Source organism: Drosophila virilis, chromosome 5 (genome assembly GCF_030788295.1).
Source record: "Drosophila virilis strain 15010-1051.87 chromosome 5, Dvir_AGI_RSII-ME, whole genome shotgun sequence".
Taxonomy (NCBI): Eukaryota; Metazoa; Arthropoda; class Insecta; order Diptera; family Drosophilidae; genus Drosophila; species Drosophila virilis.
The window spans coordinates 3,947,428-4,385,966 of NC_091547.1; the positions used below are offsets into that span (position 1 = coordinate 3,947,428).

At 42.4% G+C, this 438,539-nt stretch overlaps 53 protein-coding genes and 1 pseudogene across 77 annotated transcripts; 27 read left to right on the forward strand and 27 right to left on the reverse strand.

The window, feature by feature from the left end:
- Positions 1-34,483: 34,483 nt before the first annotated feature.
- Dll (homeotic protein distal-less) lies at positions 34,484-61,820 on the reverse strand. Of its 2 annotated transcripts, XM_002048839.4 has the most exons (7): positions 60,777-61,820; positions 57,541-57,716; positions 54,928-55,121; positions 36,137-36,278; positions 35,933-36,037; positions 35,473-35,686; positions 34,484-35,358 (listed from the first exon to the last, which is right to left on the reverse strand). In XM_002048839.4, exons 1-7 carry the CDS (start codon positions 60,914-60,916, stop codon positions 35,340-35,342), a joined length of 990 nt encoding a protein of 329 aa, XP_002048875.1. In that variant the 5' UTR covers positions 60,917-61,820; the 3' UTR covers positions 34,484-35,339. The 2 variants fall into 2 exon arrangements, with proteins under 2 accessions (XP_002048875.1, XP_015029602.1); XM_015174116.3 differs by lacking the exon at positions 34,484-35,358 and having other exon boundaries at positions 35,469-35,686; positions 35,933-36,278.
- Positions 61,821-86,679: 24,859 nt separating this feature from the next.
- Positions 86,680-87,184, reverse strand: LOC6626787 (uncharacterized). The gene has a single exon (XM_002048837.4). The coding sequence runs from the start codon at positions 87,100-87,102 to the stop codon at positions 86,737-86,739; it is 366 nt and encodes a 121-aa protein (XP_002048873.1). The 5' UTR covers positions 87,103-87,184; the 3' UTR covers positions 86,680-86,736.
- A 1,180-nt stretch (positions 87,185-88,364) lies between these two features.
- Positions 88,365-90,021, forward strand: Orc4 (origin recognition complex subunit 4). The gene is made up of 3 exons (XM_002048835.4): positions 88,365-88,629; positions 88,690-89,099; positions 89,162-90,021. The coding sequence occupies exons 1-3, from the start codon at positions 88,438-88,440 to the stop codon at positions 89,928-89,930; spliced, it is 1,371 nt and encodes a 456-aa protein (XP_002048871.1). The 5' UTR covers positions 88,365-88,437; the 3' UTR covers positions 89,931-90,021.
- A 132-nt stretch (positions 90,022-90,153) lies between these two features.
- ETH (Ecdysis triggering hormone) lies at positions 90,154-91,050 on the forward strand. The gene is made up of 2 exons (XM_002048834.4): positions 90,154-90,390; positions 90,446-91,050. The coding sequence occupies exons 1-2, from the start codon at positions 90,199-90,201 to the stop codon at positions 90,890-90,892; spliced, it is 639 nt and encodes a 212-aa protein (XP_002048870.1). The 5' UTR covers positions 90,154-90,198; the 3' UTR covers positions 90,893-91,050.
- Positions 91,051-92,112: 1,062 nt separating this feature from the next.
- On the forward strand, positions 92,113-98,943 carry Reg-5 (Rhythmically expressed gene 5). The gene is made up of 3 exons (XM_002048833.4): positions 92,113-92,666; positions 97,609-97,795; positions 98,042-98,943. Exons 1-3 carry the CDS (start codon positions 92,553-92,555, stop codon positions 98,671-98,673), a joined length of 933 nt encoding a protein of 310 aa, XP_002048869.1. The 5' UTR covers positions 92,113-92,552; the 3' UTR covers positions 98,674-98,943.
- Positions 98,944-101,314: 2,371 nt separating this feature from the next.
- Positions 101,315-103,998, forward strand: key (NF-kappa-B essential modulator kenny). 4 transcript variants are annotated; one of them, XM_015174055.3, is made up of 7 exons: positions 101,315-101,459; positions 101,785-102,105; positions 102,169-102,271; positions 102,509-102,816; positions 102,970-103,104; positions 103,161-103,529; positions 103,595-103,998. In XM_015174055.3, the coding sequence occupies exons 2-7, from the start codon at positions 101,809-101,811 to the stop codon at positions 103,721-103,723; spliced, it is 1,341 nt and encodes a 446-aa protein (XP_015029541.1). In that variant the 5' UTR covers positions 101,315-101,459; positions 101,785-101,808; the 3' UTR covers positions 103,724-103,998. The 4 variants fall into 4 exon arrangements, with proteins under 4 accessions (XP_015029541.1, XP_015029542.1, XP_002048868.2 ...); XM_015174056.3 differs by having other exon boundaries at positions 103,161-103,523; XM_002048832.4 differs by lacking the exon at positions 101,315-101,459 and adding an exon at positions 101,568-101,705.
- LOC6626337 (uncharacterized) lies at positions 103,720-105,749 on the reverse strand. Its single transcript, XM_002048831.4, has 5 exons — positions 104,932-105,749; positions 104,708-104,871; positions 104,543-104,652; positions 104,026-104,485; positions 103,720-103,960 (listed from the first exon to the last, which is right to left on the reverse strand). The coding sequence occupies exons 1-5, from the start codon at positions 105,633-105,635 to the stop codon at positions 103,872-103,874; spliced, it is 1,527 nt and encodes a 508-aa protein (XP_002048867.1). The 5' UTR covers positions 105,636-105,749; the 3' UTR covers positions 103,720-103,871.
- Positions 105,750-105,887: 138 nt separating this feature from the next.
- On the forward strand, positions 105,888-107,664 carry TyrRS-m (Tyrosine--tRNA ligase, mitochondrial). The gene is made up of 5 exons (XM_002048830.4): positions 105,888-106,113; positions 106,170-106,502; positions 106,564-107,138; positions 107,191-107,379; positions 107,433-107,664. Exons 1-5 carry the CDS (start codon positions 105,977-105,979, stop codon positions 107,591-107,593), a joined length of 1,395 nt encoding a protein of 464 aa, XP_002048866.1. The 5' UTR covers positions 105,888-105,976; the 3' UTR covers positions 107,594-107,664.
- LOC6626335 (RNA-binding protein rnp-4) lies at positions 107,610-108,550 on the reverse strand. Its single transcript, XM_002048829.4, has one exon. It carries the CDS (start codon positions 108,465-108,467, stop codon positions 107,685-107,687), a length of 783 nt encoding a protein of 260 aa, XP_002048865.1. The 5' UTR covers positions 108,468-108,550; the 3' UTR covers positions 107,610-107,684.
- Positions 108,551-108,993: 443 nt separating this feature from the next.
- Lcp9 (Larval cuticle protein 9) lies at positions 108,994-109,640 on the forward strand. The gene is made up of 2 exons (XM_002048828.3): positions 108,994-109,212; positions 109,278-109,640. The coding sequence occupies exons 1-2, from the start codon at positions 109,201-109,203 to the stop codon at positions 109,539-109,541; spliced, it is 276 nt and encodes a 91-aa protein (XP_002048864.1). The 5' UTR covers positions 108,994-109,200; the 3' UTR covers positions 109,542-109,640.
- A 71-nt stretch (positions 109,641-109,711) lies between these two features.
- Positions 109,712-114,421, forward strand: egg (SET domain bifurcated histone lysine methyltransferase eggless). The gene is made up of 8 exons (XM_002048827.4): positions 109,712-111,062; positions 111,126-111,243; positions 111,299-111,588; positions 111,649-111,901; positions 111,961-112,469; positions 112,528-113,277; positions 113,330-114,040; positions 114,104-114,421. The coding sequence occupies exons 1-8, from the start codon at positions 109,815-109,817 to the stop codon at positions 114,308-114,310; spliced, it is 4,086 nt and encodes a 1,361-aa protein (XP_002048863.3). The 5' UTR covers positions 109,712-109,814; the 3' UTR covers positions 114,311-114,421.
- Positions 114,422-114,533: 112 nt separating this feature from the next.
- Positions 114,534-122,252, forward strand: Eps-15 (Epidermal growth factor receptor pathway substrate clone 15). 3 transcript variants are annotated; one of them, XM_032435861.2, is made up of 12 exons: positions 114,534-114,957; positions 115,043-115,279; positions 115,344-116,110; positions 116,179-116,500; positions 116,569-116,658; positions 116,910-116,972; positions 117,123-117,320; positions 117,379-117,825; positions 117,891-118,079; positions 118,148-118,222; positions 120,297-120,894; positions 121,079-122,252. In XM_032435861.2, the coding sequence occupies exons 1-12, from the start codon at positions 114,892-114,894 to the stop codon at positions 121,780-121,782; spliced, it is 3,756 nt and encodes a 1,251-aa protein (XP_032291752.1). In that variant the 5' UTR covers positions 114,534-114,891; the 3' UTR covers positions 121,783-122,252. The 3 variants fall into 3 exon arrangements, with proteins under 3 accessions (XP_032291752.1, XP_032291753.1, XP_032291754.1); XM_032435862.2 differs by lacking the exon at positions 116,910-116,972; XM_032435863.2 differs by lacking the exons at positions 120,297-120,894; positions 121,079-122,252 and adding an exon at positions 118,673-119,031 and having other exon boundaries at positions 114,535-114,957.
- A 1,057-nt stretch (positions 122,253-123,309) lies between these two features.
- On the reverse strand, positions 123,310-126,355 carry LOC6626236 (neuralized-like protein 2). Its single transcript, XM_002048824.4, has 4 exons — positions 126,095-126,355; positions 125,717-125,969; positions 125,352-125,654; positions 123,310-125,292 (listed from the first exon to the last, which is right to left on the reverse strand). Exons 1-4 carry the CDS (start codon positions 126,353-126,355, stop codon positions 125,177-125,179), a joined length of 933 nt encoding a protein of 310 aa, XP_002048860.1. The 3' UTR covers positions 123,310-125,176.
- Positions 123,316-124,176, forward strand: GstE12 (Glutathione S transferase E12). Its single transcript, XM_002048825.4, has 2 exons — positions 123,316-123,412; positions 123,491-124,176. The coding sequence occupies exons 1-2, from the start codon at positions 123,318-123,320 to the stop codon at positions 124,065-124,067; spliced, it is 672 nt and encodes a 223-aa protein (XP_002048861.1). The 5' UTR covers positions 123,316-123,317; the 3' UTR covers positions 124,068-124,176.
- A 62-nt stretch (positions 126,356-126,417) lies between the features above and the next one.
- LOC6626235 (small ribosomal subunit protein mS37) lies at positions 126,418-127,033 on the forward strand. The gene is made up of 2 exons (XM_002048823.4): positions 126,418-126,554; positions 126,616-127,033. The coding sequence occupies exon 2, from the start codon at positions 126,616-126,618 to the stop codon at positions 126,976-126,978; it is 363 nt and encodes a 120-aa protein (XP_002048859.1). The 5' UTR covers positions 126,418-126,554; the 3' UTR covers positions 126,979-127,033.
- Positions 127,034-127,053: 20 nt separating this feature from the next.
- On the reverse strand, positions 127,054-128,890 carry LOC6626234 (suppressor APC domain-containing protein 2). The gene is made up of 3 exons (XM_002048822.4): positions 128,656-128,890; positions 127,482-128,418; positions 127,054-127,410 (listed from the first exon to the last, which is right to left on the reverse strand). The coding sequence occupies exons 1-3, from the start codon at positions 128,880-128,882 to the stop codon at positions 127,054-127,056; spliced, it is 1,521 nt and encodes a 506-aa protein (XP_002048858.3). The 5' UTR covers positions 128,883-128,890.
- A 153-nt stretch (positions 128,891-129,043) lies between these two features.
- spz6 (Spaetzle domain-containing protein 6) lies at positions 129,044-132,069 on the reverse strand. Its single transcript, XM_002048821.4, has 4 exons — positions 131,902-132,069; positions 130,346-130,653; positions 129,982-130,290; positions 129,044-129,909 (listed from the first exon to the last, which is right to left on the reverse strand). The coding sequence occupies exons 1-4, from the start codon at positions 131,920-131,922 to the stop codon at positions 129,273-129,275; spliced, it is 1,275 nt and encodes a 424-aa protein (XP_002048857.1). The 5' UTR covers positions 131,923-132,069; the 3' UTR covers positions 129,044-129,272.
- A 958-nt stretch (positions 132,070-133,027) lies between these two features.
- Usp15-31 (Ubiquitin specific protease 15/31) lies at positions 133,028-151,497 on the reverse strand. Of its 4 annotated transcripts, none has more exons than XM_002048820.4 (7): positions 150,435-151,497; positions 138,437-138,520; positions 136,680-136,895; positions 136,352-136,621; positions 134,480-136,289; positions 133,565-134,421; positions 133,028-133,505 (listed from the first exon to the last, which is right to left on the reverse strand). In XM_002048820.4, the coding sequence occupies exons 1-7, from the start codon at positions 151,137-151,139 to the stop codon at positions 133,455-133,457; spliced, it is 3,993 nt and encodes a 1,330-aa protein (XP_002048856.1). In that variant the 5' UTR covers positions 151,140-151,497; the 3' UTR covers positions 133,028-133,454. The 4 variants fall into 4 exon arrangements, with proteins under 4 accessions (XP_002048856.1, XP_015029601.1, XP_032291751.1 ...); XM_015174115.3 differs by having other exon boundaries at positions 134,480-136,307; XM_032435860.2 differs by lacking the exon at positions 138,437-138,520 and having other exon boundaries at positions 150,435-151,496.
- An 11,178-nt stretch (positions 151,498-162,675) lies between these two features.
- On the reverse strand, positions 162,676-164,264 carry eve (even skipped). Its single transcript, XM_002048819.3, has 2 exons — positions 163,976-164,264; positions 162,676-163,897 (listed from the first exon to the last, which is right to left on the reverse strand). The coding sequence occupies exons 1-2, from the start codon at positions 164,112-164,114 to the stop codon at positions 162,939-162,941; spliced, it is 1,098 nt and encodes a 365-aa protein (XP_002048855.1). The 5' UTR covers positions 164,115-164,264; the 3' UTR covers positions 162,676-162,938.
- A 7,460-nt stretch (positions 164,265-171,724) lies between these two features.
- Positions 171,725-173,217, reverse strand: LOC6626064 (WD repeat-containing protein 89). Its single transcript, XM_002048818.4, has 3 exons — positions 173,101-173,217; positions 172,060-173,041; positions 171,725-172,002 (listed from the first exon to the last, which is right to left on the reverse strand). Exons 1-3 carry the CDS (start codon positions 173,129-173,131, stop codon positions 171,762-171,764), a joined length of 1,254 nt encoding a protein of 417 aa, XP_002048854.1. The 5' UTR covers positions 173,132-173,217; the 3' UTR covers positions 171,725-171,761.
- A 171-nt stretch (positions 173,218-173,388) lies between these two features.
- eIF3j (eukaryotic translation initiation factor 3 subunit j) lies at positions 173,389-175,617 on the reverse strand. Its single transcript, XM_002048817.4, has 6 exons — positions 175,459-175,617; positions 175,141-175,232; positions 174,525-174,638; positions 174,178-174,466; positions 173,967-174,103; positions 173,389-173,909 (listed from the first exon to the last, which is right to left on the reverse strand). Exons 1-6 carry the CDS (start codon positions 175,472-175,474, stop codon positions 173,847-173,849), a joined length of 711 nt encoding a protein of 236 aa, XP_002048853.1. The 5' UTR covers positions 175,475-175,617; the 3' UTR covers positions 173,389-173,846.
- Positions 175,618-175,971: 354 nt separating this feature from the next.
- LOC6626062 (zinc finger protein 626) lies at positions 175,972-177,505 on the reverse strand. Its single transcript, XM_002048816.4, has 2 exons — positions 177,353-177,505; positions 175,972-177,289 (listed from the first exon to the last, which is right to left on the reverse strand). The coding sequence occupies exon 2, from the start codon at positions 177,264-177,266 to the stop codon at positions 176,166-176,168; it is 1,101 nt and encodes a 366-aa protein (XP_002048852.2). The 5' UTR covers positions 177,267-177,289; positions 177,353-177,505; the 3' UTR covers positions 175,972-176,165.
- A 103-nt stretch (positions 177,506-177,608) lies between these two features.
- Non1 (nucleolar GTP-binding protein 1) lies at positions 177,609-180,008 on the forward strand. The gene is made up of 3 exons (XM_002048815.4): positions 177,609-177,765; positions 177,896-178,170; positions 178,233-180,008. The coding sequence occupies exons 1-3, from the start codon at positions 177,718-177,720 to the stop codon at positions 179,866-179,868; spliced, it is 1,959 nt and encodes a 652-aa protein (XP_002048851.1). The 5' UTR covers positions 177,609-177,717; the 3' UTR covers positions 179,869-180,008.
- A 2,229-nt stretch (positions 180,009-182,237) lies between these two features.
- LOC6625698 (uncharacterized) lies at positions 182,238-263,870 on the forward strand. Of its 7 annotated transcripts, XM_070210235.1 has the most exons (9): positions 182,238-182,761; positions 184,934-185,050; positions 202,475-203,886; positions 204,267-204,972; positions 205,038-205,140; positions 205,231-205,359; positions 207,042-207,117; positions 207,188-207,317; positions 262,556-263,870. In XM_070210235.1, exons 3-9 carry the CDS (start codon positions 202,840-202,842, stop codon positions 262,723-262,725), a joined length of 2,361 nt encoding a protein of 786 aa, XP_070066336.1. In that variant the 5' UTR covers positions 182,238-182,761; positions 184,934-185,050; positions 202,475-202,839; the 3' UTR covers positions 262,726-263,870. The 7 variants fall into 7 exon arrangements, 2 of the variants coding, with proteins under 2 accessions (XP_070066336.1, XP_032291946.1); XM_032436055.2 differs by lacking the exon at positions 182,238-182,761 and having other exon boundaries at positions 183,846-185,050; XR_004303918.2 differs by lacking the exons at positions 182,238-182,761; positions 184,934-185,050; positions 202,475-203,886; ... (3 more) ...; positions 207,042-207,117; positions 207,188-207,317 and adding exons at positions 216,931-217,139; positions 217,585-218,193; positions 252,595-253,315; positions 253,397-256,343 and having other exon boundaries at positions 262,556-262,676.
- On the forward strand, positions 214,581-215,006 carry LOC138911364 (uncharacterized). The gene is made up of 2 exons (XM_070209978.1): positions 214,581-214,665; positions 214,737-215,006. Exons 1-2 carry the CDS (start codon positions 214,612-214,614, stop codon positions 214,893-214,895), a joined length of 213 nt encoding a protein of 70 aa, XP_070066079.1. The 5' UTR covers positions 214,581-214,611; the 3' UTR covers positions 214,896-215,006.
- A 3,175-nt stretch (positions 263,871-267,045) lies between the features above and the next one.
- On the forward strand, positions 267,046-270,111 carry Myd88 (myeloid differentiation primary response protein MyD88). Its single transcript, XM_002048810.4, has 5 exons — positions 267,046-268,493; positions 268,561-268,838; positions 268,896-269,064; positions 269,132-269,321; positions 269,384-270,111. The coding sequence occupies exons 1-5, from the start codon at positions 267,986-267,988 to the stop codon at positions 269,796-269,798; spliced, it is 1,560 nt and encodes a 519-aa protein (XP_002048846.2). The 5' UTR covers positions 267,046-267,985; the 3' UTR covers positions 269,799-270,111.
- Positions 270,112-270,196: 85 nt separating this feature from the next.
- Drep2 (DNA fragmentation factor-related protein 2) lies at positions 270,197-283,112 on the reverse strand. The gene is made up of 3 exons (XM_002048809.4): positions 281,737-283,112; positions 276,438-276,708; positions 270,197-276,382 (listed from the first exon to the last, which is right to left on the reverse strand). Exons 1-3 carry the CDS (start codon positions 281,746-281,748, stop codon positions 275,172-275,174), a joined length of 1,494 nt encoding a protein of 497 aa, XP_002048845.2. The 5' UTR covers positions 281,749-283,112; the 3' UTR covers positions 270,197-275,171.
- A 321-nt stretch (positions 283,113-283,433) lies between these two features.
- LOC6625694 (ATPase ASNA1 homolog) lies at positions 283,434-284,844 on the forward strand. Its single transcript, XM_002048808.4, has 3 exons — positions 283,434-283,649; positions 283,750-284,308; positions 284,366-284,844. Exons 1-3 carry the CDS (start codon positions 283,537-283,539, stop codon positions 284,702-284,704), a joined length of 1,011 nt encoding a protein of 336 aa, XP_002048844.1. The 5' UTR covers positions 283,434-283,536; the 3' UTR covers positions 284,705-284,844.
- A 130-nt stretch (positions 284,845-284,974) lies between these two features.
- Positions 284,975-288,089, forward strand: sigmar (Tumor necrosis factor alpha-induced protein 8-like protein sigmar). 2 transcript variants are annotated; one of them, XM_002048807.4, is made up of 4 exons: positions 284,975-285,206; positions 286,177-286,253; positions 286,392-286,687; positions 286,746-288,089. In XM_002048807.4, the coding sequence occupies exons 2-4, from the start codon at positions 286,190-286,192 to the stop codon at positions 287,019-287,021; spliced, it is 636 nt and encodes a 211-aa protein (XP_002048843.1). In that variant the 5' UTR covers positions 284,975-285,206; positions 286,177-286,189; the 3' UTR covers positions 287,022-288,089. The 2 variants fall into 2 exon arrangements, with proteins under 2 accessions (XP_002048843.1, XP_015029547.1); XM_015174061.3 differs by lacking the exon at positions 286,177-286,253 and having other exon boundaries at positions 284,977-285,206.
- Positions 287,985-288,943, reverse strand: mRpL43 (mitochondrial ribosomal protein L43). The gene is made up of 3 exons (XM_002048806.4): positions 288,690-288,943; positions 288,522-288,628; positions 287,985-288,454 (listed from the first exon to the last, which is right to left on the reverse strand). Exons 1-3 carry the CDS (start codon positions 288,824-288,826, stop codon positions 288,120-288,122), a joined length of 579 nt encoding a protein of 192 aa, XP_002048842.1. The 5' UTR covers positions 288,827-288,943; the 3' UTR covers positions 287,985-288,119.
- Positions 288,944-289,037: 94 nt separating this feature from the next.
- On the forward strand, positions 289,038-296,270 carry LOC6625580 (uncharacterized). Its single transcript, XM_002048805.4, has 8 exons — positions 289,038-289,423; positions 289,489-289,926; positions 290,015-290,741; positions 290,931-291,925; positions 293,458-294,207; positions 294,266-294,493; positions 294,702-295,535; positions 295,591-296,270. Exons 1-8 carry the CDS (start codon positions 289,415-289,417, stop codon positions 296,206-296,208), a joined length of 4,599 nt encoding a protein of 1,532 aa, XP_002048841.2. The 5' UTR covers positions 289,038-289,414; the 3' UTR covers positions 296,209-296,270.
- On the reverse strand, positions 291,963-293,191 carry angel (protein). 2 transcript variants are annotated; one of them, XM_070210236.1, is made up of 2 exons: positions 293,075-293,191; positions 291,963-293,008 (listed from the first exon to the last, which is right to left on the reverse strand). In XM_070210236.1, the coding sequence occupies exon 2, from the start codon at positions 292,972-292,974 to the stop codon at positions 292,009-292,011; it is 966 nt and encodes a 321-aa protein (XP_070066337.1). In that variant the 5' UTR covers positions 292,975-293,008; positions 293,075-293,191; the 3' UTR covers positions 291,963-292,008. The 2 variants fall into 2 exon arrangements, with proteins under 2 accessions (XP_070066337.1, XP_015030232.1); XM_015174746.3 differs by having other exon boundaries at positions 291,963-293,182.
- An 89-nt stretch (positions 296,271-296,359) lies between the features above and the next one.
- Positions 296,360-298,712, reverse strand: Pal2 (Peptidyl-alpha-hydroxyglycine-alpha-amidating lyase 2). The gene is made up of 7 exons (XM_002048804.4): positions 298,403-298,712; positions 298,127-298,341; positions 297,872-298,070; positions 297,699-297,812; positions 297,545-297,632; positions 297,387-297,486; positions 296,360-297,328 (listed from the first exon to the last, which is right to left on the reverse strand). Exons 1-7 carry the CDS (start codon positions 298,547-298,549, stop codon positions 297,025-297,027), a joined length of 1,167 nt encoding a protein of 388 aa, XP_002048840.1. The 5' UTR covers positions 298,550-298,712; the 3' UTR covers positions 296,360-297,024.
- Positions 298,713-299,133: 421 nt separating this feature from the next.
- St3 (Sulfotransferase 3) lies at positions 299,134-300,007 on the reverse strand. Its single transcript, XM_032436141.2, has 4 exons — positions 299,903-300,007; positions 299,686-299,841; positions 299,539-299,621; positions 299,134-299,477 (listed from the first exon to the last, which is right to left on the reverse strand). The coding sequence occupies exons 1-4, from the start codon at positions 299,909-299,911 to the stop codon at positions 299,387-299,389; spliced, it is 339 nt and encodes a 112-aa protein (XP_032292032.1). The 5' UTR covers positions 299,912-300,007; the 3' UTR covers positions 299,134-299,386.
- Positions 300,008-306,778: 6,771 nt separating this feature from the next.
- l(2)efl (lethal (2) essential for life) lies at positions 306,779-307,896 on the forward strand. Of its 2 annotated transcripts, none has more exons than XM_002048802.4 (3): positions 306,779-306,917; positions 307,078-307,471; positions 307,550-307,896. In XM_002048802.4, exons 2-3 carry the CDS (start codon positions 307,078-307,080, stop codon positions 307,723-307,725), a joined length of 570 nt encoding a protein of 189 aa, XP_002048838.1. In that variant the 5' UTR covers positions 306,779-306,917; the 3' UTR covers positions 307,726-307,896. The 2 variants fall into 2 exon arrangements, with proteins under 2 accessions (XP_002048838.1, XP_032292703.1); XM_032436812.2 differs by having other exon boundaries at positions 306,835-306,917; positions 307,044-307,471.
- A 94-nt stretch (positions 307,897-307,990) lies between these two features.
- On the reverse strand, positions 307,991-308,733 carry LOC6625576 (ATPase inhibitor A, mitochondrial). The gene is made up of 3 exons (XM_002048801.4): positions 308,592-308,733; positions 308,226-308,364; positions 307,991-308,169 (listed from the first exon to the last, which is right to left on the reverse strand). Exons 1-3 carry the CDS (start codon positions 308,639-308,641, stop codon positions 308,098-308,100), a joined length of 261 nt encoding a protein of 86 aa, XP_002048837.2. The 5' UTR covers positions 308,642-308,733; the 3' UTR covers positions 307,991-308,097.
- LOC26531449 (uncharacterized) lies at positions 308,697-309,660 on the reverse strand. The gene is made up of 3 exons (XM_015174848.3): positions 309,507-309,660; positions 309,119-309,410; positions 308,697-309,060 (listed from the first exon to the last, which is right to left on the reverse strand). Exons 1-3 carry the CDS (start codon positions 309,557-309,559, stop codon positions 308,992-308,994), a joined length of 414 nt encoding a protein of 137 aa, XP_015030334.1. The 5' UTR covers positions 309,560-309,660; the 3' UTR covers positions 308,697-308,991.
- On the forward strand, positions 309,604-310,890 carry LOC6625598 (uncharacterized). Of its 2 annotated transcripts, XM_070209521.1 has the most exons (2): positions 309,604-309,739; positions 309,817-310,890. In XM_070209521.1, exon 2 carries the CDS (start codon positions 310,008-310,010, stop codon positions 310,746-310,748), a length of 741 nt encoding a protein of 246 aa, XP_070065622.1. In that variant the 5' UTR covers positions 309,604-309,739; positions 309,817-310,007; the 3' UTR covers positions 310,749-310,890. The 2 variants fall into 2 exon arrangements, with proteins under 2 accessions (XP_070065622.1, XP_070065621.1); XM_070209520.1 differs by lacking the exon at positions 309,604-309,739 and having other exon boundaries at positions 309,757-310,890.
- A 105-nt stretch (positions 310,891-310,995) lies between these two features.
- PTP-ER (Protein tyrosine phosphatase-ERK/Enhancer of Ras1) lies at positions 310,996-316,351 on the forward strand. Its single transcript, XM_002048799.4, has 2 exons — positions 310,996-314,226; positions 314,287-316,351. Exons 1-2 carry the CDS (start codon positions 311,347-311,349, stop codon positions 315,526-315,528), a joined length of 4,122 nt encoding a protein of 1,373 aa, XP_002048835.1. The 5' UTR covers positions 310,996-311,346; the 3' UTR covers positions 315,529-316,351.
- Positions 316,352-316,856: 505 nt separating this feature from the next.
- On the forward strand, positions 316,857-318,893 carry clt (cricklet). The gene is made up of 4 exons (XM_002048798.4): positions 316,857-317,029; positions 317,089-317,214; positions 317,274-317,494; positions 317,548-318,893. Exons 1-4 carry the CDS (start codon positions 316,958-316,960, stop codon positions 318,839-318,841), a joined length of 1,713 nt encoding a protein of 570 aa, XP_002048834.2. The 5' UTR covers positions 316,857-316,957; the 3' UTR covers positions 318,842-318,893.
- A 106-nt stretch (positions 318,894-318,999) lies between these two features.
- On the forward strand, positions 319,000-321,002 carry LOC6625595 (esterase B1-like; annotated as a pseudogene).
- Positions 321,003-321,079: 77 nt separating this feature from the next.
- On the forward strand, positions 321,080-322,064 carry Vps20 (vacuolar protein sorting 20). Its single transcript, XM_002048796.4, has 3 exons — positions 321,080-321,217; positions 321,285-321,394; positions 321,453-322,064. The coding sequence occupies exons 1-3, from the start codon at positions 321,143-321,145 to the stop codon at positions 321,940-321,942; spliced, it is 675 nt and encodes a 224-aa protein (XP_002048832.1). The 5' UTR covers positions 321,080-321,142; the 3' UTR covers positions 321,943-322,064.
- Positions 322,065-322,108: 44 nt separating this feature from the next.
- Positions 322,109-325,934, reverse strand: tous (testes of unusual size). Its single transcript, XM_002048795.4, has 4 exons — positions 325,560-325,934; positions 324,574-325,499; positions 324,340-324,509; positions 322,109-324,271 (listed from the first exon to the last, which is right to left on the reverse strand). The coding sequence occupies exons 1-4, from the start codon at positions 325,820-325,822 to the stop codon at positions 322,109-322,111; spliced, it is 3,522 nt and encodes a 1,173-aa protein (XP_002048831.1). The 5' UTR covers positions 325,823-325,934.
- Positions 325,935-326,626: 692 nt separating this feature from the next.
- On the forward strand, positions 326,627-351,780 carry LOC6625493 (uncharacterized). The gene is given in 11 exon segments (XM_070210257.1): positions 326,627-327,118; positions 331,813-333,204; positions 333,847-333,988; positions 345,557-345,699; positions 345,771-345,907; positions 346,030-346,224; positions 346,397-346,423; positions 347,510-348,436; positions 349,207-349,266; positions 349,342-349,539; positions 349,592-351,780. Coding segments are annotated over 10 exon segments (2,481 nt in total). The 5' UTR covers positions 326,627-327,118; positions 331,813-333,158; the 3' UTR covers positions 350,198-351,780.
- Positions 351,781-351,830: 50 nt separating this feature from the next.
- LOC6625492 (tRNA (carboxymethyluridine(34)-5-O)-methyltransferase alkbh8) lies at positions 351,831-353,812 on the reverse strand. Its single transcript, XM_002048793.4, has one exon. It carries the CDS (start codon positions 353,776-353,778, stop codon positions 351,928-351,930), a length of 1,851 nt encoding a protein of 616 aa, XP_002048829.1. The 5' UTR covers positions 353,779-353,812; the 3' UTR covers positions 351,831-351,927.
- Positions 353,813-353,915: 103 nt separating this feature from the next.
- Positions 353,916-355,498, reverse strand: Cdk9 (Cyclin-dependent kinase 9). The gene is made up of 4 exons (XM_002048792.4): positions 355,317-355,498; positions 355,150-355,234; positions 354,827-355,084; positions 353,916-354,765 (listed from the first exon to the last, which is right to left on the reverse strand). The coding sequence occupies exons 1-4, from the start codon at positions 355,496-355,498 to the stop codon at positions 354,079-354,081; spliced, it is 1,212 nt and encodes a 403-aa protein (XP_002048828.1). The 3' UTR covers positions 353,916-354,078.
- A 268-nt stretch (positions 355,499-355,766) lies between these two features.
- bonsai (28S ribosomal protein S15, mitochondrial) lies at positions 355,767-356,903 on the forward strand. Its single transcript, XM_002048791.4, has 3 exons — positions 355,767-355,972; positions 356,035-356,168; positions 356,356-356,903. The coding sequence occupies exons 1-3, from the start codon at positions 355,767-355,769 to the stop codon at positions 356,853-356,855; spliced, it is 840 nt and encodes a 279-aa protein (XP_002048827.1). The 3' UTR covers positions 356,856-356,903.
- Positions 356,891-358,510, reverse strand: LOC6625489 (zinc finger Ran-binding domain-containing protein 2). Its single transcript, XM_002048790.4, has 3 exons — positions 358,207-358,510; positions 357,684-358,003; positions 356,891-357,621 (listed from the first exon to the last, which is right to left on the reverse strand). Exons 1-3 carry the CDS (start codon positions 358,308-358,310, stop codon positions 357,080-357,082), a joined length of 966 nt encoding a protein of 321 aa, XP_002048826.1. The 5' UTR covers positions 358,311-358,510; the 3' UTR covers positions 356,891-357,079.
- Positions 358,511-358,710: 200 nt separating this feature from the next.
- On the reverse strand, positions 358,711-359,722 carry RpS24 (ribosomal protein S24). Its single transcript, XM_002048789.4, has 2 exons — positions 359,589-359,722; positions 358,711-359,313 (listed from the first exon to the last, which is right to left on the reverse strand). Exon 2 carries the CDS (start codon positions 359,301-359,303, stop codon positions 358,905-358,907), a length of 399 nt encoding a protein of 132 aa, XP_002048825.1. The 5' UTR covers positions 359,304-359,313; positions 359,589-359,722; the 3' UTR covers positions 358,711-358,904.
- Positions 359,723-359,810: 88 nt separating this feature from the next.
- Positions 359,811-362,600, reverse strand: Ugt317A1 (UDP-glycosyltransferase family 317 member A1). 2 transcript variants are annotated; one of them, XM_002048788.4, is made up of 5 exons: positions 362,439-362,600; positions 361,573-361,746; positions 361,428-361,518; positions 360,904-361,359; positions 359,811-360,724 (listed from the first exon to the last, which is right to left on the reverse strand). In XM_002048788.4, the coding sequence occupies exons 1-5, from the start codon at positions 362,439-362,441 to the stop codon at positions 359,841-359,843; spliced, it is 1,608 nt and encodes a 535-aa protein (XP_002048824.2). In that variant the 5' UTR covers positions 362,442-362,600; the 3' UTR covers positions 359,811-359,840. The 2 variants fall into 2 exon arrangements, with proteins under 2 accessions (XP_002048824.2, XP_015029599.1); XM_015174113.3 differs by having other exon boundaries at positions 361,573-361,749; positions 362,439-362,599.
- Positions 362,601-364,163: 1,563 nt separating this feature from the next.
- LOC6625428 (peptidyl-prolyl cis-trans isomerase 6) lies at positions 364,164-365,348 on the reverse strand. Its single transcript, XM_002048787.4, has 3 exons — positions 365,183-365,348; positions 364,888-365,012; positions 364,164-364,613 (listed from the first exon to the last, which is right to left on the reverse strand). Exons 1-3 carry the CDS (start codon positions 365,273-365,275, stop codon positions 364,211-364,213), a joined length of 621 nt encoding a protein of 206 aa, XP_002048823.1. The 5' UTR covers positions 365,276-365,348; the 3' UTR covers positions 364,164-364,210.
- A 224-nt stretch (positions 365,349-365,572) lies between these two features.
- LOC6625427 (solute carrier family 35 member F5) lies at positions 365,573-369,977 on the reverse strand. Of its 2 annotated transcripts, XM_002048786.4 has the most exons (8): positions 369,735-369,977; positions 368,824-369,153; positions 367,846-367,986; positions 367,733-367,786; positions 367,362-367,678; positions 367,033-367,298; positions 366,553-366,964; positions 365,573-366,454 (listed from the first exon to the last, which is right to left on the reverse strand). In XM_002048786.4, exons 2-8 carry the CDS (start codon positions 368,911-368,913, stop codon positions 366,406-366,408), a joined length of 1,329 nt encoding a protein of 442 aa, XP_002048822.1. In that variant the 5' UTR covers positions 368,914-369,153; positions 369,735-369,977; the 3' UTR covers positions 365,573-366,405. The 2 variants fall into 2 exon arrangements, with proteins under 2 accessions (XP_002048822.1, XP_015029598.1); XM_015174112.3 differs by lacking the exons at positions 368,824-369,153; positions 369,735-369,977 and adding an exon at positions 368,114-368,236.
- A 7,819-nt stretch (positions 369,978-377,796) lies between these two features.
- Mid1 lies at positions 377,797-422,797 on the forward strand. 2 transcript variants are annotated; one of them, XM_032436114.2, is made up of 6 exons: positions 377,797-377,857; positions 380,551-382,779; positions 397,607-398,428; positions 415,706-416,319; positions 416,380-416,537; positions 417,771-422,797. In XM_032436114.2, the coding sequence occupies exons 2-6, from the start codon at positions 381,544-381,546 to the stop codon at positions 418,826-418,828; spliced, it is 3,888 nt and encodes a 1,295-aa protein (XP_032292005.1). In that variant the 5' UTR covers positions 377,797-377,857; positions 380,551-381,543; the 3' UTR covers positions 418,829-422,797. The 2 variants fall into 2 exon arrangements, with proteins under 2 accessions (XP_032292005.1, XP_070066357.1); XM_070210256.1 differs by having other exon boundaries at positions 377,820-378,039.
- Positions 422,798-424,119: 1,322 nt separating this feature from the next.
- Positions 424,120-438,089, forward strand: SiaT (beta-galactoside-a-2,6-sialyltransferase). 3 transcript variants are annotated; one of them, XM_070210371.1, is made up of 7 exons: positions 424,120-424,936; positions 426,225-426,545; positions 426,643-427,170; positions 427,227-427,324; positions 427,386-427,665; positions 437,774-437,871; positions 437,925-438,089. In XM_070210371.1, the coding sequence occupies exons 2-7, from the start codon at positions 426,356-426,358 to the stop codon at positions 438,087-438,089; spliced, it is 1,359 nt and encodes a 452-aa protein (XP_070066472.1). In that variant the 5' UTR covers positions 424,120-424,936; positions 426,225-426,355. The 3 variants fall into 3 exon arrangements, with proteins under 3 accessions (XP_070066472.1, XP_070066473.1, XP_032292510.1); XM_070210372.1 differs by having other exon boundaries at positions 424,120-424,912; XM_032436619.2 differs by having other exon boundaries at positions 424,121-424,936; positions 426,255-426,545.
- The last annotated feature ends 450 nt before the right edge of the window (positions 438,090-438,539 follow it).

Below are 438,539 nucleotides of genomic sequence, written 5' to 3' on the forward strand. Positions count from 1 at the left end.
ATCGTACAATTGCATCTGGGTCTAGGCGCTGACCGAGTTCCGTTTTGGCTATATTTAGAGGCTATTTGAATATTATTAACGGCGGATAATTATATACACGCACACCCACATACACACACACACATACACACACACACGCACACATACTGACATTTTATAGGTCTGGCGATGCGAAACGCAAAGTGCACGCAGCCTGCCGGCGGCTGGGATGAGCACCAGACAATGACATAGAAATGGGTCTCTGCTTTTTTTTTTGTGTGTGTGTTGGTTTTTTTTTTTTTGTCGGTCTATGGAAACCTGCACTCACGCAGGTAATTATTATAATTATCTCGAGGGGATGCATGAATGAGCAGGGTAGCAGGGTGTCGAGTCCTGCAGCGGCCGCGGCAGCGGCATCTCTTGTGCGTCCATCTTGAGCCTGGACATTTGTAGGCGTTGCCCAATGGCAGCACCAGCAGCACCACCAGCAGCAGCAGCAGCAGCGGCAACCAAATGTGACTTCGCAACTGACACTAATTACACGCCGCCCCACTGTGCTCATCCGGTAGGTGGCAACCTGTGCCGCCGCTGCCGCCGACGCCAACTAATTGCACGCGCCTGGGCTATAACTTATCTATATATATATCCATATATATATATATATATCCTTATGTATTCCGGCATTTCTGCTGCCCGCTTTAAAGTCGTGCTAGCCGCCGAAAAAATGTTCAAGTTGTTGGCCTTTGACGGCGTCGCGCACGTGCTGCAGATTACACGTTTCAATGGATTTGGCGACAGCAAAAATTACAACGCTTCGCTCCTTGCACGTCCGTTAGCCCCCCCATCCCCCCCCCCCCCTCTCGTAGCTCTCCCGGCGCCGCTCTGTTGTTGTCGTCTTTAACTTCAAATGTGCGCGCGGCGCTGTTTCAATTTGTTGCCCATTGTTGGTAGTTGGTCGCTTAATTAAGTTGACGCCGCAATCAAATCAAATCCAAATCGCACGCATATGGAAAGTCGACCCACCACCACCACCAACATGAGAGGCCAGCAGTCAGAGTGGGAGCGCAACATTGATCGTTTGTCTCGGTCTCTTTGTGTCGCAGCCCGGTTGCAGCTCAAGGACTCGAGCATATGCTGCTCCTGCTGCTTTTCTAGTTATGCCCCGCAATCAAATGCTCGCTGATTTGACTCTATGTAGTGCACAGCCGGGGGCAACGGGCGCGGAGAGTGAGAAGAGAAGCGAGGGGAGGGGGAGGGGGGCAGCGCGTGTGGTCGGCTAATTCGCTTTAAAGGCCTTTCAGGGTCGTCGGCCCATCCCCAGCAGCAACAGCAGCAACAGCATCAACAGCATCAACAGCATCAACAGTCTCATCGTTAAGTCATTCATTTCATTCATATTCATTGCTTCAACAGCTTCAAAAGAAACTGCGGATTGCGCTCATTGTTCCACGTTTCCATCCAAATATTGTACTTGAATTGAATCGAGCTCAAGCCTCAAATGTGCTCTGGGATATGCAGGACTTTGGTGTGTATATACATTATACAATAAATATCAATTGCCGATAATAATATATTATTATATGTACTTTGTTTGTTACAATAATATGACTTCCCCTGTTAGCTCTCTAGATATGCATAAAAAAGGAAAACCTTCAGCTTTGTTTTTCCATTCTTTCAAACTGCCCGTTCAATCTTAACTGATTATCGCTCTTCTATGCGATTCTCATTAATTGAAATGTGGCTATATATGATAGGGTTACTTTCTAAGTTTGTGTTTAGTAATATAACAGATCAGTCGTTAGCTCTCTCTCATTTTCTCCCTCCCCCTCTCCCGCTTTCTCTCTCTCTCTCTCTCTCTCTATGATTAAGTCAACGTCTCTTATCTGGTTCTCTGGTTCTTTTCCTCTGCATTTCTCTCACCATCTCCCTTTCCCTTGCTCGCTACATCTCGTCTCATTTCTCTTGCTCTCACTCTTTCGCCTTTCTATGCGATTTTCATAAACTTAAATCATGTCAAAAGATTTCTCTCAAGTTCGGAAGAGCTTGTTCTAAGGTCAGACCTTTTTTAGCTAAGACTTCAAGGAGTTTTGATAATATCGTGGAAGGTTTTTGTCTTGTCCATAAATACTGTTCAGCCTTTTGATTAGATTTGTGGTTTTCATTGAAGCAAATTAATTTAAATTGTAATTGCTTGTCCCATTTCTACATTGCTGCAATGTGCTCATCTTTCAACAAATCTTCAATTAAATGCATTTCCAATACGAGCTGTTAGTCCATACAAAAATAAGCCAAAAGCGGTTGCAAATTAGAGAGCCTATGCAAGGGAGTCTAATGGAAAGAATTGGACAACCATTGGCAATAATTTCCGAAAAAGGACAGCAACAAAATGCCAATTTGAGCTGTGCAAATGGTGTCCAATGTGGAGCAACAACTAAACCAAGGACTTGCCTGAAGTGATGATTTGATTGAGCAACGGAGCGAGGGGCGGAGTGTCGGTGAGGGCTCAGAGGCTGACCAGGGTTACATGTATAGGGTTGCGATTGGTCTATAAGTAGGCTAGCATTGGCATTCATTTTAAAGGCACAAGCGAATGCAGCCCAAATTGACATGGATTGTGGCCATGCGGTTCGTTGGGCGGACGTGGGGCAGGGATTGCGGGTGTAGAAACGGTCCGCGCGCACAAACGGATGCGTAATGTCGCCAGGCGTAACTGTAACTGTATTCTCTGAACTGGAGCTGTGTGTGTGTGCGGGTGTGTGCGTGCGTGTGTGTGTGTGTGTGGGCAGTGAATGTGGCTTGTTTAACACTCGAACGCATTTGAATACGTTGCTAATGGGATTTTGATGATGACCATGTTGTTGCTGTTGTCGCCTTAGCTCTGGCTGCTCTCAGCTTGGTTGTTTTTGCTGCTGCTGCTGCTGCTGCTGCTGCACATACGCATTCATTTGGGTTTTCTTTTTTGGCCCTGCAATTCGATTCAATTGAAATGAAATGAATATCAATTGGAAGGGGATGCACACACTTAATTTGCCGCACAGTCTTGTTGCAAGTTGTGTTGCAAATGATTTTCTTGTCTTGTGGCTAAAAACTTTATCCAAAAAACTGTTCAGTTGACATTATGTTGGTCCAATGCGTACAAGTACATAATGGCCACACACACGCACACTCGGGCCAACTTATATGTGTTTAGCTGTAGACGACCCACCCAATTAGGTTCGCCAGCAGGCACTTCATGTTCGGCCCCATGGCAGGACCTGGCCGGATGCCCAGCAACAGCAACAACAATGCGAATGACGACAGCTCGGCAGCAGCAACAACAACAACAACAACAACAACAACAACATCAGCAGGAGCAGCAGCAGCAGCAGCAGGGACGGCGGCAACATAATGTTCCATTCACTTCCGTTTGGGCCAAAGAAAGGCAAAAGATTCAATGGACGCCCCTAGCTGCAGGTATGTGTGTGTACTTATATATATATTTGAGTGTGTGTGTGTGTGTGTTTGTGTGAGTTATAAAAGTGTCCTTTTTAATACGCGCTGCTTTTTCATAGCGGCTGTCACGTTATGTATTATGCATAGACACTCACACACACACACATCACAGCACGCACACCCACACACACACACACACACATGCTTAGCTTAAGCCTGACTACATAAGCAAACGCCTGCTTCATATCCTGGCTGCCATTTGTGTCCTGTTGCCGCCACATTGTGGTTACATTTTCACGCTACCACAAAACGCCAACCCACCCTCTTGCCACCGCCAGCGCACCCACTCCCCCTCCCTCCTCCGCAGCAACAACCACCTCGCTGCTGTTTACTTTTTACAGGTTGCGGGTCTGCTCGCAGCGAGTTGCGGTCTGCGCGGTGGTTGGTTTTCAACTACAGGGGGTTAGCTGCCTAGCTCTGACCCCCGCCTTTTACCTACTTATTTGAACAGTTTGCTTTTACAGCCCTGCAACTTGTACAATTTGGGCGTGTCATTCGAATACCACAGGCCGTGGGTGGCCAAGGCGCACGCTATAGCCAAGGCCCAAAAGCCAAAGCAAACCAAGTCGGGCTGGGCCGGGCCGGGCCGGGCCAGGCTGTGGCTCCCCAGATACCCGGCTCCAGCGAAGCGCAACATTTGCATATATAGTTTTTGTGGTTGTCGCACCGAAAAGCTGTTGAGTTGTACGAGTGTCCTTTGCCCTCGACAACTTTATTGCGCCGCCTACTGGCTGTGCCTTCTCTCTTCCCCCTGCCCACGCCCCTCGCCAACGCCACCAGCTGTGCCACAATATGGCTTATTATTGGCCTCTGTTGTCCGTTGTTAGCACGTTCGATTATTTGTGTCTTAATTAGCGTTTGTTAAGATTTGTTGTTGATGTAATAAACTAATAAGCCACTCACACACACATCGAGAAAGAGGGCGACAGAGATAGAGAGAGAGAGAGAGAGGGCAATTCATGCTGCTGCCTAATTGCATTTCAATTGGCATTTGGTTGCGTATTAGCCATGTTTTCTGAGTATTCTCGGCCAACAAATCTAATTGGCGTTGCCTCAACGAACGAGTTTAATAATAATAATTTTGTTGCCTGATTAGCAGCAGGTAGTCTTTTGTTCTCTTGTTCCCCCCACTCAATACTAATTTGGTTTTCTGCTGTTGTCAGTTGGCAGCAACAACAGCAACAACAACAACAACAATGGCAAAAGTTGTATTGTAATTGGTCAAAGTTTGCCTTACACCTCAATTAGCACTCAATTTTGATTTTCAGTACAATATTCAGCTCTGTTTGTATTGTACTTAATACTATTGAATATCAATTAGGCTGCCTGAATAGAAGTAGAAATCATTTCTCATGTTTCTTAAACAAAACTTCTTTTTCAATTATTATAATAAGCCGCACAGCGATTTAAATAAACTGATCAACCAGACAGGAATTCGTTTCTTATACACATTTCTTTGACAAGCAGCATATTTTATATATCTTGACTACTGCAAAATGAAGTTAACAAATTGATATTAAAATTTGTAGATAAGTTTAAGTCCATTTTAATATTGTATTTATGACGTTGGTCTCAGAGAGTTTTGTATATGTGATCCTCTTATTGTTCTTCTCTTAAGTGCCTTCATTTATTCTTTATTGGAAAAGTGGCTGCATTCTAGTTTGTTTAAAAACTAAATTATCTATCGATTGAGTGCATAGCTTAAGAGGAACTGGGACAATTAACAGAGCAGAAGCCAGTTTGGGCTGCCTTGAGTGGGCTGCCGGATATTAATCACAAGACGTGTTGCGCTTAAAATATTAATTAGTTTAAGTAACTAGATTCACTTGCACGATGCTATGATACCCTGTGAGAATGAACTAAATACTAAGTTCGTGAAACAGTCCCTTTCATTCTCATCATTGAATGTCTTATTACTATATAGAGTAGGCTTTAGTTTTGTCAACTCTTCTGCCCTTTCGTTGCTTATAATTCTCAATTGGTTCTAGCCTTGCACTGAATACAAGACCTTGCCTAGAGCAAACCCTGCTGATGACAGAACCGACGGATTCTTGAAATAGCTGCACAGGCAGCTGTTGCTCGTTATTACCAGCATTTGCCTAGAGGCGGCCAGCTTAAAATGTAATAACACAATGTTTACCTGAAGCCAACATTTACCTCAACCTCTTCAGACTCCTTTGAAGCTTAACTCTAGGGTATACTATTTGCTAGTTAGTTGCGTACTAAGGAAGCCCTTTGGAGTCGGCAACCGGATATGCCTGTTGTTCAATGAAGCTATCAGCAATTGTCTTTTCAACATGCCAAAGGGGCCCGAAGTGGGTGTGGCTAGATCTTGGCGGCGACACAGCGCTGAGTGCCAACTTCCGTTTGTTGACTTTGCTGGGGCGCGCGCGCGCCAGCTTATATTGCATCTAATTTGGACTTGATTTGCATTGATTAGGCCCTGTTCCTGTGCCTGATCAGTGATCAGTGATCGGCGGAAGGAAGCAAGGCCACCGACATGGCACGGGTCACTCAACATAAAGGTGGGCTGTTAGCTTTCATATCCCGTCGCGTTTCTCTAATGATTGCGACTAATTTACGTAGAATTAAATGCAGTTAAAATGCCAATTAACACGTGCTCATGTTGGTCAACGATCCGTTTGCCGCTTTCCAAACGGATCTTACCCCAGCCGACCCCCGCCAATAATTTGTATAATGCGTCCCAATGAGCGCATTTAAGTTCAATTGCAATTGATTTGCATTTGATGGATACCAGTAAATGGCCACAGCGGTATCCATAGCGGCTCACCTGGCCAGCGGATGATGAACCGCAAGTGATCCGCATTGCGCTGCGATCTCTAACAATTTCTAATGCCTTAATCAACATCGAGTGTATATATGCATAGAAATGATACCTAATTTAAATGCTAAATAAGTTTTAACTTGATCAATAAACTAACTAGACAAATGAGACAGGCTTCATTCAAATATATTCAGTTTCAATAATGAAACAACTTTTCATCGAAACTATTTAGATAAGGTATTGAGCAAATGTTTTATAGAAATTGTCAACTTTTTTTATGGTATCCAATATTAAAGTAGGAAAAATGTAAAGCATTAAAATGTTATGCATTATAAAAGTTGGTTTGATTTTGGCAAATATTTGTATAATACTTTTTAGGGACCGTAGAGCACATCTAATTCAAAGTAAGCCTCATCCAATTGCGTAATTTTCTGGCCATATAAAAACGATATCGCATTTTTAATCAGAAGGAAAGTACTATAACCTAATCAGCAGAAGAAACTACAAATAAAGAATCCACGGAAGAATCATAAATCTACTACAAGAAAATCAATAAAAAAATTATCCGTGCAATAAAAAACTGCAACAGAAATATCAACAAGGAGAACAACTTGGCAATCAAAATCTTCCACTAGAATAAATACATCTGGGGGACTAGGACCAAGAAAACGCAGGTAAGTACATATTTTAAGCATATACATGTGTATTATAGTATTTAAAAACATTTATTCATCTGGCTTAAAGTTACGAAAATTCTACCTATTTTCATTTGTATAAAATAAGAAGAAGCTGGTTGTTATCAGGCTGAATCTAAAGAACAACCACATTATACAAATTCGAGAATTCGGAGACATCTTTGACACCATCAAGTGTCTATATTCCTGATCAGTATCAATAGCCCAGTCGATGTAGGCCTGCCCCTCCATTCTTCTGTCTGCCTCTAGGCAAACTAGTCTCTTAGTTCTAAGGAATTTGTCATAGAACCTTGCATTTGTCCGGGGTCCACTATTCTATAGAGTTATCATAGGAATCGGCTGAACATAAAGTTAGTTTTTCAACAAATTTTCCGTCCGTCAACATCGGACGCGGATATCTCTCAGCTGCTAGGGAAAATTTCGGTAAGGTCTTGTTTGAGCAACTTTTTTATTTTTCAATATATCATGAACATCTTGTATCTTATCAACAATTTGTTCTTGTTTTAAAAAAAATGTATTTTTCAAGATATATGAAACAAACTAAGTAATAATGAGCTCTAAAGTTCCCCACAAATATCTGCCGAATCATAAGCCAAATGCTGACAAGGGTATCGAATATTCGGTGTGCCGCAATTACGGCTCTTTCTTTTTTCAAATTCTGATTCATGATACGCTGCAACCTTAGCGAATTGGGCGGGATTGGTTAAAGATTTGCTGATGCAGATAAAAATGCCACAATGTGAGGTGCTGCGCCCTTTGGCTTTTTGCCCGAACAGCATTCCAAGTGAAACGAAAACATCAAATAGCAACAACTGGAGTTGGCCATGGTGCTGCCATGATGTGGTTTTTAATATCGTTAGTGCAAAAGCTACCATATTGTAGCTGGAGCTAAAACTGAAGCCTTGTGGCAACCGACTGGGTCTGGGTTTGGGTTTGGGTTTGGGTCTGGGTCTGGGCAACACCTACCAGGCCAGGCCAAGCCAGGCCAGGCAGTCGGCCGTCAGCGAGAGCGACCTTATCGCGCCCATTAATCTGGCAGGCAGCTCGCCCCAAAATAACGAAATGAAGCGCAGCGAAGACCCAGTCAAAGATGGTGGATATCCATGTGGACGCGGACGTGGATGTCCAGGCTGCGGGCTAATATGGCGCGCATGGCATGTATATAGAGGCAAAAACAAAAAAAAAAAACCAAGCAAGAACACAAGGCAAACTAATGAAAAGCAGCCAAAAAAAAAAAAAAAAAAAAACTCAGTTGTGCGCGCGCGCTCTGTGCGGGGTGTGCAGGGGTGAGGTTATGTAAAGCGGCCCAGTCCGCATGTTAAATATTATGACCAGCACAGAAAACGCCCGCAAAAATGGAAGAGAAAAAAAAACAACAAAAAAACAGTAAAAAGGCAAACTTGGTTAGCTTGGTTTCTACACTTTTGCTTTAGACCCAAGGCAGAGCAGCAAAAAAAAAAAAAAAAACAACAACAACAAAAAAGAAGACGAAAAAACAAAAACGAATTCATATTTTTTTATGATCTTAAGTCATGCAAAAAGCGAAACGAATCAGAACGCGGCGCGCATTGGACGTGGTCGCGAATGACGGCGGCCATGACGCCAACTCTGACGCTGACAGCTTGGCTACCGACCCGCCGGCAGTCCCCCTTATTCTCCCCGCCCGCATCACCTACCTCACCAATGCCATCCAGTCCTGAGTCAGGCCCAGTGGTGGGTCTTGATTTTGTACTCCTTTTTCTTGTGCGAGATAAGAACTTTTTTATTTTTTATTTCTTATACTTTTTTTATATATTCATATTCGCATTTGCGATGGCGTATGTCAAAAAACTTGAATATATACCCTGTGCATATACTCTATATGCAATATGCATATGCTTACACTTGCACACAAAAGTATTCGCACAGTTGAAATAGTTTTGGAGGGGGGGGTGGTGCGCGCGTTTCACATTTTATAGATTTTTTGCATGCGCCATACGGAAATGTCTGACAGACACGTAATGCTAGGCGATTGCTACTGCCCAGTAAATTTTCTATTCGTTATTCGTTATTCGTTTTTAGCCATTTTGCATATTCGAATTGAATATTTTCCACACAACAGTTGCAGGAATTTTATAATGAACATTCAGCGAGCCTGACATTTGCTGTTGCCAAAGTGCATTCAAGAATTAATTGTTATGGCAAAGAAAAAAACTTAAATGTAGCGACTGAACCCGTAACTAAAACCCAACAGCGGCTACCCTAGGAATGTGCACAATGCCAGAATATGCTGGCTGCCACCAAAAAAAAAAAGAAGACAAGCTCTGTGCCAATAATAGAGGGAACAGCTCTAGCTATGACACGCCGCAGGCTAAATACCCTTGCGAACACATAGAAAATAAATACATTTGTGACATACTTATAATACCCTAAGCAAGCGTATAAGAAGGGAAATAGATAGCGAAAGCTGTTCTAATAATGTAAGTAAATTAATATAAGAGCGCGCTTACCGCTTAGAGAGTAGCTTCAGCATACTCTCTCGTTCTCTCTCACTCTCTCTTTATATGCACTACGCAGGAATGGCGCCAATTTGCACTTTGTGAAAAAGCTCTGCGCCAAAAAAACGCAGTGTATTAATTGTAACTAATGCACGCATATCTTCAAGTAAACATTTGGTATATTGATATATGACATTTGGCAAACACACACACACACGAATTCATTGCATTTGACACAAAATAATTAATTAAACTTGGTTATAAGCCGATTTTATGCACACGCGCAGAGGACACACACGATCGGCAGGACAAACGCGCACAAACTAAATTGCCAAAGAAAGCTTTTGCTTATGCTGAGACTGCAAGCGTATTTAGATAATTTCAAAAGCTTCCCTCTGCACATTATCTGCATTGCTGGCTTCTTGCCTAAGAACTTTTGGGTGCATGCACAAATAAGATAACGGGATCAAAAGAATTCGACCAAAGACGTCCACGTATGGGACATTTGAATTAAATATTTATGCAAGTGCAGAACCAACGTAATTTGTGAGAAAATTATGTTACCCTCTGCAAGGGTATGCAAAACGTTTGAAAAACAAAGTGACGAGAAAGGTCGTAACATCCACAGGGGGAGCAATCATCGCACATTGCCATGGAGCGGAGTACGTACCTTAGGCAAACAGGGGTGGGGGGAGGGGGAGTAGGCAAGTAATCGTTTGAGACTTTGGCTGTGCAACAATGGCTGCCACACGTGAGCTAGAGCAGAAGGGTGCCGCAGCCTTTCTGCAGGTATGCAAAGTACATTTCAGCACTTCCCACTTGGTCATGCAAACAAACACACACACACACACACACACACACACACACAGAAACACAGAGCTACGTGCACACATACATGCACAGTGACATATCAAATGTTATATGAGAATTTTGCACAGTGTCTGCAATTAGAAAATATTGTCATCAAATATTTAAAGAGTTGAATAAGTGGCTCGTCCCACGTCCACAATTGATGTCTATCATTTGTAAATTCTTAATTGATATATGGCATAAAAAAGGGTAACTGTTGTGTGGATACCAATATATTAATTACTTATACAAATAGCCAGGTAGAGGTGTAGGTCAACGGAAAAGTACATAAGTTAGTAAAAGTTTAATAACAATAACAAAAAAAAGTTAACAAGGTGTTAGGCATTTGCCATATGAGGCATATACATATGTATCGATTTATAAGCCACAGCATTTATCAAGAAATATGTATATTCTCTATTTGTTACTACCTATGAAGAGTTCGAGACTTCAGAGGATAGCAGAGTCTTCAAGTACAGTTAAAAAATAAAACAAAATTACATAAAATAATATCAATTTTATATTCTACCACTGTTTGGCCAACAAAAAATAAAAAACCTACGCAAAAAGCGAAAGAAATGCAAATGTACCATGTTCGGGCTACAGAAGTTTTCACAACCTGACTGTGTGACTCTTTCAAAGCAATGATGAAGAAGAAGCAGAAGAAGCAAAACAAAAAAACAACACGCCCAATCAGAGCCCTGTCGATGCGAACCCTTTTCTGAAAGGCAGGGTGCAGGGAAGTGGCGAGCGCAGTATTCATACGCCCCGTTGGCTGCAACGGCAACTGAACGACACTCACATGCGGACATGTGTATGTGTGTACGTGTGTCTGTATTCACTATGTAAATCTATATGTAAATGTATAGGTATGTATATATGTATGTGTGCATGTGACGACATATGCATGCACTGTGCAGCCTCAAGACCGCTTCAACTGTGCCAAGCCAAAAAAAAAAAAAAACTGAAAAAAAAAAAACAGTGCAAACTCTAGCGGGGAGCTGTAAGAGGCAAGGGGATTGTTTGTGTGTGTTTGTGTGTGTGTTTGTTGTGGGGGCTTTTCGTCGCTTGGCATATTCGTGCGCAATTTCGCGTTTGACGAAACATATAATCTTCGCACATTTCTATGGAAATGAATGGATTGGTGAATGCTTTGCTTGATGCATTGATAGATGGTCGTACGTAAGACTGGATTGATGCATATATATATATATATGTGTGCGTGTGTGTGTGTATATATGGCCAGGTTGCCTGGATGAATTCAATTCGATTTGATTCGTATTGCTATTGCCTTGTTTTTTTTTTTTTTTCCTTTCTGTTTGTTGTTGCTGCTGCTGCATTGCATTCGCTGCAGCAGCTTTGCTCCTGTTGCTGCAGTCGCATGCAAATTGTTTTGGCCAACGTATTCGACATGGCCTGCATGTCGGCCACACCCCAAATCCGAATCGCAATAACAGTCGCCTGCTCCTCGCTGCCGCTGCTGTGGCTTCTTGGTTGCAGTTGCTCTCGTTGTTTGTTAGCTTTTGGTGTTGTTTTACCTTCTTGTTTTTTCTGTATTTTTTTTTTATTGCCGTGTTCTACTTACAACGCACTCGCTGGCTGGCTAGGCAAATATGCAATTAGTTGACCAGCTTTTTGCCATGGAGCGGCGTGTTTGTTGCCATCTAACATGACATTCCAGCTGAGTGGCGCAGCGCCATCAATACGCTACATTTTGCTGCAACAACATCGCAAACTTGCACTTGTCCAGCGCTGTTGAGCCCCAATCAATATCAATGTACAAGCTGCTGAAGTTGGAGGCGGTATTTTGTGTCTGTCATCCGAGCGCAGCAACTTGACATACTTTTCACGTACGGCAATTACAATCCAGTCGTATTAATAACAAATAACTTAAACTAATACAATTAGCTCACTCTCAGGCACAGCTCGATTGAACTAATCTATGTGCAGATAGCTGATGAGTGGAGAATATATGTATGTCTGGGGCTTCTAGCATTCGAATTATCATCTAGCTGTAGCCCTATAGCAATTGACTCTGGCTACAGTCCCCAAGTCCATTGAAAACTAAACTTCATCGTCTATCGAATTTGTAAGCTCCTTAATGCTCCTTGCACTTAGCTTCTATATAGCAAAATACAGCTTAGTTCGATTACATATACAAATGTCATCTATAGATAGGCGAAAATCGGACAGGTTGCACAGCATTTGCTAGGTTTGGCTTATGCTGCGTATACGCAATTTGTGCTTGACTCTTTGAGAGGCTGCCATTTACATTGCCTATGCAAACAGCGCTGCATTTAAGACCACGTCGATTGCTTACAAAACGTTAAACCGCAATGCGTACATACAAAAAAAGAAGAAGAAGAAGAAGAAGAAGACGTAAAAGCAGAAGAAAAAAAAAGAAATACAAATTTACAGCGGCATTCCAATGAAGGTGCCGCGCTTCTCCTTGCTTCGAATACCCTGTTATCATGTGCAGTGAAATGGTATGCTGCCCTTGTGCAAAGGAATGTAACAGGCAAAAAGGGTGAAAATTGATGAAAATTAAACGTTGTGTTACGACCTAACAGAACTGTGTACAGGGTATCCATCTAGTCGAGCACGCTCATTTGGCGCACTCTTGCTTATTTTTTTCTGCACTTCATATCCGTATACTTATAGCTACACCCATACTTACACACACAAGCGTGCGAGTACTTATGGTAGGCAGGGTTTCTGCTATAGGCGACGCCATGTTGCTGCTGCATGTTGCGTGTACGTGCGGTACGCGTGCACAAAGGCGGACATACAGACACTCGCATGCATGTGCACACATATGGGCGGCTATATATACATATATGTATATATATATATATATATGTGTATATGTGTATATATTTATGTAGAAGCAACAACAGCAACGCATTATGGCCGACGCTTGTGGCTTATATGGCATGACGTTGTCGTCGTGGCAGCTGTTGTTGTTGCAGTTGTTGTTGTTTTGCGTGCTAGAGAGAGAGTCGAACCACCCAAGCCAAAAGCCCAAAATGCTCACAACGCATCAGAGGAGCGAGAGCTGGCCAAACCGCATACAACTTATTTTTACTACTCGACTTGGCAGCAAAAAAGAAAAAAAAAAAAAAAAAAATACACAAAGAGGTGCAACAAAAAACTAAACACATTCATTGCAAGCAGCCAAGGAACTTGGCCAGCAACAACCACTCGACAACCGGGCAAAACTTGGCTAAGTCTTTGGCTTTTTGCGGTAACACAAACTATGCAGCGGGTGTATGTGTGTGCGTGTGTGTAAGAGAGGGGGGCATGCAAAGTAGACACTTGTGCAGCATGCTGCAAGCCTACATATATATATATTTATATAAATGTAACACACTCAGGGGGGGCATCATTAAAAATGGCGTCCAATTGCCCAGCTGTAGAGTTCCCAAAGAGCGCGCAATTTTCCTAGAGCTTTTCCCCAAAATGAGTTGCCATGAAATTTTCAATTAATTCTCAAATTCAATTTCATGCAGCCAGCAATGATTTATGAAGTGCCGCGCGGCAGCTGAATGAAAATGTTGATGAAAACTCGCGTTGAAAGTGTGATGAGAAATTTCATAATGACTTCTTAGCTTTAAACGGACGGACGAACGGACGGACCGACGGGCGGACAGTCGGGCGGCCGTTGGTTGCGACTATAATAAGTGCAATTAGGCCATTGATGGCCGCTGCCGAAGCGGATGTGAAGGTGAGGAGCGACTGCCGCAGCGACTGTCGTCTCGTTAGCTCCACGGCGGCGCAGCTTGAGTTTCAGCGTCTAACATGGCAGTCGCCATGTTTAATCAAATACGTGACTTGATTTCAATTTGGGGCAGACAGCGCCAAGCATCCATCCAAGTCCGAATGCCAACTATATTTAGGAATACAAAGCGTTAAGGGACTTGCAGCAGGCTGCGCTAATGTGCTCACAAATGCGTAAAACTCTCTGCAGCGACTACAAAGTACTGCAAAGTCCACAGCTGCTGCTGCTGCTGCTGCTTCTTTTGGGGCGTCTGGTCATAGAAAATATTCTATAAATTCATATCAAGACCAAAATGGGCAGCAGCTATTGCCCAATTTAAAAACATAATGACAAGCATACGGCAGGTACAAAAGTCCTTGAGATATCTTCCAAGACGCAACTTCTGCTTTTGGCAATAAAACATGGGAACTAACTACCTCAAACAAATTTAGTTGTTTTAATATTTGCCTATTTTTTTCAAAGCTCACTTAGTTAATTTCTTGTTTAACTCAGTTCGAGCTGGTTTCGACCTGTCTCAGTACTGAATTCTTCGGACACACAAGTGGATTCGCATCTATTGTCATAATAGGCACTCATATTTAAAACAAAAGTTGGTTATAGAGTCTTAAAATATAGTTAAAACAAATAATTGTTAATAATATATATAATATTGAATTTAGCGATCTTTTCATTTTTAAAAAATACTTAATTAGCTGGCTCTAGTAATAATCCGGTGATAATGAATATAAAATAATATATTTATTCCTTTCTTTCGCATATAATTCTCAACTAGTTAAAGCTTTCAAAAGGGAACAAATATGTTATTCTCAACAAGTTAAAGCCTTAATTAGTCTTTAGTCGATAGATACAACTGGGAGGTAGTTGAAATAACTATATACCGACAATGCAAACAGCTTCTGCAGCTAAAACTAAAATTAAACTCAAGCCGGCCTGTTTTATGCTTGTTATTTGTAGATAAATAAAAAACATTTTATTTACTGGCTCTATTCTTACGAGCAGCTCATCTTGAACTATAGAAGTTATAGATAATCCCGATTTGGTTGGCATTGCCTCCAGAAAGAATAAAGAATATTGTGCAGTTGGGTATAACCGACTGGGCAATACTCATTTAGAGTCTAATAACAGCTTATATTTTCATTTCCATTGGTATCTCTTTTCATTGTGATAAACTAAATGCACATAACAAAATAATTGTCAATGAAAATTGTTTTAAAAGAATAGAAAAATGCGTGCCCTGTCTCTTTCAATATAAACGCAGTGCTGTCAATTTTAACTTGATTCGATGTGGTAACCCGAAATGCGGTCACAGGATTCGTGTGTTGGGGCTCAGCTAATAAACTGAAACTCTGGCCAAGATCACAACCTGTTCCGAACACATTTCAGCAAGTCAATCAGAAGTCAATCACTTTGTTGAGGCAACTTTCGGCTGCGATAATATACGAAATTGTTGTTGTTGTTGTTGTTATTGTTGTAGTGTCTGTTGAAAATGATAATAATAATAATAATAACAAAATAATAATAATAATACACGTAAGCTGGCACACAACAACAAGCACAACATAATTGCAAATTGGCCCAAAATGAATGTCGAAAAGTCGAAGCAGCTGAACACGATAATTTAATGGGCGAACGGGACACAGGGTCTTATACAAAGGCACATATGCAGGGGGGGGGGGGGGGGGACAAAAAAGAAAAGAAAATAATAATACCAACAATGAAAAGATTATAGACCAGCAGAGAAATTAGTCTGGCGACCTTGAAAGTGAAATGCGCCAGAATTCAAGAAGAAAAAAAAAGCGACACGAAAGAATCTGCTAGTCGGGTGTTACCGACTGCGTAATACCTGCTCTCAGTCTAATAATGGCTTTATTAAGATAAGTATATCTATTTCCGATTTGCCATGGATCACTCTCAAGAGAAGGTAATCAATGTACTTCAACTAAAACTACAAAAGCTATGCATGCATATTTCCAAATTGGTTGGCCTTATATATGCTAGCCTGACAGCCACTGGATCCCAATATACTCTCATCACTTTCTCGCTCTGCTCGGCCGTGTAACGTCACTTGTATAACCTGAACCAAAAATATAGACCAGTATAGGTATATATGTGCCCACCCGCCAGCTACTGCCACAAAACCCAATATACTCTCTTCAGTTTTTGAACGAGGGTAGGCACAATAAACGTCTGCCTGGCCAGAGATTCAATTTGAGATGGTGTCAAAAGTTGATATTTTGGTAAATTACTTAACTGTTTGCGTTGCGGCTAATATTATGACGTGGACACTATAATTGTGCCGTGCGTTTAATTGAGTGCTCACAACATTTAATTGACATATATATCTAACTATAGCTATAATGCTGCTGCGCCAGCCTGAGCCCAGCCCTGGCTAGTGGAAATTTGTAATTCATACCAATACAATACGAAATTGGGACAAGTCTCTCAGCACACAGGGGTTGCAGAAGTTGCCGGCTAGAGTTTCGCAGCCGTCGTATCTGGCAGATTCAGTTTTTGTACAACAATATAAATGTACATATAAGCGGCTACACCTTCTGAATCCAGTTGCTGTCGCCGAGTTTTTTATGCAATTGTATTTTTGAGAGCGCTCGCATGGGCGTTAACCAAATACATTTTGTTTTTTTGTTTTGCTGCTGCTGCTGCTGCTTTCCTTCTACTTTATTTTGTTGTATTTCATTTTTTGTTGCCCTGATTTCCGGCGCGTTTTGGATTACACAATGCGGGCCAAGAGCTGGCAGCCAGTGCGAAAGGTGTGCGGCATTCAAAAACTGAAACGAACGCTCGGGCCGGGCCGGGCTGGGCCGCTGGCTCGTCGAGCGAGTGGCGAGTTCCGCCCTACGCCGTGGTGCACAATTCCTGTCGTTCTGCTGCTTGACGTCTTAAGAATCCAATTTGAATTGCCATTGCGATTGCAATTGCCAGCAGCAGCAGCAACAGCAGCAGCAACAGCAGCCGAAAACCTCGGCCCCGGAAGCGCTTTAAACAATGGCATGAAAGCAACTGCAACTGGCGCATAACTGTAACTGGGACTTGCCCTTCTTGCCACATTTGTTGCTACGCGGCGGCGGGTCCATTCGAAAGTAAGACTTGCTCAGGGTAGCTGTCGCCGCCGACGCCCTTTCACCCCTTGTGCACGGGCATGGACTCTTTCACTACCCCTTCTAACATCATCTGCAGTCTCATCTATGAAGTCCATGAATGTTGGCTACATCCTTTTGAGGATATGTCATTGAATCATGTACATAATAATGAAATCTCTATATATAAAACTGTTTATCCTGACTGACTGATTAAAGAAATGTTCGCTTATGTGATGAAGGTACAGGTAAATACTGATTTTCAGAGCATTCCATCCGCATGTGCGGAAAAATCGCGAAAAATCTTTAAGAGAACTTATTTTAAACGTGCCACGGGCAATTTCGGGGTATACCTTTCATTATCCTATATACACATCGGTCGAAATTTCCCACCCCCATAACTCGGTCAAATCTCATCCGATTTTCATAAAGTTTGCTTCTTTGTTCTAGGTTTGATCTCTAGATCAATTGTGCATTTCAATCTAGAAACATATTTCTGGGTCAAAATTCATGTTGAAATGGTACCCTCAAATATCCTATATAGATATAGGTCAAACTTCCCACCCCCATAACTCGGTCAAATCTCATCCGATTTTCATAATGTTTGGGTCTTTGTTCATGGTTTGGCCTCTAGATCAATTGTGCATTTCAATCTGGAAACATGTTTCTGGGTCAAAATTCATGTTGAAATGGTACCCTCAAATATCCTATATAGACATAGGTCAAAACTTCCCACCCCCATAACTCGGTCAAATCTCATCCGATTTTCATAATGTTTGGCTTTTTGTTCACGGTTTGGCCTCTAGATCAATTGTGCATTTCAATCTGGAAACATGTTTCTGGGTCAAAATTCATGTTGAAATGGTACCCTCAAATATCCTATATAGACATAGGTCAAAACTTCCCACCCCCATAACTCGGTCAAATCTCATCCGATTTTCATAATTGTTTGGCTTTTTGTTCACGGTTTGGCCTCTAGATCAATTGTGCATTTCAATCTGGAAACATGTTTCTGGGTCAAAATTCATGTTGAAATGGTACCCTCAAATATCCTATACAGACATAGGTCAAAACTTCCCACCCACATAACTCGGTCAAATCTCATCCGATTTTCATAATGTTTGGCTTTTTGTTCACGGTTTGGCCTCTAGATCAATTGTGCATTTCAATCTGGAAACACTTTTTTGAGTCAAAATTCATGTTGAAATGGTACCCTCAAATATCCTATACAGACATAGGTCAAAACTTCCCACCCCCATAACTCGGTCAAATCTCATCCGATTTTCATAATGTTTGGCTTTTTGTTCACGGTTTGGCCTCTAGATCAATTGTGCATTTCAGTCTGGAAACATATTTCTGGGTCAAAATTCATGTTAGAATGGTACCCTCAAATATCCTATATAGACATAGGTCAAAACTTCCCACCCCCATAACTCGGTCAAACCTCATCCGATTTTCATAATGTTTGGCTTTTTGTTCATGGTTTGGCCTCTAGATCAATTGTGCATTTCAGTCTGGAAACATATTTCTGGGTCAAAATTCATGTTAGAATGGTACCCTCAAATATCCTATATAGACATAGGTCAAAACTTCCCACCCCCATAACTCGGTCAAATCTCATCCGATTTTCATAATGTTTGGCTTTTTGTTCACGGTTTGGCCTCTAGATCAATTGTGCATTTCAATCTGGAAACATGTTTCTGGGTCAAAATTCATGTTGAAATGGTATCCTCAAATATCCTATATAGACATAGGTCAAAACTTCCCACCCCCATAACTCGGTCAAATCTCATCCGATTTTTATAATGTTTGGCTTTTTGTTCACGGTTTGGCCTCTAGATCAATTGTGCATTTCAATCTGGAAACATGTTTCTGGGTCAAAATTCATGTTGAAATGGTACCCTCAAATATCCTATATAGACATAGGTCAAAACTTCCCACCCCCATAACTCGGTCAAATCTCATCCGATTTTCATAATGTTTGGCTTTTTGTTCACGGTTTGTCCTCTAGATTAATTGTGCATTTCAATCTGGAAACACTTTTTTGAGTCAAAATTCATGTTAGAATGGTACCCTCAAATATCCTATATAGACATAGGTCAAAACTTCCCACCCCCATAACTCGGTCAAATCTCATCCGATTTTCATAATGTTTGGCTTTTTGTTCACGGTTTGGCCTCTAGATCAATTGTGCATTTCAATCTGGAAACATGTTTCTGGGTCAAAATTCATGTTGAAATGGTACCCTCAAATATCCTATATAGACATAGGTCAAAACTTCCCACCCCCATAACTCGGTCAAATCTCATCCGATTTTCATAATGTTTGGCTTTTTGTTCACGGTTTGTCCTCTAGATTAATTGTGCATTTCAATCTGGAAACACTTTTTTGAGTCAAAATTCATGTTAGAATGGTACCCTCAAATATCCTATATAGACATAGGTCAAAACTTCCCACCCCCATAACTCGGTCAAATCTCATCCGATTTTCATAATGTTTGGCTTTTTGTTCATGGTTTGGCCTCTAGATCAATTGTGCATTTCAGTCTGGAAACATATTTCTGGGTCAAAATTCATGTTAGAATGGTACCCTCAAATATCCTATATAGACATAGGTCAAAACTTCCCACCCCCATAACTCGGTCAAATCTCATCCGATTTTCATAATGTTTGGCTTTTTGTTCATGGTTTGGCCTCTAGATCAATTGTGCATTTCAGTCTGGAAACATATTTCTGGGTCAAAATTCATGTTGAAATGGTATCCTCAAATATCCTATATAGACATAGGTCAAAACTTCCCACCCCCATAACTCGGTCAAATCTCATCCGATTTTCATAATGTTTGGCTTTTTGTTCACGGTTTGGCCTCTAGATCAATTGTGCATTTCAATCTGGAAACATGTTTCTGGGTCAAAATTCATGTTGAAATGGTACCCTCAAATATCCTATATAGACATAGGTCAAAACTTCCCACCCCCATAACTCGGTCAAATCTCATCCGATTTTCATAATGTTTGGCTTTTTGTTCATGGTTTGTCCTCTAGATCAATTGTGCATTTCAGTCTGGAAACATATTTCTGGGTCAAAATTCATGTTAGAATGGTACCCTCAAATATCCTATATAGACATAGGTCAAAACTTCCCACCCCCATAACTCGGTCAAACCTCATCCGATTTTCATAATGTTTGGCTTTTTGTTCATGGTTTGGCCTCTAGATCAATTGTGCATTTCAGTCTGGAAACATATTTCTGGGTCAAAATTCATGTTAGAATGGTACCCTCAAATATCCTATATAGACATAGGTCAAAACTTCCCACCCCCATAACTCGGTCAAATCTCATCCGATTTTCATAATGTTTGGCTTTTTGTTCACGGTTTGGCCTCTAGATCAATTGTGCATTTCAATCTGGAAACATGTTTCTGGGTCAAAATTCATGTTGAAATGGTATCCTCAAATATCCTATATAGACATAGGTCAAAACTTCCCACCCCCATAACTCGGTCAAATCTCATCCGATTTTTATAATGTTTGGCTTTTTGTTCACGGTTTGGCCTCTAGATCAATTGTGCATTTCAATCTGGAAACATGTTTCTGGGTCAAAATTCATGTTGAAATGGTACCCTCAAATATCCTATATAGACATAGGTCAAAACTTCCCACCCCCATAACTCGGTCAAATCTCATCCGATTTTCATAATGTTTGGCTTTTTGTTCACGGTTTGGCCTCTAGATCAATTGTGCATTTCAATCTGGAAACACTTTTTTGAGTCAAAATTCATGTTAGAATGGTACCCTCAAATATCCTATATAGACATAGGTCAAAACTTCCCACCCCCATAACTCGGTCAAATCTCATCCGATTTTCATAATGTTTGGCTTTTTGTTCATGGTTTGGCCTCTAGATCAATTGTGCATTTCAGTCTGGAAACATATTTCTGGGTCAAAATTCATGTTAGAATGGTACCCTCAAATATCCTATATAGACATAGGTCAAAACTTCCCACCCCCATAACTCGGTCAAATCTCATCCGATTTTCATAATGTTTGGCTTTTTGTTCATGGTTTGGCCTCTAGATCAATTGTGCATTTCAGTCTGGAAACATATTTCTGGGTCAAAATTCATGTTGAAATGGTATCCTCAAATATCCTATATAGACATAGGTCAAAACTTCCCACCCCCATAACTCGGTCAAATCTCATCCGATTTTCATAATGTTTGGCTTTTTGTTCATGGTTTGGCCTCTAGATCAATTGTGCATTTCAATCTGGAAACATGTTTCTGGGTCAAAATTCATGTTGAAATGGTATCCTCAAATATCCTATATAGACATAGGTCAAAACTTCCCACCCCCATAACTCGGTCAAATCTCATCCGATTTTCATAATGTTTGGCTTTTTGTTCACGGTTTGGCCTCTAGATCAATTGTGCATTTCAATCTGGAAACATGTTTCTGTGTCAAAATTCATGTTGAAATGGTACCCTCAAATATCCTATATAGACATAGGTCAAAACTTCCCACCCCCATAACTCGGTCAAATCACATCCGATTTTCATAATGTTTGGCTTTTTGATCACGGTTTGGCCTCTTGATCAATTGTGCATTTCAATCTGGAAACATGTTTCTGGGTCAAAATTCATGTTGAAATGGTACCCTCAAATATCCTATATAGACATAGGTCAAAACTTCCCACCCCCATAACTCGGTCAAATCTCATCCGATTTTCATAATGTTTGGCTTTTTGTTCACGGTTTGTCCTCTAGATTAATTGTGCATTTCAATCTGGAAACACTTTTTTGAGTCAAAATTCATGTTAGAATGGTACCCTCAACTATCCTATATAGACATAGGTCAAAACTTCCCACCCCCATAACTCGGTCAAATCTCATCCGATTTTCATAATGTTTGGCTTTTTGTTCATGGTTTGGCCTCTAGATCAATTGTGCATTTCAGTCTGGAAACATGTTTCTGGGTCAAAATTCATGTTAGAATGGTACCCTCAAATATCCTATATGGACATAGGTCAAAACTTCCCACCCCCATAACTCGGTCAAACCTCATCCGATTTTCATAATGTTTGGCTTTTTGTTCACGGTTTGGCCTCTAGATCAATTGTGCATTTCAGTCTGGAAACATATTTCTGGGTCAAAATTCATGTTAGAATGGTACCCTCAAATATCCTATATAGACATAGGTCAAAACTTCCCACCCCCATAACTCGGTCAAATCTCATCCGATTTTCATAATGTTTGGCTTTTTGTTCATGGTTTGGCCTCTAGATCAATTGTGCATTTCAATCTGGAAACATGTTTCTGGGTCAAAATTCATGTTGAAATGGTATCCTCAAATATCCTATATAGACATAGGTCAAAACTTCCCACCCCCATAACTCGGTCAAATCTCATCCGATTTTCATAATGTTTGGCTTTTTGTTCACGGTTTGGCCTCTAGATCAATTGTGCATTTCAATCTGGAAACATGTTTCTGGGTCAAAATTCATGTTGAAATGGTACCCTCAAATATACTATATAGACATAGGTCAAAACTTCCCACCCCTGGTTTGGCCTCTAGATCAATTGTGCATTTCAATCTGGAAACATGTTTGTGGGTCAAAATTCATGTTGAAATGGTACCCTCAAATATCCTATATACACATATGTCAAAACTTCCCACCCCCATAACTCGGTCAAATCTCATCCGATTTTCATAATGTTTGGCTTTTTGTTCACGGTTTGGCCTCTAGATCAATTGTGCATTTCAATCTGGAAACATATTTCTGGGTCAAAATTCATGTGGAAATGGTACCCTCACATATCCTATATAGACATAGGTCAAAACTTCCCACCCCCATAACTCGGTCAAATCTCATCCGATTTTCATAATGTTTGGCTTTTTGTTCACGGTTTGGCCTCTAGATCAATTGTGCATTTCAATCTGAAAACATGTTTCTGGGTCAAAATTCATGTTGAAATGGTACCCTCAAATATCCTATATAGACATAGGTCAAAACTTCCCAACCCCATAACTCGGTCAAATCTCATCCGATTTTCATAATGTTTGGCTTTTTGTTCACGGTTTGGCCTCTAGATCAATTGTGCATTTCAATCTGGAAACATGTTTCTGGGTCAAAATTCATGTTAGAATGGTACCCTCAAATATCCTATATAGACATATGTCAAAACTTCCCACCCCCATAACTCGGTCAAATCTCATCCGATTTTCATAATGTTTGGGTCTTTGTTCATGGTTTGGCCTCTAGATCAATTGTGCATTTCAATCTGGAAACATATTTCTGGGTCAAAATTCATGTGGAAATGGTACCCTCACATATCCTATATAGACATAGGTCAAAACTTCCCACCCCCATAACTCGGTCAAATCTCATCCGATTTTCATAATGTTTGGCTTTTTGTTCACGGTATGGCCTCTAGATCAATTGTGCATTTCAATCTGAAAACATGTTTCTGGGTCAAAATTCATGTTGAAATGGTACCCTCAAATATCCTATATAGACATAGGTCAAAACTTCCCAACCCCATAACTCGGTCAAATCTCATCCGATTTTCATATGGTTTGGACCTGTGTGCATGGTTTTGCTTCTAGATCAGCTTGGCATATAAATCTGGCAACACTTTTCTGGGTCGAAATTCATGTGAAAATATCCTAGTTAGACATATGTTAAAATTTCCCACTCCCATAACTGGCTTCATGAGTTACGCATTTATACTCCAATTCTGTTCGACTTTTTGCTCTTTCACCAAAAATTCATATAAATTCCCTATCCGCGTTCCGACTACGTCATAAGGAATTTGGTATTGAGTCTTGCTCGTTCCAAATAGTTCAAACGATTCTTGGCCCGTTCTGTAGCTTATTGTTTCATATTAAAGTTGCTTTCAATTATAATTTTGATCAGCCAAGCTTAAGGTGTGAAGAAACATGAGCGAGAATCTCAACAAATTGTGTGCGTGTATTGGCAAAGGCAGACATGCGTAACGAATAGATTTGACTGTCTTGAGGCTGCTGAAATGAAAAATTGTTATGGGCCACAAGCTGATCAAACGGCAAAGTTCAAACTGAAATTAATCAAGACTAAACCAAATCGAAAACAAAAGCACAACAAAACACACACACAGACGAAGACGGGTGGGGAAAGGGGCAATGGCATACCGATTTCTTACAGAGTGAATGCATCTATCATCAATGCAAACGAATCAATGAATACGAATACGAATAGGGCAACGGGGTCCGGCCACATCGAGCGTCCATTGAACAATGAAAGTGGCAATTAACCAGAAGCCGAGCATTAAATTACAAAATGCGATCAACAGAGCCAACAGGTTGCCCGCCCCGGTCACCCGATCAACATCAATAGATTGTGTATTCACAATAAACAGGTAACAGTGCTTTGCGCGATGATGCTCGACGGGGTGATACCCTGTAGAAAATGAAAAGATATCGAAAGTAAACAGAATTTGCGTATAGCATTCGATCTGAGATCAACGCATTCGTATGGACAGACAGACAGGTGAAACTAGCTAGTTAGACTCGGTTGTTGTTCAGAAATGTGTATACTCTGTGGGATCACAGATGGCCTCATCTGCCCGTTACACACATTTGCACAACTGCAATACACCTCTGTTTTTGCAAGACATTTTCATTTGGGAACAGGGTATCTTACAGAAAAAAAACACACACACACAAATCTGAGCAAAATCCCCAGATGCGATCAGCGGTAGCAGCAGCGACGACAAGATCGTCAATGATCAATGGGCTGGCCGGTTGCAGGGGCTTTTCTGCTGGCTGCTGCACCTCCCAGTGGGTTTTCACTTAATCGATTTCTTGAGGCACTGCTCCAGCTATGCGGCCGCAATTAGAGCGTAAACAACACTCGCTCCTCTACCCCCTCTCGCACGCGCTCTCTCTCTCTCTCTCTCTCTCTCTCTCTCTCTCGCTTACTTTTTTCCTCCCAATCTGCGCCATGGGAGACTGCAGCTTGAGCCTAAAAGTGCATTAGGCTGTTGCACGCCTGCAGAATGGACTGCCCGCTGTGCCACTGTGCCCCTGCCCCTGTCCCTGCCCCAGACACAAGCCGATTATTCCCTGTTTCGATATCGAAAACATATTGATTGAAAATTGATCTATTAAAAAACCTGAAAGTGCAACAATGATAATCCGCAAAAACGCACATGGCCCCGAACAATGCACAGATAAACAGTACAAGAATCGTGCGAGTGCTGTGGGCGTGGCTGCTGCATTCTAATCCAAATGCATGAATGCCAAATGCACACACTCGCACACACACAAAATGCACACCACATGCTGCATTTGTATTAACGCAAAGTATTTAGTGTTTCGCGCAGCAGGAGGGCGACACGCTGTTCACTTCAATTTGATTTGGATGCGAGGTGCGATTATGATGAATAAACACACACACACACACACACACACACTCGCACACTCACACTTATACACACACAGCACACGCAGGCCTTTTTGCTAGTTATTATTGCATTTTTAATCATATCACGTAGCGCAATGCTTTGTGTGTGCTGTTCATATAACTGTTTAATACTATATTTTTTTTTTATATATTTTTGCTTGCAAAAAGTTTTTGGCCACAAACATGGCAAACGCTGCTTCCGGTTCCGCCATTAATATTAACTCACAGTGACAGGCAGCGCTTGTGTCTATGTGTGTGCGTGTGTGTGCAACTCTCATTATCATTTGCACACAAACTTTTGCGGTATTTGTGTGCGTGTGTGTGTGTGTTGAGTGTGATATCAAATTGAATTTGCGTTTATTTTCATTGATAGCCATTGAATGCGGTTAAGTGCAAACAGTTTAACCCAAAGAATGACTCCCAGAAGGTCAAAGAGTAAATAATATAAATGTAGAGAAAGAGTCGCCGAAGTCTAAATACACTTGGATGAGAAGTCTTTAAATAACAAAATCTTTATTTGTGCAATCGCACTTGATTATATTAGCCCAGCCCATAATTCGGGCATACAAATTCAGATAAAAACCAATTGCATTTTAATTTATATAAGCAAATAAATATAAGAGCGCACTTACCTCTTTAAGAGCAGTTGCATAATATTATCTTGTTCTCTCTCACTGTTTCGCTCTCTCTCTCTCTCTTCATTCGCACTTCGCACAAATGGCGCCAATTTGCACTTTGTGAAAAAGCTCTGCGCCAAAAATTGAAAAACACGCAATTGCAGAATATGCATGCTTATCTTTATGTAAACAGCTGGAAAACTGATAGATTATATATAATATACACTCCCACACACGAATTTAATGCATTCGACACAAAATAATCAATTAAACTCGATAAATAAACGATTTTATACACACGCGCAGAGTACACACACGATCGGCAGGACAGACGCGCACAAACTAAATTGCCCAAGAAAGCTTTTGTTTATGCTGAGACGGCAATCGTACTTAGACAATTTCCTAGGAGAACAAAAGCTTCTGTGCACCATCTGCATTGCTGGCTTCTTGCCTAAGAGCTTGCGGGTGCATGCACAAATAAGGTAACGGGATCAAAAGCATTACGACCAGAGACGTTGACGCATGGGACATTTGCTGCTGTCTAAATATGCAATCAGATCAAAAGAACCAACAAAGAAATAATTTCCCACGGTCTGCACAAATTCCCCAAAGCCCCTCTCTGATTATAATCCCTTTGCAAAGTACCTTTTGAAATGCCTTTTCTGCTTCTTTCAAGCAATTTTTAACTGCAATATATCCCTTTAGAGCCAATTGGAATATCTACTGAGTGCACTAATTAATAAGGGAACTAATTTGAGTGTTACTGCGGGTGAAAAAAGGGTGAAAGTGTGAGTATGAAAATCTATAGCACTATGTATAAAAGCGATTATAATTTAATTTATGTATTACTGCTTGCAAGATTCTTTATAGTGTGCTCTATGAAAGAATTCCTTAAATAGCATTAGCCTATAATCAGCTTGTTATAGTCGCACACATTTCTTATAGAGCACATTTATTTAAGTCATATATACTTAGTACCTTTGGTCCCAGAGCTAATTGAGTAACTTTCCTTGACGAGTGTCGCTTGAGTATCAAAGCACCATTCTAATAAATTACTTGTCTGTCCGATTGTTCCATGGTTCGACTGTCTGTCTGTTTGGCTTGTCAGGTATGGAGGAGGGGAGGTGCTTGGGCAGCATTGCACCCTTAACTCGCACGCTGATTTGTCAACATTGTTTGGGCCCATTGTGCGCGACCTTAAGTTCAACTTGTTTGCATGAGCCACATCTTGATTAGCCCAAACACTTTCGGGCAATGAATGTGAATGTCAGCCAAGTTGTTGTTGTTGTTGTTGTTGCCCCTCTAATCGAATTGTTTCAGAGCGCCGCTCGACGGCCGTCCGCAAATCGAGTCAATTTAATTGACCTCCAGAGGTCAAGTCGTTATTGTTGCTGTTGTTGCGAGCAGCAGCAGCAATTCAATCGACTGTTAGGGATAACAGCAACAGCAGCATAAAGGGGCACAGTTGTCGCAGCTTTCGAGTCTCCCCCCAAAATTGAGTGTGTGGGACCCTGGGCTCCTCAATGGGGTTCTGTTCAGAATTCGCGAGCGCCTTAGTTTTTAATGGATTTAATTGAATTTGGCTGCTTTTATTTGTCTTAATTGTCTGCGAAATAATCATAAATCAGTTTTGTGTATGTCTCGTCGCCGCGACAATTGTGTGTGCTTGCGATAGTGTGTGTGTGTGTGTGTGTTTAGCGGGTGTAGCAGCTGCCCAGCACTTGGCTCTATCAATTTATGACATATCTCTCAAATGTGCCGGGCACAGACTCTACACGCTCATCCATCCAAACATTCATCCATCCGACCCAAACATTCAACCGCATGACGCGGCAATTTTCTCCTTCTGCTTATTGTTGTTGCTGTTGTTGTTGATCTGTGTGCCTGGGAACCGGGCACCAGTTGCTTCACTTGACCGCAGCACATTGTGCTTCAGTTTTGCGCATTGTTTTGCCCGTCAAGCAGCACGGCCTTTGTCTAAGGCACCCACACGCCTCAATGGGCTCGCCTCGAGAGAGTCCAGATGCCTTTGCTTCGCTTTAGATTTAGTTAATTTAACATTTAGCATACAGATATATACGTATATATATATACATTTCATATGGGAGAGCATGTGGATCGATCGTGGCTGCTTCACAATCTGCTTGGCCGGCTGATATCAAAGGCTCGGCCAGCGGTTGGCCGTTCGTGTTGACAACTAAATAACACGTTAATGTGTTTATTGCGTATGCTGCAGTATGTCCCCAGAGTCTTGCTGGTTGTGACCATGTGAACAACTGACCATGGCCATTGCATAAGGTGCCAGCAGCAGCAGCAACAACAACAACCAGATCCTCCTGTGTTAGGTGTCGCACACAACACACATTTACCTGAGTCTCCTGCTGCTGCTGCTGTTGCTGCCTGCTCGGTCGCAGCTTTCGCATTAAACATGAGGCACACATTCGCATAAGACGCGTTTCACGCCCAATGCAATGCTCTGGGAAAGCAGCAGCCCCTCTATAAACCCCTTCCTCCGTCCAACCCTGAGCACATTCGCATTTTTGCCGTTGTGCTCTTTAACAATTTATTTATGTATTTATGAAAACGTTACAATAATCATATGCTGCACTGGTTGCTCGAAATGTCTAATGCCAGTGTTGGCTAACAATAAATAAAACATTAGCCAGAGATGCATATACAGATGCAGAATGTCGCGCCAATATATGCAATAGATATGTTCAATAAAAATGTGAATTTTTCACGAAAAGGCTTGCGGAATTGCATCTTTTTTTTTTCTCCTACTTAATCGCTTTGTTCTGTCGAGCAGGAAGTGCAATAAAATTGTTATTGTTTTTTTTTTTTTTCAACTTCAATTCAATTTTCAATAAATGTCATGTATTTAGTAGGAAAACCTGTCAGGTGAGCTTATTTATAATCTTTCAATAAGCTAATAAACTCACTCGATAATTAAATTGTACAATAATAGTAACGAGTTTAATACAAATCCACCAAAACAATGTGGTAGATCATCAATTTAGTTATTATTTAAGCGCGACAGAACAGACAAAGTGTCTTTCGACTCTATAGAGACATATTTGACTGGCCAATCGTCTAAAAGTCCTTTTAAAAGTAAAACATTAAAGCTTATAAAGATTTATAGCTTGCAACTAGTAAAAGGAAAATGTATGTCTTTTCTACCCTAGGCAAGAGTTTTAATAATATATGTCTCGAAATACTTTCATTAGGCTTGACTTGTTGAGAATTGCAATATATGATATGATATGAATATAATATATATCCGATCTCATATAGTCTGACATAGTTAAGTATCCCACAAATAAATCTACAGCTGCATATAATATCTATCTGATCATAAAGTCATGCCTGATGAAAATATTATATATATATTCGATTTCATAAAGTCGAGCCTTAATAGTAATTTTTCCTTATATGATGTTGCAGATTAATGTTATATACATATATCCGATTCAGTTTGCTTCAAATAATTTTACAGCTGATTATTATATATATCCGATTCCATAAAGTTTCTTCTACAGTTGAATAGGATGTATATATAATACTCGAATTACTTGGCTGAGCCAGCTGCATTTTTGGACTTCAAACGGACGTTTGTCACGTGCCTGAGCACAAAGTGCCACGCCCCCGCGAGCATTGAATGCGTTTGCTGTTGATTAAATTAACAGATTTGATAGACTCTTTAGGGTGCAGGGGCATGTCAATATGCTGTGGGAATGGAATTGAGCTGATTGCGTAGGAAGTCGCAGTTGGTAATTGGCAGTTTCATATTTCGGCGCAGGCGCAGCTGAAGTACAACCCCCCCCCCCCCCCCCCCCACCCTCCTCTTTCCTCTCCCTCAAATGTCACGCTTACGAGTCTGAAGTTTGCCGCCAAAACGTAGTTGTTGTTGTTGCCGGGCCAGTCAGTCCGTCAGTCCGTCAGTCAGTCAGTCGAGAGCAAATTAATTCATTTTCAACACCTATTTTGACAGTTCATAAAATACATTTGTCATAAAATCGGTCACCGACTACTGACCAGCCCAAAACCAAACAACAACGACGACGAGTGTCGTTGTCTGTTAACTGTTGACTGCTGACTGGTGACTGGTGACTGCTGACTGGTCAGGGCAGGTCCAGTGGCTGCCTCTGTGTTGGTTCAGTGGCAAGTTGCAAGATTTATCGCGTCTCATTGAAATGCAGCGAACAAAAACAAAGGCCCTGAGCCTCGGCCCTGGCTCTGGCTCTGGCTCTGGCTATGGTCCTGCTGCTAGAGCTGCCATGTCAAATTTGTCCCTGCGTTTTGTTGTTTTCTATGCCAGCCCTCAGTTTTGAGTCCAAGTGCAGCTCTGCCGCGGCCCCAAAATGCCCCAAAGCGAGTTGCAAAGCTTGCAAAAATCTTAACAAAGTTATTTTAGCAAACGGTACGACAAAAAATGTCATGTCCTTAAACATGCAGCCCCAGCCCCTGTTGCGAGCCCTGCCTAAAGACCAACCCAGCTCCGGCTGCTGCTGCTCATCCAGAAGCTGAGCACTGCGCAGTGCAATCGATATGCGTGCAGATGCTCCACTTTGATCAGGTCATCAGCGACACATCGTTCATCATTCCATGCGAACGTTGCCCAGGAATGCTGTGCCAGACCGGGCCAACAGCGGGCCAGCAGCGGGGCACGCATGCGGCATGACCAGTAGCCGGCCAAAGACAATGGCAAAGCCATGAAAGGAACGCTTTTTAAGTTTTACGCCAGCCAAAACAGCCCCAAAGACCCAAAGTCTGACTCGACGCAAAGCGACGCGACGATCGACTTGACCAGCGGACAGCGGACGGGGAAAGGGGGCAGGGGGGCGATGGACAGTGGACAGTGGCCAGGGCCGTTGCAGCAGCGACTTTGACGGATGAATTTCACAAATAACTTCAACTGCAGCGCTGTTTGTTTTTATTTTTATATTTTATGCACTGGCACAGGGTATATTCGGTTAGGCATGCCGTTTGTGACAGCGCCAAGCAGATATTTGAAAATATTTTATTTTATGCTGCAAGCGAGCTATTAATATTTGATATTTTTATAAATTTAAAATTTATATTTATTATTGAGCTGCAGGCGAACTTCTATTATTTTATTTAAATATTTATTTTGAATTTATATTTACTTTAGAGCACATTTTAAGCTAGGTTGCAGCCTAATTTCTATTAATTTATTTATATATTATTATTATTATATTTATATATAAAATTTTATTAAATTATTTTGAAGTTTTTTCAAAGTTCTTTTTTCCCCAACTGAATAACTTTATGTATTATTATTATATTATATTATTTTATATTTTTCAATTTTAATTTAATATTTATTATTGAGCTAGCTTACTTAAGGTTTTCAATTATCTTTATATTTTTATTGAGCAAGTGTATTTAGAGTTTCGGTGCATTGCATTTCGTAGATTCCTGTAGTTGTTATTTTTGTTGTTTTTTATTTACTTATTTTAGTTTTTCTTTTATTTGCTGCGTTATTTATTGTACGAGTATTTCGCCTGCTCGACACACCAATACCAATTTGGTATTGGGCCTGTGCCTGGGCCTGGGCCTGGGCATGGAACTGGACGAAGCCTTGTTCAGTTTTGGAACGGATCGTCAGGCGGCGACATCGACATCGACGACGGCGACGATGCGTTGTCCCCGTTGTGTCTAAGTTTGGTATGCGTCATTTTTACGAGGAAATTCTTTAGCACAAAACTTTTGCGACGTCCTGCGAAACTGCAGCAGTAACTGCAACTGCAACTGCAACGGCAACTGCAACTGCAGCGAACGTCACTTCTTGGCTAATTTATGTAAACACGCTAAGTACAGCAAGTTATTTGAGCACTCAACTCCAGCTTTAGCGCAGTAGCTGCAGCTTGGCCAAATGTATCTGTCAGATACCTGTATCTATATCCTGTCAATTGCCAAGCTGTCTGAGTAAGCCGTCAGCTAAGACAAATGCTGCATTGTCTTGCGGCTCAAATGGCATCAATTAAAACTCAGGATTAACTACAGCCAAGTGCTTGGCCTTAAGAAATACATATATATATATATATATATAAATAAAATCAGAAGCTGTGCTCCTTTGTGGCTGAGGCAGGAATTTGCACATTCCTCGGCATGCCCATTCCATTGAGCTGAACATTTTAAATTGAAATCGCAAAAACGTTCAAATGCAAAAATCCCTTTACGACATTTACTGACCGGCGGACTGCCTGGGACGGGTGCCCACAGCTTGAGTCGGCCTTGTTTGGCTCGGTCAGCCAAATTCTTTGATTTCGCCAACAAATCTGTCCACTGGGCTCGCTGCTGGCCCATTGTACTCCGGCCACAATGGTCACAAGGTGTTGATTTAATGAGCAAAAAACAAGACTCAAGTAGGCGACAGTTGAGGTCTGTCCGCAGTTGTGTGTGTTTTTTTTTAAGCCGACTTTGACTTGAAGCAAGAGACATGAACTTGAGTGAAGAGTGTGTGCGTGTGTGTGTGTGCGTGTGTGCGTGTGTGTGTGTGCGTGTGTGCGTACCTGTGTGTGTATTGCTTGTGGCAGGACTCAAAACTCAAATCTCTTGCTCTTTGATTGACGTTTTTTTTTTACTGCCAACGCTTAGTCTCACACATTAAAGCCCTCAAAACCGGCAGCTACTTAGCCCAAAATGTTGGCCCCAAATTTAATTAGCTGTACATAGACCTTAAAGGCATATTATGCTGGCAATTGGCGAAGTCTGGCGTCAGGCAATGGCCTCAATTTGCGGCCACTTGAAGGCTGTTAATGCGCAGCCTCTTCAGCTCGTTGTCTCTTGCTTTCCCTACCCCCCCCCCCCCCACTCCCCCCTCCCTCTCTTTCTCTCTATCACTCTCTCGCCCAGTCACTTGACTTGAGCACATAATGTAACCATTCAGCCTGGATAAAAGCCTGTAAGCCTCGAACGCGTCCTGTTGCATTCTTTATGATTAATGGAACAGATTTTATGCTTCCTTCCGTCGGCCCGCCGTGCTGCCGAGCAAATGCCACTTAACTTCTTTCTCTTCCTTTTTTTTTTTTTTTTTTGTTCAAGTGTAAAGTGTGCAAATGTAAATGCATTAATGTGCGACGCGTGCCAGCCACAGCCCCAAACCCTACACCCAACCCCTCCCCACGCCAGCCAATGCAGTCAAGTGTCTGCGCTTTTTGGCTTTGATTCAACAATAAATTTCATCTTCAAATACGTATATTTATATATATAATTGTTTGTTTTTTTTTTTTTTCGTTTTTATTTTGTTCATTTGTTTGTGTGTGTTTTTATTGTTTCGTTTGATTTGATTTGTTTAGATTTTAAAAATTACGACAATTACTACAACTTAAATGGGGTTTTCTTACGCTTGGTTTCTGGCTCTGTAGCTCCACATAACACACACACACACACAACTACATATATACATATACATATATATATATATATATATATGTATGTATGTATATGTGTGCGTATATGCATATGCGTGTTCGAGCTGGGCGTTGTTGTTGCTCTTGTTCATTGTTATTTTATTTAGAAAGTAGTTGCCATTTTCTAGATTAAAACTATTTAATTAATTAAATGCTAGCATATACATAACTATGTATGATCTGTTGTTGTTGTCTTTAATTTGTTGTTAATTTGTTGTTAATTAAATAGTTTACAATGCAAATGAATATTACACGTAACTAAATTCATGTGTCTCTGCTCGTTCTTGTTGTTGTTTTTGCTGCTCCTTTAAATCAAACTACAGTTAACCGCAAGCACTAATTACCGCTTAATTAATTAAATTACAAATTACAGCTACAGCAAGCTCTACATGAATATACATATACATATATATAAATATATATATATGTATATATATGTATTAATATATATATTTTGTTGCTGCTTTATATACTTATTGTTGGTTTGCCTTTAATTATATATTTATATTTAATTTACATTTTATGCAGTTTTTATTTTGTGTGTGTGTGTGTTTTTTTTAATTTAACATTTTGTTTTGCGCTTTTTATTTTAATATTAATTTAGCCTAAGTTATTTGTTCTTTTTTTTACACAAATTTACAATAAAAATTTTTTAAACGCTTTTTTTACACATTTTAATTTGTTGTTAGCTTTAATTTTTTTTTACGAACTTGACAGCGGCTTTTCAATTTTTATTTTCATTTGTTTTTTATATTTTTTTTTTTATTAATTATATTGCACATAACATGAAAAAAATATTTGTTCTGCTTTTGCTTTATTGTTGTTGTTGTTGTTTTCGAGTGCATTTGAGAGTTCATTATAAAAAATTATATGCAAAATATTCCGTTGAGATCTGATTTTTACTGATTCTTTTTTTTTTTGTGTTTGTTTTTGTTTTTAGCGGTTAAAAAAACTAAACAAAAACAAATTATACCTTTGCGTTTGCTGGGCTCTACAAAAAAGGGCTTAAGATCAACAGCTGATTTCTTTTTTAATTGTTTTTTTTGTGTTTTTTTTTTTGTTTGTTTTTTTTATTGTTCATATTTATACAATATGCAATTTGCTATAGTTTACATAAAAAAAGTATATATATATATATGTATATATATATATAGAAACAATGTGAAGGACACGTTTTATACTTGCATAAAATTATATTGAGGAATGTTTTTTTTTTTATTATTTTAATTTGTTGTTATAGCTTTAATTGTTATTCTTATTTCTTAGAGAGACTTACTTTAAAACGACTCATTCACATTTTAAAATTTAAATATACAAAATTATTTAATATTTTACAATGTTCTTATATACTCATCAATCAATGCTCAATCAATAATCAATTATTGGCTAAGATTTGTTTATGTATATATATTTTTGTTTTTGTTTTGTGTTTTTTTGTTTTGTTTTGTTTTGTTTTGGGTCACATTCACTGGCCCGTCGCAATCCCGTCGCCCTCGCCCACAAAAACCGCATCATTGTGTGTATGATGATGCTGATGCTGATGATGATGAAGATGGGGATGGGAATGGGCATTGTGGTGCAGATTCAGTTCGGCGCAGGGCCTTGCCTCGTAGCACTGCGCTGCCGCAGTCTGTGGCCAGGCAGCAGCGGCGGCGGCGGCGGCGGGGGTTGGCGGCGGGTGCAGCTGATTCGGGTGCTGTTAAACCGCCGGCCACACGCTGCAAGGAAAATGAAGAAGCACAAGAAGAAAGCAAAGAAAATTTTTTGGTCATTTAGCAGGCGGCGACAATATTTTGGCTGTAGTTGGTTTCGGCCTTGGGCTGCGTACTCACGTTAGTAATGAAGGATTCGTCTCGGGCTGATACCAATACTGCGGCACATAACCGCCCATTTGAGGTGGCGGATTGTGGTGATGCGTTTGCGGATGCGGCGCCGCTGGATGAGGTGGCTGCGGTGTCATTTGCGGCGGTGGCTTATGATCGATCCAATGCGGTTTCTGGTCCCATGGCGCTTGCGTTGGCGGACTAAGACCCGTTGGTGGGAACTCTGCGAGTTAGATAAGACCGATAATGGAAAAATTATAGGCGAAGCGTCTTAACAGTGGCAATTACTAAGTTCTAGTTGCTTAGCAGAAATCGATTTCCACTAATATTTCACCCTTGCAAGTGGCAAAATAAAACAAGCTGTGCTCTGTGTTCGTCTGTCTGTCAGTTTGACAGTCAGTCAATTAGTTAGTCGGTCAATCAGTCAGTCATTTAGGTTATACATATAGATCTAGATGTAAGCACTTACCGGGTGATAACTCAGACACAGGCGTACTTGATGGCGTTGGACTATGTCCGGGAGGTAGATAATGTGAGGGTGAGCCGCTATTTGAGCCACCGCCGTTATTACCGCCTGTTCGAAGACCAAAAGAGAAGGGATATGTGTGCTCTATGAGTACTATTATCGTATATATATATATAAATAAAGCCTTGTGTTGTGCTGTGCACTTACCGCTGTGCATTTGATTAGGACTATGCTGACCAGGATTGGGTCCACCGCCGCCCAAAGGCATGCCGCTGTTGGTGCCCGGACCCTGAGCGGCCTTCATCATCTTTTTGTACTTGGAGCGACGATTCTGGAACCAGATTTTCACCTGCAAAACGCAAAGGACAAGCCATAAATAAACGAAAAACATGCATATACATATATGTATATATATATACATATGTATTTGCATACAATCTATTTTGATGTACAGATATTCTAAGCACTTGTGACGCAATTTCTAGGCCGTCAACAAGTCAGCATGAGTTTCAGTTTGTGTTGTGAATTACCGTAAATAGAAATTAAGTTGTCTGTTTGGCTATAAAAAGCGCAGACCCGGCTTTAATTAAGTAATAGCCCAGCATCGCAGCGATTAACATTCAAAAGAGAATCGATTGTAAATCGATTGATCTATTGACTAAGTTAGTTACAGTTTTATTTATTTTTGTACTTTTTTTATTTTTGTTGTTGCGGCGACGGCTTTTCAAACAGCTTTTCATATGAAATTAAAAGTGAACGCTTGTGAAAAGCAGCTGGCAGCTAAAATGCATCCAACAGCAGGAACAGAAAACAGAAACACATTTTGGCAGCGTGTGACACCAGCAGAAAAATCTTGTCAGCAGCTAAGAGTCTGAGTGTGAGTGTGAGTGCGAGTGTGAGTGTGATTATGAGTCTTGAGTATATTCATGAGTTTAATTTCGTCATCAGAGACGATTAAAAAAAAATCGCACACACACACACACACACACACACACTTGAAGCGACAGCAAATGAGCCAAAAATGTATCTCACAGTTACTTTCAATTTTCATTTTCGAATCGCAGCGAGTCGAGACGTGTATCTCTTGTTGTTGCTGTTGCTGTTGTTGTGTAGAACTAATTGTGCGCTGAGCTGTGCGCACTTCACTTTTGAAAGCCAACGGCAGCATTTGCCGCAGCAGCTCAATCTCTGGCTCCGGCTCTGACTGAAGTGTATGTATAAATATAGATACAAAACGGCAGCGCGTATCTGTATCTAATGCTATTTATGCGCGCTTTTAACTGTATCTACAGTTTGCAATCTTTCACATAGACCTGACGTACATTGTAGCTGTATATCTATATATTTTCATATATGTATGTGTATATGGCCGTATTCCAATACATATATTTATCTATAGCCGACTTGTTCAAGGTCGTTCTTCGCGGTTGGCTGAATTTTTGTAGCGTAGCATGCGCTCTTTTCTCTTTGTTTAACTCTTTATATACCCTGTAAACAGGAACAGGGCATGCTTAACGTTTGTGTTAGTATGTAAAGAACAGCAGAAATAACAGCAACAGCAGCAAAGAATCTTCAGACTTGGTATCTGCCAGTTACACATTCTCTACATTTCTATTTAAGCTAAGCTTGCCAGAAGTTTTTGGACATAGGGTATCTGTCAGTCTGCTACTTTTTGAGATGCTCAACTTTTTACAGCCGTTTTGCTGCCCATTTTGATGTGGCTTTTGCCAGCGAATTTCACTGGCTGCGTTTTATGTCGCCCCATAAAAAGACTTTTGGCAATGTTTGGAGCTTGACTCTGGGCCTGCGCCTGCGACTGGGCTTGATTTTTATGTGCATTCCGCCGGCAGTTGATTCAATTAAGCGATAACTGCCGGTATTGACTATGGCCAGACATGTGCGCTAATCGCTCGGATCGCCGGATTGCCGGATCGACGGATCACCAGATTGCCGGTTCGTCGGATTGTTGGATTGTCGCCGCGCGCTGTCGGATCGTTGACATTGACGACGTTGGCACTGGGCGGCAACGGTAGCCAAAAAAATTTGTGTCTGTTCATTGTTGATTTTCATTTTTATTTTCATGTCGATCGAATGCGCAATCAAGCGGCACACGATATCGAATTGGGAGCGGGGGCAAGTGAAGCGCTTCAATTGAGCTGCTCACGAGCATCGTTTAGCTAATTCTTGCCTTGATCTACGAATATATAGCTCTCTATATACATTAGATGCTTAAGACACCATTTATAGCAGCTTTTAATATTTAATATTATTTTCTTAGTACTTGTTTTGTTTTTGTTGTTGCCGCCACAGTTTTTGTCAGCGGTTACGCAAGAGAAACCAAGCGCAAAATATGAGCTCGATGATAAAATATTGTCGAAAAGCTTTTCCAAAATATACCAAATACATTTTGAAATAACAACAAATAAAAGCATAGACAGAAAGCGAGAGAGCGCCACATATTAATAAAATGAATAATTTTCATAATATATAAAATGATAAACTTTCAAATTGACTTGTCCAACGGCTGCTCAAGTGTCGGATTTGCATTTGAAATATGTTTTGACAGCTTGAGAAAAAGTGTTTTAACACAAATTATATAACACAAACTAAAATCGGCAATTGCCCGGAAAATATGATCGCACCCAAATATTTGGCATATTTCCTGAAGAACACTTTACCAAAACTCTAGAGAGTTGTGCCCCACTCGAATATGTATGCAAAAAACAAAAAATAAGAGTAGAAACCACGCACGAGAGTAAAAGTGTAGTCGGACAGACTGTCTGACAGGCCCGGACAGCTAGACGGACGGACAGTCTGTCAAATGTCAATCAGCCTTATGTCATGGCAATGAGGTACTCGTCGTCCACATCTGCAGCTCCATTGGCTTCTGTGGCATCAATTTGTACCACTTTCATATGGACAAATATGGCAAACAACGGCGAAAAGAAGAAGAAGAAGCAGAAGAAGAAGAAAAAACTGAAACGAGAAATTAGCATGTCACTGTGTCACTTGAAGCAGCAGCCACAGCAACCGACAGATCTGTCTTCTTAGCCAGACTTTTGCTTATACCCTTCAGCCAAAGAGGGTATATTAAGTATTATATGGTCAAGAACAGCGAGACACATTGAAGTGACACTTTTTTAAAGGAAATATTCTTTATTGCTGGAAACACAACATGTTTATTCATTTATGTGTCTAAATGTTCTACAGCTTATTTATTCAAGCTAGAGACAGCTGATAAAATATTCTATACATATATAATGTATATATTAAAAACATCCGCCAGATAAGTGATATATAATTAAGATCTGCCCACTAAATCATTTAGAACATAATTGTTGCTCGCTCAGCGAATTTCCCATACGCAAGGGTATTCAGCTCTTCGGCTAATTCAACGAAAGTCTGCGTTGGCTCTGGCTGTTAAGTCTTTGGCATTATCCTTTTAACCCACTTTGTAGCGTGCTCATAGTCATATGGCAACACTTCTACTGTTGCTGGTGCTGCTTCTTCTTCTGCTACATCTTGTTGGTTGATCACTTCCGCAATATGTCACTTGGCCATATAATTTATGCGTGGCAGAACCACAATTGATGGCCAGTCGACAGCCAACAGATGCGCCACAGCGGCCAAATGTCCAGGCTTTCTAATAGTCAAGCTGTAACAGTTGTTGTTGCAATTGTTGTTGTTGTTGTTGTTGCAGTTGTTGCTGCTGTTGCATATCAGAGCTTTGCGCACCTGTGTGTGCGCGCAGCTGAAACTGGTTTCTGTTGGACTTAGCCAAAGTGCGTTTTTTTTTTTTATTTTTGGTCTTAATTCAAATCGCCTGGCGGCTGGGCATTTAATTCATTTGACAGTTGAGCATTTAAAACGTGGGAAAAGATAACGCAATTGATTATTGAACAAACCAAACATATTCGCCTGGCCGTGGCGGTGTGTGTGCTTTTTGCATGATTTGTGTGGGAGCAACAAAAAAAAAAACACTGCAAAATAAGCCAAAAAAGAAACCGTTTTCAGTTTCTTTAGAAACTGACAACAGTCCCCATCACTTTTGCCTTTTCTATGATAAATTATGGCAATGCCACGCCCCGGCTAAGGGCCCAGACCGCGCTCGCTGGCCATAAATAATGCAGCTCCAAGGAAGTTACCACTTTATTAGCTGCTGCTGCTGCTGCTGCTGCTGCTGCTCCGTTGTCTAAAAGTAAATAGACGAGACAGCAGCGCTGCGCCCGTCTAATGACAACAACAACGCCCCCCAAAAATATATAACAAAAGCAATTGCGACGGTTGCTGTTGTTGTTGTTGTTGCATTTTCCAGCTGCAAATGTTGTCTGCAAAATATGCAATTTTGTTTCTTCTCGAGCGTTGCACTTGGCTCTTGCTGTTGCTGTTCACAAATTTATGGCCAGCAGCAACAGCAGCGGCAGCAACAATCTGGGCTGCCTGGTGTGTTTTTCCCGCATTGTTCTCAGCTTGTTGCTTGTTATGTTGGCAACAATAAGTTGGCTTTTTGTTGCTGTGGCTCTTGGCTTTTCATTCATAAATTCCATGCAACAAGATTTTAACATATTTGCAGCACATTTTTGGTGCGCGAATTTGCAAAAGCGGCCAACATTAAAACCATTTTACTTGCCGGCCCGCTGCTGGCGGCTCTTTGAATTAGCTCTTGCCGCATTTTGCCAGCCCGCCTGCTGTTACATTTTGTAAACATTTTGTTTAGCCTGATTAATGGCACATTCAAATGCGGCCCCTGCGAAGCAGCCAAATTGACAGCAGCAGAAGCAACAGCAGCAGCAGCAGCAATTGCCACGGCAGCAGCTGCTGATCCATTGATAATTTCCTGAGCTTCAGATTGCGCATACGCACCGTGTTCACTTTCATTTTGGCATCATTTGAATTTTGCGTCGCTCACTCGCTGATCTCGGCTTTTGTTTTCCTTTTCAGCTTTTTGTTTTTATGACAAGCTAACGGCCATAAACTTTCCTTCCAACAACACAAGCACGCGCCAGCTGCGCTCAACACTGGTAGCCAGGTAGCCAGGTAGTCAGCCACTAAGACAGTTAGTCAGTTAGTCAGTGGGTATTTGATGGCGACGTGCTTAGGCAGCGACGTCATCCTCCATCGCCGGTCGCCAGTCGGCGGCCAACGGGCAATCTATTTTAATCGCGCTGCAATCGCCAGCGCAGCGGCAATTTTTAATTTATGCGCAAAAGAAGCAAAAATAAAAAAGCTAAAATCATAAAAATTTAAATGTGCGCAACACGGAGAGAGACAGAGAGAGAGAGAGAGCGTGAGATGGAGTGAGGGGGAGTGAGCGAGAGGCAGCGCGAAATGAAATAAAATTTTGATTTATGATCTTGTCGCTAAAGTTGTTCGTCAACAGCCGGCGACGGGCAGCAGCAACAGCAGCAACAACAATAACAAGTTGAAGCTGGCGCAACAAGTGCTTTTTGGCACTGACAGCAGTGGCAGGGGGGGGAGGGGGGTGGCAGTTGAGGGGGAGATGTTGGAAGGGGTTGAGCGGCCACTTGCTGGCGATCATTCATAAAACGCGGCAAAGATTTTTATCTAGCGCAAAAACAAAAAAGTAAAAGCCAAATAAACGCAAAAACAAAACGCATTTATTATTTAATGTTTAAGAAATAGATTGCAAATTCGCGATTGCCGACAGCAGCAGCAACAGTTGCTCTTCTGTCAGCTGCTGCTGCTGTTGTCGCTTTGCATGTTGTCTTTGGGCTACACAATTGTTGCGTGCAAGAGAAACCACAACTAGCTGCAGCCCCACCCACTGCCAAAGACACAAGAGTCTAAGCTGAGATTGTGAGTAGATGTTGTTGCTGCTGTTGTTGTTTTAGCTTTTCTCGCTGCGTTGCTCTTTTGACTGCCATGGTTGACGGATTACGCAACTTGCCGGCCGTAGCATTTTCATTTTATTATTGTTATTATTTTGCTGGCTGTTGCTGTTGGTGTTGTTGTTGCTGTTGTTGCTGCCTTTTCATTGTTGGAAAATTTTTACATTGCATGCGATTGTCTGCTGCTGCTGCTCATGTTGTTGTTTTACGTGCTGGCAACGGCAAAATTTGTTTATAATTTTATATGCAGCCAGCAACAGCGGCAGCAACTGTTGCCGTTGCGCCGCAGGGCAGGCAATGACTTTAAAATGTACTACAACAATTTCAAAAAAAAAAAAAAAAAAACGAAAACGAAAAAAATATATATAAATAATAATGAACACAATGCCATGTCGCGGCAAAGAGAAAAAAAGTTTTCTTTTGAAAAGCACACGTCTCTAACTCTGCCCCTCCCTCTCTCTGTCTCGCGCTCTCTCTCTCTCTCTCTCTCTGTCTTGCTCTGTCGTTCGGTGGAGCCATGTGCCATGCCCTAGAGTCAAGTGTCACGCACATGCTGTACAGTCGAACGCGGTCTTCAGTATTCAGCCTCAGCTATATAGCTCATTAAAGGCCGCATGCAAACGTTCTACAGTCAAGGCGAAAGGTAGTTTTTTTTTTTTATTTCAAGTTCGTTGCCTAAGTCTTTCGTTTGCCCAGCCGCTTGTTAACAGCGGCTGCTTAACGTTAACTAAAAGAGAAAAAATCCGAAAAAGCAGACACTAATACACATCAGCGAGATGGCGCGCCACAGCAACAGCGCTCTGGCCCTGGACTGGAACTTTGGGCCTGGGCCTGGGCCTGGGTCTGGGTAGGTGCAACAAAAGTGATTTCCAAATAAAATCGTTGCGGGCTGTTTTGGGCAACGCCTACCCCATGTGCATGCCAAAAGCGCCGAAAAACAAGAAAACCCAAAAAGAAAAAATCAGAAAAAAAATAAAGTAGAAAGCAACGGCAACAGTTTCAACAAAAAACGCTCAAAGGCTTCAAGGCCAGGCGGCAACGCAACAGCAGCAGCAGCAGCAGCAGAGGCCGCAGCAGCAGCATCTTAGCCTTTGGAGCACGGCAAATGAACGCAAGTTAACACCGCCTGGCCAGCCGCTTCCAAACAAATTGAAAGCAAATCGATGGCAGCCCGTGCCTCAACAGCAGCAGCAGCAACATTATCAGCAGCAGCCGCAGCCACGTTCAAAGTTGAAACACGTGGCCGGCGGGCATGTTTGCCGAGCTTGGCCGGAGATTGCAGCTAGTTGACCTCAAACGGAGCCCGGCTTGGCCACGCACGTGGCTGGAATTGTGCTGCCGAGTGTTGCTCAGTGAAGCTCAGGCCGCGGCCATGCAAAGTATGCGACAAGTTGACCATTTTGGCCTAGACTACGATCTCCGACTACGGTGCTGTGCTCCCCCGGGTGTTGTGTGACGTTGTCTCGGCTATGCCATTGATCTTTATCAATGAGCAACTAGACGCAGTGCAATGAATGGCGCGCGCTTCATTAATTTATGCATATATAGGCAATGCGTAAAAGTGAATGAGACGCAATAGCAGCAGCAGCAGCAGCAGCAGCAGCAACAGCAGCCAGTGGCAAGTTATGAGCTTGCCCCGCGGGAAACACTGCTTAATAAACAATAAATATGCAATTAGGCAAGGCCGGAGCGGACTGTGCAACAGTCAGCGGCCAGTTTATATAACGTCTCTAACACAGCAACAACAATTAACAAGTTGATGTTGCCGCAGTTGCTGTTGCTGCTGCTGGTTGTTGCCGGCGTTGCGCTTAATGAGAAATGAGCGCACTCCTTGGAGGCAGCCACGTAAAACAATTTATAAATAAATAAAGATATTGATCTAATTTCTATATAGGCACATGATGCTGTTGCTGCTGTTGCTGCTGTTGCTGCTGCTGTTGCTGTTGCTGTTGCTACGGTGATTGCTTAATCGCTGCCACGCATGAGCATTTCACCAGCTTCGGCTGCTGCTGCTGCTGCTGCTGTTGGCTTTCAGTCACGTACTTGAAGCGAGCCATAAAATGTGACAGGAGAAAGATACACGCATTCAGATACTTTCAGCAAGTTTCGATTGAACACGGCCCATTTATATTAATACGTTAATATACAATACGTTGATAAAGTTGTTAGACGTTTGCCCCAGGAGCCAGCCCTCGTTCTGGTCACAGCTCGTGTTGCATTTTGGGCTGTGTATTCCAGCGAAGTGGCCAACAAGTCAGCCGCATGCCAATTGACCAAGTTAGAGAATTTCTAGCGACAAATCGAGCATTTTACTAACTCAATTAGTGCTTTATAGGCACATAGAAATGCGCCTTTTGCCATTCCTGGCCGCATACGCAGAAACAATTAAACAGCTGCGGGTGCAACGGCAACAGCTGCGGGAGCAACAGTTGCTACTGCGACAAATCTCTCAACTGTTCACAGCCCAACGGATGATGCGTATCCGTTGCCATTCTTAAGGCCGTATTTTTTTCTGTTGTGCAACATTGTTGTCAAATCCGGAAACTGTTCCCATGTACGCTCCAGTCACAGTTTTGTCTGTGAACTATTGAAAATTGTACAACAGCAGCATGCAATGTGAATTGCGAATAGGTAAACGAATACAAATACGACTGTGACTGCGGCAGCGACTGCGACTGCGGCAGCGACTGCGACGCTAGCAGCGAATTCGAATTCTCATTCGCTTTTGATTCACCTGCAAGGCCTTGAAATTTTGTAATTCTAATTTGTAGCCAGCAACTAAAACTGAGTCAGTGTTGCAGTTGTGCTTTTGTAATCCATCAACAGCAGCAACAACAACTGCTCAAAAATTATGATGAAAAACAGCAGCAGCAGCAGCGGCAGCAGCAGCTAACTCAAAAATTTTTCAACAATAAATTGGCGGCAACATTTGATCAACAATTGTCAAGGTGAGATTCTAAGCAGATACAGCAGCAACAGCAGCAGCAGCAGGGAGGGGGGGCTGCGGAGCAGTTGCTGCTGCAGTTCCAAGTTGACGTCGCGTCGCTGCTGGCTTGTGAGGAGGGCGTGACGGGGCGGAACGCGCACAACAACAAAAACAATAACAACAGCAAAAATAATAAAAAATTTTGTCGAACAAAACTCGAGAGCGCGACGCGCATTTAAGTTTTACTTAGTCAACGTTGTTGTTGTTGTTGTTGTTGTGCTTTCTGTCTCTGCTTATTGTTGTTTTTGTTATCTCAGCGTGCATGTGTGTGCATGTGTGTGTATGTGTGCTACAGTCACTGCAAAATATTAGTCATATTTAATTTAGTTTCGGCTTCGCTGCCTGCAGCAGGTGACAGTCGAACCAGCTAAAAGTACATTTCAGCTCGCAACTTGCTGCTTATGTCATGGTGGAGGGGAGGGGTAGGGGCGAAACGCAACTAACTGACAATCTAACAAAAATATATATATATTTTTTACTATTTTTTTTTTTTTTGGTGGCCAGCGCTTAAGACGCAGCTGTTGCTGTTTTGGGAAACACTTAAAGCCAAGCTGTCTGTTTAATATTAATGCGATTCCATTGAAAGAAATACCCGCATACTTGTTGTATCTGATTAATATACTCGATCACGTGTCGATACTGATGTATCTATTCGTTATTGTATACTATATATACGAAAGTTTGTGAGATTTATATTCTGGGAAGCCCAACTCAAGCTGGAAATGTAACAATGCGCCGCTTGCAAAGACGTAAATTGGAGAACGTTGAGTTGCACGGAAATGTACCCTGTACTTTGCTCGGATGTTGCGATAGGAAATTTTTTTCAGAAATCTATATTCAATAATAGATCATCGCTCAACTCTATACCGACCATATATATATATATATATGTATATTGCAAGATCTGTTACTGCTGTCCAGATAGTTTGAAATCTTCGAACTTCTTGCTATATGTGAATAGCGGAGCACGTTTTGTTTGTATAGTTAGAAGTTCTTCGTCCATATTTTCCCCCTTATTAAATAGCTGCTGCTCTGCACTTAGTCAATTATTTAACCACAACTTTAATTACCGCTATTTAAATTGCTGCTCGCACAAATTCTTTTGCGGCGTTGCATAGCCACAAAATTAAAGAGCGCTCATAAAAATGCACTTGAAACATTTTCCAGGCCGTCGCACACCGACTCCACTAAATTGGAACGGGCCCGGGGCTGGGAGAAGACAAATATATATATATATATATATATACTATTAAATAACTAAAACAATTCATACTATGTCAAACAGGTGAACGAATTAAGTGAAACGGACAAAAAGCACAAAACATTGAGGTTTATAAATGTTTATTCAAATAGTGAGCATAGTAGAAGAAAGGTTACCCTCTAAACAGCTTGACAAGAATAAGAATTATTGAAGGGCGTTAGGCTGGTATACCCCATATTTTATATAAAATTTGCTGTGTTTTGTTTTGTTTAGTCGTAATTTAAATATTTTTTTTTTTCACGAAGCCAAATGAAATCATGGCCAGCTAACTATTATTTGTCGTTTTAAGGTTTAAGGTTTTCGTTTTCGTTGTTGTTGTTGTTGTTGTTGTTGACTTTTTTCTATGCATTTTCACACAGCACAAACGGATATCACAAAACAGCGATCATGATAATGGAAAAACAGCACACGGAAAACTACAAAAAAAAAAGTACAGAAAACAAACAAAAGAGTGGAAAAATGTACAAAATTAACCAAGCGTTAAAAGTTGTCTGCTATTGTTGTCATTTGCTGTTGTTGTTGTTGTTGCTGTCTCTAAAGATTTTCAGTGCGCGCATCTCGCATCGAGAAACCCCTCAAAAAATAAAATATATAATAAAAAGCAACATTAATTGGGGTGTCAAAGTACATGGCCCCATGACAAGAACAACGAGCAGATATTCGAGCAGTTTAATTGGCATCGCATTTACAAGGCCAAGGCAACAGCAGGAGTTGGGTCAGGCTGAAGGGGTTTAAGGGTTTTCCTAAGGGTTGCAGCCGCTTCGTATTGCCAACTATTGCACGAGACAGATTCGCAAATTTGAGAACCAATTATAACATGAGCTCGCGCTGACTCATCCTCACTCCCCCGCACTCCTACTCCAGCCTGATGCGCTGCCTTGTGGTGCACCCACCCACAGCCAGAGGCCACAGCGCGCAAATCTCAACGCATCGATTAAAAATACATCACAAGCCAGAACCGGGCTCCAGCTCGAGCTCGAGCCTGGGCGGGGTGTTGCCAAGTTGGTTTTGTGCCGTCAATGCCTCGTCGTCATAAAGTTGATTTTTTTTTTTGTTTCTCTTTTCATAATAAAATAATAATTATTGTGATTATCGCGTAACTGAAATCTTGAGCTGTAAACACAGACACAAAGACACGGACGGGCACGCATCCTTGAGGGCACAGTCTGTAGTGTGTGTGTGTATGTGTGTGTGTGTGTGCGTGTTTGTGTCAACAAATATGTGCGTAATTAAGCCAACTGCCTTTAACGCAACCGCCACGTTTTATTTGTCAATACTTTGAGCCATGCCCAAGTCTAAGCTAAGATCTATTGCCAGCCAGATAGACGCCGTCGTCTGCCTGGCTCCCTCTCTCTCTCTCTGTCTTCCTCTCTTTCTTGCTCACTCGGCGGCATTTGTGCTATGCGCAATAAACATAAAATTTTATTTATTTGAATACTCTCACTTAGCCATATTGGAGCCAGAGGCTGAGCAGGCTTCAACGCTTAAAACTGTCGCCCGGTTTTTTTCCACACTTTTTGTATTTTGTAATTTCCTGCACCACAGCTGTCCACATTTGATGAGGCTGCACCGCTGAGCCGCTGACCAGTTTGGTGCATTGTGAATATTGTAAAGTATATTGTGAATGAAATGCGAAACTTGCTTTCAACAAGCTGCAAAATCTCTTGGGCCACAGCTGGGCCAACTAATAGGAAGTGGCTGCGCCTGTCGGACGCCAGGACAGGATGTTACAGGCGATTGTAACACAGAAAACTTAATAAGTAAAAAAAATTAAAAAAATAAAATAAAACTAAGAGGAAAAGGAGCCCAACTTGCTTTCTATTGCTATTAAGATAGATGCTGCCGATATAGATAGCCACAAGTTGATGAGTTGCTGCAGCAGAAGCAGCAGAAGTCGGCCCGACTGGATAGATACAACCTGTTATAAGCGAAGCAGGTAAATCCCGCAAGGAGTCAAGACACAATTAGAGGCAACAAAAGTGAGAGGAAACATTGAAATGCGACAAATAGACGCAGTCAGGCATGAAAATATATGCGATGCAAAATTGATATGATTTGAAGAGTAGCTGGAAGAAGAGGTCTCTATTGCGATGTGGAAGGGAGATCACATGTGGATTAGTTCAGGAGCATCGTTTCTAGCGACAAGAGGTATACCTTTGCCCATAATTGAAATTCGTTATGGAATCAATCGAAATGAATTAGTTCGAAGAGCTTTCCAAAAAACACAAATTCGTTATGGAACCTTTCAAAGAGCTTCCGCTGAAGAACTAAACCGAAACGAATCAGTTTCGAGAACTGCTCGGGAAAGAACTTCTCGTATATTTAAATCAACAACCATTGGCACACATTTGTCTTTATTTTTTCTATTTTGTTTTTGATTGCCCAAAATGATGTCAAGCCGCATCAAGATTGCACAAACAGCACGTAAAACAATACACAAATGTTGGCTATATAATCAAATTATATATCACGCTCGGCGCAAGATACATTTATGTATCTGTACTTTTACTATGCGCAAGATACATTTGTATCTGTATGAGCCGCAGATACTTTTACTATGCATTAGATGCGCTCGCTCAAATGCAAATGCGGTCACTTGTCACTCGATGGCGATCGGGCCAGATGATTGAGAGATGAGGCGACACTCTGCCAACGAGCTGAGCCCGCGAGTGTGAGCAATTGCCCAAGTGCCCCGCCCCGCTTCGTCCCGACCCGCTAGTTTGTCCGCGTCTGTTGCCCGGCTGGAGCTGAGACACTGAGTCGCTCCGGTTCGGGGCAATGCATCATTGTTAATGGCAACTTGTTTGTTGTTGTTGCTCTTGTTGCTGTTGTTGCTGTAGGTACTAGTACCAGCATCAGTAGCAACAGCAACAGCAACAACAACAGCAACAACAACAGCAACTGCGCTGATCAAACTTAATTCAAAGTTCCTGTTACGCGAACGCACGGTGCAAAATTTCGACATAGGGAGGCGACGACGATCAGCAACTGCTGCTGGTGGGTCACTCAAAGTTGTTGCTGGTGTTGTTGTTGCTGTTGCAATGTGCGTGTGATTAAGACATGTTATTGTTGTTGTTGCTGTTGTTGTTGAGTTACATTGTATTATGTGGCATAATTTAATTGACATTGCGCGCGTAAATCAGGCAATCACTGATATACGATGTGTTGTTGCCATTGTTGTTGTTGCTGCTGCTGTTGTTGTTGCTGCTGCTGTTGTTGCTGTTGCTGCTGTGTCTGCTGCTGCTGCCGTCACGTTCGTTGCCTGAGCATTTAAATGCGGTCAGCCAGTTTTTCATTTTCATTTTAGTTTTTTTTTCTTTTTTTTCGTTGCTGTCGCTCCAAGTTAGCCGCTGATACTAACTCGACACTTGTATTATTTAAATCAAGTTGTGCTAGTTTTTTTTTTTTGCCACACATTTAGTTTAGTTAATAAAACTAAACGCAATGCGGTTGCTGTGCAAATTAATTTTAATTTTTATTTTAATGCCTGCAAATATGTTTGTAAAAGTTTCTTTGGAATTCCACGGAAACTTTTGGTCTGTGCGTGTGCGTGTGTGTGTGTGCTTTTCGCTTTTTTTCAAGTCCATGACCTTTGCTGTATATCAGTGCCAGCGCTCTTTTGGGGCTAGGGGTGGAGCAGACTTATCGCTGCCAGCAGCAACAACAGCAACAAGCGCAACAAAGGCTGCTGCGAAGGTGTGCACCGTGGGCGATGTGTCTACGTCTGCGTGCAGCAGCCAACACACACACACTCTCACACACACATACACACACTCGCACACACACACGCACAGCAGGCGTTGTTGATTTTTGCAGACAGGCCAGGGCAGCTGAACAAACCAGCCACAAAATGTTAGCACAGCCTTTCAGTGATAAGAGTTCCTCAGAAATAATCCTTCATATTCAATTAAAGCTAATTTTAAGGCCAAGAAAAAGCTACACATACATAGATAACTACATGCACACACATATACCAAAAATTTGTCCTTTTATAAAATGATTGAAATGTTCTTTAATTTTTTATTATTTCACAAATTTTATTTGCATTATTAAGACTTTATTTAATCTTTATTATTGCTATCATTATTAATTTTATAATAAATATTTGTTTTTTTATTATTGTGGCTGATGTATTTAAAATATTTATTTTTATTATTGTTATATTTATTTGTATTATTAGTTTTATTATATCTTTTTTTATTCTATTATTTCCAATGCTGTTTTTTTATTATTTGTATTTCTATTATTTGTTATTATTTCTTTTGCTGACCCTGTAAACTTAATTATGCTCACTTTTTGAATCACAATTATTTTACAAAAATTTTTATTAAATAAGTTTCAGCGAAAGCTCGCCTTATACTGCCTTTCTTTACTAACTCTATCAATATATTTATTATTTTTATTTATCGTGCGAACATTTTGCGCGGAGTCTGGAATCTTTTTTAGTGCTCACAAGCGCCGTTTTGGCAGTTCATCTGCTAAACATAAACTTGATGTTGCTGCCAAAATCCTCAAAATCCTTTGTTTTCGAGTCAGCGTGGCCTCCTACAAAATCTTTGCCAGCCGTTGCGCCCTTTCCAGCCGGGGCCTCTTTTTGCCAACGTGTTGTTATTGTGGGAGCAGGCACAACCAGATCAAAATGTGCCGATATGAGCTCATAAACACGCAGTTTAAAAGGTTCTCCTTTGCGTTTCCAGATCAGCTTGTTGAGCGGTTCGCACGGACAGCAGCGCTGTTTAATTTCGGCTTTTTTCACAGATTTTTTGTTGTATACATTATTATTTTTGGAGTGTTTGCGTTTGTCTCGCGCTGTCAGCTTCGAGTTTGAGTTTTTCGAGCTTGAGAGTTTTATGTGTGTGTGTGTGTGTGTGTTTTTGGGTGCTTTTTTTGATATTGAAGCATTGGCGATCAGCTGCCAACGTTCTATGTAATTATTCAATTAGCCGGCTGGCGGTGTAAGCCAAGAAAACATGAAAACAGTAGCCAGCATTTAGCTCTAATTGAAACTGAATCAAAGCGAAAGCGATTTGCAAACACAGGAACACACACATGTATATATATAAATATATGTATAGATATGCGTTTGTATATAGGCATATAGTGGCATATCGATCTGGCATCCAGCCGCCACCGGATGCACTTTCAAAATCAAACTACAAGTGCGCGTACTTAAAGCCAAGTGAAAGATCCGACTAGAGTGCGAAGGGGAGTAGGGGGCTAAGGGGCTGGGAAGGCAGCTGACGGCCGACAGCAGAAACAAGTTTTATATATAGTCTTTGCAGCAGCAGAAGACGCAAAAAATAATAATAATGAAATTACCATAATTATATTTTGCAGCCAGCATGAAAAAAAAAAAAAAATGAAAATAAAAATAAAAAACCAGCAGCTATAAAAAACAGCGGCAAATACAAAAACAAAAGCTTAATTTGCCACAGTTTTGTATCGTACAGTTTTATATACGGCAATATCTATAGCTATTGCCCATTGCTGTTGCATTTTTCATTAGCAGGTGTTAGAACGTGTCGCCAGATTGAGGCTAGGCCGGACGACGAGCTGTCAGTGTCAGCCGTGACTCGAGAGCTGCGAGCTGCCAGCTCTCAGCTGAACGTTGCCTGCCTGCATTTTGTGAAATGCGAATACGTGTATTCGACATGCAAAACTTTAAGAACAACAAATTGTACAACACGCCCCAAAAAACAAAAAACACAAAACAACGACAACAACAACAAAAATAAGGCAGGAGTGAAAAACCAGCTGCAAGCTAACGAAGTTTTAATGCTCTGCTCTAGGGTATTGAATATTGTTATATGGCAGTCAGATCTTGAGCAAAATTAAATGAAAAATTATTTAAAATTAAATTAAATTATTAAATTTATAGTATGCAAACATCAGCGCTGCAAATCTAGAATCTGTCCACAAATACTTAAAACTTGTTTCATATAAAAACTTCATATTTCCCAAATAATGACCATGACAGCTGAAAGTTATAGTGCTGCGATCGAGCTAGCTGCTTGATATATACATAAACCCAGCTAAAAGCTCTAGCTATGCCTAGTTTCAGTACAATATCAAGCTGTTAACCCAGTTCACAGAGATAGGCTGACAAAAGTTGGCCCTTGTACTCGAGTGCAGCTCAAAATAACGATTCCTTGCTGAACGTTACCTGGTTCATGACAAAACCATATTAATCTACGCTAGTATATAGCTAAGAAAGAAACCTCTAAAAGCTTTAACTTGGCCAACTTGTCCGGCGTTGCCCGCTGAAGGCCATTAAGACATGGGGCTGGCGCTGGGGCTCGAGTGGCCAATGCAGTTGTTGTTTGTGTAACGCATAAATCTTGAGGCAAAGCACAATGGTTTGTTTGCACGGGTCAAACATTGGCGTGGCTTTGGACAACAACAATAACAATTACAAAACTTAGCTATGGCTAAGCTATATAGCTATATGGCTGGCAAATCAATAAAAAACTTCCGCTGCGGCTGCCGAACTGAACTTAACTGCGAGGGCGGTTTTAATTAACACGCGCCGCCGAAAGCGAAAGTTATCCCGGCCGGCCACACACAGTGCCAGGACCTGGCCCGGCCAGGACTTTGCTCAAAGAAACAGTTAGTTTCTTCTGCATTTTTTTTTTTTTTTTGCTGCACACCCTCTGTTGCAGTCATAAATTAAATTTGTGTTTAACCCCTCTTGCATAGTGCAGCAAATGCCGCAGGGTCAGCCAGATAAAGGCAAATTGATTGTGTCGCAGCCTGCGGCTGACTGACTAACTGACTGACTGCAATATACAGCAGTGGGCGTGGCTGTTTGTTTAGTTAGCTGTTTTTTGGCCAAGCTCGAAAAAGCTGCATGCGCTGACAATGCGGACATCGATTGACAGCTGCTCGGCCAAAAACCTGGCTCGGCTGGGCCCGCCACATTTTATGGCGCCCGCGTCTAGGCCCCTATATCTCTCTCTATATATATATGTATATATGTATGTGTGCATTTGAGCCCTATTGTAAATCAGCGTTTATGGGGTGACTAAGTAAACTGCTTTTGGCCTGGCACAAGAATTTATTACACAGCCGCCGTGTGGCACGCCCCGCCTCAGACGCCGAAGACGCCGAGACTTGTGTCTGCAACGCAGCCGTATTCAAATAACTATCTTGATAAACAACTTGCGGCTGAGCAACACCCACGCAACACACACACACACACACACACACACATACACAACAGGGTCTTCAACTTGTTTTACAAGTTTCATTTGAGCTGAGTTACAATGTGCCCAGTCTGTGTGCGTGAACTTTTGTGGCACACTAATTCAATTAGGAAGCCCACGCCCACTATCAATAAATTTCTCAAAAACGAGACTCATTCACATCTACTTGTTTTCCTTTTTGTTACAATTTTGTTGCTATTTTTTTATTTTTTTTTTTTATATTTATTTTTGCAACTATTTTTGCTGTTGATGTGGAAAAGTTTTTGTGGAAAAACAATGCGGCACAGTTTGACGTGGAGACTCGGGACGGGAATCGCGCACTGTGGACGGGAACTTGAACTGAAAACTGGGTGGGTGTCGCCCAAGCCAGCCACAATGGCAGAGGCAGGCCTTGTTTTTGCCTTTTCACAACAATTATTTTTTTTCTGTTTTTATTTTTTTTGTTTTTTGTATCTTTCTCTCTTTTAGTCGTGGGCAGTAGCGCGTGCATTTAAAAGATACTCGTCGCTGTTGTTGCTGTTTTTTTTTTTTTGTTGTTTTTGCTGAGTCGTCATACAAAAGTTGACATTGACACACGTGCAAAATGAGTGAAAAGGCAACAACAACAACAACAACAAGGGGAAGAGCGCACATACATTATGATATTAAACACAGTCGTTAGTGCCCCGTCTGCCGGCTTGTAACCATGTATATGTGCATCTATGTATCTATGTATCTACATCTAAATGCATGCATAGATACTGTATGGGTGTGTGTGTGTGTGGGTCACAGGCGTGGGCGTTGTTGTTGTTGTTGTTGTTGCTACTTGCGACTGCCTTGGCTCGTTTGTCAGTCAACATTAGCGGCATGTCAACAATTCAATTTGAAATGCATTTAGCTGCTGCACTCGGTTTTTTTTTTTTGTTTCTGCCCAGGGGCAGGACACTGTCGCCAGGGAGTTGAGTTGGCGCATAGAGGACCCCCGAGACCAGTAATGTTTGCATATCTCATGAAAGTTCCCTTTTTGCCATATTGCAGCGTATAGCTTTCAGGTTATTACATAGATAGCTGCTCGACTGAGCCGAAGCTCTAAGTTTAAATACTTCTTATAACTCTTTTGAAGAAAGAGCAAAAGAAATGTAGTTGAAATGATAAGAGATTTTAGGTGCATTTGTTTCTTAAATATTTAAAAATATTTAAAAATATTTAAGCATTGAGTTTTGGGCATAAATCAATTTTAGTTACACTTTATTATAGGAACAAGAAATCGGCTGCAGGCTTAATAGTAAAATTCTCATAAAAAGAATGTATATACTTTAATTAAATCGAAATCATTCTAAATGTAAGTAGAAACTCGCTTAGGTTGAGTATTGCATTTGGGAATATCATTTAGGGATTGGCATTAGAAAGAGTTTTAGAAAAAGAATATTCTTCTCAGCTTAAGACTATAATAGCTAAGCTCAAAAACTATATATTTTGTGAATATATCATATTGATAAAACCTCAAATTGACAAAAAGTCTGCTGCTGCAACAGTCGCTGGAATCGAAGCTTTAGGCGTCTTCAAAGCTTTAACTGGTTGAGAATTGCAAGCAAGAAAATAAATCAAAGCGCGCAAGCACTGCTGCTGAAAAGTCTTCGCCCCTTATTAACTAACATTTCATTATACTTAATTTATCTATGTATATATTTATACATATATATATTGTGCAGAGGACTCACCTGCGTCTGCGTGAGGCCCAAACTCGCCGCCAGCTCGGCACGTTCGGGCAGTGCCAGATATTGGGTGCGTTGGAAACGTCGATTCAGTTGCTGGAGCTGCAGTGAACTGTAAATGGTGCGTGGCTTGCGCATTTTCTTGCCCTTGCCATTGACGCGTAGGCCGGAGTCCTCGCATTTGTCTGAGATTGAAAAGTCTGCAAAGAAAACGAAACGAAACGAAACGAAACGTATGAGGAGTGCATATTTTGCGAGCGCCACAAAGAAACATAAAATCAGCAAAAACGAAGACATTTATGCGCTGTAAAAGGGCTCGATGATGAATTTATAATTAGGCCTAAGAATTATGGCAACGACTACGATTTGTTGTGTGTGTGTGTGTGTACGGACTGTGCATAACTTAAAGCTAATGCATATTTATGAGCTCCGAGCTGGAATGCATAACAAACAGACAGACAGCGAGTCGCAACGGGCGACCAAATGGAGAGCAACTCGCATTTTGGGCAGTGCCAAATCGAACGCTAAGTAACTTGTAAAACTGTTGCCGCAATTAAGTTTAATTAACAATTGCGGCATAAACAAAAGCAAAAGTTCAAAGCACTCGCTGTCCAGGTTCAACTGCAATTGCTAATTGTTGCCACACACACAAAAAAAGCACAAATATTCGAGCGACTATTATTAAGCGCCTATATAAGGTAAACGTTACCCTTACCTGAGTGTGTGAGTCGAAAATATTGGCGCCGCAGCACGTGCTGCCCGCTATAATGACAAAATGGCTGCGTGCGAGCGAGATGGACATATGCATATATATGTATATATATATATTTTTGGTGACCACCCAACAGACGACGTGCCACATGGGCCATTAGTCAGACTGACACCAGGTCCCTGGTGCGTGTGTGTGCGTGCGTGTGTGTGTGTGTGAGTCGCAGCTATTGGATCGCTGCTGCACATGTCGCTGGCCGCAGCCGTTGGCAGCAACAGCAAAGAATGGTGTAATTAATTACGCCAAACGAAAGCGTAATTACGGCAATTATAATTACACAAACAGCTGCATGTGTGTGTTGGTGTGTTGGTGTGTGTGTGTGTGTGCCAGTGGGCCATTTATTATTAGGCGTATATTTAGCATTTGTATTTAAACATTTTTGGCGCGCAAAACTTTTTGGCTAGCGATCAGCTGTTGACGGAATTCAATTGAGCCGTAGACAACAGACAAGGTTAATTGTCGCCCCGGCCAATGCGGCGTATGCGCGATAAATGTGTGACAAAATGTCAAGCTGCAGGGCAATCCAGAGAACTATATATATAGATAAATGAATATAGGCAAATGAATTGCTTTTCACTTACGAACAAAACTGCTCAACCGAAACGCAAAACGAAACAAAAAACCAACGAACACAACTAAATTGTTTAACAAAATGCGAATAGTTAAACAAAATGTCACAGTCAAGCGCGCAATTATGCCAGTCACTGTGAATATCACAATAAAAATGTACATAAAACATATCTTCTATCTATACATATATATACACTATATATACTCTATATTGAACTCTATCAGAAGTTAACTGTGCACACATATATTCATATATATTGTCTTTGTACACGTTTCCTTCAAACTAACTTTGCATATCTATTTTCTAATTGGCAAATATTTTTAAAACATTTAATAAAACAATTTAAATTTTAATAAAACAATTGCCCGCTCTGCTGAAAATATTGCAAGCCCTTGGATATTTTCAAAGAAGAAATCGCGGGCTAGATTTGTTCTCTGCTCAAAAATTTGTTGAATTGGGGCCCCAAGTTAAGTAACTTGTTCTAGTGCTCAATAGTTTCCTTTTTTAATATTTGTTTTATTTTGCTTATTTTGAGACAAATTTTAATTGGTATAAGTTGTGACAGTTCAATTGAAACTCCGGCTTGCTTCAAAAGGAACTTTGCGGCCTTGCTCAAAAAATCTTCTATCAAAAATTTAACTTTTAGTTTTGCTGCAAACCTAAATTTTCAACTACATGGCAAATATGTTGCTATATAAAAACAATATGAGAGCTCCATAAAAACAAAGCAGGTGCGGAAAATAATTAAAATTAAGCCTAATGGACCATGAAATTTAATGAGACCCGTTTGGGCACAATAAAGTCTTTTATATAATAATAAAGTAAAAAAAAAAAAATAAACATATGCTGCTTAAAGCTGATGCAGTTGGTTTTTTATATCTAGAATTATTTAAGCTAAGCTCAGGTTTTACAAAAATTTTCCAATTGAAAGTGTGCTGCTCTCTTCTTGGAATATTTGATTTGAAGTAGCAACTGCCTGATTATTATTAAATAAGATGGTGGTGTTATTGAACGTAGGGTATTTCTTGTTTGCAAATGTCAAAGTCAAGCCCATTTTGGACGACAACAAAAGCGCTTGAGCGAGCGTTGCCCACTCGAGTTCAAGTGTCGCCAAAAAGTGCGAATTTAAAGAGCTTGAGTTGAGGCCAAAGGCAATGCCTGAGCTCAAGATCTCTCCACAGCTGCTGATCAACGTTAAATGATGTGCGCAGCCGAACAATTGTGGCAAAAAGGGGGGAGCATTAAATAAGTTGTTTCTTTTTTTTTTTTGGGTACTTACCATCCTTGGGTGGACTGGCGCAGGGCGGCGCATAGCTGCCTAAATGATAGCCGGAGTAGGAATTCTGATGCATGGGCGGGAATGGATAGCCAAGGGCGCTGCGCGGACTCGGGAAGCCCGAATCCTGGCCGCCCTGCGGACCAAAATGCTGATAGGTGCTGCGTATGCCGCCGTAACTGCAAAGACAAATCAGAAAAAAAATATATATCTATATATATCTATATATATATGAAATCAGAGCTGAAAGGCGGAAAGGTAAAAGTTTTCACTATTTGCCCATTTGTGGCTCATGGCATATTCATTGTTGGCCTTTTGGCACGCCAGTTCAGGTCAGAGTACAACAAATGCATGGAAAACTATATCGAACCTGAGCCGGGCGAAGTTTGCGTGTTTTGTGTGCACATTTTCAGTGCTGTACAACGTGTACGAAATGCCAGCGTACCTAAAATAAAACCTCAGTTCCACTAGAAATATCATGTTTAATGCACAAAGCGTCGAAACGAAACTTTATTTCTCACAACAAAAACAACAACAATAACAACAACAACTTTTGCCATGACTTTATTTAGTTAAAGCCCTAAACTTGATATGGCTAAAAGAAAATCAATAAAAATTGTTTCGGGCCCAGAGGCGGCAGAGAGCATGCAGCTAGTAAATATTTTGTTAACACTTCTTTAGCCGGGTGCCTTAAAGTGAGTCGAAACAGTCGAAACAATCGAAACAGTTGAACAGTTTCCCAGGGCTTTCCAAAGAGTTGGAACATTTCTAACCGATTGCCCAATAATAAGCTATGAAATATTCAATAAGGCGTGGTGCGGTGCGTGGATAGCGGAGGGCGGCAGGTTGGTAGGGCAAAGGCAACACGGAAACGGAAACAACTGACAACTGGCAAAGCGAAACCGCAACTCAACTCCGCAATATGGCAACTGGGCAACCAACCGACGAGCCAAGTAACCACTTGGCAGTTCCACACGCACCACGAAAAAATATTATAAAAAAAAAAAAAAAACAACAATAAAAATTGACAAAACGCAAACCACAAAATGCAATGAAATATGTACACATAATGAAAAATCGAATCGTGCGTTGCAAAAAACAATTTACACAGAGGCAGGGAAACACTCGCAACTAGCATAACTAATATGTACAGTGCTCTACGAATGTTAACGCACCCCTACAGTTCTTCACAAATATATATGCATACATATATCAAGTTAAAGCGAACTTTACTAAACTGCACTTAATTGAATTTATTTTTGGCTTCCGTTGCCATTGCCGCAGGCAAATCGGGGAGCCCAATGCCCAATGGGGCCAACTTGTGTGCACCAGCATAAAATAAATCCGGAAAAGTTGCCCCGATACATTTAAGTACCATTTGGCATACATGCAACAACTACATCAAGTGACTTCTTTAATCAAGAAACAAAAAAGTTAAATAAATAAAGTAAAATAATGTAGTAAGGGCAAGTACATGTCGTACATATAAACTGATAGCTGTTTTGATCAGCTGATAAAATTTATCCTCATGTTAAAAAATATGTTGTTTTGCAATCTGATAAAACTCGCCAAATAGCCAGCGGTAAACTGAACCGAAGATTTTATACTTCAGATAAAAGTAAATGCATTGACAGCTGTCCATGTTTGACTTTATTACTAGACATATATTTTAAATATATTAATATGGATCATTCGTTTAACTAGATTCAATAAGTATGACTTGATATTTTGAATGGCATTACATTATCCAATAAGTTTGACTTGATTGCCAGGCATATATTTTCTATAGTTCCAATAAGTTTGACTTGATTTCCTGGCATATATTTCGCATATTATCCATATTAATGGATCTGTCATTTGAGTGGATCCAATAAGTTTGACTTGAATGTTGGGCGAATATTTGAAATTTATTCATATGGTTCTTGTATTATTCAATAAATTTGACATGATTGCTGGACATATATTTCAAATACTATCCATATTAATGGATCGGTAATTTAAGTAGATCTTACAAGTTTGACTTGATTACTAAACATATATTTCTAATATAATAATATGAATCGATTCATTTATTAGATCTAATAAGTTGCACTTGAATGCTACACATACAAATATTGAATATATTAATATGAATCTGTCAATATATATGGTAACTTATTTTATATGATAATCCACATTTGAACTACAAATTGAAAGTCGTTCGAAACTGAAGCCAACAAGGAAGTATCTGATTTCTTATAATAGGTACTTGAAAGATTTACGTCCCATTCAATTATTTAAATGAACCCAAAAAACGATATATTGTATATTGAATTCTCAGCTCAGTTCAGAAAATTATGCATGGAATATTGAATCAGTTCCACTTTTATTTTTGAAACATCAAAAAAGAAACAAGAAATACTTAGAGTCCTACTTAATTTTATTTACTGTCTCAAACTTGTTCTTTTTTCATTTAGTTTTGGTTTTAATATCAAACTTGACAGTCAAGGCTAAAACTAACTCTTTTGGACAGGCATAAATAAAGTGGAACTCTTTTGTATCTAGTCTAAGGCAATCTTTATCTAATCTGAAGGTTTCAAATCTTCATCTAAGACTCAGCTTTAATATTATCAAACAGAAATACAAATAATTTTCTTATGATATTTTTTCGCTAGATATATCTTGATCTGCTAACAGATACAACTTCACAAATATTTATTTAAAAGCTTTTGCTAATCTTCAAGTACTCTTTGATGATGTTCATATCATGCTCTTCAACAAATTGTATTGCTTATTTAGCTCAAGCTCTTATGATATTAGTTTTCTATAACATCTATTAATATGTATCTATAACTGAGAAATAAATTATTACTTTGCATATCAGCCCTAGATAGGAGCAGGGACCAATACAATTGGGAGCAAATTAAAGTCCAATAAAGATATGGTTAACGCCCTAAAGTCAATTTTTTTTGGGTGTGTTAAATTAAGAGCTGATGACGCCGAGTTGATAACAAAGCGCTTACGAGTTGCAGGCTAAAACTGAACGGGGCAGGCAGTTGTCAGTCAGTCCGTCAGTCCGTCAGTCAGTCAGTCATGCAGCTTGTCAGTTGCATCAGAGCGTTGTGTTTGTCCTTCGTGCAAGCACTTTTGACATATTTGTCGGTTGATTCTGTGGCGCTGATAGGCAAACAATGAATGCACTTTGATGCTTGGGGTTTGTGGCATGCGGCATGTGGCATGTATGTGGTACGTTCACTTACCCGGCGGCGGCATGCTGCTGCAGCTCGACAAACGCTGATTTGCCGGGTATATTGACGCCGGGCGTGATGCTGGCGCTGACGGGCACGGTGCTGCCGCCGTCCATATATTTGGGCGTATGCGGTGCGTCCGGCGCATCCATGCCCGATTGTGGGGTGCTGGGAGGCCCCTCGTAGGGGCTCCCTAGGTCCGTAAAATTGAGCGTGTTGGCGCCTATTGAGGCCACTTTATCAAGAATTTTGACGGCTTTTCTTCGGAACGCGCGCGCAGGAAATCAATGCAAAAGACAACAAATGCAGCTGCCTGTGTGTGTGTGTGTGTGTGTGTGTGTGTAAAGGTGTGATATTGATGTGTGTGTGCGTGTGTGTACGTGTGTGTGTGTGTGCTTGAGTTTTAACTGCACATTAAATAAGTTTATAGAGTATTAATTGTTATTTAGTTGGGCGCGTAAATCCTTTTAGAGCATTTGTGGCGAAGACACTTTTGGAATAAAATATTTTCTTTCCTTTTGTTGTATTTGGGTTTGCACTCGAGAACTGTTGCACTCGCAATTGGGTCAACTTTTAATCATAATAATAATGATGTTGCTTTTGTTGTTGTTGTTGTTGTTGTTGTTGTTGATTATGATGTTGCTGTTGTTGTTGTAGTTGTTGTTGTTGCTGTTGTTGCTGATGTTGCTGTTGCTTTTGATGACACCACTTGTAACAATTTGTATTTGAATGCCTTTTTTTCGCGTTGCCCGCATTTAATTGGCATTCAGGAATAAAATGCACACACTCCAAGACAAGGGAGACACTGAACAATCAATCCGGCAAACAACAATCTATGCAATTTTTTTGCAATTTGCGCGACGGCAAACGCGACGGGCACGATATCAAAAACAGAATCAGAAAGAGAATCTCCACCAGTGAAACGGGGCAATAAAAAACGTGTATCGTAAATCGTGAATCGAGACTCGAGACGAACCGGGCGAACACGGCGCTGCGACGAGCGACAGCAACAACGACCAACCACGAACAAAGTGCGTATACGACTAGGTACGAGCTCAGCGCTGCGATTGCGCGCTGCCCGCCGTCGTCGTCGTTGTTGTGGCTGGCAACGACAGCTGTCGCTTTGCGGCGTTGTGGCTGTCGCGTGCGAGCGCAACGGTTGCTGCCTTGCTGCACGCTTGGTGCGAGCGAGACGGCAACTGTTCGATTGGCAGCGCTCACTGGCCAACACCAATGGCAATTGAGGGAACCGGTTTGCTGTCGCGTCGCTGCCGCCGCACTGCGTGTGTGTGTGCATCGGTGTGAGCTGTCGCGGCAGCGGTTGGCGTTGAAACCGCACCAATACCATAAATTTTATCAATGGACACAGCGCGGACGGGGGGCGCCCATAGCGTTGTGCGGTTGTGTTTCTGTGTTTTATAATGTCGTTGTTGTTGTTGTTGCTTTCTTTTTTGTATTCGTTTGTGTATCAACTGTGTCGTTGGCAGTCGTTGGCGCTCCCCTTCCAGCCACCCACTTGGGGCGTGGCCAGTAGCAGCGGCCCTCTTTGGGGGATTTACAGCATTATCAACATTTATTTGTATGCAAATTTGTTTTTTGAGCTGGCATTCTTATGGGTTTTACGGTTTTTGGATAACGACAACGACGACGACGACGCGCGCTGCCATTGAAAGTGCAAATATTTTGACATTTTAAATAATGTTGATTAAATGTAAAGGTCTCAATTATTAAATTGATTGTTGAACCAGTAATTTTTTGTTATTTGTTGGGGCACGCAACCAACAGTTGCATTTAGGTAAACAAATGAAGCAAATACATTTACGATTTTATTTAGATATTTAACGCTAGCAAATTGTGGTCTGTTAGCCAAAGGAGTGTAAGAAATAAAGTCAGTCAGCTTATATTTGTGTATGCATAAAATATATTTGTTTGTAAGAGCTGCAGAATAGTTGAAATTTCTCATGTTTTGGGGCCTGACTTTAATATTAAAGCCACTTCAAGACAACTAGCGCCATCTACTTGCCCAAACTGAGCAACTTGACAGGCGGCAGCAGCAACAACAACAATGAAAGCAACAAACCAGTCAAACTGGCCCACAACTTGACGTCGCTCAACTGCACAGGTACAAAAACACAATACACACAAGCACACGCACACACACACACACACACACACATTTTTATATATATACTCGCTCACGCACACATACTCTTGCACAGCGCTATTCACGCCCCCAGCGCAGCGCATAGCACAACACACTCACACACACACACACACACACAGCCATATCTACATGCATACGCAAAGAGCGCGTGCGCTCTCTCGCTCTCTCACTGACGCCGCCCACTGGTGAGCAAGAAATTCAAAATGGCGACGCGTCGCTGTCGCTTTGCAGCGCTCAATGCCGCGCAACAAAAAATGCTTCATTCACAAGACGGCGGCCGAGCCGGGTCACTTTTTGAAAGAAACACAAGACAAGCAGAACCTTTGGCAGCGGCGCACGTCAGCCAACTACGTGCCCACCCCCCCTCCCCCCGACGCCAACCGTCCGACCGCACAGTAGTTGTCACCTGTGCGCCCGAGGAGGATTTCCGCTTTGGCGGGGCTTTTTTTTTTATTATTATTTGTTTTTTGCCGCTGCTGTTGCTGCTGTTGCATATTCATAAGCAGCGCGCCGGAGCAATTAGCGTTAGCCAAGTTAAGCGCAGTCTTACTGTTAGACAAGAAACGTGCAACGATCAATAACTAAAATCAAATTCTATTGGACAAACCGTACCGTACCGACTGATCCGATTAAAATTGTAATCCCCGGCAAACGGCTTCGCAGCACTAATTTGAGGGCAGAAACTCAAATGAACGTAATTGTTGCAATTAGTTAATGAAATATTTATTAAATGCAAATTATGATTGGCTTTTGCCACTGTCGACTTTCCCACTGTCCGTGTGTGTGTGTATGTGTGCGTGTGTGTGTGTGTGCTTGTGTTTGTGTGTGTTTGTGCCCTCCGTATATCCCAAATAATTGCACATAAATCGAATTGCAATCGTCGTTAAACACGAGCAACACGTGCAAATATGTCAAACACGTTTGCAAGTTAATTTAAAAAATTGTCCATTCGATTAAATCGTCTATGACAAAAGCTAGCACAAAATGTTTAATGTTTTATTAGCTAAATAATACAATTCCTAATCGCGGGTGCATATCTGAAAGCCTTTTAGACAGTTAATTTATTTATAAAGATTGGCCGACGTTTGTATTTATTAATTTGATCTTAACCAAAAAATCTTCTTATAAAGCCTAAATATGCTTTAAAGAGTTACTACACATAATACCTCAAAGTCTGCCAAAAGAACAAATACTATATAAATTTGCATAAGTAAATCTTGATAAAATATATATTTGAGCTTTAATAGTGTTATATTAAATTAAATATATTAATTTAACATTTGCAAAAACAATATGGAAGCCTGTTTAGGCAATTGCCTTAAAGACCTCTCGAAGCACATATCAAAATAATATACTACTTATTAAAACATATATGAAGTACATTAAATATATATGAAAATAAATTAGGTTCTATGCGCTAATTATATTATAATTAGAAGCATTAACTAGGCTTCGACTAAATCAACTAAATAAGTAAGTAGCTAACTATGGCCCGCACTTCTTCAGCCATTGATGTCTCACTTTACGCCCCAGTAACTAAATCAGAAGAAAAAATCACCACTATATAAACGTGGCATTCAAATACGGTAGCCTAATCGATTTTATTACCAAATAACATTAAGGCCCAGTAAAATTAAAGCCAAGCGCCGCATTGCTGTTGAACAAATGAGACGATTAATTTTGTTTGCTGACGCGTTGCTGCTGCGCATAGGCCTAGTACAAAATAAATACAAAAAGAAAAAAAAATTACCACTCGAAACGACCCCAAAATCAACGGAAAATTTGAAATGCACAGCAGAACGCCCACAAGAGAAGGCATCGAGAAAGCGCAAAACGTCAAGGGTTCTTCACAAATGTTGGGCAGAGGTCACAAGAGAGAAGAGCGAAACGAAGAAGAAGCAACAACACGGAAACACCTACAAAGGCGGGCAATAAAAGCAAATGGAATGCAATGAGCCTCCGCCTGCCCCTACCATAACTCCGTAAAAGCCAAAGTTCCCGGGCAATACAATTTATCATTTAAATAATAATGTGCCACAAATGTCGAGAGGGAAACGAAGGACCGCGAGGGTCGCGCCGGGTCGCGCGTACCGAGCGAGATGGCAAGCGCCTATAAATCAATCAAATCGAGCGCATTAAGCGACGGCAGCTAGAGCGAGCCGGACAATGTCCGTGGACGGAGTTCGAGCTATTTTATTTTGGGGGTTGTTGTTGCCAAACTCAATGAAGTGAAATGGAAACGGAGAATGTGCTGTTCACTTGACCAAATGAAATGCGAAACAATGCGCTCAAATTACATTTTAATGAGTGCGCGCTCTAGTAGCAACAACTACGCGCTGACCCCACAACAACAACAACAACAGCAACAGCAAGAAGAAGAAGACGACGAAGAAGAATTAGCAAAGCCAACAAAAATAAAAGCCATTCGATGCGCCTTTCAACGCCATAAATTGTATGCATGCAGCTTCGACGGATTTTGGCGGACGGCAGACTTTTATGAATTTGTTTATGATGCACGAGGAGTCTGATGAAAGCGCCGCAGCAGGCGCCAAATTGGGTCAGGCTGAGCGCGCACGGACCGCCCGTGGTTGGGCATTAGCTTTAGCTGCGGCCCCCATGTTGCCTGCCAAAAGGAACCAACTCTGCCGCTGCTTCCGTATGTGTGTGTGTGTGTGTGTGTGTGTGCTTGTGTATTGACATACAATTCGAAATAAATCAGACTTTACGACTAGCGCGAAACGACTTCATTGCACGCCGAGAGCGCGCTGCAGCTGCGGGCTGAGTGTCTGGCGGCCGGGCAGCCGGGCAGCCGGGCGGCATCTTTCAAGCGAACAACGCTGGTGGCGTTGGCGCTTCGAGCATCCTGCGTTAATTGGCCGCCATTGGACGTCAATGCCAATAAATTTTCAGCGCCAACGGCGACGACTCTTACTCATTGTTGATGTTTTCATTGAAAAGTATCGATGCTGTTGCCGTTGTTGTTGTTGTGTGTGTTGTGGCGCCTGTGCAAGTGCCACCGGATCATGCCCGGACAAGCGCGTGACTTTGGCACACAATTTGGCGAATTCCTGCGGCGTCAATTTGGCAAAATTAAGAGAAGAAAATGAAAAACCAGTCCCCAACCAAGTGCAAAACGAAAGACTTAGGCAACAAACTTGCGCACCTAGTCAGGATATCCGTTCGTTGCGCTGTCTGGCAACGCTGCGCGCTACGTACTTATTTATTTTTTGTTTTTATGTTACCAAAAATAAATCAACTGAGCTCAACCTCCAGTGTTAAACAATTTCACACCTGGGAAACCTTTTAAGCAGCGTCACCCAAAAAAAAAAAAGGCCAAAATGAAATGTTTTCAAATTTGAAAATAATTGTTGACACTTTTTGTCTGTCGCACAAGTTGTTGTTGTTGCTGTTGCTGCCATTGTTGTTACCTGGCCAGCCACGTAACAAGTGCTTGTGTGTGTGCGCGCCTCTTGACTGCACATGCGCATAGGAAAATAGGAAAAACTTCCGGCACAGCCACGAAATTTAGTTGTGTCACATTAAAAAGCAATTATCACCTTAAATTAACCAACGTGCACAGCGCACAGCGCACAACGTGCCATCAAATATTCAAATTGCTTGGCTCACATTTTATTTAATGACTTTTCAAAAAAAAAAAACAAAAAATTATAAAAATATACGAAAAATAGACAAAGTACACTGTTTTTTTTCTTTTTTTTTTCTTGTTGGGGGCGTTTGATTCAAATTAACTTGTTGCTATTTTTGATTGGAAGCGTCACAACTGGCAACCCCGGCATTTAAAGCGGTGACTCTGCTGTCTACTTCTGCTGGGGTTGCGGTTGGGGGTTGGGGTTTCAAATGGCTGCGCGTTTAATTCGTTTTAAATTATATTGTACTTGTTGCTTTTTATTTTTTTTAAATACATTTCTTTCTATTTTTCAGCGCTTGGCTTCCTTGCTGCGGCCAGCCAAAGTTTAATTTAGCATTGAATCACATTTGACAGAGCCAACTTGAGTGTTAACAAAAACATGGCACACTATGCGCCTGCACAGTGTCACGCAGCTGTAGAAATCGAAATACTTGATTTTTAATTTTATGCTAATTGTGCGAGCTGTCAAAGCAGCATATCAATCTATATATAGTTAACAAGCGCTTGTTACATTTTTTTTTGTCAATTTTTTTTATAAATGCGAAAATGTAAATTTAAATCAAAAATAGATATGTGTATAAAGATAGATATGTGTATATATATAGAAATGCTTAAACTAACTAAAATCTTATTGTCCCTGGCCTTAATACCTTGAAACAATTAAGTACGCTTGCAATTCGCAGCCAAATATAGCTATTTATAGCAAAATCTGGCTACTTTCGGAGCTCATCAGCTGGCAGCAGTTCGCTTGGCTACTCTTTTTTTCTAGTGACCTTTTTAGCGCACTTCTGCACCACTGTGCAACGTGCCCTATGCTCTATTATCAAATAGCTTAGGCAACTACAACAACAACAATGACAACAAGTGAGGTGAAATTTGTGTTTTGACGGAAACATTTGTCAGCGTTTTTGCCGCCATTTATGGCGCCCAAATGGGCGACATGGGCGCCGCACGGCTGCACAAATATTCCCCAAAAAAAAAAAAAAGTAGAAGAGAACAACAAAACAAATATATTAAAAAATAATGCGGCTTGTATTGTAAAAAAAAAAATACAACTGAACAATTTAATTAGATTTGGGGCCCTCTACGCGTACAACTCGGACGTGATGGAGATGGAAGTCGACCAAAAGCGCAATTAGACTAATACAAATTTGCACTGGTTGTGTGTGAATGTGTGTGTGTGTGTGTGTGTGAGGGTGAGTGCATGTGCGTGTATTTCTGGCAAACCCTCGTGCTTTAAGCGCAGTTGCATGTACGACATTCTGTTAGGCTTAGCTGTTATTGTTGATCGATTCATCGCATCCGCCGCGCTCAAGTGGCATCCCATAAAGATCAGCTCGCTAGGCTATGAGCAGCCTGGCCGCCAGCCAGAGTAACACACTCTCGAAGAGAACAAAACAGCAGCTGAGCTGCAGACGCTCCGCCGTAACGCTCTGCATGGAATTGCTGCGATTCATCAGTTGAGTGGACTCTAACTCCAGCTTACAGCTGTCATTCATTGGCGGCGCATAGTAATACGGGGCGTGTGGCAAATCACACCTGTATCCATGGCTCTCATGCAGAAGCAATACCAGCGGCAGCAGCAGAAGAAACAACGGGTACATGGAATCAATTAGACTTGTCGCGGGCAATTATCAAAACAAATATACTAAATGGTACGAAAGTAAAATCGAAGCTTGTTTGATTTGATAAAGTCTAATATATACATGTATATCTATATGTATATGTGTGTGTGGATAAAATTAATTGCCAGGATGAGGCACAGGCAGCGAGGCAGCCTTTTTGGCCTTATGTGTGATATGATTTATATTGTCTTGAGCGGCGGCGCCACAGCCAACCACGGCGGCATCTTTAAAGTCTGCTTTGAATCGATGTATCTCCCTTTCTGTGTGTGTTTGTGTGTGTGTGTTTGTGTGTGTGTGTTTGTGTGGGTTGATGATGATGAGAGGCGGCTGCGCTTTTAATTTCTGTTTTAGCTCGTTTTCAGAATTTTGTGTGTAGACACCCTTAATGAAACGCCGAAGCAAGGCTTCAGCCTCGCCCCGCATGCAACCTGTACAGGCAGGCTTCACACCTTACCGCTCCAGTTTCTGTATTCCTCCGCCTGCCGCACTAATCCGAGACACAATTTATGTCAAATTGCAAACGTATCGAAATTCGACATGCACACCAAATTTTTGCATTTATGCGAAAGGGCTCTGATGTTAATTATAATCAGCTTTACCTGTACAGGTGAACGCTGCGCTAATGAGCCGCCTTCAGTTTGCCTGCTGCTGTCGCTGCTCTAATTTGTCAGAGTGTGTTGAGAGCTTGTGCAGCGCACCGCAGGTTGCCGGATCAGTTGACTGATCCTTGGCCCGGCAAGGTCATTGCTAGCGCCAGGGCGCAATTTCGTTACGGCCAACTGGGTTAATGCTAATTCTGGCCCAGTTTGTGCCATGCAAATGAGGCTCAAGCTCACAAGTCAGCTAACGGATCGCCGCCGCTGCTGCTGCTGCTGCACGTTGTTGTACGTTGTTGCTGTGCGGCGGCCACGCCCCAACGCCCCAGCGCCCGCAGCCGTTAGGCAGCATCTATCAAGGCAGCGTCGACTGGCTGCAGCCACATGGCCGACATGGCCATGTTGTGCATTATAAAGTGCAGCTCGGCTACCAGTTAAGTGCATGTTGCTGGCGGCCCCAGCATTCGGTAGGTGTGTAAACTATGTTGCTGCCGCATGTTGCTGTGAAAATGTTGCTGCCACGTACGTACGTACGTTGGCTGGCCAACAAACTACAAAAAATCGCCACGGGGCCCAGTACCTTTTTGGCCAGCCCAATACCCATTGCAAATGGCCGAAAATAGGATATATTGGTATGCGGCATGTGCTTGTAACAGGCAGATGAAGGTGTCTGACAATCCGCAATAAGTTTAAACTAACGATATCTTTGTATAATTACACAAAATCGATCCATTTTTCCTTATAATCGATAAATATCAGATTAACAATAGGTTCATCTAAGAGTATTCTATAGCTTATTAAGGTAGATGTAAGGGAAACTTGGCGAGCTTATTTTAGTATGCAAAAATCGTGAATTTCTCACATTTTATATATAATTTGAATTCCCTCAAAATCGATAAATATCGATATTCAGCATGTGTTACATTAAAGATCAAATTCGAGTCCCAAAGAGCTGAAGTAATATCGCCGAAGTTATTTAAGAGTTTTCTAAATGTGGAACTAAAGATAAAAGAGTTTGTATGCGCATTGTAGCAGGGTATCTGCTAGTCGTTCTCCCTCGACAAGAGCTGGCTGAGTTGTTTTCATTTCGGGCGCTGCGCTAACCAAGTGGGCGCGTTCACCTGATGTTGCATCGCCGAGCGGCAGCAGCAGCAGTTGCCAGCCGTAGAACAGCTTCTGTGCAACATGGCCAACATTGGCCGAAGAAGCTGCCGCTTGCCGCAGTCTTGAGACGCAAACTGAAACTGGAACTGGCTTCGGCTTTGGCTTTGGCTTTGGCATTTGCTTTGGCTTTCTTTTCATTCATGCACTTTGGCGTGTTCGGGTTTGGCAACAAGTTGCCAAGCTCTATAATTACCGCATCCATGTCGCTGCCAGTTGCTACTTCATAAATTAGCATGCCACATGCTGCAAGTCCCTCCCGTCTGCACTGTGCTCCATTTGCAGCGCTTTGTCATTGCCAGAGCCCAGCGCTTGGCATAGAATTCGCCTGGCTTGCTGCAGTTTTCTCGCCAACGTTTTCCATGGAAACTAAGCAACAAATACCGAAAAACACAAATCACAAATCACATTGGCAGCGGCCATTAGGCTTCCGTGCTGCCTAGTCGCCCATGCAGCCTGGTAGCCCAGACGAGGCGAGTTGCCGCCTGCGGCCAAATGTACCAAGAGCTGCTCCTTCTGCTGCATTGCCTCGTTTTCCTTGAATTTCGCTGCGGACACAGCTTTCGGCGCAGCAACATGGCAAACGCCCTCGTCCGCGTTCGCCTCCGCGTCCGCGTCCTGCTTGTTAGGGCAGCCCAAAAGCTCGTTTTTTTTGCCAGCTCCTCCCTCTGCTGGCTCCTCTTCCACTTCGGTTTTTTCGCTGTTGTTGGCTGACCCACAAACAATTTGTTTTTGCATTTCGCTAGCGGGGCTTACACAGCGACTGACTATGATAGCTGCCACCCAAAAAAGAAAAGAAAAAAATATGGATTTTTACTCGAGTCGCACCCACTTCTGAATACCCTTGCCTACAGGATGAGTATGAGTTTGAGTATAATTATGAGTAGCATGAGAAATTTCTGAGTAGTATGAGTATAACATTAATTCTATGAGTATGACCCGGAGTAGTATGAGTAAAAGTATGAGTAGAATAAATATTGGCACACAGGTTTAAGTAAACTGAATTGAAGTATGGGTAGTCTGAGTATGGGCACTTGAAGAATAAGTACTTGAATGAGTAGTATGATTATGAGCATAAATATAAAAGTAAGAGATTAAGTAGCGAGAATTTAAGTATGATCAATAGTAGAATGTGTACAATAATGAGTAGTTTGACTATGGGTATGGATAATATGAGTACAGCATGAGTATGAACATGAGTAAAATGAGTATATGGAAATGGGTGTGAATAGTCCTAGTCCAAATTGCAATGCTGTTAGTGACTTTGCTTATCATTATTAATTTGAATAAAATAAAAAGCATACTAAGTGTAATGGATGCTTTTATTATTCAATATGGCAACTGACTGCAAAAGAATCCCAAGTTCTTGATCTGGTTCCTACGATGCTGAGGCCCACGCTGCACGCCAAAAGAGGCCATTTTTCTTGCATGGCGCAAAGTTGTTAACAAAGCTGTTAGACCCACAGACAAGGGTGTGTGTGTGTGTCTGTTTGTGTAGATGGAATCTGAAGAGTGAAGACTAAAAAACATGGGATCTGCTCCATACCACGCACTCAACATCATTATCACGATCGGGCCAAGATTTGGAGTCAGGTTCAGTGCGACGAACTGGTTGCTTGGACCACGCTCATTGCGTGACTGTGTTTCAAGGTTTTTCAGTTTCGGCGCATATCACTCGGATATATATTTATATATACTATATAGTGTGCGAAATTGTGGATTTCAGGAAATCAATCTTGTTGCCATTAATTCGCATGGCATTCGGTATTTGGCAATTCGTGTTTATTGTTTTACAACTCGAGCAGCCCTCAACTCGTCGATCTGAGCAACTGAGTCGCATTCTAGCCGGCAACAATGCGCTCATCATTAGCCAGGCCAAGGCAGACAGTCGGGGGGGGAGGAGGGGAGGGGCATCGGACAGCACTGTGGCGTATTTGTTCGTTCAACATGACCGCAGGCAGGGCTTGGTCTTTGGTCTTTGGTCTTCTTCCGTGGCCGGTTAACACCCAGTGCCACAGCCCCCAAATGAATGAGAGCTGGCCACAGAGCGGCAGACAGGCGGCTGCCACTGCCGCTGCCACTGATAATGTGGATGTGGATGTGGACGCACAGCCTGGCCGCTGGGCATCAACTCGTAAGCGTTTTTGAAGACCTCCAGTGCAGCACGCGATTTATATACGACACCCGATGCTCAGATGCAAAGGAAATGGCGCAGAGACACAGACAGCACGAGTCGCTCGGGGTGTTTCCTTACGGTTCTATAAATCTCCAACTAAAAAAATCAAAAGAAAAAACCAAAAAAAAAAAACTTTATTTTTATTAATGATTTCACTTGAATTTGTCTGAAGTTTTTGAGTTGTATTCTTGTGGCAAATGGCGACCGACTTTTGGCCAAAGTTCTATGTAGAGAAAAATGTACATTTAATTGGATAAATTGGATTGGCCGAAGTCAAGTCCAAACAACTCATTTAGCGCAACACGTGTGCAACATTTTGGAAATGCTAATAAAAGATAGATTTATCATCTGCAGGCGCTACCATAATGATTTAAGCAAATACTCAAGAGCTGAAGATGTGCCTAGAATAGAGATGCGTAGAAGAGGAACAAAAAAAAAAACGCTGCATCATTGAGCCCCTGATGAGGGTACGAGTGCAGCAAGGAGAGAGCTTGAAGCTGCAGCTAACATGTCCAGAGACAAGCCAAACACTTGCGTGTGTCACTGCGCTGACGCTCAAGTGGTCGACGGCACCAGCTCCAACTCCAACTCCAACGCCAAGTCCAACTCTAACTCCAACTGCAATCCGTAAACAGCAGGCAGCACCTGTAGCAGCTGCTGTTGTGGAAGCCCCAGCCATGCTGCGCCTATGGAGCCTACAGACTGAAATGAAAATTAAGTCATCAAGCCCAGCCAGCCAGTCAGCCAGTCAGCCAGCCAGCTAGTGTCTCTCCATGCTCAAGTAGGTGCTGTAAGTCCCAAAATCTATACAGATACAAGCACAACAAGATGCACTGAGAGAAAAACCCGCTTAGCAAAGAGAGCGCATAAAATTAAAATAAATATTTGGAGTATTTTTCAATAAGTTTTGCCTGAATGAAGCCTGTAAAATGTAGCTATAGATTTTTGTCTAAGTAATTATTATTTTATTTAAGGTAACTAGTATTTTTTGTGAGTGCAGCTTGGGGCTTAATGCGGACACTTCTTGATGAGATTTCAGCTCATCAGCATTTCGTGTCTGCGAGACAAGTGTCTGGCGACTGTGTCTCCCAAACCCAATCGCAATCCCAGAACCCAAGTCTCAGTTCCAATTCCCGTCTCGGGCCTCTGATGATGAATGGGCCAAGTTGACATATGAGGGTTTTAATCGTTATGGAAAACCTACGCATGCGATTCGAGCATTAAACTGAAACAAAACAAGCGGATTTTCGTTTCTTATAAGAACAAAGACAAGAGCTGCTGTCGTTAGACTATATATATATGTATAAATAGATATATATATAGTTTTTTTTTAGGCGTCTCCCACACTGCCATGTTATCCTGTGGCTTACTCCAGTGGCAGCGGCATTTGCTTTTCATTTGCCCGCCGCCGCATACTTGACTTTGCAGCACGTCATGGCCCGAAGATGTGTGAGTGTATGGAGCGCCTCATCAAAAGGATAAAACGGCTTTCAACAAGTTTGGCTGCCTTTTGTTAGACGAAATCCATCGAAAACTGAACAAAGCCTTTGTGCGGGTACAAATAACACAAATAAAATAAACAAAATCAAAGCGGCAAAAAAAGAAAAGGAAAAGCTGAGCCTCGCTGCGCACAGGCAGCGGCAAATGTCAGTCAGCCATTGATTATGATCATCAAATTATTGAGCGCCTATAAGGCTTGGATTCGGATTGGGATTGGGCCTGGGTTTGGTTTTGGGATTGGGATTGGGCACAAAACGCCCCCTTCCGCAACAAATGCGGCCAGCCTAAGGAGGCGATGGAGGTGACTGTTGCTGCTGCGGCTGCTGCTGCTGCTGCGGCTGATGAAGACAAGTAACAAGAAAACTGCTGACACAATCGCAGCAATTAAATCGTATGACGCGGCGGCAATGCCAATGCAATCGAAGTCAATCGAAGGCAACCAACAACAACAACAACAACAACAACAACAGCAGGGCCAAGAGACGGCGTCCCAGCCGGAGACGCAGTCGGAGTCGCAGTCGTTGCTCTCGAGGAGCGGATCTCGACAGCGATAAACGATTTTATGTTGCGTCTTTACAACTTTAACAGGTGAGAAAATGGGTTCAACATGTGCCCAGACAACCTCTCTCTGCGTGAGTGTGTGTGTGTGTGTGTGTGTGTGTGTGCACACCCATTTTCAGTTTCATTCATGAGTCCTGACATCGTCTAATTCAATTGTCCAGCTTGTTGGCGTGCTCTTTGGCTCTTTGGCGCTATGACTGGCCACAAAATGGATAAATACGTACCGAGGGGAAGGCAGGGGCCGAGGGCAAGGTTCAAGCCATGGCCAGAGAGATCGCATCGCAGCTCGTTCACGTTTCATTCGCTCCAATGGACCATTTATTTGAAACAACACAGCAGATCTGCATGGCCGATGGGGAGCTGCCTTTCAAGTTCCCCTTAGATAATTTCACCAATCAATTGAACTGAACTTCCGTTTCGATTGCGTGCCAAGCGATAACAACATTTTTGATTTCGGTTTTTTTGTTTTGCGGGTGCTTTTTTTTTTTTGACCGAGGTCACGTTTTGTTTTTTTTTTTTCAATATAAAAAATAATAATAAATAATAACAATTGGTTAATCTTACGCTCTTGTGTGTCCGCTCCAATGGCAAGTCTGAAGACCCCAATTCCACTGCTTCCATTATTTTGTAAGTCTCGCTAGAAATGCTCTTTTCATCTCAACCTATTTTTATGCAATTTTGACAAAAGCTTGTCTTCTAGATAAGCTATTCAAAAATACATGTAATTTGTCAATTAGGCGATAGCCTAAGCCTTCCACTGCCTACATCAAAATCAGCTCGCACTGCGCGCTCATTTCTTTTAGCATTGATAAATTAATAAATCAATGAAAGATGCTTTATTTTGAAATACTATTCTAATTTGATAAGTCTAGCTCTTAAGACTTGTATCGATTCTTCTTCCATCGATTTTTATCGATTGCCTGCAAAGTGGGCAATTTATCGATTATGGGCAACAAATGCAAACTTCTTCTTCGGATATGCTTCCTACTGCCTGCTACATATACATGCACAAGATCATTATACACTTTTTACACATTTTTAATGGGATCAGGATATATAATATATATATTTTAGGTGCAAAAGTCGCTAAGCAGAGAGCTAAGCACGCTGAACAGGAAGGATCGACCTCCTGTGAAGTGCTTTCCCAAGCTGTCACCTTAACAGCTTTAGTTCCTGTTTATATAATGTGAAATTTATAATTTTTGATTATTCACACCAAATGCGTAGAAATAAAATTTAATTAGGGGCCAGTCTGGCGCGGATTCGTGGACCTGAGCTGGTTGCACGGGCTGGTTTCCACGCTTGGCAAGGCTGGCGGCAAATTGCCGCCAATTTATTAATTCAAAAAGACAAAAATGGCTAGCTGAAAAAAAAAAAAAAAAGCAAAAAAAAGTCATAATAAAATTCAAATGGAAAATGGAAAAATAGACAAAACGCAAATCCTATTTGTCAATTTATTTGCGCAAGTATGCGTGCAACGAGCAACAACAACAACAACAACAAAAGCAACAACAACAACAATAAGAGTAAAAAATGTCAATTGCTTAAGCAAATTGCGCATAATTGACTTTTTTTCCCCAATTGCTCAACGGGCATTGTTCGGCGCCCACACGGAGGCCAGAGCCAAAGTCGCAGCTCGCTTAGATCCAGCAGCAACCCCGGCCCCTGCCCCCGGCCCCGCTCCCACTCCTAGCTGTGCCCCTGCTGTTGCCGTCACGCCCCGCGTATAAAACTGTCCGCGCCAATGATTTAATTTCCCAAATATGTTTGGGGAAGGAGCATAAATCTTCAGGAACGCAGGACGCGGCGGCAGCAGCAAGTGTCAACAGCGCGTTGTAGGTGGGCTCAAAAGAAAGTCGCCGCCATCGGCACAGCATGTGGCATTTTGGTTAGACACCATTGTGGCCACAAAATGTTCGGACAATTTTTATGGTTTGTTTTTGCTGCAGCTCATTAGCTTGGCGCAGCGCAAAAGAATTGATAAACGAACAAAACGGGCATTGTTGCCATCGGGCACACCTACAGCTTGTCGGGATTTGTGGTTCGCCTCCGAATGTTGCACGAATGTGTCGCATTGTCTAACAATTATGGCCCTTTTGTTGCTCAATCTGCCGCAACACTTGTGCGCATTGTCCTCCTCGCCTGTTGGCCGTTTCATAATTTCCGCCTAAAAGGATTTCACAGTTTTCAGGCATCGCTCTCTACGAGTGTGTGTGTGTGTGTGTGTATCTGCGTGAGTGTGTGTGTGTTGTCCATGGTAAATCCCATTGGCATTATAATGAGCCGCTTTTGTGTGGCTCTAAGCACTTATGTCATAGCCCAGCCACCAAGTGTGGCCCAAGAAGTTCTCTGACCAAACACGCAAAACCAAAGCTACACAGCGAGAAAAAAGAGACGCCCGACAAGGATTTTTTAAAATAAGCATTCAAGGAAAAGTCAAACTCAAAATATATTTTCCTGTATTAAATCAGTTTTCCAAATAAGTTCTTAACGTAAGACTTTTCGTCTAATTTTAAGAAATTTTCGATCTTAGTTTAAGACAATTTCGATTAGCATAATATAAATAGAAAGATTTCCACTAAGTTTACGTTTTATACGAACAATTAAAGACTTCAATTAAGTTCACGTTTAATTAAAGACTTCAACCAAATTCAAGCTTAATACAAGCAATTACAGACCAACTAAACTTGCGCTTAATCCAAGCAATTACATACCTAAAATAAGCTTTAAATTATTCCCATTAAAACATTTGTTGGGATTATACAGTTTCTTGAAGTAAAAATTTCTTACTTATTTTTAGTTTAAGCGACAAAATTCTTATAAATTGCCATTTTAGCAATGAAAAATATATTTTCTTGGCACTTCCTCTCGCTGAGTGTAGCGCGAGAGGGGAAATGTCGCCATGTTGGCGACTTTGAAACGGAAGCGTTATCCAAAATATAGAAATAGAAATATTCGTGTAGAGTCAAAGCAAAGACATGGCGTGTTGCGTGGCGGCAAAACTGGCCCCTATCATTATAGCTGTCGTCTTAGCTGAAATGTTATGTTGTTTTTTTTTTCTGGTTTCTTTTTCGAATTGGTCAGCAGCGACAGCGGATGCGCTTCCAGGGGCTAGGCACCAGCTCGGCCAGCAGCCGCGATCTCAGTGATTTCTAGGCCCAAAAATAATGTTGCATGTTGTATTTTTGGTTCACTTCTTTGTTTCATATTTTTTTTTTTGAGAGGGTAACCCCAAGAGCAAGACAAAAAAAAAATAACCCAAAAAAAAAATTGATTTACGACTTCCGCTGGTAATGAAAATTCACTTCAAGCATTTCTTTGAGCTACTTCATTTTGTTGCGGCGCCGATTGGCAGCCCATTTGGAAGCCAGTGTTTGGTTTTATAGACTCATTTAAGGCGATTATTTAGCAATTTTTTTGTTGTTGTTGCATATACGAAATTTATTACGTCTATGGAGCGGGAGGGTGGCGCGGCTGCAGTTTTGCGCTGGCAAGGCGCGCAGGCAGCATCTCGACAACTCAGCTCCAGTTAGTGGCGAAATTTATGAGGCAGCAAGTGAATCATTTAAGTTAATGACTTTCAAACGTGTTTCCACACAGCGAATGGCTGTTGCTTTCTGATGCTTCTGATTGACTTGGCCGGCAGAATCTGGCGAGTCGCAGTCTGAAGCTGGCCAACACAAGTAGCGCAGTGATTGATAATCCGTTGATTGAATTATGAGCGCAACTCTAATTTGGCCAGCATGTGTGTGCTCAGGTGTGTCTGCGAGTGTGTGTGTGTGTGAGTGCCTAGACCTAGGGAACAACAGCCTGTTTGTAGTTGTTCGTCTAAATGCAGACGCAGGCATCGGCACCTTTGGCGCTTTTGGCGGCAAATCAAACCCAAGACCTAAGCAAGTCCAAGAAATTGGCAAATTGGCTTTTGGCAGGCGGCGCAACTTGAATAAAAAATTTTAAGAATAATAATAAACGAAACAAAATCAAAACTTTAAAACGTTGTCGGCCAAAAGAGTTGTTGTTGTCGTCGTCGTTGTTATGCTCTAGCTGCGGGCATAACGCCTTTGTCATTGCATATGCAATACATTTCAATCAGACAAGTGCTTGATGAAATTTCGGAATCGGATTCCTATCTAGTGCATGTTTTGGATAAAGTATGTAACCATAAGCTGAGAAATAGTTGATTTGACAAAGAGTCAGTCAATCAATCAGTCAGTCAACCAGTCTGACAGTCTGTTAGTGAGTTAGTCCATCCATCAGTCAGTAAGTCACTCAGTCGCTTAATCCATCAGTTAGTCAGTTATTTCGATCAGTCAATCAGTCAATCAATCAGTCGGTCGGCTAATCCGTCAGTCAGTCAGATTGATCAGTCAGTCCGAACAGTCAGCCAGTCAATGAGTCACTGCGTATTAATTAAGGCAGTCAGTCAATCAGTCAGTAAATCAGTCTGTCAATCAGTCAGTCAATCAGTCAGGATATCTGTATAGCTTTCAGAGAAGCGATCGCTTGTTAGTTCAATTATTGTTTGCCCTTTTCAAATATTTCAACTGGAAAGAGTATTTAGTCATCGGACTTTTTTTTGCAGTTCTTTTGACTGATGAGCAGCTTCAGGTCGGCGGCGGCGTCCTCGTCTGCGTCTGTCTATTGCGTGCTAAAATGCCAATGGCGTTTTAATTTGAAGTCACATTTGGCAACGGACTTGAGCTGCTGAGTGTGCTTTTTTTAAACAATATTTTTGAGCTGCCGCATTTTATTTAGTTATTTTTATAATCAAGACTTGCCCTTGCAGTTCTTTTTTTCTTTGTTTAATTTTATTTTTTGTTAGTTTATTTGGCTTTTCCGGCAACTGAAACAGTCGAGGGCTCAAACCTGGCCAAAAGGACTGCGATTCGGACACTTGTTGCGCGCGCTACCTGCGGCCCACAAGTTAAGCAAAACTGGATTAAGTCCCTTTACCTATACCTTTACCTTTGCCATATATTTTCTTTTTGCATTTGCTGGCCTGAGCCCTAATCCGCCTTCATGTAATTGCGCGCAGACATGGCGCCAGCCGGTTAGCTGCGGCATTGTCATTGGCATTGTGCTCTACGGCTAATAGGATCAGCAATGCACTCTGTCTGAGCCTGGCGTGAAATCCGCAAATGTTGTTTACCTTTGGCCAAAAAGGGGTTTTTGCTTTCGTCCCGTAAATATAGCCGGGCGTCAAGTGCAGTTGCCCTCTCGCTCTGCTGGCCCTTTGTTTTTACAGTGCCCGTTCGAGCGACACCCACGGCTCGAACTTTATTTCTTTATTTAATTTTTAGTTTTTGCTTATACCCTGTAACGCTTCTTGTTTTTATTTCTTTTTTTTTTTTTTTGGCTCAACTGTGGCTGCTGCTGCTTCTTTTTGTTCTTGGCCGTGAGTCAACAAAAAAGTTCGCATCGATGGGAAAATTGTGCAAACAATAAACCGCAGAAACAGGCACATCGAAAGCTCTCAAGCCAAATCAAGATATAGCCGACAAAGCACTCACACACACACACACACACACACAGATATATCTACATCTTTATATACATATGGATTTCTATATGTATAGCCTATAGCCATTATTATATTTCACTCGATAGCAATTATTGCTACCGTTTAATTGTGCACATTGCGATTTTGTGGGACGCCGACGTTGATTTTTCACACGCGTTCGACTGCCTCGGTTTCCTGCTCCCTCTGTTCTCCCCACTCCCCTCTACCCCCTCTTTGTCACCTTCCACGCACATTCCCCCCTGCGAGCAGCAGCAACGCCTCCGCCTAACCAATATCCCACACATTGTGCGTCCAAAAGCGCGTCAAGCCACTTCTCTGTGAATGCAGCCACGTGGCTAATAATCCGCGCATATTTCACGCAACCAGCCCCAGCCCCAGTCCAGTCTTTTGGCCCAGTTCTAAATTTGCCATATTGCCCCCCCCTCGTTGGGCCATTAAAGTTTTATGATCCCGGACGAAACTTGGTCTTGCGACTGCCGCAAAACTATTTGGCCGTCACTTTGTGTAATTTCCACACTTGTTCGCATATTTCGACTCAAAGTTTTTGCAATAATTTGCATAGAGAACTTATTTTTCGATTGACCTATGCCACTTGCCCAGGCAAAGAAGCCGCGTAATGCTCGCACTTGCTAAGCTCTATAATCATCGCCAGCAGCTGCTTCGGTCTACACATGCATAAGGCGGAAATAAACAGGGGATTCGTCCATATATGCATATTATTCTGTATAGGATGTGGTATGTGCAGTCTCTCCCTGATTTGTATTTATAGCTCGTTTACTCAATAGTTCAGTCAGATATCTAAATATGTATCTAGGTTTCAGGTTTTGTGAAGATAACGATTTTTCCCACCTTTTATATAACGATTTCCTAAATTAGATATCAGTTAATTAAGTTAAACGTTTTGTTTTGCCTCAGTCTAAGCATCTATACAACAACAACAACAATTAAAGTAGTGGGAGAAGGTTTTAATTGTTGTATAAATATGGGTAACACTTGGCGCGGACGTATATATCGTGGCTTATCCGAAACAGGGACAAAGTTTGCTTTCCGCTACGTCTCAAACTTAAAAAATGTTGCCTCTCTATGAGATTCTCACGAACTCAAGTAAAGCATGCAGGCTTTCATGCTTTGCTTATAAGTATTTTATTAAAAGTAAATTATCTTCTCTTCTTTTAATTAAACTGTGTTTACTCAAATGCATTATTCCTCCAGGTAATAGAATAAAAGTGCCTGCGAATTTTTGGATAGATGCATATTTACATTAATATTAATTTGTAGATAAGAATATATGTTAATGCAAATCAGAGCTGGGCACGAGTTGTCTGCCAGGCCTATATAAAAACTGAGTTCATTAACAATTGTCGAGTCATCTTGAGTGTTGCAGAAAAAGTGCAACCAACTCGCGGTCGCAGTTAATTACCTGTGCGAACTTTTCAACTAGACGTGACTGCGAAATTAAAAAAAAAAAAAGGAAGATGGAAACAAGTGAACCGAGCCCCGCACCCTTACAGTAAACACTCGCTGTAAGTTGACTTTTAACCGGTTACTAACTGACATTTTCACCTTGTTAATTATGCGCACGGTCATGCAAAATCGCGCCCGATTTCGAGTGGCCAAATGAAGTGTCGACTCAAAGTTGCATTGTCAGCGATGTCGAGCGATGGACGGGCACGATGATCTCTTAATTACATGGCTCCAATGGAAAACTGGCAACTGGAGCTGCTCCAGGCACAACGGAAGCAGAGACTGTAACATCAGAGACAACAGCTGAATCTAGTCGCGAACTTGGGCAACAATAAAAACGAAGAGAGAACATTAAAATAGGAAATGTGGAAGATCTAATACCCTTTCAGAAGCAACGGCTGTAACTTCATAGACAACAGATGAATCTAGTCAAAAATGTAGGCAAAAACAAGAAAGAGCAAAATTTATAAACTCTGTGCCGAAAATCTAATACCCTTTCAGATATAAGGAAAATAATGCTTTGTATATCTTAACCTATCGCATATTGTTGCTAGCCCCTATGGCAGCTATACGATCTAGTAATTCGATTCGACCTACTCCAAAAAGTCTCATCAACATAGCTACAAAACTGAGAGGCTCAGCTGAACTCAGCTCGTGGATCTAATCAAGTCGCATACATTCCTAATGGGATCAAAGATACCTACATTACAAAACTATAATACCCTCGGCGAGAGTATAATGATGGACAGCTGAATATGGTCAGGCGTTGCCAATAGCTAAACCACTTGACCAAATATTGCTGACCTGAGCCGAGGTGACAGGTGTAGCCATATGCTGTGTGTGGATTCAGGTGTCGTAGGTGTAATTGTAGGTGTTGACCTAGCACACAGCATAAATTCAAAATGGCCGGTATTTGCGCGCCTTGAGCTGCCCGCTGGCGCCATCTGTTGTGCAGCCCGTCAAGCTAAAAGTTTACTGATTTTGCCGCTAGAGCAAAAACTGAGAGTGAAAATGCGGCACTTTTCTTCTTAGTTTAAAAAGCCAATAAATAGAGTTAATCTCTATAAAAACTTAATGAATACGTGCCTCAGCGATTTGGGAAATTTCGCCTGCAACAGTGGCAAATTGGCCGGAATATACCCGCGAATATCCTTTATAGACGTAGGTTAAAACTTCCCACCCCCATAACTCGGTCAAATCTCATCCGATTTTCATAATGTTTGGCTTTTTGTTCACGGTTTGGTCTCTACATCAATTGTGCATTTCAATCTGGAAACATGTTTCTGGGTCAAAATTCATGTTGAAATGGTACCCTCAAATATCCTATATAGACATAGGTCAAAACTTCCCACCCCCATAACTCGGTCAAATCTCATCCGATTTTCATAATGTTTGGCGTTTTGTTCACGGTTTGGCCTCTATATCAATTGTGCATCTCAATCTGGAAACATATTTCTGGGTCAAAATTCATGTGAAATTATTACCCTCAAATGTCCTATATAGACATAGGCATAATTTCCCACCCCCATAACTCAATCAAAACTCAACCGATTTTCATAAGGTTTGCTTCTTTGTCCATGGTTTGACCTCTAGATCAATTCTGCATTTCAATCTGGAAACATATTTCTGGGTCAAAATTCATGTAAAGTTGGTACCCTCAAATATCCTATATAGACATATGTCAAAACTTCCCACCCCCATAACTCAGTCAAATCTCATCCGATATTGATAAACTTTGGCTTTTTGTTCATGGTTTGACCTCTAGATCAATTGTGCATTTCAATCTGGAAACATGTTTCTGGGTCAAAATTCATGTGGAAATGGTACCCTCAAATATCCTATATAGACATAGGTCAAAACTTCCCACCCCCATAACTCGGTCAAATCTCATCCGATTTTCATAATGTTTGGCTTTTTGTTCACGGTTTGGCCTCTAGATCAATTGTGCATTTCAATCTGGAAACATATTTCTGGGTCAAAATTCATGTTGAAATGGTACCCTCAAATATCCTATACAGACATAGGTCAAAACTTCCCACCCCCATAACTCGGTCAAATCTCATCCGATTTTCATAATGTTTGGCTTTTTGTTCACGGTTTGGCCTCTACATCAATTGTGCATTTCAATCTGGAAACATGTTTCTGGGTCAAAATTCATGTTGAAATGGTACCCTCAAATATCCTATACAGACATAGGTCAAAACTTCCCACCCCCATAACTCGGTCAAATCTCATCCGATTTTCATAATGTTTGGCTTTTTGTTCACGGTTTGGCCTCTAGATCAATTGTGCATTTCAATCTGGAAACATGTTTCTGGGTCAAAATTCATGTGGAAATGGTACCCTCAAATATCCTATATAGACATAGGTCAAAACTTCCCACCCCCATAACTCGGTCAAATCTCATCCGATTTTCATAATGTTTGGCTTTTTGTTCACGGTTTGGCCTCTAGATCAATTGTGCATTTCAATCTGGAAACATGTTTCTGGGTCAAAATTCATGTGGAAATGGTACCCTCAAATATCCTATATAGACATAGGTCAAAACTTCCCACCCCCATAACTCGGTCAAATCTCATCCGATTTTCATAATGTTTGGCTTTTTGTTCACGGTTTGGCCTCTACATCAATTGTGCATTTCAATCTGGAAACATGTTTCTGGGTCAAAATTCATGTTGAAATGGTACCCTCAAATATCCTATATAGACATAGGTCAAAACTTCCCACCCCCATAACTCGGTCAAATCTCATCCGATTTTCATAATGTTTGGCTTTTTGTTCACGGTTTGGCCTCTACATCAATTGTGCATTTCAATCTGGGAACATGTTTCTGGGTCAAAATTCATGTGCAAATATCCTATATAGACATAGGTCAAAACTTCCCACCCCCATAACTCGGTCAAATCTCATCCGATTTTCATAATGTTTGGCTTTTTGTTCACGGTTTGGTCTCTACATCAATTGTGCATTTCAATCTGGAAACATGTTTCTGGGTCAAAATTCATGTTGAAATGGTACCCTCAAATATCCTATATAGACATAGGTCAAAACTTCCCACCCCCATAACTCGGTCAAATCTCATCCGATTTTCATAATGTTTGGCTTTTTGTTCACGGTTTGGCCTCTACATCAATTGTGCATTTCAATCTGGAAACATGTTTCTGGGTCAAAATTCATGTTGAAATGGTACCCTCAAATATCCTATATAGACATAGGTCAAAACTTCCCACCCCCATAACTCGGTCAAATCTCATCCGATTTTCATAATGTTTGGCGTTTTGTTCACGGTTTGGCCTCTATATCAATTGTGCATCTCAATCTGGAAACATATTTCTGGGTCAAAATTCATGTGAAATTATTACCCTCAAATGTCCTATATAGACATAGGCATAATTTCCCACCCCCATAACTCAATCAAAACTCAACCGATTTTCATAAGGTTTGCTTCTTTGTCCATGGTTTGACCTCTAGATCAATTCTGCATTTCAATCTGGAAACATATTTCTGGGTCAAAATTCATGTAAAGTTGGTACCCTCAAATATCCTATATAGACATATGTCAAAACTTCCCACCCCCATAACTCAGTCAAATCTCATCCGATATTGATAAACTTTGGCTTTTTGTTCATGGTTTGACCTCTAGATCAATTCTGCATATCAATCTGGAAACATATTTCTGGGTCAAAATTCATGTTAAAATGGTAACCTCAAATATCCTATATAGACATATGTCAAAACTTCCCACCCCCATAACTCGGTCAAATCTCATCCGATTTTCATAATGTTTGGCTTTTTGTTCACGGTTTGGCCTCTAGATCAATTGTGCATTTCAATCTGGAAACATGTTTCTGGGTCAAAATTCATGTGGAAATGGTACCCTCAAATATCCTATATAGACATAGGTCAAAACTTCCCACCCCCATAACTCGGTCAAATCTCATCCGATTTTCATAATGTTTGGCTTTTTGTTCACGGTTTGGCCTCTAGATCAATTGTGCATTTCAATCTGGAAACATATTTCTGGGTCAAAATTCATGTTGAAATGGTACCCTCAAATATCCTATATAGACATAGGTCAAAACTTCCCACCCCCATAACTCGGTCAAATCTCATCCGATTTTCATAATGTTTGGCTTTTTGTTCACGGTTTGGCCTCTACATCAATTGTGCATTTCAATCTGGAAACATGTTTCTGGGTCAAAATTCATGTTGAAATGGTACCCTCAAATATCCTATATAGACATAGGTCAAAACTTCCCACCCCCATAACTCGGTCAAATCTCATCCGATTTTCATAATGTTTGGCTTTTTGTTCACGGTTTGGCCTCTAGATCAATTGTGCATTTCAATCTGGAAACATGTTTCTGGGTCAAAATTCATGTGGAAATGGTACCCTCAAATATCCTATATAGACATAGGTCAAAACTTCCCACCCCCATAACTCGGTCAAATCTCATCCGATTTTCATAATGTTTGGCTTTTTGTTCACGGTTTGGCCTCTACATCAATTGTGCATTTCAATCTGGAAACATGTTTCTGGGTCAAAATTCATGTTGAAATGGTACCCTCAAATATCCTATATAGACATAGGTCAAAACTTCCCACCCCCATAACTCGGTCAAATCTCATCCGATTTTCATAATGTTTGGCTTTTTGTTCACGGTTTGGCCTCTACATCAATTGTGCATTTCAATCTGGGAACATGTTTCTGGGTCAAAATTCATGTGCAAATATCCTATATAGACATAGGTCAAAACTTCCCACCCCCATAACTCGGTCAAATCTCATCCGATTTTCATAATGTTTGGCTTTTTGTTCACGGTTTGGTCTCTACATCAATTGTGCATTTCAATCTGGAAACATGTTTCTGGGTCAAAATTCATGTTGAAATGGTACCCTCAAATATCCTATATAGACATAGGTCAAAACTTCCCACCCCCATAACTCGGTCAAATCTCATCCGATTTTCATAATGTTTGGCTTTTTGTTCACGGTTTGGCCTCTACATCAATTGTGCATTTCAATCTGGAAACATGTTTCTGGGTCAAAATTCATGTTGAAATGGTACCCTCAAATATCCTATATAGACATAGGTCAAAACTTCCCACCCCCATAACTCGGTCAAATCTCATCCGATTTTCATAAGGTTTACTTCTTTGCTCATGATTTAACCTCTAGATCAATTGTGCATCTTAATCTGGAAACATATTTCTGGGTCAAATTTCATGTTAAATATCCCATATAGACATAGGTCAAAACTTCCCACCCCCATAACTCGGTCAAATCACATCCAATTTTCATAAGGTTTACTTCTTTGTTCATGGTTTGGCGTCTAGATCAATTGTGCATCTTAATCTGGAAACATATTTCTAGATCAAAATTCATGTTCAAATGGCTCCCTCAAATATCCTATATAGACATAGGTATTATTTCCCACACCCATAAACCGGTCAAATCTCAACTGACCTTCTTTGTTCATAGCTTGATCTCTAGATGAATTTGTCAGGAAGTGCGTTTTATTGAATTAAAAGTGTTATATAGATTCCAATTCGTGTTCAGCAAAAGTGCATACGTGTGGGCCTAAAACGTCCATATTCCGCGTTCGTGGTGGGCGGCACCTTGGCCTCGCTGTTAACATCGAGACTTTGCTCGTCTTGCTTTTCCAGAATCTTCACCGCATCGGCATGAGAGTAGCAATGCTTCTTGTTCAATCGCTGGCGCCGGGCATACTTCTCGAATGCCTCGTCGCCGTAGATGTGATGGCTCTCGCAGTAGATCTGACCGACGCGATTAAACTCGATGTTCTGCCTGCCTGGATACCAGCTGAAACATTTCTGCCAGCGATCTCTCGACTGGCTATCCTTGTTGGCCACCAGACGATGATATTTCAACTGATCTGTGGTAATCACTTCGAGCGGCATTGTGGAATATGTTTATTTAGATTTTTGCTTTTTACTGTTATTTTCTGATTAAAGTCAGCCTAACATACAAATTTTTTTAAACTGACTGGGCTGAGGAATTGACAATTCAACATTTAAGAATCGCATTTGACACAAACACACAATTCTACGATTTGGTGACGTACAACTACACATCAGCGCGAGGAATACGGGATGTATAATAGGTTAGATTCAATATATAACGGCCATCGGGAAATATATGTCCTACCATATTGTTCACATGCTGAACTGGGAGTTTTTCCAATATAATGTCGTGCTGGAAACGAAAAGGCTTTAAGTTTAATAGAAAAAAAAAAGAAAACAAGAAACATGCGCACATTTATGGGACAGGTGTGATTAACATTTGTATAGTCTGCAAATGAGTTGAATAAAATGTTGGCAAGTTGATTGCTGCGATCTTTCATAAATTTGCAGACGTCTATCGTGGCATTAAATCGTTCAAAGATGTTCCTACTGTCACGCTTAATTATCTTGTATGTCATCTATTAACAGATGGAACATAGTTTTTAAGTAATTAAATCGTTTTAAAGGGGATTTGAACTTAATTACCCAAGCATTCGTGATGGGCAGCTGCGAGAGATGACATTTGACCGACAAATATTTGTAGGTTCGATTCACAGATTTGAGAAAGCAATATTCGTAATTAAGAAAATCTGGGTTTCTAGTCGAGCACTTAACATTGTTGAACTCAACAAGGGCAGTTATCTGGAAAATAAAGCTAAAATTTAAGAAAATATAATAACTATATTTCGACTTACGCCAATTAAGCAAAATGTTGTGAATATTAAACTGAAACGCATTAAACTCATTACGGGGCCGCTTAATAAACCTCTGTTTGGCTTAAACGATCGATCTGTACTGGATTTGAATGAAAAATGACTTTATATGCTCCATTGCAGTTGTTAATTATATGTGGAATGAATAGCGATATCTATCTGAGCAATTCGACAGAAATTCAAATATATTGAAATTTCGTTAAGTACGTTACAATTAAATGAAAACGGTTATTTATGCCGAAAACTCAGGCTTGTTTCGTTGAGTGGCTTAAGTTAAATGATCTTATTATAGTGTCAAAGCTGTTCGTTGTGTGGCGCTGTTTCGTTAAGATTTGAATTATTCAAGCAGCACCGTTGCGCAACGGTTTCGCTGCCAGAACGCGCAGCACTGACAATCGTTGTAGAGAACTATCGGTCATATTCCACCACTAGCACAGCTGATATTTTGGCGGCAATTTCTATTCAAAACAAGCTACATACACAATCCAAGCCCAGTGATTAAATCAATTTTAATTGAATTATGCATGATTCGGTGCAGGAGTTAATTAAAACGCGTCGTTTTCTAAAGGAGCGACTGCAGCGCGACTACAGCACACTCCGTGGCTACGAGGCGGAGCGTTCCAATGTACGCCAGCTGCTGCAACGCACAGCCGAAATGGGCGAATCAAATTCTTTGCTTTTGATAGGGCCGCGCGGCGCTGGCAAGACCACAGTAAGTACTCGCTACAACACTCGCCCAATATGCTGTTTAACACCTTTGCTTATGCCGTAGCTAATAAATGCCGTGCTCACGGATTTGATGGAGAACAAATCGTTTGTGGACAACACGCTCATTGTGCACCTGGATGGAAATCTGCATACAGACGATCGCATTGCTCTTAAATCAATTACTGTGCAAATGCGCCTGGAGAATGCGGCCGACGGCAAGGTGTTTGGCTCATTTGCTGAGAATCTGGCCTTTCTGCTGCAGTGCCTCAAGGCGGGCGACAAGAAATCCAAAAGCGTTGTCTTCGTGCTGGAGGAATTCGATCTCTTTTGCACACATCACAATCAAACTCTGCTGTACAATTTATTTGATGTATCGCAATCAGCGCAGGCGCCAATTTGTGTGCTGGGCGTAACCTGCCGCCTAGATGTCATTGAGCTGCTCGAGAAGCGCGTCAAATCCCGGTTCTCGCACAGGTCAGTTTGTCCCTTAAATGTTTATACTCCCCACTTACACTTATGATCTTCTCTTTTCCTAGACAAGTGTTTCTCTTTCCCAGTGCCCGCAAATTCGAGGAGTATGTGGCGCTCTTCCAGCAGCTAATGAGCATACCCAGCAGCAAGGAGCTGCAGGCAGCGGCTGATCGCGTTGACAGCCTGCAGCTGCTCAAATCGGAAGCATTTACCTTTCAACGTAATCATTTCGATGGAGTTGAATACAATTTTGATAAGAAGCATATGGAGAACTGGAACAAACAGATTGTGAAACTTAGCAAGTCAGCAGCTGCACAGAAAACGCTGCAAATGCTCTACGATTTTGATATAAGCGAAGCATTCCTCAAGACCTTTATATTCCGTCTAGTGGCACAGCTGAAACCGGAGGCGCCACACATTACGGCCGAGCAGCTCACAGCGCTGGCCGCACAATACGAATGCGACGATAAAGTGGAACTGCTCTGCGGTCTCTCAGTGCTGGAGCTGTGCCTGATCATTGCCATAAAACATCATTCCAGCATTTACGACAGAGATCCGTTCAATTTTGAAATCATATTTGCACGCTTCTCCAAGTTCGCCAAGGTGTCCTCGACCATGCAGGGCGTGGAGCGCGCCGTAGTATTAAAAGCCTTCGAGCATTTGCGCATTATCGAGCTGATTATGCCCCTATCCAGCAGCGGCATGGGCAAGCTGCAAAAGGAGTTTGAAATGCACAAATTGGCTCTAACATATGGACAGATCCAGCACGCAGTGCAGCGCTATCAGGCACTGCCCACGGAGGTGGCGCAATGGGCGCAGAGTTCGTTGATCTGATGGCAACAATTGGCCAACAAATATTCCTTAATTTTATAACTTATTTATTTCTATGTTTAAATACACACTTGTCTACACACACGCATGTTAACTTATAAATTGTTATTGTTCATTATGTAATTAGGTCAATTGTGCTCTTGATCGATAATGCAAATTCTTTAAGCAGCTGTTGCCCGCATCTGCCCAGGCAATTGTATGTGGGCAACATTTCTATATAAAAATTGCCTTGGAGCCTTCAACCTGGCACAGTTGAACAGCGGCCAGCAGCATGAGTTCACCCACTATCCTGTTGTACGCTGTGCTACTTCTGGCTGGGCTCTGGAGCTCGGCACATGCCGATGAGAGTCCTGGCTTCTTTCTGAAGATCACCAAAAACGTGCCACGTCTGGGCAAGCGCAGCGAAGGTTTTCCCATGAAGAACATTAAGACCATACCACGCATTGGACGCAGCGATCCCCAAGTAAGTAAAGTCATATTCTCTGACCAAAACGCAACCTAAGTTTCCCTCGCTTTAGGCCTCTGTCACACCCTTGCTAGCCTGGCTTTGGGATATGGACATGGACATGGCTCAGCCGCAGCTCAGCAAGCGTCGCCTGCCCAACAATGTCGGCGCTGGCCATGTGGAACACGAGCTGAACGTTGTGCAGCCGGTTAATTCGAACACGCTACTTGAGCTACTGGATCGAAATGCTATACCCAGCGAGCATGTCAAGTTTGTGCACTGGAAGGACTTTGATCGTGCCCTGCAGGCCGACACGGAGCTGTACGACAAGGTTATACACCTGGGACGCGATCCGGACCAACGTTTGAAGCAGGATCTCAACTTCAACAGCTATATACCGATCTTTGGCTCTGACGATGGACTTGGCAACAATTTTATGCTGTACAACACGGACGATAGCGATTTGTATGGCAGCAACAATCGCTACAATCGCAACTTTATGGAGTATAACCGTTTGTAGATGAGCGACAAGTGTGAATACAGGGTATCCAAAAGTGGTACTTGCTACTGGTGTATACCCTATGTGTATTCGGCTATTGGCAGCCTTTGTATCTTTGTGTGCGCAATGGTTTAAATAAAACCAGAAATTATACAACAAATTTTGAAGAATTGAGCTCCCTAAAAGCTTGCTCTCTTATCATTAAGAAACCGGAAAGAGACAGCCCCCTGACATGTTGCAAGGCATTAACGTTACTTATGTTTAACGGTTTTCGGTGGCTTTCATTTCAATCCCCTTACATTTCTCTCCGTTTGTGGTGACTGTACCAAGGCGTCCCCAATTTCGCATGTTGAAAAGAACTTTGTTTGACATGTAGAAAGCGCAATGCAATTAATTTTCATTCATTTGCAGCGCAACGAGCCTGTAAATTGAATTCAATGTGATTTTATAATTAGGAAATTCCATCCTTGAGTAATTAGTTTGAGTAAAATGTTTTCAAACTGGTTTTGTGCAATTGCGACACAAATTCCAAGCCGTTTCAGATTATTTCCTTATATTATTATTATTTTTTGTCATTCTTTACTTTTCCTATAAAAAAAAAAAAAATTGCACGAAAATTAACGCTCAAACAAAAGAGGAGCTCCGCTTGGCGCCGCCGTCATAATACTGCACATACACACATGCACATACGTTTATACACATTCATATGTTTGTATGGCAGACTATATTTTTATTTGGTTTAATTAGCGTTTGATTGTTAAATATTTGGCATTTTGTGTTAACAACAAACAACCGGAGCTACTGAATTGCAATTCCCACAAATAAATGCATATTAATTAATTACACTTTGAAGCACAACTGCTTTTGGTGAGGCCTGTAAACTTGACTTTGAAAATTTGCAATGTTTTTGTTGCTCTTGTTGTTGTTGTTGTTGTTGTTTTTCACAATTTCTATTTTAGCTGCAAGCGCGTAGAACAAGTTTGCCATGTGTGTGTGTGTGTGTGTCGCTTCAAATGCGAGAGTGCGAGAAAGAGCGTAGTTAGCACACTCTTGTAGGCGCTCTCGTAAGCTACGCTCTCAGTTAGAGCTGCGCTCGTGTCGATACTTCAGAGAGCAAGCCGTCGCTATGGCCTGAGTATTCATAGGCACAATACTAGTGCGCGCTAGTGAGTACGTGACACGCACACATCACCCACTCAGTGCCGCTCAGAGCATAAATACGTGTGCGCCGGTGCCTGTTGCTTCATTTGAAGACGAGTCGCGGTCGCGTTCACATCTGGCAAGTAATCTGCTTGCGTGTATACATATTTGTGTGTGTGTGTATGTGAGGAATTTCAGCTGTGGGTGTAAAATGTGAAACGAGCTTTTGCGTTTTAAGCTGAGACAGAAGAAAACAAACAAATAAAACAAAATTTAGTAAAGCTTGTTGTTCATTTTAATTTAATTAAGTGCGAAAACGAAGAGCACAAATTAAAGTTGAGAAAGTTTTTCGACTCTTGGTGTTAAATTTAAATGCGTTTAGTTTTTGGGTTGAGTCAAAATAGAAAGTCTGGCAACGCGGATTACACAAACAACGCGCAGCAACGTTAACGGTGTGCAATTGACACAGGTGACCGGTTGGATCAAAGGCAATCAGGCAACCCTTGCCACAGCAAGCAACAACAACAACACCAATAACAACATGATGAACGCCGCGAGACTAATCTTGGCCAGCTGCCTGATCAGCGCTGTGGCCATCCAAATGAGCTCAGCCTCGGCTATACCCATTTGGGAGTTTTTGTCGCGTAACGAAAAGGTAAATTATATAAATTTATATTTGTTTATATATACGTACAGGTCATAAATCGAACATAGAGTAGCGCTCATTTGCATGCATATTCATAATAACAAACGCACATTACGCATACGCCACGTTCGCTCCAGTTACAATGACAATGGGAACTGTGTGCACTCGTCCTTGGCATTGGATATTTGCCAAAAAACAAAAAAATATTAAAAAAAAACTAGCACAATTTTTCGCACATTTATTCATAAAATTATCCATATTTTTTATGAGATCTCAATTTCGTTTATTTCGGTTAAATTGTCAATGAGCATCATAAATACTATTATGCATATTTCTGCACATAATTAGCTGTAGTGTGTGTAAGTTTTAACGGCTCTTTTTGTTAACTCTTTCGTTTCAACATTTTTGAATACCGCATTCAAATATTTGAATACTGAATATGCATGGAGAGCAGACATTAAGGCTGCAAAATTCGATATTCGAAGACTCATTTGCATAACTGTACCGCCGTTTGGCTGAATCACAATTTCAACAATAAATACTCAAGCAAAAGATAAAATAAATAAATAAAACAACAGAAGCTGCTGCCACTTTACGACAGCAAAGTCAAAGTATTCAATATGCAGTTGAAGAATTTCGGCGTTAGCCATCCTTGACATAAATATGAAAGTCAGATGCCTGAACTTGACATTGTCAGCCTTATCAATTGCATCGTGTCTGTAAATCATAATATCTATATACAATATACTCTAGCCGGAATGTATACATAATGACTGTGAACATGATGGCTATAACAAATACCGGCCCAGCCGGTCTACATAGTTAGTTTGTATCGATCGGTTTTGTGTTTGTTTCAATGTTTGCATTTTGCAAATATTTATATATATTGCCGGTTTCATCAGAAAAGCTCTAGACTTTTATGGATATTTAGAAAGGCAGCGTGTGATTTTGTTTTGGCGAGTTAGTGGGAATCACTTAACGAACGCATAAACATGTTTACACACACAAATATTTGCTTGAGTTGCCAGAAATGTGTCTCGCTTGGCCAAAACAAGAAGAGCTCAAAGACAACATGAGGCTGTCCAGCGACATAAATGAATCAATACGTAAGATAGCGAACAGCACAGGTGTGAAGTAGAATGATAGAGCTCTGACTAAGACCTGGTTGAAGGGGTAACAAAACACTTTCCAAATAACATGGCCAAGATGTACAACGCTTTAAGCCAAATGGGCAGTGAGCGTTTCCTTATAACGCCAGCTAAATGCTTTCCATCTATACAATTGAAGCATTAATTCAACAATAAATCCCAACATTTGGCTTAAATGACAGCAAACATTTGTGTACATAAAGAAAAACAATTACCCCGAAATGAACAATAAAACCAAATGAGCTGCATTGCAGCCCAGCGGAGCGCAACGACGACAACAAGACAAGCATTAAATTTCGTTTATGATAAAAAAACAAAAACAAAAAAACACAAACTATTTTCATTTACATGTACAATTGCCTGGGAGGGGTGGGGTTTATACAGAAAGCAAATATCAAAAAAAAAAAAAAAAGCTTTTCACTTTTTTGCGCAACAAACCGTGACAAAGTCGGCGCCTGCTCCAAGACCTGGACTGCGATTGGGGCTCGGACATCCGTTGGAAGAGGGGGCGGCAGGGGACATCCAATGGAAGTGTTGGCAGTTCGGTGTTCGTTACACGCTCGTAAACAGTTAATGAACTCTGCGGCAAGTCAAAAATGTTGTAAAAAACACAAAAATCATATTATTAATAAACAGCCTTATCCAAAGTCCGGCCAGGCCAGGCGAGCCTCTCAATTCGCCTAGTCATGGGGATTGGCTTAGCTCCGAGCCATAGAAATCGTATTTTGGCAGCGCATCGCACGCGAACTGCGCCTTAAAAATTGCCTTTGCTTGATTGTTGTTGTTGTTTTTTTTTTTTCTATTCTAAGCCAACTTATATAATGGCCAGAATAAAACAATGGAAAGCAAAGTTGCTTTTGTAATGCGATACGATACGCTATGTGTGTAGAGACAGGCGCACATCCGGCACCCGCATATCACATAGACAAATAAGAAAATAATTTCCAAAAGCTAATTAATTGCAGAAATTCGAATTCTAAAACGCAATTTGCGCAACTGACATCAACAAAAGAGGACGGGCGGGCATGCAAAGTATTTACTAGAATTTGCTAATTGGCATTTCGATTTTACGCGCGCACATATCGAACATAGTATATATACTATATAGAAAATGTAATATCCATACAATTTTAACGCAAAGGGTTTGCTGAAGTTTTGCTGGCGTGTGTAACAGATAGCAGAAACTAAGCGCACACGCTTTACTTCTACAAATGCGGCAGGCCCGTCTATGCGATTCTCATGATTGTAAGTAAGACTTTGTCAGTAATGTAAATAACTGTTTGGTGAAGCATGTTGTATGTTACATTTACGGACTTTGGAGCTACGCACGACTGCTGTTGTCTAATTATAGGGTATTCTCCAGTTAAACTCTTTTTTAGCACGTTTTTACTTTTAACTAAATATTGTTTACCGTTGCCCGCATGCTTCATCGCATCTCTAGCGCTTTCGATTTTTGATTGCAAAAACCCATCGGGCCAATCGTTAAACAATGTTTCTGTTGTTGTTTTGCCCTTAATGTTAAGGTGCAAACGCGTTTAGCCGGTTTGGCCCGAACTTCAATAAATAAATTATGTTCGCATTACACTTTTGACGTAAAGATATATATACATACAGCTACATATGGCATATACATAAGCAAAAATGCAGCATCGTCATCATTATATATTATAACAAACTTATCCAAAGGTAATGCCGATCGTGTTGTCTGGGTCGGTTTTATTTTTTTTCTTACGGGTTTCTCTTTAAGTATTGTTGAAATTTGTTCCCTTTTTTTTACCTGTTTTGCTATCTTTCGTTCGTTTCATAATATATAAACTGCGCAGATCAGCAGGTTATTGAACCAGACGTAACATAAATGTTAAACAAAAAAATATTTAGCTATTTTTTGGAATTGAGTTCCGGTCATGCTCCAAAATGACGTACATTTATGTTGTTATGTGCTAAATACGTTGTTTGTTTCAGCTATTTTTTTTTAAAGAACACTTTGGAATTTCCTTGTCATTACATTAATTATTCTTTTATCTATTTTTAGCATATGCTCGTAAGATTTTATAATATTTATTCAGCGCGGGGTTCACGTTTTAAGGTCAAAACCTACTGAATTTTTTTTTATTTATTTTCATATCAGAACTTGATAAATGATCTAATGTTTTTTTTTTTGCATTTCTCAGCTTTCCCAGGCACATATGCATATGTGCATTTTAAAATATTCATTAAAATATGCTTTTTTTTCCACTTAATTAATTGCAATTGATGTCGGGTTGTTAATCATTGAGCGAGCTGCTAATAAATAAGAAACCGCCAGGCAGATCCGCAAGTGCGATCTCAGTTATTTGCCTTCGGCTTTAATAAAGTTAAGATCAAGCTAATATAAATATTATGTGGATATGTGACTGTGACAGCACCCGCCTTAAATTTTTGAATTCTGACTAAGTATTTGTGTCAGGGACTGGACCACACAGATCTGATTGCGCTGACGTGCATATATATTTTGAATATATAGAGCCTACGGGTATATCGTATATTTATAAATAAATGCTGGGTAAATTGAGTAATTTGTGTTGCACACGAATCGGTTTTATAATACACACAACATTTTGGCTGTGCCCAGGCATAGAAAAGATATATATATATATATATATATATATATATATATGTGTGTGGCATATTTACTATATATATATCTTATATGTTTCTTGGGCTCAAATTGCATTTTACAGTTTGCACACGTTTTGTGGTCAATAAACATATGCGCCACAGGTTGTTGCCATTGTTGTTGCCATTATTATTGTTGTTGTTGTTGTTGTTTGTGGCTTTAACGGTAATTTGTTATTTGAGACAGCGTTTTGTGCATATCGGGCATATCATTATGCAAACAGCGTTAAATTGTAAAACTGAAAAGCCAGAGCCAAGCAGTCAAGTCGCAATACAATTGAAAGCCAATGCAAATGTATGTATATATTTATTTGGTTTGATGTCCAACCAGATCAAGGTGCTATATAGAAGAACTGTAAGCAGACCCACAAAGACATAGACATCGCTTGTGCATCGAAAAGAAGGCTCGAATTCTCGAATAATGAATAGAATACTACAATTTAATTTCTATGGTCAAATTACAAGGTTTCCTTTTTAAGATACGGTATTTAAAACCCGTTTAAAATTTAATTTGAATTTAATTAAATGATAAGAACTAAGCAATTGGCAAAAATTGCCCAATTCTGTTCACTTGAATTTCTGATTAAGTCAGTACAAAAAAATTATTTATGTTTTTTCTGCTGACTTTCTTTGTTTGCCTTTAAATTCGCAATGAGCTCGGCTGCTAATGATTTAAGAATGCCGGATTTTGGGAGTTTCTACATTTAATTAACATCAAGTGTTCCATTTGATTAGCATGGCTGTCGCGTCTGCTGCACGTCATCGCATCACGGAGCTGCTCTGTATGTGTCATCCGGCTTAGAATATTCTGCAATTGGAGCAGCTCAGACAACGCTTGGCTGAGCCCAGAGAATGGCAAGCCAGACTTGGGGCATGCGCTGCTTTGTCTGCTGAACCGTAAAGCTGAAAAAATTGTAGCTAAAACACAAAACTGGAGCAAACCCTTTGCCCGCCACGCCCCCGCCGTTCCCAGACAAGCTGGGCGGGTATTGCATAATGCGCGACATACATTTTGAAATGCATTTCATTTGAGCGCATCACTCACACGCACTGTTGCCCCAGGCTGTTGCCCAATGCAGTCTCTAATCTATCTCTAATTTCGCCCCATCTCTCACTCTCTCTCTCTCTCTGTCTCTGTCTCGCCGCAGATGTCTTACCTGTACTCGACGTTCGCACAGCTGGTTAGCGTGCACTGCAAGACAACGGTGGGCGGCGGTCTTCCCGTGAACCAGTGCAAGCACAATTTGCTCGGCTATGGCTATGAGAAATTGCAGACATTCTCCGAGGCGCAGCTGGAGGCACTCGATCCGTACCAGCGCGATGCCAATGAGCTAAGTGAGTATTGCATATTTATGAGCGAATACCAGATCGAATCCGAAAGCAGAAGCGTGGGAACTCACAATGCAGTTCCGCGTGCGATAACAACTGCAGCTGTGGATTTGTATGGATTGTGGTGCTGTTGTGCTTTTGGCACCGAAACGTGTTTTCTATAACTATGCATATATAACTATATATAACCCATATGCGATAGCGATAAGAGTACGTGATTTTGATTGTTTACTATCTTCTTTTGTTCCGTAGTCTGGGCATCGATTATGCGGGATCATCCCAGCGCCACGCTGATAACCACACGCAAGCCACAGCCAGTGCCCACGCCGCCGGCCTCCTCGCTCATCATACTCACGCATCAGCAGCAGCCCCAACAGCAACAACAACAACAGCAGCAGCAGCCGCAGCAGCCGCAGCAGCAGAATCCGCTCTTTGAGAGCAGCGGCAGCGAGCATAAGCACAAATATGCCATGGACATGGACATGGCCTATGGCTATGGCGGCGGCCAGGCCAAGGCAACAGTTCAGCAGTCTGAACTGCCCGCTGCCGCCGCTCTGACGGCAGAGCCGCCGCAAAGGTATCTGAGCGGACCGCTGGTGATACGCCTGCGTACCGATGGCACGCCCGTGGAGGAGGACAAAGATCGTCCGCTGCCGGTTGACGATGATCTGGAAACGTATCGTTTGGCGCGCCCCAACAGACACCGCAAAATAGCCACAATTAGCGCACTCAAGCAGCAACATTTTGCGGCCATTGCACTGCAGCGGGAGCTGCAACCGCCGCATCCACAGCAGGTGCGACGACAGTTCCGCCAGGCACAGACGCAGACGCAGTCCCAGCCACTGGCCAGCGCCGGCTACTACTACGGCAAGGGGCAGGCGTAAGTGCGGCGCAGGCTGCGTTCAGTTTAATTTGTACTAGATCCTAGTTAGATGTAAGCATTATGATTGAGTGCATTGGATGTCTGAGAGAGTTATGAATGTGATATATTTGCATGTGGAATCTTCTGTGCTTTAATTGAATTTCGTATTTGTGTAAATGATGTGACAACGTTTAAGTTTTTCCATAATTTTATTTATTTGTGTGCATTAGCTATAAGCTGAAATAGAGATTCTTATAAACTAAATAAATAACTTCACATTTTTATTTGACAAGCTGAAATGGAAACCAGTTTAAAACGATTATGCACACATGTTTATGCAATGAAAGTGGCGATAACAAAGCATCTTCATACGGAATCCAGTTCCTTGTCGCTTGTACTCTAATCAACACGCGAACGCCTCATTAACCCACATTATAAAGAAATATGTGTGTGTACTTTAAACCGAACAATGGAAACAATGAAAATGTGCCATAAAATGCGAATCCGGTTCTGAATCACATTTATCACTCAAAATGATGTCAATTCTGAAATACCAGCAATTAGAACTGAGTTTGATAATTACAATCCGCCCCATGTAATGCCAAAAAAGAAAAAAACTGGCTTATCTGGTTGCCCTTTGCTTTGTTCCATAATTAATTAACTCGATATAGGGACTTTTAGATGGGAGTTTATAAATAATTTTAGCTGTCAATTTGTATTTACTTTTTGTTTTATTTGTTTATCTATAAAGCTTTATGAAAAATTGCTTTAATGAACTATAGTACAAAAGATTAATAACCTACATAATTTAACGTATTTTATAAAGATGTAACAGAGGCATTTCAATTTGCCTATATATTTACATGTATTCAGATATCGAGATTTCTGTTGCACAGTTTGTTTTTGTTTGATCATTTTTTGTCTACTTATATTGGTTTTAAATAAATGCGGGCTTCTGCCTTTGTTCGTGCAGTGTTGTAAAACTGCACAAGTGGCTTTCAAGCCAATAAGTTAAGTTGCTCTAACAGAAAACAGCTGTTCAGCTAAATTCACTCTAGTCACACTTACTAGAGAGCACTGGCAATACAAAAACTTAAATGAAGCTACCTTAGCTAATAGAATTTTAAAAGAAACCTGTGAGCTATCGTCAAGGTATAATGAAACAAGCCGGGGGCCTAGATATAACAGTTGCTATGAATTATTGAACAATAGTTTTTTTTGGGACTGACTTCGATTTGATTTAGACTTCGTTGATCCTCTGTTTCTAGCAGCAGAAGTATGGAATTATAAAGTGAACGTCGTGTGACCGTTCTCTTCAAGGGAAATGTAACTTTGCCCATTGAACTTTACCGTTTGTAAAAAAACAAAAGTTTAAACCGTTTCGAACACTTTTTTCATTTGGACAAAGACTCTGTTACACTGGCGGCAATTTAAATTATGATAGGATAACAAAAATGGCGTCCTGTACCGCAAAAGTACCGCCAAGACTTTGTCGCTCGCGGCTGTCCAGCAAGTAAACTGGCCCAAATCAATTGGACATCAACAAAGCATTTGAAAACTAGTTACTATTTATGTTTCAATATATACAATTAAGTAAAATTGTAAAACTTATCTAAAATCGCGAAGTGTAAACTTGATAAATAAGATGTGTCTTTGCGAAAGCTGTGAGTGTATGGATAACCTCTGTTGTTCGCTGAAGGCAAAAGCCATGTTTTTTTCTATCTGGACACTTGTAAATGGCGTAATTTCGATACTCGTTGGTATTTTTTTAAAAGCTGGTAAGTTTTTATAATCGAGGATTTGTATCATGAGTAGAATATGAAAATCGTCCTTCCATTTTAAGAAACGTCAGTTATCTGTCTTTGTTATGCTTTAATAGTGCTGCATATATTGGCCGGTATTCTCTTGTTGCTGGGCGTTCTTAAAGTAAGTGCTTAAGTTTATTTCGATTAATTTTCGATTTCATACTCTGCTTACATAGGGAAAAAGAGTTTATATATATTGTATATTGTCCGTATGTGACTTGGATTTATCCAAAAATTGTATGGCTGGTAAATATTCATATTATTTTTCTGTTGACAATTTGAGAGTCAGTGAGTCGCTAACGCAATGTATATTACTATTACACTGTGAGCAGAGTATTGAACAGTCGTTTGTAGCCAACTGAAATGTTTCTAATTAATTCTGTTTTCTGTCTAGCACTGGGCAAAAATATTTCTTGCTGGCATCATCTTAAGCTCATTTCTACCATATATGTTTTTATTTTTACCTTATCTAGCAGGTAAGCCTGATATATTTGGGTTGAAACAAACTCTTTAAAATATAATTTTATTTTCAGTTGTTCAAGTCATCTTTACAATAACCTCTTGCAGGTATTATATGCTTCAACTAAAATAGATTTGGGTAGAGTCAGAATATTCAATAATTGTCGTGTAAATCAAATTTTGGTTAATAAATATTTTCGGCTTGAGTCACAATATACAAGACCGCATTAATCGTTTCGCAATATAATTTAACTCATATGTGAACCGGTAGCAAGTTCTTTAGCTTATTTAGTTTGTGTTTGCCATGTTCAAAATGAAATTAATTTGAAAAAATCGCCAACAACCGCCACTCTTTGTGCAGTGCTGTAAAATGGCGCGAAGGCTCAAAATCAGGTTGCACACAAACACAGCTGTTCAACTAAATCTCCCTGGTCACACTTCCAGACAAATCCACAAAATGCACAAATATAAAAGTAATTAACTGAACTCCGATTCTAAAGAAACAAAAGAAAGACGAATTTTATCAGGAAACATTGCAGATAAGGTTTGTATAAAATGTACATGAGTAATATCAATAATATTTCTAATGACGCAGCAAGCGGGGAAGCCTAGAAATGCCATTCACTATGAAACACAAAAATAGATAAAACTACACTTGTATATGTAACTGTATGTATTAATATATACTGCCAAAACACAAATTGGCTGGGCACTCAGGTGTATAGGTCATAGTTGCCCATTTATCGATTAACCCGTGTGACGTTGAATTACATCAAGTCTACAAAAATATGTTAGCAAAACGGGGGTTCCCCCTTGATATCTGTCGCACACGAATATAGGTTTGACTTCGAATGTTTTTGTATTTTCAGTGTCAAGTCGAACGTAAACACGAAATGACCGAAGAAGACTCGTTCGTTATTTTGGGCAGTTCGCCGTTATCTTCGCTCTGCTCGCACGGCAATTCATTGCTAACCGATGCATTGGACAAGGAAGAAAATGGAACTGCCGAGGAAGCTGAAGAATTACCAAAGCCGGTGGCTGCTGAAACCCCATCCAGCTCGACTCAAGTGAGTGCTATAACTCAGAAGGCCAATTCCATGGAGGAAAGCCTGCCCGCAACTTTGCCTTCAGGGCAAAGTTCGTTGGCAGCAAGTTTTCTAATGGGCGAGGTTAATCCCGATGTGCTTAAGGTATGCATTCATTGTAACTATATATTATTTTCCGAATTTAATGATTGAGTTATGACCCAGCAGAACAGCGTTTACTCACAGTTTCCCAGCCTTTGCTCGATGCAAGCCTGCGCCGAGGATGTTGTAAAGCTGCAGACGATGATGACCGATTACATGGCATTAAAACGTATGTCCAGTATTATTCATTTTGTGCTATATAAAGGTGCAAATCTGTTTACATTTAGGACAATGGACATGTATAAAAAGTATTTCTTACCTAAACTAACACAGATTTGTGTTTTTATATATTATAAACTTGAGTAATCCTTTTCATACATTTAAACATAGCGCACTAATTCGTAAGATCTTGAAGTAGATGCTAGCTAAATTCTAATATACAAATCTGAAACAACTTTTTATGCAGAAACGTTGGATAAAGTCACGCACACTATGCAGGAATATTACAAAATTACACAGCAATGGCGCATGGAAGCAAACGCCCGAGAGCAAAATTATCAGGAGCAATTAAAGGAATGCCAAACACAGATCGAAAAGATAAGCGAGGAAAATCAACAGCTGAAAAAGGAATTGGAAATGAACTTGGAACAAATACATTTGGTTGAAGAGATACACCAGAAGGAGCACGATGAGCTCAGGCAAAGTGTTTCAGAAAAATCATCGCTGATCAACAACATGCGTGTTGAAATTGACAGGCTGCAGAAGCACCAACTGGTAACTACTCTGAAGGCCAACTAATAATACACAACTGCAATTCTTATCGTTCTGTCCTACTCATGATAAGATACTGTTCTGCATTAATATTAATATGCGCAGTGTACTTGCTATTTCTCTTAATCACAAAGCAAACAATTTCAACATTTACAGAATTCTTACGAGTATGTGCCTGATGAGAGTATTCCCGAGCCGGATTATAAGAAAATATTAGACGAACATGAAGTCAAAGATCTGCAGCGACAGATGTCTGCATTATTGGCCGAAAATCTGGAATTTAAGGACATGGTTTGTACCGCATAAAAAACCAGTCGTAATAAACTAATAAATTCTTTAATTTTTAGAAAAAAACCTATATTGAGGAAATAGATTGCTTGAAGGTGAACTTAACCAGCGCAGAGGAGCTCTTAAATGTCATGCGTGCCGATGTCAATGCGTTAAAGGCAAAAGATGCACAAAAAGATGATGAGATAACACATTTGAAGACACAGATTGATATTTATCGACGCGATTTTGAAATGGAGCGCGCTGATCGTGAAAAGAACGCTGGCGAAAAGGAACAGTATCTGGTGGATCTGCGCGCATTACAGCGGCGCAATCAAGAGCTAATCGAAGCGTTAGCCGAAGCGCACAAATCCAACAAGTCCGGCCATGCTTCATCTACATTAGGCGCCAGCAAAAACAACCTGCGAGACGAGCAGAGACCAGTAAGAGTATGAAATCACTTTGAGTTTACATATAGCTCGGTATTAACTTGTTTTTAATATACCTTTATAAGGTTTTAGATCCCACAGGCGCAGCCGCTAGGACTTCGGATTCTGTATTGCGATGTCCCATCTGCTCGAAATCGTTTAGCGCTTTGACTGTTTTGCAAAGTCATGTTAATGATTGCTTGGACAAGAATTAATCGGTTCACAATATCAAATACAAAAAGTTTTATTTAAAAAATTATACATATATATATTTTTCTTAATATAAGTATACAAAAATAACATTGTAACAAATAATATCTTTTTGCACATGTATATATGCACATTTTACAAGTTAAAAACAATTTAAAGTTTGCTTTGGATGGGCGGCATATCCAGCGACCAGACTCGGCAGACATCCTGGCTCGCAACAAGGTTGTTTAGCACCTTAATATCTAAAAAAATAATTTATAAAAATGATGTAAAAAACGTTTTTCGTAGAGTTATGCTTTCTACACACCACTTGTTCGCGCAAATTCCTGTAGTGTTTGACGTATATCGAACGTCGGAATGGCGGTATTTATATTTGGATAGACAATTTCCTCATGTTTAATATTGGACACGCAAACGCCGAGAATACTGCCATTTTGGTCAAACATTGGACCACCACTCTGCCCAGCCTGCACGCTGCCGTCGGACATAAGCGCGCCCTGATCACACTTGATGATGCGCCCTTGGAATATGGAAGGATTGAAGTCGTACTTAAAGTTAAAGTTCACATAGTATGGAAAGCCTGCATTGTAAACCGTTTGGCCCAACGTAGCGCGATTACGCGCCAAACGAACGCAATGATGCTCGGGCACATCCGGAGGCGCGGTGAGCAGAGCCAAGTCGTATGGACGATTCTCATCGGGATTGCACCAAATAACATCAGATTTGAATTCTCGATCTATAGCACGGCAGTGCACTCGGGAGTTTGGCTGTAATTAATAATGTTTAAATAATTTATATTGATAGGCATAATTCTGCTCATTTACTTGACCAACAACATGCGCGCAGGTCAGAATGAAGCGCTTGTTGTGCACTTTGATGTAAGTCCCAGTTCCTTGCTGACCAGCCGACTCGATGACCACAATTGTGCGTTCCCCTTTGTTTGGAAACGAAACTAGTTACGTTCAAATCTTAAAATGGAATTTACATACACGCAAAATCGGACGGCTCTCGTGGCAAGCTTAGCATAGTAATGGGGGTGCCTAGTTGTTCCATAAAATCTCGCAAAAGATAACCAAAATTGGCAGCCAAAGTCAGGTTGACGTTTTCCTGTTCCCTCTGGAACGAAGTACAGATGATAATGCCTATAAGCCGGCTGAAATGTAAATACATTATTATATATACATATAAATTTAAAAGATGTAAGGCAACGTACAGCTTATTGTTGAATACCGCAGCCCCCTCACAGCCTAGGGGCAAGGCATTAGACAGACCAAACAGCGAACTGCCCATCACATTGGATACCTTGCCAATGCTTATGGTTTTGTAGAAGTTCTCCAAGCCAAAGGGCGAGCACATAACAAGCACATCGTCCAGTGTATGAATTGGCTGCAGGTAGCGCAAATAGCTGGCAATGTGCTGAAGGAAACGCTTAAAGGATTCACGTTCCTTTAACTCCCGCATAGTAAGCACCAAAAAACAAGAGCGCAGCACATTTTGTTCATCATTGTCGGCATTCATCAGTATCTTGTGCAGATTGCGCGACACTTCTGCGGCACAGAACACATACAAAGGCTGGGCCGTATAGCGCGTTAGTATGTGGGCTGAATGGCCAGAACTATGTTGAGCACTGCGATCGGTCAGTGGGCGCCGCTGTCGATCAAAGGTCACCAGATAACTTAAAGTGCGCAGCAGTTTGCCCTCAGCACAGTGTCCGTCCTGGGCATCGACCAGCTTGCACTGCTGCAAGCTCTGGATAATTTTCAAACCATCTCCATCTGGACGAATGAATGGCTGCAATATATTGCCACAGCTAATTATGATCTCGTTGTTGATTATAACCGCCGATTGCTTGGCTGACTGCTTGGATACTTGATGATTGGTCACTTCAAGCAGTGCGTGTCGAATTTTCAGCAGCATTGTCAACAGTTAAATACAAAAATAGTCATTACAGCGCAGAAACACTTTTAAACATTTAATTAAGAAAATGTCTTTGTTTTGAAAAACAAACACAAACACAAATGCATTATATACGAGTTGCAAGCGAACAAGAAGGTTACGCGATTCACTTGCATGCGCGAGTACTCAAACTTGCAATTATGACGTCACTTTCTGAAAATCACAACCTTATAGCGCAAGGCTGCAGCGCTACAGCTGTTGCGCGCCAGCTGTATGTCCGAGTAGCAAAACATTCAGCATAACCTCAATTTTAAGTTTATACTGCTGCAACACAATTTAAATTCTGTGATAAATTTTGCACAATGCTTGCATTAAGATTTCGCCTGCTGCGGCCCCTGCACAGCAGCTGCTGCAACTTTAAGCGCAATTTAACACACAAAAATCTGCTGGAACTATCAGAGCGAGGTTTCTTTCAGAGCATTTTTCCAGACACTGCAGCGTAAGTTAATTTGCTAACCCTCCCAAAATATTGTATGAAAATCAGTTTTTCTGCAGACCAAAGTTAAAAGAACTGTTCGAGAGATCAGCCCAAACCATTTATGCTGGATTTGATCCCACTGCCGACAGCTTGCACGTTGGAAACTTGCTTGTGATTATGGGTCTTTTGCACTGCCAGCGTGCCGGCCATAAGCCGATAGCTCTAGTCGGAGGCGCCACTGGCCTGATTGGTGATCCTAGTGGACGTAAAACGGAGCGCAATCAATTGGGCGAGTCCGTGCTGGACGCAAACCTACAGGCCATTGAGCGACAACTGCGTAAAGTGTTTAAGAACCATGAGGATTGCCTGTGGGATACACGAAAAAACAGATCTCCGCTCGCACCGCTAACGTGAGTATATGTATATGACAGCTGATCGTCCCTTCTTATGTGTACCATCAATTTTCCATAGAATTGTTAACAATGCTGAGTGGTATGCGAACCTAAACTTAATTGACTTTGTTGCGAATATGGGTCGACATTTTCGTATGGGCTCAATGCTGTCGAGATCCTCTGTCCAGTCGCGCTTGGAATCGGAGGATGGCATGAGCTTTACGGAGTTTACGTATCAGATCTTTCAGGCCTACGATTGGTTGCATTTACTGCGCAAACACAACTGTTGCTTCCAGATGGGTGGCTCCGATCAAATGGGTAATCTAATGACGGGACATGAATTGATAAGTCGGGTTGAGCGCAATCGCGAAGTCTTTGGCATGACACTGCCAATAGTTACCAATGAGGAAGGAGACAAGTTTGGAAAGTCGGCAGGAAATGCAGTATGGCTAGACGAAAATAAGACTTCCCCCTTCGCATTGTATCAATTCTTTTTGCGCATGCCGGACTCTGAAGTGGAGAAGCTCTTGAAACTGTTCACTTTTATTCCGCTGCCTGAGGTGGAGCAACTGATGCGAGAGCACGCTAAGGAACCGGAAAAACGCAAAGCGCAGACGCTACTGGCGGAAGATGTCACCTTGCTGGTGCATGGCGGTAAATACAGATTTGTTTTATTTATTTAATTCCTGTTATGTTTATTTTGCAGAGCACGGCTTAAAGCAAGCGGAGCGCGTTACCAATGCCCTCTACAAGGGCAACGTTGACGGTTTGGCCGAGTTGAACTATGCTGAAATCAAACAAACGTTTCAGGGCGCAGCCGTGGTTGATATACTTACTGAACCGGGCATGTCCATTCTACAGCTGGCAATGAAAGCCAAATGTTTTCCCACAGAAAGTAAGTTACGTCCGAATATAACACACACCTAAATCTAAAAAGCTTTCTTTTAGCTGATGCTGTGCGTATCATCAATGCTGGTGGATTCTATATTAACCAGAAGCGTGTACAGAACATTGCGGAAGTTATCACAACCGGCATACACATCCTCCGTAATGGTGTGTCCTTACTGCGCGTGGGTAAACGCAACTTTTACATTGTGCGATGGCAATAGTAAAAATATATACACATTTGTTTTCTAATATTTAAGTTATATTTAAATAATAGTCTTTTACTAAGTTGTTACATTAGCGTATTAATAAGTATTACTTAGCCTTAGGCTTACGCCAGCGCTTACGCGCCAGCAGCTCCTTGGCCTTCTCTTTCTTCAGGTCCTTATCGTAGAATTTGCCACTCTTTGTAAACGTCTTCTGTTCGTTGCGCATCTCGGCCAATTTGCGATTTTTCTGTTTGATTATGTTCTTCTTGTTGGCTGACTTCTTTTTACCCGCTTCGGATATTTGCACCTTTATTTTTCTGCCCTGCAGCTCAGTGTTGTGCAACTGAAAGGCTTGCTGAAATCCAGCCAAGTCCACCATTTCCACAAAGGCGAAACCACCACGGCGTTTCTTTGGGATGCGTATGGACTTGACTGTGCCAGCCACTGCAAAATGTGACTCCAGGTCATCTTTTGTAGTCTCAAAGTTGAGATTTGTAACGTAGAGTACGTGTCTGTTCACCTTGGAGGCACCACGCAGCAAGCTATTCAACTGGTCACTGGTTATCCGTCCATCGGCATTGGGTTCTTCCTCGGACGCGGAGGCGTCGCTGTCGGCACCCGCAGCATCAGCCACTTGGCCCACTGCGTCGTCGTTGTCTTCGGCTGGATCAGATCCGGCTTCATCGCTGCTATTCGAATCGCTTGGATTTTTTGCAGTTTCTTTGTCTACATAAGTACCTTCAAAAATCTCCTTGCGTTTCTCGTCATCGAAGTTACCCAAAAGATCGGCAGTGTCATCATTGACTGGGCGACGCACTCTTTTAGGCTTCACATGCAGTTCCACCTCATAGTCACTGCTAGAGTCCGAGTCGCCGTCATTACCGGCCATTGTTTTCTAATAATATGAAAACAATCTAAACAAAACTAAAACCGCTTCAGCACGTGTCAAATGTTTACTGGCGTTGTGAATGTTCAATTTGGCAATGCATGCTTCCTCTTCTTGCGTCAGTATTGGAAAGGGATATAGATTGCGCCTTTTTTGAATGCATTAATATAATTAATTAATTAACTTATTTCAACAATTTTGTCAAATTAAACACTGACACTAATGTGACATGTAATTCCGTCTGGTTTATTTTATTTTTACTTTTTTTCAAAACCGGCTTTTGATCCAGCTAATTAGTCTGGTGCATTCGAAAAAAAAAAGTAAGAAATGTTCAGCAAACCGGTCGAGTTATATAAATATGGTAATTGAATTTTTTGGTGATTTAATTAAATGATATAATTGATAAGTAAGAACTAATTTTGCACATGCTTGGCATTATTTGCTCATTGTTTTAAGCTATTTTAGACATTGAATTTGTAAGCCTTTGGATTTGGTGAAATATTATTATATACCATATAATATAACATTTATAAATAATGATAATGTTCATAACGGACATGACTGCATCGCAGCACAAAATGCTTAAGATCAAGTTTGATTAAATTTAGACCAGTCGTCGGACAAGTCGCGAAATGTCATCCGACTTTCGGTTGACTATAAAAGCATAGCTAAATTCTGGATTTCATTAAGTTCTGTTTCGCAGTTTGCCGACTGACAACAAAGAATCCTTATTAACATGAAGTTTGTGGTTAGTATTAATGTTAACAATTATAGTTCTTTTGCATATAAACAATTTTAATTGCATTTATTCAGATTGTCTTCGCTTGCCTTTTGGCCCTTGCCTACGCTGATTCTTCTACGGTTGTTAAAGAATACAATGAAGTGAATCCTGATAGCTTCAAATACGCCTGGGAAACTTCTGACGGAACCTCAGTCAATCAGGATGGACAGCTGACAGACCCTCACACCCTCTCTGTTAAGGGATCATATGAATATATATCGAAGGAGGGCAAAACCATCAAGGTAACCTATACCGCCGATGAGAACGGCTACAAGCCCGACATTAAGCAGTCTTAAAAACCGCCGGAACAAAGATAAAAATTCAATAAATCGTATGAACATCTGAAACAAATATATTTATTCAATTAAATCGAGCGCCAACTAGAAGATTCGTGATGAATGGCTTGTTATGCTTCTTTTTGTTATTAGAGTGTGTTGGTAAACGCCACATTTAATCAGGCGTACAAATTTCGCAACACCGTTCACTGCTTTGGTTTTTTTGCAATACCGTTTTAAAACATTTTCAATGCTAGTTTTGTAAAATAAAAGTTAATAATTGTAAAATAAAATATGGCCGCGGAGTCGGCTGCAATGGAATCCTTGGAAAACGCGGATGCGGCATCAATTGACGCTACAACTGATGCAGCCGCGAGTGAAAAACTTTTGCCGGCCAGGAAAACAACCACTGAGGGAGAATCGGAACCGTTGGTTGAGAAGGAGGCGGAACAGACTGGTCGCGAAGAGCCAATGGCCTTGGATGACTTGCCGGGTGAGCCACTGATGGCTGCAGCCTTTGAGCAAAGTGTCGAGCCTGCTGCCGCTGAACTAGTAGGAGACGAAACTAAAGTATCTGAAACTGACAACAGCAGTGGAACAAAAGCGGATACAACAGAACAAGACAAGAGCGTCAGCGAAATTACATCGAAAGAAGATACAGACTCCTCAATTGAGCTAATCAGCAGCCCAATTACCGATCAGCCAGATGATACGGACAAGGATAAAAGTTCTATTGAGGAAACTTACGGAACCACAACAAAGGAAGATGCTGGCCCAATAATTGATTCAACTGATGCGGCTAAGTCAATCGCAGATGATTTGGATAGCAGCGTTGAATTGATCGATAGCCCCGCAGTCGAAGAGCTGCCTGCCAAAAATAATTTACCGGATATTAAGATGGACAGCGACAGCAGCATTGAATTGATTAGCAGTCCGGACAAAGACAGTATTGAAGGTATCAAACCAGATTTATGTCCAGCGGAAGCAGCGTCTAAACCAGAAGCTATGGAGGCATCAAATAGTATGCCCGACAAGGAAGAGCTAAAGCTAATTAGCAAGGATGACAGTGCAGAGGAAGAGGATCCCAAACCAACAACTGAGGCCGATAAAGCTATGCCAATTGAAACTACAGTTGAAAAAATTGTGCCCACATCCGCCAGCCCAGAACACCCCTTGCCAGATCAAATTCCAGTGAAAACTGATGATGTGCCCGATGCGGTCAAATCTGTACCACTGGCGGAATCACAACAAGCGGAGGTCATGGAAACAGACACCTGTAAGGAAGACGTAGAAAATGGCTGTCTCGTCGAGCTGCCAAAAGAAACGTTACCAGAAGGTGACACAAAGGAATCCCTGGAATTTGAGACGGATAATGAAATCTACTACAAGAAGGATTGCCTCAATTGCAATTGCGAGAAGATGCATAAGCAATACGTTCGTGCCAGCCTGGCAGCGCTTAACTACTACAAGGTGCCCAGAAAGGCGCATAAACGGCAGTACATCTGCCTGGGTTGCTATGACACAGCTATGGACATGTACGAGGTAGGTAGCTAACCACAAAAATATAACTAGGCATATAGTATAATGTACATCCAAATCTTGTAGGACTATGCGGGCCATTTGGTGGCCAAGCAGCCGCTGTTGTTGCGCAGCTTTAACCAGGATCATGCAGATTTTGTGGCCCTGGACAGCAGTGACGAGGAGGAAAACGATGAAGAGCAGGGTAAACGCACTCATAGCTTAATAAAACATATTAAAAACTCATTTAAAACTTGCAGACAAACCCGAATTTTCGGCTAATGACTTGGAGCTAATTGAAGAAGAGCTAGAGGATGCGATTAAGACTGTTATCGACAGGGTAGATTTGGACGATCAAATGGCTTGGTCCAAGAGCATATTGCAAGCAAAATCTCAGCGCATAGGCCGTGAAATTGAGCTGGCCAACGAAGAGCTGAGTAAGCTACAACATATGGCCGACAAAATGCACTTCGCTTTGTACAGCTCCTGTCAAGTGGTGCACAAACATTTGCCGCCGCTTGATCTATACCAGAACATGAGTGACTATGTGGTGGGTGTACCTGATCATAAATGAAAAAGTAGATTATTAACTATCTTGATTACTTTGCAGCAAGTTCCGCCAGCGGGTGAGATAGAGCGTCCGCCTATACAGCTCAATGAGACCTACTATGCGGTGAAGAACAAAGCAATCGCCAGCTGGGTATCGGTCAAAGTAATTGAGTTCACGGAGAGCACTACTGTGGGCGGCAATCTGGTGAAGAGCTACAAGATTAAGTATCTGAATACGCCATATCAAATGGTAAAGACCGTAACAGCCAAACATCTAGCCTACTTTGAGCCGCCCCCCGTGCGCTTGACCATAGGTAAAACAAATCTATTCCATACCCATTAATCTCCAATATTTACCATGATTGATCGACAGGCACGCGTGTTATAGCCTATTTCAATGGCAGCACCTTGTCGCGCGGCAAGGAAAAAGGCGTGGTACCCAGCGCCTTCTACCCAGGCATTATAGCCGAGCCCTTAAAGCAAGCCAATCGCTTTAGATACCTAATCTTCTATGATGACGGCTATACTCAGTATGTTCAGCATAACGATGTGCGTTTGGTTTGCCAGGCATCGGAAAAAGTATGGGAGGATGTGCATCCCGGCTCGCGAGACTTTATACAAAAATATGTGGAAAAATACTCAGTGGATCGGCCCATGGTGCAGTGCACCCGTGGCCAGAATATGAATACGGAGTCCAATGGCACCTGGTTATATGCGCGCGTGATCGATATTGATTGCAGTCTGGTGCAGATGCAGTTCGACGATGACAAGAATCACACCGAGTGGATCTATCGTGGCTCCCTGCGTCTGGGACCGGTGTTTAAGGAGACACAAAATGCGCTTAACAGCGCGAATGCCATGCAGCAACATCGTGTGCCGCGCGTAAGTTGCATTAGTTACCAAAAATGAATAATATAAACAATGCTCATTCTCTGTTTAGCGCACCGAACCCTTCATACGATACACCAAGGAGATGGAGACGAGCAGCAGACAGGTGAATCAACAAATGCGCGCCATAGCCCGTAAGAGCAGTGCGGCGCCGCAGAACGTCAATATGACATCGTCATCCTCGGCTGCAGCGGCCGCTGCCAATGCTGCTGCCGCTGCTGCAGCGCGCAACACTGTTCGCCATCTGAACAACTCCACCATCTATGTTGACGACGAGAATCGGCCCAAAGGTCATGTTGTCTACTTCACAGCCAAGCGGAATTTGCCGCCCAAAATGTACACACCGCATGAGTGCACGCCGGCCTGTTTATTTAAGATAGTTCACCGCCTGGATAGCTACAGTCCGCTGGCTAAGCCACTGTTGTCTGGCTGGGAACGTTTGGTGTTCAAGCAAAAGGCTAAGCGCAACGTTGTCTATCGGGGCCCTTGTGGCAAGAGCTTTCGCAATCTGGCCGAGGTGCACATTTATCTGCGTGCCACGGAGAATGTTCTCAACGTGGAAAACTTTGATTTTACGCCTGATTTGCGGTGCCTGGCGGAATACTCTATTGATCCCACTATAGTCAAGGAAGCGGATATATCCAAGGGTCAAGAGAAAATGGCCATACCGCTGGTCAACTACTATGACAACACATTGCCACCGCCCTGCACGTACGCCAAACAGCGTATACCCACGGAAGGTGTGCATCTGAATCTGGACGAGGAGTTTCTGGTGGGCTGTGATTGTGAGGACGATTGCTCGGTAAGAGAGTAAGGCTACCACATGAAACCCATCTAATGTGTTTTATTTGCAGGACAAATCAAAGTGTGCCTGCTGGCAGCTGACGGTCGCGGGTGTCCGATACTGTAATCCCAACAAGCCAATCGAGGAGATTGGGTATCAATACAAGCGTCTACATGAGCAGGTGACAACTGGCATTTATGAATGTAATTCGCGCTGCAAGTGTAAAAAGAACTGCCTAAATCGTGTGGTGCAACATTCGCTGGAAATGAAGCTGCAGGTCTTCAAGACCTCGAATCGTGGTTGGGGCTTGCGCTGCGTAAACGATATACCCAAGGGTGCATTCATATGCATTTATGCCGGCCACCTGCTGACCGAGACTATGGCCAACGAGGGTGGCTTGGATGCAGGCGATGAGTACTTTGCCGATTTGGACTACATTGAGGTGGCCGAGCAGCTAAAGGAGGGCTACGAATCGGATGTTGAGCACTCGGCAACGGAAGAGGAAGAAGACCCTAATGTGCCAGATCCAGAGGACGATGCTGACTTCACGCCCGCCAAGTATTATCAACCGCGCAAGAAGGATAAACTGCGTGCCTCCCGCAGCCATTCGACCCAATCCAATGAGCCGGACTCTCAAGAGCGGGCGGTGATTAATTTTAATCCGAATGCCGATCTGGATGAAACGGTGCGCGAGAATTCAGTGCGACGACTCTTTGGCAAAGATGAGGCGCCCTACATAATGGATGCAAAGACAACTGGCAATTTGGGACGTTACTTTAATGTAAGAAGCGTGTGCGTTACGGTCTGCTCTCACAACCTATAATTTATACTTTTTCTCTTGCAGCATTCGTGTGCACCCAATTTGTTTGTGCAAAACGTTTTTGTGGACACGCACGATCTGCGTTTTCCCTGGGTCGCTTTCTTTTCGGCCAACCACATACGCTCCGGCACCGAACTCACTTGGAACTATAACTATGAGGTGGGCGTGGTTCCTGGCAAGGTACTTTATTGTCAATGCGGCGCCACCAATTGTCGAATACGTTTACTTTGAATTAAATACCTATTTATATAGTTTGCTGCTTCCAGTTGTTAAGCAATGAAGCACATTAAGAATAAAACTATAATTAAATTCAGAAACATATTTTCCAGGAACAACATAAAATTGTTTAATCAAAGCATATTTGAAATAAGCGTTAGGCTTGCAATGGCTCTCAAACTGCATGCACTGCAGCCCTGCCAGCAGTGTTGGCTAATCAGTAGCTGAGCGTAATTGTGATGTTGCTCAACACTAGTTAGAGGCCGATGCTGAAAAAGGCAAAAGCAAAACTAAATTTCAAGTGTGTAATTAAATTGTAGCCGTAATGTGCTCAACTGCAACACTTTAACTGTTCTAGTTGTACGTGCAACTCGCGGCTCTTTCAAATAACAGTGGGTGGCCACCGTACAACAGCAGCAACAACACACACACACGCTACTATTAGAGCGAGTTCCGCCCTCGCCTTACCCTTACACCAATAAGAGAAAAAAAAATCGATTTTGTGATAGTGATAACAGCGCTTACGCTTACAACTCGAGGCAGAGGCCGTGGCTTTTGCTGCATACAATTTGTGACTAATACAAAGCGGAGGCAATATGAATTTGGATTTTGCTCGGGTGTGCGGCAAGCACAATCTCGTCTACGAGGCCTACTATAAACAGGTAATGCGTCCGTTGGAATTTCGTTTGCGGGCGATTTGCAACCCCTGTTATTGATTTTTTTCGCGCTTGTGCCAAATTTTTGTAGATTGACCCAAAGGGTACTGGGGCCATTGAAGCCATGACGGCCGCCAAGTTCTTGAAAAAGTCCGGTCTCAGCGATGTGGTGCTCAGCCGCATCTGGGACCTATCCGATCCGAATGGCAAGGGTTTTCTGGATAAGCCAGGCTTCTTTGTTGCCCTTAAACTGGTCTCTCTCTCGCAAGCCGGCCAGGTGGCCAACATGAACAACATCTATGTGGACACAGTTAATCCACCGAAAGTGGTAAATGATGAGAAAGTTATTACACAACAGCCAGAAACTAATCTGTGTCAAACTGCTTTCCCAGGGTGAAATACCAAAGGCAATACCCACCCGCATACAAACGGTGCCAGTTGCGAACGCCGGTGTCTCCAGTGGTGACTGGACCATCAGCGTTATCGATCGCCTTAAATACGAGCAACTGTTCGAATCGTTGAATCCGCAGAACGGTATGCTGCCGGGCAATAAAGTGAAGGGTGTGCTGATGGACTCCAAGCTGCCCATGAACATACTTGGCACCATATGGGATTTGGCTGATCAGGATAAGGATGGCAATCTGGATAAGCACGAGTTTATTGTAGCCATGCATCTGGTTTACCAGACACTCCAGAAGCGCACAGTGCCGAGTGTGCTGCCGCCAGAGCTGCGCAAGGCGCCCAAACCCGCGATGCCACCGCCGCCAGCGGCAGCTGCTGTTATTGGCGCTCCCATGCCGCGTGCGCCGAGTGGTGAGGGTTTCGGCGATGCTGGGTTTGTGGCTAACTTTCCCAAAGATATTGCACCGCCGGCAGCAATACCACCACTGCCCGTCGCTGTGCCACCCATGACGCGCATTCCACCGGTGGGCGCGGTTAGCACACAGCCGCTGATACAAACTGATCCACTGATACCCATTGGAGCACCACCATCGGTGACAGCTAACGCTGATTGGGTGGTCAGCGCGAACGAACTACTTCGATTTGAGGAAATTTTCCGGCAATCGGATTTGGACAAGGATGGCCTAGTTTCCGGTCTCGAGGTGAAGGACATATTCATTAAATCGGGTATACCACAACGCAGCCTCGCAGATATCTGGTAAGGATTACAATGTAATATATTTTTTATTTTCGAAACTAACCCGTTCTGTTATTACCTTCAACCAGGGCGCTCTGCGACACCAATCAATCGGGCAAGCTGACCGTAGAGCAGTTCGCTTTGGCCATGTGGCTTGTGGAGCGCAAACAACGTGGCGTGGACCCGCCTCAAGTGCTCACAGCCAATATGGTGCCGCCATCGATGCGTGCAATAGTCTCCGGTGTGGACGTGCAACCGCAGGAGGCGAAGCCAACATACTCGAACCCCGAACTGGAGATGATATCGAAGGAGATCGAAGAACTGGCACGCGAGCGACGTGCCCTGGAAACGGAAATAGCACAAAAGGAGGCCGATGTGCGCATCAAGAATGGCGAAGTGCGCAGCCTGCAGGTCGGTAACCCATAACCCTTGTACTATAATAAAGGAATGTACAGAAACTGATATCGTTTATTTTGCAGAGCGAATTGGACACTTTGACGGCAACGCTGAAGCAACTGGAGAATCAGCGCGGCGAGGCACAGAAACGTTTGGATGATCTACAGGCTCAAGTAGTTATCGTTGCATGAAGTCTGCCTTAAATGCTTGAATTTTTGGGTTTATTTGCTGCAGCTATATATAAATAGTTTTAGTTTATCTTTTGACTTTTAAACGGGTTTAATTTGAATATGATTTTCATTTCCCTTTTCTTTACTATGTTCCTCCATTGTTAACACAAATTGGTACGCAATTATTTTACCCAAATTATTCATACTAAATTGGTGAATGCACTTTAAACTATCTAAACATACGTTACGTTAAGGTGACCCAAAATTTGGCCGTGCTGGCCAATGTAAGTCTTGACATTAACCGCACCAACAATCAGGTTTGTTTATTTATTATCGTTTTTGTTTGTGCTTTATGTGTTTGTATGTTTTTTTTGTATATGTTTTGTGTTTATGTTTGTTTATTTAATTGTGCAACGATATGAAAACAATATCAGATATTAATTAATTAGAGGTTTATTTGCTTGTAGGTCATTAAGATACGAGATCAGTGTCACAAGCAGGAGGAAACTATCAACGAACAGGAGGGTGAACTGAATGCCAAGCGCTCGGAGCTGCAGAAGCTCAAGGATGAGGAGTCGGCGCTGCAAAAGGAATACGATAACAACAATCGCGAACTATCCAAGCTGACCAAACATCTGCAGAATACGCAGCTGCAGATTAGCTCCGTAAATATGAATACATATGAAAATATGTGAGCTTTAACTTGTATTTAATTTATTTTAGGTGCGTTCCATGGTCACACAGCTGATGGAAACGCAGCGCCAAATGACCGATGCGCTGCTCATTTGTCGCGCCGCCATGGAGAATCAAAATGCTGAGCTAGTCTCGGAATATCAGCTAAAAATCGAGCCGGACTTTGATGATGCGCGCAAAACGCTGCAAAAAGAAATCGATATGTCCAAAGAAGATCCCTTCGAGGAGAACAACAGCGGTGCTGCCAACAAGGCTACCAATGGCTTTGGCAACGATCCCTTTAGTGGCCAGGCCAGCAAACCCACGCCCACCATTACCGGCGGCTTTGATGATAGTTTCAACATGAGCTCCGGCTTTGATAGTGGCTTTGATGCGTTTGGCCAGAGCAATGCAAGTGGTTTTGGGCAAACGCAACGCAACGATCCGTTTGGTAGTGATGCATTCGGTGCCACTAAATCCACTGCCATAACGCCAGAGGTGAGTGCAACGATGATTGGCTTTGGACAAAATAGTTTTTTATATACACGAATGCATATACATAGCCTGGCAAGGATGACTTTGGCAGCGATCCGTTCGCGGCGCTGCATGCGCCCACGGGTCAGGGACAGGTGCTCAGTCCCAATGCGCAACGCTCAGGCCCACCACCCAGACCGGAGTCACCCAGTCCAGCATTGCCACCAAAAAAATCCAAGGTGCCGCCACCCAGACCAGCTCCACCACGCGCAGCACAGGTAAATGGCTGAGTCTAACTTAAGTCAAATAACTAATAATATGTGTTAATGTATCTGCCACATTTTAGCCAACAGGCGGCTTCGGCTCTAGCGCTGGCGGCGGCGGCGGAGGATTTGCTGATTTTGAAGACTTTGACAATAAGGTTGGTAGCAAGTTTAATGTACATTGGGATCGGTGGTAATGCATGCACACCGCACCACAGCAACAATTATTTTGTTAATTAGTTAAAATTGTTCACGATTGTTAAGTTTTCGTTTGCATTAACACGTCATTATATACATATATCTATATATATATGTGCAATTATTCAATTATTATTATCGTTATTAATTATTATCACTAACCCACCTTCAAATTGTTGTAGTTGTTTTAATTTTGGATTGACTTAATGCCACCTAACAAATAAACAAGCATTATTTTGCACATGTTATTTTTGAATAGAAGTATCTTTTTGCAATAATGTTTTGAATATGGCTTATTGTTTTTGACCAAGAACGCAAGAGGTATCTGTTCCTTAAACACATTGCCTTAACTCTGCTGCCCGTACGAAACTAACTATTTGCTTTCATCTCTTGCAATTCTCTATTTTCAGTGAACATCTTAATAAATATCATATTTCAATAAATGCATATAAATATATATATATATATATATATATAATTATATTTATATATATGTATACATAATATAACAAAGTTAATATAATAATACTAACAAACACTCAGAACCACAAATACACATACTCAGTCAAAAGTTGAGCCTAGCAACAAATTTTAAGCGTACAAAACCTAATTGCATATATTATATTATAAACATTGCATATAAAGTCCATATATCAGAGTTCGATTCGGCAGCGTATTCGTATTCGGCCGTTAGAATACTCGAAATTTTCATGCCTAATTAGATAAATGTACTAAATCGAATTCGAAAAAAAAAGAAAAAAAAAAACAATCAATTGATATTACAAGAACCCAGAAAAAAGTTATGTCGTATTTAATGTAGTCAAAGATTAAAGGTATAAATTAATTGAACGTCACAATTTCAAATGTTATAATTATTCTAATTACTGAGATTTCTTTTCGTTTAAAGACCAAATAAGCATACGATTATTAATCATAAACAAATAATTCATGCTGCGGATGTTTAGTTTGAACGAAATGCTAGTCGCAATATGATTGATAGATTGATATATAACTCAATTAAGGAATTTAAATGCAAATTGTTGTTGTTTCTGCATATGATACTAAAGTTTATAGCAATTATCAAATACATATTATATAATTGCTGTTCGACATCTCAACATAAGCGCATACACAACCTGTGGATCCACATGATATAGCTCGAATTTCATTAGCATGTAACTTCCAAGATTGCTTTACTCTGTTTATTGAATCATTTTCGAGAAATGAAAGTTACATTTAACTCGTACTCATATTGCTTTCCAACTAGAGCCATAGTATCAGCCGGTTATTGAAGCAACTTGTTAATGCCTTTGAAGACACATTGCCATCGACTAGGTGTAGGGAGTAGGAGTAGAAGTAGCAGTTGGATCGAATAACTTGGCAATTGGTAAACGATAAATGATAATCTAGTCCCACACACAACTATTTTTTGTATGTTACGATATTTGTTTGATAGATATACACCGATATAGAAAGGCGTGTGTACTATATATATAAACAACCACGAAACTGTTCAGATACCGAAACCTAAAGCTTCCCGTACATTGATTTTAATGTTTAATGAATACATACATACTTATGCATATAATGGGTACCCTACTAATGTGTAACATAAACAAGTTTTTGCATTAATTAAACAAGATAAATATCTATGTTCGACATCATTAATAATAACAATTATAATACATATAACAAGTGAGTTATGATAAACAAAATATAACCATAACGAAAATAAAGAAACATTTTTGTCGCATCCGGTTATATTAGCTTTGTTTTATCCAGGTGTTCCTCCTCTCTGCCATAGCAGCTACAACAGCGTCTATATTATATGCATAGCTTAAAGTTTTTTTTTTTGTTATGATCCTTTCTGGTTTTTGGTTTGAATTCCTCACTGTTGTTTGTACATACTCTGATTTGATAGTTTGTTTTTATAATTTTTTTTTTTTAATTAATTTGATTTATGTTTATTTTTATTCCTTCTACACACAAACACGCCAATTTTTTTTTTTTTGCTCATTTCACCCACTGACACAGCTACAAAACATTCCAATCGGTAACTCAAATACCAACACGCCAACACCAGCGCTAAACGCCACGCTGCTCGATAGCTTCTCGCTGTTCGATGATAGCCAGAGTCAAAGCCAGAGTAAGGGAGCCAGTTCTAGTACACCAACACTGCCACTGCCACTGCACCACCCAACAGCCTCCCAGCACACACTGCTATCGACATCATTGACATCGACATCGACATCGACATCGACATCGGCATCGACATCAACATTGACATCAGCACCCGCATCAGCCTCCACACAGGTCAGCAGCAGCACAAATAACCAACATTTGTCGCGTTCCAATACACCGCTGCAGACACAGGCAACAGCGGGCACTGGAACTGGCGGTGGATCACTGACGGGCCTCTTTGATGCGTTTGGCGGCAGCAGCAGCAGTAAACTGGCACCGACGCCAGTGCCTGCAGTTATACAAGGGCCGACAGATTTTAAGGATGATCCCTTCAAGGACTATCGCTATGAGGATCCATTCAATATCAAAGATCCCTTTGCAGACGATGATGAGAGTACATCAGCGGGTGGAGCTAGCAAAAAGAACTTTGCCGAAGACTTTAGCTCGGAGGGTGAGTTGGAAATGGTTGCAACAAACCCCATAAACTCCATCCTTCGGGTTGCCAAATATAGATTCCTTTTTCTTTGGCACCCCGCACGATGGGTCTAATGGGTTTGTAGATGGCCATTTGTATGTGTTGCTCCTTTCTTCATCCAATTATCAAAACAATGCTAATAATTATTTTCCAACTGCAGATGAGCTCGCGTGCCGGCCCGTTAATAACAATAACAAATCAAAGACGGCGACTCCGCTGAGCAGCGAATTGTTGCAACAATTTGATGCATTCAATATGAATGCCAGTCCAGCGCCATCGCATCATTCGAGCGCATCGCAGCCCAAAGCGCTGGATGCATTCGCCGACTTCGATGACTTTGCGCTGGAGAAGTCTCCAGCGGCGCGATTGACAACGCAGAGCAAACTGAATGATTCCTTTTTCAATGCATTTAATGATAATTTCAATGACAACAATTTGGACACCCTGAAGGCTAAGCCCAATAGCGAACAAATTAAGACCAAGTCGCAGGTGGCCGCTTTTGATGCATTTGCCGCAACGACGACGACAACAACAACAAAGGACTCCAAACTGTTTGATGCCTTCAATGACAACTTTGAGGATAGCTTCAGCTCCAATAAGCTCACCAATTCGACCACTCTGGACAATAATTTTGCTAAATTTGATGCATTCGATGCACACAACTTCTCCAGTGACTTTGGCAAATCCCTCGACGACAGCAACGCCAACAAAAGCAAACTCAATGGAAGCGCCGCCGCCGCCAAGAAGAGCAAAGAGGCGCTGGGCGGCAAGGCGACGGATAAATTTGCGGCGGACTATTCAAAGCCCGAGAGCTTTGATGCCGATCTGGAGGAGGCGCTAAAGCGCAGCATGCTGGACAACTGAATAGTTCTCGAATCCAAAACAAAACAAACATTAGTTAAAACAACAGTTACAAATGTGATGTTGCATACGAACAATCTCTAAATAACGACACGAATGTCCGCAATAACCAGATATAGCTGTGCTCCGGTTAAAAGCAACTTTCCAAAATCGTTAAATATTATCGCTTTCAATTGTTATAGTTTATTTTGTGCTCCATAATGAACACTGTTTGGCAATTGTCATTGTGTATTATATCTACATATATATGTATATTCCGTAGTGTGTATGTTGCGGATACATTGAATGTCGTAAGGCGAAAGCAAAATCCCCAAAATGCTGGTATTATATACATTATATCATATTTAATAGTTAATATATAATCGACATACTCGTTGACGTGCTTCTAATAACGCGTTTACACGCATGTACACCAAAACTCTATGAATAAACCAAGAGAAATATACAAAACGCCTCTCGCGCGCTAATACATACATACACACATACATACATGCATGGTGTATATTTGAGATCCGAGTTCTAAGCTCTGGCGCGCTCTCTTCTACACCCACTCTCTCTCTCTCATTTTATTCACTGAGCGCTGCTCGCACAAATTTGTTAAGCGTCAGTCACGTTTCCGAGTTCAAAGCGAGCGGTCATAGAAAAAAGAAGAACTTGTTGCTATTTGTGTACATTTTTGTAAGTATATAGTCTATATAGATTGGATGCGCAAAATCCCTACACAGCATAGAGGGAACTCCTCTAAATTATATACGACTTGTATATTGGTGTTATTCTCACGCCAAGCACACACGCGCGCACACACGTACAAATAAACGCTATAAAACAACAATTTGCCGGCACGGCTAGTGTTGTTGTGTGGGCTTTAAAAAAAAAAATAAAAATAAAAAGGCACGATCTGGCCGTTTTTTTCCTATTAGTTTGTGCATATATGTGTGTGCGTGTGTGTGAGTCTGGCCCCTTACTAATTAAATTTATATTGTTTGTGCTGCGCTCTGTCGCTTTTTCGTCTATGTGAATATACACACGTACATATGCATGTCTATATATATATATGTATATGTATGTGTGTGTAGCTACTGTGTATATTAACTGGGTGTATAACATTTTGCCGGTCAGCAGATAACATGCAAATAGTTCGATTTCTACAGGGTATATGCAGTGAAAGCTTTTCTAACGAACTGCTACCTGTGGCATACATAAGAATATGAAAATATGTTTATATTATTTGTTTAACAGACAGACTTGTCCGCTTAAGGGAGCTTTCACTGTACACACCCATACATATGTTATGTGCTTGATATCGGCTTATCGCCTGTGGGTTATCAGACAATATTGTGCCATAGAGACAAGCATACAACCGTAAACATAGACAAACCTGAGGCACAGGGTAGGCGCTGGCCTGCTACCTGGAGATGTTTAGCTATGTGAGCGGTGGTAAACAATTAGTCATGCACTGAGCTTATCGGTTAGCCGTATCGTATGTGTTCTACATTCCGCTAAATATCTAATATTATTTTTATCACTTAGTTTGAGCCATGTCGAAGCCAGCCCTATACTATGCGACACTGAGTCCGCCATCGCGCGCCGTCTTGCTCACGGCCAAGGCGATTGGTCTTGAACTTGAACTGCGGTAAGTGCAAGATCCCCCTTCTCCCTTTCCCTACCGCTTACAATGCATTTAGCCAATTAACAAATACTTTTTTCGCAGGCCAATTAACCTACTGAAAGGTGAACATTTGACGCCAGAGTTTCTGAAATTGAATCCACAGCACACTATTCCCACATTGATCGATGGCGATGTCACCATCATAGATTCGCATGCCATATGCTCCTATCTGGTTGAGAAATACGGCAAGGGACACGAGTCCCTGTACCCCAAGGACTTGGTGCAGCGCGCCAATGTGGATGCACGCCTACATTTAGATTCGGGTCATCTGTTTGCCCGTTTACGTTTTCTCTATGAGCCTGTGCTCTATTATGGCTCCACAGACTGTTCCATCGATAAGATAGCGTACGTGCAAAAGTGCTATGAGATACTGGAGGGCTTCCTCAAGGATCAGACATACCTATGCGGCAATGAGGTGACCATTGCTGACTTTTGCTGTGTGGCCACCGTGACATCCGGCAATGATGTGGCGCCCATTGATGAGTTCAAGTTTCCCAAGGTGCATGCCTGGCTGAAGGCTCTGGCTGAGCTGCCCTATTACAAGGAGGTCAACGTGGAAGGTGCCGAGGAGCTGAAGGCACTCTTCAAAGCCAAACTGGCCGAGAATCGCGCCAAGTAGTAGCAGTAACATTTATGCAATATATATGTGTAAACACCAGCGGGCGTTGCCTGGCGCCTGGCTCATATTTCCCGCCAGTTGGAAAATAAAATTTTAAGTTTTTACAAAATCTGTCGGGTAAACAAAGTCAAATCATGACATCAATCATGAATGATATACGTGCCCGTAATAGTCCCGTACGAATCACGGCAATCGATTGGCATTCTAAAAAATCTACTTTAATTTCTAAAATTTAACAAAAATCATCAAGGGGCCTTCCCATTTCTTATTCGGTGTTGTGGTGTTAAACACAAAGTTAGGTTTTACAAAAAATTCAATGATTTCCATTCAACTTTATTATATGAATACACATACAATAAGGTCCTATTATATTATGTCTTTATTACATACAATGCACATACACTTTTATCCCTTATTATATTATATCGTGTTATTACATAGAATTTACATGCTACAATATTGTAATTATATCTTACATTACATTTAGCAACAATATTCTTAAAGGTACATAACGGAAACGGAAGTCGCCCTGGGATAGACCGAAACGGCATAAAAGGCAGATCGGTGCTTGGTTTTTGAGATACGGCTTTTGCGAATTTAAATAGGGTTCGGTTTCTTTCGTTCTATATGCTTAAGCAGATCGCGTTGTACATATTCATGGGTATGTACGTATTTAGACGGGAAAGTGAGTAAAATACATGTGATGCTTTCGAACATATTCTACATATATAAAATATAAATATAAAGAACTGGTATCACGGAACCAAAGTATTATAAGCTATATCTACAGAATGAAAAATACAAATTCGTTAGAAATATCCATCAACACCGTTGAGCCGTCGGAGAAACAGCAACAGTTTGTCTCCCCACTCGAGAGCCACCTTTTTATTGAGCACGGCAGGCTGAGAAGATGGTGGGGGCGCGGGCAAGCAACGTGTACGCCAGAGGCGCTTGTGAGGAATGAAAAGTCAATGAACGGCACTTCAGCTGCCTACGATGCGTATAAAATATATAAATGGGTAAACAGGCTATCACGACGCACGCTCATGCACAAACAGCACTCTATTACATAAAGTGTGTCTGTGACTGTGTGCCTTGTCTCTCAGTTCCTAATCTCGACGCAACAAGAAACGCTTGATGCTCTCCGGCAGCGGCAGCCGCGCAATGGCGCCAGTTGCGATGTGCTCCAGTATAACATTGCGACAAGCACTTTGCAAGGACAGAACTGAAAATGGATGTTTAAATAAGGCTAAATTAAATTACGTATGAAATCCGATTACTTACTGCCCTCCAACTGTATGATGCGTATTTGCTTGGTTGTGCCATAAACATCAATAACAACATATAAAGGTGACCTATTTAGTGGTATATCCTTGGTGACTGGTCCCCTGTCCACGCCATTGATAATAAAGTGCAATTCGCCCTGGGATGCGTCAGTCTCCGTGGGCACATACATAATGCCAATGCGCGAGCCTCTGTCGGTGAGCAGTATATCGGAGTTGCCATTGTCCATCGAGGGTCGCAACAGCCGCTTGGGCAGTAAACCACGCGGCGTACGTACATGCGTTGCATCGCCCAGTAAATTACCTGTGGAATGGAAGCGATGGTTAATTCAGGTTCGTTTTGGTGGCCACACTGGATGCACTTACGCTGTGGCGGCTCATTTGGAATGAGCTCCACGTTTTCGCCGGTTTGCTCCTGACGTTGATTCATCTCGAATTTTGAGATCGGATATATCCAGCTGTTGCCCAAATTGGCCAAGTCGGGCAGTGCAAAGTGAGGTAATCCCTCGCTGCGCATGCCGATGACATTCGGTGTCAGCTCCGTAAGACCCAGTCGCATGTGGCCCGACCAGCCGCGTTCAATTTTTTCAATCTCTACTAGAAATATTTCGCCGGGCGCCTGAAACATAAAACAAATGTAATAAATCAATTAACATATTTGGTTCGTCCAAGTGCCGCCTGGCCGCAATGCACACACATACATCCGCATAGATACATATTGGATTGAGTGCGATTTGTGCTTACCAACGGTCGCTCGGAGAATGTGAGTGCATCGGCGAAGCTGGTGCGCCGAAAGGCGACTGTGGCATCGTCATCTAAGCGTATGTTAGAGCCGTGGTATGGATGAAACCGAAAGAGCTGACGTTCCCACACACCAGCACCAGTTGTTGCGAGTTTTGCATCATTCATTATTGCTGCGGCATCGATCTGTTCTCGGTCCGCCTCGTTGTTGCCGGCAAAGTCGGCTAGATGCGGCGCCTGGTGGTTGTCATCAACGGCATCCATGTTTTGTAGTATTATTTATTTCTACCATATGTATTTTTTTTTTATTTGTGTAAATTTTTAGTTGATCAGAGGTTGACGTCCGACAGTGTTGAGAAACGTCAAACTGCTGCTGCTGCTAGTGTTGACAAACGCACACTTTTCTTTTGACGTAACAGCGCACAGCTGATTGCAGCAGCAGGCGAGAGCAGCAAAGAAAAAGGTAAATTATCAAAAAACCGTGCAACCTGATAGAAAATGTGCATTTTAATAAATACCCACAGATGCGCATACCGGGAGCTCTATATGCGGCACGTGGCCGTGCGCCACAAAACGAAAAGGAGGTGCCATTTCAGGAGATATTGCCACTGCGGCTAAAAAACACAGTCAGTGGCAAGGCCGATTCCGGCTCCGATGTGGCATGCCTGCAGGAGATGGGCGTGCTGTTTGCCTGCCTGAAGGACAACGAGTTTGTGGAGAAGTATTGTAACAAGGAAATCAATCAGTTCCAGAAATGTTACAAGTTCTACATGGATCGCAAATTCGAGGCGAAAAAGACCGTCAACCAGGGCATCGTGCAGCCCGGCAATAATCTAAACTACAAACAGCTGAACAAATACATGAGACGCTTCCCGAATCCTCAGTAGCAGCAGCTAATGCTTTGATCGCCATTACAATATATGTTCAAATATTTACAAAGTCTTTCAAATTGTTATTTTTTCTTAATAGACAACATCCGCATCACCCAGTCCCGCCGACGATTGGCTCACAGGCGAAGGCTGGCTGAGCACAAAGTCCGACATATTTCGCAGATTGTGGAACTGTGTATGCTGCTGCTGCTGCTCGTATAGCTCCGACATGAGCGCCTGCTTCTCACAGGCCAGCAGCTCGGCATCATTGGAGGCGTACGGCTTAAAGTTGAAGTGCTGCAGGGACTTGCGGGGCAGCGCCAGATTAATGTGCAGTGGATAACCGCCATGATCCCAGGTGTCTGTCAGCAGGGCCAAGCTGCGGTTGGCTTCCAGGACGCGAGCACGTTGATAGTTGAGTCTCTCCTGCTGCAGCTCAGACCATTGCTCCTGGTTAGATGTCGTATATATATATATATATATGAAGTGTTATAGATATATATTGTAGTTTTGGCACTTACAAATCGCGTTCCCAGACGTCCAAAGTACTTGATCTGCTCCTGCACATTGAGCACCTGCTGCATATAGAAATCTCGTGCCTTCTCTACGCCATCCAGGCCAAACAGCAGCAGCTCCCGCTGCTCCTCCAGGTGCTTCAGTCGCTTCAGCATATTATAGTCTATTCCGTGCTGCAATGTGTGCCGACGGGATTCGCGTCGCTTGTTATTGGACTTCTTGGGCGGCAGCGCCAGCGTCAGGCCGCCCAGTGCATAATCCGTTGCCGATGTGGATGAGGAGCCGCCATCAGCGGAGCCGCGATGCTCGAATTGCTCGCGTGCAGTCTTCAAACTCTTCTGCTTGGCGCATGCCTCCGCCGCACGCTGCTCGCTGTGCATCAGACTCAGCTGCCAGTTCTGCAACGCGTTGCGTATGTCCGCCTTGGCCAGTGGCGGACCAGTTGTCGATTGACGCGGCGGCTTTGGCGGCGGCGCTGGCGTACCATAGTCCTCGTCATGCTCCAGTTCGGGACTCATCGGTGGCGGCGTGCTAAGCGTCAGCTGTGACCGCGGACGTACCTTGGCCGTGGGCGCACCGCTGTCCATGGCCAGGCCCAGCAGCTGTGGCGCCGATGGCGGACGCGGCGGCTTGATCAGCTTGTCATGCGTCTGTGACTGCTGCTGGTTGCGCAACAAGCACAGCTTCAGGCCAGCACAGAAGCGCTCAAAGGATAGCAGCCCGCTGGGCGGCGTTACGCGACGCAGCGAATCCAGCACGCCCTGCGGCAGTCCTTTGGAGCCGTCGTCCTGCCAGCCCTTCTCAATGTCCGCATAGCGTACATAGCCGCTGTGCTTATCATCCAGAATGTCGAAGAGCTTCTTCATGGACAGCACAAACTGTTTGGGCAGCGCGTCCAGCGAGCTGAGGCTGCCCGTCTGGCTGCCATTGGACAGCATCTTCCTAAAAATCAACAATAATAATAACCAAATGGAAAGTCGTGCATAAATTGAATATATATCAAAGATTTCGCCCACGCTAACATTTGCGCTCAATGCATAATTTTGAATAAGCATTTGCATAACGAAAGACTTAGGCAACGAACTTTGCAGCTAATGAGCCAACACAAAGATGTGAAAGATGAGCTTTAGCTTTGTTGATAAACAAACAATTTTCAACAATTTCTGCCAAATTACTCACTTGCTGCGGAAACTGGAAACTGGAAAAACAAACTGCAAGCTGCGAGATTCTGTGAGGCCGTTTGTCAAGGCTTTGTTTGCCTGCCTGCCTGCTTGCCTTGGCTTGCACAATTTTGTTGTTGTGGCTATGTAATGCAGTTCGGTTTTCTGCTTGAGGAGCGCGCGGCACCACATCCAAACCCAACCGACTGGTTGGGAAGACTGCAGAGCCGTGCGGCGCTCACGCATGCGCAACTGGTTGAGCGGCTGGCGGGACAGGTTTTCGGTCTTAGTTTGGCATATACACACACACACACACACGCACACACACATACAGCATACCAACATAGTAGAACGCGTGCCTAGCTGTAGCTGTGGCTGAATCCCAGCAGGCAGAAATCACAGTGGTGCAATTATAGCAGAAACATTTATTAGTAGAAATTCAATGCGCTTGGTACTCAGTCAAGGATAGCTAATTGCTTACTTTATATATATATATGTATACATATTATTCATGTATTTGTCTTGCAAGAAATGCAAACTCTGCGCAGTCCACGCTCGGATCACTAGAATGAGCATTTCATGCCACACGCTCGTGCCTCGCTCTATATATGCTAAGAGTTACGTTTAACTAGGAGCCTACAAATCGGCGACGGACTTTCGGCGCACATATTTGGCAAAGTAGTCGGGACGCCAGCACTTGCAGGAGCCGGGTATCAAGAACCAATCGTAGTAGAGCCGCACCTGGAAGCAGCCCAGCTCATCGTGTCCGTCGCAGTGCGCATCTTGTGGCGCATTCGCAGCGCCCGCCGTTTGTGCAGCCGTGCTGCCATCGGAGGCGTTGGCCACGCCTGCGCGCTTCTGCAGATACTGTTGATAGGCCTGGAAGTCCTGCACCGAAGGCGCCGGCGTGGTCGTGCTGCTGCTGGGCACCGTGTCCTCGGCATTCGGATAGAAAATTTCCGCGACCAGCAGGCTAACCCAGCGCGGCGACGATAGACAGCCGCCGTCCAGGTAATGGCAACGCGCCTGGATGCAGCGCGTCACCTCCACGGTCTGCGTGAAATAGCCCTCGTAGGGTATCTGCACCACATAACGCCAGGCGCCCTGATAGTTTTTGGCAAACACGGGCGTGGCATACTCCACCTTGGCCGGACAGGGCGTCGGCGGTCCCTCATAGCGTATGGGTCCCACCTCCTCGCGACGCTCCGCTGTCTGGGCAGCGGACACAGCAGGACTGGTGTCGCCCTGAATGGCGCGGTACAGCGTGCAAAATCTGTAAACGAAATCAAGGCAGAAGCTCGTTAAGCCGCAAGAGCTGGAGCTTGGAACTCTGGTGAGGACTTACACGCCACCGCCATCGCAGAATTTGCGTGGCTTGCGCTCCTCGGCGGCGCGTCGCTGCTGCTGCTGCTTATTCTCCTGCTGCTGCTCTTCATCCAGGGCGGGATCAAAGTAGCTGTACTCATTGGACTCAACGCCATCCGGAAGGCTGCGTGTGACGCGTGCAGCATAATGCCGATCGATATTGTTGTTGTCCAGCTGATCGACCGGCTCGTCGCGTATAATTTGCGTTACCTTGGGCAGCGTATCGTCCGCCTTCAGCACGGGCAGCGTCTTCGATAGAAACTTTAAGGTCTGATTGCGTATCAGTTCGCTGAGGCAAGAAACATTTGAGCAATTGAGCTGGAGCTGGTCAGGTTTGCACTTACAAGGGATACGGCTCGCCCAGGACATTCTGCCCAAGCGGATTCCTGGGTATTTGACCCTTATTCAAATCGCCGCAAATGTTGTGCACAGACACCGCCGACTTCCTGCCTGTGGCCACATCCTTGCAGTCCGCATTAATGAACGTATATGGAGGTGGACGCACGCGTGGCGGCACCGCATTCGGCGACTCCACGAACGCATAGTAGCCCTCCGGCGGCTCCTCGCCGTAATCTGCTGGCGACGCCTGGGACGGCGACTGCGGCAGCTGCCCCCTCGACAGTTGGGCGAGCAGCAAAAAGCTGAGTATTTTCTTGAAAACAATGAAAAATGCAAAACAAGTTTATTTATAACAATTTAGCTTAATGGACACGAAGAACGCGAGAGCATAAGTCAAATTAATTGCCATCTGAATGGATAGCTTTGTCAGCTTTGGAATCTGGCATTGGCCATGCTCCGATGCGGGCACAATGACGCGCTCTCAGTTGGCGAAAGCGCGAAAGTTGTTCCGCCAGCATCAAAATAAACAAACCCAAACTACAACAACAACAGCAACAACAACAACAACAAAGAATGGCACTGACCAAGCGTCTTACTTTTGCATCTTAATCTCATTTGTTAGGTACTTGAGGAAGACGAAAAACTTTCCCTGAAATTCTGTCAGTTTTTTTTTCCTTCTACTTTGAATGAAATCAAAAGTTTACAGAATGTCTTACAGAGTTCAAGCGTGTGCTGGGGGCGGCGGATTTATTCGGGTCAAGTGACTTTTCCTACCAATTGGGCCAACACATTTGAATTTTCTCAGAACCCATGCTGGGAGAGTCACAGCCATGGCTCAGCAATTTTGTATGGGATGCGGGTGCTCGGTTTTAGTGCTTTGCATCTCGTTTCGTGACATGATTCACAGCCACAATTCGGCATTCCGAAGTGCCGAAAATTGGGTCAGACGCGGCTTTTGCTGTTGTTCTTTTTTCTCATACTTTGGTTTTTATTTATTCTAATGAGCAACGCGTTGTGCTCGTTGTTGTTATTGTCTGAAACTCGTTCTGTGTGTTTTTTTTTTTCCAAAAGCCCTTTGGAATGGTTGCCTTTTGTCAACGACATCTGCCTTGACTAATTGCAGCTCCCAGTGCTCGACCTGGCTTTGTGTGCAACTGCTGTAACTGTCCAAGATTTTACTGCTGTTTCTGCACAAGTTAATGACTATATTTAAAGGCTGACTTTAAAGCAAAGCACCGCTGGTCAACGGGGCCAGAATTTGTCGCTAGCTTGTGCCTGTGTATGTGTGCTATTAAATTGTTCTAAATACGTTTTAGCTAACGGGAAAGTTGCTCTATGCCAGGCTTAAATCACACACGTCGAGTGTGTGCGTGTGTGTTTGCGTGTGTGCGGCTAGAGCCAATTGGCCCGTCACTTTAATTCATTAGCATGTCTATATATATACGCTGCTCCAGAATTTAGTCTAACCGTAAATTCTTGCCTGGTCGCAAGTGCAAAACAAAAGACTTAGGCAACGAACTTGCTTTGAGCTAACCTTTTGAAACATTGTTGCAGTACTTACCACAAGTAAACGATAATCCATGTTCGAAGTGGCCTACGTTAATAGTCTTTTATTAACTTGCTCAGCAAAAGCGACTCTCACACAAGAATTTTGCTTTTCCTTTTTCCTAGATATTTTCGTGCGCAACACAGAACTCGACGCGGCAAGTGCAACAACTGAACTGAGGCTCTGCATGCGCAGGCAGCAGACATTGAACCTCTGGCTGTGAACTTGGTCAACAACTAGAGGCAGAGAGAGAGAGAGCGAGCGAGAGATTGGGAGAGTCGAGTGGCCACAGAAAGTGTAAAGAAAGCTTTGCTTCAGAATTCTGCAGAAGTCAATTTAAGACAACTTTCGACAAAGTTGACAGTGGCAGGAACTGAGGCATGCTTTTGGGAGGCTCCGGAATACGCATGTAGCACATATTCAGGCGCAAGATAAATATTAAATCTATCACTTTCTTACTGCCCAAAAGATATGGCTGCATTAACAGATATGTAGGGCAAGTTACTTAGTATTAGTATTTCATATATCATTCCATCTTTCAACTGTGTTCCATAGTTTGTTTCATTTTATTTTATTTTTCGATGCCCAGTGATTTGTGTTTTGTTTTGCAAATTTTATATCCAACAATTTCACGTTTATTCATGAATACAATGTACAATACACAATTCATCAATTAATAAACATGTTCTTAACACACAATAGTTGAATCGTTCATATATATTATATATGATGTACATAATAAAGTGTACAAATGATGCAAAAAAACAATGTTTCAAAGTCTTTAAACATTTGTTATCAATATATTGTTTTGGTTTAATGCTTTCCTACACATACAATATACATTACAAATGTATAACTCTTACGATCTAATATATATCAAGAAAAAAAGCAAAATATGCAGCTGTGCCTGATTTTTTCTTCATGTTTATATACCATTTGTAAATATTAAAATGCGAATACTAGACGTAGTAATTGAAATGAAAATATACACACATATACACACTAGCAGTATGCATATGGAATACTCAGCTTGAAACTCGGTTTCGTTACAAAAACTAAAGTATTTCCTCTTCTTATATATGCCATGCACTTTCTGCGTTAAATTAGTTTTATATATCAAAGAAATTATAAAATTATTGCATGAAGAGAAATCAAAATCAAATCATCTTGTACTTTCATATTATACTAAATAAATATTATATAAATAATGCAATGTCAATCGTTTCAAGAAAATTCTCGATTCTTCAATAAGTTAACTTAAAATGAAATTAAACGAAAATCGGTACAACTTTTGCACTTAACTAGCTTAACTAACTGTTTATATAAATGTATATGTATATGTATATATATAATTATATATACGAGTATGTATATATGTTTGTAAATCGCAAATTGTTAAAGTAAACGTTGTGTATAACATCTTTTAGCTTATGTATATATATGTATATATATATAACTTCATCGATCGAAATATTTAGTATAAAGTAAACTTTAGGCTAATGGCTATAGTGCGTTTGTGTGTGTGTGTGTGTGTGAGTCCGTATCCAAATCAATTAACAATATCGTCATTAATTCTTGGGAGAGACGGTAATTAACTTATGTGGCGTAACGGGCGATATCTGGCAAAAGGGTTAGATTAGTCAAATAATCAATTAGTCAAACGTCAGACCACACTCACCCACAAGGAGCGACCCATGTACGTATCGTCATCGTCCTCGATCAAGCCGCTCGTGTGATGATGGTTCTGCTGATCTATGAAGAGGAGCGTGTCCTTGCTGCACGTGTTGGCCGAGTTGCGCAGCAGCGAAGACAACGTCTCGCTGCAGTCGCGCAACTTATAATTGGAGCTGGTGGAGAATGAGTGCCGCAGACTTAGGCTAGCCGCTGCCGCCTGCTGCTGTTGTTGCTGCTGCTGCTGCTGCTGTTGCTGTGTGACACTCTCGATGGCCGAGACGCTGCTGCGTGAGCCGTGCCAATTGTGGTTGCAGTGGTGGTTGTGCAGCGCATGCCGCGACAGCTGCAGGCTGGAAGACAACTGCGGCGTCGCATTGCCATTGAGCAGCGTCATGTGGCCATTGAATTTGCTTTGCAACGTGCTAGCCGCCGTCACGGAGGTGTTTAGCGAGCGTGGCGAGAGTGAGCTAACCGATGAAGCTGAACTGGACGCTGAGGATGTGCCCGAGCTGGCCGCATGGCCATTTGTTGTGGGCTCCGCAGGCGTTGGTGATTCGCTGGCTGGCTCAGTGGCCGCCGAGGTGGGCGCGGTTTCGCGTGCAGCAGCTGCCTCACGCTGCTTGTCCGGGCAGTCTTCGTCCATGGCAAAGATTTGCGCGGCATCAGCTTCTTCTACGGCAGCATTTTCAGGTTCAGGCAACGGCTGTGGCGTTGAAGTCGTGGATAAAGGCGCAGCGGGCTCAGCCTTTAACTCAGCCGGCGGAGCTGACTCCATCTCGGGATCTGCATCTGCAAAAGCTAATGCCTCAATGTTCAGCAGGTCGTGAGCTGAAGCGGACTTAGCATCTGCTGCAGCAACATCTAGAGAAGAGCAAGGATTAACGTGGCTATGCGAAAATCTAATATGAGCAGTACTTACCCTCAGGCTCCTCTTCGATTTCGCAAGCAACAATGGGTATGGGAATGGGCAGAGCCACAGCTTTAGGCGCGGTTGACTTCTCAGCTGCGACTGGAACTGGCTCAGGCGCTTCCGTGGTCGTGGTCGCAACGTCCTTCTCCTTGGCAGCAGCTGATGTGGGCGGTGCAATTCGCGAGACCCAATGATCGCCCGAATTGGAACTGGAGCCGGAACACTCGGCGGCTGGATCGACGCTGCGTCGCTGATAGAAAAGCATATAGGCCTCATTGTTGATGATGTCCTGCTCAATGTCAACCTCGGGCACTTTGCTCACGCGCTGATCGTCAAACTTGTACCACCGGCGATCATATGGATTCTTGCAGGCTGCCGTATAGTGGCCCGTTTCCAGCGTATCGCCCTGATGATAGCAGACGGCATACAGATCGTAGCGCGTATCTTTGGGCTCCGTGCGGGAATTCAACGTCGAGGAGCGTGAGTCGCCAGAGCGTGACTTCTTGTTGGACTGCTCCATGGCATGACCCAGGCCGTTGCCGCCGTTGCACTCGCGCACGCCGCGGGCCAAATGCGGCGACATGTCGAATGCGGTGAGCGGAAACTTAACCATGGTGGTCAGTTTGGCCGCCTGCGGTCCCTTGGCCTGGTGCTGGCGGAAGCGCTTAAAGTGCACAACCAAAATGTCGGGCAGCGACCAGAGGCCCAGGGTCTTGACCACGGGCAAATACTGCTGGCAATGCGGACAGCGCCAGGCATCCTCCGCACTGAGCGTCTCCGCTTTGGTATAATGTTCCAGACATTGCTCCAGCGTCAGGGCGGCGGTATCGTTGGGTTTGCTGGCGCTTAGGCGCGCCACACTCTCGTGCTCCACGATGGCATCTGTATCCGATTGGAGCTGAACGAAATGCGTCTCGGGCGTGCTCCACTCCAGCAGCAGCTTAATGTGTGTGGGTCCCGCCTCTGAGGAGAGCACTGAGAGCGCCATATCGATCATTTCGGTGAGCAGCGGATGCTCCACCTGCTCCAAATACGTATCCGGATCGGCGGAGGGATCCTGGAGACGTATCTTAAACATATCCGTCAACGGCGTTGCATAGGAAAATACCTCCGGCTTGAGGATTGCGGACATCTCGCGCAGCATGCGCTTCTGCAGCTCCTGGTAGCTGCAATCCTTGGGCGCCTTCATGCTGAAGGGTGCACCAAAGCGCGTGCACACGTCCTTGCCATCAGCCTCGCCCGCTTCCGCTCCTGCCGTCGTCCTGTGCACATTGGCCACGAGCAACAGCAGATCCGTGGAATGTGACGCAGCTGCCGTCGGCTTTTCTACGGCATCCGCAGGCGCTGCATCCAAGGAGGCCTTTGGGGCTGGACTCACTTCGGGCACCTCAATGCAGTATATGTTCTCCACGCTGCTCAGCGTCTCCACGGGCTGAGTGTCGTAGAAAACACGTGTGAATCCCTCCGAGCTGAGATCCACCAGCACCATGCGGTCGGGGGCAATGCCCGTCTCCTGAAGCTGCTCGCGCAGCGCAACAATGGGCGAACCGGCCGGGACACGCAAGCCCATCTTGAGCTGGCGCGGCTGTTGCTTCATAAAGACCACAGTCACAAAGATGGTCACCTGGGTGAGCTGCGGCAGCTGCACGGATATGCAGTGGAACGGATCGAAGGTATTGGACTGCTTCTGGCAGCGCGGACACGTCAGCGAGGAGCGAAACTGTGCCTGAAACACGGCCTGCACAAAGCTATTGTTGCAGCGTATATGATTCGCCAAGGTCTCGGCGGCAATTATCTCATCCGAGCGCCCGTACGAGTTCTGTGTGTTGAACAAATTCTAATATGAGCGGGTATAAGGGCGTGTAACTCAATGGCACCTACCTTGATGCTCTTGTAGCGCCGCTTGCTCGCGGTATTCAGATCCTCGTGCACCTTGTCCAACAGCCAGAACAGAAACTCCTGCGCATCGTGCTGCGTCGAGCTCCGGAATTGTGTGCCATAGCGATCGACGACCGCCTTGAAGCTGGTGCTGTGATCGCTCTCGTTGCGGCAGGTCCACAAGGCCTTCAGCACATTGGCCAGCTGCTCGGTTAGTTCGCCCTTGGTGCCAAATTTGCGCGAGTTGATCTTGTTGCGACGCTTCAGATCCGCCTGCAAACCAAAAGGGTATATTTCAATACGAAGTCTTTAAATGTCGCTTGGAGCTTACCTTGTACTGATCCAGCACAAAGTACTCGGCTAGGATGTCCGTGTGGCTGAGGCATTGTAGCACCGCGTTCATGAAGCAGGTGTTGCCATGATTCTTTAGCCCCATCACGCCGGGCGTCTGATCCGCGGGCCATTGATAGCCACCAATGGGCGGCACACGTTCCGTGCCCCCATTCGCACTCCCATTTCCCATGCTCGCTTGGCCATGTTTATTCGCCTGCAAGACGGTGGAGGGGGTAAATTAGAGTGTGCGAGGAAACTCGTTTCCAGCGGACTATGCTGGCAGGGGTTTCGGGGTGGGGAGGGATTTGCGGCAATTGGGTTTCAATTTCGTTGCCAATTAAAAATTGTTTAGAGCAGCGCCAATTTGCGATAAATGAAGAAATATTTAGCGAAAAAAAAAAAAACAGCGGAAAAAAAAATGAAAAATGAAGCAAACAATTTGTTGGTCCGCTCGGAGCTTATCTTGACTTGGACACAATATCACGTTATAGTACACAGATTCTGTGCTAATATTTAATATGCGAATTATAGGCGATAATGCTAGATAAATATAGGCTCAGATATCTACTTTATAACTGCGCTAATAACAGAGCTAACAAACAGAACTGAAAGCAAATTGGTTCAAGTTTTGCTGCGCCAATAAATACAGGGTATTTTTGATTTGTTTATGAATCGTTAATGATATAGTTAAGGCAAAAACATTTAAGAGCTCGATAAATGAAGCTGAAACATTTCTAACTTCAAACTTGCAGAACAACCTTTAAAAGAGTTTAAAAATTAAGAAAGAGTGCATGAAATAAATGAGCTGTACATGCTAAGGCATAACAAGGCTAAAAGGTTAGATGCTGGCTCGAGTCTCAGGCTATATTATAGCTATTTATAAACTAAAGTTGTGCCATGCAATAAAAAGCCAGGGCATGAAGAGAATTGTATAGAAAAACAAACACAAATTGGCGCACAAATTAAAAGCGTAAACAAAACCCCGAAGAGCCACTATCTGGTGAATATACACATCTAGTAAATAAAAAAGTGCATTTGTAATTATGTAAATGGAGCATTAAGGGGCGCACGTGTCGTTCAAAGGTGGTGGGAGGGTGTGGGGAGGGGGCAGGTCGAACGGATTTACGATATTATAAACAAGCTTCTTGCTGCCGCACTTGGTTGGACTTAACGCAATTTCGTGTTGCACTGAAAATTGAAGTGAATTATATTATGAAATTGCAAGCAAAACAAAACAAAGGAAGTCAAACGGTCAAAGGTTATGCGTCGACTCTGAGGTCAATGCTAAGTGCTCGAAATGTTGGCAAACGCAACCAAAATCAGTTCGAGTTCGAGTTGAGCAAATAGAGTGTGGGCCATAATTTATAGAGGGCAAACATTTAAAGCTCATAACGTCATGGGGCCAGTCAATGGAACACAAGAAAGAAAGAAATAAAAACCCAAAAGAAGCGCTTAGCGAAATCAAGAGCCGGTTTAAATTTTTTTTTTTTTTTATGGAGAAAAACCCACGCAAGACTCTAGGCCAAAGAAATCAAAATAGATAGAAACAAGCAAAAAGCGCAAAAAAAAAGAAGGAAGCGGAGAGGCGAGGGGAAAAAAATAACTGCTGCCAATAAAACTAGACACAATTGGCCGGGGCAAACAGAAAAACGGGCTAGAAGCTGGCGTGGGTTGGGTTAGCACTTGGTGATTGGGAGTGTTGATCTTGGAGCATGACAGGATTTCGGGTAACGACACGAAGGGCATCTATTTTACCTCTTTTCGTCGCCAGCATCCGGTATAGAATGGCACAATTTCTATAAAAGTTGTGCGATGTTGCGCCGTGTTGTTCTCGGGCGACTGCGTTCGGTTGCAGATAGATACAATTAATAGCATAAAGATAGATGGTTGCATTCGAGAAAGGAGAAAGGACCATAAGTTAAAAGCGTTAGTTGTTCAGCTTAAATAGTTAACTTAAATAGCCGCAATATATAGTCAACTTTGTTGCAGTCGACATCGGAAACTTTTTGTCGAGCTGAGTTTTATGTCTTTTTTACTGGCTTGCACGGGAAAAACAAATAAAGACTATATTGCAAAGATATAAGTATTTATTCAATGCTGTTTAAGTTATACTAAAGTAAAGTGAAGACTCTAACTGTAGGGCATAGAAAGTTTTGGAGAATTAAACAGCTAGAAGCAGGCGGAGCTTCAGCTTCTCGTATTGCACATTAATTTGTCTATCATCGAATAATGGAATAAATTTAAAGACTTTTCTTTTCTCCTCTTCATATTAAATATAAAAGTGTATAAAGCAGAGTATCGCCTAGTCGTTGGCATTAGCTCGTCTTCATTTCTGCAATAATTTCACTAAATATCCTAAACATAAGTGTCACATACACTACTCAACCAGATTGAGCAATGTCATTAGCGATTTATTGTTAACTCTCGCCGAGTGCATGTGACACCAATTCCAATGCCAATCCCAATCCCCGGCTCAAACCCAATCCCAATCCTAAGCACACTCTGAACTATTCGCATTGTTTGTGAATTGTGAATTGTGTCGGTGAATGCCCACCCACCCCTTTACCCACGCTCGATGAATACATTCATGAGTGTGTCAGCAACAAGTTATTGGCGCTTTTGTTGCTGTTTTGTTTTTTTTTTTTGTTATTTTATTTTAGTGTGAACCCGGCATCCGTTGTTTTTATCTCAATTGACATTGCGCTGGCATTGGAACGTACTGCACTCGACAAATGGACAAATGTCATTGAGTGTGCCCCGCCCGTCCACCCTCTCCTGGATAGAATAAGGTCACATAAAGATATCCTAGCTGACAGCTCGGAGAGATTTCAAATTGCAAATTGATATATTGTCTGCCAATCGAGTGAAGGTCAGTTTATATAGATATATATATATATATATATATATATCTTTATATATGAAATAGCTTTAGTTTCAGTTTATATTCGTAAACAACAAACAACTAGTCTCTTCTTTGCTAACACTCACATTTTGCCTTATAACCTCGTATAACCTTAGTCATTCAGTATTTAGGGTCCCATAGAGCTATTGATTACCCAAGTACTTCCTTTCGATTAGATCATTCTTTTTCGTTACATAAATCGAGCGACTTTATTCGCAGCTGCAGCTATGATTTGCTCAGGTCAATTATTACGCATTTATTCAATACAAAATTCGATTAGATGTTTGGACTTGAGGAACTGAATTTAAGCCGAAAAGTAGCTTAGTCAATTAAACAAAGCCCAATTAAAAACAAATGCTATAAGCCGAGCTAAGACACAGCCGAAAGACGGGCGGCCGATGAGACAAGGCGAGTCGAGTCGAGTCGAGTGGAATCGAGGCATTCAATTTGCCCAGTTGTCGAATCAAAGGCATTTCAAACGCACAAATGTCCGACGACGAGCCTCAATAAGTAAATTGAGTGGAATTTGCTTTAACGCATGTTTAGATATATGTGCATATATACATATGTATATATATTCGTGACCTAATCGCTGTGGCCAGCGTCAGACAAAATGTAAAGCATTTCTCGCACAGCTGGAGACGGCGACGTCGTCTGTTTCCACAGTTCGCGTTCTGGCATTGCGCATACGCCACATTAGCCGGCCAACAAAACCGGTACGGCAATATATCTAAATACATATTCATATACATCTATATCTATATAGGTCTGGGCGTGTAGATACTCGTAAGCTTTGTGCGCAGAACTAACAAATTACTGTAAGATATTAACAAGAATTGTTGTTATGAGCTACATTTTATAGGGTCAACGATCTGCAGTTAGTTTTAATTAACAACAAGTTTTTCATAATTCATTAATAACAATTTACAAAAGCCACTTAATCGATTGTTATTTCGAGTATAAAACGAATGCGACACTTGCAATCAGAATCGAGTGAAAGGGCTTTAAGCTGCGCGTAGATATAATCAAATATTAGGGGTATTCCTGCTTTTATTCGTAACAAGGCAAAGCTGCTAAAGAAAATATCTTTTAAAGAAACTCAAAACAATTCAAGCTAGTTTATTGTCAATGATAATTACCAATTATATGTTGGCAATCAAGTCAAAGGCTTTAAAATGGAACTAGATATATTCAAATATTAGGGGTATTCCTGCTGTTACTTCAACTATTTCTATTCTATTTTATTGTCAAATGTAATTATATATTTTATTTTTTTGCTAGAGTATTTAATCTTCGGTCTGTCTGCCTGTCTGTCTGTCTGCTCTTAATTCTTCTATCTAGTTTTTTATTTATTTATTTATTTGTCTTTATTTTTGTTAATTGAGCTGGCCAGTCTTAGAAGTTACCGTCGTCGTCGTCGTTGTCGCCACTTGTCTCAATTTACTGTAGCAATTTTATCATCATTATTATTTATAAATTTAGCGCATTTATCTTTTGTTTTTGCATGCGCTTTTGTTTTGTTTATATTTATATTTAAGCTAAAAATACGAGCCGAGTTTCAAGTAACAACGGGCTGATATATATATATATATATATCGATATATACATTAACTTATCTTTCGGGCTGTGAATACAATTTATTTGGTTTATTTGGTTATTTATTCGAATCATTCGATTTGTTTGTTCATTGTGCCTCGACGGGGTTGTCGTGTGGGGCGTGCGGCAGGTGTAGTAGGTATTTTTTTCTAAAAATTCCATTGGCCAAATTGTTTATGCGGTAAAAACTGTGTCTCGATAAGGCCCGCAGGCATCGATTACTTATCTGTCTAAAAGTAATCGAGTACTATGACTATATTTGTTGTTGTTGTTGTTGTTGTTTTTTCTTGTATAACTGCAAGTGGCAGCAATTGTTGTTGTTGTTGTTGCTGCTGTTGTTTCTGTTACGCTTACGTTTTATTAAATAATTGTAAATAATTGTAGATAATTGACAACGTCGTCGTCGTTGCTGTTGTTGTTGTCATTATTTGATGCCGACTTGAAAGCCAGCATGAATGAAATAACAGCTTAGCTGAAACTAGGCTTGGCCCAGAGAGCCACAAAGTCGTTTGTTCTACCGGTTCGTCAGCTTTGTTTTGGAATTTATAAATTAAATACATATACGTAATCATGTTAAATTCATATACCCACGATATTTGTATGTTTTTAGATGAATTACATCGTTCGACTATTACGAATCACTTTTGCTTGGCTCGAGTTGCTTTAACGTCATATGCGTCAACGCGTCATATCAGCATTTTATTAATAGAAACAAGCTGAAAATATCTGGGCAAGTATTGCTCAACTAGCAGTTACCCTGCTCTAATGCTGCACAGGTATTTGGATCGGGAATGAGAAACTACTCAATAGAAATCTTTTGAATATGGAGTATACACAATTTTTTGGCTCTGGCTCGCAAAGTCTATGAGTTATTTGTTATCTTGTAAGCGCAGACATGCATTTGCATAACTCTCGGATAGCCTTTTATTCAGTTTATTTGCCTACAGGGTATATGCATATGCGCTCATCCATTGCACTAACTAATTGTGCCAGGCTGAGGTGCTAAGCGAAAAGTGCTCACGTGACAAGAACGAATTCGTCATTGAAATTGATGGCTAATTAATTTTAGTGTTATTTTTTTTATATGTGTATCGTTTAAATGTTTGATTAATTCTCTGATTTGGCGATTAGTGTGAAGTCGGAGAGTGGGCCAAACTGTTCTAACGTCTGATTGTTGTCTCCTCACAATCAAAATAGCTGAAAACAAAGCTCTAGTCGATTTCTGGCTAATGCAATTAGCAGTACAACTTGATGTATGAACGTTTCCGATTCCAATTCAATTGAATCGAAACATGCAATCGAACAAATACACTTGACACCTTAAGACATTTGATGAATGCCTTTGCCAGCGTATTTAACACTTGACAAATGTTTTGATCAGCCGATCTTTAAGATATAAATACAACTACGTACATATAATTGAATGCCTTGCGCAGCGACTGTTTTTGCTCACGTCTGGGCCTGGTTATGTAAAAGAGGGGGGGCGCTTGTCACACGTGGCCGACACGCCCACATTTTTGTTGGCTACAACAGATATTCAGCCAAGGTTCTCGCAATCAGCACCTCGAGTGTAGTCAACGTGAATTGCTTATCAGTGGCGCGATACGCAAAACGAATTCGCGAATTCGTGTGTGTCAGTGTGAATATGAGTATTCGTTAGCCAGCTATTTATTCAACAGTTCCACAGTTCAGTTATGTTCTCTGATATCACAAGGACAAACGGTCCAGTTTTTAGCTGGGCAAATTTGCACTTTTTATTTAGTTAGCAAACACGCTCGACTGCGTTACGTGGACAACTTTGATTACAGCTAGAAGTACTTATATATATATATATATATATACTATATATGTTTATGTATAATCACAGTGTCTAGGCGCTATAATGGCCGTTGCGAGTTTAAATTTATGTGTGCAATTAGGTTGAAGAGACGTAAATTTTTGCTTTTGACGTCAGGCATAAAGCAATCACGCTTTAATTATGTCTGTGATATACACACACATATATATATATATGTATGTATATAGCTCTTTAGACACTTGTATGCTCTGGTATTAACCAGTATCGCAGTCAAGTGGTTTTATTTCAGGCTATTTTTGTAGTTTATTTCTCAGAGACTGGGCGCTATTTTAGTAAAATGACCTCTGATTGAAATTTTGGGCATATATGTACTTATTCAGACGTAAGCCGAGAGTTCAGGGTTAAATGTGTATAGCACACAGAAGTATTATTAAACAAATAAAAACAATTGAGCTCAGCTCTGTCTGGCGAACCAGTTAAATGATACCGTTAGGTAAGAAACCGTATGAAAGCTGAATGCTGTGAAAGTTCAGCTTGCAAAGCTCAATGCTGCAAAATTTCCATTGTTTAAGTTGCTCTCTTTATGCTGATTGAGTGAAAGATTGTGTTACAACATTTGTATATATTCAAAAGCTGAATGCTATATAAGCTAAGCTTACAATATTCCTATTGCTATAACGTGCGACCATTATGTGCAATTGAATAAATTCTAAATTAATCTCTGAGTAAAACTAATTTAAATCAGTTTAGCAACAGACTGCGTCTGGTTTCGTAAACTGATAGCGCACTTATAAATAGATTAGTTGTATACATAAGTGAATTCAACATTTGCTGATGCTGATTACCTAACTTGGCTTAGCAACACTGAACATGACAATTACAGCCAGACGCAACACTGATTAATAGTTTGAGTGAATGAACTGTGGCTGCTGATCTAAGCTGTCTAAGAAACTAGCTTAACGCATAGTTGAGCAAATTGTTGCTATTGCCGTTAATGCTGCAAGGCAACTATTTTTACATTTGTTTATGAAAATATGCTGCTACAAAAATACACACACCAAATGGAGGCAGAGATATACTAGAATATAACGAGAGAACAAAAAAAAAAAAACACTCATTCTGAAAAACATTTTCAATTAGTTTGATCTCAATTGATTTTACCTTGAAAGTAAATTCAGAAGAGCAACAGAGAGAGAGAGAGAGAGAGAGAGAGAGAGAGAGAGAGAGAGTGAGAGAGAGCGCGCAGGAGAGCCTGAGAGAGAGAATAGAAAACGTGCGGTAAAAACCAACAACAGACAATAATAATTCGCACTGCGGCAGCAACAACAACAACAGCAACAGCAAGAAGAAGCGCAAAAGTTACGTGCTAGCTTTTGCCTGGCGGAAATACGCGAAACACACACACCAACACACACACAGGCGCGCACACTATCATAGAAAATCAGCACACACATACATACACAGACACACAGCAGGCACACGCTGTTACGTACTAATCTCGGCCATCAACAAGTGCAGCAACAACAACAACATTTGCTACTACACAACAACCATATACTCTATAGTATTCCACGTCTAACATTGGGTGGCCGAAAGCTTGCGGAAATGGCTTGCAAATGACACCCAAACCCAACCCCAGCCCCTCCCTGCTGCCAGCTACCAGCCTACCTATGTATGTTTAGCCAAACAGCCATACAAGAGAATCACGTGTTGTTATTAGAGCTGGGCGCGTGTTGTTCGTGACACGAGCACGCACGTTGCTTTTACACAATGGCAAGCGGGAAATTCAATGTAATTCCAGTTAAGTCGCTTTGAAACGTCATATCTGAAGGATTTTTTAGATCGGCGGAGATATGTCGCTTCAAAACGACATAACCGCCGTTGATCATGGCGGGATTATGTCGTGAATATCGTGTCCACAACTACACGAACTTTTTTGGAAAACTTTAAATGGTCATATCTCGGCCAAATAAAGCCCGATTACGGTCAGAAAGGGAAGGGCTACTCGGGCAGGCCCGTAGAATCCGCCAAGATCGACGGCGAAGTTATGTCGCTTTGAAACGTCATATCTCCATGATTTTTTAGATCGGCGGAGATATGACGTTTCAAAGCGACATAACTTCGCCGTTGATCATGGCGAGATTATGTCGTGACTATCGTGTCTACGAAATTTTTTGGAAAACTTTAAATGGTCATATCTCGGCCAAATAAAGCCCGATAGGGGCCAAAAAGGGAGGGGCTACTCGGGGAGGTCCGTAGAATCCGCCAAGATCGACGGCGAAGTTATGTCGCTTTGAAACGTCATATCTCCATGATTTTTTAGATCGGCGGAGATATGACGTTTCAAAGCGACATAACTTCGCCGTTGATCATGGCGGGATTATGTCGTGAATATCATGTCCACCGCTACACGATTTTTTTTGGAAAACTTTAAATGGTCATATCTCGGCCAAATAAAGCCCGATAGGGGCCAAAAAGGGAGGGGCTACTCGGGGAGGTCCGTAGACTCCGCCAAGATCGACGGCGAAGTTATGTCGCTTTGAAACGTCATATCTCCAAGATTTTTTAGATCGGCGGAGATATGACGTTTCAAAGCGACATAACTTCGCCGTTGATCATGGCGAGATTATGTCGTGACTATCGTGTCCACGAAATTTTTTGGAAAACTTTAAATGGTCATATCTCGGCCAAATAAAGCCCGATTACGGTCAGAAAGGGAAGGGCTACTCGGGGAGGCCCGTAGAATCCGCCAAAATCGACGGCGAAGTTATGTCGCTTTGAAACGTCATATCTCCAAGATTTTTTAGATCGGCGGAGATATGACGTTTCAAAGCGACATAACTTCGCCGTTGATCATGGCGAGATTATGTCGTGAATATTGTGTCCACAACCACACGAATTTTTTTGGAAAACTTTAAATGGTCATATCTCGGCCAAATAAAGCCCGAGAGGGGCCAAAAAGGGAAGGGCTACTCGAGGAGGTCCGTAGAATCCGCCAAGATCGACGGTGAAGTTATGTCGCTTTGAAACGTCATATCTCCAAGATTTTTTTAGATCGGCGGAGTTATGTCGCTTCAAAACGACATAACTTCGCCGTTGATCACGGCGAGATTATGTCGTGAATATCGTGTCCACAACTACACGAACTTTTTTGGAAAACTTTACATGGTCATATCTCGGCCAAATAAAGCCCGATTACGGTCAGAAAGGGAAGGGCTACTCGGGGAGGTCCGTAGAATCCGCCAAGATCGACGGCGAAGTTATGTCGCTTTGAAACGTCATATCTCCATGATTTTTTAGATCGGCGGAGATATGACGTTTCAAAGCGACATAACTTCGCCGTTGATCATGGCGGGATTATGTCGTGAATATCATGTCCACCGCTACACGATTTTTTTTGGAAAACTTTAAATGGTCATATCTCGGCCAAATAAAGCCCGATAGGGGCCAAAAAGGGAGGGGCTACTCGGGGAGGTCCGTAGACTCCGCCAAGATCGACGGCGAAGTTATGTCGCTTTGAAACGTCATATCTCCAAGATTTTTTAGATCGGCGGAGATATGACGTTTCAAAGCGACATAACTTCGCCGTTGATCATGGCGAGATTATGTCGTGAATATCGTGTCCACAACTACACGAACTTTTTTGGAAAACTTTAAATGGTCATATCTCGGCCAAATAAAGCCCGATTACGGTCAGAAAGGGAAGGGCTACTCGGGGAGGTCCGTAGAATCCGCCAAGATCGACGGCGAAGTTATGTCGCTTTGAAACGTCATATCTCCAAGATTTTTTAGATCGGCGGAGATATGACGATTCAAAGCGACATAACTTCGCCGTTGATCATGGCGAGATTATGTCGTGAATATCGTGTCCACAACTACACGAACTTTTTTGGAAAACTTTAAATGGTCATATCTCGGCCAAATAAAGCCCGATTACGGTCAGAAAGGGAAGGGCTACTCGGGGAGGTCCGTAGACTCCGCCAAGATCGACGGCGAAGTTATGTCGCTTTGAAACGTCATATCTCCAAGATTTTTTAGATCGGCGGAGATATGACGTTTCAAAGCGACATAACTTCGCCGTTGATCATGGCGAGATTATGTCGTGAATATCGTGTCCACAACTACACGAACTTTTTTGGAAAACTTTAAATGGTCATATCTCGGCCAAATAAAGCCCGATAGGGGCCAAAAAGGGAAGGGCTACTCGGGGAGGTCCGTAGAATCCGCCAAGATCGACGGCGAAGTTATGTCGCTTTGAAACGTCATATCTCTATGATTTTTTAGATCGGCGGAGATATGACGTTTCAAAGCGACATAACTCCGCCGTTGATCATGGCGAGATTATGTCGTGACTATCGTGTCCACGAAATTTTTTGGAAAACTTTAAATGGTCATATCTCGGCCAAATAAAGCCCGATAGGGGCCAAAAAGGGAGGGACTACTCGGGGAGGTCCGTAGAATCCGCCAAGATCGACGGCGAAGTTATGTCGCTTTGAAACGTCATATCTCCAAGATTTTTTTAGATCGGCGGAGCTATGTCGCTTCAAAACGACATAACCGCCGTTGACCATGGCGAGATTATGTCGTGAATATCATGTCCACAACTACACGATCTTTTTTGGAAAACTTTAAATGGTCATATCTCGGCCAAATAAAGCCCGATAGGGGCCAAAAAGGGAAGGGCTACTCGGGGAGGGCCATAGAAACCGCCAAGATCCACGGCGAAGTTATGTCGCTTTGAAACGTCATATCTCCATGATTTTTTAGATCGGCGGAGATATGACGTTTCAAAGCGACATAACTTCGCCGTTGATCATGGCGAGATTATGTCGTGAATATTGTGTCCACAACCACACGAATTTTTTTGGAAAACAATAAATGGTCATATCTCGGCCAAAAATAATGTTCTATATTTAAGAGCCTTGACTGTTTCTAGTTTGTGCCATCTCTGGCAGTTATTGCACGGAGTGTGAAATTCATGTCGCACGTTTCACTATTGAGTGTCATTTTTTGTTTGACTTGAATGCCGTCTAATGAAACACACCCCCTTCCCTTTCTTTCGACATTTTGTTGCCGTTAGTGCGGAATATATACATATATATGTATTTTTTGGCATGCAATTTTTGCACAATGCGACGACGACGACGACTTCGGCCCACGCGCAATGCACCAATTGGCATTTTAATAAGCCAAATTGAGTTGTTGTTGCTATTATTTCAGGTTATTCGCATTGCATTGCACTTGCTTTGGCTGGGCCATTTGAATAAAATCAATGCGAGATGCTTGCAGCGTGAATCATAAATCAGCTAGCGAGGCTCACAGCTGGAGTGTGAGGTAATCACCGCAATAACAACAACATTAGCAGCAGCAGCAGCAGCAATTGTAGCAACAGCATCAGCATCAACAATGGGCAATTGCCTCACCGCAGCAACAGTCCAGCAGAGTGGCAGCTGGTGAAAGGTGGCACAGCCGAAACTTGGCTAATGACATAAGGCCTTCACTTGGTCAGCTGACTTAAATGTGGAGTACAGTGAAAGCTCTGCGAACGGACAGCTGCCTTGCGTTTAATGCTTATATCAAGAGTTGCCTGCATTTAAAGCCATTCTAATCCCTTAAAAGCAAACATCTGCCTATTTGTTCGCTCTAGAGTGCTTTCACTGTACATCAATTTAATATATACATATGTATATATATATTTCATTGAAGTTGCCTCCAATTCAATTCGTTTCGTGCATTTGAAATTGTGTTTTTTTTTTCGTGCTAACGTTTAGGAATTCGAGGCGCGTAAAAGGTCATCAGCGGCAGTCTAAGGTCTTGCCCTCTACAATTAATCAACGAGCTTATTACAACGGCAACAAATGCATATATGTGTGCCACACACACATACGTATATGTATGTACATTTTACATTTTTAGATCAAATGTGAATTGAGGATTGGGTAGTGAGTGTAAACAACTGTCGCCCTGCACTTGCCTTTCAGGCTTTTATTTGTGCCTCTGCCTCTGTCTTCCAGACAGAGAAGCGTGGCACACATTTGTCAATCTGCCGCGAGGAGTTGTCTCTTGCCTCTCAGGACTGGAGTCCATTGTCTGTGGCAACGCTGGGGGGCAACTGGCAGCTGCGGCTACGCTCCAACGGCGCACGAACTAAAACTTTTGTCTCCGGCTGTTTTGTTATTGTTTTTGTGCTAGTTTTATATGCTGTTGCTGTTGTTGTTGCTGTTCTTGTTTATTGTTATTATTATATAGCGCCAGCCGCGGCAACAAATGTTGCCAACATTTACACAAATTGTTTGAACAATTGTTGCGCACAACAACAACAACAAATACATAACAATAGCAAACGCTGGCCCAACGCCCACACAGCACCTGCAACAAATTTAGGGCCTCTCAGCTTAATAAATTATACAAATAATAATGAGACAGCAATTGTTTAAAAATAACATTAATTTCCATGCGCTGTCCGCATGGTAATTATTCTGTAAACTCTATAAAATAAACGTCAGCTTTGCCAAGTCGCATACTAGATACTCTCTCTCTCTCTCTTAAATTATTTATTGCAACTGCTAATAAGTGATCGAAGCGACATTAACATAACATATGTAACATACTTGTCTGTAACATTACATTATTATGCAAATTACATATTTCACATTCCACATAACATAGTTAACATACACTCACTTGCGCTCTTTCGCCTTTCTCTCTGCCAGGTCTCGCTGTACACGCTACATGCCTCATTCAGACGTATTGTGAAAGAAAGCAACAGAAAGCCGAATAAGACCACATTTAAATACAGCGATACGTTGTCTGTTATCAACGCACGCATTTCGCGATGACTCAGCAGACGGCAGAACAATAACAACGGCCGAGCGAAACATGGAAACGTGGCAAATGCCGATTTGGCCAGCGTATGGCGGGCCCAGTGGGTGGCAAACAACAAGAACAATTGGCACGCAATGCAGGACACACATGTGTAAATACATTTATATATGTATATGTATGCGTGTCAAACTATTTGAATGTATTGCACAAAAACAAGACGGCAGCAAAGTGCAAGCGAGAGACAAAGGCGGCAAAGCAGAGCAAAACAAAGGCAACGATAACGCCGACACCAAACGATGTTTTTATAAATACACATACACACACACACTCACACACAGAGAGAAACACAGCAGCACTCGTTAGGAGTGAGCTGCTTATCAGAGGGGAGTTTGATGCTGCTTTTGAACAAAGAAAGCGAAAATATGTACACACTTGTATACAAAGAAGTAGTTGAGAATAGTGAAAGCTAGAGATGGGTGCGTGTTGGGAATTGTCTAATACGACACGTTCAAATATCAAAGCGGAGCGTTGTGCGTGCTCGTGACACGACACGCGCCCCACTCTAGACAGCAGTGCGTGCATCGTATATTTATTCATGTATGCATATTTACAGTTAAGTTTCTAGTGCTTACCCCAACATTCACCGTTGCGCTTAAATGCTGCGCGATGCGATTAAGAAATTTCCTGAAGGAAGAGCGACGCAACACACGTGCTTGTTGCCCGCTCGCACGTTTACTGTTGTTGTTGTTGTTGCTGCTGCTGCTGCCGTTGCTGTTGTTGTTGTTATTGGTGACTGCAATGGTCGCCGCCCTATTTGGCTTGTCCTTGCCGATGGGCGCATCAGAGGCCGCCTCATAGCTGCTGAGCGAAACAATGCTGCCGCTGCGTCCGCGACCGCCGCTCACACAGGACGAAATCGCCGTGTTGCTGGCGCTGCCGACGTTAACGCTGCTGCCATCGGCAGCTGTGCCGGCTGTGGCAGCAATCGTCTTGAATTTGCGCGACCAGCGAAACGGATTGCGTGGCATGGAGAAGGCGCGTCGTATCTTTTTGGCGGCATTTGTGGCCATCGTGGAAGCCTGGGCGGCAGGAATGATTAACACTTGCGTCGGCGCTGCGCTATGTGTGGGCAGCGTTTGTGACTTTAGCTCTGTTGTTGTTTGCGTTGGTGTTGTTGTTGCGCTTGCTGTTGCTGCTGCATCGGCCTCTGCTTCTGCTGCTCTTGCTGTTGTTGTTGTCGCTGTAGCGTTGGCGTTGGCGTTGCTGTGGGTGGCGGCCGCTTCTGCCGCTGGCGCTGCGGCGGCAGCGTCGTCGTTTTGTTGCACTTTCGTTCCCATTCTCGATTTTCCACAATTCGTCACATAAATTAATTGCCCTGTCGGTTATTTATTGAATCACGTTCGCGACTATAAGAAATTGACTTTTAACATTAGATTTCACTTTTTTTTTAGCGCACTTTATTCCCCGATATTTTTTCGTTGGCTTCGCTTGCTTGTCTGCACTGCGTTGTGTACAAGCAATATGCGCGTGTTTGCAATAAACAATAAACTGTAAGCGCTAGCCAAATATTTTCCCTGTATATTACCGCTTATTTCTGAGCTTTGATTGAATTTTTTCGCAGAAAAATGAAGAAGTGTGCTCTCCGCGTCCAACCCGTTCCAATGTTTTTTCCCGAATATAAATGTTAGTGTGAATGCGATTTTAAGCTAGTGTTCAATTGCTGTTTCCCTCAAAGGGCACTGTTAACTATCGTTGGCAGGCGTCTATCGGTTCGTTTTCAATGCGACCATGAATATATTCGATATGCAACGCAGCGCAAGCTATGGCCACACTTTGGCATTGAAAAAGGTGTGGTCGCTTGTGATGCTGCCATATTTGTTAGCAGCAGTGGCAACGCAGGCTGCTTGACGCGCGCAAGCTAAGTGCTATGAATCGAATGAATGTACTAAAATTTTACGAAGTCTTACGTTGTGACTGGCGGGTCACGTATTACTGGCCAGTACGTTTTTACGTTATGTTGGTTTTTCTAAAGAGTGGCGAATGCACGAATATACAACTTATTTGTATGTATGCTAATATATATGTATATATGCTTGCATTTATGTGTATCTGTATCTAGTGGTGTAATAGCCACTCCCTCAATACGTTATCTTAGACCGACCATCAAACCGCGTCGTTTAAGCAATGCAATTTACTGTTATTACAGCCGCAGCTCAGCTGCAGTAAATGAAAACTTTTTAGTATTCATGGCTTTAGCATTAACGACTTCAATTATGGCAGCATTTTATTTCATTTTACTTAATTAGTTCTTAGCAGCGGCGGCGACGTCGACAGCGACGCTGCAGCAGCGGCAGCGGCAGCAGAGGGCGTGTCTGCTGACAAAATGGAGCAATGGCTCCAAAAGCCCAAACAGCCAATCAGCGCGCAGCGAGTGTGAGTCGGCGCAGCACGGAGAGCAACAGAGAGAGAGAGAGAGAGAGACAGAGAGTGTGTGTGTGTGAGAGCGTATAAAGTAAGCTCTCGCGTATGTAAACAGCTTTTTACCGTAACTGCATAAAAATGGCCGTCGACTTTTGCCAGACCCGTTGCAAATATGCTCTAAAACTGCCAATTATAGGCACTTATTCATTGCGGTATATGATGCGTACAGCTCATCGCTGTGTAACCGTTAGCTGCCGGCGTTGCCATTACAGGTGTGCGTTTAATCAAAAAACCTGGCAGCCCCCTAACAGACAACTGACGAGCTGAACGGCAATTAAACGCCTCGACTTGACTTTATTGCAAGTTTATCGTGCGGAATGTGTCTAAACGTCGACGTCGACCCTTTTGCCCCCTGCGCACACTGTGTGTTAATTGTTTTGCTCGGGGGTTGTTGTTGTTGTTGTTATTGTTGCTGTTGCTGTTGTTGCTGCTCTGACATTAATTGGTTGTGTTCGAGCCAATTTGGCGTTGAAATCGGTTAAAAGGCGCAAATTGATTGCCCTGCGGTTTTAATCGATGCACATTCATTCCAAATCACGCACATTTATCAACCAACCCCCCACCCCAAACCTCCACCCACGCTCTCCACTACCCGTTGCTGCCACATCTGCACAGTTTATAATTGCCGGCAATTGCAATTGCCGCCGCAGTGCAATTAACGTCAAATTCACAAAATGGTTGCCATACATCGGTGCCATACAACATACATATGTATGCCCCGCTGGCAGCACCGGACACACAACTCGTTATATAAGCGTTGCGTGTTTATTGCGAAACATTTGCAAGATGTTTGTTTATTTGTGTGTTTTTTTTAGGCGTTTTACCTGCCGGCATACGCGGAAATCGCGCGACGTTTTTTTAGCCAACGGATTGGCAAGAGGTAAGGCGAAAAGGATATGAAAAGGATATGACTGTGCCGCATTCGCTTTCCACGAATATCCCTGCTAGGGTTATGAAATTTTACGCAAGCTAGCGACGCCCAAGGACCCAGGCGACAGACAAAAGGGGTGCTCAAAGGATTTAGCGTGAATCGTAAAGGCAGTTTTTTCTATTTTTTTTTATTTTTTTTTGGTAATTTTTCTCTTACATATATTTGACAAGGCACGGCAGGAGCAGCACATGATAATTGCACGCAATCAACGCATAATCCTCGCATAATCTGCGCAATTTACCAAAAAACAAAGTGTCAAGAAAAAAAAAACAAAGTTCTGCCTAAAAAACTGACCTTTTGGCCTTGAGCTTCCGCTCAAGTAGCTGCTGCTGCAGTTGGCCAAACAGGTATGCTGCGGGCACGCCCCCGGCTAGGGCTCCGCCCAGGCGCAGCAAATCGCCAACTTAATTGCCAGAAATTCTCAAAACAAACGAAAACAAACAAATAAACATATCAACTGCAGCAGAGCTTGGATTTGCTGCTCCGGCCGAGGGATTTGGATTTGGGAGTTTCGAGTCTTTAGCCTAAAGCCTGAAAGCAGATTGACTTCTGCGGATCATCTGGAGTAATCGGAGTTAATCCCGTTAGCAGTAGCAGGCGCAACCCGTTCACCGGATTAGGCGCAGTTTTAGTCCAGAAGTCAGCGCAAATGCGAAAGGATTTAAATCCATTTTGTGTACATCTCCTGGCGGGGCGTGGCCGTCGCTGCCGCTGCCGCTGCCGCTGCCGGTGCAGGTCAGTGGTATCCGTGTTGTCGGCGGTTTTTGCTGGCTGCCGGGCAACGCCCAGCGCCGACGCCCTAATCCGTTTACGCCTCGAAATTAATGCAAACATTTAGAAGGATTATCAGCTCGGTCCGCCGTAAAAAGGGGTGACGGGTCGCCGCGGTAAGGGTATGCATAAATTCGCTGAACTGGAGACGAGTTGGGACCGTGCCATAAAAGCATGATAGGATTGATAATTCGCAGCTACTTGTCGTTCATTCTGTGCGCATTGTCTGTTCGCGGATTTGCCACTTGGCTGCGGGCAACTGGGCAACTGTCTGCATATAGGGTATAGAGGGTATCTAGGGTATACAGGTCGGCTAAGCGTATCAATTGCAATGGCACAATTATGCGTTTCATGGAAGTGATTAGAAGCAGCGATTAGAGCAAAAGAGTTGAAAATATTTGTGGATTAGAGTTTGACTTTGGCCAGGCCAAAGAGCACACACACACACACAGCCGCACACACACATACAGGCCCTTGGCATTGTCAAGGGCAAGCGGCAACAGGAAATGCAGGACCTGGAACTTCCGCAGCGCTCAAGTGGATGCCGCTGGCTACTTAAAACTCAATTAGCAGCGGCAAAAAGGAGCTTGTGGCGCCACAAGGGCCACCAGAGCAGACGCAACAAGCCGCAAACAACATAAAAGATACAATATTTCAACAATGTGATTCAGGCTGCATAATGTACACTGTAAGAAAATTATGTGTGCTTCAATTGAATTCTACAGAAATGCACAGACAAATATAAGTTCAAGCAGAACAAAAATTAAATAAATTAAAATATATTTTATATTAGTTTTCAATTAAAATTTTCAATTTAACTTTATTTTTATTGCAACTGCCCGTTCTACTGAAATTAAGGCAAGCCGTGCTTATTTTCATAAAGAAATTACGGGCTACATTTTATGTAGATAAGATTCTGTTTAATATTAAATAAAATAAAAGCCAATATTTAAGTAATTTTTTAAGCATATTTTTAGGACCGTTTATTTTTTTGCAGTGTAGCTGAAATATATGGAGCATTAAGTGTTTGCTGTGGCCATGTCGAAGTCATCAAAAAACTGTGAAGTGAACGAGCAATTATGTTGTCGTCGTCGCTTTGATCTGCGGCCCACTTACAAGGCATCTGCACAGACACAGACAGAGATACAGTTGCAGATGCAGATACAGATACAGTTGCGCCCGCATTAGATACAGATACAAATAAGGCTGTGTGTGCGTCTGCAGCTCGAGTTGATTTCCTTGTTTAAGCATTTTTTAATTGTATGCTAATTGATTGCATTGTCACAAAACCGTTGCGCATCCATGAGATACTCAAAGATACTTGTACTATATTTGGCGCACAGTTCCGGAACCATATTCTGATGGCATTTCAAATGCCAGCTGCGGCGTGGCTGTCGAGGGGGAGAGGGCGGGGGGAGGCTGCTGGGTGCATTAAAAAAAAAATAAACACACCAAATATACAAAATTTAAAGCGGCAGATACATGTCCAGCCAGCAGAGATACAGATACAGATACAGATACAGATACAGATATGGCTAAGGATACGTCTACGGTTGGAGATTAGTGGGAAGCGCTTAGCGTTTTATTGACAGCATTTGCTGGCCATAAAATGCTTAATCCGGCCAAAAATTCTGGCTAAGATGTCGCGATTTTTAGCATCCTCAAAAAAGGACACAGGCGCGAACAGGCCGGACAGGCAGCCGCAACGGCAGACCGAAATTGCCTGTGAAAAAATGTGCATAAAGAAGAGTAGCAGCAGCAGCAGCAACAACAGCAACTATAAAAGGTCGAAGGTCACGGCTGCCGTAGCTGTTCATGTAACAGACAACACGCACACACTCGCACACACACCCTGGGCCTTGTTGGGCTGGGGCGTGACCGCTGCCACAATTAATCTGCGTAATTTGCATGTGGATGCAACTCGGGAATGTATCTGCATCTGCAACTGCGGCGCAGTTCAAAAAAGCTGCATCTAATCGCTGCGAACTTCGCGCGAATTCGCATCGGCCAAATGCCATTTGAAGTTGAGGTTTACCGATTTGCATCCTGCGGTTTTCCACGTACGAATCTATCAGGTTTTCTATTTTCTCAGCAAACAACTCTTTGAACTGTGCGAGGTTTGCGTAAGAAACTCGTCCAATTACGTGCTGTAAGCTGTAAGGAAATTCGAAAAAATGTTGAGAAAACTCTACAAAAATAAAAATAAAACAAAAAACATAAGCAAAGTAGTTTAGATTTTGAAGGTATTTAAATGTTATGTAAATTTCATATAAATGTTATATACTTTTATGTAAACATTATGTAAATGTTATGTTAATGTTTACAGATTTGCCATTTCAACTTATGTCTGAGCACATGAAAGCACCTTCAAACGAATCTAGATCTTAAATTATTCCAAGATCGTTGATTTCGAAACATTTTTCGAAAAACTTTAAACTTTTAACTCGGCTCAATTAAATCTGATGTTGAAACGATACGTTATTTGGGAGAGTCTTGAGAGTCTATCGCAAGACCTGATCCATACAAGTCGTATACATATATATATGTATATCAGTCGCAAATCGGACATACTTTTTGTCGCTTCTAATAAAGTGTAAGCTGGGCGAGATACACCTAGAGAGATATACCTTTACCTAGCTCGTCTCATAAATAATTAAATTGGTTCCCTAGTAGTAATAGGAATTTAAATATATATACGACTTTTGACTAGCTAATGGACTAAATAAATTACAATCCTTTGCACTAGATATCAGACTAGTATAAGTTTGATTAATTTTATGCCTTAAGAAATTATCTGCTATTTCTATTCTATTTTGTAGATATTCACTGAAAAATCCGCATCTTGCAGCCTTTCAGCATTTCGTGTTTGAAAACAAATCGAACTTCCCATTTAATTGCAAGCTACTTTGATTTTGCAACCTTGTGAATAATCGCTTTATCACACTTTGCACTCTTCGGACGACCTTTTGGCCTTTGTGCCTGCTGCTTGGTGACTTTTGGGCCCACTGCATTGTTTTGGGCGCGTCTTAGTTTTTTAGGCCAATAATAAAAAAATCATGCCCGATCGTTTTTCTGCTTTTTTTTTATGATCAGCTCAGATCAGAGACAATTGACATACGATTCGAAAGTCAGTTCTAAAAAATATTTCGCGCACCGCAGCGAGTCAATTTCCAAATGTTTCGCTTTGAATAGCTCTTCAGAGACGGCAAGGTCGGGCCGTCGTTGTTCCGCTTCCGAATTCCGCGAAAATTTAAAAAAAAAAAAAAACAAAAATTGTAAATAGAAAACAGCAACGCGAAGCCTGAAAACCTAAAAATCTGAAACTAGAACTAGAATTCCAATGCAGTTTTTTTATGCCGCCTAATTTTTATGGCCTAAAAAACAGAACCAAAAACCGAAACCGAATATAATCGCTGCCATTTGTTTGCCCATAAAAGAGCCAGGCTCGACTCGGCTAGGTAAAAAGGCAAAAAAAAACAACAACAAGAAAATAGTAGAAAACGGCGAAAAAGGACAACGCACAGGAACAGGCCAAGTCGCAGTCGAGGCGCGTTGTGAGAAATTCATAAAAACTGTTTTCATTTTTTAGAATCAGTGCGCGAATCGACGACGACGGCGACTGCGACTGCGACATGGCCCACTGCGGCTTTACGATGGCCATTAACGCTCCTAAAAAAATAACGCGAAAAAAACGAGCGCTGTAAATCATAAAGTCAACCAAAAAGTCGACTTTAACTAAAGACAGAGCAGAGCAGAGCAGAGCTGCGCTGGGCAGAGCAGAGCAGAGCGACCGCCTTGAAGGGCTTTTCCTGGCCGCTTTGCTGACGGCTTTTGGGCAAAGTCAAACCGCAATAAAATTGACACGTTCAAATGCGCAGGATCCGGTAAGAGCATGGGTCCAGTGAGACGACGTGTACATAATGTATGCCAAAGGCACAAAAAATATGTGTGTATGTATTTGATTGCAGGACATGCGCATTGCCCGGCAAGAGCCACAGCCCAGTGTCCGTTGCTCCTCCTTGGCCGTAGCCAGTGCCCGGCACGTACACGTCTACACTCGCCACACCCGTGTGTGATTGCCGCAATCATTCTAGTTTCATTAGCTCAGCTGCAGATTTATTGTTGGGCCCACCCACCCACGCTTGACCCGAGCTCTTCGGACAGCCACAGCATCTATCAACAGCAATTGATTTTTATTTCGCTTTATTGTTGCCCCTCGTCGACTGGTCAGATTTTCAGGGCAATTTCGTTTGTCTGCGTGTGCTTCCATTGCAATTACCCGGAAGCTTATCACGCAGCCTTAATGCCCCGAACCCCCAAACCCAAACCCAAAGCCAGAGTCCAGAGTCCAGAGTCTACCCTTGGCGTTTGTCGCTTTGCCAATTGCACCGCAGCGAATCGCATATGGAAATGCAAAATTGCTGACATCATTCGAATTTCTCCCCTCCCCCGCCCCTCCTCTATATAACTGCCTTGTTTTGTTGTTTTGGCCGCGTTTCGATTGTTGCGATTATCGCATGTTAATATCCATGAAAATGTTGAGACCAGCAGAATGATGCCTGGAGCCGCCGTTAGATAAGCGGCGCATGGCCATGTTAATGGACAGCGTGCAAATTGGCCAACTGCCAAAACAGCAGAACACCCCCCTTCCACCCCCTCCACCAAACCCCTCCATGACAGCATAGCCAATACGCGCGCGATCCGTTCCGTTTCGTTTCGCTGTGATCCGTTGCGATTCGATATATTATAATAAGTTATGTCTGTGGATATGTTTTATGCGTGTTTCACAAACGACTGACTAATTGTCTGGCCGATTGACTAATTGACTGCTTGACTGATTGACTGATTGACTGGGCGCTGTGTATGCGTTGAATGTGTGAAATTATTTGTGCGACGGCATTATCATTTTACAAAGATGTTTATTCATGCCTTCGAGCTAGACGTGAGTGTGTGTGTGTGTGAGGTGTGTGTGTGAGGTGTGTTTAGTCGTTTGTGTATGTGGAAACCGCAAGTGGTTGCAAAAGCTGCCCAAAAACAACAGAAAACAATAGGAAACTTAATTGTGGTCCTCACATAAAACTAAACATGCTTTTAAGTACACTATGCAACAAATTTAAGTCCATAAATACATTTTAATATTTATCAAGTTTTTATATATGAATATATTTTATTATTATAGCCCAAAGAAAATGCTTTCATTTAAATAAAAGACTTAAGCATTTATTTTTATAAGTAGTTCCAATCTACATTTATCTTGCAGAGAGTTCTTTTATTTTCAAATAACTCATATACCATACATAAGATATAAGATATATTTATAGATTCTGAAAATGTATATTATTTATCCATCTACCTAAAATCAGGTGTTATCATAGGCAAGATACGCTAGAGCGTGGCCCAATAATTTAGAAGAGCTTCTCTTTGTATTCATGTGTATTTATGCAGCTTGAGCTCCAACTTTGTTGTGTGGTGTTCATTTTTTTGGGCGGTTTTTATGCTTTGTTCCTGTTGGGAAATGAGTGGCACAACCAAGCTGGGAATGTAGCTAGTTGTATAACATTGAAAAGGGGGGCTCAGATCTCGCCGATTGCCAAGCAACAGCTGTGACTGTGACTGTGACTGTGAATGTGACTGTGCCATGATCACTTTATATTCATTGACACTTAGTGTGAATTTCGTACATCATAAAGAGCGGGGCAAAGCTGTGGACTTGTGGATGTCTAAATTGCGGTCGCCCGGGCCGACGCACACACAAAGCTGGCTTTTGTGCGAATGCCGACGGTTCGTTTTGGGTTGGGAAAGTGGGCAACTGGCAGCCCGCGAGAGACAGAGACAAACAATCGGCCAGATGATGGCCATAAAGCCAACTCAAACACTGACAGGCCGACAGTGCGAGGTGCTAATTCACTATTAAAAGAAATCAGAAAAAAAAAACGAAATAAAATAACACACAAGCCGTCAGAATGCTCTAGTCGGATATGCCCGACTGCCAGATATCCCAATCACAGAGTCGAGTGGACGTCTGTCTGCCCTCCTCTTTCCATAGACCCACAGTATGGACTATTCTATCTTGCCTAACTCGGATCTTTGATGTTTGATTTTTATGAAATTTTCAGGGTTTAAAAATGGTATGCAAATAAGTGTATATACCCAAGCCCAAGCATATAGCTCTATAAATAATTGCAAATTGAAAACTTCATATATCTAACTCTTATGGTTCTCGACTTTGTGTCAAAATCGATATTTATCGATATTATGTACGCAGGAGAAGTTAACGCAGGATAGAGAATATATGAATGAATCGACAAAAACCAGCATACCCCATTTTTGGCCAGCTAACTAGAGATTTCTATAAAGAGGCTCAAGAATTGAACAGAGACTGGGTTTTTGGGCTTAGGATTGGGGGCCTGGTGTCTCAGCTGCGCTCAATTTCCCACTCATCATCTCCAGCTCTCACGCATCATCGCAGCGTCGACTGCGCACCAATAAAACTTAATTTTGTTTGTACATCACAGGAGCGGGGGGAGACAGAGAGGTGAGGTTTTAGCTTCATAAATGCGTTTGGGCTGGGCCTTGAGCTATTGAATTATGCATTGTTATTGTGTGTGTGTGTGTGTGTGTGTGTGTGTGTGTGTGTGTGTGTGTTTTGTGGGAGCAGAAGTTCTCATGAAGTGGCAGCCATTGATTCGAGTGCCAAATGCCATTGATTGAGCGCAATAAAAGCGAATCGCGTCTCGAATTAGATACGGCCGCCTAATTGATAATAATATCGCGTTTATATTGTTTGGCAATCGGAAATCTGTTAACTCTTTAAAGCCGACCTTTTCTGTTAACAGCTGCTGCTCGCTCGCTAATCCACAGCAATTCGCTTGTAATACGCTTCTCGCTATCTCCCTCCCTACCTCTCCCACTCTCACTCGCACTCTCTCTCTCGCTTGCTCTGCCTTTTTTATGGCGCATAATTTTTCAATAAACCTGCCTTCTATTTCAGCACTGGCCAAAAAAAACAACTTAATCCCCACATGATTAATTATCAACAACCTGCAAACCGGGCAGTCACACCCCTAAACAGGAATTAATCGAGTTGTTTACCCCGCCCCCAACACATGCCCCGCACCACCCGCACCACCCCTCACCAGTCAACAGCCAGCCCAGCCCTGCCCACACTTGAGGCCAAACGTTCCGCTTGCGCTTTTTAATTTACTTGCTTCTAGACCCGGGAGCCCTGAGCCAGGTCCCCAGGGTCGACTCACTGTTCCCTTTTTCCAGGATACCCTGTACTTATTGAATATGTCTTCAAAGGGGTATAATAAAGGCTGGATGCAATAGGACACCTCTTCGATTTTTTATAGAGTCAGGCAATGCTCGTCTGCTTTGTTTCGATCTGACGCAAAACTACATATTTTTGGCTTAATCGATAAATATCGATTTCAAAACTTGCTCCTTAAAGCATGTCTTAGAGCTAGTCGTAACAAATTTGACATTGAGACAAACGCAAGGAGTTAGTTTTTTTTATAGTAACAAGAACTTCGGCAAAATTCCGAAGAATCGATAAATATCGATATCAAAACTTAATCTATTAAACATGTCATTGATTACTAGAGATAGGCCTTAAAAAATTTTATTTATATATATTTACAGGGATGTAGTTTATTTGATAGTAACAAGAACTTCGGCTAAATTCCGAAGAATCGATAAATATCGATTGGCTGCTTGCCTCTTCAAGGCATAACTCGGAGCTTAGAAGAGCTACTGACAAACATATTTTGCATTTCGATTCTGGTCTAGCATATGATTGACTTTTGTGAAGGGGAAAGGGGCGAAAGGAGAGCAGCTGACAACAGGGCAGCTTCTAGTCGAGCATGCTCCGCTTGTTTTGTTTTTTTTTTTTCTTTGTGTGTGCGCTATCTGTTATTATCAAATCATAAAATGTTGCCACTTGGCTGAGATTCCCAACTGCAGCCCCCGAAAGCGATTCGAAAGGGGTCGAGCACATTTTTTATGCGCTGTCAAAACATGTTTTGACAAAGGGAGATACAGATAAAGTATCTAGGCTTAAGGGTACGGCTGGAGTTAAACGGGATTTGCTGGTGTTGATAAGCGCAGCAATTGACACCCTTTGAGCACAATTTGAACAGTTCGAAACACATGTTTCCCTTGAATACGAATTTGATTGCCGTGTCTCAGTTGTTTGTATTTATTTTTTGGGCCAGTTGGGTTTGTGTCCTTGTGCCGATGATTTCTCAATTATGACAATTGGTAAAAGGCAAACAAACACGGCAGGCAGCCGGATGCGGCAATTAATTAGCCAGGACAATTGATACGCATTGACTGCAGGCAACCTGACGCGTGCCAGGGTGGCCCGAGCGGCAAATGTGGCATGCTGTCAGTGGCAAGGACACGGCGCGACAGTTGCAAAGGATGCGCTGCGTGTGACAAGCAGAAGGAGTCGCCGCGCCGCGCCCCGACTCGCCACGCCTCGCCTCGCCTCGCCTCGTTCTCCTCTAATCGCATTAATAAGCAATTTGGGCAACCCCCCGCTCGCCAACGGGCCGAAGGTCGCCGCGCGTGTGCCGCACTCTCGAGGTCAAGCAGCAGCAGGATTCGAGCAGCTGCTCGCTCTAAGGTTTCTCCACAGGATCAACTGGGCACAGGTAAATACCTGCCCAGGTATATAAGAGTCAACGCAATTATTTTCGTTTAAGTTTAAGTTATTTATTTTGGATTTTGATTTGGATTTCGTTTTAAAATTAACTAAAACTAAAAACTAATTTACAATTTATGTACAACTGATAAATAGCTTCGATTCGATCCCGCTCCACACACTGTGCAGAGGTGGGAGTAGGGGGGGCAGATGCAATTGAGGGGCAACAACAATTTAACGCTAATTTGTACAATCGAGCGGGCAGCGCGGGTTGCGGTTCAGCGAGCATGGGCGTGGGCGTGGCAACGCCTACGCCTCAGTCTTGTAGGGCTTGAATAGCTTGGGCTTCGGCTCCGCCAGAACTGTTGTCGCCGGCGGCGGCGACATATCCGACGCTGGCCGCTTGGCGCTGGGCATCATCAGCAGACCGGGCGCGGGCAGCGGGCTGCTGGTCGTGTGGATGGCGTTGGCGACGGCGGGGGCGGTGGGCGCGCTGCGCAGCGGGCTGAGACTGCGATCGAAGACCTTGGTGTGATCGGAGCCGACGGGACTCAGCGACAACGTGGAGGAGTGCGGCGACGAGGAGGACTGCAGATCCAGCGGCGGCGTCTGGGTCTTGGGCAGCTGCAGCTGCTGCCCGGCATAGCTGGACGGCATCGTGGCGGCAGCGGCAGCGGCGCCCAACATGGCCGCCGGATAGCCCATCGCAGCCTGCATGGCCACCGCCGAGTGTGGATGCGTGTGCGTGTGCGGATGCATGTGCGGAGCTGGCGGCGGTGCCGGCCGTGCGGGAATGTGATACGGCGCATAACGGTACTGGGCATACGGCGAGTGACCGGGCACTGGCATGGTGGGCATGCCGGTGGCCAGCATGGGATTGGCAGCAGCAGCGGCGGCGGCAGCGGCAGCCGGTGCATACGGCGGATAGGGCATGCCCACGCTATTGGCGGCCGCTTGCAGTATGGAAGCGGCGAAAGCGGGATCCGAGTAGACGGCTGCGTACGGCCAGGCGACGGCGATGCGCTGGCGTTTGTCCTTCATGCGGCGATTTTGGAACCACACTTTGATCGTGGACTCGGGCAGATTGAGCTGGGCGGCCAGCTCGCAGCGACGCGGCCGGGACACATAGTTCTCCTTATAAAACTCCTTCTCGAGACGCGCCAGCTGATCGCGTGTAAATGCGGTTCGATAGCGACGAACCGACGGATCAGCAGGTATCTCCGAGTTGCGACTGCCATTCAGCGAGTTGTCCGGACTGGACAGGCACTCTGCAAGGAAAACGAAGAAGAAGAGCGAACAGTTAGTCAAGCCGTTGAGTGGAGCAGCGCTCGGTTTGCAGCACTTACCATTTGGCGAAGGCGGCGGCGTTTGTGGTTTGCCGTATTGTGTTGAGATCAGATCGACGACCAGCGGCTTCTGGTCAACGGCGCTGCTGCTGCCATCGTGGTGATGGCTCTCCATGTTGTAGGTGCGATATCCGTGCATTTTGCTATATATACTATATATTACTCTGCTCTCTCTCTCTCTCCAATTAATCAGGTCTCAGTTCTCGACTTGGCAGTGCGTTAGACTAAACGACTTAACGGTTAAAACGGTTTAAAGGTTAAGCGACGATGTTGACTCTGCGATGGTTACAGCTCAAGTGTGTCGCTCTCAGCTACCCCGGCTCTCTTTTATACCAGCCCGCATAGCAATGGCTGCCGCAGGCAAGCGCCCGGCCAATGGCAGCCCAACGCGCCAGGCGCAAGCGAGACGGCGATAGTTGTGCATTTGGCTGCTGCTATTGCCGTTGCCTCGCACTGCCTGCCGGGCGGCAATGAACGATGGTGCTAATGTTGTGGTGCTGCCGCTGCCGCTGCCGGCTGCTGCTCGCTGCTGGCTGACAATTATGCGACGATGAAGGCAATTACGATGCCGGAACAATAGTACATAAAAAAGCAGCGAGGAGGAGAGCCAAAGCAAAAGCGTGATAATGCACAGCCTGGCGGTGGTCCAAGGCAAAGGGACAAGGCATAATCAAGTTATCATGGAGCAGCAGCAGCAGCGCCAGCAGCATCTCGCTCTCTTGCTCTCGCTCTCGCTCTGTCAGTCTGTGGGAGGCGAGTGCGATTTCATATATTCATAGCGTATGAGCGAATCTTTTGTTTCGCTTGTCCGCAAGCGGGCAGCGCCACGGGTGCGAACGAGACGTGAGTGGCCCCCTTAATAATGGGATTTTATCGGCTTCATCAGGCAAAAGAATGATATGGCATAATGCACAGACCGAGATGGAGAACGAGCGCTGGTGGAGGAGGTTGCCATATCGATCCACAGGCAGCCAAATAATTTGCTCTTTTATGAAGTCTTAATATTATATGCCGCACGTTTAACGGGCTCACACTTCCACGCAAGAGCAAGAGGGAGAGGGCGAGGGTGAGGGCGATGGAGTGGGAGCGGGCAGCGACGCAGCTTAAACAGTAAATGAACCTTATCTGGCCCAAATAAAGCAAAAGTTTTAGACAACGCCCACACACACACACACACACACAGACAGCCGCACATGCATAAACAATGAAATACTTTTGGGGGCGCAGTTGTTGAAACTTAATTTGAAAAGTTTCAGTTTAGTTGCGGCAAACATTTATTATGATGATATAATCATGTTGCCTAAAGGCGCAACTGTACCCACAGCGCACTTACATGGGGCAGCACTGGCGACGGATTGGTGGTGGGGGTGGGGGGGTGGTACCTAAAGTGCTGCCAACTTGAAAGTTTTTCTTTATTTGACTTTTGTTTTGCTTGCGTAAGCTATTGAGCTGTCCGCCTGGCCGTTACCTGCTTGGGTCTAGGCTTGGGTTTGGCTTAGGGTTAAGCTGGGCCAAGAAAAAAGAGGACAAAAATAACCCAATTTCAGAATCCGCTAATTATGTCATATACATATACATATATGTGCGTGTGGCTAATCCCTGTTGCCATAATTATGCGTTTTTATGGCTTTCTAATGAAAATGCGTGTGGATCAGCGCGCCCAAAGCCCCTCTCTCTCTCTATCTCTCACTCCCTGTCTGCCTCTCTCTCTCTCTCTATAATCCACAATATAAACAAATAAACAAAATGTTGTGGCCTGTGGAAAGTCCGGCAAGTCGAAAAGGGAGTTAAAGTCGTTTGCTGAAAGTTAAATCAAAAGTCGCTGCCTGAGGGTAACCCGGTCAGCTTGAGTAAAAGACAATGAAAATTTCGGCCTAAATCACCTTAGCCATAGGCCTTAAACTAGAGCAATCGCAGCACAGCATGTGTCCAAAATCCATATTCAGTTCCAAGTTCGAGCGATTGTTCAAGATGCTGCAATAAAATCTAACTCGTATCCGCAAGGCGAAAGTGAAACTGAGCCAAACTGAGAAAATCGACTAATAATGTCGCTGATGGCAAACGGATTAACGCACAGGACACAGGACACAGCACACAGGACACCAGACCAGGACGAGTTCTAGTCAATGCCAAAACCCTTGGCATCAAACATTTCAATTTCAGTTTCAGCCTCAACTGCGCTCATTGTTATGCATTACTAAGTAACTCTCCCAGTCGTTGAGTTAGTTCAAATTATTGGGTTATATTGCGCGGCAATTTGCATTAACTCGCCGAATGCCGCTCTACCTGAACGCCCGGCGACCTGGCCAGAGTCTCTGCTGCTGTCGTTGTCCAAGCCCAAGCCTTGCCCACCGTCGAACCCTACCCACAACCTTGCCTATTGTGCATTCAGGCGCTTTTGTTTCACCCGCCGCGATCCTCTGTCCTCTGTCCGTTGTCCATGCAGAATGAGCAACCTTTTGCCTGGGCCCAAGTGCAAATAAACGCGACACTGCGGCATCGACAGTAAATACCCTTTATGGTGGGCTGCTCAACCAGCGATCGGGCCAAGCCAACTCTCTAACCTTTCACTTCGCGCCAGGCGAAAGTGAACAGCATTACCTGACCCCTCACCCTCAACCGATCAACCATAGTCCAAGCCAAGTTGAACACTTTCGGCCTGAAACCTAACTACGTGGAAGTCGCTTTTGTTGTTGTCGTTGTTGTTGTTGCTCTTTTGCCATTTTATTGGCATTTGTGCTGGCAAACAAAGCGCCGATCTCGCTGATTATGCTGATTATGGGAAGTACACACACACACACACACACACACACACACATACATATATATAAATACAAGTATGTTATGCGTATTTATGTATAATAAAAATAGGTATATGTTTGTGAAATTATTTAAGAATTAGCTTTATTTTTAATAGCATGTTATCATTATAAAAATAATTATCATAAAAAAAGCAAAATTAGAATTATATGTTATATATTTTATTATATATATTAACTTAAGATTGACAATATATATATAATATATTCTTAAACAAAAAAAACTACATAAAAAAAGAAACTGCGCGAGTAAAAAGTTACGTTAGCTTTTTAATAGAAATTCTTTTTTTTCTCAAATTCTCTCACAACAAATTAAAGATTTCTCTCCTTATAAAGGATATACATAGCTCAAAAAATATATTGAGCCCACAAGGAAATGCTTATTTGCAGCCGAAACTGTTTTTTCCTTTTAATTAATGTTAATTAATGTTTTCCTTTTATTAATGTTATTAATGTTTTATTTTTTTTTTAAATTTATGTAGCTGCCTCGAGGTGCGACGCTTAATTTATGAAAATGAAAACTTGAAGCAATTTTGTGTTAATATATATTTGTATTCAAATTATTTTCGGTTGCGCCTCGGCAAACGTCTTCAGGGTTATTTTACAAACTAATATTTGTTTTCTTTAATTTTTTTTATAATATATAATATAATATAAAGTATATGCACCTTTGAAGCCTGCCGAACGATAGAAAGTCGATTCTAAAGAAGAAATAAACCTCTAGAATAAGAAAAGAAATAATTTAAATAAATGTAAATAAATTATGTTTAAGTCGATGAGAACTTTTAAAACTCTGTTCAAAGATTTAATCCAAAATTTGTACAAAACAGGAACAAAAGTCGAGCTCTCGTATTTGAGAATAAAATATAATAATTTAATAATTTCGAATATTCGTAAAGCAAGCAAAAACTGTGATTGGCAGCTGTAAAAAGTTTGTGGATTTGTTTTACACACGCACAGTTCGAAAGATTTACGATCGTAATGTTCTGCATATATAGGGCACGCCCTAATAAAAATATCTTAAAAATGTGGCTGAACGTTGGGAATTATGGCCACAATTAACAGGTAAGTAGAGTGGCAGAGGCAGAGGCAGAGCAGGAGGCGGAGGCGGACTCTGTATAAATGGTGCTAAGTAACCTTGTGGAAAACGATTTTCATGTTTTCCACTGTTTTTCCGGCGGTCATAAAAACGCGTGAAGAATTAAAAAATTAGAGCATTCCGGTACAGGGGCTTCGGGGAAAAAAACTAGCGCAGCCGAAAAAATGCCACAATGAAAACAAAAAACTTTGATCTACATTCCTAAATACGGGTCCTCGGAATGCACAACAGGACACGGACGGAATTCCGCGAAACAGCGCACGGCCCATAAAAATCTGCATATACCATAATTCCTGAACCATTTCTTTGCCGCAAACAACAGAAAAATGGTACCAAAACGAGCCCATACCATAAATTTATGACAACAATTTTCTTTTTGCCACAAACAATGCCAAACTGGCACTAAAACGAGAGATCATTTTTTTTTGTTCACCTTGTTTATTTAGAGCAGAGAATCTGGCCTAAACTTGATCTGAAGGAGACTCTCCAGAGCTTAGATTCCTGGGGGAGATCTTATAAAAGAAGAATTCGCTTATGGCTCACATAGGAATATCTCAAGAATTACTCAACTATCATTTACAATATTTTTAATTTTTTTTGATATAAACAGCTTCATAGCTGGATAAGTATGGCAGGTCACATCCCTGCGAAGGACTCGCCGTTGGACTGCGGTTGTCACTCCGATTTTCGCCGAAGGTGCACCAATAAAAAGGCGCGTCTCACGCGGCAACTACCTGGCTAAGAATGGAAAAAATGGCACAATTTTTAGTGGAAATGCGAGCGCTCAATAAAAAGGACGCACGACGTACGCGGAACGCGAAGGACTCGGCAATTGCCGCAATTAGGAGGTTTGTAGAGCAGCGAACACAGCTAAAAATGCGCACAATGGAAAAAACTCATAAAAAGAGAGACAAATCGTTTAAAAATTGGCTCGCTTTTTGTCGACAACAAACAAAAAAACAAAACAAAACAAAAAAAAAAAAAAACAGAGCAGAGCACGAGCCAAATAATTAGGTGAACCATTGTCGGATATTGTGTGGGCGCATAATCATGCGGTTTCTTTTTTAGGGCCAAGCCCAGGCAGAGGAGGCGAATCGCGGGCGAGGGGCAGAGATACCTGTGCGGCGAGCGGCGTTGAGGAGAAGTGTTGAGCTCAAGTATCTGAAAGATAAAGTATCTTTGGCAACCCATCAGATACTCTCTGTAAGTATCTTAGAGATGAGGTATCTATAAGTAGTTATAGGAATATCATTACCTTTGTATGTACTTTATCTCTGCTATGGGAAGCTATAAGTATCGCAGTGTGCGTACAATTATCTATAAGATGAAGTATCTATGGGAAGTAGCTAGGTGTGTAGTTAGATGATGGGTAGTCAAAAGTATATCAGTGTCTGTAAAAGCATTTAAAAGATAAATTATCTGTGAGAAGTAACTATGTAGTATCTATGGGCATCTCAGTATCTGGGAAAGTATCTTAAAGATGAAATATCTATAGGCAGTATCTGTTAAGTATCTCAAATATTAAGTATATGTGGAAAGTTACAAGTATCTTAGTGTCTGTAAAAGTATCTTAAAGATATACTTTGTTTGGCAAGTAACAAGTATCTGGGTGCCAATGAGTATATCTTATGTATAAAGTATCTATGTTCGATATCTGTGAAAGTATCTTATAATATCTCAAAGGTTATTTATCTATGTTCAGTTATGAGTATCTCAGTATCTAACGGCAATTTCTTTATTTAATCACTTCGATTATTTTGTTTGTTTGTTTTTTTATTGTCAGCAAACAAAACCGGGCGAGTTATGATATAAAAGATACGTTTTAATATGATTGTTTTCTTAAGCTAGCAGCAAAATAAAGCTCATAATTCGTTTTGTTTTGCTTAAGATATGGCAGCTGTTTGATAAAGTGGTCCGTCCATGCCGACCGACTTCGACTTAAGAACTGCCTACAGCAAAAACACAGCTCTCTGCCAAGTTTCAACAAAAACTTGACGACTGCTAATACTAATTAAGAATTGATATACTCTTTATTTCTTGAATATAGTCATGATTGTGAGCCGTCTTTAAGCCATAATAATCCCAATTCTTCTTTAAGCATAGTCATAATAAAGGCATATGCTCTCCGTCTGCTTGTCTCTCCCTCTGTCTCTTTCTGTCCTCCGTGGTAATCTCGATATGGCTAGTCGGAACCGCAATCGATCGGCTACGTTTACTATAAATACGGCGCATTGCGGTATGCGTGCCGACGGGAGGTTCGCCGGATTGGTGGCCCATGCCGAGCCTAGCGAATGCCACTCCAGCGGCAACAGGAGACAGCGGCACAAACAAACAAATAAACAGAGAAACCTGCGACACAGATACGCCAACAAACGCTGTTGGGCATCCGCATGCTCGTGAGATGCCTGCTGGGGCAGGTCCAGAGTCTTCGGGCCAAAGGAATCTGCGTCTGCAGTCGGTAGCCGGTAGTCCACCGCATTGACGAATCACATCAAAGTGGAACACCAACTCAGGGTCAGGCCTAGCTAACAAACATGTCAAATCACAGGCTGACAGACCGACGACAGAGGTCCTGCCAAGCAGCAGAAAGGACACTCAGGACTCAGGACTCGGCAAAGAAAAAGCAGCATCGACTTACCGCAGCAAATTCGCGCTCACTGTGCGCTAACAGCAGGGAACACCATAATATTTTGGTTGCTCCGCAGGACTCGCTGCGAGTGAGAGAGTGAGAGAGAGATAGGGAGAGCCAAAGAAGGAGAGAGAGAGAGAGATCGACGCAGTTTCAATGGAATTCGAAAACCGAACAATTTATTCATGAGCAATTAGCCACGGTGAGTGGAGCGGAGACCGTTTCGGTTTCGGATTCGGAACCGATCCCAACCGATGCGATACGATGCGATCCTGTGTGCGCCGCAGGACCAAAGGCAACGGTGGCGGCGAGTCCTGCCGTTGGGTTTTGCTTGGCTGGCGTAAATTTGTGAAAATCATATCGTTCCGGTTAGGCCTTTGGCTGCTACGTTTTAGGTGGTACTTCTGTAGCAATTTTATTTGTATCGTAGGTGTTGTATTTGTCAACATTTAGCCCAAGAGATCCTGCTTCCCGGTGGCACCGGATTAGACGATCTGTGGGCACGCATTTGCAATGCCTACTGCAGCACTAATTGGGCCTCGAAATGCGACGAGTAGAAGAAAGCAATTGAGAAATTATTTGTGCTCGCAGGACGTGCCCAGCTTGTGCGTTAAGCATGTGCTAATTTTTTACTAAGCAGAGCTTAATGGGACTTCGGGCTGGGAGTGGGTCAAAAAAGAGAGAGTGCTCTTCAAATGTGGCTAAACACATCGGGCTTTAAGTATACTATAGTCACTTTTGACTATTGAAACGCTTCGCTCTCAAAGATTAATATATGGCCTACTCGAATCTTAAAAAATCCTTATTAAAACAAATTTGTAGTGCATTTAAATGTATTTATTTAGTACCTAACTCCTTTTTATACATATATAAGTGGATTTTTGTTTACATATCGATTTTTAAAGCTTCCTCAAAACCACCCCAAAAATACTCAAAGAAATTCCACTTCATTCATTACGCGCCCATGCAAGGGCGACGTAAGCGCGCTTACGTTTTAGAACATTCGTAACGTTTCAAAACAAGCAGACGCTGTCCGTGTGCAACAATATGCAAACCTAGTGGCAGCACGCATGGGCAATAATTGAACAAGCAGCATAAGCTTCGACATCTGGCAACGTCAGGCAAAATGGCGCGAATACTGTAAAAAGTAACAGTTAGCTTAACGGGCTGAGATATTAAACTAGTCTAAAGTTTAACGTAAATTAGAAATTAGCGCAATTTTATTATAAAATCTTGTCTTTAGTATGGAGTTGACTTGTGTTTCTTAGCTGCTATCGATTTGCTCTTTAATTTACTGCTGTTAATCGTGCTCCCCGCATCGGGTGTCCAGATGGAGATAATGCCGCTTTCGCCGCCAGTTATAAGTAGATCACGCTTCGCATCGTACAGACTCTCTCGTACAATTTGCTTGTTGCCCACAAAGTTTGTAAGGGGCTTGAGGGTATCCTTGGCAGGAGCCGTAACGGAACGCAGAACCTCGCTATACAGAAGAGAGTTATGGACGGGTCGACAACTCATATGTGGGATCAAAACTCACCCGCGATTGAAATTGGTGCCAGCTAGCAAAAAGACGCCATCGTCCTCCAGATTGTGGGCATTGATCAAATTGAAATTGCCGGCATTTTTACGTCGTATACCAGCAACAATGTCGGATCGTTCAAAGGAGATAACCTCATCGCCTTCCATGCACTCATAGCTCTTGAAGTCGTTGGTGTGCGTTATGCAGGAAATAATGTCCTGCTCGTAGACATTCTGATGCCAGTTGAGGCGATGCACACTGCTCTCCGTGTTGATGGTATTACACAGCGCCTCATCCTCGTCGCTCTGCTTGATATCAAACACATTTATCAGGCCATCTGTTCCGCCCGTGCATAGCAGATCCGGATTGCTGGCATGGAAACGCACAGCCGTCACATCGTCCTCGTGGCTTTCGTAGTAAACACCCAACTGTTTGCGTTCGCGCACATCATAAAACAACAAATACACGTTGCCCATGTGCTGCTCTGTGCCGCAGCAGATGATGCGGCTGTTGGCATTGCGATCGAAGCATGTGATGCACTCAGGCACGGGCGGCAGAGCTGGTTCCGCTTCAGGATTGACTTTGTACTCAAATCTTGCCTGTTCGCCCGCGGCTCGCAAATCAAATAGACGCACTATCCCATTCGTGGTCCCCACAAGCAATGTGTTTGGATTCTCCTCCAGAAAACGAACACCACAGATGGTGACTGCATTATCGGAGCTGGTCAAGGCGGGCACCCGCTCCTCATGAATTGCTGTCAGTGCGCCTGTTGCACTCAGATCGTAAATCTTGACAGCGGTATTTGAGAGACCAGCTGCAAGGCGCGTAAATCCAGGATCCGCACATAAGCCCAGGACGTAGTCACGCTTCAGAGACAACGACGCCTCGTCCTTTGTGTGCTGGGTGCGAAATTCAGCTGCCAATTCCTGAGCGCTACAGGTGTCCTCGTCCTCAATGTCATCCTCTTCCTCAGAGCTCGGCAGTTCCTTAGCAGCAGCTTCTGTAATACCAAGTAAGCGTAGCTATAACGATATTCTAATTGACAATAATCATTGGTACCGGCAATATAATCCACTATGCTGTCGGTCATGTTTACGTTTGATATCAAGAAGAAGAAGAGATACACGTGCCTGACCAGAGTTACAGCTCAGTGAACAGAGTTGCATTTTAATGGTTTTTAAAAGAACATTCACTGCCATATGGCATGAGTTTATGACGTCACAAGCTGAAAATTATCGACTGCAGTGTTCACTCGATTAATTTCGTTTCGAACGAGCCGATAACGATTATTTTAAAACAGTTTAAGCTTGAAAACCAAAAAAAAAAATTGAAGAATCCCAATTTGAGCTTGTTTTACAATTTAATATCGCTTTTTAATATGATACAAAAGTGAATTTACAAGAAGCCATTCATGTACCTAATTTATTGTATTTTTTTAAATCTGAAAAATGTTCGTTGAGGTTTCTTGATTGCTTGCTTGACTTGACTTTAGTTAATCTATTAAATATATATGTATATATATATATATATATATAATTTTTACATGCATTTATGTCTGTATGTATAATGGTGTGTGTCTGTGCTGTCATACAAATATATATATATGCTTACACTTAAATGTACATATATGTATATTAATATGGCGCCTTCGAACAGCATTCTCAAAATCAACAAAAAAGGATTTAAATTCCAGCGCAATTTTCTTTAACAAGAAGAACTCTCTTCGACATCAACAAGCAACTATATATATATATATATGTGTATTCAATAATTAGTTATATGCGTTTATCTATTGATCCTATTATTCACATGAAGTCATCGTAATCATCGGTAAAATCATTTCCATACTTTTGATAGTCATCAATATCCTATAAAGATATATACATAATTAATAAATGAAGCCAATCGATGCAAAATTGACCTACATCGCTTTCTTTGCGCAACGAAACTTTTCCCTTGGCCTTGGCAGCTGACTTCTTGGCATTTGCTTTTTCCATTTTCTGTTTTTCCGAGTGCAAGCTCTCCACGCTCATTTTGACCTTCTTAATGTCAGCGGCGCTCACTTGATGGGGAAATCACAATTATTATCAGTTTAGGTAGAAATATATATAGTTGTGTTTCGCAATTATCACTCACAGTTTACGCATAAGCTGCGCACCAGATCCTCTATAAATTCTGGAAAATGTACAGATTCCCGGTACTGTGCTACCTTCCAGCTAAGTGTGGCACCAAATTCCTTGAACTCCTCTTTACTCTGCGGATTGAAGGCGTCGAGACCGCCGCCTATACTCGTCACACCGAATGTGTCTAGGGCACTCTTAAGATCGGATTCCTCTTGAATTTTTTGCAAACGCAGCTTTTCCGCTAATTTTTCCTCGGCTGTCATGTTGGCCAGACGCTTCCGTTCCTCCTCCTCGTTTAGGCGCTAAATAATTAATTTGAAATAGATTTATTTATATAATCAAATAATGATTAGGTCAAACCTCTTGTTCCTCCAATTTCGCTTTCAGTGCCTTGTTGGGTTTAGTTTTAACTGGCGCTTCTGTTTTCGTGGGCTTCTCCTCATCTTTTTTCTCCTCCTCATCCTCCCAGCTTTCCTAAATGTTGAAAATTATTTTTATTATTAGTTGGTTTAGCGTATAAAAGTGCAATAACAAAGTGACCACGTGTACGGCAAAGCGAAAGTGAAAATTGTTTAACAAAAGCAAAAGACCCCAAATAAAAAAAAAACTAGTTTAGACTAGAGATGGAAGCGTGTTGAATTTGAATTTCAACTCGACGCAAACACGAATAACCAGACGAAAATAAACTATAAAAAATTACTGACTTGGGTTGAAAAATGTTGTGTTCATTAACTTCTTCAATTTATATATTTTCTAAATTTGTATCGCAATTGAATTCGTTGACCATATGCAATATTGAAAGATTTCGTGTTGAGCTGATGAAATCATACTTTTTTGCCACGAACACGTCGTGCGCACTCGTGTCACGAGCACAACTCTCGTGTCGCCTGCCAACAAAAGCAGATTAACAACTACAACAGCAACAATTGGGTTGCTTTGTTAACAATATGCTAACTGCGAGTTAATTTCTACGCACCTTAACATCCTCGTCGTCGTCCTCGCCCTCCCATTTGTTTATATTGTTAGTTGCATTCGGACGTATGACAATTTCACTGTCGGCGGCGGATTCTGCAAGATCATAAGACATAATGTTTTTGGTTATTATGTATGTACATATATATGCAATTAAATTTGCTATAAATATACATAAATATCAAGGTTGGATGCACGTCTCCTTTCTAGTCGAAAGTGCGCGGGCGGAGCGGGGGTGGGGCTGCTGGGTTAGGGGGCGCCACGAGCGCCACATGCGCAGCGCCCACGTTTTATTTTTAATGACGCATCCACGTGCACTTACCCCAGTCGTCGGCCATTTTAATAAAAATATTTGTGTATTGCCTTTATGTATTGTGCTTAGACGTAGCAATTTGTGTTAATTTAAAGCAAATTTAAGCAACAATTCCGTGTGGTTGTCTATATAAAAAATTCATCGAAACTAGTGATGAATCAACATCCGTGTATCGATTTTTGCCACTGCGACTTTTATGTATTTTACATCGATAAGCTTTTGTATACGATATATCGATGTATTCAAAGTTGCCTTTAATATGGCTAAATAATAGTTGTTATATAATTAATATGGCGTAAATTAATTTATTTTATACATTTTTTGCAGGAGTAATTTAATTAAAACATGTTTACTTTTGAGCCCAAATTTCAATGTATGTGAAATTAGTCGCGCATACACTGTAGCATGCTTGAAGTTAACATTTCGCAGTGTTCCCACTGCGCTGCATCTGCATGTTTGCATAACACTATGTTATCATTGTTATCTCTAGCATCTATCAATAATTTTAATGTATTTTTGTTTATTGTTTTATTGGCAATAATCTGTCATTAGTTTACCAGTAAAATATTTGTAAATAATTGGAATTTCTTATGTATAGTTTTAAAAAGAGATTTATACATATGTACATGTGTACTTTTATAGTTAGCAAAGGCTTCAATTCAGCCTTTAATCTCGAATTTTTTTTAGAAGGGAACCAACTGCTATGAAGCCGTCTCTTAATACATTGTATCATCTGCTGGGAGCGCTATCCAATAGGAAGGCAGTACTCCGGGATCTTCTTCCAATTCCAAGGACTTTACTTTCTCAGTTTGAGCTCCCTCGACAGACTTTAGCTCCACAACAAAGTCGTCCACCTGAACGTCTGCTTCGATTGGCTTCGGTTTGTGCTTCTCCATATGCCGCCTCATATTTCGCTTCCACTTGGTGATAAAGGAGCATTCATTACACTGATATGCGATGCCCTGCAGTGGCTTCGCCTTTGCATGGACCTGTGCGTGACGTCTCAAATCGTAGGCGCGTTTCGATTCATATTCACATTGGTCGCATTTATAGCGTTTATCGCTCTGGGTTTCTTCGGGTGCGGACCACTCCTGGGAGCAGGATTGCGTCTCGGATACCATGTCAAAATCGGAGCTTAATGTCTCTGCATCGATGAGCTCCACAACAATCTCTTCGGCTTCCGGCTCATTCGTTTCTGCTGTTAATTCTTGCTCGCTGGGATCCTCGTGCTTGCGCATGTGACGCCTCATATTACGCTTCCATTTGGTTATGAAATGACATTCGGAGCACTTGTAGGCCATGCCATCGACCACCTTTATGCGAAAATGCGTCTGCTCGTGACGTCGCAAATCAAAGGCGCGATTCGATGTATAGCGGCAGAGTTCGCATTTGAAGCGTTTCAGCTTCTTATCTCTTGGCGTCTCGTTAATTTCATCCGAAGCCAGAACCATGGTGACTGTGGTTTGATCGGGTGCAGCTTGCTCCTCCTCGATCTCCGGATCTTCGGTTGCTTCAATTACCTCCACTATAAACTCCTCGATGGCCTCATCCTCTAGCTGACTGTCCTCTGCCACCGCATTCTTTTTATGCTTCTCCATGTGGCGTCCCATGTTGCGCTTCCATTTCGTTACAAAGGAGCATTCGCTGCATTTGAATACAGTTCCTTCCACGGGCTTCACCCTGGCATGGCGCTGCTGATGACGTCGCAGATCGAAGGAACGATTGGACGTATAGTTGCATTGGTCACATCTGAAGGGTTTGCCATTCGCTCTGTCCAGCATTTTGCTAGAGTTTTTCTTTATTTTTATATAAAGCATAGAGTTTTTGTTTAACTATGATCCTAAAATAAACAACATTGCATGTTATTATTTGCGGCGTGCAGATCGCAATGCAGCGCTTATACTTATTCTCAATTGGATAACATATTTTAATAGTATGTTTTTTAACGAATGCGTTAGCTTAATTAACATCAAATTGTTTGCTTTTCGCGAATTCTATTAAATTCATAACAATATGAGTCCAATTATTGTAATACGTCGATAAAGGTTAGGCCTTCGATAAGATATTCGATAACTAGCTTGCATGTTGCCAACCTTTGCACGACTTCTTCATTTTGCGATGTTTTCGACTATCGCGCCTTGAACCCATCTCTAGACTCTATATCAGCTCTTTTTGGAATTTGTTGCAGACACCGCGTGGTGTTTTTGCAAGCGATTCCCATTTATTTTCCTTTAATTTGCCGTGGAAAATAAATAAATAAGTACAAAAATGAGTTTGTACAACTTTAAAAAGATAATGGTGGTGCCGCCAGCAAAGGTAAGCAAAAGTAGCAGCATTTTAAATTGCTTACGTCTGTCGGAGCACCCAGTGCCAACGACATAACCTCACTGCAAATGTTTACAAATGCGCAATATGTAAATAATTTATCCTTTATACCATTTTCCAGGACTTTATCGACATTATGCTGTCGAAAACACAGCGCAAGACACCCACAGTCGTGCACAAGGGCTACAAAATCTCGCGTATTCGTGCCTTTTACACGCGCAAGGTGAAGTACACGCAACAGAATTTCCACGATCGTCTCTCGCAGATAATACAGGACTTTCCTAAACTGGATGATGTGCATCCATTCTATGCAGATCTGATGAATGTGCTTTACGACAAGGACCATTACAAATTGGCGCTGGGTCAGTTGAACACAGCCAGACATTTGGTGGACAAGTAAGCAGATTGACAATTTTCACCATATGCATCCTGATCGATAACTTACTAAAATTTTGCAGTGTGGCGAAGGACTATGTGCGTCTGCTTAAGTACGGCGACTCATTGTACCGCTGCAAGCAGCTGAAGAAGGCTGCCTTGGGTCGCATGGCCACAATCTTGAAGCGTCAGGCTTCCAATTTGACTTATCTGGAGCAAGTTCGTCAGCATTTATCGCGTCTGCCTACTATTGATCCCTACTCACGCACCATTATCATTTGCGGCTTCCCCAACGTGGGTAAGTCCTCGTTCATTAACAAAATCACGCGTGCCGATGTCGAGGTGCAGCCGTATGCGTTTACCACAAAATCCCTGTATGTGGGCCACACAGACTATAAATACTTGCGCTGGCAGGTGATTGATACACCCGGCATACTCGATCATCCGTTGGAGGAGCGCAATGTTATTGAAATGCAGGCAATTACCGCTTTGGCCCATTTGCGTGCGTGTGTCCTGTACTTTATGGACATTTCGGAACAGTGTGGTCACTCCTTGGAGGAGCAGGTACAGCTGTTCGAGAGCATCAAACCGTTGTTCACAAACAAGCCACTTATACTGGCCATCAATAAAATCGACATATTATCGGTGGAGGATCTGCCCGCGGAGCGTCAAGCCATTATCACCAAGCTGCAGGAGGATAAACAGGTGCCTGTCATGTTTATGTCCACAGTGCAAGAGACTGGCGTTATGGAGGTGAAAACAGAGGCTTGCGAACGCCTGCTCTCCTATCGCGTGGACCAAAAGATGCGCACCAAGAAGGTGGATAACATACTGAACCGTTTGCATGTGGCAATGCCCGCTCCGCGCGACGACAAGGTTCGAGCTCCATGTATACCCGAGCAGGCATTGGCGCGTCTTGAGAAGAACGCAGCCAAGGCTGAACGTAAACGCAAGCTGGAGAAGGAGATTGAGGAGGAGATGGGCGATGATTATACGCTCGATCTGAAGAAGAACTACGAGGAAATAGCCGAGGAGGAGCGCTACGATGTGATACCAGAGTTCTGGGAGGGTCGCAACATTGCCGACTACATCGATGCGGATATTTTCGAGAAGCTCGAGGAGCTGGAGCGCGAAGAAGGTCTGCGAGAATCTGGCGGTGTTTACGCTGTGCCCGACATGTCCATGGACGAGACGCTCAAAGAGATTCGCGAAATGGCCAAACAGATACGCGGCAAACGTTTCGAACTGCGCGACGAGAAGCGTCTGTCCTCCAGAAAGAACAAGCCCATCATTCCGCGCAACAAGCAGCCCAAGGTGCGTGATCGTTCTGTCAGCAAGCTTGTGCAGACCATGGAGGGTCTTGGCGTCGATATGTCTGGCAGCGAGAATGCCAATTTCACCAAATCCGTGATGGATCTACGCCGTGGCGTTGTGGCCGTTGGCAGCAAGACAACACCCAAGCAGCCGCTGCTGGACAAAGAATCCTCAGCGGTTGTCAAGAAGACCGGACAGCCACTGAAGCGTGCGCCATCGCGCGATACGCTCGGCATCAAGGACGTTGCCATCCGGAAGAAGGCGCAAATCATGGCCAAGCGCGACATTGCCAAGAAGGTGACACGGCTGGGTCTCAAAGGCGAGGCGGATCGTTTCATTGGCACCAAAATGCCGCGGCATTTGTATTCCGGTAAACGAGGCACCGGCAAAACCGATCGCCGTTAAGTGCCTTAGCTTTATCTCTAGTTATCTTTATAATTCGCTGTACAAATGTAACTTGATCCTATGCAACATCTGCGCAAATCAAATGCAAGTTGTATTTAATAAATATTTAAATATCTTGTGGGATATTTACAGAAGGAAAAGTGGGCTCAAATTTGAAATATGTAAACTTTAAATATCACTTTGCCTTGAATTAAACATTCAACTATATTTATTGCTGCTCTAATTGTACGAGGTCCGATCATGAAAAATAACATTGCATAAAGAATTTTGCTTTGTTTACAATCAAAAGCATTTGCTTTTACACTCTCAGCTTGAATCTATATTCATATGCATAAATTCTGTACTGCCTGAATATAGACGCAGAGCCTGACATCCTTTTTTAAAAATTGTTATTATGCTTGCAGTGAGTTGCCCTGCAGGACTATTACAACAAATAAAATTGAGCCCAATTATTTTTACTCCTTAATCAAAATAATTTTCATGAATATCTCTCAATCCTGCTTTCAGTTCAAGTTTCATTTACGATTTTATATATCTATATATATTCATATTAAACATCATGATGTGTATTTAACATAGACATACTTGAAAGCGAAACCTGCTGCTTACCATTTAAATAATGAGTATCTTCTAGCTGAACAATTTTAACTTCTTTATTAAATGCAGCTTCATTTTTCTCAGTGTCTGTTAATGAAAATTAATTTTTAACATTGAGTTTTCTGCGATGCGGCAAAGCAGCTGCAGCTGCAGTGTAACTGACCTATTGGCCAACTTTGGTACGCTGTTAGCATTCTGTTAACTAACAGTCAAGGCTCTCTTCACTGTTGCTGCTGCTGTTGCTGTTACGGTTGTCCTGTGCTGCTGCTGTTACGGTTGTCGCATTGTGCGTGGGAACCAAACAGTTCACGCCGTGCACTCGACACGCTCGCAGGTTGCTGGCTGCGTTCAGCCTTTGCCGCCCGCCAAATATTCAATTCGCAGTTCTAGTCTCAGTCAATTCCGAACTAAACGCTGAACGTCAAATAAACGTGGAATACACAATAGATTTGTGCGGCTGTCTACTTAAATGTAAATTGAAGAGCCAAACAAAACGCCTCCAAGTAGGCTAATCAAAGAGGCGCGTGCTTTACAGCAACAGCTCATTGTGTGTGTGTGTGTGTGCGTTAGTGTGTGTGTGTGTGTACACGGACATGTGTATTCCCTTTGTGCCAGTGGCAACAACATCAACCTAAGCACACAGCTCCATTAGCAAAGTGTGTCGATGTTGTTGTTGCTGTTATTGTTGTTGTGTGCGTTTTACGCACGCCGCGGCGCGTTACAATTACAACAGCAGCAGCAAAAACAACAACAGCAGCAACAACATCTGCTGCTGCTGCTGTTGCTTCTGCTCACGTCTACGTCGCTCGGCCAAAGTTTATGAACGTTTCCTTTTCAGCTGCTTTTTAGGCCTTCGCTTTTGGCTAACTTAATTGACTTTTGGGAGATCTGAAGCCAGGCTAGCTCCTGCTCTCCCACACACAAAGCTAGATTCATATACATATGCATGTGCTGCAGCTGTTAAATTATGCATATACATATGTATGTACAGTAAAAGCTCTACTAACGGACATCACTTTCAAATCCAATTCTTCAATTTCTATCAAGCAAATCGAGCCTTGTGCGAATAAAAAACCGTGCAATTTCTCTTTAAGGAAGGAAATAAAACATTTCCTGTTTAGAATACCACATGAAAATTTGTCTTAAAATTCAATCCTACATCTTCACAAACTTTTAAAATCACTTAAACTTAAATTTAAAAGTAAGCGTGTTCGCTCAAGCGAGCTTTAACTGTATTCGAGCTTAAGCTCGTGCCGACAGTTTCCATATAGTTTTTATGCTTATTTTAAATAATACGCATAAAGAAAAAAAATGGCCGCATTACCGTTAGCTCATGCACGAGTGCCGACTATCATAGCACATGGCAAAAACAACAACAAGCAGAAGAAGAATGAAAACAGAAAAAACAACATCAGTCTCACACACACACACACACACACACACACACACACACACATGCACACAAAGGCCATTTTGCATATTGCTCTCGTTGTGTTGCTTTGTAGTAAACATTTTTCCGCTTGGCTAACGGAAGCAGCGCCATAAAACGCTTCCAATCCAACATGGCTATACGTGTAAACACCTATAGGCACACACACATACACACAAGCACACAGTAGTTCTTCGCAAGCGCTCACAACAAAGTTCTTGATAGAAACCAGATGCTTGGGCTAAAACATGCAACAGCATCGTATAAATAACAGACTAAGGCTAGCCAGATTGAAAAAATAATGAAAAAAGAAACAGTCGCACGACAACAGTTATCAAATTAACAGGATATCTGTGCGCTCCTGCGTACAGTAACAGTGGCAGAGCAGCGCTCACACTTGCCATCGCACTCACTGTTAACACTGACCTATTGCCCGCATTCAGTACTGTGAGTGGCCGTATCATGTTAAGCTAACAGAGCAATGTTAACAGTAGGCAGGCAGCTGCTCTACTCTAGCCAGCTCCAGCGCCCAGACGCCATCCCCATCAGTGTTGGGCGAGATTTGGATCTGTTCACATCGTCGGCAGCGTGGCCGCTCGCACACATACACGGGTATAGCGACAAATAAACACACACACACACATACACACACACACACACACGGATACGCACAGACTACGCACGCATACAGACATAGGACAGTCGAAAACTGTGCGGGTCGTTCTCGCGTTCCCCGTCTCTAGTGAGTGCGCGAGCGAGTGGGAGTGTGAGTGTGAGTTAGCTGCGAGTGTGTGCGTTGCGACTTCATAAAAAATTCAACAGCCTACAAAAAAATAAAACAACAAGAAAATAGCTAGTGGAAAAAAAGTAAATATACAAAAAGTATAAATAAATGTGTATAAACAAGAAAGTGCAAGGGAAATAAAATAATATTAACTATAAATTTAACAACGGCGCGTACCTTAAAAAAAAAGAAAACACGCACAGGCAATTTGTTGAAAAACAATTTAAAATAATAATAATAAAACAAAGCACAGGCGTAGAGTCGAGCACACAGACACTCAAGTTTTTGGCCAGTTTTTGCTGCTGCTGCCGCTGCCGCTGCCTAACGGTTAACTGTCTGCGTGCGCTTTGCTTTATCTTTTTCGGTTTTTTTTTTTTTTTTTTGGTTTGTTTCGAGCCATTTATTTGCTCCTTAACGCTGGCTTCGGAGCTACATTTTGGAGCCTGTCGTCGTTTCGACTGCCGTTACGTTCGCTCTCCGTGAGCACACACACACACACACGAACACACATACAAAAGACTTGCCGCAAACCGTTTGCCCAGCACTCAGCGTGCACGTCTCTGTATGTGTGTGTGTGTGTGTGTTTGGTTTTTACATAAAGCGAAAAAAGTCCGACACATACTTTTATTTGTATATGCATGTAATACACACACACACAATTGTGCTTGCGTGCGTGTGTGTGTGCTTGTATATGTACATTCAACAAATTGTTGAATCCAGCAGCGCCTTGTGATTTTTTTCCTGCTGCTTCGCGTCCTTCGCAGCAATCGCCGCCCACTACTTGCGGCTGCTTCCGACGTCGTCAACAAGTTGAAGCTGTTGCCGCTGCCAGAATTTCAATTTGTGTGGCTACACGCTTGCCCTGTCCGCGTATCTGTGTGTGTGTGCGCGTGAGTGTGTGCGGCGCCTTGAAGTATGTCAAAATTTTGTGTAGGCTCTTCACTCTGCACACAGATAAATTATGAGTGTAAATTGCCGTTGTTGCTCAGTCTCTGAGTATTGGCAGCTCTTGCATACGCGTACATCTATATATGTTATTGATACATACATATATATATATATATATATATATATATATATATATCCGGATGTAGTAAAATATTTATAACAGTAAAATCTCTACTAATTAACAGCGCCTTTGGGAGAACGTCTTCTTTAGCTGTAGAATTCGAATCGATTCAAGGCTTTTCTCAAACATTTTTGTCAAATTTGAGCATTTTTTCTGTACAAATCATTTGATTTCTTGTTCGAAACCCACACCAAGAGCACACAAGCAACTTTTGAACGGTAAAAATTATACAAAAATAAAAAAGTCAGCAAGAGCTTCTTTGGCAGGATTAAAAATTTGAAAGGCTTAAGCTTTTATGTGCATCCATATAATCTCTATATATATGTCCATTTAAGGCGTCTGAATAGTTGGCAATAGCAATTGCTGCTGTGGTTCGCTGGTAATTCGATTTCTGTCACATTTTCCGCATTTGGCAGCCACATTTTGGCCAATTGCAGTTTCTTAACTTGGCTAAAAGTCGCTCTATGATTTATGTACAGTAAAAGAAATCGCTGAAATGTCTGCCCGGATTTTTGTGCTGTGCTCAGCTCGACATTGCTTCGGATCCTTTCAGTAATTAGCTGGCCACAGCTAGACCAAGGCTTGGTAAAAAAAAAAGAAAGAAAAGAAATATTGACCCAATTAAAGTTAATGTACAATTAATTGTCTGCAAAATGCTTTCGCACAGTAAAAAAAAAAACCAAAAGCAAAAGAACCTTCCTGTACAAATAAACAAACACCTCGTAACGTATCGCATATACCATATAAACTGTACAAATGTACATGTGTATAAACACACATATTTTGTATACACATGAGTGCGCAGCGCATAAGAAACAACAACAAACAGCAGCAACAACAATTTGTTGTTCTTTGAAGTGAATACGCATCGAGGTGTTTATAGCCACATTATAATAAATAGGTTTATATACAAGCCACAATCGAACTTGCCAGCCGCAGATAATTCCCAAGGGACCCAAAAATCACAAAAATTTGCGCTATTTCGTGTATACATCTCCGTGTCCGTTTGAGTTGCCTTTCATTCGATTGAGAACAAGTGAGAAAACAAGTATTGCTAAACAAAAGAACAAATATAATTAAAGCAAGCCTGAAAAGCTAAAACTTGGCCAATTGTTTGGTTTAAACATATTATATAATAAATAACACACAGATAATAATCATATTAATTGTTCTAATCAACATAAAGCAGCTTGAGTTAAATTGAAAATCGTATGAAAAACGTTTGCGGTTTCGATGTGTGTTATAATATGTTAATTTGATCGAAGATGTTCGGCTGAGCAATATAAATACCAATTCATCACATGTAAGTATAGCGCATACTCATATACATATTTATGTAGAATAAGTTAATGCAAGTAAATGTGATCTATGCGAGACTACAAAGGCCCATTTTAAGCCTAAATAGTTCTCGCGCACATTTCACAAAGCAGCTCAACTATCTTTAGCTCTGCAAGTCTCGAGTGTATTCTTATTTAACTTCACAGCTTATACACAAATAAGTGCATATAGTATGTGTATATATTTGAATGGATTTTCGATTATGTGTGTTTGTCTCTATGCCACAGGCTGCACAGCTTGTATTTGCCACAGCTCTGGCCAAGCTGCCACATATGCCACGGCCGTTCATGCATGCGCCACATGGCGTATAAGTAACAAACAAGAAAGTTAAATCTTCTTTGAAAACTGCTCGGCAGGCTCAGCTCATGCCTAAAGGCTGGATGCATAATAGGAAATCACATTGTTATATACACTTTCAATATATCAAATATATATATATATATATATATATATTTTTGACAGCATGGAATAATTGTGCTTTATAAACATCCGCTTCAATTTGGCCATGCCTTTTTTGTGCTTTTTTCTTTGCTCCTGTCAGTGAAAATGTATTTTAAAGTTTCGCATAAATTGGCTATACATTTAGCAACAAAAAACCCAAACCAAAGTCGAACCCAACGAAATATTTATTGTGTGTATTTCGGTTTTGGGAGCCTCGCCTCGCCTGGTCGACCAGCACTTTGGTGGGAACGCGGCATCTGCGGGTCTGGCCACATGTCGCATATGTGCGTATATATATTTATATGTATCGCATATATACGGGCATATATTGTATACATATGGCAGCATATTGTGCTTGCTGCATAAATAACACAAATCTGCGTGGCATTGGCATGCGAATTTGTTGACGACGGCCACACGACAGCGAAAAAAAGTTTTGCTCGAATCAGGTATTTAGGCACGAATTCACGTTAACGAAACTGAGTAAATTGTTAATCAAGCGGAAAATGCCAAGAAAATTAACCGTCTTTCATGGGAAATTACATTTTGGCCTTGCTTTGTCACGGCAGACTCTGAGAACTTTGTCACAACTTAACCAATTTCCACAGGGAATATCTGCTGGCTTTTGGTTAGGTTTTGTGCATTTCATGTTGGGAACTGAATATTTGATAAATATTTTTGGAAAATTGCACTTTCATTTGACATGCTTTGGTAAAAAATTGCTAAATTTAAAAACTCAAAGTTTGACTTTAAATTAATTTCGTTGTTTTAAAGATGCTTCAACTTTTGGTTAAAAGTTATAACAGAGGCTATTTTTAATAATATATCTAAGCTTCTAAGCTTAACCTCTTCAAGAATTAACTAGTTTTCAAACTCTTTTAATTCTGGAATGGTTCTCTAGCTCGGAAAAACCGAACATCTAGTTTAAAACAATGTTAGTTTAACTGTTAATGTGACTGTTAGTGTAACTGTTTATGTTAGTGTTAATGCTACTGTTAGTGCCAATGTAAGTGTTACTGTTAGTGCAATTGTATATGTTACTATTACTTTTACTGTTATTGGCGTTTCATTCTATTTAATTCAGCTTAATTTGAAATTGTTCTCAAGATGTCTTTTGACATTCACTTGTGCTAAAAATTTTATTCGTGACATCTTTAAAACTCTTAGGGAAATTTGCTCAGTGTACTGATTGCTACCGCGTACTCAGCTTTCCCAGCAGTATGCACAAGGACACGCCACATGGACCCAAATACAGCTACAAATACAAAAGGCTTCTATTGTTATTCGGCTCGCTTTGTTGCCATTGTTGTGGTTAGCATATGACAACTCCTTAATCATCGATATATATATATAAGTATATATAAGTGTATGTATATATATGTCGCGGCATATTTATGGCGTAGAGCAGCAGCTACCCGGACGGGACATACATCATCAGCATTTGTAGCTCGACTTTGACTGGGTTTTTTCAAATTATCAAACACCCCCCACACACACACACTCACAAAAATCCCCTGACTTGGGGGCCAGTATTAAAGAGCAATTTCCCGTCTTTTCGTCTCTTTTCGGTTATTTTACGGATGCTGCACGGCCAACGTTTAACCAGTGCCCCATCCCCCTCCCTTTAATTACTGGCTCAGCTCAGTTTCTGACTTGCTCTTTTTATTTGCGCCAACATGAACATTACATTACATATTTGTTGTGCACATTTATTGTGCTTAATTGATGAGCTTTTTAATAAATTATTGCATTTGCAAATGCAAGTCACAGTCGGCAATCATAAATCGTAAATTTCGATCCATTGCCGGGTCGTTGTGTTAAATTGTGTAAAGTGCGAAGTGCAACATCAATTATCAGCTATATGTATGCAATGCTCGACTGAAAGACACCCTGTCATCAGATAAATTATCACGTATTTGTATTGATATTCTCTCTTTAATTTGTAAACTAAACTCTATGGATAGATTTATTATAGTAGTAGGATAGATTAGTAAAAGCTGACTGCACAATACTCTGTTCATAGCCTAACAGCAGCTTGGACCGCTAGATAAAGAATCTACTCGATTGCGGGTTAAGTGACTCTCAAACTGTCAGCACAGGGCGACGGCTTTCAAACAGTATTTTTCCATTTTAGAAAATGGCAGGATATTGTCTATTTATCCATCTCTCTTTAACATTTGTTAACGGTAATGTTATGTTAATTTTATATCATGTAATGTTAATATCATGTAAAACTCTGCTTCATTGATTTTTGCATTAAATATCCCCTTCCTATATCACATTATCAGAAGCGGATGTACAGGCTTATAGTATGTATACGAAGTTTCAAGTCTGTTCTATAATCTTCATCTAAGTGGGGATTATACTTATATACAGACCGCAAATGCTGGCTAATTGAATAAGACGAACAGTCGAGCAGATCTGTGTGCTAATCAACGTCTTAGCAAATGTCGTAAGGACATCCGCATTCGCATCCGCAGCCGCATCCTCAATTGTGCGTCCTTCAGTCGATTGGGGCACTCAAAAGTTTTCTTCGCTTTTTGCGAAATTTAATATAAAATGCCTTTGGGGCGAGCCAACAAAATGCAATTAGCATGACACTTTGGCAGCAGCAGGGGAGAGATGGGGAGGGGTGTGCGCTGGCACTTAAGTATTTTGTAGCATTTCGACAGCGACAGCTCATTTTAATTTCCATTATTTTTGGTTGTAAACTAACCAATTGACTAACTACATAAGTCAACAAATTAAAAGTGCGACCACATTTTAAAAATATGATTTGCATAAACTAAAACCCATTTGCATTGCGGTTGGCAGTCAAAAAGGAAACGCTTAACAACAATTCAGTTCACACGAATTAAAATATGTGTGTACACAAAGTGAATTATATACACAAGTGCGTGGAAATTGCAATTAAACTAAGCCGACAATGTGTGCGTTTGATTAACTGATATAGTGATAAACTGACAAGCTGAGTTAAGCCAAAAGTCAAGCAAAAATGACATTGAGTAAGCGCTGTCGCTGGGGCAAGTTACAATTGGGCAGCACGCACCGAATTATGAATACTTCAAGATTTAAATTGTAATTGGTATAGAAAAGAATGAAAGATCATTGGGGAGTGTCTGGTCTATAATCAAATTCTGAAAAGCCAAACGTCTGGTCTACAACTTTTTAATCGAATTATTTTTCGGTTACAGTACTGGTTACTGTTATTTAAGCTGTTACTGTTAGTCTTACTGTTAGTGTTACGGTTGCTGTTACTATTGATGTAAGTATAACTGTTAGACCTACTGTAGCTGTCTGTTACTGATGCTGTTATTTTTGCCGATACTGTTAAGACTTTTATACATTGCATTTCGCTGTTCCTGTTACTGATACTGTTTTTTCATTTCTTCCGCTGTTACTACTAATCTGACCGTTACTGTTACAGCTACTGTTAGTGATTCTATACATTGTATTCTGTTGTTTCTCTTAATGTGACTGTTACTGTGACTTACTGTTACTGTTAGTTTTTCCAAGCATTCTATTCCGTTTTAAATTTTAACTTAGGGTCTTCAAATAACTTTTGCGCAAACATTAAGAGCTTTATTTTCTTTTGCTATCACTTCTTATATACGTATATTCTTTCTGAGCTCTTTTAAGCCCCAAAGCGAGTAATTACAAAGCACATAAATTGTAGTCCGTGAGCTGCAAACTTTATGGCAAAGTTATAAGTACCGCGTGAAGAAAAGAAACGTTTCAGAATGCGGGAGAGTGCGCGACGCGCAGATACGCTGTACTCAACCTAATAAGCTATAAATTTGTGTGTGATACATTCTAATTTATTTACCTATATGTAAACAAATTTAGCTACGTTGGCAAATCCTTTTGGGATATACCTTATTTTTGCAGGGTATTTAAAAAAAAGGTCAAAAAGCAAACGCAAGCCGCGCAGCGCACAAATACTTCATATCTGCCACATGCACGTGGCACACACGCATGCAAAAAAAGCCACAGAATGTTTGCATGCGTTGTGGCATTTGTATGTGTGTTTGTGTGTGTGTGTGTCGGTGTGTGTTGGCAGGCAACATGACATTGACTAACGTGCGACGTGGACGTGCCAGAGGATACAACACGAGACACACAAACGCGGACATATAAACACATGCAACACACACACACACATACACACAGATCCCAACACACAGTCAGCAATTTGCTGCAGTGTAATTTAACACGAACAATTTAATTTCAATAAAAATGCTATGAAAATGCGCTCATAAAATTTTGCTGTTTACACAAAATGCAATTTAATTTAATTGCTCAACTTGTATTTTGTGGCATGCTGCTAATCTGTGTGGCAAGTTATTCACCAAATCAAATGCAAATAGTTGTGAGTGTGCGAGTGTGTGTGTGTGTGTGTGTGTGTGTGTGTGTGTACGAAAGCTAAGTGGGCAAGGCTGCAGCAACTAAAAAGGAAGCAGCGCCGCGCGCTATGCAACACTTTTTTCTCACGTGAGTGTGTGCGTGTGTATGTGTGTGTGTGTGTTGCGAGTCAATTGCATTGAATGCGTTGGGTGTGGGGTGCGGCGGGGGCGACGTGCGGCACAAGGGCAAGCCTGGCAGCTGTGTTTACTTTTGTCTGTGTGTTAGTGTGTGTGTGTGTGTGTGGGCTATGCATACGCCTGCTTGAGTTGCTTAAATGTCAGTTTATATCTCAAGGATAAGCCGTTTTCCCATTGCTGCAACTGCTGTTGCGGCGTCTTTGGCTTTTTCTTTTGGCCCAGGGACCAGCTGCTCTATGCTAAGCATATATATTCCATATTATTTCTGTCGTCTACACACATCATGATATATGCATGAGCCACATATTCCAGGCATATGCACCGAACAATGTGTGTTTGTTGTTGTTGTTGCTGCTGTTTGTTTGTTTATTTTTGTTGTAATGCAGCAATTGCATTTTTCACACGCGCTTGTAATTAAGATTAACGCCGTTTGCATTAACAGCACATCGATTGTCGCCCAATGAGGACCACGCCCACAAACGCGCGCAATTAGTGCGTAGTGTGTGTGTGTCTGTGTGTGTGTGTGTTAATCTGTGTGTAAGTGTGTATTTATGAGCACATTAACTTTTAATGCCGCGTCTCGCACAACAACAGTTGCTGTAGCTAAAGCTATTTTGATTACTCATACGCCATGTGGCTTACACATACAAATCGCACAGTCAGCAGCAGCAGCAGCAGCAGCTGCTGTTAACTTGCCCAAAACAATCACAACAACAACAACAACAACAACAACTACATCATTAACTAGAAGAAGCAGCAGCAGCACAGACAGCCTCGTAATGAGCGTCAGTTAGCAGCAGCGCGAGATAAACTTGTTGCAGCGATAAAAACCTATAAATTTTCCATTCAGCTTGTGTCTGTGTGTGCTCGTGTGTGCTTGTGTGTGCTTGTGTGTTTGTATGTGAGCATATGTGTTGGCCTGTGTGTGTCGCCTGACTATCTCTAATTAATAGCTTAACGCATGTATCGCCTTGTTCTCACCCTCGGGCCAAGCATTTGACTAAATGCCTTGCAATTAAACTGCACTAAAATTGCGGTTGTGTTCGAAGGGGGTCGGGATTGTGGGTGGGGTAGGGGGTTGGAGAAGGGGCGCCGCAGCATCGATATGAGCTGGTGTTAAGTGTGTGCTATTTGAGATGCATCTGCAAATTTTTGATACGTTTCAGTCCGAATGCTTAACTGTTATTTAACAAGCAAAACTTTTGACTTTGGGTGAGCTTTTAGCTGACGTTCAGGAGCTAAATTTTGTTGTCTACTGTAGTAGGAGTGGGTAGGGAATGGATATCTATTGTCTTTGGAGCTTATATTCACTGAGACAAATACATTGAGTGCAAAATGCTGTGTTATGCTCGGGAATAGCTTTGAAGGTCATTCTCTGTTCTATTTCAAATTGCCTTTATTAAAAGCAATTTATTCCTTGAAGTAATAATTCGTGAATGGGCAAAAAAAGTAATATGTATTGTAATGTATGTAATATGTTTTTATTTACTATAATCACATGGCATTTTAGTTTACAAATTTTCATTTGTCATTTTATACAATTGTTATACACAAACAAAATATTGTGTTTATTCAGGTATAGTAAAAGAGACCCAAATGTGCATTTGCGACTACGAAACATCCTGTATAGCCAGACGATCTTGATGATTTCCAAGCCGTTCGTATTACAGTTTGCAGCCTGTGTGCTCATAACGTCCCCGACTCTGAGCACGCCTAGGGAATAGAGAGAAAAGAAATCAATTATATAGAAAATATAAATGCTAGATAGATTAAGATATCAAAATATTTAAAATTATATCGTGTCGCAGCATCTGATTTCTATATTATTTTTAAAGATAGTTTACATTCAGAATTCAAATATCTCGGCAAAATACATTCCGATTTGGGCGTGATACACCTCTTTCGACTCCTACCGATTATGACTACCGATTGGCATTCAAAAATCCGCACTCTAAGAGATGATCATGGCGACATTATGTCGATTTGTCATTTGTCTTTCCGAAATCGGACTGTATTTACCCCAGATATTTCAATTCGAAAATTTGTCGAAAACTTTACATAGCCATATCTCGGTCAATTATAGCCCCATCCCGGGCAGATTGTGAGGGTTATGTCGCGGAAGTCGATAGAATCGAATGCCATATAATATTTGATTTCGGAAAAAATGTGCATTTTCAAAACAAACAAAAAAAACACTGAATTTTTCCTTATTTTGTTTCATCTCTTAGATTGCGGATTTTTGGCATGGAATGGCAATCGATAGTTGGGATCCGTACGAGTCGAAAGAGGTATATCATTCCGCAATCGGACTGTATTTACCCGAGATATTTCATTTATAAATTTGTTTGATATGCTTAAAAATGTTATATATTCGCCAAATTAAGACCGATCGTGATCGCGAAATCATACCGTATTTGTCCGAGATATTCAAATTATTTAAGTATTTCAGTTATTTAAATATCAAAGTCCCGTTTCCTGAGAGTAATATCGTTTGAGCCTCAGCGGATTTTGTAGCTTTCAGCAAAATCGGCCTCGCTTGCCTACGAAACAGAAGACGGTTCCTAGTTGACCCCAATATCTTTGGTCATATACCACAGATATAGTCCTGGTGAACCTAAATCCCCAAAGCACTAAGCCTTGCAGAATGCGCGAGGATATGGTCTACAATATGTATGAATGCCCTTCTTTCATGCCCCTGACCCATACCCTGATGCCCCTGAAAGTCTCCGTTTTTCAGCTTTTTTAAGGACTTTCGTCCTTTTTATTGCATACTCCGAATCAGCAGGACGAGGACTTGCTTTGGGCCAAGGCACATCGCAATAGTCCTTAAAACAGTCCAGTTAGGCGTTAAATAACGTTACAATTAACAAGTTCTTTTGAAAATAACGTTCATTTTTGGTCGACGGTTAAGGGACTCATTTGAAATCAAATTTAAATTTAACGGCCCAATATGCCCTTTAAGGGTATGCATGAACGTTTCAAAACGACACAGCTCATGGCGAGATTATCTTCGCGGGAAGCTATGACGTTTCAAAACGACATAATTATTTTCGACATGATTAACGGCGGAGCTATGTCGTTTCGAAGCGTCACATCTCCGCGTCAAATCTAGAGCGGCGGAGCTATGTCGTTCCGCCGCTCTAGATTTGACGCGGAGATGTGACGCTTCGAAACGACATATCTCCGCCGCTCTGGAATTAACTGAGAGATGTGACGCTTCGAAACGACATAACCTCCGCCGCTCTAGACTTGACGGGGAGATGTGACGCTTCGAAACGACATATCTCCGCCGCTCTACATTTGACGCGGAGATGTGACGTTTCGAAACGACATATCTCCGCCGCTCTAGATTTGACGGGGAGATGTGACGCTTCGAAACGACATAACCTCCGCCGCTCTGGAATTAACTGGGAGATGTGATGCTTCGAAACGACATATCTCCGCCGCTCTACATTTGACGCGGAGATGTGACGTTTCGAAACGACATATCTCCGCCGCTCTAGATTTGACGCGGAGATGTGACGCTTCGAAACGACATATCTCCGCCGTTAATCATGTCGAAAATAATTATGTCGTTTTGAAACGTCACATCTCCGCGTCAAATGTAGAGCGGCGGAGGTTATGTCGTTTCGAAGCGTCACATCTCTCAGTTAATTCCAGAGCGGCGGAGATATGTCGTTTCGAAGCGTCACATCTCCGCGTCAAATCTAGAGCGGCGGAGCTATGTCGTTTCGAAGCGTCACATCTCCGCGTCAAATGTAGAGCGGCGGAGATATGTCGTTTCGAAGCGTCACATCTCCGCGTCAAATCTAGAGCGGCGGAGATATGTCGTTTCGAAACGTCACATCTCCGCGTCAAATGTAGAGCGGCGGAGATATGTCGTTTCGAAGCGTCACATCTCCCAGTTAATTCTTGAGCGGCGGAGATATGTCGTTTCGAAGCGTCACATCTCCGCGTCAAGTCTAGAGCGGCGGAGGTTATGTCGTTTCGAAGCGTCATATCTCCCCGTCAAATCTAGAGCGGCGGAGATATGTCGTTTCGAAGCGTCACATCTCCCAGTTAATTCCAGAGCGGCGGAGGTTATGTCGTTTCGAAGCGTCACATCTCCCCGTCAAATGTAGAGCGGCGGAGATATGTCGTTTCGAAGCATCACATCTCCCAGTTAATTCCAGAGCGGCGGAGGTTATGTCGTTTCGAAGCGTCACATCTCCCCGTCAAATCTAGAGCGGCGGAGATATGTCGTTTCGAAACGTCACATCTCCGCGTCAAATGTAGAGCGGCGGAGATATGTCGTTTCGAAGCGTCACATCTCCCAGTTAATTCTTGAGCGGCGGAGATATGTCGTTTCGAAGCGTCACATCTCCGCGTCAAGTCTAGAGCGGCGGAGGTTATGTCGTTTCGAAGCGTCATATCTCCCCGTCAAATCTAGAGCGGCGGAGATATGTCGTTTCGAAGCGTCACATCTCCCAGTTAATTCCAGAGCGGCGGAGGTTATGTCGTTTCGAAGCGTCACATCTCCCCGTCAAATGTAGAGCGGCGGAGATATGTCGTTTCGAAGCATCACATCTCCCAGTTAATTTGAAATCAAATTTAAATTTAACGGCCCAATATGCCCTTTAAGGGTATGCATGAACGTTTCAAAACGACACAGCTCATGGCGAGATTATCTTCGCGGGAAGCTATGACGTTTCAAAACGACATAATTATTTTCGACATGATTAACGGCGGAGCTATGTCGTTTCGAAGCGTCACATCTCCGCGTCAAATCTAGAGCGGCGGAGCTATGTCGTTCCGCCGCTCTAGATTTGACGCGGAGATGTGACGCTTCGAAACGACATATCTCCGCCGCTCTGGAATTAACTGAGAGATGTGACGCTTCGAAACGACATAACCTCCGCCGCTCTAGACTTGACGGGGAGATGTGACGCTTCGAAACGACATATCTCCGCCGCTCTACATTTGACGCGGAGATGTGACGTTTCGAAACGACATATCTCCGCCGCTCTAGATTTGACGGGGAGATGTGACGCTTCGAAACGACATAACCTCCGCCGCTCTGGAATTAACTGGGAGATGTGATGCTTCGAAACGACATATCTCCGCCGCTCTACATTTGACGCGGAGATGTGACGTTTCGAAACGACATATCTCCGCCGCTCTAGATTTGACGCGGAGATGTGACGCTTCGAAACGACATATCTCCGCCGCTCTAGATTTGACGCGGAGATGTGACGCTTCGAAACGACATAGCTCCGCCGTTAATCATGTCGAAAATAATTATGTCGTTTTGAAACGTCATAGCTTCCCGCGAAGATAATCTCGCCATGAGCTGTGTCGTTTTGAAACGTTCATGCATACCCTTAAAGGGCATATTGGGCCGTTAAATTTAAATTTGATTTCAAATGAGTCCCTTAACCGTCGACCAAAAATGAACGTTATTTTCAAAAGAACTTGTTAATTGTAACGTTATTTAACGCCTAACTGGACTGTTTTAAGGACTATTGCGATGTGCCTTGGCCCAAAGCAAGTCCTCGTCCTGCTGATTCGGAGTATGCAATAAAAAGGACGAAAGTCCTTAAAAAAGCTGAAAAAAGGAGACTTTCAGGGGCATCAGGGTATGGGTCAGGGGCATGAAAGAAGGGCATTCATACATATTGTAGACCATATCCTCGCGCATTCTGCAAGGCTTAGTGCTTTGGGGATTTAGGTTCACCAGGACTATATCTGTGGTATATGACCAAAGATATTGGGGTCAACTAGGAACCGTCTTCTGTTTCGTAGGCAAGCGAGGCCGATTTTGCTGAAAGCTACAAAATCCGCTGAGGCTCAAACGATATTACTCTCAGGAAACGGGACTTTGATATTTAAATAACTGAAATACTTAAATAATTTGAATATCTCGGACAAATACGGTATGATTTCGCGATCACGATCGGTCTTAATTTGGCGAATATATAACCTTTTTAAGCATATCAAACAAATTTATAAATGAAATATCTCGGGTAAATACAGTCCGATTGCGGAATTATATTCCTCTGTCGACTCGTACGGATCCCAACTATCGATTGTCATCCGCAATCAAAGAGATGAAACAAAATAAGTGTAACCATCACGTTTTTTTTTTTTTTTGAAAATGCACATCAAAATCAAATGTTATATGGCATTCTATTCTATGGACTTCCGCGACATAACCCTCACAATCTGCCCGGGATGGGACTATAATTGACCGAGATATGGCTATGTAAGTTTTCGATAAATTTTCGAATTGCAATATTTCGGAAAAATACAGTCTGATTTCGGAATGATATATAATTAAAGCCGATGGTTCCTAAATGATTTCTATATCATTGCGTTTACCATAGCAATGATATCGTCCTGGGGAACCTAAATGATCGATATGGTCAAGAAATATGAATGCTTGCTTTTTCAGCCATCCCCCAACAACAGTCCCAACCTCCTCGATGGTACCTAGTTGACCCATATGTCCTTGGTAATACCATACCATTGATATAGTCCTGGTGAACCTAAACGACCGAATTAATGTATGTTTTTTTGCTTTCAGTACCCCTTTTACGAAGCTGCAGCTTAACCGAAAGTTGTGGCTGCTGCTAAAAGCAATAGTAAAACGTAAGCCATTCAAATTTGCGATGGTTGATTTAACAGATGACTGTTAGGAATATATTTTTGCACCTTGTGGGTTGCAATGTAATTTATCATTAAATTATTTAGTTCGTCTACTGGCTGGGCATTTCTGTTCGCCTGGTACTTCAGCCGAAATTTCGTTAGAATCTATGCACGCTATGCAGCTGCTCCTCCGCACGCTCCTGTTGGTTAGGCAATGCAATTTTTCAAGTTTGATGATTTCCCAGCCGCGTAATATAGTTCTCAGGCAATATGCTTATAACGTTCCCGATGTTGAGTACGTCTCGGTATCTTTCCAAATCGAAAGATCGCATTTACCAGGCGACAGCAGCCAGCTTGCGGAGAGTTTTTGCTTGTAAAACCCTGATTTTCGCAAGCAATCCCGTTAACTTCAGAAGCTATGTGGTCTTTGTAGATGCTTACTTATTTATTAATAGATGACACATTGCTACACAATAGCTCAATGGCTGAAACGCCCTTTCTTAAGGTTTGCTATGTGATGTTCGTTTTATTCACCCAATAGCTCGGGTTTTGGTTCAGCCCATGGTTCATCATTTAGTTTTGAAATGTTGAAGAATCAATTCTTATTTAAATTTACACTTGCCCATTTTGTTGGAAAATTTTCCAAATTTGAATAAAATAATTCTATTTTAATTTACAATGCCTTTTCTACCATATATACAGATTTTTAAGTTGCAGGCTATATTTGAACTCAAAATTAGCATCTACCAAATGTGTTTAGATAAATGCAATACCTTGTTGCTGAGTCACACACAATAGTTTATAATTTGAATCAGAATAATTTCTGAAAAATTGTTGTTTCCACACTTGTTTAAATTGAAACTCCGCGTTCGAATCGCTTTCTTGTCTTGGCCCACTGCAGATAGTAAATGTTTTTTTTTCACAAATTGTTTATAGCCTTTTGTTTATCTACTGCCAAGTTAGGGTAGTATAGGAGTCTGCTGCTACTTTCAGCTCCTAAGTGAGTAGGCGTTTCGAATTACACAGCCTGGCACCTTAGCACCATTTGCTCCTTTCAATGTGGCTCGAAGTTTCCAGATTCAGCTATGTAATGAGTGTGTGTGTCTCTGTGTGTTGTTGTGAATGTTTGAGTTAGCAAACTTTAACAAGGCAACAGCTGTGCCCTGTGCTCTGTGCCCTCTGCTAGTGATCTGGAAGCAAACGCGTCATTAAATTACGAGTGCTGCCTGTAAATGCACAGAGAAAAAAAAAAGACAAACAACAACAACAAAAGCAAAAGTTTTCGTGCAATAACTGCTGAGCGGGGTTATTGGTAGAAGAGTGAGGGAACAGGAGGTAGGGGACGGTCAAGGCCTGCAATGCTAGCCAGTAGCTGGCCAATTGTAATGCATATTTGATTTGTATTTACGTACAGAGCAGCACAAATCGATTGTCATGCGAAAGCGGCGGGAGTTGGGAGCCATAACAAATGTTTTGCCATTACCAGCAACAACAACAACAGCAACAAAAAGAACAAGCCACAGCAACAACCGCAATTGCAACACCATAACAGAGAGAGAGAGCAAATTTTAAAGGAGCAAAAATAAATAAGCGCTGCATTCATGGCATTCCATAAAAGTTAATGAAACTAATGGACGAGCCAAGGACTGCACGCGGCGTATACGCAATATTTCTGGCTGGCTGGCTGGTTGTCTGGCAATTGAAACCTGAAATTAAGCGGAAAAAATTAAATGAATTTTATTGTTGTTACCGACAATGGCAAACGGAAAGCAGTCCATTCATAAAAATGCCAAACACAGCAGTAATAACAACAACAACAATTGGCAGGCAGATAGCAACATCTCGAAAAATCGAAAAATCAAAACAATTCGATGTAAACATTTACCTCGCCGCCCATGTTTATATCAAACGCAACAAAATATCATACGATAGCCCGATTTTCGGGGAGGGCTGCTGCTGCTGCTGCTGTTTATTGGCCGATTGCTTGATTGGCTGCGATGTGACTGAAGAAATGTCTATAAATATCCCGTCGACTAACCAAATAAACAGATTCCGTCGCAGCGTGAACTTTGCCAGCGTTCAGCTAATTGTTTATTCGAATGGAACTTTTTACCTGGCCAATTTGTTGGCATTTCAATGGAATTTTCATATTATCAAATTGCATTAATAATTTTTATGCCCAATAAGATTAAGTAGCATTAACTTTTGATACTATAATTAGAAGAACTAGAGACTGCTAAGTTTGTCATTATTAAAAGCAGCTCTTAAAAATAAAATTCTAGACCTCAGAGCGCTCAAGAAGAAACAGCAAAATTGTTGTGTGTGTGCATGACTTCCAACATAGTTTAAATTTATTTTGCATATTGGAAAAGTTTTTATTGTCTTCCGCAAATTAACCCAGTAACGAGTTTTTCCATTTAGAAACCTGTTTATTTGGAATTTGCTATTTTAATATTTTGCCGGTGTTAAAGATTTCTTGACAGATTTATTAGCGCATATGCAATTAATTTGTTTTTAATTGCCGCAAGGCATCCCGCATCGATATGTGCAAAGTTTTGCCTTTAAACAAAAGCAAAAGTTGCCCTTAAATGGACCGTTAGAATGCAGACAAACATTTGAACTTGAGCAGCGGCAACAACAAAAATTCTGTCTACGGCTGTCAGCTAAAATGTTACAGCACACACAACACACACAACACACACACACACACACACACTATATATTCTTATGCGCTCGTTTTACATGTTTGTGTGTCAGAAAACTGTCAGGCTGCATTTCATATGGCTCATCTGGACGAAGGCTGTCACAGCGGGACGTACGGCATATGACATTGCCGTGGATGTAAAACCGGCGGAGCCTCGGACTCGGACCACGGCGACAGACTCTTCTTCACAGACAGTTTTCACTAATTATCTGACACGCTGCTAGGGGCCGAGACCGAAACTGAAACTGAAACAGAAACAGAAACAGAAGCTGGGTGCAGGGCAAGGCAGGGCAGGGCCAGTACATACTGATGCTGCAGCTCGTTGCGGCCAAGGACTCATTTTGAATGTGCACACACACAAACACACACACACACACGCACGCACACACATACAGCAAAGCACACACAAACTTTACGTGCGCATCTCAGAACTCTAATTTCAAAGGTCGTGTCAGTGCAAAAAGCGTTTGCTATTTGTTCTGTTTTTATTTACATACCCTACATTAGACGGCAACGTAAGAAAGGGTATTTTAAAATGGAGGAACTATGTTGAAAGACAACGCTGAAATGTAGATGATCTCAGAGATTAAAACTCTAAATTAGAAAATGTTAAGTAAAATCTTATGTTAGTTTTCCTGTTGCTCTTACAGTTTCTGTTAGTGTTACTTTTAGATATTTTTTTTCTGCTAATGTAACGTAGTATAAACTAACGCTGTTATTTAATATGAACTTTAACTAACGAACTTATAGAGTATCTCTTAGTCAGGCAGTGGCTGAACGTGGCCTATTGCTACTTTTTTTTTGGCGCTGAGCTTCTCTCGTTTCGGTGTCATGTGTTTAAGCCATGTGCATGTTTTATTTGGCATTCGCCTTTTGTGTATGCGCTGCATTCGCCACCACGCCCACTAAATTGTTTGAAGGCCGCCGCGGCGAAAAGAGGCGTCAATTATTGAATACCCAGTTGAGAGCATCGGGCATATGCAATGTTGATTAAATTTAAGCAGCCGCCGTGGGCCCAGCTAATGGCATTTACAATTCTGAAACTGATTTCGGTGGCTAATTGCGCTCCATAAATATTAACAACAGCCATGGGCGAGTGCGCCAATGCGATCAGCTGATTTGTAAGCTAGCCAAAAAGAAACTTTGAATATCACGTATACGCCAAGCTGTACAAAATGTATGTGGCCCACTGTGTGGTCGGCCCAAAGCTCAGTACACTAATTAGGCATTATTAATGCTTGCCATTGACAACTGAAACTGGAAGTAACTCGCTCGCAAATACAATCAAACACAATTCAATGAAATAAAAGGCCGAGTGCTTGAGTCCAACAAATTTACCGTTGACAAAAACACACAGTTGCATACCAACACTTTACCATTTATGCTTACCCACACACACACACACACACATACACTCTCGCATGGGCAGCAACAAGCAGCAAACGCATGCTGCTTAACAGCGCTTTAACAGCAAGTGAGCGTTGCTCGAAGAGAGCGTAAGAGAGAGAGAGAGAGAGAGTGTGAGGGAGCTGGCTCAGCAACAGGACGCGCTCTCCCGCTCAACTGTTGAGCGAGCGCTGCTGCTGCGGCTGTTATTTACATTTTGCGGCAGCAACAGTTATAATTTTTGCCTTGCCTTCTCTTTATGTCCTCGAATGATTTATTTTTGGACTGGCTGCGACGCCAGCAGCGGCCCTGCCGAGTTAAGGCATGTGGTTTTGTTTAGATTTATGCGTGCGCTCTCGCTCTCACCACCCTCTCCGCACTCTCTGCTCTCCACCATAGCCCGCTGCCAGCCTGTGCTTGCACGCTTGACTTGCTTGATATTGTATTCTGCAGCAGAGAGGCGGGCAGATAAGATGCTAAGCACTCGGGCTATGGCAATGGCAAATGCGGTTAACTTTGCCCATGCAAAGTGCAAATTTATGCATTCAACTTTTTCTATTACCCGGCCGTATCGTTTAATTAGCGCCTGCCACATGCCATTTAAATGCACGCGTTTCAACTCTAGCCTAAATGCGCAACTTTCTTCAGGGCTGTCCGCCTTTGCCATGTTTTGCATTTAATCACTTTTTGTTGTTGTTGCTGCTGTTGATATTGCGGTTGATGGCGCCATTGTTGTGACCTTTTTTTCTGCGCCAATTGCATCTCTGTCGCTGGCAGGCCTATCAACCAGGCACTAATACATAAGCTACGCTAGCTATGTGCGCTTGTGTTTTTGCATATTTGAAATGTCGCCGTCAACATGCACAGTAGAGCACTGCGACTGTGACTGCGGAAATGAAAACAATATCCATTTCCATTGTATATTTTTATTTGCTGGCAACGACAGCAGCAGCAGCAGCGACAGAAGAAAGCGCAACGGCCGTGGGGAGACCTGTCGCTGGCACACGCCCAATGGCGCACAGAGCACAGTGTCCCAGTGTCCCAGCGCCACAGCAGCAGCTGTAACTGCAGCTCCCCAGTGGCACAGAGTTGCCAACATCAGATATAACTTTAACTTTTGCTGTTAAAATGCAACTGTTCGTCAAGTTTCGTTCAAGCCGTGTCGTTAAACGCATTTCTTTGATGCCATTGCACACAAATAAACAATTAACTTGATTTGTATGTAAACAGGCCTATGTAAACTAAATTTAAAGCCAAATATTTATATTACTTATTGCTTCAGGAATGCGCATAAAAGATCGTTTTGCTTTGATGTTTCGTTCAGTTTGTAACAGACACGTGTTGGTCATAACTGAATGTTAACATCATGTTAACTTCACTGTTGTTTTAAAAGGGGAAAATCGGATTTTGGCGCAGTTTTAATTGAATTCAGCACCAATGTGAATGAGGCGCACCTGTGCGTGATTGTGTGTGTGCGTGCAACAAGTAGGAAGCAGCATTCATGAATAAAAAACGAATCAGAATTTGAATCACAAAAATGTGCAAAACTATTGGCAAACTGTTGACGCAGTCAGCGTGTCCTCGTAAGGCAGGGGCTGGGCATGCGTCCTTGCCACCTGGCGGGCTATTGAACCGCCCATCCTTTTGTGTATGCGCCAGTCTAATGTTTTTTTTTCCACTGTCTTCGTTGCAGGTGTGCGCCATTTGAACGTAAGCGCCACTCGGAGCCACTTGAAGTCACAATAGAGATTCATTGAGTGGCCATTGAGCGGGAAACGAGAGTGCCGAAACGGCCAACAGCTGGGCAAATATGCGGTGCTACAGCATAAGATCCATATGGCCGTCAGCTTGTGGTGTGGCAAGCACATGACAAGGGCCAGCGGCACGACGAGGACGGAGAAGAGGACGAGGACGTGGCAAGCGTTTATCAACGATCAACGGCAGCCAGGCCGACAATAATGCAAATAGTCGTAAACATAAACCTTAACAACAACAACAACAGCAACAGAAACAAACAGAAGCAACACTTTGAGCAGAGAAAGTCAACTGGTTGTCAACATGGCGGATGCGGACGATAGCAACAGTGGCGAGGGCAGCGGCGGCGGCAGCGGCGGCGGCAGTGGCGGGGCCGGAATTGAGTCGCGCCGCGATTCGCTGCAGCTGCTCACAAAGCTGGACAAGGCGGTGTCCACAAATGACGTATTGCTGGATCTGCAGCGGGCGCTTACCTACGAGGCGGTGTTCAGCACGCTGGTGCAGCATAAGATGCAGGCCCTGAAGCGCGACTACGAGGCCCACAAGCGAGCCAAGCGCAAGAAGCGCAAGAAGTCCATCGGACGCATTTTGTTGCCGCGCAAGCTCTTTGGCGCACGCCGCTGCAGCAAGGATGACTCCGACGCAGATGACGCGGACGAGGAGGAGGTGCTGCCAGGCAGAAGCCAAGCCCATACTGCCCCAAGCCGTGTCCATGACATACAGGTGGCCTCCGGTTCACTGCCAGCGCCACGACCGCCAGTCCTCGCTACGGAGCCCGCGCCGGAGGACAGCGTGGCCAGCACGCTGAGCAATTCGTCGGGTCACCAGCCACGGCACAGCCACAGTCTGCTGGTGCGCGCGCAGACGCATACGCCCGCCCAGCTGCCGGCGCAGCGGGACAACAGCAGCAGCTCCGATGAGAATGTAGGGAACGCAGTGCGGCAGGCCGAGCCCGGGCCCAGACATTCCGTGAGCACAACGACTAACGGCGATATGGCGGACTATCTGACACCGATTGCCTCCTGCTATGACAATACCTCGGCGACGGCGACGGCAACTGTGATTGGCGGCACACATGTCCTGCACAGCTCCACGTTGGCGGATGATAGTCTGACGGCATCGCTACGCGGCAGCCTCGAGAGTCTGTCCTACTCCAGCTCGCGCTGCACGGTCAGCTTCGGCGGTGCCGAGATCATTGCCCTGGCCCATGCCGACGCCGAGACACGCGAGCGCCTGCGCCTGGCCAAGCGATTACGCATTCTGGAAGCCAAGTCGATTAGTGCACAATGTAGCCCCATCTTTCCACGCAGCGTGGCGCGCTCCTTGGCACTGCCAATGCCGCAGCAGGCGGTGAGTAAAACCTAAAGTGAACTAACTAAGATTAAACACAAATCACAGAGGCAGTAAAGCGAGATAACTTGGCTATGGATCTTGGCGAGATTATGTCGTTTTAACTGGCATAACTCCGCCGTGGATTCTGGATTCTCGCCCTTATCCACGGCGGACTGTACAGTAACAGTAACAGCCTTGTTAATGACAATAAGGAAGCAAGAATCTAATACTGTTACTGTTAATGTTACTGCTGCTGTTAATGTTTAAGGTAGCCTAAGCGATAATGTAAAGCAGCTATGTGTTATGGTGTCTGATCTGGTTGAGTCCATGTACTTTTTGACAAACTTACGATACTCTTAGGGTATTGAAATTTCTCTGTTTTTCGTCCCTCTTTTCAGCGCATCCACGTAAATGTTCCCTCCAGCCTGGCCAGGCCGCCGCTGCAGCAGGCGCCGCCGCCCCCGCCGCCGCACGTGGCTGTGGAAATCGAAGCGCTGCGTGTGCCACAGAATCAGCCAATGCATCAGCCGCCAGAGGCAGTGCCGCTGTCGCAGCGCAAGCGTCTGCTGCCCAAACAGCTGTCCTGCACCGAAAGCTACTCGGGCGCTGGCAGTGACTTTGACGGCGCCGCCGCCGCCTATGCGCGTTATTTCTCGCGACAGAATACATCAGAGGATAGCGCCAATGTGACTGTCAGCACGGTGCTGGCCCAGAGCGACTCGCAGTCGCTGCACGCACTGCCCAGCTATGCGAACACGCCGACACCATCGGCCGGACGGGAACCGGAACGCCTCAAGTCGCGCAGCACCGGGTTGCTGGCCATACGCCGGCAGCGCATACCGGAGGCAACTGTCATTCCTATGGAGGTGCAGGAGGAGCAGCCGTTGCCTGCACAGCTGGCCGAGAAGCTGCAGCGCATGACCTCAACCTCAACGGGTTCCAGCGTGGCGCCCACTGGTTGCTGCAGTGCAGCCAAGTCTGTGGCGTCACGCGCCAAAGAGAAACATTTTCAAAGCTTTAAGCCCACGCTGGCTATGTCTGCGGCGATGGCAGCCCAAAGCACCGGCAGCGACGATGAGTACCGACGCCGCAAACGGAAGTACAGTAAGTCCAGCTCCTTTCAAGTCAAATCTTATAACTATATAACCCTTTTATCTTCATTGCCGTAGAACGACATCATCGCTGCTCGGATCCAGCGCTGGTCTATCCCACGCCCAATGGCCTGCAGCAATGTGTGCATGTGCTTGGCCAGACGCCCGATGCCCAGCCCATGTAAGTCCACAACCCATTCCACACCCACACCCATGCTCATGTCCAACACAAACGCGTCGCCTGTCATTTAATGTCATTTATTACCCGCAGACAATGCCCCTATTCCGAGGACTCGCCCTGCGACCTGCAGCTGGACATGGACACTGACGGTGATAAAATCGACGACCTTGAGCACATTATGCCTGGCGGCGGTCATCAGCGACATCGCAGAAAGCATCGGTAAGTCCCATACGCTATCGCCACATGTCCATCAAACTGTAAGCTCCCAGTGGAACGATGGTCAAAAAAAAAAAAGAATATAATTTTTGATAGATTCGAATATGCACACATGTGCAACTATTCCGAGTTAACTATCCTAGGTTTGTAAGCAGAGTAACTAACATAACATAAACAGTATCAATTGTAGTAACAGAGGCAGTAACAGAAGATTTAACAGCCCTGTGAATTAAAGAAGCAACAATCTGGTACTGTTAGTGCTAATGTAACGTCGCTGTTAATGTAACTAGTGTTAATTCTGATTATGTTACAGTTACAGCTTTGGTTATTGGAATTCTAGAGCTTCATATCCATCTATCCTTAAGACTTTACTAAGATGACTAAATTTGTATTAATTGAAAAACTATATTGTAATCTTATATTATATTCCAAACATGATATTTGCTCAATATATTCTACTTTCACAACCACTGTAGTTTCCGGCTATTTGCTCAAGCTAAGAAATGATTAGAGAACTTATAAATGAATGCGCATTAGGGCCATTGATGGACGTTTTGGGGCAGCTGGCAAGTTGGCCAGTTGGTCAGCTGTGCAGTAACAATAGCGACGTCCTTTGATGTCCTTGGGCTGCACTAATAAATGTGTCCAGCTGCAAAGCGATTGTTAAACAGCGCCTAATGCATTCCCCCCGTGTGCCTGACCATTCCAGAGAACTAGACAAAAATTGATTGACAAGCTTTGTGCGCGGCCCAGTTAGAGAGCAAGAGACAGAGGGAGAGAGAATGAGAGAACGAGAAGTAACGGTATTCGCTGTCACCACCTGGCCGAACCGTAAACGTAAGCCCCACTGCTGTTGCCGTGCTTTTTTTTTTTTTTGTCTTTTTTCGAAAAAGCAGCAGGCACTTCCGTTGTGAAACGAGTAACGGTAACCGACGCCATGTTGTTTTTGTGTCCTGGGCGGGGTGGGGAGGGGGCTGACAGCGTGCAGCGAGCGGGGATATTGTGGCAGCTTTATAATGCGGAAGTTTTTGCAAAACCCAAACGGAAATAGAGCAAATATGTTTAAACGGCTCTTGTTGTTGTTTTTGTTGTTGCTGCTGCACTGAGATGACACGCCAGCTCGTGTAGGGGGGGGGGGGGGGGGTGTTGAGAGGAAAGAACATTGTGTGCTAAGTTTTAGAGTAATTGATTGACGTAGATATTCTAATAAATGCTCCTTTGGCGTAAAAGTATAATAATCTAAGCACTTAAGATTACTTAAAAGAAAATTCTTTATAATCTCTATTTGGACGAATTTCCAATTAGCTTCAAATTGGAATATATGAAAAACAATATGTAATATTTCTGGTTATTAGAACTGAAATATTATATACTTTAATTGAGTTCCAAGAAGTACCATAAATTTCCACGTCTTTGCATAATAGAATTTAGTTAGATCTTAAAACAAAATTTATTTCAGACAATATTATGTAAATGCATAGTCTTATTAAATTGATTAGCATTTGGGCTAAGACTTCGAGCCGTATAGTCTGCCATAACTTAAAATCTTCCCATAGAATATACGCTGTGGATCATATCCTTCTTCGACTTAACTCTTTAATCTCTCTCTCGTTTTCCGTCTCTCTCTCTCTCTCTCTCTCTCTCTTTTTCTCTCTTTGTACCCTTCTAATAATATTTCCTTGCAGTCATCGGCACAAAAAGCGTCATCGCCATAAAAAACCCAAAATACTTGTGCAGGATTTGGATACGGAAGTTGTTAAGGTATGCAGCACCCATATTATTTGCAGGTCTATTCGATAAGTGTCTAATTACATATTTATTCGCTTAACAGGTGATCGATCCACATGATCTCTCACAGCGCGCACGCTGGACAATCATTGCAACTGCCTGCCTTCTGTTGCTGATGTGCCTCATGCTAATCGGCGTCACATTGCGAATGGCACCCATTATAGATGATATGGGTAAGCGATCTGTTCTTTCATAAATGTATACCTTGAATAACATCCATGCCTGCCAAGCAGTGATTCTTAGCCTTAAGCACTGCAACTCTAATGGAACAAGTTTTAGGCAATCATATGTATGAAGTATATAGAATATAAATATATATGTTTAAGCGCGCGTTATCCTTCTTTTGTGCTTCGTTATGACAAGCTTTGTAAATATACATGCTTAACTAGAGCTTACCCTGAGCTGATATAAAGTAACACTTCAATAACCAATAACTGCAATAATCTAACCAAAGTCGGTTATATATTATGTTCTATGACACATCTAGTGCCTTGTGCATTGTATTTTGTTTCGTTATATTTCAAATTTAGAAAACCTCGCGAAATGTAAGTACAAGTATAAACAAAAAATGACCAAAAGAAATTATAGACACGATTATAAGAATTCGGTAAATCGAAGATTTGATGCCCCCAGCAGCAATTTCTTTGTCCGAAATTTAATTTGATATATTTGCATGTTATATATATTTTTGATCCTTAAGAACTGTTACTAGGTTATTGAAATTCAATATGCTTATGTTATTTTAACAGTTCTCAAATGTATTTTATGCACAAGATATTTTCTATACAGCTTTTCCTATGGAAAGCGTCCTGAAAGCTAAAACTACAACCCAGTGTTAAGCTTTAGCCCAAAGCTTCTATAGAACTGTTATATTGTTTGACTGTAAGCTTTTTATGTTAATTCGTTAACATGCTGTTAAATGTTTAGTTTGTGCTTCGCACTTGAAGCAACAGCTTTAAAGTTTGTTCTTAAACTTTGGCCTGAGCTTAATGGTTGAGTCGGGGCTTTCGAGCGAACTTTTGCTCAAACTGTAAAACTTTTACTCAAACTCCAACTTTACATGCGTTTATGTGTGCCATTGTGTTGCATAACAGCACAGTAATAGCCGCGGAACTAGGACATCGTATCACATGTTGCATTTCGAACACACTCACAACCAAACACACACACACACAGTATAGATGTTACAGTAGCAGTTGTATGTGTATGGGTGTTTGGCATAGATTTGCGTGTTGCTCGATATTTTGGTTGCCTTTACAATTTGCATTGTTGCTCTCAGCTTGTCAGTTGTTGTGCGGATGGTAGCTGACTTGGGCTAGCCTGTGAGGGGGGAGGGGCCCACCTGGCTCACATATATGGCACCACACAGCTGTCAACATCCAGTATCCAGCATCAATCAAAAATTATAATTCACTGACTCGCACAATTTAAGCTTTGAATGGTTTCCACGCTCTTTTGACAAAGATTAAAATTGTAATCAACTCCCAATTTTTTTTCCTATTTTTTTTTTAACAATTTAAAAAAAAAATCACATTGTTCTGGTGCATCAGAAAATGAAAAATGTGGCATAACGCATGCGAAATAAAGAGTTTTCTGGTCTGTTAAGTTTACAGTTTTCTCAAATTGTTTTGTCAACAATTCTGTCTGGCTTACATGTTTATATACTTTATGTTTCCTGTCCAGAATATTTAAATACAAATGGCCATTTATATAAGAACTAGTTATCATTAGGAATCTCTCTTAGGAATCTAGCTACGCCTTTCTAGAAACGATATATCTGCATATCTTAAGACGTAATAGTTTAGGAAGTAGGAATTTAGATAGACTCCCCACACAATATTTATATATTCTTTATAGATCCTAGTAATTGTATAAATCCTTAGCACATTCGTCTAATATTCTTTTCCATCTCTTCCTTATAGTGCATTTCTTTGGAATATCCTGTCCAAGAATATTTTGTATTGCTTTGTGCCTGCTCACAACACTCCCGATTTCTCTTTGCTTTCCTTATCCAGCCTTAAAATATTTAAAAACAGTTCAGAGAGCTCCAGTTAGGATTCTTAAGCAATCTATTGTGACTAACAAACGGCTTCAGGAACTTTTAAGTTTAGCAAGAACTTCAGATAGGTTTTGTTAAAAATTAATATTAATTTTTATATTCAGACTAAGCAAATGTTCACTTATCTGGCAGAAATATACGTATTTTATTAGGCAACTAGAAAACTGGAAGTTCTTCATTTTAGATAGTCAAAAACAGGACTTACCAGTGTTGATCAACGCCGCAATTCTGATTAGAAAATGAAGTCAAAGGTAGTCGCTGCTGCTGCGGCTGATAAGCAAAAACTTTATAGGTGTGGCAAGATATGAAGGGGCGGGAACCAGCTGCAGCTGGATGCCGCACTTAATCGGCAACCGCGCTGGCCACAATGGGGTGCAGCACAGCGTGACAATGCCTGGTTAAAACTAATTTGTGTGCTGGCTCCCGAGGCTAGCCCAGTCTACAGCCTCGGCAAACACACACACACACACACACACACACACACACACACAGACACACACACGCACGCACGAGCGCTCTTTTGGCAAATGGCGAACGTAGACGGAGCTGGTGGTGCATTGTGCGCTGTGCGGGAAAATGTAAAATGCAGTTATGCATTTCTTGAGTTGAATCAGCGGCAATGACAAAGCGGCTGCGGCACAAAGACACGCGGCGTTGACTGCCTGGCTAAGTGCATGTATGTGTGTGTGTGTGTGTGTGTGTGTGTGTGTGGGGCACACTCAAAAATGCAAAGAACCCAGCTGAGAAAATGCCGTGAAACTGCGAAGCTGATGACGTCGCCGGCGCTTGACTCTAGCCGCAGCTGCTGCTGCGCTGGGCGTGGCAAAGTTTTTCACTGTGCACACACAATTTCCGTCCGCCCCCATTTCATTTTTTTTTCCGTTCTTTTTTTTTTTTTTGCTTTTGCCCGCGGCCTCAGCTTGTGTGCGTTGTCATTTTGGTTACCGCAGCTGCCTTTTGTTGTTGTTTCATTTAGTTTGCGGCATAAAACAAATGCACATAGTTCCGCTGGTTATTATCCACTTGCTACCCGCCAAGATGACTAACAATGTGCCCCGTTGGCCGTGTAAGTTCTACTGCTTCGTGTTCCTTGTTTCTTTCATTTTTTATTTTTGCCTGGCTTAATCAACACGCTGCTATCGTCAGCGTCAAACGTTGTCGTTGTTCGCGTGTCTTTTTTTTTTTATTGTTGTTTGGACCACAAAAAGCATTCCGATTGCCCGGCAAGAGCCGCAAGTATTTCAGGACCAAATTATTTTCATAGCTTTAGCTTAAAAGCTGAAATGCCGGCAACGGCGTTTGCCACGCTTCTTATCCTTCTCCTGCTACTGGTACTGCTCCTGCTCCTGCTCCTTCTCCTCTTGTTGTTGTTGTTGTTGTTGTTGTTGTTGCAAACGCATTGCCATTGCCATTGGCCCTTGGCGCTGGCAAAGAATTAAAAATATTTACAGTATTCCAAGTGAGCGAGCGAAGGCAGCTGGCAAAACAAACAAGCGCAATCTGCATGACTTGGACGTGGTCCTGGCCAGATCTGAAAGCCAACATTGCAGGAGACAACGCACAAAGGGAATGTCCTATGTGTGTGTGGTGTGTGTGTCACAGTGCCCAGCCCTTGGCTGCGGTAACAACAAAAAAAGCATTCCAAACAAATATGAGCAACATAATTTTATAACACACAGCCACACACACACACACTCAAACACATTCACCCCTGCACACGCCTACACAAATAATATAAGTATATAAAAAAAGTAGACTTGAATATCAGCAAGTTTTTGGGGCCGAGCAAGACGCAACTTTTAGTCAGTTTCCTCTAATTTGTGGCTGAAACCCCGAAAAACAAATATCGACAGCTCGACTGGTTTTTGCCTCGTTGTCCCCAGCTGCTGGGCTTACTTAGTTCTGTGGCTCTGTCATGGATTAAGTCCTTGTGAACTTTTCGTGATTAATGATGCTTTGAAAACTTGTCATTATTTGACTGCCATCCACTCCACATTCCCCTCCCTCACTCCACTAGCTTTTCGCTTTGCAAATTGTGTTTGTGTATCTATTTTGTGGGCGCGTCATTTGCATCTATGTTTGGGGAATTCATCATTAAAATTGTACTTCAGGCAGCTGTCTATTAGTCTAGCTAAGCCTCTCTGATTATTTAGCTGTTATTTTGCATATACATATACTATAATGAGCTTCGCTGCGCCTTTCTATGCGATTTTCAAAACGTCAAATACAGATTACTAGACTTTAATTATTTCAGACATATTTCCTTTCGCACTGTGTAGTTGTGGTCAGCTCTTCTCTGACTCGCTTAACTATTTCCTCTTATCTCTCCCTCTAAATGTCGCCTTTCAATGCGATTCTCATAAATTCAATTGAGGTCTCTTGTTTAATCTGCTGCTTAAATAAGCGAAAAATAGAATTACATTTTTATATTTCCTTATATATCGAGGTTTGCGTGTTGCTGCTGCTTTCATTTCATGAATGCTGTTTGGTCCTTGAGGTTCTTGACTTTCGTGCTCAAAGCGTTTAAATGCTGTGCAATTGGTTTTGATTTCCTTTGCGGCCCCACACTGTTTTAATTGAGGCTGCTTGGCAAAGTGCCTGGCGAAAAGCCAGGAAAAAGCAAATGAAATTAGGCATATTTAAGCACTGACTTAAGTGGAAATTTTTGCTTGTAAATGTATAATCAGTGCAGACAGTCGAAATAGACGACCAACCAGCTATGTATTTGTTACAGACACCGGCTTGAAGCTACCGCGGCTAATGAGTTCCAGCCACAAGCAAAAGCCGGGGTGTGAAACCCTAATGAGATGAATGCGCTTTAAAAACTTGCTCAAATATTTGGCAATTATTTAGTTTGCGGGCTTTTCGATAGCGTTTGAAAGTCCCGACATTATAATAAGTGGCCAGAACATTGCGGCAAATGGGTGTAGAACATAAAAAATTTGGAGGCGTGAATCGACAGCTACACAAAAATAAAAAAACACGAGCTGGCCGCACGTTCTGCGGGTGCTCTGTGTGTGTGTGTGGGGCGGGGACGTTGGGCGTGTCAAAAGACAAGCGCCAGAGCAACTGCGGGTCAGCGGCTGCAAGTCGCTGTTGTCTTTTTTAAATGCTCATTACAAAACGGAATTGGCCAAAAAAAAAAATATGAAAAGTTTTGATAAAAATCCTATTATAAACATAAATAAATAGAGTGCCAGCAGGGCAGGCAAATGCCAGGCCCGCACACACAGCAACAGGACACACACACACACACTCACACACACAAACAGGACTCGTCGGCTGTGCAAACATTGTGAGCTCTGACTTGTAGGCACAACGTCGGCGCAGCGGCATTTGCCGGCAAAGTCAAACAATGAGGCAGCCCAGTGCTTAAAAGGACAAACCGAAACTTCATTAGTGCCTCTCATCTAGCATCTCGACTCATCTCATTCACTATGTACAAGTATACATGAGGGCTGCAGGCCAGACACTAAAATTCCCATACAAATACACTGAGCGAAATGCAAGAAAGTTTTAGATTTAAGTGTCGTCGGATGTTCCTCCTATTATCATAGATTGCTGCTCTAGAGAAAAAGATCCTCCTCACATATTAAGTTGAATTCTATATATCTGATGCATTAATTATTTTTCAGTTATACAAATTTTATATCATGTACAGTCACAGTTAAAATGGGTTCAGTTCCAGAACTGATGCTACTTATAATATCAGAATTTTCTATACTACCTAAGCAATATGCTAGAAGAATAATTTTGTAAAAAAAAGTTTATATATAACATAAGAATTAGGTGAAGAAATATTTCTCGCATAATACTTATTAAGGGCTCAAAGAGGAAGAGGCGAACTTGAATTTGGGGGAAATATTATATAAAATATGATATTCTGTAAGGCTTTACTTACGAGTGCTCTCTGTAAGCTTACATTTTATATGAATGTGTTTTGAAAAACTTTTGCTAATTCCCAGGCGAAAGTTCTCACTAATTTTTAAAGTATCTTTGCTTTTGCTAATTTCTCTCAGTGTGCGTACACGTGCTATACTAGCTAGAAATTTAAAATGAGTTAGTCTTTTCTCCATATTTTTTTTTTAGTAGTTTTCCGCTCAACGGCTTTCAGTCGCCAGTTAGCAGTCATTGGGCTGGCTTTTCTTGCGGTTTATTATGTGCACGGTTGACTGTAGGCATATTCAATATTCATATTTCGCAGCGAAAGGAAAATTTATTGCCTTCGAAGAAAAAGCAACATACACACGTGGCATGTTTGTATGTGCACACGGCAACCCATTGATTGGGTTTGGGGCCACTTGTGTGCGGTATTGTGGGTAGTTGAGCAGATGGGCGGGGCGGGGCGCGGTCTGTTGGGCTGTCGCGTAACCTTTTGTTGCCATTCTCGAACTAGAAAATTGTTTGTTTGGCGCAAACCGTTGGCGAAAAATTTAATCTCAAATTGAAGGCATTTTTGCACAGCGGCGCCTAAGCGAAATTGCCTCGCACAGCCGCAGGTGACATTTCAAGAGGGCTTGCCAAAAATAAAGGTGAAACAGTCTCGCGTTCGGTTTAATTCAAGTGACCAAGTTTTCTTTAGCTTTAACTAGTAAACATTTTCCGACCGGAATTGCTGCACAATTTCGAACTAATATTTGTTTTCATCCAATTTATGACTCATAAATTGAGTATTTTGTGTGTGTGTGAATGGGTATCTGGCTTGTTTTTTACTTTCCCGTATGGGTTGTTGCCAGAAATTTATGAGCTTGTCGCTACGAAAATTATGCTAAAATTATTTACTGAAAAGTACTGACACGATTCCATTTCACAGAGCTACAAAAAAGTGCTCGACAGAAAACAAGAAAGTTGTGAAAGGAGCCTTCGTTGCGTTAGATGCGATATATTGTACTTATATAATAATATATATATATAATTTCAATAATACGATCTTAAAAGGAAGTGCTACAAAAGTTTGTTTTTATCTAGCTTGTGGTGGGCACTAAATTTTATAATTATTGCGATGATAGGGAACGGGAGTCTGTTCGAGTTTTGCCATATTAATTTCTTTAATTTCAATTTCAATTATATTATTATAAATAATTTCTTAATTATTATTTTATATTTTATATATATCTATTAATAATTATATATTCTTGCTTTTATGATTTGTTATAATTATTGCCAATAGACGTGAATACTTTGCTTCCATAATACAAATTAGTATTTTGCTAAGTTGACACGCTATATAGAAATTAAAGTTGGTTCTCAAATCTGTTTGCATCAAGCTTTAATTACACTCATTTTGTTTATCTTTTTGGGAGCTTATTAAATGGCATGCTGATTGCTTGCTGTCGATAACTTAGCTGCGCGAACTGACTATATAAATGCGGTGAATATGCACTGGGAAATCAGTAACAATTTTCACTATGAAGCAGTTCGCATTATTTGGTGTATTCTTCTTGATGCTGGCCGTTGCCCTGGTGAGTGGGAAAACCCAATAGGTAATCGTAGACGGAGATCTAACAATGTGCTTCCCTGTGTGGTTATGTAGGCCTCTATGCCGCAGATGCCAGAGATGCCGCAAATGCCCGGTAAGCATTTGGGTCAGATATTAAACTCCGGTTTTCTGAAGCAAAGCGCCGGACAGCAGGGACCACCACGCGGTCAGAATGGACCCCCACCGCCGCATGGCCAAAACGATCAAAACTAAATATTTACAGGGCTTCGACTAACTTAACTGGGCAACTGAAATGTATTTTAATAAAATAGGAATAGTTTAATTGCACAAAACTTTCAATAAAATTTGGCATATGTACATATACATATTTATATCCTTTCAATTCTTAAACTGGCTTAAACAGGATAACATATGTTACACAACAGTTTTTCTTCAACATCTGTAAAAACCATACTAACAGTTTTTTACTGTTGGCAACAACATCATGACTTTCTGAGCACTGAACATTCTGTTGCTTTACAGAGACTTAGCATAGCAATAAAATAACATTATTTTGAAATGCCAAATAGCCTTTCATAGAATTTCTATTAAAGTTTACAGCGAACATTCTGTAAACTAACAGATACGAAAAGTTTTTAAACATTTTCCGAGAAAGTTGCCAACCGATATACAATTTGATTGGCAACTTAACCGAATAAAATAATCAATGCTGCAAAATGTTTCAATAAGCAACATTTTAAACGCAGCTCGAAAGTTAAAGTATTTGTTAAGCAGTGAAAGAGCCAGAGAAAGGGAGGGAGAGAAGGAACAAACTTGTAAGTTAAGAACATGAAGAGGAATGTAAACTTTTTTATGTAGAACCGGAACCGTAGCTTAAAAGTAAGCAGAAACTTTCACTTAAAGAACAATTCGCATATGCAGCATGCACATACACACACATATATATATATAAATATATATATATATATATATATATATATAGTTGTATATATATAATAGATGCACAAGTATATTGCTGTATCTTGTTCTCGACTCTAGCATTTCCAGACAAGCAACTGGGACCTTTCCAGCCAGCAAACTTTATTAATAAAATGCACAAAGTGAACGAATTATGAGCATCAAATTCATAAATATAGTCATAGTACATTGCCGTAGGTCCATTGTGCTACCAACTAGACGCTCTAACCGTCCGGGAGGGACCGGTGAAGGGTGCGCTGGGCGTGGCAATGCACTGTTCAAAAAGCGAGTAACTGCAACTTCTTGTGTCATTTATTTCACTTTTACAAATTGCGTGTGCTTATTGCCAAAAATGAGTTTTTGCCTGCGAGCATTTTATAATTGCATTACCTTGTCTCAAGTCTGGCTGACTTGCCACACCCACTGTGCCGCCCACTGCCGCAGAGCCCCTCACAGCCCCTCGCCCCGCTGCGTCGCATTACTCTAATTTCCGAACTATGTAGCTGGGCGCTCATGTGTGAATGCACCTGCGAGTACATCCAAAAAGTTCTGCCAATGCTATCGCCTTAGCATGTTACAACTAACACACACACACACACACACACACACACACACTCGCACACTCACATACAGAGAGAGAGGGCCAGGTCTTGCTGTCTTGGATTACCAAATACCTGATGAAAACTTACAGCTGAAAGGAAAAATATTTGCTGTTGACGGTGTGGGGGCAAATAATGAATCTGCTTGCCATATCCAATAACCATATCGAAACAACTCGACGCATCCATCAGCATATATACATAATTTCCGTTATGCGCTGCCACGGGGGCACGGGGGGCGTGGCAGGGGCACAGGCAGCACACAAACAGCAAAAACAGCGAGATAGCGGCATGACGAGCTGCTTGCCACATTAGCAGCGCACGTTGGGCAGACCATAAACAAAATGCAAGTAACAAGCATTGAGTGAAAGCTCAACCTGCCACACGAACACACACACACACACACACACACATACACTCACACAGCTTTTCACTCCAAGCGTGCAACACGTGACGCTAGGCATTGAGTGAAAAGCCTGGCCGAGGCAACACCCAAGGATGCTGCGCCAGAGTCCAACATGTTGCTTGCCACAGCTCGGCCCAAAAGCGAGTGAAAAGCCGAGCCGAGGCGCCGCACGAGCCAATACACGACGAACTGGCGCCTCCGCACGAGCTCGACGAACTGATAAAGCCAACGGCTGCCGCTGCCGCTGCTGCTGCCTCTGTTGCTGCCGCTGCCGCTGCTGCTGCTGCTGCTGCTGCTGCCACAGCTAAGCGTGGCAGCTGGCTCGCGCTTCGGTCAGTTGAACATTTTCCATGCTGTGATCAAGTTGTCTTTTCCTCTGAGCGCCGAGCGCTGTGCACGCCTTGGACTTGGAGCATCAAAATACGCATTCCACGTATCGCCAGCCAAACCGAAGCTAAAAAATTGCCCAAAACTAGTCGGAAAAACCAAACAAACCAAATACAACCAAAAATTAATGGCCGAGCATCAAGTGCAGTGCGTTTGACTGTGTGTGTGTGTGTGTGAGTGTGTGTGTGAGTGTGTGTGGATGTGTGGGGGGGTAAGCGTGCCTAATGGCTTGAGAAATTGCTGCGTTTTGTAGGCGTGGCTCACAGGCAACATAAAATTGCAGCTGCAGTTGAGCTGAGACCCATAGACGCCAACAACTTGGCCGGAAGCGGGCAATAAGCAATTGAAATGGCGCCTGCAATGCGAGATGTGCATGTGTGTGTGTGTGTCTCAGTGTGTGAGTGTGTGTGGGGTTGTGTGTATGTGTGTGTGGCTTGTCACAGGCGCAATTGTTAGAAGAACTTTGGCTAACTGCAGCAATTGAGGTGCTAATTGTAGGGGCTGTGTGTGTGTGTGTGTGCTGTGTGTGTTAGTGTGGCACTTATATATGTGTATATATATAAATATATATTTATTTATATGCATATTACAGTTACAGCTCAACGGCAAACAATTTGTGAAACGACGGACTGACTTACATGCATTTTATTAGTACATAATATCAAAAATCAATCCAATTGAATAAACACCAACAACTTTTTTGTAACTTAATTACAATCAAAAAAAAAAAATAAATAAATAAATAAATAAAAACAAACAACCAACAAATAACAACAAAACGAGCAGAAACAATAACAGCAACAATTTAAACAATTCAACGGTTTCGTCTGAGCTGCAACATATAAAAAAGCACACAACAAAATATAATAAAAACAGTATTAAAAGCAAATAAAAAGCCGAAACGAAACGCAAATGTTGTGAAATGAAGTGCCGAAAATATCAACAACAACAACAACAACTGCGGCTGATATCCAATTAAATTCAACGCACAAAAAGTCAACTTGAATGGGCAGCATATCAGAAAGCGTTATCGACTTATCGTTGTTATCGAAATCGAAATCGAAATTGAAATAATCGAAGAGAAAAACAAATTGAGCTTGTCGAAGCAGAGAGAAAGAGAGAGAGAGAGGCGCCAGGGCAGCCAGGACAGGTCCCAATGAAATCAACGAAGACGCATAAATCCAGCATGGAGCCGAAAATTGTAATGTACAACAGTAAAAATATATATACACACACACACACACACACGCATACTCACAAGAATTTTGCACCAAGTCATGCATCACTTCACTTTTTTAACTTGATATTTTTTATATTTTTGACTTAAAAATTGAATAATATAAATAGCTTTTCATGCTCATTGCATTGTTGCACACACACACACACACGCACACACACAGCACACAGCAAACGATTTCTATGCAAAATCATTTTTCAAACATTTTCTGTACTTTAACGCACACATATATGTATATTTTTTTTTTTGCAAGTTAAAAGCTTTTCGGTCCATTGCCATTTTAGACGCAATTTGTGTTTTCATTTAACAATGACTTTCTCTTCGCACACAAATGCAATTTGTAATATTATTCCATTGAATTAAACCAAAACTCTTCTCTAACTACCATAATAAGTAAGTAGAAAAAAAGCTATTTTGCAAATTCTCATGCAATTATTTTATATTTTTCCTTCCTATATTGTGTGTTATAAGTCTTATCTAACAACTAGCTATTAGCATTATGTATTGGAAAATTGTTGCAAATTGAGTCAGAAGTTATGGAAAATCTGCATATACAATGCGAGAGCTCTTGTTTGCTTTCAATTATATGCTTTATATCTCCACGCACAATCTACTTGACTCTGCGGCCATTATGCAAATATCAGATATATAAATATACACACAAATATGTTGTATTTATGCATACGATTATGTGGTATCTGCGCAAATAAACATACATTGTTTGTCGACAGATACGCACACCACACCCACGCAATGTATGTCTGCAGAAGACTATGGAAATAATTAACTAAGTTAGTGCCATAAACTCAGAGAAAACGCGTCGGGATTAATATGAAAATTGTTCAGCCAAACTATTACAACTATCGTAAAAAATTTAACATGAGCTGCAAATATAAGCACTTGACAATCGTGTGCTGAAAACTTCATTAGAATTGATTAACAAACATGAAAGTTATTCAAAATAATAGTTTCTTTGGTGTTTAACAGCGTATAATTAACAGTAATCCATTACTCGCTTTAACAGCTGTTAAAGTAACATCTTTCGCTTATGCTAACAGCGACAGCTATGTCCTCCATGTGTATCATAAATCTTTGCTTCTATAAAAGTTTGCCATAGTTTCCCATAGTACAGCACTTGTTAACTAGGCGCAAAATTGATTTACAGTCCTTGTGGACTCATAAACAGATACCGCGCGTTTCACACATTTCGAATAGTTTGGCATTTGGCCATTTAGTCCAATTGCTCAATAATAAACTATATTTGTGCATTTCGTTTTGTAAAATGAGGGCGGGCAACGGGCAACGGCATACCAATCGAAATAGTTGGATAATTAATAATGCATAAATTACCAGCTAAATTCAGCGAGTGTCGGTAATGGTTACCACGCAACTGGGCGTGGCCGGAAACCCAATGGGGAAATGTAAAACAAATTAAAAAAAAAAAAAGGCACCTAGAATATTTGAACATTCATTCAATAATTCATGATTTCTGCATAACCAACTAATGTGAGCCTATGTTAAGTGACATGTTAAATATTTGTGCAATATACCGATTATTTTCAGCTGTGTAAATTGTTTAATTAAGTGAATTTTAAATATTATTTTATCCAATTGTAAATTGTACATTTTATGAAACAAATTTAATTGGAAATTGAATGAAATTTTGTGTTAAAATATGCAGCACATTCAATTAATTGTAGATGCGCATATCGAATGTCAAAGTATTAAGTAAAATAATATATGAAGAGTGAAAACTCTTTGTGGAAAATACCAGCAAAAGCTTTAATACTATGTTTCTTAAAGCTGTATGCGGTAGTTTGCATTGCACATCGTACAGATAAGTATGTGTGTGGCATAATAATTTATACGAACTCATATGCATACATCATTTGGCATAAGAATTGGTAGAGTTAAGTACCGCACGCAGACAATAGAAAAAGAACTAAAACTAAAGTCGTAGAAACGAGAGTCCGACTTTGTGGCTGCTTCGCACAGCTCAGCTGTTGCCACTTCGCTGAGCAAATTTACATTTAAAGTAGATTGAATATATATATATACATATATATATATATATATATATATATAAGAAGAAACATATATTTCTCTTTACATATATGTCGCAGCATAAATCTGTGGCTGCTGCCAATTAGGGAAACTATTTGAGAAACGGCAAACGGGCAAAACAACGCAATTTGGATGTCTGCCAAGTGGCTGCAATTATGATAAAATTGTACAAACACTTAAACAGTCAGCAGAGGACGCCCATTTAAACGGTTTAACAGTCAATCACAGTGGTATTTTGATGCCCTAGCTCCCACCCCGGCGGCAGTAAACTGTTGACAGAACGTGTAGAATTTTCGACTTCATAAAGCCTTTGCCGTCGCGAGAGTTCTTTTGTTTTTTATTAAGATTTCTTTATGCTGTTGTAAAATTGAAATTTCAAGTGTGCTGGGAAGGGTATGCGAGTGGCTGCTTGATTATTTCAGCTAGTTTTAATTAAACTTTGCGGCAATTTAACTTGAGCTGCAATCAATTTGCAGCTTCATTCGCCGTAGCTAAGCGGCTGTCCATCTCCTCTTGGTCAATTAAAATGCCACCAAACACACAAATTTCCTGCCGGTTAAAAGCGAATTAAGCAGCATTTTAATTAGCCAACTTGAGGCACGGTTCAATGCACGCAGAGCAAATATTTTGAGCCGTGTTTTTAGCCGTTTGTGCTGTTAGATATATATGTTAATTTATGCATCGAAATTATTTAAAAATGAATTAATGTAATTTCTATTACAACTCATAGGCAAAAAAAAAAAAAAACCTGAGAAGAGCATGTGAATACGAATAACATCTGCCCCGTCCAATAGCCCATTAACTCTGCATGCCATACATTTTTAATTAGAAAAGTTTGGGCAATTCTCCTCCCCCGGCCGCCTACAAAAGTTCAGCGCGCATCAAATAAATGTAAATATATGCGTACATGTATACACACACACACACATATGTATGTATATGTAAACATGAAATTAATCGTAGCATACTGTTGTGCGTTGGCGTAGGTGAATCGCGAGTGAAGCTGAAGCAACTTATTTATTTTATTTCCAACTTGATGGCAACAAGTTAAATTAACCAAAATAAAAAACATATATAAGAGATAGTACAAATGCAACATAATGCTACCGAAAAATAAACGAAGCGAGGAAACACTCCAAGCAGTTTGGCGGCATCATCAGCGCTCCAGCCACTTTGCTGGTAACCAAAAGGCCATTACTCATACGCCCTGTTGTCCAATTTAGTGCTTGCCAGCTAGCGACCTCAGCACTGTGGGTGATGCGTGAGATTTTTGTGGCAGAAACTTTCTAACAGCTTTCTAATTCGATTTGAAACATTACATATGTTAATTGCCATACGTTTAACAGCTTTTGTTTCTGTAACTCTTATTCAAGCCTTTTCCTATGTTAACTCAACATTAGATGTACCTTAAATGTTAAAGCAGTAGCTGTTATGTTAACTTAGCTAGCCAGCTGTTAAGCTGAATGCAGTTCCATTCACGTTTGCATATTTGTTTTTGATATTTCTTTTCTGAATTTGCAATTTGCTTGGCTTTGGCTTTTCATAATTTATGCGTACATTTTGCCCACGGTAAAGTGACCAAAAAAAAACAACAACACACAATGCAGCTGTAGATATGGCAAAGTGCCGTTGGCGTTGACGTTGACGCTGACGCTGACGGCGCTGCCAACGCATTTGCTCTCATGCTGTTATCTCAGTGGCGTGCTAAACGTTTTGCTAGCGCCATTTGTTGTTGTTGTTGTTGTTGTTGCTGTTGTTGTTGCTGTTGTTGTTGTTGCTGCTGTTGTTGTTCTTGCTGTTGATGGAATTATTATGTGCTCAACGAACCGCAACAAAAAATCTGTTGCTGCTATTCCTGTTGCTCCTGTCTCTGCGGTTTTTCATTTTGTTCAACTTTTAAATACACACACACACACAGACACGCATATTGTTTGCGTGTATTTGTGGTTGTGTGTGTTACGACTATTTTCAACTTGTGCGCTCACTTTTATCTTTTGACGCAGCATTTGCACGTTTTCTGCTGACTGTAAATGTTCAATATTTGTGTGCAGCTGCGTAATGGGGCGTGGTCAGCCAATATTAATCAACAGCTATTTATTTGTGTGCACCTGAGCCCGTACACACACACACACACACACACACACACACTGCAGCAGTCGTAAATCAACTGGACTAAAACAAATGAAGCATGACAAAAGCTGCTTGCTATTTCGTTTTATAATTCTGTTATCCATTGTGCCAGGCTAAATGACGGCCCGTCAACGGTTTGAGGGACTAAAACGAAATCCAATGCATGTGCAAATGCTCGCAATTTAATAATAAAATTCCAGCACACACACACACACACACACACACACACACACACACGAATACATATAGACAGGCAGTCAACGACTTGGCTGGAGTTCGACTTCGTTTGACACTGTGGCTGACTGCGCTTGGTTCGACCCACTCGTCGCTGCCAAATCTCGGCTGAGTTGGTTACTAAAAATTCCGCAACACGTAAAATTCCACAAACTGGCGCAGCACATTCCAGCTGCATGCCATAAACGTAACGGGCCTGTCAGCTCACCTGGTCCAGCCATAGTCCCGGCTCATTCACATCCCTAAGCCCAAGTCAAGGCTGGAGCTGGAGCCGCAGGCTAATGGCCAAAGCGCAGACGGTAGCTCACATAGCTTTGCTACTTATTTTACCCGTTTGTTGCCTTATTTGTTATCCTCGTTGTTGTTGTTGTTGTTGTTGTTGCTGCTCTTGTTGCATACTTTCAGTTTACAAATTCCGCTCGAGAGAAACGCAACGGTAACGGCAACGGCAACAGCAACGCATGCATGAGCACGTTTCCCTATTTTGTGGCATATCCCATGAATTTCAATTTCTTCCCGCTGCCCACACCCCAGAAGCGTGGCTGCAACGCGCCGCCTGCCGCTTGTTGGCAGCATAAGCAGAATAAACGAGACAGTAACTAGCTCCAAAAGTAACCAAGAAAGTTGTAAGCGTTCAGGCCAACTTGTTAATACCCTGTGACTACTACTCTGTACAGGTTACCGACTTGACTGAGCCTCCGCATTTGTCAGTTCCTCTAACTGAAGTTTTTAGCTCTGCGGTGAGACATGTGCTAATCCAATAGAAGGGTTTAAAATACACGTTTGTATTTTTTATTTTTCCTATTAAATATCAAGGCTAGAAAGATTTTAAAAGTCCTAAATGTATATCATATTATTTGCGAATTTGCAGTCTCTGGAACGGATATTATAGCAAATACAAACTTCAAATCTCTGACCCATACGATTGCCTGACTTCATTAACAACCATTTTTATCCACTATTAATTGTTATAGGGTATATAGAAGCAGTAAAATGTGCTCTGGCATAAATTGCATGCAATTTCTACAAATTAGTGCCCAATTTGACTGAGCCCAACTTAAACGTGGCCAGCAATTAGAGCCTAGTTACTAATAGATATATATAGAGCTTTTATTCTATCTCTTATTGCCACTAAAAATACCTTGATATGTGCGCACAGGTCGTGCTCAATTAGAGTTCCTCGCTTATTTGTCCATGGCAAACATTTTGCTATTTGTATTCGATATCAAGGCTATTAAGTTCATATTAAAGTATTTGTATTTTGTATTTGATTTGCCTGTTTGTTTTCTTTGATTTCAATTCATTTGACATAATCCCGTGTGTGTACATGGCGGAGGTGTTTTTTTTATTCAATTCAAACATGAACTATATTGAATTTAACTTGGTGAAGTGGACTTGGCACTCTTTAAACAAAATTAATTTGGTAATTAACTTTACAATGGGTCTTGGGACTTGGGAGAATAACTAACGTTGTATTTCAAGCTAACCAAAAGCAAATGCTGCCCAGATTTTCAAAAAGTAATCTAATTTTCTTTAATCAGCGTGCTTCGGCTATGCGTGAATATTACACAAAAGAAATCACTTGGAATTTCAAAAATCTAGAAATTTTTCCGGATTTTTCCGCTCATGCAGCTGAGCCCAAAAGGGCAAATAGAGCCGAAAGAGTTCGCTCCGGTCATACGTTCACAATTTGTGGCCAGTGGCATACGCGTCCTGGTTGCCGAGGCTGAGCATTGCTGGACGCATTTTAGCTATGCCTGGTTTAGACTTGGCTTATGGTTTATTTAGCCCAAGGCGTGGCGTGAGTAAGGTTTAACCAATTGGAGCTGTCAACGCCCAGCAAATTGTGCCTGAAATATTTATGGCCGGCGGTTAACTGGAAAACGTGATATGCTTACGATAATGTGTGTGTGTCTGTGTTTCTGATTGGAATTGCCCACAATAATAGGGTGTGTGTGTGTGTGGGCGTGGCATGAAACATATAAATTTACATGCTGAACAGCATAAACACAGCCGCGAGCCATGTTTTGTTTGCAGCAGATTTTCTTTTTGTTTTAATTAATATTTATAAAAGCAGCGCGTCGCAGCGCCCTTCATTTGGCTGGCAGCTTGTTTCGTTTCCCCTCGCACCACATTTTCGACGCCCGCTTAACCCCGGCAGCCCGAAAGCCTTGACACAGTTATTGCGCTGCCAATGCCATCGGCAACAGTTGCAACAGCAGCTGCGAATGCAGTGGCAGTTGCATTTGCCACCGATAAGTGATAAGCAGTCAACGAAATGCTTTTTGCAGAGCTGCCACTTGATTATGCCCTGTAGACTATGCTAAGAGTTGGGTATATTGATGAAGAGTATGCAGTATCTAGATACTCCCTATCAACCGAAGCTTCGAGCTAATAGATGCCCATCTAGGCAGCAGAGTATCCCCCAGTCGTACCTTGAGCTAAGCTCTTTTCTGTTTTTAATTTAGCTTTTAGTGGAGCGAATGCTTTGCGATAATTTTCCACAACATAGAAAACCTATTAGTTGACAATTAAGCGTGCCCTGCAATCAGTTGGCAGCTTGTCCTTGAGGTCAGCGCGTGATGTGGGGTTGGATCTGAATTCCCCAATCACATTTCCCGGCTGCTGCTGTCGCAACTCGTTTCGGAGCTCATTTTATGCGCGCGTAATTCAATCGAGTGGCCAGACAAAGTAAACTCAACAAGTAAATCCGAAGGACCAAACCAGAAACAGAACCAGAACCCCAAGCACACCATCAATGTTGCCCCCAAGTGTTGCCCCAAGTGCTGCGCTTCGGGTTAATGCGTTTACAATCGATGGTTGGGGGCAGGGAAGAATTTTTGGTGCGTTGTCTTGAACCTTTTTTCGGCTTAATGTCATCTTAAATGCCTTCAATTACTCTTTGTGCTGTCTGTGATCCCATTTTAGGGTCGCCTGTTCATGGGTTTTCTTGTTGTTTTTCTTTTCTTTTTTTTTTTTTTTTGGAACTTTGAAGCCATCATTTGCATGAGCCACGCCCTGGTCCGGCTAGAGAGAAGACCGCACCGGCGGATTTATATAACTTTCGTGGTCCGGCAAAATGCTGCGAGGCATCCACCGCCACCGCAAGCCACATTAATCACAGGAGCGCGGCCTCGAGTTATGTAAGAAGAGCCAAAGCAAAACATGACGCATGTCCTGGCTAGAGACGAATGTCCTGTGTGTTTGAGCGCAGGCAGCAGCAAGAAAAAACTTATTAAACAATTTATAAAGTTTTACTTGTACAATTTTTATTTGCTTGACAGCATAGCCCGTAGGCGTGTCTGGGAGGCTGGGGGCTTGGCAGTGGCTTTTTGCAATCAGCATGTTGCGATTTCAATTTCATTAAGTTGCCGAGACTTCTGCTCATATCCGGCTTTTGCATATGAAATTGATATTTTATGCAAAATATTTACACAGTCGGAGGTAGGTGGGCCTCAGCTGCTTCTTGGAGAACTTTTGACAGCGACCCACGTTGGCCGCCGGCGCCAAAAAAAAAAAAAAAAAAAAAAACAGGTGTAAGTGAAAAAACAAAAATATTGCAAATCGTTTGTCGTTCTGTGTCTTTGTTTATTTCCGTGTTGCGAGTCCTTTTGTAGCCTTTGTCGTGTCAGATTTTATGTGCTTGTTGCCGCCTCGGCTATAAAAAGGCACACAAAGACGCACACACACACCCAGTCAGGTGTGCGTGTAGCCATACGCTGTCTGCGGTTGTCTCGCCTCGACGGTTTTAAACAACTACCAAAATGTTATACTTGATGCTGCTCATTTGTTGTTGCCGCTTCAGCTTGTGAATGTCCTAAGTACATGCAATTTGTTGGCCATTTTACACGGCAGTGCTTGTCAGTCTCACGCACACACACACATACCTGAACTGTAAACATGTTCCACATGAGCAGCGCAGAAATTGAATAAAGTTGCCCCACAGCGTTGAAAGCTGCATGAAAGAGCCGGCAATAGAGCCAAAGGGCGGGTAAAACCCAACATCATTCAATAAAAAATTAATATGAAACAAACAGGGTCAGTTAAGTACGTAAGGCCGACGATTAAATACCCTTCCAAATATTTTAATAGATAAGAAGAAATATTTATAGATATATAAAGCTGGTTGTTCTGATTGGTGAGCAGCCAATATGCTAAGCGTTAAAAGGAAGCTAAAATGTTGGCTGTACATAATTTACTATCTAGCAACTATTTGCGACACACTGATCGTTACACCTTATATTACAACTTATAATTACCCTTTGATAGTGTATAAAAAAAACACATTCAATGAGCTGCTGCGGCAGCGAGGCGCCAAGCAGTTCGCCTGCCTTCCACACTTCAGCCATAGCCACCGACTGACTGAATCGCTGATGAACAGATGAGCTTGTCTGTGTATGTGTGTCTGTGTGTGTTAGTGTTAGCGTAAATCAGAGGTAATATGGTTTTATGGACGCCGCGAGCCGGCATATATATATAAAAATATATATACAATCCTGTGCACCCGCTCAAGTAGCCCCCAAATGCAGCGCAACAAAAGCACACTAATAAAAACATATACATGCGTTATATCCCCTTTGTGTGCGCCTGTGTGTGTGTGTGGCTGTTTGTGTGTGTGTGTGTGTATGTTTTTGTGTCATGTAAGCGGATATGCATGCAACACTTCTTCTTCTTTTTTGTGTTCTGCAACGTTGATTATACTAAACTTGTTTACTTATGCTGCTCGTGTCTGGCGCCTGCCGCAGCCCCCCCTATGATCCTCACCCCCATTAGGCAGCAACAAGCAGCAGCAGTGGTACGTCCCAGCCGGGCCTCACCAACTTGTTTGTGTGTGTGTGTGTTGTAAAAGTGCAACTTTCAGCATTACCGCACACTCAATCCCAAGCCCAAGACCGCGTCTGTGTACATTTTGAACTTATCCACGCGCTGAGCAAGAGCTATGCAAACAGCAACTGCTAAACGAAACACTGTGCGACAACCCTACCGAGCATATTTGGGGGCAACCCCGTTGTTACCTGTTGGCCAGCTACAAGTTCAGCCAAAAGCTGATTGCGTGGCAATATGGAAAGAAATGCTTGAAACACTCACCTAATTTTTGTCAGTTGGAGGTTCCTTTGCCGTGAAATAAATGAGTTCTCAAATCACGTTCAAATTTAATTTAGATTTAACCTGAATAATAGATGAAATTGTTAAACGATTATTTTTTTATACCAACTATAAAAAGCGTTTTTAGGACAATATGTTCTCTTATAAGGAATACGATTCAAACGTGCTCTGACAACCGCCCTTGCAGCACTTCCAGTTAACCATCCATTCCATAATTTGTATGTCATATATTTAGGGGCACAATAACTTCGCAGATATTTACATTAAAACTTATTATCTACTGCTCTTTAATATTGCATTGCACATTAGAGCCCAAGTACTCAACCATATTCTTACATAGAAGAACAAATTTACATAAGTTTCCCAGACATTTGCATAGCATACTTTTTGGGGCATCTGCTTTGTTACATTTGGCTGCTGGTCGGTTTCATGATACCGTGGAATTGCGGTTAGAGTGAAATTCACAAAAGCGGTTGAATGTGAGAAATTAATTCCTTTCAATGGATTTAACAGTAATTTGTGCAGTTGATAAGCAAAACAATGAACTGCTGGCAAATTGAAACTTTGCTAGCTCATGAATAACACAATTAACTAATGGAAAATTTTGGGATATTCAGCTCAATGTGCCAGAGATAGAAAATGAAAAGTTTTTGCTGATAAAATTACAAAATTTCGAAACTAGTTGCGGTTTTTTAAAGGCCAGTCATGACAGCCATGTAGTTGCGAACAAGACTCGTGGTTGAGCTTTTAGGCAAACTTGGGCACATAATAGGTACCCGTGTGTGTGTGTGTGTGTGTGTGCGTGTGCAAACTAAGCTGAGCACACAGGTCGAAATTAATTTTTGCCAGTGCTAAGTAATATGGAATCAGGCCCAAAACTGTGGCCAGGTGCAGGCAGTAGGCAAGTGTAGCCACAACTGCGCCACGCTGCTGATTTAAGGGCTAACCATAAAGATAGTTAAAGAGGAACTTGGGGAGGGGCCACAGTTGCAGTTGAAATCCCAATTGAGTGCAGTAAGCGGACGCTTGAATGGCATTACGATAGCTAGCAGAAGAGTTTGTGCTCAAGCATGGCCATAAATAAGTGAACTTCAGAATCGAGAGATGGCCACAAAGCCAGACAAAGTGCCGTGCGGCTTGGGGCAACTTGCAATTCAATAAGCAGCAGCAGCAGCAGCAGACGAAAGCACAAGAGCAAGTGAGAGCGAGCATGACAGAGATTGAGTAGTATAGAGACAGAGACAGGCGAGCTGTTTAGCTGCTGCAAGTTCTGGTTGCAGCGAAGCGACTGCTTACTAATTATAGATAAATAAATTATATAATTGACTGACTCACAACGACACCCGCAAAGCCCTCACACACACACACATACACAACACACACAGGCCACACCCCCTTGCACCTAGCCGTGAATGGAGCTGCGAACAGCGCACAATGAGCTAATTTTAAACAAATATTTATGCAGCAATTAAAACGGTTCAGTTGACTTCAGCGCCGCGTTGACGACAGACTCTGAACTAACGGTATAATCTGCTGTACTTTTAAACACACACACGAACACACACAAAAGATATTGTGCGTCTGTATGCAGCTAAATTTGCTGCACAAACAAAAAGCATGAGAAAATTGCTTGCAATTCAGACCATGAATGATGAATGCTTCCACAAGCTAGTCTAACTTTGTCTTTGATAGTGCACCATGGGCACTGCTTACAACTTAAGTGGTATAAAAGTTATAAAGTAGTTGCAATTTAGCAAAATGCACTTGTAAAAGCTATGTTAACTTAACAGCTTATGCATTAGCCTAACATGACTGTTAGATACCACTCTACACATGTATAGCACTTTATAGTATTTCATTTCTGTTAAGTAAACTTAACAGATATGTAAGGGCTTGCATTTGCATATTTTAAAGGTTTCATTAATGTTAATTTGTGCTAACATAGCTGTCACATAACATTTCCAAGGCTTGACGTGCTTAACGTTCTGTTGCATAGCATAAAGATGTGTGTTGTCTTTGCAATGCATCATTGCATATTTCTGTTCGATAACATATTAGAAGCCGTAGCTGTTACGTTCGTTGAAAATGTACAGAGGCAACTGTTATTTGATTTAAAGAGAGTTGAGCTGTTTTAAACAATTTCTGATAAGTAATCCACAGTGCAATAGTTTTAGCCTTGGTCTTGTCAGCTTCATCAACCTCTGTGTCTGTGTCTCTGTCTCTGTCTCGTTGGCCTGTACTCTGTATGCCGCCGTCTACCTCTCGGTCTCGGTTGTGGTAACTTTTCGACCACATTCAACTTTCGCCGGTTACGCCAATCAAAATGCGAGTGCAAAGTGCAAAGACGTATTGAGATTTTGCCATTAAGCCATCATACTCGAAGGCAAGAGCAACTTACAAATGCCATCGCCAAAAGGATCAGCAGCATCAGCAGGCCTTCGTACGTGCGTGTGGGTAGGGGTTAGGGCAATTGCAAGTCAGCTTAGCCCAATGTTAAGTCACTTTATGCCCCTCTCATATGTGAAGTGTCAGAAATGTCTTTGGCTTTTGCTTTTGCTTTGAGCTGGCAACACTTTTATCTGCTCATCGTTCAGCCCCGCTTACACTCATCTGCCTAATTGAATTCCTTAGCGTTGGCTTCTGCCACACCCAAGCACTAGCTGCCTGCCATGTTGTTCAAGGAAATCTCGACGACTGTTTCCTTTTCCGTTCGAGTGCTGCTGGCGTGTTCGACATGGGTTGCACCCTGCTGCTTGCTTCTGCTCCTTCTTCACCCCCTGCTCCTGCTGCTGTCGACTGGCTCTGCCACTTTTGCACGGCTGTCAACTGGCGTCCGTTCGCCGCCTGCTGTCAAACTATGCGCCTAAGTATGTCGATGTCGCCCTCGCATGCCTTGAATGCCATTTCTATATGCCATTTTTAATAACTGTGTCAATCGTCTAGATTTCGTATTTGTGTGTGTGTGTGTGTGTGCAAGCACTTTGTTCGCTTATTAAAAGCCTCCAATTGCCTAGTCCAGTGCTTTGCATATAGATTTCTATTTGATCACAAGCTGATTGTAATTAGCGGCTGCCCATTGACCACACACACACACACACACACACACTTAAATTTGCATTTACTTTAATTAATTGAAACTGCCACAGCTGTCAATACACACTCGCACACACTCACACACACATAATTGCTAATTGATCTAATCGACTTTGGGCCATCTATTAATAATAAATGTTGTGTTTATGCCATAATTGGTCAGGCATTCGCCCAGCTGCCCTTTGTTCGCTGTTGGGCATGTCACAAACGTACGTTATAAAATGGATTTTCATATATTTTCGAACTTGTTTAATTCAATTTTGCACGCTTTCCATTACCAAATATATTCCATTTGCCTAAAATGCAACAAGCATATATAAATTGTGGTTTGGCTAGACTAATCGACTAGCAAATGCCCTTTATATTTTAACATTTTCTTTTGTAAATTTGTGTTTAAATGAGTTGAGTTTATTTAGATCTGGGCGGCACGACCCTGCTACGCGTACGTGTGCGACAAATTAGTTTTAATCGCATGTCAAATGTCTGTCTGACACAAGTTTCACTTGTTTGTTCAACGGGGTTGGGGTCGCTGAGTTGGGGCTTGTTGTTAGGGGATTCGCCGTCGCGTTGAGGGTTTCGGCGAAACAGTTTTCATTATCATGCCTCGATTGGTGCTTGGCAAGCGCGTTATTTGATGCTTTATGCCAAGGTCTTTGATCTTTTATGCGCTTTATCTATGGGCCGCTACACACACACACACACACACACACACACACACACACAAATAATCGAGTGGGAGGTGGGCTGGCAGAGTAAACAAAAATGAATGTAAATTCCCGGCACAATGGACCCCAATGGCGGCCTTGATGTCGCCAGGCGGCTGTCCCTAACAGAGGCCACGCCCATTGAAAGCTTAAAACATGAATTAATAACATAATAGGGCGCTAATCTAGCGTAGATTTAACAAAACTGATTATGCTAAATATCAACAACAACAGCAGCAGCAGCAGCAGCAGCAATGTTGTCAAATGCAAGTCGCCAGCCCACGCGGCGTATGCGCGATTTTGATGCTGCTTTTTGTATATATATATATACGAATATATATATATATACGTGTGCCTGCATGTATGTATATGCTTGATAAGCTCAGTGCTGCACGCTGGGCTTATGGCTTGGCTGAAGTGGCACACTCAGCGGTTTTCTTGTTAATAGTTGGCGCTGGCAAGTGGAAGCTTAATTAACATAAGGGAGCACATTTCAAAATGCAGCCTCCCCGCATCTATATCTAAACCCATTCCGTCACCAGGCCGCTCCGTCAATGAGTATGTGCTTGAAAGCTTTTAGCCAGCCAGCCAGCACATACACACAGAGACAACACACACATAGAGCTGGGCGTGTGTCGTGTTTTAATTTGTGACAGTTTTATGCAGGAATCCACAATACGTGTTTGCGTTTTAAAAATCGAATTTGCAGCATATTGGCCTAGTCAGCTGTCACGACTTAACATAGCTTAAAACAATTTAATAACGACCTAATACGACTTAACACTGAGTGAACACGACGGGACATTGGATTAGCTCGACCACATATGGTTGAATACGAATCAAATCGATATAACATAGAGCTAAAAAAGCTTTTCACTGACCCAACAAGAATAAGAGCTGACCTTACACGACTTAATAGAAGTTAATAATAACTAAACTAAATTAAACTAGCCAGCACGACTTTACGCTCACCGAACACGACTTGGAACTGGCCTCTAATACATGTTAGTATTACTTAACACGACTTAGAACTGACATAATACCACTTAACAGAAGTTAACATAAATTAACACGACCTAACAGTAAACAAACACCCGTTCATACGAGTTCGCTCCAACCTAACACGACTCAATGCTACTAAGCACGACTTTGATCTAATACATATTAGCATGATTGAATACAGCTCAACATGATTTCACAGTCATATAGCAAGACCTAACAAGACCTAACCCAACACGACTACACTTATTGAACACGAGTCAACACGACTTCGCATTAACCAAACACGACTTAACGGGAGTGGACACGAATGCATCATAAAAGATATCAAAAGATGCCAAAGCAAATTGTCGTGCCCCCGTTTTTGTCGTGTCACGTGTCACGTTTCCATCTCTAAGACAGATCACAGAGCAAATCTGGCAAATATGCCCAGCCCCAAATACGCTGGCTGCGCTCTCTAAAACACGTATTATGGCAGAGTTTTTCAAGTGCGAATCCGTCAAGTGCGACCACCAAATGCAAATGTTGCCAGTTTTTTTTTTTGTCAAATGTCAATACACATGCAGATAAGGATGCCATTATATGTGCGAGTGTGTGTGTGTGTGTGTGTGTGTATTGAGTAAAATGCAAGCTGCCAGTTTTACAATAGCTGAGTGCAGTGAAAAAACTGTCGCAACTACTTTATAGAGCAATGTGATTAAAATGACGTCTGCGACAGTTCACAAACTGGCACAATGTCCTGCCGAGTGCAGGCGGCAGCTGGCAGCGGGACAGGACTTGTGCATTTCCTTGACCGAAACGCAACCCGAAGCAACGTTTTCTATGCTTTATTTATTTTATTTTACTTTTTTTTTTGTTTTTTTTTGCCACATTCTGTACTATGTACGGCCGCCATTGTTTGGGTTTGTGTGTGGGTGTGTGTGCACTAAAAATAGCTGCGCCATGTTTCTGGCTCTTTGTGGCTATATAGAGGATAATGATGACGTCAGCTGATTTCGTATCCGCAGAAGCAGAAACAACAACTACAAAAAAAAAAAAAAAATAATAATAATAACAGAAGCTGCGATTGCTCGCATAATAAGAATGCAGCAAGAGGACATTTTTTTTGTTAGGAGTCCGTCCACCAGGCAGATTATTTCTTTTCCCTTTTTGTTTTTTGTATCTGCTCGGCAACAACAAGAACAATGTTGGCAGAGCAACAGCCGCCGCAGCTGGAAAACAATCAACTTTTCTTTACTTTGCTGCGGCCTGTTGTTGTTTTCTTTGTCGACAAACATTTGCGCGACATGCGCGCAGGAAATCGAGTGTGCAACATTTGCCCCTCCCTTCACTCACATTGCTTTTCCCCTTTTTTATTCCCAGCACAAGCTCAGGTAACATGGTCGGCCTTGACGCAGCTGCAGCTGCCGCCTTTCCCTTCCTCTCTCTCTCTCTCTCTCTCTCTCTTTCTTCCAGCTAGCCTGGTTTGCCCGGCTGAGCCCTGTGGCAACATCATCTTCAATCAGTTGGCCTATCTGGCCCACTTGGGTGGGCCACTTTCGCTACACTTGAACCTTTGTTTATGCAAATCAAAACTGTTGCCCATGGCCCACATCATGTTGGCGCACCATTCACTCTTTGTTGCACAGCTTTTGTCGACATTTTCGACCAGAGCGCTTTTCATCAACATCATCAGAAGCAATCTGCCGCCTGTTGTGCCTCCCTCTAACCGCACCTTGTACTTTTCTTTGCCTTGGCTGACTTCCGCCTTTGCTAAGCTATTTGCATGCCAAAAAAGTGTTGCCTACTTTTGTGCGCTACTCAAGGCGATTGCCGTCCAAATTGCAATGCATCGCGCTTAATAGCTGCTTAGTTGGGCACACAAACTGCGTCTATGTATGTGTGCAATTAAGCCTTTGTCTCTGGAGATGCAACATGCGCTTTGTCCATGCTGCTTTGTGGCTGTCCTCAGTCAGCTGAAGTTGACGTTCACATTGACGATGACGTTGACGCTGACGCCAACGTTGACGTTGATGCTAAAGTTGACGTTGACCAGAGAGGCCACCGTCACAATGGCAAAATGTACAACGTTTGCCACACAAACTGTGACAGCATAGCAAATTGTTATTTCATTAAATAGTAGCTCTCTTTAACAGATGTTAACTTAACATAAGTATTACATAAAATGAGCTGTTTGCATAGATACTGTTAGGTGCCTGCAATGTTAGCATAATTAGAACATGTTAAGAGCTACAGAGCTGTAAGCTTAAAACATGTTGCTACGAAATAATGCTTATATTGAGTAACAACTATTTAAAGTTTTACAGCAGCCCGTCACATGCGTCACATATCGCTTAACTTGTTTTTAATTAACTTGAAAACGAGTAACAGCAGCAGCTGAAGAACTATGTAAGCACTTAGTTATCCTGACATTGACAAAGCAGCTTAGGACACGCTTTTGTCTATTTGTGCGTGCAGTATTTGAAACGCCAAAGCAATTAAAGTCAAACAACGGCCAAGAAGAAAACAAAAAACTCAATGAAAGTTTTGCCGGAAAACTCTTAAAAGTCACAAAACTTACGACTCACATTTCCATTTAAGCTTTAGCTTCTTGGAAAAATTGTTCTTACAACTGTTTAACTGAATAAGAGTTGCGCAAATACGAGTACTCGAGCCTTCAAAAAGAAAGTTACGCTTCAGCTCGTCTGCCTTTTGTTGTAAATAGTAGTAGCTCGTGTTTGCCAGCACGCCCCACTACCCGCCCAGCCATTGTAATCGGACATTTTGTCTGCTGCCAACTCGTACGAGTCGGCTAAGCAACAAAGCGCAAAAAAAAAAAACTTGTGCACAAGTTTTGCGCACAACAGGAGGCGTGGCCGCCTCACACAGAGAACTCAAAGGGAACTGTGAAACAAAAAAAGAACCGAAAAAAAAAAAAGGCCAATAAGACAATTTTTAATATGCATAAATCAAAGAAGAGACGCCAGCAGCAGCGGCACGCCCAACGCTATTAATTTGCCGCCCTACTTTTCTGTTTCTTCATCTTTATTTTTCTCTCTGACAGCTGCCCACGCGTGCCAAACTGTAGAAGGGTCCGGCTGCCGGATCATGCACCCAGTCTGTCAGTCACTCGAGTCACGAGCTACTCACAAGTCAGGCCAGTCACAAGCTACCGCTTCCTGAAGGCGAGTTGACATCACGAGCGCTGACATCTCTTTGGCTGTCAATTGATGGCTAAAAAAAAACTCAACTAAGCTAGCTGTATTGATCTCTTGGCCAGCTGCCATTTGACTGATAACAATTTGCGGTCATCATAGGGCCAACACACGCACACAGATCGAGCTTAACATTTCCGCAGAGAGCGACAGCCAGCGCTGAGTTTGTGTTTCAGTTTGAGCCTGCGGATGCGCCTGATGCTGACAGCTCGTCTAATCTGCCGCCCACTCGCACATTTCCGTGTCGCTGGCAATTCATTTGATGCAGCTGCTTCTGTTGCTGATGCAATGCGTCACTTTACACGGCCACTTTGTGACGCAGCAGCATCACCCGCTGTGGCCACATGCGGTGCAGATTATGTATACGCCACGTGCCACAACTTTTCTTCTTTTTTTTGGTTAAACTCTATTTGCAGGCAGATTAACAAGCGCATGCGGTTGCCGGGCAAGTTGCTAATATGTTTTTGAGCAGCTCTAAAAGCACACACACTCGCACACACACACCTTCAAATAAATCCCCAGCTCGTTTGGTTTTTCGACTGCAAAACGTGCCAAAAGTCACGCTAGCTGGCCTAATGCCATTTGCATATTTATGCGCCGCTTTGCGTCGGCTTTTTAAGTGTTCTAGACCAGAGTCTGGAACTTTCACCCGCAATCGGCCCCGGCCACTTCTATCCCTTTTCTTTGGCTACAAATCTATATTTTATTGTTGTGTCCTGGCAAATATTGAAATTGGCATTGAAATTAAAAAGCTTTTAATGCAAACAACCCTAAAGGTTCTCAGATCCTTGACGCCCGGCTTACCATTTTATTTTTATTTTCAGTTTCTTTTTCTGCTAAATTGCCACGCCCACTTGTCGCTATATGTTTACTTGGGACAAGGCCTTTTTTTTCTGATTTATATTATGTGAACAATTCGAACAAACGCCGCCATCCGCCAAACAAGATTTTTATGCGCTTGTGATTGTTGTAGTAGATAAAGAAGAACCCGAGCCGAAACCTAACTGGGCCTAAGAAAATACAACAAATGATCTTGGCCTTATTATCGGAGTCATTTTTAGGGGGCTTAGGCTCAATGAATGTATGAAAGATAAACCATATTTTGGGCATAATTCGATATATATTAAAATATGTAAAATAAATTGAATCTTGTCTTAAGTCTAGAAAACCTAGAATAGAATAATTCTTTACTTAATTTACAATTACCTCCTTTACTCAATATATTCTTTAACATAAATTGGGTTTCAAATATGGTTCCAAATATAAATAGAATTATCCCCAGAGGTGAGGCCCAAAAGTTTTTAATTGTACGCCCAACCATTTTTGAAACAGATATGACTCGGATTTCATTTGGGCTGCTTGGTTTAAGGTTCAGTTGTTTGTTAAAAAGCAAAAAAGTTGTAATCGGTTTGCAGCCTGGTTATATTCCCATATTTCAATATCTGGCAACAATCAGGCTGCGGAGCCTGATGGCGGCCGTGGAAAACTTCAAACGGGCCCACATGCCAAAGGCTGGTTTTTTTTCGCCCCCCCACCCAAAACATGTGCGGGCCCAGCTGGGCATGGGAATTTTTGCTTTTTCGTAAAATGTCAGCAAGCACGTTTGCTGCCACAGATACTCGTGTTACGGATGCGGATACAGATACGGATACAAATGTGCTCGAATAGCTCGCTTGAACTATGACCAACAAATTTGCCATTGCCAAAATGTGAAGTGCTCGGTCTGTCTGTGTGTTATGCTTTAATTTTGCATTTGGCAATTTTCATTTTAGCTAAATGTGCGTTGGGCTGCTGTCACGCCCACTGCTGCCCAATTCCACACACTGTTTGCTGCTGCGTCCTCCAAAAGTAAACAGCAAACCAAACTGGGCCTCGACGACTGAATAAACAAGAGAAAACAAACAGGACACGGACACGGACACGGACACACACACACACACGCACACGAGGACGAAAAAAACAATTTTAGCATTTTACTTTGTGCGACAGGCAACAACGAAGCCAAAGTATTGACCAGCTTTTGTTAGCCTGAGATACAGACACATATCTAGATGCTTAAATATGTAACCAAGTATATGTAAGTGTTGTGCATGTGTGTGTGTGCGTGTGTGTGTGTGTGCGTGTGTGTATTGGCTCAATATTTTTTGACAATCATGGCTGTAGCACATGAGCCGCACTGCGTTCCGACAATCAAAAAATAACATCAAGAGTTGGCGGCATTTCCGGCCAAAAAGGCTGCACAGTTTTTTGGCCAGGGAAGCGGCCAGGAAGAGGGCGTGGTTGTGTTTGTGCTGTCGCTGCCTATTGGCCCGCAGCACTTTTTGCGTATAATTATGGCAGCATAAACAACAACACACACACACACGCACACGCGCAGCTCATCGGAGTTGGGGCCAATTGCAACAGCTGTTGCCATCTGCATGATCAGCCTTCCCCTCGTTCTGCTCGGCAGCCACCTCTTCGGCCTTGTCATGTTCGTGTTAATGGATTTTACTGTTTTTGCAGCTTTTGCTGTTGTTTTTTTTTTCTTGTTATGCTGCACAGTTGCATAATTGAAAATTAATTATTTACAAATTGTTAAATTGGCAGCCGCTTAATCAGCTGCCCGCCCAGCAGCCGGAGTTATCAATCAAAAGCCGCTTAACTAGCCGTCAAATTGGCTCCCAATTGCAAGCTAACATTAGATATTGTTGGGCAGAATTCCTAACTACAGTTAAAACTCTTACCGAAGAACAATCCTAACTAGGCTTCTGCTTCATGACTTCAATATCTCGTCATTTTGCCAAAACTCAGACAGAATTCTAACATTAACAAAAGTCGCTTAACTAGCCGTCAAATTGGCAAACTAACATTAGACACTGCCAACTACAGTTAAACCTCTTTAGCAAGTATAAATTAAAGTCCTTTTCAATCTCCAAAAACTTTGACAAAGCTCAGCCAATTTTCTCAAAGAAAACAATTTAGTTGATCTCTAAATTAGCTTCCCTTTACAACATTCTTAGACATTTTTTGTGCAAAATAAATTTTCATGCTCCTCCAGTACTTTAATTTGGATGTAAAGAATCTCTTTCCTTTTACTTTGTTTTTGTTGTAAAGAATGTATTTTAGTTTATTTTTTATTTGATTCTCGCTAGAAAAATTACATTTGCAAAATAGATTCGGAGCTTTTTTATTATTGGATCAAATATCAAATAAAACAAATGAAAAAATAAACCAGGCCTCACAGCTGTAACTGTTTGTGGACATTAATTAAGTTTCCTTTTTGTTTTCCTGCATTCAAATTAATTTCTTAATGCTTTAACTATTTATTAAATTTCAATTGGAATTTTCCCTGCCTTGTGCTTTTCATTCATTTTGTTTGGCAAACTTTTAGCATACCTTTCAATGCCTTTGTAATAGTTGGCGTCTCTTTGAGTCGTTTGGCAGATGATGATTCAATTTAGGCAAGCCCGACTGTATACACATGCTTATTTACTCAAGAAACTGTAGACCCGGCTGCCTTTTGCAATTGAATTCACTCGCATTTGATTTATATTGGAATTTATTCCCTTGGCTGTGTTACAAATTGATTGATTAATTCAATAAAGCGCTGATAGCTAGCGACTGCATAACTTGACCCGGCACGCCCCCCGTGGGCGCCAATATTGGCCCTTTGGCAGCCTCACCTGCAAACAGGCAACAACTAAACAAATAGCCGGGCAATCAAAGCAAAAAAAAAAAAAACACATAAAAATATACAGACAAAAAAAGAACACGAAATGAATATCCATTTCAGAGATTGGCCCTTTATGCAACCGAACTCTGCACTGAGCTGGCCTGAGCCGAGCTGAGCTGAGCCAAGCTGAGAGCTGTGTGATTAGAGTAATGCACTAGCCATGATGTATTTGTGCGGCACTTGCAACACTTGCAGCAACTACTTACTGCTAAGTATGAACAGCAAAAGTCAATATAATAAACAAGGCGAGTCGAGTGGGTCGAGCTGGCATCCTGCTGTCGTATAGCATGAAATGAACAAGGCCATAAAAATGAGAAAGAGAGCAAAAGCTACTACGCATTCGCCGCAGTTTAAATACCCTTATCTATTAAATAAACAAATAGATATGCAGATATATAGCTAAATCCACGAATTGGATCAAGTTCAGCCAAGTCAGGCTGACGTATTTGGAAGAACAGAACGATTTGCAATATAAACTATATGATATAGTCATCCGATCTGCGTGCAACTAAATATAATTAGCAGCTAGCCCAAAGTTTCTTCTATTAACCGACAATTTATACTCTTTAGAAATATTTATAGTATGCTTTATATTATCTCAGTAATGTTTTGCTTCAATGCTTTATATCTAGCGTAACATGTTTGTAGTACCCGCTCCAAGGCCATAAAAACAATTGCCAACTGTCAATATGTCACAAACAAATACACACACACACACACACACACACCCGCACACACGCACACCCGTTCACGAAGGAAAACGGCATTGTTGTCCATATGCCCTGTCGCTCGACTACAGTCTTTAATTTGCTTTTGCCAACGGAATACAATGGCAATAACCATAACGTCGGCCACGCCCATTAGCCCGCCCACTCGTTCTAATGTGAATGAAAAATGCGAACGGAATTGATATTGATGCAAATGAAAAATATTTCAACTATTCGCGCGACGCAAGTAACTCGCAGCAGTGCGTATTTCTGTTACATGCACAATGAGCGTGCATGTGTGTGCGAGTGTGTGTGTGTGTGCGTGTGTGTGAATACGTGTGTGTCTGTGCTGGCAAAAGCTGTAACATGCTCGTGCTCCCAATGTTTATTTATTCATTACAAGTAATACGCGAATGCTTTACCCTACAAGCCCCTCCGCACAGGACCTCATCCCAGCGCCTGTCACGCCCCAAACCCGCCGCCATTCCGCGCAGCTGTGTAATGTAATATTTTTGTACATTTTAGATGCATGTCATTTGGCCAGGTGCATTTTTAAAAAACGGACTTGCATAACACGTTAGTGCAAAACGTTGCGCGGAGAAAATGCGAAAATATGATTAGGACTTGGAGCAGGTGATGCGACTTTCGACTAGACAGACCAAGCATGACAAACAGACAGGGAGGGTAGGGGTGACGTTCCTTTGTAATTACGTAAAGAGCATAAATAATTCTGCGCTACGCTAATGAAAAGTCAGCCAAATGCTGCTCTATAAGAACATTACTTTATCCCTCTCTCCCACTAAGCTGCGGCTAAGCGCCTTTTTGTTCACAGCAAGCGCGACTTTTAGTTTTAGTGGAATTCGCTATCATAAAGCCAGCAGCTATATCTATTAATTAAGAGACTTTTCATATGTTAAAGTTAAAATATTTTCCTATTTTTGGCTGATAAATTGAAATGTATTTTGTACAACATGTCGCTGGGGCCAAGCTCAAAGAACTCGTAGACTATAAAAGCCAGACGAAAAAAAAATTTGGTATGTGAATTCTCTCATCAATCAGAAGAAACATGATCTGACTGAATACCTTTTGTTAAATGTTTCTAAGAAAGTTTCGCTGAGAAATGTAGCAAATAAAATGTTTTTTTTTTCTATAAATTACAATAATATAAATGGTAACATTCCATTCATGTAGCTACTCGAAGCAAATTTGCAAAGAATTTCAACAAAGTTCTTTATGACTCGTTTGCAGCAAATATTTGGAAAAGTTTGTTTATATATTTTCATGAGCAAAATACTCAACAGTTTCCCTTAAAATGCAGTCAATATTTATGAGTACTCTGCACACACATACATCGTATAATGTATGTCTGTATGCTTGATGTGTGTCTCAATTAAGTTGAACTGCCAACTGTGCCTTCGCTCCGCTGCGGTCAGTTTACAATTTGCAGGTTATTCATGTGGGCGTGTTTATGCGTACATATGTGCGCTGTTTTGTGTGTTTGTACGTTTGCGGCACGGACATTCAAACAGTAAACATTTCAACAGGCTTTCATGTCAGTTAAGAGCGTAGCGAAGAGTCCGGGCCGTAAATTACAAGCGAATGCGCCAATTAATCATACGCACTGTGTGCCCAAGCGTGACAAGGCCACACACACACACACACACAGAGGGAGATGGAGAGAGAGAAAGAGAGAGAGAGAGAGAGAGAGAAAGAGAGAAAGATGGCCACGCCCCACATTTCATAAATAGGCAACCGAATTTAAACCAGGCGCATTTGTTTTGCCATGCAGAAGGAATATTTTATATTCTCTTTTGATACCCTAGAAAATAGTTTATGTAAGGGTGTGATAGGCTTGGATTTACGCAAGTGACAGCCAATAGAAGGCAGTTTCAAGCATATAAAAGTTAATATTCGCCTGTGCTACATACTTAGGAGAGTTTGATCTATACCCCGCCGCTCTTAGCTCAGAGAACTCAGAAATTCTAGGTGCTATAGACAGCAAATCATATCATATACCCTATGTGTTTATATTTTCTATCCCCAACTGCATAAAAGCAAATTTGAATAAGTATTTTATTAATTTAGTTGACACAAAAGTTTTCTTTTAATCCAATATATTCTAGCTACAGGGCATCTGTTGTCGAGCCTTCTATACTTTGCAAGTTGTCTTCAGCCATAAAATGAAATTAATTTGCATTTGGTAAGGTAAAATGCGTTTATTAGAAATAATAAATGCATTTCCATAAATTTTCCACAGCTCTGCAGTTTCCCTAAATTGCCTGGCCTGGCCAACAGGTGGCGCTAGCTGCTGCTCATTTTCCTGCTGTTCGCCTGCTTGTCCACTTTTAATGGGTAAAAAATGTGAATGTCAGGTGTACGGCAGGTCGTAACAGGTCCCTTGCAACGCAATACACGCACTCTCGTTCTGGCTTTCTATGTGGTCCTCTGACAGGTTCTGCTGTCCCCTTGGCCAAAAAGCGTGTGCTCCGCATAGAAATTCATGAATTTTAAAGCTGCCATCAATTGTGTGCGACGGTTGAGGCTTTGTCCTCCGTGTGTCCTGACCGGTGCGTTGCGGTCAGCTCCTGTCCGTATCCTGTTATGCTGTGTCCATTATTATGCTATCAAACACACACTCACACGTGCACACACACACAGAGACAGAGCCACTTGTGACACACATTCGCACAGATTGACAACTCTGCTAATTTTCTACTCAAATGAAATTTTCGCTCAAATTACATTTTCCAACTTGCCGCTCAGATTACATTTGTGTTGCCGCAGCTATATCTGTCTGGATACCATCTCACATCCTGCCTAACGACATGTTTGGTCGAAATTGTATTACGAATTGTAATTTATTTGTCGTTTAACTGTTGCCAATTTTAACGCATGAGACCTGGCAATTGAGACATGCAATATATATAGAGGACAAGTAGTCATATATACCATACATATATACCTCAGACAACTCAGACACTCGGATATTATTGATGGCTTGCCAGTTGTTGTTGATCGATTTGCCCAGTTGCCAGCCAAGAAATATAACTGCATTAATACAATGCGTGTCGGTGTGCGTGTGTCTGCTATGCACAAGGTACTACTAGGAAAATCAATTGGAGAAAAACAGGAAAATGCATGCCACTTGCAATCATCTAGCACAGATTTCTTGCCTGCCACAGCTCTAATTGAATTTTGCTGCAACCTTGCTCTGTGTGTAATACAAAAATGTTTATCGATTTATTGTCAGAGAAACAACCATATTTTTTCAGTTTAGAAAAAATGCAATTGCTTTCAACTGATTGCACTAAGCAGCAAAAGTACTTTACGGTATGAATGGAAAACCATTCATATTTTTCGGAGACTGTAAATGCGATTAAGGAAGAATGAATGAAGAATTGAAGTTAGCCTAAAAATGGAGAACTTGGATATGACATACTAACAGAAATACCCCGGCCTTATCCGTGACACGTTTAAAATAAATGAAAAGAATGCTTAAGTAAAAGCTTTGATCGCTTCTATACGGTAGACCCGAACCCGAACCCAACGAGCGTACCTCCAAAAGGGATTACAATAGATCCTAACTGTCACAGCAAACAAACTTTTAATTAATAAAGCATCAAATGTCCCGGAATGTTAAGGTGTAACTTAGAGTCTGTAGCAAACGCAACGAACTAAATCGCGGTTTAATTCAAACAAAGCCCAAAAAGCATTCAAAAAAAAAAGAATAGCGGAAGGATAAAGGAAACACTTTGCGTACGTTTCCTTTGCCCAGACCAGTTTAATTAATGGCAAAAGCAAATATTTTCGCAGATGTTCATTGTTTTTTTTCCCTCACTGCAAATTGAATACAGCTTTGGCTTCCCTTTTGAATATGCAACGAACAGCGGAATATGCTTGAAATGTAATCAGCTTACCGAATGCCTAGAAATAGCCTAGAATTCACTGAATCGTATTAGTATGCAGTGGCACGGACTAACAATGTCAGCTGCAGCTCGCCGAATATGCGCATATAAGAATATTACGTATACGCCGCGTTCTTCTTTTTTTGTTGTATCTATGCGTATTTCTGTTTTTTTTTTTTTTTTTATGCGGCTGTCGTTGACAAACTGCACGGCGGGCATCAGGCAAAATTGTGCGTCATTGCCATATATCCTGGCCGCGTGCTCAGGTACTCTGACAATGGGCGTAAGCGGGCGTGGCTGCCGTGTAAAAGCAACAAAATGAACATGCGCGTATGATGGAGCGCTTGGCAATGGCAGCGAAATGACGACACTTGAAATTGTTCTGCGTAGCTCCTTCCTGCCCGCGGCTCCAGCAACGGCTCTGGCACTGACAGCGGCTCCTACTCCGGCTCCGGCTATGCCATGTGCCCGGCGTCGCAACAGGACGCATTCGTCAAAACGCTGGCGACATTCATCACGTCATTCATGTCAACATGAACGTCGGGTTCAGCGTCATTGTCTCTATCAGCGTTTAGAATGCGCTTACTTTAAGCACATAACTTAGCCCGATACCCTATGCTTAAACGTGTCAAAAGAGTTGTCTGACTTTGCGGCACTGTTTGCCCGCTCACAGAGAGGGCATGGCTCTCTGCCCTCGGCCACTTGGCCACCCTCTCTCCAATCCAAAAACCTTTCATCACACACACTTTTAAAGCTTGAGTCCAATTGAGAATAGCTAGTTTTTTCTCGCTCCCGCTAACTTTTACACTGAAAAGAAAGTGTATATCGTAGTTCGTTGCAAGATGGTTTTTTTTTCGCTCTAAAAATAAGATTAATTAGCTGTAGCTGTAACTGTAACTGTTGCTGGCGGGGGGGCGACAGCTTTATCTAAAGCTTTGGCGCATAACTGTGGCTAAAACTGAAGCGGAATCGCCAGCAGAAGCTGATGTCGAGCGATTTAGCTGGGCCGCAGTGCAAAAAGCAAAAACACCTGAGATTTCCGTTTCCGTTGGGATTGAAAATGTTGCATGTTCTTGTTACCGTTACGCTTTGTTCCATTTTGCTGCCCCTCTCCATTTCGCCCGCTCCTTTTCTCTTTCTCGCCCTCGCACTCTCTCTCTCTCTATTATTTTCTGGCTGTTGTGCTCTCTGTCATGTCATGTATTCTGTGCTGCTGCGTTTCCTGTTGCCTTGCCAATATCCGCTAACCGTTTATATTTACCTTTACATTTACCGTTGCTGTTACCTTTACCATTCCTTTTACCGTTAGCTGTACCGATAGCTGTATTCTTGGCCCTACCTGTGGCCTGTTGTCGCTCTTGTTTCTCCAGCTCGTGCGCCAGCCCCTAATTTATTTATGTTGTCAAATTACACGACATAAATGAATCAATGGCTCCTGCGGCAATTGCCCAATACGGTGGCAGGTCATGTGCCACAGTCCTGCCAAGGACACACCTGTATAAATATACGTGTGTGTGTGTCTTTTTTTTTCTTGTGTGCGGCTGCCATTTTCAATTTGTGCTGCAGATGCGGCTGACTTATTATGAAAAATTGTGCACTGATTAATACAGGCGGCAGCGGGGCGTGGCAGCAGCAGCAGGAGCTACTTATTGTAGCCACACACAACACACACGCACACACATCCACAAGTACGTGCTGATTGCATTTGGCCTCGCATGATTGCAGCACTCGCCTTGTTGGCAGGACATCATTTAAGCCAGCATTGAGCACAAATTGCCAAATACTTGAGCGCATAAATCAATTAATTCTGAATGTCAGTTGACATTGTAAACATAAACATAAACACACACACACGCATGCACACCACAGTGACAACAATAACAACGACTTCGCACAAATCTTGATCAAATCTAGCTGCCGCACAGCGGGGCGCTTCTGCCCCCTTCAAGCTCCAGAAATAGAGCCCAAAATAAACACAACCAATATACATACACTTTTGTGTATGTGGCAAGTTTCACGCCCTGCGACCACACACAGCTGGCATCCAAGCCCAACCCCAACCCCAACCCCACGACCTACGAACCGCCGCAGTCGATACTCAAATTGTCTACAGACAGGCTTTTATCTATGCGGCTGGGGTCCTTCTTGTTGTCGTTTTGGGTAGTGCGACGTCATTTAATGAAGCGTTCGCTTTGTTATTTACTTGGGCTTTCAATATGTGGGTTTGCTACATTTTTTTTTTTTTTTTGCCATTTTTATTAATGGTTCCCGTGCGTTTTCAATACTGCGGCTAAGGCCCCCTGCAACGCACGTAGCCCAAATGAATAAAAAATATGTCTCCTTAGCCACAATAGGCGCTCAATGGCATGTACATATATTTAAAATGAGTCTTAGGCTTTTGAAATTTATGCTATTACGCTGCCGCATTCATTTTAAAGAAGTATTCCACATGGCTTTCACATTTTTGTACGTCTTTATTTTCGCTTAGTGCTGTGAAATGTTGTCTAGCGTTGTTAATCAGTGTTGTAAAGTTATCCAATAGTTGACAAGTGCTTTAGATAGCTTGAATTTTCAATTTGTCTTTAATTTAAAGTCTTCTCTCATTTAAAGCCTCCTCTCCTCTCAAAAACACTCTATTTAACCTATTTAAACTATTTATGTTTGCCTTTTACAACACACGCATTTCCATTGTTGCTGTTAACACTTGAAAGGCAGCTGTTAAACTTAACGAGCACTTTACGTTTCTGAGAGACTCTTTGAAATCTATATAGATATTCGAAAATTGGGCAGCTAATGCCCGTACCTCAGAGCATCCACTTATTTTATTAGTATATTGAATAAATTTCGTGTGCGGATATTTATTTGCTCGTAATGTTGTCACATCTAATTGAAAGCGGTATTAAACAACAATTTGGCATAATCCATTCCAATTTATGTACATGCTTCATAAATAACACGAAAAAAGTTGGCCGGAAGTGCGCAAAGAAAACGACGACCGAAGACAGCACGAGAAATAATTACGCAAACACACACACACACAGGCAAACAAACACACACGCACAGGCACACATATGTACAGAAGCTATAAAAAAGAATACAGTCGATATATGCGAAGTAAAATTGAAGGGGAGCAGCGGCCCAGCTGATAAAGCGGCTGTTGACGCAAGGCGCAGTTTAAAGCTGTCATTGTTATACCCTGTAGCCATAAAAAGGCTAGGAAAATACGGCTAAAATTAATCAAAGAAAATTGGGATAAAATGCAGAGCAAGGCAATTGTAAGCTTGTTAGAAACATTATGTAAAAATTCACAGATAAAGCTAATGATATCGCCTGTCTATCGCTTTTCTATCTTCCAGCCTCTAGGAGCGTTAATATGCATTTATTTGTTCGTCTATGTTTTCGTCTCAATTGCAGGGCATCTGCTAGTCGAATACATTCGAAACGTGCCCACTTGTCTGTTTGCACAATATGTAACTGTTAAAATGAAAGTTTATGCCCTGCCTTTCATTACCCATTTGTTCTTGTGTGACCACTGGCCGGGCGATAAGTGAAATAAAATGAGCTTTCGGCTCAAGTTGGCCCCGAACCCGAAACCCGACCCCCGACCCATAAACCGACCCCGCTGACCCCATTACCCATTCGAGGCCAGTAAGCAGCATGCGGTCTTGTAAATTCATTTAGCAAACTGGCTAAGAATGCTTGCGACCATTTTTGTGCGCCAAAGTTTTGAGATTTAGTTCAAGTCTACGGCTTTCTAAGTTGGCCAGCTCGACAATTCATCAAAATGCAGGCGGTCGGAAGGCGTGGCCCGGAGGGTTAGACGCGCACGGGGCCATGGATTTTACGAAAGCTTTTGTGCGATTGCTACAAAAATCGTATAAAACTTTTTGCCAGTCGGATACAGAGTGTGTCTCTGTGGTGTGTGTGTGTGTGTGTGTGTGCGTGTGCATTGGTGTGTGTGTGTATAAATTGTTGTCAAACTGTAGCCAAAACATTTCAAGACGCTGAAAATTCTGTTGTGCAAAAGTTTTGTCCAGTTATTTAATTGAATTTAGCACCCAAAGGCGTTGAGGCCTTGCCCCCCTCTTAACCTCTCTCCCACTCTTTCCCCCTCCCTCTCCCTCTCTCTCTCTCTCTCTCTCTCTCTCTCACGCTCTATCTCATTCTCTATATTGTATTTATTTTGTTATTTGCCCGCTTAGATTTGTCCTTGCTCCGCCACGCCCACCGCATTTATGTTGTTGAGAAAATGATGTGGCCCGCCACATTTTGGGCAGCGGAGGGGTCGGGAGAAGGGTTGGCTGCAGTTGTGCTTGCAGCCGTATTTTGCGGAAAGTTTCTATGACTGTTTATTAAAGAGCTAAGCGCACTTAATAAGCTTATGCCTGCATGTCGGCCATGGCCCCAGTGTTGAGCAGTGGCCCGTTACTAGGAGTGTTGAGCAGAAAATGTTTACCATTCACACAATTCACAAAACAATTCAAATTAAATAGAAACTCACAAATGCCTAAGACTGGCTTTGACTTGCCTCGTCAACCCTCTCTCTCCCACTCTCCCTCTCTCTCTCTCTCTCTCTGTCGCTCTCTCTCTCTCCCTCTCCCGCTCTTAACAGCACTGCAGCTGGTAGAGCAGCAGCTGCTGGAATGTGTTTTAAAATAATATTGCATAATAGCCGTCTGAGCAGCCAGAAGAAGCCATGGCAGTGGCTGCACTGTGTGCAAAATGTATAAATTTTTGGTCTCAAAAATGATCTATTATATATTAACAGTATTTATATTAAAAAATGCCTAAAATGCAATTCATTTATCTCATTCCCAAACAGCTCCATTACTTGCTGTTAATTTAACAGCTTTTGATTCCGTTTACATTTCTGCTATATAACATAACAGTTTTAATATATATACAAATGTAAAGTATCCAAAGTGCAATGTTAATTAGCAGAAATGTTAAGAATAAAGTATTCCTAGAAAGCTGTAAATGTATAACAGAAATATGTTATTCGATTGACAATTCAATAACTTTTTAGCCACAAATAATCTAAATTTAGCCCACAGTACGAAAGCCAGAAGCAATGCAAGAAATAGCTGAGCATGCTTAAGTTTGTTTTGTATGCGTACGTGTCTGTGTGTGTTTGTGTGTTTGTGTGTTTGCGTGCAAACATTTTAATTGCTCAAACATAAGTCGAACAAATTGAGTGTCCCAGGCTCAGTGTCGAGCACTTTGCTTTACCAATGTCTGCCGCTGCTGACAAGAATGCATTTTACTTCATAATTCGTTCGGCACTTAATCGGATTGCGGCCGTGTGCAAATCAAATACAATAAAGAGTAAAGTCCTTTACCAGGAGGCCGCAGAGCGTCATTAATATGCGTAAAACGCAATGGAAACCATGCCGGATTTAATAATATTAAAACGTCGACAACGACGACGACGACGACGTCTGCCGCAACCTTCGCTTACCACTTAACATAATGATGACTGAGGCGCGGGGGCATGGCGAGGCGAGATATGGTGGCTTGCGGTGTCGATTGCCGTGGTGTGGTCTGGTTTTGGGTCGCCATTAAACACAATTAATTGCTCACACTTAACACAGGCGAAACAGTCCGACCGGAAGCTCAGAAACTGCCGTCAACAGTCACCAGTCAGCAGTCAGTCATTATACAACACTGGCAGCTCGTGCTGATGCCCCCTGTTGGCTCCTGCCCGTGCGGGTATGTTAATTACGCACGTATGGCTATTTAAATTGGCTTTTCTGTCGGTTCGAAATGTTAGTTTTATGTTAATTAACCATTGTTTATGCCAATTATGGCATCTGTGCTGAGGCAGAAGCTTCTGCCATGCTGCCAATCCTCTCGAGCGGCACGAGTCAGCATTTGTCCGGATTGCGGCCAGAGAGAAGAGTGAGTACAGCAAGGCCTGGGCATACGTTGATAATAATTTGCAGCTGTTGTCTGTTAGATAACTTTAATTATGTCTCATCTTTATGAGCACATCTACACTTAAAATGGAAAGCCATAAGCTGTATGGGTCAGGAAAAACAGAAACCAGCTAAATGCATTGACAATACTTTACTCTCAAGCATACCTGACGTGCCTTAGCTATAATATAGTATACGCATACAGTAGTCACTCACAAAAGAGAACACTTTCCTTTGAGTTCTTACAAATTAGGGAAGATCTTCTTTTGCATACCATAAATGATTGCATATTATAAACTAAATTTGTAAATGCAATCCTAAGTTGGGCTAAGTGAAACAATAATTCGAGCAGGTTGCCGGTTCGAATCCCTGGCTAACTGTAAAGATTTTGTGACAATCATGCGACTGTCGAGCGAGCATGACAGCTTTAAGCTATACTTTATACCTAAAATAATCAAAAATGAAGTTGTGCTCAATAAATGAGTTGTCTAACTGACGTTTGGGTTGCGGGCTCGAGTCCCAGGCTAACATTGAGTCATAATTGCCAAACAGTCTCTGCATATATTTTATGACATGTTCCACTTTAATGCGCAGCAAATTAATAATGCTCTCTGTTAAGAAATTGCTGCTGCTATCAGAATCATAGTTTAATATTTGTATGAATATTTTTGGCCACGTCTACAATGGCTCAAGCATATCAAAAACAAATCCGATTTGTTTGCCTCCCGCTCCTGTAATGTATATATATATGTATATATGTATATATATACACATATGCAGGGCGACTTACACTTAATTCGTCTCAGATTTTGATATGCGCCGGAATTTGACAAGTGCTCCTGAAACGGAATTCTCGAATATGTGCGCGCCCGCTAGGCTGGGGCTAGCTGGGGGCCTTCGCTGTCTGCTCAAAGACAAAAGGACATGGGTATCCAAGGATCTGTGTCGCACACACGCACACGCACACACGCGCTCACACCTCGCATTTTCTGTGCCATTGTTGCCAGCGCCAGACGCTGTCATATACACATGTGATTACTTATTGTGCTGCGAGTGTGTGTGTGTGTCTGTGTCCGTTTCAGTGTTGGAAAATGTGTGCACATAATGTGCTCTCTTTTGGTTTATGTATTTATATACACATTTCATTTCACTTAAGCTCTTTTAAACATATTTAAAGTACGTGATGTTTAATGTCTTCAGAGCATTTGCCCCACACACATACACACACGCACACAGGCCGCCTAGGGTGTGTGTGTGTGTGTGTGTGTGTGGATTTCATTCTTTACCTTTTGCATAAGCAAATTTTAATATGTTTAACTCGTTTCGAGCGGGCATGAACAACTTTCAAGTCGCAGAGCGTTAATTTTTGAACAGCAGCCGCACCCTTCGACCTCTGCCTTGTGTGTGTGTGCCTGTGTGTGTGTGTGTGTGTGTATGTGTGTGTGTGTGGCCTAGGCACATAAATGTCAACTGGCGCACTCATCCATCAATGAGCTTTGAAAAATTAACACTGTGAGCGACAGTGGCAAAGGACATTCATCCTGGATGATACCAGCCAGCGAATGCGGCCTGTCGCTTTAAATTATGCAAAACGTTACAATTCCCTGGCTCAAAAAGGTGTGGCCAAAATGATGAATTGTGTTGCCAAAGAGTTGCCCTGTCCGCCACTGGCCCCGCCCCCGACCACAATGTGGACGATGTCGGACTATATTGGCTCCTGGTCAAACAACGTGACGAGTTTTACAGTGTCCGATCCACCTGTCCAAATAGATTCAATTCGATTAACTCGCATTGCACATCGGCATCCCAAAATGGCTACGTGACCAACGGCTCGGAGCGGGTCATTCAAGGATTTTAATTCAAATGTATTCACAGCGCGGAAAAACGTCGAACGTACTTTAAATAGATAAGTCTATGCTGGAGCAGGCATTTACGTAGGGCTTAAGGAATGAAAATGTTGCCTTTAGCTTCATTTAAAATTGTGGATTTTTTTGAAGGGGTTGGGGTTCATGGATTTCTGAATACAAATTGTTTAAGTCTAGGTATGTTAAAGTCTAAATTCCGGGCTTTATGTCTTTGGCTTTTATGAGCCATGAGTTCCCTTAATACAGATGGTGGCTAACTCTTCTATATATTCTATTTATGTTAAGTCGCATTAAGTATTTTCCTACACTGTAAAGAACACCATTATTAAGTGTTTTAAACGAAAAGCAAGTTTAGGAATGCGAGTAAGAAAATAAGAGTAGTATCTATGTATTTATGTTAACAAATACATATTTGTATAAATATTTGCAACTGCTGCTCTCAGCTCTGAGTCAATTTGCAACAGAATATATTTTCCAGTGCGTATTTATGAGCATTTGTTGCATTAATTTTGTTTTTTTTTTTTTCGCCAGTTGCAATTCACTTTGATTTTTATTTCAACAAGTAAACATCAACAAGAGTTCAAACCAGCAAAATGCACCCAACAACACAACCAAAGCCAGCTCCACTGTCACATAACCCTCACAATCACCCAACCCCAACCCCACCCCCCCTTGCCCGACTCCAGCTTGCTAATACGTTTTTATTTTTATGTATTTCTCTTGTCTATTTCTAGTTGTGCTTTTGTATTTGCCCATTTTAATGAGTGTAGCTAAAAACAACTACAAACAAAAAAAAAACAACTACAAACTAAACCAAATACAAAGCATTTTTTACATCAACAACAACAACAACAACAACAACAATCATCAATACACGAATGTGACAATAAAAACAAAGCAAAAGCAAATTAAAAAGAAAGCAAATCAAATTTTAGTTGCACCACAACAAGAACAACAACAACAAGAACAACAAGCACAGTGATAAAGCACAAACGCAGGGAGAGAACAACAAACAACAACAACAAGACACGATTTCCGATCAACTTAGTTGCCTTTAAAGCTGCATATATCCCGAATATCCTGCACATTTTAACATCTCGTTGTCTAGCGTGTGTCCTTGTGTGTCCTTGTGTGTGTGCTTGTCCAGTGTCAAGTGTCCCGTGTCCTTAGACCCACCGCCTACACACACTTTCCCGCTTACCTTTGCTCGCTCTCTATCCATCTCTTTCTCTCTGTGCCTATCTTTCTCTCTCTCGCTCTCTCTCGCTCTGTGTGTGTCTTTCTTTATCTCACTCTCCAGCCCTGTGTTTTGGGTGTCTAGCACTAAGCACTTGCGCACCACCAGCACCATCAGCAAGGGGCCGACAGGGGCCAACAACAACATCAAGAACAAGAACAAGAACAACAATAAGAACAACAGCAACAAGAACAAGTACAATTAGCACCACCGACCAGGTCAGTGTCTGTGTGATTACCCCACTCCTGCTCGTCACACCATCCACATACCAGCACCACAATTGCACATTACTACCATAGATACCCACGGCAGTATTACTACCGCATGGAGCGCGGCACCAGCGGTGGTCAGCAGCAACAGTCGCAGTCGCACCATCCGCACCACCATCAGCAGCAGCAGCAGCAGCAGCACCACCACCAACAGCAGCAGCAGCATCAGTCGCGGCACCAGCATGTGGTATCTGTGCATAGCTACGATCCGTATATGATTGCCGGCGATGCGGATGAGGAGCATACCTCGGGCACATCCTCGTTTGATAATCCGGCAACGAAAAAGAAACCGCCCAAGCTGAAGCCCATCCATCGTTCACTATCGATGGCCATTGATAATTATGCACCGATAGCGACCGAATTGGATTTAGATTTAGATGATGGCTTTATTGTGCATGAGCAGCCGCTGATCCACCGCTCGGCGTCGCCGCTGCCCGTGCGCTCGTCTGCACCGCCGCCGCAGACCCTAGCACTCCCAGCACAACAACAACAACAACAACATACTATTCCCCAACATATACCCGGTGGCGGCAGCGGTTCCGTGTCGCCGGCACTATCTGCACGCCAGCACCACCACCTACAACAACAACAACAACAGCACCACCAACAGCAACAACAACAACAACAACACCAGCAACACCAGCTGCATATGCACACATTCCAGCAACTGGCCGCACAGGCAGCTGCTGCACGACACCACCAGCTGCCACATACGCATGCACCGCATCAGCACCGCCAGCACACGCACCCGAGCTCGAGCAGCTCACCCACCTTGCACGCGGTCAGCCCAGTGCAACAGCAACAACAGCAACAGCAACAACATCACCAACGACAACAGCAACAACAACATCAACCGGATATTTATTTGGTTAGCAGCAGCAGCAGCCTGGGCGACACTGTGGGCGGTCTGGGCATGGGCCTGGGCCTGGGTCGCTCACAGCTGGGCGGCAGCGGCAGCACATCACCGATACAGTTCATCGATGTCGATGATATGCTGCCGCGTGCTGCCGCACAGCAGCAGCAGCACCACCACCCGCATCCGCATCCGCACGCGCAGCAGCAGCAGCTGAAAAAGAACCTGTTCCGGCGCTCAGACACAATTGACGTTCATCCGTCTACCAATTTTCAGATGAAGAAAACGCATTCCTTCCACGCCCAACAGGATCCCGCCGCCATGGAACAAATCCAGCTGGCCGTCGCCGCCGGCTCGGCCACCTCCAGCCGACGCACCAGCTCGGTGCGCGCCAATTTCCTGATGCCCGGCCCGCCGGCCGGCAAGGAGATCTCCCGTTCGCCCTCGCCCAGTCGCCGCGGTTGTCGTTCGCATCGCTCCTTCAATGATCCCGGGCGACGACCCAGCAGCAAGCCCGAATCCGTGGTGGAGTCCCAAATCCGGCATCCCTCGTTGAACGATGATCTGCTGGAGCCGCTCGACGGCCGTTCGCTGTTTCCGCCAACGAATCTGTCGCTGGAGAACGAGCTGTTTGTAGAGTCGCGTTCGCGCAGCAATAGCCATACCAAAATGGAGGAGCTGGGCGTGGCGGAGCTGGCGGCCGCTGCTGTGGCTGTGCAGCGCATGCGCAAGAGCTCCGGTTCGTTTGATGAGACGGCGCCTGTCCTGGCCGCCGGCCACAGCGCCACCCATCCGCCCGCTGCCTCCGCCTCGAACAGCATTAAGCAAAAGCGCGAACCACATCCTCACTCGCGCCAGCAGAGCACCCACAGCCTGGAGCTGGACGGACGACCGTCCACCAGCAGCGCCGCCGCCCACACTATGCAGCTGCACAGCGCGGCGGCCGCCGCGAGCGCCGCGTATCATTTCAAGCGTGGCGCCCAGCACGGACGCTCACTGTACCTGTCGCCCAGCAATCTGGAGGAACTGACCGTGCATCGGCCTGGCCTGCTGGCGGCAGCCGCCGCCTTCCAGGGCACCAATGCCAGCGCCAGTGTCAAGCAGGCCAAGGCACTGCACAGCGCCAGCGTACGGCTGCGCAGCTATCGCGAGGCGCTCAGCGCCACCAAGAAGTCCAAGAGCTTTATAGCCGAGGCCAGCGGCGCAACCTCGGCCGGCGATGATTTTGAGCTTGGCTCGGCCTCACCCCACCGAAGGAACAGTCGCCCGCTGTCGACGGCGGTGCCCAGCGTGGCGGCCGGCACGGCCGCTGTGGTCAATGTGGACGAGATCAAGCGCAGTCCACGTCCAATTACCGCTGCCGCCGTCGCGGCCGCGTTCATCGAGGAGAAGCGACCGTCGTTCGAGCGCAAATCCTCGCTCACCTACGAGCACGAGCTGACCGATGCCGCCTTTGCCGCTCAGGTGCTGCGTCCCTTCCATCATAAGCTGGCCGCCGGACGCAAGGCGTCCCTAAGCGGTGGCTCGCACAAGCTCAAAAAGAAATCGCTGAGCGACGATACCGACGAGGACGAGGAGGCGGACCGCAAGCGCAAACGCATCGTTTGCATTGTCCTGGCCACGGTGCTGTTGTGCCTCGTGTGCGCCAGCGTCTTCGTGCTCATCGTGACGCTCACCTCCGGCCAGAGCCAGTCCGGCAAAAAGTCGCACACTTTCAGCAGGGACACGCCCGTCCACTACACGGGCATGCGACCATCATGAACTCCAACAACAACAGCAATCGATTGCCGCATTTGGCCCAGTGCTGCACTTTCGGCTATTTCGTTGGCTTTCACTTCCGTTTCCGCTGCGCTTACGTGCACTTCAACTTCTACTTCTGCTTCTTCTTCTTCTTCTTCTTCACCAATCCTGTATCCTGCATTCTGTGTGTGCGTGCGTGTAATTGTGAGCCGCTTCGATTGTTCTCTCCAGTGTCACAGCAGTCAACCAGCTGCCAGTAGCTGTCTAATTGAGGACGAGCCGCAGCAGCAGTTGCAGCGGAAACAACAGCCACAACAACAACAACAATTGGCCGCAATTCGTGAGAATTGCAATTGAAAAACTAACGCACCAAGTCGCGCGCCTGTAAGTAGGCAATGCCTTTTTTCACAACAATTTCCGCTTTCCCTTATTATTTTGTTATCGTTATCGATTATCATAAAGAACTATTCTCGAAGTGAAAACCAGTTCGGATTTGCTCAACACTGTGCAAACTATAAAATACAATACGTTTACCAACACCACAGAAAGCAAAAAGCGCATTAAATGCGATGAGTTTAGCCCTAGTTATCTATTGTCACCACTCTTAGTGAAAACATAACCAAAAATTAACCACTTTTAAGTGGAAACCAGTTCGGCTTTTTCAACACAGTGCAAACTATAAAATACAACACGTTTACCAACACTACACATTCAAATTATTTTAAATATCACTGAATTTGCGATCCGTTTCTCCCGTTCGTGTCACGACTTTCGTTCAGCTCTAGTCTCTTAATCGAAACAAAACCAAATAAATAAATAAATAAATAATGTAAAAGAAAAAAAAACAGCTCAATTTATCAATTGTTTCTCTGGCGCAAAATATTTTCGACTTTTTGCCAAGCCAATAACAAATGTCAATAATAATTTGCACTCAATTTTTTTTGAGTTTTTCATTTCTTTACCATACAAAAATTCTTGCTCATGGCATGATTTTTAAATAAGGCAACTTTTCGACCAAATATGTAAGTCATATATATGGTATGTGGCCAGCGTGACCTTTGCTGGCAGCAATGTGTGATAAAAAGTAACTTTTGTGTGAAATTCAGTTAAATTGATTGCAGATTTTGTAAATAATGCTTGCCAAACAAAACTGCAACTCACTTATAAATATTTGAAAATGTTTTCTTTTTTTAATATTCAACGTTAGCAAAATCATGATTTAAGCTTACCTTGCGTTAAAAGCTGAAGAAATGTTTCGAAGCGAATGAAAAGTTGAAAAATTATGTTGAAAATTTTAAGTAATCCGATTTCGATATCCGAAATATATGAAAGAATGACAATCGATAGATAATATCTAGAAGAGTCGAAAAATCGTAGATCAATTAAAAATCGCCCAAAAATAAACGAGATGTTTAAAATTTCTATTCTAAATTTCTTTGCACAAATTATGTAATTATGTTATTTTCCCATATGATATATATAAATCCTTTTAGATAATTTAATTCAACTTTAGTTCATGCAATCTCTAAAATTGCGAACAAATCCAAATGCAATTGGTTTCCATTCTTCGATGCCATTTGATTTTGGCATTACATATGCAAACGCATACGGGATAGTTATCAGACAGACTGGGTGGGTGAAAGAAGGGTGGGTGAGTCAGTTGGCCATATGCCCCGTAAAGCCATACAAATACCGTTACGTATTCCCCAATGAGCAGCTGCCAGATGCTGACTTACGAAAATTGAGCTGGCAAAAGCTCAGCAAATCTCGAGCATTACATAACCGACTCAATGACTAAGCGACTGCCTGACTAACTGACTTGCAAACACCAGCAGCACACATACGCACATACACAAGCACACACGCACACACACACACGTGCGTTGGCCATAAAAAATGATGCTTACCTCGACTTTAATGACTGTGGCTGTGACTGCAGCAGCAACAAGCAGCAGCAGCCACAGCAGCAGCAGCCCAAAGCCAAAGCCAAACCAAACTAATCAGCACTATGTGTGTGTGAGAGAGAGTGTGTGTGTGTGCGTGTGTGTGTGTGTTGTTTAGCCAAGCACAGACAATGACAATGGGCACTCACTGACTGACTGACTGACTGACTGACTGACTGACTGACTGAGGGACAGTTGGGCCTGCGTCTGCAAGGACCTTTTTGTTATCATGCTCACTTTTTATACTTTCACTTAATAGTTGTGTGTGTGTGTGTGTGTGCGTGTGTGCATCATTACGGGCAACGTGGCAACGGCTGTGGCATCCTTTTTATATGTGCGCCCACAGACATGCACGCTTATTTACACACACGCACACGCACAACACACAACAACAACAACACACACACACAAACACACGTAATTTTGCGTTTACGACATGAAACTAGGTTACTTTTTCATGTGCGCGTGAGTGAGTGTTGCAGCAACAATAACAACAACAACAACAAAAGGAGGAGCAACAATTGTTTACTGTTGGCAACGTGCCTCGTCCTGGTGACATTGCCCGCTCAGTTGGCTTCACGTCCTTGTCTCAGTGTCCTGTGAACGCCGCTCGGCGTGAGCAAATGCCCACGCGACCGCACGCCAAACAGCAAAAATCAACAACAACAACAACAATCTCCTTTAGCCACGCCCACTAAACGCATCAACAGCAAATTGACAGGCACATAGAATGCGTCTGATGGAAATGTCAAAGATATGTCTTTACTCTCATTTTTATACCCAAATAATAGGCATCAAATAATGAAAATGTCATCAGAGAGAGAGAGCGGCAGAAATAATAAAGAATAGAAAACACAACTATTTTAAGCAAGCCGAATTGTGAATACCTTTACTGGACTCTAGTATTTCTGCTTATCAAGAATATAAACTATATTAAATGATAAGTGTGGTTATGTTCCATAATTTGAGGTTAGGTCAGAATTGTTGAGCTATGGTTAACTTAGTTGAGGTTAGGTTAACTTAGTTGAGGTTAGGTTATATCAATTGTGGTTATGTTAGATATGTTGTGGTTATGTGGGATTATTTGGGTTAGCTTAATTGAGGTTAGGTTAGATCAGTTGAGGTTAGGTTGGAATAGTTGAGGATTGATTAAAATTTTTAAGGTTAGATTGAAATAATTGAGGCTTGGCTAAATTATTTGAGGTTAGGTTGGGTGGTTCGATCTCTCACACCTCGCACGCATTTGTATTAAATAAATAAAAAACGACAAACAAAACACTAATTAATAAAATGAATTATTCATAATTAAACTATTGCTCAAATAGAAAAACGGCATTAACAACTGAACTCTTGAACAGTTTAAAATTATTAAAACGTTTGTTTGTGCGTCATTTACACGCATTAAAATAATTGTAATTATAATTATAATTATGCATATCAGTGCCTTAACGCACATTCAACTGAAATATAAGCCGAGCCGACTTTTCATTTAATACCGTTAAATGTCAAAGTCAGTGAACGCAAAAGTTCAACTCATCAGCGCGGGGAAAAGCGTGCGGAAAACGCATGATGGAAATTTAAACAAGCATAAATAATCGAAAAACGTAATTAATATTGAAAATGATAAGCAACAACAAAAAAAAAAAAAAACAATGAAAAAATGAAATACAATTATTAATAACTTTTTTTGAAAGATGATTTCAAGTGCAGAAAGAAATCCATTAATCGAGCTAAAAGCCGTTTTAAAATGGGTCCCAATAATTAATTAAATACGAAACGAAAATCTGCTTTAAGTAGAGTCTGAGAAAAATATGTGTGATTAATGCCAAATACAGTGGACGCTAGCTAAATCGAACGCTTTTATTTAAGAGTTATTACGAGAAATCGGTATTTTTTTGAAAGGTTTTTTTAAGGATTTTTTCTAGCCCCACTTTATAAGAAAATATGTATATATAATATTTATATACACATATTTGAATTGTTACAGTTTATTTTCTTATGCGAGTAACTACTGTAGTTTTCTGATTTCACGATAATTTTCTGGTTTTCTTATCAAATAACTTTGCTAATTGATTTTTATTAGTTTTTATACTTAAATACATTTGCTATTCGCAATGCTCTTAAGTTCCTCAAGGTAAGAAACTCAGCTTAATTAATTTTTTCTTTTATGAGCTTTATTTTCATTTTGTGAAAACCTGAATTTAATAGCCTTTGCTTTCGCCAAAAAAACACTATATTCAAAAAGTCCGTATTTGAGGGAGGGAAACCTTAAAATTGCATTAATAATTTCAATTAAAAACCAACAAAACAACAACAACAACAACAACACACACATATACACACCACTTGCACGCTGTAAGTGAAGCAACTTCAGCAACTCAGAGGCCGGAAACTAATTAGTTACATTGTAGTTACATAGTCGTCGGTCTTCATCCGTCATGACTGCACATCAGGAGGCAGCTGCCCGGGCCCTTTGGGTGCCTTGTAGCCGCGTGAAGGGGGGGGGAAGGTAGCGGTGGCACGGGCTGTGCTGTTGCTTTCAACGCCGCATTTATAATTAAACAACATGAAAGACACAAAGAAGCAACATACACACGCGCACACACACACAGCACACCTGGTCACACACAACACACTTATACACACACACACACAGCTGGTCACACGGCACACAAAGCCGGAGACAAAGTGAGGCTGAAAGTTACACGGCGGCATTTATGAGCGCCCATAATGGCTGTTAACAATTTAACTTGTTTACCAGTGGGAAAGTTCTATGCTAATTGGTCTCAAATAGCCACACACGCACACACACGCACACACACACACACACTCGCACACACACACTCGCACACACAGTGTGCCCCATTATGCACGGTAGCTGTGTGCGGCACTTGCCAAGTGAATAATGGCAGCCACCCGCAGCCGCAGCCGTCACCTGTGTGTGCCCCTCGCCCGCTGCACTCCCCCCCCCCTCTGTCGTCATTAACACATTGCGCCTACGCCTCAAAGGGGGGGCTGGGGGCTGCAACAGGACAGAACGATTACAACCGCAGACCACGTGATCCGCTCCAGACTCTTGTTTGAGTTTTTTATGCGCTTGCCTCTTGGCCCCTTCCGTTTAAATGCCGCCCGCTGGCCCAGCGACAGTTTTTTTTTTGGCTCAGCCGCATTCCTGTGCCTTGTGCATATATTAAATTTAATTTGTTATTTTAATACCCTATAAAAGCTGTTGCCCTGAAGGAGTTGTTGGCCGCAGTTGTAAAGTTTTGATTTGTTAAGCCTTCGCCTGAATAGTTTCATTATATTACACGTATACCCTGTAATTTTCTTCTTTTTTTTTAGTTTTGCTAAAAAACAGTGTTGTGAATTTTCTATAAATTAAACATTGTTATATTACAGTTGAATATTAATTGAAAAAATGCATAGCTCCAAGTCCGAAGCATTTTTTTTTAATGTATCTATTACCCATAAAAAAGGAAAGGAAGGGTCTGATGTATTTGGGCAAATATATGTAACAGGCTGTTATTATTATTAATTTTTATTTATTATATAAATAATTGTATTTTGTTTTAAAAGTTCGCCATCAGATTCATGCTTCAAAAATGCACATATTACGAGGTATCTTGACAGTCGTTTACTTAAGGCTTATCAATATCATTTTTTTTTTTTGCTTTAATAAACGAGTAACTAATTTTGCAATTAAATAAAAGCGTTCGTAAATTACTTGAATATTTGGTCGCCGTTTTTGTGGGTCGCTGTGTGTGTGAGAGTGAGAGAGAGTCTGGCATTTGGGGCAAGTATTTTTTAATTAAATTTTTGTAGCGCACAATTGGTGCAGGCCAGGGTTAAACGAGTGTGTGTTTGCAGCTGCAATGCATGCAGATGCGGCAGCCAAACAACATGCCACAGTTGCAGTAACTGTGTTGCAATATCAAGTTAAATCATTGGGAAAACAACAAAAAAAAAAATAAGCGACAGCTACCAAAAAGCGGAACAAAGTAAAACCAAACAAGTTGTGGGCCAAGCGAACAGCTAAAACACAATCAGACCTGCGAGTAGACCAACTTTCTGGCTCTCCCACCCTTTCATCCCAATCCCCCTTCTGCTGGCAGTGTGTGTGCCCATGTGATTGATTGGCAAACAAATTTTTGACACTTTACATCAGCATCTGTTGCAGCAGCAGTTTGTGCCACGCCCACATGCCATGAGTCAATTTGTTTGCCATTAATTAAAAGTGTTGTAAAATGCACAAAAGCGTCGAGCAAACAACATCAAAAATGGCGCTGACTAAAGTCGAAAGACGTGTTGGGGGCAGGGTTGTATTTTGCATATGGCGATGAACCGGAAACGGAAACAGAACGCGCGTCGCTCACAAATGTTGAACTGTGCTTAAAGTAAATAGTCTGGATTGATGAAAGTTTTATTCAAGAATTCATCAACAGGCATTTACTTCAACTGCAGTTTAAACGAAATGCAACAGAAGAAGGATTCGAAGCGTGAAATGTGCCAAAAAAAAAAAAAAACAAATAATTATAAATAAAAACTTGTTCCATTAGAGCTTAAGGCAAATGCTAAATATACCCATTTTAACATATATAAATTCTTTATGCGATATTTATTAAACTTGTTAAATTTCTTGTCTGTTTCGACCAGTGCGTCAGGAGAACGAGCGCAGCATGCGCGAGAACCTGGAGCGCACGCTCATGATGAAGAACCTCACGGAGCTGAATCTGCAGCGGCAGCAACAGCTGCTGCATCAGGCGAAACAGCAGCAGCAGCAACAGCATCTGGCGCTGCAGCAGCAGTTGCTGCAGATTCCATAACAAACGCTTGACGAGCATTTCTAATGGCAAAGGGTTATGCATGTTCTGTTACTATTTACCAACACTGACACTGGCATTGTTCAACACTAAACAACCAACAAAAGTTATGCGCACAATATAAAAAATAAATAAAAACCCACTTTGCTAACTACAATTAAAAGAAATGGAGCATATGGAAGGACGCTACAATGAACAAAATTAACTAATTAAGCTGATAAAAATTTAGAAAAACTAAAAACTATTTGTTTGATATGCGAAGCAGAAATAAGCAACAAAGCAAACACAATACGAGTATTTAGCAGATTGTTAGTCAAAGTTGTAAGAAACCAAAAACCAAAAACTAAAACGAAAACCAAAACTAAAGCAAAAACAAATTAAAAAAGTGATCCAGTTTAGGCCTCAGTTGTGCGGGCAGAAAAATATGTTATTTATAAAGTTGGTTTGATGCATTGTAAAAATGTATTTATTGTCATGTATGCTAAATGTAATTTACGATCTGTTAGGATCTGTTACGATCTGTTAGGATCTGTTACGATCTGTTACGATCTGTTACGATCTGTTAAGATCTGTTACGATCTGTTACGATCTGTTAGGATCTGTTTATACGTCTTGAACTAGACGTAGTCATCGTTGTTGTTGCCAATGCGCTAGCTAATGTACAAGTGTGTATGAATTCCAAGCCACGCCCACAAACAGCAAAAATTTGTTAAATTGCAGTCAACGACTATTAGATACCCTGTGCCCAGTGTTAAAAAGCTTTTAGAGCACTTAGTTAATAGACAGTAGAAATATTTTACTTTCTATTAATATAAACATTCTAATTTCTAGACATTTCCAATTGCCAGAGGTTCGTCTTATCGAGCACACACTGTACTATGATAAGCTCTTGCTGTACAAGTAAAACCCCCTTTTCTCATTGGGCACGAGCATTACAAACGATACATCCCGTTCTCTTTGTGTCTAGAGTATTAATGTAACACATATAGCCCGTTTCCTTTGTGTATAGAGTATTAAAACCAAAATGATAAGCAAAGGTTTCGCTAGTTTAGTTAGTTGCTTCATTGGTTTCATTTCAAGTTTTAATTCAATTTATTAACTCGATAAACTCAACTTTCATTTCCAAGTAGAATAAATACCACCCACCCCCCCCCCCCCACCCCCCTCCATCCCTCTGCCATCATCACTTCCCGCCCGATACGAACTTGTGCGCAGCGCGTTTGGCATATAGACGAAAAATAAAAATAAATAGTTGGTCAATAGTTGTGTATATCTGAAACAAAGTTGTTAACTGAAAAGTATTCGTAAGTAAAAACACGTTAAAAGCAGCAAAAGTTTTTGTATCCTTAAGCAAATGGTAACTAGGAAAAACTACAAATAAAAAACAAAAACAAAACAATTTTCATAATAACAATAAAAGGAATGCATTAGCATTATTCTCACTTTGTTTGCGTGCGCCAAAGTTCAAGCGAAAGGACTAGAGGGCGCAAATAATTGTTGTATAGCAAATAAACTAGACCTTAAACAATAAACATTAAAATACAATTAAAAAATATAAACGAAAAAACAAAACAAAACAAAAACAAAACAAAAAAGAAAAGTTACTTAAGTGCAAAACGAGCTTGTTGTCAAATTAATTTTACATTTAGCTAAAACATAAGTTAAAATTAAACAAAAGCCAAGCAAAAATTTAGCTGCGAAAAACTGTTCAATTTGTGCAATTGTAAATGTGTAAATGTGTACTATAACTGTGCTTTAGTACATGCCATGCATATACGATTTTTGTTAGCTATCGAGATATATAATTTCGATCTGGGTCTTAGCTATGCAAACTTGAGGCAACTTCAATTGAATGTATTAGTTTTGTATTTGTAGGCGTTTTGGTGTATGTGTATGTGTATGTGTATGTGTGTGTGTGTGCGTGTGTGTGTGTGTGTGTAACTATTCTGTTGCCAATTTCAATAAACTTTAGCTTGAAGCATATATAAATATATATATGTATATATATATATATATATATATTCTATCGGTTTCAGCCGCAAAAGCAACTCGAAGCTCAATTTCAGGCACAGTACGCAGTCGACACTTTTGCTTTGCTCTTTCCTTTGGTCCTGCGGCCAGCCTAACTAATAAAAGGAGTTAACGAAAGAATAGTCAAAGGATTACTAAAGAATTGGTGGAATGGGAAACGGTCCCAAGCTAAACTAAAGATCGTCAATGGTAGCAGAAACAGAGAAAACAGCCCGAATTTTTGTGTAAGATTGTGCCTAATCGAAAGTGAGAAAAAAAAAGAAAAAAAAAACAAAAAGAAAATACAACAAATTAATTATAATAGAGATTGTGTATATCTAAGGCAGCTAATAGAGCTGCCTAATTAAATGAAATCAAAACTAAATCGATGTCAATAACGTTAACTGCTAGCAACTGTTTTTCAAATAAAACCAACTCATTTTTTGCAATACAGAGTTCATAGTAAAAATAAACGGAAAGAATATAAAAATCGTCAATGAAAAGCTTTAAATTAAATCAATTTAGAAAGACGACCTAAACAAATAAGAAGTTTAAGTTAAATGCGTTGCAAGTGCAGCAAAATGGTAAAATGAATAACAAATTAAACAATCAAACACACACGCACACACACACACAGTCACACACACACACACACACACACACACATTTACACCCTAGTTAACTGCAGGTTACACATGTAAAATTTGCATTTTTGGCAGGTGCATTGCGCAATCCATTTCACTTTCGGCAGGATGCGAACTAAAACAACACGCACACATGCACAAACAAAGCCTAAAGCATGTAATAAATATGCACACTCACACACACACACACACATGCCAAGACATCTTTGTAAACTCCCACACACACACACACACAGCTAGAAAACAAAGAATAAACTGCATTAAGCCTTAGCTCAAGGCAAAAACACAAATCTGAATAAAATGTTAAAATGAAATGGAATTTCGCAAAAACAAAAGTACTTTGTAATTGCATTTAACATAAGTAAATTGAATATATAACTAAAATAATATAAATAAAAGCGAGATTAATTTAGTTGAGGCAAAACAAAATTTAATAACATTTAAGCTGAATTATTATACAATACAATACAATACAAAGAGTAAAACGAAAAATACAAACAAACAAAACCACTTGGTAATCATTTCATCAATGCAATTCAGAAAACAGCCAACGGCATTCGGTGTTAAGGCTCGAAATTGTTTTCCAATATTTAATGAAGCTCTTGAACACTTGAGTAGCCTTTGAAAGTGTCACAAACTTTGTTTGGCCAATTATTTACAAAGTACACAGCCACACACACACACACACACACACACACACAAGGATCATGGCAAGAATGTAAATAGCGAAATTTAAGTGTAATAAAACAATAATGAAATGATGCTTGATACGTATGTAAATCAAAAAGTTGACGACTTGCAGTAAATTAGTTTATACAAGTGTACATACATACGATGATGGCCATGTATGTACATATATCTGATTAACAAATATAAATATAAAATTTAATAACTAAATGTGTGCAAGAATTCAAACTTAATTGTTAATTGTTGCTCGAAATCAAAATGGAAAATCAAACATTTGAACGCATTCAGCGTTTTATTCATCAAACAAAAATGTTGAACTCAACTAACAAGCAGTAAATATAATATTAAATTTAAATAATAAACAAAAATGCAAATCAAATTGTGTCACCTGTTTAGTATATCAGTATTTGTAACTGAATGGTATTGAAGTGCGAAACAAAAGAAAATATAAAAACAACTTGAACAAACATGAAAACAATGAAAATAAATGGAATTTTTAAATGGAAATAGCATATTTATTTTTAATGGAACAACTGCGTAAGTATGACGGGCTGGTTGATCAAAAACAGTTTCTTTTCAATTTTGCTTGAATTCAACTCGGTTATCTTTCAAATTACACTTTAAATTTGCCGCAACATTTGGGTGTTGCCACATCAGTCGATTTCTAACAGTATTCTTGGAACTTAACATTTTCACTCCTCACATACTCCTCACATAGCCATATAAGAGTAGGTTTAACAGTTTGTGTTTGCTAAATGTATGTTAAAGGTCTTACACATACAAATCTATTAACATTAGGGATGAGCTATAGAATAACATTGAGCACTGAGCTCCGTTAAGACTCTCTTATCAGTCAGTAGCAGTTGCTCTCACTGTTAATAACATTTAGCTAGCCATTATCACAACAGAGTGACAAGGTAGCGCACAATGTTATACTTAGAGAGAGAACCAGATGAACAACGGTCAGGGCCTTAGTTTAGTTCAGTGAATCGTTCGATCGAACTTATTCCGAACGAGTCGACACAACGCTAACAGAAAGCCTGTTGCGCAGAAAATGGGGAAACGAACACAATTAATTAGCAATTAACGGCAGTAAATAAACTGCAATACGCGAGAAAAACAAAAGCATTCGAAACGTTAAAACCAAACAAAACTAAATAAACATTCGACTAACGACAACGCAGCCAGCCACAGCCGCCGCAGTAACAGCAACAGACAGAAACAGAAACAGATCAGCAAAACAATAAGCAAGTCGCAAGCGCACGGCTCAATGAAAAGAAACGAAGAAAAACAGTTTATTTTTGTGTTTAGCTGCCTGCCATACCCCGCAAGCGTTTGTCGCGTGTGTCAACGTGATTGTGTGCGTGCGTGTCTGTGTGTCTATGAAAATATTTAAAAACAAAATCTTCTGCGCAGACGGTCAACGCACAGGGAACAGGGGCAGGCCAGGGCGCACAGGGGTCGCAGCCAGTGCACAGAGAGACAATCAAAAAACAAAAAAACAGCAACAGCAGCAGACAGATAAACAACATCAGCAGCAGCAGCAGCAGCGGCGGAGGCAGCGGCAGCGACGTCGTGTTCGGTGACGCGTCGCGAGGTGCTCGAGGTCAGTTCAGCACATTTCGCGCACGGCCGTTTTAGACATCCCCACCCCACCTCATACCAGCCCAGCCTCACCTCTACCCCCGCAGCAAAACGATCACCTGCAAACGCACGCGCGGCAACGTTTCAATTCGAAGTCGACAGAAAAAAAGTCAGCAACAAAAACAATAGCATCGGCAAACACCGAAAAAAGAATAAGTTAACGAGAGACTCACGCGCAACTCTTTTATTGTTTAACTGATAACCTGTGCGCGGCTGATAAATATCAAGTGAAAAGTTGAAACAAATTATTATTGCAATTGCCCAAGCGCCAAGTGCGAATGCGAATGCGCCCTCAATTTGTATGCCAACCGCACACACATTCGTATACAACACACAACACACACACAGCGACGCATACGCATTCGCATTCCCGCTCCCATTCGCCCCATCCGACGACGACCACTGACGTCAGTCGGCTGGATCGTTATCGTTATCCGAAAATGGTGATACCAGGGCCGGAGCCCATCACGGGGGCCATAGCCACAGCCGGATTTAACCGTACACCGTTAACGGAGCTGAGCGGCGAGACGCGCCGTCAGCTGGCATGCATGCTGAATCGCAAGAAGGTGCTGCGCTCCGAGGAGGGCTACGAGCGAGACTGGCGCGGCATTGCCTCGCTGTCGGGCCAGCGTGGCTATGTGGATGAGTTTGCCAATATGCCCATGGACCTGGTGCTGAACAGCTGGATCAAGCATAATCCACAGACAGCCGAGGTGGGTCATCTGGAGCAGTTTCTGGGCATCATCGATCGCTGGGATGTGCGCGACGATATTCAGGAGAATCTGAGTACGTACTACCCTAATGAGAGACAGCTAGACAGGAGAGTGTAACCCCTATTTCATTTCGATTCCAGCCAAGGACACAAATCGCTACAATATCAAGCAACAGCAGCTGGAACAATTGGCGATCTCGACGCGCGACAGTCCCACGCCCACAGTCAAGTGCTTGGAGCGGAACAACAACAATAGCCTGGCCCGCGATGTCAACCTGCTCAGCATCGACGATGAGAAGTGCCTGCAGAATGGCCAGCCGCTGCCCAGATACAATGCCTGTGTGCTATACGCCGAGGCGGACATTGAACATGCGACAGACATCATGAATAATCTAGAGTCTCCGCCCTATAATCTCAAGGTAAACTATTCCAAAATCTATGCTATAAATACATAATAGAACACAATACACTGGCAGCTGTTCTTGAGACATCGGGATCTGCTGCTGGGCGTACCGTTCGAGCATGTCGAGCTGTCACAGTTCATGGCCACGCGCTGCAATCATTTGATAGTCGTTCTCACGGATGAGTTTCTCAAGAGTCGCGAGAACACGTATCTGGTCAACTTTACGCAAAAGCTGCAAATCGGTAGGCATCACAAAGTCCCGACTGTTTAATACTGATGTGTTAATCGAAACGAATTGAATTCTTGTAGAGAACAACACACGCAAGATAATACCCATATTGTACAAACACAACATGATTATACCCCAGACGCTGGCCATATACACGCACGTCAACTACACGGACACTTCCAGCCTGTTCAATTTCTGGGACAAGCTGGCCCGTTCGCTGCAGGATGTGGACACTGCGTCCATATACAGCGCCAGCCAGCAGCTGCACACGTAAGCGGACAACAACCGAAGCAACTGCAGTCATGATCAAATATTCTTTATGTTTTGCACAGACCCACAGCACCGGAAGCGAGTGCTGCTCAGCCGGAAACGCCGCGTATACTTATCAACGATGCGGACGTGACGGATCTATCCGATTGGAATTTAAGCGAAACAAAGCTCAAGTCAATGTCGGGCAACACAACGGCGCCGTTGCCCGAACTAAAAGTCAAGCGCAAGGATAAGCTGCTGCAGAAGCTAACGCTCAATTTTAGTACCTCGCCGCGCAACGGCAGTGCAAACGGCAAACCGCTCAGACATGCGCATTCGGTCAGCGCGATTAACATGCAGGAGCAGCAGAGCACGCTCAATGCGAGCAACTCCAATCTATCAACGTATTCGGAGAACAAGAAGAGATCCAACAAGTGGAGCAGCAAGCTGCTGAAGAAGTTTACGCGCAGCAGCACCAAACTGCAGACGCCGTGCTGATTGCCAGGCGGGCGGGAGTAAAGTAGCAGGCAGCTAGCTGGCAACACGTGGCATGCTGCCTGTGTGAATGTGAATTTCCTTAAATTGCGCCCAGTTAAGTGGCATGCGAATCCATTAACCAGTCACCCGGTAACCGACACCGACAACGGCACCAACCACCCTCCATTTAATAGTGATTTTTCGTTTGTAATCGTTAGCCTAAACCTAAAACAAAGCCAACTAACTTAAATGTATTTAGACGCACTTGTTAATCTATGTAAGTCAACAACGAATAAAGACAATATATATATATGTATACATAAACGCACACGAACACGCACACATGTAAAGACAATAATCTATACAATAGTTATAAAGAAAAGAAAAAATATTTAAAACCATATGTAAGCACGCAGAGCAACAACAACAAAAAGTGCCTGGCAAACGAAAACAGAAAACACAAAAACAAACTTTCAAACGAATTGCCAATTGTAAGGTTAATCGAAGCACACACAATTAGCTGTTAGTCACGAGTCTGATAAGTGACTTACTTAATTCAATTAACTTAACAAACAAACGCCCTGCCTTATACAGATACACACTGTCACCCCCTCCCCGATCAGTTTGTTTGCATTCTCGAGTCGTAATCGTGTGTCTCGACAGTCTAGAAAAAAAAATTATAAAATGATGAATAACTTGTGCGCGTTAGATATAGTGTGTGAATTTGATGAATAATGTATATATCTGTACTATATACGACATATACATATATATATTAGTATGTAAAGTATGTGACAGCTGTGTGAGTGTGTGTGTGTGTGTGTGTCTGATAAAGCCGCAGCTTTCGTCACATTTTTTTAAGTAATTGTCGTCGCAAATTGGAGCTGAGCTGAGCAACACAGACACACACACACACACACAACCAGACAGTTAGTACATATGCCTATTTATAAGTCACGCGCTTCTATATAATAACCTGTACTTGCACAACTGGGCTGATATATATAATTCACGAATGGAAACAAAACAAAAAAAAAGTCGCGTGCTCTGGCATGCGCCGTACTTAAACTTCAATTCGATGAATGAGCTAATGTCTGTGTTTGCTTGTCGAAATCGGGCAATAAACATTTAAATATACTGCATATATATATATATGCTAGATAATTGCTAGCGCTCAACCTTTGTAGTTAACGTTAAATGGAAAACGCAAGTTTTTATGTTTTTTTTTTTTGCTTTTCTTGTTAAATAAACAGCGTCCTGTTTCTTTGTGCAATAATTAACTTGAACTCGATCTCGTGTGTCAGTGTGAAATTCACTTTGAGTTTATTTCCGTTCAGGCCGTTGCAATAAATTAATCCAAATTTGTTTAAATTTTTTTTTTTTTTTGTATTTATTTTTCATTTTATTGTTTAAATCGCTTCATAAATAACCGTTTTGTTTTTGGTTTTTGTTTTTTTTTTGTTTACTTTTGTTCATGTTTCTTGTTGTAATCGAATTTTGTTATTGTTTTTGGTTTTTTTTGTTTTTTGTTTTACCCATGGTGAATGTTTACTTGATTCCAATTTTTGTTTTTTTTTTTATGAATGTTTATTTTGTTAGTTAATTTGTTATGTATTTTTTACTTTTGCATGTTTCAAATGTGTTAACCATGCCTTACATACGTGTGTGTGTGTGTGTGTGTGTGTTTCTTTTATAATTATTATAATAGCTCCTTTTACTCGTTTGTGTGTTGTTTCATTAATTTATTATTTTTAAATTGTATTTTGTATGTTTTACATTTACGTTTTGAACAAATGTTTGTTGTTTGTTCTCACAACTTGAGCTTGTTCTTTATTAAACTTTGTTTTGTTTTCATTTTAATTGAATTGTTTTTTTTTCTTTTCTGTTTTTCATTTGTTGTATGTGTATATGTATATTTATTTTTTTTTTGTTTGTTTATTTATTAAGTTTTATTTGCATTTTTAACAAAATTAATAAAAAACAATTCATTATTTGGTTTTGTTTGCTTTCACTTATTTGGTTTTCGTTATCCTTTTTTTAGGTTTTCTTTTTTTTTTATTATTTTTTTGTATATATTTTAATTGATCAATTTATTCGTAATTTGTAATATTAAAACAATGTAACGTATAATCCTGCTCTTGTGTGTGCCTTGGCCACGTTTCCACAACTTTTCAACTATTTTCCACAGCTTGTTGACTTTTCCATTAGCCCAACAGCATTTTTTTTTAGCTTAACTAATGCAAATGATTTTGTTTTCCCTACTTTTGGGAGGGGCTGCTTACATTTGTTTTTCCTTTTTTGTTGGTTTTATCTTATAAATCTAACTGATTGCATTTATACAGAGTGTTACGTGTTAAAGTTAAGTCGGGCTTCTGCCACGGATTGGCTAAAAGTGAAATGAGAACCGTCTCGAACCTAGTTAAAAGTCGGGAACACAAACAAAAAATAAATGTACTACAAACCTGTTTTCTTTGGGTTTCTGTTTTTGTGTTGTTAAGCGCAATTCTTTATAGTTAAATGTTAACAATGATTATGATTATGGAAGTCAGTTGAAGAAGTCAGTTTTCAGTATGGAAAGTTTTGAGTTTTGTATGTTATAAACTGCGACTTGCTCTTATTATAATGTAATGCATTGTATTTTGAGTATGTATAGGTATTTTTTGTTTTTGTTTTGTTTTGTTTTACTTGTAATTTGTTTATATATGTATTTATAATTGTGCACTGCAGCACTTGACTTCTTCATTCTCTCCCTTTCTATTTAATCATGACTCTCTTATATCATATATCATTCTTGTTGCACGTTTTGCTTTTTATTTATTTCATTCTTTTTTGCTGTTGCTTGACTTACTTTGACTTACTAATAAATTAAAACAACGCTAATGAATTCGTTTTTTCATTGGTTTTTTTTTACTAATTGTGAGTTGCTTTTGTTTTTTGTTTTTTCCATTTATTTATTTATTTCTCTGCTATAACTCTTTGTATTTATTATCATTTGTAATCAATTATCGATTTGATTTCCATTTATTTGTGCCTTGGACAAACGCTTGCGCTCAAAAATTTGTTGTTTAGCATTAATCTGTTCTGTCCCACTGCGTGTCGAGGTAGGGAATTTGGGCAGGGGGAAAAAATTCATTTAACTCTGCAAGCACAATCAGACGACGGGAAAACGGGGCGAGACAACTGATTGGGACAAGCTGAGCAGCTGAGCAGCTGAAGAGCTGATAAGCCGAACGGAAATACCCTATCTATAGCTATTTTCATAGTTGATTGAAAGGTGGTTGGGGTTCGAGCACAGATATTATATATATATATATATATATGCGCTTATCGGGGCACTTGACATACTTGACCATATATTTGGTCAGAGTTGGGAGCTGCGCCGAAGAATTTGTACAATTTTTGTATTTTTGCCTTTTTTACAACAATATTCCTATCTTTGTTGTCTCTGTGTCTTTAACCCGGCGAAAATGCTTTAAGGAATTTCGATCGAAACGAATTGGGTTGAATTTTCATTAACAATTTAACATAAGAAATGCAAATTTGTTACAAGTTTTTCTTCATTTTGTTTTTGGTTTTTTGTTTTTGTTTTTTTTTTTTTTTCATTTTTGGCAGTGTTTCATTTGTATGTAATATGTTAATGTTAGTTTGGCTTTTAGACATACTTTATAAACTCTAATTACACAATGCTCGCATCGCTGATATTAAAAGAGGAACATAAAAGGTAGGGTATAGTGGTATGTGTGTGTGCGGTGTGTGTGTGTGTGTGTGTGTGTGTGTGTGTGAGAGTGTGTGTGTGCTCATTGCTATAAAATGTTTGATGATTTCTTTAGGTTTTCTTTCTCATCATCTTGTTCGTCTTCTTCTTGTTTTAGTTACTACAATGTTAGTATAACTACAGTTAATTACGTAATCATCATTAAGCCAGACGATCATTGTGTCGAATTTTCATTTATCATCATTTTCATCATTTCCATGTTCATTTTGGAGCATGTTTAATGCCAAAGTGTTACCCATTTTGGCTGGGTTGTTTGCGACATTTTTGTTAACGTTTTACAACACTACAAATAACGGCAGTTTTGAAATGCTGATTCGAGAGGTTTAACCTTATGTTTTTCATTGTTTTTTTTTTTCTTTTATCCTTATTCTTCTTCTATACTTATAATAGCCTAATAGAATGTTAGGAAACAACATATATGGAAGCCATCGAAAGCAACTGCAAGTAAATTGGGTTCGTTTTTCAATCGAGAATATACCAATGTGCTCTTCAAGGAATACAACTGAGGAACTACACAAAAGTATACATATATACGTATATATATATATATACATTGAATTTGGCCACTGCTATGGTTAGATATAGGTACAGTGAAAGCTCTCTAAGACGAACAACTACGAACTCGAGTTGTTCGTTCAAAAGATATGTCCAGGAAATAACAGGAAAACATATTTGCTAAACAATTAACTAGAATTATATAAATATATATATATATATATTCCTCTGATTATTATTTTCAAACTTAGAACCTAATTTGGCACAAAAATAAATTGCAAAAAGTCTATAGGTTTTCGTTTCCTATAAAAGAAAAGTTGTATTTGCCGCAGCAAGCAGCTTTGGCTATTGTACAAAAAGAAAAAGCAGTAAAATTCGTTAGTTGGAGCATTCACTGTACCTTAGCCAGTGCTAAGCAGATGTTTAGTTAGTTAACAATCGGAGCATTCAGGTGCTCGCTTTTGACAGCTGAGAAATGGTCTGTTTCAGGTGCTTTTTGTGTGTGTTTTTACAACTAAATAAGGCATGCGCTAGGCTGTTTGGCACACAAATGAATAAACGCTAACAACAATCATAATAAAATTTAGCAATAATAATAGTAATAATAATAATAATAAAAAAAAATCAATAACAGAAATACCTGTTGGTTATTTATGTGCATTGTATCGGTTCGTTAATCGAATCGCTTACAACTTGTTGTTTTCCCGGCCAAATGACAAATTCGCTAAATGCTACGAAAAACGTTTCGTTCCTATTGGCTTCTGAATTTGTTATCCTCGCATATCCTCCTTGTTATCCATTATGTTAATTTTCTGTTACTTTTCGTGTGTGTTTCTGTTATCCACTTTGTTTTCCTTACTTCACTATTGTACAATGTGCGGTTGCCGTTTTGTTTTTTTTGTTTTTTTCTTAATTCTTTTATAATTCTTAATAGGTTTTCTTTTATATGTGTGTGTTTGCTTGTGTGTGTGTGTGTGTGTGTTTGCTGAGGGCGTTTTGGGGCGTGGCCGCGTTGCCGCTGCGCGTTTCCTGTCTAAAAATGCGCTAATTATTGATACCTTTTTTATGATCGATTCTCCCATTTGGAAATTTGTTAATTAATGTTTGTTTAGTTTGTTTTTCATTTAAATTCTATCCTCTTCGTCCTCCTCCTCCTCGACCTCCTCGCCGTTCTCCTCGAGCTCCTCCTTGTAGCCAGGATGCTCGGATATGGCATAGTAGTTGCCATTGTAGATGACGCCCAGTTCGCGCAGCGCATCGCCGCGTATTGTCGCCTTTATCGTCCAGTTATAACAATCATCCGACTCGGACTCGCGATCCAGACGCTCAACGTCGAGGATCTTGGAATTGAGGCGCTCCAATATGATGCCGATGTCCTTGATGCTAAGATGGCGCTTCTGGTCGACAGACAGCTGATCGATGAGCAACAGAAACTTCTCCGTCGTCGTCTTATCATCCTCCATCACCGTGTTCTCCGTTTCGCTCTCCGAACTGTCGCGCTCCGGTGCAATGTCCAGGAAGCGCACATGACCCTTGGCGCCCGACGAGCGACGCTGCATGCTGCCGCTGCCGCTGCCGCCTAGCATAGGATCCATAACCGATGAGGACATCGCCAGCGTTGCCTGATGCGCCTGCAGCTGCTGCTGCTGATGCTGCAGCTGCGGCTGCGGACTGCTGCTGCCGTCCTGTATGGGCGAGGTGGCCACGCTCTTGTGCACGGCTATCTTGCGGCCCTCCTCGTGCAGCGCACAGCAATGGAAGTCGCACTCCGTGGTGCTGGGGCTGCCCGCACGGCTGGGCGTGTGCGCATGATGGGCGCACTCGGGCGTATGCACATGTACCGCGCCCACGGCGCTATCAAAGGAGCCGCCCTGCTTGGAGAGGCGGCGATTGCTGCCGGGTATCACAACGCCTGGCGGCAGGACAACGCCGCCCGGATGGTAAATGCTCGCCGGACCCTCGTCGCTGATGACCGTTATTTGTGGGCTGGCATAGCGCGGCTGTGAGGACTGCGAGGACACCGATTTGTTATCCAGCGAACTTTGCGCAGAGAGGCCCTTCTTCGAGGGCGAGTACTTGTCCGATGACAGCAGTCCATTGCTGCTGCCCAGGCCGGCGCCCATGCACATGCCGCCGCCTCCTCCTCCTCCACCTCCACCACCACCACCACCACCTCCTCCTCCGCCGCCGCCTCCACCGCCACCCTGGCGCTGATCCCAGTGCAATACGACCGTGACACGCCCTTTATTATCCATAATCTTCCAAGATGGTGTCTCATCGTGCAGTTCCAGTGCATGGATCGTCTCACAGACGATTTTCGGTATAGCTGATATAGCTGCAAAGTAAATGTGAGCATGTGGTTTGGAGTCTGACAGAGATTAGCTACTTACCAGCCTTTATGACATCCACACCGGTTGGATACCATCGCTCGCCCTGCCTCAACAGCAAGAGTACCGTATTGTTGGCCAGGGTGCGAAAGTATTCGCCATCCTCAATTTGGGTTCCATCACACTCCAGAACAACGCGCACGGGTTCTGAAGCAGGAACCCCCAATTTGTCCTTGCCGCGCACCAATAGCTCCTCAAATGTACCAACTACGACGCCTTTGCGCACATTCCGCCAACTATCCCAAATTTTCAGTGGTCGCTTGCCGCGAGACTCCTGCAAGACAAAAGAATTCAAAGTCAGTGTTGGTAAATGCCATACAGTTAGAACTAGCTCGAGCTAGTTTGGAAATACATTGAAGGTCTCTTTAAGGTTAGTTCCGGTTAAGAGAAACCCGAGAGATCTGATGTATTAAATATTACCATCATTCGATACTCCTGTGAAAACTATACGATATAGTAGGCCCATTTTGATGAGTTTTCGCTTGTATGTAAGAAGAAGACTTTCAATTCCCGTATTTGAACGAGATACTTTGAGAAACAAATTCGTTTTGCTTACAAAATAACATTTTCCACACATATCTCTCTTGATAGAAGCACAGTTAAGCATTATATAAAAGCTACTTAAGCTCGGGTTAGCTTCTTAATAGATACGTGTCTAAAAGAAAACCTGACCTGAGATAACATTAAACAACTCAATAAATCTTCATTTATCACAGCCCGATCTTAAGTAAAGTCTGCCACACAACACGCAAATAAATTAAGTTCAATCTAAAATAATATATGTATAAATCGCCTCACTTTAACGATTCATACAAAACATAGACAAGATGCAGAGAAAAAATAATTTGACCTTGATAACAAACTTGTTTTAAACAAAGTTAAGATGGCATATTAATATAAAACTTAAATCTGTACTAAATCATGCTCCTCAAGTTTAATCATAGCCAGAGTTTACTGTAATAGGCACGCTGTTTAATAAATATAAATAAGTACATACATGTGCACACATACATATGTCAGTTTTTGGGCGTGGGTGTGACACCTGTGTGTGTGTGTGTGTGTGTGTGGGTGTGTATGACAAGTGGGTGTGGCAGGCCCGGGCAGCGTCATAAGTTACGCTACTAATTGAGGTTTGTAGTCGCTAAAAAAGGGCGCAAGTGTCAAGGCCGCTGCCAGCTACAGTTCAAGCAGCAGCTGCAGCTGATATGCCAGTCGATCTGCACGGGATTAGCGCACACAACTACATACACACACACACGCACACTCACACACACACACACACACACTCAAAAACGGTAAGCGCAACAACAGTTTACATTAACCAAAGCGAAATTTTGAGATTTTCATTACATTATTAACAGCGGTCACAGCTGTTGTGCACTAACAGCGCTCTGTTAGCTTAACAGAGCTTTCACTGAAAGCAACATCAACAACAACAACGAGCAGCAGCAGCAGCAGCAGCAGCAGAAAGCATGTTTAATGTATTGCAAGGACATGAGTGTGGCGCTCCAGTGACCCAGTAACGAGTGCAGCACACGAGCTGAATAACAACAAAAAAAAAAAAAAAATATGAAGAGGCACACAAACACCAATACATAGTTATATGTAGACGTAGCGTGCACCCAACCCCGAGCTTAAAAACTATGAAAAATTACATGAAATACTTTTTGACATTTGCTTATTGGACATTTGCGCGAAAAGTTGCTTTTGTCAAATTGGAGTTGGCAGTCGAGCTGCAATTGCAATTGCAGTTTGTAGAGAAGTGTAATCAGTATTACACACACACACACACAAGCACACAACAGGCTGCGAGAGCGGAAGAGGCAGAGTCTTGTGCTTGTATGTGTGCTGCAAGCGCGCATTGGGATAGGTCAAGTCTGCTGCCATATGGCCATCAGCTGCTGCCGCTGCCGCTGCTGCTGCTGCTGCTGCTGCTGCTTTTGCAGCAAAGGGGCGTGTATGTATTTTGAAGGGAGCAGTTAGAAGTGAAGAGGGGGTGGGTGCTGTTGCTGATTGATAGATATGTATGGTTGTATGTAACGGTAATTAGTTATTATCATTGTTTTACCCCAGATGGCGCATTTGTCGCAGCCGTCGGTCCCGTCGTTATGGCCGCGCCAGCATTTTGGTTGGCTGCCGCAGCAGCAGCGGCTGCTGCCGCCACTTGTCTGATGCTCAGGCAGTTGCACAGTGGCTTTGTCACGCCCAGTGTGCACAGAGCATTGGACCACATGGTGGTGGTGTTGCAAGTGCTCGTTTCACCTTTCCCGGCCACTTTAATGCGATTCTGATTAGGCGTTCTTCCAATTAGATGCGATTCGTTTAGTTGACAGCAACAATAACAGCAGCGTAGACAATAACATTAACAACACGGCGCACATCAAATTAACATTTTTATATTATATGTTATATGTTATTATGTTAAATATTTGTTTGTTATTTAGGTTTTCCTCATAAAAACTGTTATATAAAATGCACACACGCACTGTGTGTCTTCTTATTGTTTTTTGTTTTTCTTTTTTTTTTTTTGCATATAGAAAATTATGTTTATAAAACCCTATAAATGCTTATAATGCTCCAAGCTTAAATCTAAGTTAAACGCGTTTTATTGTAGTTGTTTAAATGCCATTTGGAAAATTCGTCGCGTAAGGCTACAAAAATGTTAACAAATTGCTGCGCACATACAAAAAACAAAGCAAAAGACAAGAAAACACAAACACAAAATTGTGTAGTCAATAATAATAGAAAAAACACCGAGTATTAATTATTATCTTCGATAAGAAATTGGCTTTTCGCTTGTTTTTTTTTTTTTTTTTTATTTTGTTGGGAACTTCTTTCTTGATTTCGTTTTTGGGCCACAGCAGCAGCAGCTGGCCTGGGCTGGGCAGGCGCCAGAGTTGTCAAGAGTTGACCTTCGCACTTTCACTTTACTACACTTGCGTGTGCCTGAAACCGCCGAGTTTTCATTTGGTGGGGGGGGTTGGGACAACTGGGGCTGAGGTTGAGCCTGAGCCAGAGGCTGGGGCCAGGTGCTCGGAGCCTGCGTTCGATTTCAGTTTGTGTGGCACAGTTTTCGTTTTCTTTTTTTTTTTTTTTTAGCACATTTAACACAAGCTTTGGTCTGTTGAAATTTGTACAAAAATGATTTGTAGCTGCTGCTGCTGCTGCTGTTGCAGTTGTCACGCCCAGTTAAAAATTTAATATTTTAACAATGTGCCAGCGGAATCGCGTAGCTTGTGTAAAGCGCTCGTTAACGAAAGTAGCATCCTTGCTGGCTGTGGCTGGCTGCCTGGCACACACTGGCTGCCTGCCTGCTCCTGTCTCCCGTTAACAGACTCTGTTAAGCGCTGCTGCTGCTGCTGCTGCTGCAGCTGCAGAATGCAATGTCAAAGAGAGCATGAGAGCGAAAGTTGCGAGTAAAGCTCGTGAGCGCATTTGCTATGCATGCATGTGTGCGTGTGCGTGTGTGTGTGTCACTCTGTTATTGCGTATTTTGTAGTAAATTAAATGTTAACGCGTAAGCTACTCGACTGCACTGTGCGTTGCAACTCTCTCACTTCTTGCTGCACACACACACACACGCACTCTCTTTGCCAGTAACATCTGTGCTTTGGCCTACATTTGGAATGTGATATAATCAGGGCGCGCTAAAGCTAACAGCTAACAAAACGGGCGGGCGCACACACGAACGCTCCACAAGTATTCAGGATTCACAGTGGCTCACAGTTAAACAGCGCCCGACTCCAGCCGCCGCACAAATGCCAGAAGCTCTGTCAATTAGGCACACACACACACACACACATACACTCAGTCACATTCACACACAGGTGCACAGTTATGTGGGGACGCTGAAAAGTTGCACAAGGTTGCAATTGGCTCGCTTTCATTTTCATTTGGTTCGCTCCGCTTTGCAGCAGTTGATTTAAGCAAAGCAGCGCATTGGGTAAACATTTATTTTGAATCAAAATCCTTTGAATTAAGTTTGTCTATTTGTAAATCGACAGCAGGACACAGTCAACATTCTGAGCGCCTAATTACGTTTGCATATTAAAAGCGCTAAAAAGTATGCTATACGCATACAAATAAAGCAACTATTGCGCTACTGCCTAGTTTTTTAAATATTAGCTGTACATAAAAAACCTACACCCATATCTACTCCAAATTATCTTCAAAAAGTGTTCATCTTGTCATAATTTAAATACTGCCGCAATTGGCATATTTTTTAGTCGAAGCGCTGCGTTGAGAGCAGCGACATATTGCAATTTCATGTGCAGCAGCTCTCTCTCTCTCTCTCTCTCTCTCTTTGGCTCTCTGTGCAGCGTTGCCAGATGTAAGAAAGAATAACATTTTAAGCCAAAATGTTAACAGCGCCTTAAAGCTGCCTATGTTTTGGAATGCTTGCAAAAATACAATAAAATATTTCAAATTTGCTTCTTACAAAGTGCTAGTATATGAAAAAAAATGCGTGCCTAAATGTCCAAGGATTTGTATGCTTAATATAAATCCACTGAAATTGCAACTGTATTTAAGAGCAATGTAATCAATATGTAGGTCATGTGCGAGTGCTGCTAAAGCCGCCCGCCCACAAGCTTAATGCAGACTGATATGGGAGTGTCATTAAGTGCAACTCGTTGCATTCAAACAAATATGCACAAATATGTGTGTGTTTGTATGTTGGCGTAGGACTGTTACTAAAATTTTGGATACTCGCTGGGAACCAAAAAAACAATAATAACAAGAAACCCGCAGACCACATGTATATAAACAACAACAAATAATATCTAAAGTAAATGTACGAAACGCAGAGCATCAACAAAAGCTACATGTGCACATTCAGTAGGGTGTATTACCATAGTTATTTGGGTCAAAGCTATTCACTCAGCCGCAAAGCAAAACGAAACGAAATGAAGAAACTGCATATAGCGTGCACACACACAGACACACACCGACATACGCACACACACACACACACACATGTGTACGCACATAAAATGCTTAACGGGGGCTTAGACCCAAAGCCAACGCAGCTCAGCGACTAAGTTGAAAACAAATGAGCGGAGAGTTAAGACAGGCCGGAATTGGGAAACAACTGTAAATCGAAACGATAGGTGGAGAGTGGAGAGAAATGTTACTGCTACTGTTACAGTTTTATGTTAGAAGTAACGGACAAAAACAGTGTGTATATGTGTATAATATTTTAATTCACAAGCAATGCATAACTATGTATGTATGTGTGTGGGCCGGCACCCCCGCACTTATCGCCTTACGCCATTTCGCTTAGCCCGCAAGAAATCTCACTTACCTCTCTGGCCATTACGACATGTCTCAAAAGCAGGGCCCGCTTAGAGGGTCTGCCATTTGCGTTGGCTTCAACGGCAACAACAACACGTCCTCTGCTTCTGCTTCTGTCTCTGCCGCTGCGTCGTCGTTGTCGACGTGGTCGTTGGCGTTGTCGCTGTCGTCGTCGTCGCCGTCGCGTCTGTCGTCCTTTGGCGGCGGCGGCTAACAGGAACAGCAACACCAACAACAACACCAACTGTGCACGGCTTACACTTTTCGCGCATACGATTCTCTGTTTGTATGTATGTCTGCGTAAGTGTGTGAGTGTTTGTCTGTATGTATGTCCGCACAGCGTTGGCGTTGGCGGGTGGCGGTGAGAGGGCACTCGCTGGGGAGAACGGCGGCAGTGGGCGGTTGTTGGTTTGTGTGTGTGTGTGTGTGTGTGTGTATGTGTGTGGAGTGTGCTTCAAAAATTCTCTACTACACGTTTATTTTCAATCTTTCCGCAACGCGCCGATGCTGTGTGCTGCTCTGCTGCTGCTTCTTCCTTTTGACGTTCCTTTTTGGCACCGTGCTTTCTCTCTCTCACTCTTTGGCTCTCTATGCCTTTTTTGTGGTGTATGTGCATGTAGGTGTGCGCGTGTGTGTGTACATACGTACATATGTTGGTGGTGGTGCTGCTGCTGCTACTGCTGCTGCTCCTGCTGAGTGTGTATTGGTATTTGCCTTGTACAATTTGATTATTTATTTAAACAATTCTTTAATTAATTGCTTTGCTATAGCACGAATGCTGCCACTTATCACTTTTATATTATATTTTGCATTTAACTACGTACACCTACACCCACTATAATACACACACACACATATCGACATATATGTACGTAGGTGCGGCTGCGATGTCGGCGAAGATTTGCTGTTGGCAGTGTTTGTGTGCGTGTGTGTGTACCGTTATCATTTTATTCACATTGAACACATTTTTGAATCCGATTTGCAATTAATTCTCGCGTTTGTTGATTATTTATTGTTTTTCGTTGGCAATTAGAACAACAATAAAAATGGGCACATGAGCAAAATCTTAAAGGCGCACACGCACACATATGTACATACAGGACACGCTTAATCTCTTGGTTTGCTTCTATTTTCTAGTATTGGTAGTACCCACGCCTTTCATTTGTCACTTTTCACTTGATTCAGGCGAGCTGCGCGTTGACTTCTGTTTGCGAAGATTTTCAAATGAATTGTAGTATCAATATTTTTTGTTCAAAGCACGCAACTAATGCAGTTTAATTACAAAACAAACACATTTTAACAGTCAAAAGCACAGAACAAACACGCAAATCAATGCTCCGCTGAGGCCCAGTGCTAAAAACGGCTAACCGTCACGTTGCTGAACACTGAGGCAACATCGAGTTCTAACAACACTGATATTAATCGTGCAGCTTATTCGCCATTTAACAGAAATACTGCACCCCTAACAGAATTGCCAAATAAGGTAAACTGGCGCTAGCTCAAATGTATTAGAGAATGTTGGGATCCTTTAAAAACCAACAAGGCTAATACAAATTCAACTAAAACCACAGTTTATTTAAGGAAAATATACCTCAGCTATCGTTGAAGCATCACTCGACGAGCAACAAAAATAGGGCAATTCAAACTTGTGTGACCAATTGAAAATTCCAATCGGAACATATTCGATATACTGAAAAAGGAAAATAATCGTCGTCCGATATATTACATTTATTTCGCCATCCCTGGACGGCAGCCGAAACTTGCTTAAAATTTTACACAAAATTACGTGTCTCGATTGGAATTTCGCAATATGGTTGACAATCTACCGCCCCTAGAACCCAGTCTGCAAAACCTGGTCGAACAGGAATCTCTAAAATGGATATTCGTTGGCGGCAAAGGCGGCGTGGGCAAAACAACCTGCAGGTGAGACAGAGACAGTCCCAACAGCAGCACCAGCAGCAGCAGCAGCAGCAACAACAACAACAACTTTAATGCCGTGCAAATCCAATTAATCCATCCGCAGCTCCAGCTTGGCCGTGCAATTGGCGAAGGTGCGTGAATCGGTGCTCATCATCTCCACAGATCCGGCGCACAACATATCCGATGCATTCGATCAAAAGTTCACCAAGGTGCCGACTAAGGTGAATGGCTTTGACAATTTATTTGCCATGGAAATCGATCCGAATGCGGGTCTCAGCGAGCTGCCCGACGAGTATTTCGATGGCGAAAACGAGGCATTGCGTGTCAGCAAGGGTGTCATGCAGGAGATGATCAATGCGCTGCCCGGCATCGATGAGGCCATGAGCTATGCCGAGGTAATGAAGCTGGTAAAGGGCATGAACTTCTCGGTGGTGGTATTCGATACGGCGCCGACGGGACATACGCTGCGGCTGATCGCATTCCCGCAGGTGGTCGAGAAGGGTTTGGGCAAGCTGCTGCGTCTCAAAATGAAGCTGGCACCGCTACTGACGCAGTTCGTCTCCATGCTGGGCATGGCCGATGTGAATGCGGACACATTGTCACAGAAATTGGACGACATGCTGCGCGTCATAACGCAGGTCAATGAACAGTTCAAGAATCCGGTGAGCACTGGCCAAATCATATGTTCCAAGTCGCACAACTCATGTATCTTTTTGCAGGATCAAACCACATTTGTTTGCGTATGCATTGCCGAGTTCTTTTCCCTGTACGAAACGGAGCGTCTGGTCCAGGAGCTAACCAAATGCGGCATCGATGTGCACAACATAATTGTCAATCAATTGTTGTTTTTGGGCAAATCGCATAATAGCTGCAGCATGTGCGCATCTCGTTACAAGATCCAGGAGAAATATCTCGATCAGATTGCAGATTTATATGAGGACTTCCACGTAACCAAGCTGCCGTTGCTTGAGAAAGAAGTGCGCGGCCCGGAGAGCATTAAAACATTTTCGGAAAACCTAATGATACCCTACAAGCCGAAAGAAACGGCGCCTATGTAGGCATTTGTTTGTATGCATCGTTCTAGTTTGTAAGATTTTTGATGAACTTATTGTGTATATGTGGTTGCATGAAATATAAAAACCCAAATATGGTCTGGTGTCGCTTGCAGTCAATTTAAAAAATGCGGCTGCCTATTAAAGATTTATCGATATATTGATTTCAACTAAATCTGTGCAGGGTCACTCTGAAACAATCAGTGCATTCGATATGCCTGATTAAATATCGATAGCAAGTGGCACTAATTTGAATGTTTATATCGAGCACTTTAGTCATCTCTAAGTTTTATTTTGCGTCGTTTTGTTTGCTGCACAGCACTTTCGGGTTTTTGTTTTCTTCGTTGTTTTTAAGTCCTTGTCAAATGTAACACTACACTTAAACTTAGACCATTTCCAATCGCTAACAAATCTTAGTTTTTAACAACTATATCTGCCTGCTGCACACGCGCAACAACCAAACGAATTTCCTCAAGGACTTCTAGGACTGCACAACGAAGGCAAACAGGTGAGTTAGCTGTCAGTTAATTGAGCGCCAAACTGGCTCTAGCTCTGTGTGTGTGTGTGTGTGTGGGTGAGTTTGTATGCGATCAATAATACAACAATAGCCACCCCACAACACAAACAATCACCCACAATCGCCAACGCCACAACAATGTGTAATAATAATAACTACAACAGAATTTACTGCTGTTGTGCTTCTTTCATTTATAATATATATACACACACACACACACACAAGCGATAAAGTTGGACAACATTCATATGTGCTGATTGTTGTTGCTGTTGTCAACTGCCGCGTCGTTTGCGCATTTGCCTTTATGCAGCAAACGGCACATCCGCTTGAGCCGAATGCCACATTTGTCCTTGGCGAAGCCTCCTTCCTGGGGGCCATATCCATTGCATGTCGCGTGACCTTAAGCTATTTGCCAACGGCTCGACTAGAATATGCATATATATACGTATATAGATATTTGTCCAGTGTGTAGGGTGTTTGCTTAATTAAATTGGTCGCGAGTCGACCCATTTTTGGGGCTAGCTCCTTTTATGGCAACGGGCACGTATGCACCGTTAGAATAAACCAATAGAGAAAATTCCGTCAGTCGCATGAGGCGACACAACTTCCAATCAGTGTGTGGGGCCATTATTCACTCGACACTATCTTGAGATGTTTGAGGCAGCCTTTTATCAATAAGATACGCGCTCGTTACAGTGTTGCCAACTGTTGCTTTTAAAAAACAGCTAAATTCAATGTAAAAAATGCTAAAAATAGCGGAATTAGCTTGCTGCACAAAGTCAAAAAGTTGAGTTGCTGCGAGAAAAAGCTAAATTCACTCTTAGTCGAATTTGGCCGGAAATAAGCTGAACTGGCAACGCTGCTGCATTGGAATTCCCCAATTAAGTGTGTGCGTGTGTGTGTGTGTGTTGTTTATATGTATGTAATTCTTTATCAAACTGCATTGCTTGCTACTGGAAAGAGACAACAACAAAATGTCCGTCGCAGGCTTAAGACAGAGCCTATTGCTCTGGAGCGTTGACTACTGGAATCTGGAAGGTAAATTGAGAGATTTCCATAAAGTTAATTGATCTTCGGTTCAGTTTCAACTCTTCAGTTTCATCTGTTTTTTTTTTTTAAATTTGATTTACAATTCAAATAAGCTAAGCCCAACTAATAATGCCTCCCATGTTGCAGCTGTTATGGCGGACAATGTGTTCAAGTCGCACGATATTGGGTTACGCGCTCAAAAGAAAATACTCTCACGCATGGCAACGAAAAACATTGCGAAAACCTTTATTGACGGCACAACGGCCTCGCTGCTGGATAATCTGTACAGGCTGTGCAAGCTGCATACGGGCAATAAGGCGCGCGCCGAAAAGCTGATCAAAAATATTATCAAAATTGTTATTAAAATTGGTGTGCTGCATCGCAATAACCAGTTTAGCGCGGAGGAGCTGCAAAATGCGGAGAATTTCAAGCGTAAATTTCAGGTAAAGTACAAACACACACCATAAACATTTAAATGATAAGTGCGATTGTCTTTTGCAGAACACACAATTGTCCATCATATCGTTCTACGAGGTGGACTTCACCTTTGATCTGGCCTATCTGCAAAAGTCGATACAGGAGTCGCGTGTGGCGCTCAAATCGATTGTGCAGCCGCATTTGACGGACAAGTCCATTGGCCGCATCGACGAGGTGTTCGATTTCTTTGGCGATGCGGGCTTGCTGGAGCTGGCATTCAAACCGGATTCGCCATATCGCGAGGTGATGGGCAAAATTGTCGCAGACATTAACTCGGCCATGGAAACGGGCGACATATGAGCAGCAGAGGCAAGCTGCAAGCTATTGACAAAAAAAAAAGGGGCTATTATCAAACCAAAAACAACATGAGATACTAACAGCTAGTTAAAAGGCCTACAAAGTCCACCAAATAGAAAGTAACGTAGCGCGGCATAAAAGACACAAGAAATTGAAGAAAGAAGAGCGAAAAGAGGATTATTCCTTAATTGAATTGGTGATAACACAATTAACACTATTATGTAGCAGTCAAAAACGTCCAGATTGATTTAATTTAAGGCAATGTTAACATTTTTTTGTCGTTTAGATTTAAGAAGAAATGCATTTTGCCAAAGGAATTCACAAACAAACAAACAAACAAACTCAGATTGTAAACGCAAGCAAAATGCTTTTTATCAATGTATTTGTCGTTGATTGTATTCGTGTACGTTATAAGTATATGTAAAAGTCTGTCTAAATATTGTAGTCTAATATTTGATACATTTGTCTGTTTTGATACTCCAAAACTCGCTCTTGAAACGCAATTATATACTCGCTTCATATCTAAGAACTTATCAAATATCTATCTATATAATTGTATGCGTATTCACCGCGTATATATTGCCCTGTACTTAATATCCTTTTATCAAATTTCTGCTGATCTCCACAAGAGTTTCCTATCGAGCGAATTGTTGCACCCATATGAACGGAGTTTAAGCCATTGCATATTAAATTGATTAAAATTGATTAGTTAATACACATTCTAGAGTTGTTTGTAAACCCGATTTACGTATGTATTCCAGCCTCATGGCCACAGGCGTGCGGTTCAATAGCCTTAAGCACACTATTTATGATATTACCCCTCCCCAAATTGTTTATCCAATTAGATATTTAATGTACCCATAACATATCAAAAATATCACTTGAAATGTGCAACACAATATCATATATATATATATATAGATAGTTGAACGAGACAAACAGAATCCGTGGCACATATTTTCGATATTAGTGTTGATGTTTAGATTTTTAAAACATGTATTTATTTGTTTAGAAAACAAATTTATGTTGACTCCCAATAAAAGCAACAGCAATGATAATTATAAAACTCAACTAATGACTTACATTATTTGCCTAACAACTTCACTCGGCGCGTTTCTGCTCCAGCACATCGACGCCGTCGGCGCCTGCCTCCAGTTTCTGCTGCTTGAACAGCTCGATGAGCTTCTCGGTGGCCGTTTGCGGCACATCGAACGGCTGGGATGCTTCGGTGCTTGGGTAGGTTTGGCTGTGTGCATCGGGAGATCGCAGCAGAAACGGTGTCCAGGGTCCTTGTATAGACGGCACATCTGTGTGCCACATTTTGCGCAGGCGCAACGAGCTGGAGCTGCCGTTTTGCGTCTTCAGCAGCTCAATCCATTTGGTTATCTCGGCCTGTGTGCTGTTCCGGCAGCTCAGCCATTCGCGATCGCCATTCACTAAGGAGTTGTGTGTGCAATGCACATTAATATTATATTGCATGCCTTCCATACGGCAGCTACTTACGGTATTCGCCCACGAGAACAGGTGTGCGATGGCGTCGTGGTTTCACATAGACGACAATGCCGGGATTCTCCTTGGCAAAGTCCACCAAATGGTTTTCAATGAAGTCCCTTATCAATGAATTAGGTGTTGCACATAAGCACTATACATGTTTTGTTTATTTTTGCTTACCGCATGCCGCGACTGGAGCCGTTGTTCTTGCAGAACTTCAGTGTGAGGCGCTGCAGCTGGCAGACATAGCGGCCGAGGCCATTTTGTAGGGGTGCGCGCGGAAAACCGGATTTAAGAAACAGATGACTATTTGACATATTAAATGATTTTTAATCAAAATGCAGCCGTAGTTTCTGTTTTAATACAGACTTTCTCAATTTTCGTAACCAAAAGCGACGTAACCTCACGCCGTGTACAAACTGTCAGCTGTTGCTGCTGCTCTTAGACAGGGTTGTTCAACAGAGCTAAAAAAAGGGGGGGGGAGGGAAGGCAGTGTGCGAATAAGCGCATCAAATAAATAATTGCAAGGCGATAGCCCTAATTAAAAACAGGAATTAACGCATTTGCATTTGTTTGTGTGTTACAATGAGCTGGTAAAGTGAAATTGCAGTTGTTGCTGCTACGCACAAAACTCACAAACCGGTTTTCGTTGAGTGCGTGACACTGTGCGTCTAGCGTTTAACAGCCCTGCTTATTATAAGCGGCTGATAACGGCGAAAAGCGGCACGAAAGAGAGAGAGCGTCAATTTTGAATGCAGCAGCGTCGCGTCGTTTTTCTTTTGAGTTCGGAAAAAAGAAAAGAGAATTAGAAAACGTGCAACGTGTTCGTGGAGCGGGCACTGCGGCTGCATTTTCAATTGATTGCATTGCCTTATCAGTGAATTATTTAGCACAGTAGCACGATAATGGCCACAGTGAGTTCAATTTATAAATACATTTAGCCATTGCAATCTAATTGTAAACAAATCCCGGTCCACAGACTATTGCAGGTTCTAGGTACCCGCAGCTTTGCAAGGCTGCTGCAGTCAACAACAACGACGATGGCGACGATGATGATGAGGAGGAGGAGGAGGAGGATGAAGACGAGGAGGAGGCAGATGAGTCGGGCTCGACCAGCTCGTTTAGCTTACAGGAATGCATAAACGAGTTTCGTGCGCGCCGCATCAGACGTGTCTCCACGCAAAGCCGTGGCGAGGAACCAATAGATGCTACCGCAGCAGCACCCATCGCCGCCGATACGCATCTAATCAACCAGAATCTGTGCAACAAGGCGCAGGAGCGCCGGGGCAAACCGTGCAAGAACGGTTTCTGCTATTGCTTCACCAGCGACAGCGGCGACTGCGCATCGACGGCGCCGCCACGTGCCGCGTGGCACGTGCGTCAGCACAAACGCAGCAGGCGCTCCGAAAGCAATAAGGTGCGCTGTGAACCCTGCCGAATCCTCGTTTCAATTCAGAACAATTCACATAACTAACAACTAATATATGCTGCGTTTTTTCATACAGGTTGGCGTGGCACAGCCGCCGCCGAACAATCTGAATGGACAGCAGCGCCAGCAACCGGTTCAGTCACATCGCCACAAGCAGCCGGCCCTCATTGCGGGTCACACCTCCATAGCCAGCAGCCCGCTGACCGCTGTCAGTAGCCTGCACGCCGTGGGCGAGAATGCGCCGCTTATACACATTATACAAGAGCTGCGCGACAATTGTGTCATTTCGGAGGTGCGCGTCAACAGGGAGCAGCTTGCCCGTGCCAGCGCCAGCAATTCAACAGCAGCCAAGCTTAAAGTAGCTGCTCCAAAAATGCGCAAGACCGAATGCATAGACTATGCTCCCACGGCGCCCGTGCTCTCGAACATAAGCGAGCAGGAGACGCCGCCGGAGGAGAGCGAGCAGGCCTTGCAGACGGGCGGCAGCCTGCAATCGACACGGCGCAGTTCGCGTCGCAGTTCCAGCGGCGCAGGCGGGCGACTGCTGCAGAAGCGCCTCTCCCACGGACAGGTGAACTTCAAGACGCGCGACATGGAGCTGCCGCCGCCAAAGCCGCCGCGCCGCAGCTCACAGAGTCTCGATGGTAAATTGTCGCTATCATCGTTGAGCTCGACGACGCCGTCGGTGCGCGATGCCGAGCGCGTGTTGGATGAATTTCTGCGCAAGCATGGCGTCAAGCTGCCGGCCACAAAGCTGGAAAACTTGCCCAAAGCCAAGAGCAAGCGCAAATCCTATCCACTGGGTGAGTAAAAGGCGCACCAAAATAACTATTAACAAAGGTTTTGGCTATATTAGCTTTGCTATAACTATTTGGTAGTTAGTTTTAATGCTTTTCAGCTTAATATGCAATTTAAATTGTAGAAATAAATCAAATATATGGCTTTGATATATTCATGTGCTTCACTATAATATTGCTTGCACACTCTTTCAGCTGAAATTGAGAAAGCCGAGCGCATCGCTCCATTGCCCAGCTGCCCCTCGCTGAGCGATATTGAGCGCGTGGTGGAGTCCAAGCGCGGCGCGCACTATGTCAAAAACATACACATGGCCAGCCGCAAGAGCGCCGTGGCCGATAAACCGCTGAAGGAGTTCACGCTGGGCTGGACGGAGCCCAAGATCAACGATATGTTGAACTATGACACGGCCAAGCGGGCGCAGTTCAAGACGCACGCGGCAGAGCCAGCGCCTCAGGTGGCCAGCAATGTGGGCTGGCTGGCGCCAAAGATCTCGCTGGATACGGTTGATGGCGTTAGCGATAACCTGGCCGTCAACATGCAGCAGAAGCACACGCCCATCAAATATCCACGCCTGCCCGCCAGCAAGCACAGCAGCAGCCAGAAATTCATTTGGGGCGAACAGTGGCGACAATTGACGCCCTGGAGTGCCAATGGAAAGCGCACCGGACTGCGCAAGAAGTCCAAAAACTTTCTGAACAATTCCAAAAAGAAAATACTGCGCTTTGTCTCGCCCAAGAAGAGCAACCAGCAGCAGCAGCAGCAGCGGCAGGACCCAGAGCTAAGCGAGCGCCGCCGACCCACGCCGCGTCTCTGCACGGTGGGCGTCCAGACATCCGCCTCTCAATTGGATTTGCAGTCGCAGTCACAGTCGCCGCCGGGCAGCTATCATTCGCCCGTGCAGTCAACGCCAACAGTTAGCGCCAGACAGCATCAGTACAAGACTAGCTCCGAGCAGCCCTATTTTGATTTCGAGCGCAAGGTCAAGCCGCCAACGCCGCCCAAGAAATTGCCGCGTACACAGCGTCCGCGCAAGCTGAACTTTCAGTCAGCGGACAACAATCCCGCGACATATCGCTCCTTTCACAAGGAACTCGATCAGGATGTGACCATCACCAAAATGGGCTATCTGCTGGGCAGCATACGCGCCAAACTGGAGGCCAGCGATGAGCGCGCCCAGCGCACATTTCGGGTAAGTTCTCCTACTCTCATTTATTTATTTTTATATATACAGTTAATTTGGTGGCCTTTATTGATGGGGAAGACAGTTAAATGCTAGGTCAGTGCAAAGATAGCGCCAAGTGCATAGTGATCGGAGCCAAGATAGTGATTCGGTATGTTGCCCACATTCGAGCAACAGTTGATCGTGGGCAGCCTATAGATGCTGAGCACCTGCAGCTTTTGCTTGTTCTGCGGGCACACCGAGTGCAGTATATAGTCAACGGTGATCCAGTTATCCTGAAACGTGGACGCCGTATATTCACCAAAGTCCAATGCTTCAAAGTTTAGCGCCGGATCGTCCACAGCTATGGTCGTTAGCAGCTCCATGGGCGGCGCATGTAATTCCGAGTTAAAGTCGCCGGTTAGAATGACGGGCGTTGGGTAGGCTTCGTCGGGCTGCTTCGCATTGGCATCTATGGCAAAGCTGCGCAGCTCCGACAGCAGCTTGGTCACCTGGGCGCAGCGCACATCGTGCCGTTTTGGATTGTAGAGCAGATGCGTTGTGGCTATGATCACCTCCTTGGGCTCATTTATGACTTTTGTCTGGCCGACCGGCTTCAGTCGGAATTTGGCCAACAGCGCCACATTCTCACGATTCAGCAGCGGCACATTCGCATCGTAGAGCTCCACGCCCTGCTGAGCGAGCAGCTGCAGTTTGCAGGCATCGTAGATGATGGCACAGCCGTCGGTTCGACTGCCTGTCTTTTTTTTGTACACGTACTCCAGACGCTTGCCGCTGCTGGCTGTCAAACGCTGCACTAGCATGGGCAAATGGTCGTATTGCATCTCCTGCAGGCAGAGTATGTCCGGATCCAGTTTGTGTATCTCGCGGTGTAGACTTTGAAGGCGCTGCTGCCAGGTCAGCCATTGCTGTTTGATGTTTACGTAGAGGAATAGGTGCTCCATGAGCAGATCCTGCGCGAGTATGTTGTACGACAGCAGCTTGATTCTGGGATGCGGATTAGCCTCAAATTTTGGTGTTAGCGTCCATTTGCGGTTGTAGTCGTAGGGTTGCTCCATTTTACGGGCTGGCTGGCGCCTACTGTACAGGCCTCTGCGAAAGATTTGTATACTCATGTTAAGGGGTCGGAACGGGGATTTGGACATCTCATGCAAGTACAAGGATACGACAGTTTTCCAATGTTTTTGATCCCCTTTCCGACCAAAATATGAAAACAGCGCCAGCCAATCCAGTCCTACGCAGTCTTGTTATTGTGACCTTCGATATTTATTGCTAATTGCCATTCACAGTGCGATATATTGCTTTTTTTTTTTATCGAACATGTAATTGTGTATATACCAAATGAACTGGTTCAAATATATCAATTTGGTTCGTTATCGAGCATGTTGACAAGGCGCGGGTGAACTGGTTCAATTATTTAAATTTTGTTCGCTAAGCAAAACCTAGTTGGTAAACTCAATAACATTAATTAACTTAGTTCGCCTAACTTAATTACTTTTTTGTGAGTACCACGTTTAAAACTGGAATGTAACATGTTTTAGGAGAGTTCACGTTACACGCCCGTGGAGCAAACGGAGCTGCCATCTGATGGTATCGACTGCACCGATTCATCCAGCAACCGTTTGCAGCGCTCGGCAACAACCACATTGCGGCCGCGACGTGATGTACACCGCGAACCCATTTACTCCGAGATTGAAGAGGACTGCATGGTCATAAGCGGCAGTCCACAGTTTGATGTGAGAACAGAAGCGCAACTGGAGGTGGCGCCAACGCCGACGCCCACGCCCACGCCCACAACAAGTGCAACGGTGACTGCAACAATCAGCGAGCCAACGCCCGTGTCGTCACCTTTGCCATATCAGAAACAGCCAGCTGCAGACCTCAACGCTCTGTATGCGCAAGTGCAAAAGGCCAAGAAGGCGGCGTTAAAGCCAACAACGACGCCAAAAACAACTGCGGCGCCGCCCAAGGCACTGGGCCACTTTCTGCAGGAATCCCTGTTAAATGGCAGCTTCTTTCAGTTTATGCCGCTGCCAGATGAGCCAAGCAGCGACACCTCGTACACCATGTCCACCTCGAAGTCCATCAATGACGCGACGGAGCAGGCGACGCTGCCAATGCATCAATCGCTGAACAACATAAACGAACAGCACTCGCCGCCCAAAAAGAATCGCAATCTTTCCAAATCCGAGCTATCACTGCAGCGCAGTGAGATATTCCTAGAGAATTTGTGCCGCAGCGAGATGGTGCTGGACCACGATGACAATCTGCGCCTGGAGAAGGTGCAAAATGTAGGTGATTGCCAGATCAATGATCAATTTATTATGCTAACCTCTTGACTACTTGTAGACCTGCCTCCGGGCGAATCCGGCTGCAGCCGCTGCAGATGATGTGTCCTACGATATGCCAATTGAACTATACGATGACTATGTGCTGGAGGACGGCAATGCTAGCGGCAGCTCCTTTGCCACAAATGGGCAGAGCCAGTACGGCTCCGTGCAGCTGGAGCCGCCGCCGCCATCCTCGGATAATCAGAGCACGCCAAAGAAGCAGCAACAGCAGCGCTTTACGACTAAGGTAGAGATTTTTGTTGATTCCTATTAGTAGCTAAGGCTCTTCACTGTACACTATCATCGAACCGAAAACCCATTATAAATATAAGCTTCATGCGTATTTAGTTATAAACAAAAACCGCTTTCTGCTTCTTCTTTGCTTCATACCACACTTCAAATTGTTAATTACCTGTTCACAAATATGTAATCCGTTGCCTTGCGCCATTTTTCAGGCCACACGCGAGCTGTGCATCGATATAAACGATGGCCCGTCTGTGTCGGGCCATGCTGTCAGTCACAGCTGCCCGACTACTCCGCAGCAGCAGCCGCCCGGAAATGTGAAGCTGGCGCACAGCAGCCTCGACGAGCTGGCTCAGAGGCCGGGCAATGACAGCCAGTTGCTGTCAGTGAGCACATTGGCGCGCTATCGCCTGCTCAAGGATGCAGTGCGTCGCTCCTATCGCAAGGGCAAAGACTTCTTGCTGGCCGAGAAGCAGCGGCTGACGCAAAGTCTCAGTCTGTCGCGCAATCAGGCCAATCAAACTGAGTGCGAACTGGACAGCAGCAGCAGCTACTATGCCAGCTTCAATCTGGACTCGCTGCTCAACGAGTCGCTGACGACGAACGAGCAGCTGGCGCAGGCTGTTAGCATTTGCCGTCAAATGCCCGAGCTGGAGATCTCCGCCGAAATGGTGGAGGCGGAACGCCTGCTGCTCTTCAACACGCTGCAACGAAAGTCCGCGCCGTTGGGGCTCAGTGAGGCCACGCTGGCCGCTCGGCAGCAATGCCAGTCCCTGCTTCTAGACGGCTTGCATTTGCCTGTAAAAGCTGACGTTAGCCAGGACATGTTCTTCAACTACTACTACATCTGCACCGTAGAGTGCGAGGGTCGCATACGCTCCACACAGTCCATTGAGTGCCAGAATGGTGCCGCAGTCTTTCGCGATTGTGGCCTTGAGTTCTATAGCAGCGGGCCGGCGGAGGCGCTGGAGTTGCGCTGCCAAATCTTCATGCTGCGTCTGCGCAAGGTATCGACGTTATCCCTGGAGCCGGCCAAGACGCTGCTGGTAAGTAACGGGCTGGTCTTTTTTCCATCCTTACTCACAAACTCTGTCCTCCCAGAAACGTGGCAGCGGCAGCCTTGGCTCTGGCAGCTCCAGCAGCTCCTCGCAGTGTGATCAGATCGTATCGCGTTTTCGTCTGCACGCCTCATTCACACTGAAGGCCGCCGACCTGGCACCCTACGAGCTGGTGGCCAGTGAAACGCAACCCAGCGACAAATTGTGGCTGCGCACCTCGCGCACCTGGCAGCTGCCGCTGACGACGCACACAAAATCCACGAATTTAATGCCACAAATTGCGCTGAGCGGTCGCGTCGAGCTACGCCTGCCCAAGTCCCAATATGCGGGCTATCTCAATGTGCAGGATACGGATCCCAAGAACAAACACAACTGGAATCGTCGTTGGTGCACGCTCGACGGACTGCACCTGGCCGTTTGGCAGCACGAACACAATCTCAGCGGAGAGCCGCCGCTGCTGTCCATGCGGCTGGAGGAATGTCGCCAGGCTCAATTAGATGTGGCGCCACGTGAGCTGTGCGCACGTGCGCGCAGCTTTTGGCTGCAGTGTCCCAATGGTGAAGCCTTCTTTGCGACCGACACGCAGGCGGAGCTGGTCGAATGGCTGCGGCAGCTAAACGAGACTCTAGCATTTGCCAGACGTTGGTTGAGTGCCTCTTAGCAATTAGCTTATATTATTTATATTTCATTATATTTTTATATGTTTAGTGTTAGACTTTATAATTGTACTTTTGGTTATTTAGTTTGGGTTTGTTAACGTTTGCCATGCAAACTTAAGCTGAAAGTGTAATATCAAATGCTTTGTCTAGTCTAAGCAACACTCACATTCATACAGACTGTAGGGTATTTTGTTCTTAAGAGAAACTTTAAGCAAACTTCTTGTGTGTAGGCTGTAATACATGCACAACAACAACAACAGTTTATTACATACATAATTTACATGGATTATAATCATATGGATATATATTATATATATATATACGTTTGTATATATATATATTTGTGCAGGTTACAATGTGTTAAAAGGTTTAAATATTTTATAGATTGGTAATTTTCACGCCCACACGTACACAGACATATAAGCATACATTGGATACATATATATATATATTTGATATTTATAAGCTGCCTTTGTAATTCCATTTGCTCAATTACAGTGCAAAACATAAATTTTGAGGTTACGTTTGTTGTGGTAATTTGTTTGTCAAGCAATTTACATACTTATATTGTATATTATTAATTACTACTATTGATTTCTTGTTTAATTATATCAAAAACTGTTTGTGTGCATATTCTTCTGTCTCTATGGCTATTTTGATGCTTTGCTTTGCTTGTTGTTCGGCGCTCGAGATAATTTTTTTATGTTTAATTCTATTTTTTTCTTTTTATATTTTGGGGATATGCCGTTCGACTCTCAGATATATGTGTGTGCCTCTCGACCGTTCCTAGTGCGCGTGAATTGGTAACCAATAGTACCTCAAGCCAAAACGTATTTCCAGACGCGATTCGTCTGGTGGTTGGTGCCCGTCTCTGTCACATACAGGGCCGAGCCATTGACGCTGACGGCTATGGAATGCGGATTCTTGAACTCGCCCCAGTGGCCAATGATCGTCTCGGAGCGGGGATCTATGGTAAAGCCACGCACCGGCAGCATAGAGGTGGGTCCATTCACTGCGAACACTATGTCACCATAGCCACTGACGCCAAAGACGCGACCTAAATCTGGTTCCTGTATGGTGGCCGCCGGTTGACCCTCGCCATGCGACGACTTAAGGCCAGCTCTGCAAAGAGAGAGAATTGGGATTCCTTAATTATCAGCATACGTTTCTGAATACTCACTTGGGGCACACAACGCGCATATTTTCGCGGTCCGCAATGCACAGCAGGTCCAAGTGCTCCAACAGGGTAATTGCATGCGGCACCTGCAACGAGAGGAATTCTACAAGGCGCTGCATTGTTGAGCTATTACTAGCAAGAATAATATTATGCATACGCACCGGGTGGTTGGGGAATGCTGCGCAAGAGTTTGCCAGCGGCATTAAACTTGAGTATGCGACTATTACAGTAGCCATCAGCTATGAAGAACTGAAAAAAAAAAGGCGAAACGGATTAATGGATACAATTCAATCGATTTAAAGGTGTGGCTAATACCTCGCCTGTTGTGGCCACAGCAATGGATGTGGGCTTGCACAGTTGCTTGACAGAGGCACCCGGGCGGAAACGCTTGCCAATCACCAGCTGCGGCTTGCTCTCAAATGGCCGGAACTGTAGGTGTTAGAGAGTTAACATATTAAATTGATAGCTTATGCAGTTGGACAGCCCACCTTAAAGGCCTGATGCATGGCCACATCGGTTATCCAGTAGTTGCCGTGCGCATCAATTGTCATGCCGTGCGGCATATAAAACATATCGGAGCCCCAGCCGGTTTTGATGGCGCCCGTTTTGGGATCCAGCACATAGATGGTCTTCTCCTTGATGGGCCCATACTCGATAAGATAGTAGATGTTGCTCTCATTAAATGTGCTGCATTGGATAACAATATGTGACAAACACTTGTTAGTGGACAGATGTTGACCTACTTTACATCCCAGTAGCGGTCAGCGCGATGGAAAATCACTGGATTGCCCTCGGGGTCAACGGAAACAGCTGTTACTTGTCCAAAGCTATGCTGATCTGTTGGCCAATTCTCCACGAGCACAGGCACGGGCACACTGGCCGCTGGTATGGGCACATTGTCGTAGCTACGTTGATTTTGCAGTGCCAGTTCGTCGCCCGCCAAAGGCAGCTGCTTGGCCTACAAATAGGAGGGTGGGGTTACGCTGACTATGAGCCATCTTTGGCACAACAGAACCTACCTCCATGCGGCGCTTAATCAGCTCCCTGACCTCGTCGAAGAAGCGTTCATTGAGGTTTAGGCCAGCCTCTGGCAGGTGGTTGCCACTGACCTCAGTCAGTGTGCCCAGACCAAGCGCCAGCAGCGCCACAAATAAAATGCGTCGCATTTTACACTTAAAAATCGAGAGCCTGCGTTTATTTACACTTTTTATTGAACTGCACTTGGTGTTCGTCCTTTTTTTACACGATTTTCTTGGCTGACGAGCGCGTTGGCTGCCTTAACATCTGTTGGAGTTATCTATATGTTGAGCTGGCAATAACTGAACTGGCTCGGGGCCAACACACGCACAGCACCTACGCTTTTCGCTTTCATTGCGAACGCATGCGCCTGGCCAGCACCGTGGGACGCCAGGCGCCAAAACAGCTGCAAGTTATATGATGGCTGTGGCAATAAACCGTTTGTGCCACGGTGGCACGCACACAGCTACAGATGCTTTGATTGAAAAGCGTTTATTGATTTTCCAATTGACAAAATTGAGCGCTAAAAGTTAGGCAACAAAATGGCCGCTCTATGCAAATGTTCGATAATTTTATTATGCACACATATCGATAACACAAGTTAATCTTCTTATGCATACAAATCGATAACACAAGATCCAACATGTACGTGCACACAGGCAGGCACATATGTATATGCATGTGTGTGCGAGACTTGTTTGTGTATGTTAATTGATATGAAAATGTAGTGCAATTAAAATGCATTAATTTCCGTATATTTAACGTTGCTTTATTTTTTACGATCACTCGCATTGTTTGCATTGAATTTGTAACCAATGGACATGTAATAGCATAGCTGCCATTTTAGAATATTATTTTGTAGGCCACTTGGGAAATGGTTGCATACTGTCAGCAGTCAGTGTAGCTGCTGTTGGTGTTGGTTTTCATGTTATTATTACTGTTGTTGCTGTTATAGCTGCTGCTGCGATATGTGTGACGTCACGCGCTCAGCGCTCAACGGTGCCCAATGCCAGTTGGGTCCAAATATAGCCGGTATCTGTCATGGAACAGTATGCATTGTAATAACGTCCCGGCGAGCTGCGAAAGAGAAAATTAAATAATTTGCAAAGGATTTGATGATGCCATAGAATTCACTTACCGGCAATATGAGTATTGTGGGCACTTGCAGCGAAATAGATTCTGAAACTCCTCCTTGCAGACCTCATTCCACCAGCAGGTGCGCTAAAGTGTGGCCAAAGTTTGTTAATCTCTGTTAAAATACACATTTAATTGGACCAGCTAATACCTCGGTCATGTAACCATGCACGCTCTGGTCCGAGTAGCGCTTGTTCTGGTGTCCATCGTCCGTGGCGTGCAGCGGACTCAGTGCCATGGCCAGCATCAGCACGAGTAGCCAACATCCGTGTCCAGTTCTGGGCAGGCTAAATGTCACGGGCAGCGCCTAAAAGCGTGCAACAGCAATTTAAATACGTAGAAAACTTTCAGCTTATCATTTGTCACACCTTTTGCATTGCGTTGCGTTTCGTAATTGCTGTTTTTGTTATGTTTTCGCCACTCTTTCGCGAATCACATGACGCTCTGCCGAAGCTGGAGCAGACACCGACACACACACAGACACTAACACACACACAGACACCGATACAGCTGCATGTCCTGTGGCAAGTTGGCCGCTGTTTTGGCTTTGGCCTACTTTTGGGCGTCGCTCGGCTTCAGCTTTGACTACGTCGGCTACCGTTATTTCACGCACACGCACAAGCACACGCACACACACACACGCACACACACACACACACAACCACACACAAATTATTTTCCAATTTGAGGGCTGCTTAAATACAGGGTGTTTCTGTAACTAATACAAATGCCCTGTATCTTCATACAATTTTGTTCGTAAACTAGCGGGTATTCCCCGCCGTTGCCCGTGGTACGCATAAAATAAATAGACAAAGAGCCAAACATCGGGAAAATTAGAACAGTGGGAAATTTTTACCAATGTCTATATGAGATATTTTAGGATACCATTTTTACAAGAATTTCGACCAAAAATTATGTTGCCAGATTTAGATACACAATTAACCTAGAGGTCAAACCATGCACAAAAAGGCAAACCTTATGCAAATCTGTCGAGTTTTGACCGAGCTTATGGGGTTGGGAAATTTCGACCTATGTCTATATGATATATCTTGGGGTACCATTTTTACATGAATTTCGATAAAAAATTATGTTGCCATATTTAAATGCACAGTTAATCTCGAGGTCAAACCATGCACAAAAAGACAAACCTTATGGAAATCGGTCGAGTTTTGACCGAGTTATGGGGTTGGGAAATTTTTACCTATATCTAATGGGATAATTGAGGGTACCATTTTTACATGAATTTCGACCAAAAATCATGTTGCCAGATTTAAATGCACAATTGATCTAGAGGTCAAACCATGAACAAAAAGACAAACCTTTTGGAAATCGGTAGAGTTTTGACCGAGTTATGGGGTTGGGAAATTTTTACTATGTCTATATGAGATATTTTAGGGTACCATTCTTACATGAATTTCGACCAAAAATGATGTTGCCAGATTTAAATGCACAATTGATCTAGAGGTCAAACCATGCACAAAAAGACAAACCTTATGGAAATCGGTCGAGTTTTGACCGAGTTATGGGGTTGGGAAATTTTGACCTATGTCTATATGAGATATCTTGGGGTACCATTTTTACATGAATTTCGACCAAAAATTATGTTGCTAGATTTAAATGCACAGTTAATCTCGAGGTCGAACCATGCACAAAAAGACAAACCTTATGGAAATCGGTCGAGTTTTGACCGAGTTATGGGGTTGGGAAATTTTGACCTATGTCTATATGAGATATCTTGGGGTACCATTTTTACATGAATTTCGACCAAAAATTATGTTGCCAGATTTAAATGCACAGTTGATCTAGAGGTCAAACCATGAACAAAAAGACAAACCTTATGGAAATCGGTCGAGTTTTGACCGAGTTATGGGGTTGGGAAATTTTGACCTATATCTACATGGGATAATTGAGGGTACCATTTTTACATGATATTGCGAGTACCATTTTTACATGAAATTCGACCAAAAATTATGTTGTCAGATTTAAATGCACAATTGATCTAGAGGTCAAACCATGCACAAAAAGACAAGCCTTTTAAAAATCGGTAGAGTTTTGACCGAGTTATGGGGTTGGGAAATTTTGACCTATATCTACATGGGATAATTGAGGGTACCATTTTTACATGATATTGCGGGTACCATTTTTACATGAATTTCGACCAAAAATTATGTTGTCAGATTTAGATGCACAATTAATCTAGAGGTCAAACCATGAACAAAAAGACAAACCTTATGGAAATCGGTCGAGTTTTGACCGAGTTATGGGCTTGGGAAATTTTGACCTATATCTACATGGGATATTGAGGGTACCATTTTTACATGATATTGCGGGTACCATTTTTACATGAATTTCGACCAAAAATTATGTTGTCAGATTTAAATGCACAATTGATCTAGAGGTCAAACCATGAACAAAAAGACAAACCTTTTGGAAATCGGTAGAGTTTTGACCGAGTTATGGGGATGGGAAATTTTTACTATGTCTATATGAGATATTTTAGGGTACCATTCTTACATGAATTTCGACCAAAAATGATGTTGCCAGATTTAAATGCACAATTGATCTAGAGGTCAAACCATGCACAAAAAGACAAACCTTATGGAAATCGGTCGAGTTTTGACCGAGTTATGGGCTTGGGAAATTTTGACCTATATCTACATGGGATAATTGAGGGTACCATTTTTACATGAATTTCGACCAAAAATTATGTTGCTAGATTTAAATGCACAGTTAATCTCGAGGTCGAACCATGCACAAAAAGACAAACCTTATGGAAATCGGTCGAGTTTTGACCGAGTTATGGGGTTGGGAAATTTTGACCTATGTCTATATGAGATATCTTGGGGTACCATTTTTACATGAATTTCGACCAAAAATTATGTTGCCAGATTTAAATGCACAGTTGATCTAGAGGTCAAACCATGAACAAAAAGACAAACCTTATGGAAATCGGTCGAGTTTTGACCGAGTTATGGGGTTGGGAAATTTTGACCTATATCTACATGGGATAATTGAGGGTACCATTTTTACATGATATTGCGAGTACCATTTTTACATGAAATTCGACCAAAAATTATGTTGTCAGATTTAAATGCACAATTGATCTAGAGGTCAAACCATGCACAAAAAGACAAGCCTTTTAAAAATCGGTAGAGTTTTGACCGAGTTATGGGGTTGGGAAATTTTGACCTATATCTACATGGGATAATTGAGGGTACCATTTTTACATGATATTGCGGGTACCATTTTTACATGAATTTCGACCAAAAATTATGTTGTCAGATTTAGATGCACAATTAATCTAGAGGTCAAACCATGAACAAAAAGACAAACCTTATGGAAATCGGTCGAGTTTTGACCGAGTTATGGGCTTGGGAAATTTTGACCTATATCTACATGGGATAATTGAGGGTACCATTTTTACATGATATTGCGGGTACCATTTTTACATGAATTTCGACCAAAAATTATGTTGTCAGATTTAAATGCACAATTGATCTAGAGGTCAAACCATGAACAAAAAGACAAACCTTTTGGAAATCGGTAGAGTTTTGACCGAGTTATGGGGATGGGAAATTTTTACTATGTCTATATGAGATATTTTAGGGTACCATTCTTACATGAATTTCGACCAAAAATGATGTTGCCAGATTTAAATGCACAATTGATCTAGAGGTCAAACCATGCACAAAAAGACAAACCTTATGGAAATCGGTCGAGTTTTGACCGAGTTATGGGCTTGGGAAATTTTGACCTATATCTACATGGGATAATTGAGGGTACCATTTTTACATGATATTGCGGGTACCATTTTTACATGAATTTCGACCAAAAATTATGTTGTCAGATTTAAATGCACAATTGATCTAGAGGTCAAACCATGCACAAAAAGACAAGCCTTTTAAAAATCGGTAGAGTTTTGACCGAGTTATGGGGTTGGGAAATTTTGACCTATATCTACATGGGATAATTGAGGGTACCATTTTTACATGATATTGCGGGTACCATTTTTACATGAATTTCGACCAAAAATTATGTTGTCAGATTTAAATGCACAATTGATCTAGAGGTCAAACCATGCACAAAAAGACAAGCCTTTTAAAAATCGGTAGAGTTTTGACCGAGTTATGGGGTTGGGAAATTTTGACCTATATCTACATGGGATAATTGAGGGTACCATTTTTACATGATTACGTCGGCTACCGTTATTTCACGCACACGCACAAGCACACGCACACACACACACGCACACACACACACACACAACCACACACAAATTATTTTCCAATTTGAGGGCTGCTTAAATACAGGGTGTTTCTGTAACTAATACAAATGCCCTGTATCTTCATACAATTTTGTTCGTAAACTAGCGGGTATTCCCCGCCGTTGCCCGTGGTACGCATAAAATAAATAGACAAAGAGCCAAACATCGGGAAAATTAGAACAGTGGGAAATTTTTACCAATGTCTATATGAGATATTTTAGGATACCATTTTTACAAGAATTTCGACCAAAAATTATGTTGCCAGATTTAGATACACAATTAACCTAGAGGTCAAACCATGCACAAAAAGGCAAACCTTATGCAAATCGGTCGAGTTTTGACCGAGCTTATGGGGTTGGGAAATTTCGACCTATGTCTATATGATATATCTTGGGGTACCATTTTTACATGAATTTCGATAAAAAATTATGTTGCCATATTTAAATGCACAGTTAATCTCGAGGTCAAACCATGCACAAAAAGACAAACCTTATGGAAATCGGTCGAGTTTTGACCGAGTTATGGGGTTGGGAAATTTTTACCTATATCTAATGGGATAATTGAGGGTACCATTTTTACATGAATTTCGACCAAAAATCATGTTGCCAGATTTAAATGCACAATTGATCTAGAGGTCAAACCATGAACAAAAAGACAAACCTTTTGGAAATCGGTAGAGTTTTGACCGAGTTATGGGGTTGGGAAATTTTTACTATGTCTATATGAGATATTTTAGGGTACCATTCTTACATGAATTTCGACCAAAAATGATGTTGCAAGATTTAAATGCACAATTGATCTAGAGGTCAAACCATGCACAAAAAGACAAACCTTATGGAAATCGGTCGAGTTTTGACCGAGTTATGGGGTTGGGAAATTTTGACCTATGTCTATATGAGATATCTTGGGGTACCATTTTTACATGAATTTCGACCAAAAATTATGTTGCCAGATTTAAATGCACAGTTGATCTAGAGGTCAAACCATGAACAAAAAGACAAACCTTTTGGAAATCGGTAGAGTTTTGACCGAGTTATGGGGATGGGAAATTTTTACTATGTCTATATGAGATATTTTAGGGTACCATTCTTACATGAATTTCGACCAAAAATGATGTTGCCAGATTCAAATGCACAATTGATCTAGAGGTCAAACCATGCACAAAAAGACAAGCCTTTTAAAAATCGGTAGAGTTTTGACCGAGTTATGGGGTTGGGAAATTTTGACCTATATCTACATGGGATAATTGAGGGTACCATTTTTACATGATATTGCGAGTACCATTTTTACATGAAATTCGACCAAAAATTATGTTGTCAGATTTAGATGCACAATTGATCTAGAGGTCAAACCATGCACAAAAAGACAAGCCTTTTAAAAATCGGTAGAGTTTTGACCGAGTTATGGGGTTGGGAAATTTTGACCTATATCTACATGGGATAATTGAGGGTACCATTTTTACATGATATTGCGGGTACCATTTTTACATGAATTTCGACCAAAAGTTATGTTGTCAGATGTAAATGCACAATTGATCTAGAGGTCAAACCATGCACAAAAAGACAAACCTTATGGAAATCGGTCGAGTTTTGACCGAGTTATGTGCTTGGGAAATTTTGACCTATATCTACATGGGATAATTGAGGGTACCATTTTTACATGATATTGCGGGTACCATTTTTACATGAATTTCGACCAAAAATTATGTTGTCAGATTTAAATGCACAATTGATCTAGAGGTCAAACCATGCACAAAAAGACAAACCTATTCGAAATCGGTAGAGTTTTGACTGAGTTGTGGGGTTGGGAAATTTCGAGCTATGTCTATATGGCCCAACATAATGTTGTCAGATTTAAATGCACATTTGTTCAAGAGGTCAAACTATGGAGAAAGAGCCAAGTAACAATTAAAATCCTGAACAGGGAGAGAGAAAGGCAGTCAAAGAGAAAGAGAGAGAGAGAGAGAGAGGGTGAGAAAGAGAGGGCAAGTGGGAGTAAGTGTTGGAGAGTGTGTGTTAAAGAAAGAGAAAGAAGTAGTAGTAGTATAAAATATATTAAGCGATAGAAAGAGAGAGTGAGAGAGCAACATCAACTGAGAATCTCGTAGAAGGGCGATACCTACAAATACTTAAATATTATTTGTTTGTTTATTAAATTAGAGATCTATGACATTTTTAATACGTCACAGCGTTAGTCTAAGATAAACAGACGCATCGTGACTCAGCAGCAGATTGCTAAAATAGTCTAAGAACTCATTTATTTGCCAAAGTATTTTAATATGTGGCATCAAATATTTCAACAGGTTGAAAATATTTCCTATCAAGCGTATATAAGTAACAAACGTAGGTGGGGAAAAGACAACAACAAGAACGGAACGTAAATAATTGGTTCTGGCAATTTCTGAGGTCTCAGTGTTTGCCTCCAAAATGGATACCTATGGAAACATATCGGCCAATAAAGGCAAATGCCAAATGTTTGAGTAAATTTACTTGCATATATATCTATACCCAAGAATCTGGTATATGGTATAAATTTGTATCGAATTTAAGAAAAATAAATATATGCATCGTGTGGGCTAGTTCAAACACCATTTTTCCAAATGGTCTGTGGATCATTTCAAATGTTTATAGAAATTTCCATGCATCGCCGTCATTGCAGACGTCGATGTCTTCCCCCAAAAGCAAAATAACAAACAAGAAAATGTTCTACCAAAATATTAAGTATACGCCCCATACTATACCCTTTATGGAATTTGCGAAACAAGTTTCCAACTAATTTCTGCAGTTTATTGTTGCACTTAGAATATCTTTCCCTTTGATTTATTAAGCGCAAATTGAGTGCTTTTTTTTACAGGGTATTTGATTATATGTACTCAAATAGCAAGACATACTCATGCTGGTGGGAGCAAATTCATATGGATGACGCCCGGCTAAAATTAGATGGCAAATACAAATTCATATTTTTAGCACATAGAAGATGTAAACAGTTTTGATGTTCCTATAAAACTGAGCAGATTTTCGAAAAGCTCCACAAAAACGCTTCAAACGCGAAACGGAATATACAAGAAAATAAATTCAGTTGCTTTTTGTCGGTGACTAATCCACGAATAATCCACAAAGGTACAAGGCACAGAATATTAAAATGTATAAATATTTATAAAGAAAATTCGAAAAAAGAAAAAACGATCGTAAACATTTTCGACTGATCCGTTCGACTAACTGGTGATGCGCATTAATTGCCATTAGCTCTGTCTATCTCTTCTGTTCTCCTGTCACGTAGATGTCCGTTGTGCCTCTAATGTTCCGCGACTGGTGGGATGAGCTTGAATTTCCAATGCGCACCTCGCGCCTCTTGGATCAACACTTTGGCCAGGGTCTGAAACGGGACGATCTGTTGTCGTCCGTTTGGAACTCCCGTCCCACAGTGCTGCGCTCCGGTTATCTGCGTCCCTGGCAGCGTTCGGTCAACAGTCTGCAGAAACAGGAGTCCGGCTCCACGCTGAACATCGATAACGAAAAGTTCGAGGTCATTCTGGACGTGCAACAGTTCTCGCCCAATGAGATCACCGTCAAAGTCGCCGACAAGTTTGTCATTGTCGAGGGCAAGCACGAGGAGAAGCAGGACGAGCACGGCTTTGTCTCGCGCCAATTCTCCAGACGCTATCAACTGCCAAGTGAGTAGAGCTTTGGTATGTTAAAGCATGTGCCCTGCTCTAATTTATCGCTTTTTTTCTTTTTTTTTTCTATCTCAGGTGATGTCAATCCCGACACAGTCACCTCTTCGCTGTCCTCGGATGGCCTGCTGACCATTACGGCGCCCATGAAGAAACTGCCGCCGCCTGCCACGGAGCGCCTGATCCAGATAACACAAACCGGGCCCTCGTCCAAGGAGGACAATGCCAAGAAGGTCGAGACCACAACCACCTAAACGCCATGGACTGTTAAGGTTCTCGTTCGCTTCTCTCTCAAGGAGCGTTGCGAGCAACTAGATTTTTTCTTAAACGAAAATGAGAATTAGAATTAGCGTAAATCTTGTATTAAATATAAATTAAAAATGGAAAGCTGGACATTTAGAATGTCGAGAATTAAAGTTGTTTTAGGGCTAAAGTACGTTCAAACCAAGGCCAGATTTTACGACCAGATCTTGCGTGCAACGTAAAGATATAGTACATGCATATAGAAACTGATCCGTATAGCTTGCCAAATGCATACAGAAAGTGTATGCGAAATTTATTCGAAAAATTTCCAAATAGAAAATTATGAAACAATACTAAAAACTATAAATTCGAGCATCTTTTAATCATTTCTTGGCGGTCACTTCGGGCGTCTTGTTGTCGGTTTTGTTTTTCAAATTCTTAAGCTGTTCCATTTGCTGAAACAGAAAAATCATTAATTGGAATTGCCATACAGTTAGGATTATGGACAGACCTGCTTGTGAAAGAACTGCTCCTCGTGCGCTGCTTCCATTTTGCCAAAGGAGCCGCCGGCCTCGCGTATGGCACCGCCGCCGCCTCCTCCCTTGCCGGCACCGCAGCCCAGTTCTCCGACATGCGACATTTTCAGATGCCTGGCAAATAATTGATATAGTATATATAGTTAAGACTCGAACATGGTTGCAATAGTTATTTATAAGTATGCAATTGGCAATTAAGAGGCGCAAGCTTATGCAATGTGTTCTCGAAATATTCCGAAAAAGTTGTGCGTTTCTAATTCGTTTTTTATTTATCTATAAATACACACACACACACACACACACACACATAAACACTGGCTATTTTATTGTATGGAACTTACTGAATTTGCTTTGGAAACAGGCTCTGACTGAGGCGACGCAATGTTAACATATTGATTTATATACCGATTGTGTCAATATATGGTATATTATTTAACAAATGTGCGTTAAGTGATGAATAATGCTCTTTATTTCAAGGTATTATGAAAAAACTCAGCTGCGTTTTGTTGTTTTCATGCATTGTCGAGGATGCCAACTTGTGTCAATCACGAATGACTATAACGGTCCGAATTTAATTGAATTGAATTTATAGAATAGAAAATGGTTTTTGAATGCAATATTGAATATTTGCCGTTTGTTTTGGTTTGCGCAGAAAACGAAATTTAAATAACAAAAATTAATAAACAGTCCACATCGGTTGTATCTATACGATTTATAAACTAGTTTGCATTTTGATGCAGTCTAAGGCTCCTCATCGCCGGAGTCATGGTCCTTATCGCGATTGTTCAAGGCCTTTAAGCATTCAGTGCTCTGCAACAGATATTTGGTTGAATTTCATTTGTTAGATAATATATCATTGTGTACATGCCTCATTCATAAAGAAGGCCTCTTCGTGTACGTCCTTATATTTGTTTATGCATGTGGTATTATAGAGGGCTGCGTGATCGAGGGTTCGTTGGTATTCCTCCCATTTGCGTAAGTGGTCCGCATTCTTGGAGGTTTCGATGTGTTTGCGTATATTGCACATAAGTCCTTGATTGATTGAGCTAAAATATTCCTCTTCTTTTATGCCACCTTGCATCTTTCCTAATCCGCCGCCCAGCAGGAACACATTCGGCAAGTTGCTCTTCGTCTCTGAGTAACGTCTATTAGAACATTGTCTTCAAATTGCAATAAGGAAAACAAATGAAAAAAAAAAAAATGAAAAGCTAAAAATGCAATTAAAGCCATGGATTATGTGAGTGTTATTGGCTTACGCGTAATTTAGATTTACGGTTTGTGTACGGGCAAACAAACCAGCGGGAAACATTTTTTCGTATTTAATATATTTGAATGTTTGATACGATATTAAAAACTTTCTGGTTGTAAACGAATGCTAAAGGCATCTAAATTTACTGTCAGTGAAGGTAGAACAAAATAAAAATTTTGTAAAATGAAAGTAGCAATAAAAAACATCACAGAACTCCGCGAAAACTACATCCCGATATCGGTAAGTCACTATTAAGTCGATTGTTGTTGTGGAGTAAATTAAATAATATTCAAATTCAATGCGTCCGTTCACCAAAGACAGCCAACCAGTGGTAATCAAAGGAAGACGTAAGTCGAAACTGGAGGCGCCCAAATCAAAATCAGCGGCTGCGCTCGTCAAACGCAAAAACCGCAATGCACGAAGGAAACATAACGATGGCGCCGATGATTTGGCCAAGGAGCCGCCATGTCAGTTTGTTCCTGTGCGGCGCAAGCCGCTCGGTGAATATATGAATCTGGAGGGACCGCCGGTCGCATCGCCCTCACCATCATTGCAGGGCATGCGGATGAGCTATGCGGCCGCTGTCCAAACTGGTCTTGGTGTTAAAGTCATGATATCGCCGCGTCTCAAAAAATCGAATAAGCCTGGCAAGGGCAAAGCCATTAAGATAACTGCTGATACAAAGTTTCGGATATTTGATGAACAACCCAAGCCGCATATTGTCCGTGTCGATCCCAAAGTGTTTCGGGCTGACGTTGAGCAGAGAGCTAGATTGAAGGGATGCAAATCAAAAAAGCCGATCACCCAAAAGGCTAGCAAATCGCTAATTAAACTAAATGCCAAAACTGAACCAGATGACGCTGATATTAAAGCACTTGAATTGAAATTCAAAAGACTGGCATGCAATGCAGCAGGTACTGCTACAGTTGCGGCTGTGCAAACGGCTAGAAATTTGAATTCAATTCAGGGCAATTCTTTAACGGCGTCGAATGGTCAAGTGAAGCACAACAAATTGAAATCGCCGCCGGCATTTGTGGATTCTGTTAGCTATATAAGTTTTCATCATGAGCGATTGCATCGGTTAATCAAAAATCAAAGCTTTTGCGTTATATGCTTACAATCGCCAGAGCCAATGAAGGTACCACAGTTTGAGGACAAGCATTTTAAATATCTCGAGGAAGCTGCACTTTTGGCACAAAATCGCACCATGCTACGCCTATGGCTGAACTCTGATCAACTGATATGCTAGTAAACATTTTTCAGACAGATAAATTTTAAAAGTTATATTAGTTATATTGTGTGTTCTAAGTTATGCCTGTTGACAAAACCAAATTTAAATGAAACGGCCATAATAAACTTGGCCTGCCAACGCAACGGCCGATAAAATAGTATTTTATAGCCAAATAGCTACTAAAAAAAAAAAAAAACAAACAAAACTGCAGCAAAAAAAATACCATGTGTACAATTTGTATATCGATAATGTGGTACATATTTAGTGTATCATGGCCTGGTCACACTAGTTGTGTTTAGGTTGATTATTTTCCTTATTTTGCGTGTAAAATGTTGTGTGGTGAAAAGCGCAATTTACTTGCAATGCTTATGTAGTTTTTCAACCAGCTAGTGGCCAATGTGCAAGCCAATAATGTTAACCGTTTGACGGCATTATACCAACTGCATGGCAGCGCCTGTCTAGCCAAACAGCAGACCAGCAAAGTGAAGGCGTGTGAACGAGCGAGCGTGTGAGCGAAGAGAGGAGTGGAGTGGAGTGTGGTGTGGTGTGGAGTGAGGAGTGAGAGTGTGCGGAGCGGAGCGCAGCGCGTTTTCTGTGTGTTTTGTGTGTGTATATAATGGACAAGTTAAAAAACAACAACAAAGAACATGCAGTTATTGCATCAATTGAGTGCTCCTATACCAATGCTGCTGACGCCGATGTGGATGTGGAGAGCAACAAGAGCACGCCCACACCATATTTTACGCCCCTGGAGTATTTGCAGACCTCCTTTGAGTTCCCATCGCCCACAACAGCAACAGCAGCAGCCGCAGAGCCCGCTCGAGCCTGCGATGAGGAGACACTTTATACACCCAAACAGTTTACAATTTGCAATCCCAAGCAGCAGCAGCAGCAGCAGCCAACACAACAATTGCCGCAATCGCCAACGACGCTGAATCGTAAATTCAAGCGATTTTCTTTATACGATCGCCGTTCGTGCTCGCCGCAGGACGGACGCATCTTTGCCAACAAGGAAAATACAATACCAAAAAAATGCAACACCGATAACGATCACGATAGTTTGTATTTATCGAAAAGCGAACACAACTCACCCACAATCCTTTTTAGAGATGACAGCTCAACGACAACCACAACAACAACAACAACAACACCAAACCTCCTCAACGACTCGAGCCGCCTTAGCTACTCACCCAAACTGCTCGCCTCTATAAATAATCTAAATTTGAATCATTCACTTAGCGGTTCACCGCTAAACATCATCAATTCGGCGGGCTATAAAAATGGCAATTTCTTTCGCTTTCCCGAAATCGATCATGTGGTGCAGGATATGGTGCCGCCAGCAACTGTTGCTTTGGCAGCCGAGGAACCGGACAATCAGCAGCAAGCAAATGCTGTCGCTGTGGCCCAACTGCAGCAGGAGGCGGGTCGCCGCAATCGCAAGAACAAAAATAATCTCACCATACGCATCACAGACGTGCAGCTGGCCGGCAAAGGCAGCTCAGCACAGCCGGCGTCGCCATCAACGCTGGCCAAGCCAAAGACGCCCACCATTAAGTGCACCAAAGAGAAGGCACGCTCCCTGGACTCGGCTGCCAATGAGACGGAGCTGTCGATTGTGGTGCACCACATAAATGAATCTCATGATATGTCCGCGCCGGGCAGCAGCAGTGGTCATGCCAATGCGAGCAATATGCTCATGCAGCCAAGTGCCTCCAGCCTGTACTCCACCTCGCTATCCCGGCTGGACACGCAACAGTCGCTGCAATGTCGTCGCACCACGCGCCGCAAATCTCCCGGGCTGAACAACAGCGATTGGCAGATGTATCATCGCAAACAAAATCCATATCAGAGTTCGCTGGACACGGATGAACTGAGGTCGGCATCCAGCACGGACGGCAACAGTGGCAAATTCTCGTTGGGCGCCAATCTGGCGCCGCGCAGCGCACACAAACTGAATCCGATGCTGCACTCATCGAGCACCAATTTAAAAACGCTGCCCGAATGCCTGACACTCGTGGAGTTTACACCAATTGTTGGCGTCGAGTCGCCGTTCAAGCAAAAGTCCATGGACTTGCCCGGCAGTGGACACATGCAGGCCAAGAGCATGGCCAGCTCTATGAATCTGCTGCAGCGTCGCGGCTCCAATCACAGCCTCACACTGAATCTGCACAGCTCCTGTGGCAATCTGATGAACAGCGGCCTGAGCGTGTCCAATTATAGTCTGGGCTCGGTTAGCAACTCCAAGTCCAGCTGCAATCTGGAGCAGCAGCAGCAGCAGCAACAGCTCCAGCCGCCGTCGCAGCAACATCAGCAACATCAGCAGCAGCAGCCGCACAATCAATTAACTGTCGCTGCGGGCAGCGCGCAGTGCACGCGCCAGGGCTTGTTCCGACGGCGCGGCTCCAATCACAGCATCACACTTAAGACAAACAACACGACAAACTCGTGCGGCGAGCTTAACTCCATGGCCAACCAGACGCCCAGCCATGTGGCGACGACACCCAAGCGCGGCCTGCTCGAGCGGCGCGGCAGCAATCAAAGCCTGACGCTCAACATGAGCGGCCAGCTAATTGGTGGAGTTGCCGTCGCTGCAGACCAGTTGCAGCCCAAGTTGACCGTCTGCAGCTGTGGTGCTGCCAATGCCGCCCAATCGCCGCATCAGCGCAAGTTCTTTAGCACGGAGAATCTGAACAGCAATCGTGGCGGCAACAGTTCGCAGTATTTGGACTTCAGCAGCAAGCAGCCGCTGTGCTTTGGCTCCGCTTCGGATTTGCAGCCCAGCGAGCAGTCGAAGAACAAGTCGCCCGCAGCTCATGCAGAGCCCGGCGTTGTTCTGTGCAGCTGTGCGGCTGGTGGTGGAGGCGGCGGTGTCGGTGTGGGCGTGGGCATACGCAACATAATGACACGTCCGCTCTCGCCGCAAACGACCAGCGAGGAATTCAAAATCTATTTGGCCAGCATACAGATGTTGCAGAGTGCCTCGAATCCGCTCAATCAATACGATCTGATCAAGCTGAATCATGTTTTCGATGACAGCTATAAGGTGAATTTGGAGCAGCCGCCGGTGCTGGTGTTGGGACGCGGTGAGGGCGGCACGCCCACAAATCAAGTGCCACCCACATCCGAGGATAGCGAACTGTTGGCCATGTACCAAGCGGTGGTCAAGCGTATTGTAACGCCTCTGCCCCAGCTGAGCGACGATGAACAGAAGCGCATATTTCGTGATCTGCACAAGGAGTTCTGGGATTTGCCGCTCAATCATCAGGAGAAGCCGATGGTGTTTGGCTCGCAGACAAAGAATCGCTACAAAACGATTTTGCCCAATGAACATTCGCGCGTGCTGCTCGAGAGTGAGGCCACGGAGCTATTGAATCTGCAACAGCAGCACCAGCAGAGCTGCCTGCTGCAGCCACAAACCAGCAGCGAGGAGCTTATCAGCAAAACGACGCTACTGGCCAATGAGGATTTGCCCTACATCAATGCCAATTACATCAAGGTAAGCCTGAGAGATGCCATAGTCTAATCCAAATATTATTATGACCAATTTCGCTTCCAGGGCCCGGACTATGTGTCCAAGTGCTATGTGGCCTCGCAGGGTCCTCTGCCCAATACGATTTTCGAGTTTTGGCTAATGATCTATCAGAATACGCAGCGTTATATACGCCGCTGCATGGACGGCGGCGGCAGCAGTAGTCCGCATGTGGACAGGACGCACATCTTGCAGCAGTACTATCAGAAGATCGTAATGCTCACCAATTTCACGGAATGCAATCGTCAAAAGTGCGCCATTTATTTTCCCATCGAGCTAAATGAAATTTTTGCGGTTGCCGCCAAGGGTGAAGTCTTTGAGCTGAGCGCGCTGGCACGCGACTACTTTGAGCCGCATCTGCTGCCAACGCTGGACAGTGTCGAGTGTGGAGTCACTTCAAGTGAGCTGCAGCAGCCGGCAACCGAACGGGAATTGAACAATCGCTGGCACATAGCCATTGATTCGGTTAAAGTGACACTGAGCGAATCATTGCGACGCACTCTGCCCGCCGATGGCAGTTTCTTTTTGGCCAAAAATGTGGGCATTGTGCGACGCAATGGCTATTCCGTGCGCAAACTGATCGTGCTCTATTGCATCAATGTGCCGGAGAGCTCCGGTCGGCTGGAGTATTATTTGCAAAAGATTTGCTGCTATCATTATTGGTATCCGGATTGGCCGGATCATCATTCGCCGCGGGATATTAATACGCTGCTGGACACCTGCCTGCATGTGCTCAATCTGGGCAAATGCGAGTCGGAGTTTGATAATTATGATGACAAGCGTTACACGCGCAATGCCCATTTGAGCGCCCAGCGTCTGGAGATCTACAAGCAGGACATTTTCAATGCGGTGCAACCGTTGCCGGTGATACACTGCTCGGCGGGCATTGGACGCACCGGTTGCTTTACGGCCATACTGAATGCGGTGCGCCAGCTGCGACAATCCCTTGCCTATTCGCTGACGGGCATGCTGAGCCGCACGCTGACCATGGCGGATGTGGAGGCTATACAGAATGTTCGAGATGCGGATACCGAGTCCAGCTTTAGCTGCAATACGATCTTGCATATACAGCACATTGTCGAACAGCCGGATGCGGTTAGTTTTGATCAGCTGCCCAAGATGCCGGACATATTTGTGGATATTCTGGGCATTGTTTGCAATTTGCGGCTGCAACGCGGCGGCATGGTGCAAAACTCTGAGCAATATGAGCTAATACATCGGGCCATTTGTCTCTATTTGAAGCGCACTTTGGCGCTGCGACGTTTTTAGATTAGATAATTACCATAAAGATGACAATTTTGATCAAGATGATGATTAAGATATAGTTGTAGACGATGATGACGACGATGATGATGATGATGATGATGATGATGATGAGAAAGAAGAACAAAACACCAATTTACTATTTGTAAAAGAAACAAATTTTGTGAAACTTATTTTAAAAGCAAAACAAAAACAACAAATGCGAATAACCATGGCTAAAAGAGTCTCGAACATATAAACTTATATACAACAAATATGGCATAGAGAAGATATGTTCTCAATGTTTGCTATATAAGCTTATTATCTATTATCTACACATTATTATGATTACGATTAATTATTATCATTATTATTATAAATGTTTATTAAGTGTTTTTTGGATGTATGTATGTTCAAATGTGGTGTGCATGTATCTATGTACATAAGTGTAAATGTTTTCATTATTTTTCGGTGTGAGCAAACAAACAAAACACAACTATGCTTAAAAACAACAACAACAACAACTAAAACTAAAGTTAATTATCCTTATTAATTACCTTATCTAACAAGCTGGCCTTTGGCAACAGGACAACAACAACAACAACAACAGAAGAAGCAACAATGGTGAGTTGGTAAAAACCGTTCGGAAAACGTGAAAAGCTCAAACCCTTTATCAAGTTGTCTCGGAGCCTGCTCCGTTTCTAACTGACTAAAACACCAATTTTCACGGCTTTCGAACTGCCAGCTCGACCCTTGTTGTTGCTGCTGTGCGTCGTTTAACCCCATAGTTACAGCTAGAGTTCTTTCATGACAAAAACAAAAAACAAAAACAAAAAAAAAAAAACAAAAAGTCTAAACAATTATATTGAAGAAAAACGAAAAACAAAAACGGAAATTTGAAAACTTGTATTAATGTTTATGCAATGGAACTAGTCAAATAAAACTTAGAAACATTTTAAATGTAATTATTAATGTGTAAAACGAATGCGTTTTAATGGATCTTGGATTGGGCAGTTGTTTAAGTACTATCACATTTTTTTCTTGATTTTCCCCTAAGTTAATTTTGTAAGTTAACAAAGTTGAAGTAGAACGGAGAGAATGATTTTCTTATTGTTTTGAGAAGTTATTTAAAATGTATTCAATTTTAAGCTCAAAGAGAATTTTACTTTCCGTTTTATAGCTGCAATCAGAATTAATTCATTTTTTTTTTAAATTCTTGCTCTTTCATAAAATTGCCTCATCATTAGTGAATTAGCTTACTCACGATGATTCCGCTAGAGATTTTATATATTTAGATTATGCGTGCGCATATCAGCCCCTCGTGCCCGTCTAAGGGTTAAAGTCAAATCAGCTGGTCTTGTTTGTGCGTCGTCTAAAGTTCATTTTTAAACAGGTTTCGCTTTCGGACCGAAATTAAAAAGTGATTAGATTTTGTTTGTAGACCTAAGTTCCAATTATGTGGGCCTTCAGCACACTTCGCCGCGGACAGTATTCAATCAGTTGCCTCCGATTATTCAGCAATATGAGGGTAAGCCAAAGCCCACCAGAAAACAGTTTGTTACCTTAATTGTTTTTCTCAATTCGCAGGTGAAGGTGCCAGTGAGCCAGGGCGTTGTGGTTGGACAACGGCAACAGCTGCCAAATGGCCTGCAATACGAGAGTTTTCTGGGCGTGCCGTATGCACAGCCACCCGTGGGAGAGCTCCGCTTTCGGGTGAGTGCTCCACACAAGGAACCACTTGCAAACACTTGGTAACAGCTTGCTCCACTTAGAGCCCTGTGCCTCTGGAGCGTTTCAAGGAGCACGAGCTGGACTGCAGCAAGGAAGGCGACGTCTCGCACCAGCGTGATCCGTTCACCCAAGAAGTGATTGGCTCCGAGAACTGCCTGTTCCTCAATGTGTATGTGCCCAAGGGCAAGTCAGAGAAGCCGCTGCCCGTCATGGTGTGGATTCATGGTGGTGGCTTCTGGTTTGGCAATGGCAACAGTGACTAGTAAGTAAATCCCTTTCAATTTAGAAGCATCATTATCCTATGTCCATTTGCAGTCACTTTCCTGCGCAGCTAATGCAAGAGGAGGTCATTGTGGTTACCCTCAACTATCGTCTGGGTGCCTTGGGCTTTCTCTGCTTACCCGAGGCAGGCATACACGGCAATGCAGGTCTGAAGGATCAGCGTCTGGCGCTGCAGTGGGTGCAGGATAACATTGCCAACTTCAATGGTGATCCAAAGAATGTGACGCTGTTTGGGGAGAGCGCTGGCGCTGCTGCAGTGCATCTGCACACATACGCGTCGCATGCCAACAAGCTGTTCCACAAAGCTATCATACAGAGCGGCACAGGTAACGCGGAGTGGGTATTCCAGCAGGATGCTCCGCACAAGGCACGCCGTCTGGGCGAACTGCTGCAAGGCAAGAATATTGAACAGGCTAGCGCCCTGCTGGAATTCCTGCAATCCAAGGCGGCGACACCATTGGGCATGCTAGCGAAAACCTTGGATGTGCTGACGGCTGATGAGCGCCGTCGCGGCTTGCCACTGACCTTTAAGCCTGTTATTGAGGATCCAAGCAGTCAGGATAGCTTCATCAATAGGCAATTTCTGGACCTGCTGCATGAGAAGGAGCGCCTGCGCGGCATGCCCTTGTTAATGGGCTATAACTCTGGCGAGGGCATAGCCATGGTGGCCAATGCCCGGCGCAAGTTGGAGCTCTACAATGAAGATCTGGCACGCGTGGTGCCGCGCAATTTGGTGGAAAATCCCAAGGCGCCAGAGGCATTTGAAGCGGCCGAGGACATGCGTCAATTCTACTTTAACGGGCAGACAGTAGCGCCCGAGCGGCTCGACAACCTGGCCGATTTGTTCACTGACTATCATTTCAACATCGACATGCAGCACGCTGCAGAGATTCATGCCAACTGCCAGCGCACTGCCCCATTGTATTTCTATCGTTTCGACTATGTGGGCGGCAGGAATATGTACAAGCGCATTTTCCAGGCGGAGAAACTGCGTGGAGCATCGCATGCCGATGAGCTTTCCTATCTATTCCAAATGGTAGATGACGATTCAACGCTGCAGCCAGAGGATGCCAAAATGACTGAGCGCATGTGTCAGTTATGGGCTAACTTTGCTAAAAATGGAAAGCCATTGGACAGCTGGACGCCAGTGCAAAGACAAAAGAGGGGCGCAAATGGGGAGCTCGAGCCTTTCCAATTGGACTATATGCTACTCGATCGGGAGTGCAAAATGCAGCGAAACCCAGATGCAGAGCGTATGGATTTCTGGCGTAGCATGTACAAGAGATATAAGTCCCAATGCTATGAAGCGTTGAGAGCAAAATTGTAATGGATATTTCTCAAAAAAAAAAAAATAATAAATAATAAATATACTCATCATATTTCAAATTTCAATATTAACTAATGATAATTTATCGATATATTTTTGTAGTATTTTTTAAATACTGATAACTCGATACTGGCGGCCATGGAAAGTTTGAAGATCAATCAGCTGTCTATTTGTGCGTTCAAAGATCGGTTTAAACATATTTAAGAATTATTTTTAGTTGCAAAGAGATATATATTTATTTATAATTATGTGGGGGTTCCATGCCCTGCGACGTGGACAATATACAGCCAGGTGCCTCAGATTCTACAGCAATGGGAAAGTAGGATGAAAAGCTTTGAGGAGTTCTTATTAATTTGCAAGCAACCAATTTGCAGGTGAAGGTGTCTGTGAAACAGGGCGTTGTGGTTGGACAACGGCAACAGCTGCCAAATGGCCTGCAATACGAGAGTTTTCTGGGCGTGCCGTATGCACAGCCACCCGTGGGAGAGCTCCGCTTTCGGGTGAGTGCTCCACACAAGGAACCACTTGCAAACACTTGGTAACAGCTTGCTCCACTTAGAGCCCTGTGCCTCTGGAGCGTTTCAAGGAGCACGAGCTGGACTGCAGCAAGGAAGGCGACGTCTCGCACCAGCGTGATCCGTTCACCCAAGAAGTGATTGGCTCCGAGAACTGCCTGTTCCTCAATGTGTATGTGCCCAAGGGCAAGTCAGAGAAGCCGCTGCCCGTCATGGTGTGGATTCATGGTGGTGGCTTCTGGTTTGGCAATGGCAACAGTGACTAGTAAGTAAATCCCTTTCAATTTAGAAGCATCATTATCCTATGTCCATTTGCAGTCACTTTCCTGCGCAGCTAATGCAAGAGGAGGTCATTGTGGTTACCCTCAACTATCGTCTGGGTGCCTTGGGCTTTCTCTGCTTACCCGAGGCGGGCATACACGGCAATGCAGGTCTGAAGGATCAGCGTCTGGCGCTGCAGTGGGTGCAGGATAACATTGCCAACTTCAATGGCGATCCACAGAATGTGACACTTTTCGGGGAGAGCGCGGGCGCTTCTTCAGTTCATATGCACATGTACGGGCCGCATGCCAACAAGCTGTTCCACAAAGCCATCATGCAGAGCGGCACAGGCAACGCGGAGTGGGTATTCCAGGACAATGGTGCACACAAAGCAAGACGTCTGGGCGAACTGCTGCAAGGCAAGAATATTGAGCGGGCTAGTGGCCTGTTGGAATTCCTGCAGTCCAAGGCGGCGACACCATTGGCAATGCTGGAGAAAACCTTGGATGTGCTAAACGCTGATGAGCGACGTCGTCACCTGCCCTTCTCATTTAAGCCAGTTGTGGAGGATGCAAGCAGTCCAGATAGTTTCCTAACTACAGCATTTATTGATCTGCTGCACGACAGGCAGCGTCTGCCTAAAATGCCCGTCATAATGGGCTACAATTCGGCAGAGGGAACGGTCATGATGACAAATCCCAAACGCAAGGTGGAGCTGTACAACGAGGATTTGGCGCGCCTGGTGCCACGCAATTTGGTGGAGGATCCAGAGGCACCAGCAGCACTTCAGGCGGCCGAGGATATGGGTCAATTTTATTTTAATGGAAAGCCTCGACAATCTAGTAGACCTGCAAAGTGATGTGCATTTCGTTATGGACTTGCAGCATGCTGCAGAGATTCACGCCAATTTCCAGAAGGCGCCGTTCTACTTCTATCGCTTCGACTATGTGGGTGGCAGGAACATGTTTAAGCGCCTGTTCCAGGCTGACAAACTGCGCGGAGCATCGCACGCCGATGAGCTTTCCTATCTATTCCAAAGGGCCAATGACAAAGCGCTGCTAGCACCAAATGATTTCCAAATTTCTGAGAAAATGGGCCGTATGTGGGCCAACTTTGCCAAATCTGGCAAACCCTCGGATAGCTGGACACCAGTGCAGAAGCAAACGAGGAAACCCAATGGGGAACTTGAGCCTTATCAATTGAATTATATGCTACTCGATCGGGTATGCAAAATGCAGCTAAATCCCGATGTAGAGCGTATGGATTTCTGGCGTAGCATGTTCAAAAGATTTAAGACCAAATGTTATGAAGCGGTAATGGCCAAATTGTAAAAGAATCGTTTAAAAGAATATAATTTTAAAAATAAATATGCTCAAAAAAATTACAAATTCGATCATTTTATAATTTGGTTAATATCGATATGTTGAACAATGTTTAAATACCAAACGTTCTGTCGTGAGCGATAGTAATATATCGAGAGGGTAAAACATATCGATAGCAAGTCTTTGCGTATTGCAAGTTAGTCATGGGTGCATTGTTTGGGAAATCTAGCAAAAAGACAGCTCCTAGTCGCATTACGGACCACGACAAGGCCGTTCTGGTAAGTACAGCATCTTGTCCAGCTGTCTGTGCAACGTAACATTTGCTTAACGCTTGATAAACCGTAGCAATTGAAGCAGCAACGGGATCGTCTGAAACAGTACCAGAAGCGCATCGAACTGCAGCTCGAAAATGATAGACTGCTCGCCAAGAAGTGCCTACAGCAGGGCAGAAAGGAGTAAGCAGCTACCGTAATGTACCAAAGAACCTTGATTAAACCAAGAAATCCATTTTAGCCGCGCCAAGCTGTTGCTGCGCAAAAAGAAGTATCAGGAAAGTTTGCTCTCGAACGCCGACAAACAACTGGACAACTTGGAGAAGTTGGCCGCCGATTTAGAATTCGCGCAGGTGGAAATGAAGGTGCTGGATGGCTTGAAGCAGGGCAATGCTGCCTTAAAGAAGGTGCACGACATGCTCGACATAAACGAGGTTGAGAAGATTATGGACGAAACACGCGAGGGCATTGAGAAGCAACAGGAGATTGATGCCATATTAACGGATGTGTTGACCCAACAAGACGAGGACGATGTGCTCGCCGAGCTCGATGCACTGGAGGCTGAAGAGCAGCGAGTACAATTGCCCGATGTGCCCAGCGAAGAATTGCCAGCCGCACCAGCTGCAGCAGCAGCGGATGACCTGGAGGATGAGGACGACGCGCAGGAGACAGCTGCAACCAAAGCGACCAAAGTAAAGGACAGTGCAAAAAAGGTGCTGGTGGAAGCCTGAAACCAATGCCATTTACTTTATTCATCGAACTAAGCATAACCTTTGTATGTATGTAAATCCCATGTATGTATGAGTCCTTTGTGAAACACATATATTTTTATATAAGATTATTTCCAATCAGACTCGTCAGCTGCTGTGCACTTCGCATTTCCATTGACTCCAGCATTTACATTAGACTCTCCAGTCTTCTGCTAGACTTTGTGGATTTCCTGCCAGATCTGCGCACGTCCTCGCGGACGCGCGAGCGCAGGCTTTTGTTCTCATCGCGCAGACTTTCGATCTCCTCCAGCAGCACCACATTTTCCTGGAACAGTTTATCGTATTTCTTCTGGACGCTCTTGTCTTCCGCTACGGACTTGTAGCGCGCCAGGACAGTCTCGATTTGTTTGCGCTGGCGCAAGAACTCATCGCGCACCTCGGCATCGAGTGTGACGAAACGCTTGAGCTCATCATCGTTGGCATGCTTGTGGAACAGCTCCTTGACCGCCTTCTTGAGGCCATCGGCGGTGCTTACCTCGCCGGCCACATAGAAGATGTCCGTGCAAATGGCATTGAGGCATTCGCGAGCGGCCTTCGCGCGATGTCGCTCGGAGCGCAGCTCGGCCACATTGCTGAGATACTTGTCGCGCATCTCCTTGAGCTGCAGCTCCAGCTGTATGTTGTTCTGATTGAGACCTTCCAGTTCGTGTTCCATTTCGATAATATGTTTGCGTTTGTCGTTGATCTGGAACTCGCGCGGCTCAATCTGTGCCTTCAGCTCGGCTATTTTGTGATTAAGCACCTGCTTGTATTTATCCAGTTCCTGGTTCTTGTGCAGCAGCTCCTGTATGCGCTTCTCCTTGGCACCGATGGCATAGTCGCGATCCGAGATGTCCTTCTGCAGATCCTCGACATTGCGCAGCTGCTTCTGCATTTTCATTTGCGACTTGAAATGCTCCTCCTTAAGCGTTTCCACCTCCTCCAGCAGATTGTCGATCTCCCGGCACTGGGATTCGTATTTCTTTTGGAGCACACCCGCCTTGCCGCGCCACATCTGCGTCTCGTTGCGCTCCGTGGTCAGCTTGTTCTCGTATTCGGTTTGCGTGGCAACCATGTTGCGATCATTTTCGGCCTCCACCTCCTGGCAGTATTTGATGAACTCGTCCTTCTTGTCCTGCATCTCCTTCATGAGCTCACGTATGAGATCCTTGCGTTCGTCCAACTGCTTCTTGTAGTCATTCTCCAGCGCTTCGATCGTATCCTGCAGCGTGCCCGTCGAATTCTTCAGCTTATCCTCGTAGCTCTCGCGCAGCTCCAGCATGTTCTCGCGCAAATTGGTGAACTTCTGATATTCGATGAGCATGCGCTCGGAATATTGGCTGGCCAGTATGTCCATTTGGGAGCGATGATCCTGCTTCATATCGTTGATCTGGAACGTAATCAGATTCATTTCCTCCGTGTGCTTGGACACAATCTCATTGTTGAGCTCCTTGAGCTCCTCCAGAGCGCTGCAATAGCTGCGATGCACCTCCTGCAGCTGCTGGCCATCGAATATCTCATTCTGGCTCAGCTGATACTGGAACTCCTCGGCCTGCTGCTTCAGACGCAGCTCCAGATTGGTTATCTGCTCCACTTTATCGCTCAGCTGGGTGCGTGGTATGAGCACCTCCTGGCTCTTCATCAGATCCTGATCGATGGGTGCCACCTTCTCCTCAATGTTCTCCATTGTCCAAATGGCAACGGTGCCACGCTTGGAGATCGCCACCAGCATCGTTCCTTCGTACGTGAAACGCAGCTTATTGATGGGCCCATCGAAAAATCGAAAGTTGGTAAAGGTGCCGCCGCCGGCTTCCAAGAACGGCAGCTGCATATTGAACAGCCCGCCCTCGTGATCCGCAATGAACATGATCAGATCGGAGCGTGCCAGGCACAGATCCGAGACGGCGCCCTTGTTGCGCGACGGCACTGTTATCTCGCGCTGCAGCGTCGAGTCCTGGAACTCGCGTATGGTGCCGTGATTGGTGCCCGCAAATATGGTCATCGGCTCGTTGAAGCTGACGCAAACGGTCACATATTCGGTGCCCTTTTGCACGATCTCCTGGAGGCGTGCGCCAGTCTCAATGTCCCACTGATAAATGGCGCCCTCCGCTCCGCCGGATATCAAATACTTGTCCGTGCGCGTCCAGGCGACGGACAGAACGGTGCCATTGTGTCCCTTCAGGTGTATGACCACCTCCAGATTATATACGGATGTCACCGCAATATTGTTGTCATAGGCAGCCGCCATCAGATGGCCAAGGTTCGAGTATCGCACATCGTTGCAGTGCGGAAAGTTGTAGGTCTTGACAATCTACGGATGGGAGGCGGAGAGGGAGGGAGTCAATCAAAAGATGGAGGCTTGTATATTAAAAAACTTGCGTTCAGCTCATCCATAAAGATTTGCGTGATGCGCAGCTGATCGGAAAAGCCAATGGCCGCCATGAGGCCAGTGGAATTCAGTTCCACAATGTTGACATCCACCTGAAACTTGCGCACCAGCTCCACCTTGGCCGTCTCATAGTTCCAGATGCGTATGGTCTGATCCCGTGCTGCAAAAAAAAACGAAACGAGCATTTAAATCCAGTCAAAGCTCGGCATCCAAATCTCACACACAAGCTGTCATAACGATGGGTTTCCAGGCGCACACGGAGAGAGCGACCACGTCGCCGATGTGGATGAGCACGCCCAGCGGCTCGAACTTGAGCTGTTTGGTCTTCAATGTCTCCGGCACAATGAGTATGCCCACATAGATCTGGGCATGGGCACAGGTGACAATCACCGTCTCCTGCTTGTGATCGATGGCCAGATTTGTGATCTGATAGAGGGGCTCTGCATATATCGAGATGGGCACCGTTAGCACGGTCTTGCGCTCGAACTTGAACTTGGAGACGCGCTCGAAGACGAACACCTTGTTAAAAATGATGTAAGCGAAGCCTCTGGCAAAGGCGGTCATGCAGAGCACACGCCAATTGGCCAGGACCAATGGCTGTATGGCCGAATAGCGTTGTTCCTGCGCCTCGCGATCCTTATCGAACATCTCCTGGTCGATCATTAGGTCAACCGTTTCGGCAACGCTGGCCTTCTGGCTAAGCTTCTGCTCGCCGTTCTCCACCAATATCAGCAGGTCATGATCGGTGCCCATCATCAGCAGATCCATCGATAGAAAGGCCATCGAGGTGACACGATAGTTGATCTTTAAGTTGTTGCTTATGGTAAATCCACGCTCCGATTTGCTCAACAGCAACAGGTTGCGATCCCCGGCCACGGCCAGGAAGCCGCAATCGTTGGGATTGCCGGCAATGCACTCGGCGCCGCCATGGGAGCCCGGCAGAGTGGCCCGACCCTCGATCACAGTGCTCGTCTTGTCCAGCACCAGCATGAAGACCATCTCGTTGGGCGGCCTGGTCACCAGCGCAATGGCACGCGAGTCATTGGTAAAGATCATTTGCTGCACCTGCGCATTGCGATGGTTGCCAGGCAGCTCCAGATGGCGACGTTTCTTCAGCGTGGACAGCTCATAGATGGATATATAGCGACCGCTGTGTTGGGCACAAGAGAAGCATTAAACTATCTTTCCCAGCGCAGCTCCCTTCACTTACTTCCGCGCGTGCAGCTCCAGCACGGCCAACAATTTGCGATGCGAGCTGAGTGCAATGATTTCCGGCGTGGTGTCCTCCGGAAAGCGTAGAAAACGCTGCTTGTTGGTCACATAATCGTGGAAGGCGAGCACACCCTCCACCGGATAGATGACCTCCTTGGTCAGATTGAAGTTAATGTTGCCAATGACATCCGTACGCAGGCCATAGATAAGCTTCGGCCGTATGGATACCGAATTCACAACGGACGGACGTTTTTCATCCATTTTCCGTGTATTGATTAAAAAAAAAAATATATATATATATATATATAAATCGGAATTGGCTGTGGTAAATATTTATGCAATTTTTTGTTTGTGTATATCTTAAGCTCGCGAGTAAAAATTCAAATAATTTCGATCAAACAACGGAAGGAATTGTTAAGGCAGCCCTGACAGCAAATTCCATGGCATCCCGGGGCCTGGGAAATCCAACAGCATGTTGTTTTTTTTTTTTTGCTTTATTTTGGCGCGTAAAGCTCTCCATAATCAAACAGCGGCAAAAGCGCATGAATAAATAATTAAACGCCTCCAAGTATGCTTTTAATTTCATAGTACGCACTCGAGGCCCCAAAGCTACAACAACAACATTCTAAGGGTCCAAACAGCCCCGCACATTGGTCGCACTTGAACTCGAATAAAGCGCTTAAAATGCCCAAAGTCGGTCTCTTCAGTCAATCAGTCATCCAATCAGACAGTGAGTCAACCCGCTGGCAGTTAATAACACACACATACACACACACAAACACTGCCCAATCCCCCCCCGTTCAGCAGCAACCGCGACCTAACACAACGCAAAGCTTTCGGCAAGCCAAAAGAGCGCGCATGTAAGAGCAAAAGCTCTGCGGTACGAACACGGCAAGAAATTGTAATAAACATAACGGCAACATAAGCAACACACTTGCTGTCAACTATCTTTGTCTGCCTGCCGCATTTCGTGCAGTGCTCGCTGTGCAGCCCTCGCAGTCACAATTGCGCTCTTCTGCTTGCATGCGTAAAGAGTGCGCAACAGAGTGTACCCATTGAAGCGATGGCGCGTTCAGTTGTAGTTTACGCGTCGGCCGCAGCACAACGCATTCGAGCAGGCGGAAAAAAGAAAACAACCGTTGTGTGCGCAAAGCAAAGTGTACGATATAGGCAAAGACAGACATCAGCAAAGCGCAGTTCAGTGTGCTGCCTGGCCAGTGCTGTTTCGTATTGTGTTATCAGTGGCGGCAGCGACAGACCGAATTGTAACGTTGACAGGTGGAGCGCAGGTGGCGGCAGAGCCTTTGGGCAAAAAGCCACAAAGACCAAAGTAAATTATACACTTAAAAGCAACAATACAAATACAAATACACGTGTACGTGTGTATAAATATATATTTTATTAAGCGCTGGTCTCCTATATACACATAATTTGGAGTGTGGAGTGTGTGTGTGTGTGTGCGTTTGTGAACTGCCTACCTTCCTGTCTCGGTGTGTGTTTGTTTGCTGTTCGCGCCTCTCAATTAACGCCCCGGACAGAGTACGAGGCTTCAGTCAGGTAAGTGGCCAACGTTGTAATTGTTGTTCTTGTTGTTGTTGTAGTTGTTTTTGCGCTGAACTGCATGTTAAGCCAATAAAGGGCATTAAAATTAAAAAAACGGTAAATGTAACGAAACAAAGCAAAACTTAACGAAACGAACGCGTGCTAATGGACTTTGTTGGTTTTCACTTTCATGCATTAAAATCAAAAAACGGAAGCAGCTGCAACAACAACAACAACAAAAACAAAGAGAATGAGAGAAACAACTAAAAGAGATGAACGCCGTCTTTCGCAATTAAAAACTCATTTTAATGCCCTATTTATACACATGTTCAATGCAAATTACAAGTTAATGCTAGAGCGTGGGTGTATGCGTATTTGTTTGTGTACAAATATAAATCTTATAAATCTTTTTCATCTTGGGCCATTAGCGAAACGCGCCAAAATAACACGAATCCCCTTATTATAAACAAAATAGCTGCCAATGTATACACATCGATACCCCGCACACAAAAATTTAGCTACGGTTCAATTCAAATTCAAAATCGACTGGCAAAGCGCAAATAATTTGCTTTTTCTTCTCAATTTACAAATCAACTCGCCGCCTGTCGCAGCCGTCGCCGCAGTCGCCGCTGCCGCCACAGCCGCAGTGTTGCGTGCGTTGCGGCTGCTGTTCTGTTGCTTGCTGCACAATGTGGAAATGTTGAAATGTGGCAATTTATTTATACAATTTATGTTATTTTTGGCCTCAAGCAGCGGCAAAGTAAATTGCACGCAGTGAAATCAGTTCAAGCTGCCAGCACGCTACACACATACTAAAATGCTCTATGTACGCGCCGTGCAGCTAAGAACCTATGACAACACGAATGTATATGTATTAATATATATGTGTGTGTGTGTGTATGTGTACACACTGGCAGGCGACACAATTTCGAAATTCCAAAGGGAACGACAGGGGAGAGGAATTCGCTGGCAGCGAGCAGCAGCAGCCAACAATGAACGGGACCTACTACAAAAAAAAAACAACATGGCGCATAGTTGCCGTTAGGGTTCGGTTGTTCAGGGTTGGGAAACTAACAAATTTTTAGCAGCAGCTCAGCTTAAAGTGCATGGCCAAGGCACACATACACATGCACACACACGCAAACACAATACATAACAAAGACAAACACACGCACACAGCCAAAGCGCGCTTTTGGGCGCTGAATTTGAGGCAAGTGCTTTTGTTTTTACGAGCAGCCCAGCAAATAATAGCATTTTGTGTGTGTGTGTGTGTGTGTGTGTGTGTGTGCTCTCTACACCAGTTTACAACAATGCACGAAGCAAAAGGCGGGGTTAATGTCAAAAGATAAGCAACAAGCAAGGGGAAGACAAGTGCACAAAGCGTCGCAAATTAAATTTCATTTCTCTTAAATAACATAAAGTCTGCAATTCATGCAACAGAGCATGCCGCCTACATATGCATATCATTTGCATTAATTCAGCTTGGGCAGCTTTCAAGCAGTCAAGGACAGTTAATATGCTCGGCATGCTCTTAACTTTGCCCTCAGCGCAGGCAGCTTAAGCCCTAAATCTTGTCATTAATTGAGGTTTTAATGTAGCGAAAGTTTAGCTGTTTCTCTCAGTGAGCGCACACACACACACACATACACAGAGAGCGGCTATAGCTGAAGTTGTTGCTGAATTTGTTTTAGCACTGAACACAAACCTTTTGAGTTAGCCAGCGGCTAAGCTGACCTTTTTTATTAAGAGCACGCCACCAGGCGCCCACACATACACACACACAGACACACACACAGACACACACACAGACACACACACAGACACGCAGAGCGGGAATTGTTTGGGGTCCGCAATTTGATGTTAACACAGCTGATTGATTTATTGTCTGTTCACTGGCTACCGCAAACACCAGCACAAACATAAACAACACAAAGAAAAAGGAACGCACACCATAAACATATACAACAATAACAAATATAACACAAACAGCAAGTTGATCAGGAAAATGCCAAAAGTCCTCAATAAGCCGAAGTCGCAACGTGTGCAATAAAAACAAAAAAACGAGAATAACAAACGGGCACACTCTCAAACACACACACACACACACACACACACACACACACATACAAACTCGATGTCGTACACTCAGTCAAAGCAATAGACATGCAAGTGAAAGGGCTGCCGTATATATGTATGTGTGTGTGTATGTGTATGTGTGTGAGAAGCTTGCGCTTGTGTGCGTGCATGTATTGTCGCCATAATTAACAGTTGCGACGACGACAACGACGACGACGTCAGCGGCGACAACGCGTACTAGCCGCCATTTTAATTTTACGATAACTGCTTTCACCTACTTGTTTTCACCCATTGTGTGCGGAGTGCATGTGGCAGCGCACACAAACACACACAAACACACACACACACACACACAAGCACACCCACACTAAGAGCAAAAAATAGTCTCGCAGTGCGTCACCAGCGTCATAGAGTTGAAAATATTTCCACGGCACGTCACCAGCAAGCATCACAGTTCTTTTTATACCGTGTACTCATCGAAAATGGTTTACGAAAAAAAATAAAAATAGGGTATCATGAAGTTGTGCAAATGCATCTGACAGACAGAAGAATGCATCATTGCAACTGAAGAGTACAAATACATTTTTTGTACATATCTTTTTTGATGCCTCTCCACTTCCCCGCTGGAAAACGGAAACGTCCACATTTTTGGGGAATACCCTTGACTTTTGCTGCACACACACATAATGCATGTGCCCTAAAAAACAAATAACAGTAAAATAATAAAAACAGAATTAACTCAAGTATAAATTTTCCATCGTGTGGCACTGGGAAAAGAAATGCGCTGCGTATATATATATATGAATATATATATATATATATATATATATATATATATATATATCTATTTGTTTTGTTGTGTCTAGAGAATCTTCTAGTCGCGCGTCCTTGACTTAAATACTCATGGCTTTTTATATTTGGGGTTGTCAAAAGAAATTTACTTTGAAAATTAACATTTAAATAGCAAGTACAAAGTGTGCGCTCACTTAAATTAAACATTCCGTTCAGTTCTGTAACATGCCAACGCGTGTGGGTACCAAATTTAATAATCATTCCACAACTGCTGAACATAATTTATGGACATCATTGTGATGGACAGTGACATCACACTGAAAAGTTATTTGTGCCCGTATTATAATAACTGCATTATAATAGGCATACAAAATTCCGAAATTCTGTCTACCCTGTCAAATCATTTAGTTGAGCGCAATTTACCAAAGTAAACTAATTTGCAATTGCATCAATTAACTTTGCCCTTTCGAGCGAAACGTCCGCGAGCTTTAAACGTTGTGTGACAGTTTAATGATGCCACGTACAGGTAAGCACACATACACACACACACACACACACACTGCCTGGCAAATAGTCCGTCATTACATACGTGCGCCCGTAAATCCCTGGACACCACGTGCACAGCTCATGCCACGAGATTCAATCAAAGTGAGACGTTATATCCTACCGCACTTAAGCTACTTAACCAACTTAAATGTATCAATATTCAATGTGGCCTGATTTTTCCATTCCCATCCACTGCCGATTCACCTACATGAATTATTTCATTACGTATTCAGTTGGGAATGCTTCTTTTGTGTGTGGACTTAGAACTTTATAAACTGGCTTAGCCAGCATATACATGGATTAAATGCCGCTTAGCTCTGTGTGTGCAATGCCATTCATTTTATTCGTTAGCAGATAATTAAAATGCTTCGTCAAGCAGTTAACTGTGTCTGCGCTTAAACTGTTTGAGAATTCTAAATGAACTGCTTTAATTAGCGTCATGTTATAGTCAACACGGCTATATTATTCTCAGTGTAAGCAGCATAGAGGTTGATTCCTTGACCCGTTTCCTGTAACAGATGTCTTTATAAGCAAAAATATGTTATGGAAATTCCTGGGCAGTTCTTATTTATTAACTTAAAGTCTTTCGGTTTTTGTTTACTTAAAGTTGTAGAACAATCGCGTATCCATATGTTTATACAATTGTAATGGGCACTCGCAACTGTTATTGAAGCGTTCGAAAATATGTGTTTACTTAACATTGAAAGCCATGGACAGACAAGGATTCTAAAAATGTTCGAGGGGCTGGGCACAGAACACAAAAGTCTGTAAATATCAATGAATACTATTTGGAATATTCACGTATGGTCGAATGCTATGCTAATGCTATTGCGTGTTAATGCAGGCATTTCGAATTCAACGTGAAATGAATATGAAATGAAATGATGTATTAGGAAAGCACATTAGATAGGTGTGCGTGCGTGTGTGTGTATACACAACTGCGTGTTACGCGTGGCGTATACGCAATGCGGGCCTGAAAGTATGCAGCACTTTTGTTTGGTTTCAATTTCCGTAATGAAAATGAAAGTAAAGATTGTCAGATATATATAGACATAAATGTACAGTCAAGCCACTTTTGGGAAAAATTAAATATTATATTAAAGATTTGCCACCTGCTGGTTAAAGATTTGGTTAAAGTGTTCGTTAGTTGGAGCTTTCACTGTACTTTTGCAGCTGTTATCCTTTTCGGTGGGCTAATTATAATGTATGTAAATGAAAAACAATTTGACTAATACGTTTGGCATTACGTTTACTGCGACGCCCATTAATAATCCAAAAACTTTGATTTATTGCAGCCGCACACAACAACAAAAACATAGCCGCAACATTAACAACAACAACAACAACGAGTACGAGAACACACTAAAAGCAGTAGCAATAATTAACGACAACGCGCCCGAAACGGACGCAAAATAAACACAAAATTAAATAAGCAAGAAAACAAAAGAAAAAAAAACTTAAGAAAACGCAAAGCAAAGGAAAAGCGCAACAAGAGGCGCAAATAGCTGCTGCTGCTGCTTAAATGCTTTGGCAATTAAGCCAAAAATTGTTAACAAAATGCGCAATGCATAAAATTAAACAACAACAACCAGCAACAACAACAATAACAACAGCGACAACAACAACAACAAAAGCTGAACTTTGGACGCGCAGGACGGCGACGACAGGTGGCAGTTTGGCGGCCCGCAGCGCCGTCGCCGTCTCATTGAATTAATTTCAACGAATAGGCCGAAACGGCACGTAGATTGCCGCCGGCTGGAGAACAAACAAAAAGAATTGTAAAACGAAAAGCTGAAAAACCATAAGTAAATGTAAAGAGCCAACTAAAAGTATTTCCACAGCCGAAATCAACGACTGTCAACTTTCGATTGGCGTTTGTCGCGTTTCTCGCTTTTTATTGATTTTATATAAAAAAAAAAAATAATAAAAACCACAACAACAAAGACAAATGGCATTGAACGGCGGCAAAAGAAATAAACAAAAAACAAAAGCAAACGCAATGTGAATAATTTTACTCAATTGTAGCACGAAACAACAAGAACAAAAGAGAAATATATATATATATATAGATAAGCACCTTTCAGCTCGGATGATTCAAGACAACGCACACATACACTGGCACACACACAGCGCCACACACAAGAAGCCCATAAAAGTGTGCTATAAAAACGCATAAATTCAAACAAACAAACAATGAAAAAAGCCAACTAAAGTTCAATTTAAAGTTGACACAAAAGCAAAGATAATACGAGAAAACACACAAAAATTAACCCCAGCTGACAACAAGAAACAAACAAACAAAGAAGAAGAACAAGAACAACAACAGTTACAATTACAATTACAATGCCTAATTGGCCAGGACAATAGCGTAAAGCGAAGCAACGAATAGGCAACAACTGGAAGCAGCAAAACGACAAAAAGCAAGACTGATTTTTATGTGTTTAGTTAGCTTTTTATTCAAACAAACCCAAAACTGAAAACTACAAAATATAACTAGAATAAAACCACAACGAATGCAAGATACGAAGCGGAAACCTTAGGAAATTCCCCATTTTCCAGGACAACAGCAACAACAACAAAATTATCAGCGCCCATCATCAGCAGCAACTGAAATTGAAACTATTGAAGCAATCGCAGCGCAATGTTTGTGTTCATTGCCGTCCTGTTGGTCAATACCTGTCTGGCTGGTGAGTATACACTGGAAGAAAATGCATAAACCTTGTACTTTTTGTGCTTAAATCAAGTAGAAATTGGCTTAAAGTCGTATTAAGCTGTATTGTATTTGTTGGTGAAATCGGGTCATGTATTAGTTCATATTTTCTACTCTTAAGCAACATTATTATATTTTATTGAGTAAGTACTTTTGAGTATGTCTTATATTTGCGATGCGTACAATGAGTATCTAAGCCCCAGATAAACGCATATGTTAACTTTACATAGCTCTGTCTGCAATTTAACATAAGCACTGTTAAAGTAAGAGAATACATTTTATTATTATTATTATTTTTTTTGGATGGTTCGAACCAGTTCTTCGTGTTTATGTTTGATTCTTGAACCTGAACCTGATTAATTCGTTCGTTCATGTCTACTTCTTTTAAACAACATTACTATATTTTGGATATTATGCCTAAATTCCAGAACGATCTCATCTTAAATCAAGAAGTTTAGTACTCTTCTTGAATGAGTACTTTTGAGTATGACTTTTTTCTGCTATGCGTACTATGAGTACCTAAGTTCTAGGCAAACGCATATGTAATTCGTAGCTTATCTGTGCGTAGCTCTGTCTGCCATTTAGCTATCTCTATATCTATAATTGTACTCTATTGTAGGTACCATACCAGCTACGCCGGAAAATATAACCGTAACATTTCTAACGCCCACCGCAGTGCGTGTCTCGTGGCAAACGCAGATTGATCTGAAGGCGCATCCCATTGAGAAATACATTGTGACCTATAAGCCCACAGATGACAGGTAGGTACCTCTGGCATTACACAAATTAATTATACCCACACACAGATGCACACTGACACACACTCAGACACAAAGACAACAGCCACTTTTTTTTAGCAGTTCAAAGAGCTGCTGCAATTATGCAAAAAGGCGTCGCCAGCTTTACAATATTTTATGCAATTGACAGGCTCAAAGTTTGTGTCTGTGTGTGTACTTTGTGTGTGTTTGGCTAAGTGTGTGTGCGAGTGTGTATGTGTGTGTGTGTGTGTGCGTGCTATGGCCCTGAGCTAAATAACGACTCGAGTTAAGGACTCGTGCTGGAGGGGGGGTTCAGGCCACAACAGCAAATACAAAGTTAAAGCCAAAATTACCGCTTCTAAAGGCAAAGTCCAAAAAGAAAAACAAAAGCCGCGTGTACTTGAAGTTTTCCCAGTTATTGTACACTGAGCGAAAATTTCAATGAACCTCCAAAATATCGTACATACTGAAACAAATGAAATGTTTGAAAGAAGAGAGCAGTTATTGTAAACGTGCCACGGGCAAGGCTGGGCTATACTCGCTATTATTGACATAGGTTGAAATTCCCACCCCCAAAACTCGCTCAAAACTCATACGACTCCCACGAGGCTTGGCATTTTGCTCATGGCTTGACTTCGAGATCAATGGTGCATTTAAATCTAGCAACATAATTTTTGGTCGAAATTCATGTAAAAAGGGTACCCTAAAATATCTCATATAGATAAATTTCATATAGACATAGGTCGAAATTTTCCAACCCCATAACTCGGGCAAAACTCTACCGATTTCCATAAGGTTTGTCTTTTTGTTCATGGTTTGACCTCTAGATCAATTGTGCATTTAAATCTGGCAACATAATTTTTGGTCGAAATTCATGTAAAATGGTACCCTAAAATATCTTATATAGACATATTTCATATAGACATAGGTCGAAATTTTCCAACCCTGTAACTTGGTCAAAACTCTACCGATTTCCACAAGGTTTGTCTTTTTGTGCATGGTTTGACCTCTAGATCAATTGTGCATTTAAATCTGGCAACATAATTTTTGGTCGAAATTCATATAAAAATGGTACCCTAAAATATTTCATATAGACATATTTCATATAGATATAGTTCATATAGACATAGGTCGAAATTTCCCAACCCCATAACTCGGTCAAAACTCTACCGATTTCCAAAAGGTTTGTCTATTTGTGCATGGTTTGACCTCTAGATCAATTGTGCATTTAAACCTAGCAACATAATTTTTCGTCGAAATTCATGTAAAAATAGTACCCTAAAATATCTCATATAGACACAGGTCGAAATTTCCTAAGCCCATAACTCCGTCAAAACTCATCCGATTTCCATAAGGTTTGTCTTTTTGTTCATGGTTTGACCTCTAGATCAATTGTGCATTTAAACCTAGCAACATAATTTTTCGTCGAAATTCATGTAAAAATGGTACTCTAAAATATCTCATATAGAGATATTTCATATAGATATAGTTCATATAGACATAGGTCTCAATTTCCCAACCCCATAACTCGGTCAAAACTCTACCGATTTCCAAAAGGTTTGTCTTTTTGTGCATGGTTTGACCTCTAGATCAATTGTGCATTTAAATCTGGCAACATAATTTTCGGTCGAAATTCATGTAAAAATGGTACCCGCAATTATCCCATATAGACATGGGTCGAAATTTCCCAACCCCATAACTCGGTCAAAACTCATCCGATTTCCATAAGGTTTGTCTCTTTGTTCATGGTTTGGCCTCTAGATCAATTGTGCATTTAAATCTAGCAACATAAGTTTTGGTCGAAATTCATGTAAAAATGGTACCCTAAAATATCTCATATAGACATAGGTCGAAATTTCCCAACCCCATAACTCGGTCAAAACTCTACCGATTTTCAAAAGGTGTGTCTTTTTGTGCATTGTTTGACCTCTAGATCAATTGTGCATTTAAATCTGGCAACATAATTTTTGGTCGAAATTCATGTAAAAATGGTACCCTAAAATATCTTATATAGACATATTTCATATAGACATAGGTCGAAATTTTCCAACCCTATAACCTGGTCAAAACTCTACCGATTTCTACAAGGTTTGTCTTTTTGTTCATGGTTTGACCTCTAGATCAATTGTACATTTAAATCTGGCAATATAATTTTTGGTCGAAATTCATATAAAAATGGTACCCGCAATTATCCCATATAGACATAGGTCGACATTTCCCAACCCCATAACTCGGTCAAAACTCATCCGATTTCCATAAGGTTTGTCTCTTTGTTCATGGATTGACCTCTAGATCAATTGTGCAATTAAATCTAGCAACGTAATTTTTGGTCGAAATTCATGTAAAAATGGTACCCTAAAATATCTCATATAGACATATTTCATATAGACATAGGTCGAAATTTTCCAACCCTATAACTTGGTCAAAACTCTACCGATTTCCACAAGGTTTGTCTTTTTGTTCATGGTTTGACCTCTAGATCAATTGTGCATTTAAATCTGGCAACATAATTTTTGGTCGAAATTCATATAAAAATGGTACCCTAAAATATTTCATATAGACATATTTCATATAGATATAGTTCATATAGACATAGGTCGAAATTTTCCAAGCCCATAACTCGGTCAAAACTCTACCGATTTCCACAGGGTTTGTCTTTTTGTTCGTGGTTTGACCTCTAGATCAATTGTGCATTTAAATCTAGCAACATAAGTTTTGGTCGAAATTCATGTAAAAATGGTACCCTAAAATATCTCATATAGACATAGGTCGACATTTCCCAACCCCATAACTCGGTCAAAACTCATCCGATTTCCATAAGGTTTGTCTCTTTGTTCATGGTTTGACCTCTAGATCAATTGTGCAATTAAATCTAGCAACGTAATTTTTGGTCGAAATTCATGTAAAAATGGTACCCTAAAATATCTCATATAGACATATTTCATAAGGACATAGGTCGAAATTTCCCAGCCCCATAACTCGGTCAAAACTCTACCGATTTTTAAAAGGTTTGTCTTTTTGTGCATTGTTTGACCTCTAGATCAATTGTGCATTTAAATCTGGCAACATAATTTTTGGTCGAAATTCATGTAAAAATGGTACCCTAAAATATCTTATATAGACATATTTCATTTGACATAGGTCGAAATTTTCCAACCCTATAACTTGGTCAAAACTCTACCGATTTCCACAAGGTTTGTCTTTTTGTTCATGGTTTGACCTCTAGATCAATTGTGCATTTAAATCTGGCAACATAATTTTTGGTCGAAATTCATATAAAAATGGTACCCTAAAATATTTCATATAGACATATTTCATATAGATATAGTTCATATAGACATAGGTCGAAATTTTCCAAGCCCATAACTCGGTCAAAACTCCACCGATTTTCAAAAGGTTTGTCTTTTTGTGCATGGTTTGACCTCTTGATCAATTGTGCATTTAAATCTGGCAACATAATTTTTGGTCGAAATTCATGTAAAAATGGTACCCTAAAATATCTTATATAGACATATTTCATATAGACATAGGTCGAAATTTTCCAACCCTATAACTTGGTCAAGACTCTACCGATTTCCACAAGGTTTGTCTTTTTGTTCATGGTTTGACCTCTAGATCAATTGTGCATTTAAATCTAGCAAGATAAGTTTTGGTCGAAATTCATGTTAAAATGGTACCCTAAAATATCTTATATAGACATATGTCATATAGACATATTTCATAAAGACATAGGTCGAGATTTCCCAACCCCATAACTCGGTCAAAACTCTACCGATTTTCAAAAGGTTTGTCTTTTTGTGCATGGTTTGACCTCTAGATCAATTGTGCATTTAAATCTGGCAACATAATTTTTGGTCGAAATTCATGTAAAAATGGTACCCGCAATTATCCCATGTAGACACAGGTCGAAATTTCCCAACACCATAACTCGGTCAAAACTCTACCGATTTCCAAAAGGTTTGTCTATTTGTGCATGGTTTGACCTCTAGATCAATTGTGCATTTAAACCTAGCAACATAATTTTTCGTCGAAATTCATGTAAAAATAGTACCCTAAAATATCTCATATAGACACAGGTCGAAATTTCCTAAGCCCATAACTCCGTCAAAACTCATCCGATTTTCCAAAGGTTCGTCTTTTTGTGCATGGTTTGACCTCTAGATCAATTGTGCATTTAAATCTGGCAACATAATTTTTGGTCGAAATTCATGTAAAAATGGTACCCGCAATTATCCCATGTAGACACAGGTCGAAATTTCCCAACCCCATAACTCGGTCAAAACTCTACCGATTTTCAAAAGGTTTGTCTATTTGTGCATGGTTTGACCTCTAGATCAATTGTGCATTTAAACCTAGCAACATAATTTTTCGTCGAAATTCATGTAAAAATAGTACCCTAAAATATCTCATATAGACACAGGTCGAAATTTCCTAAGCCCATAACTCCGTCAAAACTCATCCGATTTCCATAAGGTTTGTCTTTTTGTGCATGGTTTGACCTCTAGATCAATTGTGCATTTAAATCTGGCAACATAATTTTTGGTCGAAATTTATGTAAAAATGGTACCCGCAATATCATGTAAAAATGGTACCCGCAATTATCCCATATAGACATAGGTCGAAATTTCCCAACCCCATAACTCGGTCAAAACTCTACCGATTTTCAAAAGGTTTGTCTTTTTGTGCATGGTTTGACCTCTAGATCAATTGTGCATTTAAATCTGGCAACATAATTTTTGGTCGAAATTTATGTAAAAATGGTACCCGCAATATCATGTAAAAATGGTACCCGCAATTATCCCATATAGACATAGGTCGAAATTTCCCAACCCCATAACTCGGTCAAAACTCCACCGATTTTCAAAAGGTTTGTCTATTTGTGCATGGTTTGACCTCTAGATCAATTGTGCATTTAAATCTGGCAACATAATTTTTGGTCGAAATTCATGTATAAATGGTACCCTCAATTATCCCATATAAACATAGGTCGAAATTTCCCAACCCCATAACTCGGGCAAAACTCTACCGATTTTCAAAAGGTTTGGCTTTTTGTGCATGGTTTGACCTCTAGATCAATTGTGCATTTAAATCTGGCAACATAATTTTTGGTCGAAATTTATGTAAAAATGGTACCCGCAATATCATGTAAAAATGGTACCCGCAATTATCCCATATAGACATAGGTCGAAATTTCCCAACCCCATAACTCAGTCAAAACTCTACCGATTTTCAAAAGGTTTGTCTTTTTGTGCATGGTTTGACCTCTAGATCAATTGTGCATTTAAATCTGGCAACATAATTTTTGGTCGAAATTTATGTAAAAATGGTACCCGCAATATCATGTAAAAATGGTACCCGCAATTATCCCATATAGACATAGGTCGAAATTTCCCAACCCCATAACTCGGTCAAAACTCCACCGATTTTCAAAAGGTTTGTCTATTTGTGCATGGTTTGACCTCTAGATCAATTGTGCATTTAAATCTGGCAACATAATTTTTGGTCGAAATTCATGTATAAATGGTACCCTCAATTATCCCATATAAACATAGGTCGAAATTTCCCAACCCCATAACTCGGGCAAAACTCTACCGATTTTCAAAAGGTTTGGCTTTTTGTGCATGGTTTGACCTCTAGATCAATTGTGCATTTAAATCTGGCAACATAATTTTTGGTCGAAATTTATGTAAAAATGGTACCCGCAATATCATGTAAAAATGGTACCCGCAATTATCCCATATAGACATAGGTCGAAATTTCCCAACCCCATAACTCAGTCAAAACTCTACCGATTTTCAAAAGGTTTGTCTTTTTGTGCATGGTTTGACCTCTAGATCAATTGTGCATTTAAATCTGGCAACATAATTTTTGGTCGAAATTTATGTAAAAATGGTACCCGCAATATCATGTAAAAATGGTACCCGCAATTATCCCATATAGACATAGGTCGAAATTTCCCAACCCCATAACTCGGTCAAAACTCCACCGATTTTCAAAAGGTTTGTCTATTTGTGCATGGTTTGACCTCTAGATCAATTGTGCATTTAAACCTAGCAACATAATTTTTCGTCGAAATTCATGTAAAAATAGTACCCTAAAATATCTCATATAGACACAGGTCGAAATTTCCTAAGCCCATAACTCCGTCAAAACTCATCCGATTTCCATAAGGTTTGTCTTTTTGTGCATGGTTTGACCTCTAGATCAATTGTGCATTTAAATCTGGCAACATAATTTTTGGTCGAAATTTATGTAAAAATGGTACCCGCAATATCATGTAAAAATGGTACCCGCAATTATCCCATATAGACATAGGTCGAAATTTCCCAACCCCATAACTCAGTCAAAACTCTACCGATTTTCAAAAGGTTTGTCTTTTTGTGCATGGTTTGACCTCTAGATCAATTGTGCATTTAAATCTGGCAACATAATTTTTGGTCGAAATTTATGTAAAAATGGTACCCGCAATATCATGTAAAAATGGTACCCGCAATTATCCCATATAGACATAGGTCGAAATTTCCCAACCCCATAACTCGGTCAAAACTCCACCGATTTTCAAAAGGTTTGTCTATTTGTGCATGGTTTGACCTCTAGATCAATTGTGCATTTAAATCTGGCAACATAATTTTTGGTCGAAATTCATGTATAAATGGTACCCTCAATTATCCCATATAAACATAGGTCGAAATTTCCCAACCCCATAACTCGGGCAAAACTCTACCGATTTTCAAAAGGTTTGGCTTTTTGTGCATGGTTTGACCTCTAGATCAATTGTGCATCTAAATCTGGCAACATGATTTTTGGTCGAAATTCATGTAAAAATGGTACCCTAAAATATCTCATATAGACATAGGTCGAAATTTCCCAACCCCATAACTCGGGCAAAACTCTACCGATTTTCAAGAGGCTTGACATATTCTTCATGGTTTGGCCCCTAGACTAGTTTGGCATCTTAATATTACATTGTTCCGGGTTAAAAATTCATGTGGAAATAGTACCTCCAAATATCTAATATAATAATAGGACAAAATTTCTTTCTTTGATTATTTTATATAATGATAATGAAAAATAGCTATATCTAAAATAGCTAAAAATGGCCAATAAAACACTTTTATTGTTAACTGTCAAGTAAGAGATACTGCTAAGGCATTCATTAAATTTCGCTCAGTGTATTGCACTGCAGGCACTCGGCGAGAAAGCGTATAAACTGCTGCATAGCAGCAGGAAGGTAGCGGGAAAATGGGAGGAAAGTGCGAGGCAGAACAAAACATGCTTGTAGTTGTAATATTTTCTGTTCTAGCCGCCAGCTGCGGCTGCTCTACATTGCGACTCCCTCTCTCTCTCTCTCTCTCCCTCTCTTTACTACCTTCTCCCGTCCCGCTTACACAGCGATTTCTCTCGTCTAAAAAGAAAAGAAGAAAAAATAGAATATCCAATTCAAGTGGCGTTGCATATTTCGAGTAGAAGTCGAACTGCGACCAGGAAGGACTCTGCTAACGACTACAAACTAAGGACTTCCGCTTGCGTTCGAGACAAGGCGGGAGAGTGGGACGGGTGACGGGTGACGGGGGGCGGGACACGTCAAATGTTGGAAGGACATTGGAATGCCGTGTAATAAGTTAAGTGCTTGGCTTTTGTGACTTTTTTGACTGCGGCTGCAATGCCGTTAGGCAGGCTGTTGCTGTTGTCCTGCCCTGCCTCCTTTTGTCTTCGGTTGTTGTTGTTGTGGTTCAAGGTGTTTTCAATGTAATATGAGTGTGTGTGTGTGTGTGTGCGTATGAGTGTGTGTGTTTTTGGCTGCATGCGCGTGTTGTCTTTTAATGCCCAACATTGTTGTTATTGTTTCATAAAGTTCACGCCTATATCAAAATTTTATTACGTTCATTTCATTGTTTTTTTCGTTATTGTTTCTCATACAATTCTCATGGACATTCATTTATAAGTTGGTTTGTTTTTTTTTAATTTCTGTGTTTTTCTTTACTATCGATTTTTAGTACTCATTAGATGGGGCACTCAGGGGGGGCTGCGCAGGGTGGGGTGTATATCTTCCAGCCGTTTTTCGAGTAAAATTGTGCTGATGAATAATGTATGATTAGTACACAGACACGTTGACGATGACTCGACTCGACGCTGAATGGGTCTATAACCTGGTAGTAGTCCCTCCCCCAATGGGACTAGCCCCCCACATAACAAACACACACAAATACATTTAAATATATATATGTGTGTATACACGCCCTTGTGCTAGACGCGTAGATAGAAATTACATATCTTTAGTTGCATGCCTTTCTGGTGGACTTTACAAAATAGATAAATATGTATATACATATATATGTACACTGAGAGAAAAATGAGACTCTTAAGACTGGTATAAACGCAGTTTCTCAGACAAGGAATTTTGAATCAGCATGGATCAAATAGAAAATACTGTCAAAAAGAGTCAAAATTATCAGCACTTTCTAATTTATATATGCTAGATTATGTACACTAGATTTTCTGCGAGTGTACATATGCACATGTGTGCCTGGACTGTCGCCTGTCACCTGGCAAAGGCTATGTGGTTCAATTTGTCAAACGCCATCAATAACAATAATAATTAATAACAATTACCGACAATTCTACTGCATAGGTTGAATATTTTCCAATCAATACTGAAATATATTCACATTATAATAAGCCATATGAAATATGTGCAGTTGAAATATCAAAGAATTTGCTGTCAGCATTAGCTGCACAGCATTTATTTAGCATATTTCGAGCATTTGCCACTGACAGCTCCTAATTACAATCGTTACGAAAAGGCCAAGAGTCAAGGCCCCGCTAAGTGCGCTACACAATTTGCACTTCCGTTTCTTTCGTTTTTCACTTTGCTTGCTCGCTTTATTCTTTTCAATCGTTTAATTGGTTTGGATATTATCATGCATATAATTTTGGTGGCAAACAAATTTTGCATTTTGAAAATAAGCTGCGAGCACAGGTGGTAATTTTCCCGTCTGCTGCACAACATGACGTATACTTAATCAACTTTTTTGATTGTATTTGCGCTTAAACGACGCAAACTTTTATAAACTTAGTCAGTTAGTTTGGCATTTAGAAACAGATTAAATCAGAGCCATTTCAAAATTTAAGACAGTTCTTGTTTTTTTTTTATTATTATCCTGGTTGAACGCCAAGGGCGGATTCGAACCTGCCACCTGCATGTGCTGCGTAGCCCTCTTTTTGGCTTAAGCCCTCGTTGTCAATCTAAAGTCATTTATGTAAGCTGCTTAAAACCAGTTTTGGGCAAATCGAAACAGATTAAAATTTAGTTGAATATGCGCCCCAGAAGGGCAATAAAGTTTTAGCCTGATTGGACAGAAGAAAAAAAAAAACACATATAATGCTTATACTATATGTAACCACAACTTTTTATGTGGCTGAATTTGTGTATGTGTGTGTGTGTATTGTCGCAAAATTTTAGAAAATATGAGAACTGTGCAGCTTATGTTAAAAACAAAAGCAAACAACATAAAACCGAAAACCCGCACAATGTACATCATGAGTTATTAAAAATGCCAAGCAAAATGGTTTCCACTAGCTGCACACATGTGTGTCTGTGTGTGTGTACACACATATGGCGAACGTATGTACATAGCTTGCATTTTCAATTTGGAGTTTGAGTAATGGACACAGTTTTTGAAAGGGGCCAATTGTAAGCGTAGCTGATTGTTTATTCAACGGCGTCAGGAAATCCATTGGCCTGGAACTTGAACAGAAACAAAAAACAAAAAAAAAACGTAAGGGAAAAGGCTAAAACCAATTTGGTAGGGAAAGGTAGCAAAAAATCAAACATGTTATTTGGAACAATTTGAGCCCAGCTACTTGTGTGCATTTGGCCCGTATGAAAATTCAATTCCCCAGCGCTAAATTCATCTGCATTGCTAATGCGAGTCACTAAACCAGAAAACCGCCGAACGGTTTTGGTGTGCGTGCAAATTGCGGTTAGATGGTGGATTCGAACCGTTGACCTCTCCCCCTCTCTCTCCCTCTCTCTCTCTCTGTCTCTGTCTCTATCTCGCGCTCTTGACATTTGGTGTTAACTTTCAGAAGCCAAAAACTTTCGACATTCTCACACATGTGTTGCGTTATTTGGCTGCATAAAGTTAGCATAAAGCGGTACCAAAAACAATTTTATGGCACTTAAGTCATGCATGGGGCATATCGGCTACATAAAAACATACGGCATGCATCTCTATTTAATTTGATAGTCAGCAGGGGAATTTACAGGGTAGTGTCACGTACAAACAGACAAGTGTGGCTCGTTTTGGCAAAAAGTTTACTGCATACATTTATGGAAATTAAAGGCAACATCTGGTCTGACTCAACGTGTTTATGAAAGAAAACTAGAAGCAGATTATCAAGTCGAATCCTGTTCGGCTCTAGAGATTTGTGAAGGCGCAGAAGCAAGATAATAAATCATATACGGCATGCTTTAATTAAACTAAAACGACTAAAGTAATTATTGAGAAGCTCCGACATAAGACATAATTAAAATAAGAATACCATAAATATTATTCGGCGAGAACGTGCAGTTCTCCGCGCTACGTCAAGCTTTAAAAACGTTGTCTACTTAATTTTAAATTCCCTTAAACTAAATCCCAACTTATAGTTCTTGTATATAATTATATTAATTTCCTGCTCGGACTATTAACAAGTTTCAGGCACAGAACAACCTTCAAATATGATAAATACATATAATTATTGAAAGAAATATTAATAAGAACTTGTAAAGAACAAAGAGAGCGTAACAAAAAACTAGGCTGTTCAATAATAAAAGTATGTGAATTCGACTTTAAAACCAAAACAATTTCTTTGAGCGAAACTCCGAAGAGAAGTGCTTTAATTGTTGAATTATATTTTTAGTATTCGTTATATTGATTAAATAACATTTTCAGAGGGTATTTGCTAGTCGTTTGGAGTTTAATTATTTACACACTTGTCGCTAGTTTTTTTTTTCTGTCTCTCTCTTTGTTTTTGTTATGGCTGCAGGCAACAAAAGGCGATTCCATTGGGGCCCATTGCGACGTCCTGTATGTATGTGTGTGTGTGTGTGTGTGTGTGTGTGAGTGCATGAATGTAACTGTAACTGTATGTTATGCATGAATAATGAATCATTTGCCAGCCTGTTGTAACACTGTAACAGGAGACATCGAACTAAAGGCCACAAGTCTAGGCAGCCTGGCCTGGCCACGCACTTGTTAGCTCTCTCACACACACACACACACAAACAGATATATACAGTATATATATATATATGCTATGTATATGGAGGCGTAATACGAGCTCAATTGCGGGAAAATCTAGGACATGTTTGGCTAACTGCCTGGCAAAGTGACAAAGTGAAATATTGGGCCCATGCTGTAATTACGAGCCACGGACCTGGCCTCATATTTCACGTCTCCACGCAGCTAACCATTTATTGTAGTTTGCGCAATTAGCTGCACACACACACACACACACACACACATACACATCTTGTCACAGTTAGTTGCCGTTCGAGAGTGGTAATTGAATTAATTTAAGTTACAGGGTTGTACAGGACGTTGCCGGCAACAGCGAGGCCATTGTCCTGGACCGTCTGCTGCCCAGCACACAGTATTCCCTATCTGTCACAGCCATTTGGATGGGCAAAAAATATCGCAGTCGCGGCCAGATTAAATTTCGCACTCTCGGTAAGTCCACAGCCGGTAGCTTAATATATGTCAATTTGCCTTATGTTATCCGTGCTTAACATCTACCATAGATCTGCCCAAGAACACATCACAGCAGGACTTTCCGCCGGGCATCTATGGCCGCAATGGCTCCGGCAATGGCAGCGACGATGTCACCTCCACGGCCACCAATACGCTGACGCACAGAACAGCGCGGGAGCTGCCAACGGTTAGTTCGCATCTGAAATCTATAGAAAAGTGCATTCTTAATTTCAATCTATTAGACATTCATAACGTTCATGCCGTTCATACCTTTAATTATCTCTTGTTGCATTCCAATCAATTTTCCAGATACGTGGCGTAGAGATTGGCATTGTGCTCATCGTTCTGATGGTTTGGGCGGGCGCCATTGCGCTGTTCTTCAATCGCTGGGGCAAGATCCGTATGCTGTTGCCCTATCAGCCGGACTACAAGCACGAGCAGCTCAAGGTGCCCGGCACGGGCGTGTGCAGCGCCAGCGGCTGCAATGGCCAGCACTCGCATCAGGTAGGGATTGTACTGGCGATATGCTTCCAATCGGGGCGGGATAATCGAGACTTTTTTGGGGTTGGGGTTAAGCAGAGCAACTCGCTGGGCTAAGGGGTTATTAAGTAATTTGTTAAATGAGCGCGAATTGAACTTTAACCATTGTTTCATTTCTGTTACGCTTTATTTATAGAACCTACACCCCGATTTCTTTGTCAAGGTATTCAAAATATTTCATTTATCAATTAATTACTGCAAACAAATTTCGATTTTTTTGTTTGTTTTTTGTTTGCGTTTCATTAGCTTTTTGCAATAAGTCAAGTAAATACGATTTGAATTTTAATGAAAAATATTGCACTATTTTCTTCAACCAGTGCACACAGCCCGCCCCGCAGCCCCCGCTCTATCAAAAACCATTTCTATCTCATTGAAAACTATGTTTTGAAATATTCAAATGCTTTAGCTGGGGATTCACTTAGTTTCTATAACAATTCGAAACGTTTTAAATATAGTTTTCACAGAAATATTTGTCTGTTTCGGAGCTATGTCAGATATTATTTGGATATCGTGACGATAACATGCCGGGAAAATGTAAATTTTCTGTAGCATACTTTTGTGATAACTGAATTACGTCGGGTTCAGCTAAGTTTCCGTATGCATAATAATAGAGAGTAAATAATTTTGGGGTTGCGTAAGATTCTCATATCTAAAGCTTTAATTTCTACTACTACTTAACTATAATTTGCTTAAGAACCAAGCTTTTTGTAGTATTCTTTGATTTAGCTTTGCCTCATTTTGTAGAATTTCAACATATACTCTATCAAAGATCGATGCTCTCTAGAAGTTTTTTGTGGAGTACTTTGGCTTCGGTGCGCACCGAAGATATTTTTTTATATACTTCTTCTTCTTAGAAACGTACTTCAACTCTCTTCAAGCCAATTTCCATATACATATTGTCACATTTAGAACTGCACCCAGGCGGTTGACCTAACCAGTTCCATTGATCCATTTGTATATGTTTGATGGTTTCGAGCATGGAAACACCTAAAAAATAAAAAACCATATTCAAGACAATCCCCATCTGCATTTCCTATACATATTTCGTAATTAGTTTAGCTTTTGTTGAGCTTTGTTGAGGTGTCGAGTTTTCAATGAATATCACTGACAAATGTTCCTTAATTCCACCCAAAAAAAAAAAAAAATCGCTGTCGCCTGCTCTTGCTCTCGCCCGCTGCCGCTCTCTCTCTCTCTCTTTTCCTTTCTCCCTCTCTCTCTCTCTCTTTCTACTGTTTATCGCTGCACTCAGTGCTTGCCCCGCTGCGAGGGCTGCGGCATCTTTGATCGCTGCTTTCAGTATCCGCGCCGGGAGCTGGAGCGCGATTGCGGCTGCCAGTTTGCGCTGCTCCACAAGGCGGACGTGGAGAGCTAGCAACCAGTGCATCGTGAACCGGTCACGCCCACAACGGCAGTTAGCCATAGCCATGGCACGCCCATCAATACGTATGTGCGCGGACCCAGCGTCGACAATCAGTCCATTGTGGGCGCCCATGTGCTGGATCATGTGGATAGCATAGATAGTGCTGTGCCCGATAGGGATGCGGATGATGTGCATGCAGATACGGATGCCAGAGATAACGGCTACCCGCCAGCCGAGGATGAGCAGTTGCTGCAACGAGAGCCAGCACCGCAACGCCTGCTGCCCCTCTCGGTCAACAGTCATGTCAAGCAGCGTCGGTTTGCGCAACAGCGCAGCATACTAAAGAACTCGCAGGAGCGCACCTTTGTCGAGGAGAACGAGGTGCTCGAGGCCAAGAAGCAATTGATATTGCGCCGACGGCGCCTCTTCAGCCACTATCGGCAATACGATCAGTGGCGACGGCGACAGTTCAGCTATGATCCCAGTTACTTTCGCCCGCCTCCGTTGCCGTCTAGACCGTTGGCATATGCTGATTACGGCACAGCTGCCGTCGGTAATGCCGGTGTCGGCATCAACATTGGCGCACCCATCGGATCTGGAGTCGGCAGCTCCGCATCTGCTGCGGCCAATGTTGGACGCCGGCGTCGACAGTACCGGCGACAGTATTCGTGCGCCGATCGCAGCCGGGATGGATCGCGCGAGAGTCGCGGCTCGTCCACGCTGCAGCTGCAGAAATATCACAGCATGGTCGCCAGCGATACCATACACACCGAATCGTCCATGCTCAATCACAGCAACTACAGTGAACCGGCCAGCGTAAGTGCTTTTCGAAACGCCAACCGAAAAACGAAAAACGAGAAACGAAAACCGAATCGAACGTTCGTTCGTCCGAATGCTCGTTCATTATGTGCGTGCGTTCGTTTGTTCGTTCGTTCATTCGTTCATTCTTTCGTTAAGTTCGTTCGTTTCGCTCGCTTATCGATTCCGATAATTGCACCAAACGCCATGCACTTCGTGTTGTTGTACATTGGGCACGTTAATCGTTAATCGCTTATCGTTAAACCGTATACCGTTTGTTCGCCCGCCGTTTGCAGCGTTGAAAAGTATTTTAGAGCACCAAACAAAAAAACGCACCTGAACACAAATATCAAACATTTACACCTTGTACAATTAGAGAGTCAATTCCAGACTCGCGCTTCACCAAAGCACAGCCAGAACACAGCCGCCTATTCCGAGCAAACCAAAGAACACCAAATTCAAACTCACGCTCACTCGCTTTTGTAGTTGTTTGTGCAGGTTGCTTTACGCTTTTCGCTTGCCGTTGTTGTTGTTAATTGTTGTTAATCGCCTGAAGGAGGACATTTACTTGCGTAGAGCTTAGTAAATCGTTGCGGCAACATTAAAGCCCTTAACTCCTTTTCTTCGATATAGAAATTGTGTGTGTGTGTGTGTGTGTGTGTATGCGTGTGTGTTTGTGTGTTGTGTGTAATGTCTGAAATTTCTTCCACCTCTCTTTGGGTCTCTTTCCTTATCTGTTATTTCTCTTCTCTCTTTCTCTATTTCAATATATTGCATTGAGAATACAGTTCGACAGCAGTGAATGTGGCGGCACCTTTGCTCACCCACCGTTGCACTGCAATAGCCGCGTAAGGAAATCATCGCAAAGACTCCAAAATGTGAACGCATTATTCAATGCCTTACTAATGATCTCTATCTTGCAGCACATCCACATGCTGGCGGAGGAGCGCTCCACATCGATATCGGAACGCTGCACGCGCAGTCGCATCAATTCGGCCATATTCGTCTCGTCGGAGGGTCGCGGATTCGATTCCATTGAGTTCCTGCGCCGCCATGGCTCACAGAGTGTGCTCTGTCGCAAGGCCAAGAGTGCCGAGAATATTACCGACAATGGACGCAGGGTAAGTAGTCGTTCTACGGCACACGAGCACATAATAAATATTTGGCTTGCAGAAGAGTCTGCGTCCGTGGCGCACAGATGATGACTCCGTCCAGCAGCAGCAGCAGCAAAACTCTTCCCAGGACATTGAAATGAAGGAGTGCGGCGGCAACGCTGGCGAGCTGCTAACGCTGCCCGTGCTCCACGACGCCAAGCAACCGAAAACAGCTGTGACTAGTTTGCTGGCGCGTGCCTCTGCTATTACCACGGCCAATGTCATAGTAGGCAGCATTTCACTGGAGGCACCACCGCCGTATATGCAAGACGATGACACCAACTCTATATCAGCGTTGATTCACAGCGATGCCTCGGCCATTGTGCACGATTCACAGGATTCTGCGGAAACAGTCGAGGAACTGGTGCATGTGCCGCTGCTGGCCAGTGCAACGGCCACATCCTCCATTTCTGCCGCCTCCACGCCCAGCATTGCCATAGAGGCTAAGCCGCGTGTGCTAGTGCATCAGCGCTCATCGACGGCCTCCTCATCGCCGCACAGTAGCCCCAAAAATCTGAGTCTCGGCCTTAAGATAATCAAACCCAAGATCGGTGCCGTGCCAATGGTTTCCGTGTCGGGACCATCGCCTCCAATTGAGAAGCCGCCGCTGGCAGAATGCTTGTAACAGATGGCAGCCGAAACATTTATCTAAGCGCGCTCATTCAAGGCAACTGGATACCCAGTCCCAGTCACAGAAGAAGCACCAGACACAGCAAAACACTCACTCGCACACACACACACACACACACACAAACGACGCCCAATCCTTGACTCAGATGGAAAGGTAATAAGAAGTATGCCAGCTGCTCAAATAAGTGTTTCGGTAAAGCTGGGGAGGATTAACACGCCTCTTCAGGCAGTAGAAGTAGATGTAGATGTAAGAGTAGACATAGGGCATAGGGCGTAGGTGTAGTTATTGTACCAAAACAAAATAGAGGGCATCGAAATATTGCAAGAAAGCTTTGTATATTCAACAATGACTGAAGTATACATATATGAACATTAAAAAAAAAATATATAGACGATGTTTATACGGCGTTATATACACACACAACTGATAAATCAGCTTTAACGACAAACAAGTAAACTATCAGGCTTTAATATTATGATGAATTTCTGGTTTAACCCTAGACATAGGCAGACTAACAACCTGTTGATAAAGTTATATACTCCTAATTGTTCTCCTATACCGATATATACCTATAATATATACATATGTATACACACACATATTAATAGTTATAGCCAAACCTAGGGCACTCTACACATGTTTATATACATATATACACCTCTATGAGTATATATTTTCACTAACAGCCTATACACGTATACCCTAAAGGTAGTTGAAATACCCACTAAATAGCTTGTAGGCACAAATATTGAACCTAGTCAAAAATGTTACTTACTTATCTTACCTACTAGCTAACATATCAAATACCCACGACCAAAAACGAAACGTTGAAACTGTAAACTAGTCTATAAATTTAAATTCCTATAATGATATTGTAATTTTTGTCAAGTAAGAAAGTGCCCAGGATGAGTTCTAAGTGTTTTTAAAACTACTTGTACTTGTACGTTTATGTATAGATGTCATTTTAAACGAAATATACTTCTTTATAGCTATAGATATAGATATAGAGAAATATAGGTGTGTGTACGAACTCATAATGTATCCTCTTAGTGTCTAAGCGTGCATTTTCAAACAGTTTCACTTGATGTACCTATCATGCATATATGTTAGTTATATCGATTATAGAACTGATGGCAGCGCAGAAACCATTTGCTCTCTCTTCTCTAGTTAGTTCTTTAAACTTTACTTATGTTACTTAAATTCTCTGAGCAATACTTGCTTGAATAATCCCCTACTAATAATACCATTTAACTTAAACTATGCACACTGTTTCAACAATTCTTATGTATATACACACGCACTCTACTAAGCTCGTTTAAACCCACTATGAATACAACACGAACTCCATACGCAACTAACAACTGAAACATTTCTAAACTGGATTATCCGAATGGAACACGAAATGTTGTTATTAAGGAATTGTCAAATTATGGTCCAAAGCTACAATAAAAAACATGAAACAAATACCATTTGAATGGGTAAGAATTAAGCTTAACTAAGTTATAGTTGGTCTACGTTCAATTCGCGATTAAATAAAAAATATATGGATGTGTATTTTTTGAAATCAAATAAACGAATTACTTAATTAACATGTGATTTACGTATTGAACTAACACATTTAATTTGCAAACATTTTTTTATATATTTATTTTTATTTATAAAGCATATTTTCAAACATTGAATTTTTCAAGCAGATCTTTTTGGTTTATTTGCAGATTATATTTTCATTGCGGCATCTTTTCAAAGATCACACAATGATTGCCCTGATCATAGTAGCTGCGCCTAAGCACTATGTCTTCCACTTGCGACACCAAACGCTCCAGTTCCTGGTCCTCGAAGACATGATAGTAGCGCAGAAATGTTGTGCGCTGCTCATCTTTGGTTTTCCAGGGCACATAGACATCCTGCTGCTGGAACTCGGTGCGATTTGTGTGCACCGGCAGCGGCACAGGCACCTGTAGCTGCTGTTGGTCCAGCTCCATACGTTCCAATTGCTGTGCGAGCTTCTGGCGCTGCGCCTGCTCTGTGGTGCGCTGCTTGTTGACGGCTTTGTTTTGACGCAAATAGGCCGATTTGTTGTCGTTCCGTCGCTGATCCTTCGCCCAGACATAGACGAGCGCACGACCGCCTGGACGCAGCACACGCGACAGCTCACGCAGCGCTGTCAGCCGACGCTCCCCGCTGGCCAGATGATGTATGACCGCAATGCTAATGCAGCCATCAATGCTGCCACTGCGCACCGGCAGCTGCAGGCAATCGCAACGAAAGACGTTTCGGGCTCGCGCATTGCTAACGCCCAGCAAACCGAGCGAACGATCACAGCCAATGGCCAGCAATTGGGGATTACAGCCAAGATATTTGCCATTGCCACAGCCCACGTCCAGCAGCACCGAGTGTGGCTCAAAGCTGTTCAGAAACTCGGCAACTTGCGGCCAGGGCGTGTGACGCGTATCGCTAAAATGATTCGCAATCTTGTCATAAACTTCATGCACATTTTGCTGCTCCAGGTGACTCGCATGCGTGGCCAGCTCGTCAGTCACCGCCCGTGGAGCTGTGGTCTGACGCGTATCACAGAGCGTGGGATATTGGCAATCGCAGGGTCCTCGGCGCAATCGCCTAAAGGTGAGTGAAGTTCGTTTGGTGCGCGACTGCGTCGTCAGGCTGCCCGCTGGCGTGGGTATGACATCAATGTGTTTGGGCTTGATGCCGTGCGTCCAATCATATCGCGATTCGCCGGACATGACCAGAAGCGAACGGCGTGGCAACAGCACGTGCACAAACTCCTGACCGCGACGAAAGTCCATGACCACATCGGATTGCAGCGAGAGCGAGAGTATGGGATCTACGAATGCGCTGTGTGTGTCCACATGCGGTGGTATGCCCTGTCCGGGCTCATACTCATTGACAGTCAGCTGATCGGGTGTATCAAGTGCTGGCGCTTCGCAGCAGGCCAAGCGCTGCCACAAGAAATCACATGCAGTCGGAATGGGCTGTTCCAGCGGTTGCAGCGGATCCACATTATTGCTGCCATAAAGAAACTCATAGCCAAAATGCTTGACATGCCTGTGCTTCAGATTAGTGTCCGCCGTGCTGGCAGAACCAGGGCCAACAACAGCAACTGCCTGGAGCAGAGCTGCTTCCTCCGTTTCATTGACAAAGTTGGGCAGCAGCACGAGACCATTGGGCAGCGATTGCTGCCAACCGTTTTCTTCTATGTCCTTGGGCAACTGCAGCACGTAACTGAGGTAGGCAACGGCGCCCTGCTGACCAATGGTCGCCCGATTGTGCATGCCCTGGTACACAAGCTGGGAATCGTTCAATGTGGTGCATGCCAGAAAACAATACGATTTCGAGGGCAGCATCAGCACCTGCGACACTTGGCCGCCTGTTGCAGCAGCCGCAGCCAGTAGTGCTTCTTCGTTGAGACCATTGCTCAGTCCCACATTGAGTATGGCCAGGTAGAGCGTAGGTGAGTCACTTTGAGACACATTACAGTCAGCTTTTATAATTGCCAGGCAACGACGTTGCTTTTTCTCCGCCTTTTTGGCCTTGTTTACCTTTTGCTCAACGTGCATCTCGTCAAGTGTGTGCACAATTGCCTAAAAAAAATACCAAAAAACTTTAAAGTGTGTACACACTAGCACGGCCGTACATATAGAGCTAGACACAAAGTTTGTTCCTAGTAAACGCGACAGTAAAGAATTTGCATGTGTTTTGTATGGAAATGTTTGCTTTTCAGCGCACTAACAATATATTTAAAAATATTTATGTTGATATACACTTAAATCCGAGACTTCTTTGAACCGCTGCATATACAGTCAATTACAATTGTATATGTTCACATCTAACTTAATCATAATAATAGTGCTTAAATTCTACCAGACTCTATCAATCATACTATTATCCTGCGGCTTCTGATTCATCGTTGTCAGCTGCTGATGATAGTTGCGCATCTGATTGCTGCGACGCGGCTGCGCCAAATACTCGAACATGCTCTGCAAATGCTGTGAAAGCATTTTGCTCAGATCACTAGGCATGGGATCAGTCCAGAAGAAGTCATGATTCAGTGCTGTATCCGCATCGATGCGTTTCTTGGGATCCAGTGTCAAGAGTTTGTCTAGCAAATCACAGCCAGTTGGGTCCTTGACATAGGGACGTAGACGCTCCTTGACGCGTCGCTTCTGATTCTTTGGCAACTCAATGGATTTGTACAGTTCCAGTTCCTCGACGCCCGGCCAAACGTCTGGCGTAAATGAGCCGCACAATTGTGAGATGAAGGTCAGCTGCTGCTGCTCTGTGTTGCCCTGCATGATGGGCGAACGTGTCCACATTTCGGCCATAATGCAGCCGGCGCCCCACATATCCACAGGCGGTCCATAGTTGCGGTCACCGAGCAACAGCTCTGGCGGACGATACCACAACGTAACCACACGATTTGTATAACGATTCTTGCAATCGTTCTTTGGAATGCTAAATGCACGGGCCAAACCAAAATCGGCCAACTTTAAAATGCCATGTTTTGTGATTAACACATTGGCCGCCTTCATATCGCGATGCAGAATCTGAAGAAGAAATGTGGCATATGTCAACGTTTAAAGGAGCTCTCGATTTTTGTTTGGCTACCTTGTTGCTGTGTATGTAGTAGAGGCCATTGAGGAGTTGCTGCATCACTTTCTTGATCTCACCCAGACTGAATTTGACATTCATATTGGACAACAGACCAGCCAAATCATGCTCACAGAAATCAAAGACCAAATAGAAAGTGGATCTATAGCCGTTGTGAACGGTCGCCTTGGTGCGGCAAATCTCAATGAGATTGACGACATTCTCGTGCTTCAGCAGCTGCAAGATGCGTATCTCGCGCAGGGCCGTAATGGGAAACTGTAGAAGCATGATGAAATTGCGATTAATGAGACCAGATTGCAGTTGGAACAGTGTGTACATACGCCTTCCTTTTCATTGTCCATGAGCACCTTCTTCATGGCCACAAACTTTTTGTTGCTCTTCTTTTCGCGTGCCTTGAACACCTCGCTGCAGCGTAAACAAACAACAGTTGTTGGTGCAACATATTTTATTTGGATACAACTGACATATGTATGTCCCAGCGACTCACCCAAATGTGCCCTGACCTATTTTGGCCACTTTCTCATATTTACTGCTTTCGTCGCAGTACGGAAAATCGTAGTCCTCGATATACTTTTGTTTCTCCATCAGAGACATGGTACGTGAGGAGCTACCTGATGAAACGCCTGACGTTGTTGACGCTTGTGGTAGCATATGTGACATGTGCGCCATTGTCAAATATTATAAATCCAATTTAAAACAAAATTAAATATCTTAAATTTCACAATTGTCGCAATATCTGGTCACAACAAACACAACACTCACAAAATACAGCAACACCTGGTGCTGCATTTTCGCTTGCTTTGCCATGGTGTGTGCACACTGTTTATGATCAGCTGTGCCCGGTATAATCTAATTTCTGTATTTGTGTGCACACTGGCCAAGTGATATAACCTCTAGCAGCGAAACGCATTTGGATGCAACACTAAAGTTATTATTTATGAATAAACTATTAAATGTAGTGCACGCCGTGCCGCGCCAATTTGTGCGTGACTATGCGTTTAAGTCAGATCTGAAAATCAAATGGGTGCGACCGGAAAAGATATCATGCATCAAGCCGGAGAAAAGCGGCGATCTGGCCAAGCTGCCACCGCTGAATCCCAATGAGATTCTGCCGGAATACAAGGACTCCAAGGAGCTGGCAAAGTAATTGTGTTTTTCTCACTTTCTAGAATGCCTATCAATTCAAAATTGCAATTACTTTTCAGTGCCGACGAAACGGTCAAATCAATGTTTATGCTAAGCAACAATCGGAATCATCTGACTACGCGTTATTATCGTGACCAAATGGTCAAGGAGGTGCAGCGTCATGAACAGGACTATGGCTCCATGGAAGCGAAACGTAAGTACATGTTAATTTTCATTAAACTTCTGGGAAAAACAACAGACCAAATGGTCATGCCCCCTTGCCTATTACTCTGCTAAAAGCCTGCATTCTGGAAGAGATTAGAGAAGCTAGATCTGTCCCATTTGTTGCTCAGGTCTCCTTATACTATAGCTCTCTTTTATATTGCCTGCACGAAAAACAGTGGCCAAAATGACTGCAGTTATACGGCGTTATCAATCGCACATGGAGGTGCATCCACGCGACAAGATGATCAAAGTGCAGCTTAAGGAGCTGATTGACAAGCGTAAAAAGTTTCTGAAATACCTGAGACGCTGGGATTATCCGCGCTTCGAGTGGATTTTGGAGAAGCTAGACTTGGTCTATAAGCCACCGCCGGCGCATTTCCATTGGGTAACGCGCAAAGAGTCTCTGCAGAAGCTGACAGACATCTACTGTGAGAAAATCAAGGAGGAGCGTCTGGAAGCCTATCACAAAGAGCTGCAGGCGCAACAAATACCCTTTCTAGAGGATGCCATTAAAAAAATGCTATTTGTGCGAAAGGAGCAGATTGACTGCGATGTGCCCGTGACCGTAACGGAGCAGCAAATCGAGGATGCGCGCAAGGAGCTGGCAGAGCTCAAGGAACTGCGCGACGCAGCGGCTGCCGCCACACAGAAACAATCGGATGAGACTTTCCATTGATCATTTAATGGCTGCCAAGCAATAAAATCGCCCAATGACATTCTTAAATTGATTTTATTGATTTTCTTATGCGGCGTAAAGTTCAATACATGTCGTGGGCAAATGGCGCAGGCTTAGAAAAATAAATAAACAAACGTTTCTTTGTTTTTTTGCAATAAAGAAAGAAAAACAAAAACAAGATGATAGCATGATTTCTCCATACGGAGATTATAATTGATGAAAGTCTAGCGCCGAACGGGTGAACGGGAACGTGTGTCGGATCGCTTCTTGTCACGCTTGCCATGGGAAGCGCTGCTGCTGCTGGAGCTGCTTGATGTTGAGCTTGATGACGAGTCGCTGGAACTGGACGAGCTTGATGAGGATGATGAGGAAATGGACGAGGTGGAGGCACGTGATGCTCTTTTACTGCTCGCGGTTGCTGGCATTGTCTTCTCCTTGCTGCTGCTGTTGCTATTCCCATTGTCCGTCTCCCTGCTCTTCACATTGCTTGAGGTCACTTCGTTGTCGCCCCACAAATCGTATTTGGACAAATCGCCATCGTCGTCCTCATCGTCCTCCTCCTCCTCGTCCCCTTCGATATCACTGCGTCGCGGGCGTTTCACATCATCTCTGCCGCGCCCATCGTCATCGCTGCGTTCACTGCCGCCGCCGCCTCTGTCATTATTTTTACGTTTCTTGCGACGTCCAAATTCATCATATTCGCTGTCTGACTCCTCGCGCTCCTTGTACTCCACTACGCCACGATCATTATAGCCGCCGCCAAAGCCTGCAAATGAATTAAGCCTTGAGATAGTAACCAGGCGGGAATTGGTAGCCAGCTTTACGCACCTGTGCGCTCCTCAACATCCGTGAATTTGGGCGCATTACACATGTTGCAAGTCTGGCGTCGCGCCCAGTTCACGTTGGCACACTTGCTGCACTGCCAGTCCTCGGCGCTGAACAGGCCGCGCGACTTGTCCGCGGCTACTTTGCCAATCTCTGTGCCCAGTTTCTTTTTGGAGGAGCTGCTGCTGCTGCCGCCGCTGCTGCCATTGCCTCGATCTCGATCACGATCCCTGTCCCTGTCTGGCTTTTCATTGTTGCTAATTTCGCGTTCGCGGTTGCATTTATTGCATTGCAGGCGACGCGCAAAGTTCAAATGACGACAGCTGCAACACAGACACACGCACAAACAAATGCCGCGCGCCAATGCGAGCGGTTGGAGGAAGAATAAGAGTAACAAAACAACAATTTATTGTATTTGTCTGTTAGGTTAAGTGGGAGAGGGGGTGAATGCAGTTGTTGTGCCGGATGCAGGACACTCAAATCCTGCGCCATAGATCTCTACGCTTGTAGCTTTACGCGCACTCACTCAATATCTGGGCAAATCCAATCGCCAGCCGAGACGCTGACGCCGACGCCGCCGCCGCCAGTGCTGCCGCCGCCACCACCACCAACACCCCCACAATTCGACATTTGTAGCTCGTTGTGTGGCCTCTGGCTTTTGCCGGTGTGCTGCTATGAATAATCCTCGAAAATGCTGGCCAGCCTAGCAATTGACATTTAAAACGATTTTATACAATTTCTGTATATGAATATTTTTCCGGTTTGGTTTTCTTTTTTTTTTTGCAAATAAATTTATGTAGCGTTGCTACTAGGGTTGAAATGCTTGACAGATGTGGCCAGACTGGCACAGCTAAGGTGTTGCCATTTAAATTGTGTGTTGCGGTTTGACAAGTCTGGCAAGGCCGACGCGGCAACTAAACATGCAAATTGTATTTGTTTACGCACAATTTATATTTTATAAAGCATACTATGCAATTTTGCTATGAGAATTCTGCTCCGTAAGCCTTACACCAACAAAGACGCGGCTGCATTTACTTTTAGAGTTTTATTTTCTTAAGCATATAAAACAATAGCCGCTCCAAAAAGTAAACAACTGATTTTACTGTTGTTGTCGTTGAATTTTTTAAAAGTTAGACTAACGCATAACCAGCAGCTAAATTGGGAATTGTCGGTGCGCGCCACCAGCAACACACACACACAATCATACGAGGTTAGCGGATTGCTTTACTTCTTGCCGGTACCGATCTTGGCCTTGGCGGTACCACGGACCTTCTTCATTCTGTTGCGACGTTCCTTGCGCTGCTTGCGTGTCTGCTTCTTCTGTTCGAAGAGACCGTGGCGAGCCAGACGGTATTTGGGCTCGAACTTCTTGGCAAAGTCCAGGGTGTCGTAGATGAGGGCAAAGCCCGTGGAACGGCCACCGCCAAAGTTTGTGCGGAAACCGAACGCAAAGACAACATCGGGCGTCACCTTGTACATGGCGGCGAGCTTCTCGCGAATCTCCGTCTTGTTGACCGACGAGAGTCCCGGGTGGAGCACATCGCAGACCATTTGTTTCCGGGCAAGCAGACGGTTGGTCATGAACTTGCGGGTGCGGATTGTGGCAGTTGTACCAGTCGACATATTGACGGAGCTGCAAAATACACACAAATTAGACAATGATTTTGTACACCAAATTGCAGCTTGTCACAGTTTACAGGCTTTTGTTGTTTCTGTTTTCAGTACGAAATCAACATAACCTCAATGCACTAGCTGCTCCGTTGAGCAGCTCGAGACTCCACGTGTGACACGCTGCGCTTGCCACACGTTTAAACACGCTTTAGTCGGCCTGCATTCATATGCAGCGGCATTCACACATTGAGCAGCACAGTTTAAATACGGTTTTGAGCAAATTAAAACTATTATTACCTTTTAAAACACTCGAAAAGGTTTTAAACACGTCTGCTGTGCGAACGCGATTCTTTAGAAAGGAAGATGGCCACCGTCGTTTCCCAAAAACTTGGCAGCACTTTTTTCGACAGAGTTGTACCGAACGTTTAATTATCGTTTTCACTGCAGCCCTGTGTATGGCGCACATTCAAATCGATTAAATCGTTTTGTTTTAAACACATTTGTTGCGCTATTTGTTCGCATTGGCTTTTATTAATTTGCAACTAAAATCTAACTTAATTTTGATAATTTTGCATCGTTACGTTTTCTTTGCAGGGCATATACAACTCCAAAATAGACGGCAACCAAAACGGCGCATATAACAATCGCCAAAGCAAAGTAAAAAACAAACAAATCAAATAAATGCAATTGATTTGAGCCAATATCTATGCCGCGTGTTCTGATCGCAGCGCCGCCCTTATGCCGAACCACATAGTTTACCCAGAACATGGCATTGGCCAAGGCGCCCAACGGTCTATCCCGGAACTCGCTGGACACCTCCCGAATGGCAAGCTGATAGTCCTGTTGCGTCGTGAGCTCGTCCAAAGCCCAGTCGAGAGCGGCTTTGGTGAAATTGCTCTGCTCCAGCTGCAGGCCGACGCCCAAGCTAACTGCCAACTGCATGTTCTTGCGTTCATTCTGGAAGCTGGGCAAGCCCAGCATGGGCACATGACGCATAATGCCCTCCTGCAGGCTCAACAGATCTCCATTCATGATAAATGCGCGGACGCGCGGATGCGCCAAAATGTCAATCTGTGGCACGCCATGCTGTATCATACTATTCTTGGGCAGACTCTCCAGCGTCGTCACATCGTGGCAGGTCCAAATGAAACGCTCCTTGCGTCCGCCAATAAACTCAAAGAGTATGCGCAGCTTCTCTTTGGGCAGCTGACCGCAGAGCTGTTCATTGCCCAGCTGCATGTAGATGATGCCGTCGCGAGATTCCTCCGCGTAGCGCTTTATATGCCAGGGCAATTCGCGCGGTCCGCGTATATGCAGCCCACCTGCGGGCACAATTTGCTGCACCAATGGGCGTGGCGTCCACAGGGGCACATGAGTATTAAGCAGCAATAAAGCCAAATGCTGTGCCTGCAGTTGCGGCACATTGGCTGCAACTGCAAATCATATTTAAATACGTTAGAATTAAACATTCGAAAAAAGCGCAAACGATAGGCAGCACAGTTAAATCGATAAGTGTTGCAGACAGTGCTGCCACATCCTCAAAGACAGTGCTGCCACAATTTTGCCATTCACAGTTAATTGTGCCGCCAAGCCGAAAAGGCATAAAACTTACTTTTAAAATGTTTGCGTATTAATTTCTCCTGTGCCGCGTAGTGTTCCTTGTGAAATTGCTTGCGTCGCGAAATACACTCGCGTATGTTGGCCAAGCGCGCCGCAAAACCCAGCTCCGACGTATACGCCTCAAAATCGATGGGCGAACAGGCGACGGGCACCAGCGCCTCCTGCACCGTGTTCATATAGTTGCCGAAATCCGTGCTCACAATGCCAATGGTGGGCTTATTGTGCTTATAGCCCAACGCTAGCAGCGCCTCCGTGTAGAAATAGTCGACAATAATCACATCGTAGTCAAACTCAGCGCTGGGCAGCTGCAGCAAAGCCTGCAACGACGGCTGCGCCAGAAAGTGATCCAAGGCCTGAGCGCCGACCTGGGCCAAGGAGCTGCGCAGCCTGCTGTCCGACAGGCGGGCCAAGTCCTCCAGGCTGCCGCCAGCTGCTGCATGCTGTTGCACTGTGGCAAGTCAACAATTAGTCTAATCAGTTTCTGTACTCATTAAATCCCACTCAAATCCCACTTACAGTTGCTCCAAAAGTCATATTCCGGCGCGACGACAGTCTCCGCCACGCGCTCCAAGCGCTCGCCCAGGCCGTGGCCTCCGTAAACAGTTACCTAGCATGGAATGTGAGCTTGTGTTTGTCGAGAGGCTGGGCCATATTTACTCACATTGTGCTCCCGGCCGGCCAGCTCGGCGACCAGGGTGCGCATCACAGCAAAGTGACTCTCGCTGGCGTGTGGAAACAGGACAAGTATCTTGGCAGCGCGACAGTTGCTACCCAGCAGCAGCAGCAGCAGCAGGCTGAGCCTGGAAAGGCCTAGCACAGGCAGTCCCTTGTGATGCTGCTGAGAGAATATGGATATACATAGATAATTGTGGAGCAGCCGGCGTGGAGCGGGTGAGCTTGCAACTTTTGAATACTACTCCAATTGGAGACGTCTTTATAAGAGTATATTTGCAAATGCATATTTGTAGCCCGTCTTGATCTACTGCTGCTGGCCCTGATTTCTTAAGGTTCTGCTCCATTACTGCTTTCATGTTTGCTGCTGTGCAGGATCTTATACAAGGGTCACCTCTATTGCAGACGTCTTTATTAGAGTCTAAGCTTTGCATATTTGTAGCCCGTCTTGATCTACTGCTGCTGGCCCTGATTTCTTAAGGTTCTACTACATTCCTGCTGTTGCTAACTTTCATGTTCTGCCCTTACATGAGGTTCACCTCTCACCTTTTTTTTGGCAATCAATAGATCTCCGGCTCTGCCCGGCATTTCTCTCTGTTCCTCAAGATAATACGAACAGACTATGTTTCGTTTTTCTATTATTTCTTTAACTTTTGTCAATGATTTCATCTGGCGAACTCGCGCACACATTTTCAGATGGATTTCGTAGCTGAGTTTTGTTTTCTACATTTTGATTGGTACACATCATCGGCAAGAACAAACTTTCTCAGCTCGTGCGCTTATCAATTGAGCATTTTTCTATATATATAGTTCCTGATCTCTCCGATCTCTTTGAAGATACGCCCAAAAACTCACCATTTTGCGCCGGTTAAAGTTAATTTCTTCAGCTGATTAACTTTAAATGTTGCTTTCACATAAGTTTTCCTTCTGCTTTCGCAATCCTTGGCCGTTTTGTAGTATTCACTCCAAGCGCTTGGCTGCGTCGCACTGATTGCTGGCAACAAATAATCTTTGAAATGCGACAGCGTCCAGAGTTTCTGTGGTTATTCTCGATGTACATACGAATAGCTAAGCATGTGTGTGTGCGTGTGTGTATGGGAAACATATGTGGCACACGAGATTGCCGCCGACATAAACAATACGCGCTCCACATATGCACATGCATATATATATATATAAATCTATATATGAATACGTGTGTGTGTGTGTGTCTGTATACGAAGGGGGTTCAATTGCACTGACACAGGCAAATTTGTAGTTGCGCCACTCGAACTTGGGGGCCACATGATCCTCCTTCTCTCTCACGCGCTCTCCGCTTCGCTGTTGCATGCATATAATTCTGCTTGGAGGCGGTTCAAAGGGGGGTCAGGCCACATAGCTACATCATCTTATAATAATATGCCAACTTAAAATGCATCGTACAAACAGCTTCTTAAATTTTCTTACAATTCCCAAGTAGTTTAGGCGTAAGAAAGCAGGCATTAAAATGCCTGCTAAATATGAAAAATCATGGATAAAAGCCGGAGTATCTTATTGGACGTGTGTGCTCTGATTGGAAAACATAGCTGGTTCCTTATCAATGGTTAAATTTATTTCTTATTGGAAAATCCCATTGAATTAAGAGCATAGGAAAATGCTCTATATTATCGGTATGTTCTTATTGGAATTTTTCGCCTTGTCTTATAAGCAAATATAGTAATAGATTCAAAACGCTTTCTAACAAAAGCTGCAATTAGTTCACATCGGATATATTCAGTTCTGATAAGAGAAAGTATATGAATAAGTTCTCAAAATTCTGATAACTTATTCATATAATTCGCGAGCTTGTATTTCTTATTAGACTGTTTCAATCGGATTGCGAAGTGAATTGATTTGGCAAATGTTTTTTACGGATTTTTTCGCTTGATAAGCAAGGCTTTTTTAGAACTTGGCGGAAATTGGCATTGACAAATGATATATAAATAAATATGTGCATAACAAATTGACGAGCGGCTGCTAAACTGAAGAACGTGACACGAATTTCGAGTCGACATCTGTGTCAGCTTTTTATTTATTTTTTTTTTATTTGAAAAAAAATCCAGCTAAAATCAGCGCAGCAAAGTGAAAGAGTACAGAAATAAGAATTAGCGACAAAACAGCTGCAAAAGAAACTGGTTCCAATAAAGGGAAGCAGGAAAAGTTCCAACGACAACACACACACACTCACATACATACACCACAATCAAACAAACACACACACACACACACATGGAGCACAATTTGGCATCGAAAAAAAAAAAAAACCAGTTCAATGAACCGCGACACAAAGCCCAACACAAAACCAAACAATTTCTCTCTTAGTTTTTTTTTTCTTTCTTTTTTTTTTATCACATAGTTAAATACAATGCATTTCTAGACGTTACAAATTTGAGAATAGTTTTTGAGCCGAGTATTTGCTTAGTGTAGAAATTATTATTTTAAATGCAAACCCAACTCGAACGTTGAGAAAAATCGATTGCTGCTCTACTCTAGAGTACTCTAATTCTAATTGGATTGATAATGCTTTGAATCTGGCAAAATGCAAAACAAACAAAAAAAATGTATATATATATATATATGTATGCATGTATATTTGATTATGTTTGTGCTTAATCTGTGGCATCAGTCTTGGAAACGGCGAAGGGCTCGGCAACGGGAATGGTGCCACTGTCGGCAATTACGACATCCTTGACGGGACGATCGCGTGCATCTGTGGCGCTAGACTCGATTTTGCGCACCACATCCATGCCGGACAGTATCTTGCCAAAGACAACGTGACGTCCGTCCAGCCAGCTGGTCTGTTTGGTTGTGATAAAGAACTGTGAGCCGTTTGTGTCCTTGCCAGCATTGGCCATGCTCAGCCAGCCGGCGCCATAGTGCTTCAGCTTGAAGTTCTCATCCTCGAAACGTTCGCCATAGATGGAGCGTCCGCCGGTGCCGTCGCCCTTGGTAAAATCGCCGCCCTGGATCATAAAGTCCTTGATGATGCGATGGAACTTGCTGCCCTTGTAGCTATATAAACAGATTCGGATAGAAGTAGAAGAAGCAAGCAAACACAATGGGCAAATTAGTGTCACAGCAGTTGGTAAACAGTTCAATTTGGATTAGTCGCTTTTGTCAACTAATTCTCAGTTAAACGCCACGTAATTGATATGAACTACTCCCGTTCTAACCTATAAATACATGCGAGTAGTGTGTACACACTTACAGCTAACTGCATACGTGTGCGTGTGTGTGCGTATTGCTGGGCCAATTAACGGCGCTTCGTTTTGTTTTTTTTGCTTACCCCTCGCCTTGCGGCTTCTCGGCCAGCTCCTTGAAGTTCTTCACGGTCTTCTCCACAGTTTTGCCAAACAAACCGATCTCAATGCGACCGGCCGCCTCGCCGCCAATGGTGATGTCAAAGAAAACCTACGCAACAAACACACATTCATGAATATACTTGATGAAAATTAAAAAAAAAAAACAGCGCAGATGATTTATGTGTTTGTTTGTATCGATGTGTGTATACCAAGTGACGCAGGTACACACTGTGTGTGTGTGTGTGTTTGTGTATGTATATCTGGGGTTGCTGTTCTTACCTTGTCGGTCACTTTGGGTCCTTTGGTTTCATCAGCAACCACAATGCCGGCCGCAATGGCGACCAGGCACAGCCAAGCCAGTTGGAACTTCATTTTCTACAAGTTTATTTTCACCACTTAACTTTTGCGCACAAAACACGTCCGCACAGGTCAACCGCAAGACATATACTGAGAGTCGCATTTAACATGACTAGCTGCTGTTGCTCTTAACATGCAATGTTAGCAATAACAGTGCTGTAAAATGTTAACATAACATTTCGAGAACATTTATGTTAACAGCTATGTTAAGCTTGGGCGCGAATGTAATTATTTTGAACTTACGTTTTTGCCAGTCATTGGCAAGCGTTTTGTTGTTTTAATTTTTTGATAAAAGTTAAACGAGGCAATTAATTGCGGGCTAGAATACATACCAATGCACTTTTATTAATTACGTATGGAATAATATTATCGCGGGTTAACAATAATATTTCATTTGTTTTTGCTTATTGTAAACAATAACCAACTATAATTATATGTTTGAGCTGATTGAGAATTCAACTTTGTTTATAAAAAAAAAGCATACTGAATTGGAATCTCACTGCAAAATAATAACCGATTTTCAAAGTTTTCAACATATATGTGTATTTAAATACGATATAATCAAGAAACTGTTTAACGCACGATAAACATGCTGCAACAGGGAATATCAGACCTGAAACTTTTGAAATGCTACAATTGAGTATAAAGGGTATATATATATATTGATATATATATATATATATGTCTATAAGGTCGAGCACTAAAGCATATAAAGCATTTGATTAGATTAGAAAGAAGAAAAAAGGTTCAGAAAATTTTAAGACCTATCACATATATAGAGATAAACACTAGGACTACAGCTATTTACAGAATGCTAAGATAATATAAATTAAAAATAATATTAACTTAACTTGTACGTAAAATTGCAAATCAGGATTCTCAGCTCTTAACTTAAAACCAAATCAGTAAATATTATTATTGTATGCATATGAAAGTTGTGCGTAATATCAACTACAACTACATACATACAATATATTATTGTATATAATATATATATATATATATATATATTTGTCGCTATACATTAAAGAACGATTCGAAACGAACTCGTGAACAGCCAAGTTTGGATTTGCATTGCAGTGAGCAATTTTTAAATGTTGAGAAAGCGCGTTTTGCAAAAGCCTTGCCCGAAACGATGTCAGACCTTAATCGCTGCTGTTTATCAGAGATTCCTGTTGCTCATCGTCGGCGACTCTGCACAAAAAAAAAAAAAAACAATAAAATAAATACAAAACGAAGAGCGAAAGAGTTGGATATAATTAGAAGAAACAACAATAAATATAGTTAAATACCTCACAATGCTTGGCTTATGGCAGCCACAGACTTTCCTATATACAACTTTGAATAGCTTCATCAGCGGATCTGAATCATCGTTGCGCATGAGCAAAACCACAAGCAGCAGGGCAAACAACAGGCCCATGGAGCCCATCCAGTACATGGATGAATACGGCTTGTGCTTGAGTAGCACATCAAAGGCAATTGTTAGCGGTATTTGCAGCGACATGGTCAGCGTGCCAATCAGCGAGGAGGTGAGAAAACAGCCCCACAACCACAAAGCCACCGCCAGCACAGTGCAGATGAAGCCATTCAGAAAGAGCAGGCCAAACTGACCCTGGCTGGGCAGCTCGAATGTTTCGATCTTGGTGAAGTGCAGTATAAAAAAAATGGGCCACAGCAGCAACAGATTCCAGAGACCAACAAAGCCTGCAAGCAATTAAAAACCATATTTAAAACAAGCAATAAAAAAGAGTTTAACTAAATGAAGAGTTTACCAAAGAACAGCGGAATGTCGACCTTTTCCTCGGTGTCGCTTTTTCGCTTAACAAACACCAAATACGAGGCATAAAAGAATGCACTGAACAGGGCCAACAGGACGCCACGCGTCATCTTCGAGTCGTGCAAATCGTTTATGCTGATGACAACAACGCCGCCAATGCTGATGGCAACCGCAATTAGCTTTGTGATGGTCAGCTTATCGCCCATGGCCGAGGGAAACAACGCGGCCAACAAAATGGTGAACAATGTGGCCGAGGTGGATCTGCAAGCAGCAAGGCATAAACATAAACAACTGGACTTTAGCTGATATTTACACAAACTTTACCTAATGAGCGTCACCATCGGCTCCTCGTCCATGTCCAGTGCCAGCTGCGAGAAGTAATTGGCCGCGAACCAGAGCAGGCAGAAGAGCAGCGCCGTTTTGGCCGTCTTGTGATGCGTCTTCTGGCGCCGGATACGCATGCTGGCCGCATAGGAGAGTCGTGCCATCAGGGCATCCGTCGCCTCATGGGCCGACATCTCACGCACCTCGGCCATCTTGCAGAAGCGGACGCTGCGCACGCTCGAATCATCGCTCTCGGTGCCGGATGGCACGCCATTGATGGGATTGGCCACGCGTATGGGCACAAATGTGGAATCGCCCTGCAATGCAAACGGATTAGAACCAGCAGGAAAGTCAAAACTCGTTTAGCTAACCAAAGCAGCTTGATTTGTGTAGTAGTTCTCCTCGTCGGCATGCTGTTCCATCATCTGTAGGGACATGCACAAATTAATAGGGGTTACTTATGCCTGCTTCAGTTCATACAAACCGCATAATTGCCATGCTGACGTTCGCAAGACTCCTTCCAGGGCGCAATAATGCCAATGATAAGCAAATAGATGCTAAACATCGAGGTCTTAAAGTATGTACAAAAGAACGGCTTGTCATACTTGTCATCCTCATAGAGAAACTGTTCAAAGAGAGAGTTTTATTTATCAAGTTGTATATTGCTTAATATAATTGAGTTAATTGCGAGAAAGCTGTTGTTGGCCTGGTTCTAAGCTAAGGCAATTTATATTTGAATAGTTTTACGTTACGTGACAGCTGCATAAAAACGCAAAGGTTTCAGTCAATCGCATAATTTGCCTGATTAATATCAATTTACTTTAATCTGACAAATTTTGAATTTATATTGAGAAACGTAACGTTCTCATGACTTCCTGATTCTTTTCGTAACGTTACTCTCTACTACGTAACGTTACGTAACAGACGAAAGATTTAGCTGATATTGTTTACTTTTGTATCATAGTTTTTATAAATTATTTTTCATCTGATAAAAAGTTTACTTTACATTGAGAAACGTGACGTTATCGAAGCTCGCTGAGTCTTAACGTAACGTAACTTTCTGCTACGTCACGTTTCGTGACAGTCGTATGATTTATCTGCTTTTGTTCAATTTGCCTAATTTATATAAATTTGATTTATTTTGATAAAAAGTTTACTTTATATTGAGAAACGTGACGTTATCGAAGCTCACTGAGTCTTAACGTAACGTAACTTTCAGCTACGTCACATTACGTGAGTCGTTAGATTTAGCTACTATTCTTTGATTTGCAATTTATATACATTTAATTGAATCTGATAGAAAGTTGACTTTATCATGGCAAACATTACTTCTGAGTCTTAACGTAACGTAACTTTCTACTACGTCACGTTACGTGAGAGTCATCAGATTTAGCTGCCATTGTTTTCCCCTTTTTTTTTTTTTGGTAAATAAGTCTTTTTTTTTGTGTATTGTTGAACGTACCTTGCTCAGCTCGCTGGAGGATACCCACAGAACGTTGACTAGCAACAGGATGGCCAGCCCCAGGAGCAGCTTCTGAGTGCGCCCGAGCATGGTCAACTTATTCTACGCTTCTTTCGCTCAAGCTTTGATTCACTTGCTCTCTCGCTCGCTTTATTGTCAGTTGAGTGCTGCGTGGGTTGTTGTTGTTTATAAATTCAATTATTTACGCTTGTGCCGCCAAGTTTTTTGTTTCATTTTTGATACTTTGCTCTGTCTTGTCAATGGATGTGGTTGGGGCCTAAAGCGCGCCAGGCGCACAGACTGCGGATCCGCTCGGTGCTGGAGACATGGCTGCAATGGGAATAAAGTAATTGGCAATGCATTTATTGATTTTTTGCCTACGCTCTTTTCGCCTGGCTAATGGATCTAATTGGGCCACAAATCGTAACAATTTGATTAACAGGCAATTGGCTTAATTAGCGTCTTGCCTCTTTAAGAGGCCACTCGAATCACTTAACAGCTCCGAGATTATCTCTCTCTGTGTGTGTGTGTGAGTGTGTGTGTCTATGTTAGTGTGTGGGGGGCGTGGCTGTGGGGGCGTTTGTATGTTAATCATTAGCAATAAAAGCGACGTTGAGCGATAAAAGAACAACAGTTGTGAGATTTACACATACGTCATATCAAACCTGCCCACCTCCCTCCCACCCCCCCTGCCCCGCATCCCGCTGCTGATAAGCAGCTTTAACGCTATTTATAGCCATAACAGCTGTCAAAGTTGAGGCATTTGTTTGGCTAACAAATAATGAAATGCATTTACAATAGTTGTGGACACAAAATCAATAAACGCCCCACAAGTCCCATGTTGAACAGTGTAAGACGTTGCACTCTTAAATTTTATGCTAAATTTATGCAGTTTCTCAATTAGTTTTTACCTTTAACTGGCCTTTTTAGACTTTCGTCAAGCTGCGCTTCGCTGCAGCCGCTTGCGCTGCTCGAGACTACTTTAAAACGGTTTATTTCAAGCGAATGTGTGCAGCGTGATTTGAAAGTTCTTTCTTTTGCTTGTGCAGTTCGGTTTTGTTTAATTGTTGCTAATTAATATTCTTAATGCTACAACGTTTTTAATACTGTTTGCGTACAATTTGCTTACACACAAAAAGAAAAACAATACAGCTGTGCGGGTTATCGATAACGCACGTGGCGGCAAGTCGATAGGCGCAACGCGGCTTGCCACGAGTGCTGCCAATTTGCTGTTTGCTGCTGCGATAGTTCGCCTATCGATAGACTGCGCGCGACACATTTAAAATTGTGTTAGTGTGTTGCAGCGTATCAATCAATTGTATATGCCTGTTTTGCATTTAACGCACATAAATGTTGACAAATTACTTGTCTACGCGTACAATTTAATGCTGAATTATGTTGTCACGCCCAATTGACAAGCTCTTAAGTCTGACGAATAGGTGCCAGTGTGTGTGTAACTGGTATACAAATATCAAGTTGTTACTTCAGATTTACGCCAAAGACAAAGATATGGCCCCCTCGGCACTGGCAACCACAGACACGTCGACAACCGCCAGGCTGAGCTCGGCACAGTTTCACTTTCATCACTTCAAACCCGATTAAGCACCTCATTTTATGTGTTATTTATCTACTGATTGGATGATGATAAAACGCCAGCAGACACAGGCCCTGGTTGGGGTCGGGTGTGGCTGTTCGTCTGTCGACAGTGCCGGCGCGTGGGGTTAGGGGTAGGTGGTATATGTACGTACGTAAAGTAGCCCCAGCGTTTGTTGGTTTGTTTTTGCCTTTGTCTTTGGGCGTACTTTGCCACGTCTATTAAAAGACAACAAAAATAAGCGTATAAATGCCGCATAAAACAATACAAAGAATAATAGGGCGACATTTTTCATTCCAACTACCCCGCGGGGCACAGCACACAGACCACGCCCGGTACGGGCACTACCCCCCCAATACCCTACACCCCCCCAATACCCCATGACAGCCAGCTAGTCAGCGAGGCAGGCAGGCAGGCAGCCACTCAGTCGGCGACACCTGTCAAACTGTTTGGCGCGTATGTGCGTAGGCATAAAATAAATAAATAAAAAATCGACAGAAGGCAAAAGGAGCCACGAGACGCAAGCCGGAAGATGATGATGAAGCACACACACACACACACTCAATCACACATACAAACATACACAGCGTATGGCTGTGCACGTGGATATGGCTTACACAGTGGGTGCTGCGCTTGGGGTCGGGGTTGCAAAAAAAAAAAACCAAGGAAAATAATATTATGTCGACCCATTGAAACGAGCATGATGTAATTTTCTTTTCCGTTAAGTTTCATTTGCTTTTCCTACAAAATGAAAGTGGCCTTCCGTCATTGACAGGCATCATGATGGGCCAAAGACGAAGACGCTGACGGCGGTTGGTTGGCAGGGGGGAGGGTAGAACCTGCTGGTAGTTGGCCCAGCCCCGGGGCAAGTGTTTCCCCCACTTCATTAAAAAATTGCTCTAAAAACAAACAGAACCCAATCAGGTGTGGTTTGCTTGTAATTGCTTTATGACAATTGCTGCGTTAAATAATTTGCGCAACGTTTCGTATGCAAATTTATGAGCGCTTTAAGAGAAAAGTGTAGAAAATTAGCTCATTTTAGTTAACATATTCCGTTTTATATCTAGAAACTTGGTAAGTTTCTAAAATCTGGCATATCTAAACTTGCAAATGGCTGAACTAGTTCAGTTCCACTAGGATCACTTTTTGTCTCGCTCTTACACATGTCATAAGCCATGCCAAGCAGTTGTCGAACGGCTAAGCAGTATCATTCAGTAAGTTATCAATGAACTGCTTGCAAGTGGCGCTTAGTAGCTAGTTCAACTGAACTCCTTAAAGATCAGTTTACTGCTACTTTTGTCTCGCCCTAAACGGTTAAGCAGTGCAATTAAAACGGTTATCTGCGCACTGCTTAATTGCCAGTCAATCCGTTCTCTGACAATCTGGCAATTAATTCGTTTAAATTGCGCCCAAGGCCTTCAATCCGTGTGGGTGTGGATATATAAAAACTTCCCCACCCCCCCATCTCTTTCTCTTTCGCACACACACACACACGCGCGCAAAATGACATAATTTGTGATTCAATTATGTTGAAGTTTTGGCCGCATATTACATAAGCAGATTACAGCGCTGATAACAAAGCATTAAACTCATTAGGCGCAACGCACTCAAACAAATGCCACACGCACACATGCATTTGTGTGTGTGTGTGTGTGTGTGTGTGTGTGGGCAGAGGGCATGTCAGGCCGTGCCCATTAAATGAACTTATCAATACAACAACACAACAAATGTGATCCACAAAACGCTGCGCACACCCAAAAAAAAGGTCCTTTAAAAAAAATGAGAAAAAAAAAAGGAAAGAGCAAAAAATTGAAAACGAGAACAAGTAAAGCTCGACAATAAAGGCAAACAGGACATAAATTGAAGCAAGCCGCGCCAAATATCAACAACAAGCGCTTAGCCAGCCAGCGAGAGCGACAAATACACACAAACAAACACGCACACACACACACACACACACACACGCACACACACATACACTGTCCATAAAGTACTATATCGCATATCAAGGAAAATCAAAACGAATGACCGCCAAAAATTAAATGTCCCCAGCGGACACAGTCAAAAAAAAAAAAAAAAAGAAGAAAGAAAAGAAAAGAATGAAAGAAAGAAAAATAGAAGAAAGGCAAAATCAAGCACAGCCAAAGGCAACGGCATGGCGCGGGCAGCGAGCGGTTCCGTTTTTGTGTGAATGGCGTTGTGAGAGTGAGTGACAGCCCAGAGCCAAGGAGGAGACGCGCGAGAGACGCATGCAACGTCCACGTCCATGTGGCCGCCGACGTCGACGTCGACGTCAGCAGCGACGCGCAAAGCGAAATGAAAAATGATTGACTTTTATGGCGTAGCGCATATTCGGTCTTTAACATAATATTTGTCATAAAAGTGGGCGCTGTCGGCAGCTGAGCTTAAGCAGAGAGCACCAAAGAACGAGAGAGAGAGAGAGAGAGAGAGAGAGAGAGAGAGAGAGTGAGAGAGAGTGCGACATTGTCATAAAAAAATTGGCTAAATGTTGTCGCCGGCACAGAGCACGAGCTTCCGCCAAAGCGAAACACAAAAAGGAAAAAAGAATAAGGAGAAAAAAGTTCATGCAGTTCACAAATTTGATTGTGATGTTTTGTTGGGAAAGGGGCTGCCGGGGGCAGCACACACATTTCCGGTTAAAATAATAATGCGAGCCACACACACACAGACACACACACACACACACGCACACAAGCAACAACAAAAGCAATAATTATGGCAAACGAGTTTGCCACGCCTAAAGCCTTACGCCCTTTTGTCGCACCAGTTTGCCAGCTTTGACATGAGCCTTAACCTACAAAGATGTCCTCCACACACTCACACACCAGCACACACGCACACACACACACACACATACACTCGCACACAGACACGCTGTCATATACAAGCAACAAAGCAATCGAAACTGCCAACCATCCACCCATTCCCCCGCTGTCCATCACTCTATGCCCCAACCTGCTCTGCTGCCTAGCAGAAGCGACCATTGTTGGCCAAGTGTGTGTGTGTGTCTCTGTGTGTGTGTGGGTTGTGTGTATTTGCAGGAAATTTCGTTTTATGCGCGAGACAAATCGCACCTTATTATGTGCGCGCATGTGTGTGTGTGTGTGCAAATGTGCGTGTGTGTATGTGTTCGTGTGCTGTGTACGTTTCGACTTTTCGCCGCGCCATTATCCACACTCATGCAGGCCAAGCTATATCTATGGCTTTATCACCCAACCAACACACACTCACACACACCTACAGATGAATTTACATTATACGTGCATGTGTGTGTGCGACCAGCGAATGCGCTATGTTAAGCACAAAAGTCACTGCATACTTTTCAGCTGAACTATATTTGGCTACGTGCACGTGTACACGTATGTATGCATGTGTGCATCGGAGTTTATACACGAAATGACTTCATCCTTCACCTCAGCAGCTGTGTCCTCACATGATCTTAACTCAGCTTAATACTCTAAACCTTGTCTTTGTCCATTTAAGTTCCTAATTTAAAGGTTATGCAGAAAATAAGCTGCTGCCTTTCTTTTAAGCTATTACATATCTATGTTGCGTTAAGTTCAACTTTTGTAAAGGAACTACTTTTAGAATGTTATCGCAATCGAAATTTGAACAGGCTCGATAAACTTATACGCAAAAGCTGAACGGTCACACTGGCTACAAGGTCGCATTTTATGTTTAACAGCGCGCGAGGATCGGCTAAGTACAATAAAACGCGCTGCCAATTGCTTTTTACTGCGCTGCTCTGCCGCATATGGAGCTCTCTTAACAACAACGACATCATCTTTATCCTTATCATCATGTTAATCGTGATTATCGTTGAGCGCTGCCAGACAGCGACAAAGGTTAACATAATTATGTATATCGGCAGCAGCAATATTTGTGGGTCAACGCCGCAAACTCTGCTCCCCCCGCTCTCCGTGTACCGTCATCATCGATAAATGCTGAGCATTAGTTTAGTTTTTTTTTTTTTTTTCGGCTTGTGCCTTCCAGCAGCGGCAGCAGCAGCAGCATCATTCCAAGAGCTTCGCTTTCCCGCCCACCGGCCGACTTCGCTGCCAAGGCGACGAGCGACCACCACGCCCGCGAGAGCAACTGTCTGCCTGCCCAGCGGCAGATGTTGATTCCCTTTTGGGTTCTCCCTGCAGCCAGCCCCTCTGCTCTGCTGCTTACCATACCATATCGCGCGCTCCACTCAGCGCTCTGCCTCGCTGCCCGCTGCTCTGCTCGCAGCGCTGCTTTGCTTACGTTTCGTTTCGTTTCATTTTCGTTTTGGTTTTTTATATTATTCTCTTTCTGTTTTTTTTTTTTTTTCTAGTAGCTTTGAACCCAAACACAGAGCGCGGCATTGTTTGCTTTGCTTTTGGGCTCCTGCTTTGGCGACTCCCGTCCCCCCCACTTGGCCAGTCCCTTTAGTCTATGTGCTCCGCATCTGTGCATACGCCAGCCGCGTGACTTTGCCCAGAGCGTGTGTGCGTGCGAGTGAGTGAGAGGGTGAGCCGCTCTGTCTGTCTGTGTGCGCGTGTGTGTGCGTGTGTCTGTGCGTGTGTCTGTGCGCCAGCTAAACGTTGTTTGTGCGCTTTGTGCCTGCGCGAAATTTCATTCACAAAACTTGCGTTGCCTTTGCCTGTCTCCGTTTTTTTTTCTTCCTCTGTTTATTGTTGTTGTTGTGTGCGTGCAAAAAGAGCAGAAATCGCTTCGGCCCGCTGCTCGACTGCCCGCCTGCCACTTGCCTGTCAGCAAAACTGCGCAAAATCCTTGCCGCTTGCTTTCGCTGCCCAGCTTCGTTTCGTTCGAGCAGCAGCAGCAGCAGCAGCGGCGGCGGCGTCCTTGTAACGCTTATCTGCCATGTCTGTGCACTGCGAGCATGTGTGTGTGTGTGTGTCAAGGTAGACATTGATTTCGATTTCGATTTCGATTACGATTACGATTGCGATTGCGATTGTCTAGCTCTGCCTAAGTCTAGTATGCTGATCAATGCTAATAAAGCACAAGCTTAACGACAACTAGCTGCATGCTATGAAACTTGATGACTTTTGCGCAAGCTGCGTGCTTGTGTATTGAGCAAAGCTTATGATCTGCATACACGACTTAAGCACGCACACACACACACACACACACACACACAGGCAGGCACTCACTCACACAGACAAGCTGCTAATAGAATTTCTTGGAATGCTTGTTGTTGCTGCTGATGTAGCTGTATTATTGTTGTTTGTGCTGGCATTTTTGGTTTTGTTTTCCATTTTCTCTCACGCACACACACACACACACACACTCTCTCATTTGCTTGGCTTGTCGCTCTTTGCACAATTTCTTCTTCAGGGTTATTTTGTTTCTTATCAATTTCTGCACGCACACATTAAGCTGTGTGCGTGTGCGTGTGTGTGTGTGTGTGCGTGTGTGTGCCCGCATAAGTTTGACACATTCATATCCATTCGTCCTCTCTGCTCGTCCTCTTGTTTGTGTGTGTCTCCTTAGAGGCTGGCCAAAAGCTGCTCATCCTTTGGCGCTTCGGGGCACCCTGTGCCATTGGGCATATCTTAGCACTTTCACTCTCCTGCGCTGCGCTGTGCTGTGCTGTATGATGATGTCCTTGCCTGACTGGTTCCTTGGTTCGTTGGTTGCATGTGTCACAGTTATTGATTGGAATGCGCATAAATTGAAGCAAAATGGTTTCCAAGCCAAATTATGTGGGATTCGCTTCTTTATTTTTTCTACTTACTTTGTCGTCGCGTCCCTTTTTCTTTATGCTTCCTGTCGATGTTTTTAAGTTTTTCGTTTCTGGCCTTTTTTTTATTTTTATTTTGGTATATGCTCCTTTGTCTGTCGCCTCGTTCACTTTTACTTTTATTTTTACTGTTCCTTATCCTTATCAGCAACGGGTGTGGCCAGGGGCGGGACTGGAGCCGGCCCGGGGACCGGCACAAGCGAAAATCCACTAGGCTGTCGCATTCGAAAGGAAAATCTGTGTAAATCCCAATGTCGAATTCTAATCAGTGTTTACCATAAAACATAACCTTATTGAAATTAAACCAATTTCGAGCGTGCGGCTTATTAAAGTTCCCTTTGAGTTCTCTTTTTTCCCTTAGCTAAGCAGATTTTTGGCATTTATCATGCTAATAGCGTGCAAATTTTTTGCCATTTTTAATTTAAATTCTTTGGCAGAAAACTACCTGTCCGGCCAAACGTGGGACTTTGATCAGATTTTGTTGCATAGTCTATATTCTGACAGCGTTGCTGCCACTGCGACTTGTTGTTTTGGCAGTTTTGATTTGTGGCACAGTTACTTAGCTTAATTAACAGAAGGTTAATAATTCAAGTGGCCGCTAGGAAGCACGTTTGGTATCAGAGTCAGCTGTCTGCTTGTCTATTGAAGGTCTTGGCGGCCTTGGCTGGCTTTTGAGGCCAGTACGCTGTTAGCGGCAACTGGCGTTAGTTTGTGATTTGCAACTTTGACAGCTTGAACTTGCGCTCAAAGTTATGCTACAGCATTTGCAATTGCAATTAAAGCAGCTCTTCTCTCCCTCTCTCTCTCTCTCTCTCTCTCTCTCTCTATTTGTCTCTCCACATCGAATGGGTTCATTTGGAACTGTCAACTGCACTGGATGCGCCTTCTTTGTAAGCAGCAGAGCACAACTAAAGCACGTTGAGTGGGATTAAACGATATTATAGGGTATTAGACATTTAGGCCAAGTGAGACAAAACGCCGTAACGAAACGCGCACACAAAAAGCAGAAGCATCAGCACCAGCATCAGCAGCAGCAGCTGAAGCTGCAACAACAGCAGCAAAGGGCCAAGTCATAGTCTCAGCCATTGCGAATAGGACGTAATCCGAGTCGAGTGTCGAGTTGATTCGATTCGTTTCGAGTCAAGTGGGGGAAGACGCACTTTGAGTGAGTTGAGGTTCAGGCACCGCTGTCGCTGTCGCTGCCGCAGTCGCTGCCGCAGTCGCAGCTGATGCTGATGCTGATGCTGATGCTGCTGCTGACGTTGGCTTTGGCGTCGCTGTCATTAGTGATTAAGTGCCCTGCAGCAAGTAATTTTTCTTGCTTCAGCTCAACAGAGCGACGCACCCACACATACACACACACACACGCACGCACACAAACAGAAACACTGACACACAGCTGTTAAGTTAAGGCAGCAGTCACTGTTAGTTAACAGCACTGGAAGCTTTATATTCGAACTGTCACGATTCGTACACGAAGTGCAAAAGAGAGAGAGAGAGAGAGCGCGTTTCGTTATCAGCGCTCTCGCGTTCGTTTCTTGTCAGCGCTGAGCACGGCGCCGTTGTTCGGGTTTGCCCCCCCATAGGCAGCTCTCGGGCCATTGGCCATATTCCAGTTAAGCGCCATCTGCAATTTGTGGCACAGTCAGTGCCGTTTGGGGCCATCAGCAAGAAGCAGGATTGTAACGGTATATCCTGCGTCGTCGCGCAACTGTTTGTCCACAGAAGCAAGCAGCAAAGAACCAACAAAAAAAAAAAAAGAAAGAAAGAAAAAAATACAAAGAAAAAGCGACCAACCAAAAAATACAAAAAAAAAAAAAATAAAAAATAAGCAAAAAGAAAAGCCCCATAAAATGTCCTAGCACATAATGTAAATGCAAAAGAAAAGAAATTATACAAAATAATAATAACAAATCTAACGCAACTAGAAAACGTGAAAAGTTGAGAATCGAAAAACGAGCTAACGCCAATTGAGTTATCGATATCGTTATCGAGAGTTGTTCAGAATTAAAACGCGTTGCTATTTTAGCAATTTTTGTTGGTGTTCAACTTATAAAATCTGCTAAGCGTAACTCTCACAGCGCTGCCTACGCTGCATCCCTTCTCCATCCCGCAAAATAGCGAAGCAAGCAGCCTACCCTGCCCCTTGCTGCCGCAGCCTCCGCCCACGCGGCCGTTACGGCAGTTGATGTTGCGCTCTTGGAAGAAATACCTACACAATCACAATCACACACACACACACACGCACGCACAGCGTACATTGTAATTATGTACGCACGGGTATTTGGGCATTTGTTATGTTAGTTTTATACGTAACGTAAGCGCTTTACGTTTGCGTAAACGTGTGCGTACTGCTGTGTGTGTGTGTAGATGTGTGTTTGCGTAATGTTTCGATAGATCGCGATCGATACAGCGACACATCGACTGGCCGCCACATGAAGCCTTCAAATTTGTATTGCAAATGTTATATAATATGTGAAAATCATAGCCCTGGCTGCTGGGCACCCCTCAAAGTGTGACCACGTTGCATAAACAAAACGCCGTGGCAAATTGCAGGAAAAACTACAACGAAAAGTTCGTGGCGAATAGTTTTTGTGCCATGTTCCGGGCTTATATAAGCAGCCGCCATACAGAAACGGCAGAAACCCGAAGTAGCACACGCACACACACACACGCATAAACGCACAAAAAAAAAAAGGCATGAGAAAATACCTACACATATACATAGGCATGCATGTGTGTGCTTGTGTGTGCGTGTGTGTACGTGTGCGTGTGTGTGTGTGAGCGCGCAGTGTCAACGCAGCAGCAAATAAAACAAAAGTGAAAGTTAACAAATACACACGCACAGTGTGGCCAGAGCGCCCATTCAAATGACATACTATTCATCCGCTCACTCCATTTATGATTATTATTATTATAAAAAAAAAACAACCATATATATACATATTTTTTTGTTGTTGTTTGTTGAAAAGCGCAGCGTCTTTTGTGACCCACACGCAGCGAACGAAACAAATAAATACGAATACATGCATTAAAAATCAACAAAACAAATTCTTCGTGCTCTAAACAAAAAGAACGCTTCGCCTGAAAGTATGCTGCGTTTATTGTTGGACAATCAGCAGCAGCAGCAGCAGCAAAAGCAGAAGCCGCAGCTAACACCAATACACAGTCATACACGCAAAATCCGCATGCAGGCGCCGCAGTCGCTGTCGTCTTTGGCGCTGCCAACACACACACACACGCAGACATTGCCACAAACATATGTATATATATATATATATACACGTACGTACTTACAGTTACCACCAACACTAGCACGTACAGTGACAAAGAAGACGGCGACTACTTCATGCTGCTACAAAAGGCACGCCGAGTGCTTGCCTGGCTGCCCTAAGTAACTACTCACTCACACACATATACAAACATATACGTTGCTGCTACACACCACCCACGAGCGCTGTTTTGTGTTTGCAGCAATAACAACAAGAACAAGAACAAGAACACCAACAACAAGCAGCAGCGGCAGCAGCAGCAGCAGCAGCAGCAGCAAGCAGCGTCGGCCGCTGCGAATTATATAAATTTCTTTGGCCTGTGCGTGTGCTGCTGCTGTCTCTCAATACGTGTACGTGTGTGTGTGTGTCTGTGCGTCTGTGTTTGTGTGCTAGGAACGTTTTTTCGGCGTTCTTCTTTTGTGCGGTGGCTGCTGCGGCTGCTTCGGTTACACTTCGTGTTCGTCATGTGCTCGTCGTGGCGCTTGCTTTCATTCTACAATCTCGCTCTCTCTCGCTCACACTCTCGCTTATTGGCTCGCTTAAAGCTCGATGCTGTGTCACACACACACACGCACATATTGCTTCTTCGCGTGAACAAATGCAAATCAGCAGACAATGCATAATGCAAAGTTGTTGTCATAAATCTCAGTCATCAAATTGCGTTTTATAAGCTCTATTTTTGCAAAGCGCATAACGCATGTAACGGCATTTCAAATGCAAATCAAATGCAGAGCGCTGCTTGCCAGCACAAAAAAAAAAAAAAAAAAAAACAAAAAATAGTAAGAGAGCGCGCAGCTGAGCTTGGAGCGTGGGCGCACAACAAGCAACTAGCCATACATAAACCGTTGCGTTGGCGTTTCGGTAGCGAAAAACAGTAAGAGAGAGAGAGAGAGAGATAGAGAGAGATAGAGAGAGAGAGAGTGGGGAAGAGGGTGAGAGAGAGAGGTCGGCGAGAGAGCGCGCTGAAAACCGAAATTTCCGTTTCGAAAAGCGCAAAGCGCTGCGGCAAGCGTTAAAGTCTTTTGTTGCCCGAAAATTACAAAAAATAAAACAAAATGTAGAAAAACTCATTAATCAAATAATAACCTAATCATAAATAATGCTTACAGTCCAGCCAAACAAGAAAAATAAGATTTGCTGCTATGTGACCTTCGCGTGTGGCTGTAAGTCCAAAAAGAATGCAACAACAACAACTACAACAACAGCAACAACAACCACAACAACAACAACAACAACAACAACAGCAGCAGCAGCAGCAAAACAAGAAAAAACACACACGACACACGAATTTCAATTTAAATTTCAAGGTTAATGTGCAGCAGTGTCGCAATAACAACAACAATAACAACAACAACAACAACAGCAGCAGCAGCAGCAACAATAACAACAACAACAACAACTACTACAACAACAAGAGGCAAATAGTTACAGCAGCAACATCAATGCGACGGTCCCAACAACAGCTAAAAATAAATCAAAAAGTATAAAAGTAAAAGAAAGTGTTGTTAAATGTTCAAATGTGCTGTGCTATCGAAATCAGTGGCAAATAAATCGTTTATCGGCCACAGTCGTGACTTTTGTTTGCGTTGCGTTTGCATTTGAGTTTCTGTTAATTCCCCAGTTTACTTTAACTCGATATTATCGGTTAGCGTTACGGCCCCTCCATACACTGCAAGCAAGCTTGTGCGCCTCTGCCATGAGTCGCTGCGCCGATCTGCGACATCAACGAAAAGTGCTTGTTAATTGACGGTCTGGCAACGCCATTGCCATTGCCATTGCCATTGCCATTGATAGGTAGCCATTTGGACTGGTCGAAGCACGTGATTCATGCCGCTAGCCGCAGAGCGCAGAGACGAGCCGAGCAGTTGCCAGGATACGGAAACGGTAACGCTTGGAGCCGCCTTCAAGGCGCAGCAGAAGGAGACGCAGCAGCAGCAGCAGCAGCAGCAGCGGCAGCAGCAGCAGGCAAAGATCGAAACGACACAGACATATTAATGATGATGATGGGGCCATGAGCCCATCATTTATCGCATTGAATTGGAGTCGCAAGCGCGTCTCAAGCGGGCCTGCACCATGCTAGCACCGCCGAACCCGAGGTCAATATGCGGCCAGGACCCGGGCTGGTCGTGATGGCGCTTGCGTTTATTTCGGGGGCTCGGCGTGCCAGCACCACAAACACCATCAGCAGCAGCGGCGGCAGCAGCAGCTCGATAACCACAACAACAACAACAACAACAACAACAACAACAACACCAGCAATAACAACAACAACAGCACATTTACCGTCCAGCTACGACTCGGGCCGGCAGAGCGGCAGAGAGTCGTCAATTCTTGGAGCTGGTGGCGGCGGATTCTCGTTTCTGTTGCCAATATTGCATGACGGTAGCCCTGGTAACGACGCCCCCGCCCAAAATTTTCCGCTCAACTTTGATTTCTATCGGCGGCCGGCGTTGCACGCACCAGACGAACCGCTGCGACGTGCTCGCAGTCTCGAGGCGGGCACCGAATCGGCGGCGGGGGCGCCCGAGTCCAGCGAGGCGACGCTCATCGGCGAGAACGACGCGGAGAACGGGGAGACGGTAGCCGAGCAGGAGGAGGATATCAGCGGGCTGCCCGTGCAGTACGCCTCTTCGCGCGCCTTTGACGACGACGCGGACGCGGACGGGGACGCCGTCGCGGACGAGGACATCTTTGCGCTGGTCGCCGAGGACGATCTTTTGTCTGAGGAATCGTTCGATCGGCTGATAAAGCTGAGCGAGGACGCCGACAACGCAGCCGCCGAGGAGGAAGACTATAATCTAGCGCAGAGCCAGCAACAGAGGGAGCAGGAACGGGAACAGGAGCCCGAACCAGAGCAGCAGGACGAGAGTCGACTGGTCGATGAAAGCGTGCTGCATGCGCAACACAACGAGAACGGAAACGAGCACGGCCACGAGCACGGAAACGAGAACGGGAAAGGGAACGGGAAAGGGAACGGGAACGGGAACGAGAAAGACAACAGCAGCAACAACAAGCGCGAAACGGGTGAGGAGCAGAAGCCGCAGCCGGAGCAGGAGGAGATCCGTGCTAACGACGCCTATGCGTCGCATCTAATCGCAATTGCCCAGAGGGACGGCGGCACCTCGTCGGTCGCTGTTGCTGCTGCAACAACAACAACAACAAAAACAAGAACGAGCGGAGCAACTGAGTCTGCGGCTGCAACAGCCGGCATCAAATTGCCGACGCCCGTGGATACCAAGAAGTCCATACTCGGCAGTGCGGCAGCTCTAACACGCCTTAATCCTTGGATATCAGCTTGTGATCTGGCACAGCCGGGCACAACAGGCACCGATTTGCAGGTGAGTCGCTGTGAATTCCTTGCCAGAGAATGGGAATACGAATATTATTCCGTTTGAACTAGGATTAATCACTTTTCTGACCATAAGAAGGAAAATTCCTTGTGAAAATGTGCGTCGCAAAAACGTGAGCAACATGAGAAACGTCTACCAGGACCTGTCAACGGCTGCGCATTTCTCATTTTTTCCATTTGTGCCAGCTATTTTTGGCGCAGTGTATGTCATGCATTGATATTGGATATGGATATTGTTTGTGACATTGCTGACATCAGTCGAATGCACAATTATATATGTGTTATATCTTATTGAATTCGCTGCGGGGGCGGCCTTGCACGTGGCTTGCCACACACTGAACAAATGCAGCTCCATTTCATATTGGCCACATGTACATAATTATTGTTATGTGACGAGGCAACTCAGTCAGCGGCTAGAGGTCACGCGGATGATACGGACGCCATGAAAAAGATACTGCTTTAGAAGCACATGACAATAGCCAAGACGTATTATTTGTTTTCTGTTACTCTTGAGTGCGGTAGATGTCGAAAGACTTGGTCAAGATGAAAGTAACAAAAAAACAGGTCCTGGATTTGACTATATTTATGTATATCTCATATCTAAATTTCATTTAAAATGCCGAAAAGCTGAGCTTATGTTGTCATAGAGATCTCTAAAATCTCCTTCGTCGGCTTTTTATTAGTTTGGTTATCTCAATTATCGTCGAACTAAAAAGTGTATTAAGTGTGTCGGCTTGATAGGGGCCAATGTGCATTTTTCTCTACATTTTGATTTATAGGGCGCCTCCTGCTGTTTTCAGCATCTATTGTAGTCGCTGGCAATGCAACAATACGCAGATTAAATGCATACAAATGCCATGACAAATACGTATGCCAATAAAAATACAAATCGATGGAATAGAGTGCTTCTTCCACGACTTGCAAAGCCCCTATTGCATTGTTAACTAATTGCAAAACAGTGTTGCCAGCTGCCTTTTAATTCACTCTTGTTTGCCGTTGCCAACTTGTTAAAATATGTAGCAGTTAGCTTTTGTCAGCAGTTGTAAATCTAAATCCACCTTTATTCCACATGTGCGAATTGTTAGTGTATTTCGACATTTGCCGCTTTTTGTCTAGTGTATTCTAATTGTCAGTAGAAAAAACTGTATAAATTAATTTGTGCCAGATGCGTTGCCCTTCGGAATTCGCAAATGTGCGCAATTGCGAATTTTAACTATTTTCTGCTTAAATATTAAACTGCATATTGAATGGGAGCAGCTGCTTCAGCAGCTGCCAATTGGCTTGAACGCGAAATCGTCAAGCGACAAATTTCCATATACTTTTATTACTAGTGTTTCTCAAGTTGAGGTCTTGGGGGCATGGGGGAATTTGGGCACTAAGGGCTGCCACTCAATCGTAAGAGGTTGGGCAGGGGCAGGGGGAGGTGGAAGAGGGTTTCATTCTTTCTTTTCGTTCGTTTCACTGTGCCGCGGCTCTGATTGTGCATGCAAAGTGTTTGTGTGACAATTGCGCCACATCTTGGGGCCACTCAAGTTCTACTTTCCAAGTTGCACGTCATCATTGCCCCATCAACAACATCATGATGATGATCATCATCATCATCATCATCAGCCTGCAACGTGTTACAAATCAACGAAAATGGCTTTGGTAATTGTGCCAGCAGAGCGAGAGCATAAAAAACATACCAAAGAAAACGAGCAAAACTTTCAATTCGTCGTCACTTTTTGCATTTTCATTACAATTTTATTTTTTTTTCTGATATTTTTTCTTATATATTTTGTGTGTGTGTGTGTGTGGGTGTGTTTTTTTGTGCTCTTGGCTTTGTGTGCGCACTCTTGAAATCACAGGCCGGCTTTTGAAATGTTGCCAAAATGTGCGACCACACCTACAGCCCAGACGAGCCCAACGCCGCCCAACTGCGCCCTCTACTACCACAAAATGGCTGCCTTTTTATTTATTTTTATCAGTGCGCATAAAATTCTCATTGGTTTGCCGAGTATAATTCAAATTTTAATATTTATTAACAGCCGCCAGAGTTGTCGTCGTCGTCTTCGCATTTATCGTTTTGCCTGTTTTCCTATGCAAATTTAATTCAATTTCGCGGCATTTCTCAATGGCCTTTTGATTGCGATTGCATTGCCGCAAGCGGCGTTTTGGCCATTGGCCACATTTTGGTCAACAAAAAAACAGAGGAAAAAACTAAAAAAAAAAAAATATATATATATATATATTTATTAAAAAAAACAATTAAAATGCTGCCTCAATAGTAGTTTCGACAAATAGTCAGACAGACAGACAGAGTCGGAACAGACAATGACTTTTAATGCCAATTAGTTTGCTTTTACTTGCTCTTCAATTCCATTTCAGAGACACACGCGCAGCTATTGATTTTCAATCAATTGGCCACGTCCAGGGAAATGCTTTGCAGCTCTGCTCTGCCCTCTGTTGAATCTATATGCTGTTCCTGTTGTTTATTTGCGGCCAGCGGCAATTAAATAATCAAGTCAATCAAACCATTTAAATGTGCTGAACTGTTGCCCCGTTGTGCCAAAGCGTGTCAGCTGAGTGCTGTTTGATAAATTGAAAGACAAACACGCAGCATATCATTTAATGTCGATTTAACAGTATGCCACGTTGGGAGCCAGCACTTATAAAGGTGCTCGTACACTAGTCGGGCACAATTAGAAATAAATTTTAGTTTGTTTACCTATTGAACGGCCCTCGTAAATACCTTTATACATAGCCGACTCACTGGCACGGTCCTTAGGAGTGTCTCAAAAGCTTAACCGTGCCCCATGTTGGGCGCCAGCACTTTTTAAACTGCTCGTAACAGTGAACGGGCACAATTAGAAATAAATTCTAGCTTGTTTACCGATTGAACAGCCCTCGTAAATACCTATTTACATAGATGAAACACTGGCACTCCGAGTGTCTCAAAGGGCTTGGCTTGCATTTATGCATGCTGTGGCTGTCATATTCATATTCGTATTTGTGCAACAAATTGCGGCAACTTTAATTAAAATACCAAATGTGCCAGGCGAGACTCTTGCTACGCTGCCGCTGACATTGACGGACGCAACAAAGTTTTCAATCCTTTTGCCGAGTCATCGGCTGTTGCAGCCAAAAGTGCGGGCGCCCGAGCAGGAACTGGCGCCCGAGCAGGGACTGGCGCCTTTTGTGCAGCTGGCAGCCAATTAAACTTGACAGCTTGGCAGCAGGCGAAAAATGTTAAGCAAAGCAAAGCCCAGTTTCAATTAGCCATAAACAGCGCTGCGCTGTAAATAAGTTAACATTCTCTTGGTCCAAACTATGTGCGCCCATCTGCACGCAAGACTTGCTCTTTTTTTATGGCTGCCTATATATTGACAGACAGACCGTCAGACAGACGTACAAATGCCAGCTGTCAGCTCATTGGGAATACAAGTGCGAGTACGGAATTTGTGATGAGGCCTCGTTCTCATCGAGTGCGAGTGCGAATGCGAGGCTTTGGCAACATCGGCAACAGCTTCAGCTACAAGCTCGCGGCCTGTTGATGTGTTGATGCTGCCAACCCAAAGACCTGGCCCCTGCTCCCTGCTCTTGCCATTGCCTGTTGTCAAGTGCTAGGTGGGTTATTGTGCACATGGTTTATGCTGCCAGCTCCTGCTGCATATGCATGCACTCGGCGCATGTCATGAGTGCCTGTCAAGTGCGCCTCAGTTTCAGGCGAACGTCTACGTCTCCGACTGCACAATTCTGCGTGGCCTTTTTGCTTTAGCCTCTATACACATATATACATATATATATGCCTTCTTTTTTTTGCCTCTTGCACGTTGCATAGTCGAGTGCAAACATTTATAACAACGCAGCGAAGCCAAACGGGGGCAGGGACCCTGCAGCTAGAGTTTCCAGCAAGTGGCTATTGGCAAACAAATCGAAGCTTTGTCCAAGTGCCTCATTTTATAGAAATTGTGGCCGATATTTTCTATTCGATTCGATTCGACTCAAACTCAAACTCAATTCAACAGTTGCAAAATATATATTGCATTCGTCAAAGGGGCAGCCCTTTCAAATTCAATTAAAAACCAATGCTTTGTTGTATTTAATTCAAATTTTATAGAGCTTCCAGTTAAACTTGTCTGTGTGTGTGTGTGTGTGCGTGTGTCTTCGTGTGAGTGTGTGTGTGTGTGCGAACCAGTGTTGTGAGTGTTTATTTGTGTCAAGGATGTGCACACAAAATCAATTATTTTGTAAGCAGGCAAAACGCACAGCAGTGGCAACTGCAACTGCAACAGCAGCAACTGCTGCCATGTGCAATATGATTACATCATTTTCACAACCAGCCCGACACATACACACACGTACACACACACACACAATGCCAAATGGCAGACAGACAAGCCAAATTGCAGTTGAATGCGAACGCTGTCATAAATTTCCGCTCTGCTTTTGACGACGTTTACGACGATGACGACGACGGAGGAGCTGAAGGCTTGCTGCTGCCTGTTCGCCACTTGAATGGCAAATCGTTGCGAGCTATGAAACTTGTGGCCGCCAGGGATTTGGACAGGCTGCAATAACACTGATTGAATGCGCCTTGCCGCTGGCCAGTTGCGCCTGTCCCGTCCTGCCGGGCAGCATTCGGACACACACTAACAAGCGCTGCGCCCGAGCAGGGACTCGGTCGGCACACACACACACATACACACACACACACATTGCAGCTATTGGCATTTCCGTTGTGTCCTTGTCGATGATGCCAGAAATAAGTAAAGTGCTTCAGGTAGCCATAAGAAATTCATAGGCATATCCTGTCAATGCGATGGCGACTTCGACTGCCGTTTTATTGTCTGTCTGCAATGGTAATTGATTGAAGATTGCAACATTTGTTCGATTTGAAATTAAATTGTGCAACAAATATCAAATACGACAATGAAACTAAGCCACACAAATGAACAAATCGTGCAGCAAATAGTTATTGATGGACTCGGCTGTGTTTGTCCTAAAACAATTAACTGCAACTCAGACCCAATTATAATGCAAAACAATAATGAGCTGGAGCTATAGTTTCAGGTGCACCTTGGGGCTTTTATTTTGCAGCTAGCTCGAGTTTCTAGCTACTTAAATGTGCGCATAAACTGCCAGCTACTTAACTGCACGAAGTTCAATTAGTTGCCAGCCTAATTAGCTGGCATTAGCTGGCGCTTTGCAACGTGTCGTGTCGCCTGGCAATTCCCTACTCTCTCTCTCTCTCTCTTTGTCTCCCTCCATCTACCTCGATCTGTTGCGTCAATCTGGCAACTTTTACTGCGGTCACATCCGTTAATTACCGACAATTTGCAGTGCAATTTGCATGCGGCCGCTGCTTGAGTCAACTTTCTTGGCAACATGCAAATGGCATCGGGCCGAATGCCTGCTGCCACGATTTGTGGCCGATGCATGCATTGATTAAGGAATTTCAAATTTGCCACAAAGAGCGCCGCTGCACACGCAAAACAATTACATTAAACAGAGCTGAGCTGAGCTGAGAAGTCCGTGCACGTTTCGTGTCCAGAATCTAGGACCACGCCCATTTGTCGCCGCCCGTCGCATACAAGTTAATGCAATTATGTGCGGGGCGTTCTCCGGCACGGTATGGGCAGCCAGCTTTGGCTAGCAGCAGCTCGGCACGTAAATTGCCGTGGGACCAGCTTAAGTGGAGCGCTATTCAGTGCTCTGCCCCGCAACAGCAGGCGGAGCGGGAGCTGAAGCCACATTCGTTTGCCGTTTGGTTTTCCTTTCTTTTCTTCTTTGTCTCTCTCTCCCTGCCTCGGCCTCGGCCTCTGCACTGAGCGTAAATTATTCAATGAGCATTGTTGAAAAGTTGCAAATGAAATTCAACTGAAAAATTTCATTACGAGTTTAATGGCAAAAACAAATAGGGAATTGCAGCGAGTGGCGAGTGGCGAGTGGCGAGTGGCTAGTGGCGAGTGACGAAATGGGGATGTGGCAAATAGAATCAGGTCTCGATTTGTTAAATCATAACGAGCAGGTTGAGCGTGTGGCAAGCAGGGCAAGGGGTAACGAGTAACGAGTGAAGCACCCGACAACCTAAGCCCCCAACTCGTTAAAATCTAAGAAGTGTAGAGAATGAGTAGAGACAGGAGATGGCGAGTAGAGACGGGAAGTAGCGAGTGACGAGAAGCAAGTGAAGTAAACACTGACAAAGGGTTAATAAAATAGGCCCGACTCGTTGGTATTTGCCACACTTAATGACTAGCGAGTGCGGAGTACGAAAATTGCATTCGAAAGAGGCGTCAACTCGTTGACTCGTCTAAACCGTAATGGGTCCTGCTCTATGCCAGAACCGCAGAGAGCTGTCCACAACTGTTTACAACTCATTTCATAAAATTAATGGCATTGTGTTGTCATTAGGCACAGATACAAACACTCGTGCATATGCAAAGGAACGAGTGCCGCCGGTAAATGTTTGACAAATTAATGTTGATAAAATTGTGCGGCATAGCGACAGGCGCAAAGTTGCCCATTCGCCTGTTGTTATTATAATTATTATTATTTTTATTATTATAATTCCTGTTGTTGTCGAAGCTGTCCAAGCGAGCCTTTCAATTTGCCGACAGGGGTAGAGCAAACAAATGCGAATATACGAGTATCATTCACGTTGATGGACAGGTGCGTTGCCACATGCCACATGCCACATGCCACACCCGCACACAAGCACACCTCGAGCTCTTGCCTAATTCCGAAGACCGGGCTTCGATTTTTGGGGCGCGGCTTTTCGTTTGCCGCTTTTTGTGGCCTTTGTTTGCCCGTTAATGGGCGCCTACGGCCATATAGATTGATATATGCATAAATAATGAATGATAAATACACGCGCTGTTTAAATATGATTAAAATAATACGCTCCCCTCCGCACCCCCCTGCGAACTGCCAAATACTTTTCGCTTTATGCATATTTTTGATGGATTGCCTCCGATAGAGGCTGCTCCATAACATAAATGCTGCATTATTGCGTTAGCTTTCAACTGGTGTTAAGTCATGACAATAGAAATGGAAACATGTGCTCGCTCGCACTCTCTCCCTCTCATTCTAGCTGTCACTCGTTGTATGCCTGCGTGGGTCTAGTGTTGTGAAGCGTTGTATAATAACTTTGTTATATTTTCAATTTTCTGTTTGCCACAAGTTCTCTAGCATTAATGTATAGGTTTCTAGAAAACTGTCATACAAATTTATATACAAAATTCCTTTAGATTTAATTAATTTAAAATGAAACCGAATTCATAACTATAAGAATATATCATATCAAATTAATATCACCAAGCTAACAGTCCTAAATTCCCTTAACTTCAAGCACTTTTCATGCCAGAGTTCAAATTCTTTGTGCTTCCACTTTGAGAGCAGCTTGTTCTCACTTTGCGCACATTCGACAATTACATCAGCTGTGTGCGTGTGGCGGAAACATTGAAATGATTTGTCCCATTTGGTGGTTTTACAACACCTTGGGGAGCACTTGCTGAATTATGCATGCAGCTCGGTAATTGTCCGGGCCAGGCGTTTCGCAACGTTTCGTGATTTGTCCTTAACGCACGCTAATTTGACGGCACAAACAGCCAAACGAGGACGAGAGAACGATGCGAAGTGATTCGCACTGTCAGACATAATAATATCGCTTGCCGTGTTGTAAAATACGCAATGATACTGTTTCAAACTGTCAACCAAATCATGTAACGGCACATAAAAGCGTTATGAATGTGAGTTGAAGTGTGTTAAATTTCATTTAAGCAGACGAGCTCTGAGCTTTAAGTAAGCTTTATGCTAGTGTTGTAATCTAAGAGCGTTTAGAGCTAGAAAATAATCAGGTGTTGCCTATTGGGGAGTACTATTGAGCTTTGAATAACACAAAAACTGCTCAGAAAGTTTTGAGTAAGCTTGATTGCAGTCAATTAATGGCTTTAACTTAGCTTAAAGCTTTTGGGTGTTTTGCTAGGTCTTAAAAACTAAAATAAATCAATAAAAGATTAATCTCTTATTAAGGCCCACTAAATGGTGTAGAACTGAAGCCTAAACTGTAAGACAAGCCTTAAGTTTTGAGATTGTATTAACTTATTAATATAGTTGTAAATATGAAGCTTTCGCTTAAAGCTTTCTAAAAACTGCATGATAGAGCAGAAGTTTGCAATTTGAGGCCATATTATGAGAGTTATTTAAGCTACACTTAGCTGGCATTATATCATGCCATTTTCAGCTAATGTCATTGCCATTTGCAGACATTTTGTTGCATAACATTTTGGGTGCACAATTGTTGTTGCACTTATGAATGCAGCTGCAGCAAATGCGTGCGAATTGACTGCAGAAAATGACCGCGTAACATGAAGCTAAACAAAAACTGGGGGGCGTGGGTGTTGCGCGTGTTGCCAAAGGCGTTTGGTCGGGGGAGGGGGTTGTGACAAGTCATGAGGCCATGTTTATGAATTTGACAACAAAGCAAGCGGCAGCTGACAACAAAATCAAGGTGAAATCGTTGTTGTTGCTGTTGTTGTTGTTGTTGTTGGGGGTGCTCGTTGGGTGGCTGGGTGGCTGGGTGAGTGGGCGTGGTGGGTTGTGCTACTGTGTATATCGCGGCCTGTCAAGTGACAAACAATTAAACGCAGGCCTTATGTACACTAAAGCCCCGTCCACACACACACACACACGCACAGGCACACACACACACACACAGGCCCAACAACTAAGCGCGAATCTCTATTGCCAGCTCCCTTGCGGCCTCTATTGCCTGTGTGTGCGTGTCTGTGTGTGTGTGTGTGTTGTGTGTGTGTCGGCTGTCACTTTTTTACGCTTTAGCCAGGCAAACATACAGCACACACACTCACACACACACACAGTGCATTTGGAAATTTGAGTGCTGCTTGCGACATATTCGTCGCGGCTGCTGCTGCTGCTGCTGCTGTTGTTGTTGTTGTTGTTGTTGTTGTTGTTGCTTTTGTTGTTTTGCACTTGCATTTTTCTTGCACCATTGTTGACAAGCGTTGAAATTTGACACACACACACGCATACACAGTTGGCTGTGTGTGTTTGTGCATTGTTTGAATTGCCTGTCGAGGTTAAGCTGTAACATTTAAAGTGTTGTCGGTTCCGTTGCCGTTGTTGTTGTTGCCGTTGTTGTTGCTGTTGCTGCTGTTGCTGTTGCTGTTGGTGTTTAGCTCAAGTGCACTTTTGGTTGCTTCCTCTTTGGCTCTGACAGTCGTCCCTGTCCATGTTTTGGTTGGATTGCTTTTTTTATTTTCCCCTTCTCACTTTTGGCGCATTTTAATTGTTTTGCCAAATATTTGTACACACTCTAAAAACAGCTGTAAATTGACTGAAATTAAAGAAAAATATTTGAAAATAAGCAACTTGCAAGGCCAAAGATCTGATGCGCCTTATACTCAGCTATAAGTTTGTTCCGAAATTTAATGCAAACAATTCTTATACTCAGCTTTAAGTTCTTCTGTAAAGTTTGCTAAAAACAATTGGTTAATATTGTTGTTCAAGAAACAAAGGAAAAAGGCACGTTAAAAGGAATAGTAATAAGAATAAAAATAGGAATATGCACTCAAAAGGGTTAGACTTATGTAATTTGCTGCTAAAACTCGTTTCGAATTATAAACAAAATCTGCTTTCTTTACAAATCTATCGAGCCGTCTAGCTAATTTAGTTCTTCAGCTGTTGTTTAAACTGTTAAAGTAGTGCAAAAAAAATGTTAAATTCCAGCTTTAGTTATATCTCTATAAGAAGTCTAGAATATCTTCTATCTGCTTCTTCTTCCGTATACTAATATAGTTTCAAGCAACTGCTGCCGTTTCGCTGACATAAACTTGCGCACTAGAAAAACCGAGCTCGGGCAAAAAACAAACATTTTAGAGACAATTATGCTAATGTCAGTTGGCACTTGTCACTTGCCAGTTGCCAGTTGCAAGAGCTTGGCAAAACAACAATCGAAAATTCACATGCCACATGCCACATGCCGCATGGTACATTACTCTTGCCGTGCACGACCCGTTGAGTCGTTAGAGCAAAAAATGAAAAGCGGCATTTAAGCCCATAGAGGGGCGAGGGAGAAATGAAATTCGAAAATGTTTGGCATGAAATATTCATCATTGTAGCTGTGGATAATTGAAATTGCAACAGCTGCTAACGTTGCAGCAACAAAGAGAGGCACACTCACACGTGGCCAAAAGCTAAAACATTCATGTGCTTCTGTGGACAGGCTGATAGGCACAACTGTGCCTGTCCTTTTCCCTCTTACTCTCTCTCTCTCTCTCTCTCTCTCTGTTTCTCGCTCTCTCTTTTTGTTTTTCTTATGGAAGCTGTCATCAAGCTGGCGACTGACCAGCTGACTGACAGGCGAACTTAAGCTCTTTATTGCGGCAACAACAAGTTGTCATTCGCCTTGCCCCTAATTAAAGAGCCACAAACAAAAAAAAAAAAGGAAAATATATATCTTTGGAGCGCCGCAGCTTACATACCCTTCCAAGCACTTCATTTTTCTTGCTTAGAAGAGTTTTTTTTATATATTTTAGACCTATTGCTGTAATGGGACTCTATATAATATAGTCAAGTGATTATTCATATAATATAACAGCAAAGTTGGGAGACCAGCTATCAAGTTGTCTTAAGTAAAACTTAATTTCTAATTGAATTTCGTAAATGTCAGACTTATAGATGATATAATGATACGATCCGACTTTAATCTTCGATCTAACGGCAGCTAAGCACAAAAAGAGATCTCTGCCACGTCTTATAAAGTTAAATATAAAGCTGAAGGAGTATTTCTGACTGACAGTCCAATATATCTATATCTATTTATCTGTTGCTACAGATCAAGAATATATATATATATATACCTCATGCATTCGGACATATTCATATCAGTTAGCTAGACATTTCGTGATAAAATTGAAATGTCCTCTGAAAGTGCTTAAAAATTAGTGCTTAGACAAAGCCCTCTCACAATGGAGTGTATGCATTATGCCTAATAGCAGAGCACACACACACACACACACACACATACATACATACACTTACAGGCACACGCACACACACTGACACTCAGCTAGTTAAATGTCCTTTGTGGCACAGATGCCTTTGTCTCTGCCCCTGGACGAAAGCTGAAAGCTGCTCGTCTAATAAGCCTCGTGCCTGTCTTTGCTGTTGGCTCAGACAATGAGTTGGCAGCTGGCAGCTGGCAGAATTGGATGCCATACGTCGCCGCGGGCCGCACTTGACCCAGGACACTTTGGGGGCAAGCGTTGATGAAGCTCAACCCCTCAGCCCTGCCCGAAGGCAGAGGCCACTCTCAGCTCTCATTTTATTTGTACACTTTTCACGCTCTTGCTGGTAAATCTCGAACAATTAACATTTCTCCTAGCTGGTTGGAATTTTTATGCCAACCATCCAACTGACTTTTATGATAAAAAGTTATTATTTTTATTAAGAATTTGTGCTTGAGCTAAGCATTTAGCCTGCAGATGGAATGCTGTTCAAAAACAATTCGACATAATTAAGTGTTGCCCAACAGTTGAGTAACAGTTCGAAGTGAGTTTGTGTGGCACAATCCGCACTTACACCTGGCCTGTATTAGCCCGTATTAGCCGCAGCAGCAGCAGCAGCAGCAGGCAAAACTTTTCATATTTTTCCCTTGAACCAAAAACTCGTCAAAGTTTTGCAGAACTTTGAATTTATTTTGCATTTGCAAACTGTTTGAACAGCCATCCGACTGAAATGAACGCAACTAATCAGCCCGACGGCAGGTCGAAAAGGGGTTGTGAGAAAACGTGTTGTAAGAGGGCGAGAGGGGGGAGGTGGGGGGGGGGGGGGTGCTGCACCCTTTACAAATTGTAACGTCAGTTCATACTGTAATTTCTTATTTCGCTGTTGCGCATTCAAGAATTTATCTTGTTGCTGTCTTGTATTGTCCGTTAGCTAACGTTAAGCTCCTAAGCCCCAACCCCTGACCCAGTGTCCGCCCGGTAAACCCTGCACAAACCCTGAACAGGCAACATCTAGTGGGTCGCATTGTTGTGCACTGGGCCGCAGCTGGTCTGCCATTAAATCAACAATGGCGCTCTGTACACGTGCTTCCCTTCCTGTCGCCGTGTGTGTGTCTTTGTGTGTTTAATACCCTGCATTCAAGTTAGATAATCGTTTGCTTAAGTTATGTAGCCTCTAAAATATATATAACACACGTGTATCTTTATTTGATATATGCTAAAACTGGTTGAGAATTAGAAGAGAAAGCTCAGCATTGTCTTCTTTTGAGTCCTGGGACAAACTATTCTATTCTAATATAATCTTTACCTGCTTTTATTGATCTGCAGGCAAAACCGACTAAAATTAATTGTTCTGGCTTTCATTTAGTTGCAGAGCATCTGCAAGTCTTATATGCTGCACAGCCCTCGTTATTGAGTTTTGTATGTTATTGTGCATTGTCTGGTTTTTCATTTGGCCCGCTTTCACATTTTAATTCGTCTCTAACCTTACTTTTATATGCATATATGTTTTTATATAAATATATATGTATGTATATATATATTTTGCGTGGAATATTTCAACTTATTGTTATTGCCCTGGATAAAACAGTTCTCTGGGCTCAGGCAATTGAGTTTTTATGCGTCGTTGATTGCTGCACATTTCTCACAAACACACGCGCGCTCACAAAGTTCAACAGCTCACATACACGCACAGACAGACATATAGGCAGACAGACAGACAGACAGAGCGTGTGACATGCAATATTGATGCTCCTTGTAATGCAATTTGCACATTGTCCCCTACTCTATTTGTCTTTGGCACTGGTTTTCGCACTGCTGTTGGTGCTTGCTCTGGTTCTTTCACTGGTTCTTTTTGTCGTCTATGTTATTGATTTCGTTTTCTGTTTTCGTGAGTTAGTTTTTGATATAGCTCCTAGCTTTCTCTTCAGTTCTATTCGTTTTAGTCAATAGTCTGCTTGTTCCCTCCTAAGTTAGTTTCCTGTTCATGTTCCTCATTTCGCTGGTTCCAGTCCAAGTTCTGTTTATGGAATTAGTTGAGTTTTCAGTTCAGCTATTCTATTTCGTAATTCTGCTTGGGACTTACGACTCTGCTGGATCGCTTTCAAATCTGTTTATCTTTCGTTTTTAGCTTATTTTTTTGTTCCAGGAACTAGTTCCATTTCTATACAATGGAGTTTAAGAACTCTTTTACCTGCCTCTCTCTATCTTTCTTTATTTTTGTCCTAAATTTCTTGCTTTGTTTCTTGCTTGAGCTTCAGGATCTGTTTCTGGTTCAGTTGCTGATTCATTTTCTGCTTCAGCTGTTTCTGGTTCTTTTTAGGAATCTATGGTTCATTGCATTTGACTTCTAGTTCATTGCGTGCTCTTATTTGCCTGTGAGCTTAGTTCAGAGTTCAATTTCTGGTTCATATAAAGTATTTCTCAGCTTTAGTTTTTATTCCTTCTTTTTTTTTTTAAAGTTCTGGTTCGGTTTTCGGTTGAACTTTTATTATTTCAGTTTTTGGTTGAGCATTTAGTTTATATTTACAGATTTTATTTGCTGCCCCAGCTTTCACTTTGGTTTCTAGCGCTGTTTAATTTTTTGTTATTGTCTGTTGAATATATATATTTTTTTTGCGCCTTCAATTTTAATGACCGGCATGTGAAGGCCATAAACGGTTGGCCAACAGTTCCGCCTGGCTGTACGTATTGATACGGCGCCGCCATAAAGTATGCTACGATAATTTTGCTTCACAAATATGCTTGTTGCTGTTGCTGTTGCTGTCGGTTCGCTTCTGCTCGAGTTTAATGGCGGGGCATGTGGAAAAGTGGAAAATTCCAACGAAGTGCGGTCATTTTAATAACGAAAAACATCAGCTCTTTATGCACTCGTTGCCATTGTTGTTCCTGCTGCTCGTTTCGTTGTTTGGCTTCTATTTTACTTGCTTTCTCCTCTCCCGTTTGCTGTTGTTGTTGTTCTTTTATTTTATGACTTTCCCTCTTGTTGTTGTTGTTAGTAGCTGCGAAAAACTTTTTCAATATACCAGAGTACTTTTTGTTTTCTACCCCGTTGCCTTGCATCCCATATTTTTTCCACTCACTCCCTTCTCTCTGTGTGTGTGCATTGCATTTAGCACTATCCAGCTTAATTTTTAAATAATACAAAACATTTGCGCTCAAATAAATGCATTTAAAATTTTAGATTTTCACGTTTCTCTCCCCCTTTCTCTCTCTCTCTCTCTCTCTCTCTCTCTCTCTCTCTGAGGTGTTAAGTCACTTTAAACTCTTTATAACCTCAACATATTCTAATTGCTGTCTTAATGGTTGCATAATTTTTGGCAGTTTGCCCAAAATTTCAATTGCCCATTCAAATATATATTTGCAGTAAAGTTAAGTTTATATGTGGTCGGCACAGCGTGTTCTGGCTTTCATTTTCCATCCAAAATCTCGCCACTTGCTAAACTATTGAAAGTTTTCAACTTTGCCTGGCAAAAGTTTAACCATAAACTTGCTTATTGCTTCAATTGAGAGTGAAATACTCAAGAGCTCACATGGCTTAGAATGAAAAATGAGATAAAGTTGTTAAAAATAGGCAAAACTCAAAGAGATTTTTGAGATTGCATTTCTATATTAAATATTTACAAGATATTTTTATCGTGGAGAACTCAACTTTGTTTCTTTAAGTGTGAAGCAGACTTCTGAAGAAGACTTTTCTTATTATAAAGATTATTTTCAATACTTGGTTAATATATATTTTATATATATTTTTTGTTTATATTAGCCTAGCTATATATTAATATATCATCGTTTTTATTCTTTCTTTTGCAGGGTCAGTGCTCGCCTGGCACACTGCCCATGGCCTGGGTCGATGAGGGACCTGGTCCGCCAATCTGTCCGCGTTCCTGTGCCGAACAGCAGCCACCGGCGAGTAGTCCTGGCGCGCGCACCGACGATAATAAACTCAAGTATTTCATAAATGCAAATACGATTAACTATAAGTCGCCGCATATGCGTTTAAGTCAAAGCAACAGCAACAACAATAACTATAAGGCCATGTCTAGAGTGCGACGCGACAGGCAATGGGACGAGCTGGCAACGGAGGCAGCAACGACCACAACAGCCGAGCAGGAGTTTGATGAGCAGGAACAGGAGGAACTGGAACAGCCGGAGGCAACCACACTCTCGGCCACAGCCAGCAGCAATGATGTCGACGAGCTGGAGGATCGGTCCATGCCCACGTTTCCCTACAGCCACCTGCAAACACACGAACAACTTAGCGCCAACGAACAACAACAGCAACAACAGCAACAACAGCAACAGCAGCAACAACAACAGTGCCTTGATTACCTGGGCGATGCGGCCGAGACGAGTCCACAGCATTTGTGCGGCCTGCGGTCGCCGGGTCAGCTGCTCGCGCGCCTGCGCACCCTTCGCCTGCGCCATTGCTGCGAGCGCAGCGTGTTCAGTGCGCTGCACACGTTGGCGCTAAATGTGACGCTGACGGATCGGGACGAGTGCGTCCGCCTGCTCAGAGATTTGCTCGATGTGGATGCGTTGGCCAATCGCCTCACATGCGAGCTGGCCGAGATACTCTTTCGCTTCGACTGCCGGCAGGTGTATTCGCTGGTCAATCAGTGCGATGACTGCAAGGTGAGTGCCAAGGGGAATCTATCTATCTACACATATATGTTTATGTCTGGGTGGATGGTCTTTTAAACTGTCCATTGGAGTGGGCAGCTTTCTCGCCTGTCACCTGCATTCTCTAGCTAGGTATTACTCTTCTTGTCTTTATGGGGAAAGTAGAATAGATTCGGACAATCTCTCCTGGAGTTTTCCATGGCTAACATATTTGGAGTAGAATCTATCTTTAGACTATTTCTCTGGCTTCCTCTCGGACTGTGCCTTTATCTCCTCAATGCTTAGCACAGGTGAAGTAGCATAGATTCTCTTAAGTAGCCCCAGTCTCTCTCTCTCTCTTCCTTTCTTCCTCTCTCCGTCTCTGATTCTCAGTGGTACGACACGCGCTCGCATTACATCATGTTTTAATTAAATACTGGACAATGGGTTGGCAATCTTTGTCACAGCGCAGCGCAACGCAACACAGCTCGCATTTAAATTCAGCCCGTTAACCCCAAAATATGCCAAATCTCCATGGCCCCAGCTCCCCTGGCCACAGTCCAACAAGACAAATGAAAACACAGGCAAATATATTTACGAACAAAGTATACGACCAGGCAATACCCTGCCATCTCTTTTGCTGGTTTTCTCTTTAAAATTTTGTGGCTTAGTTGGGAAATAAATTATTCGGCAACATGTACGGAGTTGTGCGTGCTCGAGTAAGAATGGACACAAAACTTATTTGTGTTAGTTATAGAATACTATATACTGCAGCTGCAGCTACAGCGAAGCCTGGCTATAAGGAAAGGTCATTTATGCAACCTTTCGCCCGTCTGCCTTTCGCTGGGTATTTGGCTAGCTTAAGGAACCGACTGCTGTTGCTGCCTCTGCTGCTGCTGTTGTCAGTGTGTAAACTCTCGGCTATATGGCTAAATCCTGCAGAGGGACGCCGACACTTCCGTGCGGCAACAGCGCTGCGTGACATTTTTAGCTGCTCATTAATTATTGAAGTCGCCCCGCGCGTGGGTGGGCGGACCTTGCCCCCACTTCAGAAATCCGCGCACAGCAGTTGTCCCTGTTCAGGGTTTAATATTTCTGCTCGTAATTATCAGTGTTTTTGGAGAGCGCACACAAAATGGGCGGAGGGGGGTGTGGGTTAAAAAAGCAACGCGTTGCGGTTAATTTGTGGCACTTAGAGGTCGCCAACTGGCAACTGAAGCTCTCTGCCTGTGCCGCACTTTTCACTGTCTGTGCAAACATTTGACTGCATATTTGATGGCCGTGTGTGTGTGTGTGTGTGTGTGTGTGTATGTATAATTGGCAATTATTCGTTGCGAGCCTTTAAACAACTTGCAACAAGCAGCTGACCAACTGGCAGCTCCAACAAGCTGCAACCATGTCAACGCGGCAGCTGCATAAAGAGAGGGGCAAGGAGGTCTGTCAGGAGGGGGAGTGGGCGCAGGGTATTGCGACAATGCGACCGCTAATGAGCGCCACACAAAACTGGGCAACAGGGGCAAAAGGAAAAGCTTTGCTCGGGCGCAAAGATGAAAAAGAAAAAGTAAAAAAAAAAAAAAAACCAAAAGAAGAAAAAATGCCGTGAATGGCCTCTGTCGCAAAGCGCGTTGCAAGCATGTGAATTGCGCTGCTGATTAAGAAAAACTTGAGGCAGCTGCTAAGCAGCAGCAGCAGCAGCAGCAGCAGGAGCAGAGGCAGCAGCTGCACACACGCACACACACACACACACGCACGCAAATTTAAATTTAAATTACGCATACGCCCGGTGTGCGGGCTCTGTGTGTGTTTGTGTGTGTGCGTGCCTGGCACACATTTAAATGCCTGCACAACAACAACAACAACTGGCAAACTAACAGCCAGCGGCTGTAGCCTGTTACAGCTACCCCCGCCCCCTCTTTCGCCCTGCCCTCTATCCACACCATAAGCAACCGCCTACCTCCCCCTTCTGCTAGGCCTTACAGCAGCAGCAGCAGCAGCATCAGCCTTAACATGTTTCTAGTTCGAAACGCGGCTGCTGTGCAAATCAGGTGATGCCGAGAGAGTGAGAGAGAGAGAGAGCGCGAGAGTGGCTGAGGTTGAGAGAGCGTATGTGTGCGAGAGCGTCTTGTCAGCTGGCTGCTTTATCCGCTCTCACTCTCCCTCTCACTCTCGCTCTCACGCTATTCAGCGCCGACTCTCACATGACACGAAACATTTTCGTTTTTTTCGCAGTTTATATAAGTTGGGGCTTAGGCAACTTTTTTGTGATGCCTATTTGAGCCAGTGTTGGCTAAGCTTAAAAATATTTGATTTATTTTTTAATATTAATTGTTTTTGGTTTTTTTTTTCTCAGGCACAAAGATTTAGTTGTTCGATTTGTATTTTGCTTGAGCCAAATTTGTTTCGTTTTGACTTTTCCAGTCGCTAGTTTTTGAATATTCAACTGCGCGCGCTGCGCTCTACATTCAGCGCCTGCCACAGCTTCCAATTGCCAAAAAAAAAAAAAAAAAAACAGAAGCAAAATGAAAATCTAGAAAGAAAAAAAATCGTAGAAAAAAGAAAATAGAATAAGTTCGTACAGAGGCGCTCGCATTTTGGGCTTCCAGTTGGGCTGCTCGCACACACACGCTTTGCACACATGGCCAAGACGCGAGGCCTACTTGAGGCTCTGCAGTTTCGGCCAGTTTTAAATTAATTAACTCAACGGCTTAGGCAGCTGCCTTCTACTTATATATATGCACATATATGCTGTCTTATCGATGTTGTTGCCGTTGTTGTTGCTGTTGTGTGACGCCCTCATCTCATAATTACGACTGTGTGTGTATTTATGATTACGTTCACCGCAAGTCGTCTAATTAGTCAAAAGGACTCTTGTCTGATATTGTGGCGAGCCGCAGTGTCCAAAACTGCCAAAATGCGGCGCTGCCTACACTCGCACACACATGCACACACACACTCACACTCGCACATCTCTAACCCATTTTCATATTTGGGTTACGAGTCTTTTGATGGTCAAATAAACGTAAATTAGTTGATGGCCATAGCAAACGTTGCCAGAAGAGATTCAAATACACATATTACTTTATATTGCATACCTTTAGGGGTTAGCTGGCACTTTTATAAAACTATTTTGGCAAGCCATTTGAAACGAACGTTACGTTAGTTTTTCCCATTTCATCGTTGAATTCCGCGCACAGTTTTTCTCTTTTCTCGGTTGTATATGAATAATATTTGTGAAGAATGTTACAACTATTCGGTTTAAAACGATTCTAAACTAAAATTTATTGTTTTAACTTTAATTTAATCGGGGAATTTCTTCCATTTGATCCTATGAAAATAACGTTCAGCGTTAATATTTTTATTAAGACTGTTAAATTTAATAGGGTTATTTCCATTTTCATTTTGAATTTTATTTCTAAGACTACAATCCAAAAAAAACAGAAATCATGTTTGTAGTTTGTCAAACAAGTGTTTCGTTTCCATTCATTCCGTAAACAGACGAACATAACTTATCTAGCATTGTTGGCTATTTTGTTTAAACTTTTTATTTGTATAATTTAATTGCAAGCTCCACTGTTTAATTGCCTGAGAAGCTTTCATCTCAAGCAAATTGTTCTCTCCAGTTGTTCCTGTTTTCTTATTCATTTTCATGCCACAAAGGCGGTCAGAGTTCATATGCCTGGGTTCAAGGTTACATTCAAAATTTGACAAACTTATACAGAAGTATGTATATTTATATATATGGTATGTATATTTATTTATGTGAAGCTGCGGTGCTCGGCCCTCTCTATAACACTTTTTGAGCTGTCGTTTTTTATTTATTTCTATTTTATTTTTTGTTAGGCAAAACTTTTTGTTCTATCGCATTCTGTTGCTGGGCATCATCGTAATCTATTGCCCATCGAAGATTTCGACAAACACAACACACAAGGCACAACACACACACACACACATATATATTTGTCAATTTGCATTTTACATATTACAAAGACACTTACGTCATCGCTGATACGAGCTTCTGTGTGAGGGGGGGTTGAGGTGTGTGGGGCCGTGCTTGCCAGTTGGGGACAGTAGGCGTTGCAGGGTTTTTCGTGGGTGGGCGCTCGTCGGTCCGTTGAAAGGAAAATTGTCAAAAGCGGAAGTAGCGTAATTTCATAAATGATTGATTACACACACTTTACACGCATTCTCACTTATGTGCACACACACACGCGCGCACACACGTGCACCCACACATAAATATATTGCTTAGGCTGTTGCTGCTGTTGTCCAGAGCTGGCGACAGCTGACGCACACACTCACACACACACACACACACACACACACACACACATACACTCACACACACACATGCACAACAACACAACTATTGCCGTTTGGTAAAGCTTTCGGTATATGTCCTGCCCAGCTGTGTGTGCGTGTGTGAGTTTTTTACTGCTGCTGCTCGTCTACTTCTGCCTCTGCTTCTTCTTCGTTGCGTTCATTTATTGCGGTTTTTTTGGACACATGTGCGCCGGCTGCGTAAAGCCGAAAGAAAACTTTGCTGCGGTTACCAATAATCTTTTTCTTTTACGCCAGTTTTTTGCCATCAACATCAGCAACGGCAACGGCATCAGCAGTTGCTGCTACCTTTTGCCACACCCTCGAAAGTAACCGCTGATGCCCAACCACCCAACCGCCAAACCGCCGTACCCCACCCTCCTGCCCCAGCTCTGCATTCGCTTTATTTACAATCTAATAATTTATCGACTTTTGCGTGGGCGCCGTGCGGCACGTTAACTGAACGGAAATGCCAATGGGAATGGGAATGGGAATGGGATTGGGAGTGGGATTGGGAATGGGCATGGACCATCAGATCTGTTCGACAAGGCGACAAGCAGCTAAATTGCGTATACGCTGCGTGGGCCACCGCTGCCGCATGCAAATGAAAATGAAAATGCGAATGCGAATAAGCATTAGAAGAAAAAAAAAGGGAACAACAATGAGAACGGGCATGGGCAAGGGGCAAGGGTCAGGGCAAGGGCAACGTGCGAATGAAAACGGACAAAAGACTTTGTTAGTTATGGCGCAGTGCAGCGAATGCTGCTAATGTGAAAAACCAGCAGCCGAGCCAGACGATTAATCAATAAAACGAAACCTGATGAGCAGGACACACACACACACACACACACACAGACAAAGGAGATACAGACGGACAGACGCACACACAGAAAAACAGACACGACCCAGCTGAAATGCAGAACGAACTGAATGTTGTGAAATATCAGTGAATGGTAAGGCCAAAAGGCACGTTAGATATAAAACACATGATATTATCAGTACCTAGGCAGGCATTAAATCAGCTGTTAAAAATTGCAATAATTTTGTGCTCTCTTAGTAGCTTAATTAGCTTAAAAGTGAATGTTGTGCGTGCGCTTTCAGTACGTTTCTCATGCATGACTTTGCAGCTGGGTAGCTTGGGGCAAAGGGTAGCTAAGCCAAAGTGTTTCAGGCAGCTGCTGCTGTTTGCACAAAGACTTGTCAGTCAACGCAGCAGCGCAATCACACACACACACACTCGCACACACTCACACACACACACGCACACAAGCTGGGACAATATGAAAAATGTTTTGGAAAACATGTTCGTAATCCACAATCGACAAAGATAAATCGCTTTTAGTGCGCTTCAAAGCATTTATTTAAATTTACGCTCTCGCTCGCACTCAATCGCTCGCTCTCCCCCTCGTTCTCTCTGTCTCTCCGTTGTGCGCTTATATAATGACGGGCCAGACAAAGGGACAAAGCTAGAAGAACAGTTGCAAGAAGTGAAAACCAAACCGAACCGAATTGAACCAGAACCAACCGGAATGTGCCCAAAAATGGATATGCGGGCTAAATATTGTTAGGCGCGGGACATGCTTACTGTTAAGAGGGAAGGGGGGAGCGTGGGGTAACTGGAGCGCGCTTTTATAGCAGCAACAAAGGCAACAACGAATTACAGGCGAAACACTCAAGTGCCGGCGATTGTCTCACTCATTGAGGCCCTTGTTGTTGTTGTTGTTGTTGTCTCGCTCGAACTTTAAATGCTGTCGCTTGTTGTTGTTGTTGTTGTTGTCTATGCATAAGTTGACGTCATACGTGTGTCTATGGCTAAGTCGCAGTGTCTGATTGTCTGACTGCCAGCCTGCGTGTGTGTGTGTGTGTGTGTGTGTGCGTAACTGTAGCTGCGTATTAGTGTCATTCATACTTTCGGTTTGCTCTGCTCATTTGTGTGTACGTGTGTGTGTGTGTGTGAGTGTGAGTGCATGTAATGAGTTGTGAATGACTCAGACGCTTCATGTATAAAGAAATATATATATTTATGCGTGTGTCTGTTTGTTTGGCTTTCTGAATTGAAGCCGATTGATTTCATGTGAAATTTAATACGATGCTCTTAAATCCTTTCGTAAATATAAGCTGTAAAGCTACAACACTGAGAGAACAAACGTATAATGTTGTTTGTATTTATTTTTATTGCATGTTTTAATTGGCCAAGGCCAAGAATCGGCACTTAGAGGTCAAGCCTTGTCAAATGGACATAGTTTAAATTTCTGATTGTATTTAATGAGCTTTATGTATTATCGATAATCGTAGGACAATTTTATCAATTTGATCTATGCAAACCAAATCTACGTTTTCTCAAAGTTTTTCTGATGAAACGAAACACATGTTGTTTGCATTAACAAATAATTATGTGGATCAGGTTATTATCCTAGGAACTTTTGCTCTAGAAGAGAGTTCTTATTCAAACTTTAAACTATATTTTCTAACCAAATCTGTCCAACATTTTACAACTTTCATATTCTCATATCATATTCTTGCATAAAGTCATAAATCAATCTATGTTTGGCAGTAAATCTTATTGGTGTTCAACTATTTATCATGAACAGAGTATTTATTCTCAATACATTTTCCGTTTTCCGCTTTTCCGCTTCTCTACCCTTCAGTCACATATGTCTATTCTTCTGCTTTTTTTCCTTTGTCATGGACATTTATCATATATCTGTCTCTATATATGTATATATATATCGTACACAGTGCCATTTATTTGCATAAATGCAGTGTTTAGTTTATTTTGCAGTTTCCGTCCGGTTGTCTGAATCAGTCAGGCGCTACTGATAGCCGCATCCCCGTCATATACTTACCCCCCAGCCCCTGGTTCAGCCTCAGCGACTCGGCTCCTTGTTTGTCTGCGCGTTTCCCTTGCATTGTGCAACATCGTCGACGAAGATGATGGCTGCCGGGAAAGGCGTCTGCGACTTGACAATGTGCGAGCTCTGCCTGAGGCTGGGCGCCCAGCTGTAAACAGAACTGCGGGACAGACTGCGGGCATGTCAGGGTGCTGTTGTGGAAGGGAGCAGGGGGAGTTGGAGGTAGGTGGTAGGTGGCGTGGCACATATGCTGGCTGCAGCTTTCGACTGTGCAGCAGCATCTCATTTCAATGCTGTTGACTGCGGCATGTGGCATTTCAATTATGCAGCTGAGAATATTTAAGCGCCTCACCTCGGCCCCTTCCTCTCTCTCTCTCTCTCTTCCTCTCGTGTGGCATGAAAGTTTAATTAAAATTAAGCCGTTGTTGCCACTTCCAACTGAGCAGTAAATACGATTGCGCCTGACTGCCCCAATAATTGGTTGCATTTTTGGCACACGAGTGTGAATTGTCATGGTTTGGCTTATCACAAGTTTTCTGGCTGATTTGCATGGCTTTTGCTGTGCAAACGGGTCCTCTGATAACCTGTGGCACTCAGTTGACATGTGGCTGCAGCCATTCCGGAGCTCTGTTTCCTGCTGCTTTTCCTTTTTGCCGCTGCTTCTCCCCCTGCTACTGCAGTTTCCCTTATCATTCTTCGTCGTGCTTCCCACTATTGTTTCTCCTTTGACAGTTGCTCCTTCTTTCTGCTGCAGCTCATCCTTCTGCTGCTGCTGTTCCTGTTCCCCTTGCAACTGTTCCTCCTATAGAAGCTATAGAAGCACAATTTACTCTGTTTCTCTTCTCGTGCTACTGCTGCCTTCTCCCTGTCCACCTCCAGCGGCTCCACTCTCTTTAACTACTTCTCTTGTTGCTACTCCCACGCTTTGAATTTCTGTTTAAGCTCATCCTCATGCCATGTTTCTCTTGCAGCTTATCATCAAAATTGTGCCAACCTCCGACCGCGTCCATATCTGTCGCTGCCCAACTCCGCATTACCTATTAAAAGTGCCACCCGTCTAAGGCCCAGTTAATAGCGCTTTGTGTGGTATCTTTTTGACTGCTGCTGCCCTTTGGCATTACACACAGACAATGTTGTTGCAACAGTTTCTTATTTTTATAGCCCGTATTTAACGCAAATGTGGACAAAGTTGTCGCCAGTCAAATGCTGTCAAATGGCTAAAAGGTTGACTTTAAGGCTTAAGCGCTGCTTAGATCAATACAGTAGTCGCTCGTTATTAACTTTTAGTGTTGTTTAACATTTGCATTTGTAGAAGTAGATGAATTTCCATTCAGAGCAGCGGCGTTGCCATCTGATTGTGTTGTTATTAACCCAACCAATTGGCAACCTCCTCCTCAATTCTTCTTGTTCAAACTTACTGAGAATTAACCCTTTGTATTCTCGCTGCCTTTTCCAGCACTTTTGTTGAACGGAGTTGGCATCTAATTGTATTGTTAACTCTATGTGCAAACTCCTCCTCAATTCTTCTCGACACTCAGTTGCGTATCCAGCATAATTCTCGCTACCTTTTTCAACACTGTTGTTGAAAGGCGTTGCCGTTTGCAATTTTACGCCTATTCACAGTTAATTGGAATTAAACCTATTGAAAATCTTTTCTCGAAATGCTTTTACAACGCAATTTTGTTCAGTTTGATTTTGCAGTTTTTCTCAGCTTTTCTCAGTATTAGTCGCCCTCTCCAATTGCTGTTGCCTTTTGCTGTCATCATTGTCACGCAGCCTGCATTAGCTAGTCTTTAGCAGAGTCTGCAATAGATGGAATGCCCCGGTTTCGATTTACGCTTTAATGGCATTGCCCAAGTCCACCAAAGTTGACAGCTGGCAACGAGACTTGAAGCCAAGTAGCCAATTTGATGCGTTTGGCATTGCGAGCTATGCAATTACAACACGAAGCAAGTTTGATGCGTTGCTGCTCTGTGCGTGAGCTGCCAATGTGCGAGTGTGTAAGTGAGTGTGTTTGGCTTGTTAACCAGCACACACAGATACACACGCACACACAAGGATACACTCCGGCTAAAAAGTGGCAGCAACGCACTTGACCAACTGTGGCACGTGTTGTCGCATTGGCTATGGCAATAAGCGCTGCCACAGCCAATACACACACACACGCACACACACACACACACACACTTAAGTAATGCTTTTGGTACAAGGATAAACTTTTATTTTTCAAGCCATGCTCCGTCCCTACCTACCTACCTACCTCCCCCACTCCCTGTGTATATTTTCTTTCGTTTAGTTTTTTGTTGCTGCTTGCAACGAGGCAACGTTGCAAGCACATTGCGGATACTGGTTCATTGCCTCGTTTGTTTTGTTTGCCGCACGGTCACGTGTTACCTTCGTCTTCTTTGTCGAGTGCTGCAGCGCATAAGCCCAGCCTCCTCTCCCTCTACCCCTCTCCCTTTCTCTTTGTAGTTGCTTGTAGTTGCCGTCCCCTGTTGCCTGCTACGTGCACTCGAGTGCAACTCGTGCTACTCGGACGCGACGCAGCACTCGCTGCACAAAAATTTAAAAGCCACAAAATCCCCCACACAAAATGCCAACTTGTTAAGCTGCGAGAAGCTGCTTTAACGTGGCCAGCAAAAGGTGCGTGTCGGCAGCCAGGTGGGCCATAGCTGAGACTTTAATTGTTATTTATACGATTTCATGTATATAACAAAATAATAACAAAGTGTTTGAAAAAAAACAAAACACACTCACATGAAGTTCTTGTACAATTGGGTTGGAATTCATAAAGTATGCTAGCTACAACTTTCTATTAGTTTGTATATGATTCAAATGAAATTAAGTAGAAATCATTTAAAGCAATAAACTTGTGAATGTGAGTTCAATAAAGATGCTTCTACTATTAAGCTCGAATTAAGTATGAAAATAAAATTAAAATGAAAAACCAATTAGAGTCCCTGATGTGAGCCTTGTATTAAGAATTTCCTAGATTGAAACAATTGCTCTTTCTTGTTTGGACAGTTTGCTTAAACATTTGCAGCTGCTTTGGCTACAATTTTAGCGACAATTTTATGGGCAATTTAAGCGACAATTTTTGCAGCAATTTTCTTTTGCAGCACAAAACGCAAGTGAACATTTTTAAAACTCTGGCGACTGACTGGCCCGTGCTTTACTTATGTTTTATATACATATATACATATCTTCTGTTAATGTACCCGACACACACACACACACACAGCTGCCCCACCCTCCGCTGCTGTTGTTAATGTGTGTGCTTGTTGGGTTTTGTGTTTTTATAACGCGCTTGGTCAAATTTGCATTTTTAAGTGAAAATTTAGCGTTGTGTGCGTCTGTGTGTTTGTGTGTGTGCGAATGTTTTGTTTGTCCCTCATTTCCAGTTTTGTGTTTATGACGGATACGTAGGACCCCGCTCGACAAGTGTCGGAATTTATGTATAATATATACCTATCATGTTTAAGATATATCCTGGCCGCAACTAGCGTGTGCATAAATAACGGCATGTATATATTAAAGTTGTGATATATATGCAAATTATCGCATTAAGCATTTGCATTTGGATTTTAATTAGGATTTTGTGTGTGAAAACCAGCTGCAAATGAGTTTTTTGTCCCAACTTACACTGTCCGGCAATTAGAATAGGATAAACACATTAGCAAGGGATTTGGGTGTGACAGGAGGAATGTGCTGCACAAATAGGATGTGAAATTAACTGAGATAATTGAAAGGTACTTAGTAGTTAGTGGGTGCTCTTTAACTCTTGTGGCAGTACGAAAGTGTGTGCTGTGATGCTTTGCTGATTAATTAATTGTGATCAGGCAAGAAAGTGTTCAGTTGGGAGTTGAGATATGTGCTTCGCTTCTTGAAAATATTCTAAGAATGTCTGCAAGTAGATAATCATAGAAATTCTCAGATTTATAATTATATTGCGATTACCTAGAAAAACTAATTGGCAAATATTTCTGCTTTTATATTGCTTTCTCTCATATAGTTTTATTTTATGTGTAATATAATTGTATATTATATATAGAAAACATGAGCTGTCACAAAGCTGACAAATGCTTTCCCATGCGCGTTTGACTTTATCATTTATCAGTTTATCAATTAATCTGGGCAGCCTGCATGCAGCCATAGGCCCAGCCTTGGCATATTAAAAGTCCTGCAGAGACAATAATCTCCAGAGCAACGACATTTTTTCCCATTAATATGGCAAGTGAAGCGATTTTTAAATTAATTTTTAACAGCTTTAAAATCAACGTTTATTATTTATTATAACATATATGAGCTGCATTCAGCGAAAAGAAAACGAAAAAAGTATAGCATACTTTTATGGGCAGACGCCACACGTCGCTTTTATTGTAAATGTGAACGCACACACACACACAGAAACACACACCGACACGCGCCATTATGCAAATTGCTTACGAAAATATATTTTCAGATATATATATATATATATATACATATAAATATGTATGGGAGAGATTTATATATAGTTTATATATAGAGCAGCTGTAAAGCTACGTTGTAACAAAAATTTACTGCAAGCGCACAAATCAAATCATAACTGATTTGCATACATACGACTAGTGTGTGCATGTGTGTGTGTGTGTGTGTGTGCGTGTGTGTGTGTGTGTGCCATATCAATTACATTACATGCTCACAGTAGATGTTACTATATTACGACTGCTGCATCTGCTGTTTGTTAGTGCGCCAAATCTTTGACCAATTTCGGTCACGTAGCGGTTCCATAACGCGGCTGACCCTGTGTCCGCCCCCGCCCTACCCCCTACCCCAACTAAGCAGTGAAAGTGTATTAAAATACTCAAATAACCCGCGTACACCGCAACACCGTACATACAGTAGTTGCCGCACTGACCGACCACTTTACTATGGCTCATTTTGATGGCATGTGCTGCTCGGATTGGCAGCCATTTGAACCCTCTCCCGAAAGCAACCAAATAAAAAGTAGAAAAAAAACACCATAAGCCAAATTGTGGCAGTAGCGAGTACGCTTAGGAATCCATAAAATATTTATGCTGCCCGTCCAATTGAAGGCCAATGCTTGAGGCATTACTTGAACCCCGATACGTACCAAATAAGTGAGACCTTTGCCTAGCTGAGAGAGGGGAGTAGAGTGGAGTCTGGAGTCTGGGGTAGTTTCATGCAAAGCAAACAAAGTTGATTATGTTATGTGTGGTCGTTGTGTTTACACTGTCCAGCTGGTAATTTGGGCCCCAACAATGCAGCTCAAATTGCAGCCAACAAAAGCTGACAAAATGTAAATAGCTTTTTTGCTATGGCCGAACATTGCTAAAATGTTTTTACTGCCATTTACAGCAAATGCTGAAAGCAATTTCCACATATATTGCTAATAATTCGCAAACAGTTAAAGCGCAATATGTGGTAAACGTTGCGAGATAGCTTTTAATTGTTAGAAACACTAATTTTAGTTGTTAGAATACAAATGTATTAAAAAAAGTTAAATTGTGAATTCCCACAGAAAGCTAACAGCACTCAATTGCATTTAACATACGTGTCAAAGTTCATGGCAACGTTTCTTTTTATGGGAGTGTATTTTAAGCTCATTTGTGGCACAGTGTTTCGCAGCCAGACAACAAAATCTACTGTGAATAGCCCCCTTGGGTGATTTGAGGGGTGAGTTGGGTGGTTGTGTCGATTGGTAGCAACAAATTATTTATATATTTTTATTGCATGCTTCGTAAGCTTTGACTTTCGGTCGAGACTTGCTTTGTTTATCTGCGAAACAGTTCAATGACACATGAAATTATGATAGTTATTCGGTATTCGAAGTCGTAAATCTTGCAGCCAAAATGTCTGCTTGATTTGTCAAACATAAAGGCAATTCTGCCAGCCGTCCATTAACTTTTATGAACAACTGTGTGTGTAATTTTTCTTCTTTTTTTTCAAAATAAATAAAAAGAAATTCAATTATTGGCCGGCCGGTCATGGGGCACAGTGCAAAAGGTCTTACGGCTGCTTTGTTGCAACAGTCTGCCCATCGCCCTGACCTGAGGCTCAACTTTAACCCATTAAAACGATAACCCCCGAGTTTATGACTGGTCGTTGTTTACTTTTTAGACAGGCAGTAAAAGTTGCCATTAAGATGCCAAGCTTGCAGATATTTTTGAAATGCAAACATGTGTTTGCTGTCTCTGCTCGTAACGGCATTGAGAAATAAAAATATTTAAATATGATAATATGAAAAGTCTATGTAAATAGATCTACATGCATTATACACTCGTTCTTTCATTCCATAGGCAATTTTTATATCAATCTATAATTCGTAACCATCATAAATATTCGGACATTAATTGTTTTTATTGGACGATCGCGTCGCGTGCCTGTAAAATTTGCACGCAAGTGTCGCCACACGCATCATTAACCAAATATTGAATTTTGCAACTCGCCACACCCTCTCGCCCCCCCTCTGGCATCCTCGCCCCTTAGTCAATCCGAATGCCAATGTAAGTCCACACAGCCAATCAAACGCGTCCAGGCCAAGGGCCAGGTTAAGGGGCAAGGGCTTAGGGCCTTTCGCGATGCTATGTGGCATGAGTAACGGATGCGCATCAATATGCCGCATAGCTTGGCGTCCCAGTCACGGTTGTTCCGCCCTCCATTCATGCCCCCTCCCCACCCTCTTCTCCGGCTGCATGTGCATGTCAAAGTAATGGACGAAAACGAAATTCACGCATACGCAGGAACCGCGCCAATAGGCGCAAACCACCCAACCACCAGCAAGCAGCGGTTGTTGAGCTGCCGGCCTGTCAGATTGTGGGGATAAGGAGTGCTGGAGAGTGTGACGGAGAGTGCGTGTGGGAGTGTGGGCTGTGGGATGTCTGCGGTGTCTGCAGAGTGAATGACTTTTGCGCCTGGCATTTAAATGAAGGCGCAGCTTAAATGGATTTTGGTCCAATGAAAAGGGGCCCGAGGGGCAAAATAAAACACATACATATACACACACATGTGTGTGTGTGTGTGTGTGCGTGTGTGTGTCTGTTGACTATGGTTATCTGCTTAATGCCTTGAGCCCTGCTCGAATGAAACGCCAGATGTGTTGCCCTCTGTCAGCTGTGGCAGCCCATTTAAATTCGCAAATAAATTTGAAATTTCATTTCAACTGCATTTTACTTAAATTTCACGTGTCCTTCACCTGATTTTCGTCTGCCTTCATTGTGTTATTCCTTAGCTCTGCGCACAGCCACTAATTAGGCCTTGCATTTGTCGCGCTCGGCATGCGACTAATTGAGTTGTGCCTCGAAAACGTGCCCCAAAACAGACCTTGTTGCACTTAGTCTAGAGTACTCAACTTTACTCTGTCCTCCGTCCCGCCGCCCCCTCCCCCCCCTCGCTTTCGCTTTGCCACGCGTCTCTGTCTAGCATTAATGAAAAATACTTTTTGTAATTAAATAATAATTTGGTGCCTTGTCTTCTTATGGTCATGCCCAGATAGCGAATTCCTCCACCCTGCTTCTTGCCACAAGCTGCGGCTGCGGCTGCGGCTGCTGCTGCTGCTGCTGCTGCTGCTGGGTTCACAGGCACGGCCACGCCCACATACATATATTTATATATATATATATATTTACGTGTGTATATATAGGTGTCTCTGACTGCGCATTGTTTTTGCTGTCTCAGCTTTTCGCATATTTTGTATGACCAGAAAAGTCAGTCAACTGATTTTTATAAGCAACAAAGCAAGCGAACACAGGTGTGGGCAAAGATGCGACCATATTTGAATTGTACTATACGAAACTTTAAAAAACTCTCTTTTAAAGCAATAAAAAGGTTTATAAGAGAAGTAGACAACTTTAAGGCTTTCAATTTAAATCCTTAATGAAATGCAATGCCTAAATTATGTACAAAAAATTAAATATACTATTGTAAGTCAAATATTCGAAGTTGTTACTGAACATTTTTTAATGTCTGGCTTCCGTTGCTACGCTTTTTTGTACCCTAAACTCATTGAAAATGGTTTGAAAGGGTAGATTGAATCATTTCGACCCCATTAAGTACATAAATTCTTGCTCAGCTTCAATAACCGTGTCAATCTAGGCATATCCATCTGACCGACCGTCCGTCGGTCCCTTCGTCTGTCCGTCTATGTGAACACTTAGATCGCATAACCTATATGAAATTTAAGAACTAGGGACATAACACTCTGATGTTTTTTGTTTCCGATCATCAATTACATGCCTCATTTTCAAATCATTTATATTACCCATTAAAAAGTATTAAGTCCATCTCGTGTTGATAGAAGAGGCTTCCGGGTATCCCCTAGTCGGTTACACCCGTCTCTTAAGTTTTATTTGAAAATGCAATAAAAAATGTTGCATTCTCCAGTTTTATTGTACTGCCAGGTTTACTTGAAACTAGGACACCTATCCTAACTCCACATCTACCTCCGAACTAACTCCCCTTATCGGACGTGGCATGGCTGCACTTTGGTTTGTCAGCAAATTTGTAGTTGGGCAAACAAGAGAAGAGTATTCTCCATAGAATTTTGTTAGCTTTTTGTTGTATATTTTATATTTCAACTGCATTTTTGGTCCAATATGTCAGTATCTGGTTGGTGTTTGCTCTGCTCTGTATACCCTGTGATTCCCTAAAATCGACAAATATATATTTTCAGTTGGGAACTTAGATTTCGTTTCAACTAGTCAGGAGTTGAGAAGCTATTCATGTTTTTATTTTCTCTTACCTCAATAGGCAGCTGAGTACAGGGTATCTTCTAGTCAATCCCCATTCAACTGGCCCACTCTAACGTGCTTTTGGTTACAGTCTGCGGTGTGAGGAAAGCAAATGTCAGGGGAATAAACTTCGCACGTTCTGGCCACCGACTCCCAGCTCCATTGGACACCTAAATTCCATTTGTTCTCGTCTGTGGCTATCAAATGTTGTGTCTCCTGCCGTGTCCGTGTCCGTGTCCGTTTCGAGTCGCCTCTATTTGCATATCGGAGACACTTGGCTCGGACTCTGGCATGACTTTAGTTGCATTTTATTTGGGTCAGTGGCAGGGAAAAATACGCAGCAACTGGCAGAAGGCGTACAAAGTAAATATTTGCGGTGCCAGTTGATTGGCCAAAGTGCAGTTAAGTGCAACAAAATGTTGCAAGATGCAGGCCGAATAACAGCAAATGCCACATTGAATGTATAAATCAATTATGGCAATTATTTCGACGTGAAAACAAACTGAAATCCGGCTGTGCAAACAGCAAACACAGCAATAATTGAATTTAACTTAAGCTGCACCCGTTCACCTCCCGCCCTTTCCCTTTGCCTTACCCTGCTATTCACAATTCTATCAAAAACAACCACAATGCGTGCAACGCACACACACACACACACACACAAACACAAACACATAAATCACGTATACACAATGTGCGACGCACTCAACAAATTTAATTGTTGTTGTTCAATGGCAGGCAAAATTTGCCCTCTGCCCGCGGAACCCTGCGGCAGGCAAATGATAAATCGAATGCGATTGCTTTGGCATAACTCATGCGATTAGAAACTCTGTGCTATTAGCGAACAAAGCCAATTTCAGCTCTATTAAGCCACGATGACACCAGTCGAAAGTGCTTTGGATTACGATTATGCGGACAGATTGAGAGTAGAGGAAAATGTTCTTTACTTGAGATTTGAGCTTTATTATATTGTATTTTAGATGAGCCGTTAAGAAGCTTATAAGCTATGCAAATACATTTTCTTTAAAAAAAAAGAATTTAATAATAGAGACAATATTTGTAAATAATTTAAGCTCTCAGGTGCTTTAAAAGCACTTTGACAATTAAAGTTTAAACGAGCTTTTCGCTTAAGTGTCGATTAGTCACGCCTTGAGCTTTGCGTATTGTACGTGAAAGCTTAATTTAAGCTTTAATGTGCTTCGAAAGCGGCTGAAAGTATAAAGCTTTAAGCCATTTTTTGCTTGCATCTCGTCAACTTATCACAAAGCACAGCTGTAAGTTCTTTCCCTCTCGTGGCAGCCATTTTAAGATTTAAATAAAATGTAATGTAATGTTCAGATTAAAGTTTATGATATTTGCCAGTTGCAGATAAGTGAAACCTATTTGTAATGCTGCTAATGTATTTGCAGGAAGCTTATCGCCGCTGGGTCTGCAGCACGCTGGTGCCGTATTTCGCCGAGCCACAGGATGTGGATGCAACGCCAAAGCCAACGCCAGTCGATAACCTCGCCACGCGAGTGGCAGCTGCAAAAGCAAAGGCAGCGGGCAAAAGTAAACGTGCGGCGCGAAATGCAGGAGGAGGAGCTGCTACTGCTGCTGCTGCTGCTGCTGCTGCTGCTGGCACGGGCGGCATCAAACATAAATCTCAGAAATTAATCAGCAATAATAATAAATCAAAGAACGGCAATAACATGAACGAGCGTCAGATTAATCAACAGCATGACGAGGACAATGAGCCCAGCGATGAGCCGCAAAACAAAATTTCAAATGCCAATGTGGCTCGTTCGTTCTACGATGTCGTTGGCATTGGCCAGCATCAGACCCAGACCCGTGCCCAGACCCAGTTCCAATACCAGTTCCAGTTCCAGTTTCACAACAACAACAACAACAACAACAGCAACAGCCGAGCCGCCCTTGCTCAGCGTCAAAAAGAGGAAGACGAACAATTCAATAATTTCATATCGACTGCCAATAATGCGGATCCCAGCGCAGCGGATCCAGTGATATCAAAACTACAAAAGAGGTTACTAAATTGATTCTATTTACTTTTAATATTTAAACTAATTTCCTGTCCCATTCGCAGATCAACACGCAAGGCAGAGTTCCGTAAGCGCCGCCGCATTCGACCCTGCCTGAGCGTGTGCCAAACTGTGGAACAAAAGTGCCCCTATCTGCTGCCCGCCGACCGCGCCCCCGCGCTGCCCACCCAATATGCCGGCGAGCCGACATTTGTATGCCTAGGTAAATCATTTTCAATATATTTATAGAATTGTAGAGCTCATATACTTTTCCTATGGTGTAACACGTAGAATGAGACGTCTGCGAACCCATAGAATATATATATCTATATTCTAGATATGCATCAACAGCCGAGCTTATATATCCATGTCTTTCTGTCCGTGCATCCCTCAGCCCGTCCGTCCATACGTCCGTTCATCCGTCTGTCTATTTCTATGCGAATTATTCTCTCCATGTTAAAGCTATCATCTTGTAACTTGTTCGAATCGCATCTCTATATCATATAGCTGCCCTAGGAACAATCGGAGCAACATATCGGCCAAATATATGCAAAATATCTCTCTCTATCATATGAGAGCTGTCATAGGCACAATCGGTCGAAAAGTAGATTCTTGTAAGGCAAATTATTCTGTTTTCCAGAATATTCTCATCAGCATTTACAAGCTTAACTCTACTTAAACGTACTTACTAATCTCCAACTAGACGGGTATTAACTCTTCGGCAAGCCGAATACCTAGTTTCTCCTTATTTAATATACATATTGCTTTGGTTATTGATACAGTGGAAACACGCTAACTGCAACAATTCGCTTTTAGAGTTGATTTTATTTTACAATAATTTTCTCATTGCTGCTTCTTCTTTTTATGCCAAAAAAGCGCTAAGCATAAAAACAATATTTATTTGACATTTCTTGAGTTCAATATTAATATTAATTATAAAGTACTCAGTTCCTTTTTTTTGAGCACGGTTTGCTATTTGAGTGTTTATATTTATATATATTTAATATATATTTATATACAAACTATTTATTTTATGATTTATAAGTTCTCCTTACTTTAATGGAATCCTTATGAAAATATCCGATTGGAATTATAAAATTCGGGAAGTGTTTTCAAGTTTCAAGTTTCAGAGTATTTAAATAATTTTCACTTCTAGAAGTTTGTTAAAATTGTTTGTATTTATCATTTATTTATTTTTTTTAAGTATATTGAAAATTTGCAAATGTGGAAATTATGATTTATGATTTATTCAACAAATTGTTATTATAAAAATAATTTGAATTGTTTTATGCAAGCTTTTGTATTTCATCTGCAGAGATTATTTGTCTTACTTTTGTATTCTTTACTAAGTGTGTAAATGTAAATGTATATGTAAGCATTAGGGTTTAAGGGCAAGGCGTGGATGAATTGGAGCTTAGATTTTCATGCGCTCCACATTTGCTATCCGCAATTGCAGATCAAAACATACCCGAGACTGGCGAGCAGCTGAAGAAATCCAGCTACGGCCCCAACGACTGCTGCTACAGCTACTGCAACGGACCCACTGAGGGCATTTGCACCGTCTGCCAGGATTTTGCGCCCACCTCCGATCCCAGCGGCAGCAACAACAACACGAACAACAGCTCGAGCGGCCGCCGCGTGCACAACATAACCCTGACGCTGAACTCGCCGCCCGGGGAGCATGCGCGTGCGGCCAGCGTCTCGCTGGCGCTGCGGAACGTCTCGTATGCGATGGAGCCCGGCGCGGAGCTGCTGGAGCGGCTGCCCTATTATGCCCACTACGATGGCCTGTACTACTATGACGACGATGGGGGCAGCGATATGCCGGAGCGGCCGCTGTCCGGCGGCTGCGCGGCGGTGCCGTCGGTGACCACGCGCTGCACGATACCCTATTATGCATCCGGTGTGGCGCCGTCGCCGCCGACGCAGCTGCTCGTCTGGCTAAGCGCCCTGCTCGGTCTGCTGAGCAGCTGTGGGGCGGCGCGACAGCGATGCGGGCGTGCCCGCGGCACGGCGCGCGTCGACCAGTGTCCGGCCAGCTGCCACGAGCTGTTAGCCACAGCGACTCCCAGCCCGGAGGCGCAGCACGGCGCCAGCAGCGTTCGGCGCTGGCGCGACGACAGCGGAAACGGAAGTGCACGCTTCGCTGCCAGCGACAGGCACCAATGGTCCTGGCCGTCCGCTTGGGTGTGGGCATGGGCGTGGGCATGGTCATGGCTATGGGCGTGGCCATTGAATATGTGTAGAAAAGTGCGTTACTTTCGCTGCAACAGCAGAAGCAAATTAAAATGCAAGCGAGAGTTGAGTCGAGTCAGGTCGCGGGATCGTAGTCGTATAATTAACTATAGAGACTTGCAGCAGCTACAAATACGAATCAAGTGCAGCGATAGGAATAGGTATGATAAGAATTACCGTTATGTCTACTACTACAACTACAACATAAACGATTGGTGGCGAAGATGGAAGTGGTTCGGCGGAAATGCGGCAACCATCAACTCAAATGGCGCCTTATAGTGCATGCAATAAGTATGCGGCCACACACACACACACACACACACACACACACACACACACACACACACACACATACACAGAGAAACACACACAAATTGCGGATTTTCACAGAGATTTGCAGTTTACAAAAAAAAAAAAAAAAAACAAAATGAAAATGTCATTAATTGTATTTCGTACTCTAGAAAATTACTCGTAATGCTAGCTAATTAAAAACGAAAACAAACACAAAAAAAGTTGAGTGTAAAAAAAAAAAAAACAAAAATAAATTAACAAAAAAAAAAACAAATAAGAAAGAAATTGCAGAGCGTTTCCCCTGCCAATTTGTTTTGGAGCCAAAGCCGTTAAAAGGAAACGTAACGAAAATTTAAATGAGACATGGAAAATGTATTGAAATGGGAACGAAAACGCAAAGGAGAAGCAAACCAGACACTTTAAATATTTATGGTCCTCTTTCAAGTGAAATATATAAAGAAAAACAAAATGATTAAATAACAAATGAAACCAAATATGAAAGTAAATAAATTATAAATCTCTATTGAAAATAACTAAACAAAGCAAAAAAAAAAACAAAAACAAATAGCATATTTTATTACAACTAGAAACAAAGAATATTAATATTTAATTAAACAAAAAACAACTGCCACAAAAATAGGTTTTTTAGGTAAACATTAAACGAAAATAAACAACAACAACAAAGAATAAAAAAACCCAAAAAATCACAAACAAAAACATTTAACAAAAGTATATGAGAAAAAAACCCAAAAACCAAAAAAAAAGCGATACATAAATATACATAGTTATAAACGTAAATAAAGGCGGATAAACAAAAATATAATAAAACAAAAAAGAAAAGAGAACATTTTAGGTTAGCTAAGTATAACGAAAAAAAAACAACAACAAACACACGAACACGAAATGAAATTTACAACTAGACTAAAAGAATTTCAATAAAAAATAAAAACGACTCGCTGCAAACCAAATAAAATAAATAATTAGCAGAAAATTCCCTAATAACAACTTTAAAACAAATCCGATAAACAAACCGAAACAAAAATACACACGCACACAGACATAGAGATACAATACAGGCACACACACACACACACACACACACACACACACACACACACACACACACACACACACAGAAAGACACAGACACACACAGAAACAAATTGACATATAGACCGCTTATCAAATCAATTTCAAAGGTAAAAACAAATATGAAACATGAAAAACTTTACTTATTGCATAAATTAGTTTAAAAAATAAAATAAAAAGAAAACAAAACAAAAGAAAAACAAATCAAATATGATAACATAGTCAAGAGAAAAAATGATATAGCGATTTGAAGGATGTTATAGAGAATTTTGCGGAGGCAGCAGAAGAACAAGAAACAACCAAAAATGTGTCTAAGATTGTCTTTATTTAGTTTTTAAACATGAACTTTGTATAACCAACAAATGAAAAAACCCAAAAAAAAACCCAAAAAAAAACAAAACAATATAAAGCGCACAGTAAACTTAAACTTTAAGGTTCATAAGCCACATAGAAGCGAGAGAAACGAAGGAGCCAAGAGAGAAGCGCAAAAGAAACAGCATATGCATACGATTATAAACGAGTTTAGGGCATCTAAAGTATAGCCTAGGTATACACAGATATAACAGATTGGAATGAATATATACGAATAAGATGATAAAAGGAAGAAGCAGCAGTAACAACAACAACAACAACAACATACCTACTATATAAATAGTGCATACAAATAATAATAATAACAATAATAATAATTTTTGTAATAAAGTTAACTCTATGTAGCGTACATAAACATAAACGTAAAGAACATAAATATATATATTATATATATTTATAATTAACAATTTATCGAACATACTTGCAAAAGAAAAACCAAAAAACAATTGAACCTATAGGCAAACAATAAAAAAAAAAAACAAAGACGAAAAGTAATGAAAGAAGAAAACATTATGATATACTTATAAGTATTATATGAGAATAATTAGTTACTAAATGAAACAAAACATAGATGTACTTGGTATTAACTAATTGCCTATTGAATTAAGCATGTACCACCAAAAACATGACTCGACTCGACTCTCAACTTTTAAACACTATCTTCACCAAAGAAAATCCCAAAAAAAAAAAAAAAAAAAAAAAAAAAGAAAAAACTTTAAAAACACCCCACTTAACTATCTCACCAATCTGTCACTCACTTTTCACCATTTCAAAGTTCTCGAAACACTCGAAAGTTTTGCGGCACTACGCTTTTTTGGGTACTACTTGATTCTATGCAGCTTTCGGTTATTGTTTTCTTTAAGGTTACGGCACTGCAGGCAGTACTGGGAACCCAATTTCAAAAGCTTTCTTCAATTAACATACTTTGCCGAACTGACGCATTACTTTAATCAATCAAAGCAAAAGTGTCTCTGTTCTTAAACAATACTAATTAACAAAAGGTGGAACAGCACATTTAGTGTGGTATGTTAGGTGTTGTTGTAGATAACAAAATGTAAAAGTAGTTACCAAAAAAAAAAAATAAAATAAATTAAAACAGTTGCTGGTAGCACTGGCTGACAGATTAAGTAACAGATTATTCTGTCAAAGCAGCTTTTTTCCAAATTGATTTTCAACACTTTCAATTTTTGCTTTTAACAGAGAGTTTTTATTTGAAAGCACATTAAAGCTCACTTTAAGCTTAAAGCTCTTAAGCTTTACTTCTCACTTGCCCACTTTCAGCTAGTGTCATTGTGTCATAAATGAATTCGATACTTCATTTTGAAATTTAAGCTTCTCGTTCCCACCTGAGCTAAACAGCTTTCACTTCTGATTTCCATATCAATTACTCAATACAACTTTTAAAGAAAGGAAACCTGCCTTTGTAAATACACACACAGACACACACACACATCTCTATCACAGACACACATCTCACACACCGTTGAAGGAAAGTATGCAATGAATTTCATGTTTCTATATCTCTGTTCTTGAATATAATTTATGAGAGTTCTTTGGTATTTCTGTTGTTTGCCTGAAAAATTGAGATATGAACCCCAACTTGTAATCGTACTCGATTTACGTGTGTGCAATTCAAATTAAATGAGATGAAAATTAACAAACACACGTTTTGGGGGGCAAGAAAAAAATGAAAATGACAACAACAAAAACGAAAACAAAAGAGGAAAAAAATGAAAACATTTCAAAGCGAGAGCCGCTGGCACAAATTGCGCGCATATGCAAATTGTTATGAATTATTGTGTACTTTTGTAAAACTTTTTGATATATATAATATAGTTAACATGAATAGATGCCTAAATAATAAATTAAATGTTAATTTATTTAAATGTAAACAATAAACAACAAGAAACGAGAAACGAGAGGCGATTTGCGAGAGAAACGCTGGCGAAATTGCGTCGATTTTGAATGCATCTCACGATCGGATCCAGCTAAAGATCCGCTGTGAAATATCTAACTAGTTGAAATTGGTAACACGATGATAATGTTATTAACGATAATACGATTGTGGTATCTGGAATACGGATCGAGCATGAAATTACTTTACAGCAACATTTACATTCAAGTTTTGTGTACAAAAAGTAAAAAGTAAAAAGCAAAAACAAAAACAAACAAACAATTGAGCAAATGCCATTGCATCATTTTTGGACATTTCATACTCGTAATGTTAAAGGTCATTTCAATGAATGCGAATACTTGAAACCCAAACCCAAACCAAAAACCAAAGACCCAAAATCGAAATCAATACAAATAATTAGCACGAAAACTAAAATATTATAAATGATAAAATCTTTAAACAAATTAAAAAATGATAAGAATATACAATAATTTTGTAAACGAGAAGCAGCTGCTAAAAACAACAACAACAAAAAAGCAGCTGAGCGAAGGCAAAAACGAAAGAAGCAAAACAAAAAAAACAAAAAAGAAAAAAAAAACAACCCAAAAATGTTATGGCAAGGTAGCAATTATTTTTTACAAAAACTAAAAACCCACAAAAAAATATATATAAACTATTTAATGTATGTAAAATGAAAACAAACATAAAAAAATGAAAAATTCAAATTGACTATGAGAAGGAAAATTTTAACATGAGGGAAACGCAAAAACCAAAATTCTTTTTAGGCCACAAAACACTTACAAAATAATAATTTATGTGCCAAGCGAGAAATTATTCAAATGCAACGCATTTGATATCATCAACAAAGCGCGAGCACAGCAAAAAAACAAAAAAACAAAAAAAAACCTATAAATAATTAAAAACAACAAAAAACTCATGTCAAATTTAATTAAAATTTAAAAACCAAAAACCAAAAAAAAAAAAACAAAATCAAATTTAAAGCGAATGCCTGAAGTCTATTTCAAATACTCTTAACAAAAGTATTTCAAATGTGTCTGAAGCCCACATCCACAGTCCACTACACACCTCCCCGCCCCCCACACACACACAACCCCCCCAGCCACCCAAGCTCAAACACACTCTCAAGATGCCAACAAACCGTCAAGTTTGTTAGTTAATTAATAAATGAGAAATTATTAAGAAAGCAGCTAAAAACTTTAAAAACTCAAACTGAAATCTTCTGTACTTGTTAATTAACAACAACAAAGCCACATAGAGAATAAAACCAAAAAAACAAAGCAAAACAAATTTAAATTATAAAAAGAAACTTTAACTATAAACCAAATTAAAACCAAAAAAAAAATAAAATAAAATAAAACTGAGCAGCCTAAGAGTAAACTTTTCGTAAAGAATCCCCCTTAAAAAACACAACACTTGGCCACGGTCGATGCGATTTACTTAAGTCTAAAAACAAATAACGAAACCCCAAATGGAAATCGTATCTAAAATCGAGAAATAATGTAATAGTAATACTATGTAATAATAATACTAATAATAATAATAATAATATGGCATATAAATGAGAAAAAAACAAAAACAAAAAAGAAAAACAACATAATTATGGTAATTGTAAAATAATTAAACAATGACGTAAACGTGAAAAACAAGTGAAAATAATAAAAATAAATTGTTGTTATTGAATGTATTTGTATAGAAAATTATTATGATTATGACGATGAATAATAAATGATTACAAATAATAATTATTGTTCAAAAAACCAAAAAAAAAAAAAACAAAAATATAAAACAAAACAAAAAAAACCTAAATAATATATATACATATATATATGAGAATAATGTATCTGGCTTGATTTATTTGACTTTGGCATCAAGCAGGTCGCACCAGTAGCAGACGAACTTTACAAGACCGTCTGCTGAAGAGCTTTTCAAGCACATTAAAGCTTTGGCTGTGCTTTGAAGCAGCTTTAATAAAGCTGCAAACAGCTTGAAGTTAAAGGAATTTTCGTGCTTTTAACAGTTAAACTGATTAAAATGTCAAAGGAGCTTTGCAAGCGTATTGTTTCAACAAAGCTTCAACTGTTGTTAAGTGTTAAGTGCAATGCTAGATAACGCTTTTAGCTAATTTTAACGAGCTTTTCAATGCTGAAAGCTTTACTAAACAAGTTTGACTTGTCTACTTTCAGCACTCGCCAAAATATTTATGGACTTTCATTGCTGCTCTTAGCCTGAGGATTAATCCGGTAATTAAACTCTGCTTTCAGCTGACGTCATTGTGCCACATGCCCCGCTGACCCGATTGGCAGCAACGCAAAAAGCGGAAAAATACGCGATTCGTTTGCGTATCAAAACTTTTACTTTTATTTTTTTTTGTATATCCTTAATACCAATTTCAGTGGGCCAACAACAAGAAAGAACAAGCGGTCCGTAATTAGACAGGCGTTGCAGGGCGACCCAGCAGGCAGCAGCAAAGTCGAGGCAAACGGTTCCGGAGGCTCGCTCGGCTGCTGGTTGCTGGTTGCCGAAGCAGCTGCCGAAGTGGCCGCCGTGTGGCAGGTGTCGCTGTGGCAGCAACTGGGCCGCAGATTCAGATACGTTTCGACACGCGAAAGGGAAAGTTCGTGCAACGGACGCGCAGCCGGCAAAGACGTCCACTTGCCACTTGCCACCTGCCGCAGTTGCGTGCCTCGCATCCTCGAGTGCGTGTGTGTTGTTGTTGGATTGTGTGTAAAACTGTCCAAATATTTGCATAGGCCACACGGATAAACGTGCACGTTAACGAGCTGACGGTCAACTGGGCCTAAAAAGTTTTTACAGCTGGCGCTGCGGTTAATTTTGCGGTTTGGTTTGCCCACTTTTGGGCGTCCGGCAGTGAGCAGTGGGGGCGTGGTAGGGTGGTGGCTACCAAATACATGTGCAAAAACTAATTACAAATAACACGACTCGGTTTTAGCCAGCTGTCAGCTGTGTGCATGTTAATTATGGCCAACAGCAGCAAAGCCAAATGCCGCGTGAAAACAATCCGCCCCGCCTTCTGCCGCCCCATCAATAAACGTGCAAACACGTTTTTTTACTTAATTTCAAAATATTTTCAACTGTCCGTTACAATCCACGAACAAAATCTAATTAATATTGACACCGGCCATGTGAATGCGAATGCGGCTGAGTATTGTTCGCTTTAATCAGACCTTTATTCCTGTGTGCTTAAACAATTCACATTTTGTGAACTCTCTTATTTGAGTTAATTTCATGAGTTAGAGCATCCAAATGCTGTATATTTGCTAATGGATAAGGCAGTGACAATTTAACAGCTAACTCAATTATTTCATATATTTCTATTGTTAGCCTATCCTCATTACAGCGTAGCTGATCCAATGCAAAGAAGTCTTTTAAATGTGCAACGTTCACAAATCAATGAAAGATTAGAGAGAATTTTATGTTAAGAATATAAGTTTTGAATGTGGAACATATGCACATTGTATATATAATAAGTATATTCATATTCAATATTTACATTCTTTACGACAAAATGCCTTACTGACATTTAGTATTAACGATTTCATAAACCTCCGGCTTTTATCATAAACATTCTATTGCTCACCGCTCTAGAAGCGCAAGACCGATGCTATAACCATTTGAGAATTATAATTGTAATTGTAGCAGCTACACAGATAAGCCCAATGTTGACCTCCAACCACCTTGATAAGGTTTATTCAAATCTCTTAGACATATTTGGTTTTCTCAGAGACTCAAGACCTGCACAAAAAAAGTTAGCAGCATTTAAGGCTTTGCCTAAAACTTATGTTAAATATTAAAGAATATTTTATATAAATTTAGCAATTTTTTTAGACTGAGACATAAAATTGCCTCAAAATGTTGCCCTCATTTGTCCAGAAGTGTGCATTTAACATAATTAAGCTCAGTGTGTAAATAACCAAATGCTCGAAAAGTTAGCTAAACGTTTATCAATAACGTGTATGTTTAAATATTTAATCAATGTGCAATTCCAAGCTGAGAGCCATTACAAATATATGTCCGCAGCTGGCAGTTGGTCTTGAATTCCCAAGCAGCTACAAAGTGTACTTAAAACGTGACCAAAAGCAATTCCTCGCAAATAAAAATACAAATAAAATGTTTTAAAGATGGTGCAAGTAAAGAAACAACGTGCAACGCGGCCTGCGGCAACGTTAATCAGCGCCCTGCTGCTGGGCGCATTATTAATTCAAGGCGAGGCAGCGTCAACGGCGGACGAAGCTCAGCGAGTGCACGAACCAAATGCTGCGGCAGCGCGCGCTGCTGTGGTGAATATGGCGTCAGTCGAGACGCGCAATGGTAGGTATTGATATTGCATGCAAGTGTGGGCGGGCTGGCGCGTGGGGAAATTGTAAACAGTGCTGTCCACAATTTTAAGCACATTTCCAATTGACAGCCGCGCCGCATCGCCTGCCGCGCAGCGTTTTCCATGTACGCTGGAATCCCAATGAGAAATTCATTGTGGAGAGTCGCGAAAGCCCGGCCATAAATTCATCCAAGCTGGCGCCGCATCCGCGCCTGAAGGTGTCCAAGAACACCAAACTGACGCTCAGTCCGAAGCTGTATCTGTGCCACGACAAATACGCGGCCGAGTGCCACAACAAGACCGCCTCCTTCCGGCGCCGCATTGTGCAATCCTTTGAGCGCTCGATGAGCGAGGCGCTCAACGAGTCCAATCACTACAACGTCGACTATAAGCCCGTATTTGGGGACAGTTTCGAGGAGCAGTATTATCCCTCCAGCTGCCTGGTGATGGAGGCGGGTGTGCGCGTCCTGCGCCGCAAGGATGCGCCGTTCAACAAGCTGCCCTTCGGTCGCCTCTTTCCGCGCCAGAAACTGTTTCGCAATGTGAAGAGTGTCAAGAGCTGTGCGATTGTCTCCAGCGCCGGTTCGCTGGCGGGCTCCAAGCTGGGACGCTTCATAGGTGAGTGTGGATCGGCTGTTGAGCCTAACCCGGATTGATGCCACTTGTTTCGCCAGATAACCACGACATCGTCATGAGATTCAATCACGCGCCAACCCGCGGACACGAAGTGGATGTGGGCAGTAAGACCACAATACGTGTCGTCAATTCCCAAGTAGGTGGCCAAGCGGCGCTTCATTTGCATCCATCAATCATTGTCAATCATTTGGTTTTAGGTGGTGACCAAGCCGGAGTTTGATTTTGCGCATGCGCCCATCTTTAGGAACGTTACGATTGCCGCCTGGGATCCGGGACGTTACAATGGCACCCTCGAGGATTGGCTGACCACCGCCGATTACGATTTGTTCACCAACTACGAGATCTACAGGCGCCGTTATCCCAAATCACGCGCCTTTCTCATCGATCCGCATTCGGTGTGGCGCCTGTGGCAAAGCCTGCAAATGTTTGCCGGCAATCGATCCATACGACGTAATCCACCCAGTTCCGGTTTTATAGGTAAGGACTCGGGATGGAGATCTTGAAAAACAGCACATGAAAACTTTTGTGTGTAACCGAAGAAAATGTATATAAAAAGTCCTTCAAAACGGCCTCTTCCCATCTGGTTCAATCCCATTTTTTACCACATCGATGCCATTGCTGACGAGTTCTCGATCGAGCAAAAATACGAGGGTTTCTAGTTGACCTTAATATCCTTGGTTATTCCGTACCATAGATATAGTCCTAGTGAACCTACAATTCCAAATCCGTGCGAAATTCACATGGAAAGGTCTACAAATATGCATTATTTGTCTTTCAGCCACCCCTCCTCCCACTATGGTTCCTAGATGACCCATTATCCTTGATTATACCGTACAATTGATATAGTCCTGGTGAACCTACAATTCCCAATCCCAGCAAAATCCGCTTAAAAGCTGCATCCACAATTAAATTGAGGTGTAAAATTGAACGGTGGCAAAATTCCACTTCAGAGCCTCACATTTTGCAAATCAAAATTCAGCTGAAATACCAGGCGAACAGAAATTACCAGCAGGCAGACCGTTTCCGTGCACACTTTGCAGGAATTTGGTCCTCTAGGTTCCAGGATTATATAAGAATGCTGTAGAAAAGCAACTCTTATAGGCTCAAGCGTATTGTGCGGCCAGCTCGAAGGTATGCAATGCTTTGCATTACTTCAATGTGCACAACCACACGCACGTTTTTTTAGGGCGGCGGAGCTATGTCGCTTCAAAACGACATAATCTCGCCAAGATCGACGGCGAAGTTATGTCGCTTTGAAACGTCATATCTCCAGGATTTTTTTAGAGCGGCGGAGCTATGTCGCTTCAAAACGACATAATCTCGCCAAGATCGACGGCGAAGTTATGTCGCTTTGAAACGTCATATCTCCAGGATTTTTTTAGAGCGGCGGAGCTATGTCGCTTCAAAACGACATAATCTCGCCATGATCAACGGCGTATTTTTGGTCATTTTGGGTGGCAATCGATGGTCGGCATCCGTACGAGTAGAAAGAGGTATATCATTCCGAAGTCGGACTGAATTTAGCCGAGCTATTTCCATTTTAATATTTATCAAAGTTGCTGCGACGTGCTTATTGTAAAGGGCTAATTTTATGCGCGCCCCAAGAGTATGCAGTAAAACTGTTATTCTAATAGGCTCAAGCATATTATGCGGACAGCTCGAAAGTATGCAATGCTTTCTTTTACTATTTCCATAACCACAAGCAGGTTTTTGGATAACTTTAAATGGTCATATCTCGGCCAAATAAAGCCCGATTATGGTCAAAAAGGGAGGGGCTACTCGCGGAGGTCCGCAGAATCCGCCAAGAGCGACGGCGAAATTATGTCGCTTTGAAACGTCATATCTCCAGGATTTTTTTAGAGCGGCGGAGCTATGTCGCTTCAAAACGACATAATCTCGCCAAGATCGACGGCGAAGTTATGTCGCTTTGAAACGTCATATCTCCAGGATTTTTTTAGAGCGGCGGAGCTATGTCGCTTCAAAACGACATAATCTCGCCAAGATCGACGGCGAAGTTATGTCGCTTTGAAACGTCATATCTCCAGGATTTTTTTAGAGCGGCGGAGCTATGTCGCTTCAAAACGACATAATCTCGCCATGATCAACGGCGTATTTTTGGTCATTTTGGGTGGCAATCGATGGTCGGCATTCGTACGAGTAGAAAGAGGTATATCATTCCGAAGTCGGACTGAATTTAGCCGAGCTATTTCCATTTTAATATTTATCAAAGTTGCTGCGACGTGCTTATTGTAAAGGGCTAATTTTATGCGCGCCCCAAGAGTATGCAGTAAAACTGTTATTCTAATAGGCTCAAGCATATTATGCGGACAGCTCGAAAGTATGCAATGCTTTCTTTTACTATTTCCATAACTACAAGCACGTTTTTGGATAACTTTAATGGTCATATCTCGGCCAAAGAAAGCCCGATTACGGTCAAAAAGGGAGGAGCTACTCGCGGAGGTCCGTAGAATCCGCCAAGAGCGACGGCGAAGTTATGTCGCTTTGAAACGTCATATCTCCAGGATTTTTTTAGAGCGGCGGAGCTATGTCGCTTCAAAACGACATAATCTCGCCATGATCAACGGCGAAGTTATGTCGCTTTGAAACGTCATATCTCCAGGATTTTTTTAGAGCGGCGGAGCTATGTCGCTTCAAAACGACATAATCTCGCCATGATCAACGGCGAAATTATGTCGCTTTGAAACGTCATATCTCCAGGATTTTTTTAGAGCGGCGGAGCTATGTCGCTTCAAAACGACATAATCTCGCCATGATCAACGGCGAAGTTATGTCGCTTTGAAACGTCATATCCTCAGGATTTTTTTAGAGCGACTGAGCTATGTCCCTTCAAAACGACATAATCTCGCCATGATCAACGGCGAAGTTATGTCGCTTTGAAACGTCATATCTCCTGGATTTTTTTAGAGCGGCGGAGCTATGTCGCTTCAAAACGACATAATCTCGCCAAGATCGACGGCGTATTTTTGGTCATTTTGGGTGATCTCTTAGAATGCTGATTTTTGGGTGGCAATCGATGGTCGGCATCCGTACGAGTAGAAAGAGGTATATCATTCCGAAGTCGGACTGAATTTAGCCGAGCTATTTCCATTTTAATATTTAATCAAAGTTGCTGGCACGTGCTTATTGTAAAGGCCTAATTTTATGCGCGCCCCAAGAGTATGCAGTAAAACTGTTATTCTAATAGGCTAAAGCATATTATGCGGACAGCTCGAAAGTATGCAATGCTTTGTTTTACTATTTCCATAACCACAAGCACGTTTTTGCATGGTCATATCTCGGCCAAATAAAGCCCGATCCCGGGCAGATTGGGAGGGTTAAGTCGCAGTCCATAGACTAGAATGCCATCAAGGTTTTTTGATTTAAAAAAAAAGTCAGTATTCCGTGCCATTTTGGTAATTTTATTGAAACACTTTTAAGCTGAAAGTACGCAATGAAATGAATGAATATAGAATTTTTATGCACAGCGGAAAAGTAATCCATGAAACATATTAAACATATACATATAGAATATTTTAATTTTATGTGTCGACTTATGTTCTATAGCTTTTTGCTAGTATGATAAGTTATAAGTTATATAAGTTAATTCCAAAGTTTATTAAACGATGAAAAAAATATAATTTTTAGGGAAGCAAGACTTCCTTTATTTGATGTTAATTTGCAACTGAATAAACTTAAATCAATTCTAGCCCTAGTAACCTGTGGCTTAGCGGCAGCGGCGTTGGCAGCGGCGTCGCTGCTGATGTTGTTGGCCCGTTGGGCAATTCTTCTTGGAATTTTCGGCGGTTGCCAGTCGGCGCGTGGAGGAAATGGCACAGACACCAAGTCAGCATTTTGCTGCACTTCTTATGAGGTGTTGCAATGCTTCTTATTGGGACTGTATGAATTTATTTGTTGTTAACTCTTCCCCCTTTGATTTAAGCTTGTCCTCAAGCGATCATCAGAAGAAAGGTATGTTGTTGAACCTGAGGTTGTTGGCATCTGTATTTTGTATTTGGATATGTGCTGGTTCTTTTTTGGGTCTCTCTTGTTCTTTGTTCAGTTGCAGTATTATATTTTTCTTATTTTTCTTCATTACGTGTAATACACAGATAAGAAGGATGGCAACTGTGAACAGAGTTATGAAACCGACTCTATTTGCTATAGAGTGCGTCTGAAGTTTTTGCATGTTTTTAATGTTGTTGATGTGCAATTCTTCTAATGCTTCCAGAGAAAGAATCTTTATTCTTTCGTTTTCTATTGGGGTTATTTGTATTGTGGGATTTCCTGGGGTCATGACGGTGACCTCTAGGCTGCTGAACTCTTGTTTGTTGATGAATAAAGTTTCGTTCCAGAAGTTAATCATGTAGGTGCCTCTCACGCGTTTCTTCTCTTCTTGCCATCTAATAGTGCCGTTGAAGTCGTTCACTAGTATAAGTTCCTCGTCGATTTCCTCGATCTCCGGGATATGATCTGCATTGCTAAAGCCACAGAGCGCTTGCTCTCCGCTAACTAACTTAGGTATACAATTATTATTGTTCAAGTTTACAATTTTTGATTTGTTACAAATTTTAATATTATGGTATCTTTTACAATTGTTGTTTATGCCATAGATTGTTTTATTACAATGAAACAGTTCGTTAAATTCTAAATTTATTATATTGTTGTTTTTCACTACTGGCTTTATTATAGTATTTTTGCATTCTATTTCTTCTAAATTTGGAATTTTTACAATATAAAACAGAGTAATTCCATTATGCAAAATGGATACATCTGCGAATTCTAGCATTTCTTCAATATTTAAAGGTGGCATGTTGCTTTTATTAAAGTTATCGTTTAATAGGAATCTGTAATTTTTATGTATTTTTTATATTACTTTTATGTATTATTTTGTCAGTTGTTGTTAGTACGGTTGTGTTTCTATTTTCTTTAACTATTTCCTTTTTGTATCTGGGTGACAGTTTGGTACCTAATCTGGTATTGACTTTGACGAATATTTCTTGACCAGGTATGTAAGTTCGTATGTCGTTACGTTTTTTGTTATGATTCTGCATGTCAGTCGATTGTTTCTGTTTGAGTCTGTCAATGTTCTCCTTCCTAGCTTTTTCGTATTGGTCTGGGTCCGTAGTCACGTTTCTGCCGAAGAATATGTCTAATGGTCTCTTGTTAGTTGTCGAGTGTATAGTGTAGTTGTAGTCGTATATTGATTTGTTAAGTAGTTCTTCGAATGTTCTGTATTCCTGTTTTCTTTTGTTGCATCTTATTATGTCTGATAGTGTTGAATGAAATCGTTCTACCTGACCGTTCACTGCGCTTTTGTAGGGTGGTGTTTTATAAACTTCTATATTTAATTGGTCCTGCATCATGAAAGTGATTGAGGCTGAATTAAGGGATTTTTCGTTATCTATTACAACTACTTTAGGTACGCCAAAATAAAAAAGGATTTCATGAAGTGGTTTTTTAATGTCTTCTATTGCCCTAGATTTGATAATTCGTCCCTGAGCTAATTTCGAGAATTTGTCTACTGCTGTTAGTACTAAGTTCTTTTCTGTCGTGTATATGTCGATGTGGATTGTATGTCCTGGGTATTCGGGGATTGGTGTTTCTTTGAGTTTTGGGTTAGTGGGATGCCTATCGTATTTTTCTTCTTTACAAGCCTGACACTGTTTGACTAATTCTGTTATTCGTTGCTTCATTTTTGGGAAATAGAATCTTTCGGACAATTGCATTTTGTTTTCTAGTGCGTTGCGGTGGGCTCTGTTGTGCGTAACCAATATCTTCTCATCTTGTTCTGTTTCATTTGTTAAATCTTTTACTTGAGACTGTGTGAATCTAATCTTGAAGTTCCTAAAATGTTGGGGATATATCTGCTGAATTTGGTTCATTATTTCTTCTGAAGTTATTATTCCGTTGATTACGGATGGGTTTAGATGAGCTTTCAGTATTTGCGTGAGGTCGTGTTCTGAGAAGTTTGGTCGAGTAATTGTATGCCTATGGAATGTTGGGAATGGGATATGGAATTCGTAATTTGTTTCGTTGGCTCTACTGAGAAATATCTGGTTTTTGAATACGTTGATTGGAGCTTCTATGCTCGGAATTAAGTTGTGGCTTGAACTGTCTGCACTGTGCTGGGTGGAGGCTACTGATCCAATATTATTGATCACAGGGATACGTGATAGCGCATCGGCTACAATGTTATCCCTACCTGGCTTATAGAGGAGTTCGTAATCAAACTCTTCTAGGTAAGCTTTCCACCTCTTTATCCTAGCGTTGCCGTTCCAACTGCTAAGAGAGTGGGTTAAGGGTTGATGGTCGGTGTATATTTTTACACTCGCTTTACCGTAGAGGTAATTCTTGAGGGCTTTTAAGGCCCAAATTATTGCCAACATTTCCCTTTCATTGGTGGCGTAGTTCTCCTCTGTTTTAGAGAGAGTTCTAGAGAGGAAACAAATGGGTCGCTTGTTCTGGGATAGGACAGCCCCAATAGCAAAGTTGGATGCATCTGTTGTCAGATGAAATTCTTTGCTGAAGTCTGGGTAATGAAGTATTACCTCATTCGAAACTAGGGAATTTTTTATTTTATTGAATGCTTCGATCGCTTCTTCGTTGAGATTAATGAGCTTTTTAGCTGATTGATTTTTGGACACGCGTCCATCTTCCCCTCTTAAAAGAGAGGTTAGGGGCTTTGCTAGCTTAGCGAAGTCTTTTATAAACCTCCTATAATAGCTGGCAAGGCCAATAAACGATCTTAAATCTTTGAGTGTTTTTGGAAGTGGGTACTTTCTTATTGTCTCAATTTTGTTTGGATTAGTTTCTATCCCCTTGTCTGAGATGACAAATCCCAGGAATTCTACTCTGCTTTTAAAGAACTCGCATTTGTCCAACTGACATTTCATGTTGGCTTCTTGTAGAGTTCTGAATATGGCGGCGAGGTGCTGCGCATGCGATTCATCATCTTTGCTAAAGATAATGATATCGTCAATATAAATGAAGCATATTTTTCCAATATGCTCACGAAGGATGTCGTCAAGAGCTCTCTGGAAAATTGAGGGCGCATTCTTGAGACCGAATGGGAGTCGTGTAAACTCGTATTTTCCGTTGTTAACGGAGAAGGCAGTTTTTTCTATGTCTGACTCCTTAAGGGGTATTTGATGAAAGCCACTTTTCAAATCTAAGACAGAGAAAACTTTGTTATTGCCTAGCTGTGCTAGTACCTCGTTGATTTCGGGTATAGGGTATTTGTCTGCGGTAGTTTCTTTATTTAGTTTCCTGTAGTCTATAACCATGCGATATTTCTTTTGCCCGGAGGCATCTAATTTTTTCGGAACAATCCACACAGGTGAATTGTACGGGGATCGGGAGGGTCGGATGATTCCGTCCTCTAAAAGTTCTTTGATTTGGCTGTGTACTTCGTCTTTTAAAGACATTGGAAATTGGTAAAATTTTGAATATATGGGGGAGTCGTTTTTTGTTCGAATCTCTGCTCTGACGTTGGTTGTGTATGTCAGTTTTTCGTCCGGATTGGCAAATAGGTGTGGGTGCATTTTAACTAGTTGATTAAGGCTATTTTTTTGTTCGTTTGTCATATGTTCTGTCCGTGGTATTACCGTGTTGACCGCCTCTATTTTTTTCTGTTTAATGGGTATGCAAATGTTGTTCTTGATTATTAGTAGATTCTTGCTGCTTTGTATCACAGCATCTAGTTCCTTTAGACTATCGTTACCTAATATGGCGTCAAATGATTTTAGGGTGGGTAAGAGAAAGAATTTTACTTTTATATCGTTTCTATTAAAAAGATTAGCGAACTTGTGGTGTGTAATTTTAATGCTTCCGCCGACTGTGACGGCTTCAAAGGGTTTTTCGTTTGGAATAGGCTCGGACACGAATTTTGGTTGGACGTAATTTCGGTTTGATCCTGTATCTATTAGTATTTTGAGTAATTTTCCGCTCCCCATCTTACATTCTATGTAAGGAAGAGAGGAGCTCTTTATCCTAAAAAATTAATGTCTGAGTGTTCGTATTGGGTATTTTGTCCGTCATCTGTTTCTTCAATTTGTTGGGCGTATTCGTTTAATGGTTGTTCGTATTCAGTCTGCTGTTCGTAATTTAGCATTGATTGTACGTATTCCTCCATAGTCACATAGTTGTCGGTGTTTTCTGTCTCCGTCTGTTCTTCTCCTGTTTGTATGTTGAAATTTCTTTGTTTTTTGTCCGTGGCGTTTGTTGGTGGTGGAGGTCTTTTCCCTACTTCAAAATTGGGTCTGTTCATGTAGTTTATCATCCTCGTGCGGATGCTTTGGTCCACGTCCATTGGCTCAGGACGTGGTTGGGGTTTTGGTGCAGAAGGTCTATTGGGTATGTATACCTGTTGTGGTTGTGTCTGGTAGGTTCGTTGGTTGGGATATTGTGGAATCGGTCCATTATTGTTGTAAGTCGGTGGTCTATGGTTTGTATTGGTTGGCCAAGGTGTATGGATCGGGAGTTGGGGCCTGAAGCTAATGGGTGGTGGCCTAAAAGTTTGAGCGAAATGAGGCTGAGCTGTTCGAGGTGGCAGTGTAGGTGGTGGTATATTTCTATTTGGGTTTCTGGCATGTGTCTGTTGGTTTCTATTCAAAGCCATGTTAGTGCGATAGCTTTGATTCTCTAGTTTTAAACAATAGTGAAGGGCTGAAGGTAGATCTGCTGGCTCCTTTATTCCAAGAATCCGTGGTAAATCTCCCTTCAAACCTCTAATGAAGGTATCTAATGCTTTATCTCGGTATATTTTTGTCATAAGGGTTTCGGATTCCCTGTTTAATTCCATGCAGCCTACTTTATTTAATATCAGCGACAAGTGGTTGTAAACGACCTGGTAAAATTCTTCTACTGTTTGGTTGTTACCTTGCACTAACATTGTCATCTGATATTCTAATGTTCCCAGATCTCTTTTGTCTGCGTAGTGCAGCGTGAGACATTTGGAGATAGCGCTCCAATTTAGGGGAACATTATACGACTCGAGGGCCGTGTCGGCATTGCCAGTGATTTTGTTTCTCACTGTATGCAATATGCCAAAGTATTTTGGCGAACCTGCCTCAGCTGCATAGGCTGAGAGTATACGATCTACACTCTTCTTCCATGAGCTAAATTCTGCTGGATTACCGGAGAATTCTCTGAGGCTTTTAACTATGTCCGGAACTCTGTCTAAGTCATTCAAATTGTGGTTGGCAGTTATTGTTTGGTCGTCTACGTCACTAAACTCCCTAGAGGGGTTGACTAACTGCTTTACCAATGTCGGCAGTTGTTGTGCCAAAATCTGGCTAACCGTGGCTGCTATTATCTGTTCTGCGTTATTCGCCATGACTCTATTTTGTAAATGTTCGTTTTGTCTGTCGATATGTCGTTGTTGCTGTCTGTTCGAGTTATGTCCGCCTACCTGTGGTTGATCTGATACTATTGGGGGCCTAACTAAATTGCTTTCATTAGCCATAAACGAGATATATTACTTATATTGTATATTTTAAGATATTTTCGAAGTATATTTAAATCTAGTGTTAGTTTTTTACTCTATATTTTACTTGAATTTTTGATTGTTTTGTTTTCTTTTTAAAACCAGTGGCTGGTTTCTTCCTTCTACTTTGGAGGGTCCCTTGGGAGTCGCAAAGTTGGAAATAATTTATACTACGTTCGTAGTCTTTATATTTGTTGATCGTTTTACACTTTTTTATCTTGCTTATCGTTCTACAATTTTTAGTATTTATTATTCTTATAACTTTTGTGTTAGTTGTTCGTTTGTTTTTTTTTTTTTTTTGTTTCACTTAATTTCTAACTTACAGTACTATTCCTGATGTGGCAACCTCCCCTGCCGGTCCGGATTTCATCCTTTTTGAAGCCTTTGGGTATCTACTGGGGATCCTGCGACCAGTCTTTGTTGAGAGTATCCTGCGGGCGGGCCTTACAAGATGCGTTGTCCACCGATGGGCAAAATTGAACAATTAAGTTCCAATTGCCTTTCGCGAATTTAACCGATCGTTGAATTTAATCGACGAGAGTTGCACTGGTTTTATTTTCGCGTATAACCGACTAACGCGTACGTAGAAGCGTTTTGTTCTGTTGTAACACGAGCCGGTCCCTGCTCGGGCGCCAGTTAATTCCAAAGTTTATTAAACGATGAAAAAAATATAATTTTTAGGGAAGCAAGACTTCCTTTATTTGATGTTAATTTGCAACTGAATAAACTTAAATCAATTCTAGCCCTAGTAACCTGTGGCTTAGCGGCAGCGGCGTTGGCAGCGGCGTCGCTGCTGATGTTGTTGGCCCGTTGGGCAATTCTTCTTGGAATTTTCGGCGGTTGCCAGTCGGCGCGTGGAGGAAATGGCACAGACACCAAGTCAGCATTTTGCTGCACTTCTTATGAGGTGTTGCAATGCTTCTTATTGGGACTGTATGAATTTATTTGTTGTTAACTTATATAAGTTATAAATTAAATTTAATGATATTCCAATTGGACTGCAGCAGTTAGTTGCAGGGCAATCCCAATTGGTTTGCTTCGATTTCTTGTTGCCTAACTCTTAGCTTGTTCTGCTGGATTCATCCATATTTATGTTTATAGGCTTGGCCTTGTTGTTGCCGCACTGTCCCCAGGTGGACTTTGTGGAATATGTGCCCTCCACACGACTCAACGGACGCTGTCACTACTACAGCAAAGAGGTGGGCAGGTTGCAATTGGAGTTAATATTAACTTAATGAAATTATATTTGCAGATGAACTCCGCCTGCACATTCGGCTCTTGGCATCCGCTAGCCGCCGAAAAGCTGATGGCGCTGGACATGAATGTGGCCGATGATATGTCCGTCTTCCAGTTCGGCATCCTGCGCATCCGGCGACCCGACAAGCTGCTCTGCGGCTTTAACTTCTTCGGTTACTGATCCCCGATCCGCCACGCTCCCTCGGATCCGGTGTCCAGTGACAATCAACGTGCATTTAAACTTAATCAAGCGGTTTTCACACAAGTTTCAAGTAGCTAAAAAAAAACAAAAATAACAAAAGGAGAGGCTGCAGTTAGTTATATGTATTTGCGATCAATAAACATGTATTTACCTATGCTTGCGTGGTGGGTGTGGCACAGGCGGAAGCGGGAACAGCCTCGAGGCAGTGGCTCCTCGCCCACGCAACGCGCTCTTCAAAATGGACAATGGAGCCAGTTAAGTGCCTGTCGCACTTGATTCTGATTGTTTGTTTGTTTGTTCGTTTGTTGACAGCGCCTCCAGGGAAGACACAAAAGTAACCGTGGCCGGTTCGCAGGTCACAGCGCTCGACACAGAGATACCCTGTAAAAAGTATATAAATTAGTTCAAAGTGAGAAGAGCAAAATATAT

What these genes read in the sequence shown, in the direction of transcription:
- Dll (XM_015174116.3), bottom strand. Translation starts at nt 60,916, where the DNA reads ATGGATGCGCCGGACGCACCGCATACGCCCAAATATATGGACGGCGGC. An exon ending in CAGCAGCATGCCGCCGCCGG is followed by an intron (nt 57,717 to 60,776) that starts GTAAGTGAACGT and finishes TTGTCTTTGCAG; the next exon opens with TTACGGCGGCATACGCAGCA. An exon ending in CGCCAGTCCACCCAAGGATG is followed by an intron (nt 55,122 to 57,540) that starts GTAAGTACCCAA and finishes TTTTCTTTGCAG; the next exon opens with ACTTTTCAATCTCAGACAAA.
- LOC6626787 (XM_002048837.4), bottom strand. Translation starts at nt 87,102, where the DNA reads ATGCCGCTCGAAGTGATTACCACAGATCAGTTGAAATATCATCGTCTG.
- Orc4 (XM_002048835.4), top strand. Translation starts at nt 88,438, where the DNA reads ATGCATGATTCGGTGCAGGAGTTAATTAAAACGCGTCGTTTTCTAAAG. An exon ending in GCGGCGCTGGCAAGACCACA is followed by an intron (nt 88,630 to 88,689) that starts GTAAGTACTCGC and finishes CTTATGCCGTAG; the next exon opens with CTAATAAATGCCGTGCTCAC. An exon ending in AAATCCCGGTTCTCGCACAG is followed by an intron (nt 89,100 to 89,161) that starts GTCAGTTTGTCC and finishes CTCTTTTCCTAG; the next exon opens with ACAAGTGTTTCTCTTTCCCA.
- ETH (XM_002048834.4), top strand. Translation starts at nt 90,199, where the DNA reads ATGAGTTCACCCACTATCCTGTTGTACGCTGTGCTACTTCTGGCTGGG. An exon ending in TTGGACGCAGCGATCCCCAA is followed by an intron (nt 90,391 to 90,445) that starts GTAAGTAAAGTC and finishes CCCTCGCTTTAG; the next exon opens with GCCTCTGTCACACCCTTGCT.
- Reg-5 (XM_002048833.4), top strand. Translation starts at nt 92,553, where the DNA reads ATGATGAACGCCGCGAGACTAATCTTGGCCAGCTGCCTGATCAGCGCT. An exon ending in TTTTGTCGCGTAACGAAAAG is followed by an intron (nt 92,667 to 97,608) that starts GTAAATTATATA and finishes GTCTCGCCGCAG; the next exon opens with ATGTCTTACCTGTACTCGAC. An exon ending in GCGCGATGCCAATGAGCTAA is followed by an intron (nt 97,796 to 98,041) that starts GTGAGTATTGCA and finishes TTTGTTCCGTAG; the next exon opens with TCTGGGCATCGATTATGCGG.
- key (XM_015174055.3), top strand. Translation starts at nt 101,809, where the DNA reads ATGACCGAAGAAGACTCGTTCGTTATTTTGGGCAGTTCGCCGTTATCT. An exon ending in ATCTGGAATTTAAGGACATG is followed by an intron (nt 103,105 to 103,160) that starts GTTTGTACCGCA and finishes TTTAATTTTTAG; the next exon opens with AAAAAAACCTATATTGAGGA. An exon ending in ACGAGCAGAGACCAGTAAGA is followed by an intron (nt 103,530 to 103,594) that starts GTATGAAATCAC and finishes TACCTTTATAAG; the next exon opens with GTTTTAGATCCCACAGGCGC.
- LOC6626337 (XM_002048831.4), bottom strand. Translation starts at nt 105,635, where the DNA reads ATGCTGCTGAAAATTCGACACGCACTGCTTGAAGTGACCAATCATCAA. An exon ending in GCGGTATTCAACAATAAGCT is followed by an intron (nt 104,872 to 104,931) that starts GTACGTTGCCTT and finishes TTTACATTTCAG; the next exon opens with CCGGCTTATAGGCATTATCA. An exon ending in GCGCGCATGTTGTTGGTCAA is followed by an intron (nt 104,486 to 104,542) that starts GTAAATGAGCAG and finishes TATTAATTACAG; the next exon opens with CCAAACTCCCGAGTGCACTG.
- TyrRS-m (XM_002048830.4), top strand. Translation starts at nt 105,977, where the DNA reads ATGCTTGCATTAAGATTTCGCCTGCTGCGGCCCCTGCACAGCAGCTGC. An exon ending in TCTCCGCTCGCACCGCTAAC is followed by an intron (nt 106,503 to 106,563) that starts GTGAGTATATGT and finishes AATTTTCCATAG; the next exon opens with AATTGTTAACAATGCTGAGT. An exon ending in CACCTTGCTGGTGCATGGCG is followed by an intron (nt 107,139 to 107,190) that starts GTAAATACAGAT and finishes TTTATTTTGCAG; the next exon opens with AGCACGGCTTAAAGCAAGCG.
- LOC6626335 (XM_002048829.4), bottom strand. Translation starts at nt 108,467, where the DNA reads ATGGCCGGTAATGACGGCGACTCGGACTCTAGCAGTGACTATGAGGTG.
- egg (XM_002048827.4), top strand. Translation starts at nt 109,815, where the DNA reads ATGGCCGCGGAGTCGGCTGCAATGGAATCCTTGGAAAACGCGGATGCG. An exon ending in GGAAAACGATGAAGAGCAGG is followed by an intron (nt 111,244 to 111,298) that starts GTAAACGCACTC and finishes TAAAACTTGCAG; the next exon opens with ACAAACCCGAATTTTCGGCT. An exon ending in CCCCGTGCGCTTGACCATAG is followed by an intron (nt 111,902 to 111,960) that starts GTAAAACAAATC and finishes ATTGATCGACAG; the next exon opens with GCACGCGTGTTATAGCCTAT.
- Eps-15 (XM_032435861.2), top strand. Translation starts at nt 114,892, where the DNA reads ATGAATTTGGATTTTGCTCGGGTGTGCGGCAAGCACAATCTCGTCTAC. An exon ending in CAGTTAATCCACCGAAAGTG is followed by an intron (nt 115,280 to 115,343) that starts GTAAATGATGAG and finishes CTGCTTTCCCAG; the next exon opens with GGTGAAATACCAAAGGCAAT. An exon ending in CTCCACCACGCGCAGCACAG is followed by an intron (nt 118,080 to 118,147) that starts GTAAATGGCTGA and finishes GCCACATTTTAG; the next exon opens with CCAACAGGCGGCTTCGGCTC.
- GstE12 (XM_002048825.4), top strand. Translation starts at nt 123,318, where the DNA reads ATGTCGAAGCCAGCCCTATACTATGCGACACTGAGTCCGCCATCGCGC. An exon ending in GGTCTTGAACTTGAACTGCG is followed by an intron (nt 123,413 to 123,490) that starts GTAAGTGCAAGA and finishes CTTTTTTCGCAG; the next exon opens with GCCAATTAACCTACTGAAAG.
- LOC6626236 (XM_002048824.4), bottom strand. Translation starts at nt 126,355, where the DNA reads ATGGATGCCGTTGATGACAACCACCAGGCGCCGCATCTAGCCGACTTT. An exon ending in TCCAAATGAGCCGCCACAGC is followed by an intron (nt 125,655 to 125,716) that starts GTAAGTGCATCC and finishes TCCATTCCACAG; the next exon opens with GTAATTTACTGGGCGATGCA. An exon ending in CATCATACAGTTGGAGGGCA is followed by an intron (nt 125,293 to 125,351) that starts GTAAGTAATCGG and finishes ATCCATTTTCAG; the next exon opens with TTCTGTCCTTGCAAAGTGCT.
- LOC6626235 (XM_002048823.4), top strand. Translation starts at nt 126,616, where the DNA reads ATGCGCATACCGGGAGCTCTATATGCGGCACGTGGCCGTGCGCCACAA.
- LOC6626234 (XM_002048822.4), bottom strand. Translation starts at nt 128,882, where the DNA reads ATGCGTGAGCGCCGCACGGCTCTGCAGTCTTCCCAACCAGTCGGTTGG. An exon ending in GTTTCCAGTTTCCGCAGCAA is followed by an intron (nt 128,419 to 128,655) that starts GTGAGTAATTTG and finishes GTTGATTTTTAG; the next exon opens with GAAGATGCTGTCCAATGGCA. An exon ending in GACGTCTGGGAACGCGATTT is followed by an intron (nt 127,411 to 127,481) that starts GTAAGTGCCAAA and finishes ACATCTAACCAG; the next exon opens with GAGCAATGGTCTGAGCTGCA.
- spz6 (XM_002048821.4), bottom strand. Translation starts at nt 131,922, where the DNA reads ATGGATTATCGTTTACTTGTG. An exon ending in TGGATTATCGTTTACTTGTG is followed by an intron (nt 130,654 to 131,901) that starts GTAAGTACTGCA and finishes ATTGTTTTCAAG; the next exon opens with AAAATACTCAGCTTTTTGCT. An exon ending in CTGGGCGAGCCGTATCCCTT is followed by an intron (nt 130,291 to 130,345) that starts GTAAGTGCAAAC and finishes TTCTTGCCTCAG; the next exon opens with CGAACTGATACGCAATCAGA.
- Usp15-31 (XM_015174115.3), bottom strand. Translation starts at nt 151,139, where the DNA reads ATGGGAACGAAAGTGCAACAAAACGACGACGCTGCCGCCGCAGCGCCA. An exon ending in AATCGAAGAGGAGCCTGAGG is followed by an intron (nt 134,422 to 134,479) that starts GTAAGTACTGCT and finishes GCTCTTCTCTAG; the next exon opens with ATGTTGCTGCAGCAGATGCT. An exon ending in ACATGGGTCGCTCCTTGTGG is followed by an intron (nt 133,506 to 133,564) that starts GTGAGTGTGGTC and finishes CCCTTTTGCCAG; the next exon opens with ATATCGCCCGTTACGCCACA.
- eve (XM_002048819.3), bottom strand. Translation starts at nt 164,114, where the DNA reads ATGCACGGATATCGCACCTACAACATGGAGAGCCATCACCACGATGGC. An exon ending in GCCGCCGCCTTCGCCAAATG is followed by an intron (nt 163,898 to 163,975) that starts GTAAGTGCTGCA and finishes TTTTCCTTGCAG; the next exon opens with AGTGCCTGTCCAGTCCGGAC.
- LOC6626064 (XM_002048818.4), bottom strand. Translation starts at nt 173,131, where the DNA reads ATGACCGACAGCATAGTGGATTATATTGCCG. An exon ending in CATAGTGGATTATATTGCCG is followed by an intron (nt 173,042 to 173,100) that starts GTACCAATGATT and finishes TTGGTATTACAG; the next exon opens with AAGCTGCTGCTAAGGAACTG. An exon ending in GGCACCAATTTCAATCGCGG is followed by an intron (nt 172,003 to 172,059) that starts GTGAGTTTTGAT and finishes TCTTCTGTATAG; the next exon opens with CGAGGTTCTGCGTTCCGTTA.
- eIF3j (XM_002048817.4), bottom strand. An exon ending in ACGACGACGAGGATGTTAAG is followed by an intron (nt 174,639 to 175,140) that starts GTGCGTAGAAAT and finishes TTCAACATTTAG; the next exon opens with GAAAGCTGGGAGGATGAGGA. An exon ending in GCGCAGCTTATGCGTAAACT is followed by an intron (nt 174,104 to 174,177) that starts GTGAGTGATAAT and finishes TTCCCCATCAAG; the next exon opens with TGAGCGCCGCTGACATTAAG.
- LOC6626062 (XM_002048816.4), bottom strand. Translation starts at nt 177,266, where the DNA reads ATGCTTTATATAAAAATAAAGAAAAACTCTAGCAAAATGCTGGACAGA.
- Non1 (XM_002048815.4), top strand. Translation starts at nt 177,718, where the DNA reads ATGAGTTTGTACAACTTTAAAAAGATAATGGTGGTGCCGCCAGCAAAG. An exon ending in TGGTGGTGCCGCCAGCAAAG is followed by an intron (nt 177,766 to 177,895) that starts GTAAGCAAAAGT and finishes ACCATTTTCCAG; the next exon opens with GACTTTATCGACATTATGCT. An exon ending in GCCAGACATTTGGTGGACAA is followed by an intron (nt 178,171 to 178,232) that starts GTAAGCAGATTG and finishes AAAATTTTGCAG; the next exon opens with TGTGGCGAAGGACTATGTGC.
- LOC6625698 (XM_070210235.1), top strand. Translation starts at nt 202,840, where the DNA reads ATGGCGGATGCGGACGATAGCAACAGTGGCGAGGGCAGCGGCGGCGGC. An exon ending in ACGCCCGATGCCCAGCCCAT is followed by an intron (nt 205,141 to 205,230) that starts GTAAGTCCACAA and finishes TATTACCCGCAG; the next exon opens with ACAATGCCCCTATTCCGAGG. An exon ending in ACCCATTATAGATGATATGG is followed by an intron (nt 207,318 to 262,555) that starts GTAAGCGATCTG and finishes TGTTTCGACCAG; the next exon opens with TGCGTCAGGAGAACGAGCGC.
- LOC138911364 (XM_070209978.1), top strand. Translation starts at nt 214,612, where the DNA reads ATGAAGCAGTTCGCATTATTTGGTGTATTCTTCTTGATGCTGGCCGTT. An exon ending in TGATGCTGGCCGTTGCCCTG is followed by an intron (nt 214,666 to 214,736) that starts GTGAGTGGGAAA and finishes GTGGTTATGTAG; the next exon opens with GCCTCTATGCCGCAGATGCC.
- Myd88 (XM_002048810.4), top strand. Translation starts at nt 267,986, where the DNA reads ATGCGAATGCGCCCTCAATTTGTATGCCAACCGCACACACATTCGTAT. An exon ending in TACGCAAAAGCTGCAAATCG is followed by an intron (nt 269,065 to 269,131) that starts GTAGGCATCACA and finishes GAATTCTTGTAG; the next exon opens with AGAACAACACACGCAAGATA. An exon ending in GCCAGCCAGCAGCTGCACAC is followed by an intron (nt 269,322 to 269,383) that starts GTAAGCGGACAA and finishes TGTTTTGCACAG; the next exon opens with ACCCACAGCACCGGAAGCGA.
- Drep2 (XM_002048809.4), bottom strand. An exon ending in TGTGGATGTCATAAAGGCTG is followed by an intron (nt 276,383 to 276,437) that starts GTAAGTAGCTAA and finishes TTTACTTTGCAG; the next exon opens with CTATATCAGCTATACCGAAA.
- LOC6625694 (XM_002048808.4), top strand. Translation starts at nt 283,537, where the DNA reads ATGGTTGACAATCTACCGCCCCTAGAACCCAGTCTGCAAAACCTGGTC. An exon ending in GTGGGCAAAACAACCTGCAG is followed by an intron (nt 283,650 to 283,749) that starts GTGAGACAGAGA and finishes ATCCATCCGCAG; the next exon opens with CTCCAGCTTGGCCGTGCAAT. An exon ending in ATGAACAGTTCAAGAATCCG is followed by an intron (nt 284,309 to 284,365) that starts GTGAGCACTGGC and finishes ATCTTTTTGCAG; the next exon opens with GATCAAACCACATTTGTTTG.
- sigmar (XM_002048807.4), top strand. Translation starts at nt 286,190, where the DNA reads ATGTCCGTCGCAGGCTTAAGACAGAGCCTATTGCTCTGGAGCGTTGAC. An exon ending in TGACTACTGGAATCTGGAAG is followed by an intron (nt 286,254 to 286,391) that starts GTAAATTGAGAG and finishes CCCATGTTGCAG; the next exon opens with CTGTTATGGCGGACAATGTG. An exon ending in ATTTCAAGCGTAAATTTCAG is followed by an intron (nt 286,688 to 286,745) that starts GTAAAGTACAAA and finishes TGTCTTTTGCAG; the next exon opens with AACACACAATTGTCCATCAT.
- mRpL43 (XM_002048806.4), bottom strand. Translation starts at nt 288,826, where the DNA reads ATGTCAAATAGTCATCTGTTTCTTAAATCCGGTTTTCCGCGCGCACCC. An exon ending in GGCTCCAGTCGCGGCATGCG is followed by an intron (nt 288,629 to 288,689) that starts GTAAGCAAAAAT and finishes TTCATTGATAAG; the next exon opens with GGACTTCATTGAAAACCATT. An exon ending in TGTTCTCGTGGGCGAATACC is followed by an intron (nt 288,455 to 288,521) that starts GTAAGTAGCTGC and finishes ACAACTCCTTAG; the next exon opens with TGAATGGCGATCGCGAATGG.
- LOC6625580 (XM_002048805.4), top strand. An exon ending in GCCTGGAGAAGGTGCAAAAT is followed by an intron (nt 294,208 to 294,265) that starts GTAGGTGATTGC and finishes GACTACTTGTAG; the next exon opens with ACCTGCCTCCGGGCGAATCC. An exon ending in AGCCGGCCAAGACGCTGCTG is followed by an intron (nt 295,536 to 295,590) that starts GTAAGTAACGGG and finishes CTGTCCTCCCAG; the next exon opens with AAACGTGGCAGCGGCAGCCT.
- angel (XM_015174746.3), bottom strand. Translation starts at nt 293,061, where the DNA reads ATGTCCAAATCCCCGTTCCGACCCCTTAACATGAGTATACAAATCTTT.
- Pal2 (XM_002048804.4), bottom strand. Translation starts at nt 298,549, where the DNA reads ATGCGACGCATTTTATTTGTGGCGCTGCTGGCGCTTGGTCTGGGCACA. An exon ending in TGATTAAGCGCCGCATGGAG is followed by an intron (nt 298,342 to 298,402) that starts GTAGGTTCTGTT and finishes TCCTATTTGTAG; the next exon opens with GCCAAGCAGCTGCCTTTGGC. An exon ending in GACCGCTACTGGGATGTAAA is followed by an intron (nt 298,071 to 298,126) that starts GTAGGTCAACAT and finishes TATCCAATGCAG; the next exon opens with CACATTTAATGAGAGCAACA.
- St3 (XM_032436141.2), bottom strand. An exon ending in TGCATGGTTACATGACCGAG is followed by an intron (nt 299,622 to 299,685) that starts GTATTAGCTGGT and finishes GCCACACTTTAG; the next exon opens with CGCACCTGCTGGTGGAATGA. An exon ending in CCACAATACTCATATTGCCG is followed by an intron (nt 299,478 to 299,538) that starts GTAAGTGAATTC and finishes TCTCTTTCGCAG; the next exon opens with CTCGCCGGGACGTTATTACA.
- LOC6625576 (XM_002048801.4), bottom strand. Translation starts at nt 308,641, where the DNA reads ATGTTAACATTGCGTCGCCTCAGTCAGAGCCTGTTTCCAAAGCAAATT. An exon ending in CTGTTTCCAAAGCAAATTCA is followed by an intron (nt 308,365 to 308,591) that starts GTAAGTTCCATA and finishes ATTATTTGCCAG; the next exon opens with GCATCTGAAAATGTCGCATG. An exon ending in AGCAGTTCTTTCACAAGCAG is followed by an intron (nt 308,170 to 308,225) that starts GTCTGTCCATAA and finishes TTTCTGTTTCAG; the next exon opens with CAAATGGAACAGCTTAAGAA.
- LOC26531449 (XM_015174848.3), bottom strand. Translation starts at nt 309,559, where the DNA reads ATGTTTCCCGCTGGTTTGTTTGCCCGTACACAAACCGTAAATCTAAAT. An exon ending in ACCGTAAATCTAAATTACGC is followed by an intron (nt 309,411 to 309,506) that starts GTAAGCCAATAA and finishes TGCAATTTGAAG; the next exon opens with ACAATGTTCTAATAGACGTT. An exon ending in AGGCCTTCTTTATGAATGAG is followed by an intron (nt 309,061 to 309,118) that starts GCATGTACACAA and finishes TATCTGTTGCAG; the next exon opens with AGCACTGAATGCTTAAAGGC.
- LOC6625598 (XM_070209520.1), top strand. Translation starts at nt 309,798, where the DNA reads ATGCGTCCGTTCACCAAAGACAGCCAACCAGTGGTAATCAAAGGAAGA.
- PTP-ER (XM_002048799.4), top strand. Translation starts at nt 311,347, where the DNA reads ATGGACAAGTTAAAAAACAACAACAAAGAACATGCAGTTATTGCATCA. An exon ending in TCAATGCCAATTACATCAAG is followed by an intron (nt 314,227 to 314,286) that starts GTAAGCCTGAGA and finishes TTTCGCTTCCAG; the next exon opens with GGCCCGGACTATGTGTCCAA.
- clt (XM_002048798.4), top strand. Translation starts at nt 316,958, where the DNA reads ATGTGGGCCTTCAGCACACTTCGCCGCGGACAGTATTCAATCAGTTGC. An exon ending in GATTATTCAGCAATATGAGG is followed by an intron (nt 317,030 to 317,088) that starts GTAAGCCAAAGC and finishes CTCAATTCGCAG; the next exon opens with GTGAAGGTGCCAGTGAGCCA. An exon ending in GGCAATGGCAACAGTGACTA is followed by an intron (nt 317,495 to 317,547) that starts GTAAGTAAATCC and finishes GTCCATTTGCAG; the next exon opens with TCACTTTCCTGCGCAGCTAA.
- Vps20 (XM_002048796.4), top strand. Translation starts at nt 321,143, where the DNA reads ATGGGTGCATTGTTTGGGAAATCTAGCAAAAAGACAGCTCCTAGTCGC. An exon ending in ACCACGACAAGGCCGTTCTG is followed by an intron (nt 321,218 to 321,284) that starts GTAAGTACAGCA and finishes GATAAACCGTAG; the next exon opens with CAATTGAAGCAGCAACGGGA. An exon ending in CTACAGCAGGGCAGAAAGGA is followed by an intron (nt 321,395 to 321,452) that starts GTAAGCAGCTAC and finishes AATCCATTTTAG; the next exon opens with CCGCGCCAAGCTGTTGCTGC.
- tous (XM_002048795.4), bottom strand. Translation starts at nt 325,822, where the DNA reads ATGGATGAAAAACGTCCGTCCGTTGTGAATTCGGTATCCATACGGCCG. An exon ending in CTGGAGCTGCACGCGCGGAA is followed by an intron (nt 325,500 to 325,559) that starts GTAAGTGAAGGG and finishes TGCCCAACACAG; the next exon opens with CGGTCGCTATATATCCATCT. An exon ending in TCTTTATGGATGAGCTGAAC is followed by an intron (nt 324,272 to 324,339) that starts GCAAGTTTTTTA and finishes TCCCATCCGTAG; the next exon opens with ATTGTCAAGACCTACAACTT.
- LOC6625492 (XM_002048793.4), bottom strand. Translation starts at nt 353,778, where the DNA reads ATGCACGTTGAGCAAAAGGTAAACAAGGCCAAAAAGGCGGAGAAAAAG.
- Cdk9 (XM_002048792.4), bottom strand. Translation starts at nt 355,498, where the DNA reads ATGGCGCACATGTCACATATGCTACCACAAGCGTCAACAACGTCAGGC. An exon ending in ATAGGTCAGGGCACATTTGG is followed by an intron (nt 355,235 to 355,316) that starts GTGAGTCGCTGG and finishes TTTACGCTGCAG; the next exon opens with CGAGGTGTTCAAGGCACGCG. An exon ending in TGGACAATGAAAAGGAAGGC is followed by an intron (nt 355,085 to 355,149) that starts GTATGTACACAC and finishes ATGCTTCTACAG; the next exon opens with TTTCCCATTACGGCCCTGCG.
- bonsai (XM_002048791.4), top strand. Translation starts at nt 355,767, where the DNA reads ATGAATAAACTATTAAATGTAGTGCACGCCGTGCCGCGCCAATTTGTG. An exon ending in GACTCCAAGGAGCTGGCAAA is followed by an intron (nt 355,973 to 356,034) that starts GTAATTGTGTTT and finishes ATTACTTTTCAG; the next exon opens with TGCCGACGAAACGGTCAAAT. An exon ending in TGGCTCCATGGAAGCGAAAC is followed by an intron (nt 356,169 to 356,355) that starts GTAAGTACATGT and finishes CACGAAAAACAG; the next exon opens with TGGCCAAAATGACTGCAGTT.
- LOC6625489 (XM_002048790.4), bottom strand. Translation starts at nt 358,310, where the DNA reads ATGTCGAATTGTGGGGGTGTTGGTGGTGGTGGCGGCGGCAGCACTGGC. An exon ending in TGGATTTGCCCAGATATTGA is followed by an intron (nt 358,004 to 358,206) that starts GTGAGTGCGCGT and finishes TCTGTGTTGCAG; the next exon opens with CTGTCGTCATTTGAACTTTG. An exon ending in GGATGTTGAGGAGCGCACAG is followed by an intron (nt 357,622 to 357,683) that starts GTGCGTAAAGCT and finishes ATTCATTTGCAG; the next exon opens with GCTTTGGCGGCGGCTATAAT.
- RpS24 (XM_002048789.4), bottom strand. Translation starts at nt 359,303, where the DNA reads ATGTCGACTGGTACAACTGCCACAATCCGCACCCGCAAGTTCATGACC.
- Ugt317A1 (XM_015174113.3), bottom strand. An exon ending in ATATGACTTTTGGAGCAACT is followed by an intron (nt 361,360 to 361,427) that starts GTAAGTGGGATT and finishes GACTTGCCACAG; the next exon opens with TGCAACAGCATGCAGCAGCT. An exon ending in AATACGCAAACATTTTAAAA is followed by an intron (nt 360,725 to 360,903) that starts GTAAGTTTTATG and finishes TATGATTTGCAG; the next exon opens with TTGCAGCCAATGTGCCGCAA.
- LOC6625428 (XM_002048787.4), bottom strand. Translation starts at nt 365,275, where the DNA reads ATGAAGTTCCAACTGGCTTGGCTGTGCCTGGTCGCCATTGCGGCCGGC. An exon ending in GACCCAAAGTGACCGACAAG is followed by an intron (nt 365,013 to 365,182) that starts GTAAGAACAGCA and finishes TTTGTTGCGTAG; the next exon opens with GTTTTCTTTGACATCACCAT. An exon ending in GAGAAGCCGCAAGGCGAGGG is followed by an intron (nt 364,614 to 364,887) that starts GTAAGCAAAAAA and finishes CTGTTTATATAG; the next exon opens with CTACAAGGGCAGCAAGTTCC.
- LOC6625427 (XM_002048786.4), bottom strand. Translation starts at nt 368,913, where the DNA reads ATGCTCGGGCGCACTCAGAAGCTGCTCCTGGGGCTGGCCATCCTGTTG. An exon ending in GTCAGCATGGCAATTATGCG is followed by an intron (nt 367,787 to 367,845) that starts GTTTGTATGAAC and finishes ATGTCCCTACAG; the next exon opens with ATGATGGAACAGCATGCCGA. An exon ending in ACACAAATCAAGCTGCTTTG is followed by an intron (nt 367,679 to 367,732) that starts GTTAGCTAAACG and finishes TTTGCATTGCAG; the next exon opens with GGCGATTCCACATTTGTGCC.
- Mid1 (XM_032436114.2), top strand. Translation starts at nt 381,544, where the DNA reads ATGCGGCCAGGACCCGGGCTGGTCGTGATGGCGCTTGCGTTTATTTCG. An exon ending in CAACAGGCACCGATTTGCAG is followed by an intron (nt 382,780 to 397,606) that starts GTGAGTCGCTGT and finishes TTTCTTTTGCAG; the next exon opens with GGTCAGTGCTCGCCTGGCAC. An exon ending in ATCAGTGCGATGACTGCAAG is followed by an intron (nt 398,429 to 415,705) that starts GTGAGTGCCAAG and finishes ATGTATTTGCAG; the next exon opens with GAAGCTTATCGCCGCTGGGT.
- SiaT (XM_070210371.1), top strand. Translation starts at nt 426,356, where the DNA reads ATGGTGCAAGTAAAGAAACAACGTGCAACGCGGCCTGCGGCAACGTTA. An exon ending in GTCAGTCGAGACGCGCAATG is followed by an intron (nt 426,546 to 426,642) that starts GTAGGTATTGAT and finishes TCCAATTGACAG; the next exon opens with CCGCGCCGCATCGCCTGCCG. An exon ending in CAAGCTGGGACGCTTCATAG is followed by an intron (nt 427,171 to 427,226) that starts GTGAGTGTGGAT and finishes TTGTTTCGCCAG; the next exon opens with ATAACCACGACATCGTCATG.